The 576716-nt window shown below is 43.4% G+C and overlaps 9 protein-coding genes, 1 long non-coding RNA gene, 1 other non-coding gene and 4 pseudogenes across 17 annotated transcripts; 7 read left to right on the forward strand and 8 right to left on the reverse strand.

Moving 5' to 3' along the window:
* Positions 1–22377: 22377 nt before the first annotated feature.
* Cfl2 (cofilin 2) lies at positions 22378–24991 on the reverse strand. Its single transcript, XM_021178792.3, has 4 exons — positions 24848–24991; positions 23616–23923; positions 23426–23502; positions 22378–23334 (listed from the first exon to the last, which is right to left on the reverse strand). Exons 1-4 carry the CDS (start codon positions 24848–24850, stop codon positions 23222–23224), a joined length of 501 nt encoding a protein of 166 aa, XP_021034451.1. The 5' UTR covers positions 24851–24991; the 3' UTR covers positions 22378–23221.
* Positions 24992–52101: 27110 nt separating this feature from the next.
* On the reverse strand, positions 52102–175851 carry Baz1a (bromodomain adjacent to zinc finger domain 1A). Of its 5 annotated transcripts, none has more exons than XM_021179125.3 (28): positions 175794–175851; positions 147223–147364; positions 135429–135707; positions 115334–115477; positions 107789–107890; positions 104945–105032; positions 102594–102728; positions 97548–97647; positions 96795–96961; positions 90349–90444; positions 89587–89725; positions 87589–87735; positions 83372–83467; positions 83028–83252; positions 81861–82026; positions 80408–80515; positions 77836–77960; positions 75873–76472; positions 71963–72126; positions 70682–70833; positions 68669–68817; positions 63571–63660; positions 59863–60110; positions 59551–59777; positions 57563–58023; positions 54515–54657; positions 53515–53602; positions 52102–53047 (listed from the first exon to the last, which is right to left on the reverse strand). In XM_021179125.3, the coding sequence occupies exons 2-28, from the start codon at positions 147333–147335 to the stop codon at positions 52851–52853; spliced, it is 4749 nt and encodes a 1582-aa protein (XP_021034784.1). In that variant the 5' UTR covers positions 147336–147364; positions 175794–175851; the 3' UTR covers positions 52102–52850. The 5 variants fall into 5 exon arrangements, with proteins under 5 accessions (XP_021034784.1, XP_021034786.1, XP_029340592.1 ...); XM_021179127.3 differs by lacking the exon at positions 175794–175851 and adding an exon at positions 147714–147823; XM_029484732.2 differs by lacking the exons at positions 83372–83467; positions 175794–175851 and adding an exon at positions 147714–147823.
* LOC115032922 (U6 spliceosomal RNA) lies at positions 56008–56108 on the forward strand (annotated as a pseudogene).
* On the forward strand, positions 158803–158908 carry LOC115032920 (U6 spliceosomal RNA). The gene has a single exon (XR_003838564.1). It is a non-coding gene; the product is annotated as a U6 spliceosomal RNA (small nuclear RNA).
* A 41683-nt stretch (positions 175852–217534) lies between the features above and the next one.
* Positions 217535–252396, reverse strand: LOC110307476 (uncharacterized). The gene is made up of 8 exons (XM_021179706.3): positions 252238–252396; positions 234887–235008; positions 233009–233147; positions 231201–231322; positions 228927–229037; positions 225044–225150; positions 220722–220812; positions 217535–217793 (listed from the first exon to the last, which is right to left on the reverse strand). The coding sequence occupies exons 1-8, from the start codon at positions 252332–252334 to the stop codon at positions 217677–217679; spliced, it is 906 nt and encodes a 301-aa protein (XP_021035365.1). The 5' UTR covers positions 252335–252396; the 3' UTR covers positions 217535–217676.
* On the reverse strand, positions 238003–238726 carry LOC110307260 (mitochondrial import receptor subunit TOM20 homolog pseudogene; annotated as a pseudogene).
* A 321-nt stretch (positions 252397–252717) lies between the features above and the next one.
* On the forward strand, positions 252718–294768 carry Srp54 (signal recognition particle 54). 2 transcript variants are annotated; one of them, XM_021179703.3, is made up of 16 exons: positions 252718–252996; positions 261572–261681; positions 262585–262676; positions 271958–272042; positions 276389–276493; positions 277845–277911; positions 277992–278049; positions 280433–280583; positions 281824–281972; positions 282382–282482; positions 283026–283112; positions 285989–286062; positions 286416–286524; positions 289488–289658; positions 292081–292176; positions 294286–294768. In XM_021179703.3, the coding sequence occupies exons 2-16, from the start codon at positions 261604–261606 to the stop codon at positions 294375–294377; spliced, it is 1515 nt and encodes a 504-aa protein (XP_021035362.1). In that variant the 5' UTR covers positions 252718–252996; positions 261572–261603; the 3' UTR covers positions 294378–294768. The 2 variants fall into 2 exon arrangements, with proteins under 2 accessions (XP_021035362.1, XP_085686503.1); XM_085830377.1 differs by lacking the exon at positions 252718–252996 and adding an exon at positions 261129–261147.
* Positions 294769–304934: 10166 nt separating this feature from the next.
* On the forward strand, positions 304935–320585 carry Fam177a1 (family with sequence similarity 177 member A1). The gene is made up of 5 exons (XM_021179707.2): positions 304935–305175; positions 310757–310930; positions 316574–316640; positions 318056–318153; positions 319777–320585. The coding sequence occupies exons 1-5, from the start codon at positions 305095–305097 to the stop codon at positions 319978–319980; spliced, it is 624 nt and encodes a 207-aa protein (XP_021035366.1). The 5' UTR covers positions 304935–305094; the 3' UTR covers positions 319981–320585.
* Positions 320586–322430: 1845 nt separating this feature from the next.
* On the reverse strand, positions 322431–346900 carry Ppp2r3c (protein phosphatase 2 regulatory subunit B''gamma). Its single transcript, XM_021178796.2, has 14 exons — positions 346821–346900; positions 346483–346684; positions 342852–342979; positions 342370–342474; positions 341744–341856; positions 337768–337865; positions 336478–336548; positions 333214–333346; positions 332124–332179; positions 331972–332047; positions 331455–331591; positions 327369–327506; positions 325502–325561; positions 322431–323351 (listed from the first exon to the last, which is right to left on the reverse strand). Exons 2-14 carry the CDS (start codon positions 346538–346540, stop codon positions 323163–323165), a joined length of 1362 nt encoding a protein of 453 aa, XP_021034455.1. The 5' UTR covers positions 346541–346684; positions 346821–346900; the 3' UTR covers positions 322431–323162.
* Prorp (protein only RNase P catalytic subunit) lies at positions 346854–445011 on the forward strand. Its single transcript, XM_021178794.3, has 7 exons — positions 346854–348763; positions 350284–350331; positions 352674–352806; positions 382190–382297; positions 439913–440061; positions 442295–442490; positions 444763–445011. The coding sequence occupies exons 1-7, from the start codon at positions 347787–347789 to the stop codon at positions 444904–444906; spliced, it is 1755 nt and encodes a 584-aa protein (XP_021034453.1). The 5' UTR covers positions 346854–347786; the 3' UTR covers positions 444907–445011.
* LOC147001239 (uncharacterized) lies at positions 444896–451525 on the reverse strand. Its single transcript, XR_015045221.1, has 3 exons — positions 451442–451525; positions 445717–445774; positions 444896–444973 (listed from the first exon to the last, which is right to left on the reverse strand). It is a non-coding gene; the product is annotated as an uncharacterized LOC147001239 (long non-coding RNA).
* On the forward strand, positions 446891–480910 carry Psma6 (proteasome 20S subunit alpha 6). 2 transcript variants are annotated; one of them, XM_021178721.2, is made up of 7 exons: positions 446891–446981; positions 469914–470008; positions 470432–470513; positions 472791–472946; positions 475051–475229; positions 476874–476968; positions 480693–480910. In XM_021178721.2, exons 1-7 carry the CDS (start codon positions 446963–446965, stop codon positions 480748–480750), a joined length of 684 nt encoding a protein of 227 aa, XP_021034380.1. In that variant the 5' UTR covers positions 446891–446962; the 3' UTR covers positions 480751–480910. The 2 variants fall into 2 exon arrangements, with proteins under 2 accessions (XP_021034380.1, XP_021034379.1); XM_021178720.3 differs by lacking the exon at positions 446891–446981 and adding an exon at positions 461806–461992.
* Positions 458441–459517, reverse strand: LOC147001240 (large ribosomal subunit protein eL20-like; annotated as a pseudogene).
* Positions 480911–483162: 2252 nt separating the features above from the next.
* Positions 483163–486240, forward strand: LOC110306513 (mitochondrial import inner membrane translocase subunit Tim8 B pseudogene; annotated as a pseudogene).
* A 66500-nt stretch (positions 486241–552740) lies between these two features.
* Positions 552741–555910, reverse strand: Nfkbia (NFKB inhibitor alpha). Its single transcript, XM_021179000.3, has 6 exons — positions 555603–555910; positions 554965–555073; positions 554415–554625; positions 554112–554200; positions 553749–554009; positions 552741–553309 (listed from the first exon to the last, which is right to left on the reverse strand). Exons 1-6 carry the CDS (start codon positions 555827–555829, stop codon positions 553262–553264), a joined length of 945 nt encoding a protein of 314 aa, XP_021034659.1. The 5' UTR covers positions 555830–555910; the 3' UTR covers positions 552741–553261.
* Positions 555911–576716: the final 20806 nt, after the last annotated feature.

Raw genomic sequence — 576716 nt, forward strand, 5'->3', positions numbered from 1 at the left:
CCTTGAACACAGGATTTAGCTTCATTTCACTTCCTGGTTCCCCTTTATTACTTGAACCACACATTTTTTATTTTTCCTTTCTAAGTTTGCTATACTTGATCAAAATGTTCTTCATGAGAATAAACCAGAGGACATCTATGGTGAGCTTTTTTGAGATTTTCTTTTTCTTTTTTTTTTTTTAAGATTTATTTATTATTATACATAAGTACACTGTAGTGGTCTTCAGACATTCCAGAAGAGGGCATCAGATCTCATTACAGGTGGTTGTGAGCCACCATGCTGTTACTGGGATTTGAACTCGGGACCTTTGGAGGAGTAGTCAGTGCTCTTACCCACTGAGCCATCTCGCCAGCCTGAGATTTCCTTTGTTAATGCAATTAATCTGATTCTCTTCACTTTAGCCTTAGCCTGAGGCAGACTCTTCAGCCAAGGGCAAAAAACAGCAAATATATTAATTACAAGAATAGTCTCTAGGCCATATACTAAAATTCTTCTCTAAAACCTCCTGAGCTAGGGCCCCACAGTTCAAATCACCCTCAGCAACAATGTCTTCCATATTCCTACTAGGATGGTCCATTAAGCCCTGCTTAAAGCATTCCAGTGCTTTCCAAAGTCTCCAAACCCATAGTCCTCCAAACAAAACCATGGTCAGGCCTAAACCTCAGTCCCTGGTACCTTTCCTCTTAGTCAGGGTTTCCCATTGCTAGGAAGAGACACCATGATCAAGGCAACTCTGATAAGGGAAAGCATTTAATTGGGGCTGGCTTACAGGTTCAGAGGTTCAGTCCATTATCATCATCAAGGCAGGAAGCATGGTGGCGTGCAGGCAGACATGATGCTGGAGGAGCTAAAGTTTTACATCTTGATCTGAAGGCAGTCAGAAGAGACTATCTTTTAGGCAGTTAGGAGAAGGGTCTTCAAGCCCACATAAACACTCAAGGCCACACCTACTCCAACAAGGCCACACCTCCTAATTGTGACATTCCCTGGGCTGGAGCATATTCAAACCACCACATAGGGTTTCTCTGTGTAGCCCTGGCTATCTTGGAACTCACTCTGTAGATTAGGTTGGCCTTGAACTCAAAGATCTACCTGCTTCTGCCTCGTGAATGCTGGGGTTAAAGGTGTGCCTCACCACTGCCCACCTAAACCTTGGACTTTAAAAAAGATGTATATTTCCTTGATTATTCCCTGATTAAAGTAAAATAAATAGCCAGAGATTGACATGGAATATTCTACTATAAGATTTAGAAATTCATGATAACCTATATTCTCTTCAGTTTACAAGAAAGTTTATTAATTTAATAACCTTTCATGTGGATAATTTTGTGTGCCAGGAACCATTTTAGATGCTAGAGTTCAAATTTTTAGAGGTGCTAAAAAGAGTCCAAAGCATAAAGAATGTTAGGAGGGAAGTAAAAAAGAAAAATGCTCAGAGATATTCAGAGGAGTAAGCTGTAAGAAACGGTAGTTGGAGTCTTGTTGCCACTCTCCAGGCCCTTCCGAGGACTGGTTACTCCTTCTTCCTTAAGGAGCTGAGACTAAGCATTGAGAACATCTGAGAGATCTGACACTGAGACACAGAACCCGTGGGTCTGTGTGGTGAACAGAGTTATTTCCCAATTCTCAGGGTGGGAATCGAGGACTAAGCCTGTGGCATGGTGCCTGTTGTCAGTCTGTTTATTCTGAGTCAGGGTCTTAGCTAGTCCAAATTAGTCCTAAATTAGCTGCTGAAGGCGACCTCCAACTTTTGACATTACTGAAGCTACCTCCCAAACGCTAGGATATAGGCATGCTCTACCATACCCAGTACTGAATGCTAGCAAGCACTCTACCCACTGAGATACATCCTCAGTTCTTATTTTGATTATTTTGGATCTCATGTAGCTGAGGTTAGACTCCACCTTGCTATGTAGTAGAGGATGAACTGAGGTCTAACTTCACTTGTCTCTACACCCCCCCCCCCCCCCATGTGCTGGAATCACAAGCTTTTCCTGTTAGTTTATGACACACTGGAGAATAAAGACACTCTGCTTCATGGATGTTTGAAGGTACTATCCTTTGGGTATGGTGTTTTCAATCAGTCCCAAGGCCTGGTAGATACTAGGCAATCATTACCACTGAGTTACATCCTTAGCTCCTATTTCTTGTTCAGCCTTTAAGCTATTTGAGTTAGCATCTACAGGAAAGCCTATTGATCTTAGAGCCAAATTTAGACTCCATTCTATCCTCATGTATGACATGCCTGCAGTGTCTGTACTCCTGAGTTGGCAGAAGCATTGCATGTGTGTTGTGCCCTGCGACAATTCTGCTTTTGAGACTTCTAACACTCCTGGCCCATTCATCCCTTGTGGTCCTCATATGCTTTTTGCTAGGCATCTCACTGATGCTCCATGACTTCAACTATCTGCTGTCATTTTCAAATGTCTCTTCAGAGTTACAAATCCGCTCAGCACATTTACAAGAGAAATCAGTTTACAGCTATAAGAAGAAGGTGGGTGGAGAGTCACTCTTTTCACACAGTTTTCTTCAAAGGTGTCAGGGTGGTTAAGGATTGCTTGAGCTCCAGGCAGGTCTAGCCTGTATTACAAAACCCTGTCTTGAAAATGTTATTTTAAATATTATGTATTTATCCCCAAAATTCATGTGTGTGTGAACTCATTGTGTAAACTGGCCTTGTGGCAGCATCCCTGCCTCATCTTGAGCTGAGATTAAAGGCATATGTCACCAAGATTATCCAGAAACAATTTTTTTTTTTTTTTGGTTTTTTTGAGACAGGGTTTCTCTGTGTAGCCCTGGCTGTCCTGAACTCACTGTATAGACCAGGCTGGCCTTGAACTCAGGAATCTGCCTGCCTCTGTCTCCCAAGTGCTGGAATTAAAGGCCTGCGCCATCACTGCCCAGCCCTTTTTTATTCTTGAAAAGCTTTCTTAGCTTTATTGACTTATGTGTGTGCTGAGTATGCTGTATGTAGGGGGACTTTCCGTAGTCAGTTCTCTCCTTCCCTTCTCTGCTGTGGATTCTAGGGACTGATCTCAGTTGTCGGCCTATCACCCGCTGAGCTAGCCTGACCCTTTACTCTTGATTCCGAAAAGATATGCTCAGCATACAGCAAGCCTATCAGAAATTCACCTCACACACCCTGTGTTTGGAGGGATCACCCAGGCTTCTATGTTCAAAGCACAGTTTAAAATTCACTTCTGAACCGGGCAGTGGTGGCGCATGCTTTTAATTGCAGCACTTGGGAGGCAGAGGCAGGCAGATTTCTGAGTTCGAGGCCAGCCTGGTCTATACAGTGAGTTCCAGGACAGCCAGGGCTACACAGAGAAACCCTGTCCCGAAAAACCAAAAGAAAACGAAAAAGAAAAAGGAAAAGAAAAAGAAAAGGGTGAAAATTCACTTCTGGCAACGTTTCTGTTAGATCTTTCTTTCTTCCCATGAGCTATTCAATTGCTTATCAATGAACACTTATTAGTTCACAGATTTAGTTTATGTCTCCCTCTGGAGTATAAAGTGACTGTGAGAAGTTTCTTGGGATAACCTGGAGTGTTCTACAAATAGACACTCAGTGAATGCTTCTTGATGACTGGAAGGCCTTCAGAAAAGTGAATTTACTTACCAAAAAAAAAAAAAAAGAAAAAAAGAAGAAGCAGATTAATAACTTGTATTATGATGGGAAAAAAAGAGGAACTTCAAATTCTAGACACTCTTGATGAAAGGAACTAAGAAATTATGTTTAAGTAGTTTCCCTTTGCTAGTAGGAGTTTATCTGTTTGAGACAGGGTCTCAGTGTATATCCCTGGCTGGCCTGGAACTCACTATATATGTAGACAAGGCTAGCCTGGAATTCACAGAGATCAATCAGCCTCTCCAGTTCTGGGATTAACTGTGTGCATCACTATGTCTGGCCTAATGGGGGTGTACTGGCTGGTTTTGCGTGTCAACTTGACACAGGCTGGAGTTATCATGGAGAAAGGAGCTTCAGTTGGGGAAATGCCTCCACGAGATCCAGCTGTAAGGAATTTTCTCAATTGGTGATCAAGGGGGAAGGGCCCCTTGTGGGTGGGACCATCTCTAGGCTGGTAGTCTTGGGTTCTATAAGGGAACAGGCTGAGCAAGCCAGGGGAGGCAAGCCAGTAAAGAACATCCCTCCATGGCCTCTGCATCAGCTCCTGCTTCCTGACCTGCTTGAGTTCCAGTCCTGACTTCCTTGGTGATGAACAGCAGTGTGGAAGTGTAAGCTGAATAAACCCTTTTCTTCCCAACTTGCTTCTTGGTCATGATGTCTGTCCAGGAATAGAAACCCTGACTAAGACAGGGGGTTTTAAATATTTCTTTAATTGAAAGTGGTTGTTCGGGGCTGGAGAGATGGCTCAGAGGTTAAGAGCACTGACTGCTCTTCCAGAGATCCTGAGTTCAATTCCCAGCAACCACATGGTGGCTCACAACCATCTGTAATGGGATTTGATGCCCTCTTCTGGTGTGTCTGAAGACAGCTGCAATATACTCATATACATAAAATAAAAAAGTGGTTGTTCAGATAACTTGAAAATTTTGGGTTTATTTATCACCAGCAAAGAATGGGGCAAGCTTTCTTTAATGAGCACATTATATAAACAGATGATAAAGGACAATGAAAAATTGATTTTTTAGATGTATTTTTTATTTATTTATGTATATGTGTGTGTGTGTTGCAGAGAACTGGAGTTGGGTTCCTAGCAGCAATATCAGGCAATTTGCAAGAGACTGTAGCTCTAGCACCAGGGAATCTGATGATGCCTTTGTCTGGACTCTATGGTCATCAATACATATGTGGCATATACTTACACTGACACACATAAATACACTACAAAAATATTAAGAAGCTTTAAAAAATCCAATACTCCATGAATATATTTTAAAAATATTTAAGTACCAGACTGTCTTAGGGGCTCTATTGCTGTGAAGAGACACCATGGTCACAGCAACTTTTTTTTAAAGTGGCTATTTTTATGTGCATTGCTGTTTTGCCTACATATATGTCTATGTGTCAGATCTCTTGGAGCTGGACTTATAGATATTTGTAAGCTGCCATGTGGGTGCTGGGAATTGAACTGGGTACTCTGGAAAAGCAGCCAGTGCTCTTAACCGATAAGCCATCTCTCTAGTCCTGACCAAGGCAACTCTTATAAAGGCAAACATTTAATTGGAGCTGGTTTACAGTTTCAGAGGTTCAATTCATTCTCATTATGGTGGCACTCCCGCAGACATGGTGCTGGAGCAGCTGAGTGTATACAGCTTGATCCAAAGGCAGCAGAAGCAACCATGTGTCACGAGGAATTTTCAATACGTGAGTCTATAGGGGCCATACCTATTCAAAGCACCACACAGACCAATAATCTTTTCCCCTTCTTTTAGGGAGAGAATCTCTTATGTAGCCTTGCCTGACTTGGAAATGGCTATGTAGATAATCAGGCTTGCCTTGAACTCACAGAAATGCTCCTGTTTCTGTCTCCCCTCCCTTGATGGAATTAAAGGGAATGAAAGGGAATCCACATACCTAATCATTTGTGTAAGTGTGTGTGTGTGTGTGTGTATATATGTATGTATGTGTGTTTATATATGTATGTGTGCATGTTTGTTTTTGCTTTTGTTTCCTTGAGACAGGGTTTCTTTCTGTAGCTTTGGCTGTCCTGGAATTTGCTTTGTAGATTAGGTTGGCCTCAAACTCAGAGATCTGCCTTCCTCTGCCTCCCGAGTACTGGGATTAAAGTCATTAACAACTACCACCTGGAATACACACACACACACACACACACACACACACACACACACACGCTTTTGGGGCTGGAGAGATGGCTCAGCAGTTTAAGAGCACAGCTACTCTTCCAGAGGACCCAGGTTTAACTCCCAGCATCTACAGCTCACAATGATCTGTAACTCTAATCCCAGGGATTTGACTCCCTGTTCTGGACCCCACAGGCTTTGACACATAGACACACATGCAGGCAAAACATACACATAAAATAAAAATAAAGCTTAAAAATATTTACTCTTGGGCTAGAGAGATAGCCCAGCAGTTAAAACCACTGGTTCCTCTTCCAGAGTACCTAGGTTCAATTCCAATCAACCACATAGCAGCTAACAACTATCTGTAATTCCAATTCCAATACTCTTTTCTGTACAGACATACATGCAGACTAAACATCCACACTCATAAAATAAATCTTTTTAAACATTTACTTTTATTTTATTTTATTTTTTTGGTTTTTCGAGACAGGGTTTCTCTGTGTAGCCCTGGCTGTCCTGGAACTCACTTTGTAGACCAGGTTGGCCTTGAACTCAGAAATCCGCCTGCCTCTGCCTCCCAAGTGCTGGGATTAAAGGCGTGCGCCACCACACCGGGCTCTTTTATTATTTTTATTTTTATAAATTGTGTGTGTATGTGTGTGTGTGTGTGTGTGTGTGAGAGAGAGAGAGAGAGAGAGAGGGAGAGAGAGAGAGAGAGAGAGAGGGAGGGAGAGAGAGAGAGAGAGAGAGAGGGAGGGAGAGAGAGAGAGAGAGAGTGTAGGTGCATGAACAGTTGTTTGATCCCGGAAGTATAAGTGGTTGTGAGCTGTCTGATGTGGGTGCTGGGGATTGACAGCATTACATGCTCTTAATTATTTAGCCCTCACTCCAGTCCCAAAATTAACCATTAGTTTGGAAGGCCTAGGTCTGGCCAGGCATGGTAGTGCCGGCCTGTTACTCTAGAACTGAGGAAGGGAAGTTGAGCAGGAGGATCTTGAGTTCAAGTCAATGTGGGCTACATTGCAAGGCACTGTTAAGGGGCGGGGCAGGAAGGAGGAGGAGGAAGGGGAAGGGGAAGGGGAAGAGGAGGAGGAGGAAGAGGAAAGATCATAAATGTCAATGCCGGGGGCCAACAGAATCCTTTAGCAGGTAAAGGCACCTGCTGTCAGGCCTGCCCACCTTAGTTCAGCCTCTGGTATCCTATGGTGGACGAAGAGAACTGATTTCCACACATTGCTCTTTAAATGCTAGGGCATGAGTTCACCACTCAGCCCGATAAATAAATAAAGTGTAATAAAATAAGTTAAAGGTAAAATTTTGGTACTGGGAAGAGGGCTCTGTGGCTAATGTGCTTGCTGTGAAAGCACGAAGAACTGAGTTCTGATTCCCACCCCCCCCCCATACGTTTTGCATAGGGCCTGGCAGTGGTGGTATATACCTTTAATCCCAGCCATCAGAAGGCAGAGACAGGTGGATCTTTGTGAGTTTAAAGGTAGCCTGGTCTACAAAGCAAGTTCCAGGACAGCCAAAGCTGTGACACAGACAAACCCTGTCTCAAAAAATAAGCAAGCAAGCAAGCAAACAAACAAACAAAGAGACGTTTAGCATAGAGGCATACATCTCTAGCTTCAGGTCTCCTGGTGATGGTGGTGAAGACAGGCAATTCTAGGGCCTTGCTGGCTAGCCAGCCTAGCTAAAATGGTTCAGTGAGAGACTCTGCCTCAAAAAATAAAGTAGAGAAGAAGCTAGAGAAATGGCTCAGTGGTTAAGGGCACTGGGCTTGATTCCCAACACCCACACAGTAGCTAACAAGTTGTCTATAATTCTAATTCCAGGAAATCCTTCTTCTGACCTCTGTAGGTAATAAACACATGTGGTATACAGGCATATATGCAGGCAAAATACCCATAATCATAAATTTCTAACTACATAAATAAGGTAGAGAGCTGGATACGGTGGCACACATATTTAATCGTAACACTCTGAAGGTAGAGGAAGGAAGATCTCTGTGAGTTCAAGGCTAGCCTGGTCTACATAGGACGTTTCAGGCCAGCCAGGACTACAATAGTAAGATCCTGTCTCAAAACAGCAGCAACAACAACAATAATAATAAGCAGGGTAGAGAGTCACAGTGGAAGACCCTGAATGTTGACCTCTGGCCTCCACATGCACGTCCACAGGCAGCTGCAACTGCACTCAGTTGTGCATAGCATACATGCACATGTGTGTGTGTGCACACACAGTATGTTGTGGGAAATGATGGAGTCCTGAGTGAATCTGTACTGCTGACATGTGCACATGTCAAGGACCCCAGTGTCTTGTCTATGAAAACAGCAAATCCTTCACCAGCTCAGGCCCAGGGTAATGGCCAAGCCCTGGGCAAAGAAAGAATACTGAAAATGTACAGAAAGTATCCGCCATATCAACCATGGCCTCCCTGATGACTTCATCCCAAGACTCCTCCCCCAGTAAACTGCCCGCTGAAACTGGCTCCCCGTGCATCCTTGTTCAGCTGTATGCAGGAAACTGTCACACCTCAATGCAGATGTATAGACTGAGTGTGGCTCCATCACAGTATGCCCCACACAATCCCAGCCTTTTTGTTGGTGTGCCTGTAATCCTTCATTCCCTCAACACCCCAGTTAGGTCAATCCCTAAGTGGTACACAATACAGCACTCAGTTAGGGATCTAAATTCTCCAATCCTTTCATTTAATACATTTTCAAACTGTTGTCATTTCTCCTACAACCTCTTAAGGCACCTGCCCGAGATGCACCTTTCATTGCCTTCACCAGACCTCCAGGAGTTTCTTCTTTTTCTTAAATTGAAAATAGATGTCCCCCCCATCCAAGGCTAGCCGGGTCTCAAACTCAGTCCAGGACAGCCAGGGCTATTATACAAAGAAACCCTGTCTTGAAAAGCCAAACATTTTTTTTTTCATAAAATATATTGATTACGGTTTTCTCTCCCCCAAATCCTCCCAGATCCTCTCCACTGACTCAAATCCACATCCTTTCTTGCCCTCTTTCATTACAAAACAACAGGCATCTAAAAAAGAAAAAAGTTAGAATAAGGGAAAAATAAGCAAACCTGAATAGGACAAAACAAACAAGCAGAAAAAAAGCCAAAAAAAAAAAAAAAAAAAAAGAAAAGAAAGAAAAAGAAAAAGAGAAGAATGGAAATAAGGAAAGGAAAAAAGAAAAAAGAAACATAGGCACAGAGACATGCCAGCAAACACAGAAATCCCATAAAAACACAAAATCAGAAACCATGATAAATAAGCAAAAGACTTTTAGGATAAGAATAGAAGAAAAGAAAATGCTCAGTCAAAATATTATGAGATCAAAAACCAACCAACCAAACAAGACCAAAAACCACAACCAAAACCTTCCCAAAATTCCATCGAATTGGTTTTGTGTTCACCAGCTACTGCTGGGCCTGGGGCCTGCCCTTAAGAGCAGCTTGTACCCAGTGAGACTCCATTGAATAAAACTAACTGGTGATAGCTCCTGGTGCATGTAGAAGGCCTTGTTTCCTTGACGTTCTCCGTCCTCTATTTTCTCCCTTCCGTAATTCTCATTACAGTATCAGTCAGAGGTGCACTTCAGAAAGAGCAACGGCTCTGCCTTGACAGGAAGTTGTTCTTCAGCTACTACAGGTGTCACACTTGACCTTGTGACATTGTAGCCTCAAGGACCTGGCTCACATCACCTCTCCCAACTTATCCAAGGGCTTCACACTAACTCCACTGGCTGTGCTGCTTGGCAGGGGCTGCCGACAGCTTTCCCTTCTCTAAAACGTATCATCCCTTAGAGTCCAGCTGGAGTACTACTGCTGTAAGGCCTTCTCAAACTCACTCTAACGCCAAAGTTACCTATTCCTCCTGCTAATTCTTGTAGTCTATCATTGCACTAGCACAGCATATCAAGAAAAGGGATGCGGCCGGGCGTGGTGGCGCAACGCCTTTAATCCCAGCACTTGGGAGGTAGAGGCAGGCGGATTTCTGAGTTCGAGGCCAGCCTGGGCTACAGAGTGAGTTCCAGGACAGCCACGACTACACAGAGAAACCCTGTCTCGAAAAACCAAAAAAAAAAAAAAAAAAAAAAAAAAAAAAAAAAAAAAAGAAAAGGGATGCATATAAACAATTTAGAATTTTTGAAATAAGAAAGGCATGCATGCTTGTTGAATGGAACTGACTTTGGGGTACTGATCTAAGTAATTGGGAAGCAGAGATGGGATGCTTCCAGAGTGATTCACAGCTGCAAGGTGATCAAGTTTCTCCACAGTAAACATAAATCTTACATTGCTGTAATCCTGGGGATTACCAGACACTCTTGGAACAGCACACAAAAAACAAACACTCTCTTATGCTAAATGAAAGCTAAGGAGTTACTATTAGGCCTGCAGGATATGAGACAAATTAATAAAAATTACTTTTCTATCATTTGTAGATTGCATCTACTTAATGCAAAAACATAGGCATCCTGCTTCATCTTCAATCTTTTAGCAAAGACAAACAGAATAGAGGTGGCTTAATTCCAGCAAGAATTAGTTCCTAGTAAACTTGATCACACAAATAATAGGAAGGAAGAGTTTCAATCTATTTGAAATTATTTTGTAAAACAATTCATGCAAATGGTGCATATTATCAATGTCCAAAAGTCAGAGGCATAATAATACAGGAAAAATTTGTGGTTTCAAATACTTGTGGTCAAAAATACAAATAGGGGGCTGGAGAGATGGCTTAGCGGTTAAGAGCACTGACTGCTCTTCCAAAGGTCCTGAGTTCAAATCCCAGCAACCACATGGTGGCTCACAACCATCCTAACAAGATCTGACACCCTCTTCTGGAGTGTCTGAAGACAGCTACAGTATACTTACATCTAATAAATAAACAAATCTTTAAAAAAATACAAATAAGCCGGGCGTGGTGGCGCACGCCTTTAATCCCAGCACTCGGGAGGCAGAGGCAGGCGGATTTCTGAGTTCGAGGCCAGCCTGGTCTACAAAGTGAGTGCCAGGACAGCCAGGGCTACACAGAGAAACCCTGTCTCGAAAAAAAAAAACAAAAAACAAAAACAAAAAAAAAAAACAAATAAACTGGGCATAATGACACACCTGTAAGTACTAGGAAAATGGAGGTAGAGGCGTTCAAGACTGTCCTCAGCTACATATCGAGTTCTGCGAGAGCCCGAGCTATATGACATCTTGTCTCATGAAACTAAAACCAACTGTCTCAGTTAGGGTTTCCATTCCTGTGAAGAGACATCATGACCAAGGCAACTCTTATAAAAGACAACATTTAATTGGGGCTGGCTTACAGGTTCAGAGGTTCAGTCCATTATCAAGGTGTGAAGCATGGAAGCGTCCAGGCAGGCATGGCTTGGGAGGAGCTGAGATTCTACATCCTCATCCAAAAAGCCAGAAGCAGACTGTTTCCAGGCATCTTGGAGGAGGGTCTCAAAACCAATCCCCCAGTGACACACTTCCTCCAACAAGGCCACACCTCCTAATAGTGCCACTCCCTGCGCCAAGCATATTCAAACCATCACACCAACCAAGCATACATACACACCACCTAAAATTCCCAGCCTTAGGTTACAGCTTTAATCTCAGCACTTGGGAGGCAGAGGCAGACAGATTTCTGAGTTCAAGGCTAGCCTGGTCTACAGAGTAAGTTCCAGGGTAGCTAGGGCTACACAGAGAAATCCTGTCTCAAACAAACAAACAAACAAACAAACAAAAACCCCAAACAAAACAAGAAAGGTTTATCTTATGTGTGTTGTGTTGTGTATTCACACGTGCATGTAAGTGCCCTAAGAAACCAGACGAGCATGCTGGTCTTCTGCAGTCGGAGTTGCAGGTGATTGTGGGTGCTGAGAATTGAACTGTGGTCCTCTGCATGAGCAGAATGCCCAGCTCTCTCTCTAGCCTTCTCTCTGTCTCTGTCTCTCTCTGGTTGAGATAGGGTGTCTCTCTCTGTGTCGCACTAGCTGTTCTGGAACTAGCTCTGTAGACCAAGCTGGCCTTGAACTCAAAAGATAAAGGTGTATGCTACCACTGTGGGGTTCTCTTTAAAAACTTTTTTAAAAAATTAATTTTGTGCGTGCGGGAGCACGAGCACCATGGCATGTGTTTGAGGTCAGAGGACACCCTGTGGGAGTTGTTTCTGTCCTTCATCATGGGTTGTGGGGATGGAACTTTGGTCATCAGATTTAGCAGTAGATGCATCTCCCTGGCTCTGAACATGTTACTTCATAAATAAATACAGTTTTTTAAAAGCTCCACAATTAGGTGTAGGGGCTTTTATTTATTTATTTTTGAAACTGGGTTTCTCTGTGTAGGCCTGACTATCCAGGAACCCACTCTGTGGACCAGGCTGGCCTCCAACTCAGAGATCCACCTGCTTCTGCCTTCTTAGTGCTGGGGTGAAAGGCTTGCATCCCTATTGCAGAGCCCATGATTACATTTTAAACATTTATTTATTTTTATGTGTATGAGTGTTTGCCTGCATGTATGTGTATGCACAAATGAAATGCCTAATGGGGTCAGAGGAAGGCATCAGATCCTTTGGAAATGGATATATATGTAGCTGCCAGATGTGATATGGATGCTAGGAATGAACGTGGGTCTTCTGCAAGATCAGCCAATATTCTTCATCACTGAGTCATCTTTACAGCCTCCCCCCAATTAATTCTTAAGAGTTGCCCAGTAGAAGCTAGACATGGTGGCATAGGTCTATAATCATAGGCCTTAGGAAGTAGAGACAGGAGGATCCCAAGTTCAAGACCACCCTGGCCTACAGAGTTCCAGTGTAGCCAACCTTGGCTATACAGTGAAATGGTCTTAAAAACCAAACTCTAAAGAGGAGCATCCAGAAAATTATCAGCCATACCGCATCAGCCAAAACTTTGGTACTTTCCTATAAGGATGTCCTTAGATTTTTTTAAAAAAATGTTAAGGCTCAATTTCTAGTATCGGACTCATTATTTTGTACATAGCAAGTATTTACATTTATTCTACACATTTCTTGATTATTCGTCAACAGCAGCAAAGAGATCTGAGTAACAAAATAGGAATACGACTAGCTAAGAGTAGGATATTTCTGTGGTGTCAACCACACTGAATGATACACACACACACACACACACACACACACACACATATATATATATATATATATATATATAGGGCTGTCCTGGAACTCACTCTGTAGACCAGGCTGGCCTCAAACTCAGAAATCTGCCTGCCTCTGCCTCCCAAGTGCTGAGATTAAAGGCGTGCGCCACCACTGCCTGGCTATTTTCTTTTCTTGAGACAAGTTCTCACCATGTAGCTATGGCTGGCCTGAACTCACAGAGCTCTGCCTGCCTCCGTGTCCTGCGTGCTGGCACTTACAGTGTGTACCTTCATCCCTGCTGGCCATTTTTCTTTCTGATGAATTGACTAATTTATCATTATGTGATGTCTGTCTTTGGCAATATTCTTTCTCTTGAAGTCTACTTTATTATTCTACTTTAGTATAAAAGTTCTTAGAAATAAAACATAACACACCCAGGCTGGTTTATAAAGTGAGTACCAGGACAGCCAGAGCTACACAGAGAAACTCTGTCTCAAAAACTAAACAAACAAAACACACACACACACACACACACACAAATATATTCAATTTTCAGTAGTGCTTGTTTTCTTTTACCAGTGGGTGTGATTGTACATATTTTTTAGTCCCAGCAATTGGGAAAGCAGAGACAGGTGGGTCTCTGAATTTGATGTCAGCCTGGTCCTCACAGTGAGTTCCAGCCCAGCCAAGTCTATATAGATGAGACACTGTCTCAAAAATTATTTTTCACCTGGGTGGTGGTGGCGCAGGCCTTTAATCCCAGCACTCCGGAGGCAGAGGCAGGCAGATTTCTGAGTTGGAGGCCAGCCTGGTCTACAGAGTGAGTTCCAGAACAGCCAGGGCTACACAGAGAAACCCTGTCTCGAAAAACCAAAAAAAAAAAATTTTTTCTATAGGCAAAATATTCTGAGACTTAAAGATTAATTACATGCACACATGCATGTGTGTCTGTGTTCGTGTACATGACCAGTTGCCTATGAAGGTCAGAAGACCCGGAGCTGGACTGACAGCTGCTTACCTGAAGTGGATGCTGAGAATCAAACTTAGGTCCTCTTCAAGCAGTTTGCACTCTTAACTACTGAGCTATCTCTCTAGCTCCAGGTATGTGTCTTTTTAAAAGACAATGCCTTGCTATAAAGCCTGGGCTAGTCTGAAACTCTATAATCCAGCCTGGTCTTGACTTTGCTTTGCATCCCAAGTATAGGATTATAGGCATACCTTACCACATCCAGATTGAACTTTTTTTGTGTGTGTGTGTGGTTTTTCGAGACAGGGTTTCTCTGTATAGTCCTGGCTGTCCTGGAACTCACTTTGTAGACCAGGTTAGCCTTGAACTCAGAAATCTGCCTGCCTCTGCTTCCCAAGTGCTGGGATTATGAACATTATTTTTTTTTCATTTGTCTGTCTTTTAAAAAATGGTTTTATTATTTATTTATACATACGTAAGTACACTGTTGCTGTCTTCAGACACACCAGAAGAGGGCATTGGATTCCATTACAGATGGTTGTAAGCCACCATGTGGTTGCTGGGAATTGAACTCAGGACTTCTGGAAGAGCAGTCAGTGCTCTTAACCACTGAGCCAGCTCTATAGTCCATGAGTCTGTCTTATAACTGGAATATTTACTCCATTCATACTTAAATGAAATTTGGTTGTATTTAGTTTGTCAGGGCTCAATAATTCTCAGAATTTTGTTTTTCATTTTTTCTTTGTTTTGTTCCAGTCCTGTCTGGCTTGGAACTTGCAATGGAGACCAGGCCAGCCTTGACTTGAACTTCCATCGGATTTTATTGCCTCTGCCATCTGAGTATGTATGCCACCTCATCTAGCTTCAGAATTCAATTAGTTATTGCCAATTTAGCTATGCCTCTTCAATTTTTTTTTCTGCTTATAAAGAACAAACATTTCTCACTGTTCTAGAAGCTGACAATGTATGAGCAAGACAGTAGCTGACAGCGTTTGTCAGCAGGCTCTCTGGTTTACTGATGGGAGTCTTCACACTGTGTCTTCAATGGTAGGACTTACATTTTACTTAATAGCTACATTTACGGTTCATTTAAAGCAAAATGCTACAGCAGTTCTCAGAGAGCCCGAGAATCCTGAGCTTGCACAGCTCCATGACGACCTTCTCTGCTCCACAATAGCTACTAATGTCTGAGGACACTCTACTCCTCAGGTCTTTACGCCTTTACTTTAAAGCGCGACCTTGGTATACCATAAGGAAGGATTTCTGGGTCGGGTGCCTGTGCCGCATTGCGAGAGTCCCTGTTTACCAGGGACAAAGCTCTTGGCTTCATGCCTAACACTGCAGTTAAACAACAAGAAAAGCTAAAACATGTTTCTTTGGTTAATTGATAAACATAAAATAAAAACAGGGTAGCCGGGCGTGGTGGCGCACGCCTTTAATCCCAGCACTCGGGAGGCAGAGGCAGGCGGATTTCTGAGTTCGAGGCCAGCCTGGTCTACAGAGTGAGTTCCAGGACAGCCAAGGCTACACAGAGAAACCCTGTCTCGAAAAACCAAAAAAAAAAAAAAAAATAAATAAAATAAAAACAGGGAAGCAGCTCTATCATCTTCCTGATAATTTATTTATTTATTTATTTTTTTTTTTGGTTTTTCGAGACAGGGTTTCTCTGTGTAGCCCTGGCTGTCCTGGAACTCACTTTGTAGACCAGGCTGGCTTTGAGCTCAGAAATCGCCTGCCTCTGCCTCCCAAGTGCTGGGATTAAAGGCGTGCACCACAAGCCTGGCTTGATAAAGATAATTCTTTTTTTTTTTTTTAAAGATTTATTTATTTATTTATTATATGTAAGTACACTGTAGCTGTCTTCAGACACTCCAGAAGAGGGAGTCAGATCTCGTTACGGATGGTTGTGAGCCACCATGTGGTTGCTGGGATTTGAACTCCGGACCTTCGGAAGAGCAGTCGGGTGCTCTTACCCACTGAGCCATCTCACCAGTCCAATAAAGATAATTCTTAAGTAGCAAATATTCAATGCATACATGTTACTGAAAATCTAATAGTATCAAAGTTGAAAATCAATGTGTTTACTTTAAAAACAAAAAACAGGGCTGGGCTTGCTGTACCTTTAGTATCAGGCAGAGGCAGGCAAATCACAGGCAATAAAATCACAAGCAATAAAAACCAAGAGGTTCCATCACAGGAACACATAAAATAAGAAAAAAATATGTCCTGATAGTATACTATTAACATAAACGCCTTCCCACTGTGGAAAAATGACTTCATTTGAACAAAATAATTTGTTCTAAGCTTTGTTTTGTCAAGTCTAATATACTTGTAAATTGTTGTAGATATATAAAACCAAACTAGCTGCCAGAGGTGGAAATCAATGAAAACTGTCCATCTTAATAATAATAAATTAACTATCTAATGCTTTGAGTGTAGGGTACATATGAGAAAAATCTAATGAAGTGATCTGGCATTTTATTTTTTGGGGGTTAGAGTTTCCCTGTGTTAAAGCTGGCTTTGAGCTCCTGACTCAGCTCCAATAGTTGGACTACAGCTTATAAACTAGGCCTACTTTCTGTGTTCTTGAATGGTGTGGGGTTTATTGTTTATTTAGTGATCACTTCAGGGATGATATAAAATAAACAGACAACACTATACATTTTATAGATATAGTCACTATGCCTGGATGGTATTGTTTTTCTAAGACAATTTTTCTTTGTAGCTCTGGCTGTCATGGAACTATTTAGACCAGGTTAGTCTTAAACATACAGAGATCTGCCTGCCTCTGCCTCCCGAGTGCTGGGGTTAAGGGTGTGCACTATGCTCAACTTTGTAGATTTTTTAAAATGCTGCTTTGATTACAATTATGGAGGTCAAAGCACAACCTTCCAGGGTCAGTTCTCTCATGTGGGTCCCAGGCATCAAACTCAGGTTGTCAGGCTTGCTAGTAAGCACCTTTAGCTGCTGAGCCTGTATTGTTTTTTAAAGGAATTTTAAAAGACTACTTTTTTTTTAAAAGATTTATTATATGTAAGCACACTGTAGTTGTCTTCAGACACACCAGAAGAGGGCGTCAGATCTCGTTACGGATGGTGGTGAGCCACCATGTGGTTGCTGGGATTTGAACTCGGGACCTTTGGAAGAGCAGTCAATGCTCTTAACGGCTGAGCCATCTCACCAGCCCCGTTTCTGTACCTTTTTTCAACCTTTCGGTGTAGCCCTGGCAGGCTACATAGTGAAGGCTAGCTTCATAGGTGTACACCACACTTGGTTTACAGGAATGGAATCCAAAGGTTTGTTATGTGCTAGGCAAGTAATCAACTGGGATATATCCCCAGCTATTTTTAGCTTTTTAAGACACTGTCTTACTACACAGCTAGCCACGCCTGATCTTAAATTTGTGGTGACCCTGTAGCTTTGGCCTATCATGTGCTTGGAGTACAAATATGCACCATCAACACTCAGAATTATATCTTAGCTATTTTTCAATAATCTTTTTTTTTTTTTTTTTGAGATAGAATCTCATGTAGCCCAGATTGGTCTCAAACTTATGGTATAGTTTCCAGGCCCGCCAAAGGTACATAGTGAGATTCTGTCTCAACAACAACAACAACAACAACAACAAAGAATTAAAGGTCTATATGTGACAACCCAGACAACGGATGCTTAAGTACTACAAACTCTACAATATACTTTCCTGAGAACTAGTAGGGGTAGCCTGGTGTAGTGGAGCAAGCTGGTAATTCCAGTGTTTGGCAAGCTGAGACAAGGCAGAATGACTTATTAAAGTAAGCCTTAGGCTATACAGAGATTCTATCTCAAAACAAGTAAGCCAGGTTTGGTGTGGGATGCCTGTAATTCTAGCGCTTATGAGGTGGGGGCCAGAGGACCAGGCGTTCAAGGACACCTTCCTACATATACTGAGTTTAACTTGAGCTACGTGCCATCTTTATCTTAAAAAATAACAATCATGGAGTTATAGATTTCAACACTATGGGTAATGGGCCTTTATTTTACTTCAAAATTACTTGGAAGTTTGAGGTCAGCTCTCACTACTCACACATCAAGACACCCTAAATGGTAAAAAGTTATGGACACTAACTATATTCTGTATTTGTGTTTGTGTGGGTGACTGTGGAGGCCAGAGGTCAAAATCCAATTCAACTGCTTCTACTTTCCCTTTGTTTTTGAGACAGGGTTTCTGACTGAAACTGGAGCATCCAGCTCTCCCTAGGCTGGCCTGTCTCCACCTACCTAGCACTAGGATTACGGTTCATACAGGTATGTCTGGCTTCTACATGGTGCCTAGCAAGCAAGCACTTAGTTGAGTCACCCCTAGCACTCTGTATGACATACTTCTAAAAGAAGATGTTCTCTATCAGCTAATTAGTACTTAAACTATGAGATCGAGTGGAACTGTTATAAAAATAGAACCAGTGATCTTCAATAAACCAGCCTACTCCCCGCCTTAGTTTCCTAAGTGCTGGGATTACAGGTGTGTGTCACCACACCAGGCTTTTTATTCCTTAAAAAAAAATCTACATAACTATTAAAGGCAAGTGGTGAGATGGCTTATCTGTTCAGAGCTTTTGGTGCTCTTGCAGGGGACTTGGATTCAGTTCCCAGCACTATACTGTGACTCACAGCCACCTATTACTCATATGCCCTCTTTTGGTTTCCTTGGATACCAGGCACATACATGGCACACACATATATAGGCAGACACATATACACATAAAACAATCTTTTTTTGTTTGTTTTTCGAGACAGGGTTTCTCTGTGTACCCTTGGCTGTCCTGGAACTCACTCTGTAGACCAGGCTGCCCTGGAACTCAGAAATCCACCTGCCTCTGACTCCCAAGTGCTGGGATTAAAGGCGTGCACCACCACTGCCCAGCTAACAAATAAATCTTTAAGGGGAAGTGATTTAAAACTTTTTACATTTTCATAGCATTTTTCTGGTTTTACAAAGCATTTCCAGGACTGCATGGAAGCACAATACCCAGGTTTAATTCCCAGCACTGCAAAGCACTTATTTCTACATTTGATACTCAGATACCAGATACGGTAGACATTATCTTTCTCTACATTATGGCTCAAACCCACTGAAACTCACCAGGCATCATGTTATACATCTTTAATCCCAACAGAGACAAGCAGATCTGAGTCTGAGGCCAGCCTGGTCCACAGTGAGTTCCAGGCTGGCCACAGCCATAGGGAAGGCAGTATAGTATCTCAAATAAAGCAAAATTAAAGCCTTAAACCTGGCTATCCTGAAAACAAGTTACATTCAGAGGTCCTCACAATTTGTTTGTACAGGGCCTTGCTGTGTAGTTTTGGCCCAGACCTTGCTATATAGCCCAGGCTAGTCTCAAACTTACACTGATTCTCCTACCTTAATTTCCTGAGTGCTGGGATTTGAAGCTTGCACCATGACAGCAGCCTTTCAGTGGCTTTTATAGTCAGAGAAAAGTGGCTGTTCCTGGCATTCTGTATAGCCTAACTACTACTACATTTGCAAAGACAGGACCTAACAACAGAAGCCCCTCCTCCATTTATTTATTTCTGTGGAAGTCAGAACACCTTTTGAGAGTTGATTCTCCTACCATGTGACTTCAGATCAAACTCAGGAAGTCAGACTCAGTGACAAGTGCCTTTACCCAATGAGCCATTTAGCCAGGTCTAAGGTGCATTTTGTTTGTTGGCTGTCTGGTTATTGTTTGTTTTCCATAGTCCAGGCTGGCCTCAAACTTACTATCATCCTCCTACTTCATCCACTGAGTGCTGAGATGACAGGTACATGCCACATCTGGCTTAAGATTTTATATATAATCAATATATATATATATAATCAATATATATATATAAAATCAATATATATATATATATATATATATATATATATATATATATATATATATATATATATATATTGGTTTTTCGAGACAGGGTTTCTCTGTATAGCCCTGGCTGTCCTGGAACTCACTTTGTACACCAGGCTAGCCTCGAACTCAGAAATCCGCCTGCCTTTGCCTCCCCAGTGCTGGGACTAAAGGTGTGCGCCACCACGCCCAGCTCAAGATATTTTTTTATAAGAGGAAAACAACCTTGACATTGATTTACCACAGCTGAGACTATTTAATGAGAAACCACTTTCAAAAGATCCCATAAGGTCTAGAGAGATAGCCCAGAAGTTTAGAACAATTGTTCTTTCAGGAGCCCTCGGACCTTACACCTACCTGGCAGCTAACAATTATCTATAACTTCAATTCCAGGGGATCAGAACCTGCTATATAAGCCAAGCTAGTCTTGAACTTGCACTGATCCTCCTGTCTCAGTCTCCCGAGTGCTGGGACCTCTGCAGGTGCACACATATATACATCAGGCAAAACAACCATACACATAAAACAAAAACAAATGAATAATGCTGGCCACATCATCATATATGGAAAATGGCAGGTGTAAGTCAGTTTAGGGCAAATGCCGACTGTACCACTTGTCTGAAAATGCTAACATTGCTGCATCACTCAGTGATACTCTTTTTTTCTGTCATGTAACCTAGGCAGGCTTGGAGTTCACTATCTATCTGGAAAAGGCCTTGGAGTGCTGCTGATCCTGTTTCTGAAACTCCTTGAGTGCTGGGATTTCAGATACATGCCATCAAGCCTGGCATCAAGAAATTGGGATTTCTTTTTTTTTTTTTTTTTTCCCGAGACAGGGTTTCTCTGTGTAGCCTTGGCTGTCTTGGAACTCACTCTGTAGACCAGGCTGGCCTCGAACTCAGAAATCCGCCTACCTATGCCTCCCAAGTGCTGGGATCAAAGGCATGCACCACCACTGCCTTGCTGCTCCTTCCTCTGTTAAGTGGGAACTGTGCTCCGGTAGCCAGGCTTCCATCCAGTCTTTATCTATTAAGCCATCTCTCGGGCCTGAAACAGGATTTCTAAAAGAAAGCATATTAACTAAATCCTGAAAAGGATAATGCTGCCTCTCTAATCCACAACCTAAGCTTTTCAGCTTTCACTGTTTTAAATGGAAGTAAACACATCTCAACAGCTTTAAATATTTTCATGTATTTTATTTTTAAAACACTTAAAATTTTGCAAGCTGGCAGTAAAATATTGCCCTCAATATTTTACTAATTAGCACCGTATAGCTTTTAAAGCTAGCTGGAACATTGTTTCACTGAAAATGACTGTAAAATAAGATGTCAAATTAGTCTCAACATAAGGTCATAAGTTAAATCATTATTTTTTGGCTCTAGGCACATATGTGTACTTTAAAGATGAATTTAACTACATTAATCTATTTGGCCAATCTAGAACTCAAAGTATAATAGTTTCAAGCAGCATTTAATCTCTCAAATTATTCTAAAAATGCGTATAAAGAAATTGAGAAATCAGATATAAAAACAAAAGGTCACCCTTTACCTTTTAGAAATCACTTAATATTTGGAAGAATAACAAAATAACTTGGTGAAAAAGTCCTTTGATGCAAAGACAGTTAAACGCATGGTTCAGTACACATTACCATTCTCATGCTTCGCTTATAAGCAGCCTTACCAAAAAGCCACGGAAAGGTCTGGAACAACTCACAGCAACAGCTGGAAGGCTGAAGTCAAATTCCTTAGTACTAAAAAGATCCCAAGTCATTTGTGTAGTTTTAAATGGAAGCCTAGACATTTAACCACTGTGTTAATGTTCTCATCTGGAAAAAAAAAAACTTTCCAAAAGGTAGAAAAAAAATTAATTATACCCAAATTACTTCCACATATTTTAGAAAAGGATATTTTCATTTCCTATCTTCTGAGAGAGCATTCTTCAGAGCTCTGGGGTCAGAGTCCAGAGCCACACACGACTGCTCACTAGCACGCCTGTCTTACATGCCAGTAGAATCAAGTCCAGTTTTGCCATCTGTGGATGACTATGACAAGATACAAAAGCATGTGTTTGCCATAAATAGCTCCAGCTAATAGCAGAGAGCGCACACGGAGCAGATCAAATTCTCCATAAGGAGAAAGCTCTGGGCCACAGCCAAGTTCCATTACTAAGGTTTAAGACTGCTATACGATTTTTTTTTTCTCAATTCATTTTGGAAAAGCTATGAAGGAACTGTGGCTGAGACAAACATTCCTAAACATCACAATCATCATTAACCTTTGAATGACATTTTACAAATTATTTTCATTATGACCAAGTAATAAAAACATCCTACTTATACTACTCAATTCTCAGTATTGTAACTCTGGATTAATATCCTAGCTTATCTAGAGAATAAATAAGATACTGGATAGGCCAAAGTACAAAAAGAATTTTTTTTTCTGATCTCCATATTATAACATAAATAAGCATTTATAAAACTACCACTCTTTTAATGATTTTATAGAAGTGATTTTAAGATTTTTTAAACCAAAGATTAAAGGAAAAAAAATTCCAGATACCAGTGCAGAGCTTAATCACCGTTTACCCTAAAATTTCACCTAACAATTTGCAAAATTTCCAAGGAAAACAAGGCAACATTCTGTAATCTGCCACAATTTTTATTGCAACGTGGCCACTTTTGTGAGGGTAGGGAGTTTGATCTCAAAACAATGTTCCATTTAAGGCTCTTTTATACAGAAATTGCCATCATGACTGATATTCAAAATATCTGTAGTGTTTCAAGACTCATATGGTAAACATAAATTATACAGTAGTGTACACTCATCGGGAAACCAAAGACATTAACACAGCTGTTTCTTTGAAAAAAATATGAAGGTAAGAAGAATGAACACTGAGATACTAGGATAAATTGATGACAGGTAATAAAACTTAATTGGCATTCTTTATAAGGGATTAAACGCATTACAAAAAAAAAAAAAGTGCTTTTAACGAATAGTGTTAAATCTGTGCTGCCAGGTCACAAAAATAGGCTTGCCAAGGCAGGTGAGGTGCATGAAGGCTCCAGTGCCTCAGAGGACGGTAATCAAGTGCGACTATAAATAATACTGAAACATGTCTCCCATATGACCGACCAGTGGATAATACTTTCAAGGCATTCAGTTAGCTTACCCTTTGTAGTACTCTAAGCTATTCACATTGACAACCACATCCATTGTGGTGCTCACTGCAAGGAAGGCATGGAACCAGTTGTTTTGGCTAAAATAAGACGGGAAGGCATTCCTTGGGATCTACAGAAAAGTAACCGTATGAAACAGTCTAATGGCAATACTGACAGGCTCCTTATAGTCACTCATTCACTGTGTTGAACGGGACCAGTGAAAAGGGAATAAACAAAAAACCAAAACCTAATACAATTCCAGTGGACTGAGCTGGAGAGATAAGTGTAAGCCCCTTAAGATCAAATGGCACTTGGCTATTATTTTATAGTGGCTTTCCTTCAAGGGAAACTACAACACTGCCTCCCAGTTTCTCTCCCAGCGTCGAGCGGTCCTTAATATCGTCCAAGCCATTTACTTGCCACTCGTGTTTAATACCTAAAACGGAAAAGAAAAACACACCCCATTAACCTTATAATTAAGAAAGAGTAAAAAAAAAATTTTTGTACAAAACAGTCAATGTTGGTACCTGTAAATTTCTTTTTAATGGCATCTTTAGAGCTAGCATAAATCATCTTGCTTTTTAACGGTGCACTTTCAGGAGCCCTAGGGGGGAGAAAATGTTGAATTTCAAAAGAAAAACAAAGGCAAAAACTGACTCTGATAATAATAATCCTTGCATTTTTAGAAGTACTTTTTTTTCTTTTGTTTTTACACACCAGAATATAAATACTAGGTCTTCTTTCTTAGACTCTTTTGTTTCGTATGTGGCATCGTACAAAGCATATCGGCAATCATTCAGAGGTAGCAACTTCACAAAAGATGTGTAGGGGTCCTCTACAGTTTCACCAATGTCACCCACCAAGATCTGCTTGGCTTCCTCTACAATTATTTGTCTTTTGTCATCGCTTAAACAGAAGAGAACTGCTTTCTTTCTTTTTTTGATCTCCTCCTGTGTAGAAGATTTTCTTACTTTCATATCATTAAAAACTTTGATGACTTCATCATTCACTGTAACTCCAGATGCCTGAAAACAAACAAAGGGTGGGAATTTAGAACAAGGATTTCGGTTTTAACCAAAATCATAGACTAACAACAAGGCTTCAACTTCAGTCTGGCCAGACTATTAAAAAACTGCACCAAACAACGTAAGCAGTCCTATTAGATGTGTCACATTTAAATATCAGAAGAAGATACGGGTAAAATGTCTAACTCATACTGCCCATTCATCCTTCTTAAAGGAGTACGGAGAGAACCGCTAACGGGAGGTGGGAAGGGACAAATACAGTTGAGCCATGCCTGAAATGTTTCCTATTTCACTGGGTGATGTCAGAGCTTCAGGAGCAGCAGCAAAAATACCTTCTGTATTGTGTCAACTCTGCAGGCCTTAAAAAAACACTCCAGGATTTCAGTTAACGCTTCTACTATTTTTTTTTTTTTCTTTAAAGCCGTCTTAGCCACGGCTGCTTCCACATAAGGAAAGAGAATCAAGTGTAAACTCCAACCGGCTGCGGCTACAGCGATTACGCCCCACCGCCCATTGGCAGCCACTTAGAAACTAACGGATCCCGTGAAAAGGCTCCCTACGGCGAGAAAAGCGTTTTAAAATAGGTTTCTACCTGTTCAAGCTCCTCGGTACGGCGTTATGGCCGGCCTCCTAGACCCTCACCCAGAGGCTGCTGGCCACGTACCAACCTTACAGCGCGCGAGTTAAAAACCTTAAGCCGCGCAGGGCAGAGCAACACGCGGGGCCCTGGCCCAAGGAGCGACCCTCTCGCGCCGGGCCTGCGCCGGGCCCTCCCGCCTCGGGACTCGGAGCGGCCGCAGGGCCTCGAGCCCCCGGCCCGCAGCGCCGAAGCGCCCACCGCACAGGCCCAGGCAGGGTTAAGATGGCGGCCGCGCGGGGGTCCGCGCCGCGCCCAGCATCCCCCCGCCGGCGCGCCCACCTTACCATAGTGCCCGCGGCTGAGGTGTCTGCGGCAGCGGTGGCTCGGACTCCGGCTCGGTGGCACTGGGACGAGAAGAAGGAGGGGTCGGCGGCGGGCAGCAGAGAGTGCAGGGCACGCCGGGAGCTGCAGCCGGGCGGGCGGGCGGCGGGCTGGAGGGCCGCAGGGCGGGCGGGGCGGGGCGGTCACGTGGTCAGGCCCCGCCCCCGCCGCCGCCCGCCGGTGTCCTCCGCTTGACCCCCGAGCTCCAGAACCGCTAGCAGAACCACGCGCAGCGGCGGCGGGAGCCCCGATGCTGGCAGATCCGGATGGTCGTAGCGACCAATCCGGGTTCAACGCTCGAGCGGTTCGCGGGCTCCGGGCGCTGCTCTGGGGGTTGTGACGTGAGGAAACGGGGTGTGGTGGTCGGGTAGAGAGCTCTTTGCTTCATTCACCTGCGCTTTCCACGGAAAGGGTCCGGATTGTAACCTTTCGGGTCCCTTTTGGAAAGCCCCAACTTTGAATGAATCGTTAAGATCTTATTCTTCTTTGTGTGTTTGAATTGAGACAGGGTCTCGTTTGGAGTCTTTTGCGGGTCTCTTGATTCATGAAGTAACTGCAGATGACCTTGAACGGATCCCGCCTCCATCCTGCAGGTGTTGGGATTACAGGCAAGCACCACCTCCCTGGGTTTAGACCCCTCTTATTACTAAAAGGAGAACGAACACTATATTACCTTAGTGATTGAAGCACTAAGCAAAGGCAGAATGAGAAGCAGGAATGTTGGCTTATACCTGGAATCCTGCAAGAAGAGGGAGAGGTCACAAAAAGTCTCTGGAGATACCTTGGACAGAATTATAACCCAAGTAAAACCAGAAACTGCTCAAGTTACATTTCTTTCCCCCTGTAAATGGGATGTATTGAGATTACTAGAAAAATACATGTTTATATGTGGAGAGAAAAGGGCCTGACACATTTGATTTGGTAATTGTGTTGAAATCGTTTGAGTGTGTGTGTGTGAATAGGTGTGCTGTGGGAGTCATTTCTCCTCTACCGTGTCAAACTTAAGTCATCGAGCTTGGTGGTACCCTATCCCCATGTCAGGCAGCACAGTGGCAGTCACCTGTGAGCTCAGCTCCATGGACCCTGACTCCCTCTCCTAACCTTCACAAACACCTGCACATGTGCACACACATAAAAAATACATGTAAAAAACCCTTTTATTTTTACTCAGTGTACATGTGGGTGTATCTGTGTGAAGGTCTGCTGTGTGTGTGCGGGTGCCCTTAGTAGCCAGAAGAGGTTTGATCACTGGAGCTAGAGTTGCAAGACTTGCAGACCATTGTGAGCTGCCTGAGCTGCCTGATGTGCCTGATGTAGAGTTGCTCTGGTCAACTCTACTTGCTCAGGCCCACAGATTTACTATTATACATATGTACACTGTAGCTGACTTCAGACACACCAGAAGAGGGCATCAGAATCATTATAGGTGGTTGTGAGCCACCTTGTCGTTGCTGGGATTTAAACTCAGGACCTTCGGAAGAGCAGTCAGTGTTCTTACCTACTGAGCCATCTCACCAGCCCCTAGTTTGTTCTTACGAGTGAGTGCTTCTTGGGCATGGGGGAAGGATTGTGGGAGGGAGTGACTTGGAGGCGGGCAATGAGTAGAATGTAAAGTGAATAAGTTAAAAAAAAATAGTAAAATAAAAAAAATTTCCGGATGGTGGTGGCACAGGCCTTTAATCCCAGCACTGGGGAGGCAGAGGCAGGCAGATTTCTGAGTTCGAGGCCAGCCTGGTCTACAGAGTGAGTTCCAGGACAGCCAGGGCTATACAGAGAAACCCTGTCTCGAAAAAAACCAAAAAAAAAAAAAAAAAAAAAAAAAAAGAAAGAAAGAAAGAAAGAAAGAGTGCTTGCTTTTAGGAATTGTATAATGAAGTCCCATGTAGGACAGCTGGCATCAACTAAACAAGCCAAGAGTAGAAACCTGCTATTCTGGTAAAGCCTATTGCTGACCCAGTGTAACTTGTCCTTTCAATATTTATTTTATTTATTTATCTATTTATTTATTCATTCATACATTCATTCATTCATTCATTCATTCATTCATTCGAGACAGGGTCTCACTATATGTGTAGCACTGACTGGCCTGAATTTGCTATGCAGACCAGGTTAGCCTACAGAGATCTGCCTGCCTCTGTGTCCTGAGTTCTGGGATTACAGGTGTGCTGGCCTATTTTATCAATGGTTAACATCGTGACTTACACATCTCACCTGTCGTTATCATCTCCCTCTGCCTTTCTGCCTTTGCTGTGCAGAAGCTGTTTGCCTCGTGTGGTCTCTTTGCCAGTTATTGGTATTATTTCCAGAGGTATTGGAGTCCTTTTCAGAGAATCCTTGCCTAGGCCTATATCTTGAAATATTTTTTCCTGTATTTTCCTCTAGCAGTCTCAAAGTTTGGAGTCTCACATGAAGGTTTTAAATCCATCTTAAATTTGTGGGTCCATGTAGAGAGAGACCATTCTCCTTTTTTTTGTGTGTGTGTGTGTGTGTGTGTGTGTGTGTGTAAATCCAGTTTCCTGAGATCATTTGCTTAACAACCTCCCCCCCCCCAAAGTATTTCAAGTTCTTTTCATTGAGATTTGATAGATTTTTATTTTTATGTATGGATTGTTTGTATCATATCTGTGCACCATGGAGGTCAGAGAGGGCTCCAGTTCCCTTAGAACTGATGTCACAGATGGTTGTGAGCTGCCATGTGGGTCCTGGGGATCAAACCCAGGTCTTTGGAAGAACAACCAGTGCTCGCAATTGCTGAGCCGTCTCTCTAGTTCCCCAATATATGTGTTTGTGACATCTTTTCCCAAGTTAGACTGTTATAGTTGGGCTTCCTTTTGAACCTTATATTCTATTGGTGTGTATGTCTACTTGTCTTTGATGTTTTGTTACAGTGACAGACCAAGAATTTGAGACCAAGTCTTCTAATAATTCCAGAATTACTCTTTGTCCTTGAGACTGCCATTTATAGTGTTGTAAATAATGTCATTGAATTTTAAGGTGGATTGTATTGATTGCTTTTGTTAACCCAAGCATTTTTACAATATTAATTCTACCAATCTGAACACAGGGCAGGATCCTCCCAGCTTCCAGGATCTTCTTTAGCCTCTGAAATGTCATGAAGTTTTTATGGAAGAGGCTTTTCATCCCCTTGACTAGGTTAATCTCTTGGTGTTTATTTATTTGACAAGGATGAGACCTGGGTGTAATGGCACACACCTTTAACCCCAGCACTCTAGAGGCAGAGGCTGGTGAATGGATAGACCTCTGAGTTGGAAGCCAGCCTTCTCTCTCTCTCTCTCATCAAAAAAATTGAAATTTTATTTTTAGATTATCTTATTTTATAAGTATTTTTCTCCCACCTTTGTATATACACCATCTGTTGACTTGGTGCCTTAGGAGGTCAGGAGCAGGCATTGGCTTCCTGGAACTGGAGTTATGGAGTTGGCAGCCACTATGTAGGTACTGGGAATTAAACCCAGGTCCTCTGCAAGAACAAGGGCTCTTAACCAAGCCATCTCTTAAACACCATATTTACTTATTTCTAAAGATTTATTTTATGTGTATGAGTGTTTTGCCTGCAGGTATACACGTCTGCCACGTGTATGCCTGTGTCTTGAGAGGTGGTGAGAGACTCCCTGGAACTGGAGTCATAGATGGCTGTGAGGTGCCATGTGGACACTGGAAATAGAGCCTGGGTCCTCTGCAAGAGCAGCTGTCTTAGTTAGGGTTTTCATTGCTGTTAAGAGACACCATGACTAAGGCAACTCTTATAAAGGACCACATTTAATTGGGGCTGGCTTACAAATTCATAGATTTAGTCCATTATCATCATAGCGGAAACCATGGCTGTGTCCACACACAGGGCTGGAGAAGGAGCTGAGAATTCTGTATCTTGACCCAAAGGCAGTCAGGAGAGGACTATCTTCCAGGCAGCCAGGAGGAGGGTCTCAAAGTCCACCCTTACTGTGACACACTTCCTTCAACAAGGCCACACCCACTTCAACAAAGCCACACCCCCTAACAGTGCCACCCCCTGGGCCAAGCATATTCAAATCACCACAGCAGTAAATGCTTTGAGCCACTGAGCCATCTCTCTAACCCCTATGTTTATTTTTAAATTTTCCATAATTTGTTTTTTTGTTCACTTTACATCCCAATCGAAGCCCCCTCCCTCTTCTTCTCCCAGTCCTGCCCTTACAAATTCCTTCCCCAATTACTTACTCCTCTTCTCCTCAGACAAGGGGAGTCCCCCTTGAGTACCACTCCACAGTGGGACATCTAGTTCCAGCAGGACTAGGCATATCCTTTCCCATTAAAGCCCAACCAGGCAGTCCAGGTAGAGGAAGGGGATCCAATAACAGGCATCAGAATCAGAGACAGCCCCACATGAAGACCAAGCTGCACATCTGCTATAAATCTGTGGGGGGCCTAGGCCCAGCCCACGCATGATCTTTTGTTGATGGTTCAGTCTCTGTGAGTCCCCATGGGCCCAGGTTAGCTGATTCTGTAGGTCTTCTTGTGGTGTTCTGGACCCCTCTGGCTTGCTCAATTCTATGATGTGTGTGTGTTTTAAAGAATCATTTATGTACCCTGTAGCTGTCTTCAGACACACCAGAAGAGGGCATCAGAGCCACTAGGTGGTTGCTGGAAGTTGAACTCAGGACCTCTGGAAGAGCAGTCAGTGCTCTTAACCACTGAGCCATCTCTCCAGCCCAATATGTTTGTTTTAAATTGCTAAATAGTATTCCATAGTGACTTAGTCTAGAGATTAAAATGGAAAGGATATTCCTCTGTCAGAACCCATCCACTCACTGAATTATTTTTCTGCTTATCCTAAATTGTTTGCTCTGCTCATTCCTCATCACATTTCTTTATTAGTCTTGGGTGTGACACAGCAAACTCGGGAAACCCTGATCCAGGATGGCTTTGGTGACCATCTGCTACCCTAGCTCAAAGTTCACCAGAAGCTGAGAGAAGCTCTTTTATTTAAAAACAAATGACCCCAAAACAAAACTCCACACTACATTATTCCCAACCTTTCACTTTTCCTTAATCTACTGTTTATTCTGATAAAAGAAGGAGGAGGAGGAAGAGGAGGAAGAGGAGGAAGAGGAGGAAGGAAGGAAGGAAGGATGGAAGGAAGGAAGGAAGGAGAGGGGAGGGGAGGGGAGGGGAGGGAAGGAAGGAGGGAGGAAAAGAAGGAAGGAGGGAGGGAAAGAAGGAAGGAAGGCAGGCAAGAAAAGGAAAAACTAGCCAGGCGTGGTGGCACATGTCTTTAATCCCAGTACTGGGGAGGCAGAGGCAGGCGGATTTCTGAGTTCGAAGCTAGCCTGGTCTACAGAGTGAGTTCCAGCACAGCCAGGGCTATACAGAGAAACCCTGTCTCGAAAATCAAAAAAAAAAAAAAAAGGAAAAACGTTCCCCAGTACACAAACATGATCCTCATGTAAAAAAAAAAAAGCCAGGGAGAGAAGACCTTCAGTGCCTGATAAATTTACTATAGTCTCTGGGTTTTTTGTTGTTGGTTTGGTTTGGTTTGGTTTTCTGAGACAGGATTTCTTTGTGTAGCCCTGGCTGTCCTGGAACTCACTCTGTAGACCAGGCTGGCCTCAAACTCAGAAATCCGCCTGCCTCTGCCTCCCAAGTGCTGGGATTAAGGGTGTGCGCCACCAAAGCCCGGCATTTGTCTCGGGTTTGGTTTTGTTTGGATCTTTGTTTCTGTTTTGAGGCAGGCTCTCACTATGTAACCCTGGCTGGCTTGGAACTCCCAAAGTAAGCCAGGTTGATCTTGAACTCAGAGATCTATCTGCCTCTGCCCCTCTGCCCCTTTGCCCTCATAGTGCTGGGCTTAAAAATAAGTGCTGCAGGCTGGTGAGATGGCTCAACAGGTAAGAGTACTGACTGCTCTTCCGAACGTCCTGAGTTCAAATCCTAGCAATCACATGATGACTCACAACCACCTGTAATGAGATCTGATGCACTCTTCTGGTGTGCCTGAGACAGCTACAGTGTACCTACATATAATAAAAAAAAATTCTTTAGAAACTGTGAAAGGTGAATATTCCCTAGTGAACATTCTCCCAAGAAACAATCAAGATGGAGAGCTTATGACAGGTTAAAACTTTGAAAGTCGTTTTTAAGATCTTTTAAACATGATGGATCTGAGCCAAGCTAAGTGCCAAAGGCCTGTGATCCCAGCTACTTGGGAGGCTGAAGCAATCGGATTGCCATAGGTTCCAGGCCAGCATGGTTCACACAATGAGTTCCCAATCACTCTAGGCTGAATTGTGACATTGCGTAAAAATCTCACCTACCTATCCCCAAAAAGAAAAAGGATGGATCTGGAAGATTCTATCATTGTTTTTAACTTTATGTGTAAGTACATGTGTGTGTGTGTGTGTGTATGTGTGTGTGTGTGTGTGCTAAATGTAGATGTCCACAGAGGTGATTATGAGCTGCCTGACATGGGTGCTGGAAGGGAACTCATGTTCTTGGCAAGAGGAGTAAATTTTCATATCCAATGAGCAATGTCTCCAGTCCCTGTTTTGTTTTGAGTTTCCTTTTTGTGTTGTGAGACAAGGAAGGTCTCCTGTAGATCAGGCTAGCCTTGAACTCACTGACTTGAGATTGACTTTAACCCTCTGACCTTCCTGCCTTTGTCTTTCACGTGGTAGGACCACGCATGACAATGCCCAGTTTTGGTAAAACCTCTTTGAAAAGTAGTTTGATAACTTTAAAAAAAGTTTTTGAGGTAGGGTCTGACTCTATAGCTGTGGCTGCCCTGGAACTTGCTGTGTGTGTCAGGCTGGCCTTGAACTCACAGAGCTCCTCCTGCTTCTGCTTCCTGAGTGCTGGAATTAAAGCCATGCACCACCAACTCCCACAAAACTTCAACCTCCCATAAAGCCCAGTGAGTCCATTCCTATGTACATATCCCAAAGATACTAAAGCTGGAAGTATTCATAACAGCTCAAACTGCAAACGACTGAAATGTCTCCCTACTGATGAATGGCTAGAGGAAGTGTGCCCATGCCACAGAACGTGATTAGCCACAAAAGGAGTGAAGGACTTGTAATGTTGCCACCTGGATTAACCTAAAAATGCTGTTCAAAGTGAAAGAGTCCAGTTCTCACAGACCACATACTACATAATGGATCCAGAACCGAAAGACCTGCAGACTGTAAACTAGTGGTTGTCTGTGGTGGGAAAGTGACACTGGACATACAGACTGCAATGAGCAGGGGGTAAAAACGTCTTACAAGTTAGATAATGTTGATGTCACACAACTGGGAACTTAGTGAAAACAAGATGGTACACATAAAAATGGTGAGTTTTATGGTCTGTGAGTACCTCAGCGTAGCTTTTATTTAAAACTATATATATATATTTTAATTTTTAATATTTTTATCACATATTTTCCTCAATTACATTTCCAATGCTATCCCAAAAGTCCCCCATAGCGCCCCCCACTTCCCTACCCACCCATTCCCATTCTTTTGGCCCTGGCATTCCCCTATATTGGGGCATATAAAGTTTGCAAGTCCAATGGGCCTCTCTTTCCACTGATGGCCGACTAGGCCATCTTTCGATACATATGCAGCTAGAGACAAGAGCTCCGGGGTTCTGGTTAGTACATCATGTTGTTCCAACAATAGGGTTGCAGATCCCTTTAGCTCCTTGGGTACTTTCTCTAGCTTCTCCATTGGGAGCCCTGTGATACATCCAATAGCTGACTGTGAACATCCACTCCTGTGTTTGCTAGGCCCCGGCATCGTCTCACAAGAGACAGCTATATTTGGGTCCTTTCAGCAAAATCTTGCTATTGTATGCAATGGTGTCAGCGTTTAGAAGCTGATTATGGGATGGATCCCTGGATACGGCAGTCTCTAAATGGTCCATCCTTTCATCACAGCTACGAACTTTGTCTCTGTAACTCCTTCCCTGGGTGTTTTGTTCCCAATTCTAAGAAGGGGCACAGTGTCCACACTATATTTGAGGGGCTGACGGGATAGCTCCGCAGTTAAGAGCACTCACTGTTCCAGTCACACATGTGATGCACAGACATCTGTGGGGCTCCCTGCAAGCATCACGTCCAGGAAAGAAGACATCCAAGTGGGGTAAGAATGAACTCTGTTTAGCCTACTTACTCAGCAGGTGCTGGGCCTAACTTCTGGATTCTCACACTGGGTGGTTTATTTAAACAGAACAATTTTGGAAGAACGTTTTCTGATGACACTTAACTCGGTTCCAAGTGTACAAACAAACTTAAGTCATGTTTACATTGAGACTCTTTACAGTGCACAGATGGCTTCTTCCATAAGGATGGATTCTGTTAACTCCGAACAATGCTCAGCATAGGGATCGAGGGAAACTGGAGTCAGGATTGGCCTGGCCCTAAGATAACTTAGAAGTCACTTAGACTGTAAAGCACAGGTGAGGGCTGGAGAGATGGCTCAGTGGTTAAGAGCACTGACTGCTCTTCCAAAGGTCCTGAGTTCAAATCCCAGCATCCACATGGTGGCTCACAACCACGAGTAATGAGATCTGACGCCCTCTACAAGTGTACTTATGTATAACAATAAATAAACACCTAAAAAAAAAAAACCTTAAAAAAAAAAAAAAGAAGTTCAAGGGCATCCTTGGCCAGGTAGGCTATATAGTGACAGTATCCCTGTTAAAACAGAAAAACAACAATTTTTGTAAATTTGTAAATTTGTTTGTAAATCTTGCCTGCCTAACCACTAGCAGAATAAAATTCTGACTATAGGATTGCCTATAAGATTTAGAAGACATGGTACCTCCTTCCTCCTTTATTCCTGACTAGTCCCAGAAGCAAAACCATAAACAACAATTCAGGATCTTTTCTCTTTTCTTCCCTTCCCTTCCCTTCCCTTCCCTTCCCTTCCCTTCCCTTCCCTTCCCTTCCCTTCCCTTCCCTTCCCTTCCCTTCCCTTCCCTTCCCTTCCCTTCCCTTCCCTTCCCTTCCCTTCCCTTCCCTTCCCTTCCCTTCCCTTCCCTTTCTTTTCTTTTCTTTTCTTTTCTTTTTCATATTGATTGATTTATTGATTGAGAGAGAGAGTCTTACTCTCTAGCCCAGGCTGGCTTGGAATTCACTGCTTAGCCCAGGGTGGTCTTGAATTCATAGCAATCCTCCTGCCTCAGTGGTAAGACCACTACCAGAGGTCACCACATCCATCTAGTTGAGGTTTTATAATAAGTGGCATTCGAATCTGAACTGTGTCCGTGAGCTAGTAAGTTAATAACTCGCAGCTGGTGAGCAGTTACACCATTGAAGCTGGCGGGCATAGCTGGCGTTTGAGGCCGTGCTGAAGAGCAATTCACCACTGCTGCTGCCATCAAGCCTTCATGTGACTCAGACTGCTAAGTTCCTTTACTGTGAAGTCACGCTCCTGAGTTAGAAAGAACTAGCAGTGAGGTGTGTAAGGCCCACAGCGGGCTGTGTGGATGAGAGAGCGAGCCACGGAGATCAGAATACAGCCCATGGCGAGTGCTGTTTACTCTCTAGTTCTAAGTTCAACTTGACTGTCGAAGAGCATGTAACCCCCTCAACAGTGTGCCAGCAGTGTGGGGGGAAGAAGCAGCAGGCAGGTGATGGCGACACATAGGCCTTTAGTCTCAGCTCAAGAGGCAGAGGCAGGGAGGTCTCGTCTACAGAGAAAGTTCCAGGACAGCCAGGAATGGTCTTTTACCTTGTCTCAAAAACCAAAGAATAAAGCATATGACAGGGCTGGGAGACATAGCTCAATGGTTAAGAGCAGATACTGTTCTTCCAGAGGACCCAAGCCTTTTCTACATTCTGCAGGCACCTGACCTCAAATGTATGTGCATCCATGCAGACACTCATGTCTTAGGGTTTTACTGCTGTGAGCAGACCCCATGACCAAGGCAACTTTTTTTGTTTTTTAAAAAGATTTATTTATTTTATGTGAGTACACTGTTGCTGTCTTCAGACACACCAAAAGAGGGCATCAGACCCCATTACAGATGGTTGTGAGCCACCATGTGGTTGCTGGGAACTGAACTCAGGACCTCCTGAAGAGCCATCTCTCCAGCCACCCTTTTGTTTTGTTTTGTTTTGTTTTTTGTTTTTCGAGACAGGATTTCTCTGTATAGCTCTGGCTGTCCTGGAACTCACTGGCCTCAAACTCAGAAGTCCGCCTGCCTCTGCCTCCCAAGTGCTGGGATTAAAGGCATGCGCCACCACGCCTGGCTAAGGCAACTCTTATAAAGGACAACATTTAATTGGGGCTGGCTTACAGGATCAGAGGTTCAGTCCGTTATCATCAGTGCAGGAACATGGCAGCATCCAGGCAGGCATGGTGCAGGAGGAGCTGAGAGTTCTGTCTTCATCTGAAGGCTGCTAGCAGAACACTGGCTTTCAGGCAGCTAGGAGGAGGGTTTTAAAGCCCATGCCCGTGGGGACACACCAACTCCAACAAGGCCACACCTCTTAAGAGTGCCACTTACCCACCGGGCTATGCATATCCAAACCACCACAACTCATACACACATAATAAAAAAATAACTAAAATGAATCTAAAAAACAAGAGTTTGTACCATTTTATAATCCTACCCACCAGGTAGGATCACAGACTTCAATTTCTCCAATCCTTACCAGCGTGCTGGCCTGTGTTGTGTGTCTCTTTTAATCATCTTAGGGGTTGTGATGTAATGCCATTGTGTTTTAGTTATTCATTTTTTTGAGAATTCGTATATGAATACTCTGTTTACATCATTTCCCCCTCCCTCTCTTCCTTCCAGTTCTTTGTATGTTCCCTCGACTCCTTCTCAAATTCATGGCCTCTTTTTCATAACTCCAGTCTGCTGCACTCATTAGTGCAGCTTGTGTTTACAGCTAACCTACCATGGGGCTTATTCCTGAAGACTGACTCTTTCTCTGTAAGCAGCCTGTAGCTCTTGGAGGGCTGAAGCCTTGTGAGAATTCCCCCATCTATGTTGCCACGTCAGTTGGTGATGTCATTTTCTGATGATGTCATTTTCAAATGATGTCATTTGCTTAGCAACTGTTTGTAGTGAGCATTTTTGGTTTCTTAAAAACCCAGTTATGTTATGTGCTGATGTTTTTGTTTTAATCTCAGCTGTGGGATACAGGGCAGCTTCAGTTTGTCCACAGTCGCTAACCATGATTGTCGAGTGCTCTAGGAGGGGATTTTTTTTTTTTTTTTTTTTTTTTAGATTTATTTGTTGTGTAATCAGTGTTCTGCCTCCATGTATGCCTGCAGGACAGAAGAGGCATCAGATCTCATTACAGATGGTTGTGAGCCACCATGTGGTTGCTGGGAATTGAACTCAGGACCTCTGGAAGAGCAGTCAGTGCTCTTAACCTCTGAGCCATCTCTCCAGCCCCAGGGGGGTGATTTTCGCCAGCTGCAGATAGTTTAATTCTGGGGACTGTGGAGAGGGAATAAATGCCAGAGCCTCAGGAGGGGAGGAAGGCGCTCTGAGGAAGTAAGCTGCAGCTGCTCGCACTGCTGTCCCTGAGCAAAGAGATTAAAGTTGGAGATATCCTGACTGCGGAAGATTGGATATGCCCCCAAGGAACCCAGAGACCCCAATCAGCAGGAAGTAGTCTATTTTGTTGGCTGAAAGAGGTCTATGCCCGCTTTCCCCTCTGACCTTCTTTCTCTCCTACCTAGCGTTGGGGGGTTGGAAAGGATTAGGGTGAAATAAAAGTTGGAAGGGTGAGAGAGACGAGAACCCATAAAATAGTAAAAACAACAACAACGACTATACTGTTGTGGCTTTTTTATTTTGCAATGTGAGGAAGCTTCTTTGTTGAGAGGAGAGAGCAATACTTGTCTGTGAGTGGGTATTTAACATGCACTTGGGAATTATAATGGTTTAGGAAAGGCAGTAGTGGGTTCTGTGCATGGCCTCAGCAGCTGCTGAGGCCATGAACAGTTTATGGAATCTGGCATGAACTTCCCTCCTGTCCACTGAGCCTTCAGGCCCAGGATGTAAGAGCCACCACTGCACCTTTTGGGATGTCTTGTCACTTTGACCATGGTTGCTGGTAGGATGATGGTTCTCCTCCATTGGCTGCTCCTTCTCATTTGTTTCTTCTTTCTTCAAGACAGGGTTTCTCTGTGTGATGGCTCTGGCTGTCCTGGAATTTACTGTATAGACCTGGCTGGCCTTGAACTCAAAGATCCTCCTGCCTCTGCCTCCCAGATGCTGGAACTAAAGGTGTAAGACACCACACCCAGATGGGGTTTTGTTAGGTAGTCTATGACTCTTGGGAGAACATTGTCACCCCGAGGTGCATAACTTCATCTAAACTGTGTGTGTAATTTAGCTTCATTTTAATTTATATATAATTTATATATAATAAGACCCCCTACGGCTGTTTCAAGCCTCCTAGTGCTATTGAGCTCACTTTCTTCTGTGTTGTCTTCCTTCCCCACTTCCCAACATTCTTCTCTTTTCCAGTTCTGCTTCATAGCCATTCCCCTCTCTAGAGACAAGGTTTCACTGTATAGTCTAGGCTGTCTGAAACATTATGTAGCCCAGGCTAGCTGCCAACTTGTGGTCCTCCTTTCTCTGCTTCCTGAGTGCTGAAGTCATAGATGTGAGTTCAGCCTCCTCTCATGTACTTTCTGTATTCTCTGTGGAAAAAATATCTGCAGTCTTAGAAATGTATTACCTTTTAAAAAATTAAACACGGGTTGGTGAGATGACTCAGTGGTTAAGAGCACCGACTGCGCTTCCAAAGGTCCTGAGTTCAAATCCCAGCAACCGCATGGTGGCTCACAACCATCCGTAACAAAGTCTGACGCTCTCTTCTGGAGTGTCTGAAGACAGCTATAGTGTACTTACATATAATAAATAAATTAATTAATTAAACACATTTTACAGATTTTAATTTATGTGTGTTTGCAGAGTACGCACATATATGTATGCACATGTGTGTGTGTAGTAACCTGTGAAGTTTAGAAGTGGACCTTGGATCCCCAGAACTGGAATTGCATTCCATTGTGAGCCACCTAATGTGGGTGCTGGAAACCAAACTGAGGTTGTCTGCAAGAACAGCAAATGCTCTTATCTGTTGAGCCATCTCTCCCTGGATTATCTTTTAATTGATATATAAGAGGTTTTTTTTTTTTTTTTTTTCCTTTTGGTTTTCCGAGACAGGGTTTCTCTGTATAGCCCTGGCTGTCCTGGAACTCACTCTGTAGACCAGGCTGGCCTCGAACTCAGAAATCTGCCTGCCTCTGCCTCCCAAGTGCTGGGATCAAAGGCGTGCGCCACCACGCCCAGCTTTAGTTTTCTTTATACTGTCCTTTGTAACATAAGATTTTAATTTTTGTTGTTTTCTAAGAGGGTATCATTGTATAGCCTAGGCTGGCCTGGAGATCCTCCTGCCTCCACCTTCCAAGCACATGCTGGCCTGGAACTCTGTAGACCAGATTCATACTTACAGTGATCCTCCTGCCTCTGCCTCCTGAATGCTGGGTTAAAAGCATATGCCACCATGCCTGGCATTGAAGGTTAACTTCTTGTTAATGCAAGCCTTAAAAAAAAATGTATTGAGTCCTGGGTGTGGCGGTGCATGCAGGGTATGGTGGTACATGCAGGGTGTGGCTGTGCACGTGTGTGATCCCTGTAATATGCAGGCCAAGAAGAAGACCTGTGCCAGGCAGCCTGGGCTATCTATAACAATGTCTCAAAAGTAGACAAGAAGAACTGGGTTTCTACTATGTGTCAGGTTTTGCATACTAGCTGGGTATAAGGCAGTGAGCAAAACATGTGTTGTCCTTACCCTGTGGATCTCCTGTTCTAGTGAGAGAGTTGCAGGGCTTCTGTGGTTAGCACAGGGGAGGCAGGGAAGGTTGCTGTAGGTGGAGAGTCACGGCAACAACGACTGAACTAAGGGTGAGCCTCAGCCTCCAGCATGGCTAAAAGAACTGGGGCACAGCTGACAAGCGGACGTCTGAAGAGGCTGCCATGCTAACAGTCCGGTTTATTAGGAACCTATGAACTTCAGGTCAACCTGCTTAGGGTCCCTTATTAAACTGCTGCCTGTGCCTTGAGGGCTGAAATCTTCTCTAAAGATGCATTTTGTTTTATTTGTGTACATGTAGATGCACACAGGTAGCCACAGAGGTTAGGAAAGGGTGTCGGATCTCCTGGAGCTGACCCAGGGGTAGTGAGCTGTCCCATGTGGGTGATAATTAAACTCTGGTCTCCTGGAAGGGCAGAGCTTGCTCGTAACCCATCTAGCCAACTCGCCAACCCTGTGTTTAAATGTTAAGGGAAGCACAGCGACACCTGTCGGACACCATGGGAACTTGATCTGGTTTTGTTTTTGAATACTTAAATATTTTATTTTTTTAGTTAATTTACATCCTGATCGAAGTTTCTCCTCCCTTCTCTCCTCCCAGTCTTTCTCCCCCTAACCCCACCCACTCTTCCCTTTCTCCTGAGAAAAGGGGAGGCCTCCCATGAGTATTGGCCAGCCTTGGCATATCAAGTTGCAGTAAGTCGAGGAACATCTAATATTGATACTAGATGAGGCTGCCCAGTACGGGGAAAGGGTCCAAAGGCAGGCCACAGAGCGAGAGAAGATCTCTGCTCCCGCTGTGAGGAGTCCCACATGAAGACCAAGCTACGCACTGTTACATCTATGCAGAGGGCCTAGGTCAGTCCCGTGCATGCTCCCTGGTTGGCAGTTCAGTTTCTATGGCTCTCTATGAGCCTAGGTTAGTTGATTCTGTAGGTTTTCTTGTGGTGTCCTGGACCCTCTGGCTCCTACAATCCTTCCTCCCCGCTCTTCTGCAGGATTCCTCGAGCTCCGCCTAATGTTTGGTTGTGGGTCTCTGCATTTGTTTCCATCAGTTGTTCTGAAGTGAAGCCTCTCTGCTCTGTGTGCAAGTATAGCAGAATAGCATTAAAGTGTCAGGGATGGGCCCCCTCTCACGGCATAGATCTCAAGCTGGACCGGTCATTGGTTGGCCATTCCCTCAATTTCTGTTCTACTTTGACCCCTTTGTACATCTTGTAGGAAGGACAAATTGTAGGTCGAAGGTTTTGTGGCTGGGTTGGTGTCCCAACCCTTCTACTGGAAGTCTTGCCGATTTATAGGAGATGGCAAGTTCAGGCTTCATATCCCTTACTGCTAGGAGTCTTAGCTAGGATCACCATCATAGATCCCCGGGCATTTCCATTCATTGCCCTAGGTTTCTAGCTCATCTCAGAGATGCCCCACTTCTAGTTCTCTCTCCTAATACTCTCTCCCTCCCTTCTTCCCAAACCTGATCCTTCCTATTCCCATCCCTACCCCTACCCTCATCCAGCCTCCCCCCCCCCCAACCTCTTCCACCCAACATGTCTATTCTATTTCCCCTTCTCAGGGAGAGTCTTGTCCCTACTCCCATCCTAAGCCCTCCTTGTTACTTAGCTTCTTTGGATCTATGGATTGTAGCATGCTTATTCATTACAGCTAATATCCACTTATCAGTGAGTACACATGTGTCTTTCTGGGCCTGAGTTACCTCACTCAGGATCATCTTTTCTAGTTCCATCCATTTGCCTGCAAATTTCATGATGTCATTGTTTTTAATAGCTAAGTAACACCCCGTTGTTTCACATTTTGTTTATCCATTCTTTGACTGAGGAACCTCTAGGTTGCTTCCAGTTTCTGGCTCTCAGTAAAGCTGCTATGAGCATATCTGAGCAAGTGTTCTTGTGGTGTGTATGGTGGAACATCTTTTGGGTATAAGTCTAGGAGTGCTATAGGCTGGGTCTTGAGGTAGATCCCCTTTTTCTGAAAGACCACCTAATTGATTTCCAAAGTGGCTGTACAAGTTTGCACTCCACCAGCCAAGGAGGAGTGTTCCCCTCAGAATGAGCTGTCATTTGATCTGTTTTACACTTGTAATCATGTGATTTTTTCCGTTCTTTGTAAGGAAAGGCAAGTTGCTTGGGGAGACCAGCATTGAGAGATGATGCCTCTGTGTACTCTAGTTCCAGGGCTTGAGAAGTTATGCAGTCAATAGTTTGATAATATGACACACATTTATTAAACAAATTAAGTAATTATATTTAAGAAATGAGCCGGGCGGTGGTGGCACACGCCTTTAATCCCAGCACTTGGGAGGCAGAGGCAGGCAGATTTCTGAGTTTGAGGCCAGCCTGGTCTACAGAGTGAGTTCCAGGACAGCCAGGGCTATACAGAGAAACCCTGTCTCGAAAAACCAAAAAGTAAAAAATAAAAATAAAAATAAAATAAAGAAATAACCTCATTCAACCAGCTTGTGAATCATTATGTCCAGGTTGCTTCAAACTCTCAGTGGTCTTCCTACCTCAGCCTCCTGAGGAGTGGGGTTATACGTCTGAGCCGCCGTGCCAGACAAGATATGAACATTAATTATATGAAGCGGTGTGGAATGAAACTAAGACCTTAGGCACTGTACATTCTCAACTATCACAACATTTACAAGCTTATTTTGACAGGTATCAATATTTAGTGTCTGCTGACCTGAAACTCTCACTTAAAAAACAAAACAAAAAACAAAACAAAACAAAAACCTGAGGTTGGAGAGATGGCTCAGTGGTTATGGCACTTGTTGCTCTTGTAGAGGACATGGGTTCAGTTTCCAGCAGCCCCATGGTGGCTCACAAGCATCAGTAGCTCCAGTTCCAGGAGGTTCCCCAGAGCGCTCTCTTTTGACCTATTAAAGTCACTAGACACATATGTGGCGCACACACAAGCACACAGACAAAGATACTCAACACACATAAAAACAAAATGATTACATAAAATCAAATTCACAAGTCAAAAGTTGATCTCACTGAAACTGGTTTTGACTAGAGAAAGGAGAATGGAAGGGACTCACCTTGAATGTTTGTGCTCATTGTTGTGCTAGTCACAGCAGCTAGGCGACACCATCGGCCTAGGTGTCTTTCGACAAGTGACTGGATAACGGACATATGACCCATGCCATGGTACAAGCCTAGTCATCTATAAAGAAAAGTGAAATTATGCACTTTGCAGGAAAAAAATGGATGGAACTGGAAGAGAGTGAGGTAACCCAGGCACAGAAAGGCAACCACCCGTGGTCTTTCTCATGCGTGTTCTCTCATGCGTGGATCAGAGCTTTGAACTTTTAGGTTTGTGATTTAATTCAGGCTCTGTGTGGAGATCAGGAAGTTAGAAAGGGCTTATGAGAGAAGGTAGAGGCCCTATGTGTGGAAAGGGATAGCAGAATACGTCAAAAGGACAATAGAAGGGTTAAAGGTTTAAGCAAGGGCTGGGGTGGAGGGACGGGGGGGGGGGGGGGAGGGGTTGGGACGAATCCCTTCTTGATGAGAACTCACTCATCATTGGCAGCTGTGGTGGTTTGAGTGAGACTATCCCCACAGGTTCATGTGTTTGGATGCTTGGTCCCCAGTTGGTGGAACTGTTTGGGAAGGATTCGGAGGTGTGGCTCTTGAAGGAGATGTGTCACTGAGGGTAGTCTTTGAGGTTTCAAAAGCCCATGACAGGCCCAGTCCCCCACCCCCACCTCCATCTTGCAAATAATATATAAACTCTCAGCTACTGCTATTATGCTTTCTACCATGAAAATCAAGAACATAGCCTCTGAGACCATAAGCAAGGCCTCAATGAAACATGTTCTTTCTTTCTTTTTTTTTAAAGAAACAAATGTTTTTTTTTAATTATTTATTTATTTATTTTATGTATATGAGTACACTATAGCTGTACAGATGGTTGTGAGCCATCATGTAGTTGCTGGGAATTGAACTCAGGACCTCTGCTCCCTCTGGCCCTGCTCCCTCTGGCCCCTGCTGGCTCCAGCCCAAAGATTTATTTATTATTATATGTAAGTACACCGTAGCTATCTTCAGACACCAGAAGAGGGTGTCAGATCTCATTATGGATGGGGATGGTTGAGAGTCACCATGTGGTTGCTGGGATTTGAACTCAGGACCTTTGGAAGAGCAGTCAGTGCTCTTACCCGCTGAGCTGTCTCTCCAGCCCGAAACACTTTCTAAGATGCTTTGGTAATGGTGTCTCTTCACAGAAACAGGACAATAACTAGGACAGTGCCCATGCTCTTTGATGAGAACTAACCAAAACTAAGGATCTAGAAGAAAGCCATATAAAACCCACTATTTTATAATCTAATTTAAAATGCAGCAAAAAGGGAATTTGGCACGTCTTTAATCCCAGTACTAGGGAAGCAGAGGCAGGTGGATCTCATCAAGGCCAGCATGATCAACATAGCAAGTTCCAGACCAGCCTGTGGTAATACTGAAGTGTTATCTTAAATAAGTAAATGAGCATTAGTGTTTGTTTGGTTTTTTTTCTGACAGGTAAAAATTCTTTCTTAAAAAAAAATTCTTGCCGGGTTGTGGTGGCACATGCCTTTAATCCCAGCACTTGGGAGGCAGAGGCAGGTGAATTTCTGAGTTGGAGGCCAGCCTGGTCTACAAAGTGAGTTCCAGGACAGCCAGGGCTACACAGAGAAACCCTGTCTCGAAACACCCCCCCCCAAAAAAAAATCTTTCTTCTATGTCTATATGTCTAATATACCAGAAGAGGGCATCAGATCCCTTGGGAGCACAGCTGTAAATCATGGTGAGCTGCCATGTGGTTGCTGGGATTTGAACCCAGGACCTGTGGATGAGCAACCAGTGCTCTTAACCTCTGAACTGTCTTTCCAGTCCCAACCACTGTTTTGAAGGACATAAGAAAACTGAGTTGCAACTGACCAGTAAACTTCTGTGGTGGTTTGAGTAGAAGAAATGAATGACCTCCACAGGCTCATGTATTTGACTGTTGAGTCACCAGGGAGAGGCACTATTTGAGAAGCATTAGGAGGTGTGGCCTTGTTGAAGTAGGCATGGTCTTGCTGGGAAAAATGTGCCACTGGGGGTAGACTTTGAGGTTTTAAAAGTCCACACCAGGCCCACTGTCTCTCTCTGTCTGCGGGATCAGGATGTAGCTCCTGGCTCCTGCTTCCTGAACGTCACCATGTTCCCTGCCATGGTGATTTTGGACTAGATCTCTGAAACTATAAGCAAGGCACCAGTTAAATGCTTTCTTTTGTAATGGTTACCTTGGTCCTGGAGTCTCTTCACAGCAATAGAACAGTGACTAAGACACTGCCCTTACGGCTGGTCATTTTCATAGTGTTGGAAGGTGTTATGAAGTTTCACGGGATAAGTCTTAACTAGCAATGGACCCTGATTTACCAGATAAGACATGTGCACCGGCATAAGAGCCTCAAGACTGCTGTAGGATAACCAACCAAACTCTGCTCATATTTGGGGCCAGTTCCACAGGAGGGAATTCGTGTCTTGGACTGTAAATTCCGGTCAGAAGCCCAGGGCTGGGAAGTTGTATGCCCTTGGGCTGGGGAGCCAACTATCATTGTTCTGCTAAATGGGAACGTTGTCGAACTGCCTTCTGAACACTTTATGCCTGTGCTTGTAGACTGCTCCTAGCCTGGGTCTGAGAGGCTCCTTCTTGCATTGGGCTGCAACTGATGCAGAGATGCACAGCTGGTTGGAGTACTGAAAACAAAGGGTTGTGGAGCGCTCAGCTATAGATGGGATATCTCTCTTAACATCGCACCCCATGGCTCAGGGACCACTGAAGAGGAGATGGAAAGATTGAGAGGCAGAGACTGGGATGAGCGCTGCAACACACCGTCTTCTGGACATGACTGTTTACTGCACTCACGAACTCACAGTAGCCATGCTTAGACTTTGGTGAGATCAGGCTAGTGACCATTTTAACGTGAACGGAGGAAGAGCTCATGAGGCCCCAACCCTAGCCGAAAAACTATTGGCTGTTGATGGGTACCAGGGGCGTTATTTCCACTTGGAGTTGTGACCACTGGTAGTTTGCTCCTTGGATGGACCTACATCCACGTGTAAAAGTAACTTTTATTTGCTTAATGTAGTATCCAAGGCTAACTGCCCCTGTCTGGCTAACCTAGGACTAGTCCTGGAAGCTTCTAGCCTCTGTCAATCTAATTTAGTCCTACAATGTTTTCAGCCTCTGAGACTTACTGCTGAATAAGCTCGCAGGTTCCCAATTCTCTCTGATCTCTGGCTGGCTGGTCAGCTCAGCTGTTTGGGCTCAAAACTCCTCCCCATGCCAACTGATTCAAACTGGCTTCTCTCAGCTTCTGACTGAGTTGCTCTGCCTGGCCTCATACTAACTTTGGCAATCTATTCTAATCTTCTGGCTGCTTCTCATTCTCTGGCTCATTCTGTCTTCACCTGTGTCTACTTGGTTCTCTCTCTGCAACCTGTCTCTGTACCACTGCTTCAGTAAAACCGCCTGTCTCCTGCTCTGCACTGCTCTTTCTTGCGTCACATCTCTTTCCTTTCTCTTCCTGTGAGAGTTGGGCATATCCTATTTTGTCAAGTCTTTCTCTGATTCATCACTTTGCCTGCCCCTCTATCAGGCCTCACTTTTAAATATGGCTGCTTCCTTCTACCAACTAACTTTACCTTCATTGTTTGGGATTAAAGGCGTCTGCGTTCCAGGCAGAGGGATTAAAGGTGTGTGCTAAGGGATGAGCCACACCACAACTAGAAAAAGGTGTTTTTTTGTGTTTTTGTTTTTTTCAGTAAATAACACAGTCTCGGGGGTCACAGTGTGATCCATATCCTACGACATCCATGGGTATGCAGGCAGCACTAATTGGACTCAGTGAGCTATTGAGAAGAAGAAGATGTGCTAGAGGGAGGGGGACGTGGGGGTAGGGTTAGGAGGGAGGTGGATATTATCAAGATATATTGTATGTAGGCAACTGTCAAAGAATAAATATCAATTATTCTTAACAACAAAAGAAACTTGGAAAGGCTCTTTCTTAGTTAATGGTTTCATTGCTGTGAAGAGACACCATGACCAAGGCAAATATTTAATTGGTGCTGACTTACAGTTTCAGAGGTTCAGTCCAATATCATCATGGTGGGAAGAATGCCAGCCTATAGGCAGACATGGTGCTGTAGGAGTGGAGAGTTTTACATCTTGACCCAAAGGCACAGCAGGAGACTCTTTTTTTTGTTTGTTTGCTTTTTTTATTTGGTTTTTCGAGACAGGGTTTCTCTGTGTAGCCCTGGCTGTCCTGGAACTCACTTTGTAGACCAGGCTGGCCTCAAACTCAGAAATCTGCCTGCCTCTGCCTCCCAAGTGCTGGGATTAATGGCGTGCGCCACCACACCCAGCAGCAGGAGACTCTTGCAGGCAACTAGGAGAAGGGCCTCTTGAGAATTGGGCTTCAAAACCCACTCCCACAGTGACACACTTCCTCTAACAAGGTCATATCTATTCCAACAAGGCCACACCTACTAATAGTGCCACTTCCTATAGACCAAACATTCAAACAACCACAGGCTCTAATTGTCATGTATGGAAGAAGTTGAACTACCCTAGTAGAGTTTCTCCAATAAATGCTGCAAAAGTTAATAAATACTTTCTTGATAAGAACTCAGCGCACTAAAAGTCACAAATGGCCGGGCAGTGGTGGCGCACGCCTTTAATCCCAGCACTCGGGAGGCAGAGGCAGGCATATTTATGAGTTCGAGGCCAGCTTGGTCTACAAAGTGAGTTCCAGAACGGCCAGGGCTACACAGAGAAACCCTGTCTCAGAAAAACCAAAAAACAACAAAAAAAAAGTCATAAACACAGACTAGAGAGATTGCTCAGTGCTCAGTTAAGAGCACTGGTTGCTCTTTCAGAGGACAGGGGTTCCAGTCCCAGCATCCACATGGCGACTCACAACTGTCAATAACTCCCGTTCTTGCAGATATGACACTTTCACACCGACATACACACAGGCAAAAAGCTAATGTACATAAAATAAGAATATATAAATCATTTAAAATGTTTTTTAAGGAGTTATAACTATGGTAGCTGGGTGTTGATTGGCACATGCCTTTAATCTCAGCACTCAGAGGCAGAGGCATTTGACACTCTAGGTTCCAGGAGAGCCAGGGCTATAAAAGGTATGGACACGGCGTAAGAATGTCTTTGATTTAAAAACCAGATGCTCCTTTTTGACAGCCTTCATTACAGTGCTGTTGCTTTATAGTGCCTTGTAGACCAAATTCCATTTGGAATCTGCTACGATGAACTATTCTTTTTAGTGAAAAGAGAAGCTGCATTCCAAGAACCTGAGCTAAAGGCGCCTACAGCCATTTGCTCCTCACATTTCAAGTGTCCTGGGTTTCAGGGAGCCTTCAGAGAGTTTTTAGTTTCCCAGGAGGAAGTTATAAAATGAGTATCATTTGTCAGCTGTGGTAACTGATGGTGTTAGAGAACTCAGGGAGGGAATATTATCATCTCTTACAATGTGTCTCAGGCTGACTAGCTTGAACTCAATGCCCAGTGAATTTTATATCCAAATGCATTGCCCCGACACTGAGACTTTGTGTGCTGACTGCAAAATCAGAACATTGCCGAAGGCTGGACTCAGTGGGTCCCGCAACCCTTGGGGAATAAGGGTCCTAACATTCAGGTGGGCAAGGAGTTGGTAGGGTGACAAACAGATGTGAACACAAGGGAGTGTTTATCTGAATGTAATTCCTCAAGACAAGCATCAGACTTATATTAAGGTCATCCAAGGTACATTGAAGTTACCCAACGCCAAATGACTTTTACACAAAATCCCAGCACTCAGGAGGCAGAGGCAGGCAGATTTCTGAGTTCGAGGCCAGCCTGGTCTACAGAGTGAGTTCCAGGACAGCCAGAGCTACACAGAGAAACCCTGTCTCAAAAAAAAAAAACCAAAAAAAAAAAAAAAAAAAAAGGGGTGGGGTGGGGTGGGGGGAGGCTGGAGAGATGGCTCAGCGGTTAAGAGCACTGACTGCTCTTCCAGAGGTCCTGAGTTCAATTCCCAGCAACCACAATGGTGGCTCACAACCATCTGTTATGGGATCTGATGCCTTGTTCTGGTGCATCTAAAATCAACAGCTACAGTGTACTCACAAACATAAAATAAATAAATCTTAAAATCAATTAGTTCAGCTATTTACATGTTCTTTTTTGTTTGGAGCCCCCCTTTCTCTTAGTGATATATCTTGAGATATTTATGGAAGTAGAGGAACAAATGGGATATTTTTCATAACCATATGGGGAAGTGGTGGGAAGGACAATAGAACAAGGCTGGTGGGGAACTGATGTTTGTTTAAGCTTGGGTGATGGACATAAGGAAATTATTCCATCCTACTTGTAGGTCAAAAATGGGGTCCCGCATCCGCTTGGGGCTAGGGCCGCTGGGCAAGGTGGGACTCTGGAAGATTGACTGCACTTGCCCCCATGGCACCGCAGGGCAGGCGTATGACTGTGAGAAGCCGCAAGACCCCACACAGGAGGTGGGGAAGGCATAGTTAGGTCCCCACGGAATTAGCCAGAGTTGGCTGGGGTCCCAGGGCCTGCATGGAGGCCAAGGGCTACAGGTTCTCAAGTTCTTGGACATTCCAGATGCCACTGTATGCCTCGGAAGAGCTGAGAACAGATCAGAAGGCCATGGGCGGACTCTGGCCTGGGGCAAAAGGGAAAGGGCAGGAGGAGGGCTCTGGCTGGTTACCACTGGGCTTGCTCAGTCAGCAGCTTGGGTTGGCAGAAGCCGTGGCTGGAGCGCAGGGAAGCCTCCCAATGGGAGATTAGACTTGAGATTTGTTAGGGGAAGACCTGCGCCATTGCTCCAGCATAGCGGATCCCCATGAGAAGAGGCAGTCCATGGTTTTAAGGCGTTTACTGTAGAAAGGCAGAGAGAAGGAGGGAGGAGAGAAGCAGAGGCTGGCTATGGCCATGTGGAGAGAGGGGAGAAGGGAGGGGGAGCAGGAGAGCAAGAAGGGAGAGTAAGAGAGGGAGGAGGGGGCAAGCAGCTCCTTTTATAATAGGCAGGGCTACCTGGCTGTTGCCAGTTAACTGTTGGGGTGAAGTCCAGACAGAATACCAGGAGCTTGGGGCATTGCCTACATACGTGACTGATGGCCACATAGCTCTCTGCAAGGGAGGCTTGGGAGGCAGAGGCAGAGGTAGGTACCTTTTGAGTCCCAAGCCAGCCAGGGCTACACCATGAGATTTTTGTTGTTTTGTTTTTCTAGACAGTCATTATGTATCTCTGGCTGTCCTAGACCCTGGACTCACTTTGTAGACCAGGCTGGCCTTGATCTCACAGAAAACCTTCTGTCTCTGGGGTTAAAGGCATGTGCCACCACTGACTGGCAAGAAAAAGAAAAATTGAATGTGTATAAGTGTTTATCTAGCAGGATTTGGTATTCTCCCATTCCTTCTTTCCCCCACACCCACTTCCCTGCAAGAGCCCACCCCCAGGGACACACTTCAAATCTATGAGCGCATGGGGCCATCCCTATTCAAACCATTATAGTGGGTTACATTTAAAAGTCCTTTTTAAAGTTAGGGAGTGGTGGTACATGCTTTACTCCCAGCACTCAAGTGGCAAAGGCAGGCTGGATTTCTGAGTTCAAGGTCAGGCTGGTGTTCTATGAGTTCCAGGACAGCGCGTACACACACACACACACACACACACACACACACACACACACACACATGATCTTACTCTTCAAAAGATTTATTTTAACGCTTGTGTTTATGTGTCTGTAGGTTGGGAGAACTGGGTTCATGTGCCCTTGCAGGCCAGATGGATCCCCTGGAGCGGAAGTATAGTTGTGAGCTGCCTGATATAGGTGCTGGGAACTAAATCTGAGTCCTTTTGCTAGAACTCTTAACTGCATAGACATCTCTCCAGTCCATATACCATCTTTTTTTAGACAGCATCTCACCTGTGTAGACCTGACTGGCCTCAGACTCAGAGACCTGCCTGTCTGTCTCCTGAGTGCTGGGATTAAAGGCACCCTTGCCCATGCCTCACAAGCTTCCTTTAAAACCACTCCGTGATCACGATGCACTTGTGGAGGACGGCCTTTTGGAATTGGTTCTCTTATGATCTAGAGATTAAACTCAGGCCACTGTGCAGAGGCAAGCACTTCCCCACTGAGTCTTCCCATCATCGGTCTGCAACTTTTCAATTTACAGATGTTTGTTTATTCATATTCTAGGCGTCTTCTCAAACACCTTTTGGTAGCAAATTTGTTATCTTCCAAGACAAAATTGTTACCAAGAAAAACAGTGATGTAATTAGTGTTTACATGTCATCTAACATGCTAACGCATTTCCATGACTTGCATACTGATGGCCCCGCATTTGCTTTCTGCTCTACTTTACCGCATGTTCTCTTGAATGGCAAGCACAAATGGCTACTGTGGGATGCAGGTTAAGTGTAACCTTCCTCAGGCTGTTACTTATTGAAGCAGTCTGCCATTTTTCTGAGATGAATGTATTCAGGGTGTGCAAGCGAACATTAGCTTCCACTTCTTTCTCTAAGAAAGGTAGACTATTCTTAACCCTGGCAGTGAGTTAGAGAACAAATCTATATTGGCAGAACTGGTACCGACAAAGCTTTATGTGTCTTAAGCTTCTGCTTCCTGCTAGGTCTGACGACGTACTCCTATGATCTTGGCGCTCAGGAGGCGGAGGTAGGAGACTTGCCATGAATTTGAGACCTACTTGGGCTACACACAGTAAATTCCAGGACAACCGCGGCTGAAGAGTAAGACTTTGTCTCAAATAACAAACAGGGCCAGTGAGGTGGTTTGAAGGGTAAGAGTACTTGCAAGCAATCCTGAATTCAGTCTCTGGAACCCATTCCCTAGCATTGTCCTCTGACCTCCATCCACGCTGAAACTCGTGTCCATACATAGAGTAAGACAGAGACACAATCACCCCAATGTTGTTCTCACATTTCTGCATATGCCTAGACATTATATGAGGACCCTGGAGCCCGCAGCTCAGAGGCCAGCTCCTTTCCAGGATTCTCACTTCAGCATACGTTGACAACACTAGGTAAAACTGCTACACAGCTGCACCCTACAACTACCAATTAACAAGGCAGACAGGGGTCTGGGATGGAGCTCAGTGCTGCTTGCTTGGCACATTTAAGGCCCAAGTTTGGTCTCTAGTGCTTGAAAGGAGACTGGGGTACAAAATGAAAAACAAGATCATGACTCCATGCCAGCCATTGTTTTGTAACTTCCTAGAAAGTGAGACCTGAATGGACCTGAACACATATAATGGATTTCTTCTATTTGATCTTTTATGCTCTCCACAAAAATAAAACTGTATTCACATCTTCCTGAAGGTACCTGACTGAATTAAAAAAAAAATGACCTGAGTTTTAACCTCTTCTGAAAAATGGAGAGATGAACCAAGAAATCGTGCAGAATTGGTTTATTTAATACAAAAGGCATTTCACAGTTATCAGGTACAAAGACTATCAACTTTGGCTTCCTTCCATCCCGCATTCGTTGCAATAGTAATCAATTACAAAGTCAACGTGTCAGTAGTTACTTTCCTCTTGCTGTGATTTAACACCATGACCAAGGCAATTGATATGAGAGGTTATTTGGGATCAACCGTGACTTTGGCAGCAGGCATAGGAAACTGAGAGCATTTGAAGCAGGGGAACAAACTGGGAGTAAGGCAAAGACTTAGAGCCTTGGTGATTCATTCACTTCCTCTACCAAGGCCACATTTTCTTTCCTTTCTTCCTCCTCTTTTTTTTTTTTTTTTTGAGAAAGGATTTCTCTGTGTATCCCTCAATGTCCAGAATTGACTCTGTAGACGACACTTGCCTTGAACTCAGAGATCTGCCTGCCTCTGCCTCTGGGATGCTGGGATTAAAGGTGCGCACCACCATCGCCCAGCTGAGGTCACATTTCTTAAGCCTCTCCAAGAAGCCACTTGGACCTAGTGTTCCAAGACAGAGCCCATGGGCAACATTTACATTCAAACTACCATCGGCAGCTTCTCACTGTGTAGCCCAGGCAGGCTGGCCGTGAACTTGTGATCCTCTTGCTTTAGGCTTATTGAATGCTAAGATTACAGGCCTGCACCACAAAGACCATTGAAATCAAGGATGTATTTGGAATCAGGCACAGTGATACATGTCTGCAATCTCAGGATTCAACACGCTTCTCTCCTTCTAGTGTGAATCTGTGCAAGAATATCACTGCCACCAACTGGAGGCATCTTCTACCCAGACAATGAAACACTGTATGGCTTTTATGATCTGTATGTATAAACAGACAAAAGTCTGATTTTAATTTGCAAAAACTTCAGAATTCAGAAAACTTGAAAAAAATGTATCATTTTATTTGCACACTTAGAAAAGTTGTACACAGAAACTTATCGTTTGTAAAACAGAACTGTTAGAGTGGCATTTTTATTTTTAAATCATTAAGACTGGTCAAGAAATAAAACAGAAACATAGTAAAATGTTTAAAAAATTAAAGAACATTCTTCCAAGTATAAATTTTATAAATACAAAACAAATTCACAAATGACTTTGAATGCTAAATAAATATCTAGTTAATAAATTCAGTCGGCACTGGCTACGGCACGTCAGAGCTAGAGACTTGGATTCATTCATGTGTAGTGTTGAAACCATGTGCTCATGAAACAGCCTTAAGACACATTCTCTAAGCTGTGGTCTACAAGAGCTACTGTGGAGACAAAGCCTCCTTATGACCGAAACTCCTAAAGCTCAATGACAAAATAAATCATAGTTGAAAAATTATTTTCCAGGATACCTGAACACATGAATGATCTCAAAATGCACAAAAGCCTCTGTAAACCAGGACTGTACCCAATACAGCTATAAAACTTAGTAGATACTGAACAAAAACTGTAGCAAAGGAAATCTTTCCTACATTCTCCTGAGTGCTTAATAGTAAATTGAGAATATAGTGCAGGCCACACTTGGATGTGGTCAACCAGCTGTTATTGCTTTATACACGTATCTGCTTTAGAGCATGATTTAATGTTCCATTTTCATGAACGATTTATGTTTTTCTTCACGTATAGCCTTTAGAAGGACAAAATTAGATCCGTGACTTCTTTGCAGCTAGTGGCGTGCTAACCTGGTCCACAGTACTGGGTGAGACGTGGAGTCCAAGCTTTTGAGCTTGAATATGAAAAAATGCTTGAAGCCGAGTTCCAGCTTTTGCTTCACTTGTGTTCCGAGGGTTGTATTCAAAGCAGTTTGAAAACATTAACTCAATATCATCAATAAACTCAGCTGGAGAGAAAAACAACAACAACAAAAAGTTTTGTTTGTACACCGGAAAGCTCATTAAGAAAAGGGAAGTCAGAAAAGAGACTGAAACAAGTTAACAGAGCTTGAGCTTAAAGCTGTTCAATTATAAATGTTTTAAACTGTTTTGGAGACCCTCCTGTTTACACAGCTCTCAGCTGCAGAGACAGAGGCCTTGCCCAGATTCCCATGAGGCCTATGGTTAATCATTGCATTAAAACCAAAATCTTCTTCCACTAAGACCAGACTCTACAGAATGCCTCTTAACTACTTAACCTCTTTAACCAATCCATACTTAACCCGCCCATCTTTCACCTCAGTATGTACTAATAAGCATTTGAGGGACCTCCTGGGCTGCCAAACAGCACCTATACTAATGTACCTCATTTAAAACAAAATAAAAATAGCAACATCTCTTAAAAGCACTAAAAAGGAAAAGATAGGTTACTCACATGCTAATTTATATTCACATTTATTTACTTTTTCTCGAATTATATTTAAGGCAATGGGCTTCTTAATGATGTCATAGTAGTCTGGGACCTGTAAAATAATAAGGTATTTCATAGTACAAAGAAATTATTGGACATATATGGTTAAATTAATTTTATACCGGAAAAACAACTTAATATCAATTCTGAATACTATTATTCCATTAAACTATGTCACATATTTTGAGTCATTATAATGATGTAGAAGCCCATTTAATACCATCATACATGTAATTTATTATGAAAGGAAAAAACCTGATATATATATATATATCTCCATAATATTTATTAGTGAGCATTATTGCATCTATAGTAATGAATAGAATGTGACAATGTTTACTTAAATGATGACAAAAACCATCTATAAAAAAATAAGCCGGGCATGGTGGCGCACGCCTTTAATCCCAGCACTCGGGAGGCAGAGGCAGGCGGATTTCTGAGTTCGAGGCCAGCCTGGTCTACAGAGTGAGTTCCAGGACAGCCAGGACTGCACAGAGAAACCCTGTCTTGAAAAACGAAAAAAAAAAAAAAAAAAAAAAAAAAAAAAAAAAAAAAGCTGGAATTCATGGCAATCTTCAGCTACAGAGAAAGCCTTAGGCTAGACTGGGCTGTTTCGGGGGTAGGGGTAGGTAAAGGCACTTGCTATTAAGACTGCTACTGATTACCTGTTCCTAACTTAAGGTGGGGTCCTGTCTTCATCACTCAACTGGTGGAGTGTGTGCTCTCACACACAAAACAATCTAATTTTAAGATGTTATTCTATATTAATTAATCCTTCAAAGTAGAAGCTAATATGACCTGGTAAATAAAGAGCACCAGCTGCTTTTCCAAAGGACCCGGGTTCAAGTCCCAGCACATGGCAGCTCAATCACTTATCAACGTTTCCATACAGACTACATCATGTAAATGTAAATCAGGTAATATAAGCATAGTTTATAAAGTCTAGTCATATTAATATTATTACCTGGATTTTAGAAACCAGTTTCAAAAAGGGCCAGCTATCATCGTGCCGTACCAGTTCCACGACAAGTTGTTCAAAGGCAGACAGTTCATGGACACCTCCTTGCCTGCCAGAACTTCTTCGATTCAGTGGTACAGGAGATGACTCTGAATAAGTAAGAAATTTTAGGTAGTATCAAAGCAAAATATTGATTATGTTAAACCTGTTACAGAAATACAAGCCAAGCCTTACAGTGAGGTTTTTGCCCTTCAAGTGTATGTGGTGTCAGTGTATGGCTGCGGGCCTACACGTGTGTGCACAGGTGCATGTGGCGGCTTATGCTGGAATCAGGGTCTTTAAGTCAAACCTTGGCTCTCTGACACAGCATGTGGTGGCTGGCTGACTTGGGATGCATTGTGTTGGTCCTGTGGGCTGCCTCCCCACCTCCCATGCCACATTACATGGCTTCCGAACTCCTAGTGCCAAGGCTTGGGTGCCTGGGTTCTAAGCACTGTAGGCTGAGCTATCGCCTCAGCCCACCTAACTTATTCTGAAAGATGTAGAAATCGGGGCCAAGTACTCTTAATTTCCTTTTTAATTTAAAAATTTCCAAAAAGGTTTTTAGGGTTCTTACTCAATTTTACTAAAGATACTCTAAAAAAAACCCAAACAAATCCAACTAAGCAATTCTCTAGCAGCTCTTAAAGCACATTTTGAAGAAAGCATATCATGACAGGGTGTGGGTACACATTCAAACCTCCACACTCAGGAGGCAAATGCCTGATTTCTGGGAGTTCCAGGCCAGATAGGGCTATGAAAAATATCTTAAGTGGTCCAGTGAAATCTAGGGTATAACATGGTTCACGTGTGAATTCAGGTGTTTAAATCCCTTGTGTGAATCCATACATTCTTCTCATTTCAGGTTAAGTTTTGACAGCAGCCAGAAAAAAAATTACAGAATTTTTAGAAAGGGACTTACTACTTTATATATATATATATATATATATATATATATATATATATATATATATATATATATATAGTGTGTGTGTGTGTGTGTGTGTGTGCGTGTGCCTGTGCAATACAGCATGTGTGGAGGTCAGAGAACAACTTTCAGTTGTTTTCTCATGTGTAGGTTTCAGGAATCCAACCAAGGTTGTCAAGCTTGTAAGCATGCACTTTTATCTATTGTGCCATCTTACCAGCCCCTTCTCTGCAGAATTTTAAAGAATAAATACATTAAAATAAAGCCAGGTGTGGTAGCTCACACCTTTAATCCCAGCACTCTGGAGATGGGGGGTGGGGTGAGGGACAGAGGCAGGCAGATCTCTGTGAGTTGGAGGCCAGCTTGATCTATATAGAGCTAGTTCTGGGACAGCTAGGGCTACACAGAGAAACCCTGTCTCAAAAAACCAAAACAAAAACCAACCACCCCAAACTAACCAAACAAAACAACCAACTCCCCCCAAATGAAAAACAAAAAACCCCCAAAAAACCAAACACACACTCTTCATTAGGTACTCTCTTCAGCAGCACACATACAAAAATTGAAACGATACAGAAATTAGCATGGCCCTGTGCAAGGATGACAAAAATGTGTGAAGCATTTCATATAGGTTTTTGTTATTTTGGATACAGGATCTCACTGTGTATCTCTGGCTGGCTTGGGACTCCATATGTAGAAGAGGCTGTCTTTTTTTTTTTTTTTTTGGTTTTTCGAGACAGGGTTTCTCTTTATAGCTCTGGCTGTCCTGGAGCTCACTTTGTAGACCAGGCTGGCCTCGGACTCAGAAATCCGCCTGCCTCTGCCTCCCGAGTGCTGGGATTAAAGGTGTGCGCCACCACTGTCCGGCTAAAGTCTTTTTTTTTAAACCTTTCTTTCTTTCTTTCTTTCTTTCTTTCTTTCTTTCTTTCTTTCTTTCTTTCTTTCTTTAGATTTATTTATTTCGTGTATATGAGTACACTGTTGCTGTCTTCAAACACATCAGAAGAGGGCGTCAGATTCCCAATACAGATGGTTGTGAGTCACTATGTGGTTGTTGGGAATTGAACTCAGGACCTCTGGAAGAGCAGTCAGTGCTCTTATCCCCTGAGCCATCTCTCCAGCCCCCAAGTCTAGTATTTCAAAGAATAATTTTTTTGTTGTTTGAGACAGGGTCTTGCTAGGTGGTCCTGGCTATCTTGGAGCTCACTCTGTAGACCAGGCTGGTCTTGAAGTCAGGGATTCTCCTGCCTCTGCCTCCTGAGTGCTGGGATTAAAGGCTACCACTACAGTGGGTAATCTTATCAAACAATGTAACGTTCATGTCTAGTGACGATTGTGTGTGTTCTGAGGGAGGAAGAAGTGGGTGAAATGCACAAAGCAAGCACTTCATCACTAGGATATATCCCTAGCTCTGAAATGTATTTTGTTATACTGAGTATTCATATACTGATTACATTTTTCCACTAACACCGGAATACAAGGACTGGAGAGATGGCTTGTTGGCTAAGAGCACGTACAGCCTTCAGAGGATCCGGGTTCAGCTCCTAGCACCTGTATCAGAAGGCTCACAAACGCCTGTAATTTCAGTTCTGGGATAGCCAAGATCCTCTGACCTTCAGCAGGCATCTGTATAAATGGCTCTTTGGTAAAGTGCCTGCTGTGAACATGGAGACTTCAGTTTGGTCCCTGGCACTTGTGTAAAAGGCCAGAGGTAGTGGCTTACGCTTTCTTTGACTTCCACACACAAATACAGACATATTATCTTCAAGTTTAGTGCACTGCCTGTGCCAGTAGATACTACTAATACACTTTGCCTTTACTTAGCAATAGCTGCCTCTTTAATGATGTATGCTTTATAGCAGACTGTTGTGTATCACAGGAACAGCTTTTTAAAAAGTGATAAAGGCAGAGGCAGGTGAATTTCTGAGTTCAAGGCCAGCCTCGTGTACAGAGTGAGTTCCAGGACAGCCAGGGCTGCACAGAGAAACCCTGTCTCGAAAAAACAAACAAACAAACAAACAAACAAAAAGAGTGATAAAGGACTCAAATCTTCTTAGGTAAGGAAGAATATATATTAGATTTCATACCTGTAGATTGTCTTTTCCTGCCTCTTCTCTTAGATTCACTGTCCTGGAGAGAAAGACTTTCAGCAGTATTTAAAGGTATCAACTGTCTGCTTGATCCCGGGGTGCTGACCCTGAAGTTAGTGAAGCTGGGACTGTGTTCTGGGGTATGATCAGCACCCTTCCGGCCTCTGCGTTTGCCATGAGGACTAAGCAGTTCCACAAACACATCTTGCAGTGCACTAGGACTGTGGCGAGTGGAGCGACTACCAACTCTTAGGGATCGAGTTTCTGTGGGAGGAGCAGATCTGGTTTTCCTCAGGTTTTTGCTAGCAGATTTAGCAGTGGTTTTGGGCGTGCTCTGCTGGCTCCTTGAAGGGTATCTTCCAGGGTCTTGTCGTTGGCTGCGACTTGGGAAAGAAGGGCCAAATTTCCCTTTTGTTTTAATTGGCAATCTAACTTGGGGTCTTCCTCGTTTTGGTGGGCTACAAATAGTTAGAAAGTACAATAATTGTACAATAATGAACAATGAAGAACATATGGTTATTTGTACTTAATCATTGAGTTGTACATAAATTACTTTTGCTATAATTTATGCTATAAATTCTTTTCTCTCTCATTCACACACACACACACACACACACAAAATGGTATATATTATCATATCCTTTAAGTTTAGAGACAAGTTCTTATGTATTTCTCTGAAACAAGGGAGGACATTTATTTTCTAGGTGACTAGGATATCATCATGAAAATCAAGTCCTGAATTGTGATAATGGATTAAACTTGCATTGTGCTTCTCCTGTGTCATCACCATTGACAGAGGTGACTGAGAGGCTAGCCAATGGCTAACATAACATAGGTCTCAAACTTATGGTTCAGAAGACCAAGCCAAGAACCTCTTTACTACTTTCTGATTCTGAAATATAAAGCTAGATATAACTTATCTCTCTACATACTTCTATTTAACAAGAAACATTCATAAGAATTTTCCAAAATTACTGACCAGTTGATGTGTGTGTGTCTATGTAATATCTGTACATGTTCAGGTGTGCTAGTACTACATGGGCCAATGCTGGGTGTCTTCTATTGCTTTCCACCTTATTTGCTGAGACAGGATCTCACACTAAAGCTGGAATTGGCTGATTAGGCTAGAGATAGCACTCTTGAAAACAAACAAACAGCTGGGTGATGGTGGCGCACACCTGTAATCCCAGCACTTGGGAGGCAGAGGCAGGCGGATTTCTGAGTTCGAGGCCAGCCTTGACTACAGAGTGAGTTCCAGGGGCTACACAGAGAAACCCTGTCTCGAAAAACAAACAAACAACCCCTCAAAACAACAGTAAAAAATTGAAAAGAGAAAGTGGTGAACGACATCCTCAAGTAAAGGAGAAAAATAATCAACAAAGCAGAGCGGATGGCTCTATTTTATTTTCCTGACAGTGTTTTTTGTATTGGACAGTTCTTGGTCACTCTTGCCATACTTGGTTTCTTGGTTCCATGGTATTGGTAAAGATATTTAAGATGAGAATAAAGATTACAATATGATGTCCCCATTGTGGTACAACTACAATGGAGAACTAGTGGACAGAAATATACCTAATAAATATGAATTTTTCTTATTTTAGTCCTGAAAAAAAGGGTCAAACTGAGTGTCGTGGTATAATCTGAGCACTAGGGGGGCTAAAGGCAAGATCACGTCAACTGTGAGGCTGTTTCGAGGGGGGAGTAGGGAAGACTACCCCAGTGCTACCACAGTAGGAACATCCAGCCTTCAAACCTCAGCACTAGGCCCGAGGGACAGCTCACTGTGTCACAGAGAGAATCGATAATCCTGGAGGCTGTGGGATGAGGACAGAATAGATTGGAAACACCTACCTTGGAAACATTCTGAAATATTTATAATATGTAAAATGCACAGGTAGTTTTAGAACATTATGACTCAGCTATTCTTGTGGGTCTGAAGGGTCACAGGCGAGAAGAGCCTTCCTCACACTGCAAACTGCACTCACCTGAGCGCTTCCTCGTCGTCAGAGTCCTCCTCATCTTGCTCCACCTCATATTCTTCCTCCTCACTTTGACCCTCTTCATCATCATCATCAACTTCATCATCATCATCTTCCATACCCTCTTCCATTTCTTCATCACTTTCCAAGGATGGTCTCTGCCTAGAGGAAAGTCTTCTAGAACGTTGCTTTGGTCGACATTCTGGACAAAACCAGTCTCCATCAGGAACAGCCTGAACAAATGACAAAAATGATCATTATCTATCTACTGTCAAAAATCTCAATGTCAATGTGCCCAACAGACAAAGATGAAAATACCTTGAGCTTTGGTCGGACGCAGTAGGTGTGATGCCCTCGGTCGCAGCCGTCACACAGCACCATGTTTTCAGCATCCCCCTTTTTCCGGCAGATCTTGCAACGTGCGTTCAGTATGGACTTGGACCACATCACACTGCGATCCAAGGTTGATAAATGCAGAAACACTTGGGAAAGACTAGCAGAGGAAAGGAGAGACTCCCTCCAACGGTCCAGGACGGTTTTATAAGAACGTCCGCTGTCACTGCCATCTTGAAATGAGAGGGAAAAGTGATTGAAGCTCCTGGGCAGAGGCAATGTCTGCTAGAATTACTGTCTTGGTAGTGTAAATAGCTCTGATGTCGTGCTTCTCCAAATGTTTATCAAAAGGACTATGCTTAACACTGAAAACTAAAGTTCCATGTAAGCAGCACTTGGGAGGCTAAGGGGAGGCATCTCTGTGGTTCTGAGCAGGCTGCACTATGCAGTGAGCTCCAGGTCATCCTGGGTTGCAACAGAGTGAAGCTGTCTCACCCGCAAGCTGCCCACACCCAATGTTAAAGAGAACATGTCTGCTGACCTGTATTTTTAAAAAGTCGACATAAGGAATTACTTAAATCCACACACTGAAGGATTGAGGTTTTAATAGTTAAAAGAGAAAAGAATTTAGGCAACATGTTCCCAATTGAGTCTTTGTATCAAATCTTGGTTTAATTTAAAACTGGTAAAATGAGTTATTCCTTTGAATCAAGTATGTTACTTACTCATTGTCAGAATGATTCAAACACAATAAGGTTTCTTGTGAGCTGCTAGTACATATTCTGACATAGGTAAAGGTGTTGGCTGTGTGTTCCTGAGGGTGAATATACTATACACCACTGTGTAGTGTAGTTCAGAAATTTTACCGCAGTACTAGCACTAAAGAGACCAAGGGAAGGGGTTGCGATTTGGGCTACATACTAAGTTCCAGGCCATCCTGAGCTACTTTGCCCTATCTCAAAACAATGAAACATGCCCCCATCTTTTTTTTGTTTTTGTTTTCTGAGGCAGGGTTTCTCTTTATAGCCCTGGCTGTCCTGGAACTCACTCTGTAGACCAGGCTGGCCTCAAACTCAGAAATCCACCTGCCTCTGTCTCCTGAGTGCTGGGATTAAAGGTGTGCGCCACCACGTCTAGCTTATATACCCCCACCTTAAACTACCCAACCAAACAAAACAAAAAAAGGAAAACACAGCCAGCAATATGGCCCAGCAGGTAAACATACTTGCTATGCAAGCCTGGTGACGTGAAAGGAAAGAACCAACTCTAAGTGTTCTCTGACCTCCATTCCATTCTGTGCCGTGCTTGCACCCGCCCCCAAATACTAATTAAGACAAACAAAACAGGGAAAACATCACCCTATGAAAGGTTTGAACGGCTCACAAGTACAGTGCTTGCTTTGCACTGCAGTCCTGGTTTTTCATCCCCAGTAGCAACACCTATACATATCCACATCCACACACCACTAAACCAAACCACTGTGAGAACTAGCAAAATTATCAGGGGGTTGGCTGGAGAGATGGCTTAGTGGTTAGGAACACTGGCTGCTCTTTCAGAGGTCCTGAGTTCAATTCCTGGCAACCACATGGTGGCTCACAGCCTCTGTAATAGGATCTGATGCCCTCTTCTGATGTGTCTGAAGACAGCGACAGTATATATTTAAAAAAAGCATAGATCAGGAAGTTTACATGACTTAGAACTCTGCTGAGTGTGTGGTTCAGTGGTAGAGCATGGGTCCACCAGGTCTTGGGTTTGATCCCCAGTGCAGCCAAAAGAGCAACAAAGAAATAAAAACTACAGAGAACTTGTAAATGTTAAAAGAAACTAAAAACTCAGTAGGACAAGGGAAAATCAACAGACGAGTCAAACGAGGACCGCCTCCCCCCCCCCCCCCCCCAAGACAGGGTGTCTCCAAGTAGCCCTGGCTGTCCTGGGCTGGCCAGTAAGTGAGTGATCCCTGTGCCTCAGACTTGTGAGGGCTGGAATTAAAGGCATGTGCCACCAAAGCCAGGGAATCAAATGACTCCAAAGCTTGAAAAAATGAAGTGGGTATTCAGGCCAACAATATGTAGAATGTGAGCAGACAATATTCCCACCTTCACCTTTCTGAGTCTCTAGTGTTGCTCAGATGACTCCCAAGGACTCCATGTGCACTACAGAACTATTCTACCCCGAACAAGCCCACACCCCAAGGTAGCTTTTGTAGATGGTATATGAGCTAGCTGAATTCTGAATTCTGATTTCAGCTCCTCTCTTCCTCTGGGGTGTGTAATCTACTAAAATGCACTGGCTTTATCTTTGCCCCTCATTCTATGCATCTGACTTGACTTCATTAAAAGGCTCCATGGAAAGCTCTGGCATAAAAGTATCCCCAAGGAAGTACCAACAAGCACTGCTAGTTAAAAGATCATAACGACATCTTTCTGGACAAATCAATCTGCACCAGTTCTTACTACGTAATGACGAAAAATAAGGCTGGAGAACGGTCAACATGCTAGAGTGAATGAAGTCCATTAGGAGAGGCTGTGTAGGCTTGGAAATCAGTGGGAATGGTTTTAGTTCATGGGTTGGTGAACTTTTCTTTCTTTTCTTTTTTTAAAGATAATGTAGATCAGGCTAGTCTCAAATTTATGATCCTATCAACGCAGCCTCCTAAATGCTGGAATAACAGGCTGTACTTCCAATTCCAGGTGGACTGTGGGGACAGAAGTGCAAGGAGGATCAGTGACATCTGTTATGCCAGCTGAGCACCGGGACTCTGCCCACATCACCGTCCTAGGCTTTCTCTTGACACGAGTGCTGGTGATTTGAACTCAGGTTCTCATGCTTATATGACTGAGTCATCTCTCAAGCCTTCCTCACCCCTCTGTGGGTAGAGGGTCTCCTGTGGCTCAGGGTGCCACTTTCCAACTCCCTACATTCCTTAGAATGGCCTTCACTTCCTCAGGGCTAGAGCACAGTTGTACACAAACACTCCCAGACCTGCTCCCTTCACTCAGAAACAAGCTCTGACAGGCCCATTACAGCTCTCTTATTCTCTACGTTACATGATCACCAAGGGCAGAATGTCTCATTTCTCTTATCTTTCATTTGCTAGTCTGGATATATTCCTCAATAAATTGTTGACATAAAATGATTAACATAAAAAGTATACCAAGATTCCCCACGGTTCTCTTGATGTAAGAGAAAATCACGCTATGCAATCTTATGTCATACAAGTAAAGATAAGCCTCTTTGTGTATTGTGGGACCACAGCTACGAGTACTAAGATTTACTTTGCACATGTCAACTTAGAAGAATGTAAGAGGCTGGTAACAAGATGGCTCAGCAGGCAAAGGCACTTGCTGCCAAGCTTGATAGCGAACTTCCATCCAGGGACCAGAGAGAGCCAACTCCCCAGGATAGAGCCAACTCTATCCATGTACCACAGCATGCGCATGCATGCACAAGCATTCACACAATAAATTAGTGAAGTAAAAAAAATTCTGATTATTTAAAGTGTAATATGAAGCAGTCAACTACTAGTAAGACAATAGTTGTTTTGTAAGCTTGTCTCCAAGTTCATTCCTTTCCATAAGATCATATTCAAGATTTTCCTTCAAAACTAAATATGCACATTAGTATTCAGCAATACAGAGGTAAGATAGCTCTTATAAGACAAACACACATTTCTGTAAGAAGTTAAAAATTTACCATCTCTCACACTAGATTGATCGTCCTCTCTCTTTTTCTTGTTCTTTTTTTTTCTAGCTCCCTTTTGATCTTTATTAATTTCTGTGTTACCTAATTTCAAATTGACAAAGTTAGTTGAGAATTCCTATTATAGCTTAAGGATTTAACCATAAGCATGACATTATGATGAAATTACCAACCCAAACAAATATTTCTCATACCACCTCATCTAAGATAATTAACTGAACACGATTCTCTTCCCCAAATTAAAAAAAATCCATGAGACCATTCTTATCAGTGAGATTAACTACAATAAACAGGTTGTACCCGTTCTCTTTCCCTTTGTGTACTAAGGATTGAATCCAAAGCCTCACGCATACCAGGCAAGCACTCTCAGTGGAGCTAGAGTTTTAGCCTTTGTGACAGGGTCTAATATATAGCCCTTGCTGGCCTAGAACTCACTATGTAGACCAGGCTGGCCTAAACTCAGAGAGCCACCTGCCTCTACCTGCTTTGTGTCTAGCCTCTACTGTGTTTGTGTATGTGTGTGTGTGAGAGACAGAGAGAGAGAGAGAGAGAGAGAGAGAGAGAGAGAGAGAATGAGAATTTTCTTGTTTGTAACTGTCAGCTACCTGTATTGACTTGATATACGTGTTTGTGCATATACTATGCAGTGCCTATAAAGGCCTAAGGACAACTTTTAGAAGTCAGTTTTCTCCCTCCACCTTTGTGGGTTCTGAGGACCGAGATCAGGTCATTGGGCTCCTACAACAACAATACCTCTACCTGTTGTATCATCTCCCTGTCTCTATTTTAAATTTTATTTTGAATGTCAGGTGTGTAGTGCATGCCTGTAATCCTAGCAGCACTTGATTGGCTGAGGCAAAGACTTCTGTGAATTCAAGCCCAGCTCATAATACACAGCAAGACCCTATTTCCAGCAACACCACCTAAACAATTATTCTGAGAGCCCAGACTGGTTTTGAATTTGTGATCCTCCTGCCTCAGCCTCCACAATAGCCGTAGAAAAGGAGGAAGCCTTGAGTGAATGTCTATTATTGGCATGAGTGTGGTCTCACCAAGGACTCCAAAGTCTCAGCCTCACAGGAGTGGCAAAGCCTTATCTGTGGCGAGGCTCATACTGGCAAAGAACTCTCCAGGAGTTCTAGTGCGAGTGGATCACTGTGAGTGGATGCACAGAGGCTGGCAACTGTACCAAGCCCTCAATGTTTCCAGCCTCAGGCCGCTGACCTACAGAGGTCTTCCTACTGAGACTAACAACCATCCCTCCAACTCCCTTCTCTACCTAATAAGCAGGCTGAGGTTCCTGATTGCTGTAGGTAGTAGGTGCCCCCCATCAGGGGTAGCATACTCACCTCAACACCAGTTTCTCTGTATGTGTGTCTACATGTGGGATCCTAGCACCCAGGGCATGCAGGACAGTGACAGCTATAAGCACACACTATACCTGGTGAGTTTGCCATACAGAGAAACCCTTTCCCCAGAAAAAAACAAACAAACAAACAAACAAACACATCTTTGAGGCTGCTTAGTTTCCTATGCTGAAATTTTAGAAGAATGCAGCATGTATTCTATCTCAGACATTCATAAAATGAAACTTCATTTTCTCTCTTCCACATGCCCTGCAGGCCTCTCAGCCATGCTGGCTTTGACTCCAAAGCCTCTTGCTGCTTCCTCTGAGCACTGGGATTACAGCCTCGTGCTCTGCCACCCTTGAGCTTCAGTTAAGAACCCAAATAGTTTCTTTTATCTTTCAGCATGAAATAGAAGTTCTAAAATGACTATATTTACATATAGTATACATAAGAATTCTGTGGCCCTCCATAATCCAACAGACAACTCTCACAGTTTTTTTCTGGCCCAAAGCTTTACTAAGAAATACAGATGAAACACAGGCTAACAAAACAACTAGATCTTATTTCCCCTTGAATTTAAAAAAAGAAACAGGTTTTCAAAGCAGACTGGAGGCTTCACTTAACTCCTGATCTTAGATATTAGATAGTTCAGGGAGTGACAGAACCTTTTATGGGATACAAGGGCACCACAACCAGAGGCAAGGGTAAGGCAGGAGCTTCTCCTGTTTTCTTCCCCTTTCCCACTAGAAGATGAACACACCCACAGTTATCCTTGAAGGATATGCCATGGCTCTGGCACCTCCAGGATCTGGGGTCTTCACTGCAACCCAGTTGAGTCTTTTACTCTGGATTATGGATCTCTCCTGGCCCCTCCCCGGAACTCCAACCATACCACAGGATGCTAAGCCTCAGCCACTCGCCATAACTCCCCCCATCTTTTTCCAAGCCTTCAAAACCAGTACTATATGAGCCTTTTACACACATTCTGCGACCAGCTTGAGAAAGAGCCTTACACTGTGTGGACACAGCAGCCTCTGGGCGCTGACCCTGAGAAAATACTTTCCTATTGTCCCAAGGACTCAGACATTTCCACCTCAGCGGCAGTGGTCTCTTAATAATCAGTTGATTCTTCAGTTTCTGTTAATCAGCACACAGACTTTTAGTCCAGATATCACAAACAACCGCCATTCTAAGTGTCATGAGAACATTTGCTTCCCTCTGAAACCTCGGCCACAGCTCCACAGCATTTCTCTGTATTCTTAACTTCTAGGTGCCCACTAGAAGGGCCCATAAGTTCTGAGCACATAGGCCAAGCAAGTACTCTACCACCAAGCTGTGTCCCCAGCCTTCCTCCAAACCTCTCTTAACTCCCTTCTATCTTTATCTCCCCCTCCTACCCCACACAATGTCTCTTCCCCATAACTTTTGTTTTGGCCTTGTGATCCATTTAACTAGGAACTCTGCATTACCTGGACTGAACAACCCACTGGAGCCTGGTGAGTTGGGGATACAGCTTAAGGCTTGCCCCGAATCTATCAACAGCAAATAGCTCATCAGTGAGAGTGCATCTCCTTATCTTGAAAGTGAACTGCATACACTGGGGTGCCATCTGCACTTTTTCTTTTGTGATAAGGCAATTCAAAGGAATACAGGAACCTTTGGCCTGAGGGTATAAGCCTGAACCACCAGCTGAGAGGAGGACACTGGGTTCTAGCCTGCCTGGGCTACAGAAGAGTTCAGGTCATCCTGAGCAACTTAGTGAGACCCCTTGAGTAGGAGGAGAGCTGGGGCTACAGCTCAATGGCAGTGTTTACCTAGCATGAGTTGCAACCCTGGAGATTCAATCCTCAGGACCAAACCCCAGCAAACAAAACAAGCCATTAGATGATACGAGAAAGGCCTAAGACCGATGCCTTCAATGTGATGTGATTTTTTTAAAGTTATAATAATAATATCAAATTATAAGAACATGAGTAGGTTTATAACAATGGGATATTAGATATAAATTCTTCAATTTAAGTGCATTATATGAATATATTTATATTCTGAAATTGAATGATACAGTTTATAGCAGTGGTTCTCAACCTGTGGGTCACAGCCCTTGGTGGGGTGTGTGTCGAATGACCCTTTCATGGGGTTGCCTAAGACCATCAGAAAACACAGATATTTACATTACAATTCATTACAATAGCAAAATTATAGTTATGAAGAATCAACAAAAATAATTTTATGGTTTTGGTCACGACAACATGAAGAACTGAATTAATGGGTGGCAACATTAGGATGGCTGAGAACCACTCATCTATAAGAAGTTACAATTTTGTTTATTTTTACTTTATGTGTATGAGTGCTTGCTGGCCTGTATGTATGTGTATCACATGCACTCCTGCTGTCCACAGAGGCCAGGAGAGGGTGCTCGATCCACTGGATCTGCAGTTACAGGAGGCTGTGAGCTGCTGTGTTGGTGCTGGAAACTAAACTGGGTCCTTTTAATGAACATAAGTGCTCTTAACCAATGAGCTGTCTCACTAACTCTGACACTTCATTTTTATTAGTCCTCACATCAATTATTATTATTTAAGAAATTCAGCATTCAAGTTGCCCCTTCCCATGAGACCAGAAAAGTATGGGTTTTATCTTCTCTATAAACTTTTTTAAAAATGAAAAATAAGGTCTCTCTATGCAGTCCTGACTGGCCTAGAACTGGCTATGTAGCTCAGGCTAGCCATAAACTCAAGAAATTCACCTGTCTGCCTCTCTAGGGCCAGAATTAAAGGCATGTGCTAACATGATGAATTAATATCTAGCTAACATGATGAATTAACTTAAAATCTGAAGAAGGCAACATGGAATTAGAAGCAAGGATAACGTTAAAATTGATTTGAATTTTGAAATCCATATTTTTTTTAAGACTTAATAATTAGGTTCATGGGTTGGCCCTAAAAAGCCAAATAATTGCATAAACTGCCTAAAATGATCATATTATTTCTTTCATTCTAGCCACAAATTGTAGCTCAATGATAGAGTCTGCCCAGTGTACACGAGGCCCTGGGTAATACCCAGCACCGCCGCCTACCTACACCACAAATGGTAGAACATTTCTTCATCTATACTCCTGACACCTTATATTTCTAACTTAATGTTTCTTGGGTAATGCATATTTTTAAACCAAATCTCCAAATGGAGATTTAAATCACTAACAAAAACTTTAAAGTTAGTTAAAAAAAACAAAACAAACAAAAACAACAACAACAAAAAACCCCAAACAAACCCATTTTCACCTAATTTATATTATAGAATAGAAATACTTTTTGGCAATTTTAAGAAATAAGCTTGGGCTGGTGAGATGGCTCAGTGGGTAAGAGCACCCGACTGCTCTTCCTAAGGTCCAGAGTTCAAATCCCAGCAACCACATGGTGGCTCACAACCATCCGTAACGAGATCTGGCTCCCTCTTCTGGAGCATCTGAGGACAGCTACAGTGTACTTACATATAATAAATAAATAAATCTTTAAAAAAAAAAAAAAAAGAAATAAGCTTAAAAAACGTGAATGTTTCGAGTAAACCAGGAAGCAATATTTTACGTTATTATTTAAAATACATCTTACCTGAAAAGTTCATCTTTTAAAAAATGAGATCAATTTTAGCCTATAAAGCTCATTATGTCAGCCTACAGTCCCAGTGGGAGGACATTTCCCATTATTTAAAATCCAGCAGGGATTCTGAAATGAGAAGATACTCACCAAGTGGAGCTTTGAGGAAACGCCGCTCAATGCCCTGTTCTATCTGAAAGAGGGCCAGGGCCAGATAATGAACCACATTGCTCACTGACTGTGGTGTACTGGCACTGGTTGAGATGGTACTTGGAGTTTCTGTTTTAATTCCCAAAAGTCTATAATTAAAAGAAAAATCACAATTTGGTGAAACTCGGACCCACTCATTTTTCCCAAGTTTATCTGTGTTTGTGTGCATAGATGTATGGTCTTGACATAACCTCAGACGTCAGTTTTCCCTTCCACCCTGAGACAGGTCTGTTTCTTTTGTTGTTTGCCATTGCAAATGGCAGGCTAGCTAGCATGAACTCTCAAGAGATTCTGTCTCTGCTTCCCATGTGGACAGTGAGAACCCTGGGACCATGTCCCACTTTAAGTGACTTCTGAGGATGCTAACTCGGGTTCCTACTTGCATGGCAAGTGTTTTATCCACTGAGCCATCTCCCCAGACACCTATGTTACAGAGTTTCCCAACCTCAGAGAGGAATGGAGGACACAAGGCACCTAGTCAAGGAGGGAAGGCAGAAGAGGCAAGGCTTCTGGGGAAAGCGTCAGTCAGAACTGAGGGTGACAGACCTTAGAACCTTAAGTCTCTCCCACTTCCTAGATGTCAGCCACCAGACTTACATCTCCAGTGTAAAACTTATCACTTACAAAAGTGCTTTCACATGATCGTCCCTGTAGAAAACTAAGTCTCACTGTATAGTCTTCTATACAGATCTAGGTTGGTCTTGAATTCACAGTCCTCCTGCCTCTTTCTTCAAGTTTGGGGACTACTGGTGTGCACCCCTACTCTGGCTCTCTAGCACATCCTTCACTGTTACCCATGTTCTTCCAAGACAAGGAGGCCTCCTATATTACAGTTTCATGTCTTTCCAACATTTTTCAGAGGAGACACCGCTTAGAAGTGTGCAGCAGCTGCAGTGATCTTCCTGAGGCAGAAGTGTGTACTTCAACATTAGAGAGAGTTCTTAGCTGTATCAGTACAAATGAAGCAACAGAGTAAAATCTAGACCTCAATGGAGAGGGTTATTAAGGATCTCAAAAAAACACCAACAAAAAAAGACCAGACCTTTTTTGGTGTGTGTGTGTGTGTTTCTGGGGATCATTCCCAGCACCTCAGCTATGCTAGCAAGTGTTTCATGACTGAGTTATCTGCTAGCCCACCTCAGAATTGATTCATTTATTTAGTGAGTGAGTTTGTGTATACTGTGTGAGTGTGGGTTCTCACATACCACAGCACACATGTAAAGGTCAGAGGACAACTTTTGATAGTCACTTCTCTCCTTCCACTGTGTTGAAACCGGATCCCTCTTGTTTTCTGTCCTGCTGTGTACTCCAGGCAGGCTGGCCTATGAGTTTCAGCACCCATTCCTGTTTCCACACAGAAGGCTGGGTTTGCAGGCACATGGCACAGTAATTATTAAATGGGCTCGGGGTACAGACTCAGGTTCTCAGGCTTGTGCTGCAGACAAGCCTTTCACTGGCCATGTAAGGACGAGAACCACAGTTCAGACCCCCAGCACACACGGCACAAGGCAGGCCTGGTAGCAGCTCACTGGTCAGCTAGTCTGGCTGAATTGGTGACCTCCAAGCTCACAAGAGCCTTAGTGAAGGATGAGAGACACTGATTTCTGTTTTCCACACACATGTACACTGTCCCCAAATAATATAATAGAATGACATTAAGCACACTTTCTTTTTTCAGAGGAGACACCGCTTAGAAGTGTGCAGCAGCTGCAGTGATCTTCCTGAGGCAGAAGTGTGTACTTCAACATTAGAGAGAGTTCTTAGCTGTATCAGTACAAATGAAGCAACAGAGTAAAATCTAGACCTTTAGAAATCCGACTGCCTCTGCCTCCCAAGTGCTGGGATTAAAGGCGTGCGCCACCACGCCCAGCCTTAAGCACACTTTCTAAGGAACCCAAACAAAAGAAGCCCAAACCTAAGCCAGGACTGGCGATCGGTTCAGAAGCCGTTTACCTGTCTCTCACTATGACCCTTGCTTGGTCCATCTCCATCTCTTCCACGTCCTCATTCACAGTTTTAACCACTCCATTTTCCTTGCTCTCCTCACTTAACAGCTCGTACCGCCCATTCTCCAGGGCTGATCTCCAGACCTGTCGGTCTGTAACCTGTAATGACACCTAGAGTTACTGACCCTGAGATATGGGATACATTACTCCTAAGAGCTATGGACTTAATTCATGTACATTCTAGAACAGAGGAATCAAAAAAGCATAAAAAAAAAATAATAAGATTACTGCACCCAGGAGGCAGAGGCAGAAGGATGGGCAGGCAAGCCAGGGTTATAGAGAATCTGCTCAAAGTCCAAAACATGAAAATAAAATAAAGTTATTCAATGATGTAATGCAATTTATATAATATGTAGATGAAAAGCTTTAGTACTTTAGTCTATTTTTAAAAACTACATTTGTGCGTGTGTGTGTGTTTGTGTGTGTGTGTGTTAACTCTGTGGCCCAAGCTGGTCTTGTCCTCCTGCTCAACCTCTAAAGGGCTGGGATAACAGGAGTGCGAGCCATTATGCACTACTTTATAATCAAATGTTTTTGTTTTGTTGTTGAAATAAGCGCTCTTCATGTATCTCAGACTTGTCCTGAAGCTCACTTTGTAGACCTGGTTGCCCTCAATTCAGAGATTCACCTGCACCAGCCCTACTGAGTGCTGGGATTGGAAGCATTATGCCACCATGCCCAGCTATAAAAACAGTTGTTAAAATTTTAAATTAAATGAGGGTTTCATCTGCATATAAGTCTAGGTACCACTTAAGTGTCCCATTCCCATGGTGGCCACAAGAGAGTGTCAGCTTGGGACTGGAGTTACAGAATTAGCTATTACTAATTGAAGCTGGGTCCTCTGGAAGAGAAGACAGGGTTCTGAAACACTGTGCCATCTCCAGCCCCTTTAGAAATGATTTTAGGTGGTGACAGTATAAATGACAAATGATGCTGAAGGCATGAATATAACATATATGTAACAGGCATGGTGGTGCAAGTCCATCACCAAGACAGAATGTCCAGTCAATCAGAGCTAGTGTAGTCATGTCTCAAAGAGAAATCAACAGCTGGAGATGTACTTTATTGGAGTGGTAGTCTAGTATGTATGCGGTCCTATTTGTGGGGGACAACCAACCAACAAGACTGAGCAGAGAAGGCAGGACCTGGTTAGGAAAGATGAAAATATAAACCATTTAGAAATATTTACATATAGCATCTAAGGTATAAATAAACATAAGGGACAAACCTTGATGGCTCCTAGTGTCCCTTGATAGATTCTGTCCTCAATATCCAAGAGAAAGTCTCTGAGCCTCAGCTCAAGCTGCCTCTCTGCAGACATCTGGGATATGTCACATGCACCAGAAGATCGTCCCCGAGAAGACACAGGCTTGCTATCAGCCTGAGGTTTGTCTGAAATAACCATCAAATATCTTTAAGATTTTTTCCGTAAAAAAATAACATAATTTTGAGATAATTTACATGAAATAACCACAAATTCTCAATAGTTACAAACATTAAAACATGACATGACATGATTTTGAGTAACTCCTTAATAGCTATCATCATAAATCTGGTAAAGGCCTTTGTCTTAGGGTTTCTGTTGCTGCGATAGACACCATGGCCAACAGCAACCTGGGAAGGAAGGGGTTTATTTCAGCTTCCAACTCTCAAGTCACAATCTATCACTGAAGGACGTCAGGGCAGGGACCCACGGAAGGAACCTGGAGGCAGGAGCTGAAGCAGAAACTGCTTGTTGGCTTGCCTCTCCTGATTTGCTTACCCTGCTCTTATACCGTCCATGGCCACCAGCCAGGCGTGCCACAGCCTGCCCAGGCAAGCCCCCAGTGAGATGGGTCCTTTCCACACCAACCATCAATCAAGAAGCCCTACTTCCTTACACAGACTAATCCCATGGAAGCATTTTTTCAATTAAGAGTCTTTCTTCCCGGATGACCTTAACTTGTGCCACGGTGACAGAAAACTAATCTCCAGTCTTTATCTAGAACATACAAAGACTCTTACAATTCTGTAAAAATACAATAATCCATTTACAAAATGCGCAAAAGATGTGTATAAGCATTTTGTTAAGGAAGGTATACTCTCCAGCCGGCTTCCCACTCCTTAGGATGGCGGATATAGAAAGTTAGAAACATAAGGAAGTAGAGAAACCAGACCCCTTATGCCCCATGGGTGGAAAACCAAGTGTAGCTGTTTTGGAAAGCAAACTACCAGTTAGTTCCTGGAGTATTAAAGTTATTACAAGACAAAGAAATTTTATTCCTAGGTACATACTTAACAAACGAGAACCACCGACCCAAACACTTTTAAATGTTTATAGCAGTATTTCCTATAATAGTCAGAAGGTGGAACTCAATCAAACATCTGTTCATAAGTGAATAAATAAAATGTAGTATATGCACAAAATAGATTATTTAGTCACAAAAAGTAATAACGTTTTGAGAACATTAGTGGCATTATTCTTATGATGCTAGACACAAGAGATGATGTGATTCCATTCATAAGAACCTGTCTGAAAAAACCAAACTCAGACCAATCCAAGCCACCCCCCACCCAACCCCAAATAAAACCTAGAAAAAGGAACATCAAGAGAAACCTTAACAGACACTGAAAGATTTGTGGTTGTCCAAAGTTAGAGACATGTATGTGTGTTCCCACAGCGCATGTATATGCATGCAAACTTCCAGCTGACTGCCTTGTCTCCACCCCCATCTTAACTGTAGGAGTACAGATTCACAACACCTCTGTTGGCTTTTTATGTGGGTTCAGGGCACTGATCCCAGGTCCTCAGGCTTGTGAGGTAAGCACTTTAAGCCTGATGAGCTACTTCCCTGGCCCACAAAGATTCTTGTTTGAAGCAACAAAAACGTTTTAAGATGTACTGTGGAGGTGACTGTCCATTTGTGAACATACTGAATTGTATACTTTTTTGTTTTTGTTTTTTTTCTCCAAGACAGGGTTTCTCTGTATAGTCCTGGCTGTCCTGGAACTCACTTTGTAGACCAGGCTGGCCTCGAACTCAGAAATCTGCCTCCCTCTGTCTCCCGAGTGCTGGGATTAAAGGCGAATTGTATACTTTCAATTGATGAGTGTCTGAACTGTTGAAAATATATAAATATGGTCTAAACTTAAGGCCCACCCCAGGAGGCGGCTCTATGCCCGATCCTGTCTGGATAGCCAGGAACTGGAAGCTAGGCTCAGAGACCTAGGGTCCAAGAACCAGACTTGTCTGCCCCGCCAAAGTCAACGAAACGATCCCTAATGACATTCGGCTATACTCATACATTAGTGCCTCGCCCAGTCACCATCAGCAAGGCTTCCTTGCATAGTGACAGGCACCTTTAATCCTCGAATTCGGGAGAGGCGGGGGATTTGAACTCTATGAGTTCAAAGCCAGCAAGCTCCAGGTCAGCCAGACATGTGAAACAGAGGAACCTTATCTTAAAAAAAAAAAAAAAAAAAATGGAACAAAAGAAAGTTTCCTCTGGTAGCTGATGGGAACAGATGCAGAGACCCACAGCCAAACATTAGGTAGAGTTTGGGGAACCCGGAGGAAAGAGGGGAAAGGATTATAGGAACCAGAGGGGTTGAGGACACCAGGAGAACATGGCCCATATAATCAAGCAGACAGGGTTCACAGGGGCTCACAGAGACTGAGCACTAATCATGGAGACTACATGGTCTATGCTAGGTCTTCTATACATATGTTGTGGTTGTTTAGCTTGGGGTTTTTGTGGAACTCCAAACAGAGGGAACTGGGGTGTCTCTGACTCTTTTCCCTGCTCTTGGGACCTCTTTCTTCCTACTGGATTGCCTCATCCAGCCTTGATTCGAAGGTTTGTGCCTAGCTTATATTGCAACCTCTTATGCTGTGTTTGGTTGATATCCCTGGAGGCCTGCTCTTTTTTTATGAAGGGAAACTGAGGAGGAATGGATCTGGGGGAGAGGAGAGGCAGGAGAGAAAGAAAAAGAAGTGGAGGGAGGGCAGGTCAGGATGTATTGTAAGAGAGTATAATAAATAAAAAGAAACAAACATAGCCGGGTGGTGGTGGCACACGCCTTTAATCCCAGTACTCGGGAGGCAGAGGCAGGTGGATTTCTGAGTTCGAGGCCAGCATGATCTACAAAGTGAGTTCCAGGACAGCCAGGGCTATACAGAGAAACCCTGTCTCAAAAAAAACCAAAAAAAAAAAAAAAAAAAAACCAAAAAAAAAAAAAAAGAAAAAAAGAAAAAAAAAAAAAAAGAAACAAACACAAAGGAAAATATATAAAGTGCGATACAGTAACATGCCCCAAATTCTCTCCATGACGCTCATTGCTGAAACTCACACCAAGAATTGCTTTTCTTTCTCCTATCTGCCATCAGTGTGTCAGCCTCCCATAGGAAGTACTGCAGCCCGATCTGCCCTGGCAGCCACTCGACCTCCAGAGACCATTTGTGCATCTGGCTGGAACTCGGTCGAAACATTCATCCCACTCACCATAGTATCTTCAAAACTGCTGGGCCTTGGGCACTGAGATACAGTAAAGGATACCTGGGAGTGTCTGTGAGGGGGTTCTGGACTTTGGTCACATGTACAGTAGTCAGTAGCAGAGGGTTAAGAACCACCTCAAAATGGTGGCATCGTCTAAGCAGATTGGAGCCACAGGGTATAAAAGGGGAAGGGGAGAAGCCAGCTGAGGCAGGTCTTCTGTTTCTGAGCTACCACTGTGGTGCTTGCTCACTCACTCCTGTCAACCCCCAGCCTCATGCTGTTTGCCTTCAAGTTGTTCTGTGCAGATACTTTGTCACAATAATGCAAAGCTGAATAACTCAAGTAGTCAGTCCATCATCAAGGAATGAGAAGACCGCTCACACAAACAACGCAAAGGCATTTTGAGACCCTTGTCTGTATAAAGAAATATATGATGACTGTCTAATTTGCAAACTAAGAACAGGTCAGGATGAAAGCTAACTATTTTAACATATGTGTAACAGCTTGAAATAGGTTTAATCCAGGAAGTGTGGCACACGCCTTTAATCCCCACACTTAGGAGGCAGAGGCAGACAGATCTCTGAGTTCAAGATCAGCCTGTTCTACAGTGAATTCCAGGACAGCCAGGGACAGACAGTGACTCAAAAAAACCAGAACATTTACCTGAAAAATGGAATTTCTCTTCAGAGAAGTGGGCAAGCTGTGCGCATATTCTGCTCTTCTCCTGTAGCAAGGTCTCTTTTAAGGCACTTTCTCTGTGTCCTCTGGAGTTGAGAGCTTCAATGAGCTGGTCTAGCTGTGCACAAGAACTGTAAAAGCACCACCGATTTGGCTTATGCACTGGTTTTGGCAGCAGCACAGAGTCATCGAATGGACCTTGGTTGAGGCTGGAGGTAGATTCAGACAAGAAGGACTCTTCAGTTTTAATAGATACCTGAGGATCGTGAGGCTGTGCGTTATTGTGAAATGCTGAAGGCCTAGGCAACAACATGTCTTCAGTAAGACCTGAGTAATCCTCTTCTATGAACAGACCAGGGATGGAAGGGAAGATCCAGTAGCGCCTGTACAGGCGGTCACGCCCCAGAGGGAAGATGTTAGTACAGGCGATGGCGCTCTGAATCTTGTCCAGGAGTTCTTTCTCTTTCTGTTGTTGCTCCTGCCTCAAAGCTTCCTCTGCGTCGGCACTCAGAGGCTCCTGCTTTATACAGTAGTTCATCTCTTCTTGCTTTATACATTGCTTAACTGCAGTTTGTCCCACTTTCCCTACATTGAAATAAAATGTATCATTATTGCTCTTTTATTTATTTAATTTGTTTTTGTTGCTATTGTTTGAGACAGGGTCCCATTATGTAGTAGACTCAGATGCCCTGGAGCACACAGAGATTCACCTGCCTTTACTTCTGAAAGGCCTCTGCCATCATATCCAGCCTTATTATATTTTCAATATTCACTAAAGAAATATAAGACAGGCAAATCTCTGTATCTCTGTTCTACCAAGTGAGTTACAGGACAGGGAGGGCTACACAGAGAAACCCCATCTCAAAAATAAAAACAAAACAGCAAAAAAGAAATAAATATGAGACACAAAGCTAACCAGGACTTATTGTGTTACAAATTGAACCATGTTTTACTGTGACTGTATCTGAAGCCGGGGCCTTAACTGAGCAGTATTGGTATCCTAAGAACAGGACAACTAGGTCCCCTCCTCTCTGGCATGCAGAGAGCAAGTTGTGTGAAGACACAATGAGAGATCATTGTGCACAGGCCTGCACATTGCTTTCATACCAGAGAGTAAAAACTAAGCAAAACAGACTTAGTAAAACTTGCTAGGGGCCGGAGAGGTGGCTCAGCAGTTAAGATCATTGACCCTTCTAGAAGACCCAGCTTCAATTCCCAGCACCTACATGGAGGTCAGTTCCAGGGGATCTGGCACCCTCATATATTCATGCACACAGGCAAGACACCAATGCACGTAAAATAAAAAATAAATCTTAGTAAACAAAAGACCTGCTAAATAAAATTTGAAGTTACTTAAGAGGCAGAGGCAAGTAAGACATAGTCTACATAGTGAGTTCCAAGCCAACCTGGGCTACAAGTTGAGATCCTGTCTCAATCTGTCCCCCTTCCCAACACTGCAGTTGAAGTTAGGAGACACTGATGTATGATAGGCACAGTGGGGATCTATAGTCCTAGCACTCGGGAGGTAGAGGCAGGAGGATTAGGACTTCACAGCCATTCTTGGCTATATTATGAATTTAATGTTCAAGGCCAGACTATGCTATATGAAATCTTGTTTCAAATAAACTTGAACAAGGAAAGGGGGAGGAGAACATGAAAAGGACTCATGAAAAAGAATATTGTCTCTCTTCAATGACTTGTGAATAAAGCACTTTAGTATCTTTACAACTCATCAAGGCAGATGTTTAAGATACCACACAGACAGACATGGTGGCATACACCTACAATCCCAATCCTATAATTCATCACTCAGCGGTAGAGGCAGGAGAAGCAGGTGTTCAAGGTCAGCCTTAGCTACACAGTGAGTTCAAGGCTGACTTGAATAGCGCTGAATCAAGACCTAGCCACGAAGCAGAAAGAACTCTGCTCTGAGTGAGCTGACAGATACCTCTTCTGCTCCTTTTATGCGATCCGGGGTCATCTTCATCTTCTGTAACCACATCAGGGTCCAGGTCTTTCTGCTCTATTTTTTTGCTCTCAGTACTAGTATCAAAATCTTCCCTTTCTTCTTCCCTGAAAGGAAAAGGAATGAATGAGCTTAAAATCTAAAGAAAGTATAAGTAAGAAGAGTGATCCAAGGTATCGGTGAGAAAAAAGGGCAGAGTTAAACCATGCTTGGCCCTAGAAGCAAGGAAGGAAATGAGGGGCTTACATTTATTTATTTTACGTGTGTGTTTTGCCTGCATGTCTATGGGTGAACAATATATGCTCCTGGTGCCTGTGGAGACTAGAGAAGTGGGTTCTCCTTAGAACTGGAGTAAGTCACCAAGTGGCTGCTGGGAACCAAACCTGGGTCCTCTCTGCAAGAGCAACCAGTGCTCTTCACTGCTGAGGCAGCTTTGTGAAGAAAAGTTTAGAGAAGGGAAGATGGTTAGAAAGTGCTACCATGAAGGTGAGAATGTGAATGATGCAGAGAAGCTGCTCTTCATGGTTGGAGGCGGGGGTGGTGGGGTGGGGGAGAGCGGTTGGCTACCTGCTGATAACAGCTCAGAGTAGGGAGAGATAGGGAGACAAATACCAAGGGAAAGAAGCAGTTGTACTTCAGATACAGTGAGTGAGTGGAACGAACATAATCTGTTATTCCATTATGTTATTCAAATTTAAACTAAAATTATATGAACTTCAGAGGGAATTCTATCACTTAAACTGGGTGTAGTGGTGCATGCCTGTGATTCCAGTACACTAGAGGCTGAGGCCTTGAGTTTGAGGTCAGCCTGGGCCTCACAGGAGGTATCAGGCCAGTCAGGGTAAACTGCAAGCCACACAGACAATGTCTCTGCTATCATTTTTGTTTCTACATCCAAAGTGAAGTTTTGCAGGCTCACATTTTTATTCACTGAGGAAACTGGGAAAAAGACATATGAGGGAGATGAGATAAGCGGGGAGGGGGGGGGGAAGAGCTGGCAAGATGGCTCAGGGGAAATGTGCTTGCTATTTAAGCACAATGAGCAGCAGAGTCCTGAGCCCCAGAATCCATGTACAGGTGGAAGGAGAAGACAAACTCCACCCCTTTCCTTCAGTCACACAACAATAACAATATTTAAAATATGGAAGAGTCAGAAGTGTTGATATACGCCTGTAATTCTAGCACTTGGAAAAGTTGAAGCAGGAGTTCCAGGTGGCGATGGCTACATTAAAGATAGGGAAAAGTGGATATTTATTCCATGTTTATTTTTATAACTTGTTTGTTCAGACAGTAAGAGCCTAAAACCTTCTAGAGCCTGGGTTTAGTCCCTAGTACAAAAAAAATAAAAAACAACAATCTATATACTATGAACATCATTTCTTTAATCTGAGCACTCGGGAGGCAGAGAAAGGAAGATCTCTCTGAGTTCAAGGGTAGCTTGGTCTATATAATCCAGGACTGCCAGAGCTATGTAGAAAGATCCAGTTTCAAAAAAACCTAAATCAATAAATAAGTAAACCTCTTTTTATAAAAGAGAAAATCACCATTTCAAAACATACAATTTAGTGATGTTTCTAGCATATTCACAAGATTGCCTGTAGTGGTTTGAATGAGAATAGCCCGAAGGCTCATATATTTGAATGTCTAGTCCCTAGATGAAAAAAGACTATTCAGAAAAAGATTAGGAGATGTGTCCTTGTGAGAGGAGGTGTGTCATTGGGGGTGGGCTGTCATTGGGGGTGGGCTCTGAGATTTCAAAAGGCCAGCCAGCCAGTCTTTTTCTCTATAGGCATGCAGAAGACATTTATCTATTTATACTTTTCATAAATTGACAAACATTTAGCTTGTTACTATTTACAATTTACCATTTACTGTTGGGAATAATACTAAGCCAGGTGGGGTTGTATGTACCTATAATCTTAATACTTGGGAAGTGGAGGCAGGAAGATTTATGTTCGAGGTTATCTTGGTATTTGAAAAGATGGCAGAAGTCAATCTTCCAATTTAACCATATTCCTCTGTAAGGCTCAGAAGCACTACGAAACAGTGTACCTACCTATGCTGGTGGTGGCTGTAGAGGGGAGAAGGAAATTAACTATTTAGGTTAAAAGTAACATATTGAGGTGGGCATGGAAGTGCACACCTTTAATCCTGGCAGAGGCAGTGAGTTTGAGGTCAGCATATCTACAAAATGAGCTCCAGGACAGTTAGGCCAACACAGAGAAACCTAGTCTTGGGGATTGGGAAGACACACAACCCATTGAAATCTTTGTAGGAAGTTACCATTTACAACATGAATTTTAAGAAACAAGTGATATTCCTAAAAAGTAACACATGTATAATTGATTAAAAGTTTATACATAAATTTCATAGGCTTTTAAATATAGTCATAAAAAATTAAGTTTTTAAACTCTGAAAGCACTTTATAGTTTTAGGTGTCTGGCTTTTATTCTTAATCTTTATGTGTAATGAAGTGATTTTTTTCTATATCAAAATTTCTTTGTATATGAGGTGAATTGTCAAAGCCACATGGGGAGTAAAATTCAAACCATACCTTGGAACTGCAGCTGAATTTCTCTGCTCGTCCTCCTTCAGTTTTTCTTGTTTCTCTTTCATTTTCTGTTCTTGTTCCTTAAGTTTTTCTTCCTTCCTTCTACGTATTCTGAAAGTCAAACAAAAGTCCACCTGACACATAGACACTTTACACTGAGCATCATGCAGATGCTGGCGAGGATGTGGAGAAAGAGGAACACTCCTCCGTTGCTGGTGGGATTGCAAGCTTGTACAACCACTCTGGAAATCAGTCTGGTGGTTCCTCAGAAAATTGGACATAGTACTACCGGAAGATCCAGCAATACTTCTCCTGAGCATATACCCAGAAGATGTTCCAACTGGTAATAAGGACACATGCTCCACTATGTTCATAGCAGCTTTATTTACAATAGCCAGAAGCTGGAAAAAACCCAGATGTCCCTCAACAGAGTAACGGATACAGAAAATGTGGTGCATTTACACAATGGAGTACTACTCAGCTATTAAAAACAATGAATTTATGAAATTCTTGGGCAAATGAATGTATCTGGAGGATATCATCCTTAGTGAGGTAACCCAATCACAAAAGAAGTCATTAGATATGCAAGGTATTCTAAGTTTCACTTATCCACTAATCAAGTGGATATTAGCCCAGAAACTTAGAATACCCAAGATACAATTTGCAAAACACAAGAAAATCAAGAAGGAAGACTAATGCATGGATACTTCATTCCTCCTTAGAATAGGGAACAAAATAACCATGGAAGGAGTTACAGAGACAAAGTTTGGAGCTAAGACGAAAGGATGGACCATCCAGAGACTACCCCACCTGGGGATCCATCCCATAATCAGCCACCAAAGCCAGACACTATTGCATATGCCAGCAAGATTTTGCTGAAAGGACCCTGATATAGCTGTCTCTTGTGAGGCTATGCCAGTGCCTGGCAAATACCCAAGTGGATGCTCACAGTCATCTATAAGATGGAACACAGGGCCCCCAATGGAGGAGCTAGAGAAAGTACCCACGGAGCTGAAGGGTTCTACAACCCTATAGGTGGAACAATAATATGAACTAACCAGTACCCAGGAGCACGTGTCTCTAGCTGCATATGCATCAGAAGATGGCCTAGTCAGCCATTATTGGGAAGAGAGGCCCCTAGGTCTTGCAAACTTTATATGCCCCAGTACAAGGGAATGCCAGGGCCAAGAAGTGGGAGTGGGTGGGTAGGGGGCAGGGCAGGGGGGAGGGTATAGAGAACTTTCGGGATAGCATCTGAAATAAAAAAATAAAAAAAAAAAAGACTGCCATGCTGGGAAAACTCACCCTGCACTCCTTAGAAATATAGCTGGTGCTGTAGCTGAGATACAGCTGACCCTGTGGTGAACGCAAGCTTTACACACACACACACAGAGAGAGAGAGAGAGAGAGAGAGAGAGAGAGAGAGAGAGAGAGAGAGAGAGAAAGCCATGCTTACCGAGCAGCTGTGGCTTCTCTCTCTTTACGGTGCTGTTCTGCTTTGAGCTCTCGGAACTCCTGCTTGGCCTGTCGCAACACATCAACATAATCTTCAATGAAATCCCTAGTAGAAACTAGGGTCAGTAGCTTCCCACAGAGAGCATGGAGTATCTTCATTTTTTCTCCTGCCAAAATGGATAATTTCTGTGTTATCAATGAGAAAAAAAGGAACAGTGTTTGACAATTTATAACACAATGATAAGATGCCTGATAAAGAACAAGGAGTAGTAGATATGAGGACTTAGGCCTTGTTAATACTTATCTATGTCTGGAGAATTCCCATTCATCAATATAGTAACTTAATTTGCTGTTGGCACGGAATATAGTCTGTAATAAGAATTTCTATCTCAGTGAGAATTCCAGTCTCTTTCTGTAGATAGCTGATTTAATGACTAGTACTTAATTGGTTATTGAATAGGTTAAACTCCTTGTTACTATCTGGAATCTAAGAACACTGGGAAAAGGCTTTAGCTAGAATGTTAGAATACAATCTTAAAAGGCATTTACTATAAGGTAATGCTTAATAGAGTGTGCGTGAGTCTATACATTAGACTAATGCGGTGGGAATTTGATTATTATGGGTTCAGGAGAAAATGCCAAACATCCGGGAGGAAAATTACCATGGAACTCTGATCCTCAAGAACAGCTTCCAGGCTTTACGCCTGCCAAACTGATCCAAAACTGGAGAGTAGACTTTCGTCAGACCTCCAGGAGAAGAGTTCTAGGAATTCATTTCTCATCAGCAGCTTTTTGACATTACTGCCTACACAAGCCTACTCCACCGGAGTTCTCTGGCAGATATGGTCGTACATTCTTTTACTTCCAGCATTTGGGAGGCAGAGGCAGGAAGTTTGTTGTGAGCTTAAGGCCAGTTTGGTCTACACAGTGATTTCCAGGACAGTCAGAGACATAGTGAGACCCTGCCTCAAAACAAACAAGCAAACAAACCAAAACCAAACCAATCAACCAAATGACTTTAACAACAATAATGCATGGCTTTTTCTTAATTTCTCTAATGAGTTAATTTTTCTGCATGGAGTTTCTTGTTGACTTGTTAGTTTTCTGGATAAAAGAGATGGGTAGGAAGTAAGCAGGTTAAAAAAAAAAAATCCAACTTGTAGTTTACCTGGTGTCAAATCATATACAGACGTGCTGGACAATTTTTTCACCAGACTGGGATTGCTCAGCCGAAGCTCCATGCAGGCATCGTCCGTAGCGTCGAATCCTCCTCGTTTCTGGTACCTGTACTTTGCATTTGCTGATGTCACATCAGCACCTGAGGCTAAGATGTGCAGTCTGAGGATTTCAGAAAGGGTGCAGCTATCAAGATCCAAGCTTTTCAAACTGCAGCCTATATTGTTAAAAATGAAACAGCTGTTTAGAAAACAATGAATAATCAACAATGTAAATGTACCTTTATAAATTATAATAAAATGCCAAACAACAACAGAAAACAAAGCCCACACATACCCTGGTGTAACTGTGGCCATGCAGCGGCCAAGGCTGCAACTGCAGACAGTGCAGATTTTGTGGGGTCTGCGTCCTCATCCAAAGCCTCTGTTAGATCTTTAAGGAAATAAACACTTTATTCTAGTGCAAGAATATTCGGGAAGAATGCTCCTTTAAAACGATGAACAAAACAGCTTAACATTCATGGACCTCAGAAGAACCAACACCCAGCAAGCACAGCATTAGTCACATACTCTTGGTCTCCACCAAAGCAACAGATCCTAGAACACAGACTGTACACTAACATTTCCTTACAGAGCACACAAGAACATTTACAAATTACCAGCAAGATGCACTTACATATTCCAAAAATGGTAAAATGTATTTTAGAATTAAAAACAAATTACTCATTTCATGTAACTTGAAAAGTCTACTTTGACAACTGAGTCAAGGTGCCCGGTCTTCTAAACATCTGAAGACTGGACCCTGTCACGGGGTGGGAGAGCTTTAAGGCCTGCACTGCGGCCAGGTACTCATGCTTTCCATGAACAGTTCCTCACTTTCAAAACCTTAGTCTGAGAAGCAGGAGGGAGATTTCTAAGAGAATAGCTTTAGCTTTGAAAGATGTTTAAGCAAATCTACTGGTATAAATATATAAGGCACATATAAACAACTCCTCCCAATTGTAATACACAGATAAAAAACCTCAAGTGCCAACTGTACCCTCATGCTTTCCAGAAACAAACCCAAACAAATCAACTCCAGGGCTGTATTACAGTACAGTGTTTACAAATTATTCTAATCAACAGGTCAGGTTCTGGTTTTAGAACTGCCAGTAACTAGTACACATTCTTTAGACAAATCAGTTAATCTGGGCTTTATTTTCCCTAAAGGAGTGAGTCTAGATAAGCAATCTAAGTTCTTCAAATATTTATTAGAAGCTCAACATAAGAAAAGCCTATGTTAAAATGGGTGAGAGGGTGAGACTTCTGTCCACCCATCTTGTTACCTCTCCTGCACTGCCAGCAAAGACCTCAGGCTAATCTGGATTTGTGCTTCCATAATGTTCTAACATGATTCAATTAGCAAAATTTCCAGGTTAGAGAATAAACTAACTTTTCCAAGGAAAAGGCAGCTCTGGGGTCAAGTCTGATCACAGTCACCGATGATGCTAAGATACAAACAGGACCACATGGGAGTTACCTGACTATATTTACTGTAAATGCTGAAGTCACACCTACCAGACCTAACTCAAGAAACAGGCAAATACTAGACCTAAAACTTCACATTTTCAGTTTACATATAAAGCCACAACAGATGTAATATTAGCATGCACTAAGACTACCCACACTCCTAGACACAGCCACACAAGTGTGCTAGATCTCTTCCTCAGTAGACAGTATCGTGTCCAACCTCTACCATCTAGAGGAAATCGCCAATTTAGAACAAAGGCGACAGAGGCCTTAAGAAATGAACCAATAACAGGATGATTGTTTTTAGTCTTAAATAAAATGACATGTTAAAATACTACTCTATTCTTTTACATTACAAAATTATACATGTACCATGTTCCTGCAGGTGCGGAAGAAGGTAAAAAGGGGATATCAGACCCCCTGGAATAGGAGTTGAAGACAGTTGTTAGCTTCTATGTGGGTGCTTCGACTCAGACCACAGTCCTCTGCAAGAGCAGCCAGTGCTCATAGCTATTGACCCATCTCTCCAACTCAAAATATGTATTCTTAAACTGCATTATCTATCATATGGCACTCTAGGGAATTACATTTTTCTCAGTATTCCCTGGGTCCCTTCTTGCAAGAGAGCGTGGCTGAACTGTACCCTATATAACTGTATAAAACAGTTTTGTTTTGTGACAGGGTCTCTTTATATAGAACAGGCTAGCCGCAAACTCATGGATCCTCCTGTATCTGCCTCCCTTATTATTACAAGAGGTGGGGTTAAAGGCCTGTGCTACCTACCTACCATTGGTTCTGCTTATACTGTGGGCTCTAGGGACCCAATGCTGGCTTTATTACATCATTTTAATGTATAAAGAGGGACATACAACATTCAGTAATGATATCCCAGTGGGGGAAAAAGGCTCAAAACTGTTCCGTTTAAGGAAGATGCTCATGTCCTTCAAAGAATTTTAGGTTCACTGTATAAAAATAAAGACAGAAAACTGGTTATGGTAGAACATGGAGAAAGGAGGCAGGAGTTCTAGTTCAACTTCAACTATATTGCAAGTTCAAGGCCAACATGGAGAGATCCTATCTCAAACTAGCAGCAGCACCAAGAAAAAGGCAGGAATAACTGGTTTGTACAAGACTTTTAAAATTGACAAAATTTCTTAGATTTGATACGAAACAGAGATACCAAGGGCTAATGAAATTAGATATGGGCAATGCTAAGAAGACAAATAATTAGCTTGTTAACTTTGGTACCTATTTTCCTATTTTGAGATAATTATAATCATTATGGGGTTTATAGTTCAGATTGCCTAAATTTGTGGTCCATCACCTTATTAGCCACAATTCTTTTAGCTATATATGTTTCTTTGCATAGAAAATAAATCCAGTCAAAGTAGAAGTTTAAAAAAAAAATCAATCCTATCTCACTGTTTATAAGACTTTTGAAAACTTTTCTGTTATTGAGATGTGAAAAAAAAGTTATCCTGCCGCAGTTGCCATCACTGAACCATATATAACCTTAATGCTTAGCAAGCCTTTATTCAGAGACTGACTTTGTATTTTTATATTTGAGATTGTTCTAAATTTTCCTTTGTACTTATTATTACATGCTCGTATGTGCCTGTGTGTGTGCAGACACACCTGTAGAGGCCAGGACAATGCCTCAGATATTGGTTCTGCTTATACTGTGGGCTCTAGGGACCAAATGCTTGTGTTTCCTTTTTGCTGAGCTATCTTGCTGGACCCACTTTTCTTCTTGCACTAGAGCTTTCAAAATGGCAATCTTCACCTGTTTTAAATGTGGAACTAAACACAGCTAAATGTCTTAAGTTATGTTGTAACTTTACCAATAATTCTATAGTGTTATTGGCTAACACAACACAGTGGTTATATGAATGCTTTCATTTGATGAAAATGGGGCAGTCATATTGCTAAAACAACCTTGATATTTAACCTATGGTGATCGGCACTTAAGCTGGAGAATACATTTCACTTCAACCCAGTCCATAAGATCAGAAGGCAGACAGCATTAGATGCAGATTTATTAATCCCATTGATCCAGGAACTAGGCACTAGAAAACTAGCAGACTCGAGAAATTCCACCTTTGTGTCCCAGGACTCTGCTGCTGAGACATCTCCCAGCGTGATTTCCTTACGAAGGTTTTTACATAACAGACCGAAGCGTTAATCAAGCTCCTAGTCCACAACAACATCAATAACTTATAAATGTTCAACCTCTCACCTGACTACAGGAGGTAAACACAACAGTGAGACGTCTCAGGTTGGACCTGAACTAGTGTACTGCTGAGGATGGCCCTGAGCTTCGGACCCTCCTGCCTCTGCCTCCCAAGGCTGGGATCATGGTGTGCTCGCCCTTGCCCACTTTTATGAGGTGCTGGGGGTGGTGAGCATACCCACACACAATTTTAAAATGACAGAGAAATAGTTTATTAACAAAGTGTGAAAGGTAAGTGGGTTAGATGGCTAGGCCTTGACCAGTGCTTGAAAGACAGTGAACATAATTGTAGAAGTTTTCTAAAGGGTTCTCCAAGAAATTTTTGCTGTTAACATATTGTTATACTGACCTTGGATAATAATTTAAAGGACAAAATTTCTAGATCTATCCAGATTAAAAAAAAATATCCTAAATGTTAGTGTAAAACGTGTCAGATCTACAATAAGATCAGCAGTAGTATTTCATTTGAAAGTAGTAATAAGAATTTGAGTTTTCCCAATGAAGGGCAGAGGGAAAAGGCTATTCAGCAGAATTTCTTGGCATTGCAGATACCAGACAGTGAGATGCTTCTAAATCACAAGGGAAAAGATAAAGAAACAACAGGAAATGTTTCAAAGGCTGTCAGAAACAGGTCACACCAATATGAAGTTTATACAGGTATCTGGTAATATGTTGTTAGCATAATGGGACTTAACATCAGGCAAACTAAATACCTATATTTTCTAACTGCAAAAGAAAAGTTATGAAATAATCCATTAAAACCCAGTTTTACTACAAAGCTGCTAGCTCAATCAGCAATGGTGTTGAACTCTGACCTTTGGTGTCAGCATCAGTTATCTGCTCTTTGGCTACTTCCTCCTCTTCTTCAGCCATCGCCTGGAAGATTGCAGTCAGGAAGAAAAAAAGCAATTCACACAGTGGGCCTTCACTGTCATTTCCTACCAGAGCTTCCTCTAACACTTCTGTGAATAAAACGTTTAAAAGGAATTTAAAGTTCTGTCATGACTGAAGAAACAACGCCATTGGAAAATAATAAACATTTAATCAACATGAGCCTGTGCGACTGTTCTCTCAAGTGCCTGTTTATGAAAGTAGATCCACGCCTTATCTAAACCAAAACAAATTAGGATTTCAACACATAAATAAAAAAAGTCAAAGTCAGTGCACTAAAGTCAGTCAAAATATAACATCTAAATTTAACACTGAGGCACAAATTTAGCTACATTTAAAAATATAATTTTACAGGAACTGGTGATGAAGGCAGATCGTTCTACCAGCTTACATCACAAATTCTGGGTCAGCCAGAGCTACATAGTAATATTCTGTCTCAAAAATTAAAATAAATAAACAACCCCCCCCCCAAAACACACAATTGATTATTATCGTTCCACTGTTGATGAGAGCTCTGTGGGCTGTGCTTACCACACAGTGCCCAGCAAAGGTAACCATCATTATTAGTTTTTAATCCTAACACTGTAGACATTAAAATGTTTACCTAAATAAAATTGTTTAGATGCTCTTGATTCATAAGGCATTATTATTTCTTCCATAAGGAGACCCTTCAGGTCTCAGAGTCCTATAGGTTGATATACTCTCTTATATAAATAAGAAGGACAATGAAATCTGTCTCGGAGGCTTATACATGCAGTGTAAACAATTTTTTTGGATAAAAATTTAAAATTTGATTCAAATTTCTCCTCATATTAGATCTATTATAAATGTTTATATAAAGTTTGTAAACACACATGTAAATTAATTATAAATCAGAAGTGGAAACTACTTGTCTGTAAACTCTCACATGGTATTCCTCACTCAAGAAGTGTGTCTATAACTGTTCTTAAACACTTCCACAAGGGGCCCATGGCAAAGGTAAGGATGTCCCAGTTCCAAGCCTAACAGTAACAGTTTCTGTTTCCTAGTGGGAGGTCACATGGAGAGGACTGAATCATATGCATGAAAAGCCATCTTAAACAACTAGCAGTCACACCTTCATCTGATCTCAGTTCTAGCCACTCTTTGACTGCAATCATATGGGAGATTCCTAGATGTCCAATGACCCCACAGAACTGTGAGGCCACTTACTTAAAAAAATATTTTTATGTTTATTATTTTTTTCATTAATTTATTTAGTTAACATACAAGACTGTATTTCTTAATGACATTTTCACGCACATATATAACTGCGTTTGCACTTCTCCTGCCCACCATCCCTGATTATCTCCCTTTCTCCTCTAACTGACCCTTTTCTGACTCTATATTGTACCCACCTACTTTCATGGAACATACGTGTGTGTGTGTGTGTGTGTGTGTGTGTGTGTGTGTGTGTGTGTTTCCTGTACATCTTTAGTATGCAGGTTATTTTTTGTTTACTCGACACAAAACTAGACCTATCAGGGAAGAGGTAATCTTAGTTGAAAGAATGCTTCCTTAACATGGCCTGTAGCTATGTCTATAGGGCACTTTCTTGATTAATGGTTGATGAGGGAGTGCACAGACCACTGGGAGGGATGCCACCACAGGCATGTGATCCTGGATACTGTGAGAATACAAGATGAGCAAGACAGTAAAAAACACTTCCCCAAGGGCTCTGCTCCAGCTCCTGCCTCCAGATTCCTGCCCTCATTTTCGTTGATGATGGACTGGTGTGGAAGTGCAAGCAAAGTAAGCCCCCACCCTCACCACCCCCACCAAGTTACTTTGGGTCATGGTGTTTCATCACAGCAGTAGAAACCCTGACTGAGACAGCTAGAAATCAAGTAATACATGAAGTCAGAGTAAACTGTCACGAAGCAACAGGTAACTTGAGTACTTGCCTAGGGTTACTCCCTCAGGAAACTCATCCTGAAGATCAAAAAGTTCCCCAAACGCATTAAGGAACTCCAGAACCATCAGCGCATCGCCGAAGACTTCAGGAGGGAGTCTAGTTTTCACTGGCGTGGGCTCTGGAAGTTCCTGCAAGGTCACACAGTAATGTAATGTCTAAAGGTTTAGATACTTTTAGATTACTTCCAGAAGAAATGAAATCTTTATTCTTTTAACCCAAATAAAGCTAAATGTACGCCTGGCCACAGCAGTTATGGTTGCGAAGTATCACAATGATTTTGGCAGAGCAACCTCTACTACAGTAACATGGCAATGCTGGAAAGTTAAGAAAACCATCTATATAGCTGGCTGTTTCCTTTCGGTTAAATGAGGAAGATGCACTTCTATCAAGAAACAAACTCCTCAGCTAGGTGTGCACTATAGACTTGCAGTCTCAGCACTTAGAATAGTGACACAGATGAATGGGAGCTCCAGGCTGCCTGTTCTGCACCTTTCTCACAGCCAAAACAAACAAACAAGCAAACAAGCAAACCCCACCCCACCCCACCCCAATTTTCTTCTTGAGATAGGGTCTTAGTATGTAGACTAGGATGGCCTCAAACTCACAAGAGGTCCATCCATCCACCTGTCTCTACCTACCACTTGCTGGATTAAATGCATGTGTTACCATGCCCAGCCCAGACAACCATTCTATCAGCAAAGCCACATAGGACACATTAAATACATCTGTGTCAAGCACTGCATGTTCATACCTTAAGATCATCACATTCCATATCTTCTCTGGGTTTACTCCACTGCTTTAAGTATTCCATATATTTTCGCTTTTCTTCACGTAATTTTTCTCTTTCCTAGTAAGAAAGGTTATAAAAATTATCAGAAGCAATTTACCCATCAATGTCAACATTACCCAAAAACTGTTAATAAACACTGGGGCTACGCAGCTCAGCTAGTCCACAGTGTAAAATGAGGCATGGTGGCACACACCTGTAATTCTAGGACCTGAAAGGCACTGGCAAGAATTCAAGGTCATCCTTGGCTACAGAGAACAGCCTCGGTTACACAAAACCCATCGCAATTAACCCCCCCCCCACCCCACCACACCCCCCCCCGCCTGCCCTGGAACTAGGGTTTCATGAAGATGGTTGTGAGCTGCCATTTGGGTCAATCCACTGAATCATCTCTCCAGCCCTGTTTTTAGTTCTTAAGGTCAAGAATGAAGGCTAAAAATAAATGAATCAAAGTATTCTTTAGTTTATTTTTGGGTGTGTATGGTCTATGTATGTGTGTGGGGGGGATGTAGAGATCACTATCAGTATCTTTAATCCTTTTCTACCTTGTAACTTTTAAAAATTTAAAAAAAAAAAAAAGATGTGCATGTGTCTGCATGTTTGTGTATATATCTCAAGTGCACAGTGCCCAAATAGGCCAGAACAGAGCATCAGAATCCCTGGAACTGGAGTCAGAATTGTGAATAGCACAACATGAGTTTAGGAAGCAAGATCAAGAACTCTGTAAAAACAGAAAGTGGGGGCTGGAGAGATGGCTTAGTGGTGAAGAGCACTGACTGCTCTTGCAGAGGTCCTGAGTTCAATTCCCAGCAACCACATGGTGGTTCACAACCATCTGTAATGGGATCTGATGCCTTCTTCTGGTGTGTCTGAAGAACACTACAGTGTACTCAAATAAATAAAATAAATGAATCTTAAAAAAAAAACAAAAAAAACAGAAAGTGTTCCTGGCACCCAGCACTTGGCAGGCAGATCTCTGTGAGCAGCCTACAGAGTGAGTCTACAAAGTGAGTTCCAGGACAGCCAAGGCTACACAGAGAAAACCTGTCTCAAAAAATAAAAACAAAAGCAGAAAAGGGGGAAAAACAAAAACAAAAAAACCCCAAAACCCACAAAGAGCCAAAAAGAAAACAAATATGGGGCTGGAGAGACGCCTGAGAGTTAAGGGCAGTGGCTGCTCTTTCAGAAGACCTGGGTTCAATTCCTAGTGTCAAAAAAAATCTAAAAAAAAAAAGATGCTTGCCCTTTTGGTCGGCGCCAGCTCCGGGCCACCTTGGGCACGAACTTGGCAGACCGCCCCCTGGTCCCCAGAGGACTCTCCACACCACAGGTACCCTAGCATACCCAGGATCTTAGGGTTCCAGGTTCCCAGCAGCTTGATCACACCAGGATCTCAGGGTCTCAAAGGAAGCTTGACTGCCAAGAATTCTTACACACCCAGAATCACAGGTTCACAGGATCCTGGAATCACAGGATCCTGGAATCACAGAATCACAGAGAAAGCTGGACTCTGAGAAGTCCTGAATCAACCGGGATTATAGGAGGACAGGCTCCAATCAGATATATTGGGGGCAGCAAGCACTTGAGAACAGAAGCAACAGAAACCAAGGTTACTTGGCATCATCAGAACCAAACTCTCCCACCATAGCAAGGCCTGTATACACCATCACACCAGAAAAGCAAGATAAGGATCTAAAGTCACTTTTCATGATGATGATGGACTATAAAAAGGATATAAATAACTTCCTTAAAGAAATACAGGAGAACATATCCAATCAGGTGAAAGAATTGAACAAAACCAATCAGGATCTAAAATTGGAAGTAGAAACAATAACGAAATCACAAAGGGAGACCACTCTGAAAATGGAAAACCTAGAAAAGAAGTCAGGAGCCAATGATGCAAGCATAACCAACAGAATTACAAGAGATAGAAGAGAGAATCTCAGGTGCAGAAGATACCATAGAAAACATTGACACAACAATCAAAGAAAATGCAAAATGCAAAAAGATCCTAACTCAAAACATCCAGGAAATCCAGGACACAATGAGAAGACCAAACCTATGGATAATAGGAGTAGATAAGAATGAAGATTTCCAACTTAAAGAAAGACCCAGTAAATATCCTCAACAAAACTATAGAAGAAAACTTCCCAAACCTAAAGAAAGAGATGCCCATGAACATACAAGAAGCCTACAGACCTCCAAATAGTTTGGACCAGAAAAGGAATTCCTCCTGTCACATAATAATCAAAACACCAAATGTACAAAACAAAACAAAAAGAATATTAAAAGCAATAAGGGAAAAAGATCAAGTTACATATAAAGGTAGACCTATCAGAAATACACCTGACTTCTTCCCAGAGACTATGAAAGCTAGAAGATCCTGGGTAGATGTCATACAGACCCTAAGAGAACACAAATGACAGCACAGGCTACAATACCCAGAAAAACTCTCAATTACTATAGATGGAGAAACTAAGGTATTCCATGACAAAACCAAATTTACACAATATCTTTCCATAAATCCAGCCCTTCAAAGAATAATAAAGGGAAAATTTCAACACAAAGAGGGAAACTAAGCTTGAGAAAAAGCAAGAAAGTAATCTTTCAACAAACCTAAAGAAGACAGCCACAAGAACAGAATGCCAACTCTAACAACAAAAATAACAGGAAGCAACAATTACTTTTCCTTAATATCTCTTAGTATCAAAGGATTCAACTCCCCAATACAAAGACATAGACTAACAGTTTGGTTACATAAACAGAACCCAACTTTTTGCTGCATACAGGAAACCCACCTCAGGGAAAAAGACAGACACTACCTCAGAGTGAAAGGCTGGAAAACCATTTTCCAAGCAAATGGTCTGAAGAAACAAGCTGGAGTAGCCATTCTAATATCGAGTAAAATCCGACTTTCAACCTAAAGTTCTCAAAAAAGACAAGGAGGGACGCTTCATACTCAAAGGTAAAATCCTCCAAGAGGAACTCTCAATTCTGAATATCTATGCTCCAAATACAAGGGCAGCCACATTCATTAAAGAAACTTTGCTAAAACTCAAAGCACACATTGCACCTCACCCACCAATAACAGTGGAAGACTTCAACACACCACTTTCATCAATGGACAGATCCTAGAAACAGAAACTAAACAGGGACACAGTGAAACTAACAGAAGGTATGAAACAGATGGATTTAACAGGTATCTATGGAACATTTCACCCTAAAACAAAAGGATGACTCAAAAGAGTCATCAAAGAGGCCTCAGCAGATACAAAAATATTGAAATAATGTCATGCACCCTATCAGATCACCACGGACTAATGCTGATCTTCAATAACAGCATAAATAATAGAAAGTCAATGTTGACATGGAAGCTGAACATCACTCTACTCAATGATAACTTGGTCAAGGAAGTAATAAAGAAAGAAATTAAAGACTTTAGTGTTTAATGAAAATGAAGCCACAACATACCCAAACTTATGGGACGCAATGAAAGCATTCCTAAGAGGGAAACTCATAGCTCTGGGTGCCTCCAAAAAGAAACTAGAGAGAGCATACACTAGCAGCCTGAGAGCACACCTAGAAGCTCTAGAACAAAAGGAAGCAAATTCACTCAAGAGGAGTAGACGGCAGGAAATAATCAAACTCATGGCTGAAATCAACCAAGTGGAAACAAAAAGAACTATACAAATAATCAACCAAATGAGGAGCTGGTTCTTTTGAGAAAAAAATCAACAAGATAGATAAACCCTTAGCCAGACACACTAGAGGGCACAGGGACAGTATCCTAATTAACAAAATCAGAAATGAAAAGGGAGACATAACAACAGAATCTGAGGAAATCCAAAACATCAGATCCTACCTCAAAAAGCCTATACTCAACAAAACTGGAAAACCTGGATGAAATGGGACAATTTTCTAGACAGATACCAGGTACCAAGCAAGGTTAAATCAGGATCAGATTAATGATCTAAACAGTCCCATATCCCCTAAAGAAATAGAAACAGTCAATAGTCTCCCAACCAAAAAAAAGCCCAGGACCAGATGGGTTTAGTGCAGAGTTCTATCAGACCTCCAAAGAAGACCTAATTCCAATACTCCTCAAACTATTCCACAAAATAGAAACAGAAGGTACTCTACCCAATTTGTTCTTTGATACCACAACTACTCTGATACCTAAACCACAAAAAGATCCAACAAAGAAAGAAAACTTCAGACCAATTTCCCGAATATCAATGCAAAAATACTCAATAGAGTTTTTAGAAGGGGGAACAAAATACCCATGGAAGGAGTTACAGAGACAAAGTTCAGAGCAGAGCCTGAAGGAACGGCTATCCAGAGACTGCCCCATTTGGGCATCCATCCATAAACAAACACCAAACCCAGACACTAGGCAGATGCCAACAGGAACCTGCTGACAGGAAGGAGCCTGATATAGCTGTCTCCTGTGAGGCTCTGCCAGTGCCTGGCAAATATAGAAGTGGATGCTCACAATCATCCATTGGATGGAGCACAAGGTCCCCAATGAAGGAGCTAGAGAAATACCCAGGGAGCTGAAGGGGACTGAAGCCCCATAGAAGGAGCATCAATATGAACTAACCAGTACCCCCAGAGCTCCTTGGAACTATACCACCAATCAAAGAAAACTCATAGTGGAACTTGTGGCTCTAGCTAGATATGTAGCAGAGGATGGCCTTGTCAGTCATCAATGGGAGGAGAGGCCCTTGGTCCTGTGAAGGCTCTATGCCCCAGTATAGGAGAACACCAGGACCAGGAATAGGAGTGGGTGGGTTGGGGAGCAGGGGAAGGGGGGGGGATAGTGGATTTTCAGAGGGGAAACTAGAAAAGGGGATAACATTTAAAATGTAAATAAAGAGAATATCTTATTTAAAAAAAGAATTAAAAACAAAACAAAACAAAAATAAAAGCAGCAGCAGCAACAACAACAAAAGAGCCTCTACAATAATTTAGGTTAAATGAGATTAGTAGAGTCACAAATTCTTTTTTTTTTTTTTTTGGTTTTTACGAGACAGGGTTTCTCTGTATAGCCCTGGCTGTCCTGGAGCTCACTTTGTAGACCAGGCTGGCCTCGAACTCAGAAATCCGCCTGCCTCTGCCTCCCGAGTGCTGGGATTAAAGGCGTGCGCCACCACGCCCGGCGAGTCACAAATTCTTGAGGGACTAGCAGGTAACTTGATTAAACTTGGCAGCTCACAAGTGTCTGTATGCCTAGTTCCAGAGGATCAGATGTCTCACACAGACATATACAGCGAAAACACCAACACACATAAAATGAAAACAAATAAATCATTAAAAAAAAAAGAAGAAGAAGAAAAAGAAGAACAGTAAATGCTCTCTTAATTACACTAATCCATCTCTCCAGCCCACTGACTTAAGAAAGAGTCATTCTGGGCTGGCTCAGTGGTTAAGAGCACTGACTGCTCTTCCAGAGGTCCTGAGTTCAATTCCCAGCAACCACATGGTAGCTCACAACCATCTGTAATAGGACCTGATGCCCTCTTCTGGTGTGTCTGACAGCTACAGTGTACTCAAATAAATAAAATAAATGAATCTTTAAAAAAAGGATTCATTTATTTACTGTGTATGGATGTTTTGCCTGTGTGTATGTCTTGGCACCACATGCATGTCTGATGCTTGTGGAGGCCAGAAGAGGGTGACAGATTCCCTGGAGCTGAAATTATAGATGGTTGTGAGCTGCCCATTTTGAGTGAAGTGTAAAAGCATACAAATACATTGAACCTTAAAATAATAATTAAATTTTCTGAAGCAAAAGGGAAATTAATTTTTCAAAGATTTCTTTCTTTCCTTCTTTCTCGTTTTCTCTCTCTCTCTCTTTATTTCATATATATAAATAGATATGTTTATATGTGTGTATATATATATATATGTGTGTGTGTGTATATATATCATTCTGCCTGCATATATGCCTGCATGCCAGAAGAAGGCACCAGATATCATTATAGATGGTTATGAGCCACCATGTGATTGCTAGGAATTGAACTCAGGACCTCTGGAAGAGCAGCCAGTGCTCTTAACCACTGAGCCATCTCTCTAGTGCCCTGAGGAGTTTTTTTTTTGTTTTTGTTTTTGTTTTTTTTGGTCTTCAGGGTTTCTCTGTGTAGCCCTGGCTGTCGTGGAACTTACTTTGTAGACCAGGCTGGCCTGGAACTCAAGAAATCTGCCTGCCTCTGCCTCCAGAGTGCTGGGATTAAAGGTGTGGGCCACCACACCTGGGGAGATTAATTTTTAAATCTGTGTTCTATGCAGGCTCAAAAATGTGAACAAAAATGGTAAAATAATTTAAAGAATTAGTGATACATTTAAATATGTAAATTTATATTATATGTAAGAATCACAGCTATATTTATACATATTAATATACTGAATACCTTTTCTCTTTCTATTTTAAGTCTCTCTTTTTCTTCTTTTTTCTTTAGTCGCTCTTCTTCTACAATTTTCTTCAATTCTTCCCTCTTTTTCTCTTTATCTTCCTTTTCTCTTTTTCTTGCTTCCAAAGCATCTGCCTTTTCTCGTTTTAGCTTAGCCTTTTCAGAAGCTGTGGAGAAAGGTCAAACTGAAAACTACATACTGACAAAAACAAAAATTTGGTTTAAAAATAAGTAACACAAAAGGCTCTAAAATAGTTTGGGTTAAATGAGATTAGCAGAGACTCACAAATTCTTGAGGGGCTAGCAGGTAATGATTAAACAGTAAGTTACCCACATTAGGACAAACATACCCTGCCTTTAAAACCAAAGACACTAAAACATACAAAAAAATGATAATTAAGTATTCTTCTTGTTAGGATGTGAGATCACATCCTCACAACGGTAATGTATTAATCTAGAACCCACTGTGAACGAGATTCTGATGCACTCAAGCTGGGAGGCAGGGTCAGTGAAGGCCTCAGACACAGCTCAGATGCCATGGCTTTTAAACCCTGGAAAGAACTTTAGCTCAATCTAGCATGAAGCAATCTACTAGGGAATGATATACTTAAGTGAATAAGTGCCATTCAGAAAAAAAAAAAATGGCAGTAATATGTGAGGAAAGATGTATCATTCAGAGATATTCCTCATTTGGGCCCAGAGAAATAATGTTTTTATCCTTAAACAGTGTTTGGAGAGAATGTTAAAACTCACCCAGTGCCCTCATTTCTTCCTGTTTCAGAAGTTTGTCTCTTTCTTTAATAGCTTTGTTCCGATATCTTGCAGCAGTCTGCTTACTAGCAATGCTGTCTTCCTAAAAAATAAATGAAGAAACTAAAGTGCTAAACCACAAACTACATAAACTGATGATTTGTCAAGTTTTCTTAGTAAGGAAAAAAAAAACAAAACAAAACAGCCCAAAACATCAAAAGCTCTCACCAAGACTGCAGTCATTGGTCAGTGCTAGAATACCAAGATGTACATAAGTATCTTGAAGCCCTGGGTTCAAATGCCCAGAACAACAGAAAACCAATAAAACCCACACCAATTACAGCTTTTTGTAAATATTAAACTGAATTCTAAGTATAAATGGATAAATTAGTAATTCTAATCATAGTGATATGTAGAGTATGAGCCAACCTCCACACTTACATAAATTAGAAAAACATCCAATACTTTGGTACCATATCAAGAGCAACAAAAATTACACATTAGAAAAACAATAAATCCTCAAGATTACTTTATAATCCAGATGAGATAAATATCAAATATGAAAGACATGTCAGGATTTTTTTTTGTGGTCAATATTGAGCAATCCCAAATTTTTATTTTATTTTGGGACAGTATTCTTGCTATGTAGCTCCTTGCTGACCCAGAACTTTCTATATAGACAAGGCCTCAGATGGCCTCAGCATTGCTGTGACCATCCTGCCTCTGCCTTGTGCCACAGCTGGCTCTCTGATTATCATTTAACTTCATACTGTAATACAACAAAACATACAACTCATTTTACTATTTAAGCACTTGGTAAGCACTAGGCCACCACTAAACAACAGTGATAAACAAGGCAGCCTTGGACCCTTCCCTCATGGATAGTTTATCAGGGAAGTCAGATCTTAGTAAGTGTAGTGGCTATTCCTGGTTCTCAACTTGACTGTATTTGGAATGAACTACAATCTAGAATTGGAAGGCTCACCAGTGACCCTAATCTGGAGGCTGGGAGATAGAAGTTTCTAATCTGGATCTTGGTGTGGAGATCTTGAGGCATAGTGGCTATGGATTCCAGATAAAACAGGGAGATCTCAGAGTTCAAGGTCATCTGGGATTAAAGGTGTGATGGAAAACACCTTTAATCTGGGCTACACCTTCTGCTGGAGACCATGAGGACATTGGAAGAAGGGGGTTGTGTGACTCTAGAGAACCCTGACTAATAGAGTAAAACATGAGCAAGGTTGTAACAACTAAGGTTCAAGATTCTAAGTAAACACCTTATCTCAAAATTTGGATAAATTCTGAAGTGAACATTTTAAACAGCTGACAACGATAATTACACCTGACCTCGAGCTAGGAAATAAAGTGGTTAATTGGTCACTATGTCGACGGTTATGTCGAAGAGAAACACCTTTCATCCACAAGGACTGGAGCAGCTCTGAGAAAGGTTTTGTCAGAAATGACCAAGGCACTTCAACAAATTCTAAATTATACCGTCTTAGTTAGGGTCTTACTACTGTGAACAGACACCATGACCAAGGCATCTCTCTCTCTCTCTTACACTCCATATTTTATTCCTCCCCAATCCACCCTCCTACTGCTCCACGTCCCATATACCTCCACTCCACCCCCTGTCTCCACATGGATGTCCCCACCTCCACACTTCACCTGACCTCTAAACTCCCTGGGGCCTCCAATCTCTTGAGGGTTAGGTGCATCATCTCTGAGTGAACACAGACCCAGCAGTCCTCTACTGTATGTGTGTTCCAGGCCTCATATCAGCTGGTGTTTGCTGTCTGTTTGGTGGTCTAGTGTTTGAGAGATCTCAGGGGTTCAGATTAATTGAGACTGCTGGTCCTCCTACAAGATTGCCCTTCTCCTCAGCTTCTTTCAACCTTCCCTAATTCAACAACAGGGGTCAGCTGCTTCTGTCTATTGGTTGGGTGCAAATATCTGCATCTGACTCTTTCAATTGCTGCTTCTTTCAGCTGAAAGGACTAAAGCAACTCTTTAAGGACAACATTTAATTGGGGCTGGCTTACAGGTTCAGGGTTCAGTCCATTGTCCTCAAGGAAAGAGCATGGCAGCATCCAGGCAGACATGATGCAGGAGGAGCTGAGAGTTCTCTACCTCTTCATCTGAAGGCTGCTAGTGAAGACTGGCTTCCAGGAAGCTAGAGTGAGCTCTTAAGCCCACACCCACAGTGACACACCTATTCCAACAAGGCCACACCTCTGAATAGTGCCACTCCCTAGACCAAGGTGTCAAGCCTCAACGTCTTTGCATGACCACTTCAGTCCTGGGCCATCAACTGCAACTGAGGATGCACCTTCACCAATGGCCTTGCATGGCCTCTCACAGTGCAAAGCCTCAGCTGCTCTTCATGACCCCTTAAATGCCTTTAAAATCAGTACTACATGGGTGACTCTTAACACGTTACTAAGTACAGCTGTAGCATGAGGTACAACCTTGGCTATCTCTGGAACACAGCTTCTTTGTGCTCTCGAAAATACTTCCCAGAAGATTTCACCTCAGTGATGCTAGCCTCTTTTTAATCACAGCTAATTTCTTAGCTCCAGCTAACCAGCATCAACTGTCCCAGTAGTCTCCTTCTCTTGAATATAAAGCCAGAGACACACGGCTAAAGCTGTTGAGTTCTGGTGCTTGTAGGAGCTGAAACATGGCTCCCTTATTCTATTATTATCACTAGCTTCCACTTTTCCAACTCCTTCACTGCCTAAGCTTGGCTGTCCTGGATATTGTTCTGTAGATTGATTGACCTTGAACTCAGAGATCTACATGCCTGTCTCTTGGGATTAAAGGTGTGTACCACCATCCACCACTGGATTTAAGCTTTTCTTCAGCTAGAGCTTGCTCTGTCTCAGGCTGGCCTTGAAGTCAGATTTCTGCTTGGCTTTATCTCCTGGGATTAAAGATGTATATCACCACACCAGGATCTAAATTTACCTGAGTAGTTCTTGCCCAAAATCTCACTCCCTTAATCTGTTATCTCCTAGAACACAGGATTTGGCTCCATTTCACTCCCTGGTGCCCCTTTAATACTGAAACCACATATTTTATATTTTTCCTTTCTAAGCTTGCTGTGCTTGATCAAAACACTCTTCATGAGACTTAAACAGAGAAAAAAGTCTCTGCTGGGCTTTTTGGCAACGTCCTTTTGCCTTACACTCAGGTAGACTCTTCAGACAAGGGCAAAAAGCAGCCACATCCTTCACCAAAATACCACAAAAACGGTTTCTAGGCCACATACTGAAATTCTTCTCCACTGAAACCTCTTGGGTCAAGTCTGCACAGTTCAAATCATACTCAGTAACAAGTCTTCCACATTCCTACTAGGATAGCCCATTAAGCCCAACTTAAAGCATTCCACTGCTTTCCAAAGACCCAAACTCCACATTCCTCCAAACAAAAAGCCTGGTCAGACCTATCACAGCAATACCCCAGTTCCTGATACCAACTTCTGTTTAGTTAGGGTTTTAATCCTGTAAACAAACACCATGACCAAGGCAAGTCTCATAAGAACAGCATTTAATTGGGGCTGGCTTACAGGTCCAGAGGTTCAGTCCATTATCCTCAAGGAAGGCGAATGGCAGCATTCAGGCAGGCATGAGGAGGAGGAGCTGAGAGTGCAACCTCTTCATCTGAAGGCTACTAGTGAAAGACTGACTTCCAGGAAGCTAGGGTCAGAGTCTTAAACCTACACCCACCGTGACACACCCACTCAAACAAAGCCACACTTCTGAATAGTGCCACTTCCTGAGCCAAGCATATACAAACCATCACATATACCAAATACCCTCCAAACTGCTATTAGAAGCAGGGGAAGCTTGCTTGCAAATCGTTATAGCTATTGGCAACCTCTAGCCAGAAGAAAAGAACAAACCTGCATGTACAGAAGGAGGAGAACAGAAAACAAAATGCAGAAGGAAAGGGAATCTCAGGTCAGAAAAACCCAAGTGTGCTCCTTCCAACTCTGGGATCGGCATAGCTTATTAGTGCTCACTCAGACACTTCCATGGTGTCTTTGTGGGGAGTGACAACGATCTGATGAAGGAAAATTCTTTACTGCTAAAACAAATAAAGGAAAACGGGGAAGTAACTGACACATTTTTCATCCCACACTGCCCTTCTCTTTCCTGCCCAAAATCTCTTAGAGATTCTCTGTGTATTCTATATCTCTCATTACATACTGAGTCAGCAGTAGATTGTAATTTGCTTGTGTTTAAAGTCTATTTTTAGAAACTACATAAAGAAACTGGATATTATTATATAAAGAATATTAGAACCATTTGATTTACAAATTGCAGCCTCAAGAATGCACATTCTGCTTCATAGCTCGTTAGAGCTCTATGTGTGCTATATGCAGGAAGAACAATCTGCAAACCAATGCTGAGTCCCTTACAACCATGGTCATGGCTCAAGTACCTTTCCACCCTTTGTGAAGAGATACCATGACCAAGACAACCATTGTAAGGGAAAACATTGAGTTGGGGGCTAGCTTATAGTCTCAGAGGTTTAGTTAGTTCATTATCAGGGCAACAAGCAGGCAGACGCTGGAAAAGCAGCTGAGACCCAGAGGTACAGACACACTGGGTACCTCAAAGGCCACTCCCTGATGACTAAGCATTCAAATAGATGATCCCATGGGAGCTCTTCTTATTCAAACCGCCAACTCTTGTGTTTCATTCAGACCTTTCCTACAGCCCACTGGTCAGAACTGCATTGGATACTTGAGTGTTATTCTAATTTTCTAACGTTTTTCATCCCACTTGTTTTCCTTTGTAACTGCCTGTATTCTTATTCCTACCTTGGTATAAAATCTGTCTCCAGAGAACATGACTCCACACTGGAAACTTCATAAATCTTAATTCCGAGCAGTATCAAGCGAGCACACACTCAAGTTTTCTTATAGGAAGCAAAAGGCTATTCTTCTTACAGGTTATAGGGGTGACAGGAACTAAACATTTCATTGTTTACAAATACTGCTTTATTAACAGCTAAGGGTAGTTTAGGCTTTTCTTTACCTACCTGACCAAAAGATATTCGTTTGGGAGGTCTTCCTCGTCGCCTGTTAGCAGGACTGAAGATGAAAGTAGGTGGGTCATCAGGGAAGAAATAAGAGAAGTCTTGCTCTGCTATGTTATATGCTGAAAACGATGATGCCTTAATTAAAACACACAGGGACAACACATTAGTCACTGTATACAATATGTTTGAATGTCATATGACCACTATTACTGCTGTTAAAGACTAAGCCAAACACATTGTCTTTTTTTTTTTTTAAATTGGTTTTTCGAGACAGGGTTTCTCTGTGTAGACCTGGCTGTCCTGGAACTCACTTTGCAGTCCAGACTGGCCTCGAACTCAGAAATCTGCCTGGCTCTGCCTCCCAAGTGCTGGGATTAAAGGTGTGCGCCACAATGCCCGGCCCACATTGTCTTTCAAATGCAGTTGGTTTATACGATCCTTTTCTACATTAAATAATTCATCAGAAAGACACCAGATAGAAAACTAATTAAAGTTTATCATGAACTGAGTATTGTGATACATGCCCATAATCCCAGCATTTGCAAGACAGGACCTCAAAGTTCAGGACCTCAAGTTCATTCTTGGCTTCACAGTTGCTTTAAGATGCGCTTACCTAAGACTTAGCCTAACAAAGCCAAACCACCTTTCCACAAAATATCAATGTTTCTACAGATTTTTGAATTCTAAATGCGAGTTCAATATGTTTTTTAGATTTATGTTATTTTTAATATCAGGTTTCTGTTGTGCGGGAATGTGCACATATGAAGGTGGGTGCTGGAGTTACATCCAGGCAGTTGTAAGCACCTGATGTGGGATGTGATGCAGGGAACCAATTTAAGTAATAGCAGTAATCACCTCTTCATTGTGAACCATCTCTATAGATACATGCTTTGTTTTTACCAATTTTATCTAAACTTTTCTATGTAAGAAGAAAATTTTACACACACACACACACACACACTTTTTTTTTTAGATAGAAACTCAGTACGTACCTCTGACTAGTTTTGACTTGCTTTTTAGATGAGGTTGGTTTTGAATTCTAAATGTGAAATTCATTTACACAGGATACTGAACTGTACAGGATACTTGTACATAGTATACCACAATCAAACTTGTGATTCTCTTACCTCAGCAACCCGAGCTTACAAGCATATTATACCACTGCGCCTGGTCTACATATACCTTGATGTTCTTTAAAGGTTATTAGCGTGATGTTTTGAAATACTTTGAGATTTATGTATTCCATTATTTTATGCATATGGACGTTTTGTCTATATGTATATCTGTGCATCGTATGCATTCAGTGACCAAGAAAGACAGAAGAGGGTGCTGGATACCCTGGAACTGGAGGTAGGCAGTTTTGAGTCATTATGTGGGGCTGAGAATCAAATTTGGGTCCTTTGCAAGAGCAGCTGGTGTTCTTAACTGCTGAGTCATCTCTCCAACTCCTTTATGATACCTTAAAATGTTTTGTATGCATCCACATTTAATAGTGTAGATATTTTTATACAGAGTCACTGTAATAATCAACAAGGTTTAAAATAAAAAAGCTTTAGGACTTAGAGCATTTTTGATTTTCTAGGGAAGGATGCTCAACTTACATATTTACTCAGAGAAAGCCAAAAATAGTTTATTATACTTTAATAATGCTTTCAAGTTTTTATATGGCAAACATTAAATTTTAATTGTGTCAACTTTCCCAGTTTCCCACTGGGATGCTTATGTATCCTGATCAATTTCAATCCCTTATTGCACCCACTGCAGGCAGTGTCCATCTGGTGCTTACCCTTCCTAGCACCATGTGCCTATATATGCCTATATATATACACCTATATATGCCTATATATACACCTATATATGCCTATACAGACATATGCCACCTAGGAGGACTCAAAGCCAGTCTTAGATACATAAAAATGTTATTCTCCCTCTTAATGACCATATTAAAATCTAATGTATGGGGTTCAAATTTAGTCTAGAATGCCTTTGATTACTTCTCCTAATTGAGCATTTATTTAGCACTATTATGAGTCCTTCTGTTCTGTGTAAGGCAGATAAAATCCGTAAGTCACTAAACAACTTTCCAAGTTCTCCACCTGTTTTCATCTGCCTTAGTTGATCATCTATACAATGAAATGTGGTAGTAGTAACTGAGCCACCTAATAATTCTAAAACAGTACCCAATTCAATAAAAAACACTTTAAAAAGTACTAAAGATTAAGTCCCCAGATAAAATGAGAGCTATTTAAATCACCTTTGAAATATCATTTTATCAATGTTACAAATCGATAATATTATACATTTTGTTATTTTTATTTCTTCCCTATATATGATTTCAGTATTTTCATTACCTTAATTTTAATGACTCCATCTTGTGCTTCACAGTGTTGCTTGAGAAAAAGCTTTAGTTTATCCCGAGAAAATAGGTGTTTTCTCCGGCTGATGTGGGGGGAAGAAGGTAATGTTAGTGCTAACAACTGAACCAGAACGCTATAATCACTACACATTTGAAACTTGACTTCTAAGCCCAGGAGTCTACACAGTGAAAATATTCATCTTTCAAAGATAGTTAGTAAACTTTATTAGAAACTCTACACAGAGGAATTATTCAAGAAATTAGAAAAACTGGAATGGATCAATTATAAAAAGCCTATAATAAAAACAATGTATTTGTTGTTCAAAAACAGAAATAAAGTAAATAGGAGCATTGTTTTTAAACTATTATTTCAAAATTAAAATTAGTAGAAAAATTAAAATAAAAATGATTAGCTATGACACAGCATCAACTAGTCACCTGTTCACATAGATATTGTAAGCAAAATATAATGAGATGTTAGCAAATTTTAAAGCACTTTGTGTTTACATACACCAAGTTCAAGATAAAGTTAGATTTCAAAGAAGCAATTTTTTTTTTTTTTTTTGAGACAGGGTTTCTCTGTGCAGTCCTGGCTGTCCTGGAACTCACTTTGTAGACCAGGCTGGCCTCGAACTCAGAAATCTGCCTGCCTCTTCCTTCCCAGTGCTGGGATTAAAGGCATGCACCACCACCCCCCGGCTCAAAGAAGCAATTTTAATTAGCACTTTGATTTTCCTTGAAAGCAGCAAACACAGCAATAAACACCACAACAAACAAAACCAAGGCAGTCAAAAAACAAAGGGAAACAAAGCCAGCACAACAGTCCTGGCAAAAGGAAATGTCTTAATGAAATTCAGTACATGTCTTTCAAACAAAAGTAGAGATCTGCTCGGTGAGTACGCATCCCTGGACCTGTAACCAACTGTGTTCCTTTCCTGGTCTTCAAAGGTTTTTGCCCAGCTGCTGCTCAGGATTCGGAGCAGCTGGCAAACAGAAGGGAGCAACTTACTGACAATGAACACATTGATTCTTGAAGTCTGCACTGTCCGACATGGTGGCCAGTAGCCGCAAATGGGTTTTCTCTTTATAAATACATTGGAAAGTTAGTTCCTCATTTTCACTTCAAATAAGGGATGAAAAGCTCTAGTGGCAATTAGCTGTCACCGAACAGGACATTTCATTAGCAGGGAATTTCTAGTTGTTACAAGTTCTCTAGTGTGTCAAGTCTCTAACAGGAATAGTACAGGAATAGCACTTTTGAGCCCAATAAGAGTTGTAAGTTGGAGGCTGGAGGAGGCCCAGTGGTTTCCAGCATTTGTTGCCTTGCAGAGAAACTGGGCTCCCATTATCCACATGACAGCCCACAATGGTAACTCCAGCTCCAGGAGACCCAACGCCTTCTGTGACCTCTGTGGAGACTAGGAACACCATGCTGACAAAAACATTCATACACATAAAATAAAAAATCTAAAAAGTAAAACAAAAAAACAAAAAAACCAAAAAAACAAAACAAACCAAAAACCAACTGAAGAGCTGTGTCAGAGTTGTGTGTGATTTTACTGCTTCACTGCCAAGCACAATTTCTCACTCTAATCCTTTAGCTCATGGCCTAGTTGGCCATCACTGGGAAGAGAGGTCCTTTGGTATTGCAAACTTTATATGTCCCAGTACAGGGGAATGGCCAGGGCCAAGAAGTGGGAGTGGGTGGGTAGGGGAGCAGGGCGGAGCGGGGGAGGGTATAGGGAACTTTTGGGATAGCATTTGAAATGTAAATGAAGAAAATATCTAATTAAAAAAAATATAAAAAAGAAAATGAGCCAGTAGGGATGGAACTGAAGCCTAGAGGAGTTATAAACTAGAAGTCAAAAAGGAAATAGAAAACTGAACAATATTAAATAGGAACCAGCACGTTTGAACTGCTATGCATACTCTGAACTAAAGACAAAGGAGACAAAAGAAGTCAACTGTGAGTGAGGGTCCGTCCCTGGCCCCACCTCCTAGTCACTGACACTGATTAGCTAGCCCAATTAGTGCTCAGTACCTTCGGCACGGTCCACCTGGTGACGTTGCTATACAACACCGACAGCTACAAAGTTTATCCTAGAGAACCACACAATTGAGTTCTAAAATAAAAATTCTAAAATAAAATTTTAAATAATAAATTGTAACATTTTAAGTAAGTTTATGAATTTTTTTGTTGGGCTAAATACTGGGATATATGTGGCCCACTGGACATACCTGCTACAGATCTTAAACTAATGATGTGGCCTGACAAACAAACCAACCACACACCTCACTGCAACTACAAAAGGTGACATATCTGGACTGGTGACCTGGTTCAGTATGCAACAGCACTTGATGCCAAGCCTGACCTACTTTTGATCCCTGGAATTCAACATGGCAGAAGTGACTCCGACAAGCTGTCCTCTGATCTCTATGTGTTACACAGCATGTGTGTACACATGCACACACGCAAACACTAAATGTTTAAAAGCTCTTTGTTTTGTTTTGTTTTGAAATAAAGTAGGATCTCAAACTGTAGGTGATGGTGCACATATTTAATCCGACCACTCAGGAGGCAGAGGCAGGGAATCTTTGTGAGTTTGAGGGCTGAGCTACAAATCAAGTTCCAGTCTAGTACACAGAGGAACACTTTTCAGAGCTGCACCCTGAGCCTCCCAACTCCTCCAGAAGAAAAGCAGGTGGCACCTCTGCCTCAGGGTCTACCTAATCCAACACTTTTTTTTTTTTTTAGATTACCTGAGTGAAATGTGGGGCAGAAGGGAAGAGAGAACAATTAAAACTTATTTTACGGCAAATGCCAAGTACTGAGTTTTACCTGATTTGTGTTGCTTTAACAACAGCAGACTCATACATCTCCTTTTTAGTGGGCTGAACCCTGTATCTGAATAATAAGGGATCGATTGTATCTTTCTTCTTCCTAAAAAGAAGAGGGGACAGACCCAAATCAGTTAGTCCTTTGAAAACATGAGGTCCTTAAAGTTTCATTTCTTTGCACATTGTTGTAATAGAATCTTTCCTCTTTTCTTTTTCTTTTGAAACTGGGTCTCTCATATGTAGTTCTAGCTGGCCTTGAACTCAGAAAGAGCAGCCTGCCTCGAAGGTATGCTCTACTATGCCAGATATAATACAAGCTTATGTGGTTTTATTTTAACTTAAGGGTTTTTTTGTAAGTTACATAGCCTTTCCATATTGTACTAGACAAAACACTGTAAGGCATAATTTAATCTAAGGTAGGCATTTTAATTATTCATTTAATAAAATTTCCTCTGGTAAAATTAGTATTGGAATTAATAAATTAGCTGGAAATAAATTAGTATTTAGTACCATTTAGGTTAGAATTTGAGACAGGGTCTCAGATAATCTGGGCTGGCTTTGAGCTCATTACATAGTTAAGGATGATACAGAACTCACTACATAGCTGAGGGTATCTTAACCCTGGATCCCCCTGCCTCCCGCTTCCAATGCAGTATTACAGGCATGTGCCACCTATTCCAGCTTATGGAATGTGGTTGGGGAATTGAACACATCTTTATGCATGCTAGGTAAGTATTCTACCAATTGAGCTATCCCCAGCTCTTTTGTCAGAAAAGTTTGGAGAAAACAATGTCAAAGGAAGATAAACGGAAAGTGGGCCCAGAGGCACACTGCCTGCAGCCCCAGCACTAGGGAAGCAGGTGTGAGGGTCAGAAGGCCAAAGTTAGCCTAAGGGACACAGGAGTTGCAAGCTAGCCTGGGAATCTGAAACAGAAAATAGAAATAGAAAGTTATTGTAATCACTTTTAAATTTTCTTCATAGTGGCAAACCAGGCCTGGTGTTTGAGGCCTGTATTCAGGAAACTGAGACATAAGTTCAAGGCTATAAAAAGTAAAAATTATAATCAATATATACTTTAAAAGGAAGTATGGGTCAGTGGCAGGATATCTGTCTAGTTCAAGCACACACACAAAAGGCAAAGAAACCACACAGTTAACCCCATTCTAACTACCTTCTCACTCACCTTTGGGGTGTATCTGTCCATTTACCACCATTCACTCAGCAGTGCAAAGCCTACAGTACACTAGATACGATTTGTAATGACAAAGGTCAGCAACCTCTAAAATTGAAATGATGGGCAATGCAAGCAAGCAAAACAAACAAGTGAACAAAAACCCACCCAAAACCCTAACAACAAAAACCCCACTACCTTGTATGGGCAGTGATACTTGATAACTGACTAGCTAGGCCTTCTAGGAAGTTAGTATTTAAAGAGGTGTGTGTGGTGGTAATGGTGGGGGAATGAAGAACAACCCATGAGCAAATCTTAGAACACCTTCAGAGGAAGAAGAAACACTCAAGAACCTGAGGTAAAAGTGTGCACGCTTAGCACAAGAAGCAGTCAGTATCAGAGGAGAAAGGAGATGCATTAAGCCAGAGGTGGTGACAATACAACTAATGGAGCTTTGCTGGAGCCTTTTCATTAAAGCTTCCTTTGGGATAAAATCCTGACTGCATTCTTTCTAAGGAAGCATGATGACCAGCCAGAGAGCAACAGAAACAGTTCCTATTACAACTTACCCACCAAATAGGAAGACTCTTCAGCCGACTTCCCTCTGTTCCTTTCCTCTCTTGCTACTCCATGTCTAGGTCTACACAGAGGAGAAATTTCCCTGAACTTAAGTATCTCACTCGTAGCTGCTGATTCCCCACCAGCAAGGAACTGACAAGGGCAGGTCTGTTTCTATTTGTACAGTGATATCTTAACACCCAACGTACTTCTCGGTGTTAAATCACTGGCCCAGTTAGTCAGCCCTCTATACCAGAAGATTCCAGGCGTGGTGGTGCATGTCTGTACTCCCAGCCCTTTGAGGCCGGGCCAATGGAGTTGTATGAGTTCAAGGCCAGCCTGATCTAAAATAAGGAGCTCCAGGCTGCATAGTGAGACCATGTCTCAAAAAACAAGTATTTGGAGGGGGCGGGGGCGGCATATGTTCATCTATACTAAGGATACAGAACATTTTTCTCTGCCACTATTCTCTGAACAGTACAGTCTAATGCTAGTTACACAGCATGTACAGTGTATCTGAAATTACAAGTCGTCTATGGAGGAGTTAAGTACGCTTGTCTATGCAAACACTGTGCACTTCCTAAGGAGCTCGACTGAGAACCTGCAACTTCTTTATTTGAGGAAAGGGTGGCAGTGAGTTCCTGGAAATTTTCCACGGATACTGGGACAGTTTATTCTATTTACTCACAACAAAATGTTATTTTATATAAATGTTTCTCTCTCATATGCATGTGTGTGTGTATATATATATATATGCATATATATATACACACAATATAATTTTTACTAAAAAGCAATGTATTTATATTTGATAAAGGGGAAAAATTTAAATTTTAATAGTCTAGAAATAATCAAAAAATCTGTGTTTTCAATATAAAGTTTCTTTTTAAGAAATTATCAAGTTATGTTCACTACAACTCTTCTGCAATGAGAACCCATAAATGAGTACTGTTTCAGCATAGACCGCTATTTACAATGATACTCACACACACATATTATATTTAATGTTCACCTCAGCTTCCATATTACACTTTCATGCATAGAACTACAAATAACAAAATTATTAGGATCAGTTCTTTCAAAATATCTTTGCTGAGATGGCTGAACAGGTAAAGGTGTTTGCTATCATCAAGCCTGACTTCAGCCCAGTGGCCCACATAGAAGGAAAGAACTGATCCCGCCTCTGATTTTACATACCAGCTCCCCACGCCCCCACCCCACACAGACAAAAGACAACATCATCTTAACTAACAATCCAGTTATCATGACATCCAGATTATATTATATAAAAGGAATTCAATGAATGTAAAATCTTGAAATAAGTCAGGCGTGGTAGAGCATATGTATAACTCCAGTACTCAGGAGGCAGAGGCAGGAGGATGGCAAGTCTATACCCAGACTGAGTTATAGTAAGTTTGAGGTATCTTGGGCTAACAGAGAAGGATCCTCCTATCTCAAGAAAACAAAGATTTATATTTATTATCTGTATAGTTATGTTATTATATAGTTACATATTAATATATTAACAAATATCATTATGTTTTCATCCAGAGGTTTCTGAAATAATTACCTCTCCTTTTGCTCCTACAATCACCACCAGGATAGTATATTATTCAAAATATACTCTATTCAGTATGTCTGGCCGCGATAATGATTTGTTTTCAGCCTACTTCAACTTTAGATGGGATCTGTTTAGAGACAGCCCCGTAAAACCTTTGATTCACGAAAGAGTTTGGGGGCTGGAGAAATGGCTCTGCAGCTGAGATCACTTGCTGCTTGCTCTTGGAGAGGATCCAGATTTAATTCCCAAAACCCACATATTGGCCCACAACCATCTGTAAACCCCAGTTCCAGGGAACCCAACACCATCTTCCACCCTATTCCAACTTCCAAGCACATACTGCACACAGACAGTCATGGAGACAAAAACAGAAAACCTATATACATAAAATAAATAAAAATTTTTAAAAAGTTTTTTGACAGCTTTATCATACAGCAGAGTATATTAGAAATGACCTAATCCTAACTACATTGTCTGGAAATCAACCAAATAAACTTGCCTATACTTGCCACATCTTAATCAGACAGTAAGCTGTGAATAGTTTAGCCAAGATTATCTATCAGTTTAGCTCAGTTTTCAGAGACCTTATGGTTATAGATAAATTTCAGCATTTGGCTATTGATAGATCTATTAGGCCTACTGTGTAACAATTACACACTCTGGTTTCATCACCTCTAAAACAGTTCAAATGTTTATCTAGTACTACAAATAGCCAAGAAGGTTGATCAACTTTCATAAAACAGTTTGAAATACTTAAGATGCAAAAATAATTCCAAACTCATGGTGTAACTTCTTGTGTGTGCTACAAGAAGGGCTCTAGTGTTATCTCCACCTATTCTAAAGTCTCAAAGGCTGTGAGCTAAGCATGATGCTAGATATTTATAATTCGAGCACTTACAAGGCAGACACAGGAGGATCTCTGTGAGTTCCAGGCCATCAAGGGTTACATAGTAAGATTCTGTTTTAAAACAGAAACAAATCAAACAGAGTCAAAGATGTCCAAAGCTTCAGTATACACAAACTGTGCTCTGTGATGGGAAGGACCAATAGGGATTCTTTGAGGGATGTAGTTTAAAAAGGGTGTGTGAGACTGAGAAGATAGCTCAAGAGTTAAGAACACTGGCTGCCCTTCCATTGTACCTGCCTTCAAATACCAGCAGCCATATGGCAGCTTACAATTGTCAGTTCCAAAGGGTTAGATGCTCTCTTAAACATACATGCAGACAAAACACCCATACACTGGGCTGGTGAGATGGCTCAGTGGGTAAGAGCACCCGACTGCTCTTCCGAAGGTCCAGAGTTCAAATCCCAGCAACCACATGGTGGCTCACAACCATCCGTAACGAGATCTGGCGCCCTCTTCTGGAGTGTCTGAAGACAGCTACAGTGTACTTACATATAATAAATAAATAAATAAATCCAAAAAAATTTTTTCAAAAAAAAAAAAAAAAACACCCATACACAAGAAATTAATAATTTCTAAAACAAAACATGTGTGCATGTTTGGGGATGGGAGACAGGGAGATAGAGATCTGATCTCCAAAATCTCGATGACTATAAACACTGATCTATGAAGGAATACTGTTTGGATGATCACTCTACTGTCCATGTCCAGATGATAAGTAAGCTAGTATATTCTGAAGGAATGCAACTTTATATTTATGTGTACTATAAGTCATCCCTAATTAAATATTTTCTTTTATAAGAGTTGCCATGGTCAGGTGACTCTTCGCAGCAATAAAACCTTAACTAGGACATAAGCTGGTACCAGGGACTAGGGTATCGCTGTGATAGGCCTGACTAGGCCTCGTCCCAGGAGTCTCCCTGAGGCTAAATTGAAGAGTTTTGGATTAACCGCATTAGCAGAGGAAATCTCAAAGCAGCCTAGTACAGACGGTTACCAGTACTCACTCTTACACATATCTATAATGAAAAGGAGCAAGCTGAGAAAGGAAAAATACAAAATGTACATTTTGAGGAGAAAGGAGGCCCCAGGAAGTGGGATGGAGCAAAGTCCAGTGTTCAAGGAGATAAACAGCTGATGTTTGAAGGAATAGAGGACCTCAGGAAAAGACCATACCCAACTATGTTTCAATTTATGAAAAGAATTGGGGGGGGGGGGAGCTTGCAGCTGGTGTGCTGGCTGCAACCTTTTATCTTAGCACTCAGAAAGCAGAAGCAGACAGATCTTGGAGTTTGAGGCCAGGCTGGTCTCTATAGAGTTTTTAAACAGCCAAATTTTAGGCAGTGAAGGAAACCATTGAAAACAGAAAGCTAGCCAGGTGGTGGTGGTGGTGGTGGTGAATGCCTTTAATCCCAGCACTTGGTCACAGAGACAGGTAGGCAGATCTCTGAGTTCAAAGTCAGCCTGGACTACAGCTTGAGTTCCTGAACAGCTAAGGCTACAAAGAGAGACCCATTCTCTAGAAAAAAACAAAAACAAAAACAACAAATACCCAGAAAGCTGGTGAAGATGAAACAAAGGGGCCATGTTCCAGCGCCAGCAAGCAGCAGAACTTGGCAGCTTTAGCCATGGGGTTTTGGCTTTAGAGTCAAGAACAGAAGAAACAGGGTACTGGAATCTCCCTCCACAGCTAAGGGAAGCCACTGAAGCCAGGGTGTGTGTGCAGGTGTTCATTCCCTGCATGGAGGCCTAGAGAGGCTATCGAGTGAAGCTGTGAAGGTGAAGCCTGGATGCCTTGGAGACCTCAAAATGATGGGGATGCCAGAGTCCTGGGGTACCTGTGGAGGAGAGCTGCTAACAGGGAGTGGAAACAGCCAAAGAGAGAGGCCTGCTGCAGTTACCAGAGCTGAAAGGACTTGGAGATCTGAAGAGTGTTTCAACATCTGACATGGAGATGCAGAGTTTGGCGTTTTCCCTGTTGTTCCAGTCTCACTTTGGCCCAGTATTTCCCTCCCTTTGGCACCACAGTGTATATCCTATGCTGGAAGTGTGTGATCTGCTTTTTCATTTTGATTTTACAGGGGATTATAGTTAAGAGATTGCTTGAACTTCAGAAGAGTCTTTGGACTTTTAATCTGTTATAGATTATTATATAATTATTATAATGGGAGAACCTGTCTCAAAAAATAAGACAGATGGCATATGAGGAGGACAGGAACTTAAGGCTGGCCTCTGGACTCCAAATATGTGAACATACATCTCCTCACACATGCATGTATACCATATGTACCTACAATAAAAATTTTTAAAAATTAGCAACCAAACACAAAACACACCCTTGTGATCTACATTCATATTCCTTGATATTTACCCAAATGTGCAAAAAGCTTACACCAACATGGAAGCCTGCCATATATGTTCACATCAGTTTTTATTTGAAATTGCCAACACACAGAAGCAACAAAAACGTCCTTCATCCAGTACTCGAGAGGTAGAGGTGGACGGATCTCTGTGAGTTTGAGGCCAGCCTGGTCTACAGAGTGAGTTCCACACAGCCAGGGCTACACAGAGAAACTCTGTCTCAAAACAAACAAACAAACACGTCCTTCAGTAGGTAAGAGAAAAATAGGGTATAAAGAGTAGACTATTAGGCTGGTGAGATGTCAGAGCAGGAAAAGGCACTTTCCCCCAAGGACCTGATAACCTGAGTTCCATACCCAGAACTTCCAACATGTGGGCATTGGAAGGAAAAAGCTGGCTCCACACATCCTATGACCACCACAGGCAGGCTGTAGCGCACGCACCAACACTCATGAACAAACAAAAAAAGGTAATAATTTTTTAATGTAATAATTTTTTAAGATAATGCAGTATTATTCCATGCAAAAAAGAAATAAGCTACCAAGGCTCTCATAAAAGAGACACAGCGAGAACTTAAATGCATATGCTCAAGTGGAAGAAGCCAGTCTGGAAAGGCTACATTGTGGGAAGGCTGACAGTGTGGAAGTGATTGCCAGGAGTCGCAGGAACAGAGAGTGAGACCCATCTATGTGGTAGGTGGGTCAATCCCCAGCAAACAAGAAACAAGCTGTTTTGCTTGGTTTTAGTTTTTGGAGACACTGTCTGACTATTTAGCCCAAAGGCATGTGCAATGTCATATCCAGCTAGGGGCTCTGTTCTTAAGAGGCTAATTAGAGAGTTAACTAGATTTACATTTTGAATCTATTGTTGAAATAGGTAATTTAAGGATTGTATACCACAGTATGACTAGAAAAGGAAAGGCAGGAAAGAAAGTTTATATTTCAATTGATGATCACCAATCTGGGAGCTAAAGTACAATCTACTACTCACCCGTGGTGAAAAGAGCTGCTTTGTGTTTCCGAGTCGTCACTGTCGCTGATGACAATCGTCTCTCCATCAGCACTGCTCAGGTGTCCATTAGCAAAACCATTCTGATGTAATGGAGGGAGGACTTCCAAGATTCTACACTGCAGCCTGAAACAAATAATCACAAAATGCAAGTCAAGTCAGATGAGTCCTGTGTCTAGTTGTAACAGGGTCTAAAAGAGTCACAGCTTACTAGCAAGATAACCCATATTCATTCATAAGTTACACAGTCTATGTTTTGAAGGCTATGGCTAACTAAACAATTCAATTAAAAAGAAAATATGACATCTAATTTTAAAATTCAGTTGGTCTGAATGTTGAGCTAGTGATGTGGCCCAGCTGGTACAGTGCCTGCCAGCTGGGCCTGCCACACTGGGCTCAGCTCCCAGTATTGCACACAGTAACAGAAACAAAAGAGCGTGATTTCCTACTGTTTCCAGTCAGTGGGGTTGGAGGGCATGCTGGCAGGTACAGCCCAATTAGCCTCTCCCCATATCACACTTAACAGAAAGGCAGGGAAATAGTAACTCACTTTCTTGCTGGGGCCCCTTACTCTACCCTGAAGAAGGAAGTTCCGAGATCTCTGGGCTCAGGTCCTGCAGCACCCTTCCCAATGTTCTCAGGCAAGTAGGCCTTCAGCTTCAGAGTGACAACCGCACCCTCAGCCTCCTGATTCTGCCTTCAGGTACAGACTGCAACGCTCTGCTCCCAGCCCTGGTAACCCATTTCTCAGATAGCCAAGTGTGAGAACTATGCTTTCAGAACCTACAAGCCAATTCTATTACATCTGCCTCTCTCTCCACAATCCACAAATATATTTTCTATCTGGAGAACTGTGATTAATACAATTATTTGTCTTTTTAAATCTAGTGGGGCTAAATTGTCTTTTAGGAATTGTATTTGCGACAATTTTTATATATATATATATATAGCTAGCCTCAAACTTTTGATTCTTCTGTTTCAGTGTCTGGAGCACATGCAATGTGCCACCAAACCCAGTCAATTATACTCTTAACTAAAGTAACTGCTTAGAAAAAAAATTAAACATCAGCCAGGGGGGTGATGACATATGCCTTTAACCAGCTCTCGGGGGCAGAGGCAGGCAGATCTCTGTGACTTTGTGGTCAGCATGGTAAACACTGTCTTAAGAGAGCCAGGGCTACATAGAGAAGCCCTGTATCAAAAAAAAATCAAAAAAATTTAAAAAAGAAAGAAAAATCAAGTATTGGTATATGTCATCACCCAGAATGAGTCCTGTAGTTCTTCAAAAGCCAATATCTTCAATTCTATAAGTCCTGACCAAATTTTTATTTTTATCATAAATCTAGAGATTTTCTTTTTGATATCTGGAAATTTTTTCTATTCCCTAATTCTGTAACCACCATTCTGGTGTTCCCTTAATTAAAACAAAACAAAACAAAACAATAACAAAACCCCCAAACAAAAAACCCTATTATTATAATTGTTATTTTAGAATGCTGGGGTTCAAACGTGGGCATCTCACATGTATTGTACTATAAGACACATTCCCAGTCCTAATTTGGCTTTTTTTTACTCTGCACAGAACTTCTGGATTGTATGGGACCAATTTCTGACTCCTTTACTAATTAAAATACTACTTAATCCCATACTATTGTGTCAACTTCCAGTGACAGAAAAAAAATTGTCACTTGCTTTTTTCATAATCCCTCAAGCTCCAACTTCACTTCTAGTATTGAAATCAATCTACACATATCTACACATACAAACCACACACACCACACACACATTAAAAAAGACAAACCATTCATTCCTCAGGTGGCCAGATGTCTACATTGGATAAAATTTCTCCCCCTTTCTAAATTCAACCTTGTATCCCCATGGCATAAGGAAAGAATCTATTCCTGGGAGCTGTCCACTGACCCCATATGTGTGTGTGTGCGCATACACGCGTGCACACACACACACACACACACACACACACGCACGCACAATGTGAACACCGAGGTTCGTGCCCATGATCGCATCTCTAGGAAAGCTGAAGCACAAGAAGGGTGAGTTTAATGGCAGCTATATAGATAATCTGTCTCAAAAGGAACTGGACATGATTTATATAATATAGATGAATCTTGAAAACATTATGCTAAATGAAAAGGCCAGGCACCAAATAAAACAAAATGTAGGAGTTTATATTAGTTTCTAGAACAAGAAAACTCACAGAGAAAGGAACCAGATGAGTGGATGCCAGGAAGCTAGGGGTGGGGTTGGGGGGTAGGAGTAGGGGTGGAAGTGCGGGTGGGAGTAGTGGAAACCGGTACTGATTGCGACCTCACACAGGTTTCCTTCTAGGTGTTGAAAGTTTTCTAAAATTAGACTGGGTGATGGTTGTACAGCAGTATGTCTTAAAGGCACATTTAACAATGTAACATCTCAGATAGGCTAGTTTTATGAAAAGTAAAATATATATCCAAGCTACTAAAACACTGACAGTTGGGACTAGAGAGATGGGTCAGTGGTTAAGAGCCCTTGCTGTTCTTCTAAAGGATTGGGGTTCAGTTCCTAGCACTCACAGGTCAGCTCACAACCATCTGTAAAATGGTGCACAGACAGAAATGTAGGCAAAACACTCATAAAATAAATGAAAAATAAATAACAGGTAAAGTAGACATGTAGAACAGAGTAACCAAAGAAGCAAGAGCCAGCGCTGGTGATCTCATCCACATCCATGTGCAGCTCTCAGACAATCGAGGGGAGTCCCGGTAAGAATAGACATATACATCTCTAGCGATGAGCCAATTCCCTGTTCTCTGAAGAAAATGGAGGGTCCATGTTAGAATGTTAGAGACTGTGCTATTCATTTGCACATCTCATTCAATGAACAAGGCTGTGCATGGTGTGTGTGTGTGTATGTGTGTATCAGAATTCACAGGACTATTCATTTGCCAGCTCTTCTCCTGGGGGGGGGGATTTTATATATATATATATATATAGAGAGAGAGAGAGAGAGAGAGAGAGAGAAATGGGGGGGGCGGGGAGAAGCTGGCTCACGGGTTAACAGTGCACACTGCTCTTACAGTAGACCTGAGTTCAGTTCCCAGCACTGACATCAGTGGGCTCACAGGTGCCTGTAACCCAAGCTCCAGTGGAATCCGACATCTCTGTCTTCTACTGACACCCGAATTCATGTACACAAACCCACATGCACATATGGAATTTAAAATAATAAATATAAAATCAATCAATCAATCTTTTTAAAGGGCTGAAGAGGTCAGCAGTTAAGAGCACTCACTGCTCTTGCAGAGGACATAATTGCAATCCCAGCACCCAAATCAGGAGGCTCACAGCTGCCTGTAATTCCTGCTCTAAGGAGATCCAATACCTCTGGCTTCCTCAGGCATCTAATCTATGTGCACACATGCTCACACGCTCACCCAGATTTGCACACATAATTCTTTTAAAAATTCAAAATCTCAATATTTAAGGGCAGTTGCTGCTCCTGCAGAGGACTGAGGTTCAGTTCCACATTTTGGCTTCCAATACCACTGCCCATGCATACGTAGAGTGCCCACACACACATTCAGCAATCACACAAAAGCATAAAAGTGAGTCTTTTAAATGGTTGAAGGATAGAAAATACTTCCTAACTCATTCTAAAAAACCTGTGATAGAATAAATACATGAAGAGTTCTTACAACTGAAAGAAAAGTCAACTTTTTAAAAATTAGTAGGTCTGAGTAGACACTTCTCAAAGCTATAAATGGCAAAGAGCATAAAAAGATGCTCTTCTCATCTGTAAAGTACAGAATCAAAACCACAGCAAGTAACAGACCATATCCAGTAAGGTGGCATGTCTCTCAAAAGCAAAATTTTACATTTAACAAGTACTGGTAAGGCTGTAGAGAGATAAGAACTGATGCAGACTGCGGAGAGAATATTTTTATCTGTATGGATGTGGCACCTGCCAGTAATAATTCTGATGGTCTATGGCTTAGGCAGGAAGTGGAGATGAGACACCTGGGAGGCAGAAAGGATTCTGGGATAGTGCCAGGCTCAGGAGATTCACCCAGGAAGAAGTGACAAGATGGACCCATGGTACCAGAGCACAGGTAACCGGGCACATGGCAGAATGTAGATTGGAGTAAATGAGTTATAATAAGTTATGATCTAGTCAGAGAAGAACCTAACTATATGGCCAGTGTATTTGTAAATATATTTTTGAGTGTGAATCTTATTTCTGGGAGCGTGGGGCTGAAAGGAAGAAGCAAGAGCAAACTTCTACAGCAGATGGTACAGAAAACAGCATTTCTGTGTCCCCACAAAGTCAAACACAGAACGAGCATAGACACTACCAACTCCACTTAAAAAATTAAAAATTGAAAAAAGAGTTTAGATACTTGAACACCAGTGTTTCCAGTAGACAAAACATGGAATCAACCAAAAAGTCCACTGACAGATAAATAATAAACAAAATGTGGTTATATAAACACAAGAGAATATCCTGACATTAAAAAATGACATTCTAATACATTCTAAATATGAATGGAGCCTGGAAACAGTCAGTGTGATAAGCTACAAAAGGACAAATACTTGAGGTTGCTCACATGCAGTATATAAAACAAGCAAGTTCATCGACAGAAAGTAGAATCAAGGTTACCAGGGGAAGGGGGGAGGGCAGAACGGGAAGTGATTGCCTAAGAGTACAGAGTTTCTGTTTGGAATGATGAAAATGTTCTGGAAACAGTGGTGATAGTTATACAACACCGTGAACACCACTGGATTTCACAATTAAAATGATTAAAATGGGTTTTTTTGTTTGGTTTTTTTTACACAAAGCATAAAACTGTGCTATTATCCTAACAGAAAAGCCTGGGAAAAAATTCAATGAACACACCTACATTGCCAGCAAATAGAAATATCTGCAGGCTGATGTTCACACTGGCTGACAGATATAAAGCAAAGTTTCTAAACAGGAAAAACTGCAAGAAGCAATATCAAAACTTTTTGGATAGTGGTATAGATCTGGAATTTGGAGACATGAAAGTAATCAAATAGATTTGTTTTTTATTTCCTTCCTTCCTTCCTTCTTTCTCTTTTTGACAGGATCTGGCTATTGCATTCACTTTTGAAGACTTAAAACTCATATTCAGGCCTCATAATAGCCAGTCTTCAGAGCAGTGAAGGAAACTTTCCAGGGAACCTGTGAGCAGTAATCCTCTTCCCTAGCAGAGCCCATGCGTTACTGACAATGCTGATGGTGAGGTCAGGAGAGGGAGAATCCCAGCCCACTCAGCACCTAGGTATTTGGTGTAGGGTCTAAAAGTCCTCTTACAGACCATGAGAGGGAACAGTCTAACCACAATACAGTGCACTGCACTGCAAGAGTTCGAGGTTCTCATCTCCTTAAGCCAACAGAAAGAACAATTTCCTGACAGAATTCGGGAGAAGGAAACCAGTACAGTATTGAGATACTGCTTAGAATGTAATACATATTTAATATATCAATTGCATTAGCTATTGTTAATATTGCTATTAGCTATGTACCACACCCAAACCACAGCTATCACTCCTGACTAGCCCTTACTGGGCTCAAAGTCAATTACTCAAAATGCCAAATCAGTATCTAATAGATTTTCACTTCTAGAAATTAGCTTAAATGTCTTTCAAATCCACTTGCTACTATTTCTTCATTCCAGAGAATCCAAAGATTATTGAGATACAAAAAAATTTAAGAGACTCACAAAATAATTATCAGTGGCAATATAGATTTCAAGTCATAATTGTTTTAAAACATGAAAAGTCAACTTAACAATCATGACCTACAAAGTGGCAAGAGATATATCAATAGCACCTCAAGAGATATAGCATTTGCTCACTCGAGGGACAAGAGAGAAGCTGATGCAGCTTTACATGCATAGCATTTGGGGGGAAAGGGGGCTTATAGTGACAGAAATTTTCTATATCCAAACTATATCAATTCCTGTCAATATCCTGTTAGTGTTATCATAATTTTGTAAGACATTATCATTGGGAAAAATTTTATTGTCTTACAGCCTCATGTGAAGCAATAATTATCTCAAAACAGTAATTTTAATTTTAAAGTGTTAATAATAAATATAAAAATATTAACTTTGATTACAAGTGTTTATTCCATATATGAGAAATAAATCAATAAGGGATGAAAATAACTGATATTCTATATGTTACTTTTAGAATAAGCCCAAGTCAAAGGCCAGCCTGGACTACATACATAGTAAGTTGAGGCCAGCCTAGGCAACAGAGTAAGGATCTATCTCAAAAAAATAAAAATAGTCTACTAAGAGAGTTCTTGGGAATTGGTAAAGGCACCTGCCACCAAGCCTGATAACTTGAGTTTGATCCCAGAATCCACACAGTGGTAGGAGAGAACTAACTCCTACAATTTCCATGTGGGAGGCCCCCACCCAAATAAGTACATAAATGTAAAAGTAAAAGCAACTATCCTGAGTAGTTTTTTTAATTAAAATTTATTTTATCAGGCACTGTTAGATGCTTCTAATCCCAGCTACTCTGATACAGAAGGAGTAGTAGGATCGGAGTTCAATTCTAACCCAGGAAACAAAGCAAGACCTCATTTCACGCACTCCTCTGCCAGGCACTAGCAGTCTGGCCTTATTATAGTTCATCTGTGGTGCTGTGACAAACACCTTGACAGAAAACCACCTGAGGAGAGAGGGGGGCTTATTTTAACTCCCAATTCAGAGTTATTGTTCATTATTCTCAAGAAGGCAAAGGCAGGAACTCAAGCAGCTTAGTTTTATTATTACATAATATACATATTATTACATATTACAGCCACAGTCAAGGCCAAAGAGAAAATAAGACACCCTTCCTTGCTCGTCTTAGGAATCTTGTCTTAAGAAATCCCTGCCCACAGAATGGTACCACTCGTAATGGACTGGGTCATCCTTTATCAATTAACAACCAGTTCCCAAGCCATGCCTGCAAATCAATATGATATAGGCAACCCTTCACTAAGACTCCTTTCTCAAGCCATACAGCTTTTAATCTCAGAGCACAGGTACCTCTATTGGCGACCAACCTGGTCCACATAGGAAGTTTAGGACTGTCTCAAAACAAGCAAGCAAACTAAAACAACGACACAAAACAAAAAAAGCAACCAACCAAACAAAACCCAAGATGTCTTCCTCCTCGGGAGAATACTGGTCCTGTCAGTTTGACAATAAAAACTAATCCGCACAAGCATTAAGAAATCAGTTGTAAACAAGACTGGATGTGGTGGCACATGCCTTTAATCCCAGCACTCAAAAGGCAGAGGCAGGTGAATCACTGTGAGTGCAAGGTCAGTCTGGTTTAGAGTGAGTTCCAGGACTAAAGCCTCTCTTGAAAAATCAACCAACCAAACCAAACAAAACAGATCAGTAGTATATGTTAGCCAGATTAAAGCCTTAAAAAACAAAAACAAAACGGTGGGTGGGAGCTGGAGAGATGGCTCAGAGATTAAGGTTAGGGAGCACTGCTGCTGTTGCAAAGGACCTGGATTCGGTTACCAGCTCCCCCATGGTGGTTCTCTTCTAGCTTCTATGGGCAGCAAGCACGTATATACTGACCAGCAGGCAAAACACTCACATGCATAAAATAAACATTTTAATTAGGATGTTGCTAGAAGTCTCCCTGCTGCATTCCTGTCTAATAAGCCCCTTCCCCCATCTATACCCCTAGCCCCCGCCCTGGGTGTGTGTGTGTGTGTGTGTGTGTGTGTGTGTGTGTGAGAGAGAGAGAGAGAGAGAGAGAGAGAGAGAGAGAGAGATCTTTAAATTTCGAATCAAACTCAAGAGCAATAATACACGGATTCCAGGCAGGCCAATCAAAAGTTCAAGGTCATCCTAGGTAAGTAACAAATGTAAAGACAGCCTGGGTTACACCTTGACACTTACAAAGAAACAACCCATTTCTAGCTAACCCTTTCCCAAAAATGTCTTATCCATCTTACCAGGACCCAGTCACAGGTATTAAGCATGTATATGTTTAAATCAAATGAGAATACAAATGTATTCACATTTGTGTTCTCAATGTGAATACATTTTACTCATGAATTGCATTAAAGACAGTAATATAAAAAGAAGCTCAGGCTGGTCAGTACTTGCTGTTCAAAGTCAAGAACTGAGTTTGATCCCTAGAACCAACTGAACCAACATTTCAGAGACAGACGAGGGTTGGGGGAACATGGGAGGACGGGTGGGTGCTCTCTGTTCCTCCCTCTTCCACAGTCAGCCTTGCTCCTGAGACACAACGATGAAGGTCAGAGTGAACTGATTTGGCACTGGGTGCCTGCTCTTCAATTCTGGCAATGTGGATGCTACTGCCATCAATGGCCCCTTCACTGGCCTCACTCACTGCAAGGTCTACATACACATTCCACTATGATCTTATCCACAGAAAGTTTCAGTCAAAGCTGAGAAAGGGAAACTTAATCAATGGGAAGCCTATCTTCATCCCACCAACGTCAAATGAGGTGATACTGGTGCCAAATATGCTGGAGTCTGCGGATGCCTTCCCCACCATGAAGAAGATCGGAGCCTAAGTGTCCCCAGTCTCTTCCGCTTCAGCTGCTCCCTCCATGTTTGTGATAGGCTTGAACTAAACAAAGTACTGACAACTCATTCAACATTGCCAGCAACGCCTCCTGTCTATCAACTGCTCAGTAACCCCTATCCAAGGTTACCCATGGCAACTTTGTGGAAGGACTCATGACCACAGTCCATGCCATCACCACTGCCCTGAAGACTGTAGATGGCCCTATGGAAAACTGTGGTGATGTACCCACAGGAACTCCTGAGACTGTGGGCAAGATCATCCCAGAACTGACTGAGCTCACTGAGTGGCTTTCTGGGTTCTTACTGCCAATATGTCTGTTGAGGATCTGACCTGCAGATTTGAGAAGGCTGCCAGGCACAATGACAGCAAGAAGGTGGTAAAGTGCCTGGCGTGGTGGCGCATGCCTTTAATCCCAGCACTCAGGAGGCTGAGACAGGCGGATTTCTGAGTTCGAGGCCAGCCTGGTCTACAGAGTGAGTTCCAGGACAGCCAGGGCTACACAGAGAAACCCTGTCTCGAAAAACCAAAAACAAAAGAAGGTGGTAAAGCAAGCATCCGAGGGCTCACTGAGGGCACCCTGGGTTGGCTATTCTGAGAACCAGGTTGCTTCCTGTGACTTTAACTGTGACACCCATTCCTTCATCTTTGAGGCTGGTGCGTGCTACATTGCCCTCAATGACCACTTTATCAAACTTTTCCCTGGTATGGTATAACAACAAATTTAGCTACAATGACAGGACAGTGGACCTCATGGTCCTTGTAACCTCCAAGGAGTAAGAAGCCCTGGACCCAGCAGAAACACCAGTGAAGAGAGAGGCCCTCGGCTGCTGAGGAGTCTCTGTCCCAAATGAGACCCCAGCATTGAGCATCTCCCCTCACAGCTTCCACACTGGACCTATGGAAGAAAGGGAAGGACTTAGGTAACCCTACTCTCTTAAATACCACCAATAAAGTTCATTGCACGGGGGGTAGGGGAAGAGTTGGGCAGGAAGTATGTGCTTGTAAGCCCAGTTTTGTGAGGATGAGACAGGGACCCATGGGGTCCACTATCCAGCCAGCCTGGCTTAGATGGTGAGCGCGCGCCAGGCCAATGAGGAACCTGTGCCATGGACTGGGCCTAGTCAGCTCCCCTCAATTCGTGGGAATCCGTGGTTCAGACAGATGGGCGAGAATTGACAGACAGACACAGACATGAGTGTGCTGAATCTGAATGTAATGTGTCAAATCGAGCATCAAGCTATTTATACAGAAGAAAATAAGGAAGTTAGGTGACACACTGGCAAGGTACAAGGAGGTTACCAGATGTTTAATGGCTCTTACACAGAACAGAGGAATGCCTACAAAGGACTGGCAGGAACCAACTGGGATAAAATTCATTGTTAACAACTGGGATCAAAAGTAGCCCCACCTAAGGTCAGCTTCATCTTAGAAATCAGGGGCGAGGGCTTCATGCATAGTTCCTATTCTAGTCTATTGTATAGTCCACCTTCCCCCTAGGTCATTGTAAATTCCTGTGTATAACTCAGCTATCTATAGTTCTAAGTATCTACTCTGGTTCCTCCTTAGATCACAAACTTCCTTCTCCCTAGATAATGGTAAATTCCTGCATATGGGAATAGTTTGCCCTGAGATTTCTAACTCTATGTAGTAGATAGTAATGCCTGATTTCTTTCACTATGTCTCTTACAATACTAGAGGCAAATCTGAATGTCACTGAATAGGCAATATTCTTACTGAATTCAAAGCCCATAAGGACTGCCTAGAATCTAACTTAGCTATATAATAGAGGCACTTATAATAAAGCAATATTAAGGGAAAACACACAGATCCATTCACCAACTAAAGCAAGAACATTGGAGCATTCATTACACAGGATGCCACGGTTCCAGGAGACGAAGTTTCCGTGAACTTTTCACATCGGGACAGTGCCCAGGTTTTTGGGGCCCGTCGCACATGTCACTACTAGAGTGGATGTAGCAAACCTGTCTCGATATGATGGCAGGTGAGGAATGACTCCTGGAACCCTGTACTCAAGACACATAAACATAAAAAAGTCCAAGAGGAAATGTCCATTTTCTCACTTCTAACTGTATCACATCTTGAGTGCCCACTCCTTACATGTCTTTGTTCAAATTTTCTTTTACTAGTTCAAGTTACTGAGAAAATATTGCAGTGGTTGAAATGTTAAGAGTCGTAGTGTGTTGGCCACCTTTCTCTTTTCCTTTTTTGAGACAAAGCCTCATTATGCACAGCCCAGGCAGGCCTGCGATTCCCAACATAGACCATGCTGGTCTTATCTTGCAGGATCTTCCACTGCTGCCTCACAAGTTCTGAAACTAGGGACAAGCACCACTATTTCAGGCCTGTGGGTCACCATGATGCTAAAACTGATGCTATACTTACAAGGTTAAAAGAATATTTACTTCCCAAGGTAGTTAAAAAAAAAAAAACAATATTGAAGTATAATAGCTTATACTTTTTTTACCAAATAATATTTTTTTAAAAGTTAATTCAATGGGGCTGGAGAGATGACTCAGCAGTTAAGAGCACATACCACTTTTGTAGAAGACCTTGATTCAATTCCCAATATCCACAAGACAGCTCACAACTGCCCAGTCCCAGGGAATCTGTTCGCTTCTTCTTGGCCCCCATACATAGTACAGTAGTCACACACACAGGCAAGCAAACATACATATAAACATTTTTAAAAAAATTTTAAGACCTTAAGGCCAAATAGTACAATGATCATATTTAGGAGACCCCTAGAGATCAATTAAACACTCTAGTACAAATCTAAATCTGCTATGTTACTTATTTGACCTAGGTTGGTAAAGTCAGTCAGCTAAGAGCCTGGCATTATTGAAAGTCAATGCACTGTAAGGCAGGTATGGCAGTGTATGGATACAGCCCCAGTAATTCAGAAGGCGACTGGAAGAAGCAGCTCAGCTAATGGGCTCTAGGCCAGCTTTGCAAATACTGTGAGATTTTACCTAAAACCAGAGTGAGCATGCAGGAGAGGAAAGGAGTTATTTTCAAAGAACTCATAGCAGGTTAGTAAAAGAAATACTTTTCAGTAGCCTTGGAGAAGGGCGTTATCTAGGGATGGTCCTAATGAGCCAACAGTTTAATCAGGTTCTACAAAACCAATTAGAAACAGTGTACATTTAGGTGCCTTGGTAGGTTTGCTCATTTCTGAGAAAGGTTCTCCCTAAGTTGCCCCAGCCTTCCATGTGCTGGGATAACAGATGTGCTACCACGCCCAGCATTCTAACACAAGAGGCCATCCAAACCATTCCCAAATGAAAAATCAGCTTGCTATTTTTAAAATTAGTATAATACAAGAAAAAGTAAACTAGATATTCAATTTGACTGATATTTCTGATAGGAGCACTTGAGAAATAGACTCTAAATCTTTCACATTTCTTTGATTGTATATTATTTTAATAAGTGAAATTATATAGCAAAGTTATATTGGAATCTAGAGTTTGATTTATAGCTAGAGCTTCCCAAACAACACGGTGTGTGTGTGTGTGTGTGTGTGTGTGTGTGCACGTGTATATGTAGAGAAGGAAGGATAGAGACATATCAAGATCTTATTTTTCTAGAAAAAGCAGAATTTAAAAATTCATACTCTGAACAAGTAAAGCATATAGCATTTTAAAAAATTCTGGCCAGGCAGTGGTGGCGCACGCCTTTAATCCCAGCACTTGGGAGGCAGAGGCAGGCAGATTTCTGAGTTTGAGGCCAGCCTGGTCTACAGAGTGAGTTCCAGGACAGCTAGGGCTACACAGAGAAACCCTGTCTCAAAAAAAAAAAAAAAAAATTCTGGGTCAATTAATCTGAAAGCCCCAGTGCTGGGCTTGCCAGTCTGGCAGGCTCAACATGCTCTCCTATGTTTTCAGGTCTGTAATGTTCTAATCCTGCCAGCTTGTACAGAGACTCAGCCAGGGTATTCTCCCAGCTTCTCCTCTAGTATTAATGGTCACTTCTTGATGCTGTCAGTGGGCTTTAGAAATACCTTCTGCCATCCATTGTCTCAAATCTCCTGTGAACTTCTTCCAGCTCCCAGAACATCTTAACTATATGCCTTTTAAAATACGCTTTTCAGTGAGTTATATTTTTTCAGTAAGTTACAGGACAGTGTGAATTCATCTTTTTTTTTTTTAAAGCCAGTAGAAGTTGACCTCTGCACACATCCCAACCAAAACCCCAAAGCAACAAACCAACCAACCAACCAAAAACCCCAATCAATCAATTTCAAAATGATTCTAAAAAACTGTGTAGTTGGGGTTGGGCATGGTAGTAGGTGGGGCTGGGCACATGCCTCCAGTCTCACCAGTCGGAAGGCAAAGGCAGGTGATCTTTTTAAGTTTGAGGCCAACCTGGTCTACATAGTAAGTTCAAGTCAGCCAGAGGCTACACAGTGAGACCTTGTCTCAAAACAAGCAAACAAAAACCTGGAGGGAGCTGGAGAGATGGATCAGAGATTAAGACCCTGATGCTCTTGCAGAGGACCAAGGTTTGTAAAACAGAGCATCAACATTCATGGCTCACAACCATTCATAAGTCCAGGTCCAGGGAATCCATCACTACCTTCCGACTTCCAAAAGGTATCAGGCATGCAAGTAGTGTGCAGACACACACACACACACACACACACACAAGCAAAACATTCTTACATATAAAATAAGTGCATCTAAACAATGACAAAACCAAACGAAACAAAAAAACCTATGGTGATACCCACAATTCTCAGCACTTCCGAGGGTGAGGCAGGAAGATTCAAACTTCAAAGTCATCTTCAGCTACATTTCAAGTTTGAGTAGACACTTGAGCTACATGAAACCTTGTCTCAAGAAATGTGTTGGGGAAATGGACTCAATCAGCAAAATGTTCACCATGCAAACATGAGGAGCCCAGTTCAACTCCTAGCACCCATATAGAGCATGACAAGGCAGAATGTGCTCGTAGCCCTGGGCTGGGGCTGGCAGATCCTGACAGATCTTCAGTTCACTGGCATCTGCTCATGGTAAGTTCCAGAAAGACACCCAATATCAACCTCTGGTTCACCCACACACATACACACAACCACAAACTTGCACAAACATGCATATGTGCACACAAATAAGGAGACCCTGAATGGCGATTTCACACGTGAATGCACACATACTCCCAAATAAAGAATGATTCTATATGTGAGACAGTTGTAGTACCAAATTTCTAATGTTAGAATGAGAGTTAGGCCAATAGGCTCTTGTGTGTGGTCCAAAGGATTGGGATTGCCCATTCTTCTAGAAGCATTACTATCTTACACACACTGAAATTATTAATTTATTCTTAAGTCTGTTCTGATTAGTATTTCCATGGATAGACGTTCACTCTAGGCACCTTCCGTCCACTTTGGACTAAATTGTATAGTATTTCTTTGTTTACTTATTGTCTTAGTCAGGGTTTCTATTCCTGCACAAACATCATGACCAAGAAGCAAGTTGGGGAGGAAAGGGTTTATTCGGCTTACACTTCCATGCTGCTGTTCATCACCAAAGGAAGTCAGGACTGGAACTCAGACAGGTCAGGGAGCAGGAGCTGATGCAGAGGCCATGAAGGGATGTTCTTTACTGGCTTGCTTCCCCTGGCTTGCTCAGTCTACTCTCTTATAGACCCCAAGACTACCAGCCCAGGGATGGTCCCACCCACAAGGAGCCTTTCCCCCTTGATCACTAATTGAGAAAATGCCTTACAGCTGGATCTCAGGGAGGCATTTCCTCAACTGAAGCTCCTTTCTCTGTGATAACTCAGCTGTGTCAAGTTGACACAAAACTAGCCAGTACACTTATTTAGATCGGGTCTCACTATGTCAGCCAGGATGAGCCTTTCAGGGATGAGATTACAAATGTCACGCTGGCAGCTGTTTACTCTTTACTTGAGGAAGTCGTGCTCTTTCCTAGATGCACAGTATTTCCCTCTTTGTGAGAGAGCAGCAGGTGGATTTGATTCATCATTCACTTCCCTGGACTTGAAGGAGAGGAGTTTGAATACAGAGGAGTATCTGTATTCAAATCTTTCAGGGCGACAAGAGGGAGATCTGACTCCAAGTTATGACTCTATAGGCAGTGCAGTACAGTAGCCCTATCTCTTTCAAGAAAGAGAGAGAACGAACCACAAGGTCCCTAACTTAAGACCTTAACATATTATCAAGACACTTATATATAAAAACAGCAATATTACATAATACAGTTAAAAGATTCACATTTGTTGTGTCCATGCATCCTGTGAGGCAAACCTATATAGCAAAGATTCTCTTAATAGATTAAATAAAAGAAGGACGAGAGAGATGGCTTAGTAGTTAAGGGCATTTGCTCCTCTTGCTCTTAAAGAGAACCCCAAGTTTGACTGACAGCATCCATAGAGACACCCAACCATCTACAGTTTCAGAAATCCAACACCCTCTTCTGGCCTCCACAGGCACCAAGAACATGTACAGATATGTATTCAGGAAAAAAATTATTAAATTTATAATAAACCTTAATAAATAAAACTCAGATTAAATTTCTTGCCCGGAGTCATATAACTGCACATTAATGACAGAATTCAAAACCAAGGAGACTGACTGATAAAGATGCGATACTTCAAGTCAGGCCTATTTGAATTTACATCTTTCCGAGACAGGGTTTCTCTGTGTAGCCCTGGCTGTCCTGGAACTCACTTTGTAGACCAGGCTGGCCTCGAACTCAGAGATTTGCCTGCCTCTGCCTCCCGAGTGCTAGGATAAAAGGCGTGCGCCACCATGCCCGCTGTCCACTTTTACCAGGTTAATTCTGCCAATCCATGAGCATGGGAGCTCTCTCCACTTTCTGAGATCTTTGATTTCTTTCTTGAGAGACCTGAAATTGTTGTCATACAGATCTTTCAGTTGTTTGGTTAGAGTTACCCCAAGATATTTCTATTATTTGGGGCTATTGTGAAGGAAGTTGTTTTCCTAATTTCTTTCTCAGCCTGTTTATCATTTGTATAAAGGAAGGCTACTGATTTATTTGAGTTAATTGTATATCTGGCCACTTTGCTGGAGTTGTTTATCAGCTGGAGAAGTTCTCTGGTAGAGTAGCTTATGTATACTATCATATCATCTGCAAATAGTGATAACTTTATTTCTTCTTTGCCAATTAGTATCCCCCTTAATCTCTTTTTGTTGTCTTATTGTTCTAGCTAGCACTTCGAGTACTATATTGAATAGATATGGGGAGAGTGGGTATCCTTGTCTTGTCCCCGATTTCAGTGGGAGTGCTTCAAGTATCTCTCCATTTAATTTGATACTGGCTGTTGGTTTGCTGTATATTGCTTTTATTGTGTTTAGGCCAGTGATGGTGCACACTTTTAAATTCCAGCCCTCGGAAGGCAGAGGCCAGTCTGAGGCCAGTCTGGTCTACAAGCAAGTTCTAGGACATCCAGGGCTACACAGAGAAACAAAACAAAACAAGAACACTAAAGGACCTGAGCTGAGTCCCCAGACCCACATGGCAACTCCCAATCATCTGTAACTCCAGTTTCTGGGGCTCTGATGCCTCTTCCAACATCAGAGAGCATGAGGTGCACAGACATAAATGCAGGCAAAACACCCATGCGTATAAAAACTTAAATCAAATAAAAATTAAGGGAAAGAGCATAAATGAGACAATAAGAGAGCATTGAGATGAGCCCATCAGGAGTATGGAACTCATTCATTATAACAAAAGACTATTTCTCTGCATGCTCTTCCCAGTGAGTCTAAGAGAGACAAGCAATTTTCATTAATTTGCCAAAACTTATATAGGTAATTGGTAGATAGGCAGATGGCAGAAACAATTCCTTTTTTATTTTTAATTAGATATTTTCTTTATATACATTTCAAATGTTATCCCCAAAGTTCCCTATACCCTCCCTCCGCCCTGCTCCCCTACCCACCCACTCCTACTTCTTGGCCCTGGCATTCCCCTGTACTGGGGCATATAAAGTTTGCAAGACCAAGGGGCCTCTCTTCCCAGTGATGGCCAACTAGGCCATCTTCTCCTACATATGCAGCTAGAGACACAAGCTCTGGGGGTACTGGGTAGTTCATATTGTTGTCAGAAACAATTCCTAATGTGCTTAGTGATATATTTTAGCCAAAATTTAAGTGAAAAGAATAAGAGTTAAGACTATATACAGTAACTTAGAGTAAACTCTTAGAGTAAACTGAAACAGTGCGTCCATGCGGCCAGACTGGCCATGAACTCACTATGTAGCCAAGGATCACCTTCTACCTCTACCATACTCAGTTACGCCATGCTGACAATGAAACCCAGGGCTTCCTGATGCCGAGAAACACTATTCAGAGTGAGTTACAGCCTTTGCCTAAAATAAAAGTTCATCCAGTAATAGAAGGAGGATATTAGCAGACACCGTGAGGTGGAAGCAACATAATTCCCTCACTATCTATTTATATGAAGATTCAGTATATGTACAAAGCTCTCTCTCTCTCTTTCCCTCCCTCTACCCCCCTCTGGCCTTCTCTCTCATTTTTAGCTTTGAGATAACTTCCAAAGAAGTCTGTGTAATTTCAGAGCCTTAGCCTTTCACTATCAAGATCTGTCTTGAAATGAAACTAAAAATTTAGGGTCAACAAGACAGCTTGATGGGTAAAGGTGCTAAAACCGAGCCAGTCCAGTCCTGTGGGCTCACATGTAGAAAGAGAGAACCAACTCTCACAGGCAACACACACACACACTCACACACACACACACCTCCCTCTCTCTCCTCTCAAATGAACTCAAGTGTGTCTTAATCTCTCTCAATCTACAACACCCAGCCCAGGATTTGGCCCGCAGAGCCCAAAGTAAAAACATAAGCAGCAGTCCATGAAACGGAGCAGTGTGAGCTGGGCCTAATGTGACAGCATAGTGACCAGGTTTCTACATCCTATCTTATTACCCACTGAAGGAAAAGAAATCAAAATGTTCTAACTATTCTTTTCTTACATCTTCCTCCTCGTCATTTTAAATAAAAAAGTTTAAAAGTGTTGGGACAAAGGCATGCTGAATTTCGGGTGGAAAGAGAAAGGCTACACTGAGAGAACGATTGTGAGGAACAAGCATGGAGAAAGGTTTGCCATTTTGATATATGGAAAAGATGTTCAGGTTGAACGAGTACAAAGACCCCAAGGCAGGGACCATGTCTGGCACTTTGAGAAGCAACATTCATGTTGCTCATAGAGAACTATGGTTGAATTTTAGAAAAGGAAGAGAGGAGAACCCGTATGCTGGTTCAGGAGCCAAAGGCACCTACTGCCAAGCCCAAGGACTGGAGCTTCATCCTCAAGACACATAAAGTAAGTAAAAGAAGAGAACCGACTCCAAAGATTGTGCGTGTTCAACCCTCGCCTTGCCTAATCCTCTTTAAAATCACTTCTTCACCATCTAGCCTCCCTTTCTATGTGTTTTAGTTCTTTCCTCTTATTGTGGCAAATATCTGGCAAGAAGCAACCTTTGAGGAGGCATGGAGGCGTGGCAGCACAGCGGACGGCAACAGTCTGCTTGTAACCTAGCTGACTAAAAGCAGCTTTCTTCTCCCCTCCATGTAGAAAATCTAATCCTGCTATAAATCACCTGGCCCTGGTGGCTTTCTGGGACGCTGACGAAGCCTCTGTGAGCCTCTCCACCTTACACACCTATAAGTCCAACACCGAAGAGATTCTGCCACAGGTTTGGCTGCCTGGACCCTGTGGACCACACTGCAGTGGCCTCTATAGCTAAACCTAGGGAAACACTTCCTAGACAGCTGTTTTCCAGCATGGCACCCCAAAGGCTCAACCAAGTCAGGCCTCTCCTTTCAAATACACTATTTCTTGCAGCTGTTTTCTGGTAGGATGCCCTCAAAGTTCTACCTTGTTGGCATTCCCCTTACAAATGAAAAAAATGAAAGAAAAAAAAAAAAAGCCAGGTGGTGGTGGCGCACGCCTTTAATCCCAGCACTTGGGAGGCAGAGGCAGGCGGATTTCTGAGTCCGAGGCCAGCCTGGTCTACAAAGTGAGTTCCAGGACAGCCAGGACTATTACACAGAGAAACCCTGTCTCAAAAAAAGCAAACAAAAAAAGGTGTGGATCTCTTCTTGTATGGCTTATCCTCACGATCCCCAGCCTCAGTCTACTGAGTAGCAGGGAATACAGGCATGTGCGACTATGCACAGCTTTATGCATTATTGTTAAAGCGCATCACCTGACTGTTGTATCTAACAGAGGGAAAACTTTAGGCATCATCTTAAGAATGGTTAAACCCCGCACTGGGAGGTGGAGACAAAGATCAAGGGTAAAAGGTCATCTTTGTCTCAAATAGGAAAAAAAAAAAAAAAAGAAGGGGTACGCAGAGAAAACTCAGTGGTGGTCTAAGAGCACTTTTGGTTGTTAGCACCCACATAGACTCTAATAATCATCTGTAATTACAGTTCCAAGGGAACTGAAGCCCTCTTTTGATCTCTGTGAGAACTAGGCATGCATGAACTGCAGGTGTTTACATGCAAAGCACTCATATGTGTAAAATAAGTAAAATTAAATAAGAATTTTAAAAGGTCAATATAGGGTGCTATGTGTATGGTTCAACGTGTAAGAGTGCTTCCCTGACAAGCCTGACAACCTGAGGCTGCTCCCCAGGACCCACATGGTGCGAGAAAAGACCCTACCCTCTCATCCATGAGGATACAGATACAGGGTCTCAGCAATCCCAAGCTGAATTTGCTATGCAGCCAAGGATGGCCTTGAGCTCCTCCTGTCTCTCCCTTACAGGGCCTAGGTGTGCTGACGTTAGCTGAGCACCACCACACACAGCTGGGAATCAAGCCGAGGGTCTCAATAGAGGCATATCAAGTTGAAGAGACAAAAATATACAAAAAGGTGGACATGTTCAAGATCTAGTTTTGTTAAATAAAATACTGAAAGCCATCAAAACATACAACTATATTTAAATTATTATTTAGTATAAGGATATGGTAGATAACATTATTTTAGGCTTTTAAAACATGGATTGTTCATGTAAATGGTTTATTTTATAGTAAATTAAAGAGAAGATGGCTTATATAGCAACATGATCTCAAATATATTTGAAGTAAAGGGTTATAGAGAACATTACCTATTATATTAAAAGGAGGACTATGTCTGTATGTTTGTGCAGACACGTGACACACGCATGTATATATTTTTGATGGCATCTAAGTGGAAATATATATTAGATACCACAGAACAATATCAATATGTGGGCTAATAGGGTAGCTAGAAGAAAGCAAAAGGAAAGGTTCCATTCGATCTCCTTTTCTATATTTAGACAGTCTTGCTATATGGCCCAGGCTAACCTAGAAGTCACAATCTTCCTGCCTCAGCTTTCCAAATGCTGATATTATATAGGCATGTAGCATCACACCGGCTTTATTTGACTTCTGTACAATTCATGCTTATTGAGATGAAAAATGAAAAGGACTTTACCTTGTGCCATTGTTCCGAATGACTTCCACAGTCTCTTCAACAAAATATCGGTCCTTGACATAGGCAAAGATATCATCACAGATTTCATGTAAGCGTGAACGATGGGTAAGGTTGGTCAGGTACAAAACGGGAATAATTAGTGGTTCTGGAAAACTCTGGAGGTTCTGTCTTGCTTTTCTTTCCGATTCAAGTGCTTCCTGATACGTCAGTCCAGGTCTACCCGTCACGGCACAGCTCCACACAAGGCTGTTGCACAGAATGGTTCGTTCAAAAAAGTCACTGATGAAGAAACAAAAACAAAATCCCATTACCTATCATTACATAAACGTTACATTAAAATCAATACCTTTATAATCTTTCCCCCTATGCCACCTCATCAACTTACTCTTTAATACAAAATTAAGAAAAAGTCTTTAAGGTAGATAGATGCTTACAATGCCAGTTCTAAAATTTGGAACCAAACTAAACGCAGATTCAACCTTTCTTCTCCTTGTATTTATAAGCTTTTTTGTTGAAAAGCACAACACCAATGTCAAATTAACCCTGACTTTTTATAAGACCTTAAGAGTGAAGAAACTTATAAGTCTGGGCCCCTAACAGTCAGAGGAAACAAAATATTTTATGTGATGAAAAAGTCAGTCGGTAAGCAGTACGAGAATTCTTACTATACGAGGGGCAAACAACTGTGTTTCAAGTTTGAGCCTTCCTTTGTTCTCTTTACAGTAAGCACTGACTTTACCTTCATAGAAAAACAAAACAGCAAAGGTCAAGACAACAATACAGAAGTGGGGAGGGGGATCGAGTGTGGTGGCTACTCCTGCTTGTCAGCTCCACTGCAGCTGGAATGAACTACATACAGTCCAGAAATGGAGGGCACACCTGTGATCCAGATCTTGAGGCCGGAAGACCCAGGCTTCTGACCCGGAACATGACATGGGATAACACATGCTTTTGATCCAGATCTTGAGGTATAGTGGCCATAAAAAGCTTAAACCCAGGCAAGGTAGTACACACCTTTAATCTGGGCCTGTTTCTGCTGGAGGCCTACATAAGGACCTTGGAAGAAGGAAGACTCCCTCTTCTTCACCTGCTTGCACGTCCTTGCCAGCACATCTGCTGGAACCTACCTCTTCAGCATTCCAGCTTATACAGAAGACCAGCTGAAACAACTGGCCTCGTGGGCCTGAGCGGCTACTAGACTCTTGGACTTCCCATTCGCAGCTGCCCACTGTTGGGTTAATTGGATTGTAGATTGTTAAATAAACTCCCTTACTATATAGAGACATTCCTTAAGTTCTGTGACTCTAGAGAACCCTGATAATACAGCAAGTGAGGAGGGAGAACTTGAAAAAGCAGAGATTTTTGAAATATTAAACAAAATTAGGATATGAGGCTGGCCATACGTGGTTCGCTCCTGAGTGACCAAGCCAGAGTCGGCAGGCTCAGGTAGGAAAGCCCAACACTTTCGAGGCCACCAAAGTGAGTTCCGGTTCCGAAGCTACAGTAAGGCTCCGTCTCAAAACATAAACCGAGGTGCCAGGAGTGCTGACCTACGCTGGCACATGCAGCAGTGCTGACCTATGCCAGTGCATGCAGCACCTGGGAGGGAGAGAGGCAGGAGCAAATGAAGCTAGCCTGCGTGTGCTACCCGAGATCCTGTCTTAGAAACAAAAGGCCCAGGTTATAGCTAGGGATGGGGGTAAAACTACCATTCAACAGGCAGTGCCCTTTTGAACTACAGTGATTTCTTAATATGAACCTTCATTTTCTGAAAATCTACCTAGTTTCTTTTAAAGTACAAGAAACATATAAAATAGAAAAAGTTCAAAGAGAGATTGGGTGGAAAAATGCACTGAATATACAAAAAAAAAAAAAAAGCCCACACACATACATTAACCACAAAAATGTATCTTTATAGACATACTATAAACAGATGTTCCTATAGAGAAAACAAGAGACTGGAAAGAAAGGAAAAATGGTGTGTGTGCATGATTCTAAACATTTCCACATTATCTGAATTTCTATTTAATCATGTACTCATGCACCATTTTACAAGGAGATTCTTCTACATATGAACTATCAGACACACACACAAAGTTAATTACAGGTAGCCAATGGGAAGGGCGTGTTCAACTTTGTCCTCCCCGGAGAGTGAGACCATGCTCTGTAACTTTTCAGTAACTACACCAATGTATGAGCAATCCTTCTCTAAGTTCCACATTCCTGATCTCCTCTCCCATCATCCTCAAGTAATCCTGGCTAGTCAGTCTGTCTTACATATTATCCCTATAAACACACTCATGATCTTCAAAGATCATTCGGGCATGTCTATTAGGACTGTTTTACTTATATGTATGTCAAGATAGCAACAAAAAATTTTAAAAACCTATGAAAATCAAGAGAAACCAATCACAACACAATGAAAAGGGGTGATGATAAAAGATCATAACGATTTTAGTAATGATGATGATGAAGAGGATGAAGAAGAAGATGATGACGATGATACACAAGGCTGGAAAGCTGACTTGGTTAGAGCACTGTTCTTACAGTGGACCTGAGTTTGAATCCTAGCACCCATGTTAGCAGCTCACAGCTGTCTGTAACTCCAGCTCCCAGAATCCAATGCCTCTGAACTCCTCAGGTTCCTGTACTCATGTGCACACACTCACTCACACGCCTATACTTGCCATTAAAAATAAAAATTGTACATGTGCCCACTTAGATGACCCTGATTCTCTTTGAAGACCCTTTTCTGAAGTATGTTTTGGTGTAACAATAAATGTTTGTTTATTTGTTTATAAGAGGCAACAGGTATACTAACAAAAGAATTCAGAGAAAGGTAAAATGGATCAGGAAATTCTAGAACATTTTTTTTCAAGTAATATTAAGGATTAGGTATTAAAGAAAGCCTGGTGGTGGTGGCGGTACACACCTTTAATCCCACCTTTAATCTCAGGAGGCAGAAGCCTTGGAGTTTGAGGCCAGCATGGTCTACAGAGCAAGTTCTAGGACAGCCAAAGCTATTCAGAGAAACCCTGGCTCAAAAGCCAAAAACAAAAAAACAAAACAAAAAAGAAAGCATAAAGTTAAAGAATGCTAGGGTAGGGGTGGAGGAGTGGAATCTATTTCCAATAAAATGAAATTAATCATAATAATTTATTTATTAAGGTAGGAAAATATATAGCTAACAGTGACTTTTGAGTATACAGAATAAAATGGATATAAATAACATCAAAATCATTTATATTTTTATATATTAAATCCTACTATCCACACCAAACCATTTCAAGTGGTCCATATGGCTAAGCAATGGCTTCTGCATCAGACAGCATGGGTTTAGCTTGTGCATCAGACAGCATGGGTTTAGCTCTATCAGCCAAGCACACAGGACATTTGGTGGACCACAAAGCACCTGAACCTGCTGCAGGGTGACAGTTGAGTATAAAACAGGTTTTGATGGACATTAACACTGCCTAAAATTATCAAAGTGAGCAATGGCACAAGCATATTAACAGCCAGTAGGCACCGCTTTACCAGGTAGAAAAAGAGTAAGGGCCAGCAGGATGGGTCACCGAGCCTGACAACCTGAGCCCCATCCCCTAAACCCACAGGGTGCAGAGAGAGAATCAACCCTCACAAGCTGTCTTGTGACTGATACACTCATCAGTGGTATCTAAACTCATGTGCACGCACACAAAGAATAAATAGGTAGGTGGGAAGGTAGACAGATACATGTAAAATACAAAACGAAACAAAATGGGATGGGACCCCAATGCCGCTGTCCTGCTCCTCCCACGAGGTTTCCTTTATCTTCTGCAAAACCTTAATGTTCTTATATTTCCTTCAGTCTCTAGACAGTTTTTGTTACATTGATAGTCTTGTACACAAAGATCTAACCCTCAAGAGGTAGGAGGCAAGGTATACTCCACCACTGTGGCTGTTCTCACCAAGGAGGGAAAACTCATCACCCCAGCAGCACAGAGCCCACCTGCTGCGCATCTTCATCTCTGCCCACTTCACCATTCTGCTTACACTTGACCTTCAGTGCACACATTCAAGATTATTGTTAACGCTAGATTCAAGGGAGCATCACACTGTCACTTCAACATCTATATTACAAATACATTTTGCCATTGTGAGCAAAAAGAAAATGCAAAATGAAAAGAACTATTTAATATAAATTACGCTAACATAAATTATATCTGATTTATGATTATACTCTTCAAAAAAGCCTCTTTAGATTAGAGATATATTACTGTCTAGAAGCCAAATCTAGCCTTTTTTGTACTTAATTTTACTGGCACACAATTTCATTTTCACTTCTATATATTCTCTGCTTTCTCAATTCATTTGTACAGAGTGTGGGAGACATTGTGACCAGAACGGTCTAAAATATTTGTTATCTGATCCTTCAAACATGAAATATATGATGGATGGCCTTTCCTCTCTACCACTGTTCCGTAAGAGTCTGAGTATAAGGTAAAAATCTTTCCTAAACACATATTCCAGTCTATTAATTCTAGTAAACAAGCTAAGAAACAAAATATAATAGGATGTTAATTTGTCAGGGATCAGGAAAACTAAAAGCCTAGTGGGTTTAAGAATTAAGGAACATCACACACAATTCAGATGAACACAGAGTTCTTTACTTAAGGACTGACTTTACAGCCAGATGCAAAATGTGGTGAACTCCAGAACAATCCAATAACAGAGATCTAAAGCACCGCCCACCACCCCCACCGCCACAGCCACCACCAAAGAAGATCAGATATGCTAAAAATCAGATTCCTAACTTAAAATAGTCCATGATATTCAACGGATGAAAAGTAGAGCTTATAAATTTTAAACTACTGGAAGGCTGGAAAATTACTAATAATTTTCTTCTCTAGGAGGGTCATAAGTGCAGATTAGATCATGGGCATGACAGGATAGATATGCCTTGTAAGCAAGATGAAAAATGGATTTTTATACTCGTTTATAATCAACCAGGAAGCTTTTAAACAAACAAACACGAGGTCCAGTTTTTAAAAGCCACTCTAATGAAATTTTCTTCTGCATTTTATTCAGTGCTGCCTTTGACAGAAATGACATGCTTATACCATGTGGTATGGCACAAAGTTGTGAAGTGGTGATGATGGGGATGGGCTTGGACATCCTACGAGAGTGGCAAAGGTAAAGCAAGCACCGGTGCTGGCTTGCAAGGCCTCATTTAAAATAATGGCTGTGAATAAGACAATTTTAAGTGGGATTCCAATGCATACTTCAGTGTTGTTTTTAATATACTTCCCTTGCTTTATAAGGGTTCTTTACCTCTCCTACCTAGAACCTTTTCCTGCCCCACCACGTGGCCCACGAGCCTCGCCCTTTAGGATCCACTTTAGATACTCTCCTATTGGAGGGTTCCCCCAGTTCCCAACAAACAGTTATCAGGTTCCTCTGCCATGCTCCCATCATGCTGGCCTCATAAGATAGAAGGGACACTGCTCACTAAGGAGACAGACTATCTCAGCGTTCTCAAAGTCTCTCCAAAGGAAAAAATGTCAAGAGGAAACACATGCACTCTCAATGGATGGACCACATTTGGGGGACGGGGGGCTTTTCAAGGCAGGGATTCTTTGTGTAACAGAGCTTGGCTGCTCTGGACTCGGTTTGTAGACCAGGCTGGCCTTGAACTCTGAGAACCACCACCTCTGCTTCTAGCGCTTTAATCCTACTAAAGGCATGTGCCATCATGCCTGGCTCCCCACATTCATTTTTGTTTAATGTGCATTTAGAAAGAGGAAGAGAGGAAATGTCCAAACCTAGACTTATCACTTTTCTTTTGGTAAGTTACATAATCTCTCTGAACCTAGTTCCCTCTTCTATAAAATGGGGCTACGTTTCATAAACAGTTTATGTAAAAGAAACTAAATGAGATAATTCTAAACAAATACCTATAGGATATGTGCACTCATTTTTTTTTAATTGTTCAGGAGCGTATGTGCAAAGAAGATCCTAAGACAGTGCTTCTCAGCCTTCCTAATGCTGTGACCCTTGAATGCAGGTCCTCATGCTGGGGTGACCCCAACCACAAATTTATTTTCCCTGTCACCTCATAACTGTAATTCTGCTACTGTTATGAATCCTAATGTATATATCTGTGTTTTCTAATGGTCTTCAGCTATCCTTGTGAAAGAGTCATTTGATCCCCAAGGAGGTCATGACCCATAGGTTGAAAGCCACTGTCCTAAGAGGATCACCAGGACAGTAAAGAGCCGATGTCAGAGGAACAGGAGAGAACGTTGAGCACTGGGAAGAAGAGTAGGGATTCACTAGCTTAAGTATCTGAGGAATTCCTTCCTGGCGACCCCTTGAGGGCAAGCACAAAACAACAGAGAGTTTTAAAAGACACAGAGCTTAAGTCACTATAGACAGGAGGAGGGCAAGCAACAAAGCAAACCCACAGAATACTTAGGAAAAAATTTTTCCAAGTGTGTAGAGCATGTGTGTTCTGTGTGTTGGGAGTGTAAGCACACAAGGGCCACGTGGAGCATGTGTGGAGGTCAGCCCTTTCCTTCCTCGGTGGGTTCCAGGGCCTAGGCAAACTCAGAACCTCTGATTTGCACTGCAAGTGCTGAGCTAGCTTGCTGGCCCAACTTTCACTGCCTTTTGATTAATAACATCAGATTATAATACCCTAAAGCCCAGTTTGTTGGCAAAGAAAGCTAAAGGCGTACAGATGCCTTTGAATTATGACTTCATTTTAAAAAATATCTATGTGGATGTTTTGCTTGCCATGTATGGCCTAGGCACCACGTATGTGCCTGGTGTCCACGGAGGCCAGAAGAGGGCATTGGACTGCCTGGAACTAAAGTTACAGACAGTTGTGAGCCCCAATGTAAGCACTGGGAATTGAACCCAGGTCTTTTAGAAAGCAGCCATTGCTCTTAACTGCTAATATACCTCTTCAGGCAACACTGGCATCCCTTGAATCTAGAGTGGCTATTAATGGTTTTCATCAATGTAACCAAGATGACACTGAGACCTGTCATCTCTCTCGGGACACCCTCTTAAGATGACAGGTGTCACCCTTCAGAGCCCCACACATGGATCACTTAAGATGACAGGCGTCACCCTTCAGAGCCCCACACATGGATCAGAGTCCATTTCTTTTACTGTTTCAAGATCAGCACGGCCTCCAATTGGACACAGTTAAGTGGGTGAGCCCAGAGGATGCCAGCAAAATACACCTGAGAAACCACACAACACTGACAGGCAGATAGAATGGGCGGTTGTTTCAATCCATTAACTTTGGGGTAGACCATTACATTACAACTATTGATACACATATTTGACTGAAGAAAGCTAAGTGTTAACAAAAAACAATATAGCTGCTAAATTAAGAAAGATAAAGCTGAAAATTGGGCTTGTGGAGGCAGGAAGATCTCTGTTCAAGGCCAGTCTGGTTCAAAGAAACCCTAGAGGGAGAGAGGGAGAAAGAGACTGAGAGAGAGAGAAGAAAAGAGTAAAGAAAGAAAGTTGAAAAATGCATTTAGGAATCTCTGCTCTACACTAGGAAAAAAAAAATAAAAAGGACTGTGGGCTAAACGATCAGGGACATGTGGCCAACTTATTCCCGAAAAGGAGCAAAATACACCCAATTTGAAGACACTAGTTTGAAAGATTATCCACATTCCCTTGAAGAGTCATTGCATGCTCATCACATAGCTTTTGACTATAACTCAATCTTGTATATCCTGCCATCAGTGTGGAAACTGGCTGGTATGAAAAGCATTTTCCCCCACGACAAATTGATGGCACCAGGTGTGGTGGCACATGCCTGCAATCCCAGCAACTCAAGTGCAAGAGGGTCTCAAGTTCCTGGCCAGCTTGGGCTACACACAACACCTCGTCATTTATAAACAAAGGGCATTCTGATTTCTCCACTTCCCACCTAGAGCCTAATCACTGAGGGGTGCAGTAAGGTCAGTGCTGAGCTGACGAGAGAGGAGTCGCCATCTATAGAGACCTAGGGAGCTAACCTGAATAGCTTGTAATTCTAGTTTCTTTGTGCATATTTCTACAAACTTTGGCAACAGGAAGAATTCTTCATAGAAGCAACATGTGATAGTAAATAGCAAGAAGCACAGAACATGGAAGGCCTTAGAAAGATGAATTCAAGTTCTAGTGCCAACGAGTGCTAAAATATGTGACTACAATTGTAATCCAGGGGCTTAATCAAGAGCCTGTAACCCTTCCTCATTCGTGAAAAGGACTCAGTTCACAAGAACGACAGACAACCAAACACAATGTACTAGAAGCTAGTCGAATCTTTTCCTCGGGGAACTTTTCACTGTAAACTGGTTCTGGGTTGAAGCAAGCTGGATTGCCTACTAGTGTGAGGTGAAAGAGAGTATTAAACTTTACATGGAGTCAAAGATGTGGATTTTCAATTCCAAGTAGGAAAAAAAAAATCAAAGATATTAAGCCACTGGATAATAAAAAAAAAAATCAATAAGAAATTATATTTAAGATATATAAGTTCTAGTATTAAGAGCCAACTGTCTTTTTTTTTTAAAACAATTTACAACCAAAAATAAAAATTTTGGGCCAGGCCAGGCATGGTGGCACACGCCTTTAATCCCAGCACTTGGGAGGCAGAGGCAGGTGGATATCTGAGTTTGAGGCCAGCCTGGTCTACAGAGTGAGTTCCAGGACAGCCAAGGCTAAACAGAGAAACCCTGTCTCGAAAAACCAAAAATCAAAACAAGAAAAAATTTTGGGCCAGTCAAAATTATAGTATAAATCTTTACCTGCCTTGAAACTAAATTATGCTCTTTAATATGTATATTTGCCTATACTTAATGTGTTATTTGTAGTAGGCTTTCAGAGAGCAGGTCAAACAGGTTAGCAATTAGTCCAGAAACATGCAGTCCAAACTATTTAAACAGGGGAACTTAATACTGTATAACCACTGGCAGTCCATCCTGGCCATAGTCTCTCTCTTAGAGAGCATGGGGTCTTAAATGAGCTGTAATAGGATCAAGCACACTCTTCAGAAGGAGGCCAGGACCACAGTGTGGCCAGAGGAGGGAGGAGGAGGCATCAAAGACAGAGACAGAATACTACCCAGCAATGAAAACGTTTCTGACAAACTAGCCAGGAGGTTGGAGGTTTCTTGGGAAGTGAGCAAGGCTGGAAGCTGAAGGCTATGGCAGAAATTTACACTCAAGAAATACAGAGAAAGCTGATAACTACTCAGACAAATACAACATTTTAATATAAAAGGTAATCTTAAAATTAACACAAACCAATCTAAGATGTAAGTTAAAGTGGCTTTCCTTTTGTTTCTATACCATCCACCCTAAATGCAGTTTTGGAAAGATAACTTTTTACCAATTAAAGGAATGGGAAGATAATTCAAAGTAAATTAACACAGCTAAATGGCATCTTGTATTTTATAGCCAATCCCCCCCCCCAAAAAAAAGGATTAAATATCTAAGGACATAATGCAATTGTTTAAAGCAAATGATTAAATATGTTACCAAATTAATCATCTCTCTTAAACTGTTTGTAACTTCTAAAACATCAAATACTTTTTAGCACTGGGGAGAAAATACAGAGGTGTTTGTTTGTTTGTTTTAAGCCATTTTAAATGTTTTAATATCCTATAAGACTACAAAACATACAATTTTCTAGTTTTCATGTTGGGATGCAAAAAAAAAAAAATCCTTATTTCAGCATTTCAGACTTCTCTGTGATTAGAATAATTCATCCCAGGTACCAAAGTACACCAAGGATTTTTAATTCACAGGAGATAAAAGTCAAGTCTACCTTGCGCTCTACAGAGATGGCAGCCTCTTTTTGAAGTTTGGATTGGAGGCACTGTTTGTGTTTTAACCTGGGGTATTCACTTTGTATAGCTGCTAAATATAAGAAAGATAAAGCTGAAAATTTGGCTTGTGGAGGCAGGAAGATCTCTGTTCAAGGCCACTCTGTTCCAGTTTCAAAGAAACCCTGGAGTGAGAGAGCGAGAGACCGACCCAAAACTCACTGTGGCCCCCGGGGCTGGCCTTGAACTTGCAGACCCTCTGGTTCAACCTCTGGAGTACCAATGCCAGGAGAGCCTTTTCAAAAGCCTGCTTATATAAAACCAAGGAAGAGATTTGGATGTGAGCCTGTTAACTATTTTCTTGGTACTCTTAAATTAAAATATAATCAGAAATGTTCCTAAGGATTTTAGCTTAAACATTAGATGAAGACATCATCCTCGCACAGTTACCCAACTCAATTCCACCGGAGAAGTTACAGAGTGCACTCAAAGTAATAAAACAAGTCTGTACAGGAGCCCAGTGAGATGTGCACTCCTACTTAAGGGTACTGTGTGGTGAAAAGTACTATCTACTTCTCTAGATTCAACATGGTTACCTGTAACCCCTTCTAGGGAGCTGAAGATGGGGTAGGGGGTGGAGGGTGGAGGGTCTTTCTTGGAACTGACTTTTCTAATCTCACTACTCCTTTCTCAGCCCGCTGTTGAGTTCGTCTAAAGACTTCCCTGGATCAAGCCTTTCTCTCAGGCCCCCATACTCAGAAATCCTCCTGCACACAACCTATTCGGTTGCCATTAACATACGGTTTCTAAGCCACAAAGAGAGTCTGCGTGGAGGAGAAAGAACGAAAGAGAGGGCTTGGGTGTGGGTGTGTGTGTGTGTGTGTGTGTGTCCCGTGACTGATCAATTCGGGTTCTCACTTAAGAGTCTCTGTTTAAACACGGGTCGCTGAAACATACCCCCACTGCTTCGTGTCACTGAGCCACGCACGGAAACTCTCGGATACATCAAGCAATGATAAAAAAAAAAAATTGGGAGTTGAAGCTACATCTGCAGCAGCTTCGGGTTCTTATCAAAACAAAAGCAGTGGCACATGTCAGGCGGCCCCACATGCGCCAGAGGAGGGAGTGTGTATTGGGGCGGGGGGGGGGGGAGGGTGGCGGTGGAGGCGACAAACTGAAGCTGGAATTGAACTTGTCTAACCTCCCTCTCCCAACTCCCACCGCCTAGCTCTCGGTTGCTCGAAAGGAAAACCAGGGGCGTCCGGGACCCCGCTATCTCCCACTCCTTTCCCCACGCTCCACTCGACTTCTCCCTCGCAGGTCTCCTGGGGGCGGAGACGCCGAGTTCCCCGGGGACCGGAGTTTAGTCACCAAGAAGAGGCGGTGACAGAGCGTGGCTCTTGTCGCACACTCCCAGGCCTAGGCGGCGCGGGACGCGAGGCCGCCGCTCAGGACACCGGTGCCCCAACGCTCCCCGGCCCCGGCCTCCCGGCCGGTGAAGTAACCCCTTACCCCCTACGCGGAGCGAGCCTCCACTCCCGCCCCTGTCCCCACCTCAGCCCAGGCAGCCTCCCACTACCAAACGTCAGAAGCCACGCGCGACCGCGAAAAACCCAGTCCGGGGCCAGCCCGCTTCCTGCCCTCGGGCTCGGAGAATCCCTCTCCGGGCTGCGGCACCGCGGCGGCGCGCGGGCTGAACCCGGCGGGGATCCCGGAACCGGCGGCCGAGCGCGTGCGGCCGCGGCGGGGAGGGGCGAGGCGGGGAGTTTCCGCCCGCCCGGGCGAACGCGGCGGCTCCGAGCGGTCGCCGGCCTCCGCGGGCCCCGCCGCCAGCCGCCCCACGCGGTCACGGCGCCCGGGGGATGGGCGGCCCGGCCACCCGTCACGAGCCCCGGGAGAGAAAGAGGAGACAGACAGACAGACAAAAGGGCGCGGGGGCGGCTGTCCCCGCTGCCCCGGCGCCCGCGCCGCGGCCCGCCTTACTCGTAGTGGCGGAAGATCTCGTTGGTGACTTTACAGTAGAAAACTTCCTCGTCCGGCCGCAGGTCCCCCGGCGGCTTCTGCCTCACGAACGGCTTTCGGTGAAGCAGCGGCATCTCCCGGCTGCGCGCGTCCGCCCGCGTCCCTAGCAAATTGGAGGGAAAGGAAAAAGCCGGTAAGGTCGGGGAGCGCCGGGGCGGCTCGGCTGCCTTTTGTGTGACAGACGAGTCCGGTCCTCCCCGCCGCCGGGGTGCCCAGTCTGTCGGGCGGCCGCGGCCCCGGCGCGCCCCGCGGGCGCCTCACAATGGGGCGGTCGCCCGGCGGCGGGCGGTGCGGCGGCTCCCTCCTCACCAGCGCCGCTCCGGGCCGCCGCACCGCCAGTCCCGGGACTCGCAACGTGCTCGACGCATCCCCGGGGCTAGGCGGCCACGGAGCCCGGGCGCCGCCGCGCTTTGTTCCCGGTTCCCCGGGACGCCGGCTGGCGAGCCCCTCACCTGCGAGCGAGCACTTGCCCGCCGCCGCACCTTCCCACGAGGAACGCCGCGAGGGCCCGGCCCGCCCCGCCCCGGAGTCTCTCCCGGCCGCCGCCGCTCCCGCTGCCACTGCCGGGCTCCGCGCGGGGATCGCGTCCCGCCGGCACTTCCCCGCCTATCCGCGCTCCCGGGAAGTTTCTGAGCTACTTTCGGCTCTGAAGGAGGAAGAGCAGTGGGGAGGAGCTTTTCGCTTCTCGCTTCTACCTTTTTATTGGCTACTGGATGACTTTTACAGCCTGTCACTGATACAGGAAGAGAGGGCGAAGAGCCTGGGAGAGCTACATTATTAATTAATGGAGCAACCCCTCGTGAAGAATCAGAAGCATCCTCCATGTTTGAGATTATCGGCCAGAAGATCTGGGGAAAGCGCTAGTGTTCCTTAAACACATGGCTGACAAAGTAAAGTCTTCATCTTTTCCAATGGGCCACCAGCGCCCAGCTATTGAGTTGAAAAGGGGATTCCGGCTCCGATTTAAATTGCGTTTTGAAGAAGGGAAGAATAAGAAACGAAATCGCTAAAACCCTCAAAGTATTTTGCATGCGTAAACATCCATCTTGAAAGAAAGAACTTTTTTTGACACCAGTCCTTCTTGATACTTAAAACAATTCAAAGAGTTTGATAGCTCAGGAAAAGACAAAAGTTTGAAATGTCATCTCACTTATATGATCCCCCACATATTTAAAACTAAACCCAGAATTTTTAAAAAGTATAAGTAACTTATAATCTATAAGTAACTTAACGTCAATGTTCAGTTCAATTAGAGTCCTAACGATGTTAAATTTACTACCGAGATGTCTCATAAAACAATTTTCCCATATCAGTAATTTTCATAAATGAAACCAAATTTAATTCTTATAAGACTTGGGACTTTTGAATTGAAAAGGATATTCTAAGTTAGAAGTCATTCAGAATGTTCACCAACTTTTAATAATTTTTGCCATCACTCTATTTGCTTATTTGCAAATTAACATGTAAGAATGAGTCTAAAAGTATAACTGAGGCATAGTCTTCCAGTAAAATGTTACTTTTTTTCCTAATTACTAATGCTGTGAAATGATTTTAAAAACTGGGATCTTCTATAACTATTTGTATGGGGATGGTGGTGTTTAAGACTATTTACCAGTTATGAACTTCTCAAACTACTTTTAGATGATTATAGAATGAGCTAAATAATACTTGGTGAAAGTCTGCTCTATGACACTTAAAGACAGTTAATAGTGTGTCTGCATACACATTTCTGCATCAGCATAGCCACAAAGGCTTACAAGTCTCCCAGTGGCAAGTAGATACTCAAGCCTGCATGCTTTTCAGAGAAGTACACAGTACACACTTAAAGACTTGGTGTTTTGAAAATTGACCTCCAAATTTCTGAGTTCGAGGCCAGCCTGGTCTACAGAGTGAGTTCCAGGACAGCCAGGGCTACACAGAGAAACCCTGTCTCGAAAAAACCAAAACCAAACAAACAAACAAACAAAAATCTTTAAAAAAAATTGACCTCCAAATAATATACAGAATAATAGTAAGAATTCTCTAGGAAGTAGTTACTAATAGCACCTACCACAGTCACCTAAACAAGGGGCAAGAAGAAATTTTAATTTACAAGGTGAGTAGTGTGTGTGTGTGTGTATATGTGTGTGTGTAGGGAGGGGGGAGAGAGAGAGAGATGAACCCAGGGGCCTAAGCATGCTAAGCCCCTAGTCTGAGGTCTGTATTAGCACAGTATACATATGATCCAAAAGTTAAAATAAGTGGTAATCTAGAAAGGGATTAAACTCTCTGAATACTTCTAGTTTTCAACTTACTATTTGCTACATTTTAAAAATTGTTAAAATTATCGAAAAGCGCGGTGAGATAGGCAGGCAAATGGTTCTGTGGATTAAGACACTTGTCACCAAACCTGACTACCTAGGTTCCATTTCCAGAACTCACATAAGGGAAAGAGAGAACCCACTCCCATAGATTGTCCTTTGATCTCCTCTTTTGTGTCCCCCCACTCCAATAAGTAAATATGATTTTAAATTTTTTCTTTAAAAATTTAAAAGCAAGTGTTTATTTTCTTATTATAAATACAAATATTGACTATTTAGATTATTTTATTATGCTACCAAAATTAAGATTTTATTCTTTACCTATCAAATAAATACTATCAAAATAAAATTTTCTGTTCTCATACTCAATTTTCAGTATACTTATGTTCTGGGTTACATGTATAGTTTATTTGATTTGTGACTGTTAGAAGATGTTTTGTAAGCTAAGAAAACTAAAATTATCATGTGCAAAAGTTTGTTTTCTTGGGGTCATTAGAATAAGAATGGCCCCCCCTAGGCTCAGATATTTGAATGCTGAGTCACCCAGGAGTGAAATTCTTTGAAAAGATTAGAAAGATTAGGAGGTGTGGCCCTGTTGGAGGAAGTTTGCCACTGGAGGTGGGCTTTAAGGTTTGAAAAGCCCTGGATAGGTCCAGGCTCTCTCTCTCTCTCTCTCTCATCTGCCTGTGGATCAGGACGCATCTTTCATCTCTAGTCAGGCCTCAGAGGTCTAGAGACACTGTTCTCATATCAGACCCAGGGTCTCCCATGTGAAGCGTAGAGCTTAGGTGTGTTCTAGACCTCTGCTGCCCAGGAGAATCACCTGTGAGTGTTTAGAAAATACTGATGCAGATTGTTTTTTGGTTGATTGGTTTTTTTTTTTTTGTTTTTGTTTTGTTTGTTTGTTTGTTTGTTTGTTTCAGACAGTTGTTTGTTTTCTTTGTCTAACAGAGTCATGGCTGTCCTGGAACTCGCTCTGTAGAATCGTCTGGCCTCAAATTCACAGAGATCCAACTGCCTCTGCCTCCAGGGTGCTGGACATAAAGGGGCGAGCTACCAAAGCAGGTTGATTCATAATGTCATCCAGCCTCTTCTCATTAGAATTAGGAAGTATAGGATGTTAGTAAATGTGGAAGAATTGTCTACAGTCATCAGTAACACAATGATAGTTCATGTTTTCACAAATGCTTATACTGCAGGCTTTAAACGAATCATAGTGTTTTCACCCCAAGCTTAGCACAGTTTGTCTTTTGGTTTTGCAGATGAAGACACTGAGGCTGGAGACGTTATGTAGGTAAGACACCAGCATCTGAATCAGGAAGTATAGATGCCACCGTTCTGTTCAGTGGTCCAGAAATGACACTCCCTGCTCCTATTGTGTACTTAAGATTTGCCCTTCAAGCCCAGCAGTGGTGGTGGTGGCATAGGCCTTTAATACCAGAGGCAGATGTGGGTACATCTCTGTGAGTCTGAGGCCAGCTTGGCCTACAGCACTATTTCCAGGACAGAGAAACCCTGTCTCGAAAAACAAAAAAGCAAAACAAACAACAAAAAGGAAAACAACAAAGATTTGCTATTCAAGCTCAGGTAGAAATTGAAACAAGGAACCCAATTCTATGTGCAAGACTATTTAGAGTGTGTAGTAATTAAGTATGGTTGTTAATGGGGCCTGCAAAATGGTTCACTGGGTAAAATGATTGCCAAACAAGACCATGACCCAAGTTGAATGCTGGTAGTCCCTCTGCCCCCTAACATGCACACCATGGCACACTTTCATCCATACATCATATAACACAGATATAAGTAAATACATTTAAAGTAAAAAAAAAATTACAAAGAATATTTATTCATCATGAAAGTGCTACAGGGAGCCAGGCATGGTGGTGCACACCTTTAATCCCAGCACTCAGGAGGTAGAGTCAGGCAGATTTCTGAGTTTGAGGCCAGCCTGGTCTACAAAGTGAGTTCCAGGATAGCCAGTGCTATACAGAGAAACCCTGTCTCTCAGAAAAAAAAAAAAAAAAAAAAAGAAAGTGCTACAGGAAACCATAGAATTTGTTTAAAGGTACCTATAAATGCGGAAAGCCTAAATTATAACATGAAGCACAGAATTCACAGTATTTGATTCCATAAAGACAATTTTAAAAGTTTTGCATGACAGCAGCTACCACAAAGTTGAAATAAAAAAATCAAATTGGGAAAAAATATTTACAACTTGTGGACAAATTTCCCTTATAGATGAAAAATTCTTATAATCACAGTCACCAAGTAGAAATACAACTGGCTTTTTAAACACTCTCAATCCCATTAATAAGAGAAATTCAAGCTAGGACTACACTGAGAGAGCAGTTTTCATCTTCTGTGTTAGCAAAGCTCACCACCATGTTGATAAGCCTGTGGAAAAACAAATTTCTATAGAGGGGAAAATAGACAAAAAAACAATCTACATAAAATTACAAACATGCTAGAAATTCCATGTGTAGGAAGATATTCCACAGGCATCTCGATATGAATATTTAATATGGTAGTGTTGGAAATGCCAGATTAAAACAAATGGAAATGTCAACATTATATAAATTATGCTGTGTGTATACAGTGGCTAGTATTCAGGCATTAAAATATGAGGAAGCCAAAGAACAAAAGGTATGTGAATATTTTATGGCTTGATATGCTCACATATTTGCTTGATATTAAAATAAATCTAAGGGCTACAGAGATGGCAACTACTGCTCTGTAGAGGTCACAGGTTTGATTCTCAGTAGACATATGGTTTCTTATAATCAAAGCTATGGTTCCAAGGGATCTGGTGCCTCCTCCTGATCTTCATGGGCATTCGCATGATACACATACAAACATGCAGGCAAAACACTCGCGTACACCAACCTAAATGCAAACATTGAGACACCTCTGGAAGGATAGTCCAGAAAACATCTGGGCAGGCAGAGCTGAGAGGTAGACTCTTCACTGAAGAAAGATGAATGCACATTTTAAAGACACACTGAAGAGAAAAGAGGAAGAGGAAGACAGGTAACTGACAGTAATATTTTACTTTACAATAGGAAATAAAAGTTAAATAAGTTTAGAACTATAAAAATGGAATTTTATTAAAAAATATATAGATAGCTTATATAAATACATATGTAATAGATTTTTAAAAATTTAAATACCTGTGTTATGTGTTATAAAAATTTAAATATTTGTGTTATCACACACAGCCTTGCACAGTACCCCTCTATGCCAAGAGTTTGGCACACATTTGCTGTTTGGATCAGTGGTTAGGTAGATGTACAAAACAGAAATTTGATTATATTATTTGATGGAGAGTCAGGTGAACACCTGCTTTCATCTTACTGCGGAGATAGAATAGAGATCATACATCTAGAATCTACCTAGATTATATATGCTGATTGTAGCTTACAGGATAAATTGTTACTATGTTCAGCCAAATCTATTGTTCTTTTAAGAAACCAGATATACAAGGAATAAATCAGTGGCTTTAAAATATGGATTACAGAGTTCCCTTTACTCAACAACAAAACAGCTTTTTACAGTTTCACTAAAATCTGACATGTCATTTACTGACTAATTTGTTACTGGAGTAGAAAATATTAGGATATATTTGTTCCTCTTTTATTTTCTCCTTTGTGTTCATGCTTTGGCCTACCAAGCAGGGATCATTGAAACTCTTACTACTTGGATTTTTAATTAAAGAAAAAAATATTCAGGACAGTGCCTGGAACACAGCAAGTATACAAAGCCCACTGGGGAGGAGGAATACTGCCTTTATCACATTTCTGAAAGTACTCAGAGTTAGAATAGAAGTTCTTACTATTTGGCTTCTATAGCTGGAATTGGATTGCCAAGAAATGCTATTTTGACATCAAGAACTGGCCATCTGGCTTTACAAAGAGTACACTCCTGTGGCAACACATATATTCAGAGACTACATGGTAACAAAGGAGAGGCACAAAGCAGCTGAATTCAGAATCTAGCCCTGAATATAGTTTGTAAATTCTAACCTTAGAACTCTACATGAAGCATGCTAATCCCGCAAGCTCCTGGGAATGAAAACTCTTAGCGTTTCTCCCTTTTATGTTGGTACCCTCTCTAGAACCTGCAAGTCTTGCCACTGTGATTTCTATTGTCTTCATGTTGGTTCAAATGCCTATGTCTTCCTTCCTAAGCATAATTGAGATTCACTTTTCCAGTTATATTTCTCTTCACAGGCTGAAAGTTTTACCTCAGGCTACCCGTTGGCTGCTTTTCTATACCTTTGTAGCCTTGACATTCCACATGCCTGGCCTTTAGAATCTAGTTCACCTATTTGACCAACTTATCTTTCCCTAGTCAAGTACAAATATCAAACCTCCCCATATATATTTTTTTTACTTAAAAAACAGATTTTGTGTTTGTTTGTTTTACACATGAGTGTTTGCCTACATGTATGTGTGCCGCTTGCGGACAATGCCTGTGGAAGCCAGAAGGGGGTGTCGGGGCCGCTAGAGATGGGGTTACAGATGATTGCTAGTAACGTATGGATGCTGGGAACCTAACATGGATCCTCCGAAAGAACAGCAAGGGCTTTAGCCACTGAACCATCTCTCCAGCTCCAAACTTTCCAAGATTAAATATTTTGCCTGTTTCAAACTTAAAATAAGAACCTCATACTTAGTTCTAGTGTGGTAGGGCAGAGTAAAGCCTCCAGAGGTGCCCATGCCTGTATGTTAGTTTATACAAGAAACTCACAGACGTAATTAAGGTAAGGGCCTTGAGGTGGGCCGATTGCCTTGTGCTCCCCAGTTGTGTCTAACCTAACTATAGGAGTTCTTAAAAGTAGACACTTCCCAACTATGCTTATTATTATTATTATTATTATTATTATTATTATTATAGATGTACTCCTGGGGAGAACCAGAGTCTACCACATGTAGTTAAGCACTTCACTGCTGAGCCATAGCCCCAGTCCCTGACTGAGGATGATTGCACAAAAGTCAGAGACATGTGGCACTGCTGGTTTTGGATGAAGAAACTGGGTCAAAAGCCAAGGAATGTGGTTATCTCTAGTCAAGGTTTCCACAACTGGGCTACATCCCCCAGCCCTTGTGGTTGTCTCTAGAAGCTAGACGGGGCAAGATTATCCCCTAGAAAGGTCCAAAAGGTGTACAGCCCTTCTGCACCTTTATTTTAACCTGCTGAAACTTAGTTTGGGCTCCCAGCTTAACTAAATTTATGGTAGTTATATAAATTTACACTGGCAATATAACATTAAAAGACCCAGCTTAGAGTCTGGAAGTATTTGCGATGCTCTCGGATGCTTAATGCTTCTCTTGCCATTCATGTTTTGTATACAGCTATGCAAACAGCTTTCAGCTATTTGGTATTTCATTGCCGCCCAGCTCATGAGATCAGAGGTGGGACTTTTTGTCCCCACTTTTGCAGTCACGCCCATATTCAAACTTTAGATTCGGGTGCTTTTTGGTTTATAGTTGTTCCGCCTGTACAATCATACACGTGCAAATTGGCAGGCATACAGTCAGAGAATGATTATAAAGGCACAAAACCATCTCCCTGGTGAGATTCCATCTCCTCACACACACCCCCGCCCCCATGGGGAATCTCAGTCCCATCAAGCACCTTTCTCTAAATAGCAGCTTCTTCACCACAGGGATCGATGCCCCAGGCTCTGAACTAGTGCAGGTCTGTTTTACAGGGGAGGGAAGGACTAAACCTGTTGGCTTTTATCCTCCTTCTTCCTTCTCAACCCATACTTTCAGAAGGAGATCCGTGATCCTTCCCCATTCTCTGCATTTGTGGTGTCTTTACCTACCCTCTCTACTTCCTTTTTTGCTACTGAAACCGCCCTCGATTCTGACTCCTAACCGACAAATCCAATACACTGCCCAGGGAAGACACCAGCCCACTCCTTCCCATTCTCTCTACCCGGCCTCAGTGGTCCACTCTACCCCGGCCTCAGTGATCTACTCTACTCCGGCCTCCGTGATCCACTCTACCCCCGCCTCAGTGATCCACTCTACCCCGGCCTCAGTGATCTACTCTACCCGGCCTCAGTGGTCCACTCTACCCCGGCCTCAGTGATCCACTCTACCCCGGCCTCCGTGATCCACTCTACCCCCGCCTCAGTGATCCACTCTACCCCGGCCTCAGTGGTCCACTCTACCCCGGCCTCAGTGATCCACTCTACCCCGGCCTCAGTGATCCACTCTACCCCTGAAAGATTCTGAATCTGCCTGGTATCAGCCTGTTCACTGCGCCCTGGTGTGTGCGATCTCCCTGCTATCTCTTCCCTTGTCTCTCCTCTGAGAAGCCCTTCCTAAATCTGCCTCCCCACCCCGATCCTGAGTACAAAATCTGTACCCGTTCTCACTGAACATGAGCACATCCAGGGTGTTCTTTATTTTCTTGGAGACCCTGTTTCGGTTTCCTGAAGACTTACAATGAGTGACTCTCAAAACTGACATCACCAAGATGAGTCTGGGGGTAGTGGGTACTGGATCTGGCAGAGCCATCAAGGCAGGGAAACTACTGGGGAAGAGGAGGTAGAAGCTTAATCACAAAATGAGCCTACTGCAGCCCTCCCTTGTGGGCTCTCACTCCTTGAAGCCTCCAGTTACCTGCTGTCAGTTGTACATGTCCTGACTCTTTCCAGAACAGAGACTGCATGGCATTAATTATGATGTATCACCATAAGTATTATTGTTTATCTATTATTGTGCCTTCTCTATAAATTAAACTTTGTCCTCGTATGACTGTGTAGGTGACTGTGTAGGTGATGCTAAGAGAAGAAGAAAAGCAATGATTCCAAGATTTCAGGCCTGGGAGTCTAGAATAGCAAGTAACAGCATTGGCAGAAATGGGGTGATCAAGAATAGACTAGGAATGGGAGGGAGCTGAAATACTGCACTATGGACTGTGGTGGCTCCTGCCTTACAATCCTAACATCCTGAGGCAGATGGATCGTGTGCATTCAAAGCCAGGCTGGGCTACAGAGTAACCCTTGTCTCAAAAACTTTAATAACAACAACAACAACAATAATAAATAGATTATTAAATTGTTCCCAGAAATAGGAAATAAGGATGCCCTGAAGTTGATAGATTTACATGTTATCTGCCCATTAGTCAAATCTGTTTCTACTCTTTCCTTTCTTCAAGTAACCACACACACAGCCAGGTGCCCACCTACTCACCTCACTCTGGTGTTCAACAGAGCTATGAGGTACCTTTGTGATCATTTCTAGATACTACCAAAAAGCTGCTGCCTCGTCTGGGGTCCTGCCGACCCTCTGCTTGTCTCTGAAGGCATCCTACACTGGCTCTGTTGAGTGTTGCCCCTCAGCAGGTTTTCTAGACAAGCTCTTCCGCACTTTCCTGAAGTCTCTGACCAGAGTCCCTTCCCTTTTAGCTCTAACCTTTACTCTTAGCCATCACTTACCTCCTGCTTTATCTGCAGAGTCCAGGCCATGTCGCATGACCTCTGTTTTCAATGCAAATTCCCCATTTTTCTCCTTCCCAAGAATTTAATATGCGCTGTCATAGTTAGCTTCAGTGGTCACCCTGGCCCACGGGGATTAGGGAAGCTGCTCAGTCGCCCATAGGTCAGTCCTCCATTGGATCGACCTGTGGACATGTCTGTAGAGCATTTTCTGGATTGCAAATTGATGTAAGAGGTCTCAGCTCACAGTGGGTAGTGCCACCCGGGCAGGTGGCCCTGGGCTGTAGAGGGAAAGTAACTGAGAGACTGAAGGGAGCTTCTGGCCGTGGCGTTTATCACAGCAACAGACGACAAGCTAGAACACGTACCTCTGACATGTTTTGTCCACCTTAGATCCGTCCTTACTCCTGGAAGTCTCTTTCTCTAATACCTCTCCCCTTCTTAGTGTTTTGCTTTGGTCTATGGTCTATTAACATATCCGAGCCTCCCTTCACTCTCACACATTTAAACTTCACTTTGATTCCCTTAGAGGAACTTTATCTTATAAGGATCAGGCCTGCCTCAAACTCAGAGATGTTACCTGCCTCTGCCTCTGCCTCCAGAGTGAGTACCAGGATTAAAGGCACTTGCTACCACCACCCAGTTTACAATAGTTTCTAATTAAAATGAAAAAGGGCTTGGGATGTGATTCGTTTGCAGACACCTGTCTGGCATACTGAGGGCCCCAAGTTTAATTTCCAGAACTACAAAAAATAAAAATAAAAAAGGTATAAAATTAAATTTGAAAATCTCTTAGCATGTTGCCAGTAAGAACAATGAAGTCATAGTGACTCAGATGAAAGGTATTTCAAACATCTTGTGTTATTATTCTCAGTCTGTAGAAAATAGGAATAAAGGAAATTGGACTGTGGAATGCGGCTAGTCAGGCTAGAGTACCTGCCTAGCGTGCACGAAGCCCTGGGTGTGAGTCTCAGCAGTGCATACAGTATGCTTGTTAACGCATCCCTATAATCCCAGCACTCAAGGACAGCGGCAGGTGGAGCTTTATGAGTTCAAGCCCAGCTTGATCTAGAGAGTAAGTCCAGGACAGCCAGAGATAGAGAAAGCCTGTCTTGAAAAATCAAGCCAAAAGAAGGAGGAGGAGGAAGAAGAGGAAGAGGAGAAAGGAAAAGGGGAAGGAAGGAAGGAAGGAAGGAAGGAAGGAAGGAAGGAAGGAAGGAAGGAAGAGAAAGAGATAGGGAAAGAGGGAAAGAGAGAAAGGAAGAGAAATAAAAGTTCATATTCAGGTGATTGGTGGATTGGGGAGCAGCCTAGACTCCAAAGATGCCATCTCTAAAAACAAAAACAAGGAAAACAAAAACTGGCCAAGGTCCCACAGCATGTGTCCATTTGATCACTATTTCTGAAGGCATTGGCGCATCACGTGAACACAGTCACAGGCACCTGAGGTCATCCGAGAATCAGAAGATCCTTGCTCTCTGGTTGTGTTCTTCCCCAGGAAAGTGCCAGCCAGAAGAACCATCCACTTTGGCTCCAGCAATAAAGAGGGTAGCAACCCGGAAGAGCTGCCTCTTGGAGTTTCTAACAACTTCTGAGAGCAGCAGAGTGCACCAGAGCTGGAAGGAACGGTTATCCCGAAAAGTTGTAAGGCTAACTGATTCTCCTCCGGAGGCTGCCAGGGAGCCTTGTGGGCTGAAGTGTACCTCTGCAGTGGGACACTGGCCTGCTTAGCATGTTCGAGGCTCTGAGTTCACTCCCTGATACTGGAAAAAGAAACAAGGGGTAGTGGGGGTGCTCGCCTCAGCAGCACGTATGCTAACATTGGAAGCGTATGGAGGAAAATAGCATGGCCCTGCGCAAGGATGACTCGGAAACTCATGAAGCACTCCTTTTTTTTTTTTAAAGTGCATAGTGGGAGCTGGAAGGTGCGAAGGCGGGGACTGCCAACCATTAGGTGATCATACCAGGGGAATTCAAAAATAGAGAAGAGTTTCATTTCCCTCCATGCTTTGGGTTAGTTCTGTTTTGTCAAATAAAAGTAGTCTCCTGTATTTGCCAGCCACCTCTGTAGTAGCTGAGGACGATTCACCATGCTAGAGAAACCATAGGCTACCGCAAAAGTTCACTTGCTTGGACTGCAGAATTGAGTTTAGGCTTCCGTTAGCGCAGGAGACTAAAGTCCATCACCTATGGAGTGGACATAGATTCCAGAATCAGATTTTGTTTTTTGGAGACAGTGTCTGGACTAGACTTCGCTATTTAAACTAGGCTGACTTCAGATTTGCAATTGTCCTCCTGCCTCAGCTTCCTACACCTGGGATTTCTTAAGTGTTTATACATTAAATCTAGAAAAATGTTATTATATAGACACATTGTCATCAATACTACCTAGGCCACTGTATAAACCAGGATACTATATAACACTAAGAACAGAACCCACATACGTAGACAGGGGAAACAGAATATAATAAAACATGATTAAATGAAATGAGTTAAACCTACTCAAACAGATGTGAAAACCCCTGGATAAGCCTTAGCACTAAGATCCAGTGGCATATTAGCTGAGCAGCACAGCCAAGCAGAAGAGGCTAATTTTAAGAATAAGCAGAGCCGGGCGTGGTGGCGCACGCCTTTAATCCCAGCACTCGGGAGGCAGAGGCAGGTGGATTTCTGAGTTCGAGGCCAGCCTGGTCTACAAAGTGAGTTCCAGGACAGCCAGGGCTATACAGAGAAACCCTGTCTCGAAAAACCAAAAAAAAAAAAAAAAAAAAAAAAAAAAAAGAGAGATGTAGCTAATAACTCAGAGACAAAAAGGTATAGATACCAAAAACAGACCAAGAAGTTGAGTGAGGTACAGGTACACACCTGTCACCCACCTGCTCGGATGCTGAAGCAGGATGTCTCCAAGTTCAAGGCTAGCCTGAACAACACACAAACCCTCTCTCTCTTTACTAGTGCATACAGAAGGAAGAGGAGAACTTCCTGTGTGGGACTAAAATGCATGTGTAAGTTCAGGCAGAGGTCACATGTGGAGGTCAGAGGACATCCTCAGGTCTTTGCCTCCCGCCTTACTGAGATAGTCTTTTTTTTCGCCTCTGCATAAGCTAGGCATACTGGGCTTCAAGCTTCTGGCGATCCTCCTGTCTCCACCTCTCATCTCACCATAGGAACTGTGGAACTACAGATGTGTGCCACTACATCTGCCTTTATGTGGATTCTGGGGACTCGCTCCCACAGCCTCACAATTGCATGGCAAGCACTTTACCCACTGAATCATCAATTTCTTCAGCCGCAAGAGGAGGGATTTTTTCCATTAGGTAATAACGATCTAATAATCTGACTGGAAAACCGACAGACAACTAAGAATTATTAATGGAGGTTCAAAAACGTTTCATTACCAGTGTTCCTGTATAGGAGCAGCCACCATTTGAAAAACCAAGAGAAGAAAGATGTCTTTAAAATGAGCCTAATCTGAGGTGTTTGCACTTCTCTTTCTTCTGCTGGGCACACCTTACCCAAACTCCGTGTGCTTGCTGCTGCCTGGATCTTACTTGTCACCTCTACTTCCTGTTCTGTGAGGACTGCCACCCAGTCTCAGCCACCACCACCTCTGCCCCCGCTGTGATGATGCAGGACTGCACAGCATTTCCCGCCAGACAGCGCCCTGCCCGCTTATTTTCCTCCTGGGTACACACTTCCCTAAAGCAGTTACTTGGACCGGTGTGGGTGCATTCAGACGGTAGACTGTGTGAACCAGCGGTTGCCTCTGCTAGAGACAGTTCTCAAACACCTTCGCACTTCCCTCTCCTTTTCCCACCAATAACTAAAAAGGTCCCCCAAACCTAGAGGACAATGGCACAATAAGATGAGAGGAAAATTGAGGCGCCCAAGTTCCTGAGTCATAGCCCAGAAGAAAACTGCTCAGCTGCCCAATGCCCAAGTTGGCTTGTCGCCTGAAAAGGAAGTAAGTTCTTTGAGGAAAGGAATTCTAGGGTTTGCTGGGTTTCTTCTTCTCCTTTGTTTATTTACTGAGACAGGGCCTCACTGTGTAGCACTGGCTGGCCTGGAACTCACAGAGATTCACCTGCCTCTGCTGAGATGAAAGGAGTGTCCCTGATTGGGGCATTTTTCAATCAGTAAGTAATTTAGTCTTCCAAACTCTATTTTCAAGTGAGGGGGAACAAATTTAGTGACCTTTACATGCTTGTCAAAAGTCACCTAGCTAGCTATGCAGTGGGAGAGCCTGTTTTTGCTTTGAAACCTACCAGCTACCACTAGGTTATACTAACTAACCAGAGCATGAACAATTTTGAAAGAGTTTATTGTACTGGAATCAAAACCCATATGTAAATCCCAGCACCGGGAAGGCAGAAGCTGGAGAATCAGAAGCTCAAAGGTAGCTATCTACTGAGTCCAGTGCTAGTGTAGGCTACCGGATACCATGTCCCAAAGAAACCCAATCGAAAGACAGATGGTAGCACACATCTGTAATTCCAGCTTTTGGGGTTCTGAGACAAGGGGATTACTGTGAGCCCCAGGACAAACCTGGGGGTATATGAGCCCCATCTCAAACAACATGATCTATAAATAGAGATCAGGTAAAAGACAAGAACACCCAGCTATTTCATGGAAGATGTATAGATAGGGTGGAACATGGCTCAGTCTCATTAGGCATCAGGGAAAGGCAAGTTAAAAACATAATGGCTGGTTGGAGTTTGTAATGAAACCCTGTAATCTCAGCGTTCAGGAAGTGGGGGAGGCAAGATGATTCTTTGGAGTTTGAAACCATCCTGGGCTACATAGCAAGTAGCGAGGTCAGAGGAAAACCCTGTCTCAGAAAAGTCAAACAAACAAACAAAGCAAAGTAAAACAAACCAAGTCATGGCGCAGGGCTAGACATGGTGGCTCACACCTGTAACCCCAGTACAAAGGCAGAAGGACTACTGTAAATTCCAGGGCAGCCTGGCCTACACACCGAGTTCCAGACTAGGCTGGAACTATTCATATAAAACCTGCAAGGGGCCTAAGACACAGACTCCACAATGTGATATCATGGCACACCAATCAAAATAAAATAGTAACTAAAGACAACAGCCAACACTAGCCGTATGCCACGTACCATGAACCCGTGCCCTGCTGCTGAGAGGGTACAATAGCTCTGAACTGGGTCGTTTGATTTGATTGTTGTGATTATTGTGTGTTTTGTGTCACAATGACTTCAAACTCCTCAGGTAGAGGAAGGTGACCGTGAACTCCCCGATCCTCCTGCTTCTACCTCAAGGTCTACACATCACCCGCAGTTTATAGGTGTTGGAGATCCAGCACGTGCCTTGCTGCATGCCAGGCAAACACTCTACCGATTGAGGTGCATTCTCAGACCAGGGTAGTTTTTTTTTTTTTTCTTCTAAAATTAAAAATGTACTCTAGCAATTTTATATCTGGGTGCATATAAAAGAGAGATGAAAAGAATCTAATTCTGTGCAAAAACACACGTATTCATGGCTTTCTTCTCAATTAACCCCCTCTCCTACGTAGCTTCGACTTGAGCCTGGGCTGGGGGAGTGCCTCAATCAGACTGGCCTGTGGGCTTGTTCATGAGGCATTCTCTTGATTGCTAATTGATATAAAGGGCCCAGCCCACTATGAGCAAGTCCCATACCTAGGCAGGTTGGCCTGGGCTATATAAGAAAGCTAGCTGAGTTGGAGAAAGAAGGCAGGGAAGAAGCCCTGACTTCTTTTTCTCAGTGATGGATTCTAACCTAAAAGTATGCAGGCCAAAATTTAAAAAAAAATAAAAAATTAAAAAAACCAAACCTTTCCTGCCCAGCAGAAAATCAAATTAGAACAAGAGCCCAAAATGAAAATAATCCTGTGTTCAGTGATTGAGCTGAGGTGCTGTTTATCGTAAATGATATTCAGCAATAAAACGGGACAAACTTAATCTATACAACAACTTGGATGAACCTCAAGGTTTCTTGACTTACGTTAAGAAAATCCTTCCAAAGTTCACACACTGTGATCCTACTCACACAACAATCTTGAGACGTAGCTCTTCCTAGAATGTGTGATACTCTGCTTTGATCCTGACATGACTAAAACAAAGTTTAAATGTATGCCATAGAAGCTAAAACAATGAACTTGGCTGACATATCGGGTATTGGTCATCCCTGAAGTCATGGCCCTTGAGAGCTTAAGGCCGGAGGACCAGGAGTTCAAGGTCATCCTTGGCTACATATAAAGTCTGAGGCTAGCCTGGACTACGTGAGTCTCAAAAAAGCAAGCTGACCCTTTCAGAGTCCCAGCTACGCTAAGGACCTTATTGGACCCCTTGGTTTTCTTCCCAGTGAACACTAGAGAAAACAACAGAAAGCACGAGGAGACCATGGACAGACAGACTAGATCCACTGTCCTATCTGGTATGAAAATTTTGAATTTTTGTCTTTGTAACTTTATTCCTTTACTTGTGTGCAGGTACGCTTATGCCACGGCACGCATGTGGAGTGGAGGTCAGAGGACAGTTTGCCGGAGTCAGTTCTCTTCCTCCCTCCATGTGGGACCTGACACTTGGACTCGGATTGTCAGGCTTGGCCTCGAGAGCCATCTGTCTGCCTCTCCACTGCCCCCCCCCCCCTTTTAAGGATTCACTACCTGGGCTGGTTTACAACTGGATATAAAACAGAGTGTGGCTACAAACTCATGACCGCAGCCTGTCTAGTGCTGGCATTGCAAGCATGGATCACTCCACCGGGCTGCGAGTTGTCAGTTTTCAAGCAGAAAACCTTCACGAACACTCCACCCCTCTAACACCCTACCATTTTCCCCCGCTGATGAATTTGTGAGCTAAAGTCTGGGGAAGAGCCTGGCCCACGTTCCCTTTCCCAGCAGTCAATAAACTGCTTCCCTTAAAAATGAGGAGAGGGAGCCGGGCGTGGTGGCGCAAGCCTTTAATCCCAGCACTCAGGAGGCAGAGGCAGGAGGATTTCTGAGTTTGAGGCCAGCCTGGTCTACAGAGTGAGTTCCAGGACAGCCAAGGGCTATACAGAGAAACCCTGTCTCGAAAAAACAAAAAAAACAAAACAAAAAAACAAAAAAAACAAAAAAAAACAAAAAAAAAAAAAAAAAAAAAGAGGAGAAATAGACGACTCCAAGGAGAAGAACCGGAAATGATACTGAGATAAGAACACTGAGAAGCAGACAGGGGCCTGGCTCAGTCGGTGTCTCACGGAACCACCACGAAAAACATTTGAGGAAAATCATTCATATCTCTGTGTCTGTCTTATTTCCACCGAAGTTCCATGTGGCATTATATTGCATTATAAATAAATCTTCATTAAGGTATATCATTGTCTATTAGGTCAGGAATGGTAGCATGTGCCTGTAGTCCTAGCACACAGGAGGCTGAGGATCCTGGTTTACCGCCACACCAGGCACTTGAGTACAAATGGAAAAGGATTTTTAAAGGTATCATTAGGAAAAACTGCATGTTATATAGAGCCTTAGTTCAGTGGTTCTCAACCTGTGGGTCATGACCCTGTAGGGGGGAGGGGTGTTGACTGATCCTTCCACAGGGGTCTCCTAAGACTGTCGGAAAGCACAGATGTTTATGATTCAAAACAGTAATGAAATTACAGTTATGAGTAGCAATGACAATAATTATATTCTCGGGGGTCACCACAGCATGTGGAACTGTGTTAAAGGGTCCCAGCATTTAGGAAGACTGAGAACCTAAGGGTGCCTAAGGTTGATGTAGAAGAGAGAGATAGACAGAGGTAGAGGTGGAATGGAAAGATTTATATAGACAATAAAACATGTGTCTGCTTGTAATGTGAATCTCACACAGCTCAGGCCTTCAATGTACTCTTTGACATTTTCAGACGTTTTCTGAGCCTGGAGAGATGGCTCAGAGGCTAAGAGTACTGGCTCCTCTTCCAGAGGACCTGGGTTCAAATCCCAGCACCAATATGATTATAATTCCAGAGGACGTGACACCCTCACACAGACAGGCATGCATGAAAAAACACAAATGCACATGGAAATAATAAATTTTTTTTTAAAGTTTTTAAGTTGGGGGATAGAGCACTGGATGCTCCTGCAGAGTACTTGGGCTCAGTTTCCAACACCCACAAGGTGGCTCACATCACCTCTAACTCCAGCTCCAGGGGATCCGGCTCCTTCTTTCGACCAGGTCAAGCACCAGGCAGGCATGCGATGCATATACGTACATGCAGGCAAAGCACTCACACGCATAAAAATGAAAATAAATAAAAACACCTTTTAAAAATGTTTTTAAGTTGGGGAAAAGTTGGTTCAATGGTTAAGTGTGCTCACTGCTCTTCCCGTCTCATCAGGTGGCTCGCAACTATCTGTAACACCATATTTAATGATCTTTTTTTCTGGACTCTGTAAGCACCTGCACACACTGCATACTCACATGTAGACACAGAAATAAGAATAAAAATAATATTAAAAAAAAAAAAGCTAGCCGGGAGGTGGCGACCCATGTCTTTAATTCCAGCACTCAGGAGGCAGAGGCAGATGGATCTCTTGAGTTTGAGGTTAGTCTGGTCTACATAGTGACTTCCAGAGAAATCCTATCTCAAATAAACCACAACAAAAATCAAACAAACAAGTATAAACAAGCAAGCAAAACCCCAAACCTTTAATCCCAGCACTTGGGAGGCAGAGGCAGACAAGATCTCTGAGTTTAAGGTCAGTCTGGCTTACACAGTGAGTTCTAGGCTAGCTAAGGCTACACACAGTGAGACTTTGTCTCGGTTTTCTTTAAGATTTATTTTTATTCTATGTGTGTGTGTGTGTCTTTCCTGTGTTTATGTATGTGCACAATATGCATGCCTGGAGGATATTAGATCCCCTGGAACTGAGTTTATAAGTTGTAAGTTACCATGTGGGTGCTGGCAATCGAACCTGGTTCCTCTGCCAAAGCAAGCACTCTTAACCGCAGGGCTACCTCTCCAGCCCTGAGGACCCTTTCTGACCTCCATGCTTGTCATGGCTTTCCTCCCCAAATAAATGGGTAAATGTGATTTTAAAATGCCTAGTTTTGTTTGTGTGTGTTCATGTGCACATGGGGACCAGAGACAGTCCAGGTGCTGTCTACCTTGTTCTGGAGACAGAGTCCCTCACTGGCCTGGAACTCACCAAGGTGACCGACCACCAAAGCTTGCTGGCTAGTGAGACCCAGAGATTGGCCTATCTTGTCCGCCAGAGCACAGGAATCACAAGCACACCCCACCATACCAGTTTCTTAATGTAGGTTGTGAAAGTTGCCCAACTGGAGGCCCTGGATGTGGTCCCTGGGTGAGTATGTGTTGTGGGGGCTGGGGGGGGGTTGTCTTAGGGGAAAAAAAAAGGAAAAGGAAAAGTAATCCAGATGTTTAGCAATTAATTACATAAATTGTGTCAGCCAAACAGCTGGCTGCTCTGTTGCCATTTTAGCCCCACAGATAGAACTTTTTTTTTTTTTTTTTTTTTTTTTTTTGGTTCTTTGAGACAGGGTTTCTCTGTGTAGCCCTGGCTGTCCTGGAACTCACTCTGTAGACCAGGCTGGCCTTGAATTCAGAAATCTGCCTGCCTCTGCCTCCCAAGTGCTGGGATTAAAGGCGTGCGCCACCACCGCCCTGTGAGATAGAATTTTTAATACACAGTTCAAGCAAAGGTACCAAAGCAATGTGATTACATTGTAATTACAATGTAATTACATGTGATTGCCAGGCACTGTGCCCAGGCTTTACCCTCAGCACTCAGGAGGCAGAGGCAAGTGGAGTTGAAGGCCAGTCAGGGCTACACAGGGAGTCCCTGTCTCAAAAACAAAATGTGGGGGAGGGGGGAGGCTGGGTGCATAATGCATAAATCCTTAAATTTATATCAGAATCTTAACACAGGCTAGCAGTTACTTCTGGATGGATGAGTTTAATGGTGTTTAAACTACCTTTTCCTGATATTCTCTCTCTCTCTCTCTCTCTCTGTCTCTGTCCGTCTCTGTCTCTCTTCCCTGAAGAGGACATGTACTGTTTTTTGATAAGCACAAAATAAGTACTATGTAGGTTTTGTTTGTAATTATCGCTGGACTAATAAAAATTTTAAAAATATTTACTCATTTTGTGTGAGGGCGTGATGCACACACATGCCACATTTGTCTGTATGTTCGGCTGGGCCCCACATATGTTCCTGGAGCCTACAGAGGCCAGAAGAGCATGTCAGGTCTCCTACAACTAGAGTTACAGACTGTTATGAACTAATGTGGGGGTGCTGAGAACAGGTTACACTGAGCCACCTCTCTGGCCTCTAATTTTTACTAGCATGGAAAGACAATTCATCACAGAAAACATGATCGGTCTTAGGAAGACTATTTTTTTTCTATATGTGGAAACCGTTTGTCTTTGGCAATGTAATCACATATTTTAAAAAATTTCCTCTGGGTGACTGTCTTAGTTACTTTTCTATTGCTGTGACAAACATCATGATCAAAGCAACGTATAAAGGAAAGCATTTAATTTGGGGTTCATGGCCCCAGAGGGTTAGGGTGCATGTCCATCATGGTGTGAACATGGCGGCAGGCAGGCAGGTGTGGTGTTAGAGCAGTAGCTGAGAGATTACGGCTGATCCAGAAGTCCGAGGCTGAGAGAGTAACTGGAATGGCCTGGGCTTTTGAATCCTTAGAGCCTCACTTCCACCCACCCCCCCCTACCCACCCACCCCCGCCATGACACGCCTCTTCCAATGAGGCCACGCCTCCTAATCCTTCCCATGCAGTGCCTCCCAGTAACTGCGCAGCCATTGAGTCACTTGCACTTTACTCAAGGTCACACAAACACAACTCTGCCCCAGCTTAGGTTTTCCTTTACAGTTCTATGGATGGCAATGGAAATGTTACGCACAAACTGCAAGACTCTGTGGTTCCATGTTGGGCATGGCAGAGCATACAAAGGTTATTACAAAGATTAAAGAGTCTCAGGACACTAGGGAGGCAGAGGCAGGCAGATCTCTGAGTTTGTGGCCAACCTCAACTCGGGTCTGCAGATTGAGTTCAGGGAAAAGAAGAAGAAAGGAGGAGGAGGAGGAGGAGGAGGAGGAGGAGAAGGGAGAGGAGGAGGAGGAGGAGGAGGAGGGAGAGGAGGAGGAGAAGGGAGAGGAGGAGGAGGAGGAGGAGACGAGGAGGAGGAGAAAATGTGAAATTGGGTCTCGCCAGCCCCGAATCATTAAGTAACATGCTCCTGGGGTAGCTACAAGAGCACGCACAGAAGCCGGACATTTAGCCTTCTGTTGCTGCCATTCACTACAGTTCTGGAGACCCTGTTTTCTCAGTAGTGAGGTTAACACGCGTCTATAAAGCGAGATTTAAATTAGAAGCTTGCCAAACAACCTGCTCTCCCCTTACACACCCCCCGCCCCCCCCTCCCCCGAGATTTTGTGGCGCTCAAATTTAACAGCTCAGAAATGTGTCTTGTGCTTTCAGAAATGTATCTTGTGCTTTAGGAAGAGCTGCGTTCCTAAAGCACTCTTTGGAGTGATTAGAATTAATTTTAGTCAGCCCTTTCATCTGTATACACCATTGTCTTCACGTGGGGGGTGGGGCAGGTGTTCCTAGATGCTTCTTGCGGGACTTGTCACTTCACAATGTCGTTATGCTTCCTCGACGGTTTCTCTTACTAGACAACTAACGTGGGACAAGAGACGAGCCTCTACAGATATACATTCATTTTGACTGAGCTGTAATTAACTTACTGTGAGGAAGGCAAGGGTCACAGTTGCACCTGTGGAGGTCAGAGGAAAACTGTAGGAGTCAGATCTCTCCTTCCACCATCCCGGGGCTCAAACCCAGGTTGTCCGGTTCGGCGACAAGCACGGCTACTGGCTGCACAGATATTGTTTGGGGAAATAAGTTTTAATATTCTAGGTCTACTCTGAGCATGTTCACAAGCAAAGCTTCACCTATTTTTAACCGTGTATTCGTGAATGTGTGCAGGCGCCCTCAGAAGAGGGTGGTGGATGTCCGGGCGCTGGGGTTGCAGGTGGTTTATGAGCCACACGGTGTGGGTGTTAGCAATCAAATTCGGATCCTCTGCAGGAGAAGCAAGAGCTCCTAGCTTCAGAGCCCTCGCTCCAGCACCGCTTCATAGATTTCAAAGGAATTCTATTTTAATTTAGAAGCTGTTGTGGTTATTTTAAACTTCTTGGCTTGTGGCTTTATTGTTATTTAAATTTTCTTATTTTGTTTTAAATACGTAAGAGGGTGTATTAACAGGAAACTGATTCATGTGTCAAGTGGGCGGATCACAGAATTTAATTACCTGAGAACTATTAGTCAGACAGAGGTGGCATGAACTTGAATACCTGTAAGGGCTCTTTACCAAGCTGGGGTAAAAGACACATCAACAGGGAAGCCGTGATCTACAAGGCGTGGATTTAAAATATGTTGAAATGCCACTTTAAGTGTTCTGAGAAGACAGCTGACAGCAAAATCAGAGATCAAGTCTTCAAAACTATCTCTCTGATTACTTAATGTGTGTGTGCTTTTCCTGCATGTACACCTTGCAGCCCACGATGCACAGACAGGTACCTGATACCCACGGAGGCCAGAGGAGGGAGAGGGGTACCCTGGAACTTGAATTACAGTTATGAGCCATCATATAGGTGCTGGGAATTAAACCCAGGTCCTCTGGAAGAACAGCCATTGCTCTTAACCACTGAGCCATCTCTCCAGCCTCAGAAATCAGATTTTACCAATTACAATCAGCTATTCCTAGCAAAATGTAATGTTTGTTAATTGAACTTAACTACATTTTATGAAATTTTTTTTGGTCATATTCTACTATTGTGAGATTGTTGATTGGTTTCCAAAGTATTTTATCTCTAAATCATGACTATTATTTTATGGCGAAACTACATTTTTGAGTGATGTGCTGGTACACACCCGAAACCCAAGTGTTTGGGAAGCTGAGGTAGGAGATCGAGTGGCCAGTTTGGGCAGCAGAGCAAAATCCTACCTCAAAATAGAAATCTAAACAAAATCACAGAGTTTCTGTTCAGGCTTGGTGCACATCTTAATCCTAACATCTGGAAGGTAGAGGTTGGAGAATCAGCCTGTCTCAGACACACATGGAGAGAGGGGAGGGGGAAGAGGAGGTGGGGAGGGGAGAAGTGAGAGGAGAGAGGGGGAGAGGAGAAAGGAGAGAGGAGAGGGAGGGGAGAGGGAGACAGAAGGGAGAGGAGAGCAGGAGAGAGAGAGAGAGAGAGAGAGAGAGAGAGAGAGAGAGTGTTCAGGGGATGTAGCTCAGTTTATAAGAAGCCTTGGGTTCAATTCCTATCACTCATCAACCAGAGCGTGGTGGCTCATGCCTGTAATTCCACACTCAGAGAAGGTAGAGGCAGGAGGGGCAGAAGTTCAAGGTCATATTCTTGGGTACCTAGAGAGGTTTTTTTGTTTTTGTTTTTGTTTTTTTCCAGAGCTGAGAACCGAACCCAGGGCTTTGTGCTTGCTAGGCAAGCTCTCTACCACACTGAGCTAAATCCCCAATCCCTAGAGAGTTTGAAGAAAGCTTGGGTTACAAGAGACCCTCAAAAATAGATTGCATAAATCCACACTCTTAAAAATCCCCACTGTTTATCTTTCTTTGTCAACCATCTCTGAAGCTAGACTAATTTTTCTAGCATGGCTACTATCTTATGCTATTCCGAGCTAACTTCCTGCCTGAGCTATGTCTTCATTTACTTTTCCTTCTTTCCACTAGCCCTCCTCAGGACAAGGCTGGCTTTGTTTTCTAAAGTAAGATCAGGCCATATCAGAAGTATGTGTGTGTGTGTGTGTGTGTGTGTGTGTGTGTGTATGTTGGTATGTGTATGGAGGTCCAAGGGCAACCTTGGATGGTCCTCCCCAGGCACCATCTGTGTTTTTGAGGCAGTTTCTCTCCCATTTGTTTCTGGTCCTGTGCTGCTTATTCTAAGATGGCCTCCCCAGTGTCTCCCCGCAGGACTGCCTGGGTTACAGGTGTGTACCATTTGGACTTTTTCATGGACCTTGGATCAGACTCAGGTCTGAAGGCTTGTATGATGTAGACGTTTGGATGAGAATGGCCTTTAGGCTCCTGTGTTTTAGTGTTCAGTCCCCAGCTGGTAGGCTGTTTGGGAAGAACTAGGAGGTGTGGTCTTTCGGGAGGAGCTGTGTCAGTGGGGGTTCCAGAAGGCAGACTGACCTGCCCTTAGTCATACAACTCCTAAGTGGTGAACCCAGGTCTGTCTGGCTCTCTCACCTCTCTCCAAACTATTACTGTGTGTATGTGTTAGTTATATGTGTGCTCATGTTCATGGTGTGCCTATCCACGTGGAGGTCAGAGGTCAATGTTGGATGTCTTCCTCAGTCTCTCTCCACTTTATTTGCTTGAGTCAGGCTTTCTCACTGAACCCAGAGCTCACAGGTTCTACCAGATGGCTGTCCAGTGAGCTCTTGGCACCCACCTGCCTCTGTTTCGCCAGCCCTAGGACTACAGGAGCACCGCCCTAGGACTACAGGAGCACCGCCACACTCAGCTTTTAATGTGGGTCCTCCTGAATGCACAGCAAGTACTTTATTGACAGAGCCATGCCTCTACATTATTTTCTATATTTTAGATTTATTTTAAGTGTATGAGAGTTTTGCCTACCTGTATGTCTGGGTACCATAGGCTCGTCTGGTGTCCATGGGGGTCAAGAGAGAAAACTGGAGTTATGGATGGTTGATTGTGAGCTGCCGAACCCAGGTCGCTGGTAGAGCAATGAGTACTTTTCACTGAGGAACAATCCCCTCCCCACCAAAACCAAAGTATCTTAACCACCCGTGTCTGCACACTGCAAGACACAAAGGGCATTGGGTATTTTTGGAGGTGATGTGCAATCACGGGCTTTGGCATTGGGCCAGTTCTGGCACACAGCAGCCATTTTAGCATCCATGCCTCCCTGAATCCTCGGGTTCTGCATCTGTGTGTGAAAATGCTAGCACACATCTGCACAGTAGTCGTCAATAAACCACTTGGTCCTTTTAGACGATGCCTTTGTGATCACCAAGTGCAAACACTGGGCTTTAGATTTTCCTGGAGTGTCCTGATTTCTGTCAATGAGAAACACTGCTGCTAAGGATGCATTTGCCAGCATATGAGTCCTGGGTTGTTTGTTGATTTTCTTTTCTGGCTTAGAAAATAAGATTGCCAGTCTAGTGGTGCATGCCTTTAATCCCAGCATCTAGGAGGCAGAGGCAAGCTGTCTATGAGATCCGTGCCCGCCAGAAGTACACAGTGAGACCCTCTCTGGAAAACAAAACTGCAACAACTTAAAAATAAGAAATGAGATTATCATGCTCAAATATCAGACAAATGCTAAACCTACTGAAGAGACCTAACACATTCATGTGAATGAATGTAATATAGCATCAACAATGTGTAAAGAATTCACAGGCAGAAATTTTAAGTGGATGAAAAAAAATAAATAGTTTACTAAGTTACTTCAGATGGTTTATTAAATGCTGAGAAATGGGTCCAATTAAAGCTATATAATTTGATATGATAATAAAAAGGAATACAATTATCTGTACCATTAAATTTATAATTACATGTATGGATTTATTTATATACTTTAGATTTATTTATCTTATGTGTATGGGTGTTTTGTCTGCTGTATGTCTGTGTGCCAGTTGCATGCTGGAATTTCTTAGAACTGAAGTTATACATGATGTGAACCTGTGTGAGTGCTGGGCACTGAAAACAGGTCCTCTGCTAGGGCCACGAGTGCTCTTAATCCCGGAGCCATTATAAATATTTGTTATAGTTAGACACGCCCACATTGCCTAAATAAGTAAAGGTTGGCCTTGGACTGTCCCTTTTCCTGCCTCAATCCCCCAGCTGTTGGGATTATAGGTGTGCACTGCCTCAGCTGGCTAACTGTGTCCAATACAAAGTTTGATCCATCATATATTTCTTTTTGAAGACTGAGGACTGAACCTAGGACCTCACGGAGGCCAGGCAGATGCCTCCCACTGAGCTACATCTCCAACCCTCTTTCTGTTTTAAAACAGTGTCCTACAAAGTTGCCCAGGCTGCACTTGAATTCACTCTGCCCAGACCCTGGACTTCTGAATCAGCTCCAGAGTGGCTCGGGTTGCAGGCTTGAGCAGCAGTTTAAACAACCGAAAAATATATTTACCACCTAATTCATAGAATTGATCCGTGTTCAGGCGAAACTGTATTGGTCGGGGAAGATGGCTCAGTGGATAAAGTGGTCACTGCGGAAGTGTGAAGAACGGAATTAAAGAGTCTCAGCAGCCTTGGAGAAAGCTAGGCTTGGTGATGCTGGTGAGTCGGGAGGCTCCTAAGGGCTTGCTGATTGACCCTAGCACATTAACGAGTTCTAGATTCAGTGAGCCCTGTCCGAAAAATAAGGTGGAAAGTGACTGAGGAAAATATCTTACATCGGTCTGTAGTGCTCAGAAGTGTATGTGCATTCAGAAACATACATACATACACACATTCACGCACGCATGCATGCACGCACGCATGCACCATTACCCCCACCACCACCCTCATAAAGAGAAAATGCTTATTTAATTGAACAAAGTACATGATTCAAACTCAACTCTATAAATAATGATAGCCAAATGTCCTTTAAAAAAATATCCACAGACTAGAAAAAATTATATGCTTTCAAAGTTATGCCCAAGTCTTATACTTGAACTATAAGTATATAATTATAAATTACACACTTCAGTTATAAAACTCCAAAGAGTGGGCAGGTGAGATGGCTCAGCATGTAAAGGAATCTATTGCCTAGTTTGATGACCTGGGTTCGATCCCAGGAGGAAAGAGCCAGCTCTCAAAAGTTGTCCTCTGACACATAAGACCCCCCCACCATAAATAAACAGATGTAAAATTTCCAAGAGTAAAGTCAGTGCTATAGTTTAACGTCTAGCCATGAGGGTTGGACATCCTGCTCAGTGGGAAAGTTCTTCCTTAGGTTTGTATTTCCTTGCATGGTAAACAGTCAAGTCCAAAAGAGACCTTCCTTAACAAAGACCGACTTTACATTGAAATCATCTCTCTCCTGATGTTGAGCTCTTCTCAATTAACTTGAACAGCAATACTCTTGGAGGTACCCTAATTAGGCTGCTGCTCAGGTGGAAGTAGGAAGCCACAGGGAAGGGACCCCCCACCCCCAACTTCTTCTACTAATTCCCTAGGTGGTGTCAGTCATTAATATGTTAGTTTAAATTAGTTTATCAGTCACCAATTTATATAAGTCTCATAAGAAATAAAACATTGGAGTCCAGTAGGGAGAGAGAATGAAAGGGCAATTGCCCGGCTAACTGAGTCTGTTACAGAGCAACAGGCAGTTTGGGAGATGGAAAAAAGAAGGTAAGTGGCTGAAAATGGAGAACGCAGAGAGGTGTTTCAGGAAAAGAGAAAGGATTCGTAGAGGAAAAACCCCTATCCATTTTAGAACATGTCAAGGAGCGTGGACATGTTTTACATGTGCAGTTGTTTCTAAACAGTATTGAAGCTATATATTACAAAGCCACAATATTATACAGTATTATGTCCCTCTTTGACACGGAGGTGACCCTGTCTTCCAAAGTCTTTCACAATTACCAGGTAAAACCCATTACCCTGAGCTTGGAGATCAGCTGGAAGGCCCCGGGCAGCTGTTCAGGCAACCTCTGTTAACCTGTCTGTTGAGTAACAAGAATTGCAAGTTTCTCAATGACACAAACAGGTTGAAGGCTGGGGTTGTAGCTCAGTTTTTGGAGTGCTGTCTAACTCATACCAAGTCCTCCACTGGCTTGGTGACCTGGGATTGGGATCTCAGCCTCCAGGATATGAAGACAGGAGGGTCAGAAGTGCAAGGCCATCCCTGTCTGAACAGCAACTCTGACGATAACTTGGGATATGAAGACAGTGTGCCAGGTGGGTTTCATTTCAACTCCACCCGATCGGGAATCATCTAAAAGGAGGGAACTTCAATTGAGAAAATCCCTCCATAACATCTGACTGTAGGACATTTTCTTAAATAGTGCTTGATGGGGAAGGGCCCAGCCCACTGTGGGCGGTGCCACTTCTGGGCTGGAGGACTTTGGTTCTACAAGAAAAAAGACTGAGCAAGAAGCCCTGGGGAGCGAGCCAATAAGCAGCACTCCTCCATGGCCTTTGCATCAGCTCCTGCCTCCAGGTTTCTGCCCTGTTTGAGTTCCTGTTCTGACTTCCTTCAGTGATGAACTGTGATGGTGGAAGTCTAAGCCAAACAAACCCACTTGCTTGGGTCATGGTGTGTCATCACAGCAATGGTAATCCTGACGAAGACAGCTAGCCTGAGGAAATAATTATCTTGGATCTTGGCACCTCATGAGTGCCAGGTGGTGAGGATCAGGTGCGCATTTGGCCACAAGGCTCCACCAGTAAGAAGGTGCCACTTGTTCGAGATCACCTATCTCCCCTCTAACCTGCTTCTAAAACAGCTTCCCAGGCACATGGCAGAATCCCATCTGCCTTCCTAGCTTCTCTGTTGAAACTGAGTTCTCTCTTCTCCCTCACCTTCTTTCTCCGTCACTGCCTTGCTTCTCCATTGGCTTGCCTCCCAGTCAGGGGAGAGAGCCTTGTAGAACAGTAACTATTCAAATCCAGTCAGGGGAAAGAGCAGAGTGAGCCTTGTGAACAGTAACTATTCAAATGTGGCAGATCTTATATGCTATGTGCAATTTCAGAAAACAATCGCTCGAAACCGCTAAGAAGTACTTCAGTAATTACCTTTGCTTTGGCGTTGGAAAGCTACAGGCTGACTGTCAAATGGCTGGGAAGGTGTTCTATTTACTGGTCTTTTCCTTCCAGCAGTTAAAAACCAGTAACCTAAAGCAGGGCAAGCTCAACATTCTATCAAGGTTAATCAGAAGTAGCCAAGCCCATATTGCGGTGGGATGGCCCCTCACTGTCATGCATAGTGAAGCAAAGGTCCGTGTGGTCAACCTCTTCCAAACCTGACGACTGCTGAACACTGAAATTAATTACCAGAAGAAAGCAACTGCTTTTCCTGTTGTCTTGGTACACAGTTCTGATAAACAGACTCCCAGAGGTGTTGTGTTCCAAACAGGAAAATGTCGTATAAGGCTGAGGCTTTCAGGGATAGTACATGTCCATATTTCTATTAGTGTCAGATGCAAGCGGGATGCTGAGCCTGGAAGCAAGGAGTCAAACAGACAGCCTGTGGATGCCCCGCCCCCCCCCCAGCCCACCAGCAGCACCTCAGTATAGTGGAGGGTCTGCAAAGAGCGCAAAGAGCCATTTTGCTTCTGTTTTTACTGTCCTCTCGATAAAGGAAAGCAACAGGTTTTATTTGCATATCTGTTTTTACTTTTTGGTTTTGCTTTTTGAGATAGAGTCTCTCTGTGTAGCCCTAGCTGTCCAGGAGCTCACTATGTAGACCAGGCTGTCCTAGAACTCACAGAGATCTACCTACTTCTGTTTCCCCAGTCCCAGGATTTAAAGCCTCCACTACCACGCCCAGATTACTTTTTGATTGTCTGAATAAATGTCTTACACATTCACCTGCATGTATGTACACCAGGCTGACTTAGACTTACCAGGCAGTTCAGTCTGGCCTCAAAACATATGGCAATCCTCAAGCCACTACACCAGGATTTGCAAAACCCTCACCACACATTTAGACAAACATAAAAACAACTTAGTGGTTTCTTTTTTATTCTTTCTCTCCTTTTTCTTTAAAAAATTTTTGTTTGTTTTGATTTGAGACAAGGTTTCTCTGTGTAGCCCTGGCTGTCTTGGAACTCACTCTGTAGACCAGGCTGGCCTCAAACTTAAGAGATCCACCAGCCTCTGCCTCCTGAGTAGAGTACTAGGATTAAAGGCACAAGCCACCACCACACCTGGCTTTAGTTAGTGGTTTCTAAGCTTTCAAGTCAGAATCTGCAGTAGTCTGCTGGCTTAAAAGGAAGAAAGCTTGCTTTACCTCAAAGAACAGTATCATAAAATATTAAGAGAAAAAAGAGCACTTGGCGGAGTGTTCTGTGAAGTCGGGGAAGCTCGCCTTTGAATCCTGCCTCTAGCACTTAGAGCTCCAAGGTGCATTCTTTCTGCCTGTGGCTGATCTGGACATAGGCTTCGTAACTGTCCCTGGATTGAATTTTAAATCACATAATCATCTTCAGGATCATTCTTCTCTACTGTTGTTGGCAAGCAGGAAAAGGAAAAAAAATTCCTTTGAAATATGGTTTCATTATATAGCCCTGGCCGGCCTGGAACTTGATATGTGGATCAGGCTAGCTTCAATTTTACAGAGATCCACTTGCCACTACCTCCCCAGTGCTGGCTTTACAGGTATGTACCATCGTGTCTGGATTAAAAAGGGCAACTATAAAGGTATTATAACTGATAAATATATGTTGAGTCCAAGTCTGCTTTTGACATTTTACAAGCCCCCAAACTGAAATACATGTAATAGCCTATGTATTAAATATCTATCTTAATGTCAGAGATCTCTAAACTAGGTGGTGGTATATACACACAGGTAAAACTCCCATACACATAAAATACAAAATAAAAGACGTTTGCTTATGGTTATTTATGGAAAAGAATGATCATTAGGAAACAGCATAGGTTCTGAGTACCACTCAAAATGGATTCCTTTCATTGAGCATGAAGCCCAGAGCTTTGAGCATGCTAGGTCAGTGCTGTCACTAAGCTATGTCCCAGTCATACCCACCCGCTCTCTTTGATTACATCATCACCTGGAACCTGCCTTCATGTGTCGCTGTGGCTGAGCTGTGAGTGGAGCTGATGACTACCCTGGAAACTATTTATGGGTGTGCAGTTCTGACTGTACAAGAAATTAAACCGGAACTAGTAGAGAGAAGTCAGATTATATCAGGTTCATGGCAAGAATTTTTAAGGACTACTATTTTATGTGTATGCGCCTGAGCATATGTATGTGTGTGTATCATGTGCAGGCAAGAGGCAGGCAGCAGAGGCAAGAAGCGGGCATTAGATCACCTGGATCTGAAGTTACAGACAGTTGTGAGCCACCCTAGAAACTGGACCAACTGCAAAACCAACATGTGTTCTTAAACACTGGGCCATCTCTCCAGTCCCTATAACAAGAATATTTAAGACAGAGGCCAGACATCCAGACAGGGACACATCTGTGAGTGAACAGGCAAGGCAGGATCATTTTTGATGGGTGTCAGAACAGAAAGATGAACAGGAAGGAAGTAAATTTCGTTTATCGGGGGCACTAAAGAACTGGTGAGGCTCCTTGCCAAGCCAGGCAGTTAGAAGCACTGTGATGTTCTGGGGACACAGTGTCATGCACAATGCTCTCAGATCGCTATTGTTTCCTCGGGAAACCCCGTTAGAAGACTTGCACATCCTTTTTGCTTTGGAAACAACTAGAACCCTGATGGCAGCCTGTAATTGTAGAGCTCTCCCTCCCAACCCCGATGCAATTAGGGGGCCTTAAAAATACCGGTGCCAACAGCTCCAACCTCCAGCCAATTAAATCAGTCTCTGAGGGTGTGAATCCAGGCCCCAGTAGCTTTCAAAAGCTCCCCCAGGTGAATTTAATGTTCAGTGAAAGTCAGGAATTACTTCCCTAGAGGAAAGTTCCTGCTGAACACTGCTTCCGAACTTTAATATGTGTACAGTAAATTGGGGGTGGGGCTTGTTAAAATGCAGGTTTTGACTTACTAAGTCTGGGTTGGGAACAAAGATTAGCAGTTCATAATAGTCCCCCAAGTAATATGAGTGGGGTTGGGGTTGGTATACAGGTCACACATAGAGTCGTGGGCGGTAGGAAGAATACTTGCAATGCACTCTGATCTGTATCTACTAAAAATTTAATAGTGGGGTTGAAGAGATGGCTCAATGTTAAAAGCACTGGCTGTACTTCTAGTGGACCCAGGTCCAATTGCTAGCATTGATACGGTCCTTTACAACATGACACACTGACATGACACAATTATTTGTTACTCCTGTTTCAGAGGACTCAATGCCTTCTTCTGGCCTCTGTGGGCACCAGGCACTCACGCAGTGCCCAGGTATACATGGATCAAGAGCTCCAAATATTAATCCTGATGATTATACCAAAAAAGACAATGAACAATTCCATCTTGGAATTAAGATTTTAAAATGACTCTTGTAGGCCGAAATAAGAAAAAACGTATTCCTTAGGGGACTGAAGAGATGGTTCAGTAATGAAAAGCTTGGGTTCAGTTTCCAGCACCCACATAGCAGTTCACAATCCTTTGTACCTCCAGTCCCAGAGGACCCAGTGCCTTCTGGCCTCCAAGGGCACCAGGCACATGGACATTCAGGCAGGCAGACCACTTATACACCTAAAATAATCTCTTAAAAAGTATTCCTTAGAAGAAACAAAGTCCATTAAAATGGGCACAGTCATGCATGCTTTTAATCGCAGGACTTTGGAGGCAGAAACGGGCTGATCTCTGTGAGTTAGAGGCCAGCCTGTTCTACACAGAGCTCTAGCCTAGCCAGGACTACACAGAGAGACCCTGTTTTGTTTTAAAGCCTATCAGATAAGCTGATCTGGAGGCTGGACTGGTTAAGAGCACTGGCTGTTCTCAGAGAGCAGCGGTTCTCGACCTTCCTAATGCTGCAACCATTTCCTCATATTTTGGTGACCACTACCATGAAATTATTTTCATTGTCACTTCATAACTAATTTTTTACTGTTATGAATCACAATGTAAACATTTTTGGAAATAAAGGATTGAGAACCCATGTTCTAGAGGAAGTAGGTTCAATTTGCAGAATTGGTAGCTTACAACTGTCTATAATTCTAGTTCCAGAGGATCTGATGCTGACTTGGGCCCATGGGGCATCAGGCATGAAAGCAAAAACACCCCCACACATAAAATAGAATACATTTATTTAAAAATAAGATAATTCTGGAATTAAAAGAAATAATTAAATATATTAGAAGAAAGATGATAACAGAAAAAATAAGAAAGCAAGAGAGCCAGGTGGTGGCAGCAGGAGACTCTAATCTTAGTACTTGGGAGACAGAGGCAGGAAGGTCTCTGAGTTCAAGGCCAGCCAGGGCTACACAGAGAAACCATGTCCTGAAAACCCAAAACCAAATAAAGTGGAGGGGTAGAAAGAGCTTTACAGCACAGATAACCATCAGATAGAAGAAAAAGACCCACTAACTCGTCAAGTAGAATTATACACAGATGCTTCTAAAGTTATGACAGGGCATCACCCCATATACTTACTATTAGTTGACAATACTTGGTCTAAACACAGAATACATGTAATCTACTGGACACCATTGCTTTTAGCTTAGCCTACTTTGAACATATTCAGAACAACACTATTAACCTATAGTTGGCCAAACTTATCTGTCACAAAGCCTATTTTATAATAAAGTGTTGAATGTCTCATGTAATTTATTCTTGTACCACCCCAAAAAACCCTCGGTAACATTTTGGCCTGCCAAGTGTCTGCTGTTCCCCATCCCCCTCTGTGATTTCATGATTCCCTGGGAGATGTGACAACTGTCCAGTATTCCAAGGAGGTCCTATATTGCATATGGCTAGCCCCAGGAGTCTGAAACTCAGATTCAAAGTACTATTTTTACTAAATACCAGTTGTTTTTGCACCTTGAGACATGAAAAATTTTCAAGCTGAACATCCTGAGTTTCCGCCCATCCCTTTACGTTAGTAGTTGAATTTGAGGAAGTGAAATAGAAAGTGTCTGAGGGGCTGCTGTAAAAATGAGGAGTCTGGAAGTCAGAAAACACAGTAAGATGAAGTAGTGCACTGCAAACCTGCCCCAGAAAACTGGTGGGCAAGGAATTCCAACAGCCATGCTCCTTGCCCCCGCAGTGCTCAGCAAGCCTGGTGCAGGATGAGACTGGGGCAGATGGACTCAGTAAGGAGGAGAAAGTCTAGCTAAGTGAGGAGAGAACATTAGAGCCAAGGAGTTAGGCGTGCTCTCTAAAGACTAGCTGCAGGGCTGGAGAGTGGTTAAGAGCACTTCCTGTTCATAACGACGGCCTGGGTTCCAGTGGTGGCTCACAACCATTCCTAACTAGAGTTCCAGGGACTCCAGCTCCTTTCTCTGGCCTCTGAAGACATGGGGTACACACATGGTACATGTACACACATGTAGGAGAAATACTCATAAATAAATGAATGAATAAAAAATAAACATAAGCTCTTTGAAAAGAAAGAAGGGTAGGAGAGGGAAAGAGGCCAGAGGTGGTGTGCATGACTTGGAAGGGAGAGGCAGGCAGATCTCTGTGTGTCCCAGGCCAGCTTGGTCTACATACTGAGTTCTAGGACAGCCAGGACTACATAGTCAGGCCTTGTATCATGAGAGAGAAAAAGATGCAGAAACAGAGACGGAGATAGAGAGACAGAAAGACAGAGACTGAGAGAGAGGATGAAGAAGGAAGGAAATGACCACTGTGAAAGGGGTGTGTACTGGCTAGTTTTGTGTCAACTTGACACAGCTGGAGTTATCACAGAGAAAGGAGTTTCAGTTGAGGAAATGCCTCCATGAGATCCAACTGTAAGGCATTTTCTCAATTAATGATCAAGGGGGAAAGGCCCCTTGTGGGTGGGACCATCTCTGGGCTGGTAGTCTTGGGTTCTATAAGAGAGCAGGATGAGCAAGCCAGGGGAAGCAAGCCAGTAAGGAACATCCCTCCATGGCTTCTGCATCAGTTCCTGCTTCCTGGCCTGCTTGAGTTCCAGTCCTGGCTTCCTTGGTGATAAAAACAGCAGTATGGAGGAATTGTAACCTGAATAAACCCTTTCCTCCCCAACTTGTTTCTTGGTCATGATGTTTGTGCAGGAATAGAAATCCTGACTAAGACAGGGTGTTAGCTAAAGAAGAGAAATGGGGGCCCCTCACCCAGTTATCGATGCAGATAGAAAAACAGGAGAGCGTGGCATAAAGCAAAACAAGTAATCCCTTTCTTTTAGGTTGAGCTCAAGGCTGGATGGGCGCACATCATGGATGGGCTTTCTATACAGTGTCTACGTGAAAACACGCGTGTGCTTGCAAGCAGCCGCACTGGCTTTGTTTTCTACCCCCAACCACCATACATCTTTACTCCCATACTTCTGTTGGAGTTTCAGAGAAATAAAAACCCACAACTGGCAACACCTTTGCACCTGTTTTATGCATTTTGCCCTTAAAAGCATACACTCTGATTTGTCAGCTAGTAGTCTCAGTCTGCGGACGCACATGTATGTGGGTAGAGGCAGGAAGCCCAGAGTAGCACACACAGTCTGTGACTGGTCAGCATACCCAGGAAAGTCTACAATGGCTCTGCTCTTTGGCTACCTTCCCTCCCTTGGGTCGAGTCTCTTAGAACTCTCCAAATTCTGCTCTGGAAAACTCCAGGACAATTCAGAATTTGAGAAATAGACTGGTTAGTTTCCCATCCCTTCAAGGAAACAAAGTTGAGCTATAGGAATTGGCTACTTTCCACTGACGTCTGTGTGAAACAAAGCCAAACCCATAATTAAAATTCCTTGATTTTCCCATTTCCATCTGTGTTAGGCTTACCAATATATGGCTGTGTTATTAAAGGTATTTATGGGGGCATCAGGAAGGTTCAATGGGTAAGGGTACTGAGAGGCCAAATCTTTTAAGTTCAGACTCCATTTTAGAAAACCTGACCTAAGTTTGAACTCAGGTAAACTAACAAAATGGTACCTAGCAGTGATTTCCAAGTTGCTCCCCAGCAAAACCTGAGCCTAGCTCCAGTCTCTAGGCTAACCCCCAATAAGACCAGCATCTCCAGGTTACTCCCCCCAGTAAACCTGCACCCCTAGGTTAGAAGCCTACTCCCTGTCTAACAATCACCAATGCAGAGGGGAGCAGAAGTTAAGCAGAAGTTAAGCAGCACCAGCCAATTATGTTAAAGGCCACAGTAGCTTTCCAATTAGATGCTTGCACACTTACCCCCTCCCTTGCTTGCTGCTTACTATAGAGAATCCTGTGTTGGGGGGGGGGGTGGCAAACTAGCTTAAATGGGATAAAGACCCTGCTGTGAGTGGCATCAGATTGGCTCCTGTCTGTTTTTGGGGGAACCACTAACAGGTCCGTGGCACTACTTGCTGCCAAGACTGAGTTTGATCCCTGGAACTCCAAGGGTAGAAGGAGAGAACTGAGTCCTGAAAGCTGTTCTCTGACCTCCACATACTGCACACATGCATATTCTCACATATTCTCACTCTATCTTTCTCTCAGTGTGACAAATGGCTGAATAAAGAAATGATGTGCCGGGTGTGGTGGCGCACGCCTTTAATCCCAGCACTCGGGAGGCAGAGGCAGGTGGATTTCTGAGTTCGAGGCCAGCCTGGTCTACAAAGTGAGTTCCAGGACAGCCAGGGCTATACAGAGAAACCCTGTCTCGAAAAACCAAAAAAAAAAAAAAAAAAAAAAAAAGAAATGATGTAAGGTGTATGTGTGTGTGTTGCCATAATGGCTCTGTACACACTGGGGCTATGTCTTTCTTATCCTTCCTACAGTGGTTTTTATTGGAAACTGCCTTTATAACAAGAATTACAAGTCTACCATCTCTATCTTCCAAGGTGCTTGCTTACTTCTCCATTATGTTATCATATGTAAGTTTTTCATCTCAGCTGGGTCAGGGATGCATTATTAACCCCAGATTGCAGAAGAGGAAACAATGGTCAGACAGCCATTAGTGGACTTTTTCATAGAATTTGTTGGTAGGTGAGTTTTTAAGCTTCAGATATGTTTTGACCCTTCCTGACACATACTTTCTTTTGTTTTTGTTTTTTAGACATGGTCACTCTCTTTTCTCTCTTTGTAGCCCCTAGTTGTTCTGGAACTCCATATATAGACCAGGCTGGCCTTGAACTTACAGACATCTGCCTGACTCAACTTTAGTGCTGGGATTAGAGGTATGTGCTGCCACATCTGGCCCTACCATATACTTGCCCTTCATTATGAGAAGTGAGACTTTTGGTAATGTCTAGTACAAATAATCCAAGTAATTTTGTTTTGTTTTTTTCCTTAGGGACTAAACTCTAAGATTAAACCCTCATGCATTGTTATGTGAGAGACTTCCTATGGAGACTCAACACGTTCTTACTCACACCAGAAAGGAAACCCAGACAGACCAAAATGTGTATTCATACAAGGCCAACTTCACAAGCCAATGAGTTTACTGAGTTCCTTATAGGAGTATGGGTGAGGGGTTAAATATGGTGAGGGGTTTCAGAAGTAGAAATGAGACAAAGACAGGTACATAACCAAAGCCCACCCCAGCGTGCATTACAGGTCACAAAATAGGGAAACCTGAAGCACACTACACAGTACACAGACAGCTTAATAAATTGAAGAGTGTCCTTTTCAGGTGGCTCAGTTGGTCTGAGCCTCTTCTGAGCTTCAGTTAAGCTGGTCATTGTTCTGGGCAATTGAACTGGCGCTTCCAAGCAGCTTGCCAGATAGAGCTGCAATCTTTACTGTTTATAATATTCTTGGGGATGTAAAAGGGCTACTGAATCTAGTCCATTTCAGGGACTTCCTGAACGATTTTGAATTGTTTACTTCCTGTCGGAATCAACTTCTCTGGTATATTTCACCCTCGCTTAGAAAATTCTGTTGTTTGACCTACGTGTAAAAACATCCTGTCTTAAGTTTCCCCTCCAAATGGAAAGTTCTAAACTCTGGGGAAAAAGCTGCACAGCATGCATGCTTAGCATATATGATAAGGTTGGATTATACTCACGACCCCTAAACATGGTTTTACATTGTTTACCTGAAAGGGGTCTCTGTAAACCTTTTTTGTCTTTTTTGAGTAAATATCCAACAAAGGGAAAATGGCCTTAATATAAATGAACTGTGTTGGCTAGTTTTATGTCAACTTGACACAAGCTTAAGTCATCTGAGAGGAGAAACCCTTTAGTTCCTGTCCTGACTTCCTTCACTGATGGGCTTGGAAGTACAAGCCAACTAAATCCTTTCCTTCCCAACTTGTTTTTGGTCATGGTGTTTCATCACAGCAACAATAACCACAACTAAGACATTAGCAATTCTTTCTGACGTTCAAAAACATTAACACTAATTTAAATGTCTGATCACTAAGTGTCTAGTGATATTAAAAAAGGTGTCTAGTGCTTACTAAACAAATTTCCTTCTGACAAACATAATGATAGTTTTTACACTTATTTATTAATTAAGAAAGCAGGGCTGTGCATCCCACAATACCCATGTAAAGGTCAGAGGACACCTTGCAGGAGTCAGTTATCTTGTTCTGCAAATGTGAATCCAGGATATCTGACACAGGTCACCCTGCTCCACAGCAAGCCTTTCCCTGCTGAGCCGCCTTAGCAGCTGTGATGACAGTTTTGTATAAGGTTCATTTTCTAGAGACCAGGATGGTGGCACTTGTCTGTTTTCCCAGCACTCGGGAGGCTGAGGCAAAAGCTTCATTGTAAATTCTAGCTTGGCCCAAGCTGCATAAGGAATTCCACATTCCTCTGCTCTACAGAGTAAAACTGTCTCCAAAAAAAATTAGACTAAACTAAACTAAAAAAAAAAAAAAAATTAAAGGAGCTGGATGGTGGTGGCACAGAAGGCAGGGGCAGGCAGATCTCTGAACTCAAGGCCAACTTTGTCTACAGAACGAGTTCCAGGACAGCCAGAGCTACACAGAGAAGCCCTGTTTTGAAAAAAACAACTAACTAACTAACTAACTAACTAAGAAATGCTCACTGGCAAGAGAGCTCAGTGGGCAGAGTCACTTGCTGTACAAAACTAATAACCTGAGTCCACGCCCCAGGTCCCCACGGAAAGGAGTGCGTCAAGCCCCAAGAGTTGTCTCTAGCCTCCACACATGCGGCATGGCACACATGCCCCCATACTCCACATACATGCATACAACAACAATAGTAATTGTGTAATAGTAACAAATAAAAATATAATATAAAGAAAGCTGTGGCAGAGCGTGAGGACTTATGATTTTGATACCAGCATTGGGGAAACAGAGGCCAGTTATAGGTCAACCAGAACTACAATGTGAGATCCTGTCTCAAAAATAAGTGAATAAAATTAATAATAATTAGTATAGGAATCAGTGCAAAGGTCATAAGTGGTATACATAATTCAGTGGTGAGATGACTTGGCCCTTTCAATCCCATAATAATTGAACTTGACAATGGATTTGGGTGCCCTTAGTCCTGAGGACAGCTTGTTAATGTAATCTCTGCAAGGGGAAGGCATGTTATTTTTCTGGCTGGGTGTGGTGGTGGTGTACACCTGCAATAATAGCACTAGGGAGTCTTAGCGAAAAGGATCATACATTGGAGGCCTGGCTGGGCTACATACTGAATTTGAAGCCAGGCTAGAAAATGTAGCAAGTCACTGTCTCAAAAAAAAAAAAAATATATATATATATATATATGTGTGTGTGTGTAGATATACATATAGATAGATAGTTTGGTGTCAATGTTCTACAGTAGACCTTAGTAGGAGGAGGAGGGAAGGGGGAGGGGGAGGGAGAGAATATGAATCTAAAAGTTTTGGAGTTTGTTTGTTTTTGGTTTTTTTTGGCAGCTACAGTAGATCATTTTCATTTTCTTCGCAAAGTAAACCCGTGCGACTTCGACCATTCTAAAAGAAAGTTGCAACAACTCTCAGGCAGAGAGATATGGGCATCCTTCCTATTGGCATCCCTGCACCTCTGGCTGCTGTCCTCAGGGCTCCTCCTAGCCTCCAGTCTGGTTTTTTGAGACAGGGTTTCTCTGTATATCCCTGACTGTCCTGGAATTCACTTTGTAGACCAGGCTGGCCTCGAACTCAGAAATCCTCCTGCCTCTACCTCCTGAGTGCTGGGATTAAAGGCATGCGCCACCATGCGGGGCTCCTAGCCTCCAGTCTTGATGAGCCCCTGGCGGTGATAAGCAAGAGAACTCCCAGGGAGAGGGCAGGGGAGCTGCTCCCAGGCCCTGTGCTGCTTGTGCTCTGTAGTCAGCCCCCTCCCCCCCCCCCCCCCCGCCACCTCCCCCTCTGCCCCCCACCCCCACCCCACCCGGCCTTGCAAAACATTTTGAATGGCTCTTGCTGACTCAACACAACACATTGGAGGAAGTTCAGAAGTTCTAATTCTGCCTTTCTGGTCCCAGAGATTCTCGGGCTGAGGAGAGTCCTGGCAGGTCCCCTGCCTCACCAGAGGATCCAGGTGAGCTGGGGAAACAGGAAAGCCCCGGAAATGTTTACGAGCCCAGCTTCTGAGGGACCTAGAGGGATGAATACCCTATCCTGTCCTTTACACAAATGCTGAATTCTGGTTGGTATGTTCCAAGATGGCACAAGCCACCTCAGTCAGTATGTGCAGGTGATAAGTATCCTGTCAGAGTTGATTATTGTTGAAAAACAAAAAGCAGAAAGAAACCTCAAAAAGATTTTTATGCCTAAAGTCTTTCTAGGCTAGTTAGTTACAATTACCTAAGATGTGTGCTTTCAATGAAGACCTGTGATGATAACTCTTCTACATACTTAAACATAACCCAAGCAGTAGTGAGGATTCGTGATTTATAGGAAGAAGTCCAGGATCTGGGATCAGAGCAAGCAACTTGTTGTCTTTCGAAGTGACAGGCATTAAATATAGGATAAGAATATTGTGAAGAGGTATGTATTAACTTCTCAACAAATGTGTTTGGTCTTTAACTCGTATGACGGTCTCCCTGGGACTGCTGCTCTTGCAGAGGAGCCTGGTTGGTTGGATTCCCAGCACCCACAGGACAGCTCACCACCCTGGGCAATGCATCCATGTGGTACACAGACACATGTGCAGGCAAAACACATAACAACTAATTTTTTTTTTAAATCACCCCTTTGTGGCAATGTTTATTTGTATTTTTGTAGTCAAAATGACAATTCCCTTTGTTTATTTGTAACTGGCCACCACTGTAAGTGGCTATATATTGATAGATTATATATTTAATTTTGGTCAGGTCAACCTCATGAAAATGTATTGTTTTCTATAAGCCATTATAATTTAGATACTAGATACCAACTGAATGGTGATGACTGCTTCATCTTCAGATGGGTGTCCTCGCTAGCTCGTCTGTTCTCTGACTTGGGGAAAAGGAAAAAAGACTTATCTGTTCTTAGGCAATTTTAAAAAAATCATATCTGTTTCTCTAAAAAGAACATTCAGGGGCCACTGTGATGCCTTGATGGGTAAAGGTACTTGTCATTCCAAGCCTGATGACTTGAATCAGATTTCCCTAAGCCACATAAAAAAGGGGAAAAGGACTATACACACACACACACACACACACACACACACACACACACACACACGCACACACATCAACTCCATATGCAGAACAGGCTGGAACTCATTGAGAACCACCTGGCCTCTATGCCCCAAATGCTGGGATTAAAGGTGTGTAGGACCATATCCTGCTATTTGTGTTTTGAAAGCATCTCCTGATCCTCTTACCCCAGCCCCTCCAGAGGCTGGGATTACAGGTACAGGTCGCCAGTCCCAGCAAGTTTACCTCTTTTGGATGACAACTTCTTTGTGAGAGCCACACACAGTGAGGACTGGAATGCTGTGCCTGGGAAAAGTGAAGACAGTAGAGAGGACCAGACTGCGTCTGGCAGAACAGGCGGGCCAAGCTGCTGCAGTAGGGGAAGTAGAGGAGGAACCAGAAGAAAGGTGCAAGGTGATACTCCAGAAGTTGTCACTGAGGTGTCAGAGCCTATGTTGACAATCAAGTCAGGACCAAAATGAGTCAGGAATTAAGATACCAAAAAAAGATGCTTTGCTGGACCAGAGACAAAGAGCAAAGTTGAGTCATGCTGCCGTGGGGGAGAGTGCAGGTGTCAGCCCTTGAGTCAGATTTCATACACAAGTAAATGCAATCTGAGCCAGGGAGTGGTGGCACACAGTGTTAATCCAAGCACTGGGGAGGCAGAGGCAAGTGGATCTCTGAGAGTTCGAGGCCAGCCTGATCTACAAAGTGAGTTCCAGGTTAGCCAGGGCTACACAGAGAAATCCTGTCTGGAAAAAAAAAAAATCTGATAGTTACTGAATAGTGTGTGGAGTTACCATTCTAAGCATTTTACTTGTATTAAAGCAAAATCTTTCCAATGAGCACATGAAATGGGTTATTTTACTGTAGTTTAGGGACAACTGAGAATGAATGGTTCCTGCAGCCTAGGATGCTGCCTCCAGAGTTTGCTGCAGTACACCACCCCCTGCCATTTCAATTCATGTTTCTCCTTTATTATTTTACTGAGCTCAGCCTAGTCTTAAATGACATAATTCCAGACAGGTATATCTTACCCAGATATTAGTTATTTTAATTTTTCTTATGAGGAACACAATTAAGAAAAAAATTAAGAAGTACTTTTAAGAAGAAAACAATTCTTAACTTCACCACTTTGGGGAACAAAAAAAAAAAAAAAAAAGGCCTTTATCATAGTTTGCTAGGTAAAGGTACTTGTTGTTTTTGTCATGGGAATTCACTTTTTGCTTGTCCCTCTTTTGTCCAGACTGGCCTTGAACTTCCTAAGATACTGTAACTATAGAGGTGTACCACAGTCCCCTAAGTTACTGTAACTACAGAGGTGTACCACATTCCCCTAAGATACTGTAACTACAGAGGTGTACCCACCTTCCCCTAAGATACTGTAACTACAGAGGTGTACCACATTTCTCTAAGTTACTGTAACTACAGAGGTGTAACCACCTTCCCCTAAGATACTGTAATTATAGAAGTGTACCACAGACTGTATCAGAATTCCTCAGTGCCAACTTCACTAGATTTTGATTTGTTCACTTATAGTAATTTTTTCTTTCTCTTTTAAGGAAGCTAAACCTGATGACACAGTCCTGTAACCTGAGTACTTGGGAATTAGAGGCAGGAGAAGAATTCTGAGTCCAAAACCACCTTGGGCTCCATCAAGGCTGTGTGTCAGGTACTTTTGTGTCACTGTGACAAAGGCTGAGAGAAACAACCTAGGGAGGAACTGCTTACTTCACACGGTTTCATAGTGTGTTCAGCGCATTGTGGAAGATGGAGCAGGAGATGTTCTCTCACGCTGTGCCTGACTAGGAGGCATCCCCTGAGTTTGGAGCCATATTCAAAGTCCTGTTCCTAGTGGCTCACTCTTGCCAGCTACGTCCTTACTCCTAAAACCTCCACAGTCTCCCAGAATATCCCTACCCACTGAGGAATGAGTGCTAAAGCCCTGGAGTGAGAGGTGGAGAATCAAGTCTCTTCTGTTTTGTAAGGGTTTTCACTCATTTTTATTTTCTGTGCATGAACGTTTGCCTGAATGCATATCTGTGCACTGCCAAGTGTGAAGTACCTGACGTGGCCAGAAAAGAGACTGGAGTTACAGACAGTTGTAAGCTGCCATGTGGGTGCTGGCTACTGAACTTAGGTCCTCTGGAAGAGCAACTAGTGCTCTTATCCATGGAGCTATCTCTCTAGCCCCAAATTTAATATTTTTTAAAATGATATTATAAAAAAGAAAGAAGCAACATTTTATAGTCTGGAAACCTCCCTAAGAGTCTATGAGTGAGTTAGGGAAGCAGAAACCGGCCTGAGTAGGGCCACAGGCCTCATCCGGCCGGAACAGCACTGGTGTAGCTAGAGCGCAGGGTCGGCTGACACCCACCAGCTACCCACGACCCCCGCCACAGGATTTTGATACTGCTGGTGAGTGGAACACAGCTTCTGCTCCAATCTTTAAACAGTGACAACGACAACAACTAACCCCAGAGATTACCAGATGGCGAAAGGTAAACGTAATAATCTTACTAACAGAAACCAAGACCACTCACCATCATCAGAACCCAGCACTCCCACTTCGCCCAGTCCAGGGCACCCCAACACACCGGAAAAGCTAGACACGGATCTAAAAGCATATCTCCTGATGATGGTAGAGGACTTCAAGAAGGACTTTAATAACACACTTAAAGAAATACAGGAGAACACTGCTAAACAGGTAGAAGACATTAAAGAGGAAGCACAAAAATCCCTTAAAGAATTGCAGGAGAACACTGCTAAAGAGTTACAAATCCTTAAAGAAAAACAGGATAACCTAATCAAACATGTAGAAGTCCTTAATGAAAAACAGGAAAACCCATCCAAACAGATGAGGGAAATGAACAAAACCATACTAGACCTAAAAAGGGAAGTAGACACAATAAAGAAAACCCAAAAGGAGGCAACACTGGAGATAGAAACCCTAGGAAAGAAATCTGGAACCATAGATACGAGCATCAGCAACAGAATACAAGAGATGGAAGAGAGAATCTCAGGTGCAGAAGATTCCATAGAGAACATCGGCACAACAATCAAGGAAAATGTAAAATGCAAAAAGATCCTAACTCAAAACATCCAAGAAATACAGGACACAATGAGAAGACCAAACCTACGGATAATAGGAGTGGATGAGAATGAAGATTTTCAACTCAAAGGACCAGCAAACATCTTCAACAAAATTATAGAAGAAAACTTCCCAAATCTAAAGAAAGAGATGCCCATGAACATACAAGAAGCCTACAGAACTCCAAATAGACTGGACCAGAAAAGAAATACCTCCTGACACATAATAATCAGAACAACAAATGCTCTAAATAAAGATAGAATACTAAAAGCAGTAAGAGAAAAAGGCCAAGTAACATATAAAGGCAAGCCTATCAGAATTACACCAGATTTTTCACCAGAGACTATGAAAGCCAGAAGATCCTGGACGGATGTTATACAGACACTAAAAGAACACAAATTCCAGCCCAGGCTACTATACCCAGCCAAACTCTCAATTAACATAGATGGAGAAACCAAAGTATTCCACGACAAAACCAAATTCACACATTATCTCTCCACGAATCCAGCCCTTCAAAGGATAATAACAGAAAAAAACCAATACAAGGACAGGAACCACGCCCTAGAAACTACAAGAAGGTAACCCCTCAACAAACCTAAAAGAAGACAGCCACAAGAACAGAATGCCAACTTTAACAACAAAAATAACAGGAAACAACAATTACTTTTCCTTAATATCTCTTAATATCAATGGACTCAACTCCCCGATAAAAAGACATAGACTAACAAACTGGCTACACAAACAAGACCCAACATTTTGCTGCTTACAGGAAACTCATCTCAGAGAAAAAGATAGACACTACCTCAGAATGAAAGGCTGGAAAACAATTTTCCAAGCAAATGGTATGAAGAAACAAGCTGGAGTAGCCATTCTAATATCTGATAAGATTGACTTCCAACCCAAAGTCATTAAAAAAGACAGGGAGGGACACTTCATACTCATCAAAGGTAAAATCCTCCAAGAGGAACTATCAATCCTGAATATCTATGCTTCAAATACAAAGGCAGCCACATTCATTAAAGAAACTTTAGTAAATCTCAAAGCACACATTGCACCTCATACAATAATAGTGGGAGACTTCAACACACCACTTTCACCAATGGACAGATCGTGGAAACAGAAACTAAACAGGGACATAGTGAAACTAACAAGTTATGAATCAAATGGATCTGGCAGATATCTACAGAACATTCTATCCTAAAACAAAAGGATATACCTTCTTCTCAGCACCTCATGGTACTTTCTCCAAAATTGACCACATAATTGGTCACAAAACAGGCCTCAACAGATACAAAAATATTGAAATTGTCCCATGCATCCTATCAGATCACCATGGACTAAGGCTGATCTTCAATAACAAAATAAATAATAGAAAGCCAACCTTCACGTGGAAACTGAACAACACTCTTCTCAATGATACCTTGGTCAAGGAAGGAATAAAGAAAGAAATTAAGGACTTTTTAGAGTTTAATGAAAATGAAGCCACAACATACCCAAACTTATGGGACGCAATGAAAGCATTTCTAAGAGGAAAACTCATAGCTCTGAGTGCCTCCAAAAGGAAACTAGAGAGAGCACACATTAGCAGCTTGACAACATACCTAAAAGCACTAGAACAAAAGGAAGCAAATTCACCCAAGAGGAGTAGATGGCAGGAAATAATCAAACTCAGGGGCGAAATCAACCAAGTGGAAACAAGAAGAACTATTCAAAGAATCAACCAATCAAGGAGCTGGTTCTTTGAGAAAATCAACAAGATAGATAAACCCTTAGCCAGACTCACTAGAGGGCACAGGGAAAGCATCCTAATTAACAAAATCAGAAATGAAAAAGGAGACATAACAACAGATCCTGAAGACATCCAAAACACCATCAGATCCTTCTACCAAAGGCTATACTCAACAAAACTGGAGAACCTGGATGAAATGGAGAAGTTCCTAGACAGATACCAGGTACCAAAGTTGAATCAAGATCAGGTTAATGATCTAAACAGCCCTATATCCCCCAAAGAAATAGAAGCAGTCATTAATAGTCTCCCAACTAAAAAAAGCCCAGGACCAGATGGGTTTAGTGCAGAGTTCTATCAGACCTTCAAAGAAGATCTAATCCCAGTTCTTCACAAACTATTCCACAAAATAGAAACAGAAGGTACTCTACCCAACTCATTCTATGAAGCCACAATTACTCTGATACCTAAACCACAAAAAGACCCAACAAAGATAGAAAACTTCAGACCAATATCCCTTATGAATATTGATGCAAAAATCCTCAATAAAGTTCTTGCTAACCGAATCCAAGAACACATCAAAACAATCATCCATCCTGACCAAGTAGGTTTCATCCCAGGGATGCAGGGATGGTTCAATATACGGAAATCCATCAACGTAATCCAGTATATAAACAAACTCAAAGACAAAAACCACATGGTCATCTCGTTAGATGCGGAAAAAGCATTTGACAAGATCCAACACCCATTCATGATAAAAGTCTTGGAAAGATCAGGAATTCAAGGCCCATACCTAAACATGATAAAAGCAATCTACAGCAAACCAGTAGCCAACATCAAAGTAAATGGTGAGAAGCTTGAAGCAATCCCTCTAAAATCAGGGACTAGACAAGGCTGTCCACTTTCTCCATACCTATTCAACATTGTACTTGAAGTCCTAGCCAGAGCAATTCGACAACAAAAGGAGATCAAAGGGATACAAATTGGAAAAGATGAAGTCAAAATATCACTTTTTGCAGATGATATGATAGTATATATAAGTGACCCTAAAAATTCCACCAGAAAACTCCTAAGCCTGATAAACAGCTTCGGTGAAGTAGCTGGATATAAAATTAACTCAAACAAATCAATGGCCTTTCTCTACACAAAGAATAAACAGGCTGAGAAAGAAATTAGGGAAACAACACCCTTCTCAATAGTCACAAATAATATAAAATATCTTGGCGTGACTCTAACTAAGGAAGTGAAAGATCTGTATAATAAAAACTTCAAGTCTCTGAAGAAAGAAATTATAGAAGATCTCAGAAGATGGAAAGATCTCCCATGCTCATGGATTGGCAGGATCAACATCGTAAAAATGGCTATCTTGCCAAAAGCAATCTACAGATTCAATGCAATCCCCATCAAAATTCCAACTCAATTCTTCAACGAATTAGAAAGTGCAATCTGCAAATTCATCTGGAATAACAAAAAACCTAGGATAGCAAAAACTCTTCTCAAGGATAAAAGAACCTCTGGCAGAATCACCATGCCGGACCTAAAGCTCTACTACAGAGCAATTGTGATAAAAACTGCATGGTACTGGTATAGTGACAGACAAATAGACCAATGGAATAGAATTGAAGACCCAGAAATGAACCCACACACCTACAGTCACTTGATCTTCGACAAGGGAGCTAAAAACATCCAGTGGAAGAAAGACAGCATTTTCAACAAATGGTGCTGGCACAACTGGTTGTTAACATGTAGAAGAATGCGAATCGATCCATTCCTATCTCCTTGTACTAAGGTCAAGTCTAAGTGGATCAAGGAACTACACATAAAACCAGAGACACTTAAACTTATAGAGGAGAAAGTGGGGAAAAGCCTTGAAGATATGGGCACAGGGGAAAAATTCCTGAATAGAACAGTAATGGCTTGTGCTGTAAGATCGAGAATTGACAAGTGGGACCTCATGAAACTGCAAAGCTTCTGCAAGGCTAAAGACACCATCAATAAGACAAAAAAACCACCAACAGATTGGGAAAGGATCTTCACCTATCCTAAATCAGATAAGGGACTAATATCCAATATATATAAAGAACTCAAGAAGGTGGACTCCAGAAAGTCAAATAACCCCATTAAAAAATGGGGCTCAGAACTGAACAAAGAATTCTCACCTGAGGAATACCGAATGGCAGAGAAGCACCTGAAAAAATGTTCAACATCCTTAATCATCAGGGAAATGCAAATCAAAACAACCCTGAGATTCCACCTCACACCAGTCAGAATGGCTAAGATCAAAAATTCAGGTGACAGCAGATGCTGGCGAGGATGTGGAGAAAGAGGAACACTCCTCCATTGTTGGTGGGATTGCAAGCTTGTACAACCACTCTGGAAATCAGTTTGGCGGTTCCTCAGAAAATTGGACATAGTACTACCGGAGGATCCAGCAATACCTCTCCTGGGCATATATCCAGAAGATGTCCCAACCGGTAAAAAGGACACATGCTCCACTATGTTCATAGCAGCCCTATTTATAATAGCCAGAAGCTGGAAAGAACCCAGATGTCCCTCAACAGAGGAATGGATACAGAAATTATGGTACATTTATACAATGGAGTACTACTCAGCTATTAAAAAGAATGAATTTATGAAATTCCTAGCCAAATGGATGGACCTGGAGGGCATCATCTTGAGTGAAGTAACACAATCACAAAAGAACTCACACAATATGTATTCACTGATAAGTGGATATTAGCCCAAAACTTAGGATACCCAAGATATGAGATACAATTTGCTAAATGCATGAAACTCAAGAAGAATGAAGACCAAAGTGTGGACACTGTGCCCCTTCTTAGAATTGGGAACAAAACACCCAGGGAAGGAGTTACAGAGACAAAGTTCGTAGCTGTGATGAAAGGATGGACCATTTAGAGACTGCCGTATCCAGGGATCCATCCCATAAGCAGCTTCTAAACGCTGACACCATTGCATACACTAGCAAGATTTTGCTGAAAGGACCCAAATATAGCTGTCTCTTGTGAGACGATGCCGGGGCCTAGCAAACACAGGAGTGGATGTTCACAGTCAGCTATTGGATGTATCACAGGGCTCCCAATCGAGAAGCTAGAGAAAGTACCCAAGGAGCTAAAGGGATCTGCAACCCTGCAACATGATGTACTAACCAGAACCCCGGAGCTCTTGTCTCTAGCTGCATATGTATCGAAAGATGGTCTAGTCGGCCATCAATGGAAAGAGAGGCCCATTGGACCTGCAAACTTTATATGCCCCAATATAGGGGAATGCCAGGGCCAAAAGAATGGGAATGGGTGGGTAGGGAAGTGGGGGGCGGTATGGGGGGACTTTTGGGATAACATTGGAAATGTAATTGAGAAAAATATGTAATAAAAATATTAAAAATTAAAAAAAAGAGTCTATGAGTGAGGGTGACTTAGAGTAGAAACATCCATTGACCTGCAACGCATAGGTGCAAAGAATAAGCCTGTTATTTAAGCCACTAACAGACAGACAGACGACTACTGGGTAACAGCACAGAGCACTGTATAAATTGCTGCCTGTGCCTATTCTCATTTGCCTCCTTCTTGAGGAATGTGATGACAACTGTCATGTTCAATGTTGTTCCACATTTAAAAGACAGTTGATAAGTATGACATCTGCCCAGTGTGGCCAGTTGGAGCCTTTCCCTAGGGACTGACAGAGAACCATCTCTATTGTTTGTAAATTTAATTTTTAGTTAATTAATTAATTAATTAGAGAAAGGATCTCACTATGTAACTCTGGGGGTGCAAAAACTCACAATGTAGACTAGACTGGCTTTGAATTCCCAGAGATGTGCTTACTCCTGCCTCCTGAGTTCTGGAATTAAAGTTGTGTACCACCGTACCCAGCTAGTTTATTAATTTAAGAACTTTTAGGGTATCCTGGGCTTAGGGGAAGCAGAGGAACCTCAGGGAGATGATTTATTGGTTAAAGACTCTTGCCTCCAAGCCTACGTTGAATCCTATAGTAGATAGAAAGAATTGATCTCCACAAATTGTCACACACACACATGCATACACACACACACACACACACACACACACACACGATAAATAAATAAAATATAACTTAAAAAGAAAGAACCTGATTGTCGGAGGTGGAAAGAAGTCCATGTTTGGGGGGGGGGAGATGGAGGAAGGCATGTCCTTTGAACACTGATAGGCTGGCTCCTTATGTCCAGTTTAATTTGTGTCTGTGATCTGTGAGATACTTTATACTTTTAAATGGTTTTTAAACCATGTTTAAAGTTTATTTGGTGTTATAGTTGGCATAACACTTGGTTACAATGTTCATACATAGATTTTATTCTTTATATTATGTAGCAGTATACACTAGTGATGTACACATACACACGTATATAACAACACACACACACACACACACACACATATCTCTTGGGTATAGCAGTGCAAAAAGTATGCAAAAATGTATATATAGTCTCGAGCCCAGGATTGGGGAAAAAATTGGTCCAAGCATGCTTGGAGAAATGATGTAGTGCTAAGTTACACATCAGGTTTGAAGGGCAGCTAGAGTCTGTGCAGAACTGGCAATGGTATCTCAGGGGTGGGTAGGACTCTTTTACACTACTCTACAGAAGTACCACTCAGAATTAGTGTGCAGCTGTAAGGACAGCCAACTGTTGGAAGCTGATGTCCTTCCCAGGCAGTTGTCATACAACTGCACTAATTGCCGGTCAGACAAAAAGGACAAGTCTGACCGACAAAATTCTATTGCAGTGGCATGGTGTATGTGACATTAGAAGACCTTAAGTTGCAGCTGTTTCTGGATCCTCGCAAAGTCTATGTGCGCTCCTCTTTAAGCCTCATCAGGAGTTAGTCATCTTCACAACACAAGACTCGATTTCCCCCCAAGAAGCACAGAACACTAAGGAACATGTCCTTTAGTAACCATAGTGGAGACTCAATGCACCGAAGATCCTTCATTTTACTTCCGGTCTAATCTGCCACATATAGTCCAGCAGCCCAGGATGGGCAGGCTTTAGTCTGATTGCCCTGTAGTCACTAGCAACCAACTGTCTGTCAGTCTCTTTCCACCGCTTCTCACCTGCATCGGTGCCTAAGTCTGGCTGCAGATTCTTCAGGAGACGCCAGCACATTCCTTCCACATAGGCACACTGGAGTCTCCATGCCCCACAAGGACCCATCCTCTATCAGATAGGAAACCCAGCTAAACCCACACTGTAGCCACTTTCAACAATGTGGTTTTGGGGAAAGCCAGTTATCTTTCCAAGCCACAGAGGTCAAGATAAGTACTTGTTAAGAAACATCTTAACAAGTGTCTGGGTTGGTGTCTCTATCCATAGGGGGTTCCTGCCTGGCTATAGGAGGTGGCCTCTTCAGGTTCCATGTCCCCAATGTTGTGAGTCACAGCACTCTCTGTTGGGTGCCTTCCTTATCCCAGGTCTCTGTCTCATCTTGGGGATGCCCCCACCTCCTCGCTTCTGAAAGTTGCAGGTTTCAACCGGGCGTGGTGGCGCATGCCTTTAATCCCAGCACTTGGGAGGCAGAGGCAGGTGGATTTCTGAGTTCGAGGCCAGCCTGGTCTACAGAGTGAGTTCCAGGACAGCCAGGGCTACTGAGAAACCCTGTGTCGAAAAAACAAAAACAAACAAACAAAAAAGAAAGTTGCAGGTTTCCATTCATTTTCATGGCCGTGTAACCATCTCTCCTATCCTTCCCCACACCTGATCCTGAACCCCCCCATTCCCCTCCCCATCCCCTCTCTCCATTCCAGTTCCCTCCCTCCATCTGCCTCTTATAAGTATTTTATTCCCCCTTCTAAGTGAGATTCAAACATCCTCACTTGGGCCTTCCTTCTTGTTTACCTTCTTTTGGTCTGTAACATGGTACCTGTATTTTGTGGATAATAGCAACTTATGAGTACATACCATGCATGTCCTTTTGGGGCTGTGTTACCTCACTCAGGATGATACTCTCAAGATCCATCCACCATCCATTCATGATGTCATTGTTTTAATAGCTGAGTAGTATTCCATTGTGTAGATGTACCACATTTTCTTTATCCATTCTTCAGTTGAGGGACATCTAGGTTGTTTCCAGCTTCTAGCTATTACGGATAAAGCTGTTATGAATGTAGTTGAGTAAGTGTCTTTGTGGGATGGTGGCGTTACAAACCCACCCACAAAACTTTCAACCTAAAATCTATCCTGTCTACAAGAAATGCAGGCATGAGGGATGGAGCAGAAACTGGGGAAATGGCCAACCAATAAGCGGCCCAACTTGAAACCCATCCCATGGACAAGCACCAATCTCTAGCGCTATTAATGATACTTTGTTATGCTTGTGGCCAGGAGCATGTTGTCCTTGGAGAGGCTCCACCCAGCAGCTGACTCAGACAGATACAGCCAAAGAGTGGATGGAACTTGGGAACTCTTATGGAAGAATAGGAGGAAGGTTTGTGGGCCCCGAAGGGGATAGGAACTCCACAGGAAGACCAACAGAGTCAACTAACCTGGAACCTTGGAGCTCTCAGAATCTGAACCACCAAACACAAAGCATACATGGGCTGGACCTAGGCCTCCCTGCACATATGTGACAGATGTGCAGCTTGGTTTTCATGTGGGTTTCAAACAACTGGAATGGGGGCTATCCCAAAAGCTGTTGTCTGTCTGTGGGATGTGTTCTTCTAGCTGGGCTGCCTTGTCTGGCCTCAGTGGGAGAGGAAGGGCCTAGCTTAGACTTGAAATGCCAGGGTATCCAGCCCCCCCCCCATCCACTCAGAGGAAAAGGGGAGGGAAACGGGAAAGGGGAAGGATTGTGGGAAGGGGTGACTGGCAGGGGGGCAGTGAGTGGGATGTAAAGTGAATAAGTTAAAAAAAGCTAAATAAAAAATCCAGGAACTTGCAATCTGGACTGCATTTTATAACATTAGGAATAACAGAGTTAAAGATGTTCATGTATGTTAGATCAAATTAAGGAGGCCCTTTCCTTCTGTCTGATGTGCCTCAGCTGTGGGAAGGGCTGGTTTGAAGTTTGCAGTCACCGTATAATCTTTGCCAGACACCTTTTTGTGTCCCAAGAAAGGGGCTACCATGCTGGAGATCCAACTTGTCTCCTTTTAGTTTGTCTTTCCCGACATCAACAAAAGCAACTTCATCTGCCAAGTCGTTCATTAAGATACTTGAAGGCACAGGCTGTGTCAACAGCACCTACCCTAACAGCTGGAATCTTATTCTGGGGGCCTGTCCTTCCTCCAGAAGATGGGAAATCAGCTCATCCTTGAGGCTTGCTGTCCTGAACTTGAAACCCAGAGCACACGATTGCAAACATCAGGGCCACTTTAGCAGGACTCAGTCAGCAGCTCCAGAGCTGTTTTAAGTTCTTTTGAGACAGAATCTCACTGTAGCCCAGACTGGACTGGAACATACTATGTAACTTAAACTGGTCTGCAATTTGTGGGAATCTTCCTGCCTCCCCCCCTACTGAGTGCTGGCATTACAGGTGTGAGCAACCATGCCTGACTATAAATTCCCCTTACTACCTAAGCTAGGGCCTTTTTTCCTTTCTGTTACTTGTAGCCCTGAAGCCTGGGTGTGGTGGTGCTTGCCTGTGGTCCTAGGTCTTGGGAGGAAGACAGTCAAGGCCAGCTTTGGCTACATAGTAAGCTGGAGGCCAGACATGGCTACAGTGTGTCAAGAAAGGAGAAGAAAGAAAAGAGAGAGAGAGAGAGAGAGAGAGAGAGAGAGAGAGAGAGAGAGAGAGAGAGAGAGAGAGAGAAAGGAAACTCAGGCAGATGTACCATTTCTATCCCCTGGCTTACAATTAGAATAAGGCCTGTATTTCTTTACATTTTTAATTTTAATTTTTAAAATTATGCATATATATTTGTGTGGAGTGTGTGTGTCTCTGTGTGTCTGTCTATGTGCATGTCTATGTGTGTCTGTGTGAGCCTGTGTGTATGTCTATATGTGTGTGTGTGTCTGTGTCTATGTGTGTGTGTGTCTCTGAGTGTGCCTGTGTGTGTGTGTCTGTCTCTCTGTCTCTGTGTGTGTGTCTGTCTCTATGTCTCTACATGTGTGTGTGTCTGTGTCTCTGTGTGTGTGTGTTTGCCTGTGTATATGTGTCTGTTTCTCTGTCTCTGTGTGTGTGTCTAGTGCCCACAAAGGTCAGAGGCTGTGGATCACCTTGCATTACGAGTTAAAGGTGGTTGTGAGCCTCCCCATGTGGGTCGTAGGAACCACGGTCAGCTACATGAGTGCTGTGGTCTGAACCCCTGACCCCTCTCTCCAGCCCTGTATTTGGTTTTTGTATTTTTTTTTTTTTTTTTTTTGGTTTTTTCGAGACAGGGTTTCTCTGTATAGCCCTGGCTGTCCTGGAACTCACTTTGTAGACCAGGCTGGCCTCGAACTCAGAAATCCGCCTGCCTCTGCCTCCGGAGTGCTGGGATTAAAGGCGTGCTCCACCATGCCCGGCGGTTTTTGTATTTTTAAACCATTTCATTATTTATTTATGTGTCTGACTGTTTTGCCTGTATGTATGTCTATGCACCATAGAGGCTAGGACAGGGTTGTTGGATCCTTGGAATAATATACAAACCATTGTGAGCCAGCACCTAGGGGCTGGAAGTCTGATCCTGACCTTCTGGGAGAGCAGAGCCAGTGCCCTTATATGCTGAGCCATCGCTCTAGCTCCTTGTATTTGCTTTGTAACTTAAGAAGTATGACTTTACAACATCTAGAATAGAGATTGGCATTCCCCATAGTAAAAATTACACAGGAGGCACTCCGGATCATTTAACCCCTCATTTTCAAGTGAGAAAACTGAAGGTTAAAGTGACAAAGTCATACAACCAGTTGCTAGGAGCAGAACTACATACTACTCTGTAGCCACAGCCCTGTCCCTGCACAGCGCAGCATCTTTTCAGGGAAACATTTGGATACATCGAACAACAGTATATTTGCTTGTTTTGGGTATAGTAGCTGCACAGTCAGTGAAACAGTTAGCAAGGACTTTAGGGAGAGCAAACAAATAAGGGATGGTCCGTCGGTGGTTAAATAATTATATTATGAGCACTTAAGGCTAGAAAAGTCCTTAACTTTCTTATTATTAGTCACAGAAGGAGTCTATTTGTCACTTAGATATACATAGCAACTTTAGAAACAGTTGCTCAAATATTTTAATACAAATTGTATCTAGATTGGAAAAAATAATTTAAGACCATATGGGACAGGGAACAAACACGTTTTGATCTAAACTTCTTGAAACCTGGAGGTTGGCTCATGAACTTCCTGTTTGGTTGTAATGGAGAGCCAGAGGGTTGGAACACCTGACTCTGCCTCTCCTCATCAAGTCCTAGAGCTGGTGAAAACTGCTAAGGAGATGACCACAGGAGCCAAACACTGTATTGTGGTAACTGTATTTGGGGAAGACACTTGTAGTAGTTGGAAGGTTTTTAAAGTGAAAGTTCAATGAACATGTGACTTGCTGGAAGGCGAGGCACAGCCCCCGACTGCTGCAGCTCCTGTCACTGCCAGCCCATTGGCCACCCAAGGTCACATGTGTCTATGGTTACATGGTATCTGTCTGGCACTTTGGGTATGTCTTAATTTTTTTTTTTTTTTGAGAGTTGTAGATGGTTAATGCAGCAAGCCCTATACTGTAAATATGTGGGGTTCTTCCTATCTATTCTTGGTTTCTCCTAAACAGCCAGGATAGCTTTTCTGTTTTTTGCTTTGTTTTCTTCCTTTTAATAATTCTTTCTATAAGAGGGCATTTTAAAATTTCATTTTCTGACTGTAAAGTATTCCAGCTTTATTTGGACCTCAGATGAATCCATGATTATTCTTAGTCTTGATATCTGGGAGCTGCATTCTCCAGAGAGCAGATACTCTGTAAGGTGCTTGAAATATCAAAACTTGTAGGCTAGGGTTAAAAGACACCTGGAACTCACTCTCTAGACCAGGCTGACCTTGAACTCATAGAGATCCAATGGCCTCTGCTTCCTGAATGCTGGGATTAAAGGGTGTATCCATTGGGGTGGGGGTTGGGGTGCAAGAGTAGGAGGGTGGACCTGGTAGAAATGGGAAGAGGGGATGATTAGGTGCATTGTATGAAACCACAAATAATTAATAAAAATATTATGTTATGGGGAAAAAGAAAATTGGAAAGAAAGACAGACAGATAGACAGACAGAAAGAAAGACACTTTTCTCTCTACTCTTCAAGTAGACTGTGTACTTCAGAGCTATGACGAGCCTGTGTGGTTTTTGTTGTTGTTTTGGGTTTTTTGTTTGTTTCTGTTTTTGTTTTTATTTAAGGTTTATTTATTTACTATATGTAAGTACACTGTAGCTGTCTTCAGACATACCAGAAGAGGGCGTCAGATCTCATTTCGGGTGTTTGTGAGTCACCATGTGGTTGCTGGGATTTGAACTCTGGACCTTCGGAAGAGCAGTCGGGTGCTCTTACCCACTGAGCCATCTCACCAGCCCCCTGTTTTTGTTTTTATTAAAGACACTTTTTTTTTTTTAAGAGTGAAAGAAAGAAGGATGGGAGGAAAGGAAGAAAGAAAGGAAGGTCTGGGGTGTAACTGAGGGTGGAATGCTTGCCCAATACACAGAAGGCCTAGAGGAGTCCTGGCATCACAGAGCAGAACTGTACATGATGTAAAATGACTGTATCACACCTATGACCTCTTTTAATGCACAAGAGTGTATATTTTTAGTGCAGTGTAATCTATCATTGAGAAAAAGCCATAACCTACTGAGTTATATGTTAATTATACACTACATGGATATCATTAGTTGTGCGGTTGGCCTGTTAATGTGTACTCAGAAAAGGGACTCTGAGTAGTCTATCTCACTTCATTGCACACCTGCACTTGAAGATATATAGTTACATTTAATAGGTCATGTAGCACTGAAAATATTTGCCAAACAAAATTATAGTTGGTGAATTAATAATCTACCTGTCTAGCTTCTCTACCTGCACCCTTCTGCCAAGTAGAAAGTGGCCTTCAGAGCTATGCAGTTGGTTTAGATTCTGGTTTTGTTTTTATCACGGACACAGATTTTTACGTTATCTGTTTTGTTCACAACTGCACTGCTGCTCTCAGCAGTCTGACTCAAATAGTAAAAATAAAAGCATGTAAATACATGCTGAATGAATCAAAAAACAGGGAGCAAACTCTTGAGAGATTTTTTAAAAAGCATTGATGGGTTGGAGAGATTGTGAACCCACTGGCCAAACCAGTGTGAATATCAGTGTCAGGCTCTCTGCTGCTTATGACAGGCGATCGTGGCTGCCTGGCAGTGATCCTAGGTCAAGCTGGCTAGCTAGACTAGCTGGGTCAGAGAGCTCCTGGTTTAAGTGTGTGAGTGACCTTGTCTGTATATAAGGTAGAGAGATCAGAGAAGATATCTCAAGTCAACCTCTGCTCTGTACTGCTGCTTGTGTACCTGCACACACACATGCTCTCCCATGTGCCCAAACTCTTGAAGATCTGCACACACATACACCCATGCATCCTACGTACTTAAAAAAAAATTCTTTAAAAGAAAACAAAAAAGCTTTGATTTTATAAAACACAATAACCAAGAGTTCTAGAAACTCTGCCCCCTCCCAGGCTAAAATAAATTATTCAGAGTTTCAAGTTAATAATCCATGTCCCAGCTTTGCAGGGCATCACTGGCTTCCTGGATGACAGCATTGGACAATGACAGTAATTGTTGGAGTTGAGAGATGAGTAGTGAGGAAGGGATTTGTGACGCAGAGTCAGAGGTGGCCTTCCGCATCTGACTAAGTGTTTGAAGAAGGACATCAATGCCTGTGGGCAGATGTGTAAGCCGACAGAAGATGAATAAAGATGAAGGAGGGAACTTGCTTCTTCATTGTGTGGGCTTCTCTTAAAATGTGTGTGTGTGTGTGTGTGTGTGTTGGTTTAATATGGTTTTTTAAAAAGTAGCCAGTTGTACTGGTTTTAATTCCAGTACTTGGGAGGCAGAGGCCAGCCTGGTATATTGCATAGTGAATTGTAGGTCAGGACTACAAAGAGAGAGACACACTGTCTTAGTTAGGGTTTCTATTCCTGCACAAACATCATGACCAAGAAGCAAGTTGGGGAGGAAAGGGTTTATTCGGCTTACACTTCCATGCTGCTGTTCATCACCAAAGGAAGTCAGGACTGGAACTCAAACAGGTCAGGGAGCAGGAGCTGATGCAGAGGCCATGGAGGGATGTTCTTTACTGGCTTGCCTCCCCTGGCTTGCTCAGCCTGCTCTCTTATAGAACCCAAGACTACCAGCCCAGGGATGGTCCCACCCACAAGGGGCCTTTCCCCCTTGATCACTAATTGAGAAAATGCCTTACAGTTGGATCTCATGGAGGCATTTCCTCAACTGAAGCTCCTTTCTCTGTGATAACTCCAGCTGTGTCAAGTTGACACAAAAATAGCCAGTACAATTGACCCCTTGTCAACTTGACACACAAACACATCACTAGTAAGCCTCAACCCTTACATTCTTACTCATCCCCAAGATCTAAATAACTTTAAAAGTCCCACAGTCTTTACATATTCTTAAAATTTCAATCTCTTTAAAATATACATCTCTTTTAAAATCCAAAGTCTTTTTACAATTAAAAGTCTCTTAACTGTGGGTTCCACTAAAACAGTTTCTTCCTTCAAGGGGGAAAATATCAGGGCACAGTCACAATCAAAGCAAAAATCAATCTCTAACCGTCCAACGTCTGGGATCCAACTCACGATCTTCTGGGCTCCTCCAAGGGCTTGGGTCACTTCTCCAGCCATGCCCTTTGTAGCACACACGTCGTCCTCTGGGCTCCAGATGCCTGTACTCCACTGCTGCTGCTGCTCTTGGTGGTCATCTCGTGGTACTGGCATCTCCAAAACACTGCATGACCCCTTCAGTCCTGGGCCTTCAATTGCAACTGAGGCTGCACCTTCACCAATGGCCTTCCATGGCCTCTCACAGTGCCGAGCCTCAGCTCCTCTGCATGGCCCCTTCATGCCTTCAAAACCAGTACCACCTGGGTGACCCTTACACATTACCAAGTCCCACTGCAGAAGGAGTACAACCTTGCCTATCTCTGGAACACAGCCTCTTTGTGCTTTCAGAAAACACTTCCCAGAAGATGTCACCTCAACGATGCTGGTCTCTTCTTAATCACCGCTAATTTCTTAGCTCCAGCTAACCAGCATCAATAGTCCCAGTAATGCAAAGTTTTTGCTTTAGTAGTTCTGGTATCTTGTTAATCACAGCTGATTCTTCAGCCCCAGCTAACCAGAACTACAAAATCTTCACAATAAAAACAGCAATGGCCCTGAAGAGAGTCTTTAATTTTCCCTCTGAAATTTCACAAACCAGGCCTCCATCTTCTGCACTGTTCTCAGCATTATCTTCCAAGCTCCTACACAACATCTGACAGAGCTCTTAACAACGAATAGATCTTCAAGCCCAAAGTTCCAAAGTCCTTCCACAGTCCTCCCCAAAACATGGTCAGGTTGTCACAGGAATACCCCACTCTGCTGGTACCAATTTGTCTTAGTTAGGGTTTCTATTCCTGCACAAACATCATGACTAAGAAGCAATCACTCAAGCCCTCACTCTACAGTTCAGGGAACCAATATGAGAATTCTGCCAGTTTCTGAGTATATCTATCCCAATTATACATTCTGGAACTGGGGAAATCACCACAGGATGTGTCCGGGGACCTACTGGACCTACTGTAAGTCGGACATCAGTCAAAACTCCATTAATCACCTGCCCTCCATAGGCCCCTACTTTAACTGGAGGGCCACAATGTTTCTTGGGATCTCCTGGGATCAGTGTCAACTCAGAACCAGTATCCAGCAGACCCCGAAAAGTCTGATTATTTCCTTTTCCCCAGTGTACAGTTACCCTTGTAAAAGGCCGTAGGTCCCTCTGGGGAAGAACTGGAGAAAGGGTAACAGCAAAACCTTTGGGTGTCTTATCAGGATCCTTCCTCAGGGGAACCTGGCCACCCCTTCATTCAAGGGGTTCCGGATCTGCAAACTGGCTCAAGTCTGGAAATTGATTCACTGGCCGAGATTGCTGTTTACCACAATCTAATGTAGCCTTTCTTTCATTTGTTTGAGAATTTTTTTGCTTATACAAATCAAACAAATATGCAGTAGGCTTCTTATGTATTTCATTCCTGGAAACACCATGATTTACTAGCCAGTACCAAAGGTCCAAGCGAGTCATGCCATTATAAATTTCACCTTTCCTGTGCTGACCGTTACTGGGTCTGTCATTATAAACATTCTTTTGCCTACGCTGTCCATTATAATAACTAGGATCACCTTGTCTCCGGCGATTCAATGCTGCCACCTGGCCCTTGTTACCTCAGAATCCAACTAAACCCAGTGAATTTAATTCATCTAATTGAGCAGAAGCATCTCCAATGCTAAGATCTGGCACAAGGAAAAGGGAAAGAACAAAACCCTTCAAATGTGCTGGTGCCCCTCTCACCAATTTGCGTCTTATAGGGCTGGTGAAGGGCATATCTTCTGGACCTTCCCATTGTGGACAATTAGGCTTTACACAATATATCCACTCTAGCATTGCAATTTCCCTAAGTCTTAAAATCCCTTCATCAACACTAAGCCATGGAATATCAGGCATCTCCAAGTCATTTCCAGTAGGCCATCTTTTGATAAACACCTCAGCCAACCATTCAAACAAACTTTTGACACCTTTTTTAACCATGCGAGCTTCCGTATTAAACCTAGAATCTCTACTCAGAGGGCCCATGTCAATAAACTCAGCCTGCTCTAGTTTTATGTTCCTTCCACCCTTATCCCACACCCTTAAAATCCATTCCCACACATATTCACCAGGTTGCTGTTTGAATGAATTAGCAAACTCATTAAGCTCCTTAGTAGTGTAGCGAATTTCCTCATGGACTACACTTTCTACCTCCCCTCTAGGAGCCTGTTTTGCTTTGAGTCTGGTTACAGGTCTAGAAGAAACTATTGGTGGGCCTTGAGAAACATCAGTAGTGAAAGTCATTGCTGGTTTATCAGACTCTGCAAAATTAATTTCCTCATGTGGGGAAGGCATTATTTCAAGGGGTGGGGCTGAGGGTACTACTTCCTCAGGTGGGGCAAACCCTTGAGAATCTGAAGATTCAAAATTCTCAGCTTCAACATGGTCTTCCCACACATCCCCGTCCCAAGTTATAGGATCCCATTCTTTGCCAATTAGTGCCCTTACTTTAACTGTCGACACATTCTGAGGCTGAGACTTAAATTTTCGCTGTAGTTCAGCCAACCTTACAATGAGGGTTTCAGTTTGATTTTCTGCAACTTGAGCTCTATTGCTGAAAGAGAGAAGATTCTCTTCAAGGACACACTTAGCAACTTTTAGATCGTTTACTTGTGTCTGGAGCCTTTCGATTTTATCACACAACTCCTTCCTTTCATTCATCATTTTTTCCCCAGATACTAAGAGCAGCCAGCCAGTAAAATCATTTTCTGATTTTTTCCCCATCTTGTAGAAAGCTTTGTGCACTGAATCACCTAATTCATTAAGAAAATCAAGGGCATTAGCTTCTTTAAGTTTGAAATATAGTTTCAACCATGGGTCTTCAAAATTCTCTGAGCTCCCAGGAGGGAGAGAATCTGGAGAGGTTTCAGTAGTTGAAAGTGCTGGTGGCTCAACAAGCCAATTCCAATATTTTAAAAGATTCATCCTTGTACTTCTGTTACTCTAGAACCACTCCTGGTACCAAATTTGTCTTAGTTAGGGTTTCTATTCCTGCACAAACATCATGACCAAGAAGCAAGTTGGGGAGGAAAGGGTTTATTCGGCTTACACTTCCATGCTGCTGTTCATCACCAAAGGAAGTCAGGACTGGAACTCAAACAGGTCAGGGAGCAGGAGCTGATGCAGAGGCCATGGAGGGATGTTCTTTACTGGCTTGCCTCCCCTGGCTTGCTCAGCCTGTTCTCTTATAGAACCCAAGACTACCAGCCCAGGGATGGTCCCACCCACAAGGGGCCTTTCCCCCTTGATCACTAATTGAGAAAATGCCTTACAGTTGGATCTCATGGAGGCATTTCCTCAACTGAAGCTCCTTTCTCTGTGATAACTCCAGCTGTGTCAAGTTGACACAAAACTAGCCAGTACACACACCCCCAGTGAAAATCAGTTACTATATTTATTTTATTATTTGATGGTGTTTTTCTTGCATGTATGTGTGCATATCACATACATGAGGTCAGAAGAGACTGTTGTACCCACTGGAACTGGAGTTACAGACAGTTGTAAGGTGCCATGTGGGTTCTGGAAATCCAACCACTGAAACAGCAGATAGTGCTCTTGCCTGCTGAGCTATCTCCTCATCCCTTACTTTGTACTTTTGTTTCTGTCCACAATGAGTGTCAGGATGTGCTTGTGGAGGTCAGAGGACAACTTTCAGGAGTTGCTGTCTCCTGTGTCTGCTGTGTGGGCCCTGAGGATCAATGGGGCTCAAGTTATCAGGCTTGATAGCAAGTGCTGTTGTGAGCTGTTGAGCCATCTGCTCAGTTTATGGGTGCCTCTTTGACTTAATTTCTTTATTCTTTTTTTTTTTAAGATTTATTTATTTATTATATGTAAGTACACTGTAGCTGTCTTCAGACACTCCAGAAGAGGGTGCCAGATCTCGTTACGGATGGTTGTTAGCCACCATGTGGTTGCTGGGATTTGAACTCTGGACCTTTGGAAGAGCAGTCGGGTGCTCTTACCCACTGAGCCATCTCACCAGCCCCAATTTCTTTATTCTTTATTGCCTCAAACTTAAGGAGTAATTAGCTCTGAAGAATTTCAATTCTCTGAAATATGGAAAAAGGTAACCCACACAATTTTAGCAGGATTTGTTGAAATGTATCCATAGGTTTAATGGGAGGCAAGAAAAAAGCCTCCAGAAGCTGAAGAGGTGGTTCAGAGGAGACGAGCACTTTCTGCTCTTCCAGAGTGCCCACATGGTGGCTCACAGCCATCGGTTCCAGGGGACCTGACGTCCTCATAGGGCATCCACAGCCAGCAACCATGCACGTGGTTCACAGCTGTACATTCTGACAAACACCTGTAATACATTAAATAAATAGATACATTTAAGATGAAAGAAAAGCCTATTATTATTATTACTACTATTAATATGATGATGATGTTCCATAGCTTTTCAAAGCTTGAACTTAAAACAATTTTTTTTTCAATTGTGCATGTGTGTGTGTGCTCATTGCAGGCAGGGACTGGTATGTGTGCAGGTGTTAATGCCCACAGAGGTCAGAATTTTGGGCCTTCTGGAGGCTCTTGTGAGCCCTTGACATGGGTGCTACGAACTAAACTTTGGTGCTCTGGATGGGCCGAGAGCCTTTCACCACTGACCCATCCATCTCTCCAGCCCCCAGAGCTTGAACATTTTATCAAACTTTAAAATTCAGAACAAGGAAGAAAGCTGGTTTCAGTTTCCTTATTGATTAATAGTTGATTGATTCTATTTTTCTTAGACAGAGTCTCACTTTGTTCAAATTATCCCAGAACTTACTATGTAGCCCAGACTGGTCTCAAACTCCAGTGATCCTCCTGCCTCAGTCTTGCAAGTGCTGAAATTACAGGCCTGATTATTTCATATATATATTTATATTTCAAAAATTTTTAATAAACTTTATTACTTAAAAAACTTGCGTACTTGTTGCCTGGCAGTGGTGGCGCATGCCTTTAATCCCAGCACTTGGGAGGCAGAGGCAGGCAGATTTCTGAGTTGAGGCTAGCCTGATCTACAGAGTGAGTTCCAGGACCGCCAGGGCTATACAGAGAAACCCTGTCTTGAAAAACAAAACAAAACAAAACAAAAGCAAAAAAACCTTGCAAATAAAAACAAACAAAAAACAACCCCCCAAAGAATGTCTTTAAGTCAACTAATTATGAGAATTATCAAAGTCATTGTATCCACACAATGGCATCTTTGTGTTAAATAAACATGTATGATCAAATCTTTAGCAATGATCATTTGTACTAGAGTCCTTGGTTTCCAGAATTGATCAGAGTTACTACCAAACTAGGAGAGCATTCTTCTCCAGGGTAGGGAAGAAATAATTAGGGACTTACAACTTCTAAAAACAAACAAACAAAAACAACAAAACTTCTTGTTTCTAAAATGATAACATGACCATATTTCTTACTTACAAAATTATGATGCAGTTGCTTGCCAGCGTGAAAGCCTTTTCTGGGTAGTAAAGAGCCTGGTTGGATAAGAAGTGAGTCTTTCGGCACACAGGCACTCATTTTCTTTGGTTGGGTGCGTGTGTACCGTGGGAGCTGAGAATGAAACTCATGGTTTAATAGAGACCAGGCAAAAAGTTTTTATGACTGAGAAAATTATAGTTAGACATAAGTTAATATATATCTAACAGATTGTATTAATAACCTATTCTTTTTTTAGTTTTACTTCTTTTATATTAAAAATGATGATGTAGTTGTGAGTGTGAGTGTGTGTATGTATCTGTGTATGTGTGAGTGTGTGTATGTGTGTGGGTGAGTGTGTGTATGTATGTGTGTGGGTGAGTGTGTGTATGTGTCTGTGTGTGTGTGTATATGTATGTGTGTGGGTGAGCGTGTGGTGTGTGTGTGTGTGTGTGTGTGTGTGTGTGTGAGAGAGAGAGAGAGAGAGAGAGAGAGAGAGAGAGAGAGAGAGAGAGAGAGAGAGAGAGACTTGCTTCAGGTGCCCTTGAACTGGGCTGTCTATTTGGAAGTCAGAGGGAACTTTCAGGAGCGCGCTCTCTCCTTCCACTGTGGGATCCTGTGTTTGAAGCAGGCTTGCTCAGCAAGAAGTGTCACCTGCTGACCCATCTCACCACCTTCTTTATTTATTTGGAAATGGTTTTGGTGTAGCCCAGGATGGTCTTGAACTCATTATGTAGCTGAGGTTGATCTTGAACTTCTGCATGTGCCTGCCTGCCTCCTGAGTGCTAGGGTTAATTAATGCATGCACTATTATGACTGGATGTATTCATTGCTGATTGCTGTGTAAAAAATTATTCCAAAAATTACATGAAACTTGGAGCTGGCAGATGGCTTAGTGGCTGTAAGAGAACTTGCTGCTCTTTCTCAGAGGGCTTGAGTTAAGTCCCAGCACCCATACCATGTAGCTCAAAAATACCTGTAATCTAGCTCTGGGGAAGCCAGCACTGTCCCTGATCTCCACAGGCACCTACACACATGTAGCATACAAATGTACATACAAAAATAAATCTTATAAAAAATTGAGTAAAACTAATCATGGTGGCGTATGTGTGAAACTCAAAGGACCGGCTCTGGTGAATAAGAAGGCAATAAACCCTTCTTGTCTCCCATTGTCTCTGACACAGCTTTTAGATTTGAGTTCCTATTGGGCTGTATTTGGGGCTGCTCACAGGTTGGCTGGTGCTGCAGTCATCTTAAAGTTCGCTTACAAGGGATGCATTGGCAAGGATTCTTTTCTAATAGAATGTTGTAGGGATGACCTCATGTCTCTTAAATCCCACATAGCCCAGGTTATCCTTGAATTAACTATGTAGTCAAGGCTAGCCTTGAGCTTCTTTCTGGTCCTCTTGCCCCTGCCTCTGAGTGCTGGAATTACAGGTGAGCACACTCACCCAGCTCACTATTGACTTTGTTTTTTTTTTTTTTTTGGTGTTTTTGGTGTTTTGTTTTGTTTTGTTTTTTGCCTTATGAACCTACCTAGCCAGTCCCACTCAACTGAGCACATGCAAGAACAGAGGAGAATGAGACCAGACGGACGGTCAAGTCTTTGCTATTCTAATCTCAGACAGGACATTCTATAATGCTGCCATATTTTACACATTAAGAACAAGTTCTCGCAAGTTGTGAAGGAGGAAATTACACAAGATGTAAAAACTGCAAATGGGGTCACCGGGAGTCGCGCTGAAGCAGCCTGTTGTAGGAATGATGAAGGAGATCACCAAGAAAGAATGCCAGCTCAGCGGGCGGCAGGGCGAAGGAATAGCTTTCGTGTGCAGAGATGGTGTTATTGATAATGATGCCCTTATGACTTCGTGGTCAGGAATGGAAAGACTGCCGAGGGAAGTAAGAACACTTTCCACGAAAACAAAGATGGCTTTGCGATTTAAAATCGCTGTTCACTATTTGTGGTTCCTGACTGTTTTTCCGACTGAACAAACAGGCTTTCCCTTCCCCCACCAACCAGCAAAGTGCTGCTGAGATTTATAATCCAAAAGCAACTCCGGGCCAGGCGTGGTGATGCACACTTGCAATTGCAGCATTAGGGAGGAGGAGTCCAGTTTGAGGCTTCTTGACCTCTACAGTATGACCCATCACAAAGACCAAATAAGGAAAGCATCCCCCTACCCACCCCAAATTTTGGGACACCTCAACCATCAGCAAGAATTTATTGAGCACTTACTTTGTATTTTATTAGAGGTATAGAAGACAGCATTTATCCTCATTTAGTTGAAGCCTTGAAAGCTATTTATTTTTGTTTTTAAAACATTCATTTTCATTTTATGAGTATGGGTGTTTTGCCTGCATACATGTCTATGTACTACACTCGTGCACGGTACTGGTAGAGGCCAGAAGTGAGCACTGAGTTCTCGGAACTGCAGTTACAGAGAGCTGGGAGCTGGGAGCTGGGTGATGAGAATTGATCTGGGTTCCTCTGGAAGAACAACCAGTGCTCTTAACCACTGAGCAAGCTTCCCAGCTCCAGGAGCCGGGCTCTGACTGTATCATATTCTATGTCCTAAGTTCAAAAGGAGAACGAAAGTTTAAAAAATTCAGTTGGATAGCGTGGCACACACCGTAATTCCAGAAATGAAATAGCGTCATCTCCCCCACAGTTTCCCTGGGAAGCCTTCATTTCTACTTTCATGCATGCTTTCATTCATTATTTTCAATAAAATTTTTGAGTGCCTACTATGTGCGAGGTATGGGACGTGTATTTTATATAACCTTTTTTTCCTTTTGTAATTTTGAGACAGGATATCACTAAGTAGTCTTGATTGGCCTGGGTTTTACTATGTAGACCAAGCTAACCTCAGGCTCACAGAGATCCATCTGCCCTGTGCCTCCTGAGTGCTGGACAAAACTGGGCACCACCACGATTCTTTTTTTCTGGCTTTTATGTTTGATATATATATATATATATATATATATATATATATATATATATATTATATTACTTTCAATTAAAAAAAAAAGGGACCTGGGGGGGGGCAATGGAGAGATGGCTCAGCAATTAACACTGCCTATTAAGAGTGGTTAAGAGGTCCTGAGTTCAATTCCCAGCAACCACATGGTGACTAACAACCATCTGTAATGGGATCTGATGCCCTTTTCTGGTGTGTCTGAAGACAGTGATAATGTACTCACATACATAAAATAAATAAATCTTTTTAAAAAGGGGCCAAAATGTTGCTATTGTACATTGCTGGATGGTAGGGTTATATACTTTCAATTTGTGTGCTTATCATTTTGTGATTAAACATTTTTAAAGTAAGTTTAAATAGAGACAAATATTAAGTTCATGTCCAAGAGCTTCTTCTCTGAAAGAATTCTGTTTCCTTTAAGGGCTATCGAGTCCATGGTCTGTTTTAGTATATGTGGCTAGTTTAATTATTCATTTCTATCTAAAACAAATGTAAAAGTTATTTGGAGTGTGTGTGCGCGTGCATGTGATATATATGCCCTGCCATGCCTGTAGAGGACAGAGGACAGCTTTTAGGCGTTGATGTTCTGTTTCTACCATAAGTCTAGAGATCCACCTTAGTTTGTCAACCTTGGAGTCCTGGTCCTCCGACCTTTCCTTCCTGAGTGCTAGGATGAACTCAGAGGTCCTCCTGCCTCTGCCTCCCAAATGCTGGGAGTAAAGATGTATTCCACCACTGCTTGGCATGTTTTTTGTTTTTTTTTGTTTTTTTTGAGACAAGGTCTCATTGTGTAACTCTGTTATACAATGTGTAACAATGTTTCAGGAATCCTGGAATTTGCTAGCTCAGCATTTTTTCATTTACAGGGTAGAACTATTTTGGAAAATTATGCTGCATCAGGAAACCGCATCCTCCTTGCTTTGTAACCATCCCATCTGACCTCAAACCCTGCTGCAGCTCGTGGAGGACCACAGCATACAACTCACTCACTGTAGGCCTCCCTCAGGAAGGCTGCGTGCTTGCTCCACCTGACAGGGGTGCCAGCAGAAACTCCCAGGCTGATTCCAAGGTCTTACAGGAGCTACCCAGAGGTCACTGAGACAGCTGAGAACAATCCTTCCAGTTGTGACTACCATGAGAACTCTAAGTTTCCACACTGTTCTTTGCCCAAAAGATTGTTTTTTTCTGTCTGGAAACAGTGAAATAGCTCATCTAGAATAATGCCATCTTTTTCAATAGTCAAAGATAAAGCTCCTATTTCACTTTTAAGGATTTCCTTGACAATCTATTATTTGGCAACTCATGCTAGAGGATTATATATATATATATATATATATATATATATATATATATATACACACACACACACACACACACACACACACATATATATATATTCCAACTATGGCTTCATTAGAACAACCACTGGTCACATGGTAATGGAGGATAACGTTGGGTGACCTTGGATTCATCATCTTGCCTCCCAAGTGCAGCATTATAGGTGTTAGCACCACGCTCCAGCCTTGATCCTTCCGCTTCAAATATACATAGATACTGGCCCCAGTACTAACTAACCTGTCTATATCCCCAGTAAACATTTATTCAATATGGGAAAAAAAGGCTAGCCTATCCCACTGATTTTACAGCTGATGCCTTATTGCCTTGGGGGCACCTGCTTTGTCTTTGAGACCTTAGTCAGCAAGTATCACGGTGCTTCACATATACAATCATTTATAATGTAAAATGTGTCCCTAGTGCTATGAATATGACTGGCATCCAAGTCCCCTTCTTGATAGATGCAGGAGAACACTAATAGAAGACTATGGGGTTAGTTTTCAGTTAGGGCTTTGTGCCTACATACAATAGCGATGGTGCTACAGTTACCCTCATTCCCTGATGAAGTTTGTAATTCTTAATACCCTCTAAAAATCCTGCATGCCCCCCCACCCCCTTTTTGAAAGGAGCTTGTCACATAGCTCAGTCTGGTCTCGAACTGGCAATTGTGTTTCAGGCTCCTGAGCTGGGATTCCAGGCTGGTGTCACTGTACCCCAAGCCTCAGTGTCGACACAGTGATACGAACATGTACACTTTGGTCATCAGACTCATTTCCCCGTCTCTTGGGTGTCTTTCCTGGAGTAGGGGTGCTAGGTCTCTCAGAACTCTCTTCAGTGTTCTGAGGAGCTGCCAAGTTCTCCCAAAGCATGCAAACCACTGAGCCTTTACCAGAAGGTAGGAGGGCTTCAGCTCCTCAGAGTTAAGCTTCATCATGTACCATAAACCATGGGCCCTATAGTGCCAAGGCAGATGGATTTTCAGAAGGCTTCAATTACAGTATAAGAAAATGAAGTTGTATTTCTATTAGGGTATCTTCTAACTCTCAAGTCTGGGCTTCACTTTTAGACAGAAAGCATAGCTCTTATTTGCACCTTGCAGTTTAACCTAAAAAATATCTGTTTAGCAAAGAAAATAAACAAAGATGGAATCTAAATGCTGAGTCATTGTTTCAGGACCATCTTTTATCCATTGTCAGGACTTGTCTTTACCTCCTTTGAAGCCAAAAATTGGAAATATTTTTTTTTTTATTGCTTTGGTTGCTTTTGAAAAGCTCAAGCATTATTCTCAGGCATACAAGGAGGACTGTGAGTTTGAGGTCCCGAGATCTACACAAGGAGACCTTTTCTTTAAAAAAAAAAAAGTCAGGTGGTACATAACATTACTTACAGAGGCAGGTGGATTTTTGAGCCAGCCTGGTCTACAAAACAACTTCCAGGCCATCCAGAGCTACAGAGAAATCCTGTCTTGGGGGAAAAAAGGGGAAAAGGGACTCTGGGGAACTAAGGGGAAATACAGGAAGGGAAAGAACCTCGGGTGGTTTAACTTAAAACTGCTTTACCCAAAGTGTCTACATATTATTTCGGGGATCTGTCTAGTTCCACCTTTTTCTAGAAACCTTTAAAAATAAAAAATAAATTAGTCCTATCCTAGCATGGCTCGTTAGAGACATAATAATATCAGATAGTGAGACCTTCTGTTTCTGCCTTCCTTGCATCAAAGAAGCCACTGTCTGGCTTCCTAGAGGTCATGTTTGGATGTGACATATAAATTAAACACAGCTAAGCTTGTGTTTGTAACAAATAAAAGAGCAAACAAAACATTTCAGATATATATATTTTAGTTATCTTATCATAGTTTATTTATATCCACATACGACTACTGCATATGCAGAGTCACACAGAACTAGTTAGTTACTGGCACACAGTCACGTTTGCAAGGGAATATACAAAGCATATGCAGGGTTAGGTATCACTAGGTTGCTTTGGTGCTAGAGAACCTTATATAAATGGATTTGTTGAAGAGCTTCTAGGTCAGTGTCCCTTTGTGAGTACACATCCAAGTTCAGAGGAATCTCTTCCACCCAGGAGGACAGCTGCACATTAATCTGTGGGGAAAGCATAAACATGAAACCCTCAGAAAAGTCCTGCTGCTCAGAACGTCACAATATTAACCTAAGTAAGTCACACGACACATTTTTTTTATTTTATGTTTATAAATATTGTCTTCATGCATGCATGTGTACTATGTCCATGCCTGATCCCCAAGAAAGCCACAAGAGGGAGTCAGCTTTCCTGGAACTGGAGTCATAGATAGCTGCGAACTGCCATATAGGTGCTGGGAACCAAATGCAGGCCCTGTGCTTTAGAACGGCTGAACCATCTCTCCAGCCCCTACACCACAGGACTAAGTTTACATAGTACCATATGAATAACTTGTTTTACTCTTATTTTGGAACTTGAAAATTTTTTCACAATTTTCTACATATAAAATGCTTATAGATTTATTTATGTCTATGAGTGTTGTGCTTGCATGTAGACCATGAACCACCAATGGGGGCCTGGTGCCCATGGAGTTCAGAAGACAAATTATCCTGGAACTGCAGTTCTAAATGGTTGTGAGCCACCATGTGGGTGCTGGGAAGTGAACTCAGGTCACCTGCAAAGGCAACTAGTGCTCTAACTGCTGAGCCATCTCTCCAGCCCCTAGAGTAATTATTTTAATGTAAGTAGTGTAATAGTTACCTCGAGGATTATATCATCAAAGACGAAAACAATGGGAAAATATATAAAGTACAAAAAGGCTGTTCTCATTCCCACAGCACTGGAGAGGAACAATTTCCCTCCATCACCTGCACGAGACTGTCCCCTTCACACCATACACTTGAGCCTCTACAGAACTCTGGAGCCATTAGTGTATATCTCTGTTTAAAGTTATTTTCTTGTTAAGAATTCAGCACTTATCACAGACACAATGTGGACTGCTCTTCAGTCAACTGTCCCCATCTGGAGAACCTAGGGGTCGAACCCCAGTTGCCAGGCCTGAACAATAGACAACTTCTTTCCTGCTGAACCACAGTGCTGGCTGAAGTTGTTTTCTTAACTGAGAAAGCAACAAAGTCACCAAGTCTAAGCTCTCTTCCACAGCCTTTAGTTTGAGGTTCTCTCTCCATGCCTCGGCTTCCCACACAGGAGTCAGCGACCTGCACCAACATGTCTAACTTCTGAAAGTTTTTAACAATTCATTGTATTTATTACATTATTTGTGTGCATGTCTACTCATGCGGCTGGCACATGCCATCTTTCTAGCCTTTTTTGAGACCAGGTCTTTTTTATATAGGCCAGGATGGCCTTGAAGTCATTCATGAATCTCCTGGCTGCCTCTGGTTTGCTGAAATTACAGGTGTCAATGGCTGTCTAGACAGATTTATGTGCATAATATTAAAGCTATTATTCTGGGGGCTGGGGAGATGTCTCAGCAGTTAAGAACACATGCTGCTCTTGCAGAGGACCCAGGTTGGCTCTTAGCACTCACATGTGGCTCACAACCATTCCTAAGTCATTTCAGGGAATCCGAAGCTCTCTTCTGACCACATGAGCACCAGGCCCACATGTGATGGCCATAAACACACGCAGGCAAAATGGTTATACAAATAAATAAATCTTTAAAAAAAAAACCCAAAACTTATTTTGGTAAGTAGAGCACCCTCCCCCCCCCCCTAAATTGACTTATATATTATAATATATAGAGAAATTATATAAATTAGAAATTTAAAAGGAATACATTTGTTTTGTTTGTTTTTTTGAAAAAGTTTCACTATGTAGCACTGGCTGGGCTGGAAATCACTCTGCAGACCAGGTTGGCCTTAAATTCAGGCATTCTCATGCCTCTCTGCCTCCCAAGTGCTGGGACTAAATGCATGTACCATTATGCCTGACCAAGAATACATATTAAAAGGGATGTGTCTATGAGAATGGAAAATTATGGTAGGATCACACTACTGATGAAGCAGGTGAACTGGGGTAACTGCCTTCCTTTACACATTCCTGGATTACTTCCTTTGCTATAACACACAAAATTAGGGCAGGAGAGATGGTTCGATGTTCAAGAACGCTTGCTACACAGCATGAGGAGCAGAGCCCAGAGCCCAGGTGGTTCCCAGTCTATGTAACTGACAATTATTATGCATCATCACTGTGAAGTACCTAGGCCATGGATTTAAAAATCCCTGGACAACTCTGACGCCGCTGTAGCCCTTTATTTGGTGTGACGAGTCTCCATATGTAGCCTGCCTGCCCCCAGTGCATCCACCACCCTTCCGTCTGGGCTCAAGGACAATGTGACGATGTGGGTATTCATTTTTCCAGTTCAGTTTTTGAGAAGGGGGTTCGTTGATCAGGCTGGTCTCAAACCAGTAGGTTCAAGATCTTTCTGCCTCAGCCTTCCATGCAGCTGGGGTACAGGCTTGCTACTCTTCCTTCTTAGCTATGACGTGGATGTTAAGGCTCTTACTCACACTCAATAGTATTTACTAACCTTTAACTATGACCCCATAGTGATTAAAAATTGTGTAGAAAAACAAGGAAGTCTATATCCAGACATGAATTGTATTTCAGTGCTTTTGAGGGTAGAAGACAAACCACAAAGCAGTACTTTAGCAACACAGTTTTGGTATTTCTAGAATGTTATAATAGTTATCAGGGAAAAAAAAGTTTAGATAAGAAAAATGTTGAAGGGCTAGGGATATAGATCAGTACTGTGCTTGCCTGACAGGCAGGAGCCCTGAGGGGTGGGGAGGTTGGTTTTTTTTTTTTTTTTATTGTATTTTTTTCTCTGTAACCTTGGCTATCCTGGTACTCTCTCTATGGGCCAGGCCAGCTTCAAACTCAGAGATCTACCTGCCTCTCCCTCCTGGGTGCTGGATTTAAAGGCCCGTGCTACCACACCCAGCTCAAGAGCCATAGGTTTAATTCCTGCCACCATCCAAATCAACCAACCAACCAACCAACCAACCATAGGAAACGTAGTTACATACCTCGAGACCCATGAGAGAATCTTGGAGACTTGGTACTGTCACTAATAGTGATCCTTGTTTTCTTACATTATGGATGATGTAGTTCCAGGCACTAGAAAACATCAAAAACTGATATAATGAAATAACAGTGAGATCATATTGCATATTAATCAGAATAGAGATAGCTCTCTTGTTCAATGTCTCCTCTTTCTCTCTCATGATGAGGAGGAAAGCCACAAGCCTGTTCAGCAATCTGCTCTAAGTCATAGCCCCAGCCAAGTTTGGGGGTTCACACCTGGGATCCCAGCACTAAGGAAACTGAGGCAGGAGGCTCCTCTGGGGTTACAGGCCAGCCTGGGGTACACTGTGAGCTTCAGGGCACCATCCTTGGCTCTAGAATTAGGCTCCATCTGAACAAAGCAACAGCACACCCAACAAAATCCGGGATGTGGCCTTTAACATATAACCCAGCAACTGTACACTGCTATTTACACAAAGAAGTTAAAAACATGTATTTGCAAAATAATCTGTACATAACTATTTATTGTAGTTTTATTCATAATTTACAAACTTGGGAATGGATAAATTGTGGCATATCTAAACAACTGCAATATTGTTCAGCTCTAAAAGGAAATGTGCTCAAGTCATTAAGACACAAAGAACCTCATGTCTGTTGCTAGAGAGGGAACCTAACCTGGAAGGATTCTGGATTGGCTGATTCTAACTGTTACATGCTGGAAAAGTAAAACTATGGGTTGGTAAAAAGATCAGTGGCTGCCAAGGGTGAGGTGAGAGTACAGGACCAAGAGCTGAGCAGGGGATTTTTAGGGCAGTGAAACTACTGTCCATGTTTTAAGGCTGGGTGCATGTCACTACATATCAATACACACACACACACACACACACACACGCTGTGCAGCACCAAGAGTGAACGCTACTGTAAACTGGAGACTTCTGGTGACTATGCAGTACCCAAGACCCATCGTAAGAAGCACACTGTTCCGGTGGAAGGGACAATAATGGTACAGTCTCAGCAGGTGCGTGGGGCAGAGTGTACAGGAAATCTTTATCTTTTTTAAAGTTTTGCTGAGAACTCAAAACTTCACTATAAAGAGCGAAACAAAAGCCTGACGTGTCAGCTTTTATCAGACACTGGATTTTATTTTATTTTTTTGAATAAGGATGACTAAAGAAAATGCAGTCAGTATCTAGAAATCTAGATAGACAAAATGTGTACCCACAGGAAATAGAACCACAGCAACACAGTAGAAATTGGCAAATTTTCCAGTTCCTGAGGGGTGCTGGTAAAGTTACAAGGTCAAAGTACTGATATTAACAAGATGGGGATGTGGGTTACCGTAAAGGTTCTGAATAAGAGAATTGAAGTTTTCAGAATCACACAAGTCAAGCAGGATCAGCATCAAAGCCTTGTACTTTCTCCACAGAGCACATGAGAATCAGTCCTTCAGACTGGAACGAGGCTGAGACTGCTAGGGGTTGAGGAAGATGAGGAGTCTGGGAAAATCAGGGGCACAGAAGCCAGAAACCAAAAATAACTGTGTAGATGTGTATGGTGTGTAGATTAGATCTTTTAAACTCACGTTAAGAGTTAAATCATACCTCACCTGGCTGGCTGGAGTATTTTAGGGATGGAATTCCAACATTAAAGAGCATCTGCAGAGTTTGGAGGGACCAGCCAGTTCTATAGGATAATGAAATGGCCTGTCAGGGAGGTGTGTGTTTGCCCAGTTCTGTTTAACTCCCAGGGTTGATATACAGCACACTACACTGCATAGGTCTTGGTCTCCCACCGTGGGGACAGTCTGGGGAGGTGGGTGGGTAGCAGTATCAGTTGTACTTATTTTTGGTTGAGGCTATGGCTAGCAGGTATCATAAGTTTAGAACTTATTTACAAAATAATGCAACATTTGTTTTTTTCAGGATGCGAATGATAACCACCCAGCACTGTTTCAACTAGAGCTATCGTTGTTTAACGTGGTTCCTAAAAATTATGGACTTTACAAGCCCATTTAATAAAAAAATGAAAAACTAGATTAGCATGACTTTTTCATTTATCTGAGACACGCACGTCTCACAGAGTTCAGGATGCCCTGAACTAGCTATTTAGCTGAATTCACGGTTACAGACTAAAGCAGAAGTTGTGTGTCCTGGTACGGCATGGGTCCAGGAACCCTGCCCTAGAGGCAATCAGAAACACTCAAGTTGGGTGGGCTCTACTCTCCTTCCGGGTGGAGAAGATGCATCACCTGGAAGCCCAGCGTGTTTATTATACACAGTTGAACAGGTTACTGCATGCAGCTGGACAAAAAGGGAGATTACTACATACAGCTGACAAGAAGACAGGTTTAGCTAATCTCACTAGGGGCAGCCTCACTAGGGGAGCAGTTTCCAGGCTGTGAACATCCAGGGGTAGAAAGCATGGTAGTTATTTTCTACATACACTATAAATACCTGCATAGGGACAGAGGAAAGCCTTATCATTCTTATGAGTCTAAGGTGTGGCATCCTTGACATGGCCACGACCACATCAATAACACACATTCACCCAGGACTTCACCGTCCCTAAACAGAAATAATTAAATAACATCATATAGCTTGTTCAGTAACTCATGTAGTCTCTATGAATGAATATATGAAAAAAGATGTTTTTATTTTTGTTTAGAGTCAGGGTCTCACAGTGGAGCCCTGACTGGTCTGGAACTCAGATCTGCTTGCCTCTTGGATCCTAGTGCTGGGCATAAAGGCGGGCGCTACCACACCCATCTAAATATAGATCCCACCCTGCACCCACAGTTCACCAACAGCTTTCAACATTTTTCAGCATTTGAAATCTATAAATCTCCAAAGTGTTTAACATTATTTTTCTCTCAGTGCCTCATTAGTATACCAGTGACATTATACTCGTCAACAATTATATGTTTTTCTTATCTGCAAGTAAATTTAAAAGTAAAAAAGCTGCTGATGTGGTGATAAATGCCTGTCCTGTCAGCATCAGGAGGCAGAGGCAAGAGGAATTCAAGTTCAAGGCCAGTGTGGGCTGCACAGAGAAGTGATCAGACAGTTGCTACCTTCTCCACCAGCTGGGGAGTGAGATAACTCCAGGAACCTGTTAGAGGTTCCTTCCTCAGCTCAGGGACACTGTTAGAGGATGTAGCAAACACAGAATTAGCTAGTTTTGAAGGTTAATATTCTCATCCTCTCTTTTAAGCCTTGGTTACTCCATACTATTTTATGATCGGCGTGATAGCTAGTGTTAACTGTCAATCTGACAGAATCTGAAACAGCTGAGAAGAGGGACTCTGGGCTAGCTGTTAGGGTGTTATTTTGATCAGATTAACTGAAGAGAGCTGGGCTAATTAGCATGCATTTACTCTCTGCTTCGCATTCCTGAGTGTGGATCCACTCCCCATCATCAGACAGAAGGCACTGAGCACCCAAATAGCCTTTCTCCCTTACCTTGCCTTTGTCAGGCTTCACCACCACAGCATCAGGAGAGGAAACTAAGACAACAGATTAGCACAATGACAGCAAAGAACAGTACCAACCCCTGGGAGCTGCTATTTAACTATATCCTAAGTGGATGTGGGGGTCATACTACCATTTTAGATCCACCAAAAAGTACATATTACAAGGCCCACTGAGATGGCTCAGAGGGTGGTTTACATAAAGCCCGACAACCTGAGTTTGATACCCAGAACACATATGGTGGATAGAAGTGACTTTTTTTTTTTTTGGTTTTTTGAAACAGGGTTTCTCTGTGTAACCCTGGCTGTCCTGGAACTCACTTTGTAGACCAGGCTGGCCTCGAACTCAGAAATCCGCCTGCCTCTGCCTCCCAAGTGCTGGGATTAAAGGTGTGCGCCATCACGCCCGACTCAGAAGAGACTCTTGCAAATTTCTTTTGACTTCTACACACCCACTCTGATGAGCACAAATAGATACATGTAAACTTAAAAAATTAAATACATTTTACAAAATCAAGTGTCAAAAATTTGCATTTAATCTGTTTCCTTATTAAAATAAGTTGATATCATGTACAAACGTGCCAAAGAAAAAATAAAAATATTAATAAAATCAAGTTGAGCACTGGATGGTAGTGACAGGCTTAAGTTTGAGGCCAACCTGGTCTACAGAGTGAGTTCTAGGACAGCTAGGACTACACAGAGAAACCGTTTCAAACAAACAAAAACAAAAAACAAAAAAACCAAGTTGAGTTTGTCATTTTAAAATTAGCATGAAAACATTTCTACCTTACCAATCTCTTTTCATACCTTGCTGGATATATTTTAATAACAGTTTTCTTGCTTCAGTAAATAACCTACCTGGCCTGTTGAGCCTCAGTAAGAAAATATTCGAAGACATTATTCATTACAATGACATCAGCAGTTTGCAGAAGGGAACTCTGGGTACAGATGTCTGCATGAAGCACCTGAAGAACGAGTGTAGCATGTAAGATGTGAGAGGACGAGAACAGCAGAGCGAGCACGCAGCCACACAGGAGATGCCCGCTGGCTCAGCGGTGCTGTGAGGCCCAGAGATACCTGGTATCCAGTAAAGCCCAGAAGCTTGCAAAGAAGACTCGCTTTGAATGGAATTATTTGTTTTGTTATAATTGTGTCCCCCACTTGCTGGTTATTACTTTTTAATGGAGTTTAAAGATTTTTCCATTATAATTACATTGTTAGGTTTAAGAGTCAAAAGATCCAGGTTTCAATTATGGCTCTGTCCAACTAGATTTGTACTCTTGGGTAGTTAATTTCTTTTTTTATAATGGTTATCAGTCCTGTTGATACAATATAAAAATTATGGCTCAACGGTTAAGAGCATTTACTGCTCTTACAGAGAAATGGGGTTTGGTTCCCAGTACCCACACGGCAGCCAACAGCTGTCTATAACTCCAGTTCCAGGGGATCCAATGCCCTCTTCTTAACTCAGCTGGCACCAGGCACACATGTGATGCACACACATCCATGGCAGGCAAAACACTCAAAACACATAAAATAAAATATAATCTTAAAATACACCCACACCTCTCAAAAACCATTAGAGTAAATTATAAACTGTCAAATCTGTCAAATATTTATCTGTCCTATGCTAACTTGATTCTAACACTCACCTGAATATTATTACCTGCCAAAAACGTAAGCAAAAAAATTGATTTAAACCCTACATAGGGCTGAAGAGCTGGCTCAGCACTTAAGAGCACTGAGGTCTTCCAGAGGACACAGGTTCGATTACCAGTACCCACAGGGCAGCTTACGGCCTTCTGTAACTCCAGTCTCAGGGGAACCAATGCCCTCCTCCGATTTCTGTGGTCTCTAGGCACCACATATGGTGCAGACATATGAGCAGGCAAAACACACACATAAAATAATAAAATAAATAAATCTTTAAAAAAACCTACATAACTCGAAAACGTAACATAATCATAATTAAGGCTTCGAAGACCACAGGGACAATAACAAGAAAATACACTTATTTGATCAGGAGTAAAAAAATAGATTTTACTTTGAAACAGAAAAACTAATGTTTATGATTTATTTTCAGATAAATACTCAAGCACTACAAATATGTAATATGCAAGGTGTTATATGGTCTGGTTTAAAGAAACATTCTTTCTTTTAAATAATAAACATTCTACACTTAAAAAAATTCACTTGGCCTAGAACCTTTAAAGACAGTTTTGACACAATCATCAATGAAAAGAAAGACAGCTGGGCCAGAGAGACAGCTCAGAGGCTAAGTCCGGCTCTTGTCACTAACAACCCAGTTAATTATTGCAGACATTATAAACATGCAGCCTAGCTATGCAACAGATATGTGAAGTAGTCAGTAGTTTTATCTTCATTCTTCCTTTTTTCCCCCATTTTCTTCATATTTTTCTTCCTGTACTTCTACTACACAGACTGGGAAAGAAGAATCTGAAGGCTCAGTTAATCAAGGCAGCCAACACAAATCTCTCAGGGTTCCAGCGTGGCCTCTGGACTGATGGCAGTACAGAAGCAATAAAACAACCACACTCAAGCAAAATGTAGTGGGTACCTTTTTTTCTACACAAGATACTGTAGAGGGAGACAAACCAGGCTAAAAGAGATACAGTATCTGTGCTCAAATGTGTGACACAGGAGTAATGTGACAAACACCCCAAAACAACTGTCCTAACTCCCCAGTGTATCAGAGGAGTAAGCAGAGAGCAAGGATAGGAAGAGGGAAAGCCCAGTGCCAGCCTGGAGGAGAGGAATGGGAGGGAGGCTGGGAGACAGGACAGCAGAGCAAGCACACAGGCAACACACACACACACACACAGAGGCAACACACACACACACACACAGGAAATTGAAAAAACAAACAAACAAGAACAAAGAATTCGCCTGAAAGGGAAGATAGGTTTCAACATATACTATTTAAAATAACTACAGAAACCGTTTTTGTTGATTTTAAGAGCCTTCAATCCAGTATTTATCTACAACTTCGGGGGAGAGGGGTGTGGTCATAGGGTGGTATAAAAAGGCCCTGAGCTTGAGGCCACACTGGAGAAAAAACAAACAAACAAACCAAGTTTCTCACCAAAAAGTTACTGAAGGTAGCCATGAAGTTACATATCAGAAAAAATTACATGGGTGTGTACTGAAATAATTTATTTTGAAAAGTAATAAAAGAATTAATAAAAATATAAACATTTTATATATCTTTATCATATTAAAAACCAGAAGCAAGCACTTTATTATTATTCTTTATTAAGTATGATTCTTCAGAGGTCTTAATTTTTGTTTTTGTTTTTTGAGACAGTTTCTCTGTATAACCCTGGTTGTCCTAGAACTTGTTCTTTAGTCCAGGTTGGCCTTGAACTCACAGACATCCACTTGCCTCTGCTTCTGAGTTGGAGTCATAGACAGCTGTTGCTGTGTGTGTGCTGGGAATTGAACCTGAGTCCTCTGCAATTCTTGACTGCTGAGCTATCTCTCCAGCTCCCAATGAGTTCTTAATTTTTAAATCTCAATCTTCAACTTAATAGAAATTTCTATTAAGTATGTGATTATTACATAAGAGCAGTTTGAGGCCAGTCTGGTGCACACAGTGAGTTCTATGCCAGCTAGGCTAAAGAAAAGAAAACCCATGAATTTTGTTTGCAGTTCTAGGGCCTGAATCCAGTATGTTGTGCATGGCAGAAAAGTATCCTACCACCAGCCTTACCCCCACCCCATAAACTTATTACCAGATAATGTATTTATGCTGATCACTTATCTCTACTTTTTTTTTTTTTTTTTTGAGACAGGGTTTCTCTATGTAGCCCTGGGTCCTGGAACTCACTCTGTAGGCCAGGCTGGCCTTGAACTCAGAAATCTGCCTGCCTCTGCCTCCCAAGTGCCACCACTGCCTGACTTATCTCTACATTTCTAAAATGAGGGTGGGGAAAAGAAACATCGTGGGAATATAAAATAACCTTTATCAGAAAGATAAAGTTTTCATCCTTCAACTTTTAAAAAATTTCCATGTCTGTGTGTCTGCTTGTTTGTTTGCACACCATGTGTGTGCAGGTGCCTGTGGGGACCAGAAGAGCATGCTGGATCAGATCAGGAGCAGCTGATCTTACAAGCAATTGTGAACACTGGATGTGGGCTCTGGGAACCCCACCTGGGTCATCTGTAAGAGCAGCAGACCCTCTTACCTGCTGAGCCCCTGATCTTTAACTCACTGAGTTTTTCCAATGTTATGCTGTCTTTAACATCAGAGATTGTTAATATTTTCTACATTGCCATGAGGAACATAGAAGGATCTTAGTGCAATTTCAAGGATCACTGCATTAGAAAACAGAACCCTCCAAAAAACCAAAACCCCCAAATCTTTTATGTTGTTACTTTTCTTTTACAGGAGAAAGGGGAACCCTGTTCTAGCCTAAGAGAAGCATCTTTCCCTAATGACCACTATCCTGTGACATTTACAGCAGCTCCTAGTGACAAGATAAGCAACCACGAGTGCTGCAAGCCCTTCAATTTCCAGTTTAATAAAATACACTGGCAGCCAGCCTCGGAGAGTTATTGACAGTTCCATTACCCAAACGGAAGAAAGAAAAGGAGGAAAACAGAGGAAACACTCTCTAGTAAGAGAGCCGGTCAACTCAGTGCATTCCCACACAGTAGCTGTGAGAATACAGAAGCAGTTAGGAAAGAGTCATAGAAGTAATAAAAAATATGGTAAAGGTACCTTTATTCTGTCACCGAACTGGTATTTCTTTATGATCATTTCCTGCAACTGGCAAAATTCTCCATTCAGCTCTACCCCACAGAGTTGCACTGCTGAGCTGTAAAGGTAACCCTGAAATGGGAAGACACGGCCTGTCACAAAATAGTCAGCTTCTAAGTATAGGCTGATGTCTGCCTGAGCTATAAAAACCAAACTGTTCTAAAACTCAGAGTTCAGAACTTCTCCCATCAGGGATTTGATTGAGGTTATTAATCTTTATTACATAGCTATATTTTTAAAGACTGGTTTGTAAAGTTTCCTGATAAACTGGGCATTTGGCAAGCTTGGAAACAATGCAAATGAGCCCATTCCTAAGCTTTGTGGATCTCGTCAGCCTGCAGAACCTCTGCGGAGGGAGGTTACGTCCAGGAGTCAATCCGTAAGGAATGCAGTCATAGCCACACACCATTTGGAAGGAAGGCAACCAGCCCAATCAGTGAACAAGAACAAGGAGAACTGCTGGAAACTGCCATGGTTCTGTCAGAGTAACAAAAGATAACCTGGAAGAAAAAGTCAGCTAATTTTGTCAGGTAACCTTCTGTTTAAGGGTTTGTTTGAGACAGAATTCATGCAGCACAGGTTGGCTCTGGACTTATCTTCTGGATGCTAAGATTAGAGATATGTACCACCATGGCTGGCTCCTGCAGATGACTGCCTACCAACACATGCAAAAACCAAGGTTGAATCTATAGCTTTAGCACACATGTTTACAATATTTATTTCTAACATGTTTCAAAGTGCATATGTCAATATTAAGGAATTTAGTATAGATTCAGCGATCTACTGTAGGAAAAAAATCAATATATTCACATTATCAACACTGATACTATACCTGTGACATCAGTTATTTGACATTACATTTTTTGCATGGCTCTTATTTGCTTTCCTTACCCTCCCTCTTTGTTCTCTCTCTTTCTCTCTCTCTCTCTCTCTCTCTCTCTGTGTGTGTGTGTGTGTGTGTATGAATACATAGGTCTATGTGCTCATGTGTGTGTGTGTGTGTGTGTGTGTGTGTGTATGAACACATAGGTCTGTGTGCTCATGGGCATGCCAGAGAATGGTGCCTCCCTCTCCTACCCTTCACCTTACAGCACTAAGATTGACAATACTCTTTAACTAAAGCTATGGGGCAAGGTGGGCAAAGCGGGTGCACTTACAATCCTCTCTCCGAAGGCTGAGTGAGATGCCTTCAAGGCCAGCCTGTGATCTGTAAGTCTCAAACCCAACCCCCCCCCCCCGAAACACCAGGAGCACTAGTAACAAAAGCCACCAAACTGCATCATCTATGCACAGAACGTTTAAGCCAAGCATTAAAGAGTAAGTTTTTGCCTAAAGCAAGAAGCAATTCTGAAACCTGACAGCCCCTGCTCCGGGCAGGAGTCCCTACTGCTATGTCCTCCAGGGTTGGTTTTTTTGTTTGTTTTTAGCAAGTTCTAATGACAGCCAGAAACCATATCTGAATTTTTTTGACAAAATGATTTAAGAACGTCAAGTACTCATGACTTGAATTTATAACAAGAGCCACATTGATGTCAGATTTCAGAAACAAAAGAAATGTGCATGTTTTGGGACACAGAAAATTGGACATGATGTATTCTTAGATGTCACCATCACCCAGTGTGTACACTTAAAAGACAAGGAAGCAGATATCCAGCGCTAGTAAAGGACTCGCTATGGCCACCCAAAAGTTTCTTAGGCCTAAAAGTTTTTAGTTTTTTGAGTTCTTATCAAAACGCACTGTATTGTTTTATTTTAATATAGCACAAAGAAAAAGAAGCCAGGCATGGAGACATTCTCAAGTTTGTGGCTGAGGCAGAAGGATAAGGGCTTCAGAGTTATCTTCATCTACATAGCGATTTTGAGGCCAGCTGGGCCATATTAAAAACACACCCCCTCCCCACTCCAAAACAAAACAACAAAAAAGGGGGAGGGGGTAGTAAGTGGGGAGGGGAAAGGAGAGAGTCAGCCACATGGTCTATTCGTTTATAGCTGTCATTTGTGTTGTGGGATGAACCAGGAGAAAAAATTGGACAGCTGGGGCCGTCTCTGAAATTCCAAACCCAATTATTACCATCAAGCAGAGTTTAGGAGCCTGCCAATGGATCCTATTTTAACCTTATCCTGTTACTTTAATAATAAAGCCAAGCTGTCACCTTGGATGGTGGCAGGCAAAGCTGTCACTAGCAGGAGAAAGTATTTTCCACATGTTGAGTATGTCCACAAGCTGCACTTTACCCCATAAAGGACTGTGCCAAGTCTGGAGCCAACGTCAACCAAGACCTTTCCTGACAGATCAGGGAGTACATGATGATAAATGAACTTCAACTCCATGAGGGAGAAGGAGTGCGAAATAAATCCTGGAGAAAGAAGAGAATGAGCATCAAGTTATGCTTTTTGTTTGTTTGTGGCTTTTTTGTTTTTGTTTTTTTCTTTTTTTGAAACAAGGTCTCCCTGTGTAGCTCTGGCTGGCCTAGATCTCACAGAGCTCTGCCTACTTCTACCTCAGAGTTTTGGGATTAGGCCTGCACCACCTCACCTGGCTAGCTGGGGTCATTTCTATCCCTGTCTAACTAAGTTTTGCACCCCACCCTAGTTTCCATGGCTGACTGACTCTGGCTTTCCTCTGACCTGGAGGGAACTCAAAAGACTCACAGTATCATGTTCTACATAACGTCAGGAAGAGGAGCCATCTTGGTCAAACAACAACAACAACAACAACAACAGCAACAACAACAACAGCGTTCCCCCACCCCCAAGATGGAAACTAAATCGAAGCAGGTGGACCAGCCTCCAGGGAGAGATATGGGGTGTGCCTTTGTCTCAGAGGTGGGAGGGGCTAGGCCACCGAAGTCTCCCTTCCCTTGGATCCTCATCCTCACAAGCCCTCAGCACACCAGTAATTCCTCTGGGGGATCCTGAAGCTAGACAGACCCCTCGTCATCTGAGTACTTGTCAGAGTCACTCATGGTGACAACCATCTTAGATTCATTAGTTATCTGAGCTGCTCTGGGTGTCTAATCATCATTTATAACTTGGGGAGACAGAGGCTAATCTTGTCAAACCTAGTTGTATAAATGTTTACAAACCAGCCGTGTGCGGTATGGTGTGGCAGTTATTCATGGTTCAGCTTTTCCTCTAGCTCCCAGCCACATCTTTTTCCATCCTATGAATGTCATCTTTAGAGATGCGTCACTTGGGCAAAACAAAGCTCAAATAAACATTTCTCAGAGTGGCCCGTCTATTTTATCACCTTCTGGCTTGCTAAGCAGGGAAACTATCTCCCGGAAGTCAGCATGTGGTCTGTGTATCAGTCTCTCTTGAGCATGTGAAGGAGGAGGCATGTCCTCTGTTCTCAGTCAGTCTGATTAGTCTCTGGATTGGAGCTATCTCTCATTAAACAATCTCTAGATGTGAAAAAAGATTTCTAGGTAGGGCACTGAGTAAATTAATCCTCATAGATATTTCTTTACTTTAAAAAACAAAACTCTAGCCAGGCGTGGTGGCGCATGCCTTTAATCCCAGCACTTGGGAGGCAGAGGCAGGTGGATTTCTGAGTTCAAGGCCAGCCTGGTCTACAAAGTGAGTTCCAGGACAGCCAGGACTACACAGAGAAACCCTGTCTTGAAAAACCAAAAAAAAAAAAAAAAAAAAACCAAAAAACAAAAAACAAAACTCTATTACATCTCACCTATCTTCCTATTCAGCACTTATTTACTCAGAGTGTGTGAGGGAGAGTGCAGGCTGTATGTGCCTCAATGTGCATGTGACAGTCAGAGAACTTGAGGAAGCTGGTGCTCTCCTCCTACAGAGTGGGTCCCAGTAAACAAACTTGATAGCAAGCCTTTTGTCTACTGAGCCATCTCGCTGTCCCTTAGGAAATATTTCTATGTGTTTTCCCTTCTTTTAGTTTTGGTAATGGCTATGCTTGGGGTTAGCTTTTATCCTACAAAATATTCAATATTCTGATTACAAATTTACACATTAAAGACAGGAAAAAAAATAAAAGCCACTTAAGTAACGGCTCTGCAGACTTGGATGCATACCCAAAGGTGCTGTTCGGTGTGAGCCGCACACCATACAGTAGTTTCTGCTCATTTTTCCTTCCTCACATAATGTATCAATAAAGTCTTCATCATAAAGGAATGCATCAACATGCACTGTGGGCTGTGGCTGTTGTCCTATCTGGAAAGACATCAAAGGAAACCGATTTCACAGAAGGTTCTTTTATTGCTAAATAAGGCAAAACAGCAGTGGCCACTCTGCTACACTCTGACAACAGGCCCAGAGAGACACTGCTGTCGCTTCAATCCTGATTACTGCACCCCTTCTCCTTTTTTTAACTGAGACACTGATAATTCTGTCTTTAATCTGGAAGAACACAAAACATGGCTAAGATCTAACTCTGAGTCTTACATATCAATTACCATCAAAATACCTGGCAAGTTATATTTATTCAGAAAGTCAAGCTTTCAAATTGCTAAAATATTATTAAAACTGCAAGTATGGTACTTTCCATTTGTAATACCAGCATTTGGAAGACTGAGGCAGGAGTGTCTGAATTTGAGGCAAGCTTAAGCAATATAGTAAATTCAATGGCCAGCCTGGGTTACAGCCTGTATCAAAAAACAAAACAGGCTGTGTATGGTGGTACATGCTTTGATCACAGTACTAGGGAGGCAGACACAGGCAGATTTTGAAGGTAGCCTGGTTTACACAGCAAGTTCTAGGCCAGCCAAGGCGATAGTGAAACTGTCTCAAAAATAAGTCAGTCAGTCAGTGGTGGCACATGCCTTCAATCACAGCACTCAGTAGGCAGAAGGATCTGAGTTCAAAGCTAGCCTGGTCTACAGAGAGTTCCAGAGAAGCTAGGGCTACACAGAGAAATATAGACTCAACAAACAAACAAACAAACAAACCTGTTATATATATGATATATAATGTGTTATACATTAAATATATATTTAACATATAAAATATGCTAAAAACATGTAGCTGCCTCCCAACAATCTTGCCTTAACCACCCATGTACTTGAGTTACAATGCTTTTTATTATCCTTTTGAAAAACGTCAAAGTATTTTTAAAGCCTATATTGTTAACAAATGCTTTTCCTTATTTGACAAATTATATTACAGCATGGTGTTGATACAAACATTAATAGCACCCCAACTGTATTACAAATCCAGTACCAACAACACCCCAAACTGTACTCTGAAACCCCAACTTTAACACTACCTTCTACTTTGCTCTTTATTCCTCTGAGACAAGGTTTCTCTGTGTAGCCCTGGTTTTCCTGGAATTTGCTCTGCAGACTAGTTTGCTCTATAGACCAGGCTGGCCTCAAACTTAAATATCCACCTGGCTCTGCCTTCTGAGTAGTGGGATCAAAGGCATGCGCCATCACTGCCTGGCTTACATTTTGCTCTTCTGAGATCCATTCTGAAGACCAGCATTATTCTAAGACTATTGAAGTGTTCTGGCTTTCAGCTAGCGTGGTTGTTACCCTGGCCGAGACCTCAATTTTGAGGCCAGCCAGTTCTGCAGCGCAAGACCTGAGCCATAAAACCTGATTACCCCACCAAATAACCAAACAAACGGCACTCCCATCAAAACAAAAACCAAACAACAACAACAAACCACACCTGAAACACAGGATTTAATTCCTCGGCTCAGATGCTTATAAAGGGAAAAGGCCAGCCTGTTAACACTTAATTTTTTTTTTTAATAGGCGGATGAACAGGATTCTCTGCAAAGCATTCACTGAGTAAATAGTGCCAGGGAAGCCAAGGTTAAAGCCTCAAAGAAAGGGGTACATGACAGAAACAGTAAGTGAAAAATTGCATAAAGTCAAATTTACAGTTAAGGGTTGGGGAAAAATAGATTTCTTGAATTGGACAAAAAGAAATGAATTGGTTCAACATACTTTCTGAAGGGCCAGATGTTCCGAACAAAGCACAGCTTCTACAGGCAAGCACTCCCGAAGGTCATCAGCTATGTTTTTCAACATGATGTCATTATTATCGTGAGTAAATTCATCAAAATCCCCTGAAAGAGAGTAAAAAGTAGGGACTGGAGAGATGGCTCAGTGGTTAAAATATAAAATAAAAATAAATAAATTTTTACAAGAGTAAGAAGGAAGAAGAAACACCCCCCATCCTTGCCGTCCTTCCTAGACTGACCGCAGACGGTGGGTTCTAAACGCTGGCTTGGCAGCACCAGTCCAAGGGCCATTTAAAATGGGCAATTTACAGGCGGTCAAGATGGCTCCATGGGTAAAAACACTTCTTAAAAATCATGATGACCTCAGTTCAATCCCTGAAACCCACAGGGTAGGAAGGAATCACTCCCATAGGTTGTCCTCTGATCTCTACACGTGTATGATAGAGCTGCGTGCGCACACACACACTAAATATAAAAAACATACATTTAAAAATAAAATTAATTTTTTTCTTTCTCCAAACTGCTTATCAAATAAAAGCAAAGAGATTCAAGAACATAAGTAGTAAAGTGCTTTATAGTAAGTACTCCTTTAGGGTACTATCCATCCTTCCAGGGTATTAAACTCACTAATAAATAATAAACTAATACATCTTTGACCGCGTGACTCTTATTGTTCAAGGATGACTCAGAAGACAGACAGCCTCAACTGAACATCCTGACCCAATAAAATGCATTCAAGCTGTGAAAGTGGTAGGGCCGGGGATGCTGGGGCCCAGGTGTGGGGTGCTTGCCTACGTGTACTGGGCCCCAGTTTGTTCTCAGCAATTCATAAACAAGATGTACTATCTTGTACCTGTGACTCCAAGAGGCAGGAAGAGCCTACCTTAATATCATTACTGGCTATATGGTGACTCTGAGGCTGCCCTGGGCTACAGAAGACCCAGTCTTAAAACATAAACCAAATAAACAAGAGTAATATTGTCACCAACTAGATAATCTACTTGAAATCATGTGACTCTGATTCACTATAGCAAAAGATGAAGAATTAATATACATGCATATTATTTGTTTAGACATAAAGTCTACTCTGAGATCCAGATGGGCCTTGAACTCAAAGCAATCCTCCTACTTCAGCCTCCTGGAGTATTGTAATTACAGATATGTACTACAACGCCTGGCTAAGATAGCATATTTCTTTAAAATTATTTTTGAAAAAATATTAATTAATTATATGTGTATGAGTGTTTTGCATGTATGTATGTGTGTGTGCCCCATGTGTGTCTCTAAGTCAGTCAGAAGACATCAAATCCCTTGGAATTGAAGTTTGGTTGTGAGCCAACAACATGTGGTTCTTGGGGACTGAGCCACCTCTCCAGGCAATAAATAGTACATTTTATTATTTTTAAAAAAAGATTTATTTATTTATGTATTTCATATATATGAGTACACTGTAGCTGTCTTCAGACACACCAGAAGAGGGCATCCAATCCCATTAAAGATGATGTGAGCCACCATGTAGTTGCTGGGAATTGAACTCAGGACTCTAGAAGAACAGTCAGTGCTCTTAATCACTGAGCCATCTCTCTAGCCCTGGTCATAGCCTTTTAAGATGTACTATTTGAGAATGGAGAGATGGCTCAGTCGTTAAGAGGACAGACTGTTCTTCCAAAGGTTCTCAGTTCAATCCCCAGCAACCACATGGTGACTTACAACCATCTGTAACAAGATCCGATGTCCTCTTCTGGTGTGTCTGAAGACAGCAGCAGTGCAGTTATTTACATTAAATAAATAAATCTTAAAACAAAACAAAATGCTCTAACACTTGGTCTGGTAGAAGGGTAGAAATAAAAATGGCAAAGATATGGTAAGAGATTAATAGTGGGCCAATCTAGGTAAGGGTACAAAATGGGATTCATCTTTCTGTAGTTTCCACTTTCTATGGGTTAAACTATATTATTTGTAAGTAGCTCATAAACAATCTAAAATAGAATATAACGTATCTGGAAATGAAGCACTCTTAGAGTGAGCTTCTCTCTAGGATGCCAAATGTAGACTGGGGAAGACTATGAATAAAATGGTAGGTTGGAAAACAAAGTAGTTTACCTTTCTCTGCAAAGACTATTACCACTGTGGGTCCTTGCCAGGGCATAAGGAACACAGGATATTGTCTTCCTTACTGTTAAAAGGAGATATGAAGCCAGACATTGTGGTTCACATTCCTGTGATCTTGGTTCTCAGGAAGGCTGAGGCTAGAAGATGCTGTGCTTGAAGTCAGCCTAGACTACACAGTGAAACCATCTCTAAAATAAAAAAGAAAAATAAAAAGAAAAAGAAAGAAAGAAGAGAAGAGAGAAGAAAAGGAGAAAAGAAGAGAAGTTGCTGTGCATGTGGACTAATGGCAAAGCTGAGTGGCTGAACATAGCTTAGAGAATGCAAAGCCCTATTTTTGATCTCTAGCATTACAACAGGAAGAGAGAGAAAGATCAATAGTTCTAGAAACAAATCAATGACATCTTGAAGGGAATATCATCCCATTTCTACCATTTCTGCATCCTCCAAAACTGTTGTTATTTGTATATGTTCTATGTACATGTTGTTATACGTATGCACCCGCGGTGGAGACCAGGTGTCCATGTTGAGTGTCTTATCAATCACTCTCCATCCTAAGTTTTGATGCTCTCTCACTGAATCTGGAGCTTGTCAGTTCAGTTAGACTAGCTGACAGTAAGTCCCAGGCCTCTGCTCTCCTCTTCCCCAGTACTGGGATTACAGGCACTGGCTGCCATGCCCAGCCTCTTAGTGGGTGCTGCTGATCCAAACTCTGGTGTCATGTGTGCATAGCAAGCACTTCACCCACGAGTAATCTCCACAGCACTATGACCATTTTGTAAAAATGATAAAATTAATGTATAAATAAAACTGTATGATATGAAAGGTAATGAGATGTTCTGATGCATATTTACATTATTAAATATCTAAATCAGGTCAGAAATATCTCTTATACATTTGACATTTCTTTATGGTGAAAATATTCAAAATCTTTTATGTCATTATCTAGAGTCATCTTATTATGCAATAGCACACAATTATCTCCTTTTTTTTCCTCCCCCCTTTGGTTAACTCGGTGTATTTATAAAATGAAAAGCTCTATCAAAATACTTTTCACTGGAAAAATAAATAGAAAAGACAATGGATCTACCAAAGTTCATATTCGCTTTGGTAGATGTCAGTGTGGGACAGTTCATGACAGCACAATTTGCCCTTATTCCTCCAGAGCTGACCAGCTTCCAAGCTAACTGTTAAATTATTTTACTGAGATTGTATCTTGTTGGTATCTGGCTCATTCCACATCATCTTCAGCCAAGCTCTGAGCACTTACAGTTCTCTTGACTAGTGGTCGGAAGTTTGGTCAGGAGCATCTGGAACACTGGTGGTGGAAGAGTCTGCTGTAACACTGGCAGCAGCTGCGGAGGCTGTCCACACACAGCAGTGGCATTTGTCAGGTGGTCTTCTCATAGTCACCTTGTGCTAGTAACCCTTCACCACGCTGGATCTCTTCAAGGAAGAATTTCTGAACTGCTTCAGCATCTTTTAAATCAGATAACTTGGAAAGCCCAGCTCTCTCCTTAGCAAGCTTCTGTTTCTTTCTTCGTTCTCCAAACCTGTTGAAGTTGGAGTCACTCTGCCTTTTGCGGTCGAAGTAGATGCAGTACCCAATGAAGAGGGCGCCGCACATGCCCGCGGCGATGGCGCTGTTCCGACCCACCTTCTTCGCTCGACTGGGGCGTACGCCGGGCTGCGGCAGCCCGCCCGGCAGTGGTGGTTAGCTCCGACCGATCGGAGAACACCAGCCACTTGCAGCCACCTGTCTCTGGTCCAGACGGAAAAGCAATTATCTCCTTTCTCTCTCTCTCTCTCTCTCTCTTTTTAAAGTCAGGTCTTACCCCGTAGATCAGGCTGTCCTCTGTCACGCAGAGATCCACCTGCCTCTGCCTTCTGAGTGCTAGGATTAAAGACAGGCACTACCATGTCCAGTTTCTTTTTCTTTCTCTCTCTTTCTTTCTTTCTTTCTTTCTTTCTTTCTTTCTTTCTTTCTTTCTTTCTTTCTTTCTTTCTTGTCATGGTTTCAATTTGCCCAAACTGGGCCTTGAACTCTTGTTTCTGCTGCCCCAACCTTTCAAATGATAGGATTACAGATGTACAATACCCCCACACCTGGTTTCCTTTTTTGAAGAACATTTTTTGGAAATACTTATTTTGTGTGCAGTGGTCTGAGGACAGTTTTGAGGAGTTGGTTCTTCTTGCTCTATGTGGGATTCTGGGAGCAAACTCAGGTTCAGATTACCCGCCAAGTTACCTTGGTGGCCTCTGGCTTCCTCCTTTTTTTGAGACAAAGTATGTCTATGTACTCTTGGCTTGCTTCAAACTATGTAGACCTGGACTCAAACTCATAACTCTCTGCCTCTGCCTCTGCTGGGATCAAGGGTGTAAGACCATCAAGCCTGGCTCTCTTCTTTTTGTTTTTTTGAGACCAGGTTTCTCTTGTGTAGTCCTGGCTGTCCTGGAACTCACTCTGTAGAGTAGGCTGGGCTTGAAGTCACAGAGATCCACCTGCCTCTGTCTCCCAAACACTGGGATTAAAGTCGTGGGCCACCACTGCCCTACAAGGCTTCCTCCATAAACAGGATACTTTATATTTGTTTAGAATGACATTTTCATGTTATAAATAACTACAAATGAGATAATGTTTCATAGCTTGCAAAGTTCTCTCATATACAGAGCCAGTTCACTGCTACAGAACCAACCTGAATGCTAGAGAGCTAGATCACATTTAGGACACAGAATCCTAACTGAATCTCAGATGCTAGATAGAGAGAAAGCCGGTAGCGGTATGAAAGCTGTGGCCAATGCCCACAAGGAAGGTGTTCTTCCTTGCCACAGAGTCAGTCTGTCTCTCTGCACAGGAACATTCTCTGCTTGCATAACTTGAGCAAGGGGAATCAACACTGAAATAGACTACTTGGCTCTGATCTGATATGTGAAGGCCTTTTTCTTTCTTCCCTTATACATCTAGCCTAATATCCTAAGTTACTGATTCATAAGTTCTAGGAGGCCAACTATACCTTATAATGAAACAAAATAGAGTTAACAAACTTGCTGTTTTAGGTGGAATGTCCTAAGTGGCACTGCCCCCCCCCCAACATGGCCTTTCCCACCATATTCCTAAAATCTAATTACATTTTCCCAAGGTGTTAATTAATACCTAGAATCTGCTTACAGATAAATCTCTTACAGATAAAACAAGTCTGTGAGAACTTGTATGACTCAAATTTAAGTTGCTCACACCATGACTCTTAAAAAAAACCCAAAAATCTCATTATATTAAGTGAAAACATCCTAAGGCCCAATTTCTTTAAATTTAGTTACAGTTGTGTTAACAAAACAATGTCTTGATATAAGTTTACCTTCTAAAATCAAAGGATCTTAGGAAGCTATGCTATGACTTCTTTGACCAAGTGGCAGAATACCATGTACCACTATACACAGAATACCGTGTCCTGATATTGGATACACAGCTGCTTAGGGCTGAGCACATTTAGGGAAGGATGTCTTAGTTCTAACTTGGAGGCTAAGTTAGAAACTGCCTCTCTGTAACACTCAATCGGTTTTCTCTTTTAGCTTGAATGGTATCATTATCTTTAATGCTATATATTTACTGCATGAGCATCCAAGGGATACCAGATTGTGCAAGTTTCCAAATATAGTCATTTACATCTAAGAACCTTATACATGGTACAAATATTTAAAAAAAAAAAAAAAAGTAACAAACTCCGAGAGCTCTGACTTGACTGCATCCCAGGTAGAAGGGATGTCTCCAGTAACTGCAGACTGCTTTGTGCTGTTTCTAGTGGGATCTTACATATTAAACAGTCAACCTTTTTCTCATCTGGCTTCACCTCTGCTCTCTGGAATGCTATCTCTAGAGGATCTGAACAGAGACTGAAGAGTGGATTTTGACTAGACTGCTTGAATCTGAATCCTGTGCTACCAACTTATTATTTGGCTGAGTTACTCCTTTCTGAGCCTCAGTTGCCCTTATCTATAAAGTGAAAATAACCATGCCACATCAAAAGTGTTTGGGAGTTAAATGAGAACATAAATGGAATATTTAGAACACTGCCTTAGGGGGCTGGAAGGTTGGTGCAGTGAGGAAAGGAACCTGGTGTAAGCCCAATGACCTGGGTTTGATCCCCAGTTTGACTCCTACAGGTTATATTTTGATCTCTACATACATGCCCACACATATTCAGACATACACACATATTAATAATTATAATAAAAATATTGTCAGAATTGTAATCAGGCATAACCATCATTCAAGAAGTTATTTACATTTGAGGATCAGTGATGTTTATTAAGTTCATTGGTTTGGTTTTTTTTTTTTCCCTTTGGTTTTTCGAGACAGGGTTTCTCTGTGTAGCCCTGGCTGTCCTGGAACTCACTCTGTAGACCAGGCTGGCCTTGAACTCAGAAATTCGCCTGCCTCTGCCTCCCGAGTGCTGGGATTAAAAGTGTGCACCACCACGCCCGGCCTTAAGTTCATTTTCGAAAATTACATTTTAAAAGCATTATCAGGGACTGAAAGATGACTCAGTGGCTAAGAGCACAGAAAGTTCTTATATGGATCCAAGTTCAGTTCCCTCACCCCAAACCTTGTATCACTCCAGCTCTAAACCTTGAGCTTCTACCAGTGCCTGAACTCCTTCACATATCTCAAAGTAATTTAAAAATTTACTAATTTCATGATTGAAATGAAAACATGGTCTGGCGAGATGACTCAGTGGGTAAGAGACTAAGGACTTCTGAAGGTCCCAGCAACCACATGGTGGCTCACAACCATCCGTAATGAAATCTGACTCCCTCTTCTGGTGCTCAGCTACAGCATACTTATGTTTAATAATAAATAAATCTTTGGGTCAGAGCAAGCAGGGACTGAGTGAGCCAAGTTGACCTGAGTGAGTGGGGTTGTGCAGAGGGAGCAGAGGTCCTAAAAAAAAAATTTAATTCCCAGCAACCACATGAAGGCTCACAACCATCTTTACAGCTACAGTGTAGTCACATACATAAAATAAATAAATCTTAAAAAAACGAAATGAAAACATGCACAATTTGACCATTTTGATAAGCTATAGTTTCATATATGTGCTTTTCCAAATGTTCTTTTTCTGTTCCAAGGGCTTTCTTTATTCATTTGTCCCAGATTCACAATTATTAGAAACTTTCAGACTTCAAAAGGAAATTTTAGCTAAGATAGGTAAAATTAATTTTATTATCTATAATGATTTGAGATGTAACTTAGAGAAGATTAGCTAATAAATCATTTTTCCCTAATAATGGCTATAAAAATATCAGAAAGGCAACTGATATACTATGGAAGTATGTAAAAATGGAAATCACTTTTTAAAACATTTATTACATACTTATCTACTTCATGTGCACAAGCCACACTGTGCCCGTGGATGTCAGAGGACAACGTGTGGAGGCCCAAGAGTTCCTAGCATGTGGGTCTCAGGGATAGAACTCAGAGCGGAGTGTGGCAACAGGTCCTTTAACCACTGAGTCATCTCTCTGGCCTTTGAATTCACTTTAATATTAGATGATGTTTATACTAAGAAACTAAATTTACTGAAGCTAGGCTTGGTGGCACACAGCTGTGACTCTAGCTATTCCAGAGGATTTCCTGAACCCAGGAGTTCATGGCTGGCCTGGGGCAATATAATCAAACTGTTGGGGGGAAAATCTGCTGTTGAAACATTTTCCTTCAAAAAAATTATGATTTTGAGAAAGGTTCTCAACATGTAGCTCTAGCTGGTCTGAAAGTTATGCTGTGGAACAGGTTGGCCTTGAACACACAGAGATCTGGCCACCTCTGCCTTCTGAATGCTAGGATTCAAGGAAATGCACCATGGTGTCCATTTTACAAAGATGTTAAATTACATTTAACTTATTGGCGCATGTGTGTATGTCTCTGTGTGTGTGTACTTTTGTGGTAGAAAGGCATGCAAGGACTCTGTCAGCTCTGACTGTTTTCTTACTCAAGTACTAAAACATGTTGAAGGGTTTTGCAATGTACTTTCCAATTTTCTGAATGATTTTACTAAATTGCTCTGACAGAGGAGTAAGAATGGGTGGTGGCATCTAACCTGCCTTTAATTCCAGCATTCCTCTTTCTACCCTCCCTTCCTACTGGTGGGAGGCTAAGGCAGGATGGTCACAAATTCAAGAACAGCCTGGAACAAATAGCAAAATCCTAGCTCAAGACAGCAAAAGAATATATATTTCATCAAACTGCCTCAGCACTGGATATAAACAGAAAAACAAACGTGGTTGTTTTAATTTGCATTTATTCAATTACTAGTTAGACTGAACATCTTTTAACTTGTATGACAGCTATTTCAGGAGGTGTAGTAACAGTTCTTTGGAAACTTTAACCTTTTGGAAAAAGATTAAAGAAGTGTTAATTGACTGCCTAAGGACAGTTAAGATTTTCTCAAATGATACAGAAGCAGGCGGGAAGAGAGGAGAAAGGAAGAGTTCCTCCACAGGGCAACATCAATCCTTTAGAAGTTCTGCTCACATTTAATTAAACATATGGGAAATAAACACTCAGGGGGCTGATAGCCTAAGAAGCAAATCCCACTTTGGAGGCTGGTGAGACCGATGGTCCAGCAGGAAATGGCGCTAGCGTCAGTCACAGGTCTGTGCAAGTTTGGTTACCAGCACCCAAGCAAAGGTGGGAGGAGAGAATCATTGACAAAGCCAGCTTCACATGCACGCTGTAGCGTGCACACGAATGTAGCGTGCACACGAATGTAGCATGCACACGAGTGTGAACACAAATGTTAATTGTAAGAATTTAAGAATCCTACTTGTCCTCTGTAGTATGCAGCCCCAGTTCTGTCCTCTTCTTGTCACTTTAAGGACTCATAGTGGTGACCACCTCACATGGCACCCGTTAACTTCTCACAAGTTCCGTAGTGTAACATACTCCCTCCTGATGGTTATAAACCCATCTCCTTCTTTAATCTCACTTCCACTCCCCTTCCCTACAAGTTTTAGATGGTTTCCTATTTCTCAATGTATCAGACTTTACTGTTCACTCTTAAAGCCCTTGACACCAGAGTCTAACTGTCCTAATTTTTTTCAATTTAATCTTAAATTAACAAATAATAATTTTATATTTTTCTGGGATACATGTATAGTTCACAGAAGAACCAAATCATATCTATTAAAAATCTGCTTTTTGCTGGGTGATGGTGGCCCACGCCTTTACATCTCAGCACTCAGCAGCCAGAGGCAGGCAATCTCTGTGAATTCAAGGCCAGCCTGGTCTACAGAGCATGTTCTAGCCAAGGCTACACGGGGAAACCTTGTCTTGAAACCCCTGCTCCTCCCCCAATTTTGTATCCAACAATCACTATCTCCCCTCTTCACCGCATTCCCTCTCCTGCATGTAGTGACTCCTGTCCTACATTTCTCCAAGTCTGGCAATTTCCTACTCAGCACGCGAGTGCTAGCCTTTGGATGTGTTTGAGCCCCTGAGCTTCAGTTAGTAGCGCTGTTTGGGGATGCTGCGGAACTCTGTGGACAAAGAACCTAGCTGGCGAAGAGAGGACTGTAGGGAAGGACTAGAGGGATAAAGACCCTGGGTTCAGCATATGGTCTAGGCTTCCTGGTTGGTTGTGCAGATGTAAGTAACTAGTTAAGTTACCTCTAGTGAGGTTATCTGGGCCATAGAGATAAGAAAAGAAACTACCACAGTGTGATAATCCAGGATCTGTCTTTCTGTGCCTGGCTTATTTCACATAACACAATACTCTCTACATTTATCTAAGTTGTTTCCAGTAATAGAATTTTCTTCTTTTTAAAGGCTAAGGTTTAGTCTAGTGGGCTTAGCATGTGGGAGACTCTAGGTCAATGCCACTACTAAAGCAAGTGAGCGAGCGAGCAAGCATGCACACAACTAACAGAGGCTGAGTAATACTCTATTGTGTATATATAAAATGTCTTAAAATTCTATTCATTGGTTGATAGCGACTGTCTGCATGTTGTAGACACTGAATGCTGTAATAAGCAGGGGTATACACAGGTTCGGTATACCAATTTTAATACATTTGGAGATATATACACAGATATACCCCCACACACACGTGCATAACTGGAGTTGGTAACTATGCTAATTCTATTTTTAGTGTTTTGAGGGCTCCCCCATGCCACTTTCTAAAATGATCTATCAACAATAAACAACAATAGCTTTTCCTTCACATTTTGCCACCATGTCATTTTTTATAACAGTCATTCTAAGAGGTGTGAGTTGAACCTCTCATTTTCTTTTTCTTTTCTTTTTTTTTTTTTTTTTTTCGAGACAGGGTTTCTCTGTATTGCCCTGGCTGTCCTGGAACTCACTCTGTAGACCAGGCTGGCCTCGAACTCAGAAATCCACCTGCCTCTGCCTCCCGAGTGCTGGGATTAAAGGCGTGCGCCACCACGCCCGGCTGAACCTCTCATTTTCTACTTTCACTATTCCCTAATATTTTTGCTCTAGATGCACCTCAGTCGTTTGCCATGTTCTTCCTAACACACAGCTCCTTTTGACTGTATGACCTATATTATCCCCTCCTGGTCTTCCAAGTCTCTACCTTGAATGCACATAGAGCACAAGTAAGTACTAGGTTGTATGATACTTATTATGCAGCCCCATCATTAAAGAGACTTCTGGTCCCAGACAAGATGAGCGCTTTCCCTTGCTCTCTTCTAAATACAACTAAATGCTCGATAAACAACCCAACAGACATCACAAAAGAGCTCAGAAAACTGGAAAGAAAGTCTAGTTACCACAGAATCTGAGGAAGTACATGTTAGTAAGCTGTTTTAAAATCTTAACTATAGACTATCCAGGGTACTCGAGGTCTGCAAACCAGAACCACTATTAAGCATACACAGAAAGCAGAGCAAAAGCACAAACTTTAGAAAAGCTTGTTTGTGGCCAAAGACAGAGAAAACAGAAGAGAATTGACCACTAGAGAGCTCTGCCCCCTCTGCACACGGCAGTGTGGCTCAGCTAGCAGTGCTGGAGTCGCTGTCTCAGGCCCTCAATGCACGGCATTACCTGACCTTCTGTCCTGTAGCAGAAAAAATGGCAGGCTGCTTTTGCCTTCTCTCATCAGTGAAAGGCAGCTTAGCAACACAGGAGGATCTGGAAGTGTCATCAGCCATTGTAGAAAGGACTGAGTAAACAGATAAGAAAGGAGCAGCCAGGTTCCTCCAGAGAAACCTCCAACTACCATTCTATTTAACGATGGAAGACTGAGGACGAGGGAAGGATGCCCACTCTTAGTATTTTTACTCAGTGTAGTAAAGGAAGCAGTACTAGCTAGCATACATAGAAGAAATGACACTTTCATGCAGTTTGGGAAAAAGGAAAAAAAGAAGAACACACATGCCCATGGCTTCACAGAGGATGACATGAAAATTCATGAAGCACTCCGTATTTTTTGTTTGGTTTTGAGTTTTGTTTTTCTCTAACAGAAAGAAAGAATATGAAGTGGGGTTAAAGGGTCTGGGAGGAGTTGGTGAAAGGGAGAAAAACATGATCAAAATATATTGAACAAAATTTTCAAAAAAAATAAAAACACTAAAATAAGAAATCATGCTTATCCATGGCATGGTTATCCATGTAGAAAGTTCTGAGGTCAACAGGAAAATTTCTAACACCAGTCATCTCAACAAGGTCATCTTAATCAATAAATAACGGGGTTGGTGAGATGGCTCAGTGGTTAAGAGCACCGACTGCTCTTCCGAAGGTGCAGAGTTCAAATCCCAGCAACCACATGGTGGCTCACAACCATCCATAACGAAATCTGATGCCCTCTTCTGGAGTATCTGAGTACAGCTACAGTGTACTTACATATAATAAAATATTATTATTATTAATAATAAAATAAATAAATAAAACAACAGAGAACAATCGACCTTTATATGTAGAAACAGAAATTAAAAGCACAATTTATGGGCTGGAGAGATGGCTCAGTGGCAGAGCACGTGAAGAGGATCTGGACTCATTCCCAGTACCCGCATGGTGGCTCACACCATCTGTCACTCCAGTTCCTGGGAGCCAAACCCTCTACTGACCCTTGCAGGCACTAGGCATATACATGGTACACACACATAAATTCAAGCAAAATACCAAACATAGAGCAAATAAATCTAAAAACAAAACAAAACTCTACGACTAGGCTGTGGTTCAGAGCACTGGCTGCTCTTCCAGAGGACCCAGGATCAATTCCTAGCACCCACATTGTGCCTTATAACCACGTGTAACCCTCTTGGTCTCCTCAGACATCAGGTACATATGTGGTGCTAGAGACATATATGCAGGCAAAGCCCCCAAACACATAAAAGAACAATAGCAACAATAATAATAATAGAACATCACATATTTTATAAACCTACAATAATAGCTTTTTAAAGATTTATTTTTATTTATGTGTCTGTGTAAGTGAATGCCTGGTGTGCCAGTGTTGCAGGGCTTAGAAAAGGGTGTTGAACCTTTTGGTGATAGAGGTGCAGGCAGTTGTGAGCCTCCTGGGCTGAGTGCTGAGAAGCAAACTCAGATCCTCTGTAAGTCCTCTGCAAGAGCAGCAGCAGCAGCCGCCGCCGCCAGTGATCCCAAGCACCAGGCCACCTCTCCATCACCCCACCCCACCCTTCTACTCTGGAAGTTTGTGTAGCTTAGAAAACAACTTGAGTTTCTGAAGAACAGTTTTTGGTTGGTTGGTTGGTTTTGATTTTTTGAGACAGGGTTTCTATGTGTAGTTCTGATTATCCTGGAACTCACTCTGTAGACCAGGCTGGCCTTGAATTTACAGAGATCCACCTGCCTCTGCCTCCCGAGTATTAGAATTAAAGACATTCACCACCACATCCAGCTCTGTTTATTTATTTTATATGAGTACACTGCCACTTTCTTCAATTACCCCAGAAGAGGGCATCAGAGCCTATTATAGATGGTACGGATGGTTGTGAGCCACCATGTGGTTGCTGGGATTTGAACTCTGGACCTTCGGAAGAGCAGTCGGGTGCTCTTACCCACTGAGCCATCTCACCAGCCCCAGCTCTGTTTATTAACGTGAATATTTTAAGAAACTAGATCACTTAGCTTGAAGGAGTATTTTGTTTCAGGTTTTAAAAATGAGGTTCCATTATATAGCCCATGTTAGCCTTGAACTGGAGATAGCTCCAAAGAAAAAGAAATAGATATATTTAACAAAAAGCATGTTGCACCTAAGTTATATAATGAACTAATTTTAGAAACCATGCAAATGAATTAGAACACAATGTACCAAACAAACATGCCACATTTCCTAACTAAAACACACAACACCTATGAAATGGAGTCAATATAGATGTCTTACCAACAGATCAATAGGTAAAGAAAATGTGGCACATACATGCAATAGAATTCTATTTAACCATAAAGAAAAATGAAATCATGACACTTTTGCCGGAAAATGGTCCAGAAGCAATTGTGCTGGTAGACTGTTTGCCATAGCATGCATGAAGTTCTGAGTTCTACCCTCAGCCCTGCATAAACTAAGCAGGTGAAGAAGGCCTGAAATCCCAGCAGCCAGGAAGCAGAAGCAGGAGCACCAGAAGTATCAGGTCATCCTGAACTCCTCAGGGAAGTCAAGGCTACGTGGGCTATAGGAGATCTGCTAAACAAACCAACCAACAAGCCACTTACGTGCTGAAATGTAACTTGAACGGGCAATCAAAACGTCAATGTTGAAACTGTGTGTTATTTATCACTTACCAGAATAGACAGGTACACTAATATAGTTCTTGTTTTGGTTGGTAACACAGGCAGGTGCAGATGGCACATCTGCAATCCCAGTACTTTGGAGGCAGAGAGAACTTGGAGGAGCTCCAGTTCAAGGCTAACATGGGCTATATAATGGGACCTCATTTTAAAAACCTGAAACAAAATACTCCTTCAAGCTAAGTGATCTAGTTTCTTAAAATATTCACGTTAATAAACAGAGCTGGATGTGGTGGTGAATGTCTTTAATTCTAATACTCGGGAGGCAGAGGCAGGTGGATCTCTGTAAATTCAAGGCCAGCCTGGTCTACAGAGTGAGTTCCAGGATAATCAGAACTACACATAGAAACCCTGTCTCAAAAAATCAAAACCAACCAACCAACCAAAAACTGTTCTTCAGAAACTCAAGTTGTTTTCTAAGCTACACAAACTTCCAGAGTAGAAGGGTGGGGTGGGGTGATGGAGAGGTGGCCTGGTGCTTGGGATCACTGGCTGCTGCTGCTGCTCTTGCAGAGGACTTACAGAGGATCTGAGATTGCTTCTCAGCACTCACCCCAGGAGGCTCACAACTGCCTGCACCTCTATCTCCAAAAGGTTCAACACCCTTTTCTAAGCCCTGCAACACTGGCACATCAGGCATTCACTTACACAGACACATAAATAAAAATAAATCTTTAAAAAGCAAAAATGTTACCAGTGAGATGGCTTAGGTAACCCTTGCTACCCAGCCTGACAATGTGAGTTTGATACCAGGAATGTAGTGTAGAAGGAGAGATCCAATTCCCCAAAGTGTCCTGATTTTTACATGCACACTGTGGCAAGCTCTCCCAACCCCCAATACACACAAAATAAAATTCAAAAGTAAAAATATACCTTTTACCCAGTGATATTGGAACTACTTTTTTACTAAATTAACATCTGGAACAGACTTTAAAGGCAATCCAATTTTGAACAATGGAGGCTCAATGGATGCTTCAAATCTGGGGACTTGAATTACAAATAACTCAATAAGGCTAAGAGGGAAGTTATTTTAGTAATTGCACAAGTGCCAGAAAAGACAACAGTACATTTGTGTATTTTATGTATGCATACATGTGGATGCCAGAGGAGAACCTGTGTCCCTCCTCCTTAGCTGCCTCCACATTGGGATCTGAAATTACCAAATTAGGCTAGGCTGGCTGAGTAGGGACCCAGAGGGATCAGTATATCTGCCTTACCAGAGCTGGGATTCTATGTGCTAGGGTTATATGTGCTATGCACCACTGACTGGCTTTTTATACCAATACACGGGATATAACTCAGGCAGCAGTGGGATTACACCTGTACTCCCAGTAGTATGGAGGCTATGAGAAGTAGAGGTGGAACTCTAGTCCTCATGGTTGTGTACCCTGTTGTTGCAGAAACCAGTAATGCTTAACACACAAAGTTGTCTTTCTAAGGGAAAAGATTAGAAAACGCATTTTCTGCTCAGATGGCTGGGACTGGAGCTGGTTAATAGCTTGGGTCAACAGCTTTCAACCTGTGGGTCATGACCCTATGGGAGTTGAATGACCCTTTCATAGGGGTTGCATATCAGATATTTACGTTATGATTCATAACTAGTAAATTTATAGCCGTGAAGCAGGAAGGAAAATAATTTTATGAATGGGGGTCACCACAACGTGAATCTGTATTAGACGGTGATAGCGCTAGAAAGGTTGAGAAACACTGGACTAGGTGATCCTGGCACTATCTGATGGGCCAGGACATACCAAACTCCCACAAGCAGGACAGATGACCTACCTCTGTGCTATCTGTCTAAGACCACACCAGATCCTCACTTAGACCCTTAAGGTAACATATATAGCCTATCTCTGAAACCCATCTTCATGGAAGAAGTGACAATTACTTTGAGAAGAGTTTCAATATAATTATACTCTGCCAGTTCTGGTGTTCACAAAGACCCCCCCTTACACTTTACTATTGCCCCAGCCTACAATACATTTTTTTGTTGTAAGCCTGAACCTTTAACCAATAAGCCATCTCTCCAGTTCCAACACTTTATTTTAGTAGTTAATAATGCTTTTGGAATAAATGACCTGATATTGAGGTATGTAGAAAAACTAGAAGGAAGTTGGTATTATTATAAACAACTAGGATAGTTAGGTTAAAAAAAAAACTAGGTAAGGTAGGCTTAATGATGTGATAGAAGACAACATGTTTATAGTGAGATCATGTCTTTAAAGAAACCTAATATGTTAGAGAGATGGGTCAGCAGTTCAGAGCACTGACTGCTCTTCCAGAGGTCCTGAGTTCAATTCCCAGCAAACACATAGTGAGTGGTTCACAACCATCTGTAATGGGATCTGATGCCCTCTTGTGGTGTGTCTGAAGACAGCCGACAGTGTACTCATATACATAAAATAACAAACAAAACAACCCTATTTTGTAAATTCCCATCTTGAAGCATTCTTCTTGTATGTGTATATAACCATGGAGTGCTATCTGGGTTCCTGCATTTCCAAGATACAGTTTGCTATCAGATGCCTCAAGCAATCTTTAGTTTGGTACCTCACTTAAAATAATCTCTCAAAACGTTCAACAATTCTCAAATTACACCAAGAATATTTTTCCTAAAAGGTCAAAGGTTGAAGATCTAAAAGTGGCAGTTGGAGTTGAGGGTGTAGCTCAGTAGGCAGAGCACAGGCCTGAGTTTGATCTCCAGCATCAGGGCAGGTGAGATGGACAAAGGAGGATCAGAGAGAGTTCTAAGTCATCCTCTGTTAACTTGGAGGTCTAGCAGGACTACACGAGACCTTGCCTCAAAAATTAAAAATATACTGAAGGTCTTATCAAATAAGCACACTTTAAGGAGCTGAATGAAAGTAACCTTGGGGACTAGTGTTTTTCAGAATAGCATACATTGGTAGAGTTCTCAAAAAGAGACAAATATATAAATAAAACAGTGCGTTCACTAGGCTTTACCTTTTTTGCTAGAGAAGAAAAGTTTCATCCACTAACTAGATCTAATCACCTTATTTCCTCGATTCTAATTTGTGAGTTTTCATATTAATTATTAACAGTTTAAAAAGAAGTCTTTTTTTTCTTCCCCATACCCTGGAAGGTTATTAATTGGTCTATTTTACCATGTATAAGATAAATGTACTAGGTATATGTGATTTTATTTGCCTTGAGGATAACTCCACAGCCTAAAACCTTTCTTGCACAGAGCTTTTTCAAGTAGTATCGGCCTGTACGAGTAACTGAACAAAGAGGTTCTAGAAGCTTGCCCAAAATCAGAACCGGAAGCACAAACCACCTAAAGTTGATTCTCAGGTATCCAATCCTAAAATGCACTCTGATGACTAGGTGTAGGGTATGCAGCGACCGAGACCAGGTGCCTAGCCCCGCCCCTCCCTGGTACCCAAAGACTAAATCCAACAGCCAACCGCCGGGCTCTAGCCATGACTGCTTACGGGTAGTCCTCATCCAGTAGAGCAGTGCCGGGACATCTGCGGGAGCCGTAGTTCCGAGCAGCTGAAGTACAGCTCTCCGAGCGGACTGAAAGTCCATGGCGAAGTCAGCGGACAAGCCAGGAGCAGGTTCGCACTGAGCACGCGCAGCCAGACACTCGCGCTGCGACCCCGCCCTCCTCAGATCGTCCAATCCCGAGAGCCGAAACGCCAAGCCCCGCCCTTCCGGGACCACGCCTCCCGCCGCTGGAGAAGCCCTAGCCCGCGCTCCCTCGCGGAGTTCTGCACTCTTTCACTTAGTCGTTTTCTCCTAAATCCTGACTTTTCCTCGAGGTCGCACCCGGGGAGGGCCTGTCTCGCTGCTAGCTTGCCGCGGCAGTGACGTACAGGGAGAACACTAAGGTCAAAGGTCAGCCCCAGCAAAGAAACACCCCTTCAACCCTTACCAGGGGGAGCCGTAGACGCGGGGGCTTCGTGCCCCGGAAGCGGAAGTGTGTTTTCACGAAGGGCTGAACTCCGCCGAGTGATGACGTCTCCTCATTGGGCGGAAGGTTCGGTGGCAGTCGTCGGTGTTCCAGCTGGTGGGAGTTGGCTTCACTGTGTTGGGCGCTGGGCCCCTAGTTTCTGGAGCTGGGAAGTTGGGCGGCGGGCTCCGTCCCTGTCCTTCTGCTTCCAGCGTTCCTGGGTTTCCTTCGGCGGCGTGGGGCCTCGCCAAGGACTCGCCGGCCCTGTGGGGCCACGGCTTTAGTGGCGCCTTTTGCGGTGAGTGGGGGGTTTTCCTCGCTCTGCGCTGGGAACCCCTAGTTAGAGCGCCGCTTCTGCGGAAGTCTTCCCCGGTCGCCACGGGCTGTGATCGCCGAGGCTGAGGTCCACTGACACTTTTATTTTACTCTTGCCCTCCACTGCAAGTTTTACCAAACGCTGCGCTGTTACCCTTTTAATTTGTCTTCAGATTTACCCGAGCCAAATAAGTAAGCATTGTAGGCTTGGCTCATGGAAGGCATTCCCGAACAAGAATTTAGATAAAGCTATTTCCCCAAAGCCTTTTGACATATACTGGGGTTTATTTTCCTATCTTTTAGTGTTTACTAACATGTTGGTTAGCATATTGTTCAGAACTTTTAGTTCAGCGACAGTGATAAAATGTGCTAAGGACCTTAATTAGTCGAAGCTACTGACAATGTATTTTTTGTTGTTGTTGAAAGTTTCTTAATCAGCTTTTCGGTTACCAGTCTTCACTTAGTTGTTAGATATGCATTTGAACAAATGTTTTTGAGGCTTTCTTTCCTTGTTTTCTCTTTTTAAGCTGAAGAGATAAAGTAATGAAGGACAGTGCTCCTAACATGAAGATTCTAGCAGTACAGAGGATGAAAAAGGCTATAAATATATATTATAGCCTGACACTAGTTAGGCCAAAAGAGATATGGGACAGTGATGACAGTTAATGTGCCCCTTAAGAGATTTGTCTGAATCATTTGCTTTTGAAGGCTACCCTTAATTTCCTAATAGGCTTACAAGGATAGAAGAGGGTTAAGTAGTGTAGTTCCTATGACATAGCTGCATCGGTGCAGAAGAGGAGGGAGACATTTCCCTCAAACCTCTTTACCTCAACTTTTTGATATGACAGATTTAGTATTTTGGGATTTAATAAAGACTATTATACAAGGAGTACTCCTGTAACTCTCTGTGCCTGCTACTGGAATGGTAGCTTTCTTCCTTTTAATTAGCCATTTTTAAATGTTTGAAAATTTATTTTATTTTATTTTATTATTATTTTTTTTTTATGTGCTGGTGTGAGGGAATCAGGTCCCCTGGAACCGGATTTACTGGATTTAGTTGTGAACTGCCATGTGGGTACTGGGAACTGAACCTGGGTCCTCTAGAAGAACAGCCAATGCTCTTAACCACTGAACTATCTCTCCAGCCCACTTTTCTTCCTTTTAAAGATCGGATTTTTTTCCATGTGCTTTGGGAGGCAAAGATGACCAGTAAAACTTACAGTCTCTTGGGAGCCTCTTAGTCTTGGTTGATTTGCTCTTTCCTTCGCTCCATGTTGGCAGAATACAGGATCTCCCATAGACCCACCTTGAGAGTTCTCTCATCCATGTGTTGCTTCCATACATCACTCCCATATGCCAACCATTTCCATGCCCGTTTCTCTGGCCTTCATTTTGAGAATTCTGCACTTTGTGCAGTAAATGTACTGCTTCCCTCTCCCATTTTCCACTAGGATATGTGGTGTGTATGTGGAAGTGTATAGAAGCAGTGTGTTGTTGAGTTTTGTTATGTGTATGCTCAGTTTTTTAAAAGACCAAGCCACATGTGCTTAGTTAGCTACTTTGTAGTCTGAATAGGGAAATTCCTTGAGCACAGGAATTGGAGGTGAGCCTGGGCATCATTAACAATACCCCAGCCCTAAAATACACAACAAAATCGTGTGATAAAAGGAACACTTATCTGTACATTTGTAAAAGTAACTTTTATTCAACTGAAGTGGTTGTTATCTTGGATGCTTACTGTGTCTGTCTGCTAACCTAGACCTAATTCTGGAAGTTTCTAGCCTCCATACAATCTTATCTGGGCCTAGAATGTTTTCAGCCTTGGAGATTTACTGCTGAATAAATTCACCCCTTCCTAATTCTTTCTGATCTCTGGTTGGCTGGTCAACTCAGCTGTTCTGGCTCAAAACTCCTCTCCTGATTCCATCTGACTTCTCTTTCAGCCTCTCCTGAATTGCCTCAAACTAACTGGCAATCTGTTCTAATCTGCCGACACCTCATTCTCTGGTTCATTCTGTCTTTCTCTATATCTAGCTGGTTTTCTCTTTGCAACCTGTCTCTGTAAAACTTCTTAGTAAACTTCTGTAGACTTCTAATTCTTGGATTTTTCCCATTTGGTGCAGTTGCTGTTGTTTCTAAAGAGGTTTTATTATTATATTCTGTATATTTGTGTGTGGGTGTGTGTAGTTTTTGTTTTCCTTTTTGAGACAGATCTAACTATGTTGACTTCTCCAACCTTGAAGCCATAGTTTCATGTAATCCTCCTGACTCAACTTTCCAAGTAAAAAGGACCTATAATGGTCCTCTGCCTAAGACAGTGTAAAAGTTGAGGACAGATTTTCATTCCTTTGAGGGATACTGCTGAGTGCAATGATTACTATCTACCTGGGTCTATAATAACTTCTTTTGCTTTTCTAATCAAGAGTTTGGATATGGCTTGTTCTCTAAAACATTTTCTTCCCCACCACCACCACCAGAGTTAATTGTCCCTGGGGATTCTGACTGAGGATTTCATTTTGAGCTGATAGGCTTTAACTGTAACCATTGTGGCCTTGTTTGACCTTGTGGCTTCTCACACTTTTCCATCTTCCCCTTCAATGCTCTTGTCAGTTTCAAAGACTACTACTTCCAAGGGATTTTAGTGTTTTTTGTTTTTGTTTTTCCTCTTGGCAAGATTTTGTGTAAAGATTCTTTTTATGACTAACCTGACAGCCAAAGAGAATCTTGTATTGTTTTTTGGTTTTTGGTTTTTGTTTTTTGAGACAAGGTTTCTCTGCACCTTGGCTGTCCTAGAACTTGGTTTGTAAACCAGGCTGGCTTGTAGATCCTCTTGCCTCTGCCTCTCAAGTGCTGGGATTAAAGGTGCCACCACTGCTGGGTGCCAAAGAGTATCTTTAAAAAAGATTCCTTACAGGTTTTTTATTTTCCTTTCTTCTTTTCTCTCTCTCCCTCCCTCCCCCTCCCTTTCCCCTCTCTTCTTCCCCGCCTCCCTCTATCCCTCTATCTTTCCTCTCTTCTTTCCAGGCTGGCCAGCATGGGACTTGCTATGTAGCCTCACATCACAGAGCTCCAGGAGTCTATTCCTTCTGAGTGCTAAGCTGTGCACTACTGTACCCCACCATCTTTTTTTTTTTTTTTTTTTTTGGTTTTTTTTTTTCGAGACAGGGTTTCTCTTTATAGTTCTGGCTGTCCTGGAGCTCACTTTGTAGACCAGGCTGGCCTCGAACTCAGAAATCCGCCTGCCTCTGCCTCCCGAGTGCTGGGATTAAAGGTGTGCGCCACCACGCCTGGCTCCTTTTTTTTTTTTTTTTAAGTTCCTATTCTTACTGCTCATTGGATATGGCTTGTGCGTGTGTATGTGACAGAGGAGAAAGTTGGCTGTCTTCCTCTACCCCTCTCTTCTTAACCTCTTGAGACAGGGTCTTTTTTTTAATTGTAAAATCTTTTCTAAGTTTTTTTAATTTATGTTTTGAGTTATAGTTCTATCATTTCCTCCTTTCCTTTCCTGCCAACAAGCCCCTCCTTTATACTCATAATTCACTTTTATTTAATGGCCTCTTTTTCAATAATTGTTCTTATATACATATATGTTTATGCATATATTCCTAAATACATAAGTATGCCTTGTTTATTACTAGTATGTAGGTTTTTACGTCTGACCTTTGGCTATCAGATAATCAGTTGGTGTGCTCCTGTGAGAAAGACCATTTCTCCTGCTCTTAGTTGCCTGGAATTTCTTGAGTAAAGTTGAGGCCACCTGAAGAGCTGTTGGTTACTGCCAGGGTGTCTGCCATTATTGCACCCCTAGGGTTATTGTGCCGTGCCACTTGTGGTTTATAGCTGTCATAGCTGGTAGGACTGTTGATTGCTTCCCTCTTTTGGAAGCTTCCTTTCATGGTACCTTCTGGTACCAAGGAAGCTAGTCTTCAGGGAGGAGGCTTTCTGGTCAGTTCCAGCTCAAAGATAGGCCTTTGGGCTCTGTGTCTTAAGTACATGGTGTCTTCATTTCATGGTGTCTTCATTAATAGGGACTTGCCTTCTGCCTCTGTTGGTGGGGAAGGCCAACCAACTGACAACTCAAAGGGGGGCTTTTTATGGTTTGTGTTGGAGGTTTTGTTAGATGGTTGTTGGTTTTTGGAGCGAATATTGTTAGCTCTAATTAAAAAAAATTGATTTAAACTATATATGTACTTATTTAGATACAGACTTAAGAGTACTGTACTTTTGTTTGTTTTGTCATAAGTAGATCTTTAATAGTATGCTTCCCTATAATTTCTTTTCAAACTCCCTTCAGTCCTGAATTTCTCTCCCTCTCCACTTCCTAATTAGAACCTTAATTTCCTATGTAGAGCCCTGTTTTCTTCTCTCCCCATCAAATCACTTATACCCTGACTATATCCCTCTCTCTGTATTGTTTCCTCACACCACCAATGGTCCCTTTCTTTTCTTCTTCTTTTTTTTAATTTATTTATTTATTATATGTAGGTATACTGAAGCTGTTTTCATGCACACCAGAAGAGGGCATCAGATCTCATTATGGATGGTTATGAGCCACCATGTGGTTGCTGGGATTTGAACTCAGAACCTTCAAAAGAGCAGTCATTGCTCTTAACCACTGAGCCATCTCTCCAGCCTCCCAATGGCCCCTTTTCACTTTCCTGATTTCTGCAGTCACTCTAGGCTGTGTACTCATCTGAAGATTTGGAGCTATGCACCTTAGAGAGAACATGCAATGTTGGAGACTGGGTCTCTAACTAAACCTAAAGCCTACTATTTTGGCTAGCTGGTTGGCTAGTGAGTTCCTTGGACCTACACCTCAGTGCTAGGATACATGCATGGCACAGCTTTTACAGTGGATGCTGGGAAGTCAAACTCAGGCCCTCATGTTTGCACAGCAGGTGCTCTTAGACATTGAACCATTTCCCCAGGTACCTCAAATACTCATTTAAAATTGTATTTATTTTCAGAGCAAACATGGATTTATAAAGAAAAAGTGAGGAAAACTCCTGAGGATGAGAGTGGTTCTAAGTTTCTTTTCTTTTAAAATAACCATGTTCTATAGCCAGGGTTGGCCTTAAACTTACGATCCTTCTGCCTCAGTCAGGTATGCATTACTATGCCTAATAGAAGTTTTTTCTACCTTTTCTTCCGTTAGACAGTGAAGTAGGGGCTAGAGAGATAGTGGGAGAATTGGATGTTTGGGTTTTTGTTTTGTTTTCGAGACAGGGTTTCTCTTTTAGCCCTGGCTGTCCTGGAACTCACTCTCTAGACCAGGCTGGCCTCGAACTCAGAGATCCGCCTGCCTCTGCTTCCCAAGTGATTAAAGATGTGTGCCACCATTACCCAGCCTCTTTTTCTTTTTTCCTTTTTCTTTTCTTTTTTTTTTTTTTTTTTTTGATTTTTTGAGACAGGGATTCTCTGTATTGCCCTCGCTGTCCTGAAACTCACTTTGGCGGATTTCTTTTTCTTTTTTTAAATGGAGCCCTGCCTGTCCTAGAATTGACCTGTAGACCAAGCTGGCCTTGAACTTGAAGATATCCAACTATCCCATTTCCCAAGCACTGGAGTTAAGGGTGTGCACCACCATGCCCAACTAGAGTCATTAAAAAACGATTTCTTATTTTTTGTGTACGCGAGTGTTCTGCTTGCATTTATGTATGTGCTCCACTTGTCTGCCTGGTCCATGCAGCAGTTGAAAGATGATATGGATCCTTTGGAACTGAAATTACGGGTGGTTGTGACCACCATGTAAGTGCTGGGAATTGAACCCAGATCCTCTGGAAAAACAAGTGTTTTTTATCAGTGAGCCATCTCTCCAGCCCTCTAACATTCATTTTTAAAAATTAACTGGTATATCTTAAAATGAAGGATGGCCTGTTTATGATGTCATCTTAACAAGGTCATTGTGTTGTCATAGATAGAACTGTATAACTCCTGTAACAGTGATAAAAGATGAATGGAAACATCCCTCTTCTTCCATGAAAGTAATTACTTCATTGATTGAGCATATTGGGTATGGGATAAGAAATCAATCTGGAGTCTTCTCAAGTGAAGTAGCTGCTCTTTGAGGTTAAGCAGTCATGTAGCTGTTTAAAACAAAACAACCTTCGCTTTCTCATTTTCACCATGCCAGCAGTAACTTACATTTTAATTTAATTTTATTTGAAGATATTTTGGAGACAGGGTCTCACTATGTCACCCTACCCTGGCTGACCCCCAGCTCACAGAACTCTATCTACCTCTGTCTTCTGTGTGCTGGAATAACAGTTTGTGCTACCATATCCAGCTTTAATTTTTTTTCAATTAATTATTTTTAAAATGTAGATAGCGTTTGACTAAGTAGATGTGGCTGGCCCAGAACTCACTATATAGAACAGGCTGGCCTGGAAATAACGCATGAAGATCTTCCACTGTCTTCCAAGTGTTGGTATTAAAGGTGTTTATCACCACACCTAAAAATAATAAATTTTTTAACTTCTAAATTACTAAATTTTGCTTGAGTTGGAATGTAATATTTAACTAATTACTCAGCCTGAGAAATCCTTTTTCTATTAGACCCTAAAGTTTATTTTCCTTTCCTACAACTTTTAACTTCTCTAAGCTCAGTCATCTTAAGTTTCCCTGTGGCAAATATCTTAGCTATTTCCTCACTATTTTCCTTTTAAATTAATTTTTAGATTTCTTTTTTTATGTTTATGTGATTTTTGCCTACATGTATGCCTGTGTACCACATACATGCCTGGTCCAGAGGAGACAAGAAGAGGGTACCAGAGTCCCTAGAACTGGAGTTACAGACACTTGTGAGCTGCCATGTTAGTGCCAGGAGTTAAACCTGGGTCATCTGGAAGTCAGTGCTCTTACTTACTGAGCCCAAAATAATAAGTGCCTGTGATTTCAGAACCAAATTTTGATAAAGCCTATCCTGCTTAGCTTAGCCAACTTTGTTTTTCATTCTGTGACCCATCATCATTTAGTTGTGAGTGTGTGTGTGTGTAGGTGTGTAGGTATTTTTGGTAGGAATTGGCTTAGACATTTATGGAGGCCGATGAGCCTGAAGATGGATCAGTAGGAGTTGTTGCCAAGTGGGCAGGCTAAAATGGGACAGGCTGAAGACCAGAGACCAGGAGAGATTTTCTTTTCTTCTCCTTCCTTCCTTCCTTCCTTTCTTTCTTTCTTTCTTTCTTTCTTTCTTTCTTTCTTTCTTTCTTTCTATTATTTATTTATTTATTTATTTATTTATTTATTTATTTATTTATTTTTATATGTAGGTAGGCAAGAGGAATTCTGTTTTGGCATTTATTCTGATGTTCTTTCATGTACCTGTCTTACCAGCTAGTAATTAAAGCATGTTGAGGACAGGCAGTCATATTTATTTACCTCCTGTGGAGTTCTGCCATCCTTACATGTAAGGATATATCTATATAGTTTTACTAAACTACACCTTTTTGTTCTCACTTTAGACTGTCTCGTGTAACTCAGGCTAGACCCCAACTCATTACTCCTCTTCCTCCTGCTGCCCTAAGACTCCAGAAGTGCCCCCCCCCCCCCATGCCTGGCTTAGGGAAAGGAGTTTTGAAGTTACTGTATTTTGGAGTTGAGAAATCAGTAAATCACTTTAGAATGGGAAGAAGAATGGTTTCCCTGTAGTAAAGAGGATAAGATAAAATAATACTTTTCGTTTGTTTGTTTGTTTGTTTTGAGACATGGTCTCACTGTGGCTTTGATTGGCTTAGAGCTCTCAATGTAGATCAGGCTGGCCTCCAACTCATAGTGAATCTCAGTGCTGGGATTAAAGGTGTGTGCCACCATGCCCAGCCTTAGAGATGATATTATTTATGTGGAGTGATTTAGTAGGTGACTGATTGTCATGTAGTTAATGGCTCAGCACTTGATTTATTTTTGTGCTACAAAAGTTAAGTGATTTATGAATTAAGGTAAGTTTTCCTTTCCTTTTTCTTTTCTACTTAAGAGTGAGAATCAGAATAGTGTGGAGTTCTGTAACATGGGAGCTCAACACCATGTCTGTGGCAGTCACTCCTCTTTCTCTCTTTCTCTACAAGGAGACAGGATGACACGATGCACCTTTCAGTTACTCATACTCATGAGCATGTGCAGAAGAGAGAACAAAATTAACTTAAGACCATAGTTTCATTTCCTCAACAGATAAAATTGGGCATTTAAATGATGTGATGATCTATGTTTAAGACTCTCTAACTGGTATGTAAACGGAGGGTGTCATAACCAAACTGACCTTTTGGACAGGAATGTATTAAAGTTGCAGGTTGAGGCACTAGAAGCTACAATTAGAGTATTCAAACATTCGGATACTTTAGTTTGAATTTAAATATTTTTCTTCACTTAGGAGTTAATGACAATTTTTTTTTTTTTTTTTTTTTTTGGTTTTTTCGAGACAGGGTTTCTCTGTGTAGCCCTGGCTGTCCTGGAACTCACTTTGTAGACCAGGCTGGCCTCGAACTCAGAAATCCGCCTGCCTCTGCCTCCCGAGTGCTGGGATTAAAGGCGTGCGGTTTTCACTTATATTTTCTTTTCTTTTCTAGAGTTCACATAAGTACATCTTAAAACCTTCAAGATGGTTCTAGCAGATCTTGGAAGAAAAATAACATCAGCATTACGCTCATTGAGCAATGCCACCATTATCAATGAAGAGGTATGAAAATATAGTATGAGATACGTGTGCTGGTGTGTTGTTACTAGGATTAGAGAACTGGACTAAGTATGTCTCTTTAGACTTGTGGTTTAATTTCATGTAGGTTTATTACTATAAATACCCAGTAATAGTAAGGAGTGCTTTGCACTGAATAATCCACTACTGTGTCATTTCGCCTTTTTAAGTGTGTGTGTGTGTGTTTGTGTGTCTGTGTGAGGTTATATGCATAACAATGCTAGTGCCCATGGAAGCCAGAAGAGGTTGGGTCTTAGGAGCTGGGTTACAGGGTATTGTGAGCTGCCTAATTTCTAGGAATCAAAGTCAGGTCATCTGGAGGAGCAGCAGGTGCTCTTACCTGCTGACCCATCTCTCCTTCCATTACATCACTGTACTAGGTAGACCTTTTTGAAAAATCCCCCAAATCTACCTTTAGTTTAAAAAAAAAAAGGCAAAAACAAAACAATGTAGCTTTTGAATATTTGAGTCTGAAAATATAGTATGCTCTTCTGTCTCAGCATAGATCTAGAGCTTCACAGTCCTTCTTTCTCCTTTGTTAGACATGTGCTTATCTGGTTTGGTTTTTTCCTGTACATTTCTTTTAGCATTCTTTATATAAAAGATTCGCATTTTAGCCTAGTGTGGTGGTGTGTACTGTAGGAATAATTAATACTTGGTTATTAATACCTGTGTAAAACTAAATGCCATGCCATATTTTGACAGAATGACTGGAATTTAACAATATTTTCTCTCCAAGGGTAATTGAAAAAAATCTTTCCTCACCTCCAATAGAGTGGCATTGCTGTTTTGTTATTAAGCTGCTGTAGTACATGAAACCTGGTCAGCGTTTGTTTGTATGTTGCTGGAGTAAAACACTGAGCATATTTCAATTTTATTTATTTTCAGGTATTAAATGCTATGCTGAAAGAAGTATGTACAGCATTATTGGAAGCAGATGTTAATATTAAACTAGTGAAGCAACTAAGAGAAAATGTTAAGTAAGTCGAATTAATGTGTAAAAACAAACAGACTAAGTTTGGTTTACTGGGATTGAGGCAGTAACTAGGAAAGTTTGCTTTATTATAAGTAGTTCTATGCAGCACTGGAATGTGTTAAATTCACATATCAAGAAACTGCCAGCCGGGCTTGGTGGCCCACGCCTTTAATCCCAGCACTCGGGAGGCAGAGGCAGGCGGATTTCTGAGTTCGAGGCCAGCCTGGTCTACAAAGTGAGGTCCAGGACAGCCAGGGCTACACAGAGAAACCCTGTCTCGAAAAACCAAAAAAAAAAAAAAAAGAAACTGCCTGTGAAACAACGTGTGGTGGCTTGTGCCTGAGAGGCTGAGGCAAGAGGAGTGTCATGAGTTCAGTACCAGCCTCTGTTATACAGTAAGCTTCAGATCAGCCTTGGCTGAAAGATTTACATGGAGAAAAGAAGAAGGGAGAGAGAAAGATAGAAGGACTTTGAAGTTCCATAATTAGGTTCTGTGATCAAATCAAGGACTGCTTCATTTCATTGTAGATTTCTTCTATCTTACTTATTTGGGTGGGCTTACTCATTTATTATAGTTAAATGTAATACGATTTTGATGTAAAAGCTTTTCAACAATTCATTTTCTTCCTGAACTTGTGGTAAGAGTATGTGAGTCAGCCTTCTTCATGATTGAGAGTTGTATTCTGTTTTGTTCTGCATTTTGGTTTCTCTGTCTCTGTTTGAGAAGTCCTCTGGGTGGTCTTTGTTACAATATTCCTTGAGAGACATGTGGCAGGGCAGCTGGACAGGCACCTCTAGTAACTTGTTGAATCCCAGTCTAGCATTCCTTCTTTTCCATTGATAGTCTGGGAGAAGATACAGAACTACTAGTCTAGCATTCCTTCTTTTCCATTGATAGTCTGGGAGAAGATACAGAACTACTAGTCTAGCATTCCTTCTTTTACACTGATAGTCTGGGAGAAGATACAGAACTACTAGTCTAGCATTCCTTCTTTTACATTGATAGTCTGGGAGAAGATACAGAACTACTAGTCTAGCATTCCTTCTTTTACATTGATAGTCTGGGAGAAGATACAGAACTACTAGTCTAGCATTCCTTCTTTTACATTGATAGTCTGGGAGAAGATACAGAACTACTAGTCTAGCATTCCTTCTTTTACATTGGTAGTCTGGGAGAAGATACAGAACTACTAGTCTAGCATTCCTTCTTTTACATTGGTAGTCTGGGAGAAGATACAGAACTACTAGTCTAGCATTCCTTCTTTTACATTGATAGTCTGGGAGAAGATACAGAACTACTAGTCTAGCATTCCTTCTTTTACACTGATAGTCTGGGAGAAGATACAGAACTACTAGTCTAGCATTCCTTCTTTTACATTGATGGTCTGGGAGAAGATACAGAACTACTAGTCTAGCATTCCTTCTTTTACACTGATAGTCTGGGAGAAGATACAGAACTACTAGTCTAGCATTCCTTCTTTTACATTGATAGTCTGGGAGAAGATACAGAACTACTAGTCTAGCATTCCTTCTTTTACATTGGTAGTCTGGGAGAAGATACAGAACTACTAGTCTAGCATTCCTTCTTTTACACTGATAGTCTGGGAGAAGATACAGAACTACTAGTCTAGCATTCCTTCTTTTACACTGATGGTCTGGGAGAAGATACAGAACTACTAGTCTAGCATTCCTTCTTTTACACTGATAGTCTGGGAGAAGATACAGAACTACTAGTCTAGCATTCCTTCTTTTACATTGATAGTCTGGGAGAAGATACAGAACTACTAGTCTAGCATTCCTTCTTTTACACTGATAGTCTGGGAGAAGATACAGAACTACTAGTCTAGCATTCCTTCTTTTACATTGATAGTCTGGGAGAAGATACAGAACTACTAGTCTAGCATTCCTTCTTTTACATTGGTAGTCTGGGAGAAGATACAGAACTACTAGTCTAGCATTCCTTCTTTTACATTGGTAGTCTGGGAGAAGATACAGAACTACTAGTCTAGCATTCCTTCTTTTCCATTGATAGTCTGGGAGAAGATACAGAACTACTAGTCTAGCATTCCTTCTTTTACATTGATAGTCTGGGAGAAGATACAGAACTACTAGTCTAGCATTCCTTCTTTTCCATTGGTAGTCTGGGAGAAGATACAGAACTACTAGTCTAGCATTCCTTCTTTTACATTGATAGTCTGGGAGAAGATACAGAACTACTAGTCTAGCATTCCTTCTTTTACATTGATAGTCTGGGAGAAGATACAGAACTACTAGTCTAGCATTCCTTCTTTTCCATTGATAGTCTGGGAGAAGATACAGAACTACTAGTCTAGCATTCCTTCTTTTACACTGATAGTCTGGGAGAAGATACAGAACTACTAGTCTAGCATTCCTTCTTTTACATTGGTAGTCTGGGAGAAGATACAGAACTACTAGTCTAGCATTCCTTCTTTTACATTGATGGTCTGGGAGAAGATACAGAACTACTAGTCTAGCATTCCTTCTTTTACACTGATAGTCTGGGAGAAGATACAGAACTACTAGTCTAGCATTCCTTCTTTTACATTGATAGTCTGGGAGAAGATACAGAACTACTAGTCTAGCATTCCTTCTTTTACATTGGTAGTCTGGGAGAAGATACAGAACTACTAGTCTAGCATTCCTTCTTTTACACTGATAGTCTGGGAGAAGATACAGAACTACTAGTCTAGCATTCCTTCTTTTACACTGATGGTCTGGGAGAAGATACAGAACTACTAGTCTAGCATTCCTTCTTTTACACTGATAGTCTGGGAGAAGATACAGAACTACTAGTCTAGCATTCCTTCTTTTACATTGATAGTCTGGGAGAAGATACAGAACTACTAGTCTAGCATTCCTTCTTTTACACTGATAGTCTGGGAGAAGATACAGAACTACTAGTCTAGCATTCCTTCTTTTACATTGATAGTCTGGGAGAAGATACAGAACTACTAGTCTAGCATTCCTTCTTTTACATTGGTAGTCTGGGAGAAGATACAGAACTACTAGTCTAGCATTCCTTCTTTTACATTGGTAGTCTGGGAGAAGATACAGAACTACTAGTCTAGCATTCCTTCTTTTCCATTGGTAGTCTGGGAGAAGATACAGAACTACTAGTCTAGCATTCCTTCTTTTACATTGATAGTCTGGGAGAAGATACAGAACTACTAGTCTAGCATTCCTTCTTTTACATTGATAGTCTGGGAGAAGATACAGAACTACTAGTCTAGCATTCCTTCTTTTACATTGATAGTCTGGGAGAAGATACAGAACTACTAGTCTAGCATTCCTTCTTTTACACTGATAGTCTGGGAGAAGATACAGAACTACTAGTCTAGCATTCCTTCTTTTACATTGGTAGTCTGGGAGAAGATACAGAACTACTAGTCTAGCATTCCTTCTTTTCCATTGATAGTCTGGGAGAAGATACAGAACTACTAGTCTAGCATTCCTTCTTTTACATTGATAGTCTGGGAGAAGATACAGAACTACTAGTCTAGCATTCCTTCTTTTACATTGGTAGTCTGGGAGAAGATACAGAACTACTAGTCTAGCATTCCTTCTTTTCCATTGATAGTCTGGGAGAAGATACAGAACTACTAGTCTAGCATTCCTTCTTTTACATTGGTAGTCTGGGAGAAGATACAGAACTACTAGTCTAGCATTCCTTCTTTTCCATTGGTAGTCTGGGAGAAGATACAGAACTACTAGTCTAGCATTCCTTCTTTTCCATTGATAGTCTGGGAGAAGATACAGAACTACTAGTCTAGCATTCCTTCTTTTCCATTGATAGTCTGGGAGAAGATACAGAACTACTAGTCTAGCATTCCTTCTTTTACATTGGTAGTCTGGGAGAAGATACAGAACTACTAGTCTAGCATTCCTTCTTTTCCATTGGTAGTCTGGGAGAAGATACAGAACTACTAGTCTAGCATTCCTTCTTTTCCATTGATAGTCTGGGAGAAGATACAGAACTACTAGTCTAGCATTCCTTCTTTTACACTGATAGTCTGGGAGAAGATACAGAACTACTAGTCTAGCATTCCTTCTTTTCCATTGATAGTCTGGGAGAAGATACAGAACTACTAGTCTAGCATTCCTTCTTTTACATTGGTAGTCTGGGAGAAGATACAGAACTACTAGTCTAGCATTCCTTCTTTTACATTGATAGTCTGGGAGAAGATACAGAACTACTAGTCTAGCATTCCTTCTTTTCCATTGATAGTCTGGGAGAAGATACAGAACTACTAGTCTAGCATTCCTTCTTTTCCATTGATAGTCTGGGAGAAGATACAGAACTACTAGTCTAGCATTCCTTCTTTTACATTGGTAGTCTGGGAGAAGATACAGAACTACTAGTCTAGCATTCCTTCTTTTACACTGATAGTCTGGGAGAAGATACAGAACTACTAGTCTAGCATTCCTTCTTTTACACTGATAGTCTGGGAGAAGATACAGAACTACTAGTCTAGCATTCCTTCTTTTACATTGATAGTCTGGGAGAAGATACAGAACTACTAGTCTAGCATTCCTTCTTTTACATTGATGGTCTGGGAGAAGATACAGAACTACTAGTCTAGCATTCCTTCTTTTACATTGGTAGTCTGGGAGAAGATACAGAACTACTAGTCTAGCATTCCTTCTTTTACATTGGTAGTCTGGGAGAAGATACAGAACTACTAGTCTAGCATTCCTTCTTTTACATTGATAGTCTGGGAGAAGATACAGAACTACTAGTCTAGCATTCCTTCTTTTACATTGGTAGTCTGGGAGAAGATACAGAACTACTAGTCTAGCATTCCTTCTTTTACATTGGTAGTCTGGGAGAAGATACAGAACTACTAGTCTAGCATTCCTTCTTTTCCATTGATAGTCTGGGAAAGATACAGAACTACTAGTCTAGCATTCCTTCTTTTCCATTGATAGTCTGGGAGAAGATACAGAACTACTAGTCTAGCATTCCTTCTTTTACATTGGTAGTCTGGGAGAAGATACAGAACTACTAGTCTAGCATTCCTTCTTTTACATTGATAGTCTGGGAGAAGATACAGAACTACTAGTCTAGCATTCCTTCTTTTACATTGGTAGTCTGGGAGAAGATACAGAACTACTAGTCTAGCATTCCTTCTTTTACATTGGTAGTCTGGGAGAAGATACAGAACTACTAGTCTAGCATTCCTTCTTTTACACTGATAGTCTGGGAGAAGATACAGAACTACTAGTCTAGCATTCCTTCTTTTACATTGGTAGTCTGGGAGAAGATACAGAACTACTAGTCTAGCATTCCTTCTTTTACACTGATAGTCTGGGAGAAGATACAGAACTACTAGTCTAGCATTCCTTCTTTTACATTGATAGTCTGGGAGAAGATACAGAACTACTAGTCTAGCATTCCTTCTTTTCCATTGATAGTCTGGGAGAAGATACAGAACTACTAGTCTAGCATTCCTTCTTTTCCATTGGTAGTCTGGGAGAAGATACAGAACTACTAGTCTAGCATTCCTTCTTTTCCATTGATAGTCTGGGAGAAGATACAGAACTACTAGTCTAGCATTCCTTCTTTTACACTGATAGTCTGGGAGAAGATACAGAACTACTAGTCTAGCATTCCTTCTTTTCCATTGATAGTCTGGGAGAAGATACAGAACTACTAGTCTAGCATTCCTTCTTTTACATTGGTAGTCTGGGAGAAGATACAGAACTACTAGTCTAGCATTCCTTCTTTTCCATTGATAGTCTGGGAGAAGATACAGAACTACTAGTCTAGCATTCCTTCTTTTCCATTGATAGTCTGGGAGAAGATACAGAACTACTAGTCTAGCATTCCTTCTTTTACATTGATAGTCTGGGAGAAGATACAGAACTACTAGTCTAGCATTCCTTCTTTTACATTGGTAGTCTGGGAGAAGATACAGAACTACTAGTCTAGCATTCCTTCTTTTACATTGATAGTCTGGGAGAAGATACAGAACTACTAGTCTAGCATTCCTTCTTTTCCATTGATAGTCTGGGAGAAGATACAGAACTACTAGTCTAGCATTCCTTCTTTTACATTGGTAGTCTGGGAGAAGATACAGAACTACTAGTCTAGCATTCCTTCTTTTACATTGATAGTCTGGGAGAAGATACAGAACTACTAGTCTAGCATTCCTTCTTTTACATTGGTAGTCTGGGAGAAGATACAGAACTACTAGTCTAGCATTCCTTCTTTTACATTGGTAGTCTGGGAGAAGATACAGAACTACTAGTCTAGCATTCCTTCTTTTACATTGGTAGTCTGGGAGAAGATACAGAACTACTAGTCTAGCATTCCTTCTTTTACATTGGTAGTCTGGGAGAAGATACAGAACTACTAGTCTAGCATTCCTTCTTTTCCATTGGTAGTCTGGGAGAAGATACAGAACTACTAGTCTAGCATTCCTTCTTTTACACTGATAGTCTGGGAGAAGATACAGAACTACTAGTCTAGCATTCCTTCTTTTACATTGGTAGTCTGGGAGAAGATACAGAACTACTAGTCTAGCATTCCTTCTTTTACATTGGTAGTCTGGGAGAAGATACAGAACTACTAGTCTAGCATTCCTTCTTTTCCATTGATAGTCTGGGAGAAGATACAGAACTACTAGTCTAGCATTCCTTCTTTTACATTGGTAGTCTGGGAGAAGATACAGAACTACTAGTCTAGCATTCCTTCTTTTACATTGATAGTCTGGGAGAAGATACAGAACTACTAGTCTAGCATTCCTTCTTTTACATTGGTAGTCTGGGAGAAGATACAGAACTACTAGTCTAGCATTCCTTCTTTTACATTGGTAGTCTGGGAGAAGATACAGAACTACTAGTCTAGCATTCCTTCTTTTCCATTGATAGTCTGGGAGAAGATACAGAACTACTAGTCTAGCATTCCTTCTTTTACATTGGTAGTCTGGGAGAAGATACAGAACTACTAGTCTAGCATTCCTTCTTTTACATTGGTAGTCTGGGAGAAGATACAGAACTACTAGTCTAGCATTCCTTCTTTTACATTGGTAGTCTGGGAGAAGATACAGAACTACTAGTCTAGCATTCCTTCTTTTCCATTGATAGTCTGGGAGAAGATACAGAACTACTAGTCTAGCATTCCTTCTTTTCCATTGATAGTCTGGGAGAAGATACAGAACTACTAGTCTAGCATTCCTTCTTTTACACTGATAGTCTGGGAGAAGATACAGAACTACTAGTCTAGCATTCCTTCTTTTACACTGATAGTCTGGGAGAAGATACAGAACTACTAGTCTAGCATTCCTTCTTTTACATTGGTAGTCTGGGAGAAGATACAGAACTACTAGTCTAGCATTCCTTCTTTTCCATTGATAGTCTGGGAGAAGATACAGAACTACTAGTCTAGCATTCCTTCTTTTACATTGATAGTCTGGGAGAAGATACAGAACTACTAGTCTAGCATTCCTTCTTTTCCATTGATAGTCTGGGAGAAGATACAGAACTACTAGTCTAGCATTCCTTCTTTTCCATTGATAGTCTGGGAGAAGATACAGAACTACTAGTCTAGCATTCCTTCTTTTACATTGGTAGTCTGGGAGAAGATACAGAACTACTAGTCTAGCATTCCTTCTTTTCCATTGATAGTCTGGGAGAAGATACAGAACTACTAGTCTAGCATTCCTTCTTTTCCATTGATAGTCTGGGAGAAGATACAGAACTACTAGTCTAGCATTCCTTCTTTTCCATTGGTAGTCTGGGAGAAGATACAGAACTACTAGTCTAGCATTCCTTCTTTTCCATTGATAGTCTGGGAGAAGATACAGAACTACTAGTCTAGCATTCCTTCTTTTACATTGGTAGTCTGGGAGAAGATACAGAACTACTAGTCTAGCATTCCTTCTTTTACACTGATAGTCTGGGAGAAGATACAGAACTACTAGTCTAGCATTCCTTCTTTTACATTGGTAGTCTGGGAGAAGATACAGAACTACTAGTCTAGCATTCCTTCTTTTCCATTGGTAGTCTGGGAGAAGATACAGAACTACTAGTCTAGCATTCCTTCTTTTACATTGGTAGTCTGGGAGAAGATACAGAACTACTAGTCTAGCATTCCTTCTTTTCCATTGATAGTCTGGGAGAAGATACAGAACTACTAGTCTAGCATTCCTTCTTTTCCATTGATAGTCTGGGAGAAGATACAGAACTACTAGTCTAGCATTCCTTCTTTTACACTGATAGTCTGGGAGAAGATACAGAACTACTAGTCTAGCATTCCTTCTTTTACACTGATAGTCTGGGAGAAGATACAGAACTACTAGTCTAGCATTCCTTCTTTTACATTGGTAGTCTGGGAGAAGATACAGAACTACTAGTCTAGCATTCCTTCTTTTCCATTGATAGTCTGGGAGAAGATACAGAACTACTAGTCTAGCATTCCTTCTTTTACATTGATAGTCTGGGAGAAGATACAGAACTACTAGTCTAGCATTCCTTCTTTTCCATTGATAGTCTGGGAGAAGATACAGAACTACTAGTCTAGCATTCCTTCTTTTCCATTGATAGTCTGGGAGAAGATACAGAACTACTAGTCTAGCATTCCTTCTTTTACATTGGTAGTCTGGGAGAAGATACAGAACTACTAGTCTAGCATTCCTTCTTTTCCATTGATAGTCTGGGAGAAGATACAGAACTACTAGTCTAGCATTCCTTCTTTTACATTGATAGTCTGGGAGAAGATACAGAACTACTAGTCTAGCATTCCTTCTTTTCCATTGGTAGTCTGGGAGAAGATACAGAACTACTAGTCTAGCATTCCTTCTTTTCCATTGATAGTCTGGGAGAAGATACAGAACTACTAGTCTAGCATTCCTTCTTTTACATTGGTAGTCTGGGAGAAGATACAGAACTACTAGTCTAGCATTCCTTCTTTTACACTGATAGTCTGGGAGAAGATACAGAACTACTAGCATGGAAACAGTTAGCTAGAAAGTCAGCGTGATTCTCTGGGTATAAAAGTTGCAATTTGTAAAAAAATAAAATTTTATAGTTATAGCCAGAGAAATTAATTATGCATTGACCTGTAAGCCTTCAAACACTACAGAGTCTACATCTAGTGATTTATATGATAATTCCTTGTGGTATAGCCTTATAAATCTATAGCAATTATTTGAATGCTAATTAATATGAATAATTACATGAGATACTCTTACATCCTATGGGATAGAAGTAGTTTGAGATTATCTTCACTGACTTCTTCTTATCCCAATTGTCACCATTTTGAAGGTCTGCAATTGATCTTGAAGAGATGGCATCTGGATTGAACAAAAGAAAAATGATTCAGCATGCTGTATTTAAAGAACTTGTAAAGGTAAAAGTATATCAAGATTATGAGTCCATCAGCTCGGTGCTCTTGAGTCCCTTCTGATGTCTTTTATGGACAGTCCGTCCGGTCCGTATTGAAGTATAGATTTGAGCCGTCAAGATGCTTCTCTTGCAATAACAACCTAACTCGATCCTGGAGCCTGTGTGGTAGAAGGGGGTAGTTGGCTCCTGTAGCAGTTCCCTGACTTTCACATGTGTGTCATGGGACATGAGCACAGACAGATACACACGCGCACACACACACACACACAGGGGAAAAAGTTCGGAAATAAATGGAAGGACTATTACTTTTCTGAAAGTGGGCTATTTAAAAAAAAAACAACCGTGTTTGGGCCTGGGGAGCTGGCTGAGCAGTTAAGAATACTTGTCCTCTTGTCGAGGATCCCCAGGTTCAGCTCTTAGCATCCACATGGTGATTCACAACCATCTGTAACTCCGGTTCCAGAGGATCTGATGCCATCTTCTGATCACTACAGGTGCCACATGGTACATACATACATGTAGACAAAACACACATGAAATGAATAATATAAAAATGAATAACAAAAATAAACTGAAAATTGTTTGAAAACATATTTCTGTGTGTCTATGTCTGGATGTGTGCCTGTGATTCTGCTTCTGGATGTCAAAGACTTTGGATTGCCCTGGAGCTGGAGTTACAAGTGGTTGGTAGCTACCTGATGTAGGTGCTGGAAACTAAATTTAGATCTTTTGTAAGAATTATCATAAGTTCTGGAACTTCATTGGGAAGCATTGGTTGTGCAACTACTTTATTCAAGGCAGTACACCAGGTACTGTGGACAGCCACGTACCGGTCCTTATCTCAGAGACGCTTACAGTCCAGAGCAATGCTAAGGATACAAAGCAAAGTTAAAACAGCTTTCATAGTAATATTAAAACATTATTTACTCTGGTGTGTCCTGCTGGGGATTGAACCTAATGACAAGCATATGCTGTGTCATTAAACTGTATCTCTGGCTTGCCCTCTTTACCTTTTTACTGTGCCGGTATTTACACAGCCTGACAACCTGCTAGCATGAGTCATGAATACCAGCTGACTGTGGTGGCACATACTCTTAATCCCATTACTTCCTTCCAGATCTTTCTGTGCTCGCCTTCATTCTTTATACCTCGTGGCATAAAATAAGACATGTTGTGGTAAATCTCCAACCCAAAGAAATCACAACTCAATTAATAGGAATACAAGCTGCACGTCTAGATTGGGCAGGTCTACTGCTACACTACCCTCTTCCCATCTCTGAGACCCCTTAGAACTTGCAGTTTCTCTAAGCCACATGCTTCTGCTCCATTCTCCTTCCTCTTCCTCCGTCATGCCTTCTCCCTTCCTCTCCCCCAAACTTTTCAGCTCCACCTTCCCTTCTACTGCCCAGTCACCAGCTCTGGCCTTTATTTTACAAGTTCAGATGGGGAGAAGGTTCAAATATTTAAGAATTTTAAACATATCTTCTTTTCATCCTACATCCTGAAACAGGAAGACAGAGGCAGATGGATCTCTGAATGTAAGGCCAGCCATGTTACATAATGAGGCACTGTCTGAAAAAATAAACAGAAAGACAGTAACACCAACTAAATTATATTATTAGTGACTAGGGACTTTACCACTTAAAGTGCCAGCTTTCACTTAAATCCATGACCACACAAACATATTATCAATTATATTAAATTGTGATGGTTGACTATGCATATATCGTTTTAAGTTTCTGTGGATGAAATGGGAAATATAGGTAAAATTCTGTCTGCTGTACTCAACTTTTTTTTTTTCTTTTTCTTTTTTTTTTTTTTTGGATTTTTTTTTTCTTTTTCAAGACAGGGTTTCTCTGTATAGTCCTGGCTGTCCTGGAACTAACTCTGTAGACCAGGCTGGCCTTGAACTCAGAAATCTTCCTGCCTCTGCCTTCCTAGTGCTGGGATTAAAGGCATGCGCCACCATTGCCCAGCTCTACTCAACTTTCTTAATCCTCTTGGGAAGTCACATCTATGACTTCAGTTGCAAGCTGAAGTCACTGCTACTTGCATAGAGTACTATTTTATATAAATGAATAATAAGCATATAATCTGGTTATTTCTGACCTGGACTTAATTTGGGAGAATTTTTTTCCAAAATGAAGTAAACCTGTCACTTTAAGGAAAATAACTGACAATATTGTAGCTGGTGATAAAAATTAGAGATAAAATTTTATGTGAAAAATATATGAACCAGGGGTCCCTAGTTTGAATCTCTAACACCACACAAAACAAGTAGACGTTGCATCTTTAATATGAGTTTGATAGAATCCTGATGTTATTTTCCTGACGAAAGCAGTACTGACATTAAGTCAAGATTTTTAATAAGTGATAATGTGAAACTTGCATAATGCAGTAAGCCCGTGTTTAAGAGACTAAATGGATGGTGGTGTAGAATCATGCACTAGGACAGAACCTGTGCTAAGTATAGGGTAGAGGCACAGCTTCAATACCGCAGACTTAAGATTTACATGGTTTCAGATTACACATTACAGCTAACCTATATAAATGAGTGTGTTTAGAAAGGATTTTTCAAACAAAAAGGTTAGAAACATTTCAAGTGTAGGAAGAAGAAAGGATAGATTTATGAAATGTTCAGTGATAATAGCTGAGTTATTCTGCCATGAATGTATAAAATGGAGGTAAATGTAGGGCAGCCTTTCTATTTTGAAAAGATATGGCAGGAAGGGAAGTGGTCTTGTTTTAAGACAGATTTTGCCTATTTTAGAAGTTTTCCAAAGTTGTACACATGCTTGGAAAAGGGACAAGATGTGTTCTGGTTTGTTTTCCCCTTCTCTTTACCAAGTTTCCCCTGAAACCATATGTAGTAACTCATGACCTTGATGGTATTACCTAGGGTGAGTTTGGCAGACTAACTTATAAGGGTTTGGAATATGATGAACTACATGTTCTCTTTTGCAGCTCTTCAGCTTTGCTTTTGAAATACAAAGATAGTAAATGAATGAACATAGTTGTGTCCCACTAAAGGTTTATTTACACCAGACCTGGCAGCTCACCCCTATAATCCTAGCAGGGAATGCTGTTCAGATGCTGCCGCAGGAGTTCTAGGATAGCCTGGGCTACATAGTGCGTTCCAAACCAACCTAGAGAGATCTGTTTAATCACCAATCATCAAAAATCATGTGCGAATAATTATTTCTGGCTCTAAATGGGGTCAAAATTAAGCTTTTGAGTGCCTTTTAGAATGCTTTATACTTGGCATATAGTAGGGTATGTCTGTAATCCCAGGTTTTCAAGTTCTTAGAAGGAGGAGAATCAGTAATTTTTTGCTAGCCTTAGCTACATAGTTCATGGCTGGCTTAGGTAACGAGACTCTCAAAAATAAAACAAAAAAAATAAGCCTTGTGTTGGGAAACTGTACCTATGTGACTCATTCCCACTAACCCATTATAAAATTAGATTGTCCTCCCTTGCTTTCTTTAGGAAAAAGCTTTATAGATCTTTTAGTATTAGAAAATTTAATATTTGCATCAGAAGGTGTCTTCATGTGTCATTTATTATTTTGCTTCACACAAACATTTGTCAAGTTGAATGTGCGTACCAGTACAGAAGCCTCTAGACACGTGATTATTGAGGGCTTGTAATGCACTTAGGCTAAATCATTCAAGTAGGAAATTAAATTAAACACACTAATTTAAATAAAAAGAAAGAAAAGGTGAAACCACATAAATAGGGGAGTGTCTGCCTTGCTCTATGAAGCTCTGGGTCTGTCCCTATTATCAAAACCAGCTTTTAATTCTTTTCTTAATTTAATTTAATAGGAAAGGCTAATTTAAAAGGCTGGATTTGAAGACTTAGTATATGAGAAAAGAAATATAACATCTTATTATATAGATTGCTGCTAAAATGATAACATTTGAGTAATATAAATGTATATATGCTAAATAACAAAATATTTTCGGTAGCTTCAGCTTCATATGAGAAATTTTAAAAATTGCATCATTTATTTTGCGTTTGTGTGGCTGGCAAGTATGTATTATGTTTAACAACTTGAGGGAGTTGGCTGTTTCTTTCTACCCTGTGGCTCCTGGGGATTGAACCTTGGTATCAAGTTTGGTAATCACCTTTTGTTAAGAAAGGCCTGAGTATGGCATCAACACTGCAATATTGTATAAAACTCTTAAATTTTACTCTGTACAAAGTGGGGACTGCTAGAGTTGCCTCAGAATGCTGGGATTATGGTGACTTCAATAAAATGAAAATATCCTTAGCTTGACATAAATGTCATAGGGAGAGGAAGTTTTGAATGCCACACAGTAGTCTGATATTTTTCTTTCTGGTGTGTAGCTTGTAGACCCTGGAGTTAAAGCGTGGACACCGACTAAGGGAAAGCAAAATGTGATCATGTTTGTTGGATTGCAAGGGAGTGGTAAAACGACAACGTGTTCAAAGGTAAATACTCCTTAAAAAAGTCACGTGGAAGATATATTTGTATAAATAGAGTTTTATTTTAAAGTTAAGCTATAGATTGTTGTTTTACAGTTTTGTTACTTGGTACATCTTTTCTGCTTTTGTAATATTTTTATAGGAAAAAACATAGAATCCTATAGTTTCCTTTCTACACCAGGTGTGGTGATGTGTGACTGTAGTTCCAGCCCCTTGTGGAGGTAGGGAGGTCAGGAATTGAAGGAATCCTCAGCTCCATGGTGAGTTTGAGGTCAGCCTTAATGGTAGGAGGCCATCTCCAAAAAAAACAAACCAAATCAAAACCAAAACACAATAAAAAACAATGTTAATTCTGGTTTCTTTTGAAACAGAAGAAGCAATTTCTGCCCTTAAAGAGTAAGTATGGCCAGATAGAGTGTTGAGGCCAGCTTGTGTTATAGTTACTTCCAGCCCAGACAGGGCAACATGGTGAAAGAGAGGGTAGGGTGTGTATGTGAGGTAGGGCTCTCGTGCACACGGGATATTTTCTTTGTTTCGACACAAAATTCTCCTTTGAGTTTCCCACTGTATATAATATGACCTTTTATATTACATATTCTTTTGGGGGGGGGGTTCGAGACAGGGTTTCTCTGTGTAGCCCTGGCTGTCCTGGAACTCACTTTGTAGACCAGGCTGGCCTTGAACTCAGAAATCCTCCTGTCTCTGCCTACCAAGTATGGGATTAAAGGCGTGTGCCACTACCGCCTGGCTATATTACATATTCTTTTTTTTTGGTTTTTCGAGACAGGGTTTCTCCGTGTAGTCCTGGCTGTCCTGGAACTCACTCTGTAGACCAGGCTGGCCTCGAACTCAGAAATCCGCCTGCCTCTGCCTCCCAAGTGCTGGGATTAAAGGCATGCGCCACCACGCCCGGCTATATTACATATTCTTATATTGATATTTTATTTTATTTTATTTTATTTTATGGTACTTTTTTTTTTCCTAGAATTGGGTTCCCCAACTTAATTGCTAGATTTTTTTTTTTCTTTCCCCCACAAACAGACTTTAACCATGTTATAGTTTAAGGGCAGGAGAAATGGTTATTTTTAAAAGATAGTATTAATTATTTTGGCCTTAACATTACAAGTTAACATTTTTAACAGTAATTATTGTTGCTTTTTCATCTTACAGTCATTAAATGACAATTTAAACTCAAGAGATTTTGCTGTGCCTTAATATTTTGTTGCATTCAAGAGAATTCATAAGAGAATTATGAAGTTTTACTTTACTCCTTAGATACTAAGATTAAACGATGAAGTTGTATATAAAATGATTTATTATATTTTCTGATAATTTATTTTGAATCTTCCTTTCCCAGTTAGCATATTATTACCAGAGGAAAGGTTGGAAGACCTGTTTGATATGTGCAGATACATTCAGAGCAGGTAGTGTGTTGAAATTTAAAATCTGTTTACTGTTCTTTCTGTTGTCGTATTGGAGGCTTCATTACCTCTTTCTCTTCTAGGAGCCTTTGACCAGCTAAAACAGAATGCCACCAAAGCAAGAATCCCGTTCTATGGCAGGTAGGCTACTGTTGCCTTTGGTTGGTGGTACTCAGTCTCAGTTTTAGTCTAGTCTGTCCTGGAAAACTGTAGCAGTCCAGGCTGGCCTCTGGCTTGTGATTCTTCTGTCTCAGTCTTCTGAGTGCTGGGATCACAAGATGTGTGGCACCATACACACAGTCCTTTTTTCGTTTTAAGACATCAGAAGCATACCTTATTAATAGCTGCCAGGGGATAGAAAGTATGTAGTAGGAAAAAAAATTAAAAGTAAGGGCCTGACAACCTGAAACATGAAAAGGAAAGAAACATGGTAGGAGAGAACCAACTTCAGGGGGTTTGACCTCCACATGTATGCTGTGGCACTTCAATGTGTGGTATCACTACTTGTATGTGTACACACACACACCTACAAATAGGTGTATCTTTATAACACTACAAATGAAGCACATATTAGCATATCTAATTAGCCCTTTAGTGCTGTTTTATTATCATCTATGTTACATATGTTTATAGGAAGATAGGTTACTTTAGATCAAAATGATTATTTGACAGCTGTCTTAGTTTTGCTACAGTGAAACACCAGGAGCGACTTTGGGAGGAGAGGTTTACCTGGCTCACACTTCCACACAATAGTTCATCATTGAAGGAAATTGGGACAGGACCTCCAATGAGACAGGGACCTGGAGGCAGAGCTCATGTAGAGGCCATGGGGAGACGCTGGTGATTGGCTCCTCCACATGGTTCTTCTGGGAGCGTTTTTCTTAATTGAGTTCCTACTGTTAAATAATCTCAGCTTGTGTCAAGTTGACACAAAACTAGCCAGCACAGCTTTGAACCTAGAGTCCTACTAATGGCTATATATGGATTGTATACATCTGTCAAAACTCATCAAAGGAGACTGGCATGTAGCTTATGGATAGAGTACTTGCCTAGGATATACAAGGCCCTGAGTTTAATACGTAGTTCCACTAGAGCAAAGCAAAAGACAAAACAACCTCCTCCCTTCAAAAGAACATTCATTAAAATAAATACAGTGGGGGCTGTGGAGATGGCTCAGCAGTTAAGAGCACTGAGCCCTCTTCCAGAGGTCCTGAGTTCAAGTCTCATCAACCACATGGTGGCTCACAGCCATCTGTAATGAGGTCTGATGCCCTCTTCTGCTGTGTCTGAAGAGAGCAACAGTATACTCACATATAAAATAAATAAAATAATTCTCTTTTGAAAGTTGAATATAGTGGGGACTAATGTGCTGGCTCATCAGGTAAAGTCACTTGTCACCAACACTGGCAACTTGAGTTTAATTCCTAAGACCTTGATGGTGGAAAGAGAACCTACTGCTTCAAGGTACCCTGTGACTTCTCAGGTGCACTATTGTATTCATAGTGTATGCTTACGTATTCACGCTTATGAGCATGCACCTGTAGAAGACCAAGTAAATAAGAGGATGCATATAATAAAGAAGAGTGAATGCAGTGGTACACTGTGTTGTGTTGTTTGTTATAACAATCTCCCCTTTAAAACTCCCCCTTAAAAATAATTACTGCAATCTTTTATGAAGCCTACTATGTGTATACATATATAGTCATTGTCACTTTCTATGAAGATCTTTGATCCCGTTTCCTTATAAATTTACAAAAATGGTAATAACTGTCATTTTAATTTATTTATTCTCTCTGCATGGGTGTTTTACCTGCATATATGTCTACCGTGTGTGTGCCTGCCTGGTGCCATTGGAGACTAGAGGAGGACATTGTATCGCTTGGAACTAGAGTTAACCTGGTTATGAGCCCAGCTTTATGGGTGCTGGGAACTAAACCTAGGTCCTCTGGAAGAACACCCAGTATTCTTAAGTGCTTTTCTATCTCTCCAGGCCCTGCCCCTGTTTTTTTTTGGGGGGGAGGTTGATTTTTTTAGGGAAGTATTTGTTTTGGCTCATGTCTGTTTTAATACTAACATACCAGAAAAAGCATAAATGTCCAACATCAATGCACACAGTAAATGATGATGTCATCTGGTGGGATGCTGTATAATCTAAAAATATTATTTCACAGAAGCATTTAATAACTTTATAAAATTATAACAGAAGGTTGTTAAATGGAAAAGCAGTTAAAATGCACTTTGTAATATGACTTCATTTATTAAAGAAGATATCAAAAAATGTTTAAGGAAACAATTCAGAAAAAACCTGCAGTAGTTATGCAGACTTAGGAAAAGTTTAGTGGTATCTCATGATGCTAAAGAAATGGGCTTCTGTATTTATTATTAGTAATTTCTTCTAAATTGAAAATATAATAATTTAATTGTTTTCAGAGTAGATTAAAAGTAAACTGACAGTTTCCAAGTAAATAATATTTGAATGTTTTCCCATTGTGGTGTTGTTAAATCATTTGTCCATCTTAAATAGCTATACTGAAATGGATCCTGTCATCATTGCTTCTGAAGGAGTGGAGAAATTCAAAAATGAAAATTTTGAAATTATTATTGTTGATACAAGTGGTCGTCACAAACAAGAAGACTCTTTATTTGAAGAAATGCTTCAAGTTTCTAATGCTATAGTAAGTAGCTTTCAATGGGGCACCATTTTAAAAACTTCAGTTTAGCTATAAAACCTTTTTGAGTTTATGAATATAAATTACTCCTTATCTGTAAGACAGCTACTATCACTGAGTGTAAAGGACTTACTGTCATCAGCATAGAAAAAATAATAATGAAAAATTAAGAATTTACCTTAAGTATTTGGGGGGTTTTTCAAAATGAAACATTATATTGTCATTTAGTGTTTCCTTTAAAGGTCTTAAAGATGGAGTTAGGTGTAGTGGCACATGCCTTTTACTGTAGTACTTGGGAAACACTGAGTTCAAAGCCAACCCTGCTCTATGTTATCTTACCTTCTAGGCCAGCCAAGGCTATATAGTGAGACCTGTGTATGTATTGTTCATTGTTCTGTTGCTGTGAAAGAGACACCATGACCAAGGCAACTCTTATAAAAGAAAATGTTTAGTAGGTCTTACAGTTTGAGACGTTGGTGGCACACAGTCACACATGGTGCTGGAGATGTAGCTAAGAGTCCTACATCCAGATCTGTAGCAGAGGAGAGAGCCACTGGGCCTAGCTTGGGCTTTTGACACCTCAGAGCCCACCCCCAATGACAGACACACTTCCTCCAGCAAGGCTATACCTACTTCAAAATTGCCACACCTTCTAATCCTTCTCAATTAGCACCATTCCCTGATGACGAGGCATACAAATATAGGAGGCTGTGGGGACCATTTTTATTAAAACCACCGCACCTCTTCTCAACAAGACAAAAATGAAATTATGATGGAAATAATGTCCCAGTAAGAAGCAGCCTAACACCTGTTGCACACCTTACTCTTTGGTTGGTGATGTGTACTCATTAGTGTATTTTTAGTGCTACTGTTGTTTGACAAATGTGAATGGATTTTTTTTGAGACAGGGTTTCTCTTTGTAGCGTTGGTTATTCTAGAACTGATGCTCTTTAGAGTCTGCTGGCCTCAGCCTCCAACTCAGACCTGCCCAAGGTGCAACCTGTCTTCTTCATTTAGGTCTCAGCTCAGAATAGTTTCCAAAGAGGCTATCATAGTTTCTTCTCGTATCATGAGCACAAAGTTTTCCCTATTTATCTCTTTGTCAAGACCTATATGTCACTTAATTCATGGTGCTCCCTCAGTCAGTACTTACTGCATCAGTATGTATAGGAAGCATTCCATACATGCTCGTGGTCACCTTTTTGTATCAGCAGTAAAAACGTGTCTTTTTATTTACTCTTTCTAGCAACCTGATAACATTGTTTATGTGATGGATGCGTCCATCGGACAGGCTTGTGAGGCCCAGGCGAAGGCCTTTAAAGACAAAGTAGATGTAGCTTCAGTAATAGTGACAAAACTCGACGGTCACGCGAAAGGAGGTGGTGCTCTTAGTGCGTGAGTATCAGTTGCAGTTTTACTCTTATGGCTGTGTTACTATCCCTTTGCCCAGTAAGTCATTTGTTTTATACCTTGGGTGTGTTTGTGTGTGTGTGCACGTGCACAAGCGCATGCTTGATAAGAATACGTTTCTTATTCTGTTTTTAAAAACATTATAATAATGGAATTGATAGAATCCATAAATGAGATTTAAGTACAAAAGGAATTTTGGAGCCCAAAATTGGTATAGGTCTAACTCATAACAATTGGTATAGGTCTAACTCGTGACAATTGGTATAGGTCTAACTCGTGACAATTGGTATAGGTCTAACTCATGACACGGAACTTTAACTTTATACATCTTGTCTAATATCTTAAAGAATTTGTTGTCTTTTTTGGTTATTTTTTTATTTTATTTTCCTTGTAGAGTTGCTGCCACAAAAAGTCCAATTATTTTCATTGGTACAGGGGAACATATAGATGATTTTGAACCTTTCAAAACACAGCCTTTCATCAGCAAACTCCTTGGTAAGTATATATGGAATAATCTCTGAGATGGTATGGATCTCAGAACAAATGGCTTTAGTCCTGTGTTTATTACTGTCCAAAACGGTAATTTCCTTTTGTGACTTATCATTCTAACCTGATTTTACTTTTCTTTAAGTGCCGGAGATCAAAACCAGGGCCTTGTATGTGCTACTGAGCTGCGTCCCCAGCCCGATAACCCTCCTCTTTGCTGTGGTTAGCCTGGAAACATGATTTATTAGATGGAGAGCTTTTTAGAAGAGTTTGAGCACATAATGCAGAAAATGCAGTTGTAGTCATAGAGGTTGTATAGATAGAAAAACCCTTCTGTTGTCTCAAAGTGGGATAGTTAGGGAGCACAGAATTAGGAGGTTAGCTTTGGGCTGTCTTCCCTGATCTATGTCTTTGCTGCAATTTAACTTTCTTAGCTTCAGTTCCTTTCACATAAAATACAGTAGAGTACTTAGCCCTGCAGAGCTGTTACAAGTGCCCATGTGAAGATGAGCATATTGTTATCTGTTCACTTTTCTCTTTGGTGTCTTTCAGGAATGGGTGATATTGAAGGACTGATTGATAAAGTCAATGAATTGAAGTTGGATGATAACGAGGCACTTATAGAGAAGTTGAAGCACGGTATATTTTTAGCATAACGGCATTTGATCTTAATGTTTTTGGTTGTTTTGCTTTGTTTTGTTTTCTTTCTTTTTTCGTGGTGCTGAGGAGTGAACCAGGGCTTTGCACATGCTAGGCAAGTGCTTTACTGCTAGTACACCTCCCAACCATGGGTTTCTGAGAGCATGGCTTACTGTATAGTTAGGCTGGCCTTGGACTTTTGATCCTCCTGCTTTGGACATGCACTATCATACTTTCCCTTCTTTCTTTTTTTCTTTCAAAAAAAATTATAAACCAGGCAGTGGTGGCACATACCTTTAATCCCAGCACTTGGGAGGCAGAGGCAGGTGGATCTTTGTGAGTTCAAGACCAGCCTCATCAAAAGAGTGAGTTCCAGGACAGCCAGGGACTGAAACCTGAAATTCTGTGTAGCAAAGAGAACAAGACTGGGAATGGTGTGTGTGGGCTTTTGAAACTTGGAAGCCCATTCCAGTGACAGTTTTCCTGCAAGGCCACACCTTCTAATCATTCCTTAACAGCCCACCAACTGGGAACCAAATATTCAAACCTGTGGGCCTGTGAGGACCATTGCCATTCAAACTACCACATCCAGACTGTCCTTGCCTCAGCCTCTGGAATGATGGAGTTACTGGTGTGTGCCACTATTCCTGGCTGAGTCCATTGATCTAAAATCCTCCAGCAGCTCCCCATTGCCCTTAAAGTGCTTGTAAATGATGTCATATTTAGGCTAGTTCCCATCTTCTGCATAAGGTTTTGACACTGCTATATTTAGCCTTCTGAGCCAGCCTGCTGAATTTTCAGTTTCTCATGCCTTGATCTCTCTAACATGTCCTACCTGATTCCTAGAAGCCTGTGATGCATGCTCCTCTGTACTCTGATTGTTGTCATTTATCACAGCCTTTTGATGCTCACCTTCCCTTGTGAAGGTGAGGGTAAGGCTCATCACTGCGCTCTTCATCTTTCATCTTCACAGGACCTTGCTCAGTATCAGACATCCTTGTCCTCAGTAGATATGGTTCAGTGGCTGAATTTATCCTTCATTGCCTTCTGTCATTCTTTGTTGTTTTTGTTTTTCTTTTGAGAATAGAGTCTTGGAGCTTGCTATGTAGACTAGGCTGGGCTCATATCCCCCTGCCTCTGCCTCAGGAATTCTGGGATTAAAGGCTGCATCATGCCAGGCCCTTCTGTTTTGAAGGAGTGATCTACTTCTGCTTCTGTGTACTGTACATAGTCTGTCTACTCTCTGACTTCTGACTCCTTAGATATTTGCAGCATTTTTGTCTTTATTCCTAATTCTCTGCTTGTTTAGTGGTCACCAAGCTCTACTTACTTTCCAAATACAATTATTGTTCCAATGTTCTCCAGTTAATATTTGACATTGTTACTTGACTTTTCTACTTTTAAAGATTTCACTTGATTCTATTGCATGGACTTTTTGTTCAGTGATCACTTTGTTTTACAAAAAAAAAAATCATGTTGTATGTGCATATGAATGTGTGTGTGACGTGTCATGTCATGCATATGTATGGAGATCAAAAGACTTGCAGATCAAAACTTGCAGGACTCTGTTTTCTTCTATCTTATGTGGGTTCTGGGCTCATTAGGTTTGTTGGCAAGTGCCGATACCACTGAGCCATCTAGCTGGTCCCACTTCTTTATGAATGTCCAAGTGGATGCTAGGATCTAAACAGTAATCTTTACAGTAGAACTGCAAGCACTCTTAATTACTTCCCCTAGTCAGTCTATTTCACACAGCATGATTTCTCCCTTAATTTATTATTATTGTTATTGTTATCATCATCATCACTATGTGTGTGATATGTGTGTGAGTGACATGCTGTGGCAAGTATACACAGATCAAAGAACAACTGAAATCAGTTCTCTACTTCTACCTTTTTATGGTTTCCAGGGATTAAACTCAGGTCAACAAGTGGGATGGCAAGTACCTTTATCCATTGAGCCATCTGACCAACCCACATAATTTGTTTTTGTTTTTGAGACAGAATCTTCCTTTCTAGCCCTGAATGGCTACAGACTTGGAATCTTCTCTTTTCAGCCCCCTGATTGTAGCAATTACAGGTGTGAACCACTATGCCCATCAGCATAATATTTTTATAGTCATCAATGAAGTTATATGTAACTAATTTTTTTTTTTTTTTTTTTTTTTTTTTTTTTTTGGTTTTTTCGAGACAGGGTTTCTCTGTATAGCCCTGGCTGTCCTGGAACTCACTTTGTAGACCAGGCTGGCCTCGAACTCAGAAATCCACCTGCCTCTGCCTCCCAAGTGCTGGGATTAAAGGCGTGCGCCACCACGCCCGGCCCCCTAATTTTTTTTATATAGGGACTCTTTCTATAGCCCTAGCTGTGCCGAAGCTCTCTATGTTGACCAGGTTGTCCTAAAACTCATAAGATCCTGCTGCATCTACTGGGATTAAAGGCATTGTGTCATCACTCCTAGCACTGGGTACTGTTCTTCCTCTGTCTGTCCATCTTCTGATCATGGAGAGCTAAGCTATTAAGACATTGCAGATCTTATAAATCCTTTTATATTTCTGCCTGTTCTGCATAGGAATTATACATGTTCTATATTCTCTTTAGCTCTTGCTATATCCAAGCCTTTTAATTGTAGCCATTTTAGTAGGTGTAGTTTGTCTGCCTTGTTTCTAAGTTTCTGTGTGTTTGTATATGTTGATCTAATGTACTAGAGTAATAGGCTTCTCTGTGGTACAATCTGACCATGTGCCTACTACTCCTCATAGCATCCATCCTGGCCTCCACACAGTGACTGTACAGTGAATGTTTGTTGATTGCATAGTATGCTTCAAGATGAATTCATGCTTGCTACTCTATCTGAATTTTTTTGTATTGCATTTCAGGTCAGTTTACATTGCGAGACATGTATGAACAGTTTCAGAATATTATGAAAATGGGCCCATTCAGTCAGATCTTGGTTAGTTACCCTTAAATGTTTCTAAAATTTCTCTATTTCTTTGTGTTTATCTTAGTCTTACAAAGAAAGCAAGTTTAATACACTGCAAAGCAGCAGGCGTGGCCATAACAGGAGAGCCAACTGCCTTATTAGCATATACCAATTTTGTAAAATGGTGGGGTTTTGTTATAACATTTTCATGAGTTTATGTGATATACTGTTTTGTTTTTCATTGTAATATCTAAGAACAGATATATACTTATGTTAATCATTGGGTAAGATGGCTCTTTTAAGAATTAGTTTCAAAGTTAGTATTTAAATACTGACATTTTGAGCACTATAAGTCTTTGGTGACTTGTTTAAATCTGCTTTAGGGGATGATTCCTGGCTTTGGCACAGATTTTATGAGCAAAGGGAATGAGCAGGAGTCAATGGCAAGGCTGAAGAAACTGATGACAATCATGGACAGTATGAACGATCAAGGTGAGAAGGGTGACCAGACCCGGGGCAGGCTTCTGAGGGTCAGCAAGTTCTGAGGGTCATTATTTTCTTGTTGGCAAGATTGAAGAAACTTAGACCAAAACATTGCTTTAGATAGATGTAGAGTAACCTGTAAGCTTTGACTGATTCATCATTGGGAGAACTATGAAGCCTAACACTTCTTTAAGTGACTTCTGAAGAGAGTTGTAAGTTTTCCTTATGTAGATACAATTCATGGGGAAAGTTACAGTCAATTATGAGAGAATCCTGGGCTTAAGAGAATTAAATGTTGGCTAAGTATAGCAGTGCACTCCTTTAATCCAGTCCTATGTTCAATTCCCAGGACCCACATGGTGGCTAACAACCATCTTTGACTGTAGTAGTCCCATGGGATCCAATACCCGCTTCTGAAGTGCAAATGTACATGTAGACAAAACACCCATATACATAAATACATCTTTTTTTTTTTTAATTTATTACATGTAAGTACACTGTAGCTGTCTTCAGACACTCCAGAAGAGGGAGTCAGATCTCATTATGGGTGGTTGCGAGTCACCATGTGGTTGCTGGGATTTGAACTTCGGACCTTCGGAAAAGCAGTCGGGTGCTCTTACCCACTGAGCCATCTTACCAGCGTAAATACATCTTTTTAAAAAGCTATTTATAAATAAATAAACAGCCAGGCAGTGGCGGCACACGCCTTTAATCCCAGCATTCGGGAGGCAGAGGCAGGCAGATTTCTGAGTTCGAGGCCAGCCTGATCTACAGAGTGAGTTCCAGGACAGCCAGGGATATACAGAGAAACTCTGTCTTGAAAAACTAAACAAACAAACAAACAAACAAACAAACCCTGGTCTTCTGTAAAATGAGCCAGTGCTTTTAATCACAGAGCTACTCGCCCACCCTGATTCTATTATATTGAGACAGGTATTCCTAGCTGTCCTAGAAATTGGCTTTGTAGACCAGGCTGGCCTCGAACTCAGGGATTTGCCTGCCTCTGCCTCCCAAGTGCTGGGATTAAAGTCATACATATGTCCACTGCCCAGCTTCCCCATCACCACCCTGACTCCCAGTTTAAAAATTTACTTAGATACTTATTGGCATGGGGTAGAGGGACTTGATGTACATGTATGGAGGTCAGAGGACATCTTTAGGAAATTGGTTCTCTCCTCCCATGTGAATTTAAGAGCTTGGCAACAAGCACCTTTATCTACTAAGCCACTTGGACTGCTTATTAAGGGATGCTGGTGATGTTGTAAAGAGAATGTTGGAATAGACATATAATAGGCTTATAATCTGGTCACCCAAGAGGCCAACCTGAGATAGAATGAAAAAGAGACTAAGACATATTTTCTGTTATGTCTCCATTTTGGTTTTGTTTGCTTTGCTTTGTTTTGTTTATTTGAGTTTTTCATTTGTTTGTTTCTGAGTCAGTCAAACTAGAATTTTCCTTTTTCCCACTCCTTTTTGTCTTTTTTGAAATAAGGTTTACCATGTAGCCCTTGCTGGCCTGAAACTTGTGATCCTTTTGCCTCAACTTCCTGAATGTATGTGCTACCTACTGTGTGTAACTCAAAGTACATAGCTTAACTAAAGTCCACCTCATCCCATCCACTGTATACAAGTAAGGGCAGAACACCTTACATGACAAATGATCAAAAAGATGAAGGGACTCTCGAGTATACTACAGAAGGATTAGACTATTACCAGGTGTAACTTCTCCATTATAGGAAATCCAAGAATTTCTCCATTAATTATACATAGAGTCTCTGTCTTCTACTTGCTTATGAGGTCTAAATGTGTGAAGTAGAAGTTAGCAGCTATTTAGGGTAGGAGACCAGTGGGTGCTTCTGTTCTGATTTTGAACTTTGGTATGTTCTTGAGATATGTGGAGAACATGGAAAGAATGGACATTTAAAATACAGGATGGCAGACGTAGAGTGTCAGAAGTCCTCAGATGGTTTTCCTTTAAAGCCAGGTCTTACTATGTAGCCCTATCGAGCCTGGAAGTTGCTGTGTAGTTCAAACCTTCTTCAGACTTACAGTGATCCTCCTGCCTCAGAAATCCTGGGATTAAAGATTTGTGTCATCACACCTGTTGGTTCTCAGAATGTTCTGTTTAAATTGTAGATAAACTATACATATGTTTGCTTTGTTCCTTTTATTCTAATGCTATAAATATTTTTAAAATATTTTCTACTTTAAAATTTTAGATCTGTTTTGTGGTTTGACCATTTATTTATATGTATGTTGTTCTGTATACATGTTATGATGTACAGAGAAATGAAATTTTATCTCTTTGAAATGAAACAAGCTGGGGAGATGGCTCGTGGAGTGAGCAAGAGGACTGAATTTCAGATCCCCAGAATCCATGTACAGAAAATAGGCATCCTAGGGGCTTGCCGGCCAGTCAGCCTACCCACAAGTCAGCTTCACAGTCACTCAGAGATCCCATGCTAACAGATCAATTTGGAGAGTACACATCTGTACACACATGTATATCTCTCTCCCACATAACCCCACGCCCTGCACCCCTAACTGAGCTCATTTGGTAGAGTGCTTGCCTAACATACAGGAATCTCTCTGTTAGAACCCAGGAAACAGGGTCGAGTATCAAACACCTGTAATTCCAGTCCTCAAGAAGTGGAAGCAGGAGGATTAGAAGTTCAGGGTAACCCTCAACTACATAGAGATTTTCAGTCTAGCTAGGGATATATAAAACCCTATATCTAAAACATAAAAATAAATAAAAAAGGCATCTGTAAAATCTCTGAAGCTTTCTATCACCCATTTGAATTTCCTTTGTGAGTCACTTCTTCCTTGTTCAGTCCCAAGTTTTGTATCGTTTGGCTTTATTCCTATTTTCTAATAAACACGCTTCTATTTTTAGGACAGAGGCAGAGGCTTGGCTACTGTGATAATGAATGATAATTTTATGTGATGAAATTATTTGTCTTGGTCTTCAGAACTGGACAGTACAGATGGTGCCAAGGTTTTCAGTAAGCAGCCAGGCAGAATCCAGAGAGTCGCCCGGGGGTCAGGCGTGTCAACAAGAGATGTTCAAGAACTTCTGACCCAGTATACCAAGTTTGCACAGATGGTCAAAAAGATGGGAGGTATCAAAGGACTTTTCAAAGGTGAGCTGGGAAACACTATCACCTAAAAGAACAAAATTCAGAAACAAAATATTAAAGCCAGTAGTCTCATACTGGAAAAGTTAATGCTGAGTTTCCAAGTTGTAGGAGTTGGGGATTAGCTCTGTGGTAGGGCCTGTCTGGGTCCCTGGGTTCTGCCCCAATACTAAAGAAAAAAGAAGAGATAACCTGAACTCAATGTTAAAGTCAAGTACTACCATTATACATGGTTTATCTCTTCAGAATCAAGATAGTAGATGATTAATCTTGAAAAACTTTATCAACATACATACCATAGAGTACTTAAAGAACATTAGACTATAAAAACTGAACACTCTTTCTTTTCCTTAAAATATTCCACAACTTCTATTGGAGACAACAGTTGATGTAACTACTGATTATTTTCCCATATTGCCAAACATTCTTCAGAATATATCGATTAACTAGGTTGGGTATCCCATGTACATACTCCCAGAATTCTTGAGACAAGAGAAGCAGCAGAATTATTGCCAGCCTGACCACCTAGTGACTCCTAGTCCGGCCAGCTCTCCATACCTAGAACCAGTGTCAAAACACGACCAGCCAAAATAAGAATTTATATTTTACGCGCATGCGCTCTGTTTAACCACTAACTCCTACTCTTTCAGTTGTGTATCTTCATGCCTCTTGTTGTCAGATCCATAAGTTGAGTCACTTTCTAGACAATTCCATGGGATTGTTCTCTTTGATAGAAGTATAGAGGACACTACGTATCTTTTTTTGTTTGTTGTTTTTCCAGACAGGGATTTTCTGTCTTGTGTAGTCTGTGTAGTCCTGGTTGTCCTGGAACTCATAGAGATCTGCCTGCCTCTGCCTCCTCAGTGCTGGGATTTAAAGTGAATTGCACCAAAGTACATTTTCTAATGTAGTTTCTAGTGTAATGGTCACAGGTGTTTTTAGCACGTTTCCAGTTCTAATGTTTTAAAGGTTTTTTTTTTTTCCTTGTACATTACCAAGTTGAATTTCCTTTGCCTGTCATTTCTTCCCTGTTTAGTCACTCGGATCTTTCTCCCTATTACTCTGTAATATCTTAACAGACTTGCTTTTCACCTCTAAATATTGTCCCAAGTTTTTCATTTGACTTTATTTCTATTTTCTAATAAATTATATTTTTAGGGCTGGAGGTATAACTGAAAGATAGAGTGCTCAGCCAGAATGCTTGAGGCTCTGAGATGCTTTGATCTCTAGTTCTCTATTTTTCCCCCAAATTTACCATTTTCAAATGAGTACAGTGCCTATAGTCCCAGCATTCAGGAGGCAGGAGGATATTTTCAAGTTCAAAACCAGTTAGGGCTATATAGTAATATTTGACTACAAGACTCTGCAACTGTTATATTATCAGTTGCTGAATATAAGTCTTTCTGATAACGATTATTCAGTAATCATTAATGAAATAATGAAGTAACTTTTGGCAAACACACTATGTAGATAACCACTTCAAGTACCACTTCATTAGTGAAGGTCTTTTGTCTCCTGTATCATTTAAGGTAATTGATACTTCTTTCCTGAATGGTCAGAGATACACCAAGGGCAACCCAGGAGCACCACATGCCCATGTGGTCCCAGTTGGTCTTTGGAGTTCTCTGAGCACACACATGCAGACACCAAGCTGTCTTACTGTATCATTTGATACTTTCCATGTGGTGACCCTCACAGCTCTCCTACTTCACCATGGCCCTAGCAGGGGCCGCCTAGTTTTGCTGGTGGTTGTACTATAGTGTGCTGCTTGGGCTCTCAGGGCTGAGAAGGGAGGGAAGGTTTCTCTCTCCCTTCCTCTCCCCCTCCCCCTCCTTCAGATTTCTCTTAAGCAGTTGCTGTTGCACTAGTCACTCAGTCCAATTTTGCTTATAGTGGTTTACCACATTTATAACTAAAATTATCAGGACTAGAGATATGGCTCAGTGGTTAAGAGCACTGACTACTCTTCTAAAGGTCCTGAGTTCAAATTCCAGCAACCACATGGTGGCTCACAACCATCTGTAATGAGATCTGACGCCCTCTTCTGGTGCATCTGAAGACAGCTACAGTGTACTTAGATATAATAATAAATCTTTTAAATAAATAGATAAAATTATCAGGGGGAAAATTACAGCTCTATGAAAATACTTCTAGCGGAGTCGTGGTTCACGTCTTTGATCCCCTTACTCAGGAAGCAGAGGCAGGGGGAATTTCTGTCCAGTCTGGCTTCTATATTGAGTTCCAGCCCAGCCAGGGCTAATGCAGTAACAACAATGAAAAGCCCTTCAAATGATCCTTTATAGAGAATTTCTTGTGGTTTTCCTCAAAAAAAAAAAAAATATATATATATATAATTGAGAAAAAGATTAGTAAATTGCATGGTATTCTATACCACACTATATACTAATTAAATGTTTTGTGTTATCAGGCGGTGATATGTCTAAGAATGTGAGTCAGTCACAGATGGCAAAATTAAATCAACAAATGGCCAAAATGATGGACCCACGAGTTCTTCATCACATGGGTAAATATAAAATTCTTGGTCAGTTGTAATATACAGTTAAATATACAAGGGTTGTAGTTTAATGGTAAGCCTTCTGTAGTGATATATAAAAGCCTGTTGAAAGGCTGAAGGGAGATGACCATCTGAATCCCAACTGACTATTTAATCATTCTAGATAAGGAGAAGGTTTTGAACAGTATGAAAACCTTTGAGTATGTGTGTGATGTATATGGTGTGCGTGTGTGTGCTCATGAGTGTGTGTGTGATGTATATGGTGTGAGTGTGTGTCTCATGCTCCATTGCTCTTGTGGAGATTGAAGAACAAACTTCAGAGTCTTCTACATTGCGGAAGCAGTGTCTCTCGGTTTTTTTTTTTGTTTGTTTTTTGTTTTGTTTTGTTTTGTTTTTTTGAGACAGGGTTTCTTTGTGTAGCCCTGGCTGTCCTGGCACTCACTTTGTAGACCAGGCTGGCCTCGAACTCAGAAATCCGCCTGCCTCTGCCTCCCGAGTGCTAGGATTAAAGGCGTGCGCCACCACGCCCGGCTGTGTCTCTTGTTTTTGCTGCTGCGCTGTGTAGTTGAGGCTAGCTGGCCTATAAGTCTTTATCTTGCTGAGCATTGAGATTACAGATGCTTATGGCTGTATATAGCTTTCTCCATAGGAGTTAAATGTGGCTCATTAGGCTTGAGTCACTTGTACTCACTGAGCCACCTCTGTAGTTTATAAGTAAACTGAGGTTTTATTTTGTCCTCTGCTGCCACCTGTATAGTGTGTCTGCCTATGTGATGTATGCATGTTTGTGCTAGTGTAAGTACATGTGGAGACCTGACATTGGCATCAGGTGTCTTTCTCTATTGCCCTCCACTTTTTAAAGATAGTGTCTCTAACCAAACTGACTTGGAGCTTGCTGTCTCAGCTGGACTCCTGGCTGGCCACTGAGCTTCAAGGATCCCCGTGTCTGTTCTCCCACCTCCCAGGGTTGGGATTATAGAAGCCCTGGCCACCCACCGTGCCCAGCTTCTATGCAGGTGCTGGATGTCCAGATGCAGGCCTCATCTTCGTGCAGCAATCAAGCACTCTACCTATGGAGCCATCTGACAAACCCATTTTTTCCTAACTTTTAAAAATTATTTTATTTTAATTAATTACCTGGGGATTTGAGACAGGATCTCACAATGTAGCTCTCAGTGCCCTCCCTGGAAGTTGGTATGAAGGCCAGCTTGATCTTCCTGCCTTTGTTTCCCAAATGCTGGGATTAAAGGTTCTGCCACTGTGTCCGGCCCATCAGGTACAATTTGTGGGCAAGCTGTTTCATCATCTTTGCTTCGAGATGGGATGTCAGACAGTGCAGGCTAGCTGGACATTGTTCTGTATCCAAGTGTGATCTGGAGTTTCTGACTTCCACCTCTGTCTCCCAAGCTCTGGGATTACAAGTCTGGAGTACTAGGGATTGAGCCCAGAGCCTCGTGCGTCTTGGGCATGCATATTGGGCAGACACTGTACCAGCTGAGCTCCATCCCAGGACTGGTGATCTTTCCTTAATACTTCTTCCACTGGCCTTTCCCCCATTTTAGAGTTGGGTGTCTTTATTTAGAGAATTTTTGAAATTCTAATTCTGTTTTTACTGTGTTATCTTTGAAAAGTCCTTAAAACTTTCTAAACTTCCCTTTTGGAAAGTTTGTAGGTAATATTCATCAGGAGATTGTGACAAGTCGATCTAATTACTACTGTGAAACATTTCACATAGTAAGTGCTTAGCACTTAGCACTTCTGTAAGTCCTTTGATACACAGCCCCTACCCTGCACTGATCAGTTTTGATAAAACTTATTCTAGTTTCAAGAAGACTTGGTCTTGACAGAAAAAATGTTCTGTTTGGGCTTCTTGATTGTAGATAGGAACTATTCCAAGATCTTTTTATGTTTTCCTGTATTCCTTATGGTAACTTCATGAAGCACATTTTTCGTATTCTTAGATAAAAATAAAGCGAATAACACACATTTTAATTTTGTATATTCTTAAAAGCTACTGACTTAATTGCTAAGTACATTAGAAGTTAAAGTACTCAGGCAAAAGTGGTAACAGGTTCAGTCTGCCGGGTCGTGACCTGTTTTCCTCCCATCTCCCTCTAGGTGGCATGGCCGGCCTTCAGTCAATGATGCGGCAGTTTCAGCAGGGTGCTGCTGGCAACATGAAAGGCATGATGGGATTCAATAACATGTAAAGACGCCCCCTTACTAGGAACGGACATGGTGGATGATGTCATCTGCTGAGACCTCACACTTTCTCTCCCTCTTGCAAACGGGGAAGAAGGATTCTTGCCTGTCTTGCCTTCATTCTTTTGTCTCACCGTTTTCCTTGTCTCCCTTCCCTTCTGATGTTCGTTCGGGAAGAGTGCCTGGTTTTTGTGGAAGTCATCATTTCTGCTTTAAATCTATTAGTTTTCAACGACCTAACACTTCTTAAGTTAAACAAATCATGATGTAAAATTTTGGTATTTAAAGGTTTTTAATTGTCTCAAAGGCCAAGCATTACATTTATAAACAGTTGCGATCAGTAAATTACATGATATTGAAGAAAACTGCTGCAAAATAAACTTCAAGTGATAAGATAAAGGGTTCGTTAACTTTCTTTATGGTTTGATGTGGTCAGCATACCACCCAGAAAATAGGCAAAAAGCCAGCAGGTACATTTAAAGGAATATATGGTAGAATAATTTAATCATGAGTATTAGAAAATGTTATTTTAGGATAAAATAACTTTATTCCAAGAAACTTTAGCTTTGCCATTTAAAATTGAAATCAAGAATTTGGTTACAGTTTGTAATGTATGATGTTTTGTATCAAACTTAAATTTTTTACATATTTTGGAGTCTCATGTTCCTTGATTGTTTTAAAAGCCATTTTTATGTTTCTTACATACTATTGAAAAATAATATGTTTTGATAATAGATAATACATAAATTTGCTAATGGAAAGTAATACTGAATTATTAGGCTACAGTATTACATATTAAAAATAAGGCCATAGCAGCATTGGCTGGGTCATTGATAATTATTGCTATATGTCTGTCCTGGAATCTCAGATGAGTAAGCTTCAATTCCAGTGACGGAGTGGATGTGTTAGCACTTGTGCCATAGCACATGTGTGAAGGTCAGAGAACAACCATGTTCTTTATTCTTTTTTTGTTTGTTTCTTTGAGACATGGTCTCACTATAGCTCTGGTTATCCTTGGAACTCACTATGTGGACCAGGCTGGCCTCAAACTCACAGTGCTCTGCCTTCCTCTGCCTCCTGAGTGCTGAGATTAAAAGCACAAGTGACATGTTGGGTTTCAGAGGACAACTTGCAGAAGTCAGTTCTCATTTCACCATGTGGGTCCAGGGTTTAAACTCAGCTCAGTCACACTTGGCACCAAGTGCCTTTATCCATAGAGCCATGTCACTGGCCACAGTTCCAAAGAAAGAGAGGAAGGAAGGAAAGGAGGGAAGGGAAGGAGGGAGGGAGGGATCTGTGTGTATGAGTGGTTTTGAGTGCATTCTTCTACATGCTCGGGTACACATTGTTGAAGTCAAGACAACCTCAGGTGCTCGTCCCTGCCTTCTACGCTGTTTAAACAGGGTCTCTTGTTCATGTTCCAGAGAGCCAGGCTAGCTGGCCTTCAAGCTCTTGGGATCCTGGTTTCCGAGCCCCACCTTGCTGTAGAAGTACTGGGACTACATTGCTACCGTGTCTACCTTTTTTTGGTTTTGGGAGAAAGGCTCAGGCTGTCCTGGAACTCATGACAAGTCTCCTGCTTCAGCCTCCTAAATTCAGGAATTGTAGTAAATTTACCATTCTTAGAAAAGTATTCTCATAAAGAATGCAGTTCAGCTGGGCATGGTAGCACTTAGCAAATCCCACTATTTAAATAAAGGCTGAGGTAGGAAGATCATGAGTTGAAGGCCAGCCTAAGTTATGTAGACCATGTCTCAAAAGCCAAAAGCATCTGATTTTGTGGTTTGCTGAGGGTCGTATGTTCTAGCTAAGAATTGTTGTTTAGTGGAGGACTAGCATTTCCCTAGTGGGCACTGTACGTATTCATGGGGAAATTACATATTTTATGTTTTGCCAAAGTGGCCTAGTAATGTACAGCTATAGAAATCCAAAACTAGAGAAAATGGTAATTAAACTGTGCACGCTACCTTTTCTGGGTGTGTGTCTTAGTGATTTCTGTTTTCTGGATATTTTGTTCTGACTAAATAAAGGTAAATGAGATGAACCTTTGGACAGAGCATCCCAAATGCCTTCTGCATGAGTTTTGATATTTTTATGTCTGGCTTGAACTTTATTTTTCAGAATCTAAATGGTGACAAAAAGACAATTAAAGATCATGATGCCTTAATTTGGAGTATTACTAGGGGTTCTCTAGAGTCACAAAACTATGGAATGACTCACTAGTTGATCAGTCCCGCAAGGCTGGATGGCTCAGCTGGTATCTATATATACTGGAATCCCAAATAAGTAGGCTTTGATGCCAGTGAAAGAGTGGACGTGTTAGCAAGGTGAAGGACAAGCAGGATAGGAGCAAACGCTTCCTTCTGTGCTCTTGTCTAGACTTCCAGCAGAAGCTATGGTCCATTTGAAAGGTGTTTTTCTGCCTTCAAGTTTGGAATAAAAGTATGTGTCTTCCCACCTCAAGATCTGGATCAAAGTCATGTGTCTTTCTATCTCAAATGTCTGCCCTGGAAGTGGATTCACCTGCCTCAAGCCAGTCAGAAAATCTCTCAGGTGTGCCCTCTCTTTCTGGATTGTAGTTCATTCCAGATATGGTCAAGTTGACAACCAGGAATAGCAATCACAGTCAGCTTCCAATTTTTATCCTTTTTAGTGAACTTGAACGGATTGCCCTTTAGTTTTTTACTACTTTCAATCTTATTGCTTAGCTTTTAAGGATCTGACAGTTTTCCCAACTTGAGACATTGGTTACATCAAATATTGTATAGCACTGAATTGTTAAATTTTATCACAAAGTTGCTTAAATATAATGCAAACATAAAACAACCTAGCTGCCTTAAACAAGGTGCTTATCTAGTTATAAAACGAAAACAAAATTTGGAGTTAAATAGCAACAAACTCCAAAACTAAAATGGGTGGATAACTATTTAATTTTTAAAATTTATTTTAGAGTATAATATAACATCATTTCCCTCTTTCCTTCCTTCATATTCTTGCTCCCATGTACTCTCCCCCTTATTCTCTTTTAGATCCATGGACTCTCTTTAATTGTCACATATAGGTATGTGTGGAGGTGAGTGGATGTGTACTTTTAAATACATAAATACGATCTGCTCAGTCTGTATAATGTTACATTCCACCACCTAAGGCTCAGTGATAACCTGCTGATTTGCTTTTCTCTAGGGAAGACTGTCTCACTCAGCATTCCTTAGTTCCCAGTATGTTTTTGTGTAAGGTTAAGAGGCCTCAAGGAGGGGGCTGGGGAGATGGCTCAGTGGGTAAGAGCACCCAACCGCTCTTCCGAAGGCCTCAAGGACTTTACTTTGTCCATATTGGTGGGTCTGTTGATGTTGTCATTGTTCTGGTCATTTTTTGGTAGCCTCGTTGGTGAGATTTTGTGTGTATAGCTCTGACATTTCTAGAAGACAAAGTTGTCTTCGTAAAGCCAACTCCTTGATCCTCTGGTTCTAGAGCCTTCCCACCCACTCTTGAAATACTGAGCCTTGGGTGGTGGAATGTTTTGTAGACGTATCCATCAGGACAGATACCACAACTCTGCATTTTAATTGATTGTTGTTTCTGTATTGGTCTCTATCTGTTGGGAGGAGACGTTTCTTTGATGGGGGTGAGGAATCTATCTGTAGGTACAAGGACAAATATTTAGAATTTGATTTAGTTATGCAGGTTTAGTAAAATGGCAGTTGTAGATTTTCCTACGAGATCTGACTTCACTAACCCCTGGGTAAGTTGGCTAGGGTTCTAGTATCAAGCATAGTTTCCAGCCCAATTAGAGAAATGTTCTATACCAGTTTTCTCCCAACATTTTTCCAGGAGGAGAGACATTTATCTGTGGTTATTGTTGAGTCCTTTGCTCATCTATGGTTTTAGGCTAACTGCCTGCACTGACTTACAGTCTGCAGCAGGATATTGATCTCCGGGTAATTTTATGCTTTTAAAGTGAAACTGTACCTTTGTAAGTTAGTGTAATTATTAGTATTTTATTAATGTGAGCCTATCATGTAAGTTATTTTGGGGGGTTTTTTTTTGGTTTTTTTTTTTTAGGGTTTTTGTGTTTTTTGTTTTGTTGGGGTTTGTTTGCTTGTTTTTGGAGATGGTTTCTCTGAGTGACAGCCCGGATGTTCTGGAACTTACTCTGTAGACCAGAGATCTGCCTGCGTCTGCCTCCGGAGTGCTGGAATTAAGGGTGTGTGCAGCACTATGTCCGGCCGGCATGTGTTTCTTATATTGTACAACCCTTATTTTTTTCTCCAAATCGAACATTCATATCTTTTAGCTTCTCTTTGCTTACAGGATTTTTATTAGCCTAAAACTGCATTTATCAATAGTGGTTGAATCATAAATGTTAAAAACAAACAGGTAAGAAATTGCACATAGTAAGTAGCTGCTGCTTTGGGGACAATTACGATGTTCCTGGCATTAAGAAGTGCCAAAGAGCCGGGCGTGGTGGCGCACGCCTTTAATCCCAGCACTCGGGAGGCAGAGGCAGGCGGATTTCTGAGTTCGAGGCCAGCCTGGTCTACAAAGTGAGTTCCAGGACAGCCAGGGCTATACAGAGAAACCCTGTCTCGAAAAACCAAAAAAAAAAAAAAAAGAAGTGCCAAAGACCTAAGATCCAGCATTTCTTTACCCCGCCTGTCCTGTAACACAGACACCAGTGTAGGGCTCTGAAGAAACAAGCGCTAAGAAAACAAGCTACAAAATATACTAAACTTACAGCCAAGAGAGTGAAGGAAGGAAAAATTCCAGGAACAGATTGCCAAGAGATGTAAGCGGTCCTCAGTGAGATCTTGTGTCTGATGCAGTCTGATAAGAGTTACAAAGTAGCCGGGCGTGGTGGCGCACGCCTTTAATCCCAGCACTCGGGAGGCAGAGGCAGGCGGATTTCTGAGTTCGAGGCCAGCCTGGTCTACAAAGTGAGTTCCAGGACAGCCAGGGCTACACAGAGAAACCCTGTCTCGAAAAACCAAAAAAAAAAAAAAAGAGTTACAAAGTTTCCAGACCTGGGGGGTGGGGGGTGGGGGGGGAGATGCCCAACCACGACTGAAGAGATTGATCAGCAGTTAACATATATGCTCTTTCAGAGGGCAGGGTTCAGTCCCACATAACAGCCTTCCACCATCCATAATTCTTTTTTTTTTAGGGGACCCAAAACCTTCTGCCCACCACAGGGACTGCATACATGTGGTACACAGAAGTACATGCAGGCAAGACACCCATACATGTTAAATATTGAAAAGAATTGACATTTCTGACACTTGGGTTTTGGTCTTTTGAAACAGGGTTTCTCTGTGTAACTCTAGTTGACCTCTGTAGACCAGGATAACCTTGAACTTGGAGATCTGCCTGCCTCTGCGTGAGCCACCCCTGCACAGCTACATTCACATTCCAAACACTTTTTCCCCAACCTAGAGAGAACAAGGTGGAACAACCTGCTTGTGGCTGTATTTTTTTTCTTCCTTTTTTTTTTTTTTAATTTTAGTTTTTAAAAAATGACTTGTTTTGTTTTTTGTCTGTTTTTAAAGATTTATTTATTTATTATATGTAAGTACACTGAAGCTGTCTTCAGACACTCCAGAAGAGGGAGTCAGACCTCGTTACGGATGGTTGTGAGCCACCATATGGTTGCTGGGATTTGAACTCCGGACCTTTGGAAGAGCAGTCGGGTGCTCTTACCCACTGAGCCATCTCACCAGCCCCTTGTTTTGTTTTTAAGTGCATGTTTTGCTTGCCTGTACATGTATCTGTGTCGGTGCATCAGATCCTCTGGAACTGTGACCAGTCTTGTCGGTGCTGGGATTTGAACCTGGGTCCTCTAGAAGAGTAGCCAGTGCTCTTAACCGCTGAGCTATTTCTTCAGCTCTGTGTATTTTTATTAAGCCAGATAATTCCTTGTTCTTAAGTTGTACGTTTGTGTATGTGAGTTGCAGGTGCCTGATGAGGCAGGGAACATTGGATCCCCTGGAGCTAGCATTCCAGGCAGCTGTGAACCCCTGTGCATGGATGCTGGGAACAGGTTCTCAGGAGAGCAGCTTGTGCTCTTAACTGTTGGGCCATCTCTCTTGTCCCAGATGGCACTTTTTCTAGAGATAAACTACTATCTACAGTAAGGGAAGAAACCATAATGCCTCATTTTCATATTTGAAGAGTTAATGCTTGCTTGCGTTTTATACTCTTAGAGGTATTGAGTGCTGGGTGAAGTGGGCCTGACTTTAATCCAGCACTCAGGCAGCAGAGACAAGTGAATCTAAATTTGAGGTTTCTCTGGCCTACATACTTCAGGGACAGCCAAAGCAATCAAGTGACACCGTGTCTCAAAAAGTAGAAAGGGAGGCTTGTTCCTTTATTGTTAGATAGGATTTCAACCTTTACTGTGTTCTTAGCTAGGCAAGGCATAGTAATCTCAGTTGTTGCCATTAGCCTAAACTGCACATTTTTGATACTTCACTTGATAGAACATTGGAGAATGAGTCCCATCAGTTGATATGTGTGCCTTGATTTTATAAAATTTGTAGTTATTGTATTAACAAATACTGTATCAGCTTGCCCTGAGGCAAGAAGACAATTATGATTTTAAAAGGTGAATAATGGAATCCTTGAAATATATAATAACTATATATAATTTTATGTATAATTATATATGTTCATATATCATATATAACTATATGTATATGTTTGAGATAGAAGGGTTTACTACATTGCCAGTCTGATCTTGAATTCCTGGGCTCAGAAGACTCTCCTATCTCATCCTTCTTTGTAGCTGGCACTCCAGATAGGTGCGATTGTGCCTAGCACTCCTGAGGTTTGAATCCTGGCTTATTCCTAACTTGTGCCCGTTCTCATCTGTAAAAGCTGACAATTATAGTGTTGCTTCAGGGTAGTTCTAAGGAAGAAACATTGATAGACCTTAATACAGTTCCTGGCAATGGCCTCCATTAATGAAACCACCTCTTTTGAAAATTTTCTTTATGCCTGAAAATCAGCAAAAATGTGTTGTCATATTTCTCTTGGGCTTCATCATCCCCATTATCAGTTGCAGGGCTGGGACTCAAACTCAGACATATGCCAGGCAAGCCCTCTACCACTGAGCACATGTGTCCCTCAACCTCGTAACCTCGTGTGCCGTATTTGATGAAAACATCCACCTTTAGAAAAAATTCTACTTAAGCAATAAGATAACCTGCAAGGTAGCTCCAACTATATATGTGTGCTTTTGAGCACGCACTAGAGCGCACACACACACACACACACACACACACACACACACGGAGCTGTGAAAAGCCATCATATTCAATGAGTGTTTCTGATTTCCAGGTTTCGTTCAGCTTCATTTTCTTAGTTTTACATAGTGGGTAGATCCAAATTTGCCTTTATAGCTCTGGGTGCTCCCTCCATATTCCAGCTTCTTTGACCGACAGTGTGAAAGGACATCTGCTTGGCCTGTGTTACCTGCTTTCATTTAGTTGTGCTGTGACAGTTTAGAAATGGCCATAAATGCTCAAACAACTGGAATTTCTTTGACATTTTACTTTGTATGGTGGATTTATAAGGAATTGCTCTTCAACTTCCTCTGTTAAAAATCTGCTGTTTTGGGGCTGGAGAGATGGCTCAGTGGTTAAGAGCACTGGCTGCTCTTCTAGAGGTCCCAGTACCACATGGCAGCTCATAACTGTCTGTAGCTCCAGTTCCAGGGGGTCTGACACCTTCACAGATATACATGTATACAAAACACCAACACAAATACATTTTTTTAAATTGCTGTTTTTAGAAAATATTTGCAGTTTATCAAAATAGCTTAAATTATTTAAATAGTTTTAAATTTTCAGTAAACATGGTACTTGTAAATCACGAATATTATCCTGACTTAGCAGTGAAAATTGTAACTTAATGTTTGTTGCTTATTTGCCAATTAGCCTGCATTTATAGATACCTACAATTTAATACTGGCGATTGTTGGTTGTCCATCATGCCAGTAAGAGGGAAGAGAGATTTGAATACGTACAGTGCAGAACTGTTATTTATAAGACCAATTCATAAGACTTAACAATTTGCTATTTTCAGTTGATCACAGTTTGGTTTTGATGTTTTGGATCATTTCATTGTTTTGTTTATACCACAGTATCAAATTAGGTCATGTCATAACTTGTTGCTTCAAGCAAGGTGATTTGGTTGTATTTATAAGCAGTTTTTCAGTGAAGATGGATTTTGAGGAATTGTTCTTAAAGATTTTGGGTATTGTTTTTAGATTGTCATAAGGATAGAATGTGTGCAAGAATATTCGTCCAAGAGTGAGGAAAAGAACGAGTGCCCTGTGGAGAAGGATCATGTGAGGTCTGGGCCTGCTGCTGCCATTCTCAACACGTCATAATGTTGGGGGATATTTCTGAATTGTGACTGGCATGAAAATACAATTTAAATCTATTAAATGAGCCAGGTTTATAATCCCAAGGCTGAGAGGCAGGTTTGAGGCCAGCCTACTTTATACATTAGAAAACAAACAAGCCAGGCGTGGTGGCTCACACCTTTAATCCCAGCACTCGGGAGGCAGAGGCAGGTAGATTTCTGAGTTCGAGGCCAGCCTGGTCTACAAAGTAAGTTCCAGGACAGCCAGGGCTATACAGAGAAACCCTGTCCCGAAAAACCAAAAAAAAAAAACAAACTTGCCTGTGGAAAACTGAGAATGATGTGCGGTCCTTGAAAGCACCACTCAAGCTGTGTGTCCTGTTCCTCACAAAATGGCGTGTGAATTAAAAGCCCAGCAGGTGAATTTTGCTTAATACGTTGGGAGATAGTGTGTGTGAGAAAACATGTTTAAAGAGGCACAGCACCGCAAAATCCGTCAGAGCAAGTAGCCAGTCCCTTCTTCCCTCTCCAGCGATGGCAGAGATGAGGTGGCCCAACAGGAACTACCAAAAAACCCGGCTGCTCCTGTCAAAATGGAGGCATGGAAGCATCTAGGCCTGCAGCCTTCACGGGAGCTGTCCAGAACAGTTTTCCTGTCTTGGCCTACTGCTGTAATGAGGAGCTGTCCATCCTGCCTCAGCCTCCAGCTGAGGGAGCTGTCTGTCCAACGGGAGCTGTCCACAATGGCAGTACCTCCTCTCCAGCTTCCCCAAGCAGCCCCAGAGAGATGGCGTCTCAGCAAAAGCTGGCTGCAGTCAGGAAGGATTCCACACCCTAACTCGTGGGACTGATGCAGGGAAAGGAGGCATGAAAAAAGCCACCAATCCCCGAGCTCCCCAAACTCAAGACTTGAAATCCCATCAAGCCTCAACCTGGAAATCTCTGGACAAAGGTCCAGTTTCCTGCTGTCCACTCCTGGGAGGAGCAGAGGGCAGCCATCCCTGGATTTGTCTAACACACCCAGGCCCCTCCAATAAATCTCTTTCATGAGATTGCCTGCTCAGTGTGACTCTCTAGTCGGAAGGAGCCAAGTAGAAAAGTCAAAGAGAAGAAGCAGAGAGGAGGCGAGGCTGAAGCCCCTGAGCTCCTCAGCGCAGCTGGGGATACCCTCCCCGGAGCTGCAAGGCCTCCGCTGAGGAGGCTTCCTCTTAGAGCTGTGTGGTTCCTGGGCTTCTGCGTCCCAGGATACCCTCTCATCTGAATAGAAACACTTATACAGGGGACTTTAGATCATCACACTTCTTTGGCCAGGAGTGCTGTGATTACGGGTGTGGACCACCAGACTGGCCTGTATTTTTTTAAAGACTTGTTTATTTATTTTATGTATATGAGTACACTGTAGCTGTACAAGATGGTTGTGAGCCATCATGTGGTTGCTGGGATTTGAACACAGGACCTTCAGAAGAGCAATCAGTGCTCTTAACCGCTGAGCCATCTCGCCAGTCCTGGCCTGTATTTTCTATTTTATCTTTCTATGTATCAATGAAGATCTTCGTGTTAATAAAAAACTATTGAGGCAGGCGGATTTCTGAGTTCGAGGCCAGCCTGGGCTACACAGAGAAACCCTGTCAACAAAACAAAACAAACAACAAAGCTATTTACCTGGAAATGCTCCAGCTAGCATAATGTCGAAGTCATGTAATAAGTTAATACCTCGGTGTCGTTGTGGCACTTGACTCAAATCCCAGCACACATCCTTTACTCAGGGAGTTTTTGATGCCATGAGACCTTGTCTCAAAAAGAAAACCAACAAATCTTGTATAATTATTGCGACTATTCCTTTGATCACTAGGAAAAAGAAAGTCTGGGAGGAGGCTGTCCCCCGACACACAGTCCTATAATAAATAAAACCCCCGTTCCCCAGCATGCTGTAAGTTCACCTTCGGGTCTTTATTTCAAAGGTATTTCGTGAGAAATGAAACATGTAACATAAGCGGTGCGTTTTAAAGCTTTAGAGCCCGCGCCTCCATCTCAGCAGTTCTGGTTTTACCAGCTGGGAACCGGTGTGGTGGGTTCTCAGGCCCAGACTGGGCCCTGCGCAGCCCGCGTGATCATCCGGCGCAGGTAGGGCGGTACCTACAGAGGCCACGCCCCCGGGCCCGCGGAAGCGGCGAAGGCCCCGCCCCGTCCCACCCCGCCCCGCCCTACCCAGCGCCTGCGATCCAGGCGCGCCTTCGCCGGGAGGGTAGATTGGGTTCTGCAGCCTGGGCGGCCTGAGCGACCCGGTAGGATCCTTCCTGCGGGCGGTGGGGAGCGTTCCTCGGACTAACCTCCGTGTCGTCGCTGCCGGGGTCGGCGCTGACGATGGAGCGTGAGTCGGGATGCGCGGCGGCGGGAGAGACCGAGGCAGCGGCCGCCACGGCGTTCGGAGACGCGACACGGCAGGTAGGTTGGCGGAGAGGGACAGCCGCTGGACATTTCGAGGTTACTTTCGGTGTCCTCATTTTGCTCGGGCAAGGAGTGGCTGCCGAGGCAAGGCGCCGCGGCCTCCCTGCCCGGGCTTTCCGGGGAGACACTCCAGCCACCGGTTGCCAGAGAGAAAACAGGCGTGTCCCGGAAAGGCAGTCTGTCCTTAAAGTAGCCGAAAGCCAGGGGAGACAACCCTGTCTCTTAGGTCCGGGTCCGCCTTGCGGTGGCGAGGAACCAGGGATTAGTGAATAGCTTATGCACTATAAGCTAGCTCAGTCTACTACTACTCAGCCCAGGGCCCAGACTCAGGGAACTCTGCAGGCTGCCCACTCTCAGGCTGAGTCCCCAAACATCAGTTAAGGTAGTCTGATCTGGACAACCCTTCGCTGAGACTTTTAGTCTTCAGTTCATCTAATCCTTCTATATTAACGTCTGGAGATGGGTCCACGGATGAGTTGACCTGCACAGCCCAGCACAGACATGTGCTAACGGCAAATGTGAATCACAAGGAAAGGACGATACCTTAGACAGTAAAATAATCCTGTGATACTAACTTTAATATATTTAATGCTTTATAAAAAAATACAGTTCAACATATTAAGTAATAAAAATTACTAGTGAAGTGCTTTACATTCTCTTTAATTTATAATTGGGTGTGTGATGTGTTAGAGAGAGGGGCGGGGAGAAAGAGAAGGAAAGAGGTCATAGGACAATTCAGGTGTTCAGCCTTTTGCACATTGAGCCATCTATACCCTTTATACGGTCCCAAATCCAGAATACAGTTGTGGCTGGCCACATTGTAAATCCAAATTAGCCACTAGTGACTGCTGGGGGTTGTCCCAGTCATCACTAGGTTAGAAAAAAATCACTTTAAAACTTACTTCAGGAGTACATATAACTTTGGCTATTAAAACCTCTGAGTTCCACCTCTCATAAGAAAGGTGCTTTCTCAGTAGCTTCATATTTTACAGTAAATAGTTGAGTGTTAGTCAGACGGTTCTCCAAAACTACAGGTTCCTGAATTATGAACTGACTGTGAGTATAAAACCTGCTCTACGCGAGTCTCTGTGGACTCTTATCCCTACCCTTTCTATCTGGGTAGAAGGAGTAAGGCGGCAAGAGGTCAGGCACTTAGGAGGCTTGAGGAGGCTGGCCAGCAGTGTGAGGCCCACCTGGGTGGGTTACAGTGTTGAAAATGAGGTGGTGGAGGGGAGGCTCTGCGTGCTGCCCAGCTGGCTTGCCCTGCCCCTTCAGGAGCGCAGTCCGTGATGCGCTTCATTTCTCTCCTGATTTGCTGCTGTGCTCACACTGCTTCAGCTTGAACTGACTGCAGAGGAAGCCCAATCAACACTCAGACCAGTTGCCTCTTATTTCAAGAGTGGCTCCTTGCTTTGGTTTAATATTTAGTTGTTATGCTAAACTTTTCATGGGGAGGCACAAGCAAACCTCCAACTACCCCAGATGGGTACCACAGACACACCAGGACGCAAGTTTACCATGTCCATCCTGGTGAGGCTTTTAGGGGCCTTCTTATACAATATGGATGAGTTCCTCACAGGAGCGTAGGTGACTCAAACATTGTGCCACTGTCTTGTCCCATCCCATCATGGGTGCTCAGCTCATGGAGCCTCTCATTTAATCAGCCTTTTACTTCTATATGTAGTCTTGAATCTCCCAAGATCCTTTGCAGTTAGGGGAAAGGAATAATGGCTGCCATTCCGGATAAGGGTCTCCCAGCGCTCCCTTCAGGAGTGTTAACAGGTCTGTCCCAGTCACCACAGACCTGGCCACCCATGGATTAAGCTCTAGCTTCCAGGGCTAAGATTCCAAGATGGCATCTCCTTACCATAAGAGGATAAAGAATGTGCTAGACCACAGAGTTTTCATGATCTTTCAAAAAACTGTCTTACTAATGTGTGTGTCCATGTATGTTTGGGTCCCTCAGGCGGGAAGAGGTGAATGCTTGGTGCTGGAGTTTCACCAGTGGTGAGCCATGTGACATGGGTGATGGGAACTGAACTCGGGTCCTTTGAAGTAGAACAAGTGCTCTTAACTTCTGAGTCATCCCTCCAGCCCCAGTTTTCATAGTCTTGATTAAAAATAAATATTTCAACAGTGACGGCAGTAGAGAAAAGGGCAAACCTCCCAGGAATACCCATGGCCTTTTCTCCTGAGTTCCCATTACACAGATGACAAAGGATTTCTGTGTACACACTGCGTCCTTGTTAATACAAAGTCACATCATAGAGAGAGACTCTTGGAGTTCACCAGTTTTATCTTACTCACATTCCTGAACTAAAACACCTCTGAGAACTGAAGGGGTTTGCCCGGTTTGAGGAAGAGGTCTGTGGAGATCTGGAAGGAGGAAGAAACTACTGACAATTTATATTCCTCCTCACACTGCTAAACAAACAGAGAAACCCCATCTGGGTGTGGGGACTTATATCTGTAGTCCTAGCATTGGAAATCTGAGGCAGGAGGGTTGCTGTGAGTTTAAGGCCAGCTCAGGCTACATTTTGAATTGCAGACTAGCTTTGGTTATACAATGAAACCCTGCCTCAGAAAGAAAAAAGAAAAATAGGAGGTGGGGGAGGAGAGGGGGAGAGGGAGGGGGGGAGGAGAGAGAGAGAGAGAGAGAGAGAGAGAGAGAGAGAGAGAGAGAGAGAGAGAGAGCGCCTACCTGAAGTACAGTGCAGGCAGGGAGGAGAAAGAGAAGAGTCCGCCATGCTGTTAACTAGGCCTTACCAGGCCACCTAGGAGCTGATGCGACACTGTATCCAGACTCTTTTCTGAATGGACTTTAACAGAGTCTCAGTCTCAGTACAGCAGAAGAGTTCAGGTTTCAGCTCTGTTCATTTACTTAGCACCTCTGTTTCTAGGCAGAGGTGCTACTGTGTCTGTGTATCAAGAGCTGCTATTGATCAAAGGGTGTGGTAGTGCCTACTCCACGCCCTAAAATCCAGGTTGAGGGAGATCACAGGATAATTCCAGGTGTTGAGTTTATTTTGAAAGAAGACCGGAGCACTGTGGGCATCTACAAGAAAGACAGTACCTATTAAAGACAGAGGACAGAGGAGATCCTGTCTCAAAAACAAAATAACAACAAAACCCCACAGCTCCTGAGACTCAAGCTTTCATTCTAGTTAACCATAAAGTATAATTCAATGTTAATGGACGTTACATTTCTCACTTTACTACTGTTAGAAAATTATGTTTTCAGAGATTTGGATTTTTTTGAAAATGAAATTTATAAAACTGACAGTAAGATACTTTTTAAAGGACATTTTCTGTGTGTGAATATTTTGTCTTTTTGTATGTATGGGCTGCCATGAGTGTGCTTGGTAACCCAGTGTTGGATCCCCGAAAGTAGTTATGGAAGTTGTCAGCCATGATGTGGGTCTTGCATAAGAACAACTCATTCTCCTACCCACTGAGCCACTGTTCCTCCCTCCTCCCAACCCCCAGCAAAATATTCTCCAGGTTTACTGTCTATAAAGAGGAAATGTCTGGAATATCCAGAAAATAGACTTTATTTATAAATGTTGAAAATTTTGTGCCAGGCTAATTTTTTGGTTGGTTTTGCCTGGTGATACCTCCCTTCCCCGCCCCATTCCCCAAGGTTCAGGTTGTAAGCACTCTCACGTCATGAACTGTGCGTCTCTCACAGGCCTGTTGCTTTCCAGTCTGATTCACAAGCCATAGGCCAGGAGCCAGATCCAGGTCCTCATCCACACCATGCTGCGTTTTATTAGAATCCATCCACGCCCATTATATGATGTCCATATAAGTGGTTCTTCACCCTCGCCTGTCTTGTAGAGTTCATTTATGAAACACTAGCTCAGTGGTTCTTACCCTTCCTAATGATGCGACCATAAAATTATTTTGTTGCTGTTTTATAACTAATTTTTCTACTGTTATGATCATAATGTAAATATCTGATACGCAGGATATCTGATATACAACCCTTCAAAGGGGTCACAACCCACAGGCTGAGAACTGCTGTTAGCTGGTGGGTAAAACCTAAGATATTACTACTTGGCTTTTACATAAGGTTTGCTTAAAATGATAGGCCTACAATTTGAGATTTACCATGTCAAAAACGATGGTTAATTTTTGTTAGTATGTGTATGAGTGTGTTGCCTGCATGTATGTCTGTGTTGCATGTATGCTTGCTGCCGGCAGAGGCCAGATGAGGGTGTCAGGTTCCCTGACTCTGGAGTTAGGATGGTTGTGAGCTACCCTGTATGTACTGGAACCAAGCCTAGATCCTCTTAAGAGCAGCAAGTGTTGAGCCATTTCTGTGCCCCACCTTCTTTTGTTTGATTTTTAAGATATGATCTTTTATAGCTCAGGCTTGCCTCAGATTTACTGTGTGGTGGAGGCTGGCCTTGAACTGCTGATCCTCCTGGCTCTCCCTAAATGCTGAGATTATAGGCTTGTACTACCATAGCTGTCATAAATCTTTTATATGAAATGTGATAATTAGAATAAATGCCACTAAAATTATTACATACCAAGTGCTAGTCAAAATTTGGTTTTATACTTATGTACTTTTGGTACTACAAAAAAAACCCTGTGAATCATGTTTTAGGCCTTCTGTTTTTTAAAATTTAAAAACTGGCAAAAGTCAGGATTAACAGGAATTTTATACTAGTCTTTATGATTTAGGACAAGATGACAACAAGTTCCATCCCTGGGACATGTTTGGTTTTTGTTTTTGTTTTGTTTTGATTTTTTAAAGCTTGTAATCCCAGCACTGGAGGCAGAGACAGGTGGGTCCCAGGCTTGCTAGCAAGCCAGTCTGCCCTACTTGGAGAGTTCAGGGCCAAGGAGAGAGTGTGTCTTAAAAAACAATGATGGATAACACTTTGATTGTCCTCAGACTGTCACATGATGGGTGCATACATATATCCCTCCCACCCCCTAACATACATCTCTTTGTTAAAAAACAAACAAACAAACAAACAAAACAATAACAAACAGTCTGTTGCCACATAGATACTAATGACCAAGTTATCTGAAAATTCAAGTATAGAACACTGATGGCTTTTTAGATTTTATTCGGCACAGTGTTTTAAAGCCTCCCCTATGCCCTGGGCTTGAGAGATGGCTCAGCAGTTAAGGACCCTTGCTACTTTCAGAGAGGACCTGGATTTGGTTCCTCACACCCATATGGTGGCTCACAACCATCCGTAACTCCCAGTCATGGGGATCCAGTGTGGGCCCAGGCACACTCGGGGTGCACATACAATATTATTCTGGTAAAACACTCATGCACATAAAAATAAATCTAAAAAATAGGTCTCTCTCACTTTAAATGCCTTTAGTTGGGCCACGCATCTTCACAGGAGCCCTTCATCCCTGTAGAGATTTATCAGTTTTGCGCACCTTCTTGGCCCTAAAAGGAGTTAGATTTAGGATTCCTGAGGTGTGTATAATTTTGTAAAATTGCCTAAGGATTTTCTCTTGCTCTTTAAAATAAAGCAATCAAACATCTGTTAGATATACCATGAAAGACAGACTCAAAACTCATTTTCTTAATTGTTCATTGCTCTAGATAAGTAATGAAAGAGGATTTGAGAACGTAGAACTGGGTGTCATCGGGAAGAAGAAGAAAGTCCCGAGGAGGGTCATCCACTTCGTCAGCGGAGAGACGATGGAGGAGTACAGCACTGACGAGGACGAGGTGGACGGCCTGGACAAGAAGGACGTGCTGCCCACTGTCGACCCGGTACGCTGGGCGCTCATGACTTGGCCTGCTTGGGTTTGTCCTTGAACACTGAATGGAAGGGACTGTTGGAAGTTTAAACCAACTACCATCCATTGTGATCTGGTAGAAAACATTATTTTTACACAGTATGGATGGACATCTTTCCAACGTTTCAGTGACCTGAACCAGTTCTGCATCTTTGTAGCCGAGCTCGTTATCGGTGTGAATTTATGTGAGGCTCTAGTAAGTCCAGTTTTTTAATCCGAGTCCCTTTCAGTTCACAGAGCGAGTGTTCTTAGAGGTAACACAGTCCACTGATCCCGAGTTTACAGTGGGCATCTGAGAGGTTCTGGTTTAGATGCTGGTCATGGGGCAGCAGCTTATATAAACTATATGGGGGTACAGTCAATGAACAAATAAGTGCCCATAATTAAGAAGGCTCTCATAAGGCTATAAATAAAACCTAGAAACAGATTAGAGAATTTAAAAATTATATTTAAAACATTAATTTCTATAAGGTTTAGCTGAGTAAATTTTTAGCTTTTTTTTTTTTTAAAGATTTATTTATTTATTATATGTAAGTACACTGTAGCTGTCTTCAGACACTCCAGAAGAGGGAGTTAGATCTCGTTACGGATGGTTGTGAGCCACCATGTGGTTGCTGGGATTTGAACTCTGGACCTTTGGAAGAGCAGTCGGGTGCTCTTACCCACGAGCCATCTCACCAGCCCAAATTTTTAGCTTTTAAGAAAAGAAATTCCATGCCGGGCTCAGTGACACTCAAGAGGCAGAAAGAGGTGGCTCTCCATGAGTTTGAGGACAGTTTGTTCTACAAACTGAGTTCCAGGACAGCCAGGGCTGTTACACAGAGAAACCGAGTCTCAGACCTGCTCCAGCCCCTAAAAAAAAAACAAACAAACAACAAAAAATTCCACATTCTATAGTACAGAAAATATTCAGAGTGGCCAGACATGTTGACTATTAGAGGTAATCCATAAAGCAGAAGGATTGTTTGGATCAATGTGTTTCTTTTAAAGCACTTTGATGGGATTAGTTAGAGCTGTCTTAAAAATGTTTGTATACAGGGCTAGAGAGATGGCTCAGCAGTTAAGAGCACTGTCTGCTCTTCTGAAGATCCTGGGCTCCATTCCCAGCACCCACATGGCAGCTCACAACTGCCTGTAACTCCAGCTCCAAGGGATCTGACACCTTTATACCAATGCCCATAAAGTAGTTAAATAAATCACTTAAAAGATGTCTCGGGCTGGAGAGATGGCTCAGTGGTTAAGAGCACTGACTGCTATTCTGAAGGTACTGAGTTCAAATCCCAGCAACCACATGGTGGCTCACACCCATCCAAAATGAGATCTGATGCCCTCTTCTGGGGTGTCTGAAGACAGTGTACTTACACATAATAAATAATTAAATTAAAAAAAAAAAAAAGATGTCTCCATGTTTTTAAACCATCTTCAGCTGATGTGACAAGAGGTGGAGGCAGGAGGATCAGGAGTTCAAGGCCAGCCTCAGCTATATAGCAAGTTTGAAGCAGTCTGAACTATATGAGACTCTGTCTCAAAGGGAAAAAAAGGGAAATCCCCTCACCCCTCAAAACACCAATTGTCTCGAAAGTTATTCAGAGTCTCCATAGAAACAAGGGTGGCACATCGTCAGAGAAAGCCTGAATCCTTACCACTCATGGATTCAGTTTCTTTTAAAAAAAAGTTTGCTTGAACTCCAGCTTACAAGCTGTACAAATTCACCTGTTTAGAGTATAGTTTAGTAGTAGTCAGCATGGCACTGCCATGGGCACAGTCAGTTTTAACACATTTATGCTAAGTCTTGAAAAGCGTTAGCTTCCTTTCTACCCTCCATGTCCTACCTCATTCCTGTCCCACCGTGTGTGTGTGTGTGTGTGTGTGTGTGTGTGTGTGTATGTGTGTATGTGTGTATGTGTGTGTGTGTGTGTGTGTGTGTGTACGTGTACAGATCTCCCTGGTATACACAGCCTGTGTGCTTTTTTTGTTTGTTTGTTTTGTTTGTTTTTTTTTAATTTTTAATATTTTTATTACATATTTTCCTCAGTTACATTTCCAATGCTATCCCAAAAGTCCCCCATAGCGCCCCCCACTTCCCTACCCACCCATTCCCATTCTTTTGGCCCTGGCATTCCCCTATATTGGGGCATATAAAGTTTGCAAGTCCAATGGGCCTCTCTTTCCAATGATGGCCGACTAGGCCATCTTTCGATACATATGCAGCTAGAGACAAGAGCTCCGGGGTTCTGGTTAGTACATCATGTTGTTCCGACAATAGGGTTGCAGATCCCTTTAGCTCCTTGGGTACTTTCTCTAGCTTCTGCATAGCCTGTGTGCTTTTTGACTGTCTTCTTTCATTTGATGTTTTCAAGGTTCATTCGTGTGTAGCATGTGTTAGATACTTTGTTCCTTTATTATTATATTACAGAATGCCCAGATAACACTTCATTGTGTGACGATACCACATTTCATTCATTCCTTCGTCAGTTAGTGGGAATGCTGTTGCTTATACTATTGAGTCATATGAATATTGCACTGTGAATACAGGCTTTTGTGTCACTGCATGGTTTTTGTCTTGGACATGTAGCTAGGGGTGGAGTGGCTGGGTCATTTGCTGTTTAAATATTTGAGAAACTTTGCCTGATTGTGGTTATACCATTTTTTGCTCTTTTTCATCTTTCCAACTTTTCTTTTCATGTGTGTGGGTGTTCTGCCTGCCTGTATGTCTGTGTACCATGTATGTGCAGTGCCTATGTCTCCTGAGTGCTAGGATTTGAGTTATGTGCCACCACACCCAGCTAGAGTTAATTCTTAGGTTTATTTTATTTTTTTAAAGTTTTATAGTATCAGCCTGGGCGTGGAAGGTACCAAGTTCAAGACTAGCCTAGGAACCATAGTGAGTTTCAGGCTAGGCTAACTTCATAATGAGGCCTTATGAGTATAGTTTATAAATTCAGGTCTTTGGTACTTGTTTTGTTTTGAGACAACCTGTAGCCAAGGCTTGTTCAGAATTCAAGGTGATCCTCCTGCTTTAGCGTCTTGAATGCTGAGATTACAGATGTGCTCATAGACAACAGTAGCCACATCTGTTTTGAGTTATATGATATGGGTAAGAGTCAGTTGTCATACTTTGCCATGCGATTTTCCAGACTTCACGGTGTAATTTGAAAAATCTCTTTGAGTAGTGTCTTAGTTCCTGCTCTGTTGCTGTGGAGAGAGCCCAGGACCAAGGCAACTCTTATAAAGGATAACATTTGAGGGCTTGCTTATAGTTTCAGAGGTTTAGTCCACTGTCATCATGGTGGGAAGCATGGTAGCACAGAGGCAGACATGATGCTGGAGAGTTGGCTGAGAGTTGGCTACATCCTTATCTGATGGCAGGAAGAGGGGAGGATGGGGACACGAGTCTATGGGGGCCATCCTTACTCAGGCTACCGTAAGTGGTCTTGGTGCCCTTGTTAACCCACTGACTATTGAATATGGTTTCATTCTGGGCTTAAGGCCTCCATTAGCTCCATGAATCTGTTCTGGTGCCAGTGCCCTCCCAGCCTCCTGTCTTCTGGAGCGCTGGAGCTCAGGTGCATTCCTGTGTTTGGCAAAGATTTTGATGCTGAAAACTGTGAGGACTGGGCTTGTTATTTTTCTCTCTCTCTCTTTTCAAGATTGGCTGTTCCAGGTCCTTTAACGTACTATGTAAATTTTAGAATTAGTTTGCCAACTTACAGAGAAGGCAGTGGAGATCTTACTGAATTGTAGGTCTGTTTAGGGCAGAGGTTCTCAACCTGTGGGTTGCAACTCCCAAGGGATCACACAGCAGCCATCCTGCATATCAGATATTTACCTTACAATAACAGTAGCAAAATTAGAGTGATGGGGTAGCAATGAAATAATGCTATGGCTGAGGGTCACCACGACATGAGGAACTGTGTTAAAGGCTGCAGCATTCGGAAGGGTGAGAACCGCTGGTTTAGGGAGTACGGCCATGAGACAGAGATACATTTTTGAAGGAACAGAAAAATGTGTGGTTTTACCTATAAACGCAAAGCCTGGAAGTGCCACAGTGTAGACCCAGATATGTGCTTCTGAGGTGGCGACATGGCTCTGGGGAGACTTGAGCCACCTGTGATTTTGGCTTAGCAACATCTGTGATCAAGTAACAGGCTGGCTAAGTTCCTCCTGTGCAGTTGTGTGGTGATGACAGGTGCTGTCTATCCCCTCAGCCAGGGCAGGCTTGGTAGCCCTTGCTTCAGTGTCAGCTGTTACCATCTCTAGAAACAACTTCAGACTGTCCAGTGAGAATATCTGTGTTTTCCTTTGTCTGTGTAAGGTGTGTGTGTATCTCACATGTATGCTGGTGCACGTGTGGAGGCAAAAGCTCAGGTGTTGCTCTCCAGAGCCGTCTGCCTTGTTTGACAAGGAATTTTGACAGGATTTTTCACTGGAATCTAGAGCTTGCCATGTAGGTAGGCTGCCTGGCCAGTAAGCCCCAAAGAGGTGCCTGTCTCTGTTCCCCTGAGCTGGAATTATAGGCGCACACTACACACCTGGGGTTTTTTGTTTGTTTGTTTGTTTGTTTGTTTTTGTTTTTTTGAGACAGGGTTTCTCTGTATAGCCCTGGCTGTCCTGGAACTCACTCTGTAGACCAGGCTGGCCTCAAACTCAGAAATCCACCTGCCTCCGCCTCTCGAGTGCGGGGATTAAAGGCATGCGCCACCACACCCGGCTCACACCTGGGGTTTTATGCCTAGGTTTTTTTTCTAAGTAGTTCCTTACTCACACCATCTTATAGCAATTTCACATTATGTTACGGAAATTGTGTCTAGTGTGGTGCTATGTGTCTTTAATCCCAACACTCAGGACTCAGAGGTAGGGGGATCTCTGTGAGTTCAAGGCCAACCTGGTCTACATAGTAAGTTCCAGAATATTCAGGACCTCATACAGAGACCCTATTTCAAAAACCAACCAAACAACAACCACAACCAGGAAAACATAGACTGGGGACTTTAGTGACTATTCCTTTTGAGTGTGTTGTCGCATGCGTCTAATCCTAGCACTCAGGAGGCAAAGGCAGGTAGATCTCTCTGAGTTTGAAGGCAGTGAGTTCCAGGACAGCCAAAACTTCAGAGTGAGACCTTGTCTTAAACAAACAAACAAACAAACATACAACATGACAGACAGCTCATCCCTCCAGTGTCGCTTCCTTTTACCATTGAGCACTGACTTGCTATCCCCCCCCCCCATTTACCTTCACTTCTGTACCAGAATTTCCTGCTGTGACATTTGTTAGCCTTCTCTGCCTAATAAAGGTCCTTTCTTTGTGCACTCTCCTGGATGTTCTTATAAAGAATGAAGACAAAAAGCAGAGAGGAGAAAGGCTGTAGGCATCCAGCCTGAGCTCCAGTGCCATTCCAGTGCTAAGTGTTTTTAGTCCTCCATGGGTAAAGGTGGTGGTGATCGTATGGAAACCGTGAAGTATCTCTGTGGAATTTGGAGATACTTAGGTTTTTGTTGGACTGGATTCTGCAGTGCTACCTATGGATGCTTTGTGTGCCTACTAATTATTTAGCTAGTTCACTCTGCTTTAAACATACTATCAGATGAATGTTGCTAATCTGACTTCTTGTTGCAGACAAAACTTACCTGGGGCCCCTACCTATGGTTTTACATGCTGCGGGCCGCCACATCAACCCTCTCAGGTACTGCCCTTTGAACTGAATGTCATATGACTGCTCTAATACGTTCTGCACACAGGAGCTTTATCAAATGACATGTTCCCACTGAAACAGCTAGCATTGGAAAGCTCTTACAAATTGGAAAGCGTGTACAAATGGTCTTCAGTTTAAGTTGTGTTAGAAGGAAACAAAGTTGGGCCAGTGAGTTTGCTCAAGCGCGTAAAGGTGCTTGCCATCAAACTGACAACCAGATTTGATTCCTGGAATCCCTCAGGGAAGAACTTACTCCTCACAAGTTGTCCTCTGACCTCCACAGAACACACTGTTAGTGTAATAATAAACAGTCCCTGGAAAATGGCACCCTTAATGTAGACAGGATTGTCATGTTTTAAAGCTGTCATCACCCCTTCTGTGTGACATTTGGTTTCCTATGGCTGAAAGCTCATTATGGCTCACTGCCTATTCTAAAGTCTTATTAGAAACCATTCATATTTTTCTTTGTATTACTGTTTCTTCCTTGCATGCCAGCATCTTACTATTCTACTCTGTGACGCAGTTATAGAGAAGCATGCTTTTTTCCATGTAACTTTCTTCATGTTGCTGAGGACGGAACCGGTCCTGTACACCCCAGGCAAACTCTCCCACTGCTATGTCCCAGCAATGTTTCACTTCTTAAATAGAAGTGGAACTGATATTTGAAGGAAATGAATTATCAATTAAATTTATGTAGTTAGGTTAACAAATGTATCGCTTCCAATGAACTAGTTGATGACTGCCACTTTTTTTTTTTTAATTAGAGCAAATCATGGCTAGTGTTTGAGTCAACATCTCCTGAGCCTGTATTGTGTGTGACACAGTTTAGTGTGACGGAAGAGCACAAGCTTTACACAGATCTGTACTGGAATGTTAGCTTTTTTTTATCCACTTTGGCAACATTATGTCACTGAGCCTGGCCTCTCATTGCTTGCCGCAGCCTTCTGTATCAGGTGCTGATCTTGGTGAGAGATAACATGACAAAAGAACGTGAGGGTTGTTCTGGTGCTGAACATAGGGCACAGTCCATTCTGGTGAAGAAGCCATGGGGCAAGTGAAACTCGAATACAGTGTGTTGTCCTAAGGACTAGACCTGAAGCTGATAATGCAGTAACTAATGAGAAGTGTTTTGTGCTGGCCATGGCGGCACATACGGAATCCCAGCACTGTTGAGGCTGGTGGATGATCACTGACGAAATACTCTGAGCTCCCTGCTACAGAGTGAGGAGGCACTGTTCTCAAAACACACAGAGAGAGGTGAACAAACAGTGTTCAGGACAGAAGTGAGAAGATAGGGTGACACTGGGTTTGAGGATAAAGCAGTTAAGTCTTGTATTCTTAGTATTACATAAAATGCTCAAGAAATGTTTATGGTGTTGTATATCTTTCAACTTTTGTATCTCTAGTGTGTGACTTTCTTGGAGAGAAGATTGCATCAGTTTTGGGCATCAGCACCCCAAAATACCAGTACGCCATTGATGAGTATTACCGGATGAAGAAGGAGGTGTGTCTCCTCTTTTCACTGTACTTACCGTTTGGAGGCTGGCTGAGCTTTGTGGCCATGTGGCTGTCCAGTGGCCCGAAAGCTGGCTCCTTCATTTGTTGCAGTACTAGACATCAAACACAGGACCTTACATGCCACAAAGGCTCTACCACCGAAGACAGCTTATTGAGTTTATCAAATTAACAAGCTTTGTGATCCTTCACAATTCAGGTTTCCTAAGGTAGATGTGTCTAGGCTAGGTGGTCTGCCAGTGCTAACAAGTGAAGCGCCTCATGTGTATTTGATCTTTATGTATCTTTTGGTACTGTAACTTTAAAAATGAAGAAACAACTCCCAGCCTGTATAAGTAGGGGAGGTAGTTACTAACCTCCATAAGCCTCGGCTCCTGTCATGAGAAGTCCGTCTCCCCTTTGATTAGCGTGTAAAATGCTCACAGCAGTACCTGGTGTGTACTGACAAGCACACAGTAAGCTAGAGTCTGCTTCTCTCCTTAAGTGAGTCAAGAGTAACAGCTCAGAGCTGGGCATGGTGGCGCACACCTTTAATCCCAGCACTCCGGAGGCAGAGGCAGGCGGATTTCTGAGTTCGAGGCCAGCCTGGTCTACAGAGTGAGTTCCAGGACAGCCAGGGCTATACAGAGAAACCCTGTCTCGAAAAACCCAAGATTAACAGCTCAGGTAAAGCTGAAGAGAGGCATGAACATAGGATGTGTGTTAGGTAAAGGGCAAGAAACTTTGTCCTTGGAGGGCTGTACCTAGAGGTAGGCCTAGAAAGGTCACCTTTATTTTGTTGTGTGGCTTTGTTTTTTAAAACAAAACAAAACAAAACAAAACCCAAAACAAAAGAACCAAGAAGACACTGCCCACCTTGATTAGAGCCTCCTGGTCTCATTGAAACCACTTCAATAGCTTCATAAGTCTCCTGCCTGGTCTCAGGGTGAGTCTCCGGAGAGGAAACTCATTCGGTGTTAACTGCGTATATCTCAGGGTCAAAATACAGATGCCACCTCAGCTGTGAGCTAGCGATTACCCTGTAGTGGCTGCTGTTGTGCTGCTCTCCTTATCACCACTCTCTTTACAGGTCTTAACTTCCCTACTAGACTGCAAAGTTCTTGCAGGAAGGACAGGGATTAACTATACACTGGTCAGTGCTAAGGGGAAACACCACGCAATACCATTTAATGAATGAACCAACAGTAACCCACTAGGGTGACACCTTGTAATTAAAGTAGTACAGTACATATTTTGATACTTTATTAGGCTAACTCAATTTAGGTCTCAGCTAAGCTAAGCAGTGCTGAGCCATCTACCTTTTAAAACAACTATTTTACTTTGAGAACAGGGCTTCGGAAGGGGTAGGTTTGGTTTGGTGGTAATAGTTCTGTCTCTTGCCCTGTGTGTGTGTGTGTGTGTGTGTGTGTGTGTGTGAGATGCTGGGGATCAAACCTGGGTTCTTACATGTATTTTAGACATGTACTTTACCACTGAGCTACATCCCTACCCAGAAGTATGTCTGGATTAGACATGTCACTATAGTTGGGGAAAAAAAAAAGATGCTATTGAGAGAAGGAATATTTGTCCCTTTTGGATATACTATTTTAACTACTGTATTTCCCATTTTTAGGAGGAGGAGGAGGAAGAAGAAAATAGGATGTCAGAAGAAGCAGAAAGACAATACCAACAAAACAAGCTGCAGGCCGATTCCATTGTACAGACAGACCAACCAGAAACAGTGTCGTCCAGCTTTGTGAATATTAATTTTGAAATGGAGGAAGACTGTGAAGCAATTAAGGAAAACAAACAGCGTCCAGTCTCTGTCCCACCATAGAACGAAATGACTGTATATAAAGTGTTACACCCCAAACTTCTCCAGTCAGGAGCTTTTTATGTTTTTAGTGGGACTTAAAACAACTGTTTATATTTTAAATTATTACAGGAAACCTTCCTTCCTTCTTATGCTGTATCTATTACAGTGAGGTCTGACGTTGGGGTGCTTTTGAGTTAGTGACCCCCCAATGCTGAGGGGCAAACCCAGGGCTCCTTTCACAGACACTCACCAGCCACGCCCTCGATCCTAAGCCCAGGGCTGTGATTTTAAGACCATCTTTTATAAAACACAAAGGACATTTAGCCAAGCACGGTACTACATGCCTTTAATCTTAGCACCAGGTGAGTTTACAGCCACCCTGGTCAACATAGTGAGCTCCAGCCTAGCCACATGGTGACACCTGGCCTTAAAAACAGAAACTGAAGGCATTCTACATTAAGAGAGTGAAGTAATTCATTAAGATTTTTGGTTTGGGGGCATTCGGAGTTGTTTTTGTTTTCTAAAGTATTGACTAATCATTAATAATCCTACAGCCTCAGTATAAAGTACCCCTAGAGTTTACACAAGGAGGGTTCAGAATGTATAATAAAAGGAGCAAGATGGAAGCATGTGGATTTTCTTTTGTTGAGAATATTCTATGGGAAATATTAGGTTTCCATTTTCACTGTAAGCCATCCTTTTTTTTCAGTAGTTGCTGAACTGACTTGCTCTGATCACAATCTGACACTAGTCACTGAATGGCTCTGTAGTTGAAGTCACGTGTTGCTACCTAGGGGTTACCCACGTGGCATCTTGGTCATGTCACAGTTATTCGGCCCTTTATGTAACACAGGCAGAGGAACTAACGGGATGATGAGTTGTGAACAGTTTACTTTGGTCACCATTTTGAAGTAGCAGTAGTAAGTGGGACGCTGATGTGAACCAGGTTTGGCCATCTCTCTGCTTACTAGGTTACTCCTTTACAAAGTTAGAGAATATGGAGCTACTTTTAAGAAATATTCCTGAATATGTGTTCAGAACCCTGTATAACTTTGATTTAAACCCAAATGGAGATAAAGAAAAATGTGGGCAGTGTTTAGAAGTCCTCCTCATTTAAATCCTTCGCATAGCTCTAAAGGGTTAGAAAGGAATGGTTAGAGACCAGCCTTCTAAGTACCACTGCCTTTCCACCTTAAATGTGTGTGCAATGAAAGCACGGGTAGGTGAACATTGTAGAGACCTGCCAGTGGACGTCAACTCAAAGGTGGATGTTTAACTGAATAAAAGTTTCAGTTGGACTGACATCAGTCATCCCGAGTTAGGAGCTGACAGCACCTTCATGGGTGTAGACATGTGACTTAGCCCTTAGGGATTTACCTTTCCATCAGTGTCACTGTCAGTTACCCTTTACTAAAACTCTGTCTCAGCTGGTAGTTGCTAAAACATGCTGGCCTGACCTCTTGCTCTTGACTTGTTTTTAACTTGAGACAGTGCTACCACAGACAGTTGGTTATGAGGTAAAGGTGGGTGATCCACAGGTGACTAGTGTCTCAGAGTGTATGCTCAGACCTGTGATCACAGCAAGAGGGTGGCACCATGCAGGCCTGAGCTTCCTGTGTTGACCTTTTTGCTGCTTGTTTGGCACTGGCTGGTGGGTACTGTTTACAGTTATTCACTGTGCCTTACATTTTTATACTTTCGTTTATATGAGCTATAAAATTTATCGTAAGTGGGTTAAGTCGTTTTATTTTAAGCCTCCCTCACCTCTTCCTATTTTCTAATTCTTAGAAGAATTATTTTTCCCTCTGGATCACAGTTCATGACATCCTACTTTCTTCTGATCTCTCTTTTTATAAACACTGACCACAGCCACGTGTGGCAGTGCACATCTGTGCTCCCAGCACTAGGGAGGCTGAGGCGGGAGAAACATGAGCTGGAGGCTGGCCTAGACTACATAGCAAGACCCTTAACAACAAACAAACAAATAACACCAAAAACCATAAACACATGAGTAAGTATACTGAATTAGTAAATTCTCTAGCAAAACCTTTAACAAAAGTTAGTTATGTAAATGCTTAATAAACCTAGACAAAATCTCATTCAATCTGATGAGTTTAATAAAACAAAATATTTTTTTTGAATACTTTCTTTGAAAACACTATATTAAACAAAAACAAAAAAACCTTGGGAGGGCAAAAGGACTCTGGGTACAAGCGCTTGCTGGGAAGCTGAGAACCTGAATCTGATCTCCAGAACCCACGTGGGGAAAGGCAAGAATGTCTACTGACCTCCATGTGTGCTCTGGTGTGCACACACAAGAAATACATAAACAGAGGCAGGCGGATTTCTGAGTTCGAGGCCAGCCTGGTCTACAAAGTGAGTTCCAGGACAGCCAGGGCTATACAGAGAAACCCTGTCTCGAAAAAACCAAAAAAAAAAAAAAAAAAAGGGCTGGTGAGATGGCTCAGTGGGTAAGAGCACCCGACTGCTCTTCTGAAGGTCCAGAGTTCAAATCCCAGCAACCACATGGTGGCTCACAACCATCCGCAATGAGATCTGGCGCCCTCTTCTGGAGTGTCTGAAGACAGCTACAGTGTACTTACATATAATAAATAAATAAATCTTTAAAAAAAAAAAAAAAGAAAGAAATACATAAACAACAACAAAAAACCCAAAACGATAGGCACAGAGGCACTCACCTTTAACCTCAGCACTTGGGAGGCAGAGGCAGGTGTCTCTTAATTAAGAGTTCAAGGTTAAAGGCCAACTTGGTCCACATAGCATGTTCCAGGCCAGTCAGGGCTACATAGTGAGACCATGTCTCAAAACAACAAAAGTCACATCTAAAGCTTTGAATCCAGAAATGCAATGGTGCTACTCTGATGGGAAGTCTCCCGTCCCCAATCTTCGTGAAGGATAAATATTGTAATTCCACATGAATAAACTCCACGGCTAACTACAGCAAATCTTACTTTCCATTTCTGAGTTAGACAGAACTAGGACTTAGCACTTCATAAAAACCAATAGTTGGTCCTATTCCTCTCAAACTGTTGTGACCGCGACCAACACTCTGGTAAGCAAGATATTTGCTGTGTTGTACAGGCATGGGGTGAGTTTTATTTAGAACGTTTCTAAGGATTCTGCTTCAACAGTCCTGCATGCAGCATTCGAGCATCTTTATGAAGAAGTCTATTTTGCAGGGATCATGTGTCATCAAGATCTGCAGAGTTCTCGCTGTCATTTGCCACAAGGGCTTCTCTGTTCTCGTAGGTCCAGAAGCCATTGAGATCAATTAGAATGGTAGTGACTGTGTCTCCTTGATTACTGTTGATTAAATCCTGAAGTGAGATTTTCAAAGGGTCCTTTGGTTTGACCATGTCAAAGATTTCATCCTAGAAGAGAAGAAAATATTATGAAAGCTGATTGAAGTAGCTTGTGTCACACAGTGATACAGAATTCAGGGTGGACATCTGAACTACTGTACAAGTTTTTACTGCCGTTTCTTCTTCCCCACCTGATAGGTATCTCTAACCACAGAATCTTCTTGGGTAATTCTTTAGCTGAATAACTATCTCTTATTTTATAGATGAAGAAAACAAGCTCAGTTTGATCTAAGTTCATAGCTAATAAAGGACAGAGCTATCCAATACAGCATTCTCTGAATGCAATTAACTAGTTACAGTTTTTATTGCCTCCTAATGGTGAAGCAAAGTCTTGACACAATTTTCTTTTCTTCCCCCACTGCTGGGAATCAAACCCAAGACATCTAGTCTCATGCCAGGCAAGCTCTGCCACTGAGCTCTGCCACGATACCTTTTAAGTTTTTTTTTTTTTTTTTTTAAATATTTATTTATTTAATGTAAGTATACTGTAGCTGTCCTCAAACGCACCAGAAGAGGGCATCAGATCTCATTACGGGTGGTTGTGAGCCACCATGTGGTTGCTGGGATTTGAACTTCGGACCTTCGGAAGAGCAGTTGGGTGCTCTTACCCACTGAGCCATCTCACCAGCCCACGATACCTTTTAATAAGAGCTCAGCTAAGCAGTGAAACCTCAGGTGGCTCAGAGATAGTGACAGTAATCGTGCCTTTTACTCTCTTCACAGTATGGGGAGAATGGAACTCCATGTTAAAGAACTAGTCATCCATAATAATGAAACTGTTCCTAGACTTAACTAGAATTCCGGAAAGACCCTCTTCTAGGTTATCAAGTATGCAAAATAAATATTTAAAAGGCTTTAACCCGTGTTTTCTAATCATTTGTAGTAAAATTAGGACTTTTAATAGCATTTAAAGAAGCAATTCCATTTTTTGTTTGTTTGTTTGTTTGTTTTTTCGAGACAGGATTTCTCTCTGTATAGCCCTGGCTGTCCTGGAACTCACTCTGCAGACCAGGCTGACCTCAAACTCAGAAATCCGCCTGTCTCTGCCTCCCGAGTGCTGGGATTAAAGGCGTGCGCCACCACGCCGGGCTTGCAATTCCATTTTTAAAAAATTTAGAGTTACTCAGCTTAACAAAATATAAACTTTTAAAGTGTGTATTCTTTTTCCAGATTTGTTGAAGATTAAAGTGCTGGTTCTTAAATTCCTGTTACAAAGTTTGAAATTTCTCCCATTTGTGTATATCTAAATAGTCATTGAGGCTTCTTCTTGGTTAGAATTAGAGTCTTTTATTTTGTCAACTTGAACCAAAAAGACCCTACTGGATGATGCTTCCTAGCTAGTGAAACTGCTGACTAAACGCCATGTGTTCAAATCACGATGGTTTTCTAGTTCTGTATGTGCGTGCACTTGCACACCGAGGCCAGTAGAGAGCATCAGATCCCCCGGAGCTGGAGTTAGAGATGGTTGGGAGCAGCCCCGCATAGTCCCTACTGAGTGCTGGGACTCTTACCTGCTTTGCCACCATTCTAGCCCTAAATAATGGTAATTTACATACGGAAAGATGAGTATCTCTTCAATTTTTTTTTAAAAAAAGATTTATTTATTATTATACACAAGTACACTGTAGCTGTCTTCAGACACTCCAGAGGAGGAACTCAGATCTCATTACGGGTGGTTGTGAGCCACCATGTGGTTGCTGGGATTTGAACTCAGGACCTTTGGAAGAGCAGTGTTCTAACCTGCTGAGCCATCTCTCCAGCCCCCTGTCTCTTCAAACTTAATAGATCAATTATGCAGGCTCTTTCCGGCAGCACACCAAAAAAGGACTTGAATCTATGTAGTCTTCCAGTTGAATGTTGCGTTTACAGTGAAAAGGACTGCTAAGGGATGCAAGCTAACTGATAAATAAAATGAATGTTTTCATGAGAACCCAAGACTAATAATGAAATTATCAAATTCATCAATCAGAAGTCCAAATTTGTCTCCATTTCTGATAACTTAAGCTTCAGTTCAGAACAAGTAACAGCAAAAACCTGATTTAGAATGGTGTTTCATAGTTCATAAATCACTTTCATACAAAACTGGGTACAGCATTACTTAGTATTACTGTGGCTATATTATCTGACAATATGACATAGGTAAATAAAAGGGTAATAACCTTGACATCTTGAAATGACACAGGATCCTGTCCATGGATTTTCATTAGTTCTTGTATAGCCTGTATTTAATGGAAATAAATCTGTAAATAAAAAATTAATTCATAAACCCCAAATACCCTTCTCACCCCAGTTCCTGTGCAGTTCCGCGCTGTGTAAGTCAGTTAGCCCCGCTGTACTGCTGTGCTTCAGTCTTCCTATGCCCACAGCTGGATGAGCTAAACCATGGCCTTCTCTACACTTCCACTTTAGCAACAGAGAACTTGGGTGAGGACGGAGGGTTAAGACTGCAGACTGCTGGTACTGCACAGGAATGTGGGCCCCCAACATGACCTTAGCCACTACTGTTACAACTGCCTTCTCCTGGTTTTCACAAATGTGTATACTTTCACGTTTGGTTTTTTAAACTTTTAAATTTAAATGTATACAAGTGTTTAGCTACATATATGTATGTGTACTACATGTGCGTCTGGTAACCAAGCAGGTTAGAAAGTGTCAGATATCCCGGATCTGGAGCTTCAGTGGTTGTAAGCCACCATGTGGGTGCTGGGAACTGAGGTCCTCTGCAAGAACAGCCAGTGCTCTTAACCAGGGAGCCATCTCTCCAGCCCCACTTTACCATTTTAAAAGGCCCATCTCTCCACTATTTCTACTTAGAAAAAAACAGAGCTAGACTACCTAGGCTTCTCCCTTTAAAATCAAAGCACAGCATAGTAACACAGGCCTGTAATTCTAGCACTCAAGAGGCAGAAGGATCCAGAATTAGGTACACATTCAGTTAGATAGTGGACCTCAACATCCAGGCTCAGCCTAATCACTGTGATGGTGTTTATACACACTACATTTTGTTAAGTATTATGGGGGAAAACTAGCTATGAAAATGTGGTAAACACTACAAAACTATCCCATACAGTAAAAGGTGTTCTCATTCAAACTCAGGAATTTCAGGACCAAGGCAGACTTCATTTTTACATTTGCTGGTGCTGAATGCCTATCATATACAATCAACTCCCCTTTAGAGACCAATATTCTGAGATCCAGTAAGGTCCAAGGTAAGTTCTTCAAATCTGTTGTATCCTGAAGTGTAGCACACAATTCTGGGGCTGGAGAGATGGCTCGGTGGTTGAGAGCACTTGTTGATCTTGGAGAGGACCTAGATTTGATTCCCATTACCAATACAGTGGCATGCTACTACCATCTGTAACTCCAGTTTTAGGGGATCCAATACCCTCCTTGGACCTCCTAGGGTACCAGGTACATAACATGATGCCCAGACATAAAAGCAGGAAAACTCTCATATACATAAATCTAAATGAAATGGAAAAATAGTATATTAAGATTTATTTATTTTATTTATATCAGTACACTATAGCTGTCTTCAGACATACCAGAACAGGGTACTGGGTCTCTGTTACAGATGTTTGTGAGCCACCATGTGGTTGCTAGGAATTGAACTTCAGGGCCTCTAGAAGAGCAGTCAGTGCTCTTAACTTCTGAGCCATCTCTCCAGCCTGAAAATATTTTCTTAGAGCAAATAAACTGTCTAATGTCTGAAATTTTCCTGAAAAGGAACTAGGCATTTACATTTGTTACTGATGACCAAAAGCACAGAATCTCTCATCTCCAAAGGCTAGCCAAGCCATTCACATTCCATAAGAAAACACTGAAAAACTCAACAACATCAGCTTTTACTTTATCATTATATATTCCCTAAAAGTAGAAGGAAAAAAATAGACTTGATTTATATTTTAAAACTATTCTTTTAAATTTAAAAACAAGCTAGGTAAAACTGTCAGTACATTAATTAAAAACCGAATAGTTTAAGATATCTTAGGATCAACAATGCTCCTTTACCCAAACCATACTTACCCTAAAGAAATAATTAAGGGAAAAGACATTCAGGTATCCCTTGTTCTCAATGTCCAGCAGTTTGAAAATGTACTGCAGAGCTGCAGGCTCCTTTCTGTTTTCTAAGGCAAGAACAAAGTCCAGGTAGGTCTTATAGTCCTACAGAGAGAGAGAGCATCCATAGTCTTGAGTGAAATTAAATGAGTATTTGCTGAGATGAAGTTATTTTGTAATCACAGATAGCAAGTTAAACTATTTTTAAAACTATGAAATAAATCCATTTATGCATTTAGTGTTGGTGTCTAGGAATTCTAAGTAGGCACTATTCTGTAGGACAGTTTTGAGAGACCCAGCTCATTTTCTGAGAGATTTGCTTAAACTATCATTTTCTTCCATTATACTAAAAAACTGTCAAGACAGTGATTAAGCTATTTTATGCTGCCATTAAATTTATGTCTTCATTTCAATGTCGTTTCTTTGAAGAATCTATTTTCTCTAGAATGGACAGCAGTCTATTTAAGTTGCTATTCAGAACCCACTCATCCATGTCTGTGGTTCCATTTCTGTGCATCACATCAACTGTGAGCTGAAAATATTTGGGAAAAAATGTTAATTTTCACCCGCCATAGACTTTTCTTTCCTGTCAGTACTTAAAACACCACAGTACGAATACTCAGCATTTGTACTGTATTAGAGATTACACGTAGCCTAAGGATGCAAGTACACTGGAGCCAACATATGGAGCACCTGTAGATCCTGATCCCGAAATGGACTCTGGAACCAGTCTATAGAATCAGGTCTGAGCTTGGTGGCACATGCCTGTAACCCAGCACTTGGGAAGCTGAGCAATGCAATCTGAGTTGAAACCAGCATGGGCCTGCAAGATTATTTCTCCAAAATAAAAGAAAAAAAGAAATCAAAAGATTTTCAATAGAATGAGGAGGTGGTTTAGCTGGTAAAGTGCTTGCCCTTACAAGCACAAGGACCTGAGTTCAAATCCAGTCCCATGTGAAAATGTCCAAGATGGTGGCCTGCACTTGAACTGCTGAGATGGAGATGAGGCTCCTAAGGGGTTGGTGGCCTGCCAGTCTACCTTATTAGTGCCTCCCAGCCAACCAGAGATCCTGTCCCAAGACAGACAGCCTTTCTGGGGATAACACCTCAAGTTGTAGTCACACAGGCATATAAACTTGCACACACAGACAGAAAAGTTTAAAACTATGAATGCCAGCTAGGAACATGAAAAGAACAGGTTGTTGAACCCTTGCAAAGGGGACACTTGTAGGTTGTGTGTTCATATACATGTTTTTATTAATTTCGCTTGTTGAAACAGAGTCCAACTCACTCCAGGCAGTCCTGGAACTCACTGCATGGCTCGGGCTGGCTTCAAACTCCAGGAGCGTATGTCTTAGCCTCCTGAGTGCTGTGCTTACTGACGTGAGCCACCATCCCTGGCAGAATACTCGTCTTATATATAAAAAGGATAGGAAAAGAAATTCACATTTTTTTTTTTTTTTTTTTTTTGGTTTTTCGAGACAGGGTTTCTCTGTATAGCCCTGGCTGTCCTGGAACTCACTTTGTACACCAGGCTGGCCTCGAACTCAGAAATCCACCTGCCTCTGCCTCCTGGGATTAAAGGTGTGTGCCACCACGCCCGGCCCTAGAAATTCACATTCTTGAAAGAGATTTTGTAGGATATGATAAGGAATGGTTTCACATACAATTGTAGTGTAAGAAAGTAAGGAAGTGGCATGAGGATTTTGTTCAGTTGTTACAGTGCTTGCCTGCACTCACAAAGAAGCCCTGACTAAATCCTCAGCCAAGGATCAGGTGGCAGAGCATGCCTGTAATCCTAGCACCGAGGCCAGCTTCAATGACATGACACCCTGCCTTAACAAAGCAAGACCAAACCAGAGTTAAGGAGATGAGCTTCATCAAGGCTCAGCCCCACCCATGTACTGCCCTCATCTCTGCTACTATCATAAGCCTCCAGCAGTCCATGGCGGGAGGCCAGGCCACTTTCCCTTTGGTGCCTGACCTGCTTGCATCAGTGGCATAGTGCAGTGTAGACCTCACTCTTACCTGGATGTTACTTCTTAAGCAGACTTGCCTGGGGAAATAATGTCTCTCCTACATTTCTCTAGCTGTTTTGAGATGCTCTATACTAGTGCTCAACCTACCCAATGCCGCCACCCTTTAATGCAGTTCCTCAAGTTGTGGCAACACCCAACCATAGCATTATTTTCATGAAAACTGAGTAACTGTGATTTTGCTGTTGTTATGAACCATTCTGCAAATATCTGTCTTTGGGGGTGGGGATCAGGGGGTGGTCCTCGAACTGCTGCTCTAATCAGTAGTCCACCTGAATTCAAACTTAAACTTCTCCTGCCCCATTTGTCTGTCCTAGGATTGGGACTATACGTGTGCATCACCTTTCCCAGCCCCTCTAAGATTTATTCCCTGGCCTTTGGCTGTTGTTGTTTAAAACAGGGTATCATACAGCCCAGCCTGACCTTAAGCTCACAATCCCCCTGCCTCCATCCACCAGGTGTTAGAACTATAAGCTTGCTTTCCACCTGTTTTTGATATCGAGAACACTGATTTTCAAAATGCTATTTACAAATTTTCTTCTCAAAGCTGGGTGTGGGGCATCTTTAATCTAAGCACTCAGAAGTGGATTTCTGAGTTCTAGGACAGTGAAGGCTACAGAGTGAGATCTTTCTTATTTATTGATTGATTGATTGTTAAAGATTTTTTTCATTTATGTATGTGAGTACACTGTCGCTCTGTTCAGACACACCAGAAGACGGCATCAGATCCCATTACAGATGGTTGTGAGCCACCATGTGGTTACTGGGAATTGAACTCAGGACCTCTGGAAGAGCAGTCAGTGCTCTTAACCGCTGAGTCAATTCTCCAGCCTCTACTTATTTATTTTAAAAAGATATCTTGCTAGGCATGGTGGTATATATCTTTAATCCCCAGCACCAGGGAGGCAAAGCCAAGTTTGAGGCTAGGCTGACAATGTAAGTTAAAGGCCAGCCAGACCTACACAGTGAGACTCTCCCCTCCTCAGAAAAATAATTTTCTTCAAGTGTTTTCAAAACATTAAAGGGAATATTTAACAAAATCTATACCTCTTTATAACATCTGTATAATCTAAGATGTAAGTTCTAAAACTAAGTGTAACTAGATGTCCATGTATTTTGAGAGGGAAAAGGACAACTACCTGATAGTTATCTTCAGCTATTAATGCAGACACAGTAATTCAATATGACTGTGGCTGGCTGTGTTAGCTTCACACCTGGAACCCCAGCACTTAGGAGACTGCTACAGCAGGAGTGCAGACACAGTAAGTTCTAGCCAGGCTGTGCAGAGGTAGCCTCTGTCTCAACTAATTAAGGCAATGGGCCTGATTTAAATCACAGCATATGTGGTCTGTGTTGGACCCGGAAATTCGATGATTGCCCTATTTACACAGAAATGGTGTACAGGATTTACTGACTGTTCAGTTTTCTTTTTACCAATTGATGCTCCTATACCTATGTCAATGAATAAAAAGATACTTCATTTTGAATGTGTTTTAAGCCTAGAGGGAGGTTTTTTTGCTTTTGTTTGTCTGTTATTTGTTTTTGAGACAGGGTTTCTCTTTGTAGCCCCGGCTGTCATGGAACTCCCTTTGTAGACCAGGCTGGCCTAGAACTCACAGAAATCCTCTGCCCCTGAGTGCTGGGATTAAATGTGTGTGCCGCCACTGCCCAGCAGGCGATAAGTACTTTTAGCTGAATTTCCTTAAGACTAGGCTCAGAATGTCAAGTAATTCCACTGACTTAATAGTCTAAGGTCCTGTTACACACGGACATTACCAATGCTCAAGGAAGCAAGGCCTGCTGGCACACTCCTGAGTCCTGGCACTTGGGGTGGCACGACGGGAAGATAGGAGCTCAAGATCATTCTTGGCTACAAATCTCGTTCAGTGCCAGCATGGTCGACATGAGACCCCGTCTTTAAGAGAGACAGACAAAAACTGTTGATTTATATCAAGAAAATAGCTTATGGAAACTGTAGGAGCCTAAAAGTGTAAACTCAGCAGACTTCAATAACTACCATTTCTCCATCGTAAGTGAGACACTCCTGGAAAACTCGGTCTAAGAAGACATTGGTCATGGTTGCTGTTCCGTAACGGGAGAGCTCTTCTTTACTTAGCATGCCATTATGATCTTTATCAAGATTCAAATACTGACCTTGCAAAAAAGAGAACAGAAACACAAAATGATATTGAAAGAAGACTAATGAGATTCAGTAAAACCAAATCACTCCCAACTGTGAATCCCGCTGTGTGAACCCTGCACCCACATGTGATCACAAAGTAAGACAAGAGCTGTTGTTCCCAGCTAATGAAAAGGGGTCAGATTACATTGTTCTACTGAAAACAAAGCATAGGAAGCATGGAAGAGTTCCAAACATTCAAACATCAGTGATGTAAGAGGTAACCTTAGCCTGCAGTACTGATCCTTTAGTGGGAACACCCTGGTGTAAGGCAGACAGCCTGTGTACACAATGGTCCACCGGACACCCATCCCCTGGGGAAATCAACAGTGGGATTTTAGAAAGCAGAGCCTACCATAGACCCTCAGGGCAGAAGGAGCAGAAAACCAATTTGTTTCTTGACTTTCTTTGGACAATTCCTCATCTCTTAGCTAAAGAAACATAAAAACATAATTAGAAAATAATAGCAATTATCATGTGACAAAATTTAGTTCAAAAAATATTTACCTCCAGTAAATCATCTAGGAAGCTGCATGCTAAAATATCTTGAATTTTGATCTTCCCTTGGGGAAAAAAATAAAAGAGAAGCAATTTCATTTTGAGAATGACTTTTTTATTTAAGATGTTATTTTACAAAGGCAAGCCTATAATTGATATGATAAACAGCTAGACTAGCTCTTAGGATCCTTAAATTTTGTTACAAAACTGAACCATTGGGAAAAAAAAACAAAAAACAAGGACTGGAGAGCTGGCTCAGTGGTTAAGAGCACTGACTGCTCTTCCAGAGGTCCTGAGTTCAATTCCCAGCAACCACATGGTGGTTCACAACCATCGGTAATGGAATATGACACCCTCTTCTGGTGTGTCTGAAGATAGCTACAGTGTACTCATATAAATAAAAAATAAATCTTTTGGAAAAAAAGAGAGAAAACACACACACACACAAAAGCCAAGTAATATGAAACACTCCAAATTATAATAAGACAAAACAAATCCCAACAACCTATAAAACTACATATCTACTTGAATGCCTCCAACTGCAAGAAGCTAAGGAGTAAATTCCTACTAAAATTATGTTATTCAAATCTACAAAAGGTTATGTTATACTTTTCACATAGGGACAGTGCTGGTAACGAGGGGTGGGGCTTATAGCTCAGCAGTTTAAGGCCAAGTTCTGGCTCTTCCTCTTCCTGCTGCCTGTGGATCCAGATTTAAACTCTCAGCTACCTCTCTAGCACCATGTCTGCCTGCATGCTTCCCACCATGATGATAGTGCACTAAATAAACCTCTGAACCTGTAGGCCAGCCCCACTTAAATGTTCCCTTTATAAGAGTTGCTGTGGTCCTGGTGTCTCTTTACGACACTGAGACATAGGTGCCATCCCACCACTGCACAGCTGCTTACAGTCACTGCAAGAATATTCTGGACGCTCTCCATATAAAGGGAAGTGGGTGGGCTTGTACACTTGCCCACTCTCCGAGATGTGCCAGATTATGGCACTAACTTTAAAAACAAAGAGAAATTGTCCAAATTTGTCTAATACTAAGATACTATCGACAAATACTATACGAGTTTTTAAATTAGACAATGTTTTACCTGTTCTTAGAGGATCCAAAAAGAAGAAGAACTTCCTAACTGCTGTACAAACATAAAAGGAGTAAAAGGACTTTTCCAACCCATCTAACTGTGGCAAAGTAGGGATGAGCTCCAGTATGTAGTTCTCTAAGTCCTGGAAACAAAACAAAATGCTGGTCAGCTGTCTTGCCTTGACTTCCCACTAAGACAGACTGGAAGCTAGAATTGTAAGCCAAATAAAACCCTTTCTCCCCTAAGATTGCTTTGGTTGGAGCATTTCATTACAGCAAAAGACACAATATTAGGACAGCAAGTTCCTATATTTAAACTCTCTGGCATATACCTGTATTCCCAATATCTGGGAGGAGGCAGAGGCAGAAGGATCACTGCAAGTTCAAGTCCAGGCTGGCTACAAAGGCTGCAAAGTGAGACCCTGACTCACAAAATCCAAATTAGCAAATACGAGTCTCCTGCGGCGTTTTGTATTTATTTTAACAACTTCGTTTTTACTCTATTTTAGCATTTGCCTGACAGATCAGAGACTCTAAGTTGATAAAAGAACAAGCACTCAAACCAGGTGTCTAAAATGAGCTCTTCCCAGCTCCTCACAGCCTTCATGGGCTTTCTTCCATTCCCCACTCTATATTATCAAAATAAAACTTAGGACTCAGCTTTGAGTTCTTCAGTTCCTTTCCCTGAGTCCCATTCCCTATGCCACACATCCAACCTAGCAGCAAGGCGTGTGATTTCTTTCAGTTTTCCTTTCTTCTTTCCTTTCCACTCCCTTTTCTTTCTTTCGTTTGTTCTTCCTCCCTTCCTTTCCTTCCCAGTGTGGTAGAGGTGAAAGTAGGATGTGCAAAATGTATATTTTTAGCTTTTGAGGGGGTCTTTGGGATTAATAAAAGGCTCAGTATGTGGTGACTGTCTGTTGGCCCTCCCTGCCACCTTAGCTTTTACTCTGGACACACGGGCTCCCATTTTTACAGACCGGCAGGAAGAAGAGTCTATACTACAATGTTGAATACTGCATTCTTAAAGGACAAGAACTCTACATTTTCCTTGGAAAGGACAAGAGGATGATTAAACACATCTCTGAATAGTTAACTCAGTGGCTGACATTTATGCCCAACATACCTTTCTCCTTTGAGCTCTATAAGCGGGCTCCATTTTAGAGATAAAAATAGAAGCCAAAAAATATACCTACATAATTTAGATAGCTGCCAAAAATATGGAAGTAGCATAGCCATTCTGATCAAGAGGTGTCAATCCCATCATAACCTGACCTAATGACATGCACACCTAATAGGAAACAAATATCCTCCTGGTAACTTACCATGTCCCTCTAAGCCTGTGGGTAAAACAAAGCCACATGAGGTTTTTTTTTTCCCTCTATTCTATAAAAAAGGAATTCCCTCATCTTTTCCAAAATAAAATATACTGCCCATATGAGAACATCCAAGAGCTGCTGAGGTGCGATGAAGAGCTTGCTGTGCAAGCTCAAAGACCTGATTCTGAGCCCTGAAACCCACGGACAGGTGGAGAAAGAACCAAGGACATGAAGTTGTCCTTAACCTTCCCATGTTCCGTGGCATGTGTGAGCCCTACTACTTCTCTTTCTAGCCCCTAGAGGGGCTGACTAGGGAGATGGCTCAGTGGTTACTGCACTTGCTATGCAAGTGGAAGAACTAGAGTCAGATCCAAGAGCCTACGTAAATGAGAGCATGCTGGTGATCCTCCTGTAACATCAGCCTTAGAAGACCGACCCAGGGATCCCCAGGGCAAGCTGGCTATCAAACTAGCCATATAGCGAGCTCCGGGTTTGACTCAAAGAGCCCGCCTCAACGAGTAAGAAGAAAGAGTAAATAAAGATGGTTCCTGACATCAACTCAACCTCAGGCCTCCATGTCTGCCCTTGCATACACCAAACACACATACAAAACCTTTTTTTGTTCAGTAATTCCTTTCTTTTCTTTTGGATCTTGAAGACAAGTTCTCATTACACAGCCCTACCACCTTGGAACTCTCTGTTTGGAGCAGGCTAGCTGCAAACTTGCAGTGGTCCTTGTATCCTGGCCTCCTAAGCTAGGATTACAGGTATGTGGCACCATACTTCACTCGTCAATTCGTTTTTTGGTTTTGCTTTTTTATTAAGATTTATTTGGTGTACATGAGCATCTCATCACTGACACACCAGAAGAGGGCATCAGATACAACCACAGATGGTTGTGAGCCACCATGTGGTTGCTGGGAATTGAACTCATGACCTGTGGAAGAGCAGCCAGTACTCTTAACTGCTGAGCTATCTCTCCAGCCCACCTTGTTAATCAGTTTTAAAACCTGTTTTAGATACATTCTATTTACTCATTAATAATGTTTGTTATAAGAGACAGGTGGATTTCTGAGTTCGAGGCCAGCCTGATCTACAGGACAGCCAGGGCTACACAGAGAAACCCTGTCTCGAAAAAGAAAACAAAAAAATGTTTGTTATATAGCTCAGGTTGGCCTAGAACTCTATATGGAGCTTCAGCTACCTCTGAACTCCCAATAATCCTCCTGCCTCAGCTCTAAAGTGCTTGGATTAGAAACATGTGCTAGGATGCTCAGCTTCATTTTCCTTTAAAAAAAGATCAAAGCATTTTTCTAAAGGCTGAAAAAAAAAAAAGACCCCAAAAGACTATTTCTGTGGTTAACATACACTAAAGTTAAACAAAAGACTATTTCTGTGGTTAACATACACTAAAGTTAAACAAAAGACTATTTCTGTGGTTAACATACACTAAAGTTAAACAAAAGACTATTTCTGTGGTTAACATACACTAAAGTTAAACAAAAGACTATTTCTGTGGTTAACATACACTAAAGTTAAACAAAAGACTATTTCTGTGGTTAACATACACTAAAGTTAAACAAAAGACTATTTCTGTGGTTAACATACACTAAAGTTAAACAAAAGACTATTTCTGTGGTTAACATACACTAAAGTTAAACAAAAGACTATTTCTGTGGTTAACATACACTAAAGTTAAACAAAAGACTATTTCTGTGGTTAACATACACTAAAGTTAAACAAAAGACTATTTCTGTGGTTAACATACACTAAAGTTAAACAAAAGACTATTTCTGTGGTTAACATATACTAAAGTTAAACAAAGGCAAAACCAGGCAAGCAAATCATTAGATACAATCAAGCAAAGTAAGACTTAGCTACAATGACAACTACTTGGTGGTAATTAGTGTTAATATTCTGTTGTCTATAATGTTTATTAAATTTAAATCAATACTCACTGATTCCCGAAGGTATCCTTGCCCAGCAACATCATATAAACTGAGTCCTATTCTTGTCTGATGCAGCCAAACTGACAAACAAGAAAATTGCATGTAAATACTAAGATCTGTTCTTTAGCACATATATGAACAAAAGAGTAAGGCGCTAGAAGTGTAGGCCAATTCAGGAACTCTACAAAACCCCATTTCACACACATAAGTAGTCAGCGACATGGAAGACATTTAAGCCAAAAGAAAAAGCCATGAAACGGCAGATCTCAACAGTTCTGCCATGTTTACAACGATGGTAAAACTGATACCCTTGGGGATATTGGTTTCCAAACATTAAACTTGGTGTTCCACCAAACTGAGAGAGCTGGCACAACATTGTGTCTTCAGTGAAGCCTGTATCCTCCTGAGGTTAATTACTGCAGCCAGTCTATTAATTAACAACAGTACACAGTAAGATTCTGCAGACCATATAGTCTTAGGAGATTCATACCAACTCCAAAATATTTTAATACAGGCTTCTTGAAAACACCACAGTTGTGGATTTGAGAGTATCCTTTCAGGCATAAATATTAGTGAAATGAAATTATGAGTAAATTGAAATCATTTCAAACCTACTCATTAAAACTCTTGCTCTGCTTTTTTAAAGAATTAAAGTGATTTTTACTGCTCAGCCAAGTACACCAGACAGAAACAGGCCACTAGGGCAGGCTGTGGATGGCTCAGGTTTCCAACTGAGAGTGCAGTCCCTTGGTCTTGCAGGAACATGCCGATTGATGGTTCAGCTCTCTCTCAATCTGTTCCTCGCTCAGGACACTTGCAAAGAGCAACTGGTTCCTTACTCAGATGGCAAAGATCTCAGCAGATCAGGAACCGGCCCTATGTGCTTAAGGGGTCTCAATACTTTACCACAAACCATAAAACGGACTTGTACAACACCGTGTCTTGTGTTGTACACCTTTCTGCCCAGCGTGTAAATCTATTCCTTCACATTGTTGTTAAGACATCAACCTAAGAAAGATGAGGACACTATGGGAACAGGACAGAGGAGAGGACACATGTGACCAGAAAAATGAACACAATGTTTCTGCTATCTCTATTTTGCCACCGTCGTTAGGGTACACAAGACTTTTGAATAAATAATGAGCTCCATTATAATACACACACAGTTCTGTCTGGTGTCCAGAAGAATCAATAATAGGATAGGGAAAAGTGATGTGACATGGAAGACGTCACAGAGAAGCACAGACCGAAGTCTACTTGATTCCCAGAGAAGAGTTCAAACTAACACACACAAATCACCTTTTCGCATGACGTAGTTAAAGAACTGCATGATGGAAATTCGTCCATATGAATCTGTATGAAGGAGTTTGGCAAAGACTTTTGCAGTAAAAAATTGCCTAAAAACAGGAAATAAAGATTAAATTCCCTACCAGCATAGTATAAAAATGATGTCTGTAAGAATTACCTAATAACATGAAAACAACTAAATGTCAAAGTAAGAGACTATAAAGCCTCTTCACGGCTCAACACTTGAAACAAGTTATAAATACTTACATGTTCTTTACATTCTTCCAAGAATGAAAGACCTAGATGCATGCATGCTTAGCTGCCTGTTGTGACAGCCCCCTTGACCTAACCTCAGTAAGAGGCAGGGCCCTCTGCAAAGCTGGCTTCGGGTGTCATTGTGCAGAGTGGGGCTCCTAAGTTGCAGGAGGAAAATTAGTAGGGTTGCTGGAGACTTATCCATCACACCTTAGGGATGGTGGACAATGGAATCAGAGCAGTATTCTAGCCTGTTTCTGTGTATAAAGGTGATATGGGACAAGTACTGCTCTACGCCTGCAGAATCTGGACACAGCAGCTCCAATGGTTCTGTTCTTACTGTGTGAACTAGCTGGTTTTGTGTGTCAACTTGACACAAGCAAGAGTCATCAGAGAGGAAGGAGCTCAGTTGAGGAAATGCCTCCATGAGATCCAGTTGTTAAGGCATTTTCTCAATTAGTGATTGATGGGGGAGTTCCCAGCCCATGGTGAGTGGTGCTATCTCTGGGCTGGTGGTCTTGGGTTCTATAAGAAAGCAGGCTGAGAGGCTGGAGAGATGGCTCAGCATTTAAGAGCACTGACTGCTCTTTCAGAGCGCCTGAGTTCAATACCCAGCAACCAAATGGTGGCTCACAACCATTTGTAATGTGATGCACTTCTGGCATATAGGTGTACACACAAATAGAACACTCATATATTAAATAAATAAATTAAATAAGGAAGGAAGGAAGGAAGGAAGGAAGGAAGAAAGGAAGAAAGAAAGAGAGAGAGAGAGAGAAAGAAAGAAAGAAAGAAAGAAAGAAAGGAAGGAAGGAAGGAAGGAAGGAAGGAAGAAAGAAAGAAAGAAAGAAAGAAAGAAAGAAAGAAAGAAAGAAAGAAAGAAAGAAAGGAAGGAAGGAAGGAAGGAAGAAAGAAAGAAAGAAAGAAAGAGAGAGAGAGAGAGAGAGGAAGGAAGGAAGGAAGGAAGAAAGAAAGAAAGAGAGAGAGAGAGGAAGGAAGGAAGGAAGGAAGAAAGAAAGAGAGAGAGAGAGGAAGGAAGGAAGGAAGGAAGGAAGAAAGAAAGAAAACAAGCAAGCAGGCTGAGCAAGCTAGTAAGCAGCACCCCTCCATGTCCTCTGCATCAGCTCTTGCCTCCAAGTTCCTGTCCTGACTTTCTTTGGTAATTAACAGCGATGTGGAAGTGTAAGTTGAATAAACCCATTTCTTCCCAACTTGCTTTTTGGTCACGGTGTTTTGTCCACAGCAATAGAAAACCCTAAGATACTGTGCCATCCCACCTCGATAACAGGTACAAAACAGTAACAGTGGTTCTCAATCACACACACACACACAGCACTGGTTCAAAAGCATCGCTCATTCTGAAGGTTGTATGGAGAAGGAAAGGAACCCAAAGCATCTAGAGAAAAACTCCAGGTGGAGATGAGACTGGTCAGATCAGTGAGAAAACACTCCCTCACCCAGAGTTCTTTTGTTTTGTTTTGGGGACAGAATCTCACTATGTAGACCAGGCTGGCCTTGCACTCACCAAGATCTGCCTGCCTCTGCCTTCCAGTGCTGGGATGAAAGGCATGCACAGTGCACTATCCCAGCTAAGGAACCTCTTTCCAATGCCAGCGCACAGCTACTCTCAACATACAGAACATGTGCTGGGAATGAGAGCAGAGCTGACTGTGCATGCTGCAATTCCAGCACTCAATAGGTTGAGGCACAAGAATTGTGTGTTTGAGACCAGCCTGAGCTACAGAGTGAGTTTCAGGTCAGCCTGGGCTAGAGCTAGACCCCAATTCAAATCAAACTAAGTCAAGCAAAGCCAAATCACAGGAAAAAAAACCACTTTTTTTCTTAGCAGAATTTCTGAAGGTTTTGCTTCCATTTCTGCTGCTCTCTAGTGGATGGGAAATGTCTTTAAAGGCACCTGAAAACAACCACCATCACTTTTGATGAGAACTGGCTCTGAGCTTGTTCATATTTAGAGATCACATCTCAGCTCGTGATAGCTAACCAAAGAGCCATCACATTCCTGGCGTGGTTGCAGCACCGTGTTCTATAAACGAACATTTCTAATCTAGCCTATCTATAGATGAACTAAAATCATGACTGTAATTCTACCTATGGGATCAATTGCTGAGTATGTCACACTGATGTCTAAGCATCTTATAATAAATTTCCCTTGGTCATTAGATATAGTGTAAATGATTTAATATAGTGGTCATGATTTATAATACACTGGCCATGATGTATGTAGCATTTAAAAGGTTATCTATAAAACTATATTAAAGAATTTGTCTAAAAGGAATATTATGATCATATAATCACATAAATAGAAAGTATTACGTGTTTAAGTGGATGTGGGTTGATATAAAGGCCATATAAATACATAAATTATCATTAAGCACTCAACATGCAAAAAGCCCATTGTGGGGTTTGTACATTATGCAGTTCCTGCTCTTGGGTATGCACCTCCAATCTGCTGTGAAGATGCCCACCACCTTAGGTGGCCAGCTCTCTGCTATAGACACCTAACTGCCTGCTCTCATTGCAACTCCGGCCAGTGAGTTTAATGTCATCATTTGTGCTTAAGCTTTTGTGTGCCCCTAAAACTGGCTTTATAGTAAGCAAATTTGATTTGTATTTATATTTAACAGACTATAAATAGGAAAAAGTAAATCTTTACTAAGGAATTTAAAAAGGAATGAAGACATAGAATCAGTAAACATTATTTTGTTTATTCTTTTTGTTTTCTCTGAGACAGGACCTTGCTACACAGCACAGCATAAACTAGCCTTGAACTTACAATCCTCCTGTCTCAGACTCTAAAGTGTTAGAAGACAGGTGTATACCATCATTCCCAATTTGAAATCCCCCCTACCCTGCCCCCTGCATGCATCCTACCATCCTTCCTGCTCCTTTTGTGATGGAGGTCTTACTATGTAGCTCTGACTAGCCTAGAAATTTCTATGAAGAAGAGGGTGGCTTCATATCATTGTACCCTCCTTTCTCTGAGACAAGATCTCTCTACAGAGACCAAGCTGGCCTTCAATTTGTGCATGTGCTGGGCTTACAAACAGGTGCCACCACACCCAGCTTTGTATTATTTCTCTCAATAACTCCACAGCAACACCTTCGTATGGGTGGGATATGTATGTGTTGCTGTGTGTATGTGCATGAGCAAGCCTGAATGTGATAGAAGGCCTTCCTCAATGTTCTCCACCCTATTTTTTGAGACAGATTCTCTCAACTAAACCTGGAGCTCACTGATTTGACTAGTTTGCTAATCAAACTACAGGTCTGACCATTTAAAATCACTCTTCTACCAACACTGGGAGTCACACACATAAGCTACCACACGTAGCTTTTATGTAATTGCTGGGAATCCAACTAACTAAGCCAGCTTCCCAACCTCCAACTTTTTCTTGACTATAAATAACTGTATTACATTTTAGTTGGTCAAAGTCCAACTTCCATCAATATTTGAGGCATTAACAATGTCTAACATGGGGCTGGAAAGATGGCTCAGAGGTTAAGAGCACCGACTGCTCTTCCAGAGGTCCTGGGTTCAATTCCCAGCAACCACATGGTGGCTCACAACCATCTGTAATGAGATCTGATGCCCTCTTCTGGTGTGTCTGAAGACAGCTACAGTGTGCTCATATAAATAAAAATAAATAAGTCTTTTTAAAAAAATGTCTAACACAACAACAACATGGTCCTTTTACAATCACATTACTCTTACTTGCACTTTGGTCCAGCCTTTTCACCAACCTTCAAAAAGTTTTCATAATTGATCATCGCTTCCTCTCCAATCATAGGTGGTGTCTGGTGCTTATCCAGCAAAAACCATAAGTTCTTAGGAGAATTAGAGAAATGACGGTAAGTTAACAATAGACTTAAGAATGTAAATGCATCATTCCTGTCTAATAAAGTTAAGACAAACTTAGGCCCTATCATCTTGATTACTAATAATAACTAACATCACGTCTACTAAAGGTTTAAGCTTTCAAAATATATTGCTTCTTTAGCCCATGCAACTATCTAGTGTAGGCAGCTCTCTCTGCAAGTGAGACTCAAAGCATAAAGGTAGCAAGTCCACTGCCTAAGTCAGGCCATGGCAGGGCTAGGTTCTAACCCTCTGCAGAGGACCACACTGCCGTGTTGTATTAGGATTGCATGGGGACTTGAAAAGCAAAACCACACCAGCAGCATCTTTGGAAATCGGCCATGCAGGCGCTGGTACACATGCACACACTCTGCTTCAGACACCTATGCAGTGCCAGCCACTCTGCAGAGATGACTCAAAGACACACAATAGCGTCCTGCAGGACTTAGAGGAGACATAAACCACGTCGACTGCACTCGTACCTGCAACTCTTCGTTATCTAAGAGTTCTCTGCTTTTCCGCTGCAGAAAGACAGCTCTAGATTCCTCTCGTAATTTCTGTAGTAAGACTTCATCTTCAGCTGGCAACTTAAAAACACCGTGGAAAAGTCACCTTATGTTCACATCGAAATAAGAGTAGCTTAACAGTCTGGGCGAAGCAAGCATGCTTTTAGGAGCCTACGTCACCTAATCGTATACTTATTACTACTGTCTATAATAAAAGCTAGAAGAGCCACTAGCTCAAAAAGGGGGGAGTTGGGCTTTTTCTTTCTTGTACCACTTTATATTGAATCTCAAGATTTTAGTGGATTTAAAGTACTTTATCACAGTGATAAATCAACCGTAAAAAATATATAAGATGTTCAATGAAATCATCTATTTTTAAAATATATGCTTTGGACCCTACTTTTGAAATTACATTTCATTTACAGACTCAGAAGTAACCACTTAGACAACACACTTACCCTGTAATAAAACCGGGGAATGGTCTTATAGAATTCGGTTGTGTTTTTTCTACCTCCTTTCCATTCTGAGTAGTATTTGGTAAATAAATCCATTTCTTCATCTTTTAATTCTTGTTCGCTTTTTTTCCCTAGTAACAACAGCAGAAAAGTAAGACAAGAAAAGCACATATATCAAGAATTATTTTTACTTAGGGCAGCCTATACGTTACAGTCCAGTTAACATACCTGCAGTGGCAGAAAGGCCTTCAAAACGGTGGTTAGACACGGAACATACTAACTTGCCTTCCCCTGTAACGGCCTCCCACACACCAACGCTAAACTGTATACCGTACACAAGTACAATGAGAGCCTGTGTGCTCTCAAACTTGTACCCATCAGTGATGCTCACCACTGTCTCTCTTAAAGACCTTCCAAGTGTTTCAATTCGCACTGCCGGGACCGGAGGATGCTCAGTGGCACAGTGCTTACCTAGCGTATACAAAGCCCTGGAAAGAAACAATAAAGAGAACACCGGGGCACCTACCATACTGAGTCCTGGGTTCAATTCTCAGTACTAGCAACAGGCACAGCTCCTGAATCATAAAAATCTCAGCCCTCAAGACCACAGGGCTTCCTCATTAAGAAAAACAAGGAAACTAACTGAAACTCGAAACTCAGTGCTCTGCTGTCTCTCGCTCTCTGCCCTGCTATGGTCCTCTATCATCACCCCTGCCAGCTGCTGACAGGTGACTTTCTCAGTGAGCCGTTTTTCTTTATTTAGGAAAACATGTATGGAGATAATATTTACTGAGGTTCAAGTTCTGGGCAGTGTGCACGCTACGCAGGCACTCTAACACTGAGGCACACCTCCAGATTCCCAAGCCTATTTTTTTTTAAAACAGAATCTCATTCTGTCGCTCAAATGGCCTCCTGTCTCAGTCAGCCAAGTGCTGGGATTATGGATGAGAGCTACCATGTCCATCTAGCAAGATCCCAGGTCTTCTCTGCAGGTTTTTTTCTGCAAGTATAAGCTCTCACACACTCTGATAATTTAGAACCTAGGGAGTGTAGCTTCACTTCAGCCTCACTGGGCTCTTCCATTCTATAATCTAGTTTTTCAACACTAGTTTTTCTGTATTATTTTCTTCGCAAGATGACTCTAGGGATTCCTCAGCCCTTCACCTGTCACGGCATTTCCGTTGTCCCTGTCACATTAACCTTTAACCTTGGACCAAGCCACAGGTTCTTTAATAAGGCTTGGTACTACTTGAGCAAACTGCAAAATTTTGCAAATAAGATGGGAATTGAAAAGGACCAATGAATTCTCTGTCTAGAGGCCACTGATGATTCTTCACAAGCAGGAATGAGAGACAAGCACAGTTTTAACCTCAGAGTCATCAGGGAAGCAACAGTGAGGCAGAGCTAGGGGGAGGGGAGCACACAGTGAGCTGCTGTTGTCTGTCTTTAAAGGGTTTGCCTTTACTCTTTTGGAGACAAGGTGCATCAGTAGCCCTGGCTTAGAACTCACAATTTTACAGACTAGCCTAACTTGTTGATCTTCCTGCTTCTGCCTCTGGAGTGATGGAATTACAGGTATGTACCTGGCCTAAAAAGGTTTCTCAACTGGGAAAAATACCAGCTTTTTATATGCTCATGATAATAATTAAGAAAATCTGATACTACAGGTAAAGGGCTATCCTTAAGAATATATTCTTAGGTATGCGAAAGATAATTAGCACATAGGATCTACTACACTGATGGCAGTAGCCGTAAGAAGAAGCTATTAATATTAACCACACAATCTAGGTAATTTGCTATACATTCATGGTGCAGTTGAGGTATTCCTATTAAAGGTGAAGAGAAATGTAGCAAACTTTGGTGGGGGACCAGAGAGTTGACTCAGTAGGTTAAGAGCACTTGCTGCTCTTGTAGGAGGCTCCGGTTTGCTTCCCAGCACCCACATGGCGGCTCATAACCATGTGTAACTCCTGCTCCAGGGGCTCCAATATCTTCCCTGGCCTTTGCAGGTGTCAGGTCTCAAAGAAACCTGGGACAAAGAGCTGAGGTGCCTACTAACATATCAGAGCAGAAGCAGGAGCCCAGCATTACCTAATACCTGTGGCTTCTCCCAGCTCTTCTCACCCCAGCTCCTACCCTAAATCACTCTCCAGTGGGCTCAGCTTCCCTTCCTTCAGCTTCTGACCCTACAGAACTCAGGCATGTTGGCTACTCACTCCCTTGGCTCGGCTCTTGGTTCCCATGTGCTCTCTTGGTCCACCCCCACCCCCTTCCATGCTCTCCCCACCGCTCCCCTCTATGCCCCAGTCTATACTGCTGGTCAGATTCAGTCTGGACCTTTCTAGTCTGAACTCTCCCTCATATCTACAATAAAAGCTTCCCCTCAACCCTATGTAAGCCGCGTCCTCATTGACATTCAACAGGCAACACACAAAAATGGTACACGCGCATACATGCAGGGTGTTTTAGTGGCAATGGAAATGATGGAGGAGAAAAGGCAAAGTTAATGTAAGAGAGAGAGGAGAACACTGAAGAGAAGCCAGAGTATATGAAAAGGAATGCAATCCAGTGAGGGACTTCAGGGACTCAAGTCCAATACACAGTTCTTAATAGAGACAGGGTTTCTCTGTGTAGCCCTGGCTGTTCTGGAACTCCCTGTAGACCACACTGGTCTCCAACTCAGAGATCCACCTGCCTCTGCCTCTCAAGAGCTGGGGTTAAAGCCATGTGCCACCACTACCCGGTGACAATACATTTTAAAGGTGAAGGTTGGTTGTAAGGTTATATACCTAAGACCTGAGTGAAATGGTAACTGGAAACAGTCGAGGCTCTCCTTTATAAACTGCCTCTACTTCTTCTTTAAGATATATATTTGAAAAATACGCTCATCTATTTAAGGTGAACAGTGGAGGGCAGACTGGAGGTTTGGGAAGATGAGAGGAATAAAGTGTAGAAAGGCAAACGTTCTTCTTGCAGATGCCACCAAAACAGACACTTCACCTTAGAACTCACCATGGTTTGGGTGTTCTTTTTGGTTTGAGTCTAGCCTTTAATGGCCGAGCCATGCCTACAGCCAGGTTCTGTTTTTCTTTAGCCAATCGCAGCTGCCTGGGTGCTGGTGTGGAGCTGGAAGGATTTAACCAGACTGGCAAGTAAGTGTGAAGGACCAAGGAACGAGTAATGTAAAACGGAATCATGAAATTTAAAATGGAGGGTTAAGTGAAAGAGAGAGTTAAAAGGTGGCAGGGACTCCGGAGGCAGGAACAAAAAGGGTCAATAAGTCAAGTCTAGCCTCGGCTAGATGATAAAACGCTATTTCTAGGGAAGGAAAAAAACCTATAAGGATGAATTATAGGTCTTGAAAAGATTGAATGTTTGAACCAAGGTTCGTAAGTCTAAGATCGTGGAAAACGGAGGTCACCGTTATGCTCTCATTCCTAGCAGGGCATTTACCAGGGAAGTTTGGGTCACCCCTTGGTAGATCTCCAAAGCACATTCCACTCTGACTCCTTTGTCAGAGAAGTTTAACAGACGCGGAAAGTACGGCTCTCACTTGCTCCTCCACCCTATCCACCCCGTTCACCACTTCTAGCCCGGGGCGGGCTATCTAGAGGGCGGTCCCTCTCAAACTCACTCTTTGGATCCGTGTTGGGCGACGCTAGCCGCCGGCGAAGCACGTCTTTCCAGTCCATGGCTGCCTCCCGCTCAGAGGACCCTACATTTGCGGTTTGTTAAGAGCTCCACCCACTGCTAGCCGCGACGTCAGACGCCGCCAAGACAGGTGGAAGTTAATTAGGACGCCTGGACGCCATCTTGGGCACGGGCGGAAGCCTTGGCTACAAAGGAAAAAAAAAAAAAGGAAAGGAAAGATGCTGTAGTTATTCCGGATACGGCGATCACGCTAGCATGGACGAAAATCAGACATGAAGTAGATGAAAAAATTATCCTTCTTATGGAGGTGTCGCAGCTCACCAAGCCAGATTTCTAAAGGCCAGAAAAAGCCTGCGTGACTTCTTCGCTTGGGCATTTGGCGCGTGCGCGCCACAGGTAATGGGACTCCATTGCCATTTCCGAATTGAGAAAAGCATTTTCGTCACATTTTATTCTTTTTCTGGAAACCTTAACCGTTCCTAAGATGTAATAGACGCAGCCGTATCCAGCCCTTTTGGATACTAAAAGTTTCAAAATTATCTTGGTTTGTTTGTTTATCTTCTCCGTACTCAACAGAACGCCGGAATTCAAGCGGTCCAGGCCCCCAGCACCTCGTTCAGCGCGGTGCGTTGTGGGTATTGTAGTTTTCACCGCGTTTATGGTTCCTATAAGCATGAGTGGCGCGGCGAGTTGTTTAATGAAGTGAACTTCGTTTGTCGACCCTCCGTACAGTTAAGTCTGAGCTCTTTCTGGACCTCACTTCCTTCCCTATGATGTTTATGCTGCATTTCCATGGTCCCTCTTCTCCGAAGAGTTTTGCGGCCCGGAAAGAGTTGTGAAGAGCAGGGGACCCTAGACTGGCTTTTCTTGCGGCTGCTGGGACTGCGATTGGCGGTTCCTGTTCGTTGTTATTTCCCTGTTCTAGCTCCCTTGGTATCCCGCCCCTCTTCCGGACCGTCGTAATCCACACGAGTCAAACTGGGAGTCCATGTGCTTTTTCCTCAGATTCGAAAATTGGAAGGTAACAGGCACTTCAGGATTCCCGTTCCGCCTTCTGGTTTAGGGATTGCTACTGGTGTTGGATGTCCTTGGATCCTTATTTAATGAATAGAACACGTGTACTTTCCTTACCATTATATCGCTCCAAACACATAGTCTTGATTTGTTTGTAAGGGAGAAACAAAAAAGTCTCTGTTTCAAGAACTGCGCCTCCACTATCCTCAATACCTTAATTTTACGTAGTGGAGTGAAACTTTTATTTTTAAGCCTCATTCAACTCACTGCAGCATGACCTTCTATTTGTCTGGTTTTCGAAACATCCCGAAACTTTGGAAGAGCAACCCTTACTTTGAGCTAGGCCCTGCGACCTCTTCTGCCCCCTTCTTTCTCTGTGCCATCGGGAACCAACAGAGATGGTTTTCTGTTAAACCTACGACCCCTCCAAATAGCAAAGCACTCAATCTACTGGTTACCAAAGCTAGGACACACAGGAAAGGGAATGACAACAATGGGCAGGTTTCTTCTGATCCTCATTACTTCGCTGCTGGAGCCGCTAAGAAGAGGTCCCACATAGGTGCTAACCCTCAGAATCAAGGTCATGCCTTGCCCGTGAGAAGCTCTGTCCAACTTCCAACTAAACCCTTGAATTCCGCAGAGTGGGATAAACTTAAAGAAGATTTCAAAGGAAAGGCCAGTTTTGAAGACTTCATCATTTCACAGATGGCACGCAACTGTTGTTCAGTAGATGTGGCCAAGTCTCTCCTGGCTTGGGTAGCAGCAAAGAACAATGGCATCGTGGGATATAATCTACTCGTCAAGTATTTATATCTCTGTGTCTTTCATAAGCAGACGTCAGAAGTTATTGATGTCTATGAAATCATGAAAGCCAAGTACAAGAGTTTAGAGTCTGGGGGTTACACCCTTCTCATCCGGGGATTGATCCACTCAGACAGATGGAGAGAGTCCTTGTTGCTGTTAGAAGACATTAAAAAAGTCATGGTCCCTTCCAAAAAGAACTATGGTGACTGTATACAAGGAGCCCTCCTTCATCAAGATGTGAACACAGCTTGGAGTTTGTATCAGGAATTGGTAGGTCATAATCTCATCCCTCCGTTGGAAACTTTAAAAGCCTTCTTTGATTATGGCAAAGACATAAATGATGATCACTATTCAGACAAACTCCTGGACATACTTTTGTATTTAAGGAATAACCAGCTATATCCTGGAGAGTCATTTGCACACAGTATAAAAACGTGGTTTGAAAGGTAATTTTGATTTTGTGTATGTGTTGTTTATTAGTTGCTGAGACTGATTTTATTCAGCTTATGCCTTTTCCCATCTTGAGATAAAAGTTATTTCTCCTTTAAAACAAAATATTCTCCTAAGAAAGTAATAGGAATAATTTGTGTCACACACTACTTGTCACATAAAAGGAAATTATAGCACACCTTCTGTTTTTATATAAACAGATCTCTTCCTTTTAGAACTATATTTTATTTTCTGAGGTGTCTAACATGAATAACAGGCAACATTATAGCAAGTAAAGGTTTCGTGTCTGTGTGTGGGCATATGCACATAGCAACAATAGAGGTTGACTTTAGGTTTTTGTTTTTTGGGGAGTTGTTTGTTTGTTTGTTTGTTTTGTTTTGTTTTGAGACAGGGTTTCTCTGTATAGCCCTGGCTGTCCTGGAACTCACTTTGTAGACCAGGTTGGCCTCGAACTCAGAAATCCGCCTGCCTCTGCCTCCCGAGTGCTGGGATTAAAGGTGTGGGCCACCATGCCCCGCTCTGTTTGTTTTTTGTTTTTAATCAAATTCCAACATTTGAGACTTTTGAGACCAGAGGCTCACTGAGCCTGGAGCTTAGCATTTTGTTTAAAGTCACACGTAAGGAAGCTGCCTGTCTTCACACCCATATTGCTGGGGTTACAGGTTCAGGCTGCTCTGCCAGGCTTAAACATGGGTTCTGGAGATCTAACCTCAGATCTTGCTTGTGCAGCAAGTACTTTACCGGATGATCATATCCTTATTTTCAAAGTTAGTAACTGAAATAATGTGCAGTAGGTAGGCTGTAGTCCCTGTGTTTCATCACTTACAGTGGTTAGAATGGATGGGGCAGATCCTGATACTCAAGCATTAGATGGAGAACCAGCCTTCCATTTTATTTTGCGTCTTGTCTTCTTTGGCTATTGCTTTGACTCATGTTATTAACCACATAAATATCTACTGCTTCTCTCTCTCTCTCTCTCTCTCTCTCTCTCTCTCTCTCTCTCTCTCTCTCTGTGTGTGTGTGTGTGTGTGTGTGTGTGTATTTCCAAGAAGCCCTGGCTGTCCTGGACATGGTTTGTAGACCAGGCTGGCTTTAAACTCACAAAGATCGGCCTGCCTCTGCCTCCTCTGCCTCCTCTGCCTCCTCTGCCTCCTCTGCCTCCTCTGCCTCCTCTGCCTCCTCTGCCTCTGCCTCTGCCTCCTAAGCGCTAAGATTAAAGGCGTGGGCCACCACTGCCTGGCTGCTTCAGTCTTTTAGTCTCTTTTCTTGACCCTTATTTTATTTCAGGTCATTTGCTAAATGTTCTTTCTTTTCTCTCTTTTTATCATATATCATGTTTACAGAACATGTTTGATTATCTTAACATACTTATTGAAAGAGTAAGAAAGCAATCATAGAAAGTATGCTGAACTTCTCATATTCTTCCTTACAGAATGTCTGTACAGTGGGTTCAGCGGGAATTTTTAACTTGTCAATAATTTGGTTTTGTAATCTTTTTTTTTTTTTTTTTTTGTAGTATTCCTGGAAGACAATGGAAAGGACAGTTCACCACAATTCAGAAAAGGTAAAGACTTTTATTTGTCTCTAATATGTCTGATTCTGATATAGTAAGTTCTGTTGGCATTGACTTAAAAACAGGAAAGGTTGGAGAGATGACGCCGAGGTTAAAGCTGTTTTACTCTTCCATAAGATGTGGTTCAGTTCCTAGCGCTCATCTGGTGGCTCACAACTGCCTGCAGTTCTAGTTTTAGGGGATCTTCTGCCCTCTTCTGGCTTCTGCCTGTACCTGCACTCACACGCATGTACCCATACACACTCACATAAACATATAATTAGAAAAATAAATCTTAAAACCAGGTGCTGCTGCTGCTTGCTGCTGGTGGTGGTGCTGGTGGTATGGTATACCTCTTGAATCCCAGCACTCAGAAGGCATCAGACAGATTTCTATGAGTTTGAGACCAGCCTTGTCTCAAACTGTCTCAAAGGAGAAACCCTGTCTCAAAAAATCAAAAACAACAACAAACTCTCCTCTACACCCCATCCCCCAAATAAAAACTTCGAAGGGGAGGGGAGCTTCCAGTAATAAAAAAAAATGTTTAAGAACATCTTAAGGATAGGATAATCAAGAATTTATAATTAAATTTCCTGAGAGTGTAAACCATCACTGTTGTTGTTTTGAGGGTCTTGATTTGTAGCCCAGGCTGTTTCAAACATACAAAAAGCCTTAACCTTCAAAGTGTTGGGATTCCAGTCATGTAGGCAGAGACTTTGGGGTGTTCGGAACATTTTTCCTGGTTTGTGTTACACCTTAGTGGTGTTTGCCTCTAGACTGCAGACCAGTTGTGTTCTGGGAATTACTTTAAAAGTTTCATCTGGTGCCTGCCATCACCACAGTGGTGTGTGTGAGTTCATCTTGGCTGATGCTCTCAAGAGCTCTGACAGTGCTGGAAGGCTGGGGGGTGGGGGTGGGTGATGGTAAACACAAGTCCTCATCAGGCTGCTCTTGCGTTGTCAGATTCTAACTGTGACAGAGCTGGGAAAATTGTTGGGACCCTTACAGGCATGTGGCGTGATCATTCCCAGATCTAAAACATAGAAAAAACAGCAGACTATTCTGTTCCCACCCCGTCAGTTGGTTCATTGTATTAGCAACCTCTGTTGGCATCATGAAGAAACAAGACAAAGATGGAAGGAGAGAAAGCCCTAAGACTTTTTCTTTAAAAAACAAAAACAAAATGAAAAAAACTCCAGACTTTAGATTTTCACTTTATTCTGTGTGAAGGTCAGTGGACAGCTTTCAGACTTTAGATTTTCACTTTATTCTGTGTGAAGGTCAGTGGACAGCTTTCAGGAACTCCGTTCTGTCCTTCCACCGTGTCCATCACTGGGATTGAAATAAGGCTGCCAGGCTCGACCACTGTATTCGTGATACATCAATCCACTTTAAACTCCTCCGATGGTGCTCACACCTCCTCTACACCCGCCCAATTGTTTTGGATTCATGAATGAAAGACACACACACACACACAGCCTTATTTTTAATATGCCGTAAGCAGCTCAACGCCAGCCAACACACTCTCTCCTCCGATATTCTTCTGTTATTACTTTCTAAAGTGTCTACTTCATTTTTGCTACCCCAGAACCGATCAGAATCGAGTGGGCCACTCTACCCCGATTCTTGTCATCGTGGTCTTTCTCCAAACCCTTCTTCCCTGTACTCCCTTGCCCAGGAAATCTAAAGTCCCACCTTTGTCTCCCTGCCCAGCCATTGGCCGCTGGCAACTTTATTTCACCAATCAAAGCCAACTGGGGCTAGGGACCCTCAGCGTCTTACAGGTGGACGTGTGGTTCCCATGTAATTTTGGGAGCAGAGTTAACACAAAAAGCATTAGAACCAAATTACAACAACTGCAGACACCCTTACCCACTGAGCCAATTTTGAAGCCCCTATGGTTCTTCCAAGAGTGTAAAGCATGCATACACACACACACACACACACACACACATATATGTGTATATATACATAAATGTACGTATGGTTCTTCCAAGAGTGTAAAGCATGCATATATATATTATATATATATACCCACACATACATATATGTGTATATATACATAAATGTGTATATATATATTATGCATATATGTATATACATAAAATGCCTTTGTAGAAAATTTTTTTAATTTTTTATCTAGATGCCTAGAGATCCTCTCTCTTGAGTTTTCTGGCATACTGATAGATGATATCTTCAGGTTTATAAAAAAAAATCAAATAAATGTGATTACAAAGGTATATATATATATATATATATATTACATTTCCATTTTCTTGTGCTTTGGAATTACTCATTTTAGGAAAAAATTTATTTTCTAAGACATTATTTAATACAAAACATTGCAATTACAGTGGCCAGTGCTCAGGCTGTGGCAGAACCATAGAGTCTATTCATCTGAGTCCAGAAGAGTATGAGTTTCTGAAGGAAAAAATCATGAGGGATGTGATAGATGGCGGCGACCAGTACAAGAAGACGACACCTCAGGTGAGTCTGACGGCTTCACTGTGCCCTTAGATTGCTTGTCTGGAGGGGAGGCCAGCATTTTTGTTTTTTTGTAAAAGCCAAAGGGCAAATATCTGGGGCTCTGTGAGCCATGCAAGTCTCTTGTAACGTTTTGGTTTCGTTATAGTTAAACCAGCAGTGGGCAGTATATAAATGACTGATTGTGACCGTTCCAGAGGACTGGGAAGGTGGCTCAGTGGGTGAAGTGCTTTCTATGCCAGCTCGAGGACCAGAGTGTAGGTGCCTAACACTCAAGGTTCAGTGAGAGGGCCTGTCTCGAGATTTAAAGTGGAGAGTGAGGAAGGAAGACTCCACTAGTTTTCCTCTGGCCTCTACACGTGCTTACATGGGCACACACACTCTGCACACACACACACACACCCTGCCCCTGCAGTAGGCTAGACAGTAGGCTAGATTTAGCCCAGGGTTATAATCATGTCTTCCACAGGTTAATTTTAGAGTTTCGTAGAATAAACTAAAATATATTACAATCTATCGAAGCCAGTCTGATTCTATCTAACTATAATTTCCATGCCCAAATAGTTGGGTGTGGGTCCATGCCACCATGTGGTTGCTAGGAATTGAACTCAGGACCTCTGGAAGAGCAGTTGGTGCTCTTAACCACTAAGCCATCTCTCCAGCCCCATGCTTTGCCCTGTTACAAGGCACGGCTTCTTGGGAGGTGAAACATGGGGGGTTTCACTGTGCTTATCCCGAGCCACCACCGCTAGGCGGTGCTGGGTGCTGGGCTTCGGGGAAGCGGGCTGAGGATAGCGGCTAACCCTGAGTGGGGGCGGAGGGAGGGGCCAGCTGAAGCTTAGCTCAGCGGTGATTGTTCTTAGCTTGGCTGCAGTTGTGGGCTGAGAGCACAGGGCGGCCTTCTGCGGGGGCCTTAGGCTGGAGCACGGTAGTCAGTCGAAGACCCCCTCCATGCTGCCCATCCGAATCTTGATGAAAGAGACAGTGCATGGTTCTAAACTGTTTATTGTGGAAAATGGATGCATACCATTCTCAGGGTGGGCCTGGGATTAAAGGTATTTACCTTTTGCAGGGAGGAATTTCTGGGAAGGGAAGCTTATTGGCTAAATCCTCAGGGCCTCTAGGTACCTCATTACCATGGAGTACTCTGTTCTGGACCTGTGTGACCAGGGATTTGTCAGGGAGCAGGGAGGTGCCTACAGTCTCAGGTGTGAGTTTCCAGGGTCTCAACCCACTCTACCCACCAAGCTTCCTGGCATGGTTCACCGTCCCACTGCTGGATGCTTACTTTTTCCTCTGAGTACTATTTTCAGCAAATTCTACAGGGTTTCTTTGTGTAGCTCTGGCTGCCCTGGAACTGTAGACCAGACTGGCCTCGAACTCACAGAAACCTGCCTGCCTTTCCCCATTTCTGGCTAGTGAGTAACCTGTGAGGTTACTCCTGAGACCCTGCTGATAGTGTCACCTGTTAACCTTTTACCAAGTGTTTAGCATCGTGGAAAGGATGACATTGTTGACATTGCAGAGAGAGGCTTTTGTCCTTATTCCACATCTAGTAACTAACGCTATGTTGTATGAAATATTTTCCCTCTTTTTTTTTTTTGTCACCAATGCAAATGTATAAGGACTCTCTCTCATCCCCCCCCCCCCCCTCTCTCTGTTAGGAATTGCTATCATTATGTTGATTTTCCCTGACTTGGCTAGTGGGAGCCCCTTCAAGCCAGTTCCTGTCTCTTCTGACCCCTGTCCATTCCTATCCCAGCCTCTTCCCCCTAAGGTGCTCCTACCCCAGCTGTGGACCTCCTCTCATTGGATTCTTTGTTTTAACACCACCAGTGGCTCCACAGTGCTAGCATTCATTTTATTAAATACTTACTCTAAATGAATAGAAGGAAGAGTTGTTCATTTTTCTGTGCTGATGTGAACTCAAATGAAATCTTCCCCTTGGATACTGTTAGCTCCAGATTCCAGACAGTGCGGCAGATAGCAAAAGGATTTGATGTATTTAATCAGCCCAACTCACAGAGCAGCTGATTCTATTCATAGATGTTGGAGACAATTTTTTCCTTGGCTCTTTATTGGTATCTTTCCCCCTTGCATCCTAATTCTTGTAGTATAAGAGACTTACACTATTAAAAGGTGATAGCTACCATATTTAATAATTACTGTCAATGAAAAAAATGCAGCTCTCATTTTAGAGGGAGTGTTGTAGTTTACTCTGGAATCAATTATGAGTGACTGTGGCTTGGAATGTAGATTCATGTGGGACAAAAAATGGGGTCCCATGTCCGCTGGGAGCTAGGGTCACTGGGACTCAGGGAGTCTGGACCACAGACCCCATGGAACTGCTGGGCAGGCATTGGACTGTGAGTAGCCATGGGATACCACTCCAGGGATGAGGAAAGGGCACAGTCTAGGGTCCCCACGGAACTGCCGGAGTCTGGCTCCGACTCTCAGGTACCACAGACCACTGGGTACCACAGAAGAGCCAGTTCTGGGGTCCCTGGGCCACACGGAGGCCAGGAATGACAGGTTCTCGCTCTCGGACATCCCAGACGCACGGTATGTTGCAGAAGAGCTGAGCACAGATTGGGGACCTTCTGGTGGACTCTGGCCTGGGGGCTGAAGGAAAAAGGGCAGGAAGGAGAGCTCTGACAGGTTACCGCAGGGAGAAGAGAGTCTGGCTAGTGCGGCTAGCTCGGCAGACGGCTTGGGTTGGTGGCATGGGTTGGTGGCAGCACAGGGAGGCTTTCCGGCGGGAGGTTAGACATGCGGCTTGTTAGAGGGAAACCTGCTCCATTGCTCCAGCAAGGTGGATCTGATGAAAAGAGATAGTCCATGCTTTTAAGGCATTTATTGTGGAAAGGCAGAGAGTAGAGAAGGTCACGTGGAGAGAAGGGGGAAGGGAGAGGAAGACGAAGGGAGAGAGGCAAGAGTAAGAGCAAGAGAATAAGAGGTAAGAGAGCCAGGAAGGGGCAAGTAGCTCCTTTTATAGTGGGCTGGGCTACCTTGCCAGGTAACTGTGGGGAGGAGCATACCTGACTGTTGCCAGGTAACTGTGGGGAGGAGCATACCTGACTGTTGCCAGGTAACTGTGGGGAGGAGCATACCTGACTGTTGCCAGGTAACTGTGGGGGTGGAGCATACCTGACTGTTGCCAGGTAACTGTGGGGAGGAGCATACCTGACTGTTGCCAGGTAACTGTGGGGGTGGAGTCCAGACAGCCTATGTGACTGATGGCCACAGAACTATGGAGCTGGGGCCTTGTGTCAGGAGCCTAGTGTCAGGGAGCATGGCAAACAGGCCTTCTGTCCCTTGCAGATTAATCTGCTGCGTCTCCAGGGTTTAAACTTAACTCAACCAGAGAACAGGCTGCCTTTCACGGTCTCACAGATTCAATTGCCCCGAATTCCATGTTCCAATGTGGTAACAGTTTCATTACACTTTTGTAGGAACAAAAGAAAAAATCCTAAGTCAAGATACTTAGAAAATTCTATGGTGGCAATATCACACAGGCAGGCTACGGTGAAGTGGGGAGATCTCTGTTAAAGGCCTCAGATGCCCTGATGACATTCTTAGCCTTTGGGCTGCTGGAAGCTAAGTGTTTGTTTCCAAAAGTATTTACCTAATGGTCACAAGGATGTTAGGTCACATACAGAAGTGGGCAATAAATAGCTGTTTAGAGGCTGAATATAACCCAAGATAATAATTCATCCCTGGACCTTCAACATTCTTACTTTCCATAATCATTGGAGTTCCAATCAGTCAGTCGGCCATTTAGAATGTTGGATGTCGGTACAGCTTTTTTTTTTTCTTGGAACTTCATCATAACTCTCAGCCCCGTTATAACCACAAACCCCAAAAACTTCACAAGGATACTAGCAACTCGAAGTCAGGAAGCTCAGGATAAAAATAGCTGTGGTTTGGATACATGGCTGTATTGATTCGGGATTTGATTTCTGCAGGATAGGTAAGGCAGGAGTGGGTTTAAAGCACTTCTGCTGAATAAGAGTGAAACCAACTCGTTCTGAGCCCAAAGGGAGGAATTAAAGGTGATGGGTAAGCTGGGTGGATAGATGAGATAAAGAACTTGGTGCTTTTGTTCAGACTTCTAGTTTCTCTGAAGTGCAGGAAGCAAATTGCTCATTTAAAGGGAAGAAAAATGACGGTGGCCTTAGGGAACTTGAAGAGTTAACGTCCTGGAAGTTTGGGCTATTTGTGAAACGATGCATCAGAGTATGGCTCTGGTGCCGCAGCAGGGGCTGGAGGGCATGTTACTAATGGCATCGATCTGTCACAAAAAGCCATTGTGAAGTCCTGGACCATCTAGCTATGGGAACAGAAAAGACAGGTGAATTGTGATGGTGTGAGCAGAGAGTGGGGATGAGGGTGGTCACCGATGGCCACAGGAATAGCAAGTTAGGCTGTACCATCAGGGCCAAGTTCAGCCTGGTTACCGCAGCATAATGAACACATTCAGTATAAATCTGCTTTTGAAATGCTTTCTTAAAAATAAAAAAGAGATGAGTTTTTCATGGCTAGAGAGTGCTAGGGGCTCAGTAGTTAAGAGCACTGACTGCTCTTCCAGAGGTCCTGAGTTCAATTCCCAGCAACCACAGGGTGGCTCATAGCCATCTGTAATAGGATCTGATGCCCTCTTCTGGTGTGTCTGAAGACAGTGAAATTGTACTCATATACATAAAATAAATGATTATGGTGCCCTCTGACCTCTACAAGCACCTGAAACAGGCATTATTGAAGCTGTTTTGGACTTATGTGTTTCCCTCAAATAGTACTTTTTGTTCAAAATAATATAAATGTTCAAAACAAAAATAAAGGAGCTGGACTTTCTACTGAAGTTCCTGTTCTCCCTAGTCCCTGGTCAAACAGTGCAGGAGTGTCTCAAACATCACTGATATTTGAGCCCCGCCCCCAGGACATTTCTATTTTTAATTCATTTATGAAGGTTTATTTTTATTTTTGCTCACTTGTATGCCTGTGCGTGTGGTAGAGCTGGGATGTTGTGCATATGTGACTGCTGGGCCCACAGAGGCCAGAAGAGGGCATCGCATCCCCTGGAGCTGAAGTAAGGCTGTTGTGGATGCTCGCTTATCTGATGAGCCACCTCTCCAGCTCCAGACTCTCTCTTTTAAGTATAACTTTACTAGACTGTGTTCAGCACAGAAGAAACGCCACATAGAGTGTTTGGCATGGTGAGTTTGGACATATGTGCTTGCTTTGTAAGCCAGACAACCTGAGTCCAAGACCTAAAACTACAGTGGAAGGAGAAACCAAATTCTGAAAGTTGTCCTCCAGTTTCACACCCGTGTGTGGCATGCACCTGCCTGCACTCATGTACACACACACACACACACACACACACACACACACACACACAGAGATAATATATAAAATAAAAGTTCACGTTATGTAAATTTCCCATGACTGCCCATTGACTTTGGACTGATGACTTAAGATGACAGAGATTATTGTCTCACAGACTGGACACTAGAAGCGTGAAATCAAGGTATTGCCAGGCTGCATCTGAAGACCCCAGGCAGGAGTCTCCCAGGCCCCGGGTTCCAGCTTCAGACACCGTCCACTCCTAAACACTCTGTATTCTCCCCTCCATCTCCTCCCTGCCCTAACAATCCTAACTTAACCCGCTGGCTTGGAGGCTCCAGGTGCTTGGTTTCCAGAGCTCCCGGCTGACTTTCAAGTGCAGCTGGGGAGGGATTTTGATAAACCTTACTGCATAGCAGCTCTCTGTGGGGGAAGGAAACATCTCTAAAGACGAGCAAAGAAGGCAGCTTTCCAGTTTTTCTGTTCTTAGTTAATTCATTGTGAGACACAGCAGTATTCTGTTTTGTTTGTTTATTGTTGTTATATTTATTTCTTTATCCATCCAAGCAAGGTTTTTCTATACAGCCCTGGCTGTCCTGGAACTCACTGTGTAGACTAAGACTGGCTTTGAACTCAGAGATCTACATGTCTCTGCCTCCCTAGTTCTGGGATTAAAGGGATTTACCAGCCCACCCCAACCCCCAATTGGGTTGGTTTTGTTGTTGTTGTTTGCTTGCTTGCTTGTTTTAAGACAAGGTCTCTGCATAGCCTTGGCTATCCTGGAACTCACTGTGTAGAGCAGGCTGGCTTCGAATTCACAGAGATTCATCATTCCCTCCCAAACCCCCAAGTGCTGCGATTAAAGGTGTGCACCACTTCACTGAGCACAAATTTGATTCTTAGCTCGGGTTGCCTAATATTAACTCTTAGCCCAGTCTGGCTTTGAACTCATGGCAAGCTGCCAGCCTCACCTCTCCAACAGGCAGAATTTTAAGTGTGAGCCACTTCCTGTTTTAAATATTTGTTTGTAGTTCTTAGACAATATGGCCACCAGGTGGCAATAGAGTACCGTATAAATTCCAGGGTAAGTCAATCCTGTTGAAAAGATTTGCAAGTTTCTCAAACTGACTGGTGACCTCCGTTTTGTTTTCAGTTAAGGAGTACTGATATTCTTTTTTTGTTTTTGTTTTTCGAGACAAGAGTTTCTCTGTGTAGCCCTGGCTGTCCTGGAACTCACTTTGTAGACCAGGCTGGCCTTGAACTTAGAAATCCGCCTGCCTCTGCTTCCCGGGTGCTGGAATTAAAGGCGTCAGCGCAGGCTATACCTTTTTAGCTTTGAATTTGGCTGTTCGAGAGATGTGGGTTTCTGTGCTTTCCAATATCACCTTTATTTATTCATTTTTAATATGTATGTGAGTATATGTCTGTGCACTGCTTGCATGCCTGGTATCTGCAGACGACAGAAGAGGGCATCAGATCACTTGAAACTGGAGTTACAGGAGGTTGAGACCCATCTTGTGGATACCAGGAGCTGAACTCACCTCTTTTTTTTTTTTAACAAAAATCTCAATTGTTTGATTTTATCAATGAAAACCCGGGAGCCAGATGCTGGGGTGAAGCCTGTGAGCTCAGAGAGGTAGAGAAAGCACTCAGCTCACCTTCCTACTCAGCCAGTGACCCATAAGGAATTCCCTTCTCTCATGCCTCTCAAAAACCCTTCAGGGCTGGTGAGATGGCTCAGTGGGTAAGAGCACCCGACTGCTCTAACAAAGGTCCAGAGTTCAAATCCCAGCAACCACATGGTGGCTCACAACCATCTGTAATGAGATCTGGCGCCCTCTTCTGGAGTGTCTGAAGACAGCTACAGTATACTTACATATAATAAATAAATAAATCTTTAAAAAAAAAAAAAAACCCTTCAAACCGAATGTCCCTCCCTTCTACTTCCTGTGTATCTCTCTGTCCTTCTGACTCCCTCTTAGTCTCTATGACTTTCTTTTTTTTTTTTTTTTTTTTGGTTTTTCGAGACAGGGTTTCTCTGTATAGCCCTGGCTGTCCTGGAACTCACTTTGTAGACCAGGCTGGCCTCGAACTCAGAAATCCACCTGCCTCTGCCTCCCGAGTGCTGGGATTAAAGGTGTGCGCCACCATGCCCGGCCTCTATGACTTTCTTATGTTTACTTCCTGTCAGCTGTTTGCCTCTTGACCTGTGGTTCACTTTACTTAACCCTGTTTACAATATTCAGGCGGAAACCTTGGATTAAAGGTGTGTGCTAAGGCTGAACCACATCACAATGGTTTGCTTTTTTCCCCAGTAAATAACACAATCTTGGGGTTCACAATGTGACTAAATATCCTGCAACACCTCTGCATGAGCAGCAAATACCGTTTTAATGAAAGAGCTGACAGCCAGCTCTGGTTGAGCTGAAACTCTTATGTAGACCAGGTTGGCTTTAAAGATTTATGTATTTTATGTATGTGAGTACACTGAAGCTGTACAGGTGGTTGTGAGCCTCCACATGGTTGTTGGGAATTGAATTTAGGACCTCTGATGCTCCAGTCAACCCAGGTTGCTCCAGTCGGCTCCACTTGCTCAGGCCCAAATATTTATTTATTATTATATGTAAGTACACTGTAGCTGACTTCAGACATCAGAAGAGGGCGTCAGATCTCATTACAGGTGGTTGTGAGCCATCATGTGATTGCTGGGATTTGAACTCAGGCCTTCAGAAGAGCAGTCAATGCTCTTAACCGCTGAGCCATCTCGAAAGCCCAGTGGGTTACTTTTAATTGTTTTAAGTTACAGGCCAGAGATCCCAGCTGGACACTGTAGATGATCTAAATTCAACTCCTCATCAGTCTCTAGAACTTTCTCTTTTGCGTTTAAAGATCTTTCTGTTTCTATTTATTTTTTATTAGATATTTCTTTTATATACATTTCAAATGTTATTCCGAAAGTTCCCTATACCCTCCTTCCACCCTGCTCCCCTACCACCCACTCCCACTTCTTGGCTCTGGCTTTCCCCTCTACTGGGGCATATAAAGTTTGCAATACTAAGGGGCCTCTCTTCCCAGTGATGGCCGACTACGCCATCTTCTGCTACATATGTAGCTAGAGACATGAACTCTGGGGGTACTGGTTAGTTCATATTGTTGTTCTACCTATAGGGTTGCAGACTCCTTCAGTTCCTTGGGTGCTTTCTCTAGCTTCTCCATTGGGGGCCCTGTGTTTCATCTTATAGATGACTGTGAATCTTTCTGTTTTTAAATTAAATCATGTGGTTCCCAGATTTTTTTAAAAGAAAAATGTGATAAATTCTAAGTGTATGGTGTATGATGCCCATGCATGAACGACTTGGTTTTTTTGTTGTTGTTGTTTATGTATAGGAGTACACCATAGTTGTCTTCAGACACACCAGAAGAGGGCATCAGATCCCATTACAGATGGTCATGAGCCACCATGTGGTTGCTGGGAATTGAACCCAGGACCTCTGGAAGAGCAGTCAGTGCTCTTAACCGCTGAGCCATCTCTCCAGCCCGACTTGTTTTTAATAACCAAGGGACATTTTGCGCCATGCACCTGTGACAGTCATTCACTGAACTTACCCACTTTCTTTCTTCTTCCACTCACAACTGAAAACCTGAAGGTAGACATGTGATCCCTGGGTATCCAAGTGTGTCATGGAAAGGAGTGTAGTTAGAAAGGTGGAGTGACGGGGAAGATTAGTGAATACAGGCAGGCTGAAACTTAAAGGAGAACAGTCACTCCTCGTGGTGGCAGCCTTCACTCCGATACATTCATGGAAACACTCTCGTATGAGCATTCCTTGTGAAGGCCTGCTTGCTGCCTATCTGCCTGCCTGCTTGCTGCCTGCCTGCCTTTCTGGGAATTCCTTCCCTAATTCTGCACTACTACTACTACTACTTCTTCTTCTTCTTCTTCTTCTTCTTCTTCTTCTTCTTCTTCTTCTTCTTCTTTTTCTTCTTCTTTTTTTGAGACAGGGTTTCTCTGTGTAGCCCTGGCTGTCCTGGAACTCACTTTGTAGACCAGGCTGGCCTCGAACTCAGAAATCCAACTGCCTCTGCCTCCCAAGTGCTGGGATCAAAGGCGTGCGCCACCACGCCCGGCTTGCTCTTCATTTTTTTCCTCGTTTGGTTTTTGCTGGGTTTTTGCAGGTTTTATTTTATGTTATACATGTATGTCTATGCACCACATAGAGGACACTGGGATTCCCTGGCCCGTGAGCTACAGATACTTACCAGCCTCTGTGTGGGTGCTGGGGATTGAACCTGGGTCCTCTAGACAACAGCTGGTGCTCTGAGCCGCTGAGTCATTTCCCCAGCCCCCTTTTCTGGAATTTCACCAACTAGAGTCCAACCTCTTTTATAAGATTCAATTTGAAACAGTGCACTTTTTTGTACTTTCTTTTTAATGCATCCCTGAATTCTGCTTTACAGGGTCAGGAGTGTGCTTGGCTCTTTTAGAGTTACATTGGTGGTTTTTAGATATGGAGAATGTTTTAGGGGCAGATCTGAGAGGAGTGCTGGACTAGAAGGTACGTGGTTGGAATGCCAAAAGCCAAGGGATAAAGTCATGTTTAGGCGTTACTGCATTGCTAGAGAATTTAATAAGATATTTTCTTTATTTAATACATGTTAACTATGCACTGTATTTCTGGCAATTTCCACATTGGATTATCTTTGCTTTAAGAGATTAAGATTTAATAAAAAGTCTGGTGGCTCATGCACTGTGGAATCCTCGAGCTTTGGAAGTAAAGGCAGGAGTTCAAGGTCATCCTCTGCTACAGGGTGAGCTCAAAGCCAGGCTGGCCTACAGGAGGTCCTGCCTTACAGACACGGATGGGCGAATGAATAAATGAACAGGTAAATGAGTAAATATCAGCTTATTTAACAAATTTTTAAAAATGTAAATAATGTGTATGTCTGTGGGAATGTGAACACGAGTGCAGGTGTCAGAAGAGGCAGAGGTGTTGTCCCCCTGCTGGAGCTACAGGTGTTGTTCAGAATCAAAGAGTCTTCTAGGAGAGGTCTTAATCATGCTGCCATTGCCGTCTCTCCACCCCCAGATTCTCTATAATCACGGAAAAGCTACCTTGCTCCTCTCATTTCTGCTTTCCTGATCTTTACGTAGAGAAGCCTGGACCAGGGACCGGAGAGGCCCCTTTGGGGCTCTTGGATGTTAAGGTTTCCTGTTGCCAGGGAGCTTCTTTGTCTGGTAAGACGATGTCACTGCGGCCAGCACCCCACGCAGCAGAGTTGCAGTTAGAACACGGGAAGCTGTGATTTGGCTGTGCGCTGTTGCAGTCAGGTTGCAAGACAAGAAAGGCACAGCAGATCCTCAGCATGTGTCCGCTGTACAAAGCTCTATTGAAAACCTTTGGCCTTCCTTTAGGAAATGTGAAGTTTTTACATACAGAGCAGAGTATGTGATGCCTCCGACTTGAGCTTTAGCTGTAGGTGACTGTTCTGAAGGACTTGAAGAGAATTAAGAATTTCAGTAGCTAGAGAGAGAGAGAGAGACAGAGACAGAGAGAGACAGGGAGAGACAGAGAGTTGAGTAGGATATTGTGGTGTTTCACAGGTGTACTCCTAGCACACAAAAGGCTAAGGCGGGAGGATTGATCATGGGTTGAAGAGCAGCCTGGGCTACATAGTGAGTCTCAGGTCAGCCTAGGCTACATGACCTTGCTTCAATAAATAAGTAAATAAAGAAAATAAGCTGAAAATAGGGGATGGTGTAGATGGGGTTATATACAACACAAAGTCGGCGTGCGTTCTCAGGTCAAGTGAGTTTATAGGCTCATGGGAATTTATTATTCTCTCTCTTGTATATGATTTAGATTGTCATTACAAATTTTTTTTTAATCGACATTTTGCGGTCTGAAGCCCTGAGTTCAGTTCCGTGTCACCATGCAGATGCTGAACAGAGGCACACATCTGTAATCCCAGTTCTAGGGAGGGGGAGACAGGTGGGTCATAGGAGCTCACTGGGCGGCCAGCAGAGCTGAGCCTGAGAGCTCCAGGTGCAGCTACAGACCCTGCCTCAAAAACTGAGGTGGTGGGTTTAGTCCTGAGGACCTCCATAGGTGGAGAAACCATCTCCCAAACTTGTCGTCTCACCGCTACACACACACTTACTAAGCATGTGAATACACACACTGTATACACAACCACACACACACACAATAAATAAATCAATAAATAAATGTAGTGATATAATAATAATAATAAAGTAGGAAATGATTGAGAAAGAGACGTCCACTGGCAACATCTGGCCTCTACATGCTGGTGCACATACATACATATCACACACACATACACACACATCTATACGCCCTGCACACAGAGACAGAGGAAGAACTGCTGTCTTAAACAAATACACATGCACTTGCAGGTAAAAGTTATGGAGGGAGGTTTTAAAACAGTGCATTCCTCGCAGAGCAACACCCTTCTGTAGCATCCTCCCTTAGTTAAAACTGTATACTTACACTCATTGTAAGATGAAAACAATTCGGGTCATCACTGAAGAGAGAAAGTCTTCTTTAAGCAAATATTTAGAAAATAATGAAATTTGCTGGGTGTGGCTGCAAATGCTTTTAATCCCAGAGGCAGAGGCAGGTGGATCTCTGAGTTCCAGGCCAGCCAGAGTCACATAGTAAGGCTGTGTCTCAACCAAGGCATCCCCAAACCTAGGAAAGTGTCATGTCACCGTACAGTGGTAGTGTGTTCCTTTCTCTTTTCTTTCTTTCTTTTTTGGTTTTTCGAGACAGGGTTTCTCTGTGTAGCCCTGGCTGTCCTGGAACTCACTTAACTCAGGCTGGCCTCGAACTCAGAAATCCACTTGCTTCTGCCTCCCAAGTGCTGGGATTAAAGGCATGGGCCACCACGGCCCAGCCCTTTTTCTGTTTTTAAACCAGTGAGATTCCATTTCTGAGTGGGGTAGAGTAGCACAGCTCATCTAGCTCTGAGTGGGCCCTAGGCAGGTTTCCTATTGCATCGCATTGCTTTTGACTGACAAAAGTTATTAACCTAAAAAGCAACCATAAAAAACCAATAACCTGACTCCATGGCACAGTGAAACGGATAGCTAGTGCAGCGATCCGGACATCGGTAATCCGGCAGCTGCTCTGCCGTGGTTTTTGCGCTGGTGTGAGCTGCAGAGTGGCTCTGGGTGAGGAGGCTTCCATGCAGGGAAATGGAGCCTGAGAGCCTGTGTCCTAACGGTGCTAATTGGGAAGTGTGAGGTGCGGGGATTTCCATCCTTTGTTAATAATGTCTCCAGGCGCATTTCCTCTAGGCTCTTGCGTGGGCCTGAGCTGTGGGACAGCTGCAGGGAAGTGAAATGTGATTTCCGGCCCTCAGGAGCCCTGGCTTTTCATTTGGAGATTTTATAATTGCAAGAGTGGAATGTGCTAAGCTGACTTGTGTGGCTGGTTAAGCAGTAGGTTTGTTTGGTTGTTACCGAGTTACGTTTATGCCAGTCGTAGCTGTGCACAGATGATTTGAATCTACAGATAGTTGAAGTTGTTGCAGCAACCAGCACTTAATGGCCCACTGCTGTAACGTGAGTGAGTCGCTGTTTGTTGCTTTGGACCTAGAATGGAACAATCTCATCCTGACAGGTTAACAGAACCGCTGGCCTGGCCTTCCTTTGCAGGTTCCCGTTGTATAAATGCGAGTCTCTGCAATGAGAACAGCTGGCAGGGATGTATTTCAGGAAAAACGTAAGGCCCTGACTAGGTAGAGTGGCCAGGGGCAGTCAGAGGAGCTGAGTGTGACGTGTCCACAGGAACTATCTGACTCAAGCTGAAGGGTCTAGTCAAAGTTAATACCTTCCTGACAGTCTCTGCCAATATCTTGAGGCACATTTGTTCATTTTTCCAAAAATATATTTTGGATGCTGGGATGGTAGCGTACTCTCTAATCTCAGCTTGCTGTTCAAAAGATGAGGCAGGGGGATGAAGAGGTCAAGGTCAACTTGGACTAGAAAGGCTGACCCTCAGTAAATAAACAAATAGGTTCTCCTGGTACATGCTTGCTGGGCATGGCTGTATGTGACTTTAACCCTAGCATTGTAAAGGCAGAGAAAGGCAGATCTCTGTGAGCTCAAGGGTCTACATGGGCGATCTAGGTCAACCTAAGTTACATGGCAAGACTATCAGACAAACAAGCAAGCAAGCAAAACCAAGTGCTTTATAAATGCTTCCTCCTCTGTATTTCTCAAGCCTCCTTTGGCTTTCCTTTGTTATTCCCTCCTTATCTGCATTCTGGACCAAAAGGATTAAGGCTAATTTTGTCTCCTTTCTAAATCTTGACTTTGTCACTAATGTGATTTTTGCATCGTTTCTCACACTGGCCTCTCCTGTTGCATTTGCACGAGCTCTGTCTAGGCCTTTAGTGTCAGCTCAGTGTGCACCCCACTTCCTGTCTCACTTGTGTATATGGTTCCCTTCTAACATCTTTTTTCCCCTTCTATTGCCATATTGGTCTTTCAGAACACTGACTTAATCATATCATCCTTTGTCCAAAAATCTTATGCAGTTTCCCACACCTATGCTAAAGGAAACCTTTCCTAGCTTAGCCTATGTTTCAGGTTCTGACTCTTAACCTCTCCTCTCCAAACACCTGCTTCAGCCAGTACCCAGCAGCTCTGGGCTACTTCTTAGTGTCCCACTCCCTCCACAAATGTGTTCTTAGCTCCAAATCTTCGAGGCTTTCTTAAGTGCCTTTTCTGTCTTCTTCCTTGATTTTTTTAAACTAATATTTTTATTAATTATTTGAGAAATTTGCACAATGTATTTTGAACAGCTCCACCCCCTAGCTCCTCCTTGATCCACTGCACCATGAAATCCAATTTATGTTGCCCAACAACTTTTGGGTATGGGGTCTGTGAACCAGGTATCATACAATTAAAGAAAACTGACCCTTCTCCCAACAGCTACCAAGTGCTAGCATCTCCTCGGTGGGGTGGGACTTCATTCCCACTGAACTGCGAGGGTCCGTGTGTGCTGTCACCGTCATTATGAGTTCAAATGCACAAGTACCCGCTGTGTCTGGAAAACATTTATAGTCACACATCACCTCTGATGCCTGCAGTCTTTCCACCCTCTCTTCCACAAAGATTCCTGAGATGTGAGGGGAGGGGAATGAGATGTCCCATTTAGAGATGAGCACTCTATCTAAAGTCTCCTATTCTCTGCGAGTTGACCAGGTGCCGGTCTCTGTCTTAGTTGACATACACTGAAAGAAGCTTAGTGAGCTGTGAGATACACTGGTCTCTGTGTATAGCAATAAGTCATTAGAATCATGTTAGTGCTGTGTCCATTTAGCACAATTATAGTAAAGGGCTCTTCCCAAGGGCATATGACTATTTATCCTCTGGTTCTTGGCCTCCTTAACGGTTCTGGCTATGGGTTCTATCTCATGGTGTTGTCCTTAAATTAAGTAAGAAGGTAGTTGATGTCTCTATTCAAGTAGGCACATCACAGGCAGGTTGTTACTGCAGTTTGAAGGGTTCAGAGTTGAGCGAAATGAATGATTACTTTTTCATGCACTAACATGCATGCTCCCTTCCATCTCTACAAAAGCTAGCCAGTAGAGAGCTCAGGTCAGCACCCACTCAAGTTAGTGGTCTCTGCTACAATAGGGTCTTAAAAGAAATTTTGGAGGGTAACTAAGAGCAATAGCAACATCCTGTAATGTTTGGGGATCTATGGGACCACTTTGGCTAACAACACACAAAAGAAGTGATCCATTCTTACTACTGGGGCTTTTATATAAAAGCCTGTGGTATCTAGTCTATTTTCCCCGTTATGGGGTAACTCCATATATATGTATATATATATTCCATGAAGTTTCTACAGTATTGGGTTTCCATATAGCTTTTCCAGAGGCTCTTTAGTGTTAGTTTTCCCTCCCTGTATCCCCTCCTCTCCCCTACCCTCCTAACCCCGCCCTATCTAACCCCTTAGTAACTGTATTCTATCTCTGCTCCCATATCTTTCTGGACGTCTGAAGTCTTCACTTGCTTCCTTATTGATCCTGTGACAAGAACTCTGTTCTTGTTGTTGAGTTTGTAGTTTTTCATGTCAGTATTTGTTCTTGCTTCAATGATACTAGAAACTCCTCGAGGGAGTCGCACCTCCTGTAGTCTCCTGAATACTTGGAACTTTGTAGATATACCACAAATACTGTTACTCATACAGCACATAAGCAGTGTTAGACTTGGTCAAAGCTGCTGTCCATTTAGCTGTGCCATGTTAGTAACAACTTTCTAGAAGTATTTCCTTTATAGGGAGGGAAACTGAGGCTCAGAAAGGTTACTCATTCACCAACATCCTACAGTCTAAGCGGTGAAGGCAGGGGTCAAACCTGGATCTGTTCCCTACACTGGGTTATTTTGAGGTTAGAAAAGTATTGCTAGCCGGGCATGGTGGCGCACACCTTTCATCCCAGCACTCAGGAGGCAGAGGCAGGTGGATTTCTGAGTTTGAGGGCAGCCTGGTCTACAGAGTGAGTTCCAGGACAGCCAGGGCTACAGAGAAACCCTGTCTCAAAAAACTAAACAAACAAACAAACAAAACAAAACAAAACAAAGAAAAGTATTGCTTAGCTTGCATATTTGCTTAATTATGGCAGAGGAATAGTTATGTAATGAGAGTTAGTAATTTTTGTCAGGAATAATGAAATCAATTTCAGCTCTGTTAGAGGTCACAGGACATAGAATTTCCCTTACCGTCATCAGTTACTACTGGGCCGACTGACTCACCTTTCGGCTCCTGGTCGGTCTTTTAGTTGTTCATTTGTTTGTATAAGCAAGACATGCCCGGGAACCGCTGCTGAGGTGTGCAAGCTTAGCATTGAGCTAACAGTGTTCCCGGGAAGCCTTATCTCTTCCATCCGCTTTTTCTTTTTCACCCAGTCCCTTTTTATTTTTATTTTTTAATTTGTGCTTTTTGTTTTTTAAGATAGGATTTAAGATAGACTCAGTTGAATCTCAAATTCAGAATCCTCCTGCCTTGGTGTCCAGCTGTGTGACTTGCATATGCCACTAGGCCTGGCCTTAGATCTACTATGTAATTATTTTAACAGGTTAAACTTAGTGTGGTTTCCCTGATACATTCTTCCTTCTTGGGTTTTTACTCACACCCCCCTTTTTTTTCTATACCCGCCCCCTTTTTTTGGTATGTGCATTTTCATTAAAGGAGAACAAAAAACCCAAAAAACCAGGCATGGGTATGGTGATAATCTCAGTCCTCAGAACACAGGCAGGAGAATTCCTTTCTTTTCTTTTAAAATTAGGATTAAACAAAATTAGATAATAATTGTTTCATTTGTATGAGAGCATCTAAAACTAAATGGCCTTTGAAGACACGACTGTCTTCAAAATTACACTTTATAAACAAAGAGCTAGCGTAGCTCAATGAAGCCGGGAATAAACTGGAAACTGGGAGTGAAGCTTGTATGCCTTGGTAAGAAGAAAGGAGACTAGAAAGGTTGTCTGTATGGAGGGCAGAAGGGAAATGCAGAGTGAGCATGCGCTTAAATATAACTGAGAAGCTGGGTGTGGTTGCTCTGCACCCAGGGCCAGAAGCAAGATTTCTGCTAATTCAAGGCCAGCTTGATCTACATAGGAAGTTTCAGGTTGGCCATGGATATATAGAGAAGCAGGCATCCATCTACTCCTGTACACACAAAGGAGCTCAGTTATCAGCAGGAAACAGGAAGTAGGGAGAGGTGTTCTAATAGCCTGTGTTAAAAGACAGAGCAAATAAGTACTTGTTGGCAAGCAGTTATTTGAAGCAATTGAACGGGCCTTTTGTAGCATAAACTTTTTGTCATGAAGTCATTCTACTTGTGTGCGTGTGTGTGTGTGTGTGTGTGTGTGTGTGTGTGTGCGCTGCATGTATATGTGTATGTGTTCATGTGCCTTTGCCCTATATATGTGGAAGTCACAATAGGATGTCTGGTATCCTGCTTTACCACTCCCTATGTCTTATTCTCTTGTAACAGGGTGTCTTATTGAACCTGAAACTAGGCTGACAGCCAGCAAGCCCCAGCAATCCTGTCCGTACCCTACCTCCATCCCCAGCCCCTGAGAAGCTCTGGAGTTACAGGATTGCATGTGGTTGTTGTGTCTGAGTGCTTTTGAGTGCTGGGGATCTTAGCTCGAGACCTCAAGTTTATACAGCAGGTCCTCTTCTTCCCCACTGAGCCAGCTCCCTGGCTGCAGCTTTATTGCACCTTCATGCCAGTGAAAGATCCTGACAGAATGTAAAAGGTCACAGAAGCCCTGAAATTGGCAAAATAGATTTCATTGTTAGTAGAACTAGCTTCACTGATTTAGAAAAATAGAGGCGCACAATGCTCTGGCCGCTTCTCGAACTTGTGTGTCTGCCAATGTTCTGACCAGGTGTGTGCCCATTGCTGCAACTCACTGCCAGGTGTTTGTGATATTGGTTGCTATATTGGTTGCTGGGAAAGAGTCGGGAAATCTCCCCAGCAACCATAGTCGGGGCCAATCCAGAGTGCTGTACCTTCATTTGACTCCTTCCTTGTTTCCCTCCCATACCCATTTCTTGAGGAATCATTTTAGAATAGACATTGTTTAGATCTGGAAATCCCCTACTTCCCTCCTTCTCCTTTCCCCCTTAAGGACCTATAAAAACTGAGACCCCCTTTCCCCTTGAGGTCGACTCCTCTACCCCTGTGTGGGGTACGAGTTGTCCCCAGAGCTCTGGCTTTCCCCGAATAAAGCCTTGTGTGGTTTGCATCAAGCTTGGTCTCTCGTGAGTTCTTGGGGGTCTGCTATTATCCTAAGGCCTGAGCGAGGGGCTCCTCTTGGAGTCTTTCACCAGCTCTTTGAGGCGGGCATTAATAGCCCTGTTTTACACCAGAGGAGCTGGAGACCTAGAAAAGTGAGGTGATTGGCCAAGGTTATATATGATAGCAGACAGTCCAGCAGATGCAAACCTAGATAGGCTTGTTTCTAATGTAGTCTTTTTTTTTTTTTAAGATTTATTTATTTATTATATGTAAGTACACTGTAGCTGTCTTCAGACACCCCAGAAGAGGGCATCAGATCTCATTACGGATGGTTGTGAGCCACCATGTGGTTGCTGAATTTGAACTCAGGACCTCTGGAAGAGCAGACAGTGCTCTTAACCGCTGAGCCATCTCCCCAGCCCCTCTAATGTAGTCTTTTTCAGTCTTCATAGCTTCTCTAACAACTAATCATGTGCCTGACCAAGATGATAATTTTATAATATCCAGTTATTTGGAGGGTACAGGGAAGATGACTCAATCAATAAAATGCCTGCCATGAAGCCCTGGGACTTGAGTTTGGGTCCTCGGGATCTTTGTGGAAGCCCGCTGTGTAGCACATGTCAATAACCCCAGGATGGGTGAGGCACAGAAGCAGATGGCTCTTTAGAGCTCATTGGCTGGACAAGCCAAATTGATGAGCTCCAAGCCCAATGAGAGAGCCCATCTCAAATTAAGATGGACAGTGCTCCAAGAAGACACGTGACATTAACTTCTGACCTCCACATGCATGTGCAGATATGTGCACGCATTCACACACTATACATATTGGCACACACAGCTAAAACACATTCATATATCACATACTAAAGTGCACGCACGCACGCACACACACACACACACACACACGCACATATACCCCACATACACTTTCATAGAAGAAATTAAAATGCTGATTTTGGCCAGTTTTTTTCAGAACAAATGAAAAATCTCTAAAGAGTATTAAAAAGAACCTTGATAGCCACATATATGATTGCTTTTCTTTGGAAATTAAAAACTTCATATGTGTATGTGTGTGTGTGTGTACATATATGTAATGTGTACTAGGTACACATAGGTACACTCGTGAGCCCTGGCATGCATGTACAGGTCCGAGGATGACTTCTGGAAGACAATCCTCTTCTTTCACTGTGTGAGCTCTGGGGATGGAAATCAGCTCATCACACTTGGTGGCAAGCGCCTTTGCCCGCTGAGATGTGTCTCAGACTCTTCTCTGTGAATTCTTTTTGGATGTTGTTAGGTAGGGTTTATCTGTGTGTAGTGTGGCAGTGATGTATATAGACAGTGCCTTGAGTTATAGCAGTTGAAAGCTGTCATAGGCTTGCTGTTTTCCTATAGTTCTTTATCTCTTGCCTAAAAAATCTCTGCTGATGGTAAAGTAACTGTTTTATTGTTGTTGTTGGTGGTGGTGGTTTGTTTTTCAAGACAAGGTTTCTCAGTATAGCTGTGGCTGTCCTGGAACTCATTCTGTATACCAGGCTGGCCTTGAACTCAGAAATCCACCTGCTTCTGCCTCCCAAGTGGTAGGATTAAAGGCGTGCGCCACCATACTGGGCTCCATTTTCTGTCTTCTTACAAGTAAGCTTTTGTAATTTTAATTTTGTTTAATTTGGGGGCAGGGATGCTGGGATCCAACCCAGGGCCTGTATATGTCAGGCAAGTGCTCTACCACTGAGCTACACCTCAGAATCGGTTTATTTGAGTCAGGGTCTCACCATAGCCAAAGTTGGCCTCAAATTGAACACCTCCCAGCTTGCTGGGGTCCCATGTATGTGTTACTGACGCCTGACTACAAAAATCTGGGAGGGTGTTTATGGCAGGACATTTTGCTTTTTTCCCCCCTTATCTTACTGAAATCAGTAAACTCAGATAGGATTACAAGGTCTCATGGTTACAGAAGGGCTCAGTTGGCCTGAGTTCCATCTCCTCAACCTATGTAAAAATGCTGGATGTAGCGATGTGCATCTGCATTATCAGCACTGGGAGGCAGACAGGATGATCCCCGCCCCTGGCCTGTTTACTTGGTGAGGTCCAGGCCAGTGAAGGACCTGTCTCAGGTCGGTTGTCTTCCTGAGGATGATGCCCAAGCGTGTCCCCTGGCCTGCACATGTGTGTACAGGCATACACATTTGCACACATGGAGCTGCACATGCATGACAATATACACACATAAAAATTTTTATTTATAGGTCCAATGGGCTATCACACGGTAGTAGTTACAGCTAATGAAGCAACTGTGGGCAGTTAGAGTATCTCTTGCAACTTCCTATTACATCGTAAGTCTGAGCTTTCTAACCTTTCTACTTTGATAAGGTTTGAGGAAGGCTTAAGTTCTCCGGCCTCTGTTTTAACTGTCAAGCTCTAATGGTACTTTCCAAATATGTGGTTTATTTTCTTATCTACACTAAGGCAGTCGTGCTGTTATTTGTAGAAGTTTTCCCCAATTCTTGTCTTACGGAAGGGACTAATCCAGTTTACAGACGAGCCACTATGCAGATGCTCTTCTAGTGCGCAGGCCTTCATTGGTGTACCTGTGTTATCAGTTTGGAGACTGTCCTGCTCCTGAGTCTCTGCTTGGCCGAATGAGCCTCAGCTACAGCTGCAAGATGTAAGTAAAGCCACAAAGGGGCGCTTTGAGCATCAGGAGCTGTAGCTACCAAGAGAGGCACCTGCGACTTCCGTGCTTACCTCATGTCTAGCTCCTCATGTACCTGTCTCAGTGTTAGGGATTATCTGGGAACCATGTCTGAAAGAAGTCACATAATGTAAGCATCAGGTGGGAAGATATTTTTTATTGATGTTCCCATGTTAGGAAAGCTGCTTGTTTTGTGTCCAGAATGGCTGGAGTTCCCCTGCGTCTCCATGTCCAGGATGACTAAAGCCAGTTGCTTCAGTGTCCCCTTCCTTCTTCTCTTAAACAATCCTGTGCCTGCAGCACGTTGATACAAATTAAGATCATTGGTCTCAGCTGGGCATGGTGGCCCACGCCTTTAATCCCAGCACTCTGGAGGCAGAGGCAGGCGGATTTCTGAGTTCAAGGCCAGCCTGGTCTACAGAGTGAGTTCCAGGACATCCAGGGCTACACAGAGAAACCTTGTCTCGAAACAAAACAAAACAAAACAAAAAACAAAAAAACAACAAAAAATCGTTGGTCTCCATTCAGGAGGCAGAAGCAGGCAAATCTCTGTTGAGTTTGAGGCCAGTCTGGTTTACAGAGTGAGTTTCAGGATGGCATGGGCTACATTGAGAGACCCTGTCCAAAGAATACAAAAACAAAAACAAAAACCTGGTCTTTTTCTGTTGTAAAGTTTGGGATGTGCTGATTGGTATCTTCTTATATCCACGTTGCCCTTCTAGAATATGGCACTAGCTAGACAATTAGAGAAATTTGCATCGGAATTTAAGAACAGAAGTAAACCATGGATTATCATCCTAAATTGAAGAGAAAGCTTGTCATGGGGGCTGAGGCATGGCTCAGCAGTTGTGAGCACTTCTAGAGGGCTTGGGTTCAGTCCTCAGCACCCACATGGTGGTTCACAACCATCTATAACTCCAGTCCCAGAAGATCCAGTGCCCTCCAGAAGAAAGAAAAAGAGAAAAGAGAGCTTATAATTTATTTATTTCCTTGTTTGCTGCTTTTAAGACAGGGTTACACTCTGTAGCTCAGGCTGACCTAAAATTAACTACATTCCCCAGGCTATCCTAGAACACACCATAGCCAATCGAGTACTGGCTTATAGGTCTAAGACTAGAACATTTGTTTATTAAGAATTTTACCATCTCCACCTACCAAGAAAAGTCACTCACTCAACGTGTTGGTTTCCCCTCACATAATACCAGGAGAACTGTAACGAGAGTCAGGTTCTGTAATGCGGGGCTTAAGGTGCTCTTGTTAGGAATGGACTCTTTCCTTTGTTCTGGAGCTCATGTGTCCTTTTTTTTTTTTTTTTTTTTTTGGTTTTTCGAGACAGGGTTTCTCTGTATAGCCCTGGCTGTCCTGGAACTCACTTTGTAGACCAGGCTGGCCTCGAACTCAGAAATCCGCCTGCCTCTGCCTCCCAAGTGCTGGGATTAAAGGCGTGTGCCACCACGCCCGGCTCCATGTGTCCTTTTTAAACTCCTGTTTCTTGCTTGCATGCCTTGGTCTGCCTTTACTGTGTTACAACAGCAACAGTACAGCTGTTCTGCCCCATTGTCTCATGTGAATTGGGTAAAGAATTCAAAACCTCTTATTCTTTTAGAGTTTATTTTACATTTTGTATACTTCCAATCTTATAGTAATGAGCAAGAGTTTCTTTTTTTTTTTTCTTCTTAATTTAAACTCAAGAAATGCATACATTTTTTGAGGGTACAGGGTGTCATATAGCTAAGGCTGCCCTCAGATTCACTGTGTAGTAGAAGATGACCTTGAACTTCTGGTCTCCCAAATGCCAAGGTTCTAGGCTGTATGTCTTTATATCCAGCTTATTATTTTTCTAAGAAAAACTTTAATCCCAGCACTTGAGAAGCAGCGGCAGGTGGGTATCTGAGTTGGAGGTTACAGGACAGCCAGAGCTGCAAAGAGAAACCCTTTCTCAAAAACCCAAAAAGAAAAGAAGAGAAGAGAAGAGAAAGAAAAATTTCTTGCTGAAGGTGATGGCACATGCCTTTAATCCCAGCATTTGGGGAGGCAGAGGCAGGCAGAACTCTGAATTCAAGGCCAGCCTGGTATATACAGAGCAGGTTCCAGGACAGCCAGGTCTACATAGAATTGCCCCACCCCCCCACCAAAACCCAAAAGATCTCATGTCTTCAGACTATACATATGGACGACCTTACATCTCTGATCTTCACCTTCCACCTGCACAGTGCTGAAATTACAGGTGTACACTACCACTCCATTTTATGTTTTGTTTTTGAGATAGGGTCTCACTACATAGCCTGAAACCCACATAAACCTGTCCTTTGCCTCCCAAGTTCTAGGATCAAAAGCCACGCCCTAAAACGTTATCTGTTAACAACTACACATACGCATGCTCGTGAACACTTGTGAGTGAGTGTCGGTTCTCTTTTCCACCCTGTGGATTCTGGAACTTTAACTCCAATGGTCAGGGTAGGCAGCTCGAAAGCACCCTTACCCACTGAACCATCTGGCCAGCCCCACACATATTCTTATTTATAGCCAGTGTTAGTACTGATTTTACCTGCCTGATCTCTGCCCAAGTTTGTGTTAATAGCCTCTGTAAACGATATTTACAAATCCTTTATGGTTATATTTTAAATTAAGTTTTAAAGCATAAGGTGAGTAAAGGCAGTAGAAGTTCTGAGGGTGATGCCTGGTGATGCTTTCCTGTAATCCCAGTACTCAGGAGGTTAAGAGAAGGGGATTGTGAGATCCAGCGTAGAATATAGAAAAAACAAACAACAACAAAACTACCACCAACAACCAAAAGAACCAACCAAATTAAAAGTCAAAGCAAAAAACAATATGTCGCAAAAAAGAAAAGCTGCTTATACGCCGGTGAATACATGCAATGTTTCACATCAGTATAGCTGGTGAGAATGTGGAGAAATTGGAACCCTATGTTACAGTTAGAAAAGTGAAATAGGACAGCCACTTTGGACATAGTCTGGCATAGGACTAGCGTGCTATCTGACAGATTGACTCCTAGGTACTCCAGAAGCAATGGAAGTGAACATCCGTGCAGAGCTACACACCCGTGTTCACAGCGAAATCGTTTCTCAGTAGCCCGACGCAGAACCAGCTTTGCTCCCCAGCTGATGATGGGTAGGCAGCATGATAGACATGACGTGGACTTCTGTGTGGCAGGAAAGAGTCAAAGTGTTGACTTATGCTGCATGTGGATAAGCGTTGACAATACCATTCTCCATGAAAGCAGTCACTTACTAAAATCTCTGTATGTATGATTCAGAATAGGAAAATTAGGGAGACAGAAAGTAGGTTACTGGTTGGGGGCTGGTTATAGGGGGCTGGGGGCAGGGAACTGATTGCCAATGAGTATGGTTTAGTTTTTTGTTTGTTTGTTTTCTCCTAGCAAGGACAAATAGTTTAAAAGTAGATGTGTATAGTAGTATATGGTGTTATTGCAAACCCTGTAAATTGTATCTTAAATTGGATAAATGTCATGGTATATTAATTATATCTCAAACTAATTTTTTAAGATTTATTTATTTATTTATTTTACTTTTTTGTATGGGTACACAGTATCTGTCTTCAGAAACACCAGAAGAGGGCGCCAGATCCCATTATAAATTGTTGAGAGCCACCATGTGGTTGCTGGGAATTGAACTCAGGACCTCTGGAAGAGCAGTCGGTGCTCTTAACCGCTGAGACATCTCTCCAGCACCTCATTAAACTATTTTTTTAAAAAAATAGTGCCAGCCAATAAATAAAGGATTAATAAATATATGGGTAGACTTTTTTCATATCCTAGATCATTGGCCAATGTACATTTAAGTATAAACCCAATATAGACATAGAAAGAAATAATTGTTCTTTGATTTTTGTTGGTTTATTGGGTATTTTGTTTTGTTTTGAATAGGGTCTTGTGTAGCCCAGGCTGCTCCAAACTCCATGTGTAGTTAAGCATGACCTTGATCTTCTAATCCTCCAACTCCAAGTGCTGGGACTGACTGCAGGCAACACCGACAAACACATTCTGTTCTGGTTTCAGATCGGCTCCTGTGAGAGCTGCCACTGCCGAGCTTGCAGGCTTGTAGTGCTCAGTGCTGTCTTTGGTGTGTGCTATGTCAACAGACCGGCCATTTCTTTCTTTGCCACACCTTATCTGCACTAGCTACCTAGTGGCTTTTGAATTCATTAAATGTATTTCACAGGCTTAAACTCTCAGGACAGCCTGATCTACATACATAGCAAGTTTCAAGACAGCCAGAGCTACATAATCAAAGACACTGCCCCACCACCACCACCACCACCACCACCACACACTCACACACACACTTAGTATATTGTTGCAGTACATCTCTAACCCAAATATGCCCTGGCAATGAAAACACAACTAACTCAATATGAATCCATGCTGTGTGCCTAGATTGGGCAGATCTACCACTACACTACCATCGTCCACATCTATGAGACCCCTTAGAACTTGCGGTTTCTCCAGGCCCTGTGCTTCTGCTCCACTTTTCTTCTTCCTCCTCCTCCTCCTCTGCGTCCTCTCCCTCTTCCATTCTCTCTCTCTCTCTCTCTCTCTCTCTCTCTCTCTCTCTCTCTCTCTCTCTCTCTCTCTCTTTCTCCCTGAGACAGGGTTTCTCTGTGTAGCCCTCCTGGAACTCACTCTGTAGACCAGGTTGTCCTTGAAGTCAGAAATCCACCTGCCTCTGCCTCTCAAGTGCTGGGCCACCACTGCCAGGCCCATTTTCTCCTTCTCTTTCTCCCCCTTCCACTCCACCTTCCCTTTATCTGCCCAATCTTCAGCTCTCCTTTATTTTACAGATTAAGGTGGGAAGCAGGCTTACAGGAAATCACCTGAGTGCTGACTCATTCCTCGTTCACAGCCACACTCAGGAGAATGGAATTAACATCAAATATAATTAGCCCCAGGGCTATGCACAACACTTCCCTCTTTCTGTCCAAGTAGAAGACTATTTTATCTCAGATATAGTTGAACATAACTATTATTATTTTGTAATTTATAAAGTACAAGAGAACTAACACCCAGTCCATCATCCTTGTTAATTAAACAGAACCTCTGTCATCCATCCTTACCTAAAAGACTATAGTTCTGCACCTGGCTATGCCTTGGCTTTAGATTGAACGCCATCTGAAAACCATCCTCTCAAATCTGTTCCTCTCAAAGGAAAAAGCCTGGGTTGGCTAGGAGACTACGTTGTTTTTCAACCCCATCAGAAATCCAATAACAACCGATAGTAACTGAAAATATATAGTGAATATATAGTGAAAATAAATATAACACAGCTTCCAAAACTTAGCCAACTTTTAGAGACCGCTGAGCACTTGGACAGTCCCTTCCTGCAACAGTGTATTTCACTCAGCCTGAGCTTCAGGGCACCCACCTATGGGGATGTGTCCCTGGGTCGCTAACTAGTGTATATCTGCTGGGTGAGAACAAGGAAACTCAGTGTCCTAGATCTCTTTCTCTAAGTAGAAAACATGGACCAGAAGGATAATCTTTGGATGAGGATTGTATGACATATCCAGAGAGTCACCTTTCTAATACACCTGTCTCAGGCATACCTTTTCCAGTCTGGAGTTTTAAGGACTTTCCAGGTACTGTGAACATAATATCAGAACAGGAAAGGGGAGTTTGTAAGTTATGTAATCTAATATTAATTTTTCAGAGACACATTTTGCTGTCTCTGTTTGTTATTACTACTGAGATGAATACATTTTGCTACTAAACACAACACCAAAACGATAATTAACAGTCTAATGGAAATTTGTTCCCTGCTGATTATTAATGGAACTTTTTTTTTTTTTTTTTTGAGACAAGCTGACCTGGACCTCATTGTCTGGTCCTCGAGTGGCCTTAGACTCTTACTAATCTTCTGATTTAACCTCTCAAGTAATAATTTGTCAGATATGACCTCTTAGAAAAACTTATTTGTGTTAGCAATTTAATACATTTGCCTTGTTTCATTTGATTTATTTAGCTTTATATGGACACAAACAAACAAAACAAATTATATTGTGTAGAAACTTTGAATTTTCCTTGATATTTTTACTTTTATTTGTAAAAATTAGTATTTCTATTCCAACCAATATTTAGTTGTTTTTGTTACAAAATGGAAGTTTACTTATTTGTTTAAGGACTTGGGTTTTTTTTTTCTTTTCTGTTTAGCTAGCGATAACAACATTTACCTTTTTTGTTTGTTTTGTCTTGTTTTGTTTTGTCTTATTTTGGATACTTGGCTTTCCAAGACAGGGTTTCTCTGTGTAGCTCTGGCTCTCCCAGGACTTCCTCTGTAGACCAGGCTGGCTTCGAACTCAAGAGATACACCTGCCTCTGCCTCTCCAGTACAGGGATTAAAGATTTTGTGCCACCACCACCTAGCTGGATTTGTTTATTTTTACTTTGCTTTGGTGTTTTGCATGCATGTGTATCTATATAAGGGTGCCAGATTCCCCTGAGACTGGTGTTACAGACAGTTGTGAGTGCTAGGGACTGAACCTAGGTCCTCTGGAAGAAAAGCCATTGCTCTTAACCACTGGGCTGTCTCTCCAGCCCCAGAAATTTTACTTTATTTTATTATTTTATGTGTATGGAGTTTTGCCTGAATGCACCACTGTGTGCCTGATGCCCAAGGGAGTGAGAAGAGGGCATTGAGTCACCTGGAGTAGGAGTTATAGATGGTCATGAGGTATAGGTGGGAGCTGTAAATTGTATCTGAGTCCCCTGTGAGAGCAGCCTGTGCTCTCAACCTCTGATTCATCTCTTCCGCCTTCTATGATCCATTTTAAAATCATTCTGTACACAATGTTAAATAGGGAGTAAGGACAGTTTTCCCACATTCAATTTATTTTGAGGTGAGAAAGGAATAAAAGAGGATGGGGTTGGGGGCAAGGTGGGTGAAGAGATGGCTCAGTGGTTAAGAGCACTAGCTGCTCTTCCAGAGGACCTGGGTTCAATTCCCAGCAACCGCATGGCAACTCGTAACTCCAGTTTTAGGGGATGTGACACCTTCACACAGACAAAAATGCAGATAAAACAGGAATACACATAAAATTTTAAAAGGAAGGATGATAAGAGGAAGAAAAAATATATACATACACATATGCACATACATATAAATATATCTGAGATTGTGAAAGAATAAACTCACTTAAAAATTATTTTGACTTTTGTTCCTTTTTATTTCATTTCCTTCTATATTGTGTTCTTCTATAGTATCTTAGTCTTTTGACTGATAACCAAGCATAAATTTTCTGCTAGCTTTGTTAACTTTTTATTAGCATGAAAAAAAATAGGTTTGAACTTTCATACATGTGTGTCATTGTATCTGATCTTATTCATCCACCTCCTATCCTGTACCCCCTCACCTTCCTCTCCCAAAGTAGCTTTCCTGCCACAAATATTCCACTGTACTCTCTTGTCCCTTTCCCTATCCCCCCACCCCACCCCCATAGTTCTCTCCTCCTCTTTTCCTTTCCTAACTCCCCAGTGCTGGGATTTCAGGGATGAGGTATCACTACCATGCCAGCTGCTTTTGGGGGGAGGGGGGTGTTACCATAGCATTTTTAAACATATGGATTTGGGGGTTTTTTTGGTTTGGTTTGGTTTGGTTTTTCTCCAAGACAGGGTTTCTCTGTGTAATAGCCCTGGCTGTTCTGGAACTCACTTTGTAGACCAGGCTGGCCTCAAACTCACAGAGACCCAGCTGCCTCTGCCTCCCAAGTACTGGGATTTAAAGGCAGCACAGGTCAGCCTAGAGCACATAGTGAGTTTGAAACCAGCCTGGGCTGTATAGAAAGACCTTGTTTCAAAAAACAAAATTCAAGGAAAAAGAATTTTTTTTTTTTTAGTCAGTCTCACGGTATAACCCTAGCTGGCTCGAAACGTCCACGTGTAGCCCAGGCTGGACTCAAACTCACAGAACTAACTGTATCTACCTTCAGAATGCTTGAGTTAAGGGTATGTGCCACCAAAAAATTATAAATAAATAAAAATAAAAAGGATAGATCCTTGTTCTTTCACCACAGTTGCCAGGTAACTGTGTTCCTTTCTCTTGGCTTATAGAACAGGACTTAAAATTTCAGTATGTATGTGTGTAGGGAAGTGGGGTTTCTATGGGAAGAATATTTTCAGTTATCAAAATAATACTAAATTACCTCAGCATGCTTACAGTGAGGTCCTGGTCTAGTTCTCTGGTGTAGTTCTTTTGAGATGTATGTGTTCTGAGGCAGGGTCGCCTCTGTCTCGGGCTGACCTAAGTTCCCTGTGTAACTGAGAATGGACTTGAACTTGCTTGGCTCCTCCTGCCTTCACTTCTCAGGGTGGAATGGCAGACCTACTTTATAGAGGGCAGGGATCAAACCCAAGCGTTTTCAGGCAGAATAGACAAGTGCTGATCTACATCCTCAGCCCCTAACTCTCAGGTGGAGTAGATGAGGGCTGACCTGCATCCCCGGCCCCTAACTCTCAGGTAGAGTAGATGAGGGCTGACCTACATCCCCGGCCCCTAACTCCCGCTAATGTCCCCTCTGACTTTGTCTTTTTAGGAACTAAAGAGATTTGAGAGCTTTGTGAACTCCTGTCCTCCTTTTGATATCGTCATTGATGGCCTCAATGTTGCAAAAATGTTTTCTAAGGGTCGTGAATCTCAAAATGTAAGTATGTTTTATTTTGTCTTTCCCTCTGTAGAAATAATTCTTGTGAAGAACCTGCTGCCTTTTGTGTACAGCCTCAGCTCTCTCCTCTCCTGACCTCTCCTTTTGTGTACAGCCTCGGCTCTCTCCTCTCCTGACCTCTCCTTTTGTGTACAGCCTCGGCTCTCTCCTCTCCTGACCTCTCCTTTTGTGTACAACCTCGGCTCTCTCCTCTCCTGACCTCTCCTTTTGTGTACAGCCTCGGCTCTCTCCTCTCCTGACCTCTCCTTTTGTGTACAGCCTCGGCTCTCTCCTCTCCTGACCTCTCCTTTTGTGTACAGCCTCGGCTCTCTCCTCTCCTGACCTCTCCTTTCTTCTTGGAGTCACTGTTTAGCTCTGGATCACAGCTGTCTAATTTGAAAATGAATACAGCAGATATAATACTGAGAAACGAGGTAGTCACTATTCCATGTTTTCCTATACATGGTAGATTCACAGATTAACCTGTGCAGTTGTTTTCTCTCTGGGTGATCCTTGGTTTTTTATCAACTCGTAGCAGGTTCACAGAAAGCTACCAGGATTTTTCATTCCTTTTTCATTCACTCTTTTTCTCCTGTTCTTTTTGAGGCAGTCTCTCTGTGTAGACCCACACTGGCCTGAACTCACAGAGACCCTTCTGCCTCTGCCTCCCAAGTGGTCCCCTCTGTGACCATGGTTTTTTCACAGCATCAAAGCGATTAGGAAATTAAAGTTAAATGTGCACAATAAATCCCTCAAAAACAACCAGAATTAAAGATTAGATTATAGAGAGTGCCTGGATTTCAGCTTGTGGCTCGTTCAGCTTGGTGCCGTGCTGCAGTTGGACACCCTGTCTAACAGATGTTGCCAACATAAGCAAAGCCTTTTCTCTGAGGTGCAGCTCCCTCAGCTCGGCCATTTATGCTTTCTTTATTTGCAAAAGTCATGAGGGGATTTGTGTTCTGTTGTTGTCTTTTTTGGTTGGTTGGTTGGTTTTGTTTGTTTAGTATGTGCCTGTGTCTGGCCTTGAACTCCTGAGCTTCCTGCCATGAGAGGAGTTTGAAAGTATCTTTGTCTCTTGACAAAGGCAAGGCAGAAAATGATGAATGCAGTTCTGAGCCATCAGGCTTGGAAGAGTTCAACTTTTGATGGACTCATTTGGGAAAGTCCCCATCTAATCTGTAAAATAAGTTGAGTGTTCATTTAACTTTTATTTGGTTTTCAGCTTTCCACAAAGCCCTAAAAATTAGTTTGCCAGATACCAGCTAAATTGGACTGAGTTTTGGGGGGGAAGTAGGATATCAAGGCTGGGTGGTGGGTATGTCCACTAGCCTGTCAGAAGGAAATCTGTAGATGAGTGATTCTGTCACACTTTTGGAGAAGGAGACAGAGAACAGACAGCCGCCCAGTCTCCCGAAAATCCTCAGGGCACATCCTGGGTCGTCAGAAATGGTTTCCTAGTTTCTCTAATCAGCCTGTAAATGGCATCTTAGTTTTGAAATTAAGGATAGATCTCCTGGCTGGAGATGAAGCTCACTTGGTAACACAGCCCCCCAAGAATGCACAAAGTCTGGGATCCCATTCCCAGGACCCCATGAACCAGATGCGGTGGCACACACCTGTAGTCCTAACACTTAAGAAGTGCGGGCAAAGGAGCAGAAGTTCAAAGCCATCCTTGGCTGTCTTCCAGTCTGTACAAAGGGAATAGATAGATAGTTCCTATCTCCACAAAGTGTCATGAAGATTGAAGGACTCTGTGTGCAAGCCTCCGTGCACGAACTTCACAAGTGTAGCTACGGTCCAAATGGAACGATAATTCTTGTTTGTCTGTAGGCCTTTCTCTGGTAGCTTAAGTTTTTTCCTGTCACTCATGACAATGAAAAATGCTAAATTCTAGGCCAGGCATGGTAGGTAGTGTATGTCTTTAATGTCAGCATTCAGGAAGCAGAGACAGGTGGATCTCTGAATTTGAGGCCAGCCTGGTCTGCTATATAGAGATCTCCTGTCTTAAAAAGAAAGAAAAAAAAAAAGAAAAGAAAGAAAGGAAATCCTAAATTCTATCTTAATATTAGACTCAGTCTAGGCCAGATAGTCAAATAATAGCTGATTAAGAATTTCAGTCAGTAGGAAGAACAACAATATCAACCAACCAGACCCCCCCAGAGCTCCCAGGGACTAAACCACCAACCATAGAGTACACATGGAGGGATCCATGGCTCCAGCTGCATTTGTAGCAGAGGATGGCCTAGTCTGGCCATCAGTTGGGAGAGAGACCCTTGGTCCTGTGGAGGCTTTATGCCCCAGTGTGGGGGAATGCTAGGGCAAGGAGGTGGGAATGGATGGGTGGGTTGGGGAGCACCCTCATAGAAGTAGGGGGAAGAGGGTGGGATAGGGGGTTTCCGGAGAGGAAACCAGGAAAGGGGATAACTTTGAAATGTAAATAAAGAAAATATCCAAGAAAAGAAAAGAGAGAGAGCTATTTGCATCATTCTGTCCTCAGTTGATAGAATCTTTCTCACTCTGCAAGTAGTCTAAACATTAAAGTTGTAGTTTGCTGTGTAAAAAAGGAAGAAAGAAAAAAAAAAGAATTGCAGTCAGTACCAGACCCTGAAGCAGACCAGTGACTCATTGTGATGAACATTTGCAAGCAAAGATGTGCGGACCAAAGGGTGCCCCGTGGGACACACTGAGATACACTGCAGCTTCCACGATTTTTACACAACTTTTACACGATTTTTTGTTTTCTTTTGTTTTTCATTTACTTTTATTTTTTTATTTTATTGGGATGGGGGGTTGAGAGGACAGAGGGCAGAAACAAAGGGATGGGGAGAGGAGTGGGGTTGGGGTTTATAATGTGAACTTCACAAGGAATCAATACAAAGTTAAAAAATAAAGAGATTTTAAAAACAAAAACAACAAAAATCATTTATCACTACACACATCGTGAACATGGAATATTAGCTGTTATTGCTATTGCTTTTGTTATCGTTCAGCTGTAGCTCCTGTTTTCATCAGTATAGATTAGTTATGGCAATTGTGTCTTCTGTATCCCGTTCACCACTGAATTCCCTTTTGTGCGACCACATCAGGGTCAGGTCAGATGGATAATTGTTTGTAGAAAAAAAAAAAGAAGTGAAGTCAGTACAATTAAAAACACATGATAAAATAAAATAGTGTGAAGAAACTATGTTTTGGAGTTGGGGCCATTGCTCAGTGGACAGAATTTACCTAGCATGCATGAGGCCTGGATTTCTATCTCAGCTCCACAGAAGAAAACTCAGACAGACATAGCTTAAGTTAGTGTGCTAGTGTGTGCCTGTAAACCCAGATTTCAGGAGGCAGAGGCAGGATGATCTCGAGTTGGAGGCCAGCCTCGCCTCCATAGTTCCGAGACACCCTGAGTTACGGACTGATACCCTATAGTCAAGCATGTTAGGATTGTCTCCCTTCTTGGCTACTTTTTGTTTTGTTTTATGGACTAGAGTCCCAAGTAGCCTGGGCTGGCCTTGAACTCACTAGGTAACCAACAGTGACCTTGAACTTCTGACTATCTGCCTCTACCTCCATACTTTTCTGTCACTAGTTCATCACGTATCTGATATGCTCGATAAGGTGGATATTGAGGAAGGACCTGGCATTCATTACTTAGGGAGCTTCACTGCGATCACATAGCTTGAACTTGGAGCTCACATCTTTAAGGGTAATAGAAATTAAGGAACTAAGAGAACAAGCTTCGGGGCCGGAAAGATGGTTCAGTAGTTAAGAGCATATATCCCGCTTTTGCAAGGGACCCAAGTTCTGTTTCTAACACCCACATCAGGTGGCTCTCAACTGCCTGTTAAAAATAAAATAGTGGAGCCAGGAGGTGGTGACACATGCCTTCAATCTAGCACTTGGGAGGCAGAAGCAAGGAGATCTCTAAATTTGAGGCTGGCCTGGTCTTCAGAGCGAGTTCAGTACCCTCCTTCCAAATCTTAGCTTTCTCTAATCTCAGCACTCAGAAGGCTGAGGCAGGAGGGTTGCAGGTTGGTGGACAGACTGGACTCCACAGTGAGTTCTACAGTAGCCTGGGCTACATAGGAAGACTTGATCCAGAAGGGGGAAAGGGAGTGGAGAGATGGCTCTGTGGTCAGGAGCACTTGCTGCTTTTGCAAAGGACCTGAGTTTGGTTCCAAGCACCCACGTGGCAGGTCACAACTATTTAACTCCAGTTGCAGAGGATCTGATGCCCTCCTCTGGCCCCCAGTGGCAGTGAGCACTCATGTAGGGCACATGCACACATACAGGTGAATACTCCTGCATGTTTTTAAAAGAAAGAGGCACTAGGTTACTGTAGAACTCACTATGTAGTCCAGTCTGTCCACCAACCTGCAATCCTCCTGCCTCAGCCTCCTGAGTGCTGAGATTAGAGAAAGTTAAGATTTGGAAGGAAGGTACTGAACTCGCTCTGTAGACCAGGCCAGCCTCAAATTTAGAGATCTCCTTGCTTCTGCATCCCAAGTGCGAGTATACCCACCTAAGGGTATGTTTGTGCGCCATGGATATTCAGGTGCCTATGGAGACCTGAAGTGGAGTTGTGGGTAGTTAAAAGCTACTTGGCCTGGGTTCTGGGAACTGAATCAGATCCTTTACAAACTATCTCTCTAGTCCCTAAATAAGCTATTTCTTTCTTTCTTTCTTTCTTTCTTTCTTTTTTTTTTTTTTTTTTTTTTTTTTTTGGTTTTTCGAGACAGGGTTTCTCTGTATAGCCCTGGCTGTCCTGGAACTCACTTTGTAGACCAGGCTGGCCTCGAACTCAGAAATCCCCCTGCCTCTGCCTCCCGAGTGCTGGAATTACAGGCGTGCGCCACCACGCCCGGCAATAAGCTATTTCTTGAAGTATGCTTTCTTGTAGTGTTTGGCACATAATCCAATTTAAAAGCAAGGGAATAAAGCAACCCAAAGCATGGCTGTGCAGCGTGCAGAGACAGAAGCATGGTAGTTTGTGCTCTTGTGGTTCTTGGTTTTAGAATCTGTTTAGTATCTTACTTAGGATAGCTGATGGCCATTACTTTCTTATTTTAGCAGTCTTCATGAGGTTGTCTTTATTGTACTGGTGCTCAGAGTCTAAACTTGAGTCATCAAGTAAATAGTCATCTTCTCTGTAAAGGAAATATGACTTAAAGGGGCTGGGTGGCGATGGCTGGGGAGAGTGTGGTGCAAACACGAGGACCTGAGTTCAGATCCCCGTACTCACATATGAGCCAGACATAACAGTGCATGCCTGTAACCCCAGCATGAGGGTCGGGGCAGGCAGGTGGCAGATCCCGGGGCTTGCTGGATAGCCTGTCTAGCTAAAATAGGGAGCTCTGGATTTAGTGAGAGGTTCTGTCTCAAAGAATAGAGATGTGATTGAGGAAAGCATCCCATATCAACCTCTGGCCTCCATGTATACCTGCCAGGCAAGCACACCCTCACACTTACATGCATATATCACATGCACACACCACACACATATGTATACACATACAAATACATGAGCATACAGACATGCTTGTACATACTTCTCACATATATACATGTATACACAGAATTCATTCACATATGTGTTCTCACATATGCATACAACACACATGCATATACACACATCCTTATACATGCACATGCCACACATACATGGATATACATACACACATGCACATCCTCATATGCATACATACATACTCTATACACACACCCTTACATATGGATACACCATGCACATGCATACACCGCATACACAGTGCGTACACACATGCACACACATACCACATGCACACACATGTATTTGGACAAGAATACACATATACATGCACACACACCTATACATGTGCATAACACATGTATACATATACACATGAACACACATATATATATATACTATACACATGCATACACATATACACATACATAAATAATAAGCAAGGAAGAAAGACTGTGAAAAGCCTGGTGTGGTAGCACACCTCTGATCTCAGCACTTTGACAAGAAGTTGGTGAATTCAAGGACAGCTTGAACTGCATAAAACAAATTAGACTCAAAAACCAAAATAAGATCACTCTATTTTGAGAAGCCACACCTACATCCTTGGGTATATGGTATTTTTCTCTTTCTCTCTCTCCCTATTTATATATTTATTCATTTTATTTCCCATCACAGCCCCCCCCTCCTTTCCTCCCAGTCTCACCCTCACAAATCCCTCCCCCACTATCCCCTCTCCTTCTCGGAGAAGGGAAAGCCCCCTTGGGTACCACCCTGCCCTTCGACATCCAGTGCAGCAGGATTAAGCACATCCTGTCCCACTGAGGCCCCCCCAGCCTGTACAGTTAGGGGAAGGGGCTCCAGTGGCAGGCCACAGGGTCAAAGAAATCTTGTAATAAACTTCAACTCTCCAAAAAAAAAAAAAGAAAGAAAGAAAAAAGCCAGAGGCAAAAAAAAAAAAAAAAAATTGTATGGAGATTCTATTCTAGAAAAACAAAACCCAATTCTATTAGTGAAGATAAGTTAGGATAGACTAACTTAAAAAAAAAAAAGCTACTCATTTAAGCTATCTCTCTTATTATTATCATCATTTCAGAACTAGAGAAACTGGAATATTAACAGTGAGACGACATGGGAGAGAAGTCGTGAAGGCTGTTTGCTTATAACATTTCTGCTCTGATGTCTCTTGTGAAGTTGATTATTAGCATGTACGTGTATGTACGTGTGTGTGTGTGTGTGCGCGCGCTGAATATGTGCATGTGAACATGTTGTGGTGCCCATGGAGAGGTCAAAGGACAACTGTGTTGTCACTCTGGAGTCTACCTGGGTTATGGTTATGCAGCTGAACTAAAGTTGACATAGTTTGGCAGCAAGTGCTTTCTCCCACTAAGCCCCTCTGCTGTGTTTTATCAGCAGCTAAAGTAGATACGTAGATTGCCCAGTCCCGTGATGTCAGCAGGGCAAGGAAGGCAGTTGTACTGGCTGGTTTTGTGTGTCAACTTGACACAGCTGGAGTTATCACAGAGAAAGGAGCTTCAGTTGGGGAAATGCCTCCATGAGATCCAGCTGTAAGTCATTTTCTCAATTAGTGATCAAGGGGGAAAGGCCCCTTGTGAGTAGAGAGGAGGCTGAGCCAGTAAGGAACATCCCTCCATGGCCTCTGCATCAGCTCCTGCTTCCTGCCCTGCTTGAGTTCCATCCCTGACTTCCCTTGGTGATGAACAGCAGTATGGAGGTGTAAGCCGAATAAACCCTTTCCTCCCCAACTTGTTTCTTGGTCATGCTGTTTGTGCAGGAATAGAAACCTTGACTAAGACAGCAGTCTTACTATGTGCTCAGCAGAATAAGAGTGTGTCTGACTAGCTTCTGGCTGCCAGGCTGAGAACACTGATGTTACAATAGTCAAGCGAGAAATGAGTTTTAAAGTAGCCATAACGTAGCAGTGTAGACTGTCCGCTTACATTCTGCTTCCCCCCCCCAGCCCCCCCAACCCAAAGTCTAGGTCCTTCCTTGCAGTTGTCTGTGATACTCTTGTTGATTCTTCTTAGAATAACAGGGGAGGGAATTCTAAGTCTCTCTGACTCATTCTTGACTTATGTTTTCACAACTTTGATTTGTAAGAAATGAGTTTTTCTTCATAGTCACCAAGGGTTCATTAATGCCTAGTGCCGTGAGGCTGCTTTGCAGAGACAGGAGCAACATGCAGCCTTTCACTCGAGAAACAGAAGAAGAGATGGAAAGGTTCCTACGCCACAGCTTCTCCCATGATCCTCTGTGCCCCACTCACCGCGCAGCATCCGTCCTAATGCTTTTGCTCCCCGCTCCTGCAGCCTGAACGTTGGATGGCCCATGTTCCTAAGCCTCTCTAATAGAGGGCATGGGGGTGGGGGTGGGGTGCACCATTTTAGTTAATCTCACTAGCTGTTCCCAACTCTGCATCCTATTTCTGCAACAAACGGAGAATTGGTTAAAATGGCTTCAGCAGAATGGAAATTTATAATGTAATTCAAAAGAATTATGGGCAGACATCAGCACTAAATGCTTTCATGCCTGCAGCTTGCTTGCGACCGTGAATGGAAAGCCATTTGAGTGGAAATGCTGCAGAATTCATTCTGATTGCCATCTTTTAGTTGCTTTTACTACAGTGAGGGAAAAATGGAGGCAAGGTATTAGCCATTAAAGGTCATTTGCTAGAGCGTTTACTTGGCAGTGACTTCTCATATTTTTTTTCTTCCACACAAGTTATTTTATTTCTCTCTATTGATTTACATAAGCTTTTGTTAATGTTTCAGAGCCATGAAGCAGCTAAGGTCCAGTAAGCTGTGCTCATGGCTCACGGGACCTCGGCCCCCTCTCTCCAAGCTGTGGTAATGCGGAATTGTCACCGACTGAGCTCGAAACCGGTTCAGTGCTGGGAATAGAGTGAGGAAGCTCAGCTCCTGGCACGTTCACAACAGCAAATGTTAAATGCCAAAGCGGGCTTTGAAACACTCTGTGGTGTAACCGTTTCTCCTGCTTCACCACTGTCCCGTGAACCGAGGCTTTCCTGAGAGCCTGCCTTGTTTCTCCATCCCCAGACTTCAAGGAGCATATCGCTCTGTGTCAGGGACTTCCTTTTCCTTTGTTTGGAGAACTGTTTCAGTACTTTTTTTCTTTTTCTATATTGGAATCTAGAGTTGAAAATTGTTGTTTCTGGTTTGGTTTGAAATTTTATGCGTTACAGAGGACTGGAATGATAGGTCACTGGACATGAGAGCTGATTTTTTTTTTTTTAATTTTGATCAGCAGTTTAGCAGTAGATGTTTCTTCCTGTTAGAATCTGAAAGGTAGTTGACTTTTCTGTAATGAGTGTGGGTGTTTTGCCTGTGTGTATATCTGCACACCACGTTTGTGGGAGACCAGAAGGTTTCAGATCCCCTGGAACTGGAGAGGGTTGTTACTCATGCTGGGCATTAGGGATTGAACCTGAGTCCTCTGGAAGAGCAGCCGTTTCAGCTGATGGTCTCCAGTTCCCTGACAATATTTTATCTCTTCATTACAATTCATTCATTCATTGGGTTTTTTGGTGGCATTTGTTTGTTTTTGAGACTGGTTCTCACTATGTCGCTCTGGCTGTCCTGGAACTCACTGTAGACCAAGCTGGCCTTGAACTCACAGAGATCCGCCTGCCTCTGCTTCCCAGGTGCCAGGACTAAAGCTGTGTGTCATCACACACGACTCTTTTCTTTTCCATCGTCCTGCCTGGTTTCCCTGGCAAAAATGTAAAGGACAGCAGCTATCAGTTATTTCTAAGTTAACCCTAATCCGCAAAGTTTGTCTGACTCGCTCAGAATGAACCATTTTTTTATTAACATTTCTGATTTCAAGATTCAGAGCCATGTGGTAGACGGAATGAACTGACTCCCAGGAGCTGTTCCCTGGCCTGCACACACACACACAAATGCACACACATGGCACACACACGCACTAAATGAATAAATGTATTTTAAAAGAGTGGCTGGAGAGATGGATCAGCAGTTAGGAACTCTTGCTATTCTTGCAGAGGACCCAGGTTCAGTTTCTAGCACCGACATAGTGGCTCACAGCTATCTGTAACTCCAGTTCTAGGGGACCCAGTGCACTTTACTGACCTCCATAAGCACCAGGCATGCACATGGTGCACATACATACATTCTGACAAAACACTCACATATAAAGTAAAATGAATAATTCTCATAAAAACAATAAAAAGATTTAACTTTAAATTGTGTGTGATGGCACTTACCAAGTAATTCTAGAATTTGAAAGACAATTGGATCAAGAGTGTGTGTGTGTGTGTGTGTGTGTGTGTAGTCATCCTGAGGAATGACTTATGAGATTGTCCTCTGTCCTCTACACACATGCATGTACCCAAGTGTGTAAATATAGTCATCCTCTGATATCCTAGACAGCAGATTCACACATGCTGAAGACCTTTACGTAAAGTAGTAGGGGTTAGAGAGATGGCTCAGTGATTTAGAGCTCTGGCTGCTCACCCAGAGGACCCAGATTCAATTCCCAGCACACACATCTGTAACTCTAGTCTCAGGGAATCTACTTTCCTCTTGTGGCCCCCACAGACAATGGGCACACATGTGGTACACAGACATACATGTAGGTAAAACACCCATACACATAAAAATGAGTAAGCAAAATAAAGTGGCATAGTGTTTCCATAGGCCCTATCAGCACCCAGCTATACTCTCAAACTGGACTGCTAGCTTATTATAATCCCTAATACACTTAAATTATAGTCCAGGGAATAATGACAAAAAGAAGAGTCTGTGTACACTTCCACATCACAATCCATCACTGAAGGAAGTCAGGACAGACACTCAAGCAGGGCAGGAACCTGGCAGCAGGAGCTGAAGCAGAGGCCATGGAGAGGCACTGCTTACTGTCTTGCTCCCCATGGCTTGTTCAACCTGCTTTCTTACAGAACCTAGATCTTAGCAGCCCAGGGATGGCACCACCCACAATGGGCTGGGCCCTTCGCCATCAATCACTGGTTAAGAAAATGCTCTGTAGGCTTGCCTACAGCCAGATCTTGTGTTTTCTCAGTCAAGGTTCCCTCCTCTCAAAACCGTAGCTTCTGTTAAAACTGGCCAGCAGAGATGCCTTGTTTGTTTGTAGTGTTGGTGAATCAAAAAAACTGAGGCCTAGGTAGATGCTTTATAATCCAGCTACACATTGCCAGCAAGAGTGATTTAATCTATAAGCCCATTGCATGCTGGGAAAATAAAGCTAATCCAGACGCCTTATGTTTACAGTAGTTAGCACCTGGGACTGGAAAGATGACTCAGTGGGTAGAGCGTTTGCTGCGTTTGCAGAAGGCCCAGGTTCAGTTCCTAGCACCCACACATCATGGTGCCTCACAGCCATCTGTATCTCCGGTTCCAAGAGATCTGATACCTTCTTCTGGCCTTAGGTGCCAGGCACTCATGTGGTGAGCATGCACACATGCAGGCAAGAAAACCCTCATGCGCATTAAATAAATACATCTAAAGTTTTAAAAAGTTGCAGTTGGGTGTGGTAGCAAGAGACTAAGGTCGGAGGGTGATTGTGCAAGGCCAGCCTTGGCCACAGAGTAAGACCTTGTCTTAGAAGAAGCACAAAAGTTAAATGAATAAAAGGTAAAATAGGGGCTGGAAAGATGGCACAGTGGTTAAGAGCACTGACTGCTCTTTCAGAGGTCCTGAGTCCAAATCCCAGCAACCACACATGGTGGCTCACAACCACCTGTAATGAGATCGGATGCCCTCTTCAGGTGTGTCTGAAGATAGCTACAGAGTACTTATATATAATAAAATAAATCTTTAAAAAAAAAAAAAAAAAGGTAAACTAGTTCTGTCTGGTTCTTCACAGTGAGGCTGAGTGGATGCCCGTACGGGTTGACTGAGGAATAGGAGGCACAGTGCTTGGGGTTCCTCTGACCATTTGTCTTTCATGACGTGGGTACAGAGAAGTCAGATCGCCCTAGGCTGAACCCTGTTGGGCTGACTACAGCTCTCAGACATCTGCCATGCCACCCACTCCTCGTGCTTGGCACACCTGAGTTCTCTCTTGCCATGTGACTGCTAGACTAGCCTGCACCTCTTAGGATTATTCGGACAGTTACCAGTTTGTGCATGAAGGCCAACTGTCAACCAGGTGAGATTGAGCAGAGCTATCAAGGGTGTTAAATAGAAAGCAATAAGGTCTCCTAGTCCTTTCTTTCCAAATTTCCAGAAAGGCACACCTTGTGTAATAGTTAAAAAGTCCGGGTTGTGTTAATCAGGTAATCAGGTGTCATGTTTTGTTGCCAGGTTCCTATGTCTGTTATCTCTCTGGCAACATCTTAATGTCTAATTGATTCTCCATCTTAATGTATCTGTGTGATAAGCATTTGGGGTGTGGTAAGACTGACTGTGAATCACTATGGTGTGTACCTTGCTTCTATGACAATATATTAAATCATCCTCCTTGGGAATGTCACAAGTAGAGGCCACTATGCCAATCACTCCAATTTTAACAACAACAACAACAGTTTCTGTTGTCAGGAAGTAGTGATTTCATCGATACCAGTAAATGGATTCCTGTTTTGGAAGCTATGTAAATTATTCTTACTTAATTATTATGGTAATAATGCTCCAGTAATTATTAGTTCTGTGGTGACATTTATTTTAGAATAGCATTTTTCTTTTAAAATAATTGGTTCTTTCATACTTCTCTCTGTTATGAAGGCTGAGATTTTTCTCTCAGCCCCAAATAGTGAAAGCCAGTAGACTGAAGGCATTTCAGTTCTTAAGGTTGTACTTATTTAGTTTCAGTTTTATTTGTTTGCTTCCTATAATTCAGCTTTCTTTTCTGGGTAGTTTTGGAAAGTAAGTACATCTAAACTTTTAAAAGTTGAAGTGGGGCATAGTAGCAAGAGAGTAAGTTCGGAAGATGACAGTGCAAGGTGGGTGCTTAGAGACTGGGAAGTGTGGAGCCACACCCAGTTATGTCTGGTATATCTTCCAAGCAATCTAATTCTCTAAGAGCCATTGATTTGTAGGATTCACACCATTCATGAGATTAAACAGGAATAAATTGTTGAAGGAAAGTGTTATTCCGGGGCTGGAGAGATGGCTCAGCAGTTAAGAGCACTGACTGCTCTTCCAGAGGTCCTGAGTTCAAATCCCAGCGACCACATGGTGGCTCACAACCATCCGTAACAACATCTGACGCCCTCTTCTGGTGTGTCTGAAGACAGCTACAGTGTACTTATATAAATAAAAATAAATAAATCTTTAAAAAAAGAAAGAAGGAAAGAAAGAAAGTATTATTCCTGTGTGAAACCAAAGGGATTTCTCTGGTGAGCCCTCGTGGCTCAGGCCCAGGGGCACTCTGTGTCATTCATAACACTGTTACTAGGTTAAGTGAGTGGGTTGTGTGAGAACTGACCGAAGGGAAGAATGTCCTGTGTTGGAAGGAGAGGCTCTGAAGGGGTCTGACAAGCCCGGGTACTTGAATGCCGTTAATGTCGCTGGCAGTTCCTAGGAGGCATAGAGTTCATTTAGCTTTGGTTCTACGTAGTGTCCACGGCTGCCACTTAGGACTGGGTAGCCTCTGTGGAAGCTAGTCCTTCTCTGACTGACCCTCTCTTTCTGTGGCTCTTTGTCTAGGGACTGTGTGGAGTTCTTGTCCACACTGGCCTATGATCTGGTGTGGAACCGTGCTGGTCTTGTTCATATTACTGAGCGTTCACAGTTTAGTTAATGTCCATCCTCTAACCCCACTCTTCCTGGCAGTTTATTGTATGCAGGGAAACTCTTGAACTTCTGATCTGTTCAGAAAAGAGAGAATAGGCAGGTTGGAAAACACATGGGAACAACAGTGTCTCTTCTAATAAACCAAAATAACCCCACATAATACGCATAATGTTTTAAGAGTTTTAATCTTTTACCAAACTAACCTAAGAGTAAAAACCCTAAAACCATACATCAGTCCCATGGTTGTGAAACATGAGCACACCGAAGTCTCCGCTACTTCCCAGTATTTATTTTGGCCATTTTATTTCCACGTCTGTTACCTGGTTATCACTGTGTCGTGGGATTGCGGTGAAAGCATCCGCTAACATGTGGCTCTTTATTGCTCCACTTGTAATTTAATCCTGGCCTATATGAATTACCTGGTGAGAGGATGCCAGGCTGTATTCATCAGCCAGGTCATCCATCCTCCACACCTGCGCACACTCCCACATCCTGTAGTATCTTTAAACACTAGTCCTTATCACGGTTTATCTTGTGTATAGCTTTAGTATTAGCCATAGAGATAAGAACCAAAAAATTCAGTACCGCAACAGGGTGCAGCTCACAGACTTTAGATGTTAACTACATATATACAAACACATACATTCCCACATAGACACATCTGTGATGTGTGTGTTTCGTTTTTCCGAGACCTTGCTTACTAGGTAGCCCAGGTTGGCCTGGAACTTTTTAACCCAGGATGTCCTCCTGCTCTGCCTCCAATGTGTTGAGATTACAGGTGTGTACCATCATGGCTGGCTTAATAAATATATGTTTGGGGGCTGCCAAGTTGGCTGAGTGGGTAGAGCACTTGTCACTAAGGCTGATGACCTGAGTTTGATACCTGGAACCACACGGTAAAAGAGAGAACCACTCCAGCAAGCTCCTCTAACTTCCACATGTGCGCCGTGGCAAATGCAAATCCACACGTGGATGTGTTTGTTGGTTTGTTTACATTTGAGATGGTGTCCAGTGTAGCCCACACTGCTGCCAAGGGTGACTCAGCCTCCTGCCCCACCTCCCGAGTGCTGAGATTGAAGGCATGCACCATTAAATATCTTTTTTATGTAAAAGCATAATATTGGAAGCTAAGGATTTCGTCATCCACATTTCAGAAGCTAAGGTCTAGGCCAATTCTTGATGTTGTTGAGACTTTTTAAAGCTTTTTAATTTATAAAAGTAATATATGAAAAAAAAACAAAAATAATCTCACCACATATAGCCAGCATTTCCATTTCTTTTTTTAAGATTTATTTTTATCATTTTTAATTATGTGTGGGAATATGGGTCTGCTTCTGAGTATGTGTGGGTGAGTGTGGGTCCCCTCAGAAGACAGAGGCGCTGGAGCTGGAGTTACAGACAGTTGGGAGCCTGGGTGCTGGGATCTGAACTCGGGCCCTATGGAGTTGCAGCAAGTGTTTCTGACCCCTGAGCCATCTCTCCATCCTTTATTTCCGCTTGTTTGTCTTTTAGATAAAATCTCGAATAGCTCTGGTTGACCCCAAATTCAGAATATATCTGAGATGACTTTGAACTCCTGATCCTCCTGCCTCTGATACCTAAGCACTGGGACCCCCATCTCTGGTCCACTTCCTTTTTTTTTTTATTTTTATTTTATTTATTATATGTAAGTACACTGTAGCTGTCTTCAGACACCCCAGAAGAGGGAGTCAGATCTTGTTACGGATGGTTGTGAGCCACCATGTGGTTGCTGGGATTTGAACTAAGGACCTTTGGAAAAGCAGTCGGGTGCTCTAACCTGCTGAGCCATCTCACCAGCCCTCTGGTCCACTTCTTTTTCCCTTTGAGATGGAGGCTACAGGATGCATTATGCCTGCCTTCTCACTCTCCATTAGGTTGAGACAATATAATCAAAACATACAGCTTGGTTTAGTTTTGGTTTTGTCTTTCATCTGCTAAGGTCTCTTCTACAGAATTAAATACTTTGGAAACCATCCTGAATGAGTAAGAACTACTGTCCTACTGTCCACAATTTAGCTTGTCCCTGTGTTGTTTTTGTTTTTTTTTTTTTTTTTAAATAGTAAGGCAGTGGCATGGGGCTGCAGATGTCGCTCAGCAGAGGGCTTGCAAAGCAAGCACCATATAAACTGGGTGTGGCAGTACAGGCTTGTCATCCCAGCACTGGAGGTAGAAGAAGAATCAGAAGTTCAAAGTCACGCTCTGCTATGTGAGTTTAAGGCCAGCATGGGATATATGTGAGACTGAAAGTAATGGAGCCGTCTGACAATGTGGACTCCACTTCTGAATCTCTCGGCATTGTATGAAGCCTGTGTTCCAATTGCTCTGTAGTGGGGAAGGCATGCTTCTGCAGGTCAGAGCACATCAGACAGTAGATGACCGCCTTAATCCTCCACTCACACACACACACACACACACACACACACACACACACACACACGCGTTTCTGTGTGCCGAGGTAGAAGCGAAACCCTAGAAGCCAGTGCTGTATCCACTGAGCATCTATCTCGTCAGTCCCTGCCATGTCTTTTTAATAGAGAGCAGAGTCAGCGGGTTTAAAACTGAGTCTGGATGGACTTCAGCTTGTGGTCTCCCTGTCTCCATCTCCCATATGCTAGGAATCCAGGTTGAGACCCTACACCCGGCTTGCATCATTTTTTGTGAGTTGTGCTTTCTTTTCTCTTGGATATCTACCTGAGAATAAGATTGCTCAATTATGGAAACTCTCTGTCTAAACTTTTGAGGAACTGCCTGCGTTCTAAAGGGCTGCAGCATTCTACATTCCCACCAAAAGTGTGAGGTTCAAATCTCTCTTCAGCATTACCAGCACAGCCTATGATCTGCTTGGGGTTTTTCTCACAGTAGCCATGCTAACAGGGATGAACTTATTTCAAGTGAGTTTGCTTTGGACTTCCCTGGTACTTAACGATGTTTATCTTTATTGCGCGCCGCTTTTTTGTTCCCCTGGTAAGAACACGCTCAGGGCAACCGGAATCTTCTGCAGCACAAACTTTATTGCTTACCCCATCAGGAGCCAGTGGAGAAGAGAGCCAGAGAGAGAGAGAGAGATGGCGGAGCCCCCTCCCTTTTATGGAGGACTGTCCTCCGCCTCGGACGTGTCACTCCCTGATTGGCTGCAGCCCATCAGCCAGAGTTGTCATCACGGGAAAGGCAGAGCACATGGGGTGGGAAACTACCCCAGCGCATGTGCAGATGGTTTGTTTACTACTTAGAACACAGGTGTCAGTGCCATCTTATAATGGCGAATGTGAGGACGGCTCCTTACATCTCCCCCTTTTCTTTTATTTAAGAGCAATAGGCCACCCATAATAATGAGAGTGGAGATAGAGGTCAAATCCCCAGTGTGTAAAATAGGGGCTTTACACAAAACCTCCTCCCAGGCTCATCACCCGAAGGGGTCTTGGTCTGCTCCCGTGTCGTTTTTCCTGGGGGAAGGACACTTGGACACTCAACCTTCTTGAAAGATGACATGTCTCCCTAGAATAGGCTCATATATGCCACAGAGCCCTTCTACTGCAGTGCTTAGCCGTGCAACTCTCTCGGGCTGCTGAAGCACACTCACTCTATCCCGTGCAATGAGACTAGCCTCGTGGGGTGCAAGAGCTGAGTGGCCAGCGACCTATTGCTTAAGCATAGATAACCATATATCAGGGGAAGCACCATGTTCTAGTGCTGCAAGCGCCTGGGAAATAACCACCATGTCTCTCCTAATTTGGGCCTTAAGCTTACAGACCAATCAGAGAAGCAACACTAATCCACAGCAAAGAACAGCTCCAAATAATTCCACCCCCACCCATTCTTTAAAGAAGGAAAATGTTGAAAAGATAGTCCTTAGGTCAGGGACAGGTCCAAGTGCGTGGGGCAAGTCTCAATTTTCAAAGGGTCTGTTCAAATTTAGCCGTCCAATTCTGTATCTCCCAACGCTGCTCTCCCTTTGTTGTTATTGCACTGGACATCACCAAGATGAGGGACATCAGTATTCCCTTGGTCAGTCTGGATTTTTCGGGTGAGTCTTTCTGGTATCCAAAATGGGTTGTCTTCATTCTGTGGAAAAACACAAACAGCTCCCCTGGATCTTATCAAAATAGGATCCGGGCCTTTCCATTTGTTATTTAAAACATCTTTCCATTTAACCATCTCTTTGGGCCTATCTGGCTCTGAACAATGACGTTCAGCCGCTGTATCTTTGTTAATTGTCCAGTGGCTTCACCTGTTCGGGAGAGCGCCTTCCAGGCCTTAATAGCCGTGGAGGAAATTTGGGCATAAGCTCCCCAGTGATAATTTGTTTGATCAGGGGTATAAGCTCCCTGACCCGTTAACAAGTCAAAGGTCCAATCTCTCTGCTCTGGAGTCAAAGCGGCAGCATTTGCTCGGGCCTGCGTTTGTGCAGCCTCTTGCCATAGAGCTCTCCATTCCATATATTTGCCCGCACTGGGGAGAGCGGCTTTTGCAATCATTTGCCAGACGGCAGGAGTTAATGCCTCGCCAGCAAGCCTGCCTAACTGCACCAAGGTGAAATTAGCATTGGCTCCATATTTACGGACCAACTTAGCAAGCTCTTTAACCTGTAAATACTCTACTGGAGCGTGGACATGCCCACCCTCGGCTCCTTCAAAGACTGAAAATGCCTGTTGTATCTTCCTTTGTGCCTCTCTTGAAATGAACGAGTCCGCGCACTGCCTCTCTGCACAGGGCTGACGCACTACGCAGGGAGGGGGCTCGCATAGGGCGGAGGTGCACTATGACCTTGAGGCCAAGCAGCAAGCTGGCCTTTGCCAGCTGCTTTTGGCTTTTTTCTTGACCTATAAGCTCGCATTTCTCTCTCATAACGAGCTGCTCCCTCCTCCAAGTCTGTTTTCTCAGAAGGGCTAATTTTTTCATCTGATTTACAGCTACTAAGAACTGGCTCTTTAAACTCGTCTCTTTTCTCCTCTTTCCTTCCAATCTCTCCCCAGGTATTTTTCCCTGACATTAACTTTTCTTTTTTCCTTTGTTTTTTCTCCTCTTTCCTTCTAATCTCTCCCCAGGTATTCTTCCCTGACATTAACTTTTCCTTGGGTTCAAGACCCGTGGAAAGGCCTGTATACTTATTTGGCGCGCCATGCTTTCTCTTTTTTCCTGCTCTCTCTCCCCGCTTTACTTCTGATAGATTGTCTTGAATTTTGTCCAGAATTCTCCACCCTGCCTTAACCACTTGTTGACATGTGAAAAGAAATAAAAGGGCTTTTAACACTAGAGAAAGTTCAAGACCAGACATACCTTGTAAAGCTGTAACGAACGCGCATCCGTTCCCCAGCTGAAGAGTTCTGAACCCACGCCGGATCCTTCTCAACAGTCTGTTTTGTGGGAACACTTCATTACCACAGTTCCCCAGCTGAAGAGTTCTGAATCCACACCGGATCCTTCTCAACAGTCTGTTTTCCGGGAACACTTCATTAACCGCTCCTTCCCCGTGATGTAGTAGCTCCCGGGTTTCAGCACCATTTATTGCGCGCCGCTTTTTTGTTCCCCTGGTAAGAACACGCTCAGGGCAACCGGAATCTTCTGCAGCACAAACTTTATTGCTTACCCCATCAGGAGCCAGTGGAGAAGAGAGCCAGAGAGAGAGAGAGATGGCGGAGCCCCCTCCCTTTTATGGAGGACTGTCCTCCGCCTCGGACGTGTCACTCCCTGATTGGCTGCAGCCCATCAGCCAGAGTTGTCATCACGGGAAAGGCAGAGCACATGGGGTGGGAAACTACCCCAGCGCATGTGCAGATGGTTTGTTTACTACTTAGAACACAGGTGTCAGTGCCATCTTATAATGGCGAATGTGAGGACGGCTCCTTACATATCATCTTTTAAATATGCTTATTAGCCATACTATTGTGTTCACTTGTCTACTTAAAATTAGATTAATTTTGTTTTTAACAATAAGTAGGGAGGTTTTCTCAAATGTATTTTGTCTACTAGGTCCTTATCAGACAGAGAAATAATTTGTAAATCTTTCTTCCTCTTCTGTAGTTATATTTACTTTGCTTTAAAATTTATTTATTTTAGTTGTTTGTTTTTGTTTGTTTACTGTGTGCATGCATGCATGTCAACTTTCTGAAGTCTTTTCCTTCCATCACAGGGCCCTGGGGACTGACCAGGTTGTCAGGCTTGGTAGCAGGTGCCTTGACCTCAGGAGCCATCTTGCCAGCCTGGCCCTCTCTTTACTTCCTTGCTTCCTTTTTCCTAAGAATTGTTATAGTTTTACATTGGGTTTCTTTGATCTGTATGTGTCGTTTTTAAAATACGGCATGAGTAGAATTTAAGTTTATTCTTCAGTGTACAGATGTCAGTTATCCTTGTACGAGGAACTTTATAACATCACTACTTAATTTTTAGCTTTTGTCAGCTTGACCCAAGCTGGGGACATCTGGGAAGAGGAAACCGCAACTGACAACATGCCCACTCCAGACTAGCCTGTTGGCAAGTCTTGATGATGGATGCGGGAGGGCCCGTCCACTGTGAGTGGTGCCACCACTGTGCAGGTGGTCCTGTTTGTGTTCAAAACAAAACAAAAGAAAACCCAACCTGAGCAAGTCCTCTAGAGCACATCAGTAAACAGCATCCCTCCATGACCTTTGCTTAAAATTCCTGTGCTTCCAAGTTCCTGCCTCAACCTCTGCCCTGACTGCCCTTCATGATGGCCTGTGATCAGGACGTGTAAGCCCAACAAACCATTTCCTCCCCCAGGTTGCCATTGGTCATGTGTTAGTCACAGCAACAGCATCCAAACCAAGACAGCCTGCTTATCACTTACCTCAAAAACACATCTCCTCTTCTGCCTTGGAAGTAAAGGTGGCAGTTTCTAGAAACGTTACAGAAAAACTTTCCTAAGTGAGAGTTTTTCATATGGACTCTGATTTGTTTGTTTGTTTGTTTGTCTGTCTGTGTTTTGTTTTTCTATCAGGCAGGAAATGACTAGGAAAGAGACTGTTAGCCTTAGACTCCACCTGCCTACATTTCCCTCCATCCCTCCTTTACATGACTGCCTTCTCCTGTGTCTGTGTCTCTCTGAGTCTCTTACTCTTCCATATGGTACCTGCTCACTAGTCCAGAACTGTCTCAGCTAGGAAAGCTTAGCTTGGTTTATCTTCTCCCAGTCAGCACCGACTTGGGGCACTGTGCCCTGGGGAATCTTTGAGACCATTTGTCTCCCACCGGCCCCATCTAACTCTACTTTTCTCTGGTTCAATTTGAAACACTTCTGACTTAGTTGTAGAAGAGTTTGGAGTCTTGGGACAATCACTTTACATCTCCTCACATTCTGTTTGTGACCGGCTCTCAGGGATGAAGCCCCTTCCCTACGGTTCACCATTCTGAGAGCAGCTTTCCAGGAGGAAGGTGATGCTGTCCAACACAGACACCACCACACACTGAAAGAATCCTCGAATTCCTAATGATCACTGCTGGCCGGCACCCTCACCTGCTTCATGTTCCCGAGCTCTCACTCCCTTTAGGGAGCCACTTCATGCTGTTGTCCGCAAGTGATGATGGAGATGGAGTGCACCTCCTCCAGGAGGGCTAGGATCAGACAAGAAAAGTTTAGGAACAACAGTGTCACCTTCTCCCACATGGGAGCCATTCAGACAGATGAAGACAGCTAACGTTTATGGCCCTGAATCGGGTTGTTTTTTTTTTTTTTTTTTTTTTAAATAATACACACTCTGACTTTGGGTTTCAGTTCATCCTTTTTGACAGAGTCTGCATTCTATTCATTCTGCAGAATTTTTTTGAGGACCTAATATACACTAGACATTGTGGTATTTATGCAGGGAAAAATATCCCAGAATTCTTATCATCAAAGATTGTGATCTCGGGAAGGGATAAATGAATTCATTGCCAAGCTGTACGAAGTATTTTGATAAGTTTAGGATGCTGTAGGAGGGGCTGGAGAGGTGGTTCAATGGTTAAGAGCATGTGGCTCTTGCAGAGGACTATATTTGAGTTCCCAGCACCTACATGGTAGCCCACAGCCATCTAAAACCCATTCCCAGGGGATCCGTTGACTTTTTCTGACCTCTGAGGGTATGAGACATGCCCATGGTGCACATACATACATGCAGGCAAACATTGATACACATAAAATAAAAATAAGTAAATCTTTAAAAACATAGGACTGCATTAAAATTCTAGTTGTGCTGATAGTGGGATTTGGAGCCACTTCCAAGGTCATCCTACCCTTAACTGTACAACCAGCAAATACACACAAGACCATCCTTGGGCATTTCTTGACCTCTCTCCCCTGAGTCTGTCACTCTGAAGAAGAGTATATGAAGACACAGATACAGGGTAGTCATAATGGTGTATGCCTAGAATCCAGCACAGGGGCTGAGGTAGGACCTAGGCTAATGTAGTGATGGCCTGTGGGAAAATGAAGGAGCTATGAGATGGCTGAGACACTTCCGTAACTGAGTGGAGCTCGGTGTCCTGGTGTAGCCATCAGCAATGTGTGTGTAGCACATGAAGTTCCAGTGCCAGGCTGCCTAGGGTCCTATTATGGCAAGGGGCTGTGTCTGTGGCATATTCTAGGTGATGGTTCAACTCCCTAGCCCTCTGTGGTCTGAGCTGATGTTCTCATACTCAAGAGCCATCTGTCCCTCTCCTTTGAGAACTGCAGCTATGTTTGTGTATCTCCTGACTCCCATTCTCCCTTTTGTAAGGACTGCATGATTGTATGTACGAGTCCCCAGTCTCAGAGCAGTTCACTAAGGAATAGAAAAGTGTGATCCATTGAAGCAACTTCCTCTCATATCACCTGCATTTCTTCCCTTCAGTCTTTTGTCCGCCATTTCCATCCTCAGTGTAACATTGAACATTTACTTTTATTATAATTTTTTAATAGTAGAAGGTCTTCTCTAAACACAAATAAAAGATATTGATGATTTAAGGCCTATTCACCAGCCCCAGTGGTAGGTTAAAGTATGCCAGTTTCAGAGGTCCTTACTAAAAGCAAATGCCAGAGACATCCATGGAGAAAAAGAAGCATATTCAAGCAAGAAACAGCTAGAAGTCTCAGCTTCTGAAAATGTCATTCAAATTCCAGTTTTTGGAAAGTGTAGCTTTAAAATTGGCCTGTAAGAATTGGGTGGTGGTTGTATATGCCTTTAATCCCAGCGTTTGGGAAGTAGAGGCAGGTGGATCTCTACAAGGAGATCCTGGTCTACCGAGCAGGTTCCAGGACAGCCAGGGCTACACAAAGAAACCCTGTCTTGAAAAACCAAAATTAATTAATTATTTTTTTAAAGATTTGTTTATTTTATTATATCTAAGTACACTATAGCTGTCTTCAGACACACCAGAGGAGGGCATCAGATCTCATTACAGATGGTTGTGAGCCACCGTGTGGTTGCTGAGATTTGAACTCAGGACCTCCAGAAGAGCAGTCAGTGCTCTTAACTGCTGAGCCGTCTCTCCTGCCCCCCTAATTAATTAATTTAAAGTGGGCATCTAAGGTGTTCTGTTGGTGGACTGCTTGCCTGTTGTGCTGGAAGCTGTGAGTCCCATCCCCAGCACTATATAAAACCACACCTAGTTGGGACATGCTGCGATCCCAATACTTGGGAGGTAGAGACGAAAGGATCAGAAGTTTTAAGTCATCCATGGCTACAGAGTGAATTAGAGGCCAGCCTGATCCATGTATGACCCTGTCTCAAACTGGGTAGGGTGGGGGTACTGCTATCTACTGGGACTACAGATTTGGTTTAATACCTTAGAGCAAAACTCAACAAACAGAAGTACTTAAAATCAACAGTAATTCCCTGAAGAGTTGAGAGAATGAAGGCACATTGCCCAGCTCCACCAATGCTTGTAGCCCTGCTTAATTTCTGTAAATCACCTGGTACCTTCAGCCCAAGTGGTTTGATAATGCTTGGCTCAGGGGGTGGCACTATTTGGAGGTGTGACTTTGTTGGAGTAGATGTGGCCTTGTTAGAGAAGTGTGTCACTGTGGGCATGGGCTTTAAGACCCTGATCCTAGCTGCCTGGAAGCCAGTCTTCCAATAGCAGCCTTCATATAAAGATGTAGAACTCTCAGCTCCTCCTGCACCATGCCTGCCTGGATGCTGCCATGCTCCCATCTTGATGATAATTAACTGAACCTCTGAACCCTATAAGCCAGCCCCAACTAAATATAAGAGTTGCCTTGGTTGTGGTGCCCCTTCACAGCAGCAAAACTCTAACTAAAACAGTTTCTGAAGACCTCTCTGTGGCTCACAAAGTAATTATTACAGTTCTGCCAAGACCAGACACAGTGCATCTTTCCAATTCTGGACGCTGTCTGTTTATCTGTCTGTCTATCTATCTATCTATCTATCTATCTATCTATCTATCTATCTATCTATCTATCTACCTATCTATGTTATTGGTTTTTATAGACAGGGTTTCTCCGTGTAGCCCTGGCTGTCCTGAAAGTCACTGTGTAGACCAGGCTGGCCTCAAACTCAGAGAACTGTTTGTTCTGAGTTGTTTTGCCTTCTGAGAGCTGGGCTTAAAGGCATGCACCACCACTGCCCGGGAAATTCTGGACTCTTAACTTCTTTTCCCCGGACAAAGTTCTTTTCCCACTCTCCCCACCTCCTGCTTTATAAAGACAGGGTGTACCTCTACAGCTCAGACTGGACTTGAACTTCTGGGCAATTCCTCTGCCTCAGTGTTCTAGTACTGGGAGTAGCAGGGGTACTGTGAGTACAGGTGTGAGCCACCCACCACATCTGGCTCTCAGGTTCTCAGTCCTTGGCCTCTTCTCTAGATTTAGAGCTTAACTGGCAGTTCTGACTACAAGGGAAATTTTTTTGAAAGATTTTTTTTTTAATGGTCAAGAGGAGTAGGAAAAAATATTTACCTGCAAGAGAGCATTAATCTCCTGATGTTGCAGTGAGGTTTGACACACTTTGCATTTGTCTTTTAGTAAGTTTATCTCTACTTTTTTCTTCTTTAGTTGCTTCCTTCCTTTTCCCCTTACCAAAATGCAGTATTTTGTTAGTTAGTTAGTTAGTTAGTTGTTAGTTAGTTGGTTAGTTATGGTTTGGATTTGGTTTTTTGAGTCAGGATCTCATGTAGCTCAAATTGTCCTTGAACTCACTAAGTGGATGAGGATGGCCTTGAACCCGTGACATTCCTGTCTCCACCTAGTGAGTACTGGCATAAGCATGCACCACCATACCAAGATTTTATTTGATGCTGAGCATGAAGCCCAAGGGCTTCATGCATGCTAGGCAGGCATTCTCCAACTAAGCTGCATCCCCAGCCTTGGTTGCTGTTTGTTTAGATTTAGGTGAATAGGGGAAAGTAGGAAGGTCTTTAAAACCTGTTTGTGAGTTACTATTTTATGTGTATGGGTGTTTGCCTGCGTGTGTGTCTGTGCACTATGTGCATGCCTGGTGCCCATAGAGGCCAGAAGAAGGCATCAGATCTCCTGGGACTGGAGATACAGATGGCTGTGAGGAGTAACCTTGTGGTGCTGGGGACTGAACCTGGGTCATATATGAGAGCAGCCAGTGCTCTTAACTCTCCAGCTCCCTAAGTTTATATTTAATGCTTCATTTTCCATCTGTTTTGAGTTTCTGGGAATAACAAATTACACTTATCCCCAGGCTATTAAGACGGCTCAGCAGGTAAAGTCATTTGCTGCCAAGCCGGATGACCTGAGCTCTGACCCCAGGTCCTACCTAGTGGAAGAGCACTGACTCTCTACAGTCGGACTCTGACCTCCACATGCACACTGATGCCCCCCCCACACACACACACACATACCGCTCCACATGCATGCATGCATATGTAGAAAAATGAACAAATGTGATAGCTTACAAGATCTTGAAGTTAAAACAAGTTGTGCACAAATTTCTTTTTTTTTTTTTTTTTAAGATTTATTTATTATATGTAAGTACACCATAGCTGTCCTCAGACACTCCAGAAGAGGGCATCAGATCTCGTTACGGATGGTTGTGAGCCACCATGTGGTTGCTGGGATTTGAACTCTGGACCTTCGGAAGAGCAGTCGGGTGCTCTTACCCACTGAGCCATCTCACCAGCCCCCGTGCACAAATTTCTTTGAGTACTGTGAAACCTATCCAGTTGGGTCTAGGATTCTCCATTACCGCAGTCCCTTCCTTTACTGTTGCAAAGGCCAAGCTAACAAACACACTTGATTTAAAGCTCTATTGTTCCTCAGCACCTCCAGTTTCCTCCCTGTCAGTCCTGACGTCCTCTGAGCAGACATTCTCTTTGTTGTTTGAGCAGCTTTCTGAGAAATGAAATTGTCGATATGGTATCAGTTTACCAGGTGCTTGGCTTTTACCGGAACGAAAGCTCTCCCTGGTGCTAGGAGAGGGGCTGTTTCCTCTCCCACAGTATACTATGTGTATCTATCTGTTCTGCAATCTGTATTAGGAAATCTACATCATTAGAATAGAACATCACTTTCCAGTGTCATGAGTTTCGGTGACATTTGCCCCCTTGTATAAACTTTGCAAGTTTACTTTCCTTATTAAGCCTGTTTGTTGTAGAGCCTGTTGGACTGGGATGAAGCCAGAGGCCTGTACAGGTGCAGTATTAGAAGACTCCACCATGTTCATTATTGAGTATACTTCGTGTCTCTGTGGAGGGATGCTCTATTTATTGATTGATTGATTGATTGAGATCATGTTAGACTTTGGCACCTACGTCATCAGTGTTTACTATCATACATGTAATGTAGGTAGTGAGACAGCCCCTCTTGTCTCTCATTTCCACAAAGGCTGAGCAAATTTGGAGGAATTTAGCACGTAAGGGACCTAAGCAAGCAGACTGTCCCCAGGTGCAGGGATTGTAACCAGCACTGTGCAGGCAGAGTTAGAAATCCTGGGGAGGACAGACCAGAGCTCCTTAGGAAACAGGAAAACGTAAACGCTACATCACCGTGTGCATCCATCCAGACACCTTCAAAGTACTGAGTTGACTTTTGTTTGATTTTGTTTTGTTTTTAAATGGAGGCTCAGTCTCAGCTCAGACCTTCCGTAAACTCTCAGCAAGCTGTCTCCCTTGGCCTGTTGAGGATCTAGGTGTGAGCCAACCGCCTAGGAAAGATGTGCCTTAAATAAACACTTGAACTACGGAGGGTAGATCTTGTTTAACAAATTTTAAGAAGTCATTGTAATGGATTCCTCTTAGTTATGCATCAGACAGCGTATAGAAGTTTAACACACTGGTATGGTGTATCTTGGGAGCATGACACTGCCTGACACCTGGGATGTGTCTTACAGGTTCCTGCAGTGTGCACCTGGGAGCTGAGCCTGTCTGTGAGCTTCAGGCTCTTCCTCCTTCTCCGTCCTCTCTCCCTGAGCAGCAGAGCCCCTTAATACTTCCCCCAGCTTCTCATTGCCTGGCACAACTTAGGACCCTAAGTGCTGCCTTTGTACTATTTGTGTTTACTGATAGTAACCAATCTGTTCTATCAAGGCCTTTCCTTGCTGAGGGGAAGTAGACACAGTGTAACCTTGAATACTTTTGTTCAGATTTTGGCTTTGGGGTTTCTGTATGATTTTAGAGGCACAAAACTCATAGTAATAGACCAGGCTGGCCTTAGAGCACAGCAGACTTGCTGTCTCTGCCGCTAGTGTGCTGGAATTACAGGAAAGTTGGGGGTTGGTTTGGTTTGGGTTTTGAGATGGTCTTACAATGTAGCCCAGGCTAGCTTCTAAATGTAGGTATTTTTAAACAAATATAAAAGACAAAGGCAGGAGGATCGGGAGTTCTGAGCTATATAGTAATACCCCCTGGGGGGGACAGAAAAATAAATACTGTTAAGATAAGTTAGTAAATGGCCATGAGGACTCTGGGCTGTCATATGCCAACTTTCCATTTCACACCCTCCCACACTGTACACTGTACCCGAGCATCCTAATTCCTGCGTGTCCTGTAGATGGCAGTACATGTATAAAAAAATATCAGTTCGTGTGCGATTTGAGGATGGTCAGCGGTTGGGTTCCTTAGGGAGTAAGGTTCATTTGAAATACTCTCTCTGTTAATTTCTCTGGACCCTCTAGATATATTAAACACAAAGTTTCTTATTAAATCAAATTTCCACTCCAGTCTCTTCAGCCATGATCTGACCTCCTGCCTAGTTGTAATAAAGACCATGGCAATATGCAACTATGGAGAAAAGGGCTTATTTGACTTACATATCACAGTCCACTGAGAGAAGCCAAGACAGGAACCTGGAGGCAGGAACTGAAGCAGAAACCGTTGAGTAATGCTGCCTAATGGTTTATTCTGCATGGCCTGTTCAGTTTGCTTTCCTCTGCACCCAGGACCACACGCCCAGGGTGGTACTGCCCAGGGTGGTACTGCCCAGAGTGGTACTGCCCATGGTGATAATGCCCAGGGTGGTACTGCCCACGGTGATACTGCCCAGGGTGGTACTGCCCACAGTGATACTGCCCACGGTGGTACTGCCCACAGTGGTACTGCCCACGGTGGTACTACCCACGGTGGTCTGGGCCCTCTCACGTCAGTCATCAATTAGGAAGAGGCTTTACTGGCTTGCCAGTCTGATAAAGGCCTTTCCTCCATTGAGGTCCCCTCATCTCAGATGACTGTAGCTTGTGTCAAGTTGACAAAAACAAACCAACACCCCTCCCAAGTCGTCCCCCCCCCCCCCCCCCCGAAATCACATTGCATGCTCATTTTCTCTTTGGAGTGCAATAACTGGAACAAATCCTATGTAAAGTTGTTCTTCTATTTTTCTCATGGACATTAACTCTCTGAGGACATCATTAATGTAGATGTAGACAGGGTAACCGATGTTGTAGGTCTCAGATAACTCTATAGTTCTGGGGCCAATCAGGTAAACACTGACATGTAGGAAGGGGCTCATTAGAAGTGTGAGCAGCTTGTTTGGCTTGTCTGCTTATTGTGGATTTGTTTGTTTGTTTATGGGGATGGAGCATGCCACAACATGTATGTAGCCAGAAGTCAACTCATAGAAACCAGTTTTGTCTTTCCACCACGTGAGTCCTGGGTCTCAAACCCAGATCATCAGGCTTGGATGCAAACACCTTTAGCTGCTGAGCCATCACATTGGCCCCTGTTATATTTCTTTGAGAAAGGCCCAGACTATCCCACATTCTACTATATAGCCAGGTAGCCTTAAATTCCTGGGTAATCTTCCTGTCTCAGCCTCTGTGCCTCACTGATAATCTGTTCTGTTCTGTTCTCTTTAAACATTTGGGATTTTGCTATAGGGTTCACTCACTAAATATTGAGTACTTATTGAATACCAGTTGTGTGCTAAGTAGGTGCCCCGAGTCATACTTTATGAAAGGACATACATGGTACCTACCTCTTCTCAAGTTAGGGGATTCCTGTAAGACAGCAGTGGAAGGTACAGTAAGGATAGGAATTGATTGCTGTAGAATAATTATAAATCTGTTTACCTCAAGCTCTTCCACAGTTCTTAAGAAAATTGGAAAATAAGCCGGGCGTGGTGGCACACGCCTTTAATCCTAGCACTCGGGAGGCAGAGGCAGGTGGATTTCTGAGTTCGAGGCCAGCCTGGTCTATAGAGTGAGTTCCAGGACATCCAGGGCTACACAGAGAAACCCTGTCTCCAAAAACCAAAAAAAAAAAAAAAAAAAAGATAGTTGGAAAGTTTAGTCAAGGAAGAACTCTAAGAAGAAACATTTCATAACCATGGCGGAGTGGGAAAGGTGCCAGAGAGTCTATGTAGAAGAGGCACACAGAGTGCTACCACTGGGGTAAAGAAAACACATACCCCTGCCCCCAGCCAGCATGCACATGCTTGTACACATCTTGCTAGCCGGCTGCCTGGGAGATGGAGAAGTGCCTTTTGCCTTTTGCCTTTGAGGTAAGGAGCTGGGTGTCTAGAGATGGAGAAACTTTTTACCTGTTTGTTTTGTTTTGTTTATTTTTTTGTTTGTTTGTTTTAGATTTTTGAACCCTATAAATTAATTACTCATACAAAAATTAAAGTTGTACTTCCTTGGATCATCCTATAACCACAGCTGAGGAGAATATATACCAGCCTCTTTCATTTGGTAGATTGTATAAGTACAATCCTGAAGGTACACCTGACAGAAAGTATCACCAAGGAGCATGTGCGTGTGTGATGCATTTTGTTTTGGTTACAGGGAACTTTCCACTTTTATTTTCATGCCTTTCAACTCGTATATCCTGATAAACACTCAGTGGTTGAGGGTGGGTGTGGTTCCTCCCAGAGATGCCAACTGCAGATTTTTTTTTTATACATCAAAGAGCCACATGGTTTTGTTGTGTTGTGTTTAGGGGAAATTACACATGAAGTATGCCAGATGATCCTGGAAGAAGACAGATTAAAAGGGAAAATATGATTTAGTGAGTCCATTGGTGTTGTCCCTTTGTGCAGTGAATTGCTTTTAGGATGCTGTTGGAGGAGGCATAGGAGATATGCAGAACAGAGCAGGGCTTATTGTGAAACCCCAGCCACTGGAGTGTGGTGGCATCAGGAGAATCTAGGTGGTCAACCTAGACCACACAGCAAATCCCATCTCAAGACAAAGCAAACATATGTAAAAGAAACCCCATGGGGTACAGACTCAGCCATATGTGAGTCCCAAGGAATCCTATTAGTATATATGTTTAAGAATCGTGTAAGGAGATAGAGGGTTATAAACAATTTAATTTTTTAACACGTATTTGTTGTGAGCACAGTAGATGTGCAGGAAAAAAAGGGGTTCTTGGGTTCCAGCCCAAGTCAACAGGCTTGGTGTCAAGTGCCTTTACCTTTTAAAGCTAGGCAGGGTAGTACTGACCAGTGGTCACAACCCTTAGGAGGTAGAGGCAGGAAGATCAGGAGTTGGGGCTATTGTTGGCTGCATAGGGGAGTTAAAAGTCAGCCTGGGCTATATAACAAGATCATAGCCTTTATCTCAAGCGTCATCTTCACCCCATAATCATCCCTGAAGCCTCCCAAAAATCCAGGAGAGTATGCAATGTGTGGGGAAACCAACCCTTGTCTTTCCGCAGATAACTTATGCTAAGCTGCTTTAAAATTCACTTACAATTTATCTTCAGCAGGCTTAAAGGTTTTATTCCCTGTGTCCTGTCATTCCTTAGACACTACGCAGCTTTTTGTTTTCTTCACAGTGATCACAACACGATTTTCCCCCTGATTGTGCAATAGTTCCTCATCTTGATTTATAGCCAGTAAACATGAAGTTATACCTGGCATTTTATTTTGAGAAAGAAACAAGTTTGGGGCCGACAAGATGACTCAGGAGGTAAAAGCACTTGCCTTTCAGCCTATTGACATGAGTTTGATCCCTAGGAAAGAGAGAACTGACTCCCCCAAATTGGCCTCTGACCTCCACAGGCACACTGTGGCACAGTGCAAGTGTGTGTGTATATGTGTGTGTGGTGTGTGTGTGTGTGTGTGTGTGTGTGTGTGTGTGTGTGTGTGTATTGATATTGTACAAAGAGAGCAGTAGGCACGGCAGGAAGGACAGCCTGACACCAGATGTAGACCTGCGCTCCTGTGTCCCACCCTTGGGAAGTAGAGGCAGAAGGCACTGGAAACAAAATCACCCCTAGATACTTAATGAGCTTAAGGCTAGCCTTCATGACCATGTCTCAAAAGTTCCCATACCCCTTCAAAACAAGAAAAAGAAGCCTGCCTGTCTGTACTGTTTTGTTAGGGAAAGAAATGTGGAAAGTGGACCATTGGGTTCCCCTACCAGTAAGAGGTTTGGAAAGTAGACCTTTGGATTCTGCTATCCCAGTGGCTGCTCAGCTCTCTTAAATTCCTTAAAGTTCAGATTTCCCTTGTGGCTAAAGCACCTGTTATCCGTTCTTACTCACACAGCCAATTTAGAAAGTAACTGAATTCATCTAAGAAAGCTTTGATGTTGGTTTGGTACTCATTATTAGAACGCAACAAGTATTGAAAGATACCAACCCTTCATGCAGACAAGGTTGGAAAAGTTGAGAAGTATGTTTACTTGCATGTTGTTACAGTTAAACTCAGATGGAAAGGTTTAGAGTTGTGTAATTATGGAATATTTTCTAGCCACAAACTCCCTAGCTGCGCATTTCACATTCATTAGCAATTAGGCCCAAGGATATTTGGATTCAAATCTGCTTTGGAAACTAATTTTTCCAAATACTTTGTTTCCTAGATCTTACTAAAGTGATATATGACGTCACCTATTCAACTCCATCAGCAACTTTCTTCTGTGAGATAGCTTTGCCTTTTCCTTGCTCTTCCCTAGTCCCCTCATCCCCACCGTAGTACTGAGCATTGAACTAGAGCCTCGCTCCTGCTAGGCAAGTCTCTAGCATTAAGCAGTATCCCCAAGCCTCTCTTACTTTAATTTTGAACAGGTCTCTCTAATTTGCCATAGCCATGCTGCCCAGGCAGCCTTGAACTTGTAATCCCCCTGCTTCAGCCTCCCCAGTTGCTAGGCTTGCAGACTGTAGCAGTACCAAATTAAGCTACTAAGTTGATCCTGGCAGCGCCGCTCCTCACTACCTGCCCCAAGGTTCTGGGTTTCAGAATAAAAGCCACATACACACACACTTTATTTTTTTGATATGTCTAAAACAGCTCAATGGCTGGGCCACTTCCTCACCTCCACGTGGCTGATGCTCACCCCTCCGATGTTGCTGAAATCTATATCCCGCCTTTGCTTCCCTAGGCCCAGTCGTGCAGCCCTCTGGGGCTGTATCCCCCCCAGCTCCTACATGGCGACTATGCTCTCTGTCCTGCTCTTCTCAAGCATGGCATCTTGGTTCTCCATCTCCCAGCATGGCAGATTGCTCTCTCCCTTCCTCCCTCTTCTGTCCCTTGCCCAGGAAATCCTAAAAGTCTTGCCTCTGTCTCCCTAACCAGCCAGTGGCCACCAGCAACTTTATTTACCAATCAAAACCCTTAATGTCTTATGTGGAGCCGTGTGGAGTCTCATGTAATTAAAATAATACAAACAGCATTAGACCAAACTCACAACAACAGGCCTCACCTACCAGTTGGGCTTTTGGTGAGCATCTTAGAACTTATCCCTGTTGCCAATATTATCCTGACAGTTCAGTGAAAGAGCTCTATTTTACATCACTGTTGGCCATCTCCTAATCACACGTGAGGTGTAAAAGCCCCATTCCGGCCTCGGTTTCACTGACTTCATCCTTTTAAGCTTTTCTCGAACAGGAGTAATGAAACGGTAACCTTGCAAAGTTCACACAAGGAGGCAGGTGACATTGGGAAGCGATGCTCTGGTGACAGAGAGGTAGTCAGGGCACAGTGAAGATTTCCTAATACTGATTACAGAGCACCTTCCTCTGCCCCACCCCCCACCCCCAGTGCTGGAATTAAAGGTATGCACCACTGTGCTGCTTACGTATTTTTTAACTTATTCTGCTGTGCATGGATGTGGCTCTACATGCCGTGGCTCACATGTGGAGGTCAAAGGACAACTTACTGGTGCTGGCTCCCTCCCTCCACTATGTAGGTCTGCTGGGCATTGAACTTAGAACATCAGATTAGACTGTAAGCATCTTTACCTCCTAAGCCATCTCCCCAGCCCAGGACTGGTACTGATTTGAAGAATGGGTTTGAGGGTTAGAATTTTGTAGGTTTGAAGCTCACCCCTGCTGTTTACTGCCCTGTGGTTTTGATCTAGTTGTCTAACCTTGCTGAGCCTTAGCTTCCCCGTATAAAGAGGTAGTGTGGGGAGGCAACATACTAATTCATAGGATGTCTGTGGGAGTCAATGATGATATGTGTAGGAACACTAACTTTTAAAGTGTTTTGGGCATGCCATAATTGCCCAGGACCTCATAATAAAGGATTCTTCCCTTTTGTCTAGATGCCTATGAAAAGACTCAGGCATCTCCTAGTGGGAACCCACTCATCCCAACATGCTTCCACCTTGGTCAGAGAAGCATGATGACCATACTTGCCTCGTGTGTACTCTAATTCCTCCTGCCAGCATCTCCCTCCCTTAAATCACATCCTCATTGTTGCTTCCTGTCGCTTCCAGTGCCTGCGTCCCCTTTTCTGCTGAGAAAAGCAGAAGTGAGGGAGATGGACAGGTTTGGGGATTTCTAAAGACTGTTTTTAAGTCTGCATTGTTATGTTAAGTCATATTTATATGAATATAGTGTCTGTTAAATCTTTTCTCTGGGAAACATAAAGGAACTTCCCTATTAAAGACTGAAATGTGTTAACGTTTTAGAATACAAATGCTATTTTCTTCATGTACAGTATAATAGTTATACAACAACAAGAGCTTAATTAAAGCTAGCATTGAAGACAGAAGTTTCTGCTCCCTTTTTTAACTCTACGCTTTGCATACGGGGAAACCTAGGCTGTTAATTTGCCTCAAGGTCACAAGGTACACTACTGAGCATATGAACTTGTGGATTTTAATTTTTTGTTTTGCTGTATTCATCTATCTACCTGTCTAATACCTGTCTTCTGCCTGCCTGCCTGTCTACTAATTAAAGGGTCTCACTTTGTAGCTCTGGATAGCCAGGAACTCACTATGTAGAACAAGCCTCAGATTCACAGAGATCTGCCTCTGCATCCTGAGTGCTGGGATTTAAAACATGTGCCACCATGCCCTGCAATAGATAGACCTAGATATTAGAAATATATATAGAAAAAATTAGAAGTAACAATTTTCCAGAATTTTGGAGACAGTTCTTCAAGCTTCTAGGGTTACTCTTTTCTTATTGGGGGAGGTGTGTGAGCATAGGCAGGACCATGCCGTGGTGCATGTGGAGCGCACAACAGCTTTGGTTGGGATTCAGTCCTCGGTTGTCCACTGAGATCCAGGATGGGACTCAGCAGGGTCCTCTACCCACTGAGCCATCACACCAGCCCTTCCAGAATTACTCTTAGACAGTCCCACTTCTAGATTTCTTGTTGTTTCTTATTTCCGTTATTTAGGTTTTGGACTGGGGATTTTGTTTGTTGTTAGTCTGGCTTGGAAAGTTGTTTCAGTACTGGGGATTGAACCCAATGCCTTCTACATGTTAAGCAAGTGCTCTTACTAGTGAGCTAAATCCCCAGCACCCCCTTTAACTATTAAGGATTTATTTTTTAATTGTATGTGGGTAATCATGTGTGGGTTTGCACACATGAATGCCAGGTGCTCATGGAAGCCAGAGGAGTTCAGTGCCCCTGGAGCTGGAGTTACAGGCAACTGTAAACCACCTGATGTGGGGGCTGAGAACCAAACTCAGGTCCTCTACAGGACCTGAGTTAACCTCTGTTAACCATCTCTGCAGACTTCACTTCCTAAATCCAGCCCTTATCTTATTTTCCATTTAGAGCAGGGTCTTACCCAGGCTGACCTGGAACTCCCTCTATAACCCAAGCAGACCTTGATCTTACAATCCTCCTGCCTCAGTCTCTCCAGCAGCTAAGATTACAGGCCTGTGTCCCTGGGCTCAGCCTATGACTTCTGATCTGCAATGAGGTCTGCTTTATTCCCTCTGAAGGCTTTCAGAGCCTTCCTTTGCCTCCTTGACTTTAACACTTTACAAAAAGGTGACTGGTGTGATGTTGTTGCATCCATTGAGTTGGCCAGGTAACAGACACTTTCATTCTGGGAACTCTTTGTCTACTGGACTGATTATTGGTTATTTTGTTGGTGATGCCATATCTGGAACTCCTGCCCCCTCCCCAAAATAATGGGCCCTTCGGCTTCCACCTCTCACCTCAGGAGTATAAATTTGAGTTGTCTGGTTCTTTGTTGAGCCACATGTCTCCAGCCAGCCTCATTTCTTTGCTTCCTACTCTGGAGTCTCTTCGGAGATTGTGTTGACCCTTAGCTACCTCTGTGCAGATTTGACTTAGTCACACCTGCAAGGTAAGTTCCCCTTGTACCCTTGCTCTCCAGCTTCCAAAACTAGGTTACTTTTTTCTCCCAAGTCTGTGAGTTTGTCGGTTTCAAACATTTTTATTATAGTTTTAAGGGAATTCCAAGTAGGATTAAAATTAGATATATGTTTGCCTTCTTTTTTTTTGTTTTCGAGACAGAGTTTCTCTGTATAGCCCTGGCTGTCCTGGAACTCACTTTGTAGACCAGGCTGGCCTCAAACTCAGAAATCCACCTGCCTCTGCCTCCCGAGTGCTGGGATTAAAGGCGTGCGCCACCACGCCCGGCGTATGTTTGCCTTCTTAACCTAGAAATGTACGTTCTCCTACTCTTAACCAGTATTGCCAGATTGGCACAAATGCCCCCACCCCCACCCCAGGCAAAGTAACTGGTTAAGAGGTAGAGGGGGCATAAGAAAGAACCCTTTCATTCCTCTGGTTCTGATTCATGTCCCTTACTGCCTGACACCAAGACATTTTGGCATAAAGACCTCCTGCCAAGAACTGTGCTCTTCTCTGGAGAAAGACCGAGCGGTGAGAGTTAGAATGGCCTAGAAACTGTGTGTTAAGTGAGACCTCTTTGTGATTTCCACGTAAGTCGGGACCCCTCTGCTCTGTGTTCTTAGTACTACTAGCACGCCCGTCTCCACGGTAAACTACACACTGTTCCTAATAAGTCTCCTCTCCAAGGACAGACACAATCCTTTCACACTTCAGGGCTAGGAGCACTGACTGCTTTTCCAGAAGACCCAGGTTCAATTCCCAGCATCCACGTGGTGGATCACAACTCCCATTCCAGAGGATTCAGCACCTTCTCCCAGCCTCCGTAGGCACCGCATAGACATGAGGTACATACGTACATGTAAGCAAATACCCATACACATAAAATAAAATCAAGGTATGCCAGCACATACATACTTAATCTAAAAGCCATTAAGTAGCTTCATACACACGCGCGCGCACACACACGCACCCACACACTGAGGGTCAGCCCTCTCCTAGTGCCTCCACCTGACTGTTTGTGAGTGTCTTTACTCATCAGTAAGCTCACCAGTTGTGTTCCACAGTGACCTGTTCTGTGTTCACAATCAAGATCCCAGATGGTTCTGAGTAGAGGCTCGAGAGGGACTCCAGGCCACACAGGCCATGGCATTGGGTTACATTTCTTTGTTTTATTCTTTTTTTCTTTTTCTTTTTATTAGAAGAAGGAGTTTAATCTATCTAAGTCCACTGAGTTAGATAGTATTAATGAGAGTTAACATCTATGGGCTAATTTTCCATATGTTTCTGTATCTACGTGCATTATACAGTAGTACTCATGATAAACAATTATCATCTTCACCTTGCCAATAATGAGGCAGAGACACAAAGAACAAATGAAGCTTTCCCACTTGATAAAGTTTGTATATCATGGAACCAGAATTTGAACCCAGCTTGTGTCTCCAGCACTATTGTCACGTTATTAAAGAGTACTTTCCAGATGGAACGGGCGCTTTCGTGTGTCTGTTCCGTCTCACTAACCGCCTCAGCCCTCCTGTGGGTGTTAAGTTGGAATAATAACTGGAGTAAGCTTTATGTAGTTGGGCTTTTCATACATTTGAATAGACCAAGACTGTAACTATATTGTGCACTCTTGGGAGGCTTTGTAATTAGGCCAAAGCTTTGACCACCGGTGCTGCTGGGGAGGCTACACAGATTTTTCAAACCATCTCTTTAGTCATTAGCGTCCTATGAACCTGAGAGTGTCCGTGTGCTTTACCAGAGTGGGAAAAGGATTCTCATATCTTGGATTGGATGTAGAATAGTGTGGAAAGTTTTTTATTTTATTTTATTTTATTTTATTTTATTTTATTTTATTTTATTTTATTTTATTTTATTTTATTTTATTTTGAGTCAGAGCTACTCACTGTGTAGCTCTGGCTGTTCCAGAACTCACAATGTAGACCAGTTAACTGGCCTTAGTTCACAGAGATCTGTCTGCCTCTACCTCCCGAATGCTGTGGCTAAAGGCCTGCTCCACTAAATCTGGCTGCTTATTTTATGCGCAAGCGTGTTGTATGTCTGTGCACATGCGCATGTCTGTTACCCACAGAGTACTGCAACTGGAACTTAGCTGTTGTGAGCTGCCATGTGTCTGCTAGGAATTGAGCCGAGATCCTCTGAAAGAGTGGTCAGTTCTCCTAACTTCTGAGCCACTTCTCCAGCCTTTGTGGGAAATTTTATAGCCTCTTGAGGGTGAGATTTGAATGCATCAGAATAAGTAGGCTCAATATTTTTAAAATTGGCTTTCATTATTCAAAATACTACCCTGTCTTGCCTTGAACAACAAAGGAGACACAGATACCTTGTAGAGACACTAAAGACAAAGAATGTGCATAAATATTTAGAGAAAAGTCATACTGTGAGGCATGAGGCAAATCTGTCATCTAGGCAGCTCTCACTGTGCTAGCTAGCTGGGAAGACAGTGCTTGCTCGCTCTGCTAGCTGGGATCCACCCAGGACCACAGTTTGATCATTTTCTGAAAGGTTAGATTGCTGTGTGGGTGCTGGTGGCTTCAGAGCAGACAGGGGTGTCCAGGAAACACATCCCACACCGAACAGGATGTGCCCAAGGCAGGAATGGCATTTCTCTTCCTCAATAGAATTGTTTCATTAACAGAGGACAAGATGAGGTCATTGAAATCTCCCTAAAATACCAGAGACTGACAAACACAGGATATAGGATGAGTCTCAATGCAGTGGGATCATTATGACATCAGAATGAGGTAATACGACACAGTGTATGTCTATTTCCCCAAGGCATTTAAAGACCTTCCCAGAGTTGGTCTCTGGGTAACTAAGTTTGTACATAGAGATGGAGGTAGGCCTCTGCCTCTTTAGCCTCAGCCTCTCCCCACTGAAACTCCCCCAGCCAACATGCGAGCTTGTGGGATGTGATTATACCCACTGAAGGATTCCACCTTCCTGCTCGGCCCAGGTTCTGCTTCTCAGCTTCCAACACCCCCATCATCATCAGGCACTAATCTCTCTCTACCATGGCATATAAAGTTTGAAAAGTTTCAACAAGACTGTTTTTTTCTTATATGAGTACACTCTTAGTGCCCTCTTAGACACACCACAAGAGAGTAGCAGATCGCATTGCAGATGGTTGGGAGCCACCATGTAGTTGCTGGGAAATGAACTCAGTACTCATAACAGCTGAGCCATCTCTCCAACCCAACAAAACTATTATTAATCTCCTTACAAAAACAAAAACATACTATGACTGGAGAGATGGCTCAGCCATTAAGAGCACTGCCCTTCCAGAGGACACAGGTTCTATTCCCAACACTCACACAGTTTCTCACAACTGGCTATAACTCCAATTGTAGGGGATCTGACTCCCTCTTCTGATGTCAGTGAGCACCAGGCACTCACAAGGCGTGCACAGACAAACATGCAAGCAAACCTCACACACACACACGCACACACAGCATCAGCTGAACAGCAGGCAAATAAAAACATGAATGGATATTTGAACCCAGACCCCACAAGCCACAATTTAAAAAGGTTTCCCACACCCTTTCCAGGTGGTATTTTCAGCAGTATGCAGAAAAATGTTTAAGATCGCAGACACTTGAGAAATACAGAGTCCAGCATTGTCTCAAGCATTCTCTTCCCAAGACTTAGCTCCACAGTAAAACAAGAAGAACCAAGGCAGGGCAATGAAAGTCAGTAATGTACAGAGGGCAATAGGATCACAGACACAAGTAGCAAACACTGCATACTAGTGTGAGTTACATACAACTTCCCTTGCTTTTCTGCTGTGAGCAACATAGAGAGCGCAGAGCATCAATCCCAACCGTGCTTGTGACCTTGTACTACCTCCAGAGAGGCCTTCATTCTCCATTGTCTCTAAAATGGCTTCATGCTCTCTTTGTTTGTGAGAAACTGTTATCAAAATGAACAACTGCACAGTGAAAGAATCTGTTTACTTTCATCTCAAGTCCTTGGAATATCCTGAAGTGTACCCTGGTTTGAATAGAAACTTGCCCCACCTGATCTCTGCCATTGCCCAGTGCCATCAGCCACCTGAGACTGTCCTAGGTGAAGCCGTCACATAGAAAATGGAGAAGCATTTCCTTGCTTTAGTCTCCCATACAGCTGTGTAACTGATAGATGCTTATGTTGGAAGTATCTGGTCATTTGTGGTTACTTTAAGAACCTCTGTTGTTTGCGGTGCTTTAAACTCTTCTTAACACTGGGTTCTATTTTTAGTTAGTTTGTTTGCCCTTTACAGTGCAAGCTCTGAACCACAGGCTAAAGAGGAGGCAGGTAACAGACTACACCCTCCTTGGTGTACACACTCTTAGGGTTTTATCTGAGGATAAAAAGTCAGGGGCTTGGGGTGGGGGGAGGTGGGGGTCCTGGAGAGATGACTCAGCAGTTAAGAGCACTGGCTGCTCTTCCAGAGGTCCTGAGTTTAATTCCCAGCAACCACATGGTGGCTCACAACCATCTGTAATGGGATCTGATGCCCTCTTCTGGTGTGCCTGAAGACAACTACAGTGTACATTAAATAAATAATATTTAAAAAAAAAAAAACCTCAGGAATAATCTCTCCCCCCCCCAAAAAAAAAGGAGGGACAGAACAATAAATGATGCCTTGCTCCCCAACACTCAGTCCCAATTTGCAGAAATAACAGCTGCAGGCCATTTTGAGTGCGAACAGTTTCCACTTAACCCAGCTTCACTTTCACCCCAAGAAAAGAAGAGAAAAATCAAGTTCAGGAATCTAAGCTTCCCATGATTTTTTTTAAAAATAAGTTTCCTTTCTCTTCTTCTCTTCTCTTCTCTTCTCTTCTCTTCTCTTCTCTTCTCTTCTCTTCTCTTCTCTTCTCTTCTCTTCTCTTCTTTTCTCTTCTCTTTTCTTTGTATGAGCACACAGGGAGGATGCCTGTTGGCTATAGGCATTGCCGGCCTCTACCACACCTGGGCTTTTCCTTGTCCTCTCTCTGCGTATCTGAGGTCATGTAGAAATTCCTAGACTCAGGCTACAGAAGAGAGCTATCAAGAGGAAGGACCATTTTCCTGCACATACAACACACACGTGTTATGTTTGCTGGGTTCACTCAATCCTAATGCTCCCTCCATGTTAGTGCAAGAGATGTTCTCTCCCTAACTGTAGGTTCTTTCTCAGGAGCTGCTTCTAACAAGTATTTCTTCTGTAGGTTTGCTCTCTTCGGCTTCTACCCTTGCCACTGGCTGTTTCTGATCAAGTGTTCTCAAGTCTCCTTTGTCATTAAAGCAGTTGGAGGTTGGGGTATGTGCGTGCAGTGTGCATGTGCGTGTGTGAGAGAGAGAATGTGAGTATGTGGATGGTCTCTGTGAGGGGGATATATGGGTGGGTGTGTGGCTGGGGTGCTGGCACATGTGTTGTGATGGAGGTTGGGTTCTGAAGAGGCCACACCACTTGGTCTGAATGAAGAGTAGAACTGACTGTTTGCTTAGCAAAACAGAGCTAATAAATCTACATGTGCTGTGCTCAAAATTGAAAATAGAAATCATCTGGATCTTATATAGGCTCTCGAGAAGCAACTAAGCTCAGCACTGTGTGCTGTGGAACCATGAACTTGGTTATGTGCACTTGCAGACCACAGCTTGGTCCTCACATGGTGCCCCTATGTCACTAATACTTAGAGTCTTCCTCCCTGAAAACACACACACACACACACACACCTTCCAGTGTTCCTCTGGTTGGACCCTCTACTTTCATCCCTTTTAGGTCCTTATCCTGTTCCATCATACCTCATCTACCTTCTCCCTCCACAATCCTCATTTGATCTTGAATCTAAAGCTTTCTATTGGCTGCCCATGAGACACCTCCAACTCAAGAAAATCAAAGGTTCCTTCCTTCAAGGCCCTGCCTGGGAACCACAGTCTACCCAGTGGTCAGCTGTTCAACTCTGCTTTTCCAGCTCCCTTCTCTGTCTGTGCTGCCAGTTGTCTCATTGTTTCCTGCCTGGGTTGCTGCAGGAGCCTCCCAGTAACATACACAGGCTCCACGCACGCACGCTCATGCACACCCCGTGGCACAATCCAGATTTTTGCCATCTACAGTGATAGTCTGTTTTAAATCCTTTCATCTCCCCCACTGCTTTCAGGCAGGAACAGACCTCTGTGATTGAGACCCGTGCATCTGTCCCCCTCATCCTAGGCATTCGCCATGTCATCCTCCCAAACTTCTGCCTCTCCTAAAAGTCAACATGCTGATGATCTTTCGAGCATGCTGCTCCTTGTCCATGAAAACCCCCATCTGTGTCTGCCTCATTCATCTGGAAACTCAGCTGCACCAGGTCTCTTGTTTTGTGGAGATAGGCCTGACAGCCTTCTTCTCCTTGAGTGTGACTGAAGTGGCCGTCTCTGTGTTCCCTCTTAGCAGTTATTACACTGTATTAGTCATTTAGCAGCAGTGCCCTGAGGTATGAAGACAGTTTCCTTCATATCTGCGTCCCCAACAGTTTCTGCCTCGGAGCTTACTAAGAAAGTTCCCAATGCTGTTAAGTGCTTGTTATGCTTTCCCCCATAACAAGCACGCTTTGAAATACACAAACACATGCAGACGCACACATACATACAGGCATGCCACAAAGTAAAATACTGTGCATCCAAACTGGTCTCTACATCCAGCTACCAATTTATAGAAATCATAGCAGGTTGGAGGCTGTAGTACATGATACCAAGGGGATAAAATCTGCAAAGTCTGAATGTGGGAGGATTTTGTGAGACAAGCCATGTTTCTTTAACTGAAAGAGAAAAAAGGAGCTACACAGGTGACGTCTGTAATCCCAGCTACTTGGAGGCTAAGGCAGAAAGAGCAAATCTTCAAGCCTTGCCTAGGATGAATTCAAGGCTGGCCTGTGCAGCCAAAACCATCTCAAGTAGTTTAAGAAGAGCCCTAGGTATATATGTCAATAGTGCAGAACTAGGTATATATGTCAATAGTGCAGAACTAGGTATATATGTCAATAGTGCAGAACTAGGTATATATGATGTCAATAGTGCAGAACTAGGTATATATGATGTCAATAGTGCAGAACTAGGTATATATGATGTCAATAGTGCAGAACTAGGTATATATGTCAATAGTGCAGAACTAGGTATATATGATGTCAATAGTGCAGAACTAGGTATATATGATGTCAATAGTGCAGAACTAGGTATATATGTCAATAGTGCAGAACTAGGTATATATGTCAATAGTGCAGAACTAGGTATATATGTCAATAGTGCAGAACTAGGTATATATGATGTCAATAGTGCAGAACTAGGTATATATAATGTCAATAGTGCAGAACTAGGTATATATGATGTCAATAGTGCAGAACTAGGTATATATAATGTCAATAGTGCAGAACTAGGTATATATGTCAATAGTGCAGAACTAGGTATATATGATGTCAATAGTGCAGAACTAGGTATATATGTCAATAGTGCAGAACTAGGTATATATGATGTCAATAGTGCAGAACTAGGTATATATGATGTCAATAGTGCAGAACTAGGTATATATGTCAATAGTGCAGAACTAGGTATATATGATGTCAATAGTGCAGAACTAGGTATATATGTCAATAGTGCAGAACTAGGTATATATGTCAATAGTGCAGAACTAGGTATATATGTCAATAGTGCAGAACTAGGTATATATGTCAATAGTGCAGAACTAGGTATATATGATGTCAATAGTGCAGAACTAGGTATATATGTCAATAGTGCAGAACTAGGTATATATGATGTCAATAGTGCAGAACTAGGTATATATGTCAATAGTGCAGAACTAGGTATATATGATGTCAATAGTGCAGAACTAGGTATATATGATGTCAATAGTGCAGAACTAGGTATATATGTCAATAGTGCAGAACTAGGTATATATGTCAATAGTGCAGAACTAGGTATATATGTCAATAGTGCAGAACTAGGTATATATGTCAATAGTGCAGAACTAGGTATATATGATGTCAATAGTGCAGAACTAGGTATATATGATGTCAATAGTGCAGAACTATGTATATATGTCAATAGTGCAGAACTAGGTATATATGATGTCAATAGTGCAGAACTAGGTATATATGATGTCAATAGTGCAGAACTAGGTATATATGTCAATAGTGCAGAACTAGGTATATATGATGTCAATAGTGCAGAACTAGGTATATATGATGTCAATAGTGCAGAACTATGTATATATGTCAATAGTGCAGAACTAGGTATATATGTCAATAGTGCAGAACTAGGTATATATGATGTCAATAGTGCAGAATTTACCTCATCACATGCACAAGAACCTAGGGACAAACACCAGAGAAGAGAGTTACCAAGCACTTGTATATAAGAAGCTTTTTTTTTTTTTTTTAGATCATAGTTTTTATTTTGTTTTGAGGCACAATCTTCATACATAAGCTAGGCTAGTTTCAAACTCACTTTGTAGCACAGGCTAGCCTCAAATTTGAGATCCTCCTGTCTCAGTCTCCCAATTGCTGGGATTACAGGCTTATGCCACCTCACCTTATAAAATCCTTTAAAAAAACCAAGGTAACTCAGGCTAGCCTAGAGCTCAAGGTCTTTCTGCCTCTACTTATCAATGCTGAGATCACAAGTGTGTATCATATGCCTGACTAATAAATATATATGTGGGATGTATATTGTTATCTTGCTGAGAATCTGATGTAATTTTCTGAAGATATCACATCCCAAAGGCTTTAGAGGTTTTGAAGGTCTTCAATCCTTACAATCCCCAGATATAACAGAGCGTGTAAAGAGGGGTAGGAGGTTAAAAAGTTCTGGGAGGCTTATAAGATGGCTCAGTGAAGAAAGGCACTCACCACCCAAGCCTGATGACCTGCACTCAGTGCCTGGGACCCACACAGTGGAAGGAGAGAGCTCACTCCCAAAAGTTGTCCCCCCCAACATACACACACAAATTAGATAAAATTATTTTTTGTTTTGTTTTGTTTTTTTAAGGCAAGGCTTCTCTGTGTGGCCCTGGCTGGCCTGGAGCTCATTCTGTAGACCAGGCTGGCCTCGAACTCAGAGATCCTTCTGCCTCTACCTTGGAGTGATGGGATTAAAGGCAAGTGTCTTACCTTTAAAGGCACAGCTCAACTTAATAAATTTATTTTTTAAAGACATTAAAAGAACATGGGCAGCTGGGCGTGGTGATGCACGCCTTTGATCCCAGCACTTGGGAGGCAGAGGCAGGCGGATTTCTGAGTTCGAGGCCAGCCTGGTCTACAAAGTGAGTTCCAGGACAGCCAGGGCTACACAGAGAAACCCTGTCTCGAAAAAACCAAAACCAAACCAAACCAACAACAACAAAATAACATGGGTAGGAGTTGCATTTGGCATTTAGTATACCCAGTGTCTTGACCTTCCCGCCCCCCCCCCCAACACACACACCCAGCCCCCACTTTCTGTTCCTTGGCATCCTGACTCACAGTTGCCTCTACAACTGCCAGTTGTATTTCTGCCTGCAGTCAGGAACTATTTTTAAGCAATTTCATGCCAAAAGTAGTTTTGTGATTTATGAGGTTTTAAAAATTAGTATCCATTTCTACAAGAGGAAAACAAATCAAGGTGGAAGCCAACCTCAGGGATGCTTGCACTCAGGCTGTTCTTGCCCTCCTGCTGAATTCAAGACTTACACCTCCAGTGTGTATGGACCATGGTGAAGTCGTAGGGAACATAGAAAACAAAACCTCTTTTTGTTCCTTTTTAGTAATTGTAAAATTGGGTTGTTCTGTTTTTAACATGCAGAATTGATAAAGTCTCAGCTCCTCACAACTCTATGGGCATTGTTATTGTTGTTTTGAGCTTTTGTGTTTATTTGGTTGGTTTTTTTGTTGCTGGGGTTGGTGTTGGTTTTGAGGCAGTCTCCCTGTGTAGCCCTGTCTGGCCTAGAACTCACAGAGATCCACCTGCCTCTGTCTCCCAGTGTGAGCCACCACACCCAGCTTGTGTAGCCTTCTTAACTACTTACAGCTGGCATCAGAATTCAAGTGGCTTCATCACTGACTACCAACCCTCTGGGTCAATGGCCTTTCAAGGAGTGGTTTGCCCAGAGAGAGCCAGCCTTGGATGTGCTTTTATTGCCTACACACATTGGCACTTCTGTATTGACAGCTTCTTTTGCCTCAGTTCTGGGATAAATGAGGCAGAAACCCCAAGCCAGACATAGTGGTCAGGTCTGTAACCTAGCACTGGGGAGGTAGAAGCAGGAAGAGTCTAGTCTAGCAGGAAGAAGAATTCAACTCCAGCTTCAGCTCCGTAGCAACTTTGAGAGTAATCAAAGTCTTTTTAAAAGATAGATAGAATGCCAGGCGTGGTGGCGCACACCTTTAGTCCCAGCACTTGGGAGGCAGAGGCAGGTGGATTTCTGAGTTCGAGGCCAGCCTGGTCTACAAAGTGAGTTCCAGGACAGCCAGGGCTATACAGAGAAACCCTGTCTTGAAAAACAAAAAACAAAACAAACAAACAAAAAAATAGATAGATAGATAGATAATTAGATAATAGATATCTTTCTATCCATCTATTTAGAGTGTGTGTGCACACACACACACACACACACACACACACACACACACACACACGCATGTGTGAGCATGCGCACACGCGTGCATGCTTTCTCATAGGAGCACAGGTACCTGGAGGCACTGGATCCCCTAGGTCTGGAGTTACAGTTGATGTGATCCACCTGTCATGGGTTCTGGGAACCTAATTCAAGTCCTCAGGAAAATCTGCCAGTGTTCTGAGCTGCCTCACCATAGAACCTCTCCAGCCCTCACAGTCCTTTTTCTTAATTTATTCATCCTAGTAATTATACAGAGTAATGATTCTCTATGACATTTTTGTACAGGTCATTGTATTTTGCTCATATTCACCCCCCTTCCTCCCCCCCCCCACCACAGCCTCCTTTTTCACACCTCTTCCCCTGCATCCCTTCTTCCCCAAATGCTCCCGTTTCTACTTTTGTGTCACTTGTGTGTGCGTGCCATGTCCTTCCTCCCAGTGGGTTTGGGTTTTTATCTTTTGCCCCTCCCCTGACTATTACAATACAGCCTGTAGATAACACCATACACAGCTCTATTCAGCTATGAATAGTAATTAATTACTATACGCGGCTACAGCTCCAGTCCCAGGTTGATTTGGTTTGTTTTGGTTTTCTGTCTGTGTAGCCCAGGCTGGCCCAGAACGAGCCATACTCAAGCCTGGGCTCCTTGAGTACTTGGATCACAGGCACCATCACACCCAGCTCAGTCTTATTCTTGGTCGAACATAAGATTAAGGTAACTTCTTTTTCTTTGCTCTTCTGGGTATGCCCATGACTGAACCAGCCCAATAAATCCAGCTTGCATTTTGCGTGGAGGCTTTTCATGGCCAGTTTTCAGGTGACCTTTATTCTGCCTAGTCATCTTTAAAATACAAAAATAAACAAATAAATGTCTTCTACTTTCATAATATTGTCATTTAGAGACCTCTCCACCACAAGATGGTGCCCCAGAGTAGTTAAAGCTATGGTTTTTCTCTTCTTCCTTATTGATCTCTAATTTTGTGAACTTGGGGCAGTTTCTCGGAGTCAGGGTATGACTGTGAAGATTTGGTTGTGTTTTTCTTTAGACTATGTCTTCCTGGCTACATGGAAAATTGAAAAAAAACAGAATCAAGCAGTGTGGGGTTGTGTTGTTTGATTGTGGTACCGAGGCCTGAACCACAGAGCTTGTGATGCTACACAGGTGCTCTACCACCAAGCCAAAGTGGTGCTCCACTGCCAAGCCAACATGAGCTTGTGTCACATTACACAGGCTCTCACTAAGTTTCTCAGGCTGGCTGGCCTGGAATTTGAGACCCTCCTGCCTCAGTTTCTGAAATACTGTGGACTATTGGTATGCAGCACCATTCTGGGCTTACATGTGCATTAACAGTCTTAATATTTTTGCAAGAATTTATAGTAATTCTTACGCAAACTTTTAAAAGTGATTGCCATCCCTATTAATGGGTCTAATTTCTACTTTGAATCTGTGTTCATAGAAAATAATGTATAATTTCAGCATCACTTTAAATAAATGGAAGACCCAGAAAATGCTACTTACACCTGAGAACCTGAGTTCAATACCTGCAGCCCATATGGTGGAAAGAGAATCACCTCTGCAAGTTGTCCTCTATCTTAGCACAGATCAGAGGCACTGTGTCATGCATGAACAGGCACACACACACACACACACACACACACACAGGCGTACACACAATACATGTAAAAGAAAAAGAGGGTAAATAAATAGAGTCCAGTACAATGGTGCATGCCTGAAGTTGCAGCTACCTGGGAGGTTGAGCCAAGAAAATGGTGAGTTTAAATTCAACCTGGTTAACTTATCAAGACCCCATCTCAGGATAAATAAATAAATAACCCCAGGAATGATATAAAACCTACGATCCCGGGACTCTTATTCTTACTTCCAGCTGAGGTTGGGAGTACCGGGCAAGCAAGGGTTTCATAGTAAGGCCCTGACTCTAAAACACCAAGCACATTCACACACATGAAGCTGTACACACACACACACACTCACACACAAAGTGCATTCTGAAAGACAGGCACTTTTAATGTCTTTTAAAGTGTTGAACCATACTTTTGGTTTATCATCATCATTATTTCTGTTGCTCTTGCGCTGTGGGGTCTTTCTGTAAAGCCCAAGCTGTCCTGACACTCACATATTCCAGTCTGGACTTGAACGGCCTCCGTCTGCTGAGTACTGGGGTTGCAGGCATGGACTGACATGCCGGGTTCCTGATGTTGGGCATATTCTTTAGCTAATCAGAACATGTTTATTAACCAGCAAGTATGTGTACAGACAGATCTATATTTTCCTAGGCTTGATAGACAACTAAGAAAAAAATTATCAATTTCTCACTAGAAACAGTATGTCCTTAAATTTTTTGTACACTATGGTAACACCCATATGCTTTGCACATAAGAAATAACTATTGAACATGCACACAATTTTGAAGCAAAAAACTATATTTTTAAACAATTTTTAAAGAATTATTGTTGGTATTACCAGTGGGGGATTTGCCACAGCACACATGTGGAGATCAGAAGATAGCTTTGTGGGGATGCTCCTCTCTCTCCCCCATGATGTGGGATCTGGGGACTGCATTTGGGTCACTAGGCTTGATAGCAAGTACCTTTACCGGCTAAGTCATCCTGATGCCCTACAAAAGCTGCGTTTCACTAATTACAAACTTTCCCTGGGAATCTCCGCTCTGGCCCTGGCATTCTTCTTTGCTTGTGTATTAAGCAGATGAATATTCATTTGTTCTCATTTTAAACTGGTAGTTAGGGGGCAATAAAACCAACTACTTTGTGCTGGGTGTGGTGGCGCACGCCTTTAATTCCAGCACTCGGGAGGCAAAGGCAGGTAGATTTCTGAGGTTGAGGCCAGCCTGGTCTACAAAGTGAGTTCCAGGACTGCCAGGGCTACACAGAGAAACCCTGTCTCGAAAACAAAACAAAAACAAAACAAAACAACCAACTGAAAGACTCCGAGAGGAGCCCCTCACTCAGGCCTCAGGACAATAGTGGACACCCAAGAACTCACAATAGACCAAGCTTGATGCAAACCACATGAGGCTTTATTCAGGGAAAGCCAGAGCTCTGGGGACGACTCATATCCCACACAGGGGTAGAGGAGTCGACCTCGAGGGGAAAGAGGTCCCAGTTTTTATAGGCCCTCAGGGGGGGAAAGGAGAAGGGGGGAGTAGGGGATTTCCAGATCTAAACAATGTCTATTCTCGAGAAATGGGTATGGGAGGGGTACAAGGAAAGAGTCTGGTCCAAGTGTAGCAACTCAGGATTGGCCGGGCTGTGGTTGCTGGGGAGATTTTTCTGACTCTTTCTCAGCAACCAATATCACAAACATCTGGCAATGGGCTTCATCAGTGGGCACACACATGGGTTCAAGGAACGGTCAAAACATTGGCAGACACATGGGTTCAAGGAATGGCCAGAGCATTGTGCACCTCTATTTTTCTAAATCAGTGAAGCTAGTTCTGCTAACAACAACATCCATCTTGCCAATTTCAGGGCTTCTGTGCCCTTTTACATTCTGTCAGGATCTTTCAAAACTACTTTGTAAAATCATATTTGCATAGAGTAGGGTGAACAAAACACCAGGGTAAACATAAAATATACCAACATACAGTATAGACAGAAAAAATATACCAGTGGACAGTAGAAACAATAACAATATACCAATAGACAGTATAAATATACCAATAGAGAGCAGAGAGAGTAAAAATAAACCAATACACAGTTTAGACAAGGACAGAACACTTCTGTTTGAGAGGGGTTTTGTTTGTTTGTTTTGTATTGTATTTTTTTTTCCGGGACAGGGCTTCTCTGTGTAGCCCTGGCTGTCCTGGAACTCACTCTGTAGACCAGGCTGGCCTGGAACTCAGAAATCCACCTGCCTCTGCCTCCCAAGTGCTGGGATTAAAGGTGTGCACCACCACCGCCCGGCTGGTTTGAGAGTTTTGCTGCTGTTTAGGAACAAGGCCTCATCCAGCCTTTCTTCTTTTGTCATGTTTGGGAGTTTTGTTTCAGACGGGATCTTGCTGTGTAGCTCAGGCTGATCTCAAACTAGTGATTCTCCTGCCTCAGCCTCTAGAGTATTGGGGTTATAGACGAGGTGTTAACCACACTCAACTAAACACCAGCTTGGCAACCCAAGTTCAATCCCCAGATCCCACATAATGATAGTGAAAGAACCTAGTGGGGAAACCCCCACTCAATTCCCGATTCAGCATGCACCCAAGAATCACGAACAGGCGACCATCTTGATGCAAAAACACGAGGTAGTTTAATGGTGGAGCTCCGGATCAAAACGTATCTCACGCAGGAGACAGTGGTTTCGACCCTGAGGCTTGGAAGCTAGGGGTTTTTATAGAAAAGGGGTGGGGCTGGGGGAGGAATTGGCGCATTTTCACATGATTGGTCCATTTAAACATTAGCAGACTGTCATTCTCTTTATCTTTATGGCTAAGCAGCCTCAGGAATGTCTCAACGATGGGCCTGCCCGGGCATGTTCTGGCCTGTTCTGCTGAAAGACCCACAACGTGAGGACTCCCTCACGTTCTGACTCAGGAGAGGCGACACCCCAAAATCACCCACAAGAAACGATCTTGCTGCAACTGCAAGAGGATTTTTATTCGAGAGCGTTCTCGGGCCCATGGTCATACACCACGCAGGGGTAGAGGACCATGGCGCGCTGAGTAGCTGAGTAAGGGGGTATTTAAAGGAAGAAACCACAATTCATGGAGGTGGGGAGGGCGTTGTTGGAAAATACCAAAAATACCAGTTAAGAGTCACAAGGAAGTATAAAGTCACAAGTGTCAGGTTATCTCTCAAGACAGTTTCTAAGAGCCCCTAACAATCTAAGAGCCCCTAAAGATAGCACATTTGCATTGCAGGTTCCAGTAATGGTCAGGGTGCCATTCTTTGAATTGAACCCAGGAAGCGGGTAGGTGGAGGAATGTCGCTATCTGTTTTATGACCAGTACCTGGAGCACTAAGCCACAAAGGCTACACTCCCAAGCCTGGGCCCAAAAGCCTCGAATTTTGTTTTTACTTTGCTATACTTTTTTAATACTTCTTCATTCCCCACTTCTTCTAGTTAATAGTTCTAATCTTAGAACTAGACACTATCTTCTCCCTGACATAGTTGATCCTTTAGGGCATGGTACTGTTATCTCAAAACTAAAAGCCACACTGCATTAATTCTTGTTTTAATAAAGGTGACTTGCCTATTTAACACACATGGACCTATAATTAAAAGCAGAAGCAAAATCAAAAGGGGTCTCATAAAGGTAGAAAGTAGGGTGGTCAAGAGTACAAGATAAGGGCCTTTCCACCCGAGTCTCAAGGTTTTCTGCGTGGAGACGTCTAGCAGGTCTTCTGGAGCAGGCCTTCTGGAGCTGCTTTTTTGCTCGCTGTCTCACTCACTGGAGCACCTTGAGCCTAGAGAACAAAGGCTGGGAAAGCAGCATGTCAGCACTATGTACAGAGGCTATTTTTACCAGTGGAGGGGGCCCCCTGTAGAGTAATTTATAAGGGGGTCAGTCTAAACTGTTCAGGGGTGTTTCTAACTCTGAAGAGCAAAGGGTAGCATTAGCGCCAGTCTCCGCTGTCAATTTGGTAAGGGTCTCTTAATGGTTCTATTTATTCTCTCTACCTGTCCTGAGCTTTGGGGCCTGCATGCACAATGTAACTTTTAACTAATCTCTAATATCTTGGCCAGTCCCTGATTTACCTGGGCAACAAAGGCAGGTCCATTACCTTGGGAAGATTTCTTTTAGGATCTTTAGTCCTGGTAGGAAAAGCTTCTATCTATCTTGAAACGGTGTCTATAAACACTAACAAGTACTTGTTGCAATATCTAGCTGGCTTAATTTCTGTAAATTCTACCTCGTCATAGCACAGGCCTTGCAGCTTTTGGCTATTTCTTCTGTCAAGTCAGAGAGTCCTGTAACATAGCAGTCAAAGGACCTAACCACACCTTTTAATTTCTTGGCCCCCAGGCGAGTCAAATACTGTCCATAACTTGATAGTGCTCAGGGGTGTATCTAAAGCTGGTCTCTCTGATGTCATAATAATCTTTAGGCTCCTTGACTGCCAGGATCATTGCTCCTTGAGTCACCTGTTTGGCAGTTAGATCTGCTATCTGATTTTCTTTAGCCACAGCATCTTAGGTCTTTCTCTGCAGATGTCAACAGCCCTCTTTGTCTGTATATTGCTCCGTACAGTGGCAAAAGCATACCTGCTGTCAGTGTAGACTTTTCTTTTGCCATTTATGGACCTTGTCTCAAAGTCACAAGTTCAGCTTTCTGGGCCGACGTCTCTTCAGGGAGGCTGCTGGCCTAGATCACTTGCTTTCTGTCCACCACCATACTGCTGTCCCCGCCTTCTGCTTACCTTTAACCTCGAGGCTACTGTCATCAGTGTACCAGCTCGAACCCTCAGGCCAAGGCTGATCTGATCCTTCAGATCATTTCAAGTACCAGTTTCTCAGCACAGTGATGAGTAGGTGCAGTCTCACGCAGTGGGACAGCAGGTGGAACGAAGCGAAGGTCACTCGTTCAGTCAACAAAAAGTTCTGATGTGTCACAGGAGCGTTGGTAGTCATCCATCAGTCAGGGGGCTTTTGGATAATGCTTTCAAGAGCGTGGGATGCCATTACAGCTAGTTACTGTCCCAGAGTGAGCTTATCAGCATCCTTGACAAGCAGATTATGGCAATAATAGCTTACAGGCAAGAAAACCACCCGCTGGCAACAGGGTGTAACTTCTTGGTTAGGTAAGCCACTGGCCTTTTTCAAAGTCCCAAAGTCTGAGAAAGGACTCCTTTGGTGACCCCTGATCTCTCTTCCACATAAAGAGTGAAAGGCTTGGTTAGGTCAGACAAAGGCTGGCCATCAGTAGGGCCTGTTTTATTTCTCTAAAGGCTTTCAGGTGATCTGGGATCCACACAAACACTTCCCCTTCCTTGGTTAGGAGGTACAATGGGAAGCTAAGGTCGCCAACCCAGGTGTCTAGAGTCTGTAGAAGCCAGCAAGTACCCAAGAATTTTTTTACTTGCCTTGGCGTAGTTAGCCACTACTTCCCGTCTCGAAGGGTGTATCTCAAGTAAGTAACTTCAGTCTGACACAGCTGAGTCTTTTTAGCTGAGGCTCGGTCTTCAGTTGCCCAGGTTTCCTGTCTAGATCCTGTCTTTTTCTTTCTCTCCTATCAAATTTCTCTCTTGTCTAAGATCCCACCTGTTTTCTCTTTCTTCTGCCTCCCGCCTCTCTCTCTCACACACACACTTTGCCTCTTTCACTAATCACATAACTGTCTCCCTCTCATAATACACCTTCTAATCTCTGAAGTTTCTTTCTGATATCGGGAGCCAACTGCCTTATGAAGGCCGGCCAGGCCACTGAGGCCTTCTGGGCTTCCGAGGTAAGATTAAAGGGAGTGAACTGCCTGAAGGCTTCCATAAGCCTTTCAAGGAACATTGAGGGAGGTTCGATCGGCCCCTGCATTACCTCTTACCTTAGCCAAATTAGTGGGCCTGTCTCGAGGCACCTTGGAGACCAGAGCCTGGCGTTAGATTTTCAAGCTCTCCTTACCTTCAGCCATGTTGCAGTCTCAACTGGGGCGAGTCAAAAGGAATCCCATGTTGATCTCATTTTGTAGCTGTGTAAACCGCTGTTGGCTTCCGGGCCATTTTTCTAGCTTTTAACAGAATTCTCTCTCGCTCTTCCGTTGTTAAGAGCATCTGCAACAGCTGTTGACAATCATCTCAAGTAGGCTGATGAGAGAACATAAGGAACTCTACAAACCCTGTGAGGCATTGGGGATCCTGAGAAAGGGGGTGGTTAGTTCTCCAGTTATAAATACTAGCAGAGGAAAATGACCAGTACTGAAGGGTTAAAGTTTGGGCGGGTCCACCAGAGTCCGCCCAGACTCTGTGCTCTGCAGCTCCATGTACCCGCAGTGGTCCGTCTCTCAACACCCCGAGGGGTTTAGGGTTCTCTCGGCAGCTGGGGTTGAGGCTGTGGATAAGGGGAAGGTTGTGGACTAGGCCACTCAGGAGGCTTCATAGATTTTGGAGGAGCCGAATTGGCTGGTGGCTGCGATTTGGGAGAAACCTTTAATTTCTCTTGTAACATAAGAGTACAACCACAATTTTGAGAAGCAAAACCCAATTTTAACAGTGAAAACAATCTATTTTTTCTTTAAAAGTGAACTCCAAAAACATTACTTGCTACAAATTTTGGTGGCCTGTTCCTGCACACAAACACAAGAAGGTGTAGCCGCCAATATTTCAAAAAGACACTACCCTAAATCTTATCTTTTATAAATCGGATTTCTAGGATAAGAATTACATAGAATATTACTCAATTTAGGCGTATCTTTAGAGACCTGTTCCCATGGATTGTCTCATGCTGCATGTTGTAGTTCTAAATTACTCTAACCCAGAGTTACCAGTTTTAAGTCAACTTTTTGTTACCAATGTTACAAATTTTTAATCATAACTAATAACTTATGAGCCACTAATCTATAACCAAGACATATAAAAACATATTTATACTTTTGAAACTATTTAGAAACAAAAATGAAATGGCCGCATACATTTGCTCATTTAAACCAACCAAAATTCTTAATTTTTCTAGCTGTAACTTCAAGAGAGGAGCACCTTGTCACCTGATGAATCTAATTATCACAAGCACAGAGATTTTTGTAGAACTTGAGAAGCTGCTGGTCCCTATAAGAGCAGCATTTATAATCAGCTCCTAGCAGGACTTCTCTAGCCACACTAGATTCCTAACTACAGGTGCAGGGCTCCAAAGACCAATTAATACTGTTTATTTTATTTTATTTTTTACCAAATTATCCCCAGATAGTCGGAGAGTACTGCTTTTCTCAAAACCCATTCTCTCACATCTCAGGTGTAAACTATCTCTAGTCAGGGTATAAAGCACCTATGAGAATTACCTTTGCTTTTCTAGATTTTCACATAGCTCTAAACACATACACAAAAACACATAAAACAGAAACCAACAGATCCAGACACATTCGACCCTTTCTTGTCCTCTACAAGCAGGCAAGAGAATTAGACGATTTTGGAGGGGGAAGCTTCCGCTTCAACAGAACTCGGTCCCTCTGACCGATCCGGAGACGGCCAGGCGTCCCTGGCTCTCCTTACCTCCCAGGGCGTCCCCCAGGGCCACAGCCTGTGGTCCTCCTAGCACGTCTGCCGACCACAGTCCTCCGGTCCTTACGGCCCAAAAGGACAGCTGCAAATACCGACCGCGCGCGCATTTCAGACCCCATCACCCCATCGTCTACAAACACCAGCATCCATTTCTACCTAGACGACCAAAACCAGAGAAGCACACTTGTTCCTCACTCTGCCAGGTGTAAAACCAAGGCACGAGGTGGGACTCGAACCCACGATCTCGCAACCCGAAAACCAAGACACAAATTTCACTCTGCCAGGTGTAAAACCAAGGCACGAGGTGGGACTCGAACCCACGATCTCGCAACCCGAAAACCAAGACACAAATTTCACTCTGCCAGGTGTAAAACCAAGGCACGAGGTGGGACTCGAACCCACGATCTCGCAACCCGAAAACCAAGACACAAATTTCACTCTGCCAGGTGTAAAACCAAGGCACGAGGTGGGACTCGAACCCACGATCTCGCAACCCGAAAACCAAGACACAAATTTCACTCTGCCAGGTGTAAAACCAAGGCACGAGGTGGGACTCGAACCCACAATCTCGCAACCCGAAAACCAAGACACAAATTTAATAAACTCAGATGGATCCGAACTCAGACTTCGCCATGCTTCAGAAACATAGGACAAGACACAAACAACCCAACACAACAAGCACATGTTCCAATGTTCGTTTCAGAAAACAGACACTCAAAACAGAGACACCGGCCGGCACACACACAAGAGGGGATCCCCATACCTCCAAGTCGGTTCTCGGGTGTGAGGGGTGGTCGCGTTTCCCGGCCAATGCACCAAATGAAAGACCCACAACGTGAGGACTCCCTCACGTTCTGACTCAGGAGAGGCGACACCCCAAAATCACCCACAAGAAACGATCTTGCTGCAACTGCAAGAGGATTTTTATTCGAGAGCGTTCTCGGGCCCATGGTCATACACCACGCAGGGGTAGAGGACCATGGCGCGCTGAGTAGCTGAGTAAGGGGGTATTTAAAGGAAGAAACCACAATTCATGGAGGTGGGGAGGGCGTTGTTGGAAAATACCAAAAATACCAGTTAAGAGTCACAAGGAAGTATAAAGTCACAAGTGTCAGGTTATCTCTCAAGACAGTTTCTAAGAGCCCCTAACAATCTAAGAGCCCCTAAAGATAGCACATTTGCATTGCAGGTTCCAGTAATGGTCAGGGTGCCATTCTTTGAATTGAACCCAGGAAGCGGGTAGGTGGAGGAATGTCGCTATCTGTTTTATGACCAGTACCTGGAGCACTAAGCCACAAAGGCTACACTCCCAAGCCTGGGCCCAAAAGCCTCGAATTTTGTTTTTACTTTGCTATACTTTTTTAATACTTCTTCACTGCTATGTTCTCAGCCCCAGGTTTTAAAGCTCACAAACAATTCTTTGGGCTATTTGACATAAATTACATGAATCACAGGTCTCAAGTTTTATTTTCTTTCAATAGAAGGAGAGGACCTCACCCACAAAGCTGTCCTCTGGCCTCCACATGTGTGCTGTGGAAATTCCCCACCAGTAATAAGAAGAATTCTCTCAAAAGTTGTTAAAAGTAATGCCAGGTAGTGGTGATGCACGCCTTTAGTCTCAGCACTTGGGAGGTAAAGGCAGGGTTCGAGACCAGCCTGGTCTACAGAGCCAGTTTTAGGATGGTCAGGGCTACACAGAGAAGTCCTGATTTGAAAATCAAAACAAAAAACAACAACAAAAAAAATTATTTTAAAAATATATAGTTTTTGCTTCAGATTTTGCTGAAAGGACCCAAATATAGCTGTCTCTTGTGAGACGATGCCGGGGCCTAGCAAACACAGGAGTGGATGTTCACAGTCAGCTATTGGATGTATCACAGGGCTCCCAATGGAGAAGCTAGAGAAAGTACCCAAGGAGCTAAAGGGATCTGCAACCCTATTGTTGGAACAACATGATGTACTAACCAGAACCCCGGAGCTCTTGTCTCTAGCTGCATATGTATCGAAAAATGGCCTAGTCGGCCATCAATGGAAAGAGAGGCCCATTGGACTTGCAAACTTTATATGCCCCAATATAAGGGAATGCCAGGGCCAAAAGAATGGGAATGGGTGGGTAGGGAAGTGGGGGGCGCTATGGGGGACTTTTGGGATAGCATTGGAAATGTAATTGAGGAAAATATGTAATAAAAATATTAAAAATCAAAAAAAAAATATATAGTTTTTGCTTCAAATTTAGGGTGATGACTTTGGTGTCCCATCACTATCCAAGGGAACTCTAGCGGGTTCATTAAACATAGCTGATTAGTTACAGAAATCCACAGCTGGAGCCAGTATAGCATGACCTGGCAGGGGTTAAGAAGTAAGCCGGTCATGGTGGTTCTCACCTATAATCCCAGACCTCAGTATAAGCAGGTGCAAGAGCCAGATGTTCAAGGCCACCCTTGACTTCACAGCTGGAAGCCAGCTTGTACTACCTGAAAGCTGGTGTTGAACAAACAGCAACAAAGAAGGCATTAACTTATGGTTTTCCTCAGGCTTTAAAAAAAAGGACAATTATTAAAAGCTATTCTTTCCCTGCTAGGAAGAGACTCGCCCGCCCGAAGGAACTGGCTCGAAGAACCTGCCCAGTTATTTGAACTTTCTTTGTTTGACTCTGTTTTTTTAGCTCCTGGGCGTGGTTTCTCAGCTAGCCCAGCAGAATCTACAGTTGCTGGTCCTAGGCCGGAAGCACATGCTGAGACCCAGTTCCCAGTGGAGAAAGGATGAGATGGAGCAGGTGCAAAAGCAAGCCCACTGTTTCTTTGCTGATAACATGTAAGTATGGAAGGGACAGGTGAGTTACACAGGGTTCCAGTCATCGCTCACGAGTTATCTACTCTATCATTTAGAAGTGCAGGCCTGGGGGCTGGCAAGATGACTCAGCGGGTAAGAGCACTGACTGCTCTTCCAAAGGTCCTGAGTTCAAATCCCAGCAACCACACGGTGGCTCACAACCACGTACTCTTCAGAGTCAGCTACAGTGTACTTATGTATAATGATAAATAAATCTTTTAAAAAAAAATAGAAGTGCAGGCCTGTGATTATGCAACCTCATTTAAAACGAAAACAAAGAGATGAAGGTAACTTACAAAGTCCAACATCCACAGTAGAACAAATATGCAGACGAGGAAGTCAGCACAGATGAGAGGGGGAAGTGGGGCTGGAGTGGGGCTGCTACTCAGCATATATGCCATGAACTCCTAAATCCATCAGTGAGCAGACACCGACAAATGTGAACTTGGCAGCCATGTCTGTCCTTAGTGCTTAGTGACAGCAACAAAGGCTCTGCCCTTTAGTCCTGACGGAACAAGCCAGCAGCAGCCTCCTTATAGCCAGTGATCATTGCTGAGGGAACGATGCCTCCCCCCACAGTGCTCCTCCCTCACACTGGGACAGCAGGGGTTCAAAGCACAGGAATTAGCTGGTGAAGAAAAGGCCCTTATGGGTGGGTTAGAGCAGCCTTGGGGAAGGTAGTCCTTTGGGCTGGGGATGCAGTTCGGTTGGGAGAAAGCTCTCCTAGCATGCAAGAAGCTCCACGTTCCATCCCAGCTCTGTGTAAAACCAGCTATGCTGGTACTGGACTAATCTCTGCCCTGTGAGGTAGAAGCAGGAAGATCAGGAGTTCAAGGTCATTCCCTACTCTACAGAAGCCATCCTAGGACACTCGAGACCCTGTCTAGAAAGCGGGGAGGGGAGGGAAGTTTCGAAATCAAAGAGAAGGACCATATTGCAGAGGACCTCACTGGGACCTGCCTTTATTCTAATAGAAAACGCTGTTGTGCTCCATCTTCCCAGGAAGCTAAAGGAACATGGAAAGCAGGACTAGTAAGGATTAGTAAGGATTAGTAAGGACTAGTAAGGCCATATGCAGTTCATAAACAGAAAGCCGCTCTGCAGGAAGGTAACCTGGACCACACTGAGACCTCTCAGTGTGCCCACAGGTCTTCACACTTAGCTGCCACACTTAGGTCTTCACACTCAGCTGCCACACATTTATTTGCAGGCATCCCCAGCTATCACTTTGCAGGGTGTGTGTGCCTTGGCCCTAAGTTTAATGCTCATTAGTTCAGAAGTGAGAACTTCAAGGTTTTTCCGGAATCACACAAAGAATTTATTCTTATAAAGGTAAAAATGCCTCTTCACGCACGAGACAGACAGGTCAGCTCCTCGTTTGGATCGCAAACCAAACCATGTTTTTAAGTCTAAAGAGGACATTTCCATTGCTTTGAGAGCAAAAGTCTTGATCCTCTCATGCAGCGTTGCTCAGCATTAGGGGGATATGCTCATGTCAGACCACAGACCTGCTGTTCCCCACCCAGAACAGTGTTTGCTTCACATATAATCTCCATGATGTTGTTGTGAAGGGTAAATGGTTGTAACACATAAAACCTGGCACCAAGTTCATGGAAAGCCTGTATGTTCATTACTGTCACCGTTGTTATTTGTCTTATAGAGAGGACTGGATAAATCATGTGCTATAACCCAGGAGTCTCATGGGAGTGGGTCTTGCTCCCTGCTTTGGGGCCTGGACTTCAGCCTGTACTTACTGTGCCTGCTGAAGTTCTAAGCTCTCTTGTAAAGACTAATCCATTGCACCTCTGGACTTAGATATTTATACTTTTAATGTTCACTTGTATTCTCTACTAATGTACTAAACAAACTTTTAAACAAAAAATTAGAGCAGTGTGGTGAACTCCCATAATCCCCCTGTAAATGCAACCTATTCTAACATTCCACTCTCTTCTTACAAAACTCCTGTGGATTTTTAGGTTCTTTGTTTTTGCTTTGCTTTGGTTTTTTTTTTTTTTTTTTTTTTTTTTTTTTTTTTTTTTTTTGGTTTTTTGGTTTGGTTTTACGTACCCCCAGCTTTTCACTGCATTTTAGAGAGTGTCACCAACTAAGATCTCCAAGTGCTTTATGGGGTCATTCAGATCCCGTCTATCAAGGAAAGAAAACCTCCTCTACCTCCTGGAGTATCTGACCGTGTTCTCTCTTATGTCTGCTGCAGCTCACAGGACGATCCTTTCCTTCTGTACGCCACACTGAACTCAGGCAATCACTGCAAGTTTATCACCAAAGACCTGTTGCGGGACCACAAGGCCTGCCTGCCAGATGCCCGGACTCAGCGCCTGTTCTTTAAGTGGCAGCAGGGACATCAACTGGCAATCATGAAAGGGTTTCAAAAATCAAAACTAACTTTCCAGGTATGGAATCTGTTCTCTAAGTGATGCTAACAGACCAGACATGCCTGAAGAAGAGACTGTGGCATAGTTTTTTTAAATGTCACGAGTTGAAAGTTCTAAGTATTTGTTATAGTTTAGCATTTGGTAGTTAGCCAGTTCCTAGAAACAGCATCTGTCAGGGCAAAAGTATTTGTAGGCCAACTGCAAATTGATTGACAGATTGAAACCTGTGGAGTGGCATAATTGTACCTAAAACTGCACCTTCACCCACACCTAGACACTCACACTCACGTGCTCCCATCTACCTGTTCCCTTGAAATACCTCAGTATTTCTTATGCTGTCTACTTTTCCTTTTAAACAACTTTTCCAATTTTTTAATTTAAATTACATTTGTGTTTTTAAGTGTGTGTGTGTGTGTGTGTGTGGTGAACTCAAAACCTTGCATATGCTAGGCAAGTCCTCTACCACTGAACCACATCCTTAACCCAGTTTTCTCTTTTTATCTGGGGACAGGGTAGTTTTGGACACACTAAACTCAGGCAGATCTTGACTTTAGAATCCTAGTTTACCTGCCAGGCCCCACTAATATATAATGTTCTTTTTCTTTGTTTTTAATTGTATGTTTGTATATGTGTCTTTGTGGTTATGTGAACATCAGTGCAGGTGCCCAAGGAGACAAGTGGGTATTGGATTCCTGGAGGTGGCGTTACAGGCAATTCGTTGTGAGCTTCCCAGCGTGTTCACTGGGAACCAAGCTCCGGGCCTCTGCAGGAGCAGCACCACTGAGGCATCTCTCCAGCCCATGTGCTATATTTCTGAAGACTAATAAGAGAGTAGAGTCTAAATTTTCTCCTTATGAAAAAATAAAAAGTTGGTAACTCACATTAAATAGCTTAAGTAACCATTCCACAGTGTATGAATATTACAAAATATGTTGCACATGGTACTATAAATAAGTTTATTAATTTTAAAAATAGGCTAAAATGTGAAACAAATTTATAGGAAAGAGTATCCCATGATATCACAGCAATTATTAAATCAGCAAAATCAGGACTATATGATGGGAAATGAGTCAAAACAACTGACCTGCTTTCCTCAGAAACAACAACAAAAAAAAAAGTAAAAATAGAAGTTCAATAAAAATTGAGATGAGAAAGGAGGCTCTAGATTCAAAAAGTGTCAGATAGGTCAGTCTCTGACAAAGGAACAATCCTATGCTACTTCCCATTTAACAAGCAAACTATAAAATATATGTATGCATATATACAATAATGGAGAAAATACAAATGTAGACATTTGATGAGACTAAGTAATTGTTGATTATTCTAATATGTTTGTATATATGTATATATGTGTATATATATGTATATATATATATATATATATATATACTTTCAACTCGTGACATAAATACATATATGTGCATGCATACATGTATTTTAATCAGACAAGCTTTCGCCATGTATCTCTGTCTGTCATGAAACTCTCTATATAGCCCAGGCTGGCCTCCAAACCCTCTATCCCTGTCTCCTGTGCTGGGATTACTGGGTACTATGCCACCATGCCTGTCTGATTTCTGTGTGGGTGTTGGAGAAAGGGTAGTAATAGCATTGATCTTAGAATTACAGAGCAACTGCTGGTTTTTAGAAGTACTCATCTGAGATTCTCTTCCAGATAGTCTTATGAGAGAACTATTTTTCTACTTTCTATATTTAATTTTTTCCCTTCTACTTATAAAACCTATAAGCACAGCGAAACAATCCTGTGACTTATAAATGTGATACTCCTATAGGGAGCCCTTAACCTTAAAATGAACTCCCTCCCCCTTTACATTTTTATTTTGTTTCCTGTTGTGGGGGTGGGGGTGGGGATAGGTCAGTGTTAGTGCTCGCTGAGTTCAGATCCCTGCACCCACAAGCCCAGCATGTCCTTGTACATGCCTGTGGTCTCAGCACTGGAGTCAAGACAGGAAGATGAGTGGGATTTGCTAGTTGCCAGCCTAGCAAGAAAAACACAAGCTCCAGATTCAGCCCCTGATTCAAAGAACTAATATGGAAATGGTAGGAAAGGGCACATTGTCCACCTCTGGCTTCTGTGCATACACAGGCATGTGCATCGGTACATGTGCGTGCATGCACCACTCACACAGATATACAAAGGAAGGAAAGAAGGAAAGAAAGAAGGAAATCCAGTATCAAATAAAACTCAATCCTCTTCCAAAGGAACAGAAAAGATTGGATAGAGGTTGGTAGCCCTCCGATGTTCACCGTTTGGCTCTCTCTAACTCCTCAGCATATCCTCAGCTATGACACGGTGGTGCAGAGGACTGGAGACTCCTGGCACATTCCTTATGATGAAGACCTGGTACAGAGATCCTCCTGTGAAGTGCCAACCAAATGGCTGTGCCTCCAGAGAAAGACACCCGGCCCCTGCTGAGTCGCATGGCCTCCTGACTTCCTGGCTGGTTCACAGCTCCATGCTGATGTCTGCCATGACCTCTGTCCTGGAAATTAAAAGATTTTAGTAACACTGTTCAGTTTAGTTGGTTTTGCAGCGTCAAACTGACTTTTAACTTTGTGTGGTCTTGTTTATAAGACTGGCGGGGTCCTGTTTGTAGCCCTTCAGCCTCCCTCCTCCCGCTTTTACTTCCTAAATGCTGGGCTTACAGGCGGGACCAACACGCCTGCTGTGTGCAGTGCAGGAGATGGGACCTGGGCTTCACGTGTGCAAGGAGGCATTCTACTAGCCAGGCTACATGCAGCCCTAGCCCAGCAAGTTGACGAATGAGAGCAGGGGTTCTGCCACACTCACAACCTGCCCTCAGTTGGTCATAGGAATAAAGATGAAGGGCTAGCTAGGTTGCCCAGGCTGATCCAGGGATTCTACACTTAAGCAACACTCCTGCCCCGGCCTGCCAAATATCTGAGACTAACCTGTCACTGGACCCAGCTCCTCATATCTTAATTTTAAAGCAAGAATAGAGAGGAGGATGGTATGTAGGCATCTGCCAAAGTAATTGGCACATAGCTAAATGGGGTCCCTATCTGGTGTCTTTTGGTTGATTGGTTGTTGGTTGGCTTTTTTGTTTGGTTTTTTGAGACAGGGTTTTTCTATAAAATAGGCCTGGCTATCTTACTTTGTAGACCAGGCTGCCCTTGAACTCACAGAGATCTGCTTGCCCCTGCCTCCAGAGTGCTGGGATTAAAGACATGCACCATCTTGCCCAGCCCGTATGTGGTATCTTACCTGTCCTTTGTCAGCTTAGAATTCACAGGCTACACACACAACCCGGTTTCAGCTGGGCCTGGAAGTAGACACAGTGGCAGTTATCCAGTCACTGTTGACCACTAAAATAGTTTGTTACCAGGGAGCCCTCGGGGATACTCAGCTGGATAGACTGAGGCTTTGGGCTTTTTCCTTAAGGCAGCATCTCACTTTACAGCCCTGGCTGGCCAGAAACTCACTATGTAGAGCGTGCTGGCCTCCAACTCAGTTTTCCTACCTCTGCATCCCAAGCCCTGGGATAAGGGTGTGTGATACCACGCCTGTATAAAGGGTTTTAGATGGTTTTGTTGGTGATGGTGATAGTTTTATGCTTGTTGAGAAGGACACCAAGGGGTGTCTCGCAGTGCATACCTCTCTGGTGAGGAACTTGCAGCCCTTCATTTGCCTGAACTGGGTCCCAAGTGCTAGGTTGTAGGCATGAGTCACCATGCCCACTTAGATGGAATTATTAAAATTGCCATGGAAGGGGCTGGGGAGATGGCTCAGTTGGCAAAGTGCTCTCCAAGGACCTGAAGACCTGAAGTTGATCCCAGTCTTCGCATGTTGAGACTAAGCTTAGGGGCATATGCTTAGAAAGACAGCACTGGGGAAGCTAAGGCAGGCTCACTGGTCACCCTGCTGATCCGGTGAGCTTTAGGACAGAGAAAGAGCCTGTTCAAGATGAGTGGCTTCTGAGGAACAACACTGGAGGTTGTCCTCTGGCCTGTACACCCACATGCACGCCCACATGAACACAAAAAAGATAGCTGTGGTAGTTTATTACACCATTAGTAGTTAACATCTGAAAGGTTTTTGGTAACTCTGGCAAAAAAAAAAAAAAAAAAGATCTTTTCAACTAAGCTAAAATTAATACACTAGTCATCTACTCCAAGAAGCAAATGCCTGAGAAGTCACTGGTAGCAACTTAATCTCTAATATGTTAGAGAAATAAATTCAAGATGTCAGGTCAGGCAACCTCATCAGCTCTCAACCGGGCAGACCATTATTGGGGATCAAGCTCAGCTGCCATCTAAGTATTTAAAGTCCCTTACTAAAGCTCTCCCAGACAGTCTATGACTGCATAAGAAGAGAATGTCTGTGACCACTAGGTGCCAGTGGAATTCCTGAGGGTTCTATCCATGTGGATTTTCTGGGGCAGAGCTGAGTCCTGGGCTGAGGGGCTGGGACAAAGCATCCACCTCCACGAAACAGCTTCTTTTTGGTGGATATGGCCAGTCTCCGAAAAAGTAAGTGCCTCATTTTTGGTTATTTGGGCAACTGAAGAGGCAGGGAAGGCTGGCTTTCCCTTGTGGACTCCCTTTGTATACTTTGTAAACTTTGTAAACCCTCAGGGCAGGAAACTGGCCAGGTCCCTGCCTGGAGAGCTCCGCAGCCACGCCCCCTCCCCCAGACCTCCCTAACTGCCATAACTGTGTTTCCAGCCTCAGTAACTGTCACCTGCAAAATTCATCTCCAGCCCCTCAAGAGGACCCTCCCCAGATTATGCTAATTTTAGGTAAAAAGTCTGAAAAAAAAAAAAACCCCACCAATCCCTGAACCGGAAAACCCATCTATCCCATCAATTAAACTCAGGACTTTAAATCCCACCAACCCTCTCCACTCTAGAAGGTTCCACACAACCCCCCAAGAACCCCTGTGTAAGCTCTGCACCTTGTCCAATTTGCTGCTGTCTGCTCCCTCCCAGGAGCACAGGCAGCCACTCCTGGGTTTGTCCCTCTCCTCTCCTCAGCTCAGGATAGCCCTTTGTTGTAAACTATAGCCCTTCCGCTGAGAACTGCAGCACCTCTGCTGAGGAGGCTTCCTCTCAGAGCTCTGTGGTTCCTGGGCTTCTGAGTCCAAGGACACCTTCACAGCCAAGCAAAAAGGCCAACACTGGCGTCATTTGTTGCATAAAATCTGTATCAGTGGATCTTTGCAAAAAAAGAAATTATTCTTAGATTTTCTTCCTCTTTAGTGACCTTGCCCTAGAATTCAAGATTCCTTTTCTTTTTTTTTTTTTTTTTTTTTAAGATTTATTTATTATATATAAGTACACTGTAGCTGTTTTCAGACACACCAGAAGAGGGCATCAGATCTTATTACAGATGGTTGTGAGCCACCATGTGGTTGTGGGATTTGAACTCAGGACCTCTGGAAGAGCAGTCAGTGCTCTTAACTGCTGAGCCGTCTCTCCAGCCCGGTTCCTTTTCTTTTTGAGACAGGCTCTCCCGTCTATAGCCCAGAATGCACTGTGTAGATGAAGCTAACATACAAGCTTATCAGATTTTATGTGCCTATATACACATTTTCTTTGTTCAGACAGTCTTCTGGCATTTTTATATACATTATTATTGTTATTAGTATTATTATTGGGGGGGGGCAGGCTTTTTCTATGTAGCTCTAGCTATTCTGGAACTCACTCTGTAGACCAGGCTGGTCTTGAACTCAGAGATCTGCCTGCCTCTGCCTCCCAAGTGCTGGGATTAAAGGTAAGTGCTGCCACCACCCAGCTGTTCTTCACATACATTGTCATATATGCATAAGGAAGAGTTGACTGGGAGTCAGATGTAGTGGTGCATGCCTATTATTTTGGCTATCTTTAACTACTTGGTTCGAGGCCTGCCTTTAGCTACATGAGACCCTGTCTCAAAACAAAAAGGGGTTGGCTGACTTAAGCTAGGGTACTCCATATAGTGTAGCATGCTTCTCTTGTGGCTACGTTGTCACACTCGTACTCTGGGCTTGCCTGAGCTCAGAAGAAACTGTTCCCAGAAGCAGGCTAAAGCCAGTCTGCGTCCTTGGCACTTAGTCTATGCCAGCAGGAGCGGTCACATCCTTGATGAAACGGATCCTTTCCAGGTCAGGCTCCCTGATCTCCAGCTCAGAGAGAGCTCTGGCCAGGCCCCCGTTTGTGAAGAGAACATAAAGAGCTTCTTGTTATTCAGAGCGAATCACATGGCTTTTGTTGCTGTTAATCCAGGCACAAAGGGAAGTTTAGAGGAGAAAATCATTACTGAACATTTTGTACTTTGCAAATGTCAAGAGGTTATTTTTCTTTCACTTCCAGAATCTCCGGAGTCTCAGCCTCTTACCCTAGTGATTCTTGGCCCTCTGTGTAATGGCCCCTCTCTTTCTCTCTCCTATCTCTGACTTTTGGGTTTTGAACAGCCGTCTCTCACAGCTGAGGCTTGCTTGCCTCAACCACTATGATCTTTCTGCCTCTACTTCCCAGAGGATGGGCTAATAGGAGTGCTCCGTTATACCTGACTCTGTGTGTGTGTGTGTGTGTGTGTTGGTGTTGAGATTAAACTCAAAGCCTAGTCTCTCCAACCTTACAAAGTCTTGACTGCCTAGCCCTTTCTGGTGTCATTAGACTTCCCCCTCCCCCTCAGAGCATTCCCGAGACAGCATCAACACCAGCATAGTCTTCCGTTTGCCTCACTTGCTACCGTGTCTGTCTTTTCAATCCCAGTAGTGGATTTCTGCTCTCTTCACTGCTCTACCTCATAGCACAGTGTTTCTGGGAAGGCCTTGAGGTTATGGCGTTGGGCAGCACTCTCCTTTGAAAGCCCCTCTTGTCATCTTAACTCCTGAAGGGTGCTTTCCCAATCTTTTCTGTCTTACTTGAAAATCAGCTAGCTGGTTGTGCCTCCATCTTCCAGTCCTGAGGAAAGTGGGCAGGCTGTAACAGTGCTTCCCAAACTGTGATGTGCTGGAATGACCTAGGGATCTAACTTCAAAGGCCGGTTCTAGCTAGAAGTATAACTGCATACTAGAAGAGAATGTGTGCATAGCCCGGGTTCAGTCCCTGGCACCAAAGGAAATTGAGCTCTATCTCAGGAAGAGCATCCCTGGTGGGGTGCCCACGCTGCAGTTTATCATTCCAGTAGAAAGGCCCTCAGTGAGCCCAAAGATTTTATTAACGACATTTTAGGATTACAGTTGTGTAGTGTATGTGAGAGAGACAGGAAACATCACCTGTCCTCCTCAGGGATGCTAGATACCTCCTTTGTTACAGGGGCCTTCACTTGGCCCGGAGCTCAGCTAAATGGCCTAGCCAATGAGCTTCAAGGATCTCTCTATCTCTGCCTGCCCTGTGACTGGGATTACAAGTGCCTGTCAGGCCTTTTCCCATTGGTTCTGGAGATAATATTCTGCTCCCCCATGATCTGAGGCAGGCACATCTGCCTGCCCCTGTTTAGAATTTCTGTTACAGAATTTCATACTCCAACTTCTGAACTGTGATTTTGTTAAAGTGCCCATAGGACTGTGTTATCTAAGGGGGAGCAAAGATGTGATGGAACTTTCTAGAGCAGTGGTTCTCAACCTTCCTAATGCTGCAACCCTTTAATACAGTTCCTCATGTTGTGGTCACCCCCAACCACAAAAGTATTTCATTGCTACTTCATAACTGTCATATTGCTGCTGTTATGAACTGAATGTAAATATCTGATATGCAGGATATCTGATATGCGACCGACCCCCCCCCCCACACACACACACACACACAAGGGGTGGACACCCACAGGGTAAGAACTACTGAGAGATATCAACTAGAAAGAGAAGAGCTGGAAAGAATGAGAAAACAAGACTCCATGTTTCCTGTTATACCATGTCTCACACTTGCTCCAGAAACACCAAGCTGCCCTTTCCCTGACTTCTTACTCCATATTGATGCACATTTGGATAGTCTCCAGGCCAGGCCTATTACAAATAACCCTGCTTATGACTAATAATAGGGTGGGTGGGAAGCTAACGTCTGGCAGATGTTTTTTTTTTTTTTTTTTGCTTTCTTTACTTTAGGCCTCTAAAGCCTTCGCTTGAACGATTAACAGTAGCCTCCTGGTTCACATGCTCAGCTAGAGTTCACCCTAAATCCTACGACCTCACTTATCTGTCCAAAGCATGAGTCCAGTCAGGCTCCTTACTCTGCTGCTCAAAAAACATCAAAGAGCTGGGCTGCGGCTGTAGCTCAGCCTAGCACGCACAGAGCCCTGGGTGCAAGTCCCAAAACCAGAGAGCCAGCTGTGATAGCTCAGCCAGCTGTGATAGCTCGCACGGCCCGTAAGCCTAGCACTCAGAAGGAGGAGGAGGAACAGGGAAGTTCAAGGTCTATATGAGACCCTGTCCCAAACAAGCAAGCAAGCAAACAAACAAAAAGCCAACTGTGGTCATGTATGCTGGTAATCGCAGCACTAGGGAAGTTGAGGCAGGAGAGTCAAGAGTTTAAGGTCATCCTTGTCTACATAGCACGCTTGAGGCCAGCTTGGGCAACTGTGTGCCGCTGTCTCAAAAATAACAACAATAAAAAACCCAACAAGTTTTAAAGTTGCCTTCCAGCTAGAGCATAAACCCCTTATCTCAGTGTGTGTGTGTGTGTGTGTGTGCTCGCGCGCGCTTACACAAGCATTTTGCGAGCTATTTTCTTCCTCTGCTTCTGAACCTCACACCACACAGCCCCCCCTCACAGCCCCCCCCCCAACTGCCAGCTTCTGTCATCTGCTGCACCTGTTAAAGAGTCCTTGTCCTCCCAAGCCTGCCCTCTAGTGGGGCAGTTTCTGGCACATCTGCATATAAACTTCCTTCCTTCCTGACACCCCCACCCCGGCCTGCAGTACTCTGAAATGCCCTGTCAAATTAGCCTCCCTTTCATTCATCCTTCATCTTCCCCACAACCCTGACGCCACCCTGTGAAGTCAGCGTGTACCTCTCGGAGCAGGTCGGCCACCCTGTGAAGTCAGTGTGTATCCCTCGGAGCAGGTCGGCCAGTTCCTTGTTCAGTCAGTAGTGCTGAACTGCTCTGCTATGGAGAAGTTGTTTGAAATGTCTTCCTGATTTTTACCTCTTTTGGCTAGTTCTCCTTTGAGTGTATTTCCCCTGATCTTTAGTATTTTGTATGTGAGCTGAGTGGCCAGAAACTAAGTCTATGGTGCCTGATGTCTCACGCTGACCCAGAAATGATATTCTCTGAGAGCCTGGCATTTTGCCACATCTGTGGAGACAAGGAGAATCACCAGTTCATGGCCAGCCTCATCTCCATAGGAAATCTGTGGCCAGCCTTGGCTACAAGAGACTCTGTTTCCATAAAATTAACTTCTTAATACTATCTTCCATAATCATTCCATTTAACAACCCTCCGCCTGCCCGCCCAGAGCTGAAATGCATTGGATGTCTCTAGAGGGCATCTGTACGGGTACACGGTGCTGTGGTAGCTGGGGTGCTGAGAGGCGGAATCCCAGGGTCTGTCATCATTGCCGTGTTCTCATGTTTACATCGTCTGTCTCTGGCTGTTTTTTCAAACATGTTTTTCTTCCCTACTGTGAAGCAAAAGCCAAATCAGAGTAGCTAGAGGAAAAGCTAGACTGTTCTCAACCTTTCCTGCCAACAACTGAATTTTCAAGACGCAGTTCCTAAGTCAGCACGAAGGAGGTAGAAGCAGGAAAAGTTCAAAGCCAGCACTTGGCGACCTAGAAAGTTCCAGCCTGCACTAAGGAACCTGTCTCAAAAGAAACCAAACTAAAGTGGGAGGGGGAAAGACAAAACCAAACTAAACAACAAAGCCTTGTTTCTAAGTCAGTGAATGAAAATGCTTGTTTAATGATCACAAACCTCACTCATTTGCATGCCCCCTGTCTCCAATTACCCAAGAGGATATGTCCTTTGAGCATCAGCCTGTCACTTCTGTGGCAAGAAACTAGGAATTAGAGGAAGCCAATTCGGAAACCTCAAAGAAGAGGAAGTGTCTCCAGGCTGAAGGGAAGGCTGCGGAGTCTTACTTCCTCTCTATCATTGATCCTCCGGGTGGTCCCCCACCCACACACCCCAGACAGGAAACAAGGTCTGGGATGAACAAGGGAAAGTCTAAAAGACTCCAAGGTGCAAGGACCCGCCACAGCTGCAACAGTCACAATAACTGATTGATGTTTGCAGTTCCACAACGCTGCCCATTCATGGGTGCAGCCGGACTGTATGGGACAGGGTGGGTAAGAAGTAGCCACTGTCACTTCTGAGTACCTCCAAGCGCACTCAGGTATGTGCAGTTCTTGGCTTCGAAGTTTACTGGGACTAGAGCTTACTGAGGCTTGTTTGCCCACACCCCTTCCAAGCAGAGAAGCTGAGTTCAAATCTAGTAATACCTGGTTTTATTTTCGTTGTAGCAACTAATTTGATTTCTGCTCCGCCTTTAAAGTAGAGTCAGAATGCTCCTGTGTGAGAGAAGAGACCACAGGTGTGGTCAGTGGGTGGTAAGCCTGTGGCTAGGCTCAGATTCAAACACTGTTTCTGAGCCTTGCACTCAGAGCCCATGACTTTGTCTCTGTTTTCCCTGGATTGCTTTTTACTGTTCACTGTTCTCTGGAGCTCTGGAAAGCTTCCCGTGTTAGCCTAAGGGAAAGCAGTGTGTCACAAACCACCAATGGCTAAGACCAAACCAGGTGTGCTCTCCCAGCGTCTGGGCAGATTAATGAGATTTCTCAAGGAATTTGCAATCTCTCGGGCTTCTAGAAACTTCAGCTGAGCATTGGGTCTTGTTAAGGCAGTCTGGAAAAACAAGAGAAACATCACAAGTCTAAGATGGTTACAGTGAAGTTATGGCTAAAAACCAAGGGTGAGCTGCAGAACTGCAGGTCTTGGCTGTGAAGAAGGAGTCAGTGAATGGTTATAGTTAAATGCCCGTGTGATTGAGCCAATACAATTCCCTTTCAAATCAAAGAACAGCATTTATAATTGTTGGTAATTGCTGAGAGAATCCAGGCATGGAATTATATTGACTGGTAAGGAAGGAGATGGCACAGAAGAGAAATAACAATACATGTGTCTGCTCTGTTGATAGACACAGCATTAGAGTCAGAGAGCCACACTGCATACCATGGGCAAGGGGAATCGAGGAGCACTGCTGTAGCTTTCGTGTTTTCAGTGGCTACTTTTACTGATGGTTCTTAAATGCTTTAACCTCCCATCTAGCCCACCACCCACCAGAGGTAGTGGGGGAATAAAAGATTATTAGGATATGGGGAAGTGAACCTGTTTAGGAATGGTTCTTTGAAGCAAATCCCATCTGCATTGTCAAGAAATCAGCCGTTCAATTCCCAGGTCAGCAGTGGCAGCTCGAGCCACTCGCAAACACTTAACGGATATACCAGCAGTCCAGCTCAGTAGTGTCAGGGTAGCAGCAGCGGGTGGCACCACCTAGCAGGAATAGGTAGACCTCAGCCAAATTGGCACGAGTCAGCAGGAGGGAACAGGACCAACAGGAATACCAGGAACAGTTCTTTGTGCCTCTTTCAATGAAGCCAATGAAGCCAAGATCAGTAAAGATGCAAGACCAAAGAGTGCTGCAGAGCCAGCTCTACCAGCAAGCCCCTCTCACGGTCCATTCAGTCCCATTTAACCACCCTCCAAACATCACGTGACCTCCATGAGTCTTGCCCAAGCACATGAGTCTGTATCAGCTGACATCATTCTGCCAATCAGCCATAGTCCAAGGAAGCGGCAAAAAAGGTGCCAGCGCATCACCAGAAGTTTTTTGGCACATTTCTCTCTATGGAGTCCCAACAAACGCAGCTCAACTAGGAAATGTAGGGTGGACCAATACATGCCATGTCATTAGCAAAGACTCCTTCATCACGTGTCTTTTCACGTGCTTGCTTTAGCAGAACATCCTTTCACCTGTGTCTGCTTCAGGAAAACACTCCTTCACGTTTGCCCCAGCAAAACACCATCCAACACAAATGACTTTCCAAAGAAGCCTTAAGCTTCCCACTTCACACTGCTTTATTAGAATCCTGTCAGGTAGGAGTGTGAAGGTTTTAAGAGTACAACTATAATGAAGTTGAAGCTGGAGAGATGGCTCTACTGTTTAAGAACACTAGCCATTCTTCCAAGGGTCCTGGGTTTGATTCCCAGCACCCACATGGCAGTTCATGAGCCTCTTGTGACTCCTGTCCCAGGGGATCCAATGACGTTTTCTGACTTCCTTGAACACTGTATGTACCTAGTGCACAAGCATACATGGCTGACAAAACATTAATACACATGATTTTGTCATAAGGTATGAAGTTAACATGTTTCAGAAATCACATCCCAGCCCACATCTGATGTCTCATTTGTCCCTCTCCTTTGTTCATAGATTATGGGACTAGAGTACAGATAAACTGCCTTTTCTCCTTCACAGTACTTATCAGGATTACTAGACTGCTAGCTATTCAAACACAGCTGCTGAGCTGCAAGATCTTCTGGACAGACTTGAGCCAGGGAAAGAGATAGGTTTTGTTTTGTTTTGTTTTGTTTTGTTTTAATGAGAAGACTCAGAGTCTTGTCAGGCAATCAACTGGGGAGACGTGGTTGGTGAAAGTCTGGCTAGGGAGCTGGGCAGAATCCCATATCTCTCTATCTCTCTCTCTCTCTCTCTCTCTCTCTCTCTCTCTCCCCTCTGGCAGGGTTGTCACATCCTGAGATCCTACGTGAAACTGCCTGTAAGGGCTCTTTCACATCAAGGAATTCCAATTCTCCCAAGATTCTCTACTGTAGTATATTCAAATTCAGAAGGCCTTGTGTTTTTACACCCACGAATATCACACGGAACCACAGACCTCATTTTTTTTCTCTATTCACAGCCTCAGTGAAACTACCCGGAGAGCATTTTAAGTTATGGACTTTTTGTTTATGGGGGTAGGCGAGGATGGGGTGGGTGTGGGTGGCAGGAACAGTTTGGGGGCTTACACATCATAGACAAATCAGTCTTCACCGAGCTATGTCCCCCATAAGAGCAGAATTCTTACTGTGCCTTTGAACACCACGTGATTCGGCATATCACTGGGAAAGCCACACCGCCACCTTGTACCTTGGCTTTGTGGGTAACCCCTACCTTCCACCTTCTCCTATCCCCGGGGAGTGTGGGCTTTGCTAAACAGAGGCCCTGCTGAAAATTTTCCAAGACTCACGAGATGTCAAGTCATTTCTAAAAATTTTCAAAAACCCAGAAAGTCATTTCAAAAAGTCTGACTTGGTGGCTCTGTACAGAGGAAGAGCAAACTTTCCATTGAGGCAGCAGGTCTGCCCCATAGGCTTGTGCTAAAGCTGCAGGAGCCTAGACTTCAGTGGCAGCTCCTGAGCCAGGGGAAGTCCACTTGGCTGAGTGGGTTAGCTGCTGCCCAGGGCACACATCATGAAGCCTGCTTCCAGGGGATTTCCCTTGGCAATGGGACCAGCAAAGTTTCATCTTTCTGAAAGATTTCCCAGAGGAATACAATTGACTATATGGAAAAAAATCTCAAATGTGGATTTCTCATTTAGTCACTAGTCTCTTCAAATAAGGAAAGATAAACACAATTAGCTCAAGTAGTAAGAATGTATATTCTCTGAATGAGCTAATGCTTACTTCATCCCAGGCCCTCTGCTTTATGACACTGAGTCAAGCATGTGGCTCCAGCCCAGTCTAAGCCGGGTTTGAATCCCAGCTTTCAGCGTCAGAACTGAAAACTAAACTGATTGGTTCAAGGAAGTATACTAAAAGAATGCTAAAATATACCATCCCAAATCATATATGCTTCTTTCTCAGCCCCCTTAAATGTAGTCTCCCAACTGTGTTTATATCAAGATATCAAGATTTGTTTGAATCTGTGAAATCTCATGGCCTGTAGTGTGTGTGACTTGCAACATCCCACCATTACAAGGTAATGAGAATCTTGTCATGTTGACATGGGAATCAAAGAGTTCATGGCTATGCAAACATGTCTCTGTTGTCATCTTTCTCAATACAGTTTTCAATTTAGTGTTAGGAGTCATTTATTGACTATCATGAGCAACTGTTGTTCCAAGTGTGGAAGAGGCTAGAGAGAGATCCGGGCTCTGCTCTGCTAAACTGGTGAAGCCCAGACATCCAAGCGTTTTAGTGAAACCACACAGCTGCCAGTTTGTCCAAGCTCACAGGTGACCTGCTTGGACTGGAGGCGTAGTTCAGCAGTGGAGTATTTGCCTAGCATATTGTGAGACTCCAGGTTCAATCCTCCTCGGCACCGCTGAAAATAAATAAATAGGCTCTACTAGAAGCAGTGCGTAGGGGGCTGGTGAGATGGCTCAGTGGGTAAGAGCACCCGACTGCTCTTCCGAACGTCCGGAGTTCAAATCCCAGCAACCACATGGTGGCTCACAACCATCCGTAACGAGATCTGACTCCCTCTTCTGGAGTGTCTGAAGACAGCTACAGTGTACTTACATATAATCAATAAATAAATCTTAAAAAAAAAAAAAAGAAGCAGTGCGTAGATAACGAACGTGTCCATAGGCCAAGTAGATCCCTTGTTTGATTGTGCAATGGCTGAAACTGAGAAAATGGGGTGGCGGTATCAACTGATTCCAAGGATATCAAGGATCCAAGATCTCAACAATTGCCACGCACATAAAACCTGTGCTGGTAACTGCTAAGTACAGAGAGTTAGCTCAGCACGAATGGCTCGACTGATGGTGGTCCTGGATGAAACGTCCCTGGAGTTCCTATCTTGTACATGTCTGACCACAGGTCCATCACCAAGCAGACAGCAGATGACTTTGGAGCTGCTTGGCTCTAATTCTTCCAAAACAAAGTTCCTCTGCTTTCCTTCCACCAATGTTGTTAGCAGTCCAGCATCCAGAGCATGAATTATTCTAGCCACCCTTTGTCTTTATTGTGAGCCAAATAAGGTCAAATACACTCCCTTTTATGCTTTTTAAAATAAATTCTCTTGAGAATTCAAGTCAATAAAAAAATAATGGATTTTTATACAGTGGCCATGAAAAGTACAGAGGCAAACTGGTAGAGTAGGGCTTCAATAAACAGAGATGGGCACAGGTGGTCCTCACAGTAAAGGGGAGCTTGAAGAGTAACCAGGCAATGGAGGCTGAAGCAGAAGAGACCAGCTTGTTAACAGCCCTGATCCCCACCTACAGGTTAGTCTATCTTCAGCAGATGGTGAGGGCTGAAAGGGATCCAGGCAGAGAAGTAACTGAGATGTTGCTCTAAAAAAAATTGATACTGGGAATTGACTGATCAACAAGAAACTATTGTTCCAGGTAGACCAGTAGAGAAAGAATAAAAGCCAGGGGAGTCATGTCATGGGGGTAATCAGCAGCATGAAGTTCCAACATGGGAAGCGCCATGACACACAGTCCTCATCTGCTAAGGACTGGTTAGATGCTGGGGCTTTGCTTAGTATTTCTCTTATTGAATCTTTACTCCCACAAAGAGGATCTTACTATGCAAAGTTAGAGAATCCAGCTTGTATTAGATCAGATATCTGGGAACTATCGTAAGTGGAGTTTAAATTCAACTTTAAATAGAATACTCTTTTTAAAAAAATGTGTATATTTACATGAATATACCACGGAGATCCTATACCCTGGAGCTGTAGTTACAGGTGGTTGCGAGTTGCCTGACATGTGTGCTGTGTATGGAACTACCAGGTCCTCTGGAAGAGCAAGTGCTTTTTTTTTTTTTTTTTAAGATTTATTTATTTATTATATGTGAACACACTGTAGCTGTCTTCAGACACACCAGAAGAGGGCATCAGATCTTATTACAGATGGTTGTGAGCTACCATGTGGTTGCTGGGATTTGAACTCAGGACCTTCGGAAGAGCAGTCAGTGCTCTTAACTGCTGAGCCATCTCTCCAGCCCGAGCAAGTGCTCTTAGCCACTGAGCACTAGATCCAAGGGATTTATTCTTTTTTTTTTTTTTTTTTTTGGACAGTCTCAAGTTTTTATTCAGTGGGTCTCTGTGTCTAGAAGAAGGTGTTGGGCCTCTTGGTGGTGAAGCATGGCTTGTGCTGGTGCAGCAACACGCGGTGGGGCAGTGGGAATTTGATCTTGGAGTCATGGAACTCCTTGACAGCTGGCGGGCGCTACTTGCCAACTGCAATCTCTTCCACCTTCATGATCTGGATAGAGTGGGCACAGGCACGGTGTCGGGCACCCATGTCTCGGTAGCACTGTGTGACTGCACCAGCAGTGGTCAGGTCCCGGTACTCCCAGTACATGTTGTGTGTGCCACTGCAGGAGTCATAGCGCAGCCAGATGCCAAAGTTCTTCACGCGCAGGGGTGACTTCTCAAACACCTGCCCAAAGTACACAATCTCCCCTGATGACTTCTTCATCTTCTTCAGCTGCGACACAAAGTACAAGAAGCCGGACTTGGCTACCACATGGTTGGGTGCAAAGATTCGCATAAGGTACAGTGTGGTGTGTGGCATTTTGGGGTTGGCAAGCAGCGCCCCACTGTTGCGGCCTGCCCGCAGTCCACAACACGAACGGTTCAACTGAGAATGGCAGTTCGAGCTGAAAAGAGAGGAATCTAGACGGGGCGGAAGAAAGAATGGAGCTAAGACAAGATTCTGATCAAAGCTCAATTTTACTATTTTCAGACACTCAGTTATAAAGGAAGGGGGAGGGAACCCGATTTCCCGCCAAGTAACTCAGGGTCCAGTAGCAGGACGAACACGTGTGTGCCTCTTCCAAGCAGCAAAGGCAGGGTCCAGCAGTAGGCGTGGCAGAACGAATGAGCAGGAAGCTCCACCCTTGAGCAAGCAGGTTCCAGGCTGGGGGAAGGGAGGCCACACCCCACCACCTTGTACTTCCGAAATGTGCCCGAAGCCTTCATGGCACTGTGTGCTCGTTCACCGACAGTCACAAAAGACGGATTTATTCTTAATTTACGTGCTCCAAAGGATTAACATACTCATTCAGCAAATATTTATTTATTTTGTTTTTTCAAGACAGGGTTTCTCTGTATAGTCCTGGCTGTCCTGGAACTCCCTTTGTAGACCAGGCTGGCCTCGAACTCAGAAATCCGCCTGCCTCTGCCTCCCAAGTGCTGGGATTAAAGGCCTGTGCCACCACGCCCAGCTATATTTATTGTTTTATATATGCTAGGTATTGTCCACGTTAAGCTGTATCTGTGAGCGATGTTGTGGAATTCTGTCTTCTTGGCACTTAGAGTAAGAATGGAGGGATGGCAAGAAGTAAGTAAAGGCTTTTTCTGGCTTTCTGGGTGTGAGCAGCACGGAGCATCAAAGACTGTGGAGAACCAGACCGTGTGGGAAGACCTGCACAGGACCCAGCAGGAGCGCCACAGGTTTCTGAAACAGCAGAGCTGCAGATGAGCCTGAAGCATGTCAGAACCAATGCTTCTCAGGCATCATCAGCCTAAGTCCACCCCCTGCCCCAGGTTCTCTGTGGGCATCAGGATGGGGCCAAGGCTGTGGCCATCTCTCAGGAGGACAGTGAGGTACTGCAGAAGCTTAGCATGAGCAAGAAACAGGACAAGTTGCCCAAGATATGTGATGCCTTTTTGGCTTCCAAGTCTCTGATCAAGTAGGTCCCGATGTCCTGGGTCCTGGCCTAATTAAGGCTGGCAAGTTCCTTTCCTTGCTGGCACACAGTGAAAATACAGGGCCATATTGACGAAGTGAAGTCCACAATCAAGATGAAGAAGATGCTGTGTCTAGTTGTTGCTATTGCTTGAGGATGAGGAATGATGAGAGGTCTTACAACACCCACTGGGTTGTCTCTTTCTTGGTACCATTACTCAAGATCCGGTAAACATCCAGGTCTTATACACCAAGAGCCCTGTGCCTGCTGAAGATTTGACTGCTACAAGGTGTGGGCTCTAAATACAAAGAGCAGGAACTGGAAGGAAAGAGATGAGGAATCCTGGTTTTGCCTATTTTGGGTAATGAAATGTCTGTTTACTCTGATGGAGGCAACTAGGGAAAATTCAGCTTCAATGGACAGTGCAGTGCAGCCCTAGATATGAGACATCTGGATTCTAAGGTACTAACAGAGGGCTTCCCCTAGCACTCTTACAGAGAACTTCTCCGTGACTGTTCAGGCAAACTGTAGGTGTTATAGTACACTTGGCTGGGAAGACTGAGAAAAGTACGCAAAAGGTCAGGAGTTAATCCTGATGTAAGGACCTGAGCTAGAACCAAGGGACAGCAGCTCTTATCAGCACACTTGGGAATTGAAGCTGGAAAGTACCGGGTGTTCCAGAGCGGCTGCTTACATGGGCTATTTTCTTAACCCGTGTTTCAATCTTGGATGTTGTACACCCTACCCCCACCCCCAGACATCCTTCTTTTTCCTGTGTAGCCTTACTGTGTCCTGAAACTCATTCTGTAGATCTGGCTAGCCTTGAACCCAGAGATCTGTCTCTGCCTTCCAAGTGTTGGGATAAAAGATGTGTCCCACCACACCTGGCTTAAATTTTTTTCTAAAGGAAGAAAAAAATTAACTCGAGAAATTAAAACTTCCTTATGAAAAATCTCTTCATAAATGTTTTGCTTTAAAATAGGTGCTTTTAGAGAGAACGCCACAGATCTGAATATTTCAGTATTACATCAGTAAATTGTTATAAATATTGCTGTAAACAAAACTTTTATTTAGGGAGGGGGGAAATAGCTTAATTATATGCTTCGATTTTTATATTCACTAAATAGGGGCTGTGCCCTAGGGTGCACAATGTGCAGAATTTTACAGTTTGAAAAACCACCAGTTTTCCAGGAGTTGCTTCGCCGCCTGGATACTCTCCGGTATCCAGCCACCAGCAATGATCTTGCTCATCATCAACTAAGACTGCTCAACCTCTCAAGTTCCCATCTCTGGGCCGCTGTCCAAAGGAAAGTCTTGCCAGACCAGAAGAAAACTTTTGTTATTTCCAGTGGCTTCTTCCACTAACCCTCTTTCAGGCCCTACATTTAAGGGTGGCTGTTGCATTCCTTTCTCCCCCAAAAATTAGGAAGAGAAGTGGCTGGTACAATGAAGGTTAGGAAGAACAAAGCCAGACTCCAGGAAGACAGGAGAGCGCGGTGACCATACTGTCTCCGGAGGTCACAAGTAGGCAAAGGACAACTGCAGGCACCTTGAAAACTTCCTCTTTTGGCCACTCTGATCTCCAGAACGCACTAACGGCCGGCTGCGACCCAGAGCCACCACCCGGAAGCCCGCGGACCGCAGCCCGGGCGCGCGAGGGCCCGCCTACTCAGGGGCGGTGCTTTGGGACGCCCCCACCGGAAACCCCGCCGGTCCCTCACCAGAGCGGAAGCAGCTCCGCCGGTGCTCCGGAAGCAGTAGCCATAACTTCCGGGAGGGGGCTTGGGTGCCTGGTGTGTGTGCTACGGGGTGCAGACTGTGTTTAAAATAGCGGGAACGCCATGTCCCGGGGTTCCAGCGCCGGTTTTGACCGTCACATTACTATCTTCTCTCCCGAGGGCCGACTCTACCAAGTAGGTGAGTGACTCAGGGCCTCCTGCGGGACGTCCGGATTGCTCTGTCATGCTTCGGCCTGGAGCGAGCGGACGCGGCCCGAGGATGATTAAGGGGCTCGGAGAAGGGCCTGAACCAGGAAAGCAGCAGGATCGAGGTCGGGCCCGCTCTCGTCTTCCCAGCCCCGTCTGCAAGCTGGCTTGGAGGCTGAACCCGAAGCGTAGTGCTCTTCAGGAGCGCCTTACTGGCCAGACACAAAGCATTAGGGCTTTGCACTGTGATGCCCGCCTTCTGCCTTTCGGAGTCCCCCGTAGCTCAGCGATTCTCAGTCTTCCTAATGCTGCGCCCCTTAAATCCAGTTCCTCACGTTGTGGTGACCCTCAGCCATAAATTTGTTTTCGTTGCTACTTCAAAAATATGTTTTTTTGTTTGTTTGTTTGTTTTCTTCTATGAACCGTAATGTAAATACCTGTGTTTTCGGATGGTCTTAGGCGACCTTGTGAGAAGGTTTTGGTACGGGGGTCGCGACCCACATGTTGAGAAGCACTGCTTAGCATCAGTCTACCTGGAGCCTGAGTCTTCCCTTCGCTAAGAGTGGTTGGTTCCATAACCATCCAACTAAAATACACACATACCACATACCCTCAACCCTCCTCTGCAGTATAGCTGGATGACTTGCTTTGTGGTCAATTCTATACAAGTGTGTAAAGCCCTACCTGACACTGCTGGTTCTAGAAAAGAGATGAATGTCACTCGTCCCTACTGAAGCTGACTGCTTAAAGGAAGTGACAGGAAACGAATAAAAAGAGAAGAGTTCAGTATATGCAAAGTTCACAACTGAGAAATAAAAGAACAGCAATGAACTCCTCTTGAAGTTGGCACCCCGATTTTAACCCCTACCTGTAAGAATGCTTCTGTAGTTTAAAAACTGGTTCTCAGTCTAGTTGAGGCACGGTGTGTTAGTCTTTACTAAAGGAACAGCTTTAATGGACAGAAACCTGAACTTAGCATCAGTTACTCCATGTAACAATACATTTTGGTAAGTTGAAGTCGTGGCAGGGCTTAGTCTAGGATTATAGGACAGACTTTAAGCTCTTGCCATAGAAAATTTAGTGGTCCGTGATAGTTTTATTTTGAAGTTTTTTATCTCAGTGTCTTGACAAGGAGAGTCATACTATCTTGGTTGGAAATCCTAGAGCTGGCCTATAAATGGAGTTCTACTCACCTATATGCTTAGATTATTGTTTGAGTTGTTGCTTTCCCTCTTTTACTCAGGGCATGAGGTAGGCATTGCTGAGAAAAAGAAACTGAAAGAGCAGTGTGAGCAAGGAGGAGAGTGTGCAGAGGTCAGGCCTTGTAGGCACACCTGGATTACCATGCCTGCTGTGCTCCATGCTAGCTGGCCTGCCACCATAGAATCTTTGCTCAATTTCTGTTTGCAAAATTGGGCTAATAATTCCTTCTATTGTCTTTTGAGGATTTAAATTAAGCAATGCATATATTGCTTATTGTGTGCTGTTATATATTGAGCATTTGGCATAACAGGATGCCTGTTTGAATCTTTGACTTTAAAAATAATCTATTCAATTAGTCCCTCTGTAGATACGGAATCCCTTTCTTTGGGTCCATCCTTAGTTTGCTAGTGAAGTATATTCACAATATTGTAATTGCTGTGTATTAGACTAAACTTTAGATCCCCCAAAGACCCAGAATCTAAGAATATAAAAATGCAAACTGTTGACCTAGATAGCTGTGGGATACTATAACAAACTGGGGTGTGATAAGGGAAGTAAGAATTAATAGGATGTTCCTCGTTTGCCATACTTTAAACATTTAATTCCTAACACCAAAATAAATAGTCTAGCAGTGATCAAGGAATAAATTTAAATTATACTACTAAACATAGTTATAAACATGATCTGTAATTTTAACAGTACCAGTTGGTAGACTTTTAAGGAAATAACACTTTGGTAACTATTGACTTTTTTTTGTTGTTGTTGTTTGGTTGATTTTTTGCTTTTCCTTTAGACCTTAAAATAATAATTAAAAAAAATTACATTAATCTATTTTGTATATACAGAAGTCAGTTCTCTCCTCCCATGTAGATCCTGGGAATGAACTCAGTGTGTGTGTGTGTCTGCCTGCCTGCCTGCCTGTCTGTTTGAATTCAGGTTCTCTGCCAGAGTAATACACTCTTAATCCTTGAGCCATCTCTAGCCTCTGAAATTTTTTTTTTCTTAATTAATGTGTGTGTGTAGGTTGTGTTTGTGTATAAGCATGTGTTAGGAATTGCAGAGCATGTAAGTTAAAAATTCAGTTTTTAAAAAATTACATTGTATTTGTTGTCTGTGTATGTGTTTGTGTGTTCATGTGCATATGTGTATATATGTATATGCCCATCAAAGGGCAACTTGGGAGAGCTGGTTCTCTCCACTGTGTGGGTCTTAGGAATGTAACTCAGGTTGTCCTGTCGGGCAGTGGGTGCCTTTACTCTATGAGCATCTCTCTGGCCATAAAAAGTTCTTTCTTAATGTGTGTATACAAATTGCATTTGTATAGGTGTGTGTTAAGAATTAATAGAGCAAGCCGGGCAGTGGTGGCGCACGCCTTTAATCCCAGCACTCGGGAGGCAAAGGTGGGTGGATTTCTGAGTTCGAGGACAGCCAGGGCTACACAGAGAAACCCTGTCTTGAACCCTGCCCCCCCCACCCCACCCCCAAACAAAAGAGCACATTGGTTTAAAGTTTAATTTTAAGGTTTGGGATGCGGCTTGGTGTTGATAGCACCTAAGAAGAAGATGGGGTGGGGCACAGAGGAAGAGGGAGGAGGAGACTGTTAATTACATGTATGTACACACATACATGTCTACACCAAAAAGTTACAGGCTCAACACTGTTGTAAGGCTCATATTCTCATCCTGTGCCAGTTCCAAGATTGCGAATGACCCCACTTTTGAAGATACCTGTTTTAGAAAACAAATATTCGGGAGTTACGTAAAATGATTTTGTAGCCTTCAAATTCAGGGAAACAGCAGAATATCTCATCATTTTTGCTGTTTTTTTGTTTGTTTGTTTTTGTTTTTTGTTTTTTCGAGACAGGGTTTCTCTGTAGCCCTAGCTGTCCTGGAACTCACTCTGTAGACCAGGCTGGCCTCAAACTCAGAAATCTGCCTGCCTCTGCCTCCCAAGTGCTGGGATTAAAGGCGTGCGCCACCACTGCCCAGCGAATTTTGCTGTTTTTTTAAAGGTTTATTTTTAATTATATGTATGTGTGTGTAGGTCTCCATGGTCTACACTTTAGTACAACTGTCTGCAGCGGCCAGAAACATTGGATCCCTCTGGAACTGAAAACTGAGTTGATTGTTGAGCTGCCTGATGAAGTTCATGGGAAGTGAACTTGAATCCTCTGCAAGAGCAGTAAATTCTGTTAACTGCCGAGCCATCTCTCCAGCTCCTCATCGCTTTTCTTTCCTCTTTCCCTTCTTGTCTCTTCTTTTCTGTGTTTATTTGTTTTGGGTTTTTTGTTGTTTTGTATGTGGTTTTTCTAGACATGGTTTCTCTATAACATCCCTAGCTATCCTGGAACTCACTTTGTAGACCAAATCAGCATCTTTTGGGTTTTTTTTTTTTGTTTTTTGTTTTTAAATAATCAAACTTCATAGGCTGTTTGGATTTTCTCTGCTGTTTGCTGGCATTATAGTATGAGCTGCTTACACTGAGCCATTCATTCCCTGGCATTGTTTGCTTGTCCTGAGCTTTTGACGTAGTAGACATAGTACCTTCTATAGTCCACCCTAATGTTTCAGAAATGAAAAGTTGAAGAAATGGTAGGAAATTTAAGATTTAGTTTTTGTGTGCTGGTGGTGGTGCATGCCTTTAATCTCAGCTCTTGGAAGGCAGAGGCAGGTGGATCTCTCAAGGTCAGCCTGGACTACAGAGTTCCAAGACAGCCAAGGCTAGACAGAACCAGTCTCAAAATACCAACCAAACAAGAAGATTTGTTTTTATTATATATATATATATATATATATGAGTATTTACATGACTGTGTTCATGTGTACCGTGTGCTTCTGGGTGCCTGTAGATGTCAGAAAAGTGCAGGAATCCCTTGGGACTGGAGCGCAGGTGTTGTGAGAAGCCATGTAGGTGCTGGGAGTCAAGCCCAGATCCTCCCAAAGAGCAGCAAGTGCTCAAAACCACTGCGCCATCTTTCTGTCCCAGCAGTTCCCATCATAACAGCTTGTTTTTATATTGAACATAAAAACTACTGTTTGGCTGTTTTTGGTTTTGTGTGATGTGTGTACAGATGGTAGATTGTATGTGGTGGATTCACACTCCAACGGTAGAAGACATCAGATATCTTTCTCTTTCAATTTCTACCCTATTCCTTTGAGACAGGAGCTCTCACTGAACCTACAAGTAGGTTGGCTATCAGCAATCTCCAGTGATCTTTCCGTAATCCGCCACTTACACATACATGCTCAGGGATCACAAGGATGTGGCCATGCCTGGTTTCCTATGTGAGTGCTGTGTTATTTGAGTTCAGGTTCTCATACTTCGACAGCAAACAATCTTTCCTGCTGAACCATCTTCCTAGCCCAGGTTTTGTTTTCCAATTTGGAGAGGGATTGTGTGGAGGTCAGAGAAAAATCGCAGGAGTTACTTCTCTCCTACCGTGTGGGATTTGGGGATCAAACTCACTGTCATCAGGCTTGATCCCAAGTTTATCTGCTGAGCCACCGTGAGGGGCTTAGTGATTGTTTGTTTTGAGACAGTTTTGTTGTATCTGAAACTAACTGGCTTTGAACTCAGTCCTCTTGCCTTAGCCTCCCAGGGCTGAGGTTATAGGCATGTCACTACACGTGGCCATTTTTTAATATATAGAAAGTGACAGTTTTAAGGGCCGGGTATCAAAAAACAAAGTAAGTAGGGTCAGGTGTATTGATCTCCATGATTTCAAGACTAGCTAGTGCTACATGGACTCTGCCTCCAAAACAAAAGACCTATGTAAAAAAACCACACATGGTAGGTGGTGTGTGTTTATAATCTTTGTAGTCCCAGTTCTGGGGTGGCAGATCTCTAGGACTTGCAGGCTAGCCAGCCTAGAATACCTTGAAGCTCTAGGTCAATGAGAGATCTCTATTTCAAACAACAAGATAGACAGCCCTGAGGAGTGAATGGCACTTAAGATTGTTCTCTGGCTGGGTATACACACATGTACACACACACAAAATTCACTTGGATCTTTTCTCTTTTTCTTTTCTTTTTTGAAGAATGTTATTATTTTAATTACGTGTATGTGTCTGAGTATGTACATATGAGTGTAGGTGCCCACGGGGTACAGAAGAGGGCAATAGAGCTAGGGCTGGAGTTGAGGGAAGCTGTAAGCATCTTGATATGTGTGCTGGAACTGAACTTGGGTCCTCTGGAAGAGCAGTAAGCTCTCTTAACTGCTGAGCCATCTCTCTAAGCACCTATTTATTTATTTACTCACTTCCAGTCTGCACTAAAGTTCACTTGATAAAATTTTCTGGATCATTGTTTTATTGTTTGAAACAGTCTTGTTATTTATTGTAGACCAGGATATCCTTGAACACCTGGGCCTTCTACCTCAACCTTAGTACTAGAATTACAGGCCAAGGCTATTGGTGAATTTTTGTAGTTTAGATGCTGTGGTTTTCAGTTCTATAATTTCCATTATTATTATTATTATTACTACTATTACTTTGTGAATATTTGTGCTACAATGCACCAGGTGGTATTGAGAGGACAGCTCTGTGGAGTTGGTTCTTTCCTTCTGCATTCTGATATCAGTTCTGGGGATTGAACTCAAGTCAGTAGGTGCCCTAGCTAGGTTTCCATTGCTATGGCAAACCACTATGACCAGAAACAACTTGGGGAGGGAAAAGTCTATATGGTTTTCATTTCATGATCACAGTGCATCACTGTGAGAAGTCAGTGTAGGATCTCAAACAAGGAACCTGGACTCAGGGACTGAAACAGAAGCCATGGAGGAACATTGAATGCATGTGTTTCTTATCCTGGTCTTATCTTGGCTAGTCCTTAGAACCAGTGTCCAGAGTATCACTTAAAGTTAAGTTTTGAGATTGTCTACTATGTAGAAAAATTTAGGTCATAACTGGAATTATAAATAATTCTAAGAAAAAATTTCTGAGCTGGCTGATGGTGGCATATACCTTAATCCCAGCACTTTGGAGGCAGAGGAAAGCAGATATCTGTGAGTTCAAGGCCAGCCTGGTCTGTAGAACTAGTGCCAGGACAGCCAGAGCTACACAGAGAAACCCTGTTTCAAAAAAGGAAAACAAAAATTATCTTCTGTATTTTCTGTATTAACACAGAAAATGATAGCCATATTTCTGATCTCATCTCATCAGAGATGGTCCTTATTAAGTAAACTGTGGGGTACCTGAGTAGTTTGTATTTGCTCCCATCTTGACACCAGGCTTTCAAACCAGAGAGTTTGGCATTGACAGTAGTTACAAGTACACATTCTGAAGTTTGCAGTAAACTGAAAAGCCCTACGTTAATTGTAAGTTACAAAAATTGCAACATTTTCTTTCCATTCTTGAGATAAGATCTCATCATGTAGCCCTGGCTGGCCTGGACCATGCTGGGATTAAACGTCAACTGGTAGACAATATTAATATGAAATCTAATACCAAATATTAAAACTGCATGTAGTAAGTTATTCACCAAAAATCAGCAGAAGTACTAAATCTTTAGAGCACCAGTTTTGACCTAGGGAAAGCAGGCGTGATGATACTGTGCCCATAAAACAGCTTTGAAAATGATAAGACATATTAAGATCTGCTGTGATAAACTTAGAGTAGAATTCATTTCAAAATTTGGCACTTGAACCTAATGAAAATTCAGTAAAATAAAACTGGAAGAAATGAAGCTGGTTTGACTGGTTGATTAACATTTTTATTATTTTGACTTGACTTCTCTTGGTTGGCATTCTACATTCCTATAGCTTAACCTGATTCTTTTAATGATGGTTTATTAGTTTCCATGTAAGATCTACGATAAAAATACAGAAGTGGATGTTCACAGTCATCTATTGGATGGAACACAGGGCCCCCAATGGAGGAGCTAGAGAAAGTACCCAAGAGCTGAAGGGGTCTGCAACCCTATAGGTGGAACAACAATATGAACTAACCAGTACTCCCCGGAGCTCGTGTCTCTAGCTGCATATGTATCAGAAGATGGCCTAGTCAGCCATCAGTGAAAAGAGAGGCCCATTGGTCTTGCAAACTTTATATGCCTCAGTACAGGGGAACGCCAGGGCCAAGAAGTGGGAGTGGGTGGGGGAGGGTATGGGGGACTTTTGGGATAGTATTGGAAATGTAAATGAAGAAAATACCTAATAAATTAAAAAAATTTATTTAAGGAAAAAAAAATTATCCCACCTTAGCCAGACATGCTTTTTAATCCCAGCACTCAGGAGGTCCAGGCCAGCCAGAGCTACATAATGAGATCCTGTCTCAAAAATGGAAAGAAAATGTTCCTACTTTTTTTAAAGACAGGGTCTCTTGTATCTCAGGCTGGCCTCAAACTCTCTGTACAAAGATGACCTTGAATTCTGACTCTTCTATCTCTGCCCACCAAATGCTAGCATTGTAGTCTCCAAGCTCAGATTGATCCAGTATTTTGTGCATACTAAACCAACACTTTTTTTTTTTGGTGTTTCGAGACAGGGTTTCTCTGTATTTCCCTGGCTGTCCTGGAACTCCCTTTGTAGACTAGGCTGGCCTCGAACTCAGAAATCCCCCTGCCTCTGCCTCCCAAGTGCTGGGATTAAAGGTATGCGCCACCACTCCTGGCTTAAACCAACACTCTTATCAACTGAGCAACATCCCCAGGTCCTAGTCCACCTTTTAAAAAACAAACAAACAAACAAAAACAAACCTGTTTTGTTTTTCCAGAATATGCTTTTAAGGCTATTAACCAGGGTGGACTTACATCTGTTGCTGTCAGAGGAAAGGACTGCGCAGTTATTGTCACACAGAAGAAAGTACCTGTAAGTAATACTGCCCAGCCAGTCAATGGCTGCAAAATCAAATGTAGGAATGTGATTTTTGAACAGGGTTATATTACCAACTTACATTAACATTTGTCTTGGTCTGACTCTGCCTTTTTACTAATCACTCAAGGAACCCTGAGCAGCTGGAGCCTTTTAGGCTGAGTTAGTCACAATAAGTGGGATGAGATTTCTAAGTCCTTTGTTTTCTGAGACCTTTAATCCACAGAAAACATCTAGAAAAAACATCTCCCTCTACCCCTTTTGAAAGATTGGTTTTAACTGTAAAATGAACAGAACACACATAACTCCTAACTCCTATTTTACAGTTTATTGCTCCAGTTCCACACTGGTGGTTTTTTATAAGTGTGCAGAGGCTGTGGACTTTAAAATGACATGGCAGTGGTTTATCTTGTTCTTTAGGACAAACTACTGGATTCCAGCACAGTGACTCACTTGTTCAAGATAACGGAAAGCATTGGCTGTGTGATGACAGGAATGACAGGTAACCGCAAGCAGCGCCGTCCTGGAGTGCAGCCTGGCAGTCCTTCCTGCCAGATCACTTTGTATTTGTGTTGTGTATTTGTTTTTGCATGTATTGATGGTGTATATGGGAGGGGTGCACTTTGTCAGGGCATGTGTGGGTCAGCAACCTGTGGAAGTTGGCTTTCTCCACCATGTGAGTTCTAAGAATGGGACTCAGGTTGTCAGGCTTAGCAGACACCCTTACTTGCCAGCCCTGTCTTTTCTGCTTTAAGGATCCCTTAGTGCCTGCTTTTGGGGTGTTTCTAGTAGATTCACTATTTTCCTATCGTCCAAGGGCAGTATTAGTTTGTGTTTGTACAAGTATGCTCACTGTGCTTGTGGAGGCCAGAGGTTGACTTCTGATGTCTTCTGCTATCACCTTCCTCCTTATTTTTTGAGATAACTTCTCTCCCCTATGTGTATCTCTATTGCAACTAGACTGTCTGAATAGCAAGCCTCCAAGGTCATCTTCTGTTTCCAAGGTATACACACACACACACACACACACACACATTCATCCCAGGGTTACAGGTCGCAGGTTACAGGTGTATGCCTGGCTTTTACATGGCTACTAGGGATCCGAACTTAGGTTCTTATGTTTGCACAGGCCTTTACCTGCTGAGCTCTGTGTCCACCCCCTAATAAGATATTTAAGGTGGTCATGAATTTGGTTGGTTGGTCACTTAGTGGTTTAGTTGCCTGATTATAGTTATTAGTTGACTTACTGGCTTTTTGGTTTGGGGGTTTGCTTGTTTGAGGTAGGGTCTAGAACTCCACTGTGTAGACTAGGCTGGTTTCCTAGAGATCTGTCTGGCTCTATCTCCGGAATGCTGGGATTAAAGATGTTTGCAACCATGCCTGGCTGATTGGTTGTGTGTTTTAGACAACATCTTGCAGTATATATAGTTCTGTCTGGCTTCAGATTCAATAATTATCCTGCCTCAGCCTACTGAGTGCTGGGATTACAGAAGTGGACTAACCATTTCTGACTTGTGAACTACTTTGAAATCATAAGTATGATATAGTTGTAGGTCTTTATGTTGCTAGTAGGGAATCTGGACCCCTTATAGGTATGGTTTTTATTTCAGATGTGGTTAGTTAGAAGTGAGTGAGAGTTTCTACAGAATTTATTTTGGCTTTCAATTTTCTAAATTCCAAGGAAAATTCATGTCTAAAACATAAAGATGAAGAGATTATTCTCTCTCCTTAAAATGTATTATTTAGGAGGCTAAAGAGATGGTTCAGGAATTAATATCCCTTGCTGCTGCCAGAGGACCCAAGTTCAATGCCAGCACCCACATAGCAGCTCATAATCTCCTTGTCTATGATCTCCATTGGCTTCAGGGGCACTGGGCATACATATGATACACATAAAATTAAAGTAAAATTTTAAAAATAGTATTTCTCATAAAACTTTTTTTTAAGTATATTCTTTGAGTTATTAGACTTTTTTCCCCCTCTGTGTAGCCTTGGCTGCCTGGAACTCTCTTGGTAGACCAGGTTGACATTGAACTCAGAGATCCAACTGCCTCTACCTCCAAAGTGTTGGGATTAAAGGCATGTGCCACTAGCTCTTGGCCATTACTAAACTAAACTTTTGTATTATTATATTTACTTGTGCACATAATGTGACATGAAGCGTGTGTAGACATCAGAGGACAACTTATGGGGAGTAGTTTCTCTCCTTCCATACTGGGTCCTGGGGATCAATCTCAAAGCCATCAGGTTTGGTGGCAAGCCCCTTTATCTGCTGAGCCATCCTGCCAGCCCCAGTTACTTGATTCTTGTAGAAACTGTTTTTTTTTTTTTTTTTTTTTTTTTTTTTTTTTTTTTTTTTTTTTTTGGTTTTTTTGAGACAGGGTTTCTCTGTATAGCTCTGGCTGTCCTGGAACTCACTTTGTAGACCAGGCTGGCCTCGAACTCAGAAATCCGCCTGCCTCTGCCTCCCGAGTGCTGGGATTAAAGGCGTGCGCCACCACGCCCGGCTGAAACTGTTTTTACTGCTGGTGAAAGAGCAATATGTTATAAATTTTTTATAACGAAATGTTTATAGCGAAATGTTTTAATATCTTTCTGTTCTTACGTGTACTCCATGCCAAGTCACTCAGTGTTGATTATCACAAGAAAAAGCCACAGAGAACCCTTGTTTTTCTGTAACATGTATTTGAAAAAATGTAGGTATCTGCGGTGGAGAAATAGGTTTTTAGGTTCATTTTATTTCTAAAGTGGTAACTCTGGGTTTTGTTTATCCTTGAAGCTGACAGCAGATCCCAGGTACAGAGGGCACGCTACGAGGCAGCTAATTGGAAATACAAGTATGGCTATGAGATTCCTGTGGACATGCTGTGCAAAAGAATTGCTGATATTTCTCAAGTCTACACACAGAACGCTGAAATGAGGCCACTTGGTTGTTGTAAGTATGCTTAGACTTAGACTTAGTCTTCTAAGGAATTGAGTTGTAATTGTCTATAGAAAGCATGTATAAAGAAACTGCGGCCATACTTGGATTCTGAATATATAGTTTGAAATTACAGCTTCGAGTTCTGTTTTTTTTTTTAAATATTTCTGTTTAGGCTATATGATCTGAAAGTCCTATTTTATTAGGCTGTTGTAATGGGGTTCTGCTATAATTTCAGGTTATTATTTCATTTTAACGGTATCAATGCCATTTTTGATCAATGGGAAAAAAGTTGGGCTAATATATAAACTTATGGTCGGTCTCTCTCACTTTGTCTCTCTCTGTTTCTCTCTCTCTCTCTCAACAGGGTTTCTCTGTGTAGCCCTGGTTGTCCTGGAATTTACTCTATAGATTAGACTGACCTAGAACTTAGAGATCTGCCTGTTTCTGCCTTCTGAGTGCTGGGAGTAAAGGCTTGCACCTGGCATCATTTTTGTTTCTGACATCATTGATTAATGAAAATGAAATGTTCCGGGCTCTCAATCTTTGTGTTTTTAGGTGCCAGGGCTCCCAGCCAGGGCCATGTTTGTTAGGCAAGTGCTATGCCACAATTCTGCAGGCCCAGCTCTGAGACCTGAGTGTAATGTTTCTTTTCAGCAGATGACTCTGTTGATCTGTGAAACACTGCTTCTCCTCTGACTTCAATTTTTTTTTTTTTTTTTTTTTTTTTTGGTTTTTCGTGACAGGGTTTCTCTGTGTAGCCCTGGCTGTCCTGGAACTCACTCTGTTGACCAGGCTGGCCTTGAACTCAGAAATCCGCCTGCCTCTGCCTCCCAAGTGCTGGGATTAAAGGCATGCGCCACCATGCCCGGCCTATTTTTTTTAATGTGTGGTGTTTGCCTGTATGTATTTCTGTGCGCCACACATGTACCTGGTGCCTGTGGAGACTAAAAGAGGGTATCGGGTCCTTAGAATTAGAGTTGAGATGGTTGTAAGCTGCCAGCCACATGGTTGCTGGGACTTGAACCCCAGTCCTCTGGAAGAACAACCAGTTTTCTTTAACTACTGAGCCACCTCTCCAGTCCCTGATTTCATGCCCATCCCCCCTTAATTTACTCAAGCTTCCCTCAATTTTGTGATCCCCTAGCCTCAGCCTCCCAGGTGCTAGCTTACAGGTATGCTGACACCTAGTGCTCTCTTCTGCTCAATTTCTTTTGTTCGTTCTCCTCCATTGGCCCCTTAAATGTTGTCACTTGCCGGGCGTGGTGGCTCATGCCTTTAATCCCAGGACTCAGGAGGCAGAGGCAGGCGGATTTCTGAGTTCAAGGCCAGCCTGGTCTACAGAGTGAGTTCCAGGACAGCCAGGGCCACACAGAGAAACCCTGTCTCAAAAAACCAAAACAAACAAACAAAAAAATGTTGTCACTTATCATGCTTTTTTCTTGGGCCTTCGCTTCCTCTTTGTTGTCTGGTTAATGTCGTCCCTTGAGGGCTTCACTTCCTACCTTACTGCTAGTCATTCACCTGGTTTCTTAGCCATTTCCTCCCATTTCCTCCCATTTCTCAGACACCTTTGAGTCGTTTCTGATCTGCATACATCCTCAGCATCTTCTTTACTGTCTTAGTCCACTCTCCCTAGCCATCTAATTAAGCCATGGAGTATCTATCTATTCCCTCTCTCCTGTCATTTCTTATTATCTTGTTGCTATTATTTCCTATCTAATTTCTTTCTTTCTTCTGTCCCTTCTCTTTCTAATCTGTCCTCTGTATTCCAAAATTATTTTAAAAATGAATTTTGATTGCGACAGCAAAGAAAGGGGTCTGAGGAGACTGGGGTTGGCATGGACTTTGGTCTTTTTGACTAAACCTTTTAACAAGTTCAGTAAAAAGCTGAACCCATTTAAAATAACAGCAACCTGATAGATCCTTTTTCAAAACAGAAATGTACCTGTTACCTCATTTGTCATGGGTAATAAAACTACATTTTAACGGTTTGGGGGAAACAAATAAGCCTAAAATTAGTGACCAAATATGATTAACAGCAACTATATGAAAACACCAAGAAAAGGAGATTTTTGTAGGACAGTTTAACACATCTAACTGGACCCTCTCTTTTTAGGTATGATTTTAATCGGTATCGATGAAGAGCAAGGCCCTCAAGTGTACAAGTGTGATCCTGCAGGTTACTACTGTGGCTTTAAAGCCACGGCAGCAGGAGTTAAACAAACAGAGTCAACCAGCTTCCTTGAAAAAAAAGTGAAGAAGAAATTTGATTGGACATTTGAACAGACAGTGGAAGTAAGTTAGCCGGAAGGAAGGTGTGAACCTTGTCTCACTGCTCTGAGACAATGAGCATCATTGTGTTATTGATAGGCTATGAAAGCTGTTTCTTAATGATGTCACAAGATTCAGTCTTGTTAGTTTAATGTTAGAATTGATACCATTCAGCTCACATGGGGGGAAATGGGAGCTCCTTTTAATCATTTTATTTCTATTTTCATAATGCATCTGAGACTTCAACAGACACAAAATAGGAAAATAAGACTTGACTCAAAGACTGGCATGGTTACTATGATTAATAGACGCAAAGTGGGTTAAACTATTTGGATAACAAAAGTAAACCCACTAAGATTCGGTAATATTGTTTTATTAACATTTATTTCTGTGTGTCTGCATCTGCAGACACTCATAGGAGTCAGGACCAATTTGCTGGAGGCAGTTCTTTTCTATCATAGGGCTTCCGAGATTGAACCTACTTAGCTTTGGCAGGAAGCACCTTTACCCACTGAGCTGTCTTGCTGATCCAGTAATTATTTTCATGGTCCTAAATAAAAGCAGCTACAAGCTAAGTTCTTGGAGAGCACATTGTTTCCTAGTTAAAAAAAAAATATGTGAACAGAGGGGCTGGAAAGAGCTCAGTTAAGTACTTATCTCTGAGCTCAGGGATCTCAGGTCAGACCCCAGAATCTACATTGCAAACAAATAAAACCTACTTATTATGACACATGCTTGATCATTGCATTGCTGGCCAGCCCAGCCATGCTTAGTTCAGGCCAATGAGAAACCCTGTCTTCCAAGGTTGTCCTTGACATTGACACCCACATACACTTTTTAAAAACTGGATATGATGGTGCACACATGTAATCCCAGCATGGGGAAGGCAGAGGCGAAAGGATCATTGTAAGTTTGAGGCCAACCTGGGCTGCATAGTGAGTTCCATAATAGTTGGGGCTGTAAAGCAAGGCTTTTTCTCAAAACATAGACAAACTTTTAATTGTTTAATACTTTATCTTATACTGAAAGAAAGTATAAAATATGTTAGTTCCAGTCTTAGAATGGTATGCCTTTTTAAAATGTTTCTTAAATTATAATTTATAGTTAAATTAATCACATCAGATATAAAACCATTTAAAACATTCTTAAATTGTCATAACCACAAACATTTTAAAGGCACAGTCATCAGTCTGAATGACCAAATCATTCTTTAGTCTCTTTCACAGTGGGAACTAAACATAGTTTGCTTATATTGATCATCAAGCAAGTCAATTTTTGTTTACTTATTGGGTGATTGATTGATCGATTGATTTTATTTGTTTTATTCTTTGTGTAGCCCTGGATGTCCTGGAACTCATTCTTAGACCAGGGCAGCCTCAAACTCAAGAGATCTGCCTGCCTCTGCCTCCCCAGTGGTAGGATTAAAGACTTGTGCCACCACACTGGGCTGCAAATGAATTTTTATGTACTCCATCTATATATTAGGTAAACTCCTTTAACCTGTGGCTATTTAATAGAAGCAGATTATGTCAGCAGTTTGTTAGTAACATGCTGTAGGACCGTGTCCCTGAAACACAGAAGCAAGTATCTTGTGGTGTTACTGATAAGCTTGGGGTGGGGGACAGTGGTAGCGGGCAATCATTGTTTTAATGTTGGTGTTCTTTTTAGACTGCAATTACATGCCTGTCTACTGTTCTGTCGATTGATTTCAAACCTTCAGAAATAGAAGTTGGAGTAGTTACAGTTGAAAATCCTAAATTCAGGTGAGTTACATTTTCAGCCATGTGCTAAATTCTAGAATAAAAAGCTAGAGACATTAGGGTTCCTTTGTGCAATATTTGTGTATGATGATGTGGTGAAGAAATGTGATTCTCTCTTTTTTTTTCTCCAGTATCTGAGGATCTGTTTCAGAACTTCTTGGATAATTCAGGCACTGGGGAGGCTGAGGCAGGGGGATCATAAGTTCAAGGGGTACCCTGGCTCATATAACAAAAACCCTGTTTCAAGAAACAAATGGCTGGGCGTGGTGGCACACACCTTTAATCCCATCACTTGGGAGGCAGAGGCAGGCGGATTTCTGAGTTCGAGGCCAGCCTGGTCTACAGAGTGAGTTCCAGGACAGCCAAGGCTACACAGAGAAACCCTGTCTCGAAAAAAAACAAAAAACAAAAAACCAAACAAATGACTAAGAGGTAGCTCTGTAGAAAAGTGCTTAGCTTACATGTTCTGAAGTCATGAGTTCAATCCTTAGCACTGTAAAAACAAAACAACTTTATTTGAAGTCTCTTAAAACAGAAGCGGCTTTTCTCCATCTTCCAAGTAAGTTTATATAGAACATTGGAGATGACACACCACTCACGCACTCACACGCACACACACACTCACACGCACACACACACTCACACGCACATGCACACGCACACAACCTTTGTACAAGAAGTAAAATGAGCAATGCAGCTGGTAGTCAGGTGCTGGCCTGGCATGCACATTGTCCTGGATTTGATCCCTGACATTAGAGCACGTCGGTAGACAGAAAGTGAGATGGACTTCAGTCTTTTTTTTCCATTTTCTTCTTCTTCAGTTTAAAGCCAGTGAAGCATTTCCGAAGTAGTGACTTTGAGGTGGAAGGTTGCTTATCCACTGGATAAGGGCCCTTCAAAGGGCAGTGTAAAACGCAGATGCACAGTTGCTCGGGTCTTCTTACTCAACAAGTTACTGAGCTGCACAGCAGCTCGCAGGCTCCAAGCACTGGTGTAGGTTATTTAATAACTCTAGTAGTTCTTACTATGATCCAGCCAGCCCCTAGTTATTGAGACAGAATCTCGTCGATTTATTTAATGAGCTTCTGCATAATTCCTGAGCAGTTACCCCTAAACTGTTTTTCTGTGCTAGACTGGCAATTTCCCTACTGCGTTCCCCAAGTTATTTGCTGTTTGAGTCTTGCTCGCCCAGGCTCTTTCTGACATCCAAGTGTGTACTGGTTGCTTATATCAGTCAGCTCGTCTCCCTAGCAAACTGTCAGGTGGTTTGTCTGCCATGGACTAGTGAAACTCATGTAAGTCTACAGCTACAAGGACCTGCTGAGTGTGTCTCCCCTTACACTACATCCGTGGTCATGCCGTTGGGGATTGGTTAACTAAGTGTCAGACCTTGAAGAGTTTTTCAGTGACATGTATGTGTTTTGTGACACTGTCTTGGGATGTAGTCCAAACTGGACTTGAACTTTGGCCCTTCCTCCCTCTGCCTCCCGCGTGCCTGGATTACAGCTTGTTCCCACACACGGGCTTCTGTAGTGGGTGCTTTTCCCCACTGCTGAGTTGCTTGCTTGGTTGCCTGCAGACGATATAAACACAAAAAAATCCCACAGAATTAAGAAAAGGCACTTGTATCTAGTCTGATAATTTTTTCTATAGCACAAGTTTCCCTTTATTGTTGCTTTGTTTCTTTTTGAGCCCAGGCTGACTCTAGCCGGGAAGATGAACACCACATTCATCTGTTCCCTTTTTTAAGCACTGAAATTCCAACAGGCACTTCCTTTCTTGTCTCTGATGAAACCTTTTTACTGCATCTGAATGTTATTTGCATTTTACTTTATTTTAAAATTGAGCAAGAAACCATTGTATCAGTCCCAGCTGTTGGGCAGTTGAGGCAGGATTATAGGTTCAAGGTCAGCTCTGAGAACATAGTGAACCTATCTCAAAATAAAAATTTCCTTTTTATTGTTTTATCTGTCTGGGTTTTTTTTGTTTTTGTTTTTGTTTTCCGAGACAGAGTTTCTCTGTATAGCCCTGGCTGTCCTGGAACTCACTTTGTAGACCAGGCTGGCCTCGAACTCAGAAATCCGCCTGCCTCTGCCTCTGCCTCCTGAGTGCTGGGATTAAAGGAGTACTCCACCACTCAAGGCTGTGTCTGTTTTTTGAAACAGTTTCTTTGTGTAACCTTGGCTGTCCTAGGATTAGCTGTGTAGACCGGGCTAGTTTCAAACTCACAGAAATCCTCCTTGCCCCTGCCTCTCAAGTGCTGGAATTAGTGGTATGCACTGCCACCACCCACTATAAACATGTTTTTTAAACAGCTGAGAATATAACTAGTGTGAGAATGCTTGCCAGCAGCAGAAAATCTCTAGATTCAATCCCAGTACTGGAAAGAGGGAAAATGCCTTTGTACATGTTCTAAATTCTGAGATAGTGAGTGTAATAACAAAGAGCATACAGAAATAGCATACGATTCTACAACTTTATAAACTTTCTTTCTCCAAGTTGTAAAGAAAGTCAAGTCATTTTGACAAATCTACCTTTTTAGAGTTTAGTAGTGAAGTCCAGCATGGTCACACTTATTTGTAGTTCCAGATCTTGGGAGTAAGAGACGGGAGTTTCAGAAGTTCAGAGTCATTTTTGGCTACATGATAAACTCCAGGCCAGCCTGCTACCTTATAAGTCATGAGACCCTGCCTCAAAGCAACAAACAGAATCCCGGCAGTGACAGGTGCTGTCACCATGCTGACCAGCAGCCGATCCCTTTAAGGCAGACATTCTCAACTGTGCGTTGCAGCTCCTTTGGGTGTTGAGTGGCCCTTTCACTGGGGTCTTCTAAGACCCTCAGAAAGCTCAGCTGTTACATTATGGTTCTTAACGTAGCAAAGTTAGTTAGGAAGTAACAGCAAAGGTAACTTTGGACTGGGTCCCCAGAACATGAATGTGTTAACTGGCTGCAGCACTGGGAAGGTAAGGCAAACATAGGAAATTGGAAATATATGTTCCTCACGGAGTGTCCTCTGGTAAGTAGATTGTAAATAGGTTTGTTTTTTTCATGGATAGTTATCGAATCCAAGCGACTTTTTTTTTTTTTTTTGCAAGTATATGTACGTGTGCATCCACGTGTATGTGCAGAGGTCAAGGGTTGATGACGTTCTCTACCTTATACACTGAAGGAGTGTATCTCATGTGCTTGCTGATTCTCCTAGTGTAGCTAGCCAGCTTTCTTCCCAGCTCTGGGTTTACAGGCAGGCAGTCGTGCCATCCCCATGATGGGATAAAACTCCAGTTCTCATGCTCATGCTCTTCTAGCTTCCCTGCCCCCAACAGGTTTTTATAATTTATTTAATTTTCTCACCCCTCAGTTTATTCAAATTTAAGTTATATTAACGTTTTTTAAGACATTGACACTCAAACTAAATTGAACATATTTTATGTAACTTAGCTTCATATTAATTCAGTTGAAATGCTTTCAACCTTAGCTACAATTAAATTCTGGGTCTGGTATCAAAAAACACCTTGATATACATGAAATTGACTGGGAGTTCTACAGTATAATCTTCAGTAAGAGTCGTGGATATATAGACTTTCAAAAGATTGGTTATAAATTGGTAATGACTGGAGTTAGTTGATCCATACTTGAGAGTTTGTTGTACTATCTTTTGTATGTGAATTTTTTCATAATAAAAAAATTTAAAGTAAGCACTTGTGGTTTTTACCCTTTGCCTTTTAGGATTCTTACTGAAGCAGAGATTGACGCTCACCTTGTTGCTCTAGCAGAGAGAGACTGAACACTCTTATCAGCTTACCAGATCCTTGATGCCTGTGCCTGTGTGTTTGGTAACAACAAACTGACATCACAGAGGCCCTGGATTGAAGATGGAGACTCTCCCACTCCTCCTGCCACTGACTGGTTAGGACTCTGTATAAATAAAACAGTGCTTTTGGAAACCGCGGTACATCCTGTCTTTCTTGAGCTCAGTCTTGAGTATTAAGCCCTGGTACATAGAGGGCAGAAAGTGCTTATTTATATCTGTGTCACAGTCGTTGTTTACAAAGATGCTTCGTTGCCTTTGGAACACAGATCCCAACTCAGACTATTAACTTAGCATAATGAGTAAACTCAGACTTGGAACCTGGCTTTGAAACTCTGACTGAATTGTCATGGGAGACAGGCTTTTATTTATACCTCTTGTTCGAGAGAGGCCTTCCCGTGCTCAGTTCTCTGGAGACTTTCTGCTAAAGATGGCGCTGGCTGGCTGAACTCGGTGTTTACTGTTGTTCCTCTGGATTGTGCTCTGCTGAGCTGCACCTCCAGCTAGCTGTCTTTGTAGTAGTTTAACAAGGATCTATTTTTATTTTGCATAGGATTTTGTTTTTAGTGGTTTAGGGTGTTTTGTTCTTTTTTGTTGTTTGGCTTGTTTTGTTTTTTGAGGCAGGATCTCTGAATGCCCTGAAATTCATTGTATAGATCAGCTTGGCCTCAAACAGAACTTCCCTTCCTCTGCCTCCCGAGTGCTGGAACTAAAACTAAAAGTGTGCGCCTCCATGCCGCTGCTATCACTATTCCTACCTAGCCACCTCCAGGAAGCAGGGTTAGAAAAGACCGTGATCTGTTTTCTGTTTTGTTAAGTACTGAAAGCAGGAAACACAGAACTGGTTCTTTTTAATATTTATTTTTAATTGTGTGTGTTTAGTGCACGCACATAAGTGCGGATGCCCTTGGAGACCAGAGATGTCAGGTTCTCCAAAGGTTAAAGTTACATATGGTTGGGAGCTGCCTGACATGGGTGCTGGGAATTGAACTTGGGTCCTCTGGAGTCACAGTCTGAGATCTTAGCCACTGAGCAACCTCTGCAGACATGGAACTGGTTTTACGTTTAGAGATAACACCATTAGCAGATGTTAAGGGGGAAACTGCATATTTAGAAGTTATTTTGGTTAATATAGCTATTAAATACATTTTTAAGATTTATTTTTACTTATATGTATACTTATGTGACTTTATGCATATCATGTATACAGATCCCCTGGAACTGGAATTTCACATGGTTGAAAGCAACTTGATACAGGTAGTGGGAACTGAACCCCAAGTCCTTTGTAAGAACAGTCTTCCTCTTAAGGTATTTAGCTTCTGAGCCATCTTTTTGGTGTTTATTTTGTTTTAGACAGGGTTTCTCAATATATCCAAGGCTGTCCTCACTATAGACCAGGCTGGCTTTAAGCTCAGAGATTCACCAGCCTGTCTCTCAGGAACTGGGATTGATGGCGTGTGCCACTATGCCTGGCTAAGTGTATTTTTCTTTTTTCTTTTTAAGATTTATTTATTTACTATATGTAAGTACAGTGTAGCTGTCTTCAGACACTCCAGAAGAGGGCATCAGATTTCGTTATGGATGGTTGTGAGCCACCATGTGGTTGCTGGGATTTGAACTCAGACCTTTGGAAGAGCAGTCGGCGCTCTTAACCACTGAGCCATCTCGCCAGCTCCTAAGTGTATTTTTCTATGTACAGAAGTAAAATTTAAAATTCTTAAAGTAGTTCCCTAGTGACCTAAATCATTGATTGTTTAGAAAACAATTCAGTATACTCCATGTCTCCGTGTCCCTATGTGCACTGAGCACTTGACCTGTCTGGTCAGAGTGCTGGATGTACAGAGTACCAAATCCTCATGTCAGAGCTGCCCGTCTGTAGCCGCTGGGCCTCTTTAGGAAGGCCACGTGAGCATGCTGCCACCAGAAACAGTAAATGTCACCAACTACATCCTCTTCAAAGCTGAGTCAGGAGCGATACATTTTCCTAACAGGGAAGCAGTTCTTTCAGTTCAGGGGCTGCTGTTCTGGGATTACCAGGCAGAATCTATTAGGCGCTCAAGTTACCGCCAGCAATTTGAAAGTGGAGCTTGGAAGGCCCGCTCCCCTGAACAAGACAACATCCATAGGGCCCGGGTCGCGATGTGGCCGAAAAGCGTGGCGGGAAACAACTCAAAACCGGGTGGAAAAGGTTCTAGTACTTTTATTTATTCATAAACAGCAAAATGGGGCCGCCCTCGTTCGTTCGTTCATTCGTTCGCACAAACACTGTCTCACTAACCTTTCCAGTCTGGCAGGCTTAGCCTTAGCTCCTGGCGACGCAGGTGAGACTTTGAATCCTCTGGAAGCTGAGCTGAGCTGCGCCGTGCAGGCTTTGCTGTCTAGCAGCGGATGTCCGTGTCCAGGTGGGGTCCACGCAGATTATTTCTCGACTTGAAGTTTCTCCGCTGGGACCTCGGGAGGTGAGCGATTTTGCCGTGCCAGACCGGCATTTTTAAGCTAAATTCAGCCAATCACAACTAGGGCGGTCCACACATTTCATTCACTTCTTTATTATTCGCACGCACTCAAACACTCTGGTTTTCATAGTTATCTAGGGCCGCAGGCTGGTCCATGGCGTTGCCCCACCGCTGGCTTGTGGCAGTGGGCATGAGTTCTTAATCACTCGTGCCCATTAATTCTACCGCCCGTATTTGCATCCGCAAAGTACAACGGTGTCACCACCCCAGGCTGGCAACTTCCACAGCTTCGGGAAAATGCCCTCTGAGGCCATGTGTTCTTTCTTTACAGCCTGGCTGACTTCACTCTGGATAAGAGATAAACTAGCCAGTGATTTTTTTTTTTTCTCTAAGAAGATAACTGTTTGGACATAGAAAAACTACAATCAATTTGATGTGGAAATCTAGAAGGATGGGGATTAATTATTAAATAGTGCACTCCTCAGAAAGAGGACATGTATGACATGTTTTCTCATATTAAAAAAAAAATCGCCAGGCGTGGTGGCACACGCCTTTAATCCCAGCACTCGAGAGGCAGAGGCAGGCGGATTTCTGAGTTCAAGGCCAGCCTGGTCTACAAAGTGAGTTCCAGGACAGCCAGGGCTACACAGAGAAACCCTGTCTCGAAAAACAAAAACAAACAAACAAAAAATCCAGATTTTTTTTTTAATGTATGTTATGGCAGATAGAACTATAAAGTGGGGTTTTCAGCACCAGATATTTAAAGTGAGAATGTAACTGTTCCAAGATATGGCTGAAAAGATTTTTTTTCCTGTAAGGAAAGGGGAAGGTGGGGGAGAGTTCACAGACCGTGTGTGTGTGTGTGTGTGTGTGTGTGTGTAGCAGAGCAGTATAGGAATGAGAAACTGGGGGAAGGGAAGCTCATGGGTTGGAGAAGTTGAGGGTGGGGCAGGGTGAGAAGAGCTGGGCTGCCAGCATGGGCCATGTAGTCGGTGTCTGAGATGCCGAGAGCCTGGTGGCTGGCCAGCTTGCACTTGGGTCACTAATAGGCACCACAAATAGCTGTTTCAGACTTGACAACATATTCCATCTATAGCATATGTGATACACAAGAGTAGAGGGCGGCTGTTGGGAGGAGCAGTCTAAAGGGACGGGGTGGGGGCAAGTGTGAGGCCACGAGCTTAGTTCAGCTCAGCCATTAAATAGGAGAGTAAGGAAGGGAAAAGCCAAACTCTGCGTGTCTCATCTCACGGAATCTAGACTTAACAGTGTAACTACTGTTTTATACTTACTGTTATGTCATACAAATGTGACGTGGACGCAAAGAGGGGTTATTTGAAAAAAAGAAAATCCGACAGGTGAAGAGGGGCAGGGGAGGAGGATATAGAAGTACAGCAAAGTTCAATGATAATGAACGTGCTATAAGAGAAATATTTGTGCTGAGTGTGGTGGTCTGAATGAGAATGGCCCCACCAGCCCAGATATTTGAATTCCAGGGCTCTCGCTGTTGGGACTGTTTTGGGAACGATTAGGAGGTGTGGCTTCTTTGGAGAAGGTAGGTCACTGGGAGCAGGTGTGTCACTGGGAGCAGGCTGTGTGCTTTCAGAACCCATGCCAGGCTCAGTCTTTTTCTCTATCTCTGTCTGTCTCACTCACTCGCTCTCGCTCTCTCTCCTCTCCCTCCTCCCTCCCTCTCCTCTCCCTCCTCTCTCCCTCTCTCTCCCTCCCTCTCCTCTCCCTCCTCCCTCCCTCTCTCTCCCTCCTCCCCCCTCTCTACCGTTAGAGCAGGATGTAAGCTCTCAGCACTGCTCTGCTGCCATGCTCACCACCATGACGATTGTGGACTAGTCCTCTGAGACTATACGCGTGCTCTCAATGAAATGCTTTCTTTTATACCTTGTTTTGGTCCTGCTATCTCTTCAAGCAATAGAAAAGTAACTTAAGCTATCAAGCAAAAAGGAATTAAACAAACAGAAAAGCTACTCCTACCAATGAAAGCATAAACATTTTTATTTATTTTTAGTTGATTGATTGGTTTGGTTTGGGGTTTGTTTTTTTTCTGAGACAGTGTTTCTCTGTGTAGCCCTGGATGTTCCTGGAACTTGTACTGTAGACCTAGCTGGCCTTGAACTCACAGAAATCTGCTTGCCTCTCCCTCCCAAGTGTATGGATTAAAGGTGTGCACCACTATGCCTGACCATTATCTTTATTGTTGCTATGGTTTTGTCACCGTTATTATTGCGTGTGCATGACTGAGGGGAGGCATGCTGCACTGCATTTGTGGAGGTCAGAGGACACCTCTGAAGGGTTAACTGTCCCTTCCATCGTTAGATGGCATCTGAGGATCCAACTCAGGTCTCCAAGTGCCTTTGCCAGCCGTGCTCACTGGCCCATAAACTTGTATATGTGTACAAAAAAGGAGAGAGGGTGTGTGTGTGTGTGTGTGTGTGGAGAGAGAGAAAGAGAGAGAGAGAGAGAGAGAGAGAGAGAGAGAGAGAGAGAGAGAGAGAGAGAGAGAGAGAGAGAGCAAAAGAAAGGTAAATCTTGTTAAAAAAATCATGAGCCGGGCGTGGTGGCGCATGCCTTTAATCCCAGCACTTGGGAGGCAGAGGTAGGCGGATTTCTGAGTTCGAGGCCACCCTGGTCTACAAAGTGAGTTCCAGGACAGCCAGGGCTATACAGAGAAACCCTGTCTCGAGAAACAACAACAACAACAACAAAATCATGAAGTAGGTCTGACGCCGAGCTTGGTGAAGTGGACGGAGCAGAGTTAGAACTCCTGGTGGCCACTGAGCAGCAGAAGGCGCAGTTCACTGCGCAGGTGCGTCACTGCGCAGGTGCGTTACTTCATGGAACTATGGTAGGATAAGTGTGTGGAGAAGCCAGGAAGCCGGCTAGACTCCCTCACTGAAAACTGCTGCCTCTCTAGCTGTGTGGATCACTTCATTGCTATCCACTTTTTGCTGCCAACGGTCGGTTTGCTCAGATCATACAGAAAGGAGGGCAGTAGGCCAGACCTTAGAATAACAGTAGACCAAAAGCTTGTTACCAAGCAGATGAATGGCCAGTGGTGCGAGGCTTGTTAATGTGTCAGGTTGGCATTAGGCTGTTGGTGTTAAAAAGTAGCAGCAAGTGTTCAAAAGTGAAATTTTATTTATGGGAATTCAGTAATTCTAAGTTGTATCACACCAGTTAATAAATGTAAAGCCTCCAAAAAAAAAAAAAAAAAAAAAAAAAGAATCATGAAGTAACTGGAGAGAATTACAGTGATTTTTACTTATAACATCACAGTTACAAATTAGATAGCATCAACCCTGTAAAATATTACGTAATCATTAAAACCCCTGTTCTGAGAACTAATCAGAGATGTAGAAATGTAATTATTTTGAAAGGGACAGTATCTTGCTATATAGCTCAGCTTGACCCTCAACTTGCAGTCCTTCTGTCCTGACTCCTCAGTGTTGAGATTACAAACATGCACCAGCTTGACATCACGTAGTATTGTGCACAAAACAGGATACAAGATATACAGTGTCAGGGTGCTGATGGGTAGAGTTCAATTGCAAAGTGTCTGCTTTCACGTGTACGAGGCATTGTGCTCAATCTGCAGCATAGAATCCATGGAACAAATTCTTCTGGTTTAATCCCTTTGTGTGTCTTAGGGTTTTAATGTTGTACAGAGATACCATGACCAAGGCAACTCTTCAAAAAGCAAGCATTTAATTGGGGCTGGCTTACAGTTTCAGAGGCTTAGTCCATTATCATCATGGCAGGAAGCATGACCTCGGGCATCTTGATCTGCAGGCAGCAAGGAGAGACTGTGTGCCACACTAGGTGTAGCTTGAGCATAGGAGACCTCAAAGCCCACCCTGACAGTGACATGCTTCTTTCAACAAGGCCACACCTAACAGTGCCACTCCCCATGGGCCAAGCATTCAAACACATGAGTCGATGAGGAGCATTCCTATTCAAACCACCACAGTGTAATATTTTCAGTATGGTGACGGAAACTTCTGAGTCTCACCAGTAGGTCCCACCTTACAAGTGTTCTGTGCAAGTCTCTGCTTCCCGTCCTCGGAGCCTTGTCTAAAGTCAGAATAGCCTGCTCGGTCTGCAAACCCTATACAAGGAAGGGCAGGGCACTCGGGCCAGCTGGAACTGATGGGTAGATGTTCCAGCCTCCTGGGGGCATTTCTGGGGTGGACTGGAGACATTCCTAGGATCCTGAAACTATGCACAATGCAGAGCATGTATTGATTTCTTGGAGAGTCCCTCGGCTTTCATCAGATATTCAAAGTCTGTTTTCCAAGAAAAAAAAACCCAAAAACAACAGATGAATGACAACAAACTGTTCATTGATTGTTTCTGGGGAAATTGAAACTGCAAGTCATTTAAGATACATTTCTGCATTTCGTGTTTTATTTTATTATAGTCTGTATTCTTTGTTTGACATAGGGTCTTATTATGTAGCTCTAACTGGTTTGGAGCTAGGTATATAGACTAGGCTAGTCTTAAACTGGGGTAATCATCTTGCCTCTCCCTCCTGAGTGCAGGAACTATAGTTGTGCCCCACATCAACTGCATTTTTTTTTTACAATTAAATTACATTTATTTGGTGGGGGTGGGGGGAAGATGTCCATGCCTCATTGCACATGTGGTAATTGAAGGACAACTTGTGGGAATTGGTTCTCTCCTTCTACCATGTAGGTCTAAGGAAATGATTTTAGGTTGTCAGGCCTGGCAACAAGCACCTTTACCCACTAAAGGTAAAGGTGCTCTTTTCAGCCCTCGCCTTATGTTTTAAGAAGGAACATGTGCAAAGAAACATAAGATAGCTTGACTATGCAACGAGGTGAAAATCATGAGCCAAACTGGGCATAGTAGTAGCACATGCCTTTATTTAATTCCTGCACTTGAAGGCAGAAGCGAACAGAGCTGTGAGTTTGAGACCAGCCTGATCTATAGTCCAGGGTTCAGGCTAGCTGTACTCACATGGAAAGACCCTGTTTAAAAAAGAAAAGAAATCATGATCCATTAGATCATGTCATTAGAGATTTTAAGACTTTTAGAGGAAGGGCTGAAGGGATGGCTCAGTGGTTAAGAGCACCTGTTGTTCTTGCAGAGAACCCAGGTCCTATCACCCAGATGGCAGCTCACAACCATCTGTAACTCCAATTCCAGGGGATCCAACCCTGTTTTCTGGCCTCAGTGCCCACTGCATGCGCATAATGCACGTGCATATGTCAAGCAAAACACTTATAAAATAAAAGTAAAATAAATCTTTAAAAAATTCATTTTGGGCACTGGAGAGATGGCTCAGAGGTTAAGAGCACTGACTGCTCTTCCAGAGGACCTGTGTTCAATTCCCAGCAACCACATGGTGGCTCACAACCATCTGGAATGGGATCTGATGCCCTCTTCTGGTGTGTCTGAAGAGAACGACAGTGTACTCACATACATAGAATAAATAAGTATATCTTTTTAAAAATTCACTTTCTCTCCTTTTCCTTCTTCCGACTCCTCCTGGCTACTGTGCATCAGGCCCCTGCCAGGTCTCCCCACTCTCAAGTTGATAGCCTCTTTCTCTTTAATTATTGTTACATACATATGTATATAAGGGTGTGTGTATGTACAATATACATAAGCACAACCCATTGAATCTGTATCAGCAGTCAGCAGTTGGCTAGTACTTTGTTTTGGGTTGGGACCCAGTTCCACATTAACATGTTCATTGATATTACCAAGGTTCCCATCTTGTTTATGCGGTCATTCTAGGACAGACTGTTTTATGGCAGACTTCCTGATATTTTGACTCTTAAAAATCTTTCTTCCCCACCTCAGATTTTGTTTCTGGGTCGCAGATACATGAACTATGATATGGATGTATCCACTAGGGCTGGGGTCCCCACAATCTGTTGATCTCTGCATGGTGTCCAGCTGTGGTTGTCTGTAGTGGTCTCCATTTGCTGCGAGGAGAGGCTTCTTTGCTGAGTGGTGGCTGCCCTTAGGAAGAGTGGCTCTCACCCAGACTCGGCCGAGCGTGGCTACCCTTAGGAAGAGTGGCTCTCACCCAGACTCGGCCGAGCGTGGCTACCCTTAGGAAGAGTGGCTCTCACCCAGACTCGGCCGAGCGTGGCTACCCTTAGGAAGAGTGGCTCTCACCCAGACTCGGCCGAGTGTGGCTACCCTTAGGAAGAGTGGCTCTCACCCAGACTCGGCCGAGCGTTGACAAGGGCAGCAAGAATTCACTGGAGAAAGAACTGTTGTTGTTTTGACAAATAATGTTGCAAACCTGGGCAAGGTCCACAGGCAAAAACATAGATTGCGAAACAAATCTTCCACCTTTCACAAAATTAATTTAAAACGTACCACGTACATACTTGGTGCCTGAGGAGGCCAGAAGAAGACATCGGATCCCCTGGAAATGGAGTTACAGTGTGACTGCTAGGTATTGAACCTCGTCTCCTGCAAGAGCGGCAATTGCTAGTAATTACTAAGCCATCTCTGCAGCACTCCAGAGAGTGGGCCCTGCACCTCACCTGGGCAGCACAAGAGAGCTGACCCTGTTGTTATAGGTGAGGGTGAGCCAGTCCCAAGGGCAAGAGGGCAGGAGAGCTGGCCCTGCCCGTTGCTGACTGTGGCTTTGGCATTGGATGGGCTAGCCTGGGCAGTACTGGAGAGCTAGCTCTGGTGGTGTGGGTACGGGAGAGCTGACAGAATGACTGGCTCAGCTACCACCCAGGCCCAGATCCAGGGCTTCGAGTTGATCCTCCCCAACATCTGTGAACTACTGGAGCTCATGATGGGGCTGGTCCTACAGATCCAAAGCTCTGGGATCGCCATGACACAGGGCAACAGCAGGAAATCAGAGAGGACCCCCAGCCGAGAATCCAGTGTTGATGGTGTCACAGAAACTAGAGGCCTCGATCCATACCAGTGACTCATTGCAATGAACATTTGCAAGCAAAGATGTGTGGACAAAAGGGTATACTGTGTGACACACTATGACACAGTACAGATTCCATAAAGAGACTTTCCCCCCCCCTCTGGGGGAGAGGTTGTAAGGATGGAGGACAGGCAAGAATGCATGGGGAGATGAGTGGGATTGGGGTGCACGATGTGAAATTCATAAAGAATCAATAAAAATTTAAATGAAAACAGATGTCAAGCCATCTCTTCAGCCCCATTTTATTTTATTTGTATTTATCTCCTTGTGTTTGTGTGGGGGTGTATACATAAGTGCAGCAGCCACAGAGGCCAGAAAAGAGCATTAGATGTTCTGGGACTGGAGCTACAGACTCCATGATCAGGCCCAGATCAGGCCCAGTGTAGGTGCTGTGAACCAAATATGGGTTTTTTGGAAGAACAGCAAACACAACACAGAGACATCCCTCCAGCCCCCCTTTCTTATTTTATTTTATTTAATTTTTTGAGATAGGTTCTCACTCTACAGCCACAGCTGGCCTAGGATACCCCACATAGACCAGGCTGGCCACAAATTTGCACCAATTCTCTCTGCCTCCTGAGTGCTGAGATCACAGAAATGCCACCACGTCAGACTCATTTCCATGTTTTACTTATTTCTTATGTAAAAACAAACAAAAAAAAAACAAAGACAAAAACAAAAAAAACCTTACAGTTTAATTAATTAATAATTAAACTGTGTGTGGGCTTGTATGCTGGCACACGTGTGGAAGTCAGAGGACAAATTGCAGGGATTAATTCTCCCTCTATCCGGGTCCAGGAGATTGAACTCAGTCCATCAAGCTTGGTGGCAGGCTCCCTCTGAGCCACCTCTCTAGCCCTTCCTTGTTTTTTCTTTTATTTTTTTATTTATTTTTCTGTTGTTAGCAGATATTCACTGTATAATATCAGAGGTTTCACTGATATTTGTACATGCATACAATGTGCTTTGATCATATTTAGTGCACATTTCTAGTTGTTGAGGTTTTTTGAGAAAGAGGTTTACTCTCTAGACCACACTGGCCTTGAACTTATGATCCTCCTGCCTCTGCCTCCTGTGTGCTCTGATAACTGGTGTATGCTTCCATGTTCAGCTGTCATGTGGTTTTTGTTTTTAATCCAACTCCAAAAGAACAATTCATGAAAAGAAACAAAATCCACTGAATTCAAATTAAGACCTTCTCTCTGGAAGACAAGAAAATGAAAAGATCGCCAGGCAGTGGTGGCGCATGCCTTTAATCCCAGCACTCGGGAGGCAGAGGCAGGCAGATTTCTGAGTTCGAGGCCAGCCTGGTCTACAAAGTGAGTTCCAGGACACCCAGGGCTACACAGAGAAACCCTGTCTTGAAACAAACAAACAAACAAACAAACACCAAAACAACAACAACAATAACAAAATAACAAAAAGAAAAAAAAAGAAAAAGAAATGAAAATGAAATGATCAACTATAGAACAGGGAGATATATTTGTAAAACAACCACACTAATAGATATTATGTAGAAGACATGAAGGAGACCTAAAATCCAGGCTGGCTCTATGGCCAGTTGGTAGAATGCTTGCCAGTGCATGAAGCCCTAGGTTTGATCTCTAGCACAGCACTGCGTAAAGCTGGCATAGTGGTACACACTTGGCAACCCCAGCACCCTGGAGGATCAGAAGTTCAAGGACATCCCTGTCATATAGCGAGTTAGTGGCCACCTTGGGATACATAAGACCCAATACCCTCCCAAAAGAAAGAATCCCTAAAACTCAAGAATAGAATCCAATTTAAAAATTAGCAAAGGATCTAAGCAGACATCTCACCAAAGTAAAACAGTTGTCAGCTGGGGACTGGAGAGGTGGCCTGGAGGTGAAAAGCACGGGATGCTCTCTTCCAGAGGTGAGTACTTACTTCTCACCACCCACACCCTCTTCTGACGTTCTCTGGCCTGCAGCACATACACATATGCAGGCAAACACACACACCTAAAATAAAATGAATAAATCTAATAAAAAACGATAAACCGTTGGCAAACATATATGAAACAAGATTTAATATTATGTCATCCAATTAAATCAACAATGAAATTATGCTAATCTATTAAAAATGACTAGAATTTTTTTTTAACTTATACAAAATTCTGCTGAGGATATAGAACACCAGAAACTTGTGGGAGTAGGGAGATAATTTGGCAGTGCTTTACAGAGTAGAGCACAACCATGCTGCACTACTCAGCTTATGTCACACGAACATCTGCAATAGTAGCCTTATATAATAACTGTGCCGAACTGGAAGGAAGAACGCTGCTCTCAACAAGTGGATAAATAGCAAGCTAGAACATCCACACGATGGAATATTACTGAACACTAAAATGAAATGAGCTGCCAGGCCTCGAAAAGACATAGAGCAACCTTAAATACACATGGAAAACCAGCTTGAAAGGTTACCAACTGTGTGCCTCCAACCATATGGTACTCTGACAAAAGAAAAAAATCTATGGAGAAAGAATCAACGGCATTAGGGGGTTTGTAGTAGGTGGTTGGAAGCAGTAAATGGGCTAAACACAAGTTGATGGGGGTAAAACTGTTGCCTGATACTGTAATGGAGGATAAGTGACTTATGCATTTGTCAAGCCCCACAGAAGCTGGGTGAGGTGGCACATGCCTGTAATCCCAGCACTCCACAGGCTAAGGCAGGAGGATGCTGAGTTTGAGACCAGCCTGGCCTACATATTGAGTTTCAGGCCATCACAGGCTGTGTAGTGAGACTGTGCATAATTAAACCATAATAATAATAGTAACAGCAATAATCAATAATGGCCAGAGAGGTAGCTATGCAGGTAAGGCTGCTTGTCCACAGTCCTGACAACCTGATTTGACCCTGGAACCCGCACGGTGAAAGGGGAGAACCAGCTTCCACGAGGTAACTGTCCTCCGATTGTCACACACACTTTGGCACACATTTGCCCCTCCACACAAAATTTCCCCTTTTACTAAAAATAGATTCTGTTCTCATACAACTCATTCTGATTATAGTGTCCCCCCCCTTCCTCCTGGTTCCTCCCCACCTCCCTTCCCATCCAGATCCACTCCCTTCTGTCTCTCATCAGAAAAGAGGTTTCTAAAAGATAACAAAAAACCAAAAAAAACAGCCGGGCGTGGTGGCGCATGCCTGTAATCCCAGCACTTGGGAGGCAGAGGCAGGCGGATTTCTGAGTTCGAGGCCAGCCTGGTCTACAAAGTGAGTTCCAGGACAGCCAGGGCTATACAGAGAAACCCTAGTCTCGAAAAACCAAAAAAAATAAAATAAAATAAAATAAAATAAAATAAAATAAAATAAATAAATAAATACAACAAGATAAAACAAAGACCATTGCATTGAAGTTGGACAGGACAAACCAAGTTGGGAAAGAAAAGAGACCAAGAGAGGACACAAGACCCAGAGACCCACTCATTCACTCATTCAGGAATCTCATAAGAACCCTACACTGGGAGCCACCATAAATACGCAGAGGACCTGGTGCAGCCCATGCAGGCCTGGGCCTGCTGCCTCAGTTCCTGTGAGTTCATATGAGCTTTGCTCAGTTGATTAGAGGGCTTTGTTCTGGGGTCCTCTGTCCTCTCTGGCTCTTATTCCTGCTTCTTCTTCCACAGGGTTTCCTGATCTCTGATGGGAGGGATTTGATGGGCATCCCATTTAGAGCTGCCTACACAAATAGTTCTTCAACAGAAAAGTGAGTACCAGGGGTGCTATAAATCTCTCAACTCTCCCTCCCCCTCTCCATCTCCCCTCTTCCTCTCTCTCTGTCTCTCTCTCTCTCTACACACACACACACACACACACACACACACACAGACACACCACTTGCAGTGCTTGAATGAAGCTCTGGCTTGTTCTTCCAACATGCACAAAGTTCATCTCCAACATGGGGGTTGAGGAGAACACTAACATCAGCTTATGACTGTGCCAACTGTGCCTATAACAATGGGAGGGACGGATAATAACAAAAACGGTGTGTAAGCTGATGCTGATGCCGGGACTCTAAGTACAATATGGGCAGGTTCTCTGTAGGTCTGAAATTATTGTAATGTTGGGAATCAAATGGTCCTGAGTCCTTCCATGGCTCTAGGGGTGGATCCACCTGGGAAAGTGAAGGAATGAAGAAAAGATAGACAGACAGACAGAGAGAGAGCTGGGGTCAGGTGGATTGTGCTCCTCGGTAGTTCTGCCCCTCTTCTGTAATTTTCTCTGAGCTTTATGTGTGAGCTTGTATTACAGATGTGTCAGTTAGGGTCTCTAATAGTCTCCATCTGTTGCAATAGAACCTTCTTGGGCGATGGCAGCTCCATGTGTCTCTGGGCATAAGGACAGATAGTTAGAATACAGTCAGAAAGTATACTAGTTTAGGAAAGTGGTCCTCCTCTAGGGTCAATGAGCTCACCACCCATGGGTAGTTAGCTGGGTTTACAGTGCCAGGTACCAGCCATGGGTAGTTAGTTAGCTGGGTTTACAGTATAAATTCCCTCCTGTTAAGTGGGCCGTACGTCCAAGTTGGTTATCCCCAAGACAAGATGCCATGATTATAAATATATAAATATAGAATGCCATCTTTCCACTATTGGGGTTGGAGAGATGGCTCAGCAGTTAAGAACAATGGGCAAACCTTCCAGAGGACCTGGATTCCCAGCTACTTATAACTCCAGTTCCAGGGGGTCTGATGCCATTTTCCAATTCTGTGCATACATATTGAGCACAAACATGCAAGCAAAACTTAGAAACAAATACACATAGAAATAAATAAATCTTTTTTTAAAAAAATGCCACTTTGCCCCACTGTGAATAGCTTGCCCATCCAGTCTGTCATTTACGGGCTTCACAGCTGGGCAGGGCTATGGTCCTTTCTCCCTGGGCAGCTTGCATGTCACCTTCCAACACTGTGGAAGCCCGCCCTCCAAAAGGACACCCTCAGGGCAGCTCAGCTTCTTCATTCCTCGATGTGTACTGTGTCTGATGTGTACAGTGTGTTAGGCAATTGGGGCCTTACCTTCAAACTCTGGGAAGCAGAAAGGATCAGCAGATGGCTCACTGGATGAAGGTGCTGGCTGTCTACCATCAAAGAAAAAGAAGGCATAAACTTCGTTTTGTGAGCAAATAAGCAAAAAATTCCCTGGTAAAATACAGAAAAAGAAAAAGAAAACAAAAACAAAAACAAAAACGGGGGGGTGGGGTGGCGTATGTGGGTCATTTCTTCAGTGTTCCCACATCCTGTAAGGAGCACAGCCTAGAGACTGCCTTACCATGCTGTTCACGACCTGTCCTTGAATGACTCTGCTTTTAGGTCACTGCCCTGAGCCAGGAGGTGTCACACTGAGCACATTCACGGAGTGTTCTCCAAGTTCCCGGGGCATCCATTTCCCACTATGCAGAGCGCATGCACCGCCAGGAAGTACACAGCCTCGGGGTCCTGATGCCTCAGTTTCCTTTACCGGTGAGCTCCACAAATAGTCAGTCACTGCCTGCAGGTTAGAATGGCTTCAGCTCCAGCCCGCCATTACTCCAACCTTGTCTTATCTGGAGACAGACACAAGGTGACATCACCATTCCTTCTTCATTCCTCGATGTGTACTGTGTTTGGTTCTGTCTCAGATAGAGCTTCTTCCCACAGACTCCTTTTCTCAAGGAAGAAAAGAAGAAAGCTCACAGAACTGGTCTCGAATGTTCTGTAATACCTCTTTTCTATGCTGTGTCTTATGAGGCTGATCAGTGAAGACTTTCAACTGAATTGTGCTCAGTTTAAACTCAGGGGTTCTCAGTGTCTCACACGAAACGTCTAGAGGGTCTTTTTAAATTACTTATTGATTTTAAAGATGTGTTTGTTTTATTGGCATGCATGTTTGTTTGTGCACCACATGTGTGCAGTACCCGAGGAGGCCGGAAGAGGTCACCGCATCTTCAGGAGTTGGAGTTACAGATGGTTGTTAGGCTGGGAACCAAACATGGGTTCTCTGAAAGAACAATATTGGCTCTTAACTGCGGGGCCATCTCTCCAGTCCCTTCGGGGGTTGTTTTCAAAGTGTATAAGTCAGCCCTACACCCCCAACCCCACCTCCACCACCACCAAAGATAGCACATCAGGCCAGAATTCCCCCTCCCCCCCCATACTGCTGCTCTGCGCATGCGTGTTTTGAGAGTGCTCCCGAGTCCGTTTCCTGAGGATTAGGAAGGAACATCTGCAGGAGACTTGATTGATCGCTTACCCTCAAGTCTACTAGGGACCCATTCCGCTTCAACACCCTTTGGGCCAGTGTGCAGCTACCTTATAGTGTACTGAGGTCGGGTTTCTGCAAAGTGACCTTGTTGTGTGTTAGATTCATGTTGACTGTGTCTCTGCTAATCGCACCCTTGACTCCACAGCTCATGGAAGGAATAAAACATGCGAATGTTTGCCAATGATGAACACGGCAAGCTCATCTTAGGGCTCCCCTTTCAATGGTTTGAGGCAGATCCACCATGTCTATCTACAGTCCTCTGTCTATGAGAGGTCTTTCCCAGGCCCAGAGGATTGCAAAAGGAAGAGCACAGAGAATTCTGACTTAGAAGATGGAAATGGCTGGCTCTCTCGGGTGGGAAGTGGTGCTGCTTGAGTTGGGTGTGCCTGTTGATGTTTCTTTTGAGTGACTGTCACAAGAAAACAGTGGAGTAGGGGCATCCTGTCTGACCTTCTTGCATGAGGGTATCCGCAAAGCCCAGTTAACCAGGTTCCGCAGCTTCTGCACAGACAGTGCTGCAGTGATTAGCCCTTGCTGGGACTGGAATGAGGATGACAACAAAACAGCAGAAGAACAGGAAAGACCTGGTTTGCCTGGGCAGAGAACCAGTGCTCTGCGGGGAGGCCCTGCTGACAGCCTCAGAGGGCTCAATCACCCTCACAGGGGTTTTCCAGGGACAGAAGCCTGGAGCAGTTCCTGACTGGATTTAGGTATCTAGTCCACAGCTACCACCACAGCACAACCAGGCAGCCTCTGGAGGCTTAGCTGGCACTTGTTTCTGGGAGTTCATGCGAGTCTTCAACAAGAGGGAAGAAGAGAGTTTCTCTTTTAATATCAGCGTTAAGCAAAAAAACTTTTCAGATGAATTTGTTCTTATATGTATGAGCCCATTGCCTGCACGTGTATATTTGCACACACACCTGACACCCACCCCAACCTGTGTTGTTATTTCTGAAGTGGCAAGAGCTGTGAACAAACAGAATGGGACAGGCAAGTTTACCCCCCTCTAAAGAAAGTAGTCTGCTTGTCCAAAGAGAAAAGCCATAGAGTCCTTCCACTGCTGGGTGACCTAAGGAGGCTGCTTGCTTCTCTGTACCCTCTCTGTTAGGAACAACTCTAGAAAATGCACTTTTTCTAGAAAAAGTGGCCAGGGGCTGGGCATGATGGCATATACCTACTTGAGCAGCAGACACAGGAGGATCAGGAGTTCAAGGGCATCTTCAGCTATATAAGAAGTCTGAGGCCAGCCTGGGCCATGTGAGACTGTGTAAAAATAAAAATTAAAAAAGAAACAAGCAGAGGGAGCCAGGGAAGAGGCTGATCAGAGGCCGTGGGATTCCATCTCTCCTCAGTTTAGGAAACATGTTTGTGTCCCAGCACCACATTATGGCTCACAGTCATCTGAAAATCCAATTAGGAGATCTAATGCCTTCTTCTGACTTCCAAGGGCACCAGGCACACATGGTGCATATACACACATCTAGACAAAACACATACTCAGAAAATAAAATTAAATAATCTAGAAGAAGGAGGAGGAGGAGGAAGAAGAGGAGAGGAAGAAGAAGAAAAAGAGAGAGAAAGAGAAAAAGACAGACAGACAGACAGACAGACAGACAGAAAGAAAGAAAGAAAGAAAGAAAGAAAGAAAGAAAGAAGCCATTTCACACTGATCACCAGCAAGCATAACTTTAGTTTTAGTGATGGTCAAGGCAAGACAGGCTGAGTCTCTCCAGGACAGAGAGCTGAGGCCCTTCCTCTCTCATTGAGGAAACCATCTCTGAGACCAGGTGTAGTGTAGCAGCATTGAGTCCTGGCTGCTTCCAGCAGGGTGGGAATTTGGATCTTTGTAGATGCAAATTAGATATGATACATGGGCCAAACTAGCCTCCCGGCCTGCTTCTAGACAGGCTCTGTCAGGGACAACCCCAGGGACCTGCAGCCTATGGTCCCTGAAACCAAGTCCTTCCTGCCACAAACCATGTGATGATCTTGTCTGGGACCTTGTCTTCTCCTTCTCCTCCTCCTCCTCCCCCTCCTCCTCCTCCTCTTTTTTTTTGTTTTGTTTTGTTTTGTTTTGTTTTGTTTTGTTTTGTTTTGTTTTTGTTTTTGTTTTTTTTTGAGACAAGGTTTCTCTGTGTAGCCCTGGCTGTTCTGGAACTCACTCTGTAGACCAGGCTGGCCTCGAACTCAGAGATCCGCCTGCCTCTGCCTCCCAAGGGCTGTGATTAAAGGCATGTGCCACCACGCCTGGCTCAGTGTACATATTTTACGGTCACTGTGAAGTGGGGAATCCTGCTTTCCTATGCAGTATATTTCATGGTCACTGTGAAGTAGGCAGTTTCTTCAGCTCAAGCTTCTCAGGTAGAGCTAAGGATGCTCAACTGACTTTTCATTTGTGAAAACCTCCAGTTTCAGGTTTTCTTGCACAAAGTTTGGGAGCTAGTGCTCCCCCCACCCCAGTGGGGAAATAGCCCATGAAGCAGGTATGGCGGTGCGCACCATATTCCTAGAAGTTGGAACCACCTTGAGTTTGAGGTCAGCCTGAGACCTTATCAAAAAAAAGTCATGTGAATCCTAGTTCTGACACTTGCCCACCCTCCACCCCCGACTCCAGAGAGAGGCTGGGAACGGTGAAGAGCCTGTTCACAGAGTGGAGCCAGAAGTTAGACAGAGTCTCTCTGTGCAGCCATGGCTGGCCTGAAACTTGGTCAATCAGACTGGTTTCCAGGGTGCTAGATTAAAGATGTTTGCCACCACACCTGACCTGAGACAGCGTGTGTACTGTGCTAGAGAGAATGCTGGCGAGGGCTGGGGATGTAGCTCATTGGTGGAGTGCTTGCCTGGCAATGCATGAAGTCCTGGGTTTGATCCTGAGCCCCACACAAACCAAGCATGCTATTGCATGCTTATAACCCGGCACTTGGAAAGTGGAGATAGAAGGGGCCAAAGTTCAAGGTTAGCCTCACCATATCTGGAGACTAGCCTGGGCTATGTTTTCAACAAAAGGAAACATCACTGTTCTAGAGCTGCTTTCAAGTGTCCATGGCATCCTAACCTTCTAAAACGTGATTTCCTGAGACTATTTTCATATCCAGTAGGCAGGGTCAGCAAAGCAGAAACCCTGGCTGTTCCTATCAGTCCCCCTCCCCACTGGTTCCATACCTGAGCAAGCAGACATGGCCCTGTGTATCTACACATGGTTTCTTCAGCCAGGGAGTAAACTTCCCACCTTTTTAAAATAAAGATATTCTGCCCCCCCCACCCCCCATCACTAATTTGTTCGGGATACACGAGGCCCTTCTTTCAGGGGGTGGAGGGGGCGAGCCTCTGGCCTCACCTAATGAGAACCGTTCCTTCCTGAGAGAGCACCCCAGGAAGCAAGCTGCCTCTTACAATCCCATGAACCAAACTGAGAGGGGCTCTGGATTTAGGGTTGTCTCTCACTCCCTTTCTGTTCTGGGGTCTACAGAGTCCTCGAAGCCCTGCTGGTCCTGGTTCAGCTGGACCCTCACAGCGCAGAGCTGTTAGGTCCTGACCTGCACTGAGAGCCCACCTTCCCCAGGGCTCCTCACCCCAGCTTGTTGCCATGGAGAAGAAGATGGATATGTGGGTCAAGGCCCACTGGGGAAAGAAGGTCTGATAAGGAGGCCTAAGAGGACAGAGAGGTAGCCACTGGGAAACAGACTCATTTGATGACCTGCAGTTACTCTCAGAAGCCAGTGAAGTTAGCCAACCTCTTCAGACAACCTAGCTCTTCCAACTCTCCATATTCCAATAGGAAGGTATGGCCGCTTGGAGCCTAGATTGTGCAAGAGATTTTACAACCTCATGATGACTTTTGTCACCTATAGAGAACCGCAGGCCAGCTCACAAGCCAACTTGCTTATCAGGTTATTGGAGTCAGGAAGATTATGGGCCTTGGGATGGGGAAACCCTATCTTACACAGCTTCCTTCCTGCCCCCTGAACTGGCCCCTACAGAGCAAGGAAGGCTTCCTGGACCTGGTATCTGGCTGCCGGGCTCCCAGCCAAGTATCCCAAGGACACTCCTGACACCTGGATCCTTCTTCTCTTCCTGGGGCGTAGGGACCCTGAATGGGCACCTTCTCTGCGTAGAAAACACCCAAATGTGTCAGGGCTCTGGGATAGCAACTTCAGCTGCCTGTCCAGTTTGTTCTGTATGACACCTACGAACCTGGTGAGGACCCTTTCTCTCACACAGATCATGCCTTCTACTGGCAAGGACTTTATCTGCCAAGGGCTGGGCTATAAACCTGATGTGAACCTGCCCAGCTCATGGCAGGTGCCCCGTGACGGTTCTGTCTCAAGGCCCTTTACCAACACAGTGCTACCAGTCAGCACGGACATGTGCACATCTGACCTGTAACAGTTGCTATGTTTAAAATCTTAATATACTGCCAGAGTGCTGTTTGGTCTATTTAAGATTTATTTCTTTGTTTGTATGTCACATGTGTGTAGGTGACACGCAGGAAGAGGCCAGAAGAGGGTATCAGATCCCCTGGATTATCAGTGGTTGTGAGGGGCCAAAAGTGGTGTTGGGGGTCAGAAAGAACTTGAGCCTTCTGGAAGAGTTATTTGTATGTTTTAGGATCTTTTGTTTTGTTTTTTGAAACATGGTCTCTTTCTATGTAGGTCTGGCTGCCCTGGAACTCTGTATAGATCAGGCTGGCCTCTGCCTCCCTTGCTGGGATTAAAGGCGTGTGCCACCATAGCTTTAGGATTTTTTTTTTTTTTTTTTTGGTAAGGGAATGCTTTGAAATCAAAACAGTTTATCACAAAGAAAGGACAGAAAACACAATCTTCGGAACCGCATGCCATAGTGCACCGGACAGAACAGAGTGTCACTTGTGCGTGCGGCTCCTGAGAATCAGCACACGCCGCGTGCTGAGAAATAAATCCTGTGCTGTAGGCTGGACAGACCTGAGCTTCAGAGCCCCAGTTTGCCGTCCTACTGCTTTCATATGCAGAAAGAAAATCTGTCTCTCCTCATTTTCCAGATTCCTTTCTGACCCCTCCACCTCCCCGCAGATCATAGCCTACAGTCAGGATGGAGAGACAGGAGCAAACTAGACCAGAGTCTGGGCCTCCAGTGCTTCATTATGAATCCGTTTCACCCACTGACCTCTGACCCTCAGGTGGGGCCAGAAAGGGGCAAAGCGCTGGCTACCGCCGCTGATGCAGGAGTGTGGGGGGGATTGTTCATTTTATTCGGCAGCCACCCCGTGGCTGGCTGCTCCTTAGGGCATCTGGCTGCTGATGCGGGCTTGCATTGGCCAGCTCCCCTGCAGGACTGAGAGGAGGGCTCAGGAAGTACCAAGGTTAGCTCAGGACCCAGGCTCCCGTGCTACAACCTGGAAGGGTGGAGGAGGGGTTCAGGTCCTCGGGTGCCCCTCAGCCGTAGCTTTAGACCCTCGCAGCCTTCTCTTCACCCCTGCCTAGGCCTCTTTCCACCTGGCCTCCTCTGCTGTTTCCTTGGCTTTTTCCCTGGCTTGCTCTCAGTTCTTAGAAAAATCCCCTCCAGGAAGTGTGTTGCCACAAAATAATGCAAATCTGCTGTGGGGTTCCCAGGCAACAGGCCTCTGTCTCTGAGGAGACAGGGGAGGGAGGAGTTCTGATACTGAAGTGGGAGGGTGGGGCGGGTCCTGAGCCCTTCAGTGCCGCTCTGCCGGCATCCTGATGCCATTCGGCCTGTGTCTAAGGGACCAGGGAGCCACGCTCGACCCCAGGAAAGACCTTGCCAAACCTTCAAATGCTCAGTGGTCTTTATGTACAAATGCTTTATATGCATTGCATTTTTGTATGTATTAAAGCTAACGTCAATTAAAAAAAAGATTTTAAATTATTTATTACTTTTCTATGTGCTTTGGTGTTTTGACTGCATGTATGTCTGTTGACATGCAGGGTGTTGGATCCCCTGGAACTGGAGTTACAGACAGTTGTGGGTGGCCTTATGGGTGCTGAGAATTGAAACTGGGTCCTCTGAAACCAGTTTCAAGTTAATGTTTCTTATATGTTAAAGTTTATGTGGAGCTGGAGAGATGGCACAGTGGTTAGAGCCTTTGATGCTCCTCCAGACTGTCTGGCTTGGGTGTCCAGCACACACCCATACACAGAAAATAAAAATAAACAAATAGGGTTTTTTTTTCTTTTTTTTTTAAATCTGTTTACTTAAGTTAAAGTCCTTGTCCAGTGTAGAGCAGGTGTGGCTATCTGAGAACTGTCCCCTCATGTGGGCCTCATGGTCACAGCAGACTGAGACCCTTGAAACTTGAATTTTCAGACTTGTGTATAGGTCCATGCTGTAATCCCAGCACCTGGGGAATGAGGGTAGGAAAGTCAAGGCTGTCCTTGGCTGTATAGTAAATTGAAGGCTAACCTGGGTTACATGAGACCCTGGCAAGAACGCCAGCTGGGGGAGAAAGAAGAGAGGAAATAAAGAAAGGGGGGTGGGGCTCCTGACCAGGTACCAGGCAGCCTCACCACGATGAGCCCAGATGGCATATGACTGGGATGTAAGTGTCCTGCAGAGTCACCATTTCATTGCAGAGAGGGAGGGGGAGGTGGTTAAACAGTAGCTGATGTCAGTCTCCTCTCAGGAGTCTGTTGGGGTTACTGCTGTTTGGAGTAGGACCTCACTCTATCCCCAGCTAGCCTTGAGTTCTTCCTCGGGCTCCAGAGCGTCGGGATTGCAGGAGGATCATCGCCTCAGGTCTCATCGCTGTCTATGCTTCCCAGCCTTCCCCAGTCACTCCTTAGCCTGGGTGACGGTCTGAATGGAATATGTCTGCTCTCCGGGCTGCTTTCTGCTCCTGCTGTTTTTGTCTCCCTTAATTAGACCATGACCACTCTGAGAGGAATGGAATTTGCTGGGCTACTCCTAATTGAGGCCAGGCGGGAGCAACACACATTGAGTGTCTACTACATACCTGGCCCTTGAGTTAGTGCTGAGTGTAAACACTCCCTACTTCTCAGTGGTAATCCTGTGAGACAGATGTTTTCTCGCCTTACAGATGGGATTCTGGGCCTCAAAGAAATTAATGAGTGGCCTAAGGTCACACAGGTGATGTATCAATTCCAAACCAGGCCTCTTTGAAATTCGTGAGTGACCTCGAGTCCTGTGTTGTCCCTGTGTTGCCGGGCAGGGTGTGTTACATAATGTGCAGCTCTCAGTTGCAAAATCCCAACAGTTGGTCCATTGTCTTAGCCAGATCCAAACACAAAGGTTCAAACCTTCACTGTACCCAACAAGGGGGTCAGAGGCTCCTTGGAGGTCCATAAAGATGTGGGCATTTCACCTGAGATGGCCTGAGACTGCTTATCAGAACACAATGACAGGTAGAGACATGAAGCCATCCTCATGTGCTCTTGGAGCTATAGACCTAACAAGAGACAAGCCAGAGCAACTTCACCTAACTCCTGAAAAGTAGAATTTGCCTCCTGCTGGTAGGTATTATGCAGCTAAATTTATTCAGCTAAGTGTGATGGATCTGGGACAGGGCCCTACCTAATTCACAAGACCCCTGTTAAAGGATGAAAGGCTGCAGGTAGGAGTTAGGATACAGCTGGGGAGGGTCAAATCTCGCTTCCTACAAAGGACCCTGACAAACAGGTACAGGTCAGTAACTCCTAGGACAAGTCTCCTGTCCAGCCCTGTGAAGGACATTGAGGTGGATACACAGGCAGGCTCTCCTCACCCTGTCTCCACTATCTGTTTAAGATCTAGGACAGAGCAGGCTACAGAAGCCTAGGGACTTCTGTTTGTGTCTGTGCACGTGTGTCTGTACATGTGCGCGTGCTGCTGGGATTAAACCAGGGCCTTTGTGAATTCAAAAAGCGACTCCAACACTGTGCTGTACTCCCCAGCCTCAAAACTAAGTCACTTTCTTTTGTTTGTCCTGTAGTCCTGCAGCGCATACATGTGCGATTGCCAGAGTTCATGTGTGTGTGTGTGTGTGTGTGTGTGTGTGTGTGCGTGTCGTGTGTGCGCGTGTCTGTCTTTGAGACAGATCTTGCTATGCAGCCCTGACTGGCCTCAAACTCTTCCCACCTCAGCCTTCTGAGTGCTGGGATTAGAGGGCACACCCCCACCTATCCTGGCAGGCCTTGTACTCTTGATCATTCTGCTTTACTCGAGAGCTGGGGTTTTTGGATCTTCCTTCTGTCCCTTCTTGTTCTTGTTCTTCTTGTTCTTGTTCTTGTTCTTCTTCTTCTTGTTCTTGTTGTTGTTGTTGTTGTTGTTGTTGTTCTTCTTCTTCTTCTTCTTCTTCTTCTTCTTCTTCTTCTTCTCTCTCTCTCTCTCTCTCTCTCTCTCTCTCTCTCTCTCTCTCTCTCTTTCTTTTTTTGTTTTTTTGAGACATGGTTTCTCTGTGTAGCCCTGGCTGTCCTGGAACTCACTCTGTAGACCAGGCTGGCCTCAAACTCAGAAATCCGCCTGCCTCCTCTGCCTCCCAAGTGCCAGGATTAAATGTGTGTACCACCACTGCCTGGTCTTCTCTCTCTCTCTCTCTCTCTCTCTCTCTCTCTCTCTTCCTTTCCTTCTTTTGTGTTGCTGTTGTTTGTTTCCTTGCTGGTTTTTTTTTTTAGGTTTTTCGAGACAGGGTTTCTCTGTATAGCCCTGGCTGTCCTGGCACTCACTTTGTAGACCAGGCTGGCCTCGAACTCAGAAATCCGCCTGCCTCTGCCTCCCGAGTGCTGGGATTAAAGGCGTGCGCCACCACGCCCGGCCTTTTTTTTTTTTTTTTTTTTTTTAATAAATGTCTTTTTTTTTTTTAAGATTTATTTCTTTATTATATGTAAGTACACTGTAGCTGTCTTCAGACACTCCAGAAGAGGGAGTCAGATCTCGTTACGGATGGTTGTGAGCCACCATGTGGTTGCTGGGATTTGAACTCTGGACCTTTGGAAGAGCAGTCGGGTGCTCTTACCCACTGAGCCATCTCACCAGCCCCCTCCTTGCTGGTTTTTTTGTTATGTTTTGTTTTGTTTTATGGGTGTCTCACATAGCCCAGGCTGCCCTTAAATTCACTTTGTTGCCAAAGATGACTTTGAATTCCTGACCCTCCAAGAATAAATAGTGCTAGGGTTACAGGCACTATCTATAGCTAGGAACCTTTTCTCTGTTTTGAGATAGGACTGATTGCCTCCCAGGCTGGCTGGTACTTATGTTGTCAAGTGACCTTGAACTCCTGCCTCTACCTCCCAAGTACTAGTATTACAGGACTGTGCCATCACACGCAGCTAGACCGAAGAGTCTTAACTGAGGCCTACCTACAAGTTTGTACAATGAGTTCATTACCCTCCCCCACCTCCAAACAAGCAAATGTTTCTCTGTTCAACCAGGCTTTGGCTCTGGAGATGAGCTCTCTCTGTCCCTTGGTGGCTTCAAGCCTTCTGGAATGTTCTTCATTGCCTACCAACTACACCACCATAACCTGAACACTAAGAAGCTTTAACTTTGCATAGGCAAATACACTTCAGCTTTGGATTATCAGACCGGAGGCTACTGCAAGTCTTTATTCTCTCTCTCTCTTTTTTTTTCTGTTTCTTTTGTGGAACAATAGTATCATGTTTGCAGGAGAAGGCTCTGGGGCCTGTAGGGTAGCTACAGGCTGTAGGAGCAACGATGAAGCAAAGTAAGATTGGGTGCATGGGAGACCTGAGTCCTTCACAGACTTAGCATCAGGTGGGCTGGGGAACTGATATGAAGACAGGAAAAGTCCTGGGGCTTCTTGATTTGCTTGACCAACATAGGCTGCCCATTTCCCTAATGTAATGGTTTTGGGCCATACGGCCCAGCATCCAACCCTTGGGCTCACCAGCTACTGCATCAGAATTGCTTGCTGCTTCTTTGAGTGTCTGTCTGTCTGTCTGTCTGTCTGTCTACTTTTGAGGTAAGATCTCACTCTAATCCATACTTACCTTGAACTCAATCCTCCTGCCTCAGTTTCCCAGGTTCTGGAATTACTGGTGTGTACCATCAATGCCCTGCCTTGCTTAAGAGCCTATACATTCTTGGGTTCCACACTAGACATTCTGATCTCAGTGGAGGAGAACAGGCCCCACAGTCCCTGGTAATTCTGACAGTGAGCATTTGAGAACTTTTGTTCTACATATGCATGCGACACTTACACTGCTGAGTATAAAGTCTGTCCTACCCCAGACAGCTTTTCTCAGCCAGCGCCGAAGTACTCATGGCTAGCACGGCCGCTGCTGCTGCTGCTGCTGCTGCTGCTGGTTTTTCTTAGTGTCTTGCTGTTCCCTCCTGCATTAGGAACTAGCCAGTTGGGTGTGAGAGTAGCAACCTTGTTCCCAAGGCACACTCTGTAGCCCTGTCTGGGCCCTGCCCTGCAGGACTCTGGCCAGTAGACAGTTTGGGAAAACCCCTGAGGGAGCGAGGGAGGGAGCAGCAGAAGCTGCTGCAGAGGTGGGAGGGAGGGGAAAGAATCACTGAGGGCTGGCACCCTCCTTCCCTTGAATGCTCTCTGGCTTCCTGCCCAGGCTGAGGCCAAGTTTCACTCCTGGGCCTGGCTGTAGGCTTCTCCCCTTGGAGTGCCTGCTTCACCCTACACAAGTATACCCACTTCCTCTTGATTCCCCATGTCCACCTCTGTTCTCTCCACTGCAGTCTGTGCCGTGTGACCTCCCCCCTATAACTCTGCAAATCCCAATTCATCAGCTCGTCCGTTGCTTTCATGGAACTACCAGGCCCCAGAGTTGATTTCTCCTTCCCTTCCTCTTGTGACACTTGGGAACCAGCACGTCCTTCACGTCTGTCTCAGGAGGTCACACCCATCTCTAATGTTTGTGGATGGTCTCTCTCTCTCTCTCTCTCACACACACACACACACACACACACACATCTAAAAGAAAAATTCTAATTACAAATCCCTCTAGACACCTTCCACTCAACAATGTCCCTCAAGACCAAGTAAAGAAGCAAACACAACCAGTTGCCACATTCTAATGGACCGAGGGATGGGAAAACAAACAAGACAGCAGTAAGTTGCAGAGTCTCAGGGAGGGGGATGCACGCTGAAGTATGGAGAGCTGGATCTACGGAAAGTACTGAGGGTGTGGCTGAACTTCACTGCACTCACTTCTGAAGGATAGCGGAAAACCCACCCCAGACCGTGTCCAGGAGAAAAACATCCTTGAACTACTCCAGACTACAAAGCTAAAGCAGAACCAGCTTCCTTCTACACCTGCTCCATTATGCAGCTGCCAGGGGTGGAGAGGCCAGCGGGTGCTTTGAGCACTGACGGGAAGAAGGCAGTGAGCATCTACATACATGATGGATGAACATGACCTGAGACAGACGGGAGGGATGCATCATGAGAGGGAGGCATGCATCAACTCTATGTCATGGTGGATTCATGATAAAAAAAAGGGGGGGGGATGTGATGAATTTAAACTTGCAGACTGGTGTGGGGGAGACCCACCTGGCATAGACTACATTGAAGGAAACAGAGGCAGGTGTGGGGATCAAAAGGAAGAACATCAGTGTGTGTGTGTGTGTGTGTGTGTGTGTGTGTGTGTGTGTGTGAGAGAGAGAGAGAGAGAGAGAGGCAGAGAGAGACATAGAAAGGGAGAGAGACAGAGGCACAGAGCACTGTCTAAGGTCAAAGACAACTTGTAGGAGCTGGTTCTCTTTATACTATGTAGGCCTTGGAAACTGGACTCAGATCCTCATGCTAGATCTGTGCCATCTCCTTGGCCCTGTTTTTGACTTTATTAACATTGTGTATGAATTCTTGCACATTGTTGCAGTGAGGGTGGAGGGAGGAAGCTGTGTAGAGTAGGCTCTCTTTTCCACCATGTGGCTTCTGCGGATAGTGCTCAGGTCTTCAGCTTTCCAGACAAGCACCCTTTACCTGCTGAGCCATTTTGCTGACCTGAGATTGGCTTTTGTAAATCTAAAATCCTTATAAATTAATATAAGAAACACCATTAAATCGGGCAGTGGTGGCCCGCGCCTTTAATCCCAGAACTTGGGAGGCTGAGGCAGGTGGATTTCTGAGTTCGAGGCCAGCCTGGTCTAAAGAGTGAGTTCCAGGACAGCGAGAAATACTGTCTCGAAAAACCAAAAAAAAAGTCCACAGCATGCTGGAAAGACAAGTGAGTATAGCCGGACTGAGAGACAATAGAAAATATCCCCACATTGGGACTTACAGACATCTAGCAGATGATTACCAGGGATGCCAGGTAGCTGGCGTTCTGGATCCAGAGAGTGCCCCATGGAAGAGTGACCCCTCGAGTGAGGCTTCCTAGTGAAGCGACATATGACAAGTAGATGACATCATCAAATTGGGGCTTACAAACACCTAGCAGAAATCAGCTGTGGACGATGAGGTGGTCAGCTATGGCCCCCATTCAAGCTTTCTCTCCTCATAAATTCCCATGGCTGAGCCTGGGCTCCTCACTCCCACTGCAGGCTTTTTTTTTCCGGGGGGGGGGGGGACGTTGAGACAGGGTTTCTTTGTATAGCCCTGGCTGTCCTGGAACTCACTTTGTAGACCAGGCTGGCCTCGAACTCAGAAATCGGCCTGCCTCTGCTCCCCAGTGCTGGGATCAAAGGCGTGCACCACCATGCCCAGCTCCACTGCAGGCATTTTTAATGTATTTATTTTTATTTTATGTGCATTGGTGTTTTGCCTGCATGTATGTCTGTGTGAGGGTGTTGGATCCCCTGGAACTGGAGTTACAGACAATTGTGAGCTACCATGTGGGTGCTGAGAATTGAACCTGGTTCCTCTGGAAGAGCATCCAGTGCTCTTAACTGGGGAGCCATCTCACCAGCCACACACTGAAGGCATTTTTACATCACAAGATAAACACAGTAACCCCTGCTGGAAATGATTTACCTTGTAACTGTTCTCAAGGGCACAATGTTTCATTTGGACTGTCTTGCGTTAGCTCCCTTCCTGTCACAGATATCCGGACAGCAAGTTCCAGAACAAAGGGTTTTGGAGGACGCTTTGAAACAAATATGTTTGGGTCTGAAATGGGGGTCAGGGGAGGCAACCCCATTTCCAGAGTAGGCCTGTCAGTGAATGAAATCACACACGCCAGCTTACCAAAAGGACGCCCATCACACCCTTAAATAAATACACGACCCACCACAGGCTACATTTCAGATCCAATGCAGATACCACAATGACTTGTGGCTTCAGCTTGCATAGGCTCATGCTTCATTCCAATTCAGTGTGAATCAACCGATTCAGGATGAAAACCAGTTGCTTTTATGAGCTGGCCTTGCCACAGGGATGGAGGCTGGTATGCAGGAAGGGAAGGACCCAGGAGCGAACAGCCTGAGGTGAGGGGAGGCTAGCTTTTTCTCAATGCCTCCCAAGTTGGGAATTTGTCTCAGGAGCCTGACGTGAAGGTCCAAGCCAAATGTGCAGTGCTCAAGATATCACTGGTACTCTGCTCCGTGATACCTACCCTCGGGGGACCAGAACACAGGAGAGCGATACAGGTTCATCTCTAAAGAGCTGTCTTCCTGATGCTGGACTGACCGACATCAGGTTCTGGCCTACACAGCTTGTCTGTAATTTGGGGAAGGCTACCGGTCATTCAGATGAACAGAGCTCAACACCATCTGAGCCCTCCCCTCCCCGCCCCCACACCTCTGCCAGCTCCTGGTGGCTGTGTGCAACAGTCTTGACCCCAGCAAAGTGTCTGGGTCTGGGTTGAGGAAGGAAGAGCAGACAGCTTCTTCCACTAGAGGGTTCTGTCCCTTCAGAGCTCTATGTGGTGACCCCACCCCCCTTGCTCCTCTTGGTGGACCACGGATCCTGAAAGAAGCTGAACATGGCCCTCCTCCTAGGATTTTAGGTCAAGTCCTTAGCTGGAGCCAGGCAAGGACTTGGCCCTTCTGTCCCCACACCTCTCCACAGTGTCTACCACACAAAAAGAGGCAAGCAGGGAGGCGGGTGAGCTGGGAAACTCCCGTCACCCGGCTGCCAGCTGAGTATAATTAGCCCCGCTGCTTTCACAGAGACAACACTGTGTGCCTGCCAAGGCCAGTGCTAGCTATCTGTGGCTTGTTGGCTGCTTGCTTCTCAGGGCAGTTACGCCTCCAACCTCCCTTCACTAAGAAAAAAAGCAAAGGCTGGGACAGAAGGTTATAGGTTATAGTAACAGAGACGCCTGGAGCTTGAGGACAGGCCCTAGATCTAGTGGAAATCTTAGGGTGGTTGTTTCTCCAGAGTCCCCCTCAGCCCTTCTGCCACTTCGCCACTCATAGAAGTGAACAGTCAAGCAGGAAGTTGCGTGCATGTCTACAGCCAGCAGCTGCCTTTCCTGGCGGAGGGTTCTTGTAACAGAAGCCTCTTGGGCTATTGGGGGCTGGTCACTGGGCCTCAGCTGTCCCAGATGACAAGCTTCAAGTGGTTTTGCTTTTGAGGAACCAACTGCTCAAGCCCTCATGGACCTCTAACTGACTCGTGCCCCAAGCCTCTGCTGGCTCCAGCTCTGTTCCTTTCACACACTCTGGCTTCCACCCACTTATTTCCATCCTGGGCTTTGTGTCCAAGGAGATGTTGGTTAAAGCATCTTTTTTTGCTCCTTGAACGACGCTAGGCTGTGCTGAAACTTTGAGGGGAGGAAGGACAGCCGGAAAACATGAATCCTGGCTTGACAATGAATATATGCACTCTGCCCTCCCCTGGGACCCTGGACATCAAGTAGTACATCTGCATTGCAAGTGGACAGTTCTCTTTCTTCTCTTAAAGATTTATTTGTTTATTTTGATGTGCACTTGTGTGTGTCTGAATGCGTTTACCTACACCACATGCATTCTGGTAGCCAGTGGAGGCCAGAAGGCATTGGATTGCCCTGGAGTTTTGGAATTATAAGTGGTTGTGAGCAATTTGATGTGGGTGCTGGGAACTGAACCAAGGTCCTCTGTAAAAGCACTGAGTGCTCTTAACCACTGAGCCGTTTCTCCAGCCTCTGGACAAAGCTTCTTGTTCAGCCGGCAGTGGTGGCGCACGCCTTTAATCCCAGCACTCGGGAGGCAGAGGCAGGTGGCTTTCTGAGTTCGAGGCCAGCCTGGTCTACAGAGTGAGTTCCAGGACAGCCAGAGGTACACAGGGAGACTCTATCTCAAAAAACAAAACAAACAAACAAATAAACAAACAGCTTCTTGTTCCTGCTGAAGGCTCTAGTTACCCACACCTGTTAGGGGTGCCTGCCGGTTTCTCCAGATTTCTTAGCCACTTCTCGGGCTTCCATCTGTTTTCACCCTTGAATCCCCGAGTGATGACTCTAAGACCAGTCCCTTCTCCACTAGCCTTTCCAAACTCCTTGGAGATAAACATTCCTTAAAGTTCATATTACATGCCATCATGTTCTTGTCCCAAACCCAGTGGGACACTACAGTCTCGACACTCCAGTCTCGACACTCCAGTCTCGACACTCCAGTCTCAACACTCCAGTCTCGTGTCAAAGCTTCTCCCCTTTAGCCCGAGTTTTCTTTGCACGCTTGCCACCAGCTCCTCTCCACACTGGCCAATTTATCTTTCAGACTGACCATCTGTCTACTTATATTTATCGCAAACCAAAGCAGATAGAGATGGGACAAGGACAGAGAACAAGGAAGCAATTCATATGTCCATTGACAGACCTTGATATATAGGGTGGCTTTGAACTTCAGAAAGATTTTGAGGGATAAGGGAGCTGGCTCAGTGAGTAATCATGCTTGCTTATGCAAGATGAGTTCAATTCAATTCCTGGTACCAACGAGACAGCATGAAACAACTATCTCAGGTCCAGAGAGAGCAGTTCACAACCCTGCTCCCCATCCCCCCTGCCTCTGGCTCTTACGTTCTTTGCGCCCTTTCTTCTGCCATGCTCTTGGGTCTTTGTGCAAAGGAGTGATGCAGGAGGCCCCTCTGTGGCTGAGCACTCATGGCCACTTATTCTGAGCACTTTGATTAGTTACCACTCTCGACCTTAACTGCTGCCCAGATTTGAAGGAGCCTCTCTGGCCAAAGCTGAGAGCAGTGTAGCTCTATGGTGTTTCCTTTGCTTTCTACTGCTGTGATCAAACATCATGATCAGGATGGCCTAGTTGGTCATCAATGGGAGGACAGGCCCTTGGTCCTGTGAGGTTTCTATGCCCCAGTAATGGGAATGCCAGGGCCAGGAAGTGGGAGTGGGTAGGTTGGTGAGTGGAGGGTGTGTGTGTGTGCGGAGGGGATAGGGGGTTTTGGGAGAGGAACTAGGAAAGGGGATAAAATTTGAAATGTAAATATAGAAAATATCTAATAAAAACAAAACAAAACAACAAAAAAGTCATGATCAAAAGCAACTTGGGCAGGAAGGGTTCTCTTTTCCCTGGCTTCCCCTTACGGGGAGAGACTTATGAGGTCTTATCCTTAGCTGAGGAGCCAATGGTAGTTGATGACTGCTCTGGGAGGGTGTGGTCTCTGGTAGCTTGCTCCAGAGCAAGAGTGGATGAGCTTATACCCATTCATATGGTTAGCATTGGTTGGATTCAATGAATTATAAAAGAAAAAAAATGAAGATGGGAGGGAGACACATTTGGGGAGACTTAAAGGGAGTTGGAGTTTGGGGAGTGGTTCATGATCGTAATCAGAATATATTCTATTTATGAAAATTTCAAATAATAAATGAAAGATTATATACATAGGTGCGTGTGTGTTATATGTGTGTGCATGTGTAATTTTTTCCCTTCTGCCTCTGCTTCCCAAGGCCAAGTGTTAGGGTTAAAGGTAAAGTGTTAGGGTTAAGGGTTAAAGCCACCATGCCTGGCTACCCTCCTATTCTTAAGTGGAAATCTACCCATTTTGTGAGTACTTAGGAATCTGATGCATTAAGGAAACATTTGCTAAGTGGAAGACAATCTTAATTAGGTTTTTCATATTACAATTTGTAAATGTTGGGCTGTCGAGATGGTTCAGAGGGTAAGAGCACTGACTGCTCTTCTGAAGGTCCTGAGTTCAAATCCCAGCAACCACATGGTGGCTCACAACCACCTGTAATGAGATCTAACAGCCCCTTCTGGTGCATCTTAAGACAGCTACAGTGTACTTATGTATAATAATAATAAATCTTTTTAAAAAATTGTAAATGTTGTTCATAAGTGCCACTGTCTAAAAAGGGTGTGACAGATGGGAAGACTGTAGTGATGAGAACTTGGGGCTGAGGATCAGGCTCTCATTGGCTGTGTCACCTTAGGCAGGAGGAGCCATGTCTCAGAGCTTCAGTCCCCCTGCCCCCCACCCCAGATGGGGAGGATTCTACCCCCATCTTCATGTATCCTGGGACCAACACAGCCCTGACACCACAGCCCTGACAGACGCTCCGGGTACTCAGTTCATAGGCACTGCTGTTGGTTCCAGCGGCCAGCCGGCCTGGCACCCGATGTGGTTTCTATCTCTACTGTGGGCCTGCTTGGTTGGCTCCTGCCTCTGCCCCAGCCAACTGCCATATAAAAGGAATAAGGACCCATACAGCACCACCTGTAACAGTTCTCCTTCCTGTGTGTGGTGCTGCCATGTGCACGTATGGACTTGGGATGGGCTGGTGAGTCTAACCTTCAGGCAGCCTGGGAGGTACATGCCGTTGTGAGCAGATCACCAGCCCCTGGCTGCATGGAGAAGTGTTCTTGACCTCTGGCTGACTTTTGGGATTGCTCAGTGGGCATTTCAGATCATCAAAGATCAGAGGAAGGGAGGAAAGGGAAGCCTATTCATTTCCTCCCCCCCCACCCCCACCCCCACCCCACGGTTGTCCAGACTAGGCTCTGACCCCAGAAGGGAGGTTACTGCTTCCCTCTTCTCTGGATTCCATTTAGTAATGTTAGTGTTGCTCCAATCAAGCCCATGCCGTTGCGCGCGCACGCACGCACGCACACATGCACACACACACACACACACACACACACACACGCACGCACGCACGCACGCACACACACACACACACACACACACGCACACACACACACACACACACATTGCTTCCACACACTTTTCCAACTTTATAAACAATCCCTTTGTAAGACAGGCTATCGTAGCCTGCACTGCTTCTCAGCTTCATGCAGAACAAAAAATAGATTGTCCTGGATCTTATATAGGCTTATTGCTTCTCTCTCTCTCTCTCTCTCTCTCTCTCTCTCTCTCTCTCTCTCTCTCTCTCTCTGGTTTTTCGAGACAGGGTTTCTCTGTGTAGCCCTGACTGTCCTGGCACTCACTTTGTAGACCAGGCTGGCCTCGAACTCAGAAATCCGCCTGCCTCTGCCTCCCGAGTGCTGGGATTAAAGGCGTGCGCCACCATGCCCGGCCGCTTCTCATAATTTTAATTTCATGTTTTGTTTTTTTTTTGTTGTTGTTTTTTTTTTTTTTAAGATCTGAGGGACTGGGAAGATGGCTTAGTAGAGAAAGGGCTGCACACGTCTCAGGACCTGATTTTGGATTCCCAGCATCCATGTAAAATTTTAGGCACTGCGGCTGCTCACATCTGTACTGCAACAGGTGGATGCTGAGGGCTCTCTGGCCTGCCAATCTAGCTGAAACTCAAACTTCCGGTTCAGCGTGAGACTTTGTGTCAAGTAAGAATGTAGAGGATAACCCAACATCAGCCTCTGGCTTCCTCAAGTATTCCACAGGCCAGTATGCCCACACACATATGAACACACACGCATCCACCATATACATGAGCCAAAAGATAAAAAATAAAAATGGGCCAGTAAGATGGCTCAGTGGTAAAGACACTTGCTGGCAAGCCTTAACAAACAGAAACAAAACAAAAATGGAAAAGAAAAACCCAGGCATAGCAAGCAGCTCATTGTCTCTGACCGCAAAACCGGGCCAGGGGAGAAGGGGGCTCCATGGAGCTTGTCTTCCAGACAGTCTAGTTAAACCAGTGAGCTTCAGGTTCAGTGAGAGACTCTAACTCAAGAAGGAAGGAGGAGCCAAGGTTCTGGTGCACGTCTTTAATCTGAACACTCAGAAGGCACAAGCAGATCTCCCGGTCTACGGAGTGAATTCCAGGCTGGCCACCCAGGGCTGCACACTGAGATAGTGACAACATCTCAGAGTAAAAGGAAGAAAGTGATCAAAAAGGGACACCTGCATGCATGTTCACACGTGTGCAGAAACATCTGAATGCACACACACACACAAACATAATCCACAAACTATGTTAGTGTTGTTTGTTACAATTTATTAAGTTATCCAAATTGCACTTAATAGTTGGCCATTGGCAACCACAGGTTCTTTTAATCTAATCTTGGTGTGTGTCAGCAAGTATAATCATTTGGTTTTTCCTATGTCCACCCCAGTTCCTGAATAATGATATGGAGGCTTATTTATTTGTGAATGAATGCCTAGGCCTGAAGCTAGACTTGTTGCTCAACTAGCTTGTAAGTCAATTGACCCATTTATACTATTCTTTGTCTGCCACGTGACTGGTAACCTTGCCTCAGTTTTATATGTCTGACTTCCTCTGAGTTTCAATGAATCTCCCGAGCCTCTCTCCTTCCCAGAGTCCCTTCTCTGCCGGAAGTTCCACGTTACTATCCTGCCTTTTGCTATAGGCCATAGGCTTATTTTAACCAATTAGAAGGTGCCTTGGGCAGGGAAGAACAGAGACACATCTTCACTCAGTGTACAGAAACATCACTCCAACAAGCAAATGGCTCGTTCTATTATTCTCTGACGCCTTTGAGACAGGGTCTCTTTCTCAAGCTACCTGGATCTAGGCTGGTAGCCAAGAAACTTCAATGACATTCATATCTCCAGCTCCCACGGCACCAGGGTTAGCAATGCCCACATGAGGCTTTTTCCTCATCATTTTTTTGGATACTGCGGACCAGCAGCTTTGTGTACCTGCCTCCATTCCTTCCCTGCTCTGACAGGCGGTAGCTATGAGCTAAAACAAACCCTTCCTTCCTTAAGCTGTGTTTGCCAGATGTTTTACGACAGCCATGAGAAAGATGACTTCCATCCACAACTAGTATGGAGAGGTAGCGCCATTGCTACAGAAGGTCTGACTACGTGGTTAGATCTTTAAATCTTAAGAACTGGCTTACAGGCAAAATACGGAAGAGTTTGGAATTTTGAGCTAGAGAAGCCCTGTGCTGTTATAAACAGAGCTTAATGAGCCATTCTGATAAAGTTCTGCAGAAATGTTGAGAGAAATGCAGAGAGCGGAGGCCTCGTTCATGAAATTTAAACAGGAAACAAGAACTCTCTTGGGAACTGACCTGGAGGGTACTCATGTTTTATTTTGGTAAAGAATCTGGCTGCATTCAGCTCTTGTCCTAAAACCTTGAGTGAAACTGAATTCAAAAGTCGTGACTCCTCTGTCTGACAGAGAGAATTTCGAAGCAGTGTGGCATTCATGCCACAGCATGGTCACTACTCCTATTCAGATCTACAGTGAGAGAGGAGGAAGATAGAAAAATGTGAAGTATGTCGGGAAAAGGAATAATTTAAAGTTACAGACAAAGCAGTTCTAATTGTTAGAGGGATTATAGTACCATTAGAAACCTTGTGGGGCTGGAGAGATGCTCAGTGGGTAAGAATACTTACTGTTCTTCTAGAGACCCAGGTTCAGTTCCCACTACAACTGACTCACAATTACTGGTAGCTCCAGTTCCAGGGAATCTGATGTCTTCTTTTGGTTTCCATGGACATTCAGATACATGTATACAGAAATATACAAATATACACATAGCTAAAAATAAAACGAGAGAGAGAGAGAGAATCTTCTTACTGCACTGCTGTACACTGAGAACACAGGAAAGATGCCTTAAAGGCAAGACCCCACATATCACAGTGTCTGTCTTGTGAAAACTCGAAGTATTTTAAAGAAGAGAACCCTATCATATACTGCAGCTGAAGGGGCACCCTGCTAACTAACACACACACATCACACACACACACTGCCCAGACACACAGAGACCACTGTAGTTATGGTTCAAGGAGATCAGTTTGTATTTTGAACTGGCAGTGGGACTTGGCAGTGCCATCCATAGGGTACTAACTTTAATTGTGAAAAATGCAAGATGGGAGGGGTCATAGAGTCTGACACCAAGGTTCCAGAGAGCTGATGAGGCCCCGAAATATGTGTCAGAATCAGCGTCCCTGCAGGGAAACGGTGAGTGGCTGCTGTGTGAAGCTTTGCTGTAAAGACAATCCAAGTTGCAGTGGGGGTCCCAGGCTGTGAGGGATGGAGTCTTTGCTAGAGACGATTGCAGACAGACGGCAGTACCAGTCCAGGAGAGGAAGCACATTGCTTCAGGAGGCAGCTGGAGGATCCCACTAGGAGCCCCGGTCACATGTGGAGTCGCATTCTTGGATGTTTTCCCTGGAATATTTCAGACTTTGCTCGGATCTTTCTTTGCTGTGTGTCTGTTTCTCCTTTTTTTGAATGAGAATGTTTACTCTTAACATACATCATCGTATGTTAAATGTATGTAACCTGTCAGATATTTTGTTATAACAGTGAGAAAAGTAACCAATATAAGCACAGAATTTAGCATTTCTGGTTGATTATATGTTTGTTGGCAGAGTCTCATGTATTTAACCTCAATGTAGCCAAGGGTGAACTTGTCTCTTAATTGCCTTGTCTCCATATCCTGGACGCAGGGAGTTCTCCACCCCAGCTCCATTTGGGTTTAAATAATTATTTTAAAGGTTAATTAATTAATTAATTAATTATGTATAGGAGTACACTGTAGCTGCCTTCAGAAGAATATATTGGATCCCATTACAGATGGTTGTGAGCCACTGAGAATTGAACTCAGGACCTCTGGAAGATCAGTCAGTGCTCGTAGCCTCTGAGCTATCTCGCCAGTGCCCTAAATGGTTATTTAAAGTGTATACTTCAGTGGCATTTAATACATTCACATTCTTGTGCCAATATCACCTCCATCCAGCTCAAGAACATTCCCATTTTTACCAAACCAGTCAGAGAAGCCTCATCTTGTTAAAAAAAAAATCACAGACTATCTTATTTTAAAAATGTATCTTAGGCATTGCATTATTAGTTACTATTATTGCTATAGCAAAAGCAACTTCGGGAAAGAAGGGTTCTTTGCTTACAGTTTGGAAGGACCCTTTGATCAGGGAAGCTTGGCACAGGAAGAATGAGGCAGCTGGTAAGATTGTGTCCACAGTCCTGCCGGGCAGAAAGATGAAAGCTGTGGGCTGGCTCACTTTCATTACTCAGTCTAGGGCCCTCATTCATGGGATAGTAGCCCCGCATTCAGGGTAGCTATTCCTTTCTGGAAACACACTCAAGGATATGTTTCCACAGTGGTTCAACATCTTCTCTAAGATTGTTAACCTTGGCCATGTTAACTCTTTGAAAGGACAACATTTCACAGGACCTGGCTTACAGCTTCAGAGGTTTAGTTCATAGTCATCATGGTAGGGAGCATGGTGACATGCAGGCAGACATGGTGCTGGAGATGTAGCCGAGAGACGTACATCTAGATCTGTAGGCAGCAGGAAGAAAGAGCCACTGGGCCTGGCTTGGGCTTTTGAAATCCTCAAAGCCAACCCCTGTGGTATCAAATACTGCCTCTCTTCGCCAGCAATGGCTGGGGGCTCCCCACCAATTCACCAGCTTAGAGAGGAGAAGGCAGAGTCCACATCCTGACTTTCCCCTTGGGGCGTCAGCATGCCATTACTCGCCAGACTGGAGGGGTAAAGTGGGGTCGCAGGCTTCGTTTCCCCTCTCAGGGTGTCAGCGCACCAGGCAGGAGAGGGAAAGCAGAGCCCAAGACAAGACCAGCGGGACGCAAGTGCCAAGCACTGGATGGTGGGAGAAGAGAGGCTTCTTCGGGAGTCTTTTTTTTTTTTTAAAGTAACTTTTTTGGGGGAGGTGGGGGGGGGGGTCGAGACAGGGTTTCTCTGTATAGCCCTGGCTATCCTGGAACTCACTTTGTAGACCAGGCTGGCCTCAAACTCAGAAATCTGCCTGCCTCTGCCTCCCAAGTGCTGGGATTAAAGGCGTGTGCCACCATGCCGGGCTTTCTTCGGGAGTCTTAATGTCGTGGCTCTTTTAGTTGAAGCAGCTCTCTGAGACGATCTTAGCTTGTTCATAATTCTTTATTGGGGGTGGATGTGGACAAATACTTTTTACTCAGGGTGAGCCAGGGATTATATACTTTGGAGGTTAGGGTGTGAGACTATCCAGGAAAGGAAGACCATTGACTGAAGGCTAAGGGTATCCAGATACCTCATTAGCATGGAGAGGAGTTCCGGGCGGGCGCTATGCTGCAGGACTGAGTGAAGGCCTCTCAGTTGGTGGTCATGGTTACACCTTTCAGAGCCAGGTTGGAGGCTGGGAGAGGGCAGCTTCATTCCTACCGTCCCAGATCTCTGAGATTCCTGGGGTTTGAGCAAGTCCCACCTCACCAGTTCTTACATCTGCCTGCCATTAAGGTCCCATGTGCCCTACACACCTCCAATGACACACATTCCTTCAACAAGGCCACACCTCCTAATCCTTTTAAACACAAATCTTGGCCACTCCGTAGTGACCAACATTCAAATCCCTGAGCCTGGGGTGGGGGTGGGGGGGCAATCTTATTCAAACTACCATACCAATCAAATTGACCGTCAAGATTAAGTTTCACAAACATTATTTTGCATTAATATATAATGTAATTTCTCACTCTCTATTCGGCATCCCTTGTATGGATACTTTATTTGTATTGGTCCTTACCCCCGATGACATTTGCAATCCTCTGTTGTACAGAAAGCTTTGCAATATATTTGGTTTGCTCTAACCTCAGTTCCTTTCCCAGCAGGATCTCATGTTCCTCCCTGCATGCCACACCCACCTCCCTCCCAACTTCAGGGTCTCTGTGTCCTCAGACTTTGCTGACACAAAAGATCGCAAAAAAAAAAAACTGTCTTTTCTCACATAGAATCCCTGCTCGTTTACCTCTGACACCATAGAGGCCCAATGTGTATCTTCTTGGGGTTGTGTCTCCTGGTGTGTCGCTGAAGGTGTATGTTCTAGATGTGATAAAGTACAGTAACAGACTGAGAGCCCCTGTGTCTGTGGCCCTGATTAATGTAGATTGTGGGTTAGAGACCAGGCACCATCTCTTGTCCACAGACATGAGGAGGCTGGCCCCAAGTTTCCAAACTTGATTCATTCACAGCTGAATGTGTTGGCAGCTACCAGCAAAGGCAAGGCTGCCCAGAGCTTGCTTGTCTTTCCATTCACACCCTAGGCTGTTTTCCATTCTGAAGCTGCCCCACTTTCTGATTTTTTTTTTTTAAGTAGTGCAAAAAAAGGGGAGGAAATGGCCTTCACTTCAAACAAACATGGCAAGATTTGTGACTGCCGGACATGGTGGTGCATGCCAGCAATCCCAGCAAGGAGGACTGGCAAGAAGATAGCAGGGCAGCCTGGGCTACCCGGCAAGTCCTTGTCTCATGTACACACACAAAAAAACTTAGCGGTCAACTGATTCCTTTATAGGGTCACATATCAGATATCCTGCATATCTAATATTTAATTTATGATTCATAACAGTAGCAAAATTACAGATATGAAGTAACAATAAAAACAATGATATAGTTGGGGGTCACCACCATATGAGGCACACTATTAAAGGGTTTTAGCATTAGGAAGGCTGAGAACCACTGTGCTAGATGGAGTAAAAGAATATAATAATAACGGAATAGAAATGTAATATTAGCAATATTCGCTATATTCTCATGAGATCTATGGAATCCTTACTGGGGTTTCCCCAACCACTACCAAAAGAGCCTCAGAGAATTTAAAGTTCCAGGTCAGTCGACACAAATGGCTCTAGCTAGGTCTCTAAGACTGTGAGTGATTCATGCTCTTGTTTGGTCAGAGGCCATAAGGCAAGCTTTCGGGTGAGGCTCAGCATAGACACTGCAAAGAGAACATGAGTCAACATAAGAGAACTAGAAGTAGCAAGACGAGGGGGGTTAGGGGGGACTACCAGATGCTGTGAGGGACATACTTAGGCCAACAGACAGCTGAGGATGGCTAAGAGGCTGATGCCCCGAGAGCCAGCTCTTCCTAAGAAAGGAAGAGGATGGGAACAGGAGAGCCCTTTCTGTGTTCAGGGGGCTGGGTGACACTGCCAGGAAATCATGGGGCCTCGCAGAAAGGATCCTCTCCTTTCACAGGCTGAGAGGTCGTGCTTTGAGTCCTCAGCAGGCAGCCAGGAGGGCTGGAAGCAGGGCGTGTGGTCTTGATAGGCTATCCACATAGGGAAGAATCAATTAGGTTGTGCCCATATGAAGAGTGGTGTGGCCGCCTCTCCTGTCTACCCACGTCTGCAGAGGGGCTGTGGGTGAGCCCCTTGGCCCTGCCTAGCCTCCTGGTTTGAAGATATCTCAGCAAGGCAGAGGTGGTGGGAGGATCCCTAAGCCCTTGGATTGCTGGCAGCCTCATCCACAGAATGAACTCTTTGGAGTTCCTTGAGGATCAGCAGAAGGAAGTCTTGAGAAGAGAAGAGACCACCTCAGGGATAACTGGATATCCCCCTCACTCGCTCCGACTCTTCTGGCCTTCTTGGAGAACAGTATGCGCCCGACTAGCTTGGTTACTAAATTGACAGGCACTTTAGAACCACCCAGACTCACCAAGTGTCCCAGACTTGGGGTAAGTGAAGCCAGCGACCAAACAGGACAGCATAATGGGCCAGCCCTTGCCTTCAAAAGGCCTCCCAAGAGGAGAGCAAGCCACAAGTCCAGAAACCACAGTAGACGTCCAGGTGGTGACAAGGGAGGGCTAGAGAACCTGAAGAGAAGGCAGCAGTGGGAAGGACAGCAGGGAGCCAGTGACAGGTGCCCTGAGGGATGGCTGAGCCCAGCCTCACCCCACCCAGTGAAAGTCTTATCTTAAGAGGGCCAGGGAACCAGGGAAGATGTTCGAGAGGAAACAGTGAAAGATATAAAGGGAAGTATTATGAATGTCTGAACTCTGACTCCCTAAAGAATTATAAAGACACAGGATTTGATGGCAAGCAGCCTGAAGAGTTGCAGTAAGACTGGAGTCTCTGGTAGAGATTGGAGCTACTCTGAGATATACATAGATCCTGGTAAATTCCCCCAAAGGGGCACCCCAGCCCAGAGTTTACCCCAGGTCTAGGAGAAGTGGCGCAGTTCTGTTTAAGAAACAGCTATGGAGCCTGTCCAGGCCTATGCACCTCTGCCTTGCCACGGGCTGCAGAAAGTGTTCTTCTTGAGACCACAGGCAAGGAAGAGAGTAGATGCCTGGGGGCCTAAAGGGCAAGAAGTGCCAACCTAGAGGTGATTAGACAGGGATTATCAGCAGATGCCTGGGGGACAGTTGACGTAGGACCACATGAGATAGCCTCCTCCCAGGTGCTGTGTCAGTGTGCCCAGGCTCAGGAAAATCCCAGGAGCTGGCTTGTGGTGGAAGAGGCACAGACACTCTTCTACTGACTGAAGTGAGGTATCTGCCCACTCAAGCAACAAGAGCTAAAAGAAAGAGGGTTGATATATATATATATATACATATATATATATATCTCAATGTGCTTAAATTCCATATTGTGAAATCTATTATGAGACACAAAAAAGAGCAGGTTTGTAGTGGCACACGCCTTTAATCTCAGCATTCAGGAGGCAGAGGGCAGAGGGTCTCTGTGAGTTCAAGGTCAGCCTAGTCTACCTAGGAAGTTCCAAGACAGCCAGAGCTATGTAAAGAGACCCTGTATCAAAAAGACACAAAATCCACACTCCATAAGTATAAAACTTGTACAGTAAAATACTACAAATAAAAGACAGATAATAGGCAAGGGGAATGATTATATTATATATGACAAAGAACAATCTATTACAAGGCTGTCAGTCAATGAGCAAGACAATTCATCAAAACGTTAAGGATGGTAGTGGACAGTCTGTGTAGGGAATTCATGTTTTCCACGTGGACAACCTTAGACACCATGGCCTGAGTCACCGTGATGAAAGTCTACAGCAGTCCAAAGGCAGGTATCACTGGCATGTTCTAGAACAGCTCTAGTAGGGATAGGAAGGACAAATAAGGAAGTTTGTTTTGAGTTGTCATCCTGCCAAGTCCTGAAGACACAGCCTGGACGACGCCAGAGAGACTCGGACCTGCCTGGAAATGCAAACTCTTATTTCTCAACAAAAATCTACACAAGCTCAAAGGTGAGACCAACAAAGCATCAAACAAAAGGTTATCCCTAAGACAGATGCCCAAGTTAAGAAATTACGGGCTCGGGAGCATGTGGGTGATATCCAAACAGAAGTTCAAGTTTAAAGAAGCAGGACTCATCGTACCTGTGACGGGAGAACCGGACCGGGAACTCTAGGGATTGCTAGAACTCAGTGTGGCTGAGACTGAGTGCTCGCTCGCAAGTGCTCTCACCTGCCAAAGAGAGCAAAGACAAGCAGGTGGCTTTGGAGACGTGGCCAGTAGTAAAGTAACCCGTGACTGTCCCCTCTCCAGCATCCTCAACTAAAGTAACCTGTGACCGACCTCTCTCCAGCATCCTCATACAAGGATTATCTAGCAAAGTGTTGGGAACAGCATGAGGACCATGAGATGGAAATCACACAAGTAACCCAGGATACCCCATGGTGGGGTATTTAAAAGGCTGAGGCAGATTTGTATATACCGACTTGGAATGAGTGCTAAGGCAGTGGACAGGGACAGTGGGAAGCCAAATGACACATGCAGAGGTGTATGTGTTTGTTTACTTATTTAAAGTTCCTCCCACATCCTGAAATTATATCATTTATAAAAAACAAAACCACCACCACCACCACCATCACCACTACCACCACCATCACCACCACCACCACAACAAAAACCAAACCAGTTGTGAGCTAAGGCTACATGCAGCTCAGTGATAAAAAGCCTCTCTAACACAGTCAGGCCCTAGGTGCAATCACTAGTCTTTCCAAAACTAACGAAAAACCCAACCAACCAAACAAAACCCCTGTAACCCCGCGGTCAGGAAGCTGAGGCAAAATGATCACCATGACTGAGACCAGCCCAAGCTATAATATGAAGCCTTGCCCAAAATATCAACAACCCAAATATCATGAGACTTTTTTTTTCTCTCTATAAAAATAGTCTTGATGTGGACTGGGGAGGTGTCCCAGTCTGTAAAGTCCCTCCCTTGCAAGTAGGAGGGCATGAGTGCACATGTAAAAAGCATCTCTCACCAGGAAGAAAAAAAATCACCTAAATGAGAATTAAATAAGTCGATACAAGCAAACTGCTTGGAACCGAGCCTGGCACAGAGATGTTCTAGCTACTGTTACTTGTATAAACATAAGCTTTACTTCATAAGTAGGTGGTGCTGGCCTTTGTGGAGACTCTCATCTCAATAAGGCCCTAGTTCATATGCTTGTGAGTTGCAGAAGAGGGATGCCTGGTATACACGTCTACAGGGAGAGGAAAGCCCCTTCCTCCCGAGGGGTCGGGGGAGGGCCAGGCTGAGAAGACACTGAAATCCGCTCTCTGGGCATCAGGCTCTTCCAGTGGGCAGCAACAGGCTGGTAAGAATTCATTATCCAGGGACAGGCATGGTGGCTCGTGCCTTTAATCATACTACTCAGGAAGCAGAGGTGGATATCTCTGAATTCAAGGTCTGCCTGATTTATAGAGTCCCAGGCCAGGCAGGACTCCACAGTGAGACTGTGTCTCAAACAAGCAGACAGATAGACGGACACACAGAATTCCTATCCAGCTGTGCTGAGGTCATTTGAGGCAGCTGGGATCCCTGGCTGAACAGGTGAAGGTCATCTGTGAAGACACACAGTCCATGGAAGCCCTTAGAAACATGACTATGTCTTGACTATGGAGACAGGTACTCAAGACCCCTCTGTGGGTTCCTCTGACACACAGCTAGACCAGTACAGTGGCCTAAGAAGCCCTTCTGCTTTGGGGACCCACCCAGGCAGAAAGAAGCTCAAGGGTGTCCTTAGCCACAGACAGGGCGAGCATGGGCTTCATGAAAGGCATAAAAAGGAATGGGCTCAGTGGCTCGGCTCTTGCTCAAGACCTTGGCGTTGGCTCAATTTGCTGCTGCAGCAGCAGCAGCACTAAGAAAAACAAAACTAAACAAAAGAGAGCTATTATTTCTGTAGCATTTAAAATTGATTATGTGTGAGTATGTGCTCTTGGCAGAGTTGCAAGAAATTTAATACCTGTGCGTACTGCTGGGAGCACTATGAGTCCGCGCATGCTTTTCTGGATAGCATCCTGGCAGGACCCCAGGAACTAGAAAAAGTTCATACCTCTAACACAGTCCTTTATTTCCTGAGAACTTATCTTAAGAAGAACACAACCTCTAAAGGAAAGTTATAAAAATAGTATACGTTCCATTTCCACTGTCTTGTTTACATTTGAAAAACTGGAGACTACATGGCCTAAAAAGCATCAAGATATGACATAGTCATTTGGTAGGATGTTAATCAAGTTTTAAAAAGTGGAGTGCTTGCTTAACATGCCTAAAACCTGGGTTCGATGGAAGGAGATAGAGGAGGAGGAGGAGGAGGAAGAGGAAGAAGAAGAGGAAGAGAAAGACAGCTGAGTGGTACCTGCTCAGGGTCCTGTGGAAGTGAACTAAGCCTATCACCTAGAGAACCAGCTTAAAGAGGGCATTCACTCAATGTGTGTTGCTGGAAATGCTCTGTTAATGTTGCTAGGATATTCAGTGGTACCACTTTAAAAAAAAAAAAAAAGACAAGTAAAAAGACAATGAACTTGGCTTCAGACTGGGGTCTGTGCAGGCCTTAGCTTCCTTGGGTAACCAAGGCATTCCCATGATTCACACAGCGTTTTAAAGTGTCTGTTGCTATCATGTAGCCACCCACTAGCTATTTCCAGTAGCACAGGGCCTCTTTATACTGTCACGTGAAGTTCGGGGGCTTATTCTCACTGATTGATGAATCGGGAGCCTCAGGCATGTTACAGAAGGGCTCTGAGCTACATCTCTTCCCTTGATTATTGTTATTTTGAGACAAGATCTTGCTTGTTGCTTTGAGTTGTTCTCAACCTTGCTTTGCTGCCAAAAGTAGATTGTAAACTTGAGATCTTCCGGCCTCAGAAAGAGTGGTACACACCTCAAACCCAGCAGTGAGGTGGCTGATGCAGGAGGATGCTGAGTTCAAGGCAAACCTTGAACTGCATAGTGAGACCCTGCCTCACAAAAGGAGGAAGGAAAGGAAGGAAGGAGAGAAGAAAGGGGGAAAGAAAAGGCTGCTTGCTTTACCAATCAAAGACTTTTTCAGTGAGCTGTAAAGATATTACTGAAGCCAGGAGTCAAGACACTGCACTTGAGATGGTTGACTCTCCGTCCCTCTTAAGGGAAAGAGGCAAAGTAAAAGATGGCTGCAGCTTAGTGGGAAGTAGAAACAGGTGGAACCATGGCTGTACCACCCACTGGGAAGCAACTGTGCAGGAAAACGCCGTCTTGGAAAGACAGGGCAGGCTGCAGACGGAGTTGTAAATGCTTTAGTAGTCACATTTAAGAAACAGGTAAGTAAAAAGGTAAACAGAGCGTGATGGCACATCCTTGTACCCCTAGCATGCAGGAACTGAGGAGGCATGGGGATCAGGAGTTCAAGGACAGTCTTGGCTACATAGTAAGTTCAAGGACAGCCAGGGCTACAAAACCCTACTGAATAGAATGAAATAAACAATTGAAAAATAGGTGAGAGGGTTGGAGAGAGGGCTCAGTGGTTAAGAGCGCTTACTGTACAATCATGAGGACAGGTGGCAAGTGTGTGCTCATCACTCCAGGGCTGGAGACAGGAAGATGCCATGGGCTTGCCGGCTTCCAGCCTAACCATGCCCTAGGTTTGCACATGCACACACACACACACTCACACACACACACTTACACACACACACTTACACACACTCTCACACACACACATGCACACACTCACACACACACACTCACACATGCACACACTCACACCTACACACACAAACAATAAACCTTTACAACAGAAAAATGGAAAACTAACTTTATTTAATAAAACTCCAAAACATGCTTTTTTATCATATAATTGAAAAAATATTTTTATTAATTTTTACACTCTGGGTTTTTTTTTGTTTGCTTGTTTTTTATTTTAGTTTTTTGGGGAGAAAAGGTCACAAATAGCTACACTCCTCTTTTGTTCTTACTAAGCCTTTGAAGCCCAGCATATATTATAGCCTACTTTATTTCAGACTGTTCACATTTCAAGGAGTGGGCTGGGGATGTAGCTGTGTGGTTGAGCAGTTGCCTAGCAGCAAGGCCCTGGGAAGGAAGAGAGAGAGAGAGAGAGAGAGAGAGAGAGAGAGAGAGAGAGAGAGAGAGAGAGAGATAGCAATCTAAGCAGTGGGCACCAGGGTTTTGTTGTTGCTGTTTTTCCGAGCTGGACTCACTGTGTAGCCAACGACTGCCTGGAATTCCCGGTGCAGGCCGGCCTACGAGCTTGCTGTGCTCTTTAGCCTGCAGCTGGTCCTGCTGCACAGATCTGCAGCTCCAGTTCTGAGCCTCCCTCCTCTATTCGTTTCCCCTCCCCTCCATCCTTCCTGTCGCTCCTATTTCATGTCTTATTTTTTGATTCCTTAGGAACTGAGACAGACGTTCACCTGCCAACACTCTTCAGCTTCCCACAGATGTGTCTGAGGAAACCCAAGGTGAGCTGTCTGTCTCCACAGAGCGCAAGGGGCGCATGACAGGCCCTTTCTCCTTTGTTGGCAGCGTTCCTGGCAGTTGCCAAGACTTGCCAGGTTTTCACAGCAGTTTCACTTTGCCCTGGAAGTAGGCTAGTGGCCAATAGGCCCTTCTTCCTTCAAGAGTCACTGGGCATGAAGTTAATTTGATACCCAAAGTAGGAGGTCTCACAGAATTATTCACGGAAGAGGCTGCGTGTCTCTGAGTGTCCTGGAAAACGGCTTCAGCGGAAGAAAGCCTCAAGAGGAAGGCTCTGAGATGAAAGGGACAGTTAGTTTTCAGACCCAAATTTACCAGAAGTCATTTCTTCTTTATTTGCATTTCCTCTCCTTATCAAACAAAGTAACACACCCACATATGTGCAAACACACACCTGGCACGCACTCGCAATCGAGAGAACACACACACACACACACACACACACACACACACACACATGCACGCACTCGTCACACGGTGGTTTGTGCAGTTGCTATGAGCTAGTTGCTATGATCTGTGGGGCTGGGCACGCCAGGCTTCCCGGACTGACGACAACGGGAGGCACTGGGAATTTCTCAAATGTTCACAAGAATGTGGAGAAGGAGCTCTGAGTAATCGCGATTCTTTGAATTTCTTGTGGGAAAATGTCATGTCAATTTCCTTTTAGAGACAGCAGTCTTTGAAAGCAGTTTTGCCTGAAGAGGTTTTGTTTTATTTGTTTTGGTGTAAAAGCTCAGCTGTGGGAGGCCCCACCAAGGAGAAGTCATGCAGCTGGAGTGGCAGGGGCCACCTGTCCTGGAAACACAGCAAACTTGAGTTCTGAGTGCGATCTGCTCGGCTGTGCAGTCCGGCCGTTGGTGTGATCAGCCTAATTAAACTGCTTATGTCTTTATTGCCCTTGTGCCTCAGAGACCCAACCTTTGGTGTCCACCCCCTTCTTCTGAGTATCTAGACGGCAGAACCTGAGAGGTGATCTATATGCCACCGGGGTACGCCAGGGACCGTTCTTTACCCAATCCTAGCTGTCATGCAATATGCTCTCCTGGGAGCGTCTCAGGTGCCACATGCTCTCTGACTTTCAGTTTCCATCTGCCAGGCTGACCATTATGAGCTGTGGCTTACACAGAAGGTAAAGAAAGAAAAGGGAAAATACTAAAACGCCACACCAACCACGCCAACCAGAGCCCGAGGGGCTTTCTCCCACTCTCTGTGGTCCGTGCAAGCTGTGACGGGCGGCAGGTCCTCTAGCCACAGTGCCCCGCTCAACGGTGCACTCAAAGCAGGAAGAGTGGGGAGGTGGAGATGCTGTAGCCACGGCGCCTGCAGTAGCCTCCACCCACTCTTTCAGAGCAGCTTGACCACGGACAGGCTGACCGAATACAGCTTGACCGAGGTCCACGGGTGGCTGCTCACCCATCCTACCTAGCATGCCTGGCCCTGCTGGCTTCTTCTGGGTTTTTGGCATCTGCCATTACACATTTTTTTTTTAAAGGAGCACAATAATACTAAAACAATCATAGAAAGACTCTTTTCAGGGCCTCAACCAACACCAGAAATTTATTATTCTAGAAAAGATCTAGATACAGGGAATTGCTCTTTTCTCTTGGAAGGAGGCGGATGGACCCACATCCATGAGACATAGATCTCTTTGCCCTCTCCCGGGAACCAGACCCCTCCTGGCAGCCATTCTAGACCCATTCCCTCCCCAGGAAGGAAGAATGCATGGAACAGTGTAAGCTCTTGGGATCTAACCCCTTGCCACTTCTTTTTCTCTGTTGTTCATTCAGTCATCAAATCCATTGTTAAAACTCCCAGGGGCTGGGGAGAGAGAGCCGACTGCGCTTGACAGCAGGAAAGGCCCATCTCCTGCACAGGTCGCGTTCTTCTCATGTTGAAGGAGGCAGAGAGCCCTCCTTTAAAAAGCGCCTACAGAGCAGTTTCACCCTTTGTGAAAGAGCTTTGGCAAGCCGTGGGTTGAGTCACAGCCATGGTGACACACAGCACATGACTTCAAATTGCCCAGAAGTATGAATGGCTCCTGGCCTGTGCCTCCCCACCCTGAGGGGCTCAGAGCGAGCAGCCACATCAGTTCAGAATGAGCAAACCACAGATTCCCATTGCTTGCTGAAGGCATCAGTCAGCCGCTGGGCTGCAGGGCCCTGCCAGGTACTTTGAATGGTGTGCGGTTTCATCTAAGCAGAGCATCTTTTTGTGAAAGGTGCAGCAAGCTGCTCTGTGGGTCTTTTGGATGGGTAGAAAAGTGGAGAGTGTTCTCACTTGCAACTGCAGACATCAGCTCGGCTCTAGCAGCTTGCTGGTACATTTGAAGCTTGACCCTGGAGGAGCACAGCTCTCTCGTTTGGACACTAGCTGAGAGTCTGCCTCAGATCACACTCCAGAACCTGACAAGCTTTGGGGTCCAGAGTGAGCCACAGTGCATATCTGCCCAGCCCATATCTGGATGTGGAGCAGAAGTAGGAAGAGACAGTGGGCAGCCACGATTGTCCAGTATCCTCTGAGCCAGCTGGAAGCCAGGCAGCTGGTGGCTTGTCAATGTCAGACCGGGGTTTGAGTCATGGCCTCATCATAGCCCTCTGTGGAGGACTGACCCACAGAGGAAATTACACAGAGCTGTGTGGCGTATGGCAGAGGCAGGGGCTTTTCCAGGGGCATCAACTGGAAAGGCAGAAAGCAAAGTTACCCACTCTGGAATCCAAGGCTTGGGACCCCCCACCTACTTCATGAATGAGCATGCCGTGACTGTGTCTTGACCCATTTGTGATAGGTCTTGGCCCTGCTTATTCAGCTGGCAAACACGACCCACACAGTTCCTTGAACACCAGGCCGTCGGCATCTGTCACCCAGAACACACACAAACTGCAGACACTCACTGATGGATCCTCAGCCAGGAGAGATCTTACACCTCTTAGTGGGCTGTGATTCTGGGCAATTAAATTAACTCCCTTAGGGCTCAAGGGTGCATGCCTATCATCAGTCCTAAGAAGTACTTGGGAGAATAAGGCAGGAGGCTTGCTTTGAACCTAGTGATTTGGGACCAGCTTGGACTACAAAATGATGCATTGTCTCTGAACAACAGCGATATAAATAAGGCAAAACCTCCATGTCTCAGTTCCTTGGAGATCTTAAGCACACACCTTACAAAGCTGTAGGGAAGCAGAGCTATGCCATGGTTATGTTGCCAGAGCTGGTGTTGAGATTTCGTGACAGTAGTATGTACAAAGGTCTTGGCACAGCCCTGGTGCAGAGAACGTGCCCTGTCCATGTCCATGTTCTTTGATCTCAGCTTGCTCTGGGTGAACTCCAGTTTGGCACCCACCCCCAGGCTCAATCAGAAGTTTTCCCCTGTCCTTCCCCATATCCATCTTTCAGTCCTTCATGCAAATGTGTGGCTGGAGGGAAAGGCGGAGCTTCACAGCATTATCTCCACTGTCAGTTTGAGACATCTCACTCCGCTCGCTCCGCTCCAAAGGGCTGACCGCTGAAAAAGACTTCTTCCTCCACCACCACCCTCCCAGCCCAGTGTCGGGGGAAGGGGGCAGCATTTTGCATCCTTTTGGCATTTGTTGTCTACTGTGGCCCTTCGAACCACACCTTTGCATGGCTGTGCTTCCTCCTCGCATAGTGGGTTTTTTTCCCATGTGTTCTTCAGCTGGAGTAGGGCTAGTGAGAACCCTATCTCCCCCACTCCCCTTTGAGACAGACATCCCCAAACCAGCTTCACACTCAAACTCAAAAAACGGCCGAAGATAGTCTTAGGCCCCTGGTCCTCCTGTTCCCACCTCCCAGTGCAGGGATTATAGACAGCTGGCTTTATCTTTATCAGAGGGTTCTGTGTCTCAGACCACCACTGGCTGCCCTGGGCCCACAGCTTGAGTTTACAAAGGGAGCCAGCCACCTTCCCTCCCTCTTCTGTGAGCCCTGGGGGGCTGGGGGGGGGCAATCTCTTCCAGGAGACCATCTCCTTATCTTCTGGATGGGAGTGGGAACCAGCTGTTTTGTTTTGTTTTGTTTTGTTTTGTTTTGTTTTGTTTTGTTTTGTTTTGTTTTTCTAGAACCAGAAACCAACTGAGAAAGGACTTAAGGACTCATCAGAACCGAGGGTCAGCAGGTCTGGCACTGCAAGCCAGACCAAGATTGCAAACAGCTCAGGAACTTCCCAGAGTCCCTTCCACCCTGAGCACTGGAGAGTATAGTTTGACGCAGAGCTCAGTGAGGATTTTGCTGCATCCAGGAAGGACTCACAGCTCATTATTGTGCGATCTCCCTGCCACCCGGTCCTGCGGCTCCAACTGGGGGTCTTGGATGTGCTAAACAAATGCTCTGCCTGCCACTGAGCCTCTTTGTGAGGAAGAGATAACTGCCAATGTGCAGGAAGGAGCTGGGAGCTGGGAGAGTTAGGGGTACACAGCAGCTTCCTGACTGCTGTCTTCTGGACTCACCTGGGGCCACTGTCCCTACCAAGTGCCCAAGGACTAGCCTGCGTGCCTGGATGAAGCAGGGCTTGGAGAGAGGGCTGGGGACATCTCTCCTCAGGGAACGAAGCTCAATAGCTGCCTGTCCCTGTGCACTGAGGAAGTCTCCAGCAATAGAGCCTCCTCCACAAAACTGTCCTTCCTTCTCTGGCCTGGCAGAGGTGACAATAGCTAAAACTGAGGTGGCACTTGAATGTGATTGATTTATTTTTTTGAGGGGTGAAGGGAGAGTTACACAGGGCATAAATTCTTTCTAGTGATGGGCTTGCTTAATCCTCACAAAACTCTAAAACAAACAAAAAGAAATCATGGTTACCCCAATTTTACACACACAGGGGCACGAGGAGACGAAGGAATCTTATAAGATCATGAAGCTCAGAAGAATTCAATAGTTACAACTGTTTAGTTTCTGACCCTGGGACCAGGGACTGAGGTGCGTATGTTACATATCAAAGCAGACATGGCCTCCAGGTTCTCCCAGCATCCTTCAGTCCCTACCTGGCATATCCAGTTCTCAACTCTAATTTTCCAGTACAGGGCTGGACTGCTTTTCCCCAGAGGCTTTGCCCTGTGTCCTATATAACCCAGACTTCACTTCCCCTACCCCCCACCCCGCCTTCCCCCTTCTCTCTCTGTGTGAACCCTCTTTCTTTCTCTTCCCCCTCCCCCACTTTTCTTTCTCTTCTTCCTCTCCACACCTCTCCCTATGGCAACTCCCCTGGCCTCAATCCTTGGGGCCAATGAACTTGCCAGAGAGCAGCTTCCCAATCAACCTGCCTTTAATATAATCTAATCTGGTTTGAATTCATTTCACCCGGGCTAACCTGTCAAAGATCTTTTGTTCTGATGCTGTTGCTGTTGTTTGTCTTTGAGACAAGGTCTCACACTGTAGCGTAGGCTAGCTTGCACTCACTATGTAACCCAAACTGGTTTTGAACTTGTAGCCATCCTCTTCTTGCCTCAGCCCCTGGGTTTCCAGGTGTGAGCCACCACATGTAACAAAATGTAACTTTTTAACACTTCCTGGGCAGGAAGAAAGGCTGGTCCCTAAAACTCTGCTCTGAACCTGGGCAAGCCTCAATCTTCTTTGCTCATGCTGCCCACAAGCAAAAATCGCACGTTTTCGGTGGGTTCATTTGGGTGTGGCGGGTCTGATTGTGTAAAAGCAAAACTCCTTTTCCCACTTTATGTTTGGAATGAGAAGGATGTTTGTTCTCATCTTAAGCAGTTTGTAAGCCAGCGATGCGTTCGTCCCTTCAGTGGAATCCTTTCTACCGGGTGGCCTGAGGAGGGACAGTGAGGGGTTGCTGAGGAGGGTGGAGTGTGTGATTCACAGCCTGCCTGCTGAGCCCACTCCAGGGGTTTTCCTGCGCAAAGGGGCTTGGCTGTGCCACAGGCTTTTGGGTTAACACCAGGGCAGGAAAGCCTGCGCCTGGGGACAGCTACCCAGACCTCAAACTATAGGGGGGGGGGCAGAGTCAGCAAGAAGTGGAGGGTTCCAGAGTGGTAATTTTTGCTCTCGGGACATCCAGATGCAGTTATTTTTGTAGTTATCTTTAAACTGCAGAAAGAAAACCCACTTAAACATTAGCTAGCTGTGACATACTTTCGTCCCTCCAGTTGCCCCATGAGGACAGCCAATGGGGTCCCTTCTGTGGGGGAGGGGAGGAGCATAGGAGGAAAGTGAAGATGAAGCCAGTGTTAATTTCCTCAACACAAGAGGAATTTCCAAGGGTAGTGTAGGTCAGTCACTAAGGCAGCACACAATTCTCTGTGACCTTTTATTGTCACTGGCTTCCAGGTCCTAAAGCCACCACTAGGAGCCAGGTGTTGGGATTTACATGATCGGCCTGGAGTCTGGGGTGCTGTATTAACCTCTTTGACTTTGCAATACCCTGTCTCAACATTTTAACAGTCCCTTTATCAACCCCTCTCTGCTTACCCACTTGTGGTCCAGGGGTCCCAAGGCCCAGATGATGCTAGCTGATTTAAGAGAATGGATGCACCTGGTGTCCAGGACAGCCAGGGCTACACAGAGAAGCCCTGTCTCAAAAACAAACAAACAAAAAGGGAGTGCGGGCTACTAGGCTACCCCTTCTTCTTCATCTTCCTCTTCACCAGTTCCTCCGATGATTCAGGGATTCGGCCCATCGGGAAATGTCTTTCTTTGGCCTGTGGCACACGCACATGAAGGCTGACGGCAGTCATGAGACAGGAAACATTCAGAGGCTGGTCCATACCTGCTTTTTCCTAGTCCAGAGTTCCACAAAATGCATCCTGTTCCTGTAACGTGAGTCAGACAAATCCTGATGTGGCCTCGTCCCCAGGTGTAGAAATGTACTGCCCTGGGGTCAGGGTGGGGACGGGAACTCAAAGGAACCTAGACTTTGCAATTTAGAGCAGAAGTTGGGGAGCCTCTGACTAACTCCCTGCATGTCTTTGATTCACAGGCAGGAGAAGGAATGTGCAGGGGACTGGGGCCGCACAGGAGCTGCTAGGTGACCAGTGTCAGATCCAGCCTGGAGCAGCACCTTTTCCACATTGCCCTCCTACGTTTCCTCTGTGCTCTCTCTTTGTTTTGTTTGTTTGTTTGTTTTGGTCTTTCAAAACAGGGTTTCTCTGTATAGCCCTGGCTGTCCTGGAACTCACTCTGTAGACCAGGCTGGCCTCGAACTCAGAACTCTGCCTGCCTCTGCCTCCCGAGTGCTGGGATTAAAGGCGTGCGCCACCACCTCCCGGCTCTGTGCTCTCTCTTAACAGTGTTCTTTTTTGGTGTCACTTGGAGGTAGGGTCTTGAACCTATCCTCCTCCTTCCACCTATGGATTCTGTGTGTGTCTTGTGCTAAAGTGCTGGGAATCAAACCCAGGGCTTCGTGCATACTAGGCAAGAACTCTGCCAAGTGAGCTGCATCCCCAGCCCTAACATTGTCTTCTGGGTAGCTTTTCTGAATCTCTAGCGGAAGGCAGCAGGGAGAGGGGGGAAATCCCAGGAACGTACTTCCTCCTGTAGCCTAGGTGAGCCCTGTACACTGTCTGCTCCCTCACTGAAAGCCTCTCTCAGAATTTCTCTAAGTAGTTCTGAATGACAACACTAGCTTTCATGGGAGCTGCCACTATCCTGCCTGCCTCTGTGGTATCTTTCTCCGGATTCCTGCCCAACCTAGGCAAACTTGGTTGAATTTGGACAGTCATTCTCGGACAGAGGCCACAAACATCTAAAGTCTGTGTCCTTGGGCCATCCGGCTGTACCAAGGCCTTTGTCCAGGTAGAGATGGGGTAGATACAGCTGCAAGATTATCAGGGACCAGCTGCCATTGCTCCCTGAAGCAGAACTGTCAGAAAAGATTTCACAGGCTTCCCAGTGCCCAACTAGGAGTGTTAACAGTTGTTGGCAGCGCTGAGGATCAAACCAACGGTCTCTCGCATGTTAGGCAAACACTGGACCACCAAATCATATTCCCAGCCCAGTGACCGTGCAGAGAACTCACCATGTGGTAGCCATTTGTACTATTTCTCTTACCAGTATAGATAGTACCTGAAGGGACTCTAGTCACCCTGAGCATGGCACACATGGCTCTGGCAGGCCTTGCCCTTCTCCCTCAATTCCCTCTGTCTTGCTAAAACCTGTTGGATTTCTAAAGCCAGTTCCCAAGGTCCAGTCTCTTATTTGGCCACTTCTTCCTCCTGAGACCAACTCTTAAGGTCCAGCTATCAAAGTATTGAGGTTCAGCAATCAAAAGCCCCCTTTGGTTTATCTAATTAACATGCCCAAATAAAATTAAACAGCTCATCCTAACATGGGTTTCCCCTTCTACCTTTATAAACCGCCATTTGTCTGTGGGCCACATCTGTCTCCTCTCTATCCAGAGGCAGACCTTTGTCCCCCAGGACAACTATCCCTGCCCCTCTCCCCTGTTCCCTCCCCTTTATCTCTGGTTCTCTATCTCCTCTCTTTGTCTCTTACTCTTGTCTTTTGTCCCTCTGGGGCAAATCAATCTCCTTTGTGCTGAGAACTTGGTCTTGAGGCTCCTGAGCGGATACTTTTCTAGGCTGTTATCTCACCCACTCTAAAAACAACAGAAAGGCAACACAGAGAAGCCACAGTGTCCACAGGGCCTCCCCAGCAGCAGCCAGGGACATCAGGAGCCCACCAGTAAGCAATCTATTCTACTGTCCTTCCCCAGAAGTGACTCCACCCTGGTCCTACTGTGGGGGGCCTCAGGGGGCCTCTGAATAGGGACTCACAAAAGCCATCCAGGCAAGCTGTGCTCCCAGATCAAAGGTTCTTTGTTGTTGTTGGTTTTGTTTTTTGTTTTTGTTTTTGGTCACTCACAATAAAGACTTCAACAGTTCCTTGACCCTCTGAACTGTGATCTCTAGTCCAGACCACACCCTCTGATATCCAAGTAGCCTGGAAGACAGTTGTGAGCAGTCTGATTCTGATCCAATCCCTGCCTCTTCCTGCAAAGGGAGAGCTGGCTCCACTAACAGCCGCAGAACAGTACAGCCAGCCACGGAAGGCAAGAGCACCTTTGCTAACTGAGGTCATGGGGGCCTGGCCATGGAGCAGCCTGGACGACGGGTTCCAGTTAGGACTCAGAGGGCTGCTGGTGGGGCCAGTTTGGAAGGCAAGGGACACTGTGCAGTGGGACACTCCTTTCCCAGGGGAGGAGCTGGGCCATCTTCCCATTTTGTGAGCAGTGCTGGGCAAAGAGGAAGGGCAGGTCCAGTTCAGGGTTCCTGTACTCCCTGCAGCCCCACCTGCCCCCGCTGAGGTCTCCCCACCCCTTGCAACAGCCACTGGGTTCCTCACTGTGCTCATGTCTTATTCAAGGAAAACTGAGATATAAAGGGAGTCTTGGGAAATCTAGAAAGCTCATTACAGGAATAATTCACACCCATGACTCAGTACCTCATCTGTAAAGGAAGCCAGAAGTGTCGCAAACACAATGCTCTTTGCCCTAAATAAGTATTAAACAAGATCCTGGTTCCTGAACTCTCTGCAGAAGCCCCAGGCTCAGTTCTCAGAGTCTAGAGGGTTGGCAGGCCCCCTTCTCACACAGCTGGGGCTGGGACTAAACGGCTTGAAGTGAGTCTGTGTGAGGAGCAATGAGTGACAAGCTCAGGCCTGGGGTTCAACGCGTTCTGGAACAGCGGCACGTGCAGAGTTCTTGTCTCGAAGCCAGAAGCCACAGTGCTACCCGAAAGTGCCTGCCTACTGCACGGGACATGAAAACACAAGCAAGCACATGCAGCGTGATCACCATGCCCTGAGTTGTCCCCCACTTCCCACCATGTCCCGAGTCTTCCACCTCCCTACTGGTCCATTTTGCTTTTACAAGTGCTTTAAAGAATATGAGGATGAGGGGGAAGCAGCCGAATGTGGAAGAATAGAAACAAAGGTTTTATTCTTTCTGGTTTTGTTGGTTTGGTTCTATTCTCAAGGTTGATTTTCAGACATAGTCTTGCTATGTAGCCCAGGCTGGCCTTAAGCAAGAGATCCTCCTGCCTCAGCAGGAGTGTTGTGCTTGCTTGCGGCTCGCTCCGCTGGGTTAGGTTTTGGTCTGATGATAGCTTGTTTTGTCAAGATAGTTTATTTTTTTTCTTTCACGTCTTTTCTAAGATGTCATGCCTTCCCTACCCACACTGTGATTTCCTTAATTCTCCCCAGGCTTTACGTACTGTGTATTTCAACCCACAAAGGTCTGTCAGCCTTAGACCATCCCAGCTTTGTATATCTCATTATCCCTGACTTGCTGAAGACAACCACAGTGTGGTTTGGTCTGAAGCTGATTTGAAAAGCTGAGAGTCTGACACTCAGCCCAGAGTCCCAGAAAGGCTCCAGAACTGGACTGGAACCCAGTCACGGGGGTTCAGGACATTACTTTTCTTTTTAAATTGTATATACAATGTTTTTTTTTTTTTCCGTGTGGCCACACACACAATCAAAATCCCTTTGTTTGGTGGTATCATTTCTTCCTCACCTACAAACACCATTTTAGAAAAGGATGATGTCACGGTCCTCTGACGTCACTCTGTTTTCTGCCAGCCCCAGAATAATAGACATTCAAACCTCTCTATTCTGGGAATTCTCAGCTTTCCCCTGGGCTGCCTGGTACCGCTTTCCCAAGGATTGGCAGTTCTGAGTTCTTCCTGGGTTTTGTCTCATGCAGCTCACACTGGCCTCCAGCTCTTGTTCCTCCTGCCTCTATTCCCCAAGTGCTGGCATTGCAGGCAAGCACCCCTACACCCCATTCATACCCAGCTTTTATGAAAGGACACCCTAGTACCTGCTTTAATTAGTTCTGGTTCCAGAGTCTCTTGTGGCCCAGGCTAATCTGGAAGTCTCTCTGTAGCTGATCCTGAAACGGAGATCTTTCTGCCTTGGGTGCCCAGTGCTGAAATTGAGAGACAACAGCAGTTGGCTTACTCGTAGCACTTCTAAAATTTTGTGCTAAAAAGCAACCTAAAGAAGCTGATGTGGTGGTGTAAGCCAGAAACCCCAGCAGCTGGAGCTGGATGCAGCAGAAAGAACAAGAATTCAAGGTCATTCCTAGCTGACAGTTAGAGGCCACACTGAGCTAGGAGAGCCTGTCACAAAAAACAAAAACAAATGACCTAGAAGTAACCTAATGAACTCACTAATTTTGTTTCCTTAAAAAAATTATGCTAAAAAGGTGTGTTGGCACATACCTTTAATCCCAGCACGTGGGAAGGCAGAGACAGGTGGATCATCTCTGTGTGTTCAAGGCTAGCCTGGTCTACATAGAAAGTTCTAGGCCTGCCAGAGTGACATTGTGAGACCGTATCTCAAAAACAAGATGACAAACAAAACAAAATCACTGCACAGAACAAACAAACAAATAAAACTAAAATTAAATAAGTAGAAACATACGTGTCACTACTATGGCGTTGGGGAGGGTGCACAGCTACAGCACACATGTGGAGGTTGGAGGTCAGAGGTCAACTTTATTTCTCGTTCTCCACCTTCCGGAGACTGAACTCAGGTGGGCAGGCTCGCATGGCAAACAGCTTACCCAAAGAGCCATCGTGGGTGACCCAGAAAATACTTTTTATGATTTTGTTTTTGTGTGCTGACTACTCCCCCCCCCCAGGGTCTTATTATGTGCTCTATGCATCCTTGAACTCACTATAATCTCCTGCCTCAGCATGCCAACTGCTGCAATTACAGACATGAGCCACTATACCCAGAATATAGTTTAAAAATAATTTCTACTTCAGTTGCTTTATAGACATAGGCTTTATTTGTTTACTACAAATGTTTCTTTGTATTTCCCCTCTTAACACACTATGGTATATATTGCGTGGAAATGCCGCGTGTTTCCATTGTCCGTGGCAGTGTAACAGGCTACCTTGTGCGACTTGCCACAACCTTCATTTACTTCAGGAGACCACTAGTAGTTTGACCTTTTCCAGCCCAGATATTTGAGAGCAAACCCAGTTGAGGGCAAGTTACAATTCTGACTTGGTGAGAGGACAAGGTTTGCTCTGCGCACCTCTGGCCAATGAGGGAAAGAGCCCTGGCTGATGAATGAGCCTGGTCACCCACCTACCAAGGATTGGCTGGTCTGTCCCTTATCAAGGATTGGCTGGTCTTGACTGAGCATGGGGTGGCATGGCCAACACTTTTTCTCTTTGTCAAAAAATTAAAAAAAAAAAAAAGTCAAAGACATGACGTAAGAGATGGTTGAGAGCCGTTAAGAACAGACACAAGGCACACAGGAACCTTCTGAAGACACGGCTCAGTCTAAGGAGCTGTATATAGATTTCCACTCCAGCAAGGCCCCGACGTACAACCATTGTGTCACCTAATGCAACGTTGACTGATATTGATAGAATTTAAATATTCAGGACAAGTAATTCATCCAGGGCTGTGTTCTGATCTCCCTCTGATACTTCTGTACATCGCTTGTTTGTTTCACTTTTTTTAATTTTTAATTTTTATTTTTTTGATATAAGATCAACACTGGTTGATCGAGAACATTCTATCTAGCCCAGGTTGGCCTTGAATTTGCAGCAATTTCCCCATCTCTGCCCCCTGGGTGCTGAGATAAAGGCATCTGGCACCAAACCTGTGTGTTTTTTGTTGTTGTTTAGATAGAATCATGCTATGTAGTTCAGGCTGGCCTTAGACTCCGCATTTTTCTGTTTCTGACTTTTGAGTGCTAGGAATTTAGGCATGGAACACCACACCCAACTTGAATACCTCTCAGAAAAGAGTCACAGGCACGGGTCATGCTCTGTTTTCTGAGAGCCAACACTGCGGTTACAGGAGTGTGTGGCCTTTCCCAAAGATTTTATGTGGTGCTGGGGGTGGGGGGGTGTCTGAGCTCACGTTTTCTTGCTTTCTGTCTTATAAGGGTTTCAATGCTGTGAAGAGACACCATGACCAAGGCAACTCTTACAAAGGAAAACATTGAATTGGGGCTGGCTTACAGGTTCAGAGGCTTAGCCCACATCATCAAGGCAGCAACATGGAGGCAGGCAGGCAGGCAGGCAGGCAGGCAGGCAGGCAGACAGGTAGGCAGACAGACATGGTGCTAGACCAGGAGCTGAGAGTTCTACATCTTTATCTGCAGACAGCAGAACTGAATGACACACTAGGTGAAGCTTGAACATGAGGCCTTGAAGCCTGTCCCCACAGTGACACACCTTCTAAAGGTGCCACTCCTCATGGGTCAAACCTTCATGTGGTTGTGGGAATTGAATTTAGGACCTCTGCTCGCTCCGGTTGACCACACTTGCTCTGGCCCAAAGATTTATTTATTATTATTATTTATTATTATAAATAAATAAATATACTGTAGCTGTCTTCAGACGTACCAGAAGAAGGCGTCAGATCTTATTATGGGTGGTTGTGAATTAGAACCCAGGACCTTTGGAAGAGTAGTCAGTGCTCTTACCCACTGAGCTATCTTGCCAGTCCCTTATTCAGGCTTTCTTATTTCTTTTTTTCCTCCCTCCCTCCCTTCCTCCCTCCCTCCCTCCCTCCCTCCCTCCCTCCCTCCCTCCCTCCCTCCTCCTCCCCCCCCCCCCACCCGGCTTCTGGTTGTCCTGGAACTCATTCTGTAGACCAGACTGGCCTTGAACTCAGAGATCCACCAGCCTCTGCCTCCCTAGTGCTGGCACTGAACATGTGCATCATCATTGCTTCCTTTCTTGAATGGTAAGCCACTGAAGAGGGCCCAAGAACACAGACAACTCTCCTAGCAAACTTCAAATTCTAGATTTATTTCTAGGAAAACAAATTCCAAACAACTGAAGTTTTCAAAATAGTAGCGTCTTATTATTATTATTACTGTTTTATGAGCAAAAATAAGTAATACGATCATTGGAGGTGAAAGAAGTTTCTAAGTCTCAAAGAAATAATCATATAAGAAATGATTGATAGGTTTGGCTCACATCATGTTAGGTCACACTGATCTGAATGAATAAATTCCTCTTTGGAAGCGAGGGAAAGGCCCTATTCACAGAGACTGTTGGCTCCTGTGTGTTGAATTAAAATGCAGGTGATGACAAGCCCATTGGGAATGTCTCAGAAGTTGTCTATGGGAGCAGAACACATTCTGCTTAAAAAACAGCAAGAGATGCCTAAGGCATAGAATTGGATTGAACCTCTTTCTTCCCTTTTCGTTTTGTTTTGTTTTGTTCTGTTTTGTTTTGAGACAGGGTTTCTCTGTGTAGCCCTGGCTGTCCTGGAACTAATTCTGTAGACCAGACTGGCCTCCAACTCACAGAGATCTGCTGCCTGCCTCAGCCACCAATCCATCAAGTCAACTGGGGTTACAGATAGCTGTGAGCTACCATGTGGGGGCTCTGCCCTGTGGACATCCTGGCCACAATCACCTTTGGCCCCAGAGCCCTCATTTCCAACCTCCCAAGCTCTCCTTCTCTTGTCATGTGAGGTCTCCATCTCTGGACTTCTGTTAAATTCCTTGCTGCTTAAATGAACGCTCCTGATTACTGTTCACGAGGGGAGCATCAGGCTGATATCTACCACTTAGCTGACAAAGCTTTGTCCGTCGCACTGAGTTTCGGACCTATTTCATCCCTGTGGACTTTCTTTGTGCTTTCTCTCTCGTGGACAGTTGCAGCAGTTTCCTAAGTGGGCATCCTCCTGGCTTTCTCTGCATCCTTAAGTCCTTTAAGCATCACTGATGAGCATATTTCCTTTTAAGATTTATTTTATTTTTAATTATGAATTATGTGTCTTGGAGGGGGGTTGTGAACATGAGTGCTAGCCTGCACAGGCCAGATGCACAGATGGAATTATAGGTTGTTGTGAGCTACCCAACCTGGGTGATGGGAACTGAACTTGCCCTCAACAAAAGCAGTATGTATTCAGCTCAAGCCCTGAGCCATCTCTGCAGCCCTAATAACAGGCCTTTTTTTTTAATCCATTAATTTTATTGTTCAATAACCTAGTATCTTGGCTGTTTCATAAATGTCCACAGGGCTGATATGACAGCCCAGAGGCTAAGAGCACTGACTGCTCTTCCAGAGGACCTGAGTTCAAATCCCAGCACCCTCAAGGTGCCTCACAATGCCAGTGCTCCTAAGGCCAGGTCAGGAAGGTCTTGACTTCAAGGCCAGACAGGCTACTTATTGACCCTCTAAAAAACCAACCCAGACAAGGGCTCAGCATGGGAACTGGAGAGATGCTCTGTAGCTAAGAGCTCAGACCACTCTCACAAAGGAACTGAGTGTGCTTCCCAGCCTCTGTGTTGGTAGGTTCACAACTGCCTGTAATTCTGGCTCCAGGGGATCGGGCCTGCACTCATGTGTACATTTCTGACAAGGATATAAACGCATACATGTAATTTAAACTAATAAAAATACATCTTCTTTAAAAAAGCCAATCAGGCTCTTGTGTGGACAGGTCAAATCTAGATATCCACTGTGTCCTGCCACAGGCCGTTCCTCTGTTATCTGACCTAAGAAGCCTCTGTTCTCCTGCAGGGCTCCACTGGACCACTTAGCTGTTTTCCCCTAATAGGAGGTCTTGTCCCTTTCTTTTTGTCCACAGCCTGATAAGAATTTCAGGTCCAGTTTGATTCTCTGGGTCTGAATCTCTCTGCAGGAACTTGATTTGAGTATTACTGCTATTCTCTATAGATCTCCTTGGTAGGGTCATGTGGCCTGGTCCGTGGAGGAATCTTTCACTTTCTTCACCTCCTTCCCACCCAGGTTGTGACAGTCCCTTGAGTTAGGTGGGGCAGGTGGGCTTGCACCATTGAACCTTAAAAACTGGAGACCCACACTGCTGTTGGGCAGGAAGGCACAGACACGAACTTCAACATGGCTGCCAGTCTACAAACAGAGCTGGCCAAGTCAGGGTGCCAAGTCAGGGACAGTGCACTCCGTAAGACCCACCTCTGTGACTTGTCCAGGCCACCTGACCTCTACCCTGTGTACATAGTTCAGCTCTGAATCTCATTCTGACCAGTTCTGGTACTAGATTTTCTTCTCCAACCACCCACATGTGAGCACAGGCCTGTTTGAGACAGTCACCCACATGCCCAGCTTATATGATGTCCTTCCTTCTGATCATTGGCCTTTGTCTGTCTAGATTCAGCCAGGGTTTAGTACAGAGCTCCCAGGAGTTAAGCATGCCCTAGTTCTTGGGATATAATTAGATCTGTTTGAATCCTCTCCCTGGGAGGGAACGTGTGCAAGTATGTGGGGCTGAAGTATAGGGGGATTGTGGGTGCTGGACCAAGGGTTGACTCACCATCTCTGTCACTCTTCTGTCACTGAGAGCATTTGGCAGCACAGTTCCAGTCTTCTGCTGAGTGGTAGGACACAGAGGAAGTCTCCTGCGGGGAGAACACAAGCAAGGCATCCCTGTGGGTTAGAGCTGGAGTGTGTGTCTCTCTAACACATCTCATCACATCCTTCCTGAAGTCATTGCTTAAGGACTAGGTTACTTTGATGCAAGCAACACTGCTAAGGTTTAGATTTTGTCCTGTATCCCTTTGACCCTCCTTTTCCTCTGCACTGGGTCTGTGGGTCAGGCTTAACTTTGCATTGTTGTTTCTGAGAACAAATTGAAATCGAATCTTGGCATCAGGTAGCTGAAGCAGGGGGGTTCTTGGATTCAGGACCACCCTGGACCACATAGAAAGACTCATCCTAATAAAATGAGGATATGGTCTGGAAAGATGACTCAGTGGTTAAGAGCACTGGCTCCTCTCGCAGAGGACACAGGTTCCGTTGCCAGGACCCACACAGTGGCTCACAACTGTTGGTAGCTCCAGTTCCAGGATATCCAATGCCTCCTCTGGTCTCCTTCAGCATGGGACATGCATGTGGTACATAGATACACATGCAGGCAAAATACCTAACCACCTAAAGTAAAAATAAATCTAAAAATGTAAAAACTAAAAAAGGAGAAAGAAGGCTTTATTATTTTTATAGATAGAGGGGAAAAACTATCAGAAGAGTTTAAGCTTCCTGAAATTTTTTTATTACTGTAACAATGGTACTAAAATTATACTGTTATGTGTGGGCTGTAGCTGAGTAGCTTCATGTGCTCAGTATTTGTTACGTAACCCTCACCAAGCAGACGCAATGACTTTACTCTCACAACCCCAGCACTGGGGAGGCAGAGGCACAGAGCCAGAACCAAGGTCATCTTAGTTGTGTAAAGAGGCCAAGGCTCGTCTGGGCTACCTGAGGTACTGTCTCAGACAAAGGAGCAGAAAAAGACAGGCCTGTTGTCTCATATCTCTAATCCCAGCCTTTGGGATTTGGAGTCAGGATGATCAAGTGTTCAAGGCCAACCTCAGCTGCGGATCTAGTTTGGGGCCTGATTTACCTGAAACTATGTTTCAAAGAAAAATAATTTAAAAACATTTGGGGTAAGTGATAAAATGTTTTGGGTTGGCTTTTCAGGATCTTCAGCAGGCCGGCAAGTCTGTCTGACCTTGGGGAAGAAGGCAGGTGCCAGTAGAAATGAAGCAATTGCTCGTGGGCTCATGACTGGAGCTGGAAAGGGAGGTTGTTAGTGTTCTGGCTACACTGCTGTGTCTGTGAAACTTTTTATAATGAAAACAAGATCAACCAAAACCGAGAATATAACCACTCAAAGACAACTATTCGTGAAATCTTAAGACATCTGTCATGTACCATTTTCTGTGTTTGAAGACTGTGTTAACTTGAAGAATTATCAGCTTCTCACTGTCCCAGCCCTAGCCTCCGTACATGGCCCGGATGGAGCTCTGGTCATCACAGCCTCGTCTGGAACCTTGGATCAGCAGCCAATAATGGAACAAGTTGTATGGAATCCATGGAGACACAGGGGTAGGCAAAGCCAGCCATGAAGGGTTGGATGCCAGTCAGATGGTAATCTTATCTTCCTCTGGAGATTCTCAGGACTCCCCAGAATTCTCCCTACGATTCTCCTGAATGCTAAAATCACTCACAATTAATTTCTTTTGTTATGACCACGAGTCTGACAGGTAGAACATTGAGTGTCACTTGCTTGCTGATAGGGTTAGAGGGTCAGACTGGCAAAGAACTCTGATTATCCCCTTCATTTCACTCACGGAGGATGTGTGTATAGCATACACAGGTCCTCACACCCTCAGTCCTCAGACACCGTTAGTGCTGCGGCAGGGATGCGTGCGCTCTCTCTCTCTCGCTCCACCTCGCCCACACATGGGCTGGGACTGCCTCAGTAGGGATTTCTTGAAGCTCTGAAGACAGTGGTGGCTTTTCTCTCTACTGCTGAGTTTCTGCTTCCAAAAGTCCCGGCAAAGACAGAGGTTGGGGCAGAGGTAAGGCTCAAACATACAGGGCTTGTCTGCCAGGCACAGGGTCCCGGGTTCATCCATAGTGTGTGCTCATGAGCACATACACACACACACACACACACACACACACCACTCTTGAGGCAGCCCCTGAGCAGGGTGCAGAGCTAGAGCTGGAGTCCCTTTAGCTACAGCCAGCAGGCTTCCCTCACACCAAAGCCCAGTGCCTCAGAACTGTATCCATAGCTGCTGCGATGGACGAGAGATGCTTATGTTCCCCCAAATTCATATGGAATCCTAAACCCCAAGATGATAGGGTCAGCAAATAGGCTTTGGGGTAGAGCTCAGGTCATGGGATCAATTCTTTGTAAGGAAGGACTCAGAGAGTAGGTCTTTTCTTCCACCGTCCCACCACCCAGAGAGGGAAATGCCATATATGAGCAGAGAACAGTCCCTAGTGTGCGCCTGACCTGTTAATTTCACCTTCACAACTGTAAGAAATAGATTCCGATTGTTTATCTTTCTGTGATATTTGGATGTAAATCACCAGCTAAATGGTGTGGCTTCCTATGCACTATCACTGGGGCTAAGGACATAGCTCCATTGGCAGAGCATTTGCCCAGTGTGTGTAAAGCTCTGACTTCCACCCCCAGTCTCTCATAAGCAGGGCATGGATGATCACACTATAATCCTAGAATTAAAGAGGTGGAGGCAGGAGGAGAGCCAGAAGTTTAAGGTCATCCTCAGTCACGTGGTGAGGTCAGGACACAAGACAACCAATCACTATCACTTCTTCTACAGACGCTCCTATGCAGCCACCTTCCCGCTTCTTCAATAAGGGGGTTTTTACAATGGAAGTGCGGCTAAAACCTGCTGGCATGAGATGGGTTTGTGCGGCAGCCACAGCTCCTTAGGTTAGCAGTAGAAAGTAGCAGCTTTGCCTGGTCTCAGCAGGACGGGGAGGCTCACCTTGGCCTGTAACGCAGGAAGCAGAGATGGAAGGGGCAAGGTTAGGGGCCCAGCACTGCCAGCCGCTTCCCCTTAGACTAGACACGAGGCTAAACCTCCATCTGAACTCAGAGTTCCCACTAATGCTCTCATGATTTCATAGACACGGAATAGTTAATGGTTTGACACAGGACACCTATGCCTCTTCCAATCCTCCAGGGGCTGATTCCCTGGGTACACTGCAGTGTGCGCGCTATGGTGTGAGTTACACAAAGGGTAGGTTAGAGCTGAGACTTGTTGGTGCAGGTGAAATTCTAGAAGTGAAACTTGCTGTCTGACCCCCTCCTCCACCCCCCTGCTCTGGGCACCCCGGCACCCCCTCTTCGCACCCTGCATTCCATGTCCTGAATGCTCTTTACACTTGTCACATGTCCTACTGCTCGGGTCTTTGGGCTTAATGACTGGTTAGACGGAGGCCACCTCTTCTGTGTGAACATGACCTTATTTTTCCATTATCTATCTGCATAACAATAATTTTACTATTCCAGGAGACTCTTGCCCAGGCAAAGAACAGATTATTCATTACAGGAATTTCCCCAAAGACCCATCGACTCTTTAGTAGGAAGCATCAGTGAACATTTCACACTTGGGACCTTCAAATCCTTGGCCTAGGTACTTCTTCCTTCAACATGAAACTGTTACATCTTGCCCCAAACCTATCAATGCCTTTGCTTTTTAAAGTTCCTCTCTGAAATCAGGTTGTAGTTCTCAGTGAGACCTGCCTTCTACCTCCCACCTCACCCCCATCTTGTAACCAGTTTTAGGGCCCCCCTCACCCTGTGACTGGTTCCTCCCCGCTAAGCCCTTAGCTCTGACTTTGCCAGCTGGAAATGTTGCGGAGAGAGCCAGGACTCCAGATCAATGGCCACAAGCCTGCCAACATCACTTTTCTCCGGAGCAGAAGTTCTGGAACATTCTTCCCAGAGAGCCCTTGAGATCACAATGGCCCTATCTGAGCCCTGACAAAAGCCATGAGACTTCTGGAGCTAGAATGGCCAGGATCCTTCACATGCTCTGAGCATGTGGAGCTACTCTTGGGTGTTATGGAGATACGAATAGGCAGCCATGCACACAGAGGCCCTCACGACACTTGGCTGGATACCATTCCTCTCACCCCTCAAAGATTTCCATAGGCAGCTGTGATAGGCAGTTAGAAGACCTAATGAGAGAAGACTCCTGGCTTCCATCTTCCTGGTACACTGTAGACTCACAGTCTAGATCTCTCCTCAGAGCAGTAATTACAGAGATTCACCTTCCTCTGCCTCCTGAGTGCTGGGTGTGATTAAAGTAGCCAGAATGTTGTTCATTTGTTTGTTTTAACATTATTATTATTATTTGTGTTTGTATGTACATGATGGGGGTTCGGGGCACGTGCATGGATGGTGACTGTTCAGAGGTTAGAGGGCACACTTGTGGAGTTGGTTCTTTGCTTCTATCTTTCTGTGGGTTCAGAGGACCACTTCTGCAGCAAGAGCTCTGCCCAATGAGCCATTTCACTAATTACATGTCCTGCTTCTTTAAAACAACAAAAAAAAATTTTTTTAAATGACCTTTAAAACAATTTTTAAAAGTTACTGGGCGTGGCAGCCCATGCTTGAAATCTTAACATTCTTGCCAAGCGGTGGTGGTTCATGCCTTCAATCCCAGAAGTTAGGGTGATCTTGTGACCACCTCCCAGTGCTAGTATTAAAGGCATGGGGCTTAGTTCCTGTGCTGGGTCCAGTACAAGCAGCTGCAGACATGCTTGTCCTGGCTTATGGTGTTAGGAGTGCTTTGAGAGTGCTGCTGTCTCAGTTAGGGTCACTGTTGCTGTGACGAAACATCATGACCCAAAGGCAAGTTGGGAAGAAAATGGCTCATTTGGTTTACATTTCCACATCATAGTCCATTACTGAAGGAAGTCAGGACAGGAACTCAAACAGGACAGGAACCTGGAGGCAGGAGCTGATGCAGAAGCCATGGAGGGGCGCTGCTTTCTGGCTTCCTCCTTATGTCTTGCTCAGTCTGCTTCCGTATAGCACAGCAATTCTCAACCTGTGGGTCACAATCCCTTTGGCAAACCTCTATCCCCCAAAATATTTACATTCTGATCCATAACAGTAGCAAAACTGCAGTTATAAAGTAGCAATGAAAATAACTTCTTGGTTATGGGATCAGCAACATAAAGAACTGTATTAAAGGGTTACAGCACTAGGAAGGTTGAGAACCACTGAAACAGAACCCAGGAACTTCCAGCCCAGGGATTCACCACCCACAACAGGCTGGGTCCTCCCCCATCAACCACTAATTAAAAAAAATGCCCTGTGAGCTTGCCTGGCCTTCTGGAGGTGTTTTCTCAGGTGAGGTTCTTTTCTCTCGGATGACTTTAGCTTGGGTCAAGTTGAATAAAAGTAGCCAGCACAATGACGAAGGCCTAGTTCTTTTAAGATGCAATCCATTGCATTGTCTGGAAATGCAGAACCTCACACCAGCTTCAAAGCAAATGACTGAGAACCTGAATTTCACCAGCCTGTCCTGGCAATTCACATGCACACTGTCTGAGAAGCCCAGAGACTAAAGCTAGCACTTCCTTTGCCTTGAGACAGGTTGCAAACTTCCTTCAGGCTCACCTCTGGAATCTGCTGTCACCCACAGACATAAAAATAAAGGACAAAGCCTGCTGTGGATGGTTGACTTCATTCCAGGCTGGCAGTTACTTTTTCTTTGAGGCCAGCTTGTCAGTATCAGATAGCTAGCTAACTGGGGCACAAGCTCCTGACCCCTTTCCCACACACTCTGCCCTGGGTGGCTCTGCTGTCAGCTCTGGCTCTGTCTGCCCTGTGCTTCACCACAGTAGCCCAATCTTGGTGGGCTACCTCTATTCCTAATCAAGGGGCTCTGACACAAGCCCTGACTGGCTTATCTGTGTGCCTCTATGCATCCTGGAGAATAATTCTTCACAATGCAAATGAATGAATGAGACCGAGAGTCCCACTTCTCAGGAGGGAAACACACACAGAATAGCAAGTTTCAGTTTCTGTAATGTTCCCTTACGTAAGTAAAATGTGGAAACAACCTGGATGGTTTTGTCCAGGGATGAGAGGTCGGGGAATGCATTTTGGGTGGGTCAGAACAAAGTTCTAGAAATCTGACCTTTCTTGTCTAGCAAAACTCTACACTAGGAAGGTTAGTGAAGATGTGGGGCTTGGGACAGGAATACTGTACCTTCCTGTTCGGGTCTGGTTCTCACTACTTAATCACTTCCAGGAGATGAGTTTGAATTCAAGCCTCCCCTCCTGTTCTCTATCCTTCAACCATGCCAGGACTTAGATTGCTCACACTGGAGTTTGTTTCCTCCTCTATAGAAAAACTCTTCCTGATGGAAAAAACCAGTCCACCTGCCCTGTCAAGGCAACGTGTCCTGCAGCCACGTGAGGCCGAGGGAACGAAGGAAGGAGCCAAGGAACTAGCTCACGTGACTTCAGTTCTCTCAGGCTGTTCTCCCCCTCTCCCCCTAGGCTCCTTGACTTCTCTCTCCCAGTCCTGACAGACCTTCGACTTCCAGGAGAAAATCAGGCATATGAAGGACGGCTTTGTCTCGTCTGAAATGGTCTTGTTCTTTACTTAGAAAATTGAAGACTTTCTAGAAATTATATCTGTTCTAAACTTTTCTCCAGCCTCAACCAAGCAGTATGAGGGAAACAGCAAACAAGGAGCCAGGGTGAACTTTAGTCTTCGCTTCCTCAGGGTTTGTGCAGGCCATGAAGCCTAGGTTAGTGCATGATGCCTTCAAGGCCGCCAACATGGGCTCCTGTGACCCAGAAGAGGACCCTCCTTCTGCAACCATGAAGGGTGACACTCCTAGTCAAGAGCCGCTCTGTGAGGCCACATCCTCTTGTTCTCCAACCTTCCACAAGAACCAAAGTGTGCCTGTCTAGGTGCATCCTGGTTTTATATGACATGCTCTTGCTCAAGTAGTCCTAGCTGGCCTCAGATTCATGGCAAGCCTCCTGCCTCAGCCTCTCAAGTGCTGGGATTATAGGTATGTGCTGGCAAAGCTGGCTTTAAAAGCTATGCAGGAAGCATTAAGACCATCTTTCTAACAACAAAGCCAAATTTCTCCCCTTTGCTCTTTAGGCTATGAGGGGATCTCCCTCTGACCCTCACATTTCCCACGCAGGAGAATGAGTCTAAGTCAGCATGGATGTGAGCAGCACCAAACACCTGTGTTCAGATACTCTGGGGCATAGAGGAGCCTGGGTACCTGATAGAGAACACAGAGAGACAACCACAGTGGACTGGGGTTGCAGGAATGGGACATGGCTGGCTTTACCCAGTTTGCAGTAGTGCTTTTTATATAGGAAAGACACACTGGGTGTTGGCTCCCTTTTGGTATAAGATGAAGATGAACATATTTACTTGACATGGATCCAGAACAGAATAATGAAGCATAGGAAAGATACTTTCTTAGCTATAAGCTAAAGCACATCAACTGTATCATTGTACATTCACTGAATGTCATCATCTCATTCCTTCCTACCAAGGCAAGAGCTCTGTCCCCGGGACAAAGCCGCTAACTACCAAGCATCTACATGCAATCTTCACAACTTTCCGACTTATTGTGAAATCTGCTTTGGCAGTAGAATTAGAACCCTGCGCTGAAGATTCTTCAAGCTTGTTCCCCGAGACCACAGTGACGAGGTACATGGCCTTATGGTTAACAGTCTGACAAAGAAGGCTCCCGATAAGTGAACCCGCTTCCTCTCGGGGTGTCCCCGCACATGCTGTTCTCTGGATTTCTTGCTTCCTCTGTGAAACACAGGATGTTGTACAATAGCTGTATTTTTTTTTTTTTCAACATTAGATGCCTGGCACTGTCATGTGTTTTAGCCTTATGCAATATCTACAACAGCCTAGTCAATGAATAAGTCTCAGCGGTGACTATCTCCTAGGTGGTATGTCAGGACAGTACCATTTCCAAGCCCATGTCCTCTCTTGAGGATTTTCCCAGCTACATCAAGCTAACTCAGCAAATTCCTCTTGTCCCAACTAAGTTCTACGGAGAAGGGGTTCTGGAGCAGCTTAAACCAAGGAGAAAATGGTACCAGAGCCTTCAGTGACAGGCCAGGTGGCTTGCTGGTACCCCAGCTGAAGGCTGGCATTTCCTGTCACCTTGCAACAGGCTCCCTCCCACACAGGGGCTGGAGGCTGCTGTGAAGCTCGGCTCTCACGTGAGACGCTGCTCTCTGGACTTCCTTAGCTGGCTGAAAACATTCACGCCACCCCCTCCAGCCCCCGATCCTCAGGAACAAGCCACTCAGAATAGCAAATGAGCGGGACAATGCTGTCTGTAAAAATCTGTTTAATAAATATACATCTTAGAAGTACCAAAATAATTACCAACAAAATACAACATATACAACATTTACAAGAAGGCGACACAAACCTTAGTTGGGGGCGACTTTTAAGCACATACCACTGAACACCTGGCTCTTACATGGGAGAACACACTGGGCTCACCTACTAGGTCTATGGTGGTTCAATCAAAAGCACAATAAATAAAACGTGGTCCTTTCATTAGGTTCTGGAAAATCACCTCCAAAAAAAAAAAAAAAAAAAAAATCCCACAAACATGAACCTTAAGAGACATTTCCTTTGAATTTCAATGATCTGTTTCCCCAGATTTCACAAAGACAACAGCCGAATCACCCCAGTAAAATGCCTGGGTCTAGGCGCTGTGTGGTGTGGTGCTAAGTATACCCTTTCTCATTTTTTTTTTCTTTTCTTTTTCTTTTTTTTTTTTTAGAAAAATAAAACTCTATTTGTACAAATATACAAGTCCACATTCTTTTTTGCCACTTTCCACTTATAATGTCAGACGCTGGCCTCCAAACACACAGTCATCATAGGGCAGCTAAAACAAGAGAGGGAAAAAGACATATTAAATTCCTAGAACTTCGCCAAGACATTGGGATAAGGGGAGAGCTGCTTCTGAAATAACTCCTATTCTTGGGCTCTTTTTCTCCTTAACCTAAATAGAACAAGGGCACTGGGCTGTAGGAGTTTCCTTTACCTATTCTTTCCTTTAAAAAAAAAAAAAAAGTCTAAGCTATTGAGGGGGGTAGCTCAATGGTAGAACGTGTGCTTATCCCCATGTGCTAAGGCCTGGGTTCAATTTCCAGACTTTTCTCATTCCTCAACCCAAAAGGGTAAGCTATTAAAATAAACCAGAGACAAATTCTTGGGATCCTGGCTTTGCAAGCTGAGTCTGAGAAGTTAAATAACTGAAAGCCCTATGATACAGAACAGCCCTAGAACAGACGTAAGTGCGTTGAGGGAGAATGAACACACACCTCATCCTCTGTGAATTCTGACTCTGTGTCATAGCTCTCCTCATCCTCGCTCTCGGGCAGCATCTGGAGATTTTCCAGGGTCAGCTGGCCCAGCTGCTGCTGTATCCGGGTACTTGGGCGGCCCCAGGTAAGCTGGTAGGGGGAGTAGCCTTGGTAGGTTACCCTGTTGACATCAGCCCCACACTTCAACAAGAGCGAAACCAGGTCAGGATTCTGCAGGTCCACCGCAAGGTGGAGGGCTGTCCGGCCATTGCAGGGCTCCTGAAACCAAAAGCAATCAGGCGTGTTTATGGCTGCATCTGGAAACCTGCTCACCATCAGAGCCAGCCCAACAGAGATTAGGTGGAAGGGAGACGTACTCACCTGAGCGTTGACATCAGCACCCAAAGTCACCAAGTGCTCCACGATGGCCAGGTAGCCATGGATAGAGGCTAGGTGCAGACACGTGTGGCCTGGAGGAAGAAGACAAAAATTGTAACTATTTGTTTCAATCCTCATACAACTCATGTCTATTGTCTTGAGGACAACCACAAACAACATCAGTTTTGAAGAACTCAGAATCTGGGTCTGAACTTTTTATACGTTCAGAGTTTAAGCTCCAAGCTAGACTCAAGTGGCCCCATCTCTCTCCCTCCTCGGCATCCTTGGATGGACTGGCAGACCTACCATTGTAGTTGGTGGCCTGCAGGACGGAGTGGAGATGCTGGGGCGTGCAGGTCTGCGTCAAGACTGCTACACTGGCCAGGCAGCCCTGCTCACAGGCAAGATGTAGAGGGGTATTTCCTCGAAAGTCTCGGAGCTCAGGATCACAGCCAGCTTTCAGAAGTGCTTCAGCAATTCCTGGCTGGTTGGTGATCACAGCCAAGTGCAGTGGAGTCTACAAATGGAAGAGGAAACAGAAAGGGATAAGCCACGGAGCAAACCCATAGTCTTGAGTTTCCTGAACCCCAGACACCTCCCGCTACGGAATCCGATCCTCCCATTTGTCTCTTAGGAGATCAGGCAAACAGGAGGCCCTAGGTGGGTCATAAAGACCTCACTAAACCCAAGGGATTTTTCTTCTGGCTCTAAGACGTTGGCTAATTTGAATGTAAAAGGCCAAGGCAGATAAGAACTCAGTGACTATTAATTTAGAAACGCTTTGGGGGCGACCGAGCTACATCTGACTCCACCACGGGGTCAAAGAGGGCACCCGCCGGGCAAGCAAGCGGCGCACCTGCTGCAGGTTGTTCTGGAAGTTGAGGAAGGCCAGGTCTCCCTTCACCTGACCAATGACTTCCATGGTCAGCGGCTTCTCTTCGTGGATGATTGCCAAGTGCAGGAACCTGAGGGATGACAGGGAAACCCCCCGAGGGGTGGTGAGCGCACTGCGTGGGGAGGGGGGGGGGCCCGAGAGGCGCGGGCTGGGGGTGGGGTGGGGGGGATTGCGCAAGGCCGGGGTTTCTGGAGGCCGCGGCCGCGGTGTTTTCCGCGAGGTTATTATGAGCTGAGTGTTCCTGGCAGCCGCCCAGGGACTTTCCGTGCCCCACCCCCTCCGGGCGGGCGCCGGCCAGACCGGCCCGCCCTCCGCCGCCCGGAACGCCCTGTACTTCCCCTCGCGGCCGCGCGGCGCCCGGCGGCTGCGCGCCACCGCTGCCAGGCCGGGACTTTGCGTCCTCGCCGCCGCTGCCGCCCCGCCCCCCGGCCTGCGCTCGCCGACTCCGGGTCCCGGGACAGGGGAGGAGGGGGATGGGGGGAAGGCAGGCGGCCCGCCGCAGCCCCGGCGCCCCGCAGCCCCGGCGCCCCCGCCGTGCAGAACCCCGAGCGCGCTGCAGGCCCCGCGCGAACCCCCACCGGTGCCCGCCGCCCACTTACGAGTCTCCGTCCTCCGTGAGCTGCTGCTTCCAGGGCTCGGCGGCTAGCGGCGCCTCCTGCGGCTGCAGGCGGATCTCCCGCAGCTCCTTCACCATTTGCTCGTACTCCTCGTCCTTCATGGAGTCCAGGCCGCTGTCGTGGCGATCGTCCACCAAGCGCTCCTTCTTGAGGCCATCCCGCGGGCCCTCCATGGCCCAGTCCTGGCCGTGCCCAGCTGGCTGAAACATGGCTGTGCGGGGCTGAGCGGGTGCAGGCTGCAGGCTGCTGGCGGCTGGCTGGCGAGGTCTGACTGTTGTGGGCTCGGCAGCGCCGCCGCGGCGCCCTATAAACGCTGGCAGGGGATTTCTCAGGGGCGGGGTCAGGCGCGGGGAATTTCCAAGCCAGTCAGACTAGAAAAAGAACTGGCTCGTCCTCGACTGAGAAGCCTAAACCCAGGGCCGGGGTTCATCGGAGAAACTCCCTGCGATGAGCCACTGGGGTCATGCACAGGGAACTTTTTCGTGAGCCCTGAGTGGCTGGAAAGTCCTCCCGACCAGGCCCCCTCCCTCTAGGTACTTCCCTGCAGCCTGCACTCAGTAACCCCAGCCCTCTGCAAGAACCCTTCTTTCCCTGGGGTTTCCCACCGGGCGATTTTGGTTTGGGGTCCCAAGCTGCTCAGCTCCCAAGGACGCAGACCTGCTAGGCTGTTCCTCTTAGCGATTTGCCAGTTTGCAGGTCTTTTCCGGTTTTTGATCTTTTTGAAAACCCAAGAGTGGAAATGCTGGCTAGGTGCAAGGGATTCGCTTCTCCTAAATTTCTGCGACGACGGACATATGAGTGGTTCCGGGGCCGGCTGTGTTTTGTCTGCTCCAGGCCCTTTGCAATGCAGGGACATTTGGCTGTCCTTCACCCCTACTCCATGAAACTGTAAAAACTTTGGCATTAAAACAAACAAAACCACCACTACCAACAACAAAAACCAAGAGCTTGGAGAACCCCTAGATTATCTCCTAGGGGTCAATAATCTTGCCCCCCCCCGGTGGGGGGAGAGGGGCAAATCCTAGCTCCGTATGGGAACCACATTTTTCCCCAAGTAATGCAAGCTGTTAATCTTAGTAGAAGTTGTAGTTTCCTTGCAAGCACAACTGTTGCGTTCTTGCTGTCGGAGTTAACTTGTTGCAGAGAATGAAGCCAGAGCTTATTGTGAATGCCTAGCAGAGCAATTGATAGTGCCCTAGCCAAGGCTGGGCTCTCAAACATAGCTCAGAAAGTAACTGTGAGGTATCCTGCAGGAGGCTCAAGACAGTCCTAACACAGACCCCATCTGAAACCTGCTGCTTCTGTCAGCTTCAGTAGGTAGCTGCTCCCCCAAGAAAGGGATTTGGGCCTGTGAGCCTCTAGTTTAACCTGCAAAAGTACAAATGTTGTTTCCACCCCACCCCTACTTAGGGAAAATTAAAGCAACGTGGATCATAGTTTGTCAGAACAGACCCAGGAGGCCTCTCTAGTTCTGCATAGATTTCTGGTGAGATGTGAATGATCTTTTTCTTAATGAGCCTTATGTCAGCTTTCCTCTCTTTGGAATTCCAGCGCCTCCCCCTTGAATATGAATGTGAAGACACTGAGGGAAAAGATTCAAAAGCCAGGAAAAACCAAAAACACCTCCAGACAGTAAGGGCCAGGTTAAAGTTAAAACTTCCTCAGCAAATTCTCCTCTTCCTCTCAGCGGCAAGCTGGATCTGCAAGGGTAATTGAGTGGGACAAAGTGAGATTGATCATGAGCAGGACATCTCAATTCCACGCTCTGCCTAAACACATTAAATACATTAGTTGGAGAAGTCACTTAACCTTTTTTTTTTATGGTATACTTGCTTTTATAATAATAAGATGGGATCTGTGCTGGTGGGGTGGTTTGAGACAGGGTTTACGTTGTAGGCCCGGCTGGTCTGGATTTCACTGTGTTGTCCCTGTTGACGTTGAACTGTTAGTAGGACCTCTGCCTCAGCTTCCCCATGAAAGCTGGAATTGCACATCAGTCCTGAACTATTTAAGGTACTTTGTGGTATCAGATGGACATCATTTGTCTAGAAATACACGTCTCTGCTTGGAAGTATGAGCATGGACTTTTGGAAATATCACAGTATAAATTTTTGGAGGAACCCAGCTTCGTATGCATCATGGCTAGTTCTCAGAAGTAATGTTGTAAGCTAGGTGCTGCTCCCATTTTCCTAAAAAAGAAAACAAAATACCTAGAAATTTACCCAGGCCCCCAATGTCAGTTCGTCTAATTTCTACTACAATAAATTAATCATTTTGGTAAAGTCTATGTTAGCACTTTGAACATTTGGTAAAGTTCATGTTAACCCTTGGAAACACCTTGCAAAAATGAGACCAAAATGTAATATAATTTGGAATACACTAAAAGTATTTAGCCTAGTTTGAGGTCAGTATGGGCAACATAAGACCCAGTCTTGAACAGCTCCCCAGCCCCCAAATCTGTCTTCCACTTGGGAGATAAAGCAGAGGATAGGTAGTTTCTCATCTGGAGATAGTTCTTTAAAAATGCAGAGCAGGGCTGGAGGAATGGCTCAGCAGTTAATAGCACTAGCTGCTATTCCAGAAGACCTGAGTTTGATCCCCAGCATCCACATGGTGTCCTGCATCTCCAGTCCCGGGAGATTCAGCACCGCCAGGCACCAAGCGTGAGGGTGGAACACATACATACGAAACATTCATATACATAAAAAATTAAGTAATATAAAATTTAAGCAATGTATCCTATTGTAATGAATATGTGTATATATATATATGAAGTTAAAAGTTTGTAAAAAAAAAAGCCACAGTATGAACTCAAAGCCCCACCTATAAAGGATACAGCAAAAGGTGACTTGGGGCTGCAGGTATAAAATGAAGGAGTATGTATATTTATGCCTCCTTGGGCTGTCCCCATAGCCTCAGGCCTTGGCATCAACTTCGGTATTGTTTAGTGTGACACCTAGTGGCAGGAGTCAGGCTCAAGCATTTCTGGGCTGTCACAGAACCCTTTGAAAAAATTGGGGCGGTGCTGAGGCCGGCTGACTTGGCCCTCCCTGGGAATTCCCTAGGAGTTACCTTCTGTTTACCTGCAGCTCAGGAACACTGTTGACTTACTAAAGTGAGCCAACAGGCTTTCTTTCCATGCACGGCTCCATATAGCTTAAGTCAACAACATCACAGCTCAGCAGGATTGTGTGTGGACAGACAAGAAGGAAGATGTCCAACAATGAAAGGGTCTGGCTTCTTGGAGGCGGCAAGAGAACTTGTGGATCCTTCCATGCTTCAGTTTTCTCCTCATTGTCAAACATTTATCTAAGCTTAACACTTTTAAAATGTTAATGCTTTACATCACTGTTTTGGGGACAAGGTCTCACCATTGTGTCGCAGCCAGCCTTGACCTCCTGAGTGCTAGGATTGCAATCGTCCAACACTGTGCCTAGCTCTGTCTTGGTGTTTGTGAGCTCAGGGCTGGGGATGACCTCAGGACCTCTTGCAAAGATGATAAACACATCGTTTACCACGAAACTACACCTCAGTCTTTTGTTTTTCCTTTTAATGCAGAAGGCAAAAATAATACCTTGTACCTTGTAGCAACTTAGTGTAGGCTGGCCTCAAGAGATGACAAGATGGCCCCACAATGGTCCCGGACTAGAGATCTAAAGCTAGAGATCTTTTCCCACAGTTATGGACTGAAGCTCCTCTGCGGGAAAGGGGCATTGTCAAGGCAGATGAGACTGGATAGTTCATGAATCCTCCTGGGTGAAACTAAACTTCAATGGAGCTTCTGTGCAAGTTCAACCAGGTGGGCCAACCTGCCCCACCCCATCCCCCCATGGGCAAACTGGCTTGGGTCAATTGTTTTAGGCAATTATTCCTAACTTGTTTTTTTTTTTTTTTTTGGTTTTTCGAGACAGGGTTTCTCTGTGTAGCCCTGGCTGTCCTGGCACTCACTTTGTAGACCAGGCTGGCCTCGAACTCAGAAATCCGCCTGCCTCTGCCTCCCGAGTGCTGGGATTAAAGGCGTGCGCCACCACGCCCGCCCGGTTTCCTAACTTGTTTTAGTCCCAGACAGGAGTGCACAGGACCGGAACGAGACGACCCTGCTGGTGCAGCTGGGCTGGAGAAGAGAGAAGCAGGAGATCTAGAAGGGGCAAGCATGGTAGAAAAGCACAGCGGCCAGCCCTGGTGTGACAGTGTGAATGCAGATGTGCAACTCTGTCTCTAACTCAGGCTTCTGTGGTGGCTTAGCCTCCGCCCTGTCAGACCCTGGAAGCCCCACCCCCACCCCACTCCACCCCAGCTAGAGATCTTTTCCCACAGAAAGGCAGCTGTCAGGACTTCCATTTGCACTGAGATAAAAATAAACAGTCAAAGCCTTAGTGGGCTTCCTTTGCTTCAAATCCTACATTGTCATGGAGATCAAAGCCTTAGAGGATGTCAGCAGAAGTTCCTACCTACAGAGGCCAGGCAGGACTCGCAGGTGAGGGTCTAAAGGAAGTGGAGGGATTTCATCAGTCTGAGGCAAGTTTACTTTTCCTTCCTTTGAGGTCAGGCCATGTGGCTCGGATGCCCTTGCTGTTCAGTTTGTCTACCATTTGTTAAAGGAAGAAAAAAAAAAAAAGCAATACTGATGTGGCGGGAGTTTCCCAGTTTTTAAGACATTATTCCAGCCAGGCCTGGTGGTGTGTGTTTGTAACCCCAGCTACTCAGGCACTAGGGTGCAAGAGGATCAAACACTCAAGACCTGCTTGGACAACCTAGATGGTTTCAAGGTCAACCTGGCCAGTGAGACCCTGTCTCAAAGTCATAAATAAAAAGAGGCCTGGGGTGGAAGCTCACAGATAAAGCACGGACTATCGTGTAAAATAGTTCAAAAATATGAAAACTGAAGCACTTGGAGGCGGAGGCAGGCGGATTTCTGAGTTTGAGGCCAGCCTGGTCTACAGAGTGAGTTCCAGGACAGCCAGGGCTACACAGAGAAACCCTGTCTCCAAAACCAATAAATAAATAAATAAACAAACAAATAAGTGAATAAATAAGACAGTCCTAGCACTGAGAGGAGTGAATGGAAGCCTGGTCCTACCCCCTAACCAAGAAGCTCTTGGCGATCCATAGCCTCTGGCTAAGAGAAGATCTGGTTTCTCTAGTGGAGCACCACTGAGTATATTAACCTTCACACTCCTGGGCAGACCCCAGGGCCAGGGGTCGTTGGCCAACACAACCAAAACTCTCTGGGTTTAAAAAACAAAATCCTAATTTTTATTATACATATATGGATATTTTGTCAGAATGTATGTCTGCGTAGTACCTTGTGCATGTACTGCCCACAGAGGCCAGAAGACTCCCCCCCTAGGACTGGAGTTATAGGTGGCTGAGGGTTGGCTTGTGAGTGCTGCTGCTGCTGGAACCCAGGTCCTCTAGCAGAGCAACCAGGGGACCTAACCACTGAGCAACCTCTCCAGCCCTTTGTGTCTTTGTTTTTGTTTGTTGTTGTTGCTGTTGCTGCTGCTGCTGGTGGTGGTGGTGGTGGTGGTGTGTGTGTGTGTCCATTTAGAATGTGCAAGACTCATCCTGGCAGGCAAGGTTAGAACTAGAGACTCTGAGCCCCCAAAACAGTTATTCCTTCTCCAAAGCAGGTTTTCAACCCTGCTTGTAAAACACAACAAGTCCAACATTGTTCTGATTTCTCACAGGAGGACTGTGTGTATCTATTTTAAAGTCTCATTATTTCAGTAAACACCCGTGCATGACTTCTGCTCACTGGGGAAGTTGCTGCAGGGGTAGGAGGAGGCCGGGTGTCAGCCCTGGCCAGAACTGGCTCACTCCTCTCTGCTTGTTGACAGTAACCAGGCAACAGGTTCAGGTGCGTAGGATTGTTCATCTCTGTTGTGTTCTGGGAGGAGAACTTGGGTCAGGAATGCAGTTGGAGGTTTGACAGCACATGGCTTCAGCACGTGCAGGTGCCTCTCCTGCTCTCAGGTGTAAATTCATTCTGAGTTTAATCAGGGGAGGAGGAGGAAGAGGGGAGGGGAGGGAGGGGGAGGAGGCAGCGGCACCATCTTAGAAGTAAGGCAGACTGTACATAAAATCTGGCTGCTGCCAAGTCTTATGTAGACCAAGGTCCCTGTCTATGGGCAGCATCATTAGGAAAGAGGCCATTGACCCTTCTCAGCACCAGGAACATAATAAACCCAGCCTACTTCCCCAAACTACCTGGACGGTGTCAGCCCCTCTCCCTCATGGTCTAAATTTGAGAAATGTTTTGGATACGGAGATTCAGAGTGGAGGTCACTGGGAGATTGCTTTAGGTTACAGAGGAAGGGAGGTTGGGCCTCAGCACCTTCCAGTGAGCAGCCCCAGGCTCCTCTGTTGTCTGAGACCTTTGTCTGAGTTCCCATCACTTGGGTGGGGACTACTGTGGGTCGGGGACCTGTAAAGTCAGAGAGTCTGAAAGCAATGCTCAGCTAGTTTTTACACACGGAAAGCAAGTCGGGAACAGACTAGGAAGAGTCATGGCTGGAAGGAAGATTTGAGCAAGGAAGACATACATTGACCTGGAATTTTTTTTTTTTTCCTTTGTTGCTAGGCCTCAGCTGTTGGAGTCCAGTCCCATGACTGTCATATTCCCTCAAGATAAGTCACTCAACTTGGCTCAGGGATGTTCATTATTTCCTATAGACCAGGGCTGTTCCCATGCTAAAGTTCAGGGAATACTTTTGTTAAGAACATTGATATTTTTAGAAAGTGAGTTGAATTGAGGTATATTACTAAGTTATCTAAAGATAATTTTTGGAAACGGAGCCAAATTGTCGGACTGGGAGAAACAGAATACAATAACTGAAGAGACTTCAAAGGGTCACGAGGAAGCTGGGTGGGGTGTCAGTGTGGGCATGAGTCTTGATGAAAACTCTTCATGAATTTGATGCAGGAAAGACCTGAAGAATCCATGAGTTCCATGATCTTGAAGGACTTGGGCCCACCCCCAGGTTTCCAGGACATCTAGAGAGCATCAAGCCGGACTTGAGGGACAGAAACATGGGGGCACAGCATGGGAGTGTGCGTACAAGCAGCAGAGGCACGGCTCACAGAGAAGCAGAGGTTGGGGATTTTCCTTGGATGGCAAGATGAAATTCAGCCGCCAAGAGGCGCACAGTGCGCACCGTGCTGTCTGCAGCGACATCTTCTGGCCACTTTTGAATAACTTTCCTTTGAGGAATTGTCTTTAAAGAACGGGTTAGGCAAAAGCCAGGTGGAGGATGCGTATTGTGGTTGTATCTAGGTGAGAGGAGAGTTCAGCATTTATCACAAACCCAAGAAAGCCCTCATTCTGCCTGGCAGAACTCCCCCTGAAGCCTGTAGCCAGTCAGCTCAGCCCACTGAATAATCAAACATCATTGGTATCTATGTCCACTCATCTGCATGACAGGGTTGTCGACATGTAGCCTAGGCTGCCCTCGAACTTAGGATCCTCTTGCTACAGCCTTCTGAGTGCCGGCATTACATCACTGGTCAGCGTCAGCACTTGGGTGACAGGAACAGGTTACTGTGCTTATCTCTGTGTGTGTGTGTGTTTGTGTGTTTTGAAATTTGTTGTTGGGCTGGTGAGATGGCTCAGCGGTTAAGAGTGCCGACTGCTCTTCCAAAGGTCCTGAGTTCAAATCCCAACAACCACATGGTGGCTCACAACCATCCGTAATGAGATCTGATGCCCTCTTCTGGAGTGTCTGAAGACAGCTACAGTGTACACACATATAATAAATAAATAAATAAATAGATAAATAAGTAAATCTTAAAAAAAAAGAATTGAGAAACCATTAGCTACAAGCCAAGTTCAAAGTCAACTAGTGTGACAAGACACCCAGACTCTAAAAATAAATAAAATATTAAAAAAAAAAGAAATTTGTTGTTGGTTTGTTTTCAATTTTGTTGAGTCAGGGTCTATTTCTGTAGACTAGGTTGGTCTGGAACCTACTACGTACCCTAAGCTGGCCCCAGACTCACAACAATCCTCCTGTTTCAGTTCTGTATGCTTGGATTAATGTATGAACCACATGACCACCTCATTCTCTCTGTTTTAAAGGAAATTGAGGCTCAGAAAGTTGAGGACTCACTCACAGGCATAGCTAGGAGATCTCAGGTCCAGGGTTCAAGTCCATCCTGAGTTTGCCCTTCCTGTGGTTTCCCTCCAGAACACACAGTAGTTGTTTTTGTTGTTGGTTGTTGCTATTTTATTTATTTTGTGAGTCTCACTGTATAACTCTGGAACTCACAATGCAGACTAGGCTGGCCTCACACAGAGATTGCCTGCCATTATTTCCATCATCTCCCTGAGTGCTGAGATGAAAGCCATCCACTGGGCTCCAGTTACAATATCCTTTAACTAGTCTTTTTTTTTTTTTAAAGCAAAGATTATAGCATACATTATAAATTGTATTTTGATTTTTTTTGAGACAGTTTTTTTTTCTTTCTGTGTAGCCCTGGCTGTCCTGGAAGTCACTATGCAGACCAGGCTGTCCTAGAATTCAGAGATCTGCCTGCCTCTGCCCCCTGAGTGCTGGGGGTAATGGCATATTCCACCACACCAGAAATATTTTACACATTTAAAGAATCAGTTAGTGGTTTAAAAACTGAATTCCTGGGGTTGATCTCCAGTATGGAATAAAGTCAGCTATGACGGCATAGAGGTATATAACCCAGCATGTGGGCGATAGAAGCAAGATAATCACAGGTTCAGGACCATCTTCATCTGCAGAGTGAATTGGAGGCCAGATTCGGGATGTCTGAGACACTGCCTTAAATTTCATTGATTAATTAGGTGGTACAAAAAGTTACAATTATACAGTGACACTAATGTTTCTGATATGCATTTTATCTTATCATTCCCTGGGCTTGAACATCCAGTGAGCTGCAACCTTCAGGGACATCAGGAATTCCTTAGCCAGCACCCATAGCTCTCTCTCTCTCTTCTGTGGTTTAACCACTGCCGTTTTCTTCCCAGCATCAATGCTGGTACTGGGAAGTACTAAGTACTGGGAAGTACTAAGTACTGGGAAGCACTAAGTACTGGTACTGGGAAGTACTAAGTACTAAGAGTCCAAGAGCCACCTTAGTCAGTTTACATCCAGGACCTTCCTTGCTTAGTGCACAGCCCTCTTCCAGGGCTTAAAGTTCTTTGAAACCTGTCTTGGATGTGGGGCCCAAGTTGCTCAATTGCCCTGTTGCCCTGTTGCCCCGTCGCCTCGTTATCCAGAGTAGCTTAGTTACTGCTTGGGTGCCATTTTCACTCCAGGTTAGGCACTACAGGGTGTTGGTTCTGCTGGGCAGGGCGTATGTTCTGAAAGCATGAATATCTCTTCTTTCTTTGTGCCTGTCATGACCTTTCCTTTGCCTCTTGTTTGTCATCCCATCACCTCATCTCTACCGGAAGTTATCTGCAAGGGCTATCTAGTCTGCTTCTGCCTTCAAGTGAGTAAATTGGCACCACCACCAGCCCAGCGCTGCCCCAAGCAGGCAGTGAAGGCTATTCGGAGAATGGCGCTAATCAAGGATGCCTCTGAGAATCCAGACCATTCTATTGTAAGCACCCTGGATTGGAACATGAGTGAAAGATGCTAGAGCGGAGGTTCTCAAAGCGTGGGTTACAACCCCTCTGGGACTGAATGACCTTTCCACAGGGGTCGCTGCATATCAGATGTTTAGATCACAATTCATAACAGTAGTAAAATTACAGTTACAAAGTAGCAAGGAAAACAATGTTATGGTTGGGGCTCACACAACACCAGGAACTATGTTAAAGGGTTGCAGCATTACCGCTGCTCTAGAGGAAAGACCCGCTGGTACTGTCTCCTTCCTTCCTCTGTTGCCTGTGAATCATCTCCCAATAGGAGCCCAGGATTAGGGAGACTCCTTGGGCCTTAAGATGACATCCCAGGGCCTCACTTGTTGCCACTTTCCAGGACAAGAGACAAATAGGGGCACGGAGTAATGGTTCCACTGTTAAGAGCACTTATTGCTTCTGTAAAGGACCCAGGTTCCATTCTCAGCACTCACATGGTAGCTCACAACCAACCCTAACTTCAGTTTCAGTGGATCTGCTGCCCACTTCTGCCCTCCATAGGCACCAAACACACATGTGGTGCACATACATACACGCAGGCATAACACTCATATACATTAAATAAATAAATAAAAATAAGCAAAATTAGACTCTGCTTTAAAGAAACAAGAAAATGGTTTATTGTAAGCAGAATACAAAGGCAGAGTGTAGCTCAGGGGTAGAGCATTTGTCTGACATGTCCAAGGCTTTGGGTTCTGTCTCTGGTACTGACCAACAAAGACATTCTTAGTGATGTGTGAGTGACTACGGCTAAGGAGCAGAGTTACTCAAATAACAGAATCCCATGGAGATGGTGGCATGAACTTCAGCCACAGAAAAGAAAGTCGCGAACGAGTGTTTCTAAAGCACATGTGTGGGGTCTCCAGTTAGGAGTTGCAGCAAGGCAAACAGACCCAGAGGCCTGGAGGCTCCTTCCCTCCTCTTTGAGGGCTGTCAAGCTAGTGCTACTTTCTAAAGGTTTTAGTAAAAGCCAAGAGGGGCTGGAGCTACAGTGGAGCACCTGCCTAGCTCTCTCATGACCCTAAGTTCGATCTCTCACACTGAAAGGAAAATGAAAAAAGCCAGGAAGATGTTTTGCCAGATGCAGAGGTTGATAGCAAATGGCCATTAAAAGGATCTAAAGATAACTGGAGACAATGTTGAATGAGAAAATAAATAAATAAATAAAGAGAAAAAGGAAGGACATGGCTGCTCCTGCGTATGGTGGAGGAGAAAGATTATTACAGATATGTGGGAGAGCGTAGCCAGAGGCAGACACATCTGGGAGAGCCCAGAGTTGTCGTGACCTGGGTCATGGCGGGTGGGGAGGGGAAGAGAAAGGGGAAAGAGGGAAACCAGGTACAGCAGCCAGGAGGTCAAAGGTACAAAAGGGGCGGGTAACCAAAATGCCTAGATTATATAGGGAAGGGTATCAGGGAGAAGGGCAGCCCACCCTTGGGCTGGAGATGTTTAGGGTAGAGGGTGGAGTATGCCAACCATACCCTGTTACAGGTAGGGACCGGGAGGAGGTCAAGTGGTCAGGATCTTGAATACAGTTGTAGCTGCTCCAGTAAACTTCAGTTTGCAGGGAGAAGCTCTAGATATTTTATAATCATCCTCGTTGTATTTTACAATTTTTAAATTTTAGAGAGATTCTTGTTAGCCCAGGCTGGCCCAAAACTCAAGATTCTTTTCTTTCAGTCTTCCTCGTGCTGGGGTTACAGGTGTGCACCACCAAGTCCATCTGCAGAGGTTTTACCTCAGCAGGTCCTCTGCGGCAGAAATGTTTTGAGGCCAGCACATAGGGAAGGAGGGGGCGGAACTCGGATTAGGTCGGATGGTGAGAGGCCAGCAGGCAGGTCTTGGTACAGGCCATATATATCCCCTAGTGAGGTCGACCAGCTAGCCTTCCAGGTGCTTGCTGACACTTTTAGAAGCAGGGGAACTTCTAACAAACTATCAGGCCTCAAGATTTGACCTAGCTTAGAAGTACACAGAGATAAATGCAATCAGGCTCCAAGTGAGAAGCCCATTGGTATATGAAGAATGATTTTTGCTTTCTGATTAGATAATCTCTACAACAATTTGTTTCCTAGATAGGTTTCCTGACAGGAAATCCTAGAGAAAAAACGGAGGCAGTGGAGGCTCTGTTCCGATAGGATTTCTGGCAGACACTTCCGGAAAGGCTTTGTAAGGTGCCTAGCGTGGCAGCGTTTCGCTGTCTCAGCTTCAGGTCCAGCAGATTGAGGGGGCCTTCCTTGGATGACACATTTCAGCAAAAGTGACAGTTAACATAGAGATAGACATGCTGTGGCTGCTGTCTCGAGGGTGCTGAATTGGTGCTAAAAATGAGTGGAGATTCCTGGTGCAGCTCCTGTCTAACGACAGGCACAACTGAAGCAGCACTTAGTCGGGAGCTCTGCCTTCCAGCCCTCCCCAGAAGAGCGCAGTACAAATCTCCAACTTTATCACTTCTGCCCCGCAGGAAAAAGCTCCAGGCAACAACAAATTTGGAGCTTTTATTTTATTTTTATTTATTTATTTTTATTTTGTTTTTTTTTCGAGACAGGGTTTCTCTGTATAGCCCTGACTGTCCTGGATCTCACTCTGTAGACCAGGCTGGCCTCGAACTCAGAAATCCGCCTGCCTCTGCCTCTCAAGTGCTGGGATTAAAGGCGTGTGCCACCACCGCCGGGCTGGAGCTTTTAAAATGCTGCCTCCCTTTTCTCTTTTTTTCTTCCTTCCTTTCTTCCTTCCTTTCTTCCTTCCTTCCTTCCTTCCTTCCTTCCTTCCTTCCTTCCTTCCTTTCTTTCTCTTTCTTTCTTTCACTCTTTCTTTCTTTCACTCTTTCTTTCTCTCTCTTTCTTTCTTTCTTTCTCTTTTTCTTTCTTTCTTTCTTTCTTTCTTTCTTTCTTTCTTTCTTTCTTTCTTTCTTTCTTTCTTTCTTTCTTTCTTTCTTTCTTTCTTTCTTTCTTTCTTTCTTTCTTTCTTTCTTTCTTTCTTTCTTTCTTTCTTTCTTCAAGCACAAGTCTGTCCCTAACTGCCCAGAGATGAAAGGACAATGGGAAGAAAAGGAATGAGTGATAAGTCCTGGGTTGCTTGTCAGCACAGTCAGGAGAAAGCCAGCGGGTGAAGGCTGGGGGCGAAGGCTGGGGGCAAAGGCTGGGCCTCCCGAGGGGTACACAGGTGTGCACAAGTGCTTCTCCAGGGCTTGGTAGAGGGAGTGTGTAACAGTATTAGGCGGGAAAGACATGGTGAACATTCCTGGGACCAAATGGAGGTACTAAGACTGCCCCCTGGAGGGTCGCAGAAGGCCACTGAGATAGTTCTAATGGCAACTGTGGTCAGGCAAAATATTAAATTGTGGATTTAAAAACCCTTGGTTTTCTGTTTTTTTTTACTCCCCGCCCCCTTTACTTTCTTTCCTCTTAGAGAGACAAGAGTTTCTCTGTGTAGTCCAGGCTGTCCTGGAATTATCTCAGTAGACCAGGCTGACCTCGAACTCCCAGAGAGTCACCTGCCTCTGCCTCCGGAATGCTTGGATTAAGATGTGTGTCACTATTCACCGATGGCTTTTTTCTCTCTAGATTTGAATTGGCTCCTGGGGACTTTCTCTACGTTCTCTGTATGTGGGTGTCTCTTCTCTGCCACCCTTAAGAAGATGTCACCTGCAGGTTACTTCCTCCGGTCTGAAACTCTTTTGGGAAAGGAATATTTTTTTCTTGTTGCCAAGAACCTTAGACTAGGAAGGTGATTGTCAAGGCGATTCCCCTCCCTGCTGCCTCTTTTGTTTCCAAGCGACCCCCAGCATCCCCGGCTTGTGTGCAGCTGTGTCTAACTAAGGACACTGCTAAGGATTGAAATTAGTATCTAGTGAGCCACAAGACCCTATTTCCACTCCAGAGGAGGTCTTTGTGAAAGCTGAGTTTGGGTGTGGTCGTGTTCAATTTAAATTAACTGAGAAGAAAAGGAGACCGGCTGTTGTCTCTCGTCTTTTGCCAAGTGAAACAATCCTGAGGGTGGAGACTCTGAAGTATCTGGAGCAGGGCTAAATGGGTCAACACCCTACACTCCTAAGAAAAAGCACCCCTAAATGTCAGCCCACAATAACAAACTCCTTAATGGCACTTTGGTGCCGGTCAGCCCTCACCTCTTGTCTCTACCAACACAATGAATTTTATGGCCCAGTCTTTACACAAATCACTCTGTGAAAATGATAGCACGTGTAATAACTGCAGACAGCTGCAATTATCTAAATGTCTCCCTATTAGCCATTGGATTGGCTAAGGCCTGGTAATCAGATCAGAGTGAATGCTAATTGAAATCTAATAGGGCTTACATCCGTGTGACTAGGTATCAGAATTTGATTTCAATATTGTTAAATTACATACAGATGGAGCCCATCAAGCCACACTAAAAATAAACATTGTAACTTCAATAGCAAAAAAAAAAAAAAAAAAAAGATGGATGCTTTCAATAAAGAGATCAATCCAGGAACGCGTTGGTATCGCGCTACCGCCACCTACTGGCACTTCTTGGGACTGCTGAGACGATCTTTCTTGAATGACAATTTTTTTTTTTTCTAACACAGATAGGAGTTTCTTGGGGCCTTCCTTTCTTCCTCCCTCCCTCCCTTCCTTCCTTTTTGTTTTTCTGAGACAGGCAGGGTTTCTTTTTGTAGTCCTGGCTGTCCTGAAACTCAGAGATCCACCTGCCTTTGCCTCTCCAGTGCTGGGATTATGTCACCATGGCCAGCTTTAAGCCTTTTATTGTTAAGTGTATGTGTGTGTGTGCTCATGTGTACCTGTGTGTGTGTGTGTGTGTGTGTGTGTGTGTTACATCTCTTCAGAGGTTTATTTTCAGTGAGTGCTGAGAGGAGAGAAAAATGGATGAAGCCCCTGCTAGCCACGAAGGACTGCTTTGCTGTGCAGGCTCTTGGGGAGAGCGCTTACAGTGTAACGTCTCTCAGATTCTGCCTTTAGTCTCTCCTCGTGCTGAAGAGAGTTTGGCTAAATAGAATATAACTTCCTCTGTCCTGTTGAATGTGTGAAGTTTATGGTCCTGGAATGTGGAACGTAGCGTGGGTGTGGTGACTCAAGTACGTTACCAGATTTTACCAACTACACAGACATTTATTTAGAGTTAATATGTCTGCATACTGGATGTGGCTCGAATTAACCCTGTAGGTTTTCTGTTTTTGTAATTTTCTAAATTTACTTTTCAAAAACATTTATTCTACGTGTGTGTGTGTGAGTATGTGAATGTGTGTGTACCTGAGCTTATGTCTGTGTACTGTGTGGGTGTGTGGTGTCCGCGGAGGTCAGAAGAGAGTGTCTGAATCCTTGGGACTGGAGTTAAGACAGTTGTGAGCTACCATGTGGGCTCTGGGACTCAATCCCCTATCCTCTGCAAGACCAACCAGTGCTCTTAACCACTGAGTCATCTCTCCAGACCAATTTTCTTAAAAGAAAAACAAAACAAAACAAAAAAACAAAAACAAAAATCAAAACAACAACAACAAAACCAGGACCTTACTATGTGGTCTGGAACTCACTATGTAGCTCTAGAATGTTCCATCTCCCCAAGCTTCTTAGACGGGTTGTGATTACAGGTGCATATCACTGTGTGGTGTGTTCTTAAGCTACACTGAACAAAAATGAACCCAGTGAGAAGATAATGAAACCATTTCAACGGGGTGAATAAGAGAAGTAAAGGCCACGGGAAACGTTTAACGAGGTTTATAACACAGCATTTCAATGCAAGGATTCCAGCATGTACTAGGCAGAAAACACTCTACCCGCCCCTACCCCAGACCCTGCCCCTACCCCAGTCCTACTCCTATTCTTACCATCACCTCTACCCATCCCCTACCCTCACCCCTACTCCACCCCTATTCCACCTATACCCCACCCCTACCCTACCCCATCCCTATGCCAGTGTCTGAGTTCTAATACTAAGAAATCCTATCTGTGTTAGGTCACATGGGCTGAGGTGAATTAGGGCTGAAGGCGGAGTTCAAGCTTCTGACCCAGTGACCTTGATTTGGATCAAGTATCCTGAATGATCCAGACCGGGCCCGACACCATCAGTTGGGTCCTTTTAGAAGAAAGAAGGGAGCAGAAGAGAGACAGACAGGGAGTGTGGGTGTGGTGTGGTGTTGCTGTTTGAAGACGATAGGGTCACCTGGATGAGAGTTCCCAGAACGCGCACGCGCACGCAGCTTTGCTGACGCCATGGTTCTAACTTAGTGAGACTCACTTCTGCTCATTTGACCAGGTCTACACTATGTTATTTGTTGATGGTAAGTAAATGTTTGCCACGGTAGCAGTTGGGAAGTGACAGGAGGGGAGGGAAGATGAGACGACATGGGACTGCATACTGGAGGAAAATCCATATAAATCCTTTGCCCAGTCAGTGCCTTTGCTGAGCCCTGGATGTATTTTGTGTTATTGGGTGTTTGTTTACAGCATGTACACAGGCAACAAAAATTTATACATGAAGCCCCAATGGATGCAAATTACATTAGAATTATGCATACAATGTAACAGGGCACCAGACCTTAGTAGGTCCCCAGGCTTTAGCACAGCTGACTCCATGCTGGAAGTGTCATTCAGGCCTTAAGAGTCAGCACGTGGAAAGAAAAAAAAAAAAAAAAAAAAAAAAGCCCGGCATGGTGGCGCACGCCTTTAATCCCAGCACTCCGGAGGCAGAGGCAGGTAGATTTCTGAGTTCGAGGCCAGCCTGGTCTACAAAGTGAGTTCCAGGACAGCCCGGGCTATACAGAGAAACCCTGTCCCGAAAAAAAAAAAAAAAAAAAAAAAAGACTCAGCACACGGAAAGCACTACCCACCAAAACCAAAACAAAGCCCTGATCCCTCAAAGTCCACAGTTCTGGGAAAGTCTCTAAACGTGCTAACCTTTTTGCTTTTTGGCTTCCGTAGTACTGCTCTGGCTGCGGTTCTTGTTAACTGAAGTATGTGAACTTAAAACATGGTTTTTGTTCTTAAAAGCTGAGAAAGGCTCACTACACTGTACAGTGTACAGTGTACAGTGCTACAGTGTAGTAGCCGGCTGCTAACTAATAGAGACTTTCCATTGGGCTAAACCCAGACTTCTCTGGTGGATACCCCACGACAGCAGTGCTTTCAGGGGGCTCTTCAGCAAAATCTACCTTCTCTACTCACATCAGGTGAAGTGGTTCCTGCCTCACAGGTGACAGCCCCACCCTCCAGAGAGAGAAAACAGACCAGGTTAGTGGGATTATCCTTGAAGTACTAGTCAACAGCTGTAGCTGTAGGTTAGTCAGGTTAAATCTGCTTATTAATCATGATTATCAGCTGCCAGTTATTGCTTTATTAATTTTTTTTGGACTACTTGTATCTAGAGCCCCAGAGAATAAGCTATGGCTCTCATGTCTGCAGCTGGGATTTTCTCCATGGGAATCCTCTATAAGCTTTTGTTTCCAATCAGATGTCAGTGGTTTTAGAGCCTGAAGTGGTGCTGCAAGCCTGTGTTCCCAGCACTTGAGAGATGAAGGCGGCGGGATCTGTAGGGCTGACCTTACACATTACCTGAGCCTCGATTTTAAAATAATTTTATGCTCACCAGAATTTTTTTTTTTCTTTTTGCTGTTTGCAGAGCTTCCCTGCACCCTCCACACAGCTTCTTTCAGTGATGTTACCAAAAGCAGCAGCATGGGTCAGCAAGCCGCTCAGGGGTTGGTTGCTCGCCTTAGATGCGAGAGATCCTGGGTTTGATCTCAGTAATGAAATAAACGAGCTAGCTAAATAACACACGCCATTCCAGCTTTCCAGATCATCTGAGGGTTAAATCAAAGACTACAGTATTGTTCGAGACCAGCAGTCTTCTCTGGTTCAAGGTTAGCAATAACCACAGAGCTGGTCAGAATTTACAGCTCTTACACGTCCTAGGTTTTTGTGACACAGTCCTATGAAAAGTTTCCAAGTATGTAGATTTTCATATTATGAGCAGGGCACAGAATTGTACCCTCACGCTTGTCCTGCCTCTTGGATTGGTACCCTCCCGGTCCCTAATTCCTGGCAAGGATGGGTCTGTCTTCTGTCACTATAAGTTTGCCATTTTGACCCTGTTCTGTGAATGGCTTTAAGTGGTATGTAAATTTTTGAGATCAGCTTTCTTCCTGTAGAGTGTAATGCGCTTGAAATTCACTCAAGGTCTTGTGACTGCTTCCTTCTTATTAAGGGGTAGTGTTTTAGTCAGGGTTACTGTTGCCATGAGAAACTCTGTGACCAAAAACAGGGGAGGAAAGGGTTTCTGTGGCTTACACTTCCACTGCACTGTTGGTCTTAGTTAGTGTTTTGTTGCTGTGAGGAGACACCAGGACCAAGGTAACTCTTCCTTTTTAAAAAAATAAAATAAATCAGATCCCATTACAGATGGTTGAAGGCCACCATATGGTTGCTGGGAATTGAACTCAGGACCTCTGGAAGATCAGTCAGTGCTCTTAACTGCTGAGCCATCTCTCCAGCCCCAAGGTAGTTCTTATAAAGAAAAATATTGCGTATAGGGAACCGTGGGATTGAATTAAGACAACAAACAGAAACTTCTGGGACATTGGCAGTGCACACCAGCTTCTGGAGGAGAGAACTGTTAGAAGACATGTGGACAACGCCAGAAAGAAAGGCAGATTCATTTAGCCAACAAATACTTATTGGGGCCTTTTTCTTTTCTTTTCTTTTCTTTTCTTTTCTTTTCTTTTCTTTTCCTTTCCTTTCCTTTTTGTTTGTTTGCTTTTGTTGTTTCCATTTGGTTTGTTTTGAGACAGGGTTTCTCTGTGTAGCCCAGGCTGTCCTGGGACTCGCTCTGTAGACCAGGCTGGCCTTGAACTCACAGAGATCTGCCTGCCTCTGCCTCCTGAGTGCTGGGGTTAAAGGTGTGCGCCACCACCTCCTGGCTTATTCCAGCTTATTGGGCCTTATTATGTGTTCTGTGTTATAGACCTTGGCAACAGAGCCCCTGCATCCAGAAACTTCTAATCTAGAGAGAGTGAGAGATAATAAACATCAACAGATAAGTAATGGCAGGTAGTGATTCACACCAGGAGCCAACAGAAAACAGGGAGAGAACTTAGAGATCTGAGCAGTTGTTTTAGAGTGAAGAGTCAGGAAGGCCTTTCTAGGAGGGGAGGACTTAGGAGTTTGTGGGATCTAAGAAAGTAAGAGTTGAGACAGGATTTGACCCAGAGGAAGTTGTTGGAGACACTCTAAACATTCCTGAGTAAGGAAGTGTGGGAAACCACGTGTGCCGTTGCACTGGCTACCACGCATAAGTTTGGGTAGACACCCATTGTGTACGTATTCAGTAAAGTTTTTTGCCAAGATGAGGTTTGAGAATTAACCATTCAGATGAGAGACAAGTTAACCAATCAGATGTGAGACATGCAAATGAGGTGGTAAGCATAACCCATGCATAACCAATCTGGGTGTGAGACACGCCTCTCCTAGGCCTATATAAGCAGCACCAGTTCTGGGCTTGGGGTCTCTTCACCTCTGCAATCAAGCTCTCCCAATAAACATGTGCAGAAGGATCCTGTTGCAGCGTTGTTCTTGCTGGCGAGTCGGGTGCACAAGAAGGAAGCCTTTTTAAAACCAGTGGACACCAAGATAGTTTTTGTGTGTGATGGTGTCCTTCTGTGCCCTTCCAGAGAAGCAGCTTACAGATGGAAAGGTGCTGTGTGAAGTGAGTTAGTAGGATTGCTGGTGGTGTCCCGCTGTGCCACTCAGACACCAGGATGGTGAAATGCATCCATTCTCTAAGCATTAACCTTTCATTAAGTGGTCGTCATCACCATTGCTGTCACCGCCATCATCATCATCATCATTGTTGCCATCGCCATCAGCAGCAGCAGCAGCAGCATCGATGCCATCATCACTGCTACTGCTGGATTGTGCTGGTTAATCTTCATTGTCAATGTGACAGGATTTTGAATCACTGAGAAAAGAAATCTCAGCATGCCTGTTAGGGGATTTCTAGATTAAGTTAGTGGAATTTGCAGCCTCAGATTGCATGAAAAGGTGGAAAGGAAGTCCGAGCACCGACATTCATTCTCTCTGCTTCTTGACTGTGGACACCATGTGACCAAGTGGCTCAAGCCCCTGCAGCCGTGACTCCCTCACTGCCACTGTGGCAGACGAGGGGGCTGGGAAATCTGTGAGACATGTGCATAGAAGAGTCTAAGAGCTAGTAGTGGGCTTTTCCTTTAAAATTTTTGTTTTATTATATTTTATGTGTATGTGTGTGCACTGAATAGGTGCCTATGGAAGCCAGAAGAGGGCATCAGATACCCTGGAATGGGAGTCCTTGACAGTTGCAAACTGTGTTCTGTATGGGTGCTGGGAACTGAACCTGCGTCCTGTGCAAGGACAGCAAATATCCCTAATGATTGAGCCATCTGTCCAGTCTCTAGAGAGTTTTAATTTTAGATATGGGCTGGGGATGGCTCAGCTAGTGTTTAGCTAGTCTCAGAACCCATTTTTTGTTTTGTTTGTTGTTGTTGTTGTATTTTTTAAAAAGCCAGATGCAGTGATGGACTCTTATAATCCCAGTGACAGAGAGCATGCCTGGGCTCACTGGCTGGCCAGCCTACTTTCTGGGTTCCAGGTTCTTGAATGGAACCCAAAGAATGACACTCAAAGTTGTCCTTTGGTCTCCATGCACATACACACATGACCACACATGTATGAGCATGTACAAACACAGGAACCTTAAACACATAGATATAGTATGTACACACACACACACACACACACACACACACACGAGATTTGTTTCAGTTAAAGATTAGCAAGGACACACATATTGTTTCCTATGGTTCTTTGTAGTACTGTGGCTTTTACAAAATTATTATTTTGGTGTGTGATAGAAGCTGTTGTATATGAGTCATTTTTAATGAGTGACTCATTTTTAATGAGTGACTCATTTTTAATAAGTGGCCATGTAACTATACTATTTTTAAATGTATTACTTGGAGATATGGGAGTTTTAGTAGAAATTACAAGAAAGCAGGTTTGGGGGTGGAATTTGTATTTTACCAGGATGGAACCTTGCAGTTCTGTCTGGTTGCTTCTGGGTATCACAGTGGCTCTGGGCAGCACCCGTCCTAGCGCATGCTCAGTTGAGGAAGATACATCCCACACAGGAAAAGCTGAGACTCCGGTATCTGGGTAGGACAAAGGGGCAGTTTGTCAAGTCTGCCCTCCCGCTGTTTTAAATACTAAAAGTTTGTGGGCAGTCCAGGAAGGCTCAGTGGGTAAAGGCACTTACTGCTGTGCCTGAAGACCTGAGTTCATCCCAGGACCCACATGGTGCAGGGAGAGAACCGACTCCCACAGGCTGTGTTCTGACTTGCACGGGGCGGCACATACACATTCCCACCAAACACAGCAGTTAGTAGTCGGCTGCGGCGGGATGATCACGAACTCAAGGGCAGCCTGGGCTACCTAGCAAATTTCATGCCAGCCTGG

This window comes from Mus caroli, unplaced genomic scaffold, assembly GCF_978045245.1.
Source record: "Mus caroli unplaced genomic scaffold, Mus_caroli_1 scaffold_14, whole genome shotgun sequence".
Lineage (NCBI taxonomy): Eukaryota > Metazoa > Chordata > Mammalia > Rodentia > Muridae > Mus > Mus caroli.

Excerpts from the sequence above, each read along its gene's own strand:
- Cfl2 (XM_021178792.3), bottom strand. Across the intron at positions 23,503-23,615 it reads GACCTAGTATTTATATTCTG|GGCTCCTGAAAGTGCACCGT; the intron begins GTGTGTAAAAAC and ends TCTCCCCCCTAG. Across the intron at positions 23,335-23,425 it reads CATTAAAAAGAAATTTACAG|GTATTAAACACGAGTGGCAA; the intron begins GTACCAACATTG and ends TTTCCGTTTTAG.
- Baz1a (XM_021179125.3), bottom strand. The coding sequence starts at position 147,335 with ATGCCGCTGCTTCACCGAAAGCCGTTCGTGAGGCAGAAGCCGCCGGGG. Across the intron at positions 115,478-135,428 it reads ATTCGGAACAATGGCACAAG|GCTGCAGTGTAGAATCTTGG; the intron begins GTAAAGTCCTTT and ends TATTTGTTTCAG. Across the intron at positions 83,253-83,371 it reads ATGGCCACAGTTACACCAGG|GCTGCAGTTTGAAAAGCTTG; the intron begins GTATGTGTGGGC and ends TTAACAATATAG.
- LOC110307476 (XM_021179706.3), bottom strand. The coding sequence starts at position 252,334 with ATGGACTTTCAGTCCGCTCGGAGAGCTGTACTTCAGCTGCTCGGAACT. Across the intron at positions 233,148-234,886 it reads AACATCTGGCCCTTCAGAAA|ATAGGACAACAGCCACAGCC; the intron begins GTATGTTGAACC and ends ATGTCTTTCCAG. Across the intron at positions 229,038-231,200 it reads TTGGCACAGTCCTTTATGGG|GGTTACCTTTACAGCTCAGC; the intron begins GTAAAGTGCAGC and ends TTCCCATTTCAG.
- Srp54 (XM_021179703.3), top strand. The coding sequence starts at position 261,604 with ATGGTTCTAGCAGATCTTGGAAGAAAAATAACATCAGCATTACGCTCA. Across the intron at positions 276,494-277,844 it reads AAACGACAACGTGTTCAAAG|TTAGCATATTATTACCAGAG; the intron begins GTAAATACTCCT and ends TTCCTTTCCCAG. Across the intron at positions 292,177-294,285 it reads ACGAGTTCTTCATCACATGG|GTGGCATGGCCGGCCTTCAG; the intron begins GTAAATATAAAA and ends ATCTCCCTCTAG.
- Fam177a1 (XM_021179707.2), top strand. The coding sequence starts at position 305,095 with ATGGAGCGTGAGTCGGGATGCGCGGCGGCGGGAGAGACCGAGGCAGCG. Across the intron at positions 316,641-318,055 it reads CGCCACATCAACCCTCTCAG|TGTGTGACTTTCTTGGAGAG; the intron begins GTACTGCCCTTT and ends TTGTATCTCTAG. Across the intron at positions 318,154-319,776 it reads ATTACCGGATGAAGAAGGAG|GAGGAGGAGGAGGAAGAAGA; the intron begins GTGTGTCTCCTC and ends TCCCATTTTTAG.
- Ppp2r3c (XM_021178796.2), bottom strand. The coding sequence starts at position 346,540 with ATGGACTGGAAAGACGTGCTTCGCCGGCGGCTAGCGTCGCCCAACACG. Across the intron at positions 341,857-342,369 it reads TAGATAACGAAGAGTTGCAG|AACTTATGGTTTTTGCTGGA; the intron begins GTACGAGTGCAG and ends AATTCTCCTAAG. Across the intron at positions 331,592-331,971 it reads TTCTGCCCTGAGGGTCTATG|GTCAGTATTTGAATCTTGAT; the intron begins GTAGGCTCTGCT and ends CTTTTTTGCAAG.
- Prorp (XM_021178794.3), top strand. The coding sequence starts at position 347,787 with ATGACCTTCTATTTGTCTGGTTTTCGAAACATCCCGAAACTTTGGAAG. Across the intron at positions 350,332-352,673 it reads TTCACCACAATTCAGAAAAG|TGGCCAGTGCTCAGGCTGTG; the intron begins GTAAAGACTTTT and ends TTGCAATTACAG. Across the intron at positions 440,062-442,294 it reads TGTTTCTTTGCTGATAACAT|CTCACAGGACGATCCTTTCC; the intron begins GTAAGTATGGAA and ends TGTCTGCTGCAG.
- Psma6 (XM_021178720.3), top strand. The coding sequence starts at position 461,917 with ATGTCCCGGGGTTCCAGCGCCGGTTTTGACCGTCACATTACTATCTTC. Across the intron at positions 470,009-470,431 it reads TCACACAGAAGAAAGTACCT|GACAAACTACTGGATTCCAG; the intron begins GTAAGTAATACT and ends CTTGTTCTTTAG. Across the intron at positions 472,947-475,050 it reads AATGAGGCCACTTGGTTGTT|GTATGATTTTAATCGGTATC; the intron begins GTAAGTATGCTT and ends CTCTCTTTTTAG.
- Nfkbia (XM_021179000.3), bottom strand. The coding sequence starts at position 555,829 with ATGTTTCAGCCAGCTGGGCACGGCCAGGACTGGGCCATGGAGGGCCCG. Across the intron at positions 554,201-554,414 it reads GCAGGCCACCAACTACAATG|GCCACACGTGTCTGCACCTA; the intron begins GTAGGTCTGCCA and ends TTCTTCCTCCAG. Across the intron at positions 554,010-554,111 it reads GTGCTGATGTCAACGCTCAG|GAGCCCTGCAATGGCCGGAC; the intron begins GTGAGTACGTCT and ends TTTTGGTTTCAG.